A 459,891-nucleotide genomic window follows, 5' to 3' on the forward strand; every position below is an offset into this window, starting at 1 on the left:
GACTTACACGGTCGGATCTTAGGCTACATTCCAGGCCAGCCGCTAGGTGGTGCTTCCGTATTATTACGTGAGGAATATGCAAATGAGGAGTTACGCCGATTCAGAAACGAACGACCGCCCGGCACTTTTTTTTTACATCGTTTGCGTTCGGCTTTTTCCGGCGTATAGTTACCCCTGCTATATGAGGCGTAGCTAATGTTAAGTATGGCCGTCGTTCCTGCGCCGAGTTTTAATATTTTAGGTCGTTTGCGTAAGTCGTTCGTGAATACGGATGGACGTAATTTACGTTCCCGTCTAAACCAATCACGTCCTTGCGACGTCATTTAGAGCAATGCACTCTGGAAATTTTTTGGGACGGCGCATGAGCAGTTCGTTCGGCGCGGGGGCGCGCTTCATTTAAATGATACACGCCCCCTACCCGCCGAATTTGAATACTGCCAGGGGATTTACGATACGCCGCTGCAACTTTACAGGCAATTGCTTTGTGAATAAAGCACTTGCCTGAAAAACTTGCGGCGGCGTAACGTAAATGAGATAGGTTACGCGGATCTAAAGATCCGCTCACCTATCTGAATCTAGCCCACGCTGTTTGATTTACATCGTCCCCTCTCTTTCTGTATATGGATGATGGCACTGTAATTATTTTAATAAAAAAAAGTACTGTAGCGCACCCCCTAAAGAGCTGCAAGTAAAATGGGATCCCCCACCCTACACAACCAGGCACACCGAATTCATCACAGGCACTCAGAGTCAGAGAACAGTCCATGACTTTGTTTTGTTTAGTTGATGGATAATAACTTGGATAGGTCTTGGAGATTATGGGATGCCCATTTGACTTCAGAACAACTTCCGGGACAACTCTTTCTTTATACAGTCTCTATATACACTCCATCTCTTCCTCCAGAACTCAGCTGGCACACAAATCCTCAGTCAAATGGAAGCATTATAGGAGGAACCCGAGGCTCCTTGTTTGTGTAGCGAAAGTTCAGTGTCCAGCTTGCATTCCTCCTGTGGCTACTGATCCCAGCACCACCTCTTCAGGCACTGCCAACCTGCCTGGCTGCAGCTGCCCCTTTACTTGCCCTCCAGGCTAATTTCTCCTCACAGTCCTCCAAACTGACACCAGCCCATCTGGCTGACTCTCAGGAGATCTCCCGGATTTGCTGACCTGCTCCTGCTGTTCTCTCCTTGCTCCTGTACCTCCATGAAGGGCTTCTTCTGGGTGTTTTGGGGGATCCTTCCAGCACTCAAGCCCCAGGCCTGAAGTCACCCCTCCCCCAGACAAGAGAGAGCCATCAGGGGACACCAGAAGCCTCCTCACCTCAGTAGCCTATCTCTATCTTCCACTGACTGTGCCTGCTATCATAACTAATGCCTATTTATAAGGAGGCCTGTCCCCAGCCAGCTGTTTTACTGGGAATTGTATGATAAATTGTAAAAATAAATATGCATGACAGCCCCTCCTAGCTTCCACCCACTATGTCTAGAACATTCTCGAATGTTCCAGAGAACAGGGGAAGCCACAAGAAGAGCTGTCAGGATGAGTCCCTAGCCTCCCTGAGAAACTAAACCTTGACTCAGATTCACAACCCAGGCCTGGCTCTCAGCCAAGCCATTTTGTCTACTCTAGCAACTAACCTATTTACTACAGTACCTTTTACCTAATGGATATACAGCTGTCACATGTACCAGATCTTTCGCAGCCTGTCTGCAGGGTAACAGAAGCTGGAGAAGCTTCTAGTCCTCTGCGGCTGATCACTTGGTTCAAAACACTAAAAATAGCCTTTGGAATACAGAGTAAAAATAATATAAATAAACTGTTTTAAATTGGCATACAAATATATATTTGAAACCAAATCGTTATGATGTTTTGGTAATAACATGGTTTGGGTGGATTTCTGCCAGTCACAGCCTGTGTCTCAAAATAAGAGGAAGGTGAAGCCTCCATTAATCTACATGTAATATCCTGCCCCCATTGTATTTTGCTGATTAGTGGGCATGGAGGAGGAGGGAAAAAGAGGGCTGTCATTTACCACTTTGTATAGGCCCACATGTGTGACTGTATAGTCACATGTGCTGCTCAGATGTGATAGGGAGGAAATTCTTAGCAGAGAAACTGCTTGAAAACGGGACACAATGCCAACATGGGACAAGCTACTAGGTTCAGGTCTGGTCACTGACCTACATTGCAACCGAAACAATATTTACCTGTGCTCAAATCCCAATAGCTTGTACATGCATATAATCTATCAAGTGCTAAAGGGGTGTGACCACATGTTACCACTAGAATTTCTGGATAACCCATTTTGTGTCTGTTTTCCCCATGTTGGCATTGTGTCCACCGTAGCATTTTCATTGACAGAGCAGAGTAGGACTGAGGGATTATACAAAGACTCACCCAAGCTCTACTACTATGTTGAAGAGTGTATGAGCAGTCTGTGCTCTAGTGGGGGGGCATTCACTGCAGATCCAAAAGTGACATAAGCCAGCAACTCGGTAGCTTCTTATTGAAAAAGTTAATTTTGCACTACAGCAATAGCAGAATCCAACAGATGATAATGCATTTCGGCCAAAGTCTTCCTCGTATGAGGAAGCCTTCTCATGAAGCCTTATGAAGCCTTCTTATGAGGAAGGCTTTGGCCGAAATGCGTTAGCATCTGTTGGATTCTGCTATTGTTGTAGTGCAAAAGAAAACTTTTTCATTAAGCAGCTACCGAGTTGCCGGTTTATGTCTCTCCTATGGATAAAAGGGATTACTTTGACGCAGTTGACCAGCTTAAACATGTATTGCAATATGTGTGAGGCAAAAATCCCTGTTTTTCATTGCAAAGTTTGCTAGAAAGGGTATATAGCAGTGTGCAGAGGGTTGTCCAGGATTTCTAGTGGTAGTAGTTGGGAAGATACTGGAGAGTTTAATAAAAGACCACATAGATGAGTTCTTGCTGGAAAAAAATATTTTAAGCAACAGACAGCATGGATTCATGAAAGACAGAAGTTGTCAGACAAATCTAATTTCGTTTTATGAAGAGGTAAGTAAAACTAAAGTGCCGCTAAAATGAGTGCCGCTTTAGGGCTAACTTTCGGGTGACCCCAGTGTGAAAGGGGAATGAGTATAGTATTTTTTCAAAAAATAGACAAGGAAAATGGGGGAAAAAAACAGGATTTTTGCTTGCACATGATTGGATGTTGGAAGTCAGCAGAGCTTCACCTCCTTCACTAAGCTAAGGGCAAAGTCCCTTACCGTTACCTTTAGTAAATCAGCCCCTGTGTATATCATTATTTTTATTTATTTTTTTATTATTATTGTGTAATTGTGAACATAAAAAAGGCATATAATTACTTTTTTTAAATGGCAATGTATAGAGGGTGGGAATGGACTGAAGCCTCTCATGACATGGTCCTCTACTGTACTTCAATACATGTGCAAGAGAGAGTGGCACCTGAAACAATGAGAACAAGGGCCTATATTTTCCCAAACCATTTAAAAATAATAAGAACAGTTAAGTAGATTCAGAGAGACTTAGGCTGGCGTATCAGTAGATACGCCAGCCTAAGTCAGAATTTATGTAGGCGCTAATTTAAGCGTATTCTGGTAACCAGATCCGCTTAAATTAGGCTCAGATACGAGCAGTGTCTTACACCCTCGTATCCTAAAGTGTAATTTTTAGGCTGACCGCTAGGTGGCGCTTCCATTGCGGTTCGGCGTAGAATATGTAAATCAGTAGATACGCCTATTCACGAACGTACGCCCGGCCGACGCAGTACAGATACGCCGTTTACGTAACGCATTAGCAGGCCTAAAGTTATTCTATCAAATAGATGGAATAGTAATGTTAAGTATGGCCGCCGTTCCCGCGTCGAAATTCAAACATTTTACGTTGTTTGCGTAAGTCGTCCGTGAATAGGGATTTACGTCGTTTACGTCCACGTCGAAATCAATAGGCCCGTGCGGCGGACTTAGCCGCAATGGACACTGGGAAATGTAGGCGCACGGCGCATGCGCATTTCCAAAAAAACGTCAATCACGTCGGGTCAAGCCTAATTATCATAAAACACGCCCCCTCAGCCTAATTTGAATTAGGCGCCCTTACGCCTGCCCGCTTTAGGCTACGCTGCCGTAACTTAGCAGGCAAATATATTGTGAATCATGTACTTGCCTCGCTAACTTACGGCGGCGTAGCCTAAATGCCATAAGCTACGCCGCCGCAAATATGCGCTCGCCATCCTAAATCTAGCTAATTATCTGCAAAAGGTAAATAAATCAATGAATCAGCGACACACAACAGAGCCAGTTTACATTTTCACATCAGACTAGAGTGAATGGATTTTTAATTTTGGAATACTACAATTATTCATGAAACAATCCACAGCAAAGATGTACTTTTATTAAAGTTTTCCTTCGTAATTCCATCATTTCATCGCCCCAGCTGCAGGTGCTCCCTATCCAATTCCGCGTCACGCTGGAACTGCTTATGCATGTGAAACTATAGACTGTACACGCATCCTGCCGCTCGCCCTCCTGATTCAACTTATTGTTTCTTCAAGGCTGCAAGAGAAACTAAAGATGCTTGTAACAGGGAGAATTACTCAGGCAAATTAAAAGACATTTCTCTTTTTACATGGCTCAATAGCAGCCGTGAACATAAAGCTTTACCGAGCAAATTGCTGTTGAAAAATTCTTTCAACACCACTTTGTGACAGCTTCTCCAATGCCTGCTGAGGGGAAGAGAGTAAGAAGAGTAACTTATTTTTCTGCTAACAAGTTCATTATCAAAAAATAAATTTAAATATAAAATATTTCCCAGCGTATCTACCCAACACAATTTTGGCTAAAATGAGAATCACAATTTTTTTGCTTAGAATAAACATCACGATTCTCGCAGTGTAACATCATCTTTCACATTATACAAAAAAAATTGGGCTAACATTACCGTTTTGTTTTTTTAATTAGTAAAAGCGGAGTTCCACTCAAAAATGGAACTTCCGCTCGTTGTACTCCTCCTCCCCACCCCTCTGGTGCCCTTTTGAGGAAAGGGGGACAGGATACCTGTCTTTCACAGTATCCTGTTTCAACTTTCGGGAGCCAGTATTGATATCACCGCCCGGTCCCCATCCTCCTTTCCTCGCCACCGGACCAGTAGGAGAGAGGAGCGGAGCCTCACTCATGAGCAGTAGGGTTCCCGGCGTGAAGCCATTCCTGTACATGTTCTGCCAAGTCCCTCATGGCTGTTCTCCTGGTGCCCCTAAATGCCTATGAGATAGTAGATTGTAAGCTCCCAGGAGCATGGCCTACCTAACCCTCTTGTATTGAATTGTATTTCTGTTGTATTGTCTACCTCTATATTATAAAGAACTGCACAAACTGTTGGTGCTATATAAATCCTGTTAGAGCTGCACGTTTAATAATTAAGAATCCAGATTGTGATTCTTTCCCCCTCGCGATCTTAACAAAGCATTTTCCTGATTCTATGCAGAATTCTCTGCTCAAAAACAAACAAACAGGGAGTCTGCCAAGTTTCACAACATTCCTCAGCCGCTGAGCTAACTATAAATATTTCAACGTTTTGTTCTTTAGATCAAAGGAATGAACTTCGGTTTGTAAATAAGGCAAGTTTAACCACTTAAAGCAGAGTTCCACCCACTTTTGAAAGGTGGTATTTATTTTTTCTAAAGTACCTTTTTCTGAAGTACTAAGTGTAATTCCGTTCCAGCCGGGCCGCGGCGCAGGACATCATGTCCTCTTGTGCGGCGAGCCCCTCCCTGAGAGGAAGGGGGTGTATGTGCACAGTAGGCAAGTGGTTAAGGAGGTGAAACCAGCTCTCTTTTTTCCCGTCGTGTTTTTTACGCCAGTCTTTTTCTCATCGCGAAAAACGGTCGTGTGTATGCTTTTCCAAGGGGAAAAAAAATGCGCATGCTCAGAATCAAGTATGAGGCGGGAGCACTTGTTCTGGTAAAACTAGCGTTCAGAATGGAGATAACACATTCGTCACACAAGTAACGGACTGAAAAGAACGAATCGTCTCGCACCAAACTTTTACTAACACGAGGATCAGCAAAAGCAGCCCAAAGGGTGGCGCCATTTGAAAGGAACTTCCCCTTTATAGTCCCGTAGTACGTCACCGCGATTTGGTCGGACGTTTTTTTGCATGAATGTGTGTATGCAAGTCAGGCTGGAGAGGAATCACGTTGTGGAAAAACAACGGGCTTTTGAACGACAAGAAAAACGATGGTGTGTACGCGGCATAGGACTACTTTGTCATGAATTGACTTTTTCAGCTTCCTTCTCATACAATGAAATCAATGCCTTTGTTTTAGATTATTCTTGATTTATTAATACTTCTTAAAGGTAATTACCCCTAAGACACAAAGAAAAAAAAGGTACTGCATACTGTTCCTTTTGTGTCTGTGCCTAAGGCCGCATTAAATGACACGTTATTTTGTACTTTTTAATTTACAATATTTTCTAACATTTCCAGCGCACTTATTTTTAGCTCTTTACTCTAGAATGTATTGAAGCTGATATAATTACACCTTTTAATTCACAAAAGACATGTATTTGCCTATTTGTCAGAAAGCTTTTTCACGCTGGCATGCTGTTGCTATGACAAGACGACTTTGAACGCACAGTGGGTAAAATAATGTATACTTCCCAGCAACCCTAACAAATGAATGTTAATTTAACCAGTAAGGTAAAAATAAATTGCAGTGCCCCTTTTTCATAATAACAATAATCTGCTAACTTATATAGGAAAGGCAGTCAAACTGTAATATACTGTCGAAGATTAGGAGAAAAAAAATTACATGTTGGAGGAGTCGGCCAGACAAACCTGCAGGACCGAAGTATAGAGTGCAATTGTAAAGTTGAACATCCTTCCTTGAGGTTTAATGGAAAAATCTGTTGCTTATCTTTTTCATTATTTTTTTATACTAAGTAACATAACCCATCAGTTTAGGATGAGCGACAAGTGCCTGCTGTGTTATACTTACCTGCTCTGTGCAATGATATTGCACTGAGTGGCCCTGAACCTCCTCTTTTGGGATCCCCGGTGTGCTCCTTTCTCTTCTTGGTGCACCACCAAAGGTAGCCGTTTTCTATAGGGGCACACCCACGGGCTTGCTCCTGAGCCAGGCTGTGTGTGTTTATTGACGCACACAGCCTGCCTTAGCCCTCGGCTACTTTAAGCAGCAAACTTTCTGGTGTTTTTGGCTCTAATAGACTTTAATAGAAATGCCCAGATAATTGTGCATAAGTGCGTATAATTACCGTACTTATCGGCGTATACCGCAAACTTTTTTGCCCTGAAAATCGTGGGTGCGCGATATACGCCGATACCCGCTTCCCGTGCTGAGTTTGAACCACTGCGCCGGCATATACCGAACGCAGTACACTCGGGTATAGTCAGGCAGGTTCGGTTTCTCTCGCGGTCACGTCCTGTACGTCCTTTACGCGAGAGGAGCCGAGCCTGCCCGACTATACCCGAGTGTACTGCGCTCGGTATATGCCGGTGCAGTGGTTCAAACTCAGAGCGGGGAGGACACCACGATAGCCACCGGACCGGACGAGGCTGCCGATGGACGACGGGCACGACGAGATGGACGACGGGCAAGACACCGACGAGGGGCATCCAAACTGTAAGTATTTTTTTTTTCCAGGAATTTTTCTTCAAGTTCGGGGGTGCCCGCTATACGCCGGGGCGCGCAATAGGCCGATAAATACGGTATATGTATCAAATGTTCCTCCAACACTGCAGATATACAGCTATGAGGCTGTGAGCTCAGGAGTACCTGGGCTTACTAATTTTTCAGGATGGAAAAGTAAATTTCTGTTTAGGTACAAATAACATTTCTAGATGTTCCATATAAGAGGGTCCCTTTTGGAGTTCAGTACTGCTTGGCTTATTTCACCTTTTGTAGTAGAATTGTAGTTTTTATAATGAAATTAATCTTTTGGTATGCTATTTTGTTCCCAAGCCATTTCTATCTTGTTTGCTCTTGTTTACCCTCTTCCCAACAGTGCTGAATTTATCTCCTCTCTGGTGTCAATGAAAAAAAAAATGCACACTTAGGGCTTGGCTTTCTGTAGCTTCCACGTGTACTGGCAAAAGTAGATAACTAGGGAGCGCCCCCGGTGTTAAATTAAATAAATTAGTTGAGATGTGGATTTGTGGTCGTTTATTGAAACTAGCAACAAGTGATCAATCCAACACGTTTAAGGGAAAAAAATAATTCCCCTTCCTCATGGCTGCTGCAGTTTGCTGATGGTGAGTGGGGAAGGATCCCAAACGAGTGTGTCTGTGACACCAAGATCTGAATGATCTGTGTCTGTAGCATCCATGTGACTGCAGAGCCTGTAGGGGAAGTATAGTTCCCTTGATTTACTCCCTTATTCAAGTGACAAAAAGATTTGTCTTGCCCCTCAGAACTGCCTCCCCATTACATCACTGCCAGGAAGAGAATTCTATGGGTAAGAGTGTTGGGTGCAGTGAGCAGGAGCATGGTACTACCCCTCATCACATTACCACCGGGGAGAGGAACCTGTGGGCAAGAGTGGAGGGCAGGGACACAGGACTGTATTAGGTCACCCTTGAGAAGGAAGGAAAGAGAGCTGTGGGTTAGAGGGACGAGTGGAAGCAGTGGGCAGACATGCAAGTGACTTTAGCATGCAGCAGTCTCTCCAACAATTAGACCGTCCTGCATTGTGCACAAAATGCCTGACTTGATGAAAACATTTTTGTTCATAAGGTAATTGATGGCTGTGATGGGCCTTGCTAATATAAGAAGTACTACAATGGGCCAGATCCACGTACCTCCGCGCATTTTTCCATCCGGCGTAGCGTATCTCAGATACACTACGCCGCCGTAACTTTCAGCGTATTTTCCGTATCCTGAAAGAATTTGCGCCGTACGTTACGGCGGCGTAGTGTAACTGTGTCGGCGTAAGGGCGCGCAATTCAAATGGATGAGATGGGGGCGTGTTTTATGTTTATACGTCTTGCCCCAACTTAAAAGACGTTTTTTCTGAACGGAGCATGCGCCGTCCGTGGGGGTATCCCAGTGCGCATGCTCCAAATTAACCCGCAACAAGCCAATGCCTTCGACGTGAGCGTCATTCTACGCAAAGCCCTATTCGCGAACGTTTTACGCAAACGACGTTCACGACGGAAAATTCGACGCTGGCCCGACGTCCATACTTAACATTGGCTACGCCTCATATAGCAGGGGTAACGTTACGCCGAAAAAAGCCTTACGGAAACGACGTAAAAAAATGCGCTGGCCGGACGTACGTTTGTGGATTGGCGTATCTAGCTAATTTGCATACTCGACACGGAAATCGACGGAAGTGCCACCTAGCGGCCAGCGTAAATATGCACCTTAGGTCCGACGGCGTACTAAGACGTATGCCAGTCGGATCTATCCCAGCTTCAGGTGTATCTTGTTTTGTGGATACATAACAAAGATACACCGGAGCAACCTAGCAGTTACGCGGCGTATCAATAGATAGGCCAGCGTAACTGCTTTGTGGATCTGGCCCAATATCTTTCTGGTACATACAGTAGTTTAAAAAGATGAAACTAAGCCAAGAGTAGCTCCTATAGATCTTATACAAAAAAGAAGCATTAAAACATCACAAAAAATACAAAATATACTTATCACACAATAATAGAAATAGACAACTGGCAACTCGAAGCATCCACATGCGAAAATCGTTATTTTCTACAGGATAATTTCAAGGTAAAAAAGCTTACACGTTTCGGCACAAAGCCTTATTTATAGCATATGACTTATGCCCTGTACACACGATTGGGTTTATCCGATGAAAACGGTCTGATGGATTTTTTTCATCAGTTATCCGATGAAGCTGACTTTCATCAGTCATGCCTACACACCATCAGTTAAAAAAACGATCGTGTCAGAACGCGGTGACGTAAAACACAACGACGTTCTGAGAAAAATGAAGTTCAATGCTTCTGAGAATGCGTCGACTTGATTCTGAGCATGCGTTGATTTTTAACTGATGGATTTCCCCACAGACGATCGTTTTTTTCTATCGGTTTTTTAACCATCAGATAATTTTAAAACAAGTTCCTAGTTTTTTCACCGATGGATAAAAAACTGATGGGGCCCACATACGATCAGTTCGTCTGATGAAAACGGTCCATCAGACCGTTTTCATCAGACGAATCGATCGTGTGATAAGCTTTGCTCTTTTGCTGCATACTTATTTTACACCCTGGCTTCCGCTTATGGCACCTAGGCGAGGACCTTAAATGTAACGAGAAGACATTTCAGCATAGGGCAGAAGCGTCTTTTTGTAAGATTTGGAATCCTTGGCTTTCCAAGAATCTCAGAAAGCCATAGTATAGGGAAGCCAGGAAGTAAAGTAAGTATATTTTTTGTTTTGCTCCTAATGTATGACTTTTGTGTAGCGCTAAGCCTGCAGGAGCCGCTAGTAGTATTGGGTCCTCTGTACTTGGATAATGACATTGGCCCCTCTGACACCTCAAGTAACAATGCTTTGAGCAGCAGAGGTTAAAAATGTCACCACACTTTAGGGTCACCCTGAAATTAAACTCGAGTTTCACTAGTAAACAACTGTGTGTATTGTCTCTTGAAAACAGATAAAGCAGAATATAACAATGCGGAATGAAATAGCACAAGCAGTACTCTGATGTTACTCACACATATGAGTAGACGCTAAACTGGACTTTGATACAATAAGCATAAACTGTAGCTTTCCCCACTGTGTGCACAGTGACTAGAGTATGAAACTAACAAAGATCAGGGGAACTAGGTTGCCTGTGGACACTCCTAGTAAGGGAGCTAGGCCAAGGCTCTTGGCAGATGTTTAAATATGCAAAAATAGAAACGATGTGCTAAGAAACAAGTAAACTATATAAAGATCTTTTGAATTCAGCCTTCTGCCGGCTGCTGGGGCCCTTGGAGATGTTGGCGTGCTTAGTTGGTAAATGTTCCTGCAGTGAAGTGGCAAAAAAAGCAAAGGAGTTTCTAGGCTCACGGGTAAAGCATTTCAAGTAGTAATTAACAAAGGGCTTGCAGGTGTTAACTTAGCAGAACAGTACAGATTGGGCTTAAGATTAATGATTTAGAACAGGGATCTCCAAATTATGGCCCTCCAGCTGTTGTGGAACTACACGTCCCATAAGGCATTGTAAAACTCTGACATTCACAGACATGACTAGGCATGATGGAAATTGTAGTTCCTGAACAACTGGAGGGCCGTAGTTTAGAGACACCTGATTTAGAAGATACATAGATGGAATTTGGGCTTTCCAAGGATATGTTCAAGTGGTATGTCAAAGACCCATTTACATGCTTCATCTTGTAGGGGGGAAAAATGAAGCTTTCTCAGGCAACTTTCACAATAACAATAATTTTAAAGTGATATTAAACACACACTATTTCATTTACATTTCCTCCTATTTCCCTTATTTTGTGGAAATAACATGGTGTGGGCATATATATGCCAGTCACAGTGTGTCTGTGTGCAGAGGCGTCCCTAGGGGGGAGGCAGAGGGGGCCCTGACCCCCCCAACATCATGCTGTGCCCCACCATGTGCCCCCCCAAAAAAAATTTTTTTTTTTTTTTTTTGCAATTTTTGTATTTTGCTCCCCGAGAGGGAGAGCGTCCCCAGTCAGCTCTGCGGGGGATTCCTCCCCCTCCCTGTGCTCGCCAACACTGCATAATGCGAGCGCTCACACAACCAGATATTCTAGCCTGGGCCGTGTTTAAGTGTGTGCACTGCAGACTGCAGTACACTGTAATCACTGAACTACATTATCTCCATCCCTTCTCTCTCCCCCCCCCCATCTGTCTCCCTCCCCCTCTCCTGTTCTTTCAAAACATTCACAATTTACTTTCACTTTCAGTTAGGCAGATAATATACGGTGCAAATTTATTTCCTGCATCCACAGATTGCAGGAAAGAAACTTGCATGATTCCCCCATCAACAGACAGTGGTGACAGGGGAATATCCCTCCTGCCCAGCAATTATATTCTCCCGACAAACAGTGATTATCACTAGTGACTATACAGCAACCACTAGTGATAATTATAAGAGAATCTGCTCATTACCGGTTCAAATCTCAGCCAGTTTCTGCTGAACCAGCTGAGATTTAAACTGTCTATGGCTGGTCTTAGCTCTTAGGCAGCCCATACATTGATTAGCACTGTGGAGTGTCGGCTTCCTGGCGGGATTGGGCATGTGGGATTTCAAACACACCCGAGCCCATCTCTATTGGTTGTAGACAGTTGAGCTCCCTGCAGGTTGCTTAGCAGCAGTGGACCCTTCTCTGACATGCTGATCGGGATGCAATCCAGGTGATGCTCTTAGTCAAATCCTAGTCATAAATATCAGTGATTTTATTGATCAAAGCCCACATTTTACAGGCATAGAGCCCACATGGCTGCTGATCATACGGTTGATTATATATATGTGGTTGTACTCTTGATGCTAATAAATACTGTGTTTATTAGATCTGACTGGGAGCATCACCTGGATCACATGCCGATCAGCATGTCAACAGAGAAGGTTATACAGCATTACTGCTGCTAGGTGACCAGCTGGGGGCTCGGCTCTCTATAACCAATAGTGCCAGCCTTTCCCTGCATGCACCCATAATGTCACCAGCACTAGGTCCTAATAGACTGCTGCCGCTGCCAAGGAGACAGATGCCAGACCAGCGCTGTAAATAGCAGGGACATGACAGCTGGGGATCCCCACAGTGGCAGAACACCAGGGCCCGGTGGCAAGACAACCTTTGCAACCCTGATAGTTCTCCCACTGCTTTGGACCCTTATATTTTCTTGGTGTGCTGGTGACATATATCTCTTGTTTTCTGCCACCCTGGGGGGCCCCAGTATAGTAGGAAGGGAGCTCACTGCAGAACATGTGAAAGGGCCCATAGTGGGATCGTAGTAAAGGGCCCAGGATATATATATATATACATATATAATTGCATTTTATAGTTGGGCCCCCCTACTTTTGTCCCTGTCCCCCCATGTGCCCCCCCTAAATATGAAAGCTGGAGACGCCACTGTCTGTGTGGTGGTACTAGGCTCCAGTCAGTTGAGTCCAGTTGGTGTTATCCTGGTTCGTTTTGGTTTCTTCTAAGCCCAAGGACATTGTTAGCTTCTGACTGCCACTATTGAATATATTGGGTTATGAATATTTATCCTGTCCTGGCCGATCACTAAGGGGTTTATGCCAGTCATAGGTGTGCGCAGCCTATTGCATTAGGGTGTGCACCCCAAAGTTCAAACACACATGCGCAGTCGAGCAGTGGATGGTGTCAGTAGGGATGAGATTGGTGTCAGTAGTTTTTTTTTGTTATTTTTTTTTTTATAATTTTTTCATTTAAAAAAATATTATGAACACAATTATTTAAAAAAATAAAATAATATTTTTTGATTTAATTTTTTTAAGATTTTTTTAAATCATTTTGTTCATAATATTTTTTTATGAAACAATTACCGTATTTATTGGCGTATAACACGCACCCTAACTTTAAGATGGAAGTTTCAGGAAAAAAACTTTCCACCGTCCCTGCGTATAACACGCAGGCAGTTTACCCTCTATTTCAGGGTAAAAAAGTGAGTGTTATACGCCAATAAATACAGTATTTTTAAAAATTATAAAAAAAAATACAATGTGTTAGGAGCTCCATTGACAGGCATTGGTAAATTAGCAGAGAAAGGGACTGAGGGCAAAGATTTCAAAGTCCCTTTCTCTGTAGCCTCAGCTGCCATGGGGTTAAGCAGGGGCAATCTGTATTACACAAGGTGATTAGGGTGTGCCCAGGCACACCTGGCACACCCTGTGCCCACGCCTATGATGCCAGTGATGTGATCTGGGGAAGAGGCCTTTTACAAGGGTCCTTTCCCTTACAGGATGCTGCCTGGGGAGGGTGTAACGCTAGAAAGGTTCAGTCTTTGTCTCAAAGAAACCCTAGTCTGCAGGAGGGAGCCAACGACAAAAAGAGAGTATGTTTGCTAGCTACCCTCCTGGGTCAGGAGTGTTCTAAACTAGCCCGGAGAGCAGTTTGAAAAAGTCCTAACTTGATCTGTGGCAGAAGCTGAAGAAACTTAAAGGAGAAGTACAGCCAAAGCTCATTTGGCTGTATTTCACCTATGGATTACAGGAGTGTAGTGCATTTTGCACTCATATGACCTATTTTTAGCAGAAGCCCGCTGTCGGCTGATGTCACAGAGGCGGTCCAGGCTAGGGCAAGATTGCAACAATAGAGCCGGGATCTGCCCACATGCCTGAATCGGCACCCAGTTTAGCCTCTCAGCAAGCCGCTGAGAGCCTGAGCCGGCCACTCCCTCCCCCTCCACATCTGAGCGCTCCAGTGAGTGCAGAGGGGCAGAACAGAGAGCAATGACTGTCAGTTACCAGCTCTCTGCTTGGGGGGGATCTGTGATGGGGACTCTGTGATATGGGGGGATCTGTGATTGGGGACTTTGTGATTGGGGAGGGGATCTGTGATGGGGCTTTATGATTGGTGGGATCTGTGATGGGGAGCTTTGTAATAGGGGAGTATGTGGTGGGAGGGATCTGTGACGGGGAGCTTTGTGATTAGGGGGATCTGTGATGGGGGGTCTTTGTGATGGAGAGGAGTCTGTGATGTGATGGGGAGAGTCTGGAATGGAGAGGAATCTGTGAAGGGGATCTGTGATGGAAAGGAGTCTGATGGAGGGATCTGTGATGGAGAGGAGTCTGTGATGTGATGGGGAGAGTCTGGAATGGAGAGGATCTGTGAAGGGGATCTGTGATGGAAAGAAGTCTGTGATGGGGGAGAGTCTGTCATGGAGAGGAATCTGTGATTGGGGATCTGTGATGGAGAGGAGTCTGTGATGGGGTGATTTGTGATGGAGAGGAGTCTGTCATGGAGGGGATCTGTGATGGAGGGATCTGTGATGTAAAGGAGTCTGTGATGGGGGGATCTGTGATGGAGAGGAGTCTGTGATGGAGGGATCTATGATGGAGAGGAGTCTGTGATGGAGGGATCTGTGATGGGGGGAGTCTGATGGGGGATCTGTGATGGAGAGGAGTATGTGATGGAGGGATCTGTGATGGAGGGATCTGTGATGGAGGGTATCTGTAATGGAGAGGAGTCTGTGATGGGGGGATCTGTGATGGAGAGGAGTCTGTGATGGAGGGATCTGTGATGGGGGGAGTCTGTGATCGGGGGGAGTCTATGATGGGGGACTCTGTGAAGGAGAGGTATCTGTGATAGAGAGGATTCTGTGATGGGGGGGGGGTTTGTTTATATTTTTTTCAAACTATAGTCAGCCCCCCAACAGTCTGAGGGACTGTGAACTGGCCCCCTGTTTAAAAAGTTTGAGGACCCCTGATCTAGAGTAAAAGCATTATTTGCAAGGTCTGCTTTAAACTCTTGCAGACTGGCCACTGTACATATATACGGCCGGTCTGCTTTCCCTGTTATTCTGGGTGGACATACCATTACATCCTCTGGAAACTGCACCCTTCTGTACAGTCCTATGATCACATTAGACACAGCAGATCACAGGCAAAATGTTCAGAGCCAATAAGAGTGGCTCTGTACTGTGTGATTGCTGTGACCAATCACAGCATTACAGAGCACCAACACAAGCTGCATCTGGCAGCCATGTCTCGTTTACAGGACAGTGATCAGGAAACATTGTTTGCACTCACAAACTGACCACCATCCAGCACCAATGTAATGAAGTAGGATGACAACAATATAAAAATACACCCCCAACTGTCATTCACTCCTTTCCTGTATATATTTTAGCCCAACACTGCTTATGATCTGACTTGTATATTAACAGGTCATCTGTATGTGACCTTTACTGTACAGCAACCTCTACACCCTCTATGTATGATGTGTGCATTTATGTATCTAGTGCACTATTACTAAGCTCTGTGTTTTAACCCCCTCAAGACTGACATATTTCTTAATTTCTAAAAAGAGATTTTTTTGGGGTGTCTACTCTTCAAAAAGAGTTCATTTTGGGGGGGTTTCAATACTGTCCTATTTTTATTTGAGTTTTAAGACATAAAAAAAGGGAAACTTTTTAATCATTTTTTTTTGGTTGTTTTTTTTATATAGTAGAAAATAAAAACTCCAGTGATTAATAAATATCAGCCAAAAAAAGCTACTGTTTATCTGTCACAAAAAGTGCTGAAAATTGAATAAATGGCCTAATAATGAAGGGGGTGAAACATGCCAGTATTGAGGTAGTTAAAAAAGTTAGAAAATAGTCCCTGGAATGAAAACAGTTTTCTGGAAAGACCATTATTTCTATTCTTTCAAAAAACAGAATTGTAAAAAAAACATTACACTCTGGTTTCTGAGTAAACAATGCAAGATCATTATTCTTCTATTATAATAAACATCCACAGCTAAACTGAATGGCACTAATATAGTTTTTGTTACTCTATCTTAATTCCCTTTTCCCCCTATGCTCTTGAAGCAAACCACTAAAGCAAATCATTGCATGAAACTTTTAATGTTTCTCTCTTTCATTTTCTCATCAGGTAAATGGTATAAAAATCATAGGGTTTAATTGTGGGGAAGATTAATTGTTCCCCTTTATCTTGCACTCCCCACTCCATGGGGACTAATACAGATAAAATGTTACTTTGAGCTTCCTCACACTCTCTTCATTAAGCTAATGGAACACTTTGCTCTCATTTTCCTAGCAGGGTGGCTGTAGGAGTACAACCTTGTAATTGTTGCTCTTACAGTAATTGAAGGTGGTAGGTGTATTTGTAATCTCATTGTTTCTAGTATGGGGTACAGATGTATTTATGGTCTACCTGGTTTCTTACCATCCACTGTAAGTTACCATTATCTGGAGTTTCACACTGACACATTGCAAAAACCTTATACACCTCTGTGCTGCTTAGAATTGCAGACTAGTGCTTACAGGAACAAAGCTTTGTGCAGTTTTACATACCAGCATAAAAAGGCAAAATCACATAGCAACTGTATAGTTGTAAACTATTCCGGAGAACTCAAGCAAAGAATTCTAAGCCAAAATGTATTAGTTAAGCACAAATGTACTAATATACACAATGTAAAGCTAACTACCATCAAAACTTTTTTTACATAAAGGGAAATGGTTATGCCAAATTTTATTTGCTGGTTGCTTCCTTGTTGGAAAGATTTACCCTCACTTCCTGTCCTGGTAGCTAATGGATTCAGATACTGCAACAAAATCACTTTTATTTAGCACAGTGGGAAGGGGGTAGAGCAACTCCCATGTTCTTATTGCTCTCTGTGTCTTTCTGTCCTGGTGATATCCACATCTTCTCATTTGATGTCCTGATGTCAATAGGACAGCGGTTAAGGGAGATATCTCCCCAGTAAGAAAACAAGGAAATGTAACAGAGTTCTTTATTACCTGCCATCCCGAGTATGAGGGGGGCGGGGTCTTTTAAAGGAGAAGTCCAGCCTGGGCTTGTTTGGCTGGGCTTCTCCTAAAGGGTGGTCACAGGAGTGCAATTTGTTTTGCACTCCTGTGACCTGCTTTCAGCAGAGAGCGGTCTGAAGTCTGCTCTCTGCTGACATCATACAGATCGGTCCAGGCACCGCGTCATTCCGACTTCAGAAGTCTAGATCCGCCAGGTACCTGGACTGATGGCAGTCTCAGCTTCTCAGCGAACCGCTGAGATGGCTGCTCCCCACCCCTCCACAGCCCAGCGATCCAGTGAGTGTGTAGGAGCAGAGCAGGAGAGCTACTGATTGACTGGCAGCAGCTCTCCGCTCAGGAGCCAAGAAAACCGAGCCATCTATGGTGTTTGATGGCTCGGTTCCCAGTGCAGAGACGCCGGGAGACAGATCGATGGTGCATCCATCTAGGTTAGTATGATTATGGGAACAAAGCAAAACCATACTTCTTCTTTAACTCTGTTACATACAATCCCCTGGGCCCCTGAAATCCTGAACACACCCAAAGTATATAAATTGCAGCTCATTCTTGCTTCTTGTGTTTAGTGCCCTGCTGCCCAACCTGCAGCCCTTAGACCTCAACAGTCTGTAGTGGGAACATTGATTAAGGTAATAGCATTAATCTATTCTAGCCTCATGTAATCTGTTCAAGATTTCGTATTGTCTACTGCAGCATATCCCCAGCCAAAAATGCAACATTTCCACACTCTCTGACCCTCATATCCTTTATTAGGTCTTCTTCTCTAGCATTACATATATTGAACAGTTAGTGGTGGATGCTCTTGCCTTCAATAGTGTCTTTACCACCTCTGTGGTAAACCCTGCTTCTGTTAGCCTTCTCCCTTCAGCCTCCAGGCAGCTAAGTGTAGGGCTCCCGGGTCTATATGCATTACCTGACCCTGTTGTAATAAGTCCGGAATATTCGGGAGAGGGATGGGTGGGTCCACTGCCAATGACAGCAGCAGTGGGAACCACGGTCTGCGTGACCACATTGGGATTATTGCTATGACTACCCCTGAATGTGTTCTTACTCTGTTGAGTAATCTGAAGATTATGGGGATCGGAGGAAATACATACGCTAGCTTGCAGATCCATCTGGCGTTGAGAGCGTCTATTGCTTCCGCTTCCTGGAACCTTGCCCTTGCTAAGAAACGTCTGCACTTCGTATTGGTTGCAGTTGCCATCAGATCCAAGTCTGGATATCCCCAACGAGTGCCCACTCGTTGGGGTCTAGGGTCCGCCTGCTCAGTGTGTCCGCCACAAAGTTCCGGCGGAGCTGGGATGTAGACTGCTGATAGATCGGCTAGGTTTTGTTGTGCCCATTCCATTATGGGTGTCATCTCTTTCAGCAGCGACTGGCTTTGCGTTCCACCTTGTCTCTTTATGTAGGTGACTGCTGCCCTGTTGTGCATTTGTATTATAACTCTCTTCTCCTGGATCTGTGTCTGGAATGCACAAAAGGCCGCTCTCAACTCTATGACATTGGAGACTTCCTTCTGTCTGTACGTCCACATGCCTTGGGCTAACAGACCTTTGTGGTGTGCTCCCCACCCTGATGCTAAGGCATCCAAAGTTATTATGTGGGGAGGATCTGTTACTAATTGGTGACACCTGTGAAGGTTTACTGGATCTTTCCACCAGTCCAAGGACCTCTTCATTTCTCAGGTTAGACAATTTTTTTGACTGACTGATCGTCTTTGCCATTGTTTGAGGAGACCTTTCTGAAATATTCTCATCCTCCAATGTGCCCACTTCACCATTGGGATTGTTGAGGAGAGTGTCCCCAGGATACTGAGGCAACTTGACGCCGACAGGTATTTCTTCCTGGATACACTTTCTAACCTGTTCAGTAGGGTTACCATATTTTGTTTGGGAAGCTCCACCGTGTTTTTGTGGGTGTCCAGGATCGCCCCTAGAAACAGTATTCTCTGAGATGGTTCCAACTGCAGTGTGTCTATTAATGTTTGACGATGGTTCAAAAGGACTTGTGGGTCCTTTTCTGTTAATAGAATGTTGACCAAATAATGAAACGCTTGCAGGCCCTTAATGCGTAGAATTGCTATTATCGGGAGTAGATCCTTGGAGAAGGTTCTGGGTGAGGTTGCTAGGCCAAATGGCAGCCACGTGAATTGAAAATGCTGGTCCGCCAGTGGTATCCTGCTTGGACAACTTCTGTTACCCAAGACTCCTTGATTTGATCCGTCCAGACACGAGCATACCTGCGTAGTCTGGCCCTCACTGCTCCTGTCTGGACGGAGAAACCTTCAAAAGGGTTTCTGCTGTTCCGACGTTGCACCTGACTTTGTCATCCGCGCCACTGTTGACTGGGGTGGCTTTGTGCCTTTTCTCTACTCTTTGAGAGGCCTAAAGGGTCTGAATTCCCTTACTTTATTGGTGTATTGCTTTCTCCCCGGAAAGCATCTCTGTCTCGGCTTTACATCTTGTGGGAGCAGCCCTGACTTGCCCCCTGTCACCTTTGATATTGCCGAGTCCATCATGTTTCCGAATAGAGCAGTCCCATTAAAGGGGATGCGGCACCAATTTATTTTTGATGAGGTATCTGCCGTCCATGGCTTAAGCCATAGAGCTCTTCTTGCAATGACCGAAGACTGCATGGCCCCTGCTGAGCAACGTAATGAATCAATTTATGTATTCTGCCCATGCTGTGATGGCTTTTGCCAGTGCTGCAAGTGCTAAGACTGGTCTGCATGCATTGCCTGAAGCTAGATAGGTTCTCTTCATGTCTGCGTCCATTCTTCTGTCTAAGGGGTCCTTGAAGGACACTGCGTCGTCCATCGGAAGTGTTACGTGACGAGCCAGTCTCATGACTGAGGCATCTACCAGTGGAGGAGTTTCCAAGTTATGCATGTCCTCTGTCTTAAAGGGATACATACGCATAAATCTATTGACAGGTGACCCCTTCCTGTCCACCTTTTCCCATTCCTCCTGAATCACTTCCTTTACTTCCTCTATGAGAGGGAACGATAGCGTTGTCTTCTTTAATTGTGGGTAATATTTTCTGGCTTTCGCGGGTTGAGCCACTTCTTCCTCCCACTGCAGTGCCTCCCTCACAGCTTTTATTAACGGTTACACTTCAGAGTATCTAAAACTTAGTTTTGTGTCATCCTGTTGGGAATCCTCTCCGGAATCCGACCCTGGGGATGGGTCTCTAGGTCTCTGCGTCGCACCTCGAACCTTGCTGGTACCTTTGGGTTCACTGGCTGTTGGTTTTGAATCATGTATAGATTCTTTAACCGTTTGCTTTATTATTTGGATCATTTCAGCCTTCTCGGCCTCTTTATCTGTTGCTGCTTCACGCAAACAGGCTTTACACAAAATTTTCCCTCTAAGGGCCACTCTTCCACATCCTACACAGAGATCGTCTCTGTTCTCATCTCCATGCTGAGTGTGTTCCACTCTGTGCCGGCTTTGATCGTGGGCTTTAGAGTGTGTTGCTGATCTCTCAGAGCTTGAGGCATGTCTGTGCTGTGTCTCCTTGCTCTTGGAGGAATTATGTGGCAACTGCGGGCTGAAACAAATTTACAGCCAAACAGTAAGTGCACTCTTTTAAAGGATATGTCATGCAGACACACATACCTACCTGCCCTCACCTTAAGATACGTGGCTGGTCTCTAGGAGAGCTCATGATTCTGAAATTCACAGAGTTTTATCTCGAGCGCTCCCTTTCCTGAGACGCCACCAGCGTTTTACCTGACCGAAAGTTCTTCGGCCGCCATCTTGCTTCACCCGGCCGGCCATCCATAGGCTCATATGTCGTCCTGTCTCCGCCATCTTGCCATACCCGGAAGTCGTACCGCCGACATTTTGCGGGTGGGCAGCCGCTCGTGTTTGCTCCGGGATAGCTCTTCATAGACCAGGTACCTGCACCCCATTTTCTGGATCTTGCTGGGGGTGTGGTCTCCCCCATATAGGCATTGAGATCTGCCTGTACAATGGGGAGCTTCGTCACAGGAGAGGCATGAACCTGTGCGGCTTGGCCGGAAGTGTCCGGCAAGGTGAGGGAAAATAAAAATTCCTGCTTTCTAGCAGTAGCATAACCCCCTGTAGCAGTGAGGAAAAAAAAGAGAATACTCCGGTAATGGAGGAGACCTACTTTTATAGTATAACCGGTCCTGATTGGGCAGGGAGGCCGAGCCTTCCCTTACGTATATGCTGTCATGCTGTGTCAGGAAAGCTACGTTCTTTTCATCCTTAAGACGCAAAGAATAATTGACAAAAGATACAGATTTTGGTGCAATTAATTTTGGGTAAATGTATTAATTTGCTAATTTCTGCAAGCTTCTGCAATATAATTTTCTACAACACAAAGGAGGATTAGATTTACATCAATTGTACTTCAAGGCTTATTCAATAAATGGTGCAAATGACAAAGGGTATTTGTGGAGAGTGGTATCATAATGGCAACCAGGGCTGAAATCACTGGGCCCCAAACAGCCTACCTGACAGAGCCCATCCCCCCTGACCAAAAGGGACTAAGGACCTAGCTTTATTAGTCCCTTTCTCTGCAGCCTCAGCAACATAGATGAATGATTAGGAAATAATCCAAGGCTTCCTGCTCAATAACAAACTGAAACATTGGAAACAGGAGAATGGGTACTGTTCTGTGAGTATGCATTAATTTACAATTCTTGGACCTTGTATATTTTTGTATGCTATCAGTCCTACAGTCATCAGTATAGACAGTGCCCCATCCCATACAGGGTCCAAAGTATAGATGATCCCTCCACATCCCATATATTGTCCTCAGTACATACAGTCCCCCCATCCCATACAGAGTCAGTACAGGATTTGCCTCCCCCCACCACCAAGTATGCCGCTGGGTACTCACACTGCTTGCATGAAAAAAATACATTGAATTATGTATTAATAACTACGGAGCTACATTACTGTGGACCTTTTATATCCGCCTAGAGTTCAGCTAGAATATTTCTGCTAACTCTCATATTACCTCCAAAATCATCTTAAGGAAAAGGCTTCCCCTAGAAAACTGGTGCTATCAGCATTCATACCTAAATACAATGGATTTAATATACCACAATCACATTGATCTATTTTCTTGTGATGATCTATTAGGCATTCCGGTGGCATACTAAGCATTTGCATTGTGTAAAAGAGATTATTTTCTGCTTAATCTGCTGAGGATAATTGTGCAAAAGCATAGTGTCTGAAGCATGTCAAAATATTTGCCATATAGACATGAATGGATTATATGCTGCACAGTTTGACTCTAATTGATGAAGCTGAGCCTAGATAGCAAAAGGTAACAACTAGCTAACTAACCTATTATAATGGGAGATACAAATATACATATGGCTTACTGTATATGTCCTTTCCTGTCAGTTCCTTCAGGCAGGGGTGTCAGGAGGGGGTGGCTAGGGGGGGCTGAAGCCACGAATGTTATCCCGATCTGATCCAGAGCACAGCCGAAAGTGGCCGAGTGCGGCCAAGTGTAGCCGAGTCCTGCCGATTTGCAGAGTGCCATAGCAGGTCCCACCTTCTGGAGCCTGCACAACGCCTATCATGGACGTCCCATTGGTCCAATGCTGTGAGACGTCCATCATAGGTGCTGCAGGCTTCAGAAGGCGGGAATTACAATGCGGCCATCGAGCCACATCCCTGCTCAGGCGATCAGGCGGGCCGCTCTCCTCCATTTTCCTTGGCTCTCCTACCCTCCATGCTCCTCGGCTCTCCTACCCTCTATTCTCCTTGGCTCTCCTACCCTCCAGGCTCCTCGGCTCTCCTCCCCTCCAGGCTCCTCGGCTCTCCTCCTCCTCGTCTCCTCTGATGGAATGACTGACTGACTGCCTGCTGTGACACAGCTGAGCTGAGGTAGGTCAGACAGTGTAATGTGTATGTAAATGTCAGTGTATGTAGGTCAGTGTAGGTAGGTCAGTGTATATAGGTCACTACCGTCAGTGTAGGTAGGTCAGTGTAGGTAGGTCAGTGTATGTCAGGTAGGTCAGTGTATGTAGGTCACTACCATCTGTGTAGGCAGGTCAGTGTATGTCAGGTAGGTCAGTGTATATAGGTCACTACCATCAGTGTAGGTAGGTCAGTGTAGGTAGGTCAGTGTATGTCAGGTAGGTCAGTGTATGTAGGTCACTACCATCAGTGTATGTAGGTCAGGTAGGTCAGTGTATGTCAGGTAGGTCAGTGTATGTAGGTCAGTGTATGTCAGGTAGGTCAGTGTATGTCAGGTAGGTCCGTGTATGTAGGTCAGTGTATGTAGGTCAGTGTATGTAGGTCACTACCATCAATGTATGTAAGTCAGTGTATGTAGGTCAGTGTATGTAGGTCAGGTACGTCAGTGTATGTAGGTCACTACCGTCAGTGTAGGTAGGTCAGTGTATGTAGGTCACTACCGTCAGTGTATGTAGGTCAGGTAGGTCACGGGCCAGCCAAAAAAAAGCCTGCGTCACATACACCGTCCCCCTCAGTTTCCAGTCTTGGACTTCGGGCTGAAGCCCCTGGTCTTTTTGCCACCTAGCAATACCCCTGCCTTCAGGTAAGTGAGCATATTATAGTAACCTACCAAAAATAGAAAAATCTCAGCGTAGGGACTCTTCTTTAAAAAGAAGCATCTCTTGCCTAAATGTAGTGTTGCTGGGCTGTAGTCAGCCTGAGCATGGTTTTATAGCTCTGCTTTCCTCAGGTTCCCCCTAAGCTCAGTATGATTATTCCCTTTTTCCTGCTGTTGGAGAGTGTTCCTCACAATAATGTAAGGAGATCCAATAACCTGAGGTTTGAATATTTATCTCCTTGGCCAACCACTAGGAGGTTTATTGCCTATGGTGCATGCTAAGGGGGGGGGGGGTATAAATATATAAGAATGACCTTGAAAAGCTTTCTTTCCACCCAGGCTTGCCGCCTGGGGAGGGCGCTGTGTTACAGAGAGACCCAAGCTTGGGGCCAGGGGTGATGCTTTTTCTGCTGAAAAGTGCCCTGGAGAGCACAATAGGAGCTACTGCTAATGAAAATTACAAGAAGCTGAGTAGACAATGCTCAACAGCCTGAATGGTACATGGGGTCCATCTGGCCCAAAGGTCCTTTTTATGTATTCTCTATGAATGGTAATACAGAGTCTGCATTTTCTGGATATCCTATTCCACAATCCCTCTCTTCCTGAGTTTATTGGCTTTAAAAACTCTGTTAAACTGTCTTATAGTTCCCAGGTTTTTTCCACCACACAAAGAAAGGGATTCCGCTCTGAGGAGAAATACTGGCCCACAGAGCTGCCTGGGAGTCCTTAACTGAGGGTAAGGGGGGTGCTACATCAGTACTCCACTAAGCTAACAAAGTGTAGTGATGTATCTAGGCCATGGCATGTAGGGTACATTTTGTGAGCCTCTTGAAACTCAGGATTGAGGTGAAAGGTGAGATGCTAGCCCACCAAGTTGCCTGGGTGTCCTTAAAGCGGAGGTTCACCCTAAAAACATTTTTCTAACATTACATAGTGCTCACTTCCAACATTGACAGTATGCTGATTATTTTTTTTTTGCTATACATACCGTTGTATAGCTATTTCCCCCCGGCTTCCGGGTAGTGGCTCCCGCGGGAGTGGGCATTCCTATGCAGAGGCTAAGTGGTTGACGTGATGACAGAAACTTCCCCCGGGCGCATAAGGCGCGTCACGAGTTTCCGAAAGAAGCCGAACTGCGAGTCGGCTCTATACGGCGCTATACGGCGCCTGCGCACCGACGTTCGGCTTCTTTTGGAAACTGGTGACGCACCTTATGCGCCGGGGGGAAGTTTTTGTCACCACGTCAATCACTTAGCCTCTGCATAGGAATGCCCACTCCCGCGGGAGCCACTACCCGGAAGCCGGGGGGGGGGGGGGAATTAGCTATACGACGGTATGTACAGCAAAAAAAAAATCAGCATACTGTCAATGTTGGAAGTGAGCACAATGTAATGTTAGAAAAATGTTTTTAGGGTGAACCTCCGCTTTAACTGCCTTCAGAGGGTACAGGGGATGCTACATCATTACTATACCAAGCAGAACATTTTGTCAGCCTCTTGAATCTGAAGCCTCGTACACACGTCCGAGAAACTCAACGGGCGAAACACATCATTTTGCTCGTCGACTTGTGAAGCCGCCGAGGATCTCGGCGAGCCAAATTTTCCCATTCCCGTTGAGGAAAAAGAAGACATGCTTTCTTTTTGGCCCGACGAGATCCTCGGCGCTTTCCTCGTCGAAAAGTGTACACACGACCGGTTTCCTCGGCAAAAAAAAAAATAAACAGCAAGCTTCTTGCTGGTTTTTGACGAGAAACTCGGTCGTGTGTACGAGGCCTGAGAATTGCAACTGTTGGAATCAAGTGCTAAATGAGCAGCCAATGGATGGGGAACAGCATTGAAAAACAGTGTACTTGTCTTCCTGTGCATTTTTTGGCCTCCAATGGGAGGCCAGAAATATCGACGAAAGTTCTTATCCAACAATAGAGACCAAATGACACTCAATAAGGCTATTCCTCAGGATGCATACTTCTTCATTATGCTACATTCCTCATTCTTTTTGACAGAAACAATACACAAGGTACCAGGAGGACCAAGAAAGGTAAAGGAATGTTTTCATTTTTAAAGCGGAGTTCCGGACACAATTTCACTTTTTAAATATAAATACCCATGTAATACACAGACTTAATGTATTCTAGTAAAGTTAGTCTGTAAACTAAGGTCTGTTTTGTTAGGTTGTTACAGCATTTAGACACTTTATAAAATAGAAATTGACTGGGGCCATCTTAAGTGTGGGCATCATGAAGCCAGACTGTATGACTTCCTGGATTTCAGCCTTGCAGATCTAGCACATGCTCAGTGCTGCACAAGCAGTGTCAGATCAGGTTTCAGCACCTGTGCTGTCCAAGTCACATGATTCTTTGAGACTGGGCACAGACTCCTGGAAAGTTACACCCACTACATTCCCAGGAGTCTGTGCGGTGTAGGTTAGGAAGCATTAAGCACCTAGGTGCAGGAAGTGGGAAGATTAACTATTCTACCTATTCTACCTAGAAACAACACTTTGAAGGCATCTAAAAAAAAAAAAAATTTCGTAAAGGACTAATGACATTTTTTTAAAACTACTGATGTAATGTTATATTTATGGGTGGAACTCCCACTTTAAGTAACAGTTGGATCCAAAAACAGAAGTGCCACACCGAAAATTTTTAATCCAGAAAAAGATTTTATTCCAAATCTGTAATACACTTGATAGGCAACATATTTTGGGGGCACACTCTGCCCCTTCGTCAGGTTTAAAGGGAACAGCTATTGAGAACTGTGACTGTAGATACATTTGAATCTTAAAAAGTCTTAGTTCCCGTCGGCATCTGGTGTGTGTGCCCAAATGATATCCTAGAAGACTATTCCTCATGATGCACAATTCTTCAATATAATACATTACTCTTGAGAGAAACACCACACAAGTATAGGCCTCTTTTTTTGGGGAGTGATGAAAAATGACTCTCTCACAACAGGATAGCTTGATGAAAATGTAGAGAAATAAAAGAACCAGAACCTTCGAAAAAGTGGGTTTGATGATAAAGTTGGCAGTGCCTTCACCCAGGACAGGAAGAAATAGTACAAGCTCTATATAAGACAAGATTAATAATAGTACATACATCCAATGTATAAACAGTTATTATTAGTAAAGGGGCTCAACAAGATTCCTGGTGAAATTGTACACATACCTGGGTATATATAATTATTAAACACTTCAGCCCCGGGAAGGATTTACCCCCTTAATGACCAGGCCATTTTTTGTGATATGGCACTGCATCGCTTTAACTGACAATTGCACGGTCATGCGACGTTGTACCCAAACAAAATTGATGTCCTTTTTTTCCCACAAATAGAGCTTTCTTTTTTTCTTTTTTTGCGCTATAAAAAAAAAAAAGACAATTTTGGGGGGAAAAATTATATTTTTTTACTTTCTATTATAATACATATCCCCCAAAAATATATATAAAAAAACAAAAGTATTAATTAGTTTAGGCCAATATGTATGAGATTTCATTCACAAAAAATCTTTTATCAAGAATTCCTGAAGCCTGTAAAAAAATAAATAATAAAATGCCTTATGTAATATTATCATTGTAAAGCATTGCCTCCCGTAGTCACTTATGTTTGTGTAAGGTAAAGGTGTTGTCACATTCATCTCACAGGCCAGCTGATAGGGAATGCTCCCAATTATGCTGATGTCAGTATTTATCATCCAGTGAACTAGGCATATAATTCAGTGGTGTACAGAAGGCAGAGAGTTCAAGCTGAGTCAAATGTTTCTCTAAATGATGAAGAAATTTCATTCATGCAGTGAATGAATTAACATGCTTGTTATTTTTTGGGGGGTTTTGTTATATAAATAAAGCAACGCACAAGGACTGTACTTTAAATATATATATATTTTTTATTCTTTATTAAAATTGCCTTTCTTGCTAAACAACAGTTGATAATTAATGAAATACTAGAGCTTTTAACTGCTCCTGGGCTTACATTAGCTTCCTGTGGTCTTACATTAGCGTTGCTTCTACTAAATAGTGTATAACAAAAATATGGATTATATTTAACGTTTATGCTGTTTCCAGTAGCTCAACAGCAGCTTTGCCGGAAGACTGTTTTCTACCACCTATTCCTGGACAGGAAAATGGATTCAAGATTCACCCATTCCCCTAACAACCAATGGAGTCCAAATAATTACACACAACCTACTATCAACACCATCCAAAAAAAACTGCGGTTTTATTTTTTTTATACTAGCCTCATTTTCTCAATTTACCTCCTTGGGTATCTACCCGAAATATAAAAAAACAAACACAAGTACGCTGAGTGCCATTCGTTTCAAAGAGCTGCCGATCAATAACACTCTACAACATAAACTTCAATCAACGCTGTGAAACTGAATTAACAAAGGGTCCAACACCTCCGATCCACCTCCTCCTAACCTCATACAACATTTAAGACCCCTCTTCCTACTAGAACCCGGATTCAGATAGAATTGTCTATCGGCGGGCGTAACGTATCTCCGATATGTTACGCCGCCGTAAATTAGGGCGCAAGTTCCGTATTCAGAAAGAACTTGCGCCCTATGTTACGGCGGCGTAACGTATGTGTGTCGGCGTAAGCCTGCCGAATTCAAATGTGGATGATGTGGGCCTGTTTTATTTAAATTACATGTGACCCCGCGCATTTGACATTTTTTTACGAACGGCGCATGCTCGAAAAAATCCCAGTGCGCATGCTCGAAATTACGCCGCAAATCGTCAATGCTTTAGGCGTGAACGTAACTTACGTACAGCCCTATTCGCGAACGACTTACGCAAACGATGTAAAGTTTTCAAAATTCGACGCGGGAACGACATCTATACTTAACATAGGATACCCCTCATATAGCAGGGTTAACTTTATGCCGGAAAAAGCCGAACGCAAACGATGTAAAAAAAACAACCTAATTAGCATATTCCTTGCGTAAATATACGGAAGCGCCACCTAGCGGCCAGCGTAAATATGCAGCCTAAGATACGACGTGTAAGACACGCCGGTCGGATCTTAGGGAAATCTATGCGTAACTGATTCTATGAATCAGTCGCATAGTTACGACCCCGCACACTCAGAGTTACGACGGCGTATCCGGAGATACGCCGTCGTATCTCCTTTCTGAATCCGGGCCTAAGTCTTTAAATTCTTTCAAAAAAGTTGGGTGATGCCCTATAAATGATTAAAGCGGAGCTCCACCCTAAAGTGGAACTTCCGCTCATCGGAACCCTCCCCCCTCCGGTATAACATTTGACACCTTTGAGGATGGAGGGGGGTGCAGATACCTGTCTAAAGACAGGTATTTGCACCCACCTCCGGCCACACAGTCTGCGGGTGGACTGCGGGCAGGACGTCAGATGGCCCCCCCCCCGTTGTGTTCTGGGAAACACAACAGGAACCAGTCAGCTCAGCGCAGCGCGACTCGCGCATGCGCCGTAGGGAACCGGGCAGTGAAGCCGGAGCGATTCACTTCCTGGTTCCCTCACCGAGGATGGTGGTGGGGGCAGCAAAGTGACGAGCGTTCGCTCGTTCTCTGCTGCCGACGGCGCTGGACTCCAGGACAGGTACTGTAAGTGTGCTAATATTAAAAGTCAGCAGCTGCAGTATTTTTAGCTGCTGGCTTTTAATAAAAAAAAATTTCGGCGGACATCCGCTTTAAGGAAGACACAGCCTTGGCAAAGAAGCCAAGGTTGAGTTTTAAGCCCCATACACACTATCAGTTTTCCTGCAGGTTTTCTCTTCAGGTTCACCGAAACCATGTAGTGCAAGGGCCTGCCTGATTGCATACAAATTGAAACTCTTGAGGTTTGACCTCTTATTAGATGGTTTTGGTAAACCTGAAGAGAAAACCTGCAGGAAAACTGGTAGTGTGTATGGGGCTTTATAGTAACAACTGTATATCTCTTAAGCCTCATACACACCATCAGACTTCCAACTGGCTTTTTCGTGGATTTTGCTCCGAAAGGGCATTGTCTGTAAGAGAAGTATGTATACATACACGGCAGGACTTTTTCAGCCAACAAACACGAACGTAATGACGTAATAGACGTGGTGTTTCTGCCCTTTACCGCCACCCTTTGAGCAACTTCTGCTATTGTTGTCTCATCTTTAGCATTGGTTCGGAGAATGCGTGATTGTACTTTGGACTCAAGTCCGATGGAGTTGTGTACACACGATCGGATTAGCCGACGTAGGACATTTGTTGCCGGAAAGTTTGTCTGTTCACACAGTGAACATTTGTCTGATGAAAAAAACGAAAAGTTTGTCCAAGGGAGCGTACACACGGTCGGATTGTCTGCAAAAACAGGTCCTTCGGAGGTTTGTTGTCAAAAATTTCTGATCGTGTGTACGGGCCTTTAGAACAATTAAATATCAACCTCAGATAAAGAGAGCCTTAAAGGGGTTGTAAAGGTTCGTTTTTTTATTTTCTAAATAGATTCCTTTAAGCTAGTGCATTGTTGGTTTACTTACTTTTTCCTTCGATTTCCCTTCTAAATGTTTTTTTTCTTTGTCTGAATTTCTCACTTCCTGTTTCTCCTCATCGTCGTTCTGGCTGGGGGTTGTCAGGTCACCTGTGGCCAGGTGACAAGTGCAACCTGTTGGAGGCAGGGGTGCACCGCAAGGTAGTGAGCCCAATAGCTGACTGCTGTGGATGGACAGGAAACGTGAGCCCAAGATTCCCCAGGGCGCGGGGTCTAAGGTCCAGCAGGTGTTCACCAGAGCCTCTGGTGGTGAGGATGGCCTTTGCTGCAACTGAACCCAGGTTGCGGCCCCTGGGGTCCCACAGGTCACGCTCCGTAGGGAGAGAGGAAAAGCAGACACTCAGGACACAAGGGATAGTGATGGGTAAGCCGAGGTCGGGGCAACAGGCAGACGAGGGTAACCAAGGGACAGGCCAAAGGTCAGGGTCACAGGCAAACAGGAGTAGTCAGAGACGAGCCAAAATCGGTACACAGAAGGTAAACGTACGACACTGCAGACAGGAACACAAGCTAACAAACAAAGTTGAACAGCAAAGCAGACCTGCAGTGCAACAGTTAATATAGACTTCCTGGGATGGCCTAGGGTGGAGCCATACAGGGAGGGGATGATAAAAGGCAGCCAGAAAGAGAGCCAGGCCTCTAATGGACACATGGAGGAGAAGGTAAGCTGCCAGACATTATTTCATGTCCATGACAGGGGTTAGTCAGCCAGAACAGCTTACTGAGGAGGAACAGGAAGTGAGAAATTCAGAAAAAGAAAACAAAGAAAAAAAACATTTGGAAGGGAAATCAAAGGAAAAGGTAAGTGAACCAGCAATGCACTAGCTTAAAGGAACCTATTTAGAAAATAAAAAACTAACCTTTACAACCCCTTCAACCCATCTTGAACAGACAAATATCTGATGGACATTTCCTCCCTAATTATGATTTCCTCTAATGGTTTATTAGGCCCCTTTCACACCGAGGAGTTCTTCAGGCGGTATATCGCTAAAAATAGTGAGTAAATACCACCTGAAAAACTCCTGTCCAGCATTCTCAATTTGAAAGCCTGAGGGCTTTCACACTGAGGCATTGCGCTGGCAGGAGAGAGAGAGGAGAGGAGATGCAAGCAGCATCTTTGGAGCAATGAGAGGAGCGGTGTGTATACCGCTCCTTCCCATTTAAAACAATGGGAAACCGCGGTAATACCGCCCGCAATGCGCCTCTGCAGAGGTGCATTGCGGGCGGCATTAACCCATTTTGTCCGCTAGCGGGGGGTAATACCGCACCGCTAGCGGCCGAATCCCGCAGCAATTGCGACGGTATAGCGCCGCTATACCGACGCTATACCGCCATCGCACCTCCCGCCCCAGTGTGAAAGGGGCCTTAGAAAGCAACATGGTTCCACTGAGAGCTCAATTCAGATTCCATGCAGTAAATGTTCCTCGAATTGGGTGTTAATCACAAAAGTGTATGTCTGGGCATATTAAAAAAAAAAAACTTTTTGTATTTACTGTAAACTATGTTTCTTGAGGTTTATTGAGGGACATAGGACTGTAGTAAGTTTTGGACATGTGAGTTACACTGCAGGACATCTGGACAAAAACATTAATAAACCAGCCCCTATATCCGACCAGCATGTCTCCGTCCTGTGAGCAAGCCATGAATAAAACCAATACAATAGAAGGGCAGAACTTGCATCCCTCAATGGACTTCAAGCAACAGCCTTTATGGTAAGTACAAAAATGTTATTTTATTTATTGCCTATCGAGGGACATGGGACTGTAGTAAATCAACCAACAAATGTAGACTCTTGCTAGAAACGTCTAAATGAAAGACTGTAATTTCCTTTGCAATATCCCAAGTATTGCACCCTGGTATTCTATATAACAGCAAATAATCCAATAAGAAGAGATCGATACCTGAATGAACAAGGAACCTCACCTAACAATGTAGAGGACAACCAATAATCCACCTAAAGTAACTTAGACCAGCAGTCAACAAAAGAACGTTACTAGGGAAAGGACCTAAGCCTGTCAATTAAACCCTTGACTTCAGAGAAGGAAAGCCAGGAAAGACAAGGCATGTCTGTAAGGCCCCTTTCACATTGAGGAGTTTTTTCAGGCGGTACAGCGCTAAAAATAGCACTGCTATCCCGCCTGAAAAACTCCTTCACTGCAGACTCAATGTGAAAGCCCGAGGGCTTTCACACTGAGGCGATGCGCTGGCGGGAGACAAAAAAATCTCCTGTCAGCAGCATCTTTGGAGCGGTGAGAGGAGCGGCGTGTATACTGCTCCTTCCCATTGAAAACAATGGGAAACCGCGGCAATACCGCCTGCAATGCGCCTCTATAGTGGCGCATTGCGGGCGGTATTAACCCTTTATCGGCCGCTAGCGGGGGTTAATACCGCACCGCTAGCGGCTGATTCCCGCGGCAATCCTGGCGGTATAGAGCTGCTATTTTTAGCGGCGTTATACCGCCACCGCGGCTCCCGCCCCAGTCTGAAAGGGGCCTAAGAATAAACCAACTAAATAGTAACTGGAGGCTGTGGAAGCACCTGTAATTCTTGGCATGAGTGAGAGGGAGTTCCATAAAAATGGCATGTTCCTAGATAGGAAGGTAAGCCCAAAGGAGTTGAACATTAATGGATATGTGAAATGCAGTTAGAACTTTTTAAAGGTATTTTAAGGAAATAACCTTATGCTTCAGCTGTTGTTTGTTGTCCACCCATTGCATCCCTCCTGCAGAAGAAAATAGTATCAATGTGGCTTCAGGATCAGGTCACATCTCAGAAACGTAGTCCGGATGCATTGGATGCATTTTTGTTGCTTTCTGGTGTGTTTTGATGTGTTTTTAATGCGTTTTTCACCCTCAAGTTTCCTGTTTTTTTTTGTTTTTTTTAGATGCATTCCAGTTCGTTCTGGTGTGTGCCTTTTTTTTTATAAATCTCGTCATTAATTTTTTTGAAAATATTCCATACAAAAATAAAACCATACATATACATTTGCTTATATACATTTAAATTTTTCCATTTACATTCATCTGCTCTCTTCTAGAACCTCCATACAATTCAAATTCATCCCTTTCACCTGACTCAAATACCTTTACCCCCCCCCCCTCTCTCCCTTAATTCTATGGTGTGGTTAACCTCCCCTTATTCACCATTTATCCTGAAGCTGTCATGGAATTCTCTATACAGCTTGCCCATACTCTCTCAGATTTCTCCCCATGTCCTCTATTCCAAAATGCCTCTCAAATTAATGTTTACCAAGTTTTTCCAGTGTACTACCGAAGGGGCTTCTGTCTTTTTCCAGTTTGGCACTATTGCCTTTCTAGCATAGAACAATAGTAGACCTATCTGTGTTCTCCTTCCTGCTGACATACTGTTTTCCCCTACCAATCCTAACAGACAAATCTCTGCTTCTTGTTCCAATCTTATTGATGTCACTATGGCAATGATTCTCAGGACCTCTCTCCAAAATACCACTATCTTTGGGCATAGCCAAAATATATGCATGAAATCTCCTGGGATGTCTGCACATCTCCAGCAGTCCTGAGGATTTGTCGGGGAAATCTTATGTAGCTTATATGGTGTATAATGGCTTCTATGTAAAATTTTAAATTGTATTAATTTATCTCGGAGTGATACAAGTATCTGCAATGGAAACCTCCATACCTCCTCCCACTTCTCCGTTAAGTTTGGGGCCTCCCTCTGCCAGTTTTCCCTTAATTTATTTGTATCCGAAGATGCAATCTTTGTTAAATACATATACAAATTTGAAGTTTTCTTTTTTCCTTTTTTTGCCATTTGCTCCAGACCTGATTCCATTAATCGCGGGGTCCCCTCTGGAAATTGAGCTAGTAAGGCGTGGATAAGCTGTCCATACCTAAATGCATAGCTCTCCGGAATATTCCAAAGTTGTCTCATTTCTACGTATGAGAGAAACCTCTCCCCTTGTAAAACTTGTGACAATTTCTTTACCCCATATCTAGTCCACGACCCTGGATCCTGGATCGAATCCAGATGTGGTAACTCAGGATTTCTCCACAGTGGGGTATTTGGTGATAGGTTTGTTTTTAAATCTCCTTCTTTTCCTATAGCGGCTTTCCATATTTTTACTGTTGTCCTTATTGCCGGGGTTAGATCTCGTCTTTTTTTGATCCCTCTATACAATAATCCCTGCAATGCCTCTACCGATTGGACCACTGCCGCTTCCAACATAGTGGCTGGATCATACCCATCCGGGTTTAACCATCTCCCGGTCGTCACCAATTGTGTGGCTTTATAGTATTTATAAAAATCTGGAAAGGCCAGCCCTCCCTGTGCCTCTGGTCTCATCAGCGTAGTTATTTAATTCTTGCTGGTTTATTTGCCCATATAAATGTAGATAGCATTCCATGTAACTGTGTACAAAAATTCTTTGGCACCCACTGTGGTGAGTTCCTGAATATATACAGAAAATTAGGTAGGATCTTCATTTTTACCAGGTTTACACGTCCTAGTAATGACAGAGGCAATGTCCCCCATATTTTCAACTTCCTCCCAAGCTCCTGTACCACTGGGTCTAAGTTTAGCCTTCGAAAATCTTCAACCTGTCTAGATATTATTATACCCAGGTATTTAAATTCCGCTACCCATTTCAAAGGTAAGTTCGGGGCAGCGGTTTCCTTTGCTCCTTGATCAATGGAGAATAATAGGGACTTACCCCAATTTACTTTCAGCCCTGTGAATGGTGAAAATGCATTAAAATAACTAGCGCTCCCTCTAACGACTGCCCCGCATCTCTTAAAAACAGGAGCATATCATCTGCGTAGAGGGCTACCCTCTCCTCCAGCCCCCCCACTCGGAGTCCCTGAATGTTTGGTGTGGTCCTTAGAGCCTCTGCCACTGGCTCTATTGCTATTGCGAAGAGTGCTTGAGAGAGAGGGCATCCCTGTCTCGTACCTCTATATAGCCGAAAGAAGGATGATAATTTCCTCCCAACTTAACTGCTGACATGGGTCTCCCATAGATTATTTGAATCCACTTTATAAATACTAATGGGAATCCCATCCTTCGAAGTATTTCCCACAGGAAAGGCCATTCGAAAAAAATGTCCATCTATTTAGTATCTAGCCATTCCGATGCTAATGTTGGTGTTTCAAAGAACATGGTACCTTTCCTGCTCGGCTGCCGAGAAAGCTGCAAAGATGTTGATGCCCAAGAAAAACCGTATTGCCATCTACGAGCTCCTGTTTAAGGAGGGCGTTATGGTGGCCAAGAAGGACGTGCATATGCCAAAGCATCCAGAGTTAGCAGACAAGAATGTACCTAACCTCCATGTCATGAAGGCTATGCAGTCTTTGAAGTCTCGAGGATATGTGAAGGAGCAGTTTGCTTGGCGTCACTTTTACTGGTACTTGACAAATGAAGGCATCCAGTACTTGCGGGATTTCCTACACCTTCCTCCAGAGATTGTTCCTGCAACTCTAAGAAGGAGTCGTCCTGAGACAGGCAGACCACGACCTAAAGGTCTAGAGGGTGAACTTCCTGCTCGCTTGTCCCGTGGTGAGACAGACAGAGATACCTACAGACGCAGTGCTGCTCCACCTGGTTCTGACAAAAAGGCTGAGGCTGGTGCTGGAGCCGCTACAGAATTCCAGTTTAGAGGAGGATTTGGACGTGGTCGTGGACAGCAGCCCCCCCAGTGATGCACATCAAATTTCATTTGTGAATACATTTTTGACACCAAAGAACATGGTATGTGTCCCATCGACCACTCGTAGTTTACTAGGGTATAGCAGACTGTACTTTAACTCTCTCAGTCTTTTCCGTATTTCTGTATATGCCCTTCTTTGCTGTTGTATCTCAACTGGGTAGTCGGGGAAAAATAACAATTTAAAATGTTCATACTGTATATCTGCCCTCATCCTTGCTGTTGAAAGGATTTGATCTCGGTCCCTGTAATTCAGTAGACGTATCATAAAAGGACGGGGGGGTGCCCCTGGTTTAGGGATACGGAAAGAGATCCTATGTGCTCTTTCTACCACAAATGTTGAGGATACTTCTGTTAATTTCAGAACTTCCGTTAATAATTTTTCCGAGAATGTAATTGGGTTGTCCCCTTCTACCCACTCTGGCAGACCCAGAATTCGAACGTTGTTCCTTCTTAGGCGACTTTCCGTGTCTATTGCTCTATCCTGCAATTCTCTGATTTGCTTTTCCAATCTTTGCCATTCCTTGTTATCCTTTTTTATTTTATCCTCAACTTTTTAGACGCGGATTTCTATTTCTGCTGTCTTTTTCTGTATTTTATCGAAATCGCGTTTTATTGAACACACATCTACTGCCAAGGCATCCATTTTATTTGTCAGCACTTCACTGCTTGCTTTTATTGCCTCCAAGATGTCTTTCCCAGAGGGCGTGTGCTCCCCCTCTATTCCTGCCGTCTGCATCTCTGCTGTTATCCCTTTTACTTGGGATTTTTGCAGGGATTGTGGAGGTTTCTTTCCCGCCATGGCCGAGGGAGAGGAACAGGGGGTCACTATCTGTGGTTTCACACAGGGTTTACTGGGGGCCATTTATGCTCATATTAGTTTAGGGGGGAGAGGGAAAAAAGAAAGATTTATTCCTCCCTTATCCCCTGCCCCTCGTTCTACCTAGCTCCTGAATCTCTATTCAGAGACTATAGAGTATCATAACATATAGGAGGAAAATTAGGTTGTTGTTCCAGGCAAACCTAAATTCAAAAGAAAACAGACTGAATAAAATAAAGGAGGAGAGCCCAGTCCTCCAAGTTGTTAGGGTTTGAGTGCTTTGGGGCTCACGGTAGAAAAGAGCATAAATCAAGGACTTCCAGGCTTTCAAACTTCCAGATAGTGACCAGGAGCTAGAACCAAAGCTATAGTGCCAGGAAACTGATAATCAGGGAGTTACAAGCCAGTGTTCACAGAGTATATATTTCCATCCATTGCTTCTCAGTCCCCTACTCAATTCACGTTTATACACCCCTCACCTGGCTTTCCCTGGCTCCTCGTCCTTCACAGTTCTCCCCCCTCCACAACCAGGAAGACAGTGGAAAGAGAAACTGTTTAAATCCTACCGTTTGTCTGGATGGGATGACTGAAATGTCTGATGTGAAAAGAGAAAAACACAGGAGCCAGGAGCTGAAGCCGACCGCCAATCCTCCAAGATCAGGTAGTTCACCCCGCGGTTCACCGACTGAATTTAGTCTCTCAAGCTGCTCACGTTACCCGGGGGGAGAGCCCTCCCACCGTGTCGCTGTCTGGTCAGCTGTAATCCAGGAGCGGCTTTTCACCCCTGGAGCAGACGGCTTGTATGCTCCTATACGAACGCTAGCATTTTACGAGGGGGAGCGATCTGCAGTCTCCAGCCTATGCAGCCTGTGCAACGTACGCTCAGCGGGGTTCAGCCGTCGGCGTTAGGAGTTACCATTATTTAATTATTTTGCAAGGAAATTTGGCATTTTATACTGTAGGCCTGTAATTCTTAGGAATAACTCACTTAAATCTGACCAAACAAGAGTCTAGTAGGCATCCCGGGTATGAAAAAGTTTGAAAAACAAAATGATAAATTATAATATAATAAATAATTATAAATAATTATAACAAATAATAATATAATTATAATAAAAGTTATTCAATAATGTAATCAACTCAAAATCACTGAAATTTGCTCAGTTGCAGAATTGTCGCTGTCATTACTTTTATTTTTTTTATGACGAATTCTCCCACAAATCGATATCGCACATCTCTGCAAGTGATTATAATTTATTATCGCTGTTTTCTAGCTGCTCTAAAATCACTTTTCACATAAAGGGACACTTTTGGTTGCTATGGACAATCTCCAGTTTGCAGGCAGAAAGAACAGTTTTTATTATATAAAAGAACATGTAGGGCACTGGGCAGACCACTAGGGACAAAGGGGGTGTGTATTTTTTACATACAGTACTGTAATCTATAGATTACAGTATACTGTATGTAATGTGTTTGTTTACTTTTTTGAATTTGGCGCCGTTCTCCACCCCTGTGCGTCATAACGTCGCAGGGAACGGAGATTGGCGGCACACAGGGACACTGTGTGAATCGAGCGAGGACCCGCTCGCTCACACAGCGAGGCGGCATCGCAGGATCCAGGGACAAGGTAAGTAACTTTATCTCTGGCTGCAGCGAGGCGAGCCCGAGTCTGGCTCGGGGATACCGCTCTTGGTACAAAAATCTTACCCCGAGCCAGACTCGGGAATACCGCCAGGAGGGTTAATAATGTTGCATGACTAGTCCTCAGTTAGATATGACATTGAAATTAGCAAAAAAAAAACCACAAACAAACCAAAGTATGTATATATGGGTTAAAGAAAAAAACAAAACATTGTATCGTTTCTTTCAGAAAAGATGGACTTTGTAGGCACATATAGATAAAAAATTATTTTAATAATGCATAAATAAATACATAGATGCATCTACAAAAATTATATCATACTATACAAAACAAAGGCAAACCAAAGGTCTTTCCAGGGAGTTATGCCCTGTACACACGATCGGTTCATCCGATGAAAACGGACCGATGGATTTTTCCATCAGTTATCCGATGAAGCTGACTTTCATCAGTCTTGTCTACACACCATCAGTTAAAAATCAGTTTGTGTCAGAACGCAGTGACGTAAAACACAACGACGTGCTGAGAAAAATGAAGTTCAATGCTACCGAGCACGCAACGACTTGATTCTAAGCATGTGTGGATTTTTGACTGATGGACTTGCCCACAGACGATCGTTTTTTTCTATCGGTTTTTAACCATCAGATAGTTTTAAAACGGGTTCTACGTTTTTTCACCTATGGGAAAAAAAACGATGGGGCCCACACACAATCGGTTCGTCCGATAAAAATGGCCCATCGGACCATTTTCATCAGACGAACCGATCATGTGTACAGGGCATAACTCTATAGCCTCAAAGCTTGATATAGAGCTGTGACACAGTACAGATCTCACGCTGGGTGGAGTAGTGAATCCTGGATAGAACCGATTGAGTCCTTAGAACATTAAAAAGCAGCTCTACATGTTTCGCGATTTCAAATATTCTTCAGGAGCTTCTAGATTTTCAAGAGGAATAAACTTTAATTAGAATATATAATACATTTGAAAAAGGCTACCAAATGGCTTACATTTTGTTGTGTAGATATAAAAAAGCATCAATTGTATCAACATATACATACTCAGCATAAAAATTGTGCTTTGATGGGAGATAGTGATAAATACCCCAATCTACAGACCACTTATGTGTATATACATATATATATATATATATATATATATATATATATATATATATATATACAGTATCTCACAAAAGTGAGTACACCCATCACATTTTTGTATATGCTTATTTATATATTTTCATGTGACAACACTAAAGAAATGACACTTTGCTACAATGTAAAGTAGTGAGTGTACAGCTTGTATAACAGTGTCAATTTTCTGTCCCCTCAAAATAACTCAACACACAGCCATTAATTCTGGCAACACACAGCTGGCAACAAAAGTGAGTACACCCCTAAGTGAAAATTTCCAAATTGGACCCAATTAGTAATTTTCCCTCCCCTGTGTCATGTGACATGTTAGTGTTACAAGGTTTCAGGCCTGAATGGGGAGCAGGTATGTTAAATTTGGTGTTATCACTCTCACTCTCTCATACTGGTCACTGGAATCTCACTCTCTCATACTGGCAGGGCAATACTCCAACATGATAACGGCCCCAAACACACATCAAATGACCACTGCCTTGCTAAAGAAGCTGAGGGTAAAGGGGATGGAATGGTCAAGCATGTCTCCAGACCTAAACCCTATTGAGCATCTGTTAGGCATCCTCAAACAGAAGGTGGAGAAGCACAAGGTCTCCAACATCCACCAGCTCCATGATGTCATCAGGACTCCAGTGAAAACCTGTGAAGCTCTGGTGAACTCCATGCCCAAGAGGGTTAAGGCAGTGCTGGAAAATAATGGTAGCCACACAAAATATTGACACATTGGGCCCAATTTGGACACTTAGTGGTGTACTCACTTTTGTTACCAGCGGTTTAGTCATTAATGGCTGTGTGTTGAGTTATTTTGTGGGGACAGTAAAATTACACTGTTATACAAGCTGTACACTCACTACACAACATTGTAGCAAAGTGTCATTTCGTCAGGGTTGTCACATGAAAAGATATAATAAAGTATATGCAAAAATGTGAGGGGTGTACTCACTTTTGTGAGATACTGTATGTGTGTATATATATATAATTCTGCAGCTAAGCATAAGCTACATATGTGTAAAACTGATTACTTAGAAAATGGCCTTTGGTGACTTTATATACACATCAGAGACAGCTGCCAGTGAACTCTTTATGCTGAATATATCCAGATTGCTTCTTGTTTGAGCGATAGTTCTGATGGTCTCCTGGAGGTTAATGAAAAGCAAAATCCCAATTTTAAGGAAACTCACTTTTTAACAATTTCTGAAATCCTGATAGCTGAAACCCTATACAACACTGCCCTCTTGTGTTGAAGTTCAGGACTGCATCTATTATGATGCTTGAATAGAAGAATCAACCACTGTGTACATTTATTAACATAGAGGGCCTTCTGCCAGTTATGGATAAAGTCACCAAAGGACCCTGGTGCAAAAACAATAACCTACACAGCCCGCCCCTCATTGAACTACTGCCAACTATGGACACTTGTTTCCTGTAGATGGATAGATGAGTAATTAGACAGGCAAACGGATAGATAGATAGATAGATAGATAGATAGAGAGAGAGAGAGAGAGAGAGAGAGAGAGAGAGAGAGAGAGAGAGAGAGAGAGAGAGAGAGAGTAGGTAGATAGACAGAAAGACAGGGTAGATAGATAGCCAGACAGATTAGACAGAGCAGACCAGAAAGACAGAGCAGACCAGACAGACAGAGAGAGCAGACCAGACAGACATACTGACAGAGCAGACCAGACAGACAGAGAGAGCAGCCCAGACAGACAGAGAGCAGACCAGACAGACAGAGAGAGCAGACCAGACAGACAGAGAGAGCAGACCAGACAGAGAGAGAAGACCAGACAGACAGAGAGAGCAGACCAGACAGAGAGAGCAGAGCAGACCAGACCAGACAGACAAACTGACAGAGCAGACCAGACAGACAGAGAGAGCAGACCAGACAGAGAGAGCAAACCAGACAGACAGAGAGAGGAGACCAGACAGACAGAGCAGACCAGACAGACAGACAGAGCAGACCAGACCAAACCAGACAGACAAACTGACAGAGCAGACCAGACAGACAGAGAGAGCAGACCAGACAGACAGACAGAGCAGACCAGACAGAAAGACAGAGAGAGCAGACCAGAAAGAGAGAGCAGACCAGACAGACAGAGAGAGCAGACCAGACAGAGAGAGCAGACCAGACAGACAGAGAGAGCAGACCAGACAGACAGAGAGAGCAGACCAGACAGGCAGAGAGAGCAGACCAGACATAGAGAGCAGACCAGACAGACAGAGCAGACCAGACAGACGGACAGACAGAGCAGACCAGACCAGACCAGACAGACAGAGAGAGCAGACCAGACAGACAGAGTAGACCAGACAGACAGAGAGAGCAGACCAGACAGAGAGAGAGAGAGCAGACCAGACAGAGAGAGCAGACCAGACAGACAGACAGAGCAGACCAGACCAGACCAGACAGACATACTGACAGAGCAGACCAGACTAGACAGATAGACCAGACAGACAGAGCAGACCAGACAGACAGAGCAGAGCAGACAGACAGAGCAGAGCAGACCAGACAGAGCAGAGCAGACCAGACCAGACAGACAAACAGACCAGACAGACAGAGCAGACCAGACAGACAGACTAGGGTGGCAATGCCCCCAAAAAAGGCTGGCACATCACCGCTTTACTCACTGACAGTACTTGTCCTGGCCGGGAATGCCTGGAGGAGCACAGTCCCCGCCCCCTGCTTGTGATTGGAGAAATCATAAATCCTGCCTCGTGTCCAATCACTGTGTTGTGATTCGTTACAACACAAGCTGATTTTTGGGAAGGGGGGTGTCCCTGAATGGTAGTTTGGAAATGTGGTCACCCTACGACAGACAGAGCAGACCAGACAGACAGACCAGACAGACAGACAGACAGACAGAGAGAGCAGACCAGACAGACAGACAGAGAGAGCAGACCAGACAGACAGACAGAGAGAGCAGACCAGACAGACAGAGAGAGCAGACCAGACAGACAGGGCAGACCAGACAGAGAGAGAGAACAGACCAGACAGACAGAGAGAGCAGACCAGACAGACAGAGAGAGCAGACCAGACAGACAGAGAGAGCAGACCAGACAGTCAGGGCAGACCAGACAGACAGAGAGAGCAGTCCAGACAGACAGTGCAGACCAGACAGACAGAGAGAGCAGACCAGACAGACAGGGCAGACCAGACAGACAGAGAGAGCAGACCAGACAGACAGGGCAGACCAGACAGACAGACAGAGAGAACAGACCAGACAGACAGAGAGAGCAGACCAAACAGTCAGGGCAGACCAGACAGACAGAGAGAACAGACCAGACAGACAGAGAGAGCAGACCAGACAGTCAGGGCAGACCAGACAGACAGAGAGAGCAGTCCAGACAGACAGTGCAGACCAGACAGATAGAGAGAGCAGACCAGACAGAGAGAGCAGACCAGACAGACAGGGCAGACCAGACAGACAGAGAGAGCAGACCAGACAGACAGGGCAGACCAGACAGACAGAGAGAACAGACCAGACCGACAGAGAGAGCAGACCAGACAGACAGAGAGAGCAGACCAGACAGACAGGGCAGACCAGACAGACAGAGAGAGCAGTCCAGACAGACAGGGCAGACCAGACAGATAGAGAGAGCAGACCAGACAGACAGAGCAGACCAGACAGACAGAGCAGACCAGACAGACAGAGCAGACCAGACATACAGACAGACAGTTTTGATTGCAATGTGTTTAAACTATCTTAGTCTAATTCATACTAGGAGAAAATGGGAGAGACCATCTGTATGTCTCAAGCAGTTCTGGTCAAGAGGGGGCTTAAGGAGTTTCTGACTGCTATAAGTGTGGGCAAACCTGCATCTAATATAAATGGGTCCCTGAACCTGGCCATAGACAGATCAAGATCTGTTCGGTTCTTCAGAAATAAAAAAAAAGGGAATTTGCTGTGTGGCCCTCTCTGTTCAAGAGAAGTTGATCATTAAATTGACTTCCGTTGAACAGACATATTGGAAACATTTTCTCAATCAACAGCTGCAGCCGCTGATCAATCTATTCTGATGGCAGTGGGAGCCGCTGTCAGAATACAATGTTCCAGCATGGGGATTCTTCTATCCACCTCCTTTGTGTGGATGGAGGAATCTGTTCCTTATGGCAAGCTTTAGTCTCAGAGAACCCTTGTGTAGTTGCACAGCCTGCACAAATGGTATGTCCACCCATGCTTCTAGCAAAAAAATAATCAGGCAGACAGCTTTTGTTAATCATTATCATTTATTGCAAGACTGATTTTGTGTTAAAATGTCACTAAACCCACATCATTAAAAATATCAATAAATGTTGTATTACATGCTGTTACTCGGTTGGTTGCTATAGGATTCATTTTCTGTATTATGAAAAAAACCTGATTCATCCTGCTGTTCTCTGTCTTCCCCTTGTTAAAATAGGGGAATATCATACAGTCTGTCCCAAAAGAAGTAGAGGGGGGGGGGAATAATGACAAACCAAATCTGGCTAGATTCATGTATATATTGTATATTGGAACCTTGGACTACGAGCATAATTCTTTCCAGGAGAATGCGCGTAATCCAAAGCACTCGCATATTAAAGCGAGTTTCCCCATAGAAGTCAACGGAAACGAAAATAATTTGTTTCGCATTGACTGCTATGGCATGCAATACCGCATGTGGCCAGAGGTGGGGGGCGCCGGAGAGCCTCGGAAAGGCTCGGGGACAGGTCAACTGAACTCGGGAAAACCTTGGAAAGGCTCGGGAACAGAGTATTTCTGAGTTTTTTCCGAAGGGCTCCGTTTGGGTCCGGCACCCCAGCTGTGGCTTGAAAACTGCTCGTTTTGCGACACAACACTCGTAAACCGAGTTAGGATTTTAAAAAAGTGCTCGTATTGCGAAACGCTCGTTAACCACGTTACTCGCAATCCGAGGTTTCACTGTATATTATAAGGTATAAGTTTGTTTTGTATTTTTTTATTTATATATACTGCTGGTCTTTCCCCTTGGATTTAGTGTTATGTTCTTTATCTTATTTGTAGCGCCCTGGGGTTTAGTCAGGGAGCTCCTCACCAAATTCCTTGTCAGTAGTAGCTACTGTTAATTACTAGGGATCCATTGACTTCTCTCTAAGTTTGGCCTGGTTGTACTTTCCTCTTCTACCACCAGGTGGCCGGGCACTTGGAGGTATTAGATTAAGAAGGACAACTGACATAAAATCAAACACATAGGTCGGACTTGATGCACTTGTGTCTTTTTTCAACCTCACCTACTGTCTAACTATGTAACTATAACTCAAGGTCAGGTTATAAGTATATGAGGCATCTCAGCCAATGGGCAGGGATTTTGTTGAATTCCTTTGGCCTGCTGGGAGAGCCTATATATTCGGGTGAGGTCAGGTGATCCAGGTTCTTGTGTGCCACCCGGACCGCTGTTTGGGTGGACGTGTGTCGTAGGCCCCAGGCTGCTAGGCCAGAGATAAGGGCTACCCCGGGGCCATCAGGCTGCGTGAGGGCCTTTCCAGAAGTAAGAGGGCAGCGTAGGGTTTGGGCTGCGGCTTGCAGTCCAACCAAAAGTTACGGTTCTGCCGGCCGGAGAACCTGACGTGGTCAGAGGAAGAAGGGAAGCTGTTACCACAAAGGGACCAATCGCCTTTACCTGGGACCACAGTGAGTAACTGAAGCAAGTAATCGGTCTTCTCACCGAACGGGCACTTTGGAGAATCGGGAAACTTCAGGCGGTGAACAAGTCAGGGACCCAACCAGCGGAGGTGACGCTTGCAGAACAGTCTTGTGTGTCAAGTCAGGGACCGAGACGGTCAGCAGGGGTGAAGCTTGAAGGAATCTGAAGTGCCAAGCTAGGGACCCAGCAGGGAAGCGTGGGTGACGATTACGGGAGATACCACTGCAGAAGCATTAAGGAGCTCACAGGATTCAGAGTTAGTGAATCAGAGGGTCCAGTGAGAGACAAGGAGCACAAAGGGCTGAAGAACTACAAGGAGAAGTTGTAGTACAGCTAAGAGAACTGTAGACAGCAATCCTGTACATGCAGAAGTGGCACCTTGCTGGGGCCTTTCCCTGTACGGCTATTCTCCTATTGAATTCTCAGAGTTTGCCATTTAAAATTGCAACTACTTAAGGGTGTCCTGGCCATAACCCTCTTTCCCCTACAAAATCTAAAAAAGACTGTCAAAGAAATAAAAATATCTTTTACATCCAAGAAGTGTCTGGCGCCCAATGACTTTTACCACCTTTGAACCCACTATGCCTCACAACTCATCACTTATTTAAGGATGTCAGTTATCTTTGGCCTTGAAGGTTCCCATTAGACTGGAAGAGGTAAGAGATTCTGCTACATATTTTATAGCTATCTTTTTCATTACATTGTTACCAGTGGCGGCCCGTCCATAGGGATGCACGGGCGCCGCCCCCCCTCCCACAGTCACAAAAAAAAACAAAAAAAAACTGGCGAAAAAACTGAGGTACTCCCACTATGGGTGGGGGTTATATAGGGAGGGAACTTCCTGTCGGAGAGTGCCAGTGTCCATCACCTGAAGGTACACTATATAACCCATATGTAATGGCTATGCTGCTCTGTGTCCCGTGATGTACGATAAAGAAATCTTCATAGGCGACGTTTAAAAAAATCTACAGGTTGCATGTTTTAAGTTACAGAGGAGCTAGAATTATTGCTCTCACTCTACCAATCGCGGCGATACCTCACATGTGTGGTTTGAACACCGTTTACATATGCGGGCGCTGCTCACGTATGTGTTCGCTTCTGCGCACAAGCTCGTCGGGACGGGGTGCGTTTTCGGGCTCCTAACTTTTTTAGCTGGCTCCTAGATTCCAAGCAAATTTGTCAAACCCTGACTTACACCAGTGCTGGTGGAAATAATGCACTCGCTGACACCAGTGCTGGGGGTTAATAATGTGTTCGCTGACACCAGTACTGTTGTTTTTGAAGTTTGAAAGTTTGCATGCGGCCCCCCATGGCATATGAAAACTTGTCTTGTGGCCCTCAGGTAATTTGAGTTTGAGACCCCTGCTCTACAGGATTATTCCTTTACAGTAAAACACAGGCCAGGTGTTGAGATGGGAAATGTAGATGCCCTGTCCCGGGTTCACTCCTGTTGGGCTACAGGTGTTCCAACCCTGGGGTTTAAACATGGGGGGAGGATGTGTAGCAGAGCATCCCAGAGAGAGCCTGGGAAAGTCCTGTTCGGGGTTTATACATCTCCCAGGCTATACGTTCAGGTATCTCTGATCCAGTTCAGGTGTTGGTTCTCTCTCCCAGGTCAATTTAAACTCACCTGAGCAGACAGCCTTTGCTCTGCCTGGGAAACACAGATAGTGCTGATCTGTGAGAGCAAGGAGGTTGTTGGAAAACTGTTAAGCAGTTTGGGCCAGATTCAGGTAGAATCGCCTATCTTTAGGCGGGCGTAGCGTAGCTCAGATACACTATGCCGCCGTAAGTTTGAGCAGCAAGTTGTGTATTCACATAGAACTTGCGCTTAAACTTACGGCGGCTCAGTGTTACTGGGCCGGCGTAAGCCCGCCTAATTCAAAATAGGCTGGTTGGGGGCGTGTACTATGTAAAATAGTAGTGTCTGTCCGTGGACATATCCCAGTGCGCATGCTCCAAATGAAGTTGGCAAATAGTCATGCTTTCGACGTGAACGTAAATTACGTCCAGCCCTATCCGCGAACGACTTACGCAAACGACGTAAAAAATTCAAATTTTGGCGCGGGAACTACGGCCATACTTAACATTGGCTGCGCCTCATAGACCCAGGGGTAACTTTACGCCGGAAAAAGCCTAACGTAAACGCCGGACCGTTTTCAGTGGACATGTCCGCCCGGAGATTTCTGTCTGATGGTTGTACACACCATCAAACAGAAATCCGCGCGGACACGATACGCGGTGACGTGGCCGCGTCGTTGCTGCGACGATGATGCGGCGACGTGCGCGGGCCTGGAAGTTCAATGCTTCCACGCATGCGTCGAATCACTTTTACGCATGCGAGGGCTTTCGGCCGATCGGACATGTCCAGTGAGTCTGTACAGACGACCGAACATGTCAGACGGACAGGCTCCCAGCGGACATGTTTCTTAGCATGCTAAGAAACATTTGTCCGCTGGAAACCTGTCCGATCCGCCGGAAAATTGTCCGGTCGGACGTACAGACGACCGAACATGTCTGCTAAAACTGGTCAGCGGACCAGTTTCAGCGGACATGTTCGGTCGTGTGTACGAGGCCTAAGAATCAGGCGCATAGATACGACGGCGCACAATCGGACTTACGACGGCGTATCTGGAGATACGCCGTCGTAAGTCTCTGTGAATCTGGCCCTTTGTGTTTAAGCTGACAAGCTGTAGGCTTGTTCAGCCTGGTAGTTAGGGCCTGTACATATCATATAGTTAGAGCCGAGACACGGCTAGGTTTTTGTTTAACTATTTTTGTTCTGTTTGTTTTTCTGCACACTGTACAGCACCTGTAAATAGACTTTGTATATAGCACCAATAAACACTGCATTGGGTTTCACTTATCCTATGGACTTGGTAAATGTGCCTGCTCATCCCAGGGAATGTTTGTACCTGCTACCTATCCCCCAGGTTACAAATGTTTATGGTTTTTGCATCATGCTTTTTATATGCACTGTCATGTATGTTACTATTATGTATACATTTGAAATCGCATGCTCTGCTATGTGTTTTAGACAAATAAACGCATCCATATTACACTGTCTTATCTTTGAGTTCTCTCATGCATACCTCATTTAAAGTCCCAACCCCCTCTTCTTTTCCATAATGCTTCTGACCCGTCAGACAAAGTTTTCTCTAACTTGGTGGATTTCCAATCTTGCCCTGGAATTGGGGAAGCCATTCCCTCACATGCCTTGGAAGGTGGTGACAACTGATGTCAGCCTTACAGGCTGGAATGGAGTTTGATTGCTGAGAGGACATTGCCCCCTGAATCAAAACTCCCAATCAACATTCTGTAATTAATAGCCATCAGATTGTCTCTACTACACTGACCTCCCTTCTTCAAGGTCATTCGGTCAGGGTGGAGATGGACAATGCCACAGCTGCGGTCTACATGACCCATCAGGTGGGGGGCACCAGAAGTCAAACTTCACTAAGAGAAACAAGTCTGATACTGTCCTGATTGGAAACTTATATTCCTAAACAGCGCACTGGAACCCCACCACTACCATAAAGAAAGTGTAAACATTAATGTTTCTTCCCTTAGCAGCTGGAATCTTATTCTTGCAGAAAGAGATATCAATAATAAAAGTGACCAGCATTCTCAATCTCCAAGATCAAAATGTCTCTATATAACTGAAGATCAGGCATTATAAGCAAGATTCTGAAAGACCGCCGCATCTTTAAGGCGGCGTAGCGTATCGTATTTACGCTACGCCGCCTTAGGTTAGATAGGCAAGTACTGTATTCACAAAGTACTTGCCTCCTAACTTACGGCGGCGTAGCGTAAGCGCGCCTAATTCAAATTAGGCTGAGGGGGCATGTTTTATGTTAATGGGGGGTGACCTGACGTGATTGACGTTTTTTACGACGTCCGTGTACATATCCCAGTGTGCATTGCGGCAAAGTACGCCGCAAGGACATATTGGTTTCAACGTGGACGTAAATTACATCCAGCCCTATTCACGGACGACTTACGCAAACGACGTAAAATATTCAAATTTCGACGCGGGAACGACGGCCATACTTAACATTGGCTATGCCACCTAAGGGGCATGTTTATCTTTAGGCGGCCTATCTCTTACGGAAACAGCGTATCTTTACTGCGACGGGCGCACGTACGTTCGTGAATAGGTGTATCTAGTGATTTACATATTCTACACCGAACTCAATGGAAGTGCCACCTAGCGGCCAGCCTAAATATTGCACCCTAAGATACGACGGCACAAGCCGTCGTATCTTAGATAGGTTTAAGTGTATCTCTGTTTGAGAATACACTTAATATCCCTTTACATTGATCCTAAGCCGCCAATGCAAAGACCCGGGGGAGTGGTCTCTACATCCTGAGAACTTCTAAAATACCCTACAAAAGTCAGGAAAACAGATGTGGACACCCTGTCCTCCAGGTTCAAAAACAAGCTGAACTAATTCATAGCCAGGACCAAGGAACCTCTAGACTTTGCAACATATGCTGTAGTGATTCCTTGGACTCAATTCAAACAAATGTATGCCTTTCCTGTGATGAAGATCCTTCTTCAACTTTGCAGATACTTCCAGAAGAATAGGAGGGAGGTTAGGTGTTATGTATCACGTACCTGGTAGCCAGAGCCCGATGGTAGGAGGAGGCCTCTCTTACAGCTCCGGCTCGTGAGCTGCCGGATTGGGGACAGCAGACTCAGGAGCCTGGCGGGGTAGGAGTGCCGGCGTGCTGGGTAGGTGAAGCAGGTGCTGACTTCCTCTGGAAGGGTAGGCTGGAAGATGATTAGATCAATGACAGCAGACGGAAGCAGAGTCAGGTAAGCCGGGGTCACAACAGATGGTTCAGGTAATCAGATGCAGCAGGCAGAAGAGTAATCAGGGTACAAGCAGGAAGGTCTGGCAACGGTAGGTCAATCTGAAGAGGTGGTCAATGGAAGCCGGGGTCAGGATCGGAGAGGTACGGATGGTCAAACAAGCCGGGTCACAAAGTTCAATCAGAAGTTCAATCAGGGTAAACAGGTTCTCAGGTTCAAGTTCAATTCAGGGACTGCAGATCAGACAGCAACTTGCAGGAAGCAAGGACTGAGCTTTTAAAGGCGTTTTGGCGCCAAGGAGGGTTCACGTGCACGCGCGCGCTTACGCTGCGCACGTGCGCGCGCCGCTGACGCACGCACACGTCCCGCTGACGCACGCGCACGTCCCGCTGATGCACGCCGCTGTCTCAGCCCAATGCTGGGCTGACGATTTTGGAAGGTAAGTCCCTGACATTAGGAGGTGCTGCCTAAAGTATTTATGAGGGCCCCAACCAATCCCCAGCCAAATGGGCTGGCAGGGGGAGGGACCTCTTAAATGCTCTGGGTCAGGCCAGCAGGGGCAGTGGGGAGTTTGGGTGGAAGTTGGAGATGAAGTGCTGAGGAGACTGTCGGTGGGCCTTTGAGGGCAACCCCCTAGTCTGGGGGGTGACCTCAGGCCTGGGGCTCGGGTGCTGGAGTGATCCTGTCCTGGATGTACGGGAGCAGGTGTGAGGACAGCGGAAGAGAGTCAGCACTGGCAAAAGGGATCTACAGGAGAAATTAGCCAAGGGGGCTGGTGAGTGTGCAGTCTGGGAGGACTGAGAAACAAATTGATAACATGTGTACCCAGCGCTGTCTTACCATCAATACTATTTCCAAAAATCAAACTTTATATATGCAAATGCAAATAAATCTTAAATGCCAAAAACTGTATGAAGCCTGAAAAAAATCCCCAAAATTTACAAAGTCAAAAAAGTGTGTTCTTTTCATATATTATTGTGCAGTCATTGTGCTGATGCTTATTCGTATGTTGTGCTGTGGTGTCTCATATATAAAGGTTGTACAGGCAGTCCAACTTCTCCAGGATGGCATATCAATCCATGTCATTGCTAGAAGGTTTGTCGTGTCTCCCAGCACAGTCTCAAGAGCATGGAGGAGATTCCAGGAGACAGGCAGTTACTCCAGGAGAGCTGGACAGAGCCATAGAAGATCCTTAACCCATCAGTAGGACAAGTATCTGCTCTTTTATGCAAGGATGAACAGGATGAGCACTGCCAGAGCCCTATAAAATGACCTCCAGCAGGCCACTGGTGTGAATGTCTCTGACCAAACAATCAGAAACAGACTTCATGGGGGTGGGCTGAGGGCCCGACGTCCTCTAGTGTGCTCTGTGCTCACTGCCGGACACTGTGGTGCTCGATTGGCATTTTCCATTGAACACCAGAATTGGCAGGTCCGCCACTGATGCCCCATGCTTTTCACAGATGTGAGCAGGTTCACCCTGAGCATATGTAACAGACGTGAAAGGGTCTGGAGAAGCTGCGGAGAACTTTATGCTGCCTATAACATAGTTCAGCATGACCGGTTTGGAGGTGGGTCAGTGATGGTCTGGGGAGGCATATCCATGGAAGGACGCACAGACCTTTACAGGCTACACAATGGCACCCTGACTGCCATTAGGTATCGGGATAAAATCCTTGGACCCATTGTCAGACCCTACGCTGGTGCAGTGGGTCCTGGGTTCCTCCTGGTGCACGACAATGCCCGGCCTCATTTGGCGAGAGCATGCAGCCAGTTTCTGGAGGATAAAGAAATTGATACCATTGAATGGTCCCCACGCTCACCTGACCTAAATCCAAAAGAACACCTCTGGGACATTATGTTTCGGTCCATCCGGTGCCGCCAGGTTGCACCTCAGTCTGTTCAGGAGCTCAGTGATGCTCTGGTCCAGATCTGGGAGGAAATACCCCAGGACACCATCCGCCGTCTCATTAGGAGCATGCCCTCATGTTGTCAGGCATGCATACAAGCACTTGGGGGGGGGGGGCATACAAACTACTGAGGACCATTTTGAGTTATTGCAATGAGATTTCAGCAAAATGGACTAGCTTGCTGCATAATTTTTTCACTTTGATTTTCAGGGTGTCTTTGAATTCAGCCCTCTGTAGGTGGATAATTTTAATTTCCATCAAATGATATGCCACCCTTTCATTCCTAACCCGGCCATATCAGTATAGATATCCAGCATGAGATTTTTGCCAGTTGAGATCTGATATGTTTTCAAAGTGTTCCTTTATTTTTGAGCAGTGTATATACACACACAAACACACACTAACACTATTTTCTAAGCCAAATAAAGATCAGTTAAACAACTAAAAAAATCTGATTTTGCTCTTTTTTTTATCTAAAAATTCATATCTAGAGATTGTGCTAAAGAATACAGTATAGGATTGCACACCGACATGTCACTCTCCAGCCTGCTGCATGGTGGCACTAGAGAGACAACTGTGATGTCATTGACAAGGCATGCAGGGTAATGTAGTTTCCTACTTGCAGCTGTCGGAAGAGGAATGCAATTTAAAACTCAAATAGGATTCTAGCATGGGCAAGCACATGTCACAGCGTGAAGCCATATTTGTAATTGCCTCCTTCCCACATAACTACAGCCTGCTATTAGACGCTGCAATAGTAACTCATGTCATCGTAAAAGTATGTGTGGCATGCCTCATACTCAAACAGCAGTGAAATAAAATAGGGTGTTACTTCTGTGGTGCTCTGTTCTGCAATAATATAAATGATCTGTTCAGTTTTGACTTGATTTTATTAAAAATTACTGCAGCCTCGCACACATCACTGTCAAACAGGTATGTAGCCGCAGCTACTTAGGAACTGTAAGTTCCATCAAGTCCCAACAGTTCTGGAACCACAAGTCAAGGCAGTAGCGGCCGCTCATTGGTGGCACAGGGGCGCCGCGCCACCCCCCTAATCCATGCCCCGGCCCCTAATCTACATGCAGGATGCCAGACGCATAATTTTTTTTGTTTTTTTTAAGCATGTGATTACAGCCGGAGGCTCTAATTGGCTTAAAAAAGGGTGGGGTGAGGGTGCAGAGCACTGCGCCCTCAACCCACCTTGTTATGTGACATTAGCAAATTAATATTTGCTAATGTCTTCCTGTTTCTCCTTCCAGCCAATCAGGAAACAGGTCCTGAGACCCCATTGGCTGGGAGTCCGAAGACCTATTGGCCAGCTGGAGAAGTGACGGCCGAGACACGGAGGAAATGGAGGGGGAAAGCCGCCGCCCCTACTGTGACCTGCATGGGGTAAGTGCAGGGCTGATGGGCCAGAGTGAGAGTGAGCAAGCCGGCGACCGGGGGGTGTGGGTATGGTGTTCGGTGGCAGGCTGGAGCGACAGTGGGAGTGTGGGGTGACGGGCTGGAGGCGGTGTCTGTAGTCAGGTCTGTCTGCCTCCCCCCCCGACCGATGGAGCACCAGCCGCCACTAAGTCAAAGGCTACTCTAACAGTGGTGTCTTCTTAGATACTAAAGTACTAGTACTAGTCTGCAGTCTAAGTTTTCAGTAACTTTACTATCTTTCTGTACCGTGGCTCATGGTTTAGCACATTTGTCTTGAAACACTGGGGTTCTCAGTTCAAATTTCAGCCAGGACACTATTTGCAAGGAGTTTGCATGACTGCTGCTTCAGGTTTCCTATTTCAGGGTGGCTCCTCTTACTTGCAGCATCCTATGAAGCCACACTATGTGCATCAATAGAAACACACAGCCCTATGATGGAAAGGCACTCCCCTGCTCCACCTTCCTCCCCCTCCATTCTCCTAGCCAACAGACTGAACTGTCCACACTTAACTTTATCCTATGAAGACCAGAAGATCAGTGAAGTAGCACTGAGAGAGCAGTAGCCAGCATTGAAGGTTGGAAACGGTGCATGCTAGGTAAGAATTTTAACAAATGGTTTACTGGGGGATGTTTGTATTAAAGAGGAACTGCAGTCTGTTCACATAATTTGTAATAAAACATCTTTGCCATTCTGAAACTTCCCTCCAACCACTTTGCATATTATTTTATATATACTGTTATTCTGTACTTGCCAAGCATGCTGCAGAAATCTCCCTCTGCTAAGTGTGGCTGCAACCATTTTAACTGTGGGCAGCTGAAGCTTCTGCCTGTTCACTTCCTGGATTTACACAGACACACAGGAGGGGCACGCCTCCAGCTCTGCAGCTCTCCAGCTTTAAAGTAGAACTATAGGCAAAGCTTATTTTTTTCATTTTGGATAGAGCAAGGGGGGGTTGTAACCCCTCTTAGATTTTTTTTTCATCATCTGTGTCCCATTTCAGAGATTTTCACTTATCTTTCTGTCCCATAGACAAACAGGAAGTGAGAGGAAATCCCTGCAAATTAAGGGAATGCCTTGGGGACACCCAGGTCACCAGAACTAGTGTCCTCATTGGAAGATTTCCCTTCTATTACTTTTCTGGGAACAACCCAAAATTTGGGATTTTCTTTTAGGCCCCATACACACGATAGAATCCATCCGCTGAAAAATCCCAGCAAATGGGTTTCAGCGGATAGATCCTATGGTGTGTACACTCCAGCGGATCTTTTTCCGCGGATATTTCTCCCCTGGGATGGATTCCAGCAGATCGAATATTTGCTGACATGCCAAACAAATCTATCTTCTGGAATCCATCCCAACGGATGGATCCGCTGGTCTGTATAGACTCACCGGATCCATCCGTCCGAAGGGATCCCCCGCATGCGTCGTAATGATTCGACGCATGCGTGGAATTCCTTATATGACAGCGTCGCGCACGTCGCCGCGTCATAATCGCGGCGACGGCGCGACACGTCATCGCCAGAGGATTTCGGCGTGGATTTCAATGCGATGGTGAGTACACTCCATCGCATAGAAATCCGCGGAAATCCTCGAGAGGATTTATCTGTGTATTTATCCCGTGTGTATGGGGCCTTACTTTCAATGACAATGGTAAACAGGACAAATAGAGAGGGTGAATCTCCTTAACGGGGGGCACAGACAGCAATAAAAACTGACAGACGTTCTAGTCCCTCGCCACTCTATCCAAAACAAAAAAATTATGCTTTAAGACCCCTTTCACACTGAGGGCGTTTTGCAGGCGATATAGCATTAAAAATAGCGCCTGCAAAGCGCCCCAAAACAGCTGCTCCATTCACACTGGAGCGGTACGCTGGCAGGGCGTCAGAAAAAGTCCTGCCAGCAGCTTTTTTGAAACGGTGAACTCACCATTCCTAATGCGCTCCTGCCCATTGAAATCAATGGGCAGCACCGCTGTACCGCCGGCAAAATGCCACTGTAGCCTTTGCGGGCAGTTTTAACCCCTTTTCGGCCGCTAGCGGGGGTTAAAAGCGCCGCAAATCTGACGGTAAAGCGTCGCTAAAAATATCTGCGTTTTACCGCCGATACTCGGGGCGGCTTGGTGTGAAAGGGCTCTAAGTGAACCAAAAGCACATGGCTGCCATACTTTCATTGACCACAGGGTCGTGTTGTTTTTTTACAGTTGCTGTGCTTCCAGGTGTCACAATTGTGACATATGAACAGTAGATACTGCCATTCATATGTTTTCCAATTACAGTGGAACCTTGGATTACTCGCATAATTTTGGAAAAAAATTAAAAAGTATTGTGAAATGCTCGTTAACTGCGTTACTCGCAATCCAAGGTTCCACTGTACTTGCTTATCCCTTAAGGCTGGGTTCACACTATTATTAATTGGATGAGAATTTCGCCGCATCCAATTCGCATAGCCGGAGATTGTGACTGGCTCTCTATGAAGTCAGTTCACACATCTCAGCAGCGTCTTCAGTGTGAATTGCGCAGGAGTCCTGTGAGTCTTTTGGTCCGTTTCAGGTCCGAATTCAGCCAAAAAGTCGGGCTGAAATTGGACTTGAAACAGTGAATGGGGACGCACCGGACCTCTGCTGTGAGCCAGAGCATGCTGCGGTGTGAACCCAGCCTTAAAGATAACTGTATGACAAGAAACATGGAGGCTGCCATTGCTGACCTCCCTCTGAAAATGTTCATCTAACTAATCCGGATCCAGCACTGCTCAGTAATGTGTAGCTGTATGTTTAGGCTACGTTTCCACTAGTACGACTTGTCATGCAACTTGGGACTGCAAAGTCGCATGTTAAGTCATACCCCATGATTTCCAATGAGTACCGTTCATATCTGTGCGACTTCAATGTAGTCCCTGCACTACTTTGGTTTCACTTTTAACCATTTAGTCACCGCCCTATAGACGAAAGACGTCTACAAGGCGGTTCCTTAACTCTGGGAGGAAGTCCATGGACGTCCTCCCAGAAACGCGCTCCCGCGCCCCTTCGGACCCGGTGCATCACGGATCACAGTAAATCGCCGCTGATGGCGGCGGTTTACCACGTGATCACTCCGTCCAATGACGGAGCGATCACTTGTAAACAAACCAGCGTCATGTGATGACGCCGGTTCCTCCCTCCCCTCTCTGTACCGAACGGTACAGTGTGAGAGGAGAGGGAAGAGAGCGGATGCAGCACAAGTGCTGTGGGCTGGATCTGTGACAAATGCAGTCACAGATCCAGCCATCCATCCATCCCTACATGCTCAGCTATCCCTGCCCATACTGTGAAATACACAATACCCTGTGCAATACTCTGCAATACCCCACAATACTCTGAAATACCCCACAATACTCTGCAATACCCCACAATACTCTGCAATACCCTGCAACGTCGCCTATGGGGATTTTTAAGTAGCGAAGTTTGGCGCCATTCCACGAGCGTGTGCAATTTTGAAGGGTGACATGTTGGGTATATATTTACTCGGCGTATCTTCATCTTTCACATTATGCAAAAGAATGAAGAAAAAATACAAAATTTGCGAAATTTTATAACAGAAACAAAGAAAGATTCATTTTTTTACAGAATTTTCAGTCTTTTTTCTCTTATAGCGCAAAAAAAAAAAAAAAACAACGGTGATTAAATACCACCAAAAGAAAGCTCTATTTGTGTGAAAAAAAGGACGAAAATTTCATTTGGGTACAATGTTGTATGACTGAGTAATTGTCATTCAAATTGTGAGAGCACCGAAAGCTGAAAATTGGTCTGGTTATTAAGTGGGTTTACGTGCCTGGTGGTCAAGTGGTTAAGCAACTTGAGGTCCATAGACCTCAAGAATACACAGGCATTGCTTCAAGTCACATAAAATTGCGGCACAAAATCGTGGCAAAATCGCAATAGTGGAAACCTAGGCTTAATCTGTATCAGTCATTCAGAAATTATCAGGGCCAAGACCGGCAGGTAACTGCCATTTTTAAAAGTCGACAGTAGATTTTTGCTGACACATATTGCTCATACATCTTGGGGGGGACATAGTGCGTCATGTTCGCCCTGGGCTCTAGATGACCTTGTCCTGGCACCGTCTCCAACCACTAGGTCAGATAGAATATATTGTGATGAGCAGTTCAGAGGACGCGAAGGCTATTCATCTAGAACAGCTTTGCATCAATGCTGACATGAATGGTAGTACGGCGCTGTCTATAACCTGAATAGCTCAGCACTTTGTAAGTCTGCTGGATCCTCAGATCACACTGTCGAAGCCCCAGCCTGCTTTTTAGCTGATTGGAGTGGTGACATCCATCTTAATGGCCTCACTCAGACAGCAAGCTCACTGCGGAAGGGGAGGGGGCTTGCAGAAGTCTGAAATACAAGTTCCCCATTAGGTCTGCCTTCCATTTGATTGACATTAGACAGCTGTGTACAGATTCCAAACCTCTGTCAATCACAAGGAAGGCGGACCTGATGGGGAACTCTGAATCCCCACCCCCTTCTTCCCCCTGATCACTTTGGAGTGCCTGCATGCAAACTTAGAGCTGGTCTTAACCACTTGTAGACTACGCTTTAGTCAAATGACTGCTACAGTAAGGTGACCAGATTTTTAAAAAGAAATCCGGGGACATATTATTATTTTTTTTATTTTTTTTACTGGTAATGGTGAAAATCAGCGACTCTCTGCCCATCGCCGCCGTCACTGCCCGCCTCACAGCCTGTCAAGTCTTAGGCTGCATTCACACCTCGGCGTACTAAATCGCGGCGTTTTGTCCCGCGAATTGCGGCGACAAATAGCAGCGTTTTGTACCGCGATTCGTGGCGACAAAACGCTGCGATTGTGAATGCAGCCTTCACCCCCTCTATGGAGATGGTTCACATCTCCTATGCCGAAAGACGCCTGAAAAAAAGGTCCGGGACTTTTTTTCAGGCGGCAGGCGTTTGGCGTGGAGATGTGAACCATCTCCATAGAGGGCAATGTTACATCATCCCTCTGGCGTGTCGGGGCAGCAGCGGGCGTCACACTACAGGCGACAAAACGCCTAGGTGTGAATGGGCTCTTAGGCTCCAAGCACACTGAAGCTAAAAAAAGCTTTAAAAAATGACAGTAGCTTTGCAGGGAGCAGGGAATCAGCGTTTTTCAGTGTAGCTTTTTTTTTTTCAATGGATAAAAAAACGCAAAAAAACGCTGGTGCCAGCGTTTATGAGCGTTTTGCATTTTTTCCCGCCAAAAAACGGCACTTTGAACGCAAATTTCGGGCATTCAGAAAAAGCCAATAAACTCCAAAAAAACGCCCAGGTGTGCATGGGCACATAGGCTAACATAGAGTTCAGTTTAAGGGCTTTAAAAAAAAAAAGCCAAAACGTCAATCAACTGCAGTTTATCAGCTTCAGTGTGCCCATGTCGAGTTGGCTTCGACACTCTCCGGGCCCCGGGTACTACTGGGTGGGGAGTGAAGGAAGATCACTCCACCAGGGAAGGCAAGAAGATAGGCAGGCGGCTGGCCGGGACTTGAGCCAAGGCAGAATGCGAGCGGAGCTGAATGGACATGCACCCGAAACTGAAGAAATATTCCCTCCGCTCCGACCAGCACATGATCATCAGAAAGGGGCACAGATAATGGAGAAAAAAAAAAACACCCGCCTAAGCTAGTAGAAGCGGCAAAGCGGGGGGGGGGGGGGGTGTAATTCAGATTTTTTTATTTTATTTTGCACTGACTGTCTTTGAAATTGCCCCAGCTCCTGTTCAAATCCAATCCGGGGACAGACTTGGTCCGGGGGGACAGTGTCCTCAATCCGGGGACTGTCCCCGGAAACCAGGGATGTCTGGTCACCCTATGCTACAGTGCGGTGGTCTAATTCTGGGACGCCGTCCTGTGATAGTGCCCTCTGCTGGGCACTGTCGGTGTGCTCTGTGATCGTGGTGTCCTCCGGACACGGCTGATCACAGATTGAGGTAAAGGGCCAGTGTTCTCCATAAAACCAGATTGATGAAAGACTGTTTGCTGTCTAATTTCCATATTCGCTTAGTTGCGGTTGGCACATGCTAAGGATGTTAGGTCTCTCGTCCCTGTTGGACCAAGTACGTTGCCCCTCACTGTTTGATTATTTCGGGTCCCCTCCCGCCCACAGTATGCTCCCTTTAGGGGTGGGCGGATGCTGGGTTGACCCCACAAGGTCCGAGGTTATACCACACACGATGTAGAGTTTGTTGCCCCTGCCCCCACCTATTAAAGGTTTACTGACCAGCTTAAATTAGGCTTCAAGCACATTTCTTTCCCTTATGTGATTCAGAATGCTGATACTTACTACTTTCTGTTATTGAATGTATTTTGCCTTGCATGTCATATTTCGTTGGATATGTTGTTCATGATGACACTCTGTAGTATGTAACCTACGCTGTATCTGTACTTGTTAAAACCTAATAAAATATTTTGAAAAAAAAAAAGGGCCAATCAGCTGATAATTACCACGCTGGGTCCAATTGCAGCTGATCACGGAGGTAAACAGATGCCAGTTATCGGCACTCCTTTCCTCGTGCTGACAGTGTGAGAAGGGGAGCCGATAACCGACTTCTCTAAAGGGGACATCTACACTAATAATCAGGGCACTGATTATCAGTATTCTGATTATCAGTGCAGTCCCACCAGTGCTGCAAACCTGTGCCCACAAGTGCTGCCAATCAGTGCCTACCAGTACTGCCAAGCAGTGCTGCCACTCAGTGTCTCCTTATCAGTGCCCATTAGTGCCGACCATCTGTGCCACCTGTGACGAGATCCTTTCTCGCCCAGTTCTGCTCTCCCGACACTCCTCTGCTTCTATTGGATCAGCTTGCAGATTGCAACGTCTGATGGTCCAGTCATCCAAGGTTCCGGGATCCGAATTACAGCTATGTGCCATTCGGACCCATTAAGAACAAACACCAGGCAGGCTGTATGTAAGTTCCAACAGGACTCTTTATTTTCAAGTACACAGCACACTTTTATACAGAATTTGGAACATCCCACCCCCAACAACCGCTTTCCTATTGGTCAATTGTAAAGTATGCAGTCTTCACTAAGGTCCTCCTTGACCATGCAAATGAGGACTTGAAATAGTCAACAGGGATTGGTCCAATAGCTTGGATAGAAAGACTTGTGTATTGAGGCAGAAGCCCCAGGGGGTAATCAATGTACACAATAACCAGGTCTACTTAATTACTACCTCTGAGAGGTTGCATTCCTTTTAGACAATAGAATGCTAATTCAATACAGCTGACAGGCTTCTGACCTTTAGAACAATACAAAGTCCCTTAGCGTAAACACATACATCTTCAAACATACATAATACATTCAATTAACCTTCAATCCCCAATTCTAGCCAGACGGACTGTCTCCGACACCCGCTCTTAACCTGCAGAACACAATAAAAGGTATTTCACAAGCTGGTTCCACTTAGCATTTCAAAAGCAGGTGTCCTTGAATTGAATGTCCCTCTCCTGTGTAACAGATGTCAAGTAGAAACACTTTAATATCTCAAGATCCATGACACCACCTATCTGTGCCCATCAGTCTTTTTTCGTTTATTTAGCAAAAATAAAAAACATGTGCACACCCAATGTGATCTGATTCCAATGCAGACCAAAAAAGGGTCCTGCGCCATTTTGGTGTGAATGCGATTTCTGCCTTACAAAGCACATGGCTAAATTTGCATTGCACAATCATCGCATGTAATCTACCAATCACATGGGATATCTGGGATCACATAAGTGTGAATCCAGCCTTAGTGGCCATAATATTCTGGCTTTAGGCCCCATTTAGAGCTTGCATATTGGGATTGAGAGTTCCTGCTTGCGATTTTGTAAGCGTGATTTACACGCATGTCTCCGTGTCACGCATAAGACGGCCCATTCACTTTAACTGTCGGTCCTATGTGCGTTTATCGCCCAAAAGAGGCTCCTGCTCTGTTTTGGGGCGATGTTTGATTTTTAAAGGCGCGTTTTGCTGCGATTCTGTCACAGAAGTTGGGGGAGGTGGCATTGAGAATAAATGCCCCCCCCCCCCCCCCATACTGCACAGCGCAGAACTGTGGCGATTGCAAATTGCCAAGGGTGATTTGGGCCTGAGGGTGCTGCTCCTGAGGCCCCATATGTGACTAGGCCTTCTCCTCAGTGACATAGAAATGACAGTAAAGTGAACTACAAGTCCCAGCCACCCCCCTCCAGGCTCAGCGGGGAGGCAGCCAGCCGTTGCCATGACACTTAGGAGGAGTCTACCACTGCGGCTCCAGCCTCCCGACTTCCCCCCACCGCCCGGAGGCCCTGGCCCAGCGCTGCCGGAAGTGTCGTAAAAAGCTGTGTGCCGGCGGCAGCGCTTTACGGCCGCGGGTGAGACGGGGCGAGTGTGCGGGGCCAAGGATGAGGGCGGCCCGTGCTGTGTGATTATAAGGAGCCCCGTTGGTCTCTCCTCAGGATGGCGGACGCACCGACTGGGCCTGGAGTGCTCTCCTATTACCCCGGGACCGGCATGACCCTGCCGGGGGATCAGAAGGAGGACTGCGGAGAGGAGGAAGAGGAAGGTCGGGAAGACACGCCGGCTGGAAACGACGTCTCCGAGGGCCCCAAGGGCCACCACCGCCGACATCACCCACCTCACCGCCAACTCAACGGCCTCATCGGGCCTGACCTCCGACACCTCAAGAGCCTGCAGAGCAAACTACCCCCCGACCCACGGACTGCCGCCCCCAATGGACTGGCCGAGGAGGCCCTACCCGCCCTGCTCTCCGCCTGTACCGTGCAAGACATCCGCTACGAGCGCTACGAGTCCGAGCTTCAAATGCCCGACATCATGAGGCTCATCACCCGGGACCTGTCCGAGCCCTACTCCATCTACACCTACCGCTACTTCATCCACAACTGGCCGCAGCTCTGCTTCCTGGTAAGTCGGGCCACTACAAGGCTCAGCATATCTCCTCACCAGGGCCTACTGTCACTGGGGGGAACTACAAGGCTCAGCATTCCTCCTGACCAGGCCTAATGTCACTGGGGGCACTACAAGGCTCAGCATTCCTCCTGACCAGGCCTAATGTCACTGGGGGCACTACAAGGCTCAGCATTCCTCCTGACCAGGGCCTCCTGTCACTGGGGGGCGCTACAAGGCTCAGCATTCCTCCTCACCAGGGCCTACTGTCACTGGGGGAACTACAAGGCTCAGCATTCCTCCTCACCAGGGCCTACTGTCACTGGGGGAACTACAAGGCTCAGCATTTCTCCTCACCAGGGCCTAATGTCACTGGGGGCACTACAAGGCTCAGCATTCCTCCTGACCAGGGCCTAATGTCACTGGGGGGCACTACAAGGCTCAGCATTCCTCCTCACCAGGGCCTACTGTCACTGGGGGAACTACAAGGCTCAGCATTCCTCCTGACCAGGGCCTACTATCACTCGGGGGAACTACAAGGCTCAGCATCCCTCCTCACCAGGGCCTACTGTAACTGGGGGGCACTACAAGGCTCAGCATTCCTCCTGACCAGGGCCTAATGTAACTGGGGGGCACTACAAGGCTCAGCATTCCTCCTGACCAGGCCTAATGTCACTGGGGGCACTACAAGGCTCAGCATTCCTCCTGACCAGGGCCTCCTGTCACTGGGGGGCGCTACAAGGCTCAGCATTCCTCCTCACCAGGGCCTAATGTCACTGGGGGCACTACAAGGCTCAGCATCCCTCCTCACCAGGGCCTAATGTCACTGGGGGGAACTACAAGGCTCAGCATTCCTCCTCACCAGGGCCTACTGTCACTGGGGGAACTACAAGGCTCAGCATTCCTCCTCTCCAGGGCCTACTGTCACTGGGGGGGAACTACAAGGCTCAGCATTCCTCCTCTCCAGGGCCTACTGTCACTGGGGGGGAACTACAAGGCTCAGCATCCCTCCTCACCAGGGCCTAATGTCACTGGGGGGAACTACAAGGCTCAGCATTCCTCCTCACCAGGGCCTACTGTCACTGGGGGAACTACAAGGCTCAGCATTCCTCCCCACCAGGGCCTAATGTCACTGGGGGCACTACAAGGCTCAGCATTCCTCCTCACCAGGGCCTACTGTCACTGGGGGGGGGGGCACTACAAGGCTCAGCATTCCTCCTCACCAGGGCCTACTGTCACTGGGGGGGGGCACTACAAGGCTCAGCATTCCTCCTCACCAGGGCCTACTGTCACTGGGGGTACTACAATGCTCGGCATTCCTCCTCACCAGGGCCTAATGTCACTGGGGGGGCACTACAAGGTTCAACATTCCTCCTCTCCAGGGCCTACTGTCACTGGGGGGGGGGCACTACAAGGCTCGGCATTCCTCCTCACCAGGGCCTAATGTCACTGGGGGGGCACTACAAGGCTCAACATTCCTCCTCTCCAGGGCCTACTGTCACTGGGGGCACTACAAGGCTAAGCATTCCTCCTGACCAGGGCCTACTGTCACTGAGGGCACTGCAAGGTTCAACATTCCCCCTCACCAGGGCCTACTGTCACTGGGGGCACTACAAGGCTCAGCATGCCTACTGTAACAGGGGCACTACAGGTCCCAGCATTCCTCCTCACCAGGGCCAACTGTAACTGGGGGCACTACAAGGCTCAGCATGCCTACTGTAACTGGGGGCACTACAGGTCCCAGCATTCCTCAATAGGGCCTGCTGTAACTGGGGGAACTATAGGTCCCAGCATTCTTCCTCACCAGGGCCTACTATACTACAGCTGGGGGCAGTACAAGGCTCAGCATCTCCCCCCCCCCCCCCCTGTCCTTCCTAGGGTCTACTACACTACAAGTGGGGGAATACAGGTCCCAACATTCCCCCCTCCTCTCACCAGGGTCTGCTACTCTGCACCTGGGGGCACTACAAGGCCTAGGGCCTGCTACACTGCACCTGGGGGCACTACAAGGCATAGGGTCTGCTACACTACCACTTCTGGCACTTCAAGGCCCAGCCTTTCCCTTCCGTCCTCACCAGGGCCTGCTACACTGCACCTGTGAGGGGGGGGGGACTACAGGTCCCAGCAGTCCTCATCCTCTCACCAGGGCCTGCTACACTACAGCTGGAAGCACTACAAGGCCCAGCCTTCCCCCTCTATCCTCTCAACAGTACCTGCCACACTGCAACTGGGGGACTACAGGTCCCAGCATTCCTCATCCTCTCACCAGTGCCTGCCACACTGCAACTGGGGGACTACAGGTCCCAGCATTCCTCATCCTTTCACCAGAGCCTGCTACTTTGCAAATGGGGTACTACAGGTCCCAGCATTTCTCTTCTTTCCTCACCAAGGCCTGCTGTATACTACAACTGTGGGGACTATGAGGCTCAGCCTTTCCTATGTCCTAATCAGCACCTGCTACATTGCTACTATGGGCACTACAGGTCCCAGCATTGCTTTTTCCTGACCAGGGTCTACTACACTACAGAATCCCCTGTCTCTGCACTCCCCCTTGTACTAACTAGGGTCTACTATACTACAGCTAGAGGCAGTACAAGGCCCAACGTTCCTCTTCTGTCCTCACCAGGGCCTGCTACATGCACCTGGGGGGGACTACAGGTCCCAGCAGTCCTCATCCTCTCCTCAGGGCCTGTTACCCTACACCTGGGGGACTACAGGTCCCAGCCTTCATCCTCTGTCCTCACCAGGCCCTGCTACACTACAACTGTGGGACTACAGGTCCCAGCATTCCTTATCCTCTCACCAGGCCCTGCTGCACTACAACTGTGGGACTACAGGTCCCAGCATTCTATTTCTGTCCTCACCAGGGCCTGCTACGACTAAGGGTAATCAAGTTGTGGCTGGTGTGTGAGGTGCTGATTGAATAAAGTAGCTGCCCCTTTAAGAAAGAACTTAATTTCTTGAATAAACAAAAGTAAAGGTGTTGGCGCTGGAAATGATCATACGTGAAATATTTAACATATGTGACTCATGTGCAAATCACAAACTTACAGTCCAAAGTGACAATCCCAACACCATAAAAAATCTTCTGGTTTGATGTCTGGAAATGAGTTCTCATGCGGGAGATGGCGAGTCACCAAAGATGTTTGACCACTTCTTAAAGCAGGTTAAATGCGCTTTTATTGGATGGACCAGATAAATCCGGGGTAAACATCTCTCCATTGTGGGACCCCCTCCGATATAGGCCGAGGATGTGGGAACGGACTTCACCAGGGACACGAAGAGCTCTTAGGCCCCTTTCACACGGACGGATAGAATGGTGCTCTTAGCTGCGGATTTTACCGCAGCTAGAAGCACACAATGCTTTCCTATGACATCATTCACACACTACGGTTTTGTGCGGATAGAAAAAATAGAGCTGGATGCGTCCAGCTGCGGAATTCCGCAGCTATCGGCACATAACCGCAGGTAACTGTGTCAGCTGCGTTTGGTATGAATCTTGAGAGGGAACACCACGCCAAATTTCAAATAAAAAAACCGGCATGGGTTCCCCCTACAGGAGCATTACCAGGCCCTTGGGTCTGCTATGAATTTTAAGGAGAACCCCCATACACCAGAAAAACGGCATGGGGTTCACCCCAAAATCCATACCAGACCCGTATCCCGAGATGCAGCCCGGTCAGGAAAGGGGTGGGGGCGAGCAAGCGCCCCCCCCTTAACCGTGCCAGGCCGCATGCCCTCAACATGGGGGGGTAGGTGCTTTGGGGCAGGGGGGCACGCTGTGGCCCCCCACCCCAAAGCACCTGTCCCCATGTTGAGGACAGGGCCTCTTCCCGACAACCCTGGTGTTGGTTGTCGGGTCTGCGGGAGAGGAGCTTATCGGAATCCGGGAGCCTCCTTTATTAAGGGGGCCCCCAGATGCCGGCCCCCCACCCAAGGTGAATGAGTATGGGGTACTTCACCCCAATACTACAGCTAAACTAACTTGGTAATCTGTAATAAAGCGTTTTTAAATCTGTATGCAGGTTCAAGCCCCTGGGATATAGGCACTGGAGCCTATATATCCACTGAGTCTCTATATGGGAGACCCCTTTGGTCATGTCCAGACCCCTCCAATGGGGACGAACTTTGTCTATTTCCCAAAATCTAAGTAAAGAGGGCTCTTTATTATGTACTAATCTAAAGTGATTGGAGACGCTATGCCTATGTCGGAGGGGGTCCCACAGTGGAGAGATGTGTTGATCAGGCTTTATCTGGTCCATTCAATAAAAGTGCTTTTTGATCTACCGTAAAAAGTACCTTTGGTGAGTTGCCATCTAGCTCATGAGCACTCGTGGTGAAGCTTTTATTTCAGAACACAACAAACCACAAGAGATTCTCGCTTTATTTATTTTCTACGACTAAGGGGACTGAGGCCTAGCAGTCCTCATCCTCTCACCAGGACCTGCTACACTACAAGTCCCAGCATTCTACCTCTGACCACACCTTCTCTGTCCTAATCAGGGCTAATTACACTGAACCTAGATGGGACTACAAGGCCCAGCTTGCTACACTGCAACTTGGGGCACTACAAGGCCCAGAATTCCCTCTGTCCTAATCAGGGCCTGCTACACCACAGCTGGGGATTTGGGAAGGGGGGGGGGGGGGAGATATGACCATAGGTCCCCCATTAAGGACAAGATCTCATAATCTTCCTAACCAGGGCTCATATCATCCACTTCTGGTAAGTGCTATCACTGGTGGGCTACAGCATTCTTCCGTCCTAACCAGGGCCTACTACTTCACAACTCTGCTTCCTGGAAATTCCTATTATTGGGTGGACAACAGGTTCCAGCAGTACTCTGTCCCTGCTTCCTGGTAAGTACTGTCCCTATAATACAGGGGACTGCAAGTCCCAGCATTTATCTCTCCTAATCAGGGCCTACTACACCACAACTGGCAGCAGCATGTCTTCCTAGTTAGTTCTGTCACTGTACACTGCTAGGGGATGCATAGCTTGGCATGAGCCCTGGTTCACACCAGTGCGATTTGACGGTTCAAAGTCGCATGACACGTTGCACCCTGGGGCAATGGAACTCTTTGAATCTCTGCAACTCTAATAAAGGTTCCTGCATTATTTCTGTGTGATTTCAGTGCTACTTCCATTGGCTTCTGCTGAATGAGGTCACACAGATTTCAGGAAGCCACACATGAAACTGCACTGGTGTGAACCAGGGCTTACTCTTGCCTAGCCATGCTTTGACACCCATTGTTACTGCTTTCTTTACTGACCACAACTTTGCTTCCTAGTAAGTCCTGTCATTGTGTTTAGTCGGGAATTACGAATCTCAGCGTTGCTGTATGCTGCTAGGGGAATTGGGAATCTTGACATTCTTGTTGCTTAGCCAAGTTTACTACCCTTATATCTATAGATGCTTCTTCCACTACAGTTGTGTTTTATATGGTCTTGCATTGAGTCTATGTTGCTCAGTGCACATTAAGACCTCATCAGACGTGATAAGTAAATGGGTAATTGGTTAAGTGCTAGTATCTGATACTCCCATCTACTACGGGTAGCAGCCCTGCTTCCTGCTAAGTAGTTGTAAACCCTTTAAACCATGTTAAGCTACAGGTAAGCCTATGTTCTAAACCTGCTCGGCTTAGGAGATATCCTCTGTCCCCTGCATTGGCACATGCGCACTGGGGCAAACTGAAGCAATGACACATATGTGCCGTTACCGGCGCCTCCCATGTGCATGCGCAGAAGTGCCGTCATCGTGGCTCCGGCCAATCACTGCGCCGCAGTCGCGATACCCGGAAGTAACCCCTGCTGGGAGAGGTGCCGCCGGGGGAGGGACGAGGACTGCTGCGGAGTCTTTGATGTAATTCATAATGTGCTAGTATGCTATGCGTACTAGCTCATTATGCCTTTTGTCTTGCAGGGTTTTTTTTTTTTTTTGAGGGTTTACAACCACTTTATTGTACCTTGCTGCCAGTGAACTACAAGTACCAGCATATGCTGTCAGCTAGCCAAGGCCAGTGCACTTGAGGTCATGAACTGATGGCCTCACATCCTTTTTTAGTTTTTTTTTTTTTTTTTTTTTTTTGTATAGCTCAGAATTCATGGCTCCATCAATTATGGTAAGTCATTCAAAGCTTCAAAACGGCCCCAGACAATCACACCACCACCACCATGTCTGACTGTTGGTATTATGATCTTGTTATGAAATGCTGTATTCGTTTTTATGCCAGGTGTAACGAATGCAGTTGCACACCTTCCAAAAAAATATTGTCTCATCAGTCCACAGAATATTTGCTGTGGCTTTGGCATTGGAACTCTCCCATGGATGCTTTTTTTTTTTTTTTTTTTTTTTTTTTTTTTTTTTTTTTTTTTTTTGCCCAGTCTTTCTTATTGTTGAATCATGAACACTGAGAACTGCAGTTCTTTAGCTCTTCTGAGTTCTTTTCTTTTATGACCTCTTTGGATGATGAGTCGTCATGCTCCTTGGAGTAATTTTTGTAGGCCGACCACTCTCTGGGAAGGTTCATTACTGTTCCAAGTTATCTCCATTTGTGGATAATGTCTCTCCCCGTAGTTCACTGGAGTTCCAGCCTTAGAAGTGGCTTTGAAACCCTTCCTAGACCGATACATGTACATTACTTTGTTGTTATCTGTTCTTGAATTATTATTTTTTAGATTGTGGCATGTGTGGTTTTATGTGATTTGTTAGTGTGCTTGACGTTGTCAGACCGCTTCTATTTATGTGATTTCTTGATTCAACAGGTCTGGCAGTAATTGGGTCTGGGTGTGGCAAGTGAAATTTAACAAATTGTGGTTAATCGCAGTTCATTCATGATTCAGCATGGAGTGGGTGATTACTTTTCATTAAGAGCCCTTTCACACTGGAAACTCCTATAGCGGTGCGTTAAAATAGCGGTAAAATACTGCATTTTTACAGCGTTTTCAATGGAGAGGCGTTTTTGGAGCGGTTTTTTTTCAGCGCTCAAAAGCTGCTCCAAAGATGCTGCTTGCAGGACTTTTCTCAACGCTCCTCCAGCGCAAGCCTCGGTGTGAAAGGGTCCATTGAGATGCATGGGGAGCATTTTGTGAGCGTTTTAATAGCGCTATTTTTACCGCAAAAACGCGGTAAAAACGCACCAGTGTGAAAGGGCTCTAAGGGGCAGGCAGGTTTAACAGCTTTTTTTTCGCAGTTTAATTATTTTATTAAAAAGGATCTTGGATTTACTTGGGTTGTCTTTGTGTAATATTAAATTTACGGTAGTTCTGAATAATTTAAGTGTGAGAAATATATGCAAAAAAAACAGGAAGGGGGCAAATACTTTTTCACACAACTGTATATACATTTTTAATCCTAAACTGGCTGCTGCACTTGTGCCTGATAAGTCATAGGATGGCAATGTATGGCAGCTGCATGTCTTGTAGTTTGCAGTGTGTGCCATCCCTGTACAGATGTCATTCCTGGGTGGCAACTACTTCTACAAGTTTGTTTTTTAGTTTGGTGATTTTAAGTGGAACTGTATTGTGTCTATGAAGGGTAATACAATCTTTCACTTTATTAGTGTCCCTACAACTTCTACCTGCTTTGCCTTAGTTGCTTTCCCATCTACTGTCGACACCTCTTACAGTGTTGGCTCCATCGGGTGAGGACATCGTGGGCGCCCTGGACAGGTAAGTGTCCTAATGTTAAGTCGGCAGCTGCTTTTTTGGCGGCACTCCACTTTAACACCTTCATTTCCATCCTCCCACTGTGTATGACCTGTACATTTAATGTATGTAGTTGTAGTGCACCATCGCTGAACTCAAAGTTCTAACACCTCTCCAATTCAGCATTTATGTTAATTTCCCCCAAAAATTGTGGTAAAAATCATCACCTTGGATGTCCACTTTCCAAAAAATGGGTAGTTTTGGGAGTTTTCATAATGTCTTGACATTTTTTATTTTTATGTAGTTTAACCACTTCACGCCAAGCATATTGAAATATGCGACCTCTCGTACAGCCAGGCCTTGGCTCCGAGCAGCCGCATATTTGCATGCAATACCGCCAACAATTCTTTGCCAAGAGTGACTGGCTGCTCGGCACAGTGACTGGCCGCTCACAGAAAGTTCCATATCTGCGATCCAGAATTTTACGACTGACAGCCGATCACAGCCGTTATGTGGCCATAAGCCCTACCCCACCTCCCAGCATAGCAAACCCCTTAAAGGGCTGAAAACAAGGCATGTTCTCCCTCTTCCCCTTCCTTCTTTCGCTTAAGCCTAGTACACTCGATCTGAATATTGTGCAAAAAAAAAATCACTTTTGACGCGATTGTACGATAATGCAATAGTTTTGTACTCTGCTTTTGTCTGATATTAAAGGGACAAATGCGATACCAGACCGCACAATTTGTTTAATCAGTACAGTTTTCGTCCGAAAATACAAATGGCATCCCTTCTGAATTTTTATTCTGTCGTATGAGCATTTTCATACATTAGTAGCTTATTCGTTTTCGATATGGAGACGGGCATACAAAAAAATAAAATTTGTCCGATAGTCTCATTATGTGTACTGGGCTTTAAATGTTCTGGTAACCTTCCTTTTATATAGTAAGGGCCGATTCACATGTGGTACTCTGTGGTGCAATTTCTGCCTATTCAATTTGAATGGGCTAAAAATGCACCGCACCAAAGTAGTGTATAATGCGCTACTTTTATACCGTTTGTACCATGCAACGGGATTGCATGGTACAAAAATACTACTGCACAATCTGCTGCTTGCAAATGATCTGTTTGCGACCTGTGTTTTGGGGTGTTAGATTTGTATTGACACCTTCTGCAGATTACAAACGAAGTTCATCTTGCATGCAATGTGATTCGCACTGTGCCATTTATGCGTTTTGCATGAAAAGTTGTTAAATATAACCCATAGAGATCGATCTGTCTAAATAAAAAAAAAAAGTATAAAATATATATATATATATATAATTTTATACTTTTTTTTTTACGTGCAAGTACTCAGTTGGTTAAAGATGTACATTTAAAAAGTAGATCATGCCTTTAACTGGTCAGCGTGGCGTAGTGATTAGGCATGTTTATAGTTCTCTTGTTCTGGGGAGTTGGCAATACAATTATGAACTGCTGATACTTTTATGACACATATGACAAGTGCCTGCATGTAATGTTTGACCCAAACTAAATTAGGTTACCAGTGTTTTGTAAATGTTAGGTTGTAAATGTTAGGTTGTGAATAGGCTGTCCAAGCTCCACCAGGCTGTACATAGCTCATTTGCATTAGGGGAAGGGGGGGGGCATCTTAGTTTTACTGTGTAAAGCCATACAACCTTCATCTATTTGCCAGGAGGCCTTGTTCACGTTATCTCTGTAGTACACACGTTTAGGGCTTGTTTTTACACTATAATTTGCTTTGTGTTTTTATTTGTATTTGCAGTATATTCTGGTACATGCAAAAAACATTCAGCATGGTGTATGGCAAGGCCAAAACTACCTTCCAAGCATTTGAAATGCCAGGAAGAGGCATGTCGTCACTTTTTCAAATCCCTGGTATCCTAGAAATCTTTGGGGGTGACTCCTTTTTTTATTTTTTTCTCTCTGCACTTTAGCATTAATGACTAATTCCTTCTGTTCTAATTGGCCATCTGCTAATGGTTTCTGTTGCAATAAATTGGTTAACAGATTTCAAATGCAGCAGCCTTGAATAGCTGGCATTTCACAAATTGACACTTATTCATACAAATGGCCATCAGGGGCCTGTCTGTGATGGAGTACTACATTTTTCTGCATATCCATGCAATCGTTTGGTTTCTTAAAATATTTAAGGGATTCATTTAGCTAGATTTTATTTATTTTTTTCCCCCTTCATCATTCGCTTAAAGCTGCTTTTTTGATTTTTGGAAACCTGCAAAAACTGGTAATCTAGCTATTTTACAGAAGTATAGCCAACGCTTTTTTGGCTAAACCTCACCTATGTATCACATGAGTGCAGTTCATTCTGCACTCCCGAGACTCGTCGGCTCACAGTAGGCTGAAGTCCGCTGGTCCAGGCTCTGAAAAGATCCTGATCATATAGTTTCAAATCTACTAGTGTTCCCCGTTTTTAGAATGGATTGACAACAATGTTCCTGAAAGCATGGAGTTGGTGCTGGGGGTTTTATGTTCCAAAGCCTGGCATTATTTGCAAACTGTCATGTATAGACCTTGAAATGTTTTCTGTGAAATTAGAATGGTGCATGCACTTCTGTATTTGTATCTAAGGGTAGGACTTGCATTGTACACTATATACTTGTGCTCCTCCTTATCTCACCTGCTGGTTCAGGTTTCATTTGTAAGCATGGCTTCTTGGTTTGCTGGGTCATATGTGCTTCCTACTGGGACTACAGACTGATGCCTCTACGCTGCTTGCACCGACCATTTGAGCATATTGGACACACTTGCTTCAGTCTCTGATTGTAAGCAGCTTGCGGGACAACTCGTAGGGGGTGGTGGCTAGATTTTTATGGGCCATGCAGTCCTGAAGGAAAGGGAATTATGAACATAGATGCGAATAGAAGTTTTCAAAAGCCACGCATATGGACTGCATCTGTAATCGCTTTAATAAGTGTTTTCTGGATTTATTTGATAAAACCTAAACCTGTAGTAGAACTGTTTGTTTCTCTACTGTACTTGAACAACTCTGAAACCTAAATGTTTGCAATGTTTGTTTTTCAGGCCATGGTTGAAGATGAGTGTGTAGGTGCCATCGTCTGCAAGCTGGATATGCACAAAAAGATGTTTCGCCGAGGTTATATAGCCATGTTAGCAGTGGATTCAAAGTACAGAAGAAAGGGCATTGGTAGGTAAATTGTATTGGATTATCCTATAATGTGCTAGTATTCATCAAATGCTAGCACAGACTTTCCTAAAAACTGGATCCCTCAAACGGTGCCCTGTCACCGCTGACAGGGATTGCATCTTCACCCAGACTTCCTTCCGGGTTCAGACTCCTGACGTTTGAATAGCTGAGCCACAATGACATCACTCACTGCAGCACAGCTCTCTCAATGGACATGGCATGCTGTCCATTGAGGCTGCATTCACACCTGAGCGTAGCGATTTTTGTGGCGTTTTTTGCCACGATTTTGGACAGGTCTAGGGTCACCAATGTTAAAAGCAGAAAAATGCCAAATCTGCCTAAAAAAAATAAAAAAAAAAGTCCCAGAACTTGTTTGACCTTCAGGCGTTTTGGAACTTCTGGCTTCAGGTGTTTTGTAGTGGAGATGTGAACCATCTCCATAGAGAATAATAGATTTTTTTTCCCCTCCAGCGTTTTGTAGCTTCAAGCTACAAAACGCTCATGTGTGAATGAGGTCTTAGAGTGCAGTGCACATGCGCTGGTGACATCAGTGGCTGCTACACATGTAAATATCTCCTAATTAATGTATGTTTAGGAAATATCCACTGTACCTACAGGTAAGCCTTATTATAGGCTTACCTGTAGGTTCAAGATAAGCGGACTAATCACTTGAAATGTGTCTGGCCGGCTGCACACATTACTGGCTTCTTTGCCGTGGGGCTGCATATATTCGTATCTTCCTGTGCGCGCCTGGCAGAGACCGGGCTTTCGCAAGCAATTGGAAAGCGAGACTGTTGGTTCCAGGTCACCTGATCACTGTGATGGCCAATCAAAGGCTATCACAGTTATTAGTCACTGTGAGCCTGCCCCCATGTTTACTTCCTCTTCTGAATGAAGAAAATATACATGGCATCTTCCTCTTGCAGGAGAGGAAATGTAAAAAAAACAGTTTGTATAAAGAAGAAAAAATAACAAGACAAAGGGTTAATGCAATGTTTACATTGTAATGTTTTCTTCACTAAGCTTTCTAAATGGGGTAAAGCAGTGTTCACTTTTATTACCCAACCACATGTAAAGGCAACCGGATATTTTGTAGTGCAAAGTAGAAGTACACTTTACAAAGTCAACTTGCTGTATTCCTTTATTAAATTAACTGACAGACTGAGACTCAACACTGCACTAACATTCCCTGCATCTCCATTGATCCAGGTCCCAGTACTTATTGGCAGAGATTTGTGTATGCATAGCCAAACGTTTTTCCTAGTTTTAATTGAGGAACGGTTAGAACTGCTTTCAGGTGTTTTAATTGCGGTTTGTTTCTCTGCTGGGGAAAAAATTAATCCTTTTTGTTGTGGTGCTAGTTATCACAGAAAAAAATACTGGGAAACAAGTTGGGGGGAAATTTTCTGTTGGGGGATACCAATTCTCATCGCTTCCCAAGATTGCAATTCCCCTCATTTTGTTAGGATTTCCTCACTTAGAATGCTTTCACACTAAAGCCCTGTACACCGGAAGGAAAACTGCCATAAGAGCATTTGGCCGGGAAAACCGGCCGCGTGTATGCTCCATCACCGTTTTTTTCCCGACAGGAAAACTGCAGAAAAAAATTTGAGAACCTGCTCTCCTATTTTCCCATCGGGATTCCCGGTGGACTTTTTTCCGCCGTGAAAACCGGCCGTGTGTATGCTTTTCCGAGGGCAAAAAAAACACGCATGCTCAGATTTAAGTATGAGACAGGAGCGCTCTTTCTGGTAAAACTAGCGTTCGTAATGGAGATCCCATTCGTCACGCTGTAACGGACTGAAAAGCGCAAATTGTCTCTCACCAAACTTTTACTAACGCAAAAGCAGCCCAAAGGGTGGCGCCATTGGAATGGAAGTTCCCCTTTTTATAGTGCCATTGTACGTCACCGCACTTTGGAACGGTGGTATTTTGGATGAGTCTGTATGCAAGGCAAGCTTGGCACGAATCCTGCCAGGAAAACCAGTCGTGTGTGCAGTTTATTGGCGTTTTGGCCTTTTTTTTTTTTTTTTTTTTTTTTTTTTTATATTTCAAGCGTATATTTTTTTTAATTTTTTTAGATTATGGCTTGCAGCTAGTGAAAAAACAAAATTCAGTATAGAAAATTTGAATATTACATAAGACCAAAAAAGTAAAACAAATGTTGGCTTACTGAAAAGTATGTCCATGTATAGTATGCGCTATACCAATCCTTGGTCGGGGCTCCTTTTTGCATGATTTGCTGCATCAATGCAGTGTGGCATGGAGGCGATCATCCTGTGGCACTGCTGTGGTGTTATGGAAGCCCAGGTTGCCTTCAGCTTGTCTGCATTGTTGGGTCTGGTGTCTCATCTTCCTCTTGACCATACCCCACAGTTTCTCTATGGGGTTTAGCTCAGGCTTGTTTGCTGGCCAATCGAGCACAGTGATGCCATGATCGTTAAACCAGGTATTGGACCTCATACAACTTGGATTCTGTGGCTCTCCACTCTTCCTCCAGACTCTGGGACCTTGCTTTCCAAATGAAATGCAACATTTTCCAGTCGGTGATGATTTGGTGAACCATCTTATCTGATTGTGTTGGTCCACTGTGTTTTTTATCAAGTCCAAAGTCGGCAAAGCCCTCTAGTAGGAAATTCTAGAGCACTATGCTTCCCTCTGCCGACCAGTTTTATGGAGATGCTGATTTCATTTTCCGGCAGGACTTGGCACATGCCCACACTGAAAAATATACCAATACCTGGTTTAATTATCATGGTTTCGCTGTGCTTGATTGGCCAGCAAACTCACCTGACCTAAATCCCATAGAGCATCTGTGCGGTATTGTCAAGAGGAAGATGACACCAGACCCAACGATGCAGATGAACTGAAGGCCACCATCAAGGCAACCTTCCATAACACCTCAGCAGTGCCACAGGCTGATCACCTCCATGCCATGCCGCATCTCATTGTTCACTTGCTGAACTGGCATTTTGCTTGTATATGGCTGATGGGTGTTCATCAGCCATTTGGTAAAGCAAAGATGGAAAAACAAGCTTCTATCAGTGTTATCTGTCATTGATCCACTGACAGTTGGCAGCAGCATGGTAGAAACCTCTAGTGTTTTGTGAAGCCGCCTGATGTATAAAATCAACTTTTGACTTCATAGTCAATATTAACTACATTTTTTTTCCTTTTCATTATTTCAGGTACAAATTTGGTTAAGAAAGCTATTTATGCCATGGTTGAAGGGGATTGCGATGAGGTAAGACCCATCTCTGACTAGTTTTGGTTTTAGATTGACTGTTATTGTTACTAAATATTTGTGAATTGAGTGGTTGGACCAGTGGAGGGGCTCTTCTGTCAGCTTTAGGGGGATACATTTTAACTCCTGGGGTCGGCAACCTGTTGACAAGGGACGGTCCTAGCAACAAGTCACCAGCTTACTTTTTTGGAAAGTTAAGTGTGGGTAATGTAAAGTGGGGCAGAGGGCCAGAAGAAACTACTGTGGGAAGGGGTGACGTGAAGGGGGGCGCAGAGGAACGATGGGTGGTGGTGGTAAGATCCAAATCCTCAGTCACTTGCAGTTGAGGCTTCAGAATATGACTGAGATCTGTCCTCAGAGAAAGGACTGTCTTTCACCAAAGCCCCCCCCCCCAAAAGGGTCTTAAAAAATATTGTAAACATTTAATAAAAAAAAATTGTGAAAATTGATAAAAAAAAAGATATTTAAAATACTGACTGACACTATCCACTGCCCTATTGACACTGTCCTCTTTTTTTTTTTTAAGATGGGCTGTTTTTTTAAAAGTGACATTTGTTTCTAAGTTTTCCTTACTATTTATTTAGGCCTTGCTAGTTAATTTCCTGGGGGTCACGGAACCCCAGTGATCTATGATCTTTCATGTTGTTCAAGTAGATGTATTAACAACTTCAAGACTGTATGTGTGTGCGTACAACATTTTCCACTGCCTTTTTTGTAAGGTGTTTTCTTTGCAAGTGGGGGGAAAAAAAAAAAATGTAAGGGTCTATATAATTTTTTAATCGTGGGTGTATTTTAAATGATAGTGACAAAATATCAACCAAAAAAACACACAATACAAATGGAGTTGCAGTTCAGTGAGTAAAAAGTACTTGCTCCCCTATCAACCAACAATAATTCTGGCTACAGTATGTGCTACACAGACGAGTCCTGTCAATTTTAAGAAGGTGCTCCTAACGGCTCGTTATGTGTACAAGACACCTGTCCACAGAATATTTCTTCTATTTAAACTTCACCATCATGGGCAAGACCAAATAGCTGCACAAAGCTGGAACGTGCTACAAGACCATCGGCAAGAAGCTTGGTGAGAAGGCGACAACTGTTGGAGCGATTTTTCGCAAATGGAGGAAATGCAAAATGACCATCAATTGCCCTCGGTCTGGAGCTCCATGCAAGATTTCACCTCACGGGGTAAGGGTGATCATGACAAAAGTGAGGGATCAGCCCTGAACTATACGGAAGGAGCTTGTGAATGATCTCAAGGCAGTTGGGACCACAGTCGCCAAACAAACCATTGGTAACATAATACACTCCCATGGACTGAAATCCTGCAGCGCCCGCAGTGTCCCTCTCAAGAAGGCACATCTGAAGTTTGCCAATGAACATCTAAATGAATCGGAAAAGGATTGGGAGAAAGTGCTGTGGTCAGATGAGACCAAAATTTAGCTCTTTGGCATTAACTCGACTGTTTTGGAGGAAGAAAATGCTGACTGACCCCAAGACCACCATCCCTGCAGTCAAGCACGGAGGTGGCAACATTGTGCTTTGGGGCAGCTTCTCTGCTAAAGTGCAGACCTACTTTGCTGCATTGAGGGGCTAATGGACCGGACCATGTATTCTAAAATCTTGTATGAGAAACGTCTTCCCTCAGCCAGAACACTGAAGATGTGTTGTGGATGAGTCTTCTAGCATGACGATGATCAAGAAGTGCATTAAGGTCATGGAGTGGCCTAGCCAGTCTCCAGACCTTAAAATCCCTGATGAGAGGTGTGCAAACCTGGTAACCAACTACAAGACACAGCTTGCCTTTGTGCTTGCCAACAAGGGTTTCTCCACCAAGTAATAAGTCATGTTTTGCTTGGGAATCAAATGCTTATTTTACTCGCTGACCTGCAACTCCATTTATAACACTTTTTTTTTTTTTTTTTGTTCTGAATTTTTGGTTGATCTTCTGTCTAATTTTAAAATACACTTGTGATAAAAAAAATTATAGAACCTTAATTTAAGTGGGTAAACTTACAAAATCTGCAGGGAATAAAATAATTTTTGTGTGTGTAGATTTTTATATCTGCAGATTTGACAGTTTTTGAAAGGCATTGGCCCATTATCAAAATTGGGCCGATATTTAACACTGACCACCCGTTCCTCCTCCCTTCTCCACACTCAGAGCGGTGCTTGATGCTTTCCAGAGCCGCTGAGTGTGAAACTGACCATGTAACAGAGCGAGAGATGAGCTGTCAAAATTGAGCTTTGTCGGGGATGAGCAGGACCCAGCGGCTATCGAACACCAGCTGATGGGATCTGGGTGGGCCGCTACATGTATGTGGCCTTGCCCCCTTTAGTAATTGGTGGGTGTGTAAATTGCCATTTTATTCCCTAGGGTCTCTGCTAAAAAAAAATAGTATGTTTTGGGGTTTAGAAGTAATTCTCTAGCTGAGAATACTGTACTGACACTGTAAATGTGCCAGGGAAAAAAAACTGGTCTTCAAGTGGTTAAAGGGCAGTCAGGCACTCACTCTTTCACAACCTAATGGAGGATTTGTTTCCAACTCTACCCGGTGCATCGCTGCTTTTGGCTGTGACCTGCCAGTTTTAGTGCGATTCCTCCCCCCCGTGATGAGGGACTGAAAATGGCATTGCTGCTTTTACTTTAAAGACCTGTAACCTGTAGAAGGATTTGGTGATGGTGGGCAGCATTGACTGAAGAAGGAAATTGGGGAAACTGTGAGGATGATGCACTGATGGGGTATTGGCAGCCAATTGGTCATTGCCTGTGTACATGGTACCAGTTTGAACGGGTTTTGCAACCTCATAGACTTCCCATAGGAATGCAACGTAAAACACAGGCTTTTTTACATAGATTCTGACTAACACCAGCTAATAACAGCCAAGCCTCATCCTGCCTTTTTTCCAAAAGCCAAAGCATATCACGGCAGCATGGGCTCAGTACTTTTGGACAACATGGTGCTGTCCAGAAGGAAGGTCTACCCACTGGCCAGTAGAGAAGCGGGTGGTCCCGTAACCTCAGTGGGCTGGCCAGAAGACTACAGGAAAAATGTAAGTGTAATGGAAGGTTAGCTGAGCTGGGCCTTTGTAGGCTTTAGAGCTGCATGTTCTCGGCACAGAGTAAAGTCAAAATTGTTTTAGTGGGCAATGTCTTAAATGTTGGATATATATATATTTCACTTTCTTTTTCAAGCGTGTTCTGATTGCCTGCTTTCTTATTTTAAAACAGGTTGTCCTGGAAACAGAAATAACAAACAAATCTGCTTTGAAACTTTATGAAAATCTTGGTTTTGTGCGGGATAAACGCCTATTCAGATACTATTTAAATGGAGTTGATGCACTGCGTCTTAAACTGTGGCTACGTTGAGACCGAAGCATCGAGGAACAAATCCCCAGCCGTCACTCATTCAGGACCTTACTTTCATGCAGCTGTCCTGTCAATAACCTGTTTTGCGTGTCGCACATATTTGTTGCACTAAGGCATGGCGCATGTCCTGAATTCAAGCCGAACCTTTCGATTAAACGACAAGAAGAACTTTAATTTGGTGCCAGTTGCTAGCCAAGACATATTCATTCATTTGCAAATCTACTGACTGTGTTATATTAAAACAAAATGAACATTTTATCAGAGAACCTATGTGAGAACTGTAATCTTAAGGTCTTGTGGGGGAGGGGGGAAGACATTTACAGCAGCCATTATAAGAAGTGATATATATAATTGCTAATGTTGCATACAAACCTTGCCATAGTTTTCTGAGATAAGTGTTGGAAAAAAGAACATTTTTGGTTTTTATTTTTTTCAATTTTTCCATTCTTTAAATCTTGGTACCTCAAATAATTGGAGAAAAAAAACATTCTAAATGTGTTTAAAATAAGGGGTGTTAAGTCTGACAGTGACTAAGGGAAAAAAAATAAGCAAAAAAGTGTTTCCTTCCCCCCCTCCGGTAAAATGCATCCTTACCATGATGTAATCCTTCTTTGCGTCCTCAAAGGAAATCCAAATTTTGCTTTTATTGAAAATTCCGGAAGTAAATTTATTTCAAATTTATATTTTTGAAGAGAATTTTTTTCCTTTTTTTGACTTTACATTATTATTTTTTTTTTTTTTTGCATTGAAAAAGTGTAAGCTATATTGGTAATCTGATCACTAGCTGCTAAAAAGGAAACCTTATTAAATCTATGCTGGTTCCAAATGCACTTTTTTCTTTAGGAGCGAGGGATTTTTAAAGAAAATATTGTAAATTGGTATGATTTTATTTAAAATTAAAGCTCTACTATATTTCTCTTTTTTAAATAATTCCCCCCTTTTTTTTTTTGTTTTTGTATCCTGTTCCAAAATAATTTAAAGCCTCGAAGATACTTGATCTAGGAAATAAATTAAAGATTATAATGCAGCTAAACACATTTAATTTTTCAAGGTTGGAAATCTTTACTGGTAAAGGGTTTCTAGTCATATTGTGCATGAACAATTTTTGGGGAAATAATGTTTAATCCTCTCTTGATGGGAATCTGTTAAAGTTAAAACTTTTTTTTTTTTTTTCTATTTTTTTTTTTTCTTTACGTGATTTAGGCTTTAAAGCATCTTTTGCTCGACTCAATTTCTGTATACAGGCAGGAGGGTTGGCCACAACTGGTATATGTCACATACGTTGGATAATGGTGGCTTTAGATCGCCTAATCACAAAGGTCCTATGCTTTGACTGATTTATCTTTTTTTTTTTTTTTTTAAAGTCAGTTTTGTAGTATTTGTACATATAGATCCTCCTGTGGCAAAAAAAAATAACTTTATGGAATTCCTTCCAGTCTTTAGATAATTGTTACATTGGCCTTACTGCTGTATTACAATTTTTCTATTTTTTTTTTCTATTGTATAAAATGTGAAAATTTCCCAATACAAGTTTGTAATATTTATTTTTGTGTTCAACTTAAATCTTCGTAGAATTATTCCCATTCCTTTATTTTTTTTTTTCCCTCATTGCAATAACTGGCAAGTAAATATCTGTTTTTAATAGGGGCTTATTTGGTTATGAGAAATAACTCCTTTTATATCGGCCCACAAAATTATGCACATGAGCAAATTGGCATTTTCATTCTCAAACCTCTGGGGCTTTTTTCTATGGTGTGCTACATTCTGAGGGTTCCAGGATGTATTTGGCTTTTACCGTTTTGAAAGAAAAATAAAGATTTTTTTTTTTTTTTTCTTTTTTTTTGGCTTGTGTGTCCAGCTTTGGTTGACTTGTCTACAACAAAGTTTGTTCTGTATGTTGGTGTCTTGAATAAATCATGGAATACAATCATTTCACACCTTGCTGACGGAGTACAATCACTTGGGATGTTCGCTTTACAAGTTTGCTTTTTGCTTTTTTTTTTTTTTTTTTTTTCTTCAGACATGCTGTTTTATAATTTAAACAAAAAAAATCCTTTCTGTGCCAGTTTTTAAAACTGAACTGGCCACAGTTTAATGCAGTTGTGGGTGTTATACATTCTTTAAAGTGGAATAGGAATCAAATGGGCATTGGGAGGTGGCCCCCACCTCCCTATATAATGTACATTAATGCCAGGAAAGAAAGATGGGATTTTATGGTGCTTAACCACTTCAGCCCCGGACCATTTTGCTGGTCAATGACCGGGCCGCTTTTTGCGATTCGGCACTGCGTTGCTTTAACTGACAATTGCGCGGTCTGCAACGTGGTTCCCAAACAAAATTGGCTTATAATATGAATGAATAAATATCCCCCAAATATATTTAAAACTTTTTTTTTTCCCTCCAGTTTAGGCCGATACGTATTCTTCTACATATTTTTCGTAAAAAAAATTGCAATAAGCGTTTGGTTTGCACAAAAGTTACAGCGTCTACAAAATATGGGATAGTATTATGGCTTTTTTTTTTTTTATCGTTACTGCGACCTTATGGCAGACACTTCGGACACATTTTTGGGACCATTGGCATTTTTAAAGCGATCAGTGCTATAAAAATGCATTGATTACTGTAAAAATGTCACTGGTAGGGAAAGGGTTAACACTAGTGGGCGAGGAAGGGGTTAATTATGTTCCCTAGGTGTGTTCTAACTTAAGGGGGTGGACTGACTAGGGGAAATGACAGATCGTCTGTTCATACAATGGATGAACAGCAATCAATCATTTCTCCCCCTGATAGGACTGGGAGCTGTGCGTGTTTACACACACAGCTCCCAGTTCTCGCTCTGTAACGAGCGGGCATGCGTGTCAGCAGCAGGGGGGCGCGCTCGCCCCTATTGTCTGAAATGCGGCATGACGTAATATTACTTTGTTTCGCACAGCCGAGTCGACCTGCCTGCCGTAAAACTGCAGCTAGTGGTTAACATCTCGGGACAAGAAAAATATAATTGAAAGTCTTGGTTTACAAAAGATAAAGGCATTTCATTAACCAGTTGCCGACCGGCTACGCAAAATCACATAATTTTGCATTTCACCCACTAGGGGCGCGATCACCGCCGGGCACCCGCGATCGCGCATTACAGAGCGAGAACCGGGAGCTGTGTGTGTGTAAACGCACGGCTCCCGGTCCTTTCAGGGGAGAAATTGCTGATTGTATGAACAGCGATCTGTCATTTCCCCCTAGTCAGTCCCACCCCCCCCCCTTCCGTTAGAACACACCTAGGGAACATAATTAACCCCTTCCTCGCCCCCTAGTGTTAACCCCCTTCCCTGCCAGTGACATTTTTACAATAATCAATGCATTTTTTTTATAGCATTGATCACTATAAAAATGCAAATGGTCCCAAAAATGTGTCAAGTGTCCGCCATAAGGTCGCAGTACCGATAAAAATCATTGATCGCCGCCATTACTAGTAAAAAAAAAAGTATTAATAAAAATGCCATAAAACTATCCCCTATTTTGTAGACGCCATAACTTTTTTGCGCAAACCAATCAAACGCTTATTGCTATATATATATATATATATATATATATATATATATAAATTGTTTTTTTATGAAAAATATGTAGAAGAATATGTATCGGCTTAACTTGAGGAAATATATATATTTTTGAGGGATATTTATTACAGCAAAAAGTAAATATAATTTTTTTTTTTTTTCTTCAAAATTGTCGCTCGGTGATCAAATGCCACCAAAAGAAAGCTCTATTTGTGGGGGAAAAATGATGCCAATTTTGTTTGGCAGCCACGTCGCACGACTGCGCAATTGTCAGTTAAAGTGATGCAGTGCCCGTCATTGACCAGCAAAATCTGTTGTAAACCGCGGTGCCTGCTCACCGCTGAGATGGCTGTCATCTTTCCCCAGTGTTTGTTCTGGGTTCGTGGGCTCTGGTGCTGAGTGGCTGGAGCTGCGTTGATGTCACTCCCGCACTGTAAGCCAGACTTTCAAAGCTTGTGCCCTGATGTTGTTGCATGTAATCTGAATATCTCCTAAACTGCAAGTTTTGGAGATATTCACAGTACCTACAGGTAAGCCTTACTATAGGCACAAGTGGTGTAACAGCATTTACAACCACTTTAAAGACCAAAGAATTTTAAATATAGCTTGTAGGACTGCAACTAACGATTTGCATAATCGATTAGTTGGCCGATTAATGTTTCGATGAATCGGTTAATAACCGTAACAAGAGGTAATTTTGCTGCGATTTGCAGTTTTTTTTTTGTTTTGTTTTTTGCCAATTTGTTGTTGGGCAGATTAAAAAATACGCATTGCATTCTTTTCTGCAGCTTCTCCATTGAAGTATTTTGAACCAAAAATATCACCGTTTTGCATTTAAACTTCTTGCCCTTACCAAATACGCAGCAGCTGAAAAAAGCAGGGATGTGAACGTGTCCCATAGGAAACCATGTAAATGAACTGTAGTGTGTTTCTGAAAAAATCCCAGGCCTGAGATGTATAGTATCATAAAAAACTAAAATTGGTACAAAAAGAGCAAATTGCTACTTTAACCACTTAAGGACCGCCCAACGCCGATATACGCCAGCAGAATGGCATGGCTGGGCACGTACAGGTACGTTGCCCTTTAAAAACACAGCCGTGGGTCTCACGCGCTGCCGGCCTGAAGCGCTGTGCCTGCGATCGCCGCTGGTGTCCCACGATCGGGTTACAGAAGCTAAAGAACGGGAAGAGGTGAGTGTAAACAAACCTTCCCCGTTCTCTGGCAGTGTCACTGATCGTCTGTTCCCTGTTATAGGGAACGACTATCAGTGACGTCACACCTACAGCCACGACCCCCTACAGTAAGAATCTCTCTTTTAGGGCACACTTAACCCCTTAGTGGTTAACCCCTTCACTGCCGTTGTCATTTTCACAGTAATCAGTGCATTTTTATAGTACTTTTCGCTGTGAAAATGACTGGTCCAAAAAATGTCAAGTGTCCGCCATAATGTCGCAGTCACGAAAAAAATCGACGATCGCCGCCATTACTAGTGAAAAAAAATGTGTTAATAAAAATGCCATAAAACTATCCCCTATTTTGTAAACGCTATTACTTTTGCGTAAAACAAACGCTTATTGTGATTTTATTTTGTTTTACCAAAAATAAGTAGAAGAATGTGTATCGGTCTAAACTGAGGAAAAACGTTTTTTTATATATTTTTTGGGGGGGGATATTTATTATAGCAAAAAGTAAAAAATATTGCATTTTTTTTTTCACAATTGTCGCTCTATTTTTGTTTATAGCGCAAAAATAAAAATCTCAGGTGATCAAATACCATCAAAAGAAAGCTCTATGTGTGGGTGAAAAAAGGATGCCAAATTTGTTTGAGAGCCAAGTGACAGGACGGTTCGGTTGTCGGTTAAAGCGATGCAGTGCCAAATTGCAAAAAGGGCCAGGTCCTTTACCTGCATAATGGTCCGGGTCTTAATTGGTTAGGGGTTCATTTTTTTTTTTTTTACTGTGGGATAGTGAAAGTAATATTTACTGTAGCGATTTGCTCTTTTTGTACTATAAAGGGATATATATTTTTTTTTAACCCAAATATGAAAATGGTAATCGATTAGTTGTCGATTTAATCGATTAGTTGTTTCGGCCCTAATAGCTTATACTAGACAAACATCCGCCTCCAAACCCCCTTTACATAACTGTACCAAAAACATTATAGCATCATAGAGATGATTACAAATCCATATAAGGAGGGTTGAGGCAACTGCGGTATCTTAACGGGTTTTGTGGTTAAAGTTTCATCAGGAGACCTACTGTGTCTTGGTATATATGGAGCATGAGGTTTGACCGTCCTAGCTACTTGTGAATTTATTTATGATAGGCTTGAAGACGCACGTCTTTGTATTTTGGGTACCGCTGCATGTTGGGACAGGTGCAGTGCCCTTTCCTCTTTATGTATTCAAACATATGATGGTACCTGGTGTCATTTGCCTGGTTCTACTTGAGTCCACATTCAATCCTTTGTGCAGATTTATGATAGTTTTTCTCATTTTTCAGTCTCATTTCTCATTTTTAAAGACTGGTGGGTCAAGGCAACTGCGGTAGTATCTCTACGCGTTGCGCTGTTAAAGCTTCATCAGAAGAATTTGTGTCTCTGTGCATATGAGAGTTTTTCTACACCGATATATGCAAAGGATTGATTATGGGGGGCTCAATTCGAACCAGGCAAATGACACCAGGTAATTGTCATATATTGACATGCATAAAGAAGATAGGGAACCGAACCGACTAATTGCCTATCCTGGTATGCAGCGGGGCCCAAATACAAAGAAGTGTGTCCTCAGTTCTATCATACATAAATTCACAACTGTCAAGCCTCATACCACACATTGGGTGATTCCCCATCAAAAGAAACTGCCATGCTCCATATGCTGGAAAAAATATATCTTGATGAAGCTCTAACAATGAAACACAGTGGGGGTTATTTATGAAAGGCAAATCCACTTTGCACTACAAGTGCAAAATGCACTTGAAATTGCAGTCACTGTAGAGCCAAGAGGGACATGTAAGAAAAAAAAAACGCATTTTAGCTTGCACATGATTGGATAATATCAGCAGAGCTTCCCCTCATTTCAGATCTACCTCATGGATGTACAGCGACTGCACTTCCACTGCAATTTCAAGTGCACTTTGCATTTGCCTTTCGCAAAGTCTTTGTATGGATTTGCCTCTATGATGTTATATATCATTTTTTTGGTATTGTTTGTCAAGGGTGTTTTGAGGCAGATTTGTGTCTGGCATAAGCTATATTCCTTATTGTTTTTAATCTTGTTGAGCTTTTAATGAAATGCCCTATCCTTTTGTAAACTAATAAAAAAAAATCTTACGGTAATTCATCCCCTCCCCCCTTAATTCCTGAGATATTGGGCGCTGTAAAGTCCCATCTTTCTTTCCTGGTAATATTGTACTTTCTTTAAGCGGACCTAAAGAGCGCTTGTCTGAGTTCCAATGATGCAACCGTTGGATCTCTCACTGGCTACTGATGTCGTCTCCTGAGGCTTCTTCAGGGTGTCGCGTTTTCTCCCGCCTGATTGGCCAGCAGTAATGATGCGACTGTGCTGAGAACGTATTCTGAGCTGTGCATATGCAGCTGAGTGTACAGTCAAAAGAAGACTGCAGGGAAGGGTGTGGGGCTTTTTTTTTTTTTTTTTAAAGGCAAAGGCGCTATAATGTGTGTCCTGCACAAAACTGCCTGCTCAAATCTTTAACTTTGGTGAGTAGTTTTTAATCCCACCTAGTATAACTAGCTAAATCACGTTTTGGATTAATTCTCTATAAATCCCATCAATAGCAGGACCACACCGAGTTTAGCTAGTTGGGCTTCACTACGTTGCACAGTGCTGTCAGTCTGACACCGAGTGACTCCTGTCAGGAGGGTGTGGTAACCTCGCCTGTGGGGTAATACTACGTTGTCTAAAGCCTCATCGGACTTCAAACTGACTTTTCTGTGGATTTTGCTCCAAATGGGCTTTGGCCGTGAACTTGGTATGCATACACGCGGCAGGACTTTTTCTGCCAACAAACATGAACGCAGTGATGTAATAGATGTACTATGTGGTTTTTCTGCTCTTTACCACCACCATTTGGGCAACTTCTGCTATTGTTATCTGATATTTAGCATTGGTTCTGAGCATGCATGTTTTGTACTTTGGACTTTAGTCCACATGATCGGATTAGCTGACGTAGGACATTTGTTGCCGGAAAGTTTGTCTGTTCTCACAGCGAACATTTGTCCAATGAAAAAGTTTGTCTGGTGAAGCGTACACATGGTCTGACTGTCCAAAAACAGGTCCGTCAGACAATTGTCAAAAAGTCAGATCGTGTGTATGGGCCTTATGATTGGTGACCAAGCCAAACCGGTTAGCTTCAATGGCAGAGGGTGAAGTTACAGAGGTGCTTGGATGAACAGGATTGCAGATTATTTTGTCTTGTAAAACAGTTCATATCTATGTATTTATTGCTTTTTATATGCTCTATACATATAGTGTATGTAAGTAATTTTGGGGTTTATTTATTATAGTTGGAGCGTGCAAAATCAGACTCACTTTTGCATAGAAACCAATCTGCTTCCAGGTTTTATTGTCAAAGCTTGACGTCAGTGCGCCGGGTGTACTAAGATGGCCGACCGCTCCGGAGCTAGGCCAAAGCCGCGGTCTTTCCTAAGGCCGCGGCGGCGGTGCGTTCCGTGGAACGCGGATCGGTCAGGCGAAACCGTGTATATATAAAAATACGGTAATTGAACAAGCTAAGGTTAGAAACTGATTGGTTTCTCTGCAGAAGTGGGACTGATTTTTGCATTCCGGCTATATGAAATAAAATCTATGCAACTCTCTGAAATGGAGGAGGCATTGTACTCGCCTTGCTGGTGGCCCATGTCCTCTACCTTCACTCTTGTTTATGTGCTTCAGTCTCTGTGCAGAATGTATCACTTCTGAGTGCGTCTGATGGCTATGTTTTCCATTCCTCTATGGTTCTATCCTGACTCCTTCAGTGAGTGAGTGAGAAACTTATATAGCGCAACACATGCAAACTGAATCGCCTCTGGGCACTTAGTATCCTTTCCCTACTGTACTTTTGCCCTCAGAAAAGATGGGTTTTGAGTTTTTTTCTGAAGGCCAGGTTGATTCACCTCCAACCGGATGCTGGTTGGTAGAGTGTTCCATAGTCTAGGTCCTTGGATTCCAAATCTTCGTTCTCCTTTGGACTTGTATCTGGCTTTGGGTATCTGGAGTAGATTTTGGTTGGTGGATCGCAGAACGCGATTGGGGTTGTGACATTTAAATTTTTCGCATAGATATTGGGGGGCATTTCCTTGAACACAAGTGAAGAGTGCAAATGAAAGGCCTATTATTGCACTGCCGGCGCTTAGTGTTGCAACAACACCTTTAAAGTGACTGTGTGTCAAGTGGCATATAATTTTACCAAATAAAGTGTGAGAGAACACCTCTAAAGTGAAAGAGGCGTTGTCTAATTAGCAGCTGTTAAAGTAAACAGACGCCCTCTGTTGAAGTCAGGAAGTGACGAAACGCGTCAGGGCGTGGCTACAACGACGCTACATACGGACATAGCCTGCGTTCCACCGCGCTCCACCATCCACCAACCTCAATCCAGCGCCTGGCATAAACAGCCTCTGCTCAGCACGCGCGCGGCCCCTGGAGGATATTAAACGGCGGTGACAGCGGTGATCGTATTTTATGCTTATTTTTCAGTGATTTACTGTACGGGCACTCACTTAAGGTTGTTAACTCTCTCAAGATAGGTTCATTTAAGCAATATTGCACTATTTTTGGTTTCTTTATCTGTTTTTCATGACACCTTGCTGAGAACTGTGTCTGACGTACTGATACCTGGAGGACCAGATGGTGTACTTATAGAGCTTCAACATCGCTCTATTGTAGCAATCTCACACCCTTGGTGGGTGAGTTTGGCTACAGAGGTATTTTTTCTCTTGAATTGTTTTGGTGCACTGACACTTGGGAGTCCACTACCTTTACACCAATTGGACCCACAGGGTTATTTATTCTTTAAGTTTTGAGCTGATATTTCATCTCACCAGCGCTGTTTATCTTTTTGAACTGTTTGTTCACACTTTTAAGATACTCACTACCATTTCCTTGAACACACTTATGTGTCAAACAGAGTGCCTTAAAAGTGATTCTGTCTTTTACTGGCAACCAATGAAGGGATCTCAGTGAAGGTGAGATTGATTCCCATGTTTTTTTTACCAGTCACGAGTCGAGCGGCCGTATTTTGAACGACTTGCAGACGAGTGATTTGGTATTTTGGGAGTCCGAGATAGAGGGCATTTGCATAGTCGAGTTGGAGTTGATAATTGTACCCACCACGACTGCTGTGTCTTCTTTCGGGATAAAGGGGGTGAGTCTACATAGCAGGCGCAGCAGATGGTGAGATCCGCTGACTACTGACCCTATTTGTGCATTCATTGTCATGTGGGTGTCAAAAATGACTCAGAGACTTTTGACTTTGGTGCTAGGGGTGATGGTTTGTCCCAGAATGGGCGGCGGTGTCCATATTGGTGCGGGAAGTCTCTTTCGGTTGGTGTGAAACAGGAGAAGTTCTGTTTTTGAGCCGTTGAGTTTAAGGTAACTCTCCGTCATCCAATTTTCTATCAAAGTAAGGCATTTCTCTAGTCCGAGATAATGATCTTTATTGTTGCAGATGCGAAAATATAGTTGCGTGTCATCCGCGTAGGAGTGGTAGAGTAACTTCTGGTTACTGATGATTTAAAAAAGAGGGCGGAGATAGATATTGAATAGTACGGGCGACAAGGGGGATCCTTGAGGGACTCCGCATGACTGTGCGTTTTTCAGAAGTGAAAGGACCCAGTTTCACTATTTGAGATCGGTTTTCCAAGAAGGAGGAGAACCAGGGTAAATCCGAGACAGCGATTCTAGCTACTTCAGCTAGGCGAGTCAGCAATAATTTGTGGTTTACAGTATCAAATGCTGCACTTAGGTCCAACAGTATCAGAAGACAAGATTCTCCTTCGTCTGCTGCTTTGAGAGCGTCATGCCATATTTTGTAAAGTGCTGTTTCAGTTCTGTGACCCGGACGGAAACCCGATTGGAATGGATCGAGTCATTTGTGGGTGTCTAAATGCTGTTGTAGCTGTTGTACAACTTCTTTCTCCATAACCTTGGAGAAGACATTTAGGCCTGAAGAGTGATGGAGGCTGTAATGAAGTGGGTGTAGGCGACACAGCCCATTGAAAAGGGATGGAATAGCTCCTGTTTTTAAAAGTGGAGTTCCACCCAAAAATGGAACTTCCACTTTTTGGATTCCTCCTCCCTCCGGTGTCACATTTTGGCACCTTTCAGGGGGGAGCAGATACCTGTGTAATACAGGTCTTTGCTCCCACTTCCTGGCATAGATCACTGCGGTGACCTACGCCTACACTGTCCTCCCCCACTGTCTTCTGGAAAACACAAAGGTCCCAGAAGACAGCAGGGACCAGTGAGGATTCGCAGTGCGACTTGTGCATGCGCAGTAGGGAACCGGGAAGTGAAGCCGCAACGCTTCACTTCCTGATTCCCTCGCCGAGAATGGTGGCAGGGGCAGCCGAGCGATTGTTCGGCTACCGCTATCGCAGGCACCCTGGACAGGTAAGTACATTTTTTTAGGCAGAACTCCTCTTTAAGAAAATGCCACTTTAGCTAAACAAGGGGGATTGTGTGTGTTTGGTTTGTTTGTTAAACTTTTTATCTATTCATTAAAGCTGTATTGCACTCAAAAGCAAAAAAAAATCTTCTAATGCAGATTACCAGTTCTTAGATATTGTGGCTGCATTGGTTTTCTTTTATCAGGTTTTATGTCTGCCTGATGATTCTGTCAGTAAGTCAGTTATTTTTCAACTTTCCAACAAAAGTGGAAGTTGAAGGGATGAAAATGTTAGCACTGACATGAGCTTACTGTGGTCATCATTTATTCATATGAAACCTTTATCACAAAAGAAAAAAAAAATCTATATGAACTACACTGTGAAAAGACTTTTGTCGGAGCTGATTGTGTAATCTCTCTAGCAGCCGGCTTCAGGGGAAAGGAGAGATCACCCACAACAGCTGAAATGCCTGTGCAGTGGTGTCACCCATAGACTTGCTAATGGAGCATCCATTGTTACTGTCCCCCTTCTCCCCTGATGCCACCACTGGATGTGGATTACATGACCGTACCAGAGTGCCGTCAGCATAGGTAACTTTAGGCATCTGCCTTCTACAGGGTAGTGAGCAGGTTTAAAGAGGAAGTAAACACTGATGGGTTTTACTTCCTCCCTGCAAAGGTAAAGCTTTCATAATGGGCCCGCAATGTCCCCGTCTTCCTCGCTGGCAGCGAGCGTCCATTCTTCACCCCTCTTCCTTCCGGGGCCGCTAACTCCGGCTCTGTGACTGGCTGGAGTTGCATGATGTCACTCCCGCGCATGTGCGTGGGAGCCACCAGTCACGGCATGACCCCAGCTAGAAATGGCACAGCGTGCCCTTTCTAACGTCGGAAACGTGTTGAAGAAATCGGCGTACGGCAATTTGTAAATATCTCCTAGACCAGTGATGGCGAACCTTGGCACCCCAGATGTTTTGGAACTACATTTCCCATGATGCTCAACTACACCGCACAGTGCATGAGCATCATGGGAAATGTAGTTCCAAAACATCTGGGGTGCCAAGGTTCGCCATCACTGTCCTAGACCGTGTAGGTTTAGGAGATATTTCCAGCACCTACAGGTAAGCCTTAATCTAGGCTTACCTGCAGGTGAAAGTGGTATGTAAGGGTTTACAACCACTTTAAGCATTGTAAGCAACAGCCTAGAACTCCTCTTTAACCACTTAAGGACCCCTTCACGCCGATATACGTCGGCAGAATGGCACGGCTGGGCACATCAACGTACCTGTACGTTGCCCTTTAAGCCCAGCCGTGGAGTTGCGCCTGCACGCGACCCGGTCCGAAGCTCCGCGGGACTCGCGAACCCGATCGCCGCTGGAGTCCCACGATCGGTCCCCGGAGCTGAAGAACGAGGAGAGCTGTGTGTAAACACAGCTTCCCCGTTCTTCACTGTGGCGCTGTCATCGATCGTGTGTTCCCTTATATAGGGAATCACAATCGATGACGTCACACCTACAGCCACACCCCCCTACAGTTAGAAACACAGATGAGGTCATACATAACCCCATCAGCGCCCCCTTGTGGTTAACTCCCAAGCTGCAATTGTCATTTTCACAGTAAACAATGCATTTTAAATGGTCCCAAAAATGTGTCACAATTGTCCGAAGTGTCCGCCATAATGTCGCAGATGCTGATCGCTGCCATTAGTAGTAAAAAAAAATTTTTTTTCTAAAAATGCAATAAAACTATTCCCTATTTTGTAAACGCTATAAATTTTACGCAAACCAACCGATAAACGCTTATTGCGATTTTTTTTTACCAAAAATAGATAGAAGAATACGTATGGGCCTAAACTGAGGAAACAAAGTTTTTTATATTTTTGGGGGATATTTAATATAGTAAAAAATATTGAATTTTTTTCAAAATTGTCACTCTATTTTTGTTTATAACGCAAAAAATAAAAACCGCAGATGCCTTTTGTTTTGATCAGCAGGGGACCTGATACCCTACTGATCAGAGTATCCATGTCTGCTCAGTATCTGCAGAATGGACACTGTTTAAGCCCGCTCAGGTCTATGGGTGTAAACCGGCTCTGCTGTCCATTTACAACCGACTACCCTCTGATCCAATCTGCCTACAGGAAGGAGAACAGATCCCCTTCCATTTGGTTTTTAGAGGACCGGATTGGAGCTAGGTGCTTGTTAATGGATACAAGTCAGTTTATGTCCATAGGGGTGAATAGACTGTCTGATCAGATCCGTCTGGAAAACTGTCGGTTGGACCTGTTTGGAATGGTCATGTGAAAGGGGCTGAAGGCCTTGTTTACATGGGTGATGATGCCTGTTAGCGTGATTGGGATGTTTTTTTTTCTTTTTTTTGCTGTGTCTCAACTTCCAGGTGCTGCTGGAGGAACGTGGCTGGTCATTATGTAACATGCTTGCGGGTGAGTGTCCTGGAACGCACACCCTGGGCTGGATTCAGATAGATTCCTCTATCTATGTGCGGGCGTAACGTATCTCTTATACGTTAAGCCGCCGTAATTTTGGGCGCAAGTTCCGTATTCAGAAAAGACTTGCGCCCTTAGTTACGGCGGCGTAACGTATCTCGTCCGGCGTAAACCCGCGTAATTCAAATGGGGATGTTGTGGGCGTGTTATATTTAAATTACACTTGACCCCATGTATTTTACGTTTTTTGTGAACGGCGCCGTTCGTGAAAGAATCCCAGTGCGCATACTCGAAATTACGCCGCAAAGCCTCATTGGTTTCGACAAGAACGTAACTTACGCAAAGCCCTATTCGTGAACGACTTACGCAAACGACGTAAAATTTTACAAATTCGAAGCGGGAACGACGGCCATACTTAACATAGGATACGCCGCACATACCCCTCATATAGCAGGGGTAACTTTACGCCGGAAAAAGCCTAACACAAACGACGTAAAAAAAAAGCGCCGGGCGGTCGTTCGTTTCTGAATCTGCGTAAATACCTAATTTGCATATTCCTCGCGTAACTATACGGAAGCGCCACCTAGCGGCCAGCGTGAATATGCAGCCTAAGATACGACGGTGTAAGACACTTACGCCAGTCGGATCTTAGGGATATCTATGCGTAACTGATTCTCTGAATCAGGCGCATAGATACGACCACGCACACTCAGAGATACGACGGCGTATCCGGAGATACGCCGTCGTATCTCCGTTCTGAATCTGGCCCACTGTCTGCGTTAAGGCCGCATGCCTGTCACATTAGGACCAGCAGCTTTGTCTGTGCAGCTTCTGCATCCTATAAGGGTGCCTATATGCAGCACCTGTAAATTAAGATGCTGCAAAAAAAAAAAAAACCCTTTCATACTAATAGGTATTGTTGCTCATGTGAATGAGGCCTAAAGTGTTAGCTGGAGTTTGACCTTAATTTTTAATCATTTGAAATCTGCTAATGCATCTAACACTGCCTTCTTCCCAGACTGACAGTGCTGCTGTCCAAGGGGTGTCTCGTTGCCCTTCCAGCCAGAGCAGAGACACCCTAAGCCAGGAAGTGTTATGCCCCATACACACGATCGGACCTTTTGTCCGACCAAATTCACATTGTAATTCCGACGGAATTCCATTGGAGGAAAAGAGAGCATGTTCTCTATGTAAACTCCCATGACATTCATCGGAATTTCTGATGGAATTACTCCGATGGGGCATACACACGGTCGGAATTTCCTATGGAAAAGGTCAGTCGGACTTTTTCCATCGGAAATTCCGATCGTGTGTACGGGGCATTACTGATAGGATCACCTAGTTGAAATTAAACCCCAAAAAAACCCCCAAAAAAACACTAAGGCAGCCACTACATTTATGGAGTGGTAAGCTACAATATACAATTTTGCTCTGGAGCCCACACACAACCGTTTTTCTCAATCAATTTACAAAATGTCATTTTTCTCGTCATGAAAACAGTCGTGTGTACACGGCATTAGATGCCATCAGCTCTGTATTACTGATATGATTCACCATAGACCCAAGAATGATGGACAAGTAGCTATTAGTATGTGTGCTCATCTTGATCCCCAGCCGATACCAGTACTTCTGCTCCTTCTCTCCCCCATGGAAGAGGGAAATATTAGTCCTGCTGTGTGGGAGAAACGCTGGTAGGCTGGAGCATTACCTTCTTGTGAGCTTGTAAGATGGTCTGAGGTGCCAGTTGACCGATTGCCAACCACCGCACAAACATTTACATCGGCAGAATGGTATGTCCCTTTGAATTTGCCACTGTGCGCCCCTGCCGCCCCTGTCCGCCAATGTCCCGCGATCGTGTCACGGAGCTGCAGAACAGGGAAATGCCTGTGTAAACAAGGCATTTCCCTGTTCTGCCTTGTAACAGGACAGTGATCTACTGCTCCCTGTCATCGGGAGCAGTGATCAATGTCGTGTCACTGGTAGCCCAGCCCCCACACAGTTAGAATCACTCTCTAGGACACAGTTAACCCCTTCCTTGCCCCCTAGTGGTTAACCCCTTCCCTGCCAGTGTCATTTACACAGTAATCAGTGCATTTTTATAGCACTGATTGCTGTATAATTGACAATGGTCCCAAAATAGCATCAAAATGTATCCGATGTGTCCGCCATAATGTGGCAGTCACGATAAAATTTGCAGATCGCTGCCATTGCTAATAAAAAAAATATTAATAAAAATGCTATAATTCTATCCCCTATTTTGTAGACGCTATAACTTTTGCGCAAACCAATCAATATACGCCTATTGCAATTTTTTTTAGCAAAAATATGTAGAAGAATACATAAACTGAGAAAGAAATCCGTTTTTTTTATATATTTTTTGGGGATATTTATTATAGCAAAAAGTAATTGTCGCACTTTTTTTTTGTTTATAGTGCAAAAAATAAAAACCGCAAAGGTGATCAAATACCAAAAGAAAGCTCTATTTGTGGGAAAAAAAGGACATCAATTTTGTTTGGGAGCCACGTCGCACGATCACACAATTGTCAGTTAAAGCGACGCAGTGCCAAATCTCAAAAAAATAGCTTGGTCATTGGGCAACCAAATCCTCCGGGCTGTAGTGGTTAAGGCCCTCATGCAGTTCTGATAAAACTGTAAGCATAGTCTGAATTTTTGTTTCATTTTGGATATAGTTAAGAAGGGTTAGGGTCTTTTTATTGGAAAATTTCCCCTCTATTCGTGCTCTGACAACCAAGAATTTGGGATTGGATGAATCTCCTTAACCACTTCCATACCGCGCCATAGGGAAATGACGGCGGCAGGAACCCCTCGCCGATCCGGGTGGACGTCATATGGCATAAAAATGCCATAAATCTATGACCTATTTTGTAGACGCTATAACTTTTGCGCAAACCAATCAATATACGATTATTGCGATTTTTTTTACCAAAAATATGTAGAAGAATACGTATCGGCCTAAACTGAGGAAAAAAAAAAGTTTTTTTTAAAAAAAAATTGTGATATTTATTAAATAAAAAAGTAAAAAATATTGTATTTTTTTTTTTAAATTGTCGCTCTTCTTTTTTTTCTAGCGCAAAAAATAAAAACCGCAGAGATGATCAAATACCACCAAACGAAAGCTCTATTTGTGGGGGGGAAAAAACATAAAGATATAGTTTGGGTACAGTGTTGCATGACCACGCAATTGTCATTCAAAGTGCAACAGCGCTGAAAACTAAAAATTGGTCTGGGCAGGAAGGGGGTGAAAATGCCCTGTATGGAAGGGGTTAATGGGAACTCGGGCAGCAGTAAAAACCTGACAGGTGTTCTACTTTAACAGCTTGCCACCCGCCTGCAGTACATTTCCTGTAGGCGGCACAGACAGGCTGGATCACGTACATGTACGTCAATTGAAATGAAAACTGTTAGAGCGAAGTTCCTCAGCGCTCTGATGATCCGGCCCTAGTTGCAGTGTGGTCCTATTCACCTAAAATGGGTTTTGTTCTGCAAATGCGACCAGGATTATACATTTTGCAAAAGCATCATAGTGACAGTATCTATATAGCTATGGCCTCCTGCCTTTTTGGCCTTATGAATTTCTGCATGTGATGATAAATTTCTACCACTAGGAGGCGACATACTCCACAGTCTTGTCCTTTCCCCATAATACAATCTCTGCGGCATTATAATCTTGTTACACAATAAACTCTTTAAAAAAAAAAATGGTAATAACAGGGAAACACGATTTGGAGCCGCTTGCAAATATCTGTACAGAGTGCAATTATATCAGACAGTTTGGCCCATAACAAAAGCTTCGATTTACACCCTTCCATTTTATGATGGAAAAATAATTTTTATCATTTCCATATACACAACAAAAGATGATACAAACCCAGACTGTTACAATGATATCTATTTCCTAAATGTACTGCTGAATGGAATGGCACTCCTTTTTATGGAGGAATGAAATCCACTACAATTTGTGAATTATGGGCTTTTATTTGGGTAACATTTATTTATTTAGCCGGTTAAAGAAGAAGAAAAAAAATAGTTAGCGCCTGTTCTGCATGCCCTGGGGTGATACTGCTAAAGTAATGTAATTTAAGATTTTTCCTCTCTCTATTTTAGTTGTAGACAGGTGTGTGCTAGTGATTGTGTATCTGAGAGGGACACTGCAAGAATAAATACATGTCACTGTATTCCAAACGGTGCAGAATGTGTTACTAAGATACAACACAGATGGTATTTGTCAGCCAGCAGTAACAAAAAAAGAATCGGAGTGGAAGTCACTTTTAGAGAAAATAACATTTTTGGCGATCCTAAAAGCCTGTAATAAGAGATACGTGAAATGAAATGTGTGAACTTGTAAATGGAAGGCGCTGAAGTAATGTGTTAGGCTTCTCTTAGATAAAAAGCCTCCATGACAGGTAGTATAACATCCCTGGCGCTGCTGGTTTAAACCCAAAAGGGTCACACGAGGGGACTTTATGTCAAATAGACAAAAAGCAGAATGGAGCAACATACCATTTGTTATGAGCAGTGGCGGCCCATCCATATGGGGCACAGGGGCACCGCCCCTCTAATCCATGCGCCTAGCTCCTAATCTACTTGCAGGGCACCGTCACATGGTTGTCAATGTTTTTTAAAGCACATGATTAGAGCCTGAGGCTCCAATTGGCTTCAAAAAGGGGTGGGTTCAGGGTGGAGAGCACTGCTTCCGAGCCCACCCACTTGTGTGACAATAGCAAATTAATATTCGCTATTGTCTTCCTGATTCTCTTCCTGGCCAATAAGGAAGCAGCTCCTAAAACCTGATTGGCCAGTGTGTCTCAGGACCCACTGGCCAATCGGGTCTCAGGACCCACTTCCTGTTCAGCCTGGAGGAGAATGGAGAGGAGAATGGCCCGACTCTACATCCCCCTGCCTCCTATGTTAAGATTAGAATCCGCCTCCACCTTCTCGTCCGTCCAACGCCCGGCAGGGATGTCATTGGTGTGTTTGCAGTGATCGCCGCCTTTCCATCTATCCATATTTAACACCAGCCGCCACTGGTTATGAGTCCAGTACAGAATATTTATTCCCTTATTTTACATATCCCCAACACATTTCAGGGGCTTCCACATGCACCCTTCATCACGGCTAAATCACAAAGAGTTTTGAAATTGGTTGTGCAACCAGTCATAAACGAATATATCTTATTGTATTTTCATACTGGTACCCAAGAAGAGATTATTTACTAATATGTCAGAAAAGCTATGCAAAAATAAAATAAAAATATCTATCAGAAGTAGGGATGAGCTTCAAGTTCGACTCGAACATCGGGTGTTTGCCCGTTCGCCGAACAGCAAATTTTATGGGGCGTTCATGGAAAATTTGCGTCCCTCTGTCCTCTTCCCACGGTGTCCCTCTGTCCTTCTCCCACGGCGTCCCTCTGTCCTCTTCCCACGGTGTCCCTCTGTCCTCTTCCCATGGCGTCCCTCTGTCCTTCTCCCACGGCGTCCCTCTGTCCGCTTCTCACGGCGTCCTTCGGTCCTCCTCCCACGGCGTCCCTCTGTCCGCTTCTCACGGCGTCCTTTGGTCCTCCTCCCACGGCATCCCTCTGTCCCCTTCCCACAGCGTCCCTCTGTCCTCTTCCCACGGCGTCCCCCTGTCCTCTTCCCACGGCATCCCTCTGTTCTTCTCCCACGGTGTCCCTCTGTCCTCTTCCCACGGCGTCCCTCTGTCCGCTTCTCACGGCGTCCCTCGGTCCTCCTCCCACGGCATCCCTCGGTCCCCTTCCCGCAGCGTCCCTCGGTCCTCTTCCCAAGGCGTCTCTCTGTCCTTCTCCCATGGTGTCCCTCTGTCCTTCTCCCACAGCGTCCTTCTGTCCTCCTCCCATGAAGATGACAGGGCGGGTCTTAAAAATGAAGGGGTATGGCCTTGACATTAAGGGGTGGGTCATATTTAAATTAGGGGTGCACAGGTTTAGTCAGGCCTAGGGCAGCACAAAACCCAAATACACCACTGCATCTAAGGACTGATGAGCTGCAATATATTACATTATTGGTTTCAAGTTTAGATACGCTTTTTGTCACTGTTCAAAACTGGGGAAAACATTCCACCCTAAATAATTTGTGCTTTGCGAAGTATCATTATTTTGCTGATGCTGACCTTTGAAGGTGTCCATAAGGCCTCATGCACACTGGACGTTAAAATAACGTTATAAAAATGCCAGTAGCTTTGCAGTGAGTTTTTCAACTTCTCATTTTTTTTCAATGTTTTTTCAATAGCGTTTTTTAGCATTTATTAGCGTTTTTTGCGTTTTTCCGTGTTAGTGTTTTTTTGCATTTTTTGGTTGAAGAAAATTGTATTTTATTTTTTTCAATGGATCAAAAATGTTAAAAAACGCTGGTGAGTGACGTTTTTGAGCGTTTATCAGCGTTTATTGACGTTTATCAGCGTTTATCAGCTTTAGAGCGTTTTTACAGCTGAAAAACTTCTCTCAGAACCCACTAGTTTTTTTTTTTTTTTTACTGCTCAAAAACGTCACTGTCCAAAACTGCTGATAACAGCCTATGTGTGCATGGACACATAGGATAACATGATGGAGAGTTTATTGACTGTAGAAAAAAACGTCTACTGCCAAAAACAGCTGCTGAGGCTTAAGGGTTTGCATGAGGCTTAAGGGTTTGTACAGATTGGTAACATGCACAGATCCTGGAATATTGCTGGGCTTCTTGGTATCTTTAGTGAAGCATTAAAATGACATCACAGGTATGACAGGAACAATAAAAGGTGATGCGTTTCAAGCTAAATTCAGTGCTTGCACAAACCTCATACATGTAGCCATTGTTGCCACAGGCCACTTATGACAGACATGTGACAGAGGCCTTACAAGTCTTGCAGTCTTGAAGTCTTTTAGGCCCACACGTGCTTTATAAAAAGGACAGGCATACAAGTGCTTTATGATAAGGACAGGCATACAAGTGCTTTATGAAAAGGACAGGCATACAAGTGCTTTATAAAAAGGACAGACATACAAGTGCTTTATGAAAAGGACAGGCATACAAGTGCTTTATGATAAGGACAGGCATACAAGTGCTTTATGAAAAGGACAGGCATACAAGTGCTTTATAAAAAGGACAGGCATACAAGTGCTTTATGATAAGGACAGGCATACAAGTGCTTTATGAAAAAGACAGGCATACAAGTGCTTTATGAAAAAGGACAGGCATACAAGTGCTTTATAAAAAGGACAGGCATACAAGTGCTTTATAAAAAGGACAGGCATACAAGTGCTTTATGATATGGAGAGGCATACAAGTGCTTTATGAAAAGGACAGGCATACAAGTGCTTTATGAAAAGGACAGGCATACAAGTGCTTTATAAAAAGGACAGGCATACAAGTGTTTTATGATAAGGACAGGCATACAAGTGCTTTATAAAAAGGACAGGCATACAAGTGCTTTATGAAAAGGACAGACATGCAAGTTCTTTATAAAAAGGACAGGCATACAAGTGCTTTATGATAAGGACAGGCATACAAGTGCTTTATAAAAAGGACAGGCATACAAGTGCTTTATAAAAAGGACAGGCATACAAGTGCTTTATAAAAAGGACAGGCATACAAGTGCTTTATAAAAAGGACAGGCATACAAGTGCTTTATGATAAGGACAGGCATACAAGTGCTTTATGAAAAGGACAGACATACAAGTGCTTTATGAAAAAGGACAGACATACAAGTGCTTTATGAAAAGGACAGACATACAAGTGCTTTATGATGCATACAGTCCAAAGTACAATTGAATATATTCAGCTTGGCCTGTGTTTGAATGTATCTACATGCATTTACACTTGGAGGACGTTTCAGAGGCTCCTGGTAAATGGAGCCTGTAGAGAGGGAATTGCTGTGCTCATTTGTTACTTATAATTATTTGCTGCTGTACAGATGAATAATCAATTTTCTCTGTGCTACCCTTGGTAATTGCTGTGTGTTAAAGTGGCAAGTGAAATCCAAGGTCTTTGAAAACAATTTGAAACTCTAATTAATGTTTTTGTTCAATGATTTAGTTGGAGAAAATGAATTTTATTTTACTTTTTTATATCAATTGATATTTAGACAGACAGACAGACAATGATGTATTCTGGAACGTGGAGTGCACCCTTCGCATCAGTTTCCCCTGCACATCATAGTGTCCCCCTCACTTCAGAGTCCCCCTCTCATATCAGAAGCCCCCTTTTCACATTAAGGTTTCTCTTCACATCAGAGTACCTCTTCTAAAAGGGGCCCATCTTCCCATAAGAGCACCTATTTACATCAGAGCCCCCCATCCATCAGAATCTCCCCTCCACATCAGAGCCACCTTCCCTTATTATATCAGAGTCCCCCCTCCACATCAGAGCCACCAATCCATTAATGTTCCCTTATTATATCAGAGTCCCCCCTTCACATCAGAGCCCCCTCTGACATCAAAGTTCCCCCTTGTACTTTGGAGTGCTACTTGCATTTTAGAGCCCACTTGCTCATCAGAGTCCCCCTTCACATCAGAGCCCCACCTTTTACATCAAAACCCTCCCCCCCCTTTCAAATCGGAGCCCATTTTGCACATCAGAGCCCAAATTCACATTGGAGCCCCCATCTTATCAGAATCCCCCTTTAACATTAGGACCCCTCTCTTGTACATCAGAGTTTCCCCTATAACATTAGAGCCCTTCTTGCACACCAGAGCTTCCCTTGCACATCAAAACCTCCTCTCACATAGGAGTCTGCCCTTACACATCAGGCTCCTTTTCAAATTAGAGCCCCTCCCTTGCACATCAGCAGCAGCTCATTAATATGCAAATCCCACGTCTTATTATTGTGTTTTTGTGTGTTGGAGGGGAGGGACAGTACTTACTTTGGGGGGGAGGGGGGAGGGGGATTGAGTCCTGATCTGGTGCTGCAGAGGAAGCATTGAAGGAACTGGTGAGAGGGCAAGAAGTAAAATGCTGTTCACCCATACTGTGCATACACACAGATGCCCAGGCATTACACATGTGCAGAATATTTGTTTAGTTTCATATATATTCATTATGTTACTAACTTTGTTTCTTTCTAAATTCGTTTAGTGTGGTTTCGGAATTCATTACATTTTGTTTTTGTTAAATTTTGTTTCATTTATTAATTTTCTAATGAAATTTCAAATTTTTAGATTAATTCGAATTTGGATTTGTCAAAAAATTATTGACTGATTTGAATTCTGTGTGAAGAATAGTTGGTTGTTAAGGACAACAACCAGCTATTCTTCACACAGAATTATAATTGGATGATCGTTTTTTGACCAATTCGAATTCTAATGGTTCTGAAAATTTGGAATTCATTAGAAAACAAATAAACAAAACCAATTTTACAGAATTTTACTGAAATTTGTTACTATTCGCTACTATTTCATAAACAAAAAATAACCAAATTTGTATTTGGACCGAAACAAATTGCACATGTCTACCAGGCACTGAGGATCCTCTATAGCAGTGGTTTTCAACCCTCTAGTGCCGTGACCCCTTGATAAAATTTCCCAAATTGTGGGGACCCCTAACAGTAACATTATTTTTGTAGCATTGGGTTGTCAGCACCCATGGCATGACAAGTAATTTGTGCCTAAACCACAGACATGTAGCACTCCCTGTGTCCTTTTAATGGCTACTATAATAACACTCACTGTGTCTCCGACTTTGTGGTGTCTTGCAGCAGTGACACCTATGACGAAATCAGGAGATGGGGTCTCCTCCAGCCCCTCCCACTTCATATTCCTCACCAGTCAGCTGACCTCTAGTCTCTGCCCCCAGCCATGCCTGCAAAGAGGCTGAGTGGGTGGCCGCAGGCTCCAGGGACAGCCCTGCTGGGTGGCCGTAAAAAGGCTGGGAGAGTGGTGCGGGCTTCAGGAATAGAACAGGATACGGTGACCCCTGGCAAATTATCATTTGACCCCCGAGGGGGTCCCGACCCCCAGGTTGAGAACTAAAGAGGGGCTGGCCATTTTGGGATGGAGATGGAACAGTCTATTATTCCACTTCCTTATACCAACTTTGTTTCATATTTTCTCCCACTGACCAGCAATAGAACTCTCTACACTCTCTGGCCGTCTTTTCAAAGAGGGCCAGAGAGTGTAAAGTCTGAATGCTGATGATGATCCTTCAGCCTTGTATTTCTTGAAGGCCTTATCCTTTGCTTTTATATGCATTTTTACATTAGCGTTAAGCCATCCAGGACTTTTGTTCGGTGAAGTTTAAAAAAGACACAAGTACATCAAGTACAACCTATGTGTGTGCTTATAGGTCAGTATTACATTGTATATCGCTGTATGTTGCGGTCGTTCAGGTGCCTATCTAATAGTTTTTTTAAACTAATGATAAAACCACTGCCTGTGGAAGGGAATACCACATACTTGCTGCTCTTACAGTAAAGAACCCTCTACGCAGTTTACGGTTAAACCTCTTTTCTTCTAATTTTTGTGAGTGGCCATGTGTCTTATTAAACTCCCTTCCGCTAAAAAGTTTTATCCCTATTGTGGGCTCACCAGTATGGTATTTGAAAATGTAAATCATATCCCCTCTCAAGCGCCTCTTCTCCAGAAAGAATAAGTTCAGTGCTCGCAACCTTTCTTCACAACATCCTCCAGACCCTTTATTAGCTTTGTTGCCCTTCTCTGGACTCTCTCCATTTCCATTTCCAGTACATCCTTCCTGAGGACTGGTTCCCAGAACTGGACAGCATACTCCACGTCAGGTCGGACCAGAGTCTTGTAGAGTGGGAGAATTATCGCTTTATCCCTGGAGTTAATCCCCTTTTCTAATGCATGCCAATATTCTGTTTGCCATCATTTTACTTCCCCCACCCTTTCCAGCAGCAACCACTCAGGCCGCGTACACACCATCGGACCAAACCGATGAAAACGGACCGAGGCTCAGTTTCATTGGTCCAAACCGTCCGTGTGTACGGCCCATCGGTCTGTTGTCCTTTGGACCAAAATTTTAAAACTTGCTTTAAAATCGAACCGATGGACCACTGACCGACCGGTCCAAACCGATGGCTAGTACACAAAAGCATCGGTTCAAAACCCGCGCATGCTCAGAATCAAGTCGACGCATGCTTGGAAGCATTGAACTTAGTTTTTTTCAGCACGTCGTTGTGTTTTACGTCACTGCATTCTGACCCGATCGGATTTTGAACTGATGGTGTGTACACACATCAGACCATCAGGCCACTTCAGTGGTGGACCGATGAAAACGGTCCGTCGGACCATTCTGATCGGATGAACCGGTCGTGTGTACAGGGTCTAACAGGTCTTTTACTATTGTCTCTATAATGTCATATCTTTTCTTTCTATGTCAAATAATCTTCGACTAATAGAGTTAGGTTAGGCACATTCGACCGCAGGTTCGATAGACACAGATCGCTATTGTCACCATCATGTCGAATAATCTCTCTATCTATATCGAACTGTTGTCGCAACAATCTGAAAATATAATGGATACAAAAATAAAGCATTTTTTTATTTTGAAGATTTCGGATCCTGCGCGTTTATTATCGTTTTGTTAAAATGAACACAAAAATCCCCGAAATTCAGACGAAAATGCATTTGGTGATCTGGTGGCCCAAATGCTAATTGCAGAATTCAGTCAATGTCGCAAGTGCGGTCCAGCTGTGGGAAGAATGCTGGCCTGCTCCCCTACATCCTACGCAGTGAGAATGAGGCCTCAATGTAACCTTCCAGGTCTTCTGTCTGTTATATGTTTACAGTAGCAGACTAATGGTGATTAAACCTTCAAAAACTAGTAAGGGAGACTTGAGTACTAAAAATGTATTTTATCAATGCTGTGCTAATGATGTCCCTGCGGGGAATCTGGCTGATACATGGGCAGCTTCTGTGCACAGAGGAACTACCGCAGTAACCTCAGGATGTTAGACGATATTTGAATCTTAAAGGGGTTGTAAAGGTTTGTCTTTTATTCTCTAAATTGGTTCCTTTAAGCTAGTGCATAGTTGGTTTTACTTACCTTTTCCTTCGATTTCTCTTCTAAATGTTTTTTTTCTTTGTTTGAATTTCTCACTTCCTGTTCCTCCTCAGTAAACTTGCCCCCATCATCCGAGAGGTGTAAAGTCATTTAGGGCAGCTTACTGAACACCTTACTGAGGAGGAACAGGAAGTGAGAAATTCAGACAAACAAAACAAAGAAAAAAAACATTTAGAAGGGAAATCGAAGGAAAAGGTAAGTGAACCAACAATGCACTAGCTTAAAGCGGGAGTTCACCCGAAATTTTTTTTTAACATTAGATTGATGCTCATTTTGTCAAGGGGAATCGGGTAGTTTTTTTAAAATCAAAGCAGCACTTACCGTTTTAGAGAGCGATCTTCTCCGCCGCTTTCGGGTATGGGCTGCGGGACTGGGCGTTCCTATTTCATTGACAGGCTTCCGACGGTCGCATACATCGCGTCACGAGTAGCCGAAAGAAGCTGAACGTCGGTGCGGCTCTATACGGCGCCTGCGCACCGACGTTCGGCTACTTTCGGAAAATCGTGACGCGATGTATGCGACCGTTGGAAGCCTGTCAATCAAATAGGAACGCCCAGTCCCGCAGCCCATACCCGGAAGCGGCGGAGAAGATTGCTCTCTAAAACGGTAAGTACTGCTTCGATTGTAAAAAAACTAGCCGATTCCCCTAGACAAAATGAACATGAATCTAATGTTAAAAATTTTCATTTCCGGGTGAACCTCCACTTTAAGCTACAGCTATGTGAATCTGTAATGAGGGAGATCTGCTTAGAGAAAAAAAAAATCTGTAAAGGAAAAAAAAAATCAAACCACTAATAACATGCCCGCATTTCTATTGGTTACATTTTTCATTATGAGAAGATTGGGATCTCTCTGATTACATTACTGGCTTTAGGCTTTTGTTCTACCAGTGTTTGCAATTCGATGGAAACTGTGAAAACGTATTAATCTTAGCTTCACACCATGCCTAATGGGTACACAATTTGGGAGATGAGTACATAATAAATGTAGTTATATTTTTTAGAGCTTGGGGCATTGCAGTTTTGTACACAAAAAGAAAAATATTGCTGAGATAGGGATGTTAATGGATTTTTTGTTTGTGAGTTTGTGAGTCTTCCTCACTACAGATAAACATAATTCCTTCACACATGCTGTTGTATGGAGATGCTGCAATGCTCAGTGTGACGGTATTACAATGATATCCCCGTCAACGTTCCCTTCTTCCCATAATGAAAATAACCCCAATATTCCACGAGGAGGAATATTCCTGGGATCGCCCAAAAAGCCACACATGAGACAAGCTTACTGCTGGAACAAGACAGACTTTTAATGGGTATAACACAGAGCTTATATGTGGTTACAACTGTTACAATGACAATCTCCGCCCCCCCTCACACAGTGGGGGGTCTTCAATACAGATCCTTTGAAATAAGGATATCTCTTTGAACTAATCAGTATCTAGCCGGTTCGGCTCCGCTATGTTTAACCTGATCAGACACATTCCTTTATCAATTAACATTTAGAACAATACACACAAGAGAGTCAATTACTCTTTGAAATAGGGAGCTGGCTGAGGAAGGGTCATTAACATCTCAATCAGCCTGTAACACATGAACCCTTTTTACCTCTAACACACACAATATAACTAAAACAAGCAGGGAGAATTACACTGAAGCATATTGCTTCACACTCAGTATATACAATTCCTATGTAGAGGAAATTTTCAAAATAAAAAAACCCTAATACGATCCACTTACGGTACGTAGTACCACAGTAAGGAACAACAGTCTCCCTGTTGATGACAAACTAGCACCCTATCAGGGAATGTCAGTGGCAGTTGGGGCTGGTGCTCAAATTTTTTTGGGGGGTGCAAACAAACTGAAAAATACTGAAAAAAAAACATGAACTGCAGCCTCACTGTGCCTGTCAAATGCAGCCTAATGCCGCGTACAGACGTTGCACCCACACGGTCACACAAATGTTGTCGGAAATTGCGATGACTTACAACACGCACGTCAAGCCGAGAAAAATTAAGTTCAATAGCCAGTGCGGCTCTTCTGCGTAATTCCGAGCATGCATGGATTTTTGTGCGTCGGAATTGTATACACATGCTCGAAATTTGTCGCCAAATGCACGCCACACTTTTCAGATATTTATTTGTAAAAAAAAATGGAAAATCATATAATTTTCCTTCCACTTCACAAGTGCCACTTTGTGTTGGTCTATCACATAAAATCCCAATAAAATACATTTAAGTGTTTGGTTGTAACATGACAAAATGTGTGAAATTTCAAGGGGTATGAATACTTTTTTAAGGCACTGTACCTATATGCTGTACATAAGAAACTGAAAAAACTAAAAAAATAAATAAAAACCAATTATTTATTTTCATATTTTTTTTTTTTTTTTTTTGCTATTATTTCAAGTAATCAAAATAATAAACTATTAATTAGAAATATTCAAAACATTCACAGTCTAAAACTTCAGACTGTTTTCTGATCAAAATGATAACATTTTTGGGGTCTTTCAATATATTAAGGAATACAAGGCTTTACTGTAAAAAAAAAAAAAAAGTAATACAATGCATTCTCTGATTGGATAAGATGCAGAGTAGAGGTGACAGTGTCACTCACAAGCTTTACCTTGTACAAACCTTGTCTACAAGATTATCTTCTTCAACAGAGGTCTCTCAGGTATGAGATATGCATACATATTGGGCCAGATTCTTGTATAATCCGCGGCGGTGTAGCGTAAGCCATTTACACTACGCCGCCGCAAATTACTGGAGCAAGTGCCACATTCTCCTAGCACTTGCTCCGTAATTTGCGTAGTGTAAATGGCCCGGCGTAAGGCCGCGTAATTCATAGGGGGCGGCTTGTATTTAAATTAAGCACGCCTCCGCACCGATCAAACTGCGCATGCGCCGGGCTGAAAAATAGCCCAGTGCGCATGCTCCAGCTCACGACGGAAAACGTCAATGACGCCGACGTGAGCGTCATTGACGTAAAGTCGTATTCGCGGACGACTTAGGAAAACAACGTAAACGACGGAAAAAGCCGATGCGGACCCGACGCCATACTTAACATGGCATACGACGGACCGACCTTCGTAAACTTGCCCCTCATATAGCAGGGGCAAGTTTACGCTTACGTAAACGTCGTAAATTCACTGCGTCGTCCGCGCGTTCGTTCGGAAATCTCGCGTAAATAGCTAATTTGCATAGACGACGGGGAAAACGACGAGGCGACACCTAGCGGCGGGAAAAAAAATTGCATTTAAGATCTGACAGCGTAAGACCCTTACGCCTGTCAGATCTAAGGGATATCTATGCGTAACTGATTCTAAGAATCAGTCGCATAGATACGTCGGGCCAGATTAGGACTTACGACGGCGCAAATGGCGTTGCGCCGTCGTAAGCCTTTTAAGAATCTGGCTCATTGTTCATTGGTCCAAGTTGGACCAATGTAAGTATGCAATTAATATCATACCTGTAGTTCAGAATTAACTATTTATATCCCATCAGTTGCCATCATTTACAGGAAAGAAATTCCTTTTGTCAGAAAAAACAACTAACTCTAGACTTAAAATTCACAATCATAGAACTCATCAAAAGTTGGGATTTTCTCAGTCCGTGTCCTCACTAAGGGAGGTCTCTGATGACTCCGTGCATCTTCTCTGATCCAGCTGTCCAGGGAATCACTGCTTGAACTGTCACAACTAGTCTCAATCCCTTGTTTATGGAGCTGAAACCACAAACTCAGCTTGTTCTTCTGCAGATGGCAATCTGGTGTACCGTCAACATCCCTCATGGTCCAATGCCAGCTATTTCCTAAATGGGAAAATAACTATAGCAATAACTTGTATTTGAAGTAGTAACTGAACTATACTATACCCTTTAAAATTCTGCACCCCATTTTAAAATGTAAAAAAACAAAACTAATAGTAGTTTTACATATTGCAGCAACATCCACACACGTGGGACGCCCAATAATAGAGGCAATTTATTCTTACAAAACAAATATGTAGCACTACCCCCGGAGGAGCTGCTGGTTATTTTTGGGTGGCACGTTACCTCTATGTTCTCGTTGTCCAGGGTGAAAGGAAAGTCAGAAGAATTTCAATGTCCACACAATTCACTTGTTTTTCTAGGATTTATCTGTAGAACTTCGATAGAAAAGAAGTGGAAAGGGGTGGAAGGGTAGGTAGGTTCAGGTGCATAATCACAAATAGGAAACACTCCTGCTTCCAGCATGCACAGTTCTCGTCGTCACTCTAGCCAGAGTGGGTATTTCTCACCCGGATAGGTCCCTCTCACTGGCCTAGCAGCCGGGATGGCGCACGGAATAAAGTACAGTCTCTGCCACAGACCTTCCTTTATGAGGAGACACTTTTAGTCCAGAATCCCCTGCCACATGATTCAGCACCCGGATCTTTCCAGCTTAACTTTGATAGAACTTTAGGTCCGACAGGCGACACCGTCAAGCCTCTCAGTGTATGGTGCATCCTTCAATGAAGTTTCCAGGCCTTCTCCCAATGTACCAGCCTCTTGCATGGCCCTCTCCAGGATAGGTCCTCCCCTGGCTTCCTTCATCAAGTGGCTTCCTCCCGCAGGACGGACAGCACAGGATCACCTTTGAAAAAGGCAGGCCCCAGTCTGACTACTGGGCCTACCAGGCGAAGCCGCGACCCCAGACTAACATGGTCCCGGAGTCAGGATTCAGGACGCACACCTCAGGCCTGGCTGGCCATGAGGCACGAACAACAACCCCCGCACCAATGGTGTCTATCCTTTAAGTACCCCTCTACAGCATGCTCAGCGGGGTGACCACTCCCACTGATTCGCTGCTGAGGGGGACACCCAATACACCCTGACATTTCTCCTGCCACCCTTGGCCTGGGGTGGTAATGACACCCCCAGGCGAGCAATGTTGGATACTACCAGCACAGCAATGGCTGAAACAGAGGCTAAATTGCCCATAATCACACTTTTCTGAGCCAAATAACAGCTCAGACCCCACTAAATTTAAAGCAGCACCTGTTCAACAGGAGCAGGGCGCTACAAATACACATTTGCATATTGGTTTCTCTCCTTCACTCTGCTAATGTGACACCAGTGCTGATGACGAGGGGCGGGGGATTGGCAAATAAGAATGTTGTGAAGGAACCCATCGTCCACCTTATCAACCAATGACATCATTGGTTGTTAAGATGCCGGTGGTTCAAATGTTGTAATTAGTGATGCACCAATACAATTTTTTTAAGACATTCTACTTTAATTTCCTCCACTTTGATCCCCCAGCACTGATTTTTAAGATCACAGGAGCACTGCAGGAACAGGTAAAGGACACATGGAGATTGGGGGTAGGGTGCTGCAAGAGGTTATGGTATGGAGATGGGGTGGGTGCTGTAAGAGGTTAAGGTATGGAGATGGGCTGGGTGCAGTAAGGTGTTAAAGTATGGAGATGGCCACCCCATGGGGTGAATCACCCTTTCTTCATACATTAACTCCTTACTGCATCCACCCCATCTCCATTCAGTAACCCCTTTCTGCCCAACACCCCATCTTTATACATTAAAGCGGTGTTCCGCCCCCAAAAAAAAGAATGAAAGCCAGCAGCTGCTGCATTTTAATAATAGGACACTTACCTGTCCTGGAGTCTGGCAATATCAGCATCCGCAGCTGATGTTTCCATCAGCTGTCGGGTGCTGCCACCGCCATTGCCGTAGCCTTTCAGGTTCACGCCGGGAACCCTACTACGAATATGTGAGGCCCACTCCTCTCTCCTAATGGCCCGGCGGCCAGGAGAGGGAGGAGGGAGCGCCAGCCGTGATGTCACCACCCGCGGCTGAGGCTCCCAGAAGTGGGAAAGGATACCTGTCAAAGACAGGTATCCTGTCCCCCCTCCCCCTGAAAGGTGCCAATTGTGGCACCATAGGGGGGGAAGAATCAGATGAACGTAAGTTTCACTTTAGGATGGAACTCCGCTTTAACTCCTTACTGGATGCAGATGGGTGGGTGCAGTAACGCAAATGCACTGTGTTTCTAAATTCATGGCCCACATACCTAAAAATGCAGGAAGCTTGCCAGTGAAGGAACTGCAGGTAAGTCGCATGGTGCAAAAGCAGGATGGATTTCAAGGCCACTGAAATTTTAAAATGCTGCATGCACCTTTTTTTCTGTGGGAAACGCAGGCATAGCAGCCCATTCAAATGAATAGGATGCTGTGCCTTTGAAAGTGTGGCCCCCAACCTGCATACATGTGAATCAGGCCTAAAGTAGGCCCATCAAGCAGTGTCTGGTCTGGTGGTGGCCCAGGCCATGCAAATAAATCCTTCTGGACACAGCCACAGCCTGGACTGGTCAGGATTTACTAACTAACTGTCTGGATTAACTACCTATATGGGGAGCAGGAGCCTAGAGAGGAGAAAGACCTCCCTTGTCCGGTCCTGGCCAGCTCAGCTCGCTCTGATCAGTGGCTGCCTGAGCTGCCTCACTCACAGGAGCACTCTGCTTCGGCTCCACTGCGCAGTCCGACTCCTACCTCCCCGAGGCCTCCCGCCGTGTAGCGCACACACTATTCACAGCAAGGGGCGGGTCAGAGCATCAGTGGAGCTCAAGGCCCCGCCCACTCCTCTCTCCTCGCTCCTTGCTAGAGAAAATATTCAGCAGCAGAGACTGCACAGTGCGCCGATGCAAGGGCCCGGCCGGGTGCCGGCTTCTGTGCGCAGAAAGTGCAGTCAGGTGATGGGCGGCCCACGGCTTAAGGGGCAGCTCTGCTTAAATTGGGCCCCTAAAGATTGACAGGGCCCTGGGCAGCTGCCAACCATGATACTACCTACACAGGGTTTGGATCAGGGTTTGGATGTTCTCCATGTGCTTATAAGAGTTTCCACCCACTCTCTAATGCAGCCTTTATCAAACTATTTACTCTAGAGAAAATTTTGAGATATTTTTCAGGTCTTGGAGAACCCCTGCAAAAACAAGCTTATCAGGGTCAGTGGAAGGAATGCCATTGAAATTGGTGGTCACTATAGGAGGAATTAAATTCTCATAGCGGTGGTCAGAATGCGTCATGAAGACCCCTTTAACACTAGGGCGCTTTACAGGCGTTTTAGCGCTAAAAATAGCACACGAAAAGCGCCTCTCAAGCCACCTTAGTGCGAAAGCCTGAGTTCTTTCACACTGGGGTGGTGTGCTTGCAGGACAGGAAAAAAAGTATTTGGGGTGGTGCGGGAGTGGCGTACACACCGCTCCTCCACCGCCCCTGCCCATTGAAATGAATGGGCAGCGCTGCTGAAGCGCCTGCAAAGCGAAGCGGCGCTATTAACCCTTTCCTGGCCGCTGGCAGGGGTTAAAAGCGCCCCGCTAGAAGCCAAAAAAGCGCCGCTATAACGGCAAAGCACTGGAAAAACTAGCGACGCTTTACCGCTAACGGACCCGCCGCCCCAGTGTGAAAGGGTTCTAATGTTATATCGTTGGTTCTGCCAAGTGTTGTTTGATCTGGAACCATGGAGTCACCATAAGGTGAGAAGTCAATCAGCCACAGCTCTGAAAACACATAATAACCTCTGGCGGAATCCGAGGGCTCCATGAAACCTTGATTGAGAATCCCTGCTCTAAAGACATGCTGCTACTGTCCAAACTGGCCCTAGTATGTGTGTGTACGTGTGATCGGGACCTGTAATAAGAATACTGCCAGAATATTATCTGCTCTGCGATATCCCCTGGGACACATACCAGTCCATGCTTACCTATAGCAGCTGGCAAAGTACAGAAACCCTCAGCTCTGCAGTGTCCCACCTACCATGAGAGCGTGAACAAGCTACAATGGTCATAAATGTCCCACACTTTTTGGAAAAAATTATTTACAGCTCATTATAACCAAATGTACACTAGCTCTAACAATCAGCAAGCACAGCAGGCATAAGATTCAATGTTTATCAAGGGAAAGGATATATTTGGTACTGCAGTCTAGGCTTAGCAATATATTTACACTGTAAATCTCACCATGATCCATATTAAAAGTTTCATCATGTTCCACCGGCAGGAAATCTTCATCTTCATGACACCTCATTGCATTTCCTCTCACTTTGTTAGCCTTCATTTCCCTCATTTTATGTTTATTGATCTTACTCTCTCGGTGGATGTTCCTCTTCACTTCTGCCTGAGACTTTAAGTGATTCATCTGTACAAGGAAAAGACACCGAGAGATGTCACTGCAAAGAGCGATGGCAGATGGAAGAGTGGTCATGTACTAGCTTAGTGACCCATATAAGTAGCAATCATTTCAAATTCTTCTTTCAATTATTTCATTAAAGTAACAGTAAGATAAGCTTCAGGCAAATAGACAGTTGAAATATATACAGTATATTGCAGTGTTTCTCAACCTTTTTTCAATCAAGTCACCCTTTAAAATTTTGGACAGTCTCAAGGCACCCCATTCTAAAATATAAAAAACAATTCTAATAGTTTTACATAATGCAGCAGCATCGACATACTTAGGTCATAGACATGTGCAATTTGTTTTGTTCCGTATTCGTTCTTTAATGAATTTAGTCAAATTTGTTAAATGGTAAATATCCAAATTAATGAAAACCCGTTTAACAAATTTTCCCAAATATTCTTAAATTCGTAAATTTGAAAATTCGTAAATTCGATCATTCAGAAATTTGAAAATTTGTAAATTCGAAGTGGGAAGATCCAAAAACCCGAAAATTCAAAAATTCAAAAATACCTTAACTATTACTAACTATTAAATTATAGATATTGGAATTTCCTTTCAAATTCTGCTGTTAGTGAATGTACCGAATACAAATTTATCCAAAGTTACGAATTATGCGAAATACAGAATGTCGTATCTAAATTAATGGAGCCAATTAATAAAAAATAAATAACAATAATAATAATAACATTTTTTTATTATTTATTATTAATGTGTTCCTTTCCATTTGTTTAGATGCGGCATTTGTTATTTTGCATAATTTGTAACTTTTGATAAATTTGTATTTGTTACGTTCACTAACAGCCAAATTTAAAAGGAATTTCCAAAACCTATAATTTAATAGTTAGTTATTATTAGTTATTCTTTCATATTTTTTGATTTTCGAATGTTAGAATTTACGAATGTTAGAATTTACGAATTGCGATCATTATGAATGACCCGAAAAAAAAAAAAAAGAAAACATTTTTTAGCAGTGCACATGTCTAACGTAGAACTCCCAACATTAGAGGTAATTTATTCTTACAAAGCAAATACACTTTTGCACACTGGTACTGACTAGTTTTCCAATGTTTCTCTTCTCCCTCAGTTTCTCTCTATCACTCAGCTAATGTCACCCCAATGTTGATTATAGAGGGGCAGCGGAGGGGGATACAAGGATGCTATGCAGGTGATCAAGACTGATAATATCACTGGTTGTTAGGATTCCGGTAGCTGGAAGGTAGAAATGGTGCACAATAAGAAGGCTTTGTGTAACTAAAAGGCAGACTTGATCCACCTGCTGGCTTGTATACAATTTTTGGGCAATTTTTAGGCATTTTGCCAAGGCATCCCTGAAGAAACCCCAAGGCACCCCAGTGTGCCTGGGCACCCTGGTTGAAAAAGGCTGGTATATTGGAACTTTTTTCCTCCCAAAAAGATTTCCAGTTAGCAGAGCTAAGTTGGTGACTTTATTTTTCTCACTGGCATTTTACTGTTTTTGTTGTTTAAACTAGGTATTATTGTAGTTATAGTCCCTGTGTCATTTGTTTGCCTTATCTTGTAATAATGGGCTCACATGTTGTGGTTGGAATTTGTAGTGTCATGGCTGACTGACTTCCCATGTCTATGTATTTCTTCAGCTAACTAGTCCTTATGTGCCAAAGGGACCAGAAAACATCCTTTTCTCGGCCTCACAGCATCCAGTGCATGCCTTGCTATCTAAATGCGTACCTACAAGGGTCGCAGGGGTCACAATTGCGACCCCCCATGCTGCAGGGGGCCTGTGTGCCCCCCCTGTGCACCTAAATAGGAGAAGTGGGGGCAGCTGCAGCATATAGAGGAACTGATCTCTCCATTTTCCTCCTACAGCCACTGAATGCCTGCAGGGAAGGTAAAGGTGGGGAAACTACGTAAATCAATGTGCCGGGTGGACGTGTGTTTCTGAATCGGCGTATCTATCTAATTTGCATATAAAGCGCCCCTAGCGGCCAGCGTCAATATGCACCCTAAGATACGACGACGTAGGAGACTTATGCCGCTCGTATCTAGGCAACATTGAGGCGTATCTGATTCTATGAATCAGGCGCCGAGATGCGACGGCCCTCATTCGGAGTTACGACGGCATACGTAACTCCTTTCTGAATCTAGCCCACTATGTTTAACGCCCTGGTGGTCCCACCCACCATCTATGATCTGCCCATGTAGCATAGAGACCCAGTGATGATGGGGTCTACAATTAGGAACAGTATGTAATGAAAACAAAAAGGTTTTATTAAAACGTAATTAGCATGTTGATGATGGGGGAAAGAGTTTCTCCAGGGAAGACAAAATGTATGCAGATTAAACTACAGCTTTAATTCTTTCTTCTCACTTCCCAGAGTTCTGCTTTGCCTGCTTTTGGTATGTACATGTGTGCAGCAAAATTCCAAATTAGTTTTGACTTTTTAGATATGATTATGTATTTGCAGGCTGATTATGGGAACCAATATTGCACTTTCTAGCAAATAACAGGAGCACTGCAAACCTTGGCAACCAATCAGAGATAGCCTTTTATTGGTCATACTACAGGAAGCTTAACCTTTGACTGATTGTCATTAGTTACCACTCTTTCCCTTATGAAATAGGTCTGTATGAGAAGAAGCTCTTCTGCTCTGGATGCCAAATTAAAAAAGCACCAGAGTTTTTCCACTCTGTATTATCCGCCATTGTTTCTCCCACCTCTTCACGCTTGCGGTTTATTTCTTGCATTTGCATCTTGTGAATGTGCTGTCTCCTCACTGAAGATTGTTTGGCCATTAATGCTTTCTTTTCCAGCACCTAAGACACAAATAATATTATTTCCCTCGTTCTCTATAAAACAGGAGTCAATCCAAAACTCATTATTAAAGGCCCAATTGAAATCTCAAATTATATTATGATTTCAAAATGATTTTCCTTGATTTTTGCCATAAAATACAATTTTTTCAGCTAAAATGCAGAAACTTTCTTTTAACTATAGTCCGAACAGATTGAACAAGGGTGAACACCCATGCGATCCGATTCCAGTGCGGACCAAAAAAAGGGTCCTGCACAATTTTGGTGCAAATGCGATGCGATTTCAGACATATAAACTGAATTTTGCATCACACAGGCATCGCATATGTGTGAACCCAGCGTGAATCAGCATTCGTGGACTGCAAAATCATGTGTAGACACCTTTTGTAACTATAGTAGCAGAAAAATAGAGGCAAGTATGTAAGGACACAGGACTGTGTTGACATACACCGCCAAATGGCAGCCCCCTAATGTACCTCAACGCATGAAATAACTGTTACTATGCTTTTTTGTAATACATAATAAAAACCTAGGTTAAAATCATGTTAGCACAAATGCAAAAGTGTGAATCCAGCCTGAATGGATGGCTACAGGGTTCCCAAAGCACTATGGGTTAGCTAAAGTGCTAGAAAAACAGTATTGGTTAGTTAAAGAGCCAACACAGTAGTGGGTACACTAAAGAGCTAGCACAGAAGTATATAGAAGTGACAAAGCTGCCAAAGCTAAAGTTCAGCTAAAGAGACAGCACAGCTGCCTGCTTGATTACCTACCTTTCCTTTTCGTGCTGCGGCGGCTTCTTGCTTACTTATAATGGTTTCTGTAGATACTAATGATGGTAGTTGTGCTGGTTCAAGTTTCTACAGACCGATAGTATAGACAAAAAACAGTCAACTCAAGCAAGACTCATTTTCAACAGTTAGTATGTATTTAACAGCATTAGTTACAATTGTTCAAAATCCGATGTCATCTCAGAGAAATAAAAAATACTGCCTTACATAACATTTTAAAGCCACAGGCAAAAATACATTGAGGTTTTATTTCTGTCTGTGATCCTGTTACTGTCCCTGTGATACCCATAAAAGAGGGGCTGTTACTGGTACAGGAAGGAAAAGACAGCAATGAAAACATTGCAAGAAGTTCTAACCATTCTCCACTATAGAGAGAACTCTCATCATCCTTGTCCTGACAGGAAGTGAAGGGAAATCTCTCCAAAAGGGGAATAGGCAGAAAAAAACCTGACAGGGGTTTTAGCAATTGCTGGAAGGTGAAAGTGAGTATTTCTGGGGGAATTGCTAAAACCCCTGTCAGTTTTTTTCTTCCTATTCTGCGGCAGTTACATTCTTCACCACTGTCATCTTCTTTCAGGTACTGGGTATTCAGCCATTTGATTGGCCAGAGAGAGAATGACATCACCCCATGCATTTACACAGTAATCTGCTATAGTGTGCCGGGAATGCATGCTGAGCTGCACATTCACTGCGCAGTGTGAATTTAATAGAAGACTGCAAGCAGGCAGGTGTGTGTTATTGTAGGAGTCCTCTTCTGCAATAAGGAGTCGCAGTATTTAAAAAGTTAGGTTTAGTTTCGCATTAGGAAAAGCCCTTCACTAATGTACGCATGTAACAGGAGGTAAGCAGTGTGGCTGGACTTCTTCCCATCTGTGGTCCTCACTCAGCTTGGACCTGTGAAATATCCCCCAAGTGATATATTGGTAGATTAGCCATGCAGAAACGCAGAGTACTGGCAACCAACCCCTCTGTACAGGATGATGTGATCTCCTATCTGGATAATTGTTATGCCACTTGTTGGATCAACAATTAGGTAAACATTATGGGCCAGATCCACAGACGAAGTACGCCGGCGTATCTACTGATACGCCGGCGTACTTTCAAATTTCCCACGTTGTATCTTTAGTTTGAATCCTCAAACCAAGATACGACGGCATCTGGGTAAGATCCGACAGGCGTACGGCTTCGTACGCCTTCGGATCTTAGATGCAATACTTCGGTGCCCGCTGGGTGGAGTTTGCGTCGTTTTCCGCGTCGGGTATGCAAATTAGCGATTTACGACGATCGACGAACATACGCGCGGCCGTCGCATTTTCTAACGTCGTCTGTAGTCGGCTTTTTCCGGCGTATCGTTAAAGCTGGTATTTTGCGGCGTATAGATAGACTTTCCATGTTAAGTATGGCCGTCGTTCCCGCGTCAAAATTTGAATTTTTTTTTTTTGCGTAAGTCGTCCGTGAATAGGGATGGACGTAACTCACGTCTAAGTTCAAAAAATGACGTCGGTGCAACGTCATTTCGCGCAAAGCACGGCGGGAAATTTCAAAACGGAGCATGCGCAGTTCAATCGGCGCGGGGACGCGCTTCATTTAAATGAAACCCGCCCCCAACCCGCCCAATTCGAAATCCGCTGCCAGAAATACACTACGCCGCCGTAACTTAAGGCGCAAACTCGCTGAGGATTCGAATATACGCCAGGTAAGATACGGCGGCTTAGTGTATCTCTGATACGCTGCACCGATCCAAATGTATGTGGATCTGGCCCTTAGAAAGTAAACATCAACTAGACATTCCATTATTAGTAGAGCTTGTATATGTCTAACCAGTGTATAGGTTGATACACTGGGCCTGACATAAGGGCCTGACCTATGACTTGTGCATGGTGATTCGTATGCGTTCCTGGCTCTTTGGACATAAGATGGCATGTGAGGAGTTCCCCAGCAGATGAGAATGGTTTTAGAGGCCCCCTGACATGGGAACTGGCTAAACAACTCACTGCCAGGGGGGAAATTTAGAGGTAATTCCGCCATAATGTACAAGTGTGCTGCGTACATTTGCAGATTACGGCAAGAGCTGCCTACCCTTGGCCATGCTACAATTCTTAACACCCACCATGTTTTTGTTCACCTAGGATTGCCAGTTTAAATCTCAGAAGCAGTTTGATCAAATCACTGACAGTGCCTGTCTGTTTTGGTTTTGGGAATAACTTCCTGTCCGCCCCTCTATTTTATCCTTCTTATATCAAGTCATCCTCAAACATTCTGGTTGGTTGGAACATAGCATTTATTATGCTTTTTGTTCCCTATAGCTGGGCCTTTTCTATTATACCTGTAATTGAACACGGCTCTCCTCCACTCTACCCCGTTTTTCTGGATGGTTTCCAACTCCATGTGGGGCTCCGTATGGGAATTCCTTCCGTCCTGATCTGGTAGAGGTGGGTTCCCCTTTAAGGCCGCTGGCCGAGCAGCACACAGTAGTGTCATTTGTAATGTGTATTTTGGAAATGTATCTTATGCTTTGTTTTTGTATTTCTGTGTTAGAGCTGACTATTGAAATTGGTGGTCCCGATACACTCCCCTGAGGAAGCCTAAATGGCGAAATATATAGGGATGTGACATCATATGTGACCACTCTCTCACATAATTTGGGGATTTTAGCGACCCACACAGTTTAAAGCCTGCTTCAACGTCTTGTTTTTATTGAACCCTGCTCTTTTTTGTATTCTGTATAATGTTTATACGGTATCTTAATAAAAAAGTAAAATCTTTTATTCATTAATTATTTATTTTGTATGAAACTTTAGCACCTTTACAATCCCACTCTCTCTTTGTACCTACATTAATTACCTTGGGATGAGGTGCGTATTGTTATAGAATCACTCGGATCCCTTCCACTTTCCTGTCTTTTTTTAGTTTGCATTATCCTCTCTGAGTATATTCAGTTTAATAAGTGTTTACCAAATGCGATATTTAGTTGGCTCCAGTTATTTATCGCCACAGCCTCCATTACCAGGTAGCTGCATGCTCCTCAATGGCCTTTAAAATTGCCTAAGGCTACTTTTACTCGAGGCAGACTCCGTCGCTATGGAGTCCACTAGCTCCCGCCAGCTCAGCGGGAGATCTCTCCATTGATCTAGGCTGAGCCGGCAAAGACAAGTCCCTCTCTGCTCACAGAGCGGGGAGGGGCTTGTGCAGCGCCGCTGTCTCCTATGGAGAGATCTGATAAAAACAGACAGCATGTCCGTTTTCATTAGATCTCACCCAATCCGTCGGTCCGATCCGATGGACAGATGGGGACGTATCGCCATACGTCTGATTTTGGCGGATCGGATCGGGTCGGATGTAAGCGGACATGTCTCCACTTACATCCGACGCTCCATAGGATTGCATGGCGCGGCCGCTCAGGTCCGCCGATAAAACTGACAGGCGGACCTGAACAGTGAAAGGGGCCTAACCTGTAATATAGTTGTAAATTAGTTATTGAAATTTGAAAATGTTATATTACTGTTTTATATTTCTGGAGGAACATTTACCGGTATATAAACGGTTCACATGTATAACTGAGATGCACATGTTTGAGCTTCTGAGTGAGCACTTTAGCAAACTAAATATCACCCAGCTAGGGCTTAGATCTACTTTGATCCAGGGTTCTTCCTGACTGCCAGTCACATATCATAGAGGCAAACATTTTACAAAGTAGAAAATTCAGGTAGAAGATGAAAGCCATGAAATACAAGAAACAGCCTGGTAAATTCATCTTACATGGAGTCGTCGGGGAGGATGCTTTTTTATTATACTAGATGTGTCACCATTTTCCAGTGGAACCTCAAAAGAAATTGGCCTGTGTTCTTTAAGCAAAGAAAGAAAACAATGTTCAGAATATTATCGCTTAAAAGTAATAGAGATTAATCATCATACCATTTAACATTTTATCGAACTCACCGTTGCCTTTCAGAAACAAGAAAATTTACTTTGGGTGAAGTTTTCCAATTTATATATATACACATAGGCCCAGATTCACATAGAGCTGCGTATCTTTGTGCGGGCGTAGCGCATCTCATATGCGCTACGCCAACGTAACATAGAGAGGCAAGACCAGTATTCACAAAGCACTTGCTCCGTAAGTTTCGGTGGCGTAGCGTAAATTGGCCTGCGTAAGCCCGCCTAATTCAAAGTAGGAAGGAGGTGGGCGTGATCTATTAAAATGAAGCGTGACCCCATGCTAATGAAGGGCCGAACGAACGGCGCATGCTCAGAATCACGTTGCATATACTCCCTAAGATACGCCGGCTCAATGTCTACGACGTGAACGTGACCTACGCCCAGCCCCATTCACGTACGACTTAAGTAAACAACGTAAAATACGACGACTGTTCCGACGTCCAAACCCTAACATGACTTACACCTGCTATTTGGTGGTTTAACTTTACGCCGGACGTACGCCTTACGTAAACGGCGTAGATTACTGCGACGGGCGTAAGTACGTTTGTGAATCGGCGTATCTAGGTCATTTACATATTCGATGCGTAAATCAATGGAAGCGCCCCTTGCTGCCAGCGTAAATATGTGCCCAATTACGACGGCGTAGGAGACTTACGTCGGTCGTATGAAGCCAAAATTCAGGCGTATCTTGTTTGCTGAATAAGGCGCATAGATACGACGGCGCATCCGTGGACTTACTTGGCGTATCATTAGATACGTCGGCATAAGTCTTTCTGAATCCGGGCCTTTATAACCAAAAGTATTGTGGAAGTCTACCTTTATACACACAAGAACTTTAATGGCATCCCAGTCTTAGTCCGTAGGGTTCAATATTGAGTTGGCCCACCCTTTGCAGCTATAACAGCTTCAACTCTTCTGGGAAGGCCGTCCACAAGGTTTAGGAGTGTGTCTATGGGAATGTTTGACCATTCTTCCAGAAGCACATTTGTGAGGTCAGGCACTGATGTGGACAAAAAGGCCTGGCTCACAATCTCGGCTCTAATTCATCCTAAAGGTGTTGAGGTTGAGGTCAGGACTGCAGAAATGATCGAGTGGCTGTTCAGCTGCTTGAATCACTTCTACATTGAAGTGAACCATCAGCTGCCAATTTTAATATCTGGAGCTGTAGGCATCATCCTGGTATACCTACTGCAGACCGAGGACATCATGACGGCCTATGGTCAGAAAATGGTTAAATGGGATCAAATTCTAACTACTGACCATCAAGGCTCTGATGAAGGAGGTTCGCCTCTGAAAGAAGACGTTGCTGGAAGTGGCAGCAGAGGAGTTTTCCTCTTTTTCTCATTTATAATATGCCCAAACCTGCTCATTGAACGCCTTTACCTATCACTATCCCGGGAGGAGATAGTGTATGTGTCTTGGGATAAAGATCCAGCTGATACAAAGGGTTGCCTGGTATCCCATGGAGAGGTGAAAAAGTTCGCTAAGGAAGGATTTTCTGCTGTGGACCAACTTCCATGTCCGGAGCCTGGTGAACCAACCCCGGTGTGCTGAGCCTGTTTGATCTCCGTAACAGAGTCGGTAAGCGGCCAATGTATATACCTTTACCTGATGGAAGCATAAAACTGAAGATTTGTATCCCTGCTCCTGTGTTTGAATCCTCGCAGCTTTTTTTGCTTCTTTCTTGGACTTCAAAGTTGCTTTTTATTGCCTTTAAGTGATCACTCAGGATTATTGCTGAAAGTGTGCAGCAGTTTTCATTCACTTATATTGCTGCTTTATTTCATCACTTGTATATGAACGGCATTGTGTTTATATTGACATTAATTCTCATATGTTTTTTTCAAGTTTATATACATATACACTTTTATAGTCGCTTTTTTTATGCGATTTTTTACGTTGCGCATTATTTTCACTTTATTACATTTACTTCCAGTTTACTATTTAAACTATTTTTATAATTGCAGCACCTTTTCTTTGTCATATATTTTTTGTCATATTTGGAGTTTTGTCCCAGTGGGGACAAGTATTATCCACATATACATTAATTTTTTTCCACATGGTGGCATTGTTTTGCACTTTGTTGCACTATTGCACACCCCCTTTCTTTGGGGATAGCGCGGATTAACCCTACTACACATTGCTGAAAATGGGTCACAGGAGTGCAAAACTAACTGCAAACTCCAAACAAGCCTATGAGGAACGGGGTGTATTTGCAGGTTATTGAATAATATGCTTGGAATCTTGTTGTATGCAGATAATACTTACTTCATCATGTCTTACAGAAAACAGGAGGATACACGTACATACACTCAACATTGACAGAACATCCTGTGATCACATTACCATAGAATACAACCCTAACAATGCAGTGCCACCTGATTAATATAAAGGTATAATGCACACAGTGGGCCATATTCTGGTACTTTTTAGGCGGGTGGCGCGTAAGCCATTTACACTTCGCCGCCCCAACCTACAGGAGCAAGTGCTGTATTCCCCAAACACTTGCTCCGTAGTTTGGGGCGGCGTAGTGTAATTGGCCCGGCGTATCCCTGCGTAAATCCAAGGGGGGCGGCTTGTATTTAAATTAAGCGCGCCCCCGATTCAAACGAACGGCGCATGCGCCGGGCTTAAAATAGCCCAGTGCGCATGCTCCAGTTCTCGGCGTAAAACGTCAATGACGCCGACGTGTGCATCATTGACGTAAAGTCGTATTCAAGAACGACTTAGGGAAACGACGTACCCGACAGGAAAAGACGACGCGGACCCGACGCCATACTTAACATGGCGTACGTGGGACTGGCGTAAGGTTACCCCTCATATAGCAGGGGTAACCTTACGCTTACGCAAACGACGTTAGCGACGCTTACGCGACGTGAAGTGACTTACACATGTCGGATCTTAAGCGTATCTATGCGAAAATGATTCTAAGAATCACTCGCATAGATACGCGGGCCAAAAAAGAGAGATACGATGGAGTATCCTGAGATACTCCATCGTAACTATACTCAGAATATGGCCCAGTGTATATTGTTCAGTTTATATAAGCAACTTTACATTACATGTTGTTGTTTTTTCAACAGGGTGAATGCTCTTTCTCCAATCAGCTGTCACACAGTGTATGCCAAGACTCTATTCCTACTGCTGAATGATGAAGTAAAAACTACAATGTTAGAATTCTAAAGAATTTAGAAAGCTGACGACAGCAGATGTAAAACTTATGTAGAGAGATTTGTTTCATCTCTGTGTATAACCTGAGGCTGTTCAATTCACTGGGTATAGGAGAGGGTTTACATCCACTTTAAAATGTGTTTTTTTTTTTTAATCTATGGCTGTCCATAAATAGGCAGATATCTTTCTGAGAAGGAAAGCTGGAATGATATCTTCCCACCCCTGCACAAGGCTACTGGGTGCAAAGATGACCCGTGACTCTTGTCCAACACTAACATTGGCACATGAATGGCAAGTGAAGTTCAAAATTTGTCAGGGTATCTTGTACCTAAAGAGCCATAGAGCCAACCATGGTTATCCTAATTGGTAAGATAAACCTTTGGATATTATTATTTATTGGGTCACTGTTAGAAAGGTTCTATTAAAGTCTTGTCAATATTCCTATTGCACACGTTCCTGGCAAGTATGGCTCTTACAATGGTGGGTGCTATGGCGATTACCAGTTGGGTCCCGGAAACATCAAGCAAGTGTACATATTCGCCAGCACAAGATGGATCAACGACTTCCATCCAAAGGTTTATTTTATTGAAAGAGATCACATCACAGAGATAATCGCAAAGTTTCAGAGCCTCGCAGGCCCCCTTCGTCAGGCATGGAGTCATCACATGCCTGACAATGGCGCCATGCGCGGCCCCTAAAGGTTCCAATAAAGGTAATTTCCATGTGGCCCTTCACTTGGGGTTACTGATGTGCGTGCCTCTGCAAGCCTGGGCACACACATTTACGCTTCACAGTGTGTTCATTTGCTTGGCATCGGCAGTAACCGGTCTGCCTGGCTTGCCTAAGTGGTTTTAAACTGCATTCTTAGCTGATACTCTGATTTGTGCTTTATTCCTGACCCTCCTTAATTTTCCTGACCTTCTCTGCATTCTCATACTTCTGATTAAGCCAACTCTGGCACTTTCCATCAACTTTGTCTCTGCTGCTGCTTGCCTGTTGCTAACTTGCGCCAGTCCTGTAATCACGCACCAATCTAGGATCTGATACACTGCCGCTCATCAGTTACCGATCCTGGCCTGTTCCTTGATTATGATGTGTGACCTGCTGCCTACTTCCTGATCCTTGATCAATCCACTTGTACTACAGCTATAATACTTTTGTGGACCTCCACTCTCCAGTCATCCCAGTTATTTTCATCTGCCACTTACACTACCCTTGCGCTACCTGTTGCTCCATTAAGGGGTGCTTAGGCTGGAGAGGCTGCTGTCATAATATTGGTCTTTACCAGGTACATAACAGCCCCTCCATAGAGACATTGCTCGAATCAGGAAGTAATTATTAACTGCTTCACATTAAACATTAACAACATTTCTGTATTCATCGTGGATGTTTTCATTGCCCAGTGTGGAATTCACTTAGCGTTGAATAGTTAAGTGTTGTCATTAACCTCTGTTAATGATTTAATGACAGCAGAATCCCTGAGCAACTGATAAATACGGAAGTCAGTGAAAGCATATATTTAATAAATCATTACTCAGAGTATTTTTTTATTCATGTGTGGAATATGAAGATTTGGTATAAAAAGGGATTCAGTACAGTATGGACATATATGTTCACATTAAAAAGGTGTTGGTACTGCGCTGGTATAATAATGTGATATCAAAAAAAAAAAAAAAAAAATTATTATTTTTTAGAAAATTTTTTTTTTTTTAGTTTACCCAAAAAATTTTTTTTTCTATTTGACCCCTATAGTGATATAGTGCTAGATCCAGTACAGTGATGTACATGATGGGTCACTATAGAAACAGCTCTTGTGAACATATGTACTAGCGTGATGCTGTGTGCATATGCTGTGCCATCAAAAATAAATAAATAAATAAATAAATAAATAAATATGGCTACCCCAAATGATGTGCTTGTGAAACAATATTCCAAAGTGCTATAAGTGAGTCTATAAACTATTATGAATATACATGCACAAGTGTGCGAACATATAAATAATGAATAATATTATTAATATATAAAAATAATAATAAGGTGCGTTGGTGCCAAAAATTTGTTTTTCACAATTCATGTGCATATATGTGCACATAAGTTGCTGCAGGAACATTCTATGGTGATCGCAGCAGGGGAAGAACTGGAAAGTCACGCATTGAGATCTTAGTGCTGGGACACCCATGAGCAGCTCATAAGTGCACACTCCTAACAGAAATACAGTTTAACTACTTAGGGACTGGAAGGATTTACCCCCTTAATGACCAGCCCATTTTTTGCTATACGGCACTGCGTTACTTTAACTGACAATTGCGTGGTCGTGCATCATTGTACCCAAACAAAATTCACGTCCTCTTTTTCCCACAAATAGAGCTTCCTTTTTGTGGTATTTGTGCTAAAAACAAAATAAAGCAGACAATTTTGAAAAAAAAAATGTTTTACTTTTTGCTATAATAAATATCCTCAATTTAAAAAAAAAAAACATTTAATAGAGGGACACAATAGGGGATAGATTTATGGCATTTCTATTATTATAATATTTTTTTTTTACTTTTATGGCGGTAATCAATGATTTTTAGTGGGACTGCGACATTGCGGCGGACAGATCGGACACTTTTAACACTTTTTTGGGACCAGTGACATTTATACAGCGATTAGTGCTATAAAAATGCACTGATTACTGTATAAATTACACTGACAGGGAAGGGGTTAGCACTAGTGATGATCAAGGGGTTAAATGTGTTCCCCGGGAGGTGTTTCTAACTGTGGGGGGAGGGGACTGACTGGGAGTAGAGAGAGATCGCTGTTCCTAATCACTAGGAACAGACCATCACTCTGTACTTCCCTGTCAGAACGGGGATCTGTTTGTTTACATTGACAAATCCCTGTTCTGGCTCTCTGTGGAGCGATCGCGGGTGGCCGGTGGACATCGCGGCAGCTGGCAATGCGCATTAGCCCCCCCCCCCCCCCGCGCCATGCAGCTATAGCTCTTAAAAGGATCACCGTACCGGTACGGAGATTTGCAGGAACTAGCAGAACTGCCGCAGTATAATGATGGCGGCTAGTGGCAAGTGGTTAACATGGACTTTTACTTTAAGACACAATGAAATTTCACATACTTTGGCGATAGTGGTATCTCAAATCAGTTCTAAATGGAGAAAGGTATTTAAAAAAAAAAAAACAATATAGGATGAGTAAAACATGGAGGCCCCCCCAGAGTTCCATTCAGCCTCTGGTAGTGAAAGTTAAGTCTTGTGTAAGCTATGAGTCCCTTGAATGAGCAAAGCACAGGTTTGCTTTTAGGGCAACAGTGTATGATCTGGCAGTATCAACAGGTAATAAAACAGTAACAGAGAAAAAACCTCAGGAAACAAAAACCAGTGAACTCCAGGTAAACAGCTATAGTAAATATACACATAGTGAACTTATATGAGAGCTGTCTTATCTGCCCAATTTTTTTTTTATTTTGTTAAATACTGTAGGCCTGGGATTTATGAACCTGTCTGGCAGAGGGGAAGACCTGTTTTTCCTCTGCTGCAGTTGTAGCATAAATTCCCCCCCCCCCCCCATTAAAAATACAGTGCTGCAGCATTTAGTTATAAGTGCTTCTACACTTGCAGTTTTCTCTTAGGCCGCGTACACACGACCGAACATGTTTGCTGAAACTGGACCAGTTTCCGCGGACATGTTCTGTCGTGTGTATGGCCGACCGGACCGGATTCCTGGCCGAGCGGACAGGTTTCCAGCGGACAAATGTTTCTTAGTAGGCTAAGACACATGTGCGCTGGAAGCCTGTCCGTCGGACATGTTCGGTCGTCTGTATGACTCACCGGACATGTCCGCTCGGCTGAAAGCCCTCGCATGCGGGTCGAGGGTCGAGCACGTCGCTGCGTCATCGTCGCGGCCACAGCGCGGCCACGTCACCGCGTATCCTGTCCGCGGGGAATTTGGTCTGATGGTGTGTACAGCCATCAGACCAAATGATCCCAGCAGACATGTCCGATCAAAATGCTCCGCGGACCGTTTTCATCGGACATGTTTGCGCGTGTGTACGAGGCCTAAGTCCCTCTGCAAAGTTTCACAAATACCTTTTGATCCTGTCAGTGTCTGCAATTCCACCTAATACAGCTCCCTGTGATGATAGTGGGCACAGCTTATGTAATTTCCTTAATGCGGGTTATTGCATAACTGTATCAAATCAAATTATGCTCACAACAGTTAAGAAGCAAATGTAGATCTGTTGGCTGTTGTGGCATTTCCCAAAAGTTAGAACCTAGCCAAAAACAATTTTTTTGCTCGAGTTTTTATATCTTATCATGCTGTGCCTGTCCTATGACTTGAATACATGCAACAATCACTCACACCTTTTACCTATTGGACCTCTTCCATGCAACGTCTCCCTGAGAGGTGGAAGCTGGCGTTCATATATTAGGTTCCTGTGATCCATTTTCCCAAAGTTAGAATAGCTGTTCCGTCCATTAAATCCTGATGAAGTTGTTGGAGACACAAATACATCTTTACCGTCAAGTGGCACCACCTTCCTCACCTTGTGGTTCAACTTAGAAGTGTTCAGCCCCATGGCAGGAATAGCCGATCACAATATAAAATGTTCATCTGAAACCAAAATACATCGATATCCACCCCAAATAAATGTATCCGCTTGAAAGTACAGTCTGTTTCTAAAGTCAAAAGTCTCTGGATTCCTCACGCTCTAGCTGACCTCCTAGAATTCCTGGCCTGCTCTAGAGTTAAACATTTACGTGATGCAAGAGCAGAGGTAGAATGACTGTGAATATGAAAGTTCATTTATCAGCCAGAACAGTGCGTGTTCAGAACACAATTCAGTAGACTTTACCTAATAAACCAAATGTAGACAAAAGTAAGGGGATTTTTTGAGATGACCAACAGGGAGATACATAGGAAACTTTTATACTAAATACTTTGTCCAAATCAACCATAGTATTTATTGCAAACATTAAAAATTCTATTGTTAACAGCAAAAACATTCGAAGCATATTAGAAGTACACCATTTGAGGTAATCATGTCCAAGCATTAGTCTACACGTTTTACAGGTATTCCGTTTCTTCAAGACTAAAGTTGTGTTTAGGACATACATATGGTAGAAAAAAATCCTAAAATCTAAAACATCTACAACAGGGACAAACTCCATTTTTGTTTTATCCAGCTGTATTTACTCTGTGAAATTTATAACATCCAAGTGAAAGATATAACACCAACATGTCAGAAATTAAAAAAAAACAAAAAAAACAGTATCACTGAGTTGGATAAAGGATCACCCCCTCCTAAAGCCCGATCAGGTGTAGCTAATCACCTTCTCAACTTATTAAACTAGGATAAGCTGTGGTCATTTTAATTAGCTCAGCATAAAAAAGAGCTTTCCTGAGACATTTCTGTCCCTGATATTGCAACTGAAGCAAACAACTATGGGTGGCAAGGCACTATCAAAAGATCTCCGGGATAAAGTTGTGGACAGGCACGAGTCAGGAGATGGATTAAAAAATTTTTAAGCGGTTTTGTCAATGCCTAGATGCACTGTGAAGTCTATTATTAAGAATAGGTAGGTATTTGGTACAACACAGACCCTTCCTGGATCAGGACATCGCTCCAAACTGTTTGAAAGAGCCAGGAGGAAATGGGTCAGAGAGGCTACCAAGGGGCCTATAGCAACTCTGAAGACGTTGAAGGAATTTATGACAAAGAGTGATCATTGTGTGCATGTTACAGCAATATCACAAATTATCTACAAATGTGGCCTGTATGGAAGGCTTGCATGAATAAAGCCACTCCTCAAGAAAGACCCCATGCAGTCACGACTGAGCTTTGCCAAAACACACCTTGAAGATTCTGAGGCTACATGAAAAACGTGTTCTGGTCAGATATGTCTAAAATTGAATTATTTGGCCTCAACACCAAACGATATATCTAGCGAAAATCTATCCAAATTACACAGTAAAGCATGGAGGTGGTAATATCCTGTTATGGGGGTGTTTCTCTGCAGCAGGGACTTGAGCACTTGTCAGGATAGAAGGGAAAATGGATGCGGCAAAATACTGATAAAAAATCTTGAGGAAAATCTGTTGCCCTCTGCCAGAAAGTTGCCAATGAGAAGAAGGTTTACCTTCCAATCAGGGCCGGACTGACAACACTCAGGGCCGACGGATCAAACAAAGCAAGGGCCTCCTGTCAAGTCCCGCCCGTGGCCTGTCCCTGACCTTGCCCCTACATTTTGCACAAAGTACAACTTCTGCTTTTATTTTAATGGGACCTGGAGGGGGGTCTCTCTCTAAGAGTGATGATTAGACCGTTTGTTAGAAAGTGTGCCTTCCAGGCCCCATTAGAGTCTACAACAGAGTCTAATGTGACCGGGGGGGGTCTCTTTCTAATAGTGTCCATTAGAGATTTTCTGTTAGAGAGAGACCCCCCTCCAGGACCCATTAGAGACTACAAAGAAGTCTAATGGGACCTGGAGGGGGGGGGTCCCTCTAACAGAGGCCCTTTCAGAGTCCATTATAGAGTCTGTTAGAAAGAGTCCCCACCAGGTCCTATTAGAGACTACAAAGAAAAATGATGGGACTGGAGGGGGGCCTCTTTCTAACAGAGTGTACAATGAACACCTTCATTCACTCCTCACGGGACCCCCTCCTTGTGCCATGACTCTCACCCCTGCACCAACCTCTCGCAAATTAGAAATAATATTGGCACTGTGTAGCACTGCACCCACCTTAGCTATGGATACTGTAGCTGTGGCTGGTTCCCACGTCCTATTTGGCTGGCAGGCTTCCACATCCTCTGTTGCTGGCTGACTGGCTTCCACATCCCCTGCTGCTGGCTGGCTCCTGTAGGATGGTGGTTTCGTAATGTGGGTTGGTCACCATTAGTGGCTGGCTGACCCTGCTGTGGGTGGCTGGCTGGCCTTTGCCCTATCTGAGATGGTAGAACCAGAAGGTTTGCAGCAGGCCCAGTGCACGGCACAACACATAATGATGTTGTATGGGTGTGCGCAGGTCCTCTCTGTGGACCTGCGAGAGTCTACCTTGGAAAGAGCCCCATCAGTGCCCATCATTGCATCCTAACCAGTGCCCATCTAAGCAGCCTCACCAGTGCTCATCAATTCAGCGCCTGATCAGTGTTCATCAATGCAGCTTCACCAGTGCTCATCAATGCAGCCTCACCAGTGCCCCTCAATGCAGCATCACCAGTTCCAATAATGCAGCCTCACTACCAGTGCCCATGAATGCAGCCTCACCACCAGTGCCCATAATTGCAGTCTCACCACCTGTGTCCATGAATGCAGCCTCACAACCTATGCCCATAATGCAGCCTCACCACCAGTGCCCATGAATGCAGCCTCACCACCAGTGCCCATGAAAGCAGCCTTACCACCTGTGTCCATAATGCAGCCTCACCACCAGTGCCCATAATGGAGCCTCACCACTAGTGCCCATAATGCAGCCTTAGCACCAGTGCCCCTAATGCAGCCTGATCAGTGCATGGGGGTTAGAGAGGAGAGCCGACGGATCACACAGATCTCCCGCTGTTACAGCTGGTGGCCGCTGTCATCAGATGTCCCGCCTGATAGACGTCACATGTCCTCCAGCATTGGACCAGTGGGACGTCTGTTAAAGGAGCCAGGAGGGGAGACATTGGATGACAGAGTGGTCGCTGGGTAAGCGGGTCATCCCCTCTCTGTGTGATCCGACGTGACGCTCGCCCTCCTACCTTACCCTCCGAAGCAGCGCTGGGGCCCAGGTGGGCCCAAAAAGATGGTCGCCGGGGGCCTGCAGGAGGGTTCAGCAGGTGATGCTGGTGGGCCCCCTGCAGCGACCAAGCCCTCGGACCACGGCCGAACTGACCAAGCGGTTAGTCCACCCCTGCTTCCACCATGACAGTGACCCAAAACACACAGCAAAAATGAGCACACAGTGGTTGAAGGAGAAAGGGATGAATGTCCTTGCATGGCCTAGTCAGAGCCCAGACTTAAACCACATTGAAAATCTGTGGAATGACTTGAAGGCTGCAGTCCACAAATGGTCACCATAAATTTTAACTGAACTTGAGCAGTTCCGTAAAGAATAGTGGGCACATTTTGCAAAGTCTAGATGTGCAAAGTTAGTAGTGATATATTCCAACAGACTAAAGGCTGTAATTAAAGCAAAAGGTGGTTCAACAAAATACTGACACAACAGCTGGTTAAACAAAAACTGTGTCTGTCTTAATTTCAGGCTGCAAAGCAACAAAATGTGGTTATTTTAAAGACAAAGATGAGGGAAACTGTGCTTGTTTTTTTTTTTTTCTGGCAGACAGTTTTCCTCATCATTTTCTTTTTTGTATATCGTTTATTATTGGAATTATTCAAAGTGTTGCCTAAGGAAATTTTTCAGTAACAAAGTTCTTTGTCGTTTTACAGGCACATAGAATTGGTTATCTATTTACTCAGTGCAGCCTCATCTTTTATATTTAAAGTGGTAATATATTGCATCTATGCACTCTAAAATGAACTTTATTGTGTTTTTTACTGAACATTGGTACTTAATAAACATTTGTTTGTCTCCCTTGAATATACTGGGGGGATTGGGGTTGCAATTGATGAAGCCTTTCATATGTTGAGGATATTGTCTTGCCCCCCCCCCCCCGCTCACAGCTAAGCTCCCGTTGGGGGTGTGCGGGGGTGGGGGCCACCCTGGGTGGTTCCTGGGGTCCATATTAGTTATAGGCCCATGCCTTGGACCTTATTTTACTGTTGCACAGTTTAGACAGGCAATATCAGCCAATTTTCATGCTTAGATGAGATTTCTAATGCTCGTTATGCTCTTTGTTTTAAACTACAGCTTACCTATCAGTACTGTCCGTATGCTTATGTATGCAATGGGTTTGACTATATGCATGCCGTTGACGATCCTGTCTTGTTTCACTATGTACTGCAAAAATTTTCAATAAAAAACGTTTTAAAAAAAATAAAAAAATAAACATTTGTGCAAACATTGTGCAACATAAAATAAATTGGATGCAAAGTTATGTCCTGAGAAGCCACATATTAATGCAGGCCTGCTATTATTGGAGTGAATGGCAGTCTTAGCCTGGGGGAGTGGCTTGGTGGGAACCCAGGATAAGACTACCATTAATTCCAATACAAGTGGCTCTGCATTGATATGTGGCTTCAGGGTATATATATTTTGCCTTACAGTTCCTAAGGCCCCGTACCACACGAGGAGACATGTCCGATGAAATCGGTCCGCGGATCGTTTTCATCGGACATGTCTCCTGGGATATTTTGGTCTGATGTGTGTACACACCATCAGACCAAAATCCCCGCGGACAGAGAGCGCGGTGACGGTGACGCGGCGACGTGCGCAAACCAGGAAGTTCAATGCTTCCACGCATGCGTCGAATCATTTTGACGCATGCGCGGGATTTCGGTCGTAGACGTAATAACCAGCGGACATGTCCGATTAGGCGTACTAACCATCAGACATGTCCGACGGACATGTTTCCAGCGGACAAGTTTCTAAGCATGCTTAGAAACTTTTTTCCGCTGGAAACCTGTCCGCTAGGCCGTACACGCGGTCGGACATGTTCGCGGAAACTGGTCTGCGGACCAGTTTCAGCGGACATGTCTCCTCGTGTGTACCGGGCCTAAGAGCTGGGACAAGCTCATTCCCTGGCCCGCATTCACTGAGGTGGACACAGGATTGTTTTCGCTTGTAGACTGAGCGGCACACATTTTTCATTACTGATAAAATAAAATTGGAACCACCACTATTATGTTCTCCCAGGTGTCTGCTTTCAGAATATAGAATAATAATAATGCTTAGAGATTTCTCTAATCTTTAGGCCTAAAGTAATTTTTTTAAGCATGTGTGCAAATTAAACGCAAAACAGCTCTGACAGCAGAAAACAGAATAAATATAACAACTTTGGAAATGCCGGGCTCTAAGATTGCAATGGATCAAACAAATAAAAAAAAACTCTTGGCATGGCCCATTTTGTTCTAACAGGTAAGATCCTGATCCCTCAAACGTCAAGTATCAAAATTGCTTTCAAGGAAAGGTTATAATAAAAACTCAGAAGGCGTACAGGCTGAAAACACTGCAGTTTCCTTGAAATGAAAAGATGACGCAGTCTCCTTTGGCATAAAATGGCTAATAGCCTAGAACAATAGGTTGCACTTTGCTTCCTAACAGTCATTAATTCAAGGGCATATATCTCAAATTTTGCACAGATGCAGGGAATTAGTCATAAATATTTATAAATGGTATTAGTATCTCATTTACATAACAGTAGCTTGGATTTTATGTTTAATCTTTAGCGTGCAACTGCTGCTGCTGCAACGCCACCACATAGGTTGCACAACGTTATTCATTCCTACTAAACCAGCTATTTTTCATAGACTTCGATGGAAGAAAATTAAAGCAAAACTCTAGCCAAATTAAAAAACACTCATTAGTCCCATATTATACTCATACAAAGCTTTTTCATTGCTGGTATAAAAACATAAAAGCATCAGGGAGGTGTGTAATTGCCCCCAAATGTATTCTGCAGAAGGACAACAACCCCAAACATACAGCTAATGTCATTAAGAACTATCCTCAGTGTAAAGAAAAACAAGGAGTCCTGGAAGTGAAGCTCTGACCTCAACATCATGGAGCCTGTCTGGGATGACATGAAGAAACAGAAGGATTTGAGACAGCCTTCAGGTAAAACCCCCAAAAAATGGAATATTGTGCAAAAGTTCATTTATTTCACTAATGCAACTTTAAAGGTGAAACTAATATATGAGATAGACTCATTACACACAAAGCAAGATAGTTCAAGCCGTGATTTGTCATAATTGTGATGATTATGGCTTACAGCTCATGAAAACCCCAAATCCACAATCTCAGAAAATTTGAATATTGTGAAAAGGTGCAATATGTTAGGCTCAAAGTGTCCCACTCTAATCAGCTAATTAAGCCATAACACCTACAAAGGGTTTCTGAGCCTTTAAATGGTCTCTCAGTCTGGTTCAGAAGGAATCACAATCATGGGAAAGACTTCTGACCTGACAGTTGTGCAGAAAACCATCATTGACACCCTCCATAAGGAGGGAAAGCCTCAAAAGGTAATTGCAAAAGAAGTTGGATGTTCCCAAATTTCTGTATCAAAGCACATTAATAGAAAGTTATGTGGAAGGGAAAAGTGTGGAAGAAAAAGGTGCACAAGCAGCAGGGATGACCGCAGTCTGGAGAGGATTGTCAGGAAAAGGGCATTCAAAAGTGTTGGGGACTTTCACAAGGAGTGGACTGAGGCTGGAGTCAGTGCATCAAGAGCCACCACACACAGGCGGATCCTGGACATGGGCTTCAAATGTCGAATTCCTCTTGTCAAGCCACTCCTGAACAACAAACAACGTCAGAAGCGTCTTACCTGGGCTAAAGAAAAACACACCTGGTCTGTTGCTCAGTGGTCCAAAGTCCTCTTTCCTGATGAGAGCAAATTTTGCATCTCATTTGGAAACCAAGGACCCAGAGTATGGAGGAAGAATGGAGAGGCACACACTGCAAGATGCTTGAAGTCCAGTGTGAAGTTTCCACATTCTGTGATGATTTGGGGAGCCATGTCATCTGCTGGTGTTGGTCCACTGTGCTTCATTAAGTCCGGGGTCACCGCAACCGTCTACCAGGAGATTTTGGAGCACTTCATGCTTCCTTCCGCAGATGCACTCTATGGGGATGCTGACTTCATTTTCCAGCAGGACTTGGCACCTGCCCACACTGCCAAAAGCACCAAAACCTGGTTCAATGACCGTGGGATTACTGTGCTTGATTGGCCAGCAAACTCGCCTGACCTGAGAGAATCTATGGGGCATTGCCAAGAGAAAGATCAGAGACATGAGACAGAACAATGCAGAAGAGCTGAAGCCACTATTGAAGCATCCTGGTCTTCCATAACACCTCAGCAGTGCCACAGGCTGATACCTTCCATGCCACGCCACATTGAGGCAGTAATTGCTGCAAAAGGGGCCCAAACCAAGTACTGAGTACAAATGCATGCTTCTACTTTTCAGAGGTCCGATATTGTTCTATGTACAATTCTTGTTTTATTGATTGCATGTAATATTCTAATTTTCTGAGATTGTGGATTTTTGGCGTTTCACCTGTAGACAACTGGAGGTATTTGTCAGGGAAATGAGCCGACCACCTTGCTTTTACCATAGACCCCATTTGAAGGTTTTCACTGAAATCCTGGTCATGATACTGTTCATCTCTACATGTTTATTTATGAATGTTAGTACTATTTTTATGTAAGACATGCCGAGTTTTTAAAATGACATTGTCACATTGGCTGTAAGAGCTCAAGTGTCTCATCACCGTACTCTGTACAGAGTGTTCCTAGTTCCGTGTACTCTATGATCATAGTGAATGGGTTAATTCCAGGATGAAGACTTCACATAATGACAGTTCTATAGACACCTGACCTCTGATGTTTTTTCTCTTCCTCTATTGATCTCCACTCTTCAGGGTAGTAAACCACTTCCCCCGATGACATTGTGAAAACACTGCATTGTCTCCTTGTACCGGGAGAGAGACTGACATAATCACTCCGGCCTCAACCTTATATTGCAAGGTCAGGGGTTCCTCTGTTGTTCTGTGCAACTAAAATAAAACCTCTTTGAAAGGTTTTTCTTTTTTTCCCCAGATCCGTCATTAAATATCTAAAGCTGTAATAGCTATAGCTGTGTATTGTAAATGTCATGATAGCTTATTATTTATTTCTCCTAACTAATTTTTGTAAAATTGTATTCATTATTTAAAGCAGACGTCAAGCCATTCTTTTTTTCCCAAAGTCTTTGGGCCAGATTCAGAAAAGAGATACGACGGCGTATCTCCTGATACGCCGTCGTATCTCTGAGTGCGGTCGGTCGTATCTATGCGCCTGATTCAGAGAATCAGTTACGCATAGATATCCCTAAGATCCGACAGGTGTAAGTGTCTTACACCGTCGTATCTTAGGCTGCATTTTCAGGCTGGCCGCTAGGTGGCGCTTCCGTATGTTTGCGCAAGGAATATGCTAATTAGGTAGATACGGCGATTCAGAAACGTACGTTCGGCCGGCGCATTTTTTTACGTCGTTTACGTTAGGCTTTTTTCGGCGTATAGTTACCCCTTCTATATGAGGCGTAGCTAATGTTAAGTATGGCCGTCGTTCCCGCGCCGAGTTTTTAATTTTTTACGTCGTTTGCGTAAGTCGTTCGCGCATAGGGCTGGACGTAATTTAAGTTCACGTCGAAAGCATGACGATTTGCCGACGTCATTTGGAGCATGCGCACTGGGATACGTCCACGGACAGCGCATGCGCCGTTCGTTAAAAACGTCAAAAACGTGGGGTCACTACTATTTTACATAGTACACGCCCCCAACCAGCCTATTTTGAATTAGGCGGGCTTACGCCGGCCCAGTTACACTGAGCCGCCGTAAGTTTAAGCGCAAGTTCTATGTGAATACTTGCTTCTGGGCATGCGTGGGTTGAAGCCGAAAAATGATGTGAAGCCCACACATGATCATTTTAAATGACATTTAAAAAAATGTCGTTTTTTTTTCATGCCGAAAAACTACCGTGTGTACGTGGCATTAGATGAGGTGTATTAGAAACAGTAGGGGTCCTAGAAAAGGGGCATGAGAAACAGTGGTGGGTCTTAGAGGAAGCACATTAGAAACAGCGGGGGTCCTAGATGAGGTGCATGATAAACAGTGGGGGGTCTTAGGTGAGGTTTATGAGAATCAGTGAGGGGGCACGGGTGTGGTGCACAAGAAACAAGTTAAGGTGCCTGAGAATTAGTGTGGGGTCGAGGGTGAGGGGGGATGAAAATGTGAAAAACAGCAGAAGGCAGTCAGTGGGCAGATATATCTGTGCCCAATGTTTCTATGGGGAGACATCTGCCTACCTTATATATTAGAAACCATTAGGGAACTGTAGGGAAATGTACTGTATCTTGCTAAATCAGGATTAGCGTAATATAAAAAGGCTTGCTTGGCTGTCTTCAATATTTGTTCAAACCACCTTGACACAAATACAATTTAAGAGGTTTCTCAAGTGAAAACTCCTTATTTTTAGAAAGCACCGCCAGTAGCATTTAAACAAGCTTGTAGTATTTATATATAATCAGAAAGGCTGGCAGCACTGTATGATAGCACCAAAGGCATTTAATGTTGAAACAGAAAACCAGCTGGGATTTTATCCTGTAGGCAGGAACCTTCTCCAATCAAAAGGATGGGACTGAGCAAATAGTGGCTGATACAGCAACACACAGGCCTCTGGGGCTTGCTGGATACACTAAAAACAAATTACTGATCAGTGTGAAATGTATTAATAGAATTGTTCTCTGCTAGTCTATTAAGGGTGACATAACTGTGTCCTTTCGGTGCCTGCAGGCAGTTGTTGGGTGTCAATTTGCTGCAATTGCAGGTCTTACAATAGCTGAGGACTACTTGGTATGTAGGTTGGTCAGAAGTCATGCACTTACAACAGGGCTGTCTTGGAAAACAGATGTGGCTACAGAGCCAATGAAAAAGAGAACCTCCAGAATGTGGTGACATTCAATAAAAATAAAGAAGCTTTATGCATCAGCCTCCCAAACCCTTTGTGTCATAGCTGAATGCAGGCAAAATGTTGGCAATTCCTGATAGTGCCAAAGCTTAACCTTACCCTCCTCCCCTCCCTCCTTACTGCCTCCTGAACATTTCTACTGGACAGTGAAGCTGCCCATCACATTGGTGGTCTGACAGAAAAGCTAGCCATACGCTAAGGCCTTGTTTACACTTGTGTTGGAGGGGGGTGTAAAAATGTACGGCTGATCTGCATATATACTGCCCCCCCCAACTGCTCCCTCTTATGCTAAAGAGAGGGAGTATATGGAACAACTACAATGCTGTGGCACAGTAAAATGTATCCTTGCTTTCGTATTCAGAAGGCAGTACCAACCACTGAACACGACCCATTAAACTAAATGGGGGTGCATTGCTTTTGATTGCAGCACGCTAGTGTGCGATTTAAGGGGTTAAAACAGGAGGTGAAGAGATGATATAATGCGGCCTTACCACCTGTCAAATGCCCTCTGAGGAGCAATTCTAACACAGATTGCTCTTAGGAGGGTAATGCTATACAGCACTGGATGGATGAAGCTCCTGCTGAAGCAAGTGTATTCTGACAGCCAACAGTGGCAGCTGATAGAATACAGTGAGCACTGCCAAACAATGACTGCAGTTTATTGCCTGCAGTCACTATTTGTCTGAGAATTATCCACACCAGCTACTTTGATTTTTGGATAAAATTATGTTGGACTGTAGGGTACCAACAGGGTCACCCACTTCACACATTTCGGGTGGTTTATTATAAAACATGGCTTTACCTGCAGAAGTCAAATGTCCATAGCTAATTAGCCTGTTGGCTGTAATATTTCTTATATTAACTGTACTGTCATCCAGTATAAAAAAAATAACCAATACAGCAACCAATCATACCCAATTGTCAGGCGGGAAAAAAACAGGGATGTTATTGTATTTGGGAATGTTTTACTCCAATATGACATCTCCCAAGGACATCTGACTTCTAAAGTTTAGTTTTTTTAAAGAGTTTTCACAGCTGCTACCTGGAAATTGCCAGAGACCTGTGACATAAGTTATAATGGAACTGCAAACACAAGCACATATGTTTCTCCCCTAAATTCATTTCTAAGAAGCTTTAGAGAGTTTTGGATAGACTTGTCTTTTAATTATAGTACATCAGTTCTTTGTGAACAGAGAGTTTTACATTGCTTGCACATCAGACCCCACAATCAATTTTTGTTATCAAAATGTCCGTAGAAACATATGAAATATGTATATGGAGAGATTATAAAGCCTCAGCACACGTACCACTGTGGTTGGGACCGAGGCCAATGTACCAGAGCAGGAATGTACCCGCCATGCCAGCATGTAAAATGCGGTGTGATCACAGCTGGCATTGTTTGTCTCTGTTATTCATATCTGCCTGTGAGCAAAGACTACCTGCTACTGTGCATCTGGGTCTTAGCATGAGGCTGAATCCTGGGAGCAGATGTCATATAGCAAACATTTACATTTTATAATTAGATAATAAAGCTTTACAGAAGTTACAAAATATGTGTATAACAGTGAGAATATATATAACTGCAGTAACAAAGTCAACTTATTGTGAATTTGATGAGTACAATTAAAGTGACAACATAACCTGTAACTTTAAAAAACCCACACTAATAGATCCAATTAGGAATATCTTGCAAAAAATATTTGCAATATTATGAAAAATATTAGAAAAATAAATTAGGGGAAAAAAGCCTGCTGTTGGTGAGGCTCAATACTCATTTCCCAAAAAGGTTTACATTTCTTTGATCCTCCCTGGGTATATGGTATCATTCTCAGACACTGAGTCAAGCAACGGTGGCAAAGTGAAATAAAGGAAAAGCTTGGAGGGTACAAGCACCTTGAAGTATGCTGGTAATGGATAAAGTCCGTTTATGGGGAAAGATTAAATATTGATCGATCGATTTATCAAAACTTCTTGAAATAAAAGGTGTAACTATAGGGCAACTGTTTTCCTTTCTAATCTTGTGGCACAGACACCCCCCTTTGGACCTCTTGGTGGGTCTTGGGGAGTATCCGGAATCGTGACCATTCAACAGGAGCCAATGATAAATGGTTTTCAATTTTTTTTACAAATAAATATTTGAAAAGTGTGACGTGCATTTGTATTCAGCGCCTAAACATACAGCCAGAGTTACAATGGAATGGTTTAGATTATTGGTGCTCAATGTGTGGCCCACCAGCTGTTGTGAAACTATAAGTCCGATCATGCATCAGCCTTTGGGAGTCATGCTTGTAACTGTCAGGCCCCGTACACACGGCCGAGGAACTCGACGTGCCAAACACATCGAGTTCCTCGGCGAGTTCAGCCCTGAAGCCGCCGAGGAGCTCGGCGGGCCGAGTTCTCCCATAGAACAACGAGAAAATAGAGAACATGTTCTCTATTTTCTCGACGAGTTCCTCGGCGGCTCCATCGGGCCGAAAGTGTACACACGACAGAGTTTCTCGGCAGAATCCGGCTCTGACCGAGTTTCTCGCTGAATTCTGCCGAGAAACTCTGTCGTGTGTACAGGGCCTCAGCCTTACAATGCCTCATGGGACTTGTAATTTAGCAAAAGCTGGAGGGCCACAGGTTGAGCACCCATGGTTTAGATCAAAACAGTGCTGTCAAGGACTTATATACCATCTGCTCTGGAGAATTTCTGAATATTTTTTGTATTTCTAAACAACTTTGTATATCTATGATTGATTTAATTTTTTTTTACCTGTGAATACATTGGGAAAGTCTAGACGATGATGTATTAAATACATCGATGATGATATTGCTTGGAACAGTGATTTGATTTTTTGTTTTGTTTCTGTTGGTGTTTAATTGTTATAAAAATTTCAAAAATAAAATCTGATTTTAAAAAACAAAAATAAACTGCCAGAGGTTTTCTCCCTTTTTTTAAAATCGAATTCTGAATTCACTGAAACCTAATAATCCACAATACTACAGACAGCATCTGGCCTTTTTTGTCAATCACCTTCTACTGTCTACAATCACTTCAATTACTTTGAGGCCTCGTACACACAAGAAACTTGCTGGGAGATATTTTTTTGCCGAGGAAACCGGTCGTTTTCGTTTTTTTCCATCCTGTCGGGAAACTCGACGAGCCAAAAAGAGAGCAAGTTCTCTATTTCCTCGACGGGAATGGAGAAACTTTCCTTGTCGAGGTCCTCGACAGCCTAACAAGGAACGTTCCTCGGTCGTGTGTACGAGGCTTCACCCTGCTTAGAAAAGTCAAAAACATCTTCATCAGAAAAATAAGAAAATCATTACCGAATGATTTCAATAAAAAAAAAAAAAATCTTTATTGTGTTTATTTACACTTAGGTGTATAAATGTAAACATTTTTCATGTATAACTTAGAATTCTCTGTAAATTAATACTGTGATTTTACATTACAATTATTGAAATAAATTATATTCACAGAATATACATTCACGTGCATTTGAATAATGATGGATTTAAGACAGTGGTATAGACACTGTGCCGTTCGCTCTGCTCCTGCTTCTTGTGTGCACACCAGCTTCTGCTACGTCTTCTGCATGCTCCTCTGTTTTCTTTTCTTTCAAACTGTTGATGAATCTCAGTGTGATCTCATCCCATTCCTCTGGAAGCAACATCAGAAGAAATCCAATACAGATGATGATGGTGGCCCCGAGTCTCACAACGCTGAAGATCACTTCATGCTTCAGAAGATCAATAGCTGCATGGAGGTACAGAAATGGTTTTTATTTATTTTTTAATGACAAATAGACCTATCTCGAATACTGAGTCATTACTGAAACGGTAAACGATACTACAGCTAATTTATTGCATTGCCAAACAACATATTGGAAGCATTTATGAAAGCTAAACTTCAGGAATTAGACGAAATGTAGATCTAACCTTGTAGTGGAGCCCCCCTGCACAGCAAGTGGTAAATGATCTTTTAGTCTAGGGGAGCAGGGATAAGGTGTGTAACTTACCCTATCCCTTAGTGCCGGTTCACACAGGGGCAACCCGACTTACAGCGTGACTTTGCAAGGCGATTATGGAGGCGACTTCAGCGTGACTTTGAGCAACTTACAACGCGACTTAAGTTGCCTCCAGGACAGGCGACTTTGGCTGTGGCCAATCACAGAATAATCAGCTCTGTGGGAGGGAGGGGTTTGCCTGGGTAAACTTTTTTTTTTTCTGTAAAGTTGCTTTAGTTAAGATGGAGATCTGACTTGGAGGCAACTTCCATAAAAACCTATGGGTACAAGTTGCCTAGAAGCAGTACAGGAACCTTTTCTGAAGTCGGAGCAACTTCAGTAGTGTAAAGGAAAAAAAAGTGATGAGCGCAATCTCCTATACACTAAACGTGAGGGATTATATATGTACATATAAATATATATATAAAAACTGCTATGCAAAAGCAGTGTGAGTACCAATAAAGTGCAATGGACAAAGTGAAAAAACAGCAATGGCTAATAAGGCCAAGTTGAGGAGCATCGTACGTGACCGGAAGTGACGTGGAGTCCGCCTGTCCGCCCGGAGTTTCATTCTATCCGCGTTTGTTTTTTTTGCTTGTAAAGTAAAGGGGCTGAATAATTTTGCACGCCCAATTTTTCAGTTTTTTATTTGTTAAAAAAGTTTGAAATATCCAATAAATTTCGTTCCACTTCATGATTGTGTCCCACTTGTTGATTCTTCAAAAAAAATTACAGTTTTATATCTTTATGTTTGAAGCCTGAAATGTGGCAAAAGGTCGCAAAGTTCAAGGGGGCCGAATACTTTCGCAAGGCACTGTATAATCCCACACATTTAGTGTGTAGGAGATTGTGCTCATCACTTTTTTTCCTTTTCACTCCAACTTTAATGTTTGTACACTTTTAGATTTGAGAAGCATTCTCATTAGATTACACATTTTTTAGACTCTTCTTTAATATTAATTTTGGCTAGCGCAGAACCTTTTTATTTAAACTTCAGTAGTGTACATTAAGACGGCTCTCATTCACTTCAGTGGAATTTGTTATGTCCAGTGACTTGGGGCAACTTGAGGTCTGACAAATCGGATCCCAAGTTGCTGTAGTGTGAACCGGCACTCAGTCTGGCAGGCTCCAAGGCTGTTCTTGTTTGCTCAAAGTTCTGGGCTGTGGGTGGGCCCCCAGTCATCACATACAATATAGGGCTATTAACTACTTCCATGTGAGGAACAGGAATACTGTCCAGGTTCCCCACAAGTCTAGGGGTGTTGTCTTTTTTGTTTTTATTTTTGAAGGATTTGGATAGGGTTGAGGGAAGTAGGCGGGATACTCCAAAAACAAGAACTTGAGGACTTAGGTATTCTTCAGGACAAGCTAAATTAAAGTCTGTGCTTGTAGCAAACAGTAGACCTCAGCTTTAAGGTAGTGGTAGCAGTAGTAATTGTAGTTGACTGTAAATCTCTATCCTAGAGCCACAAAAGCAGAGACCTTTTAAGTAGAAGATTTTCCGGACAAAGGGTTTGATGTTGGCACAAATTACACAATATACAAATGCATAAATATTTTTTTTTTTTTTTTATAGTCAAAGGTTTATAATTCTGTTCAGCCAGTCCTAGGATCTAGGTGAACCCTGCCAGACAGCACAGAAGAAGGCTACCTGGACGGGTATCCTTCTGCTCTCCCATCCTGTAAGAATGCCCTTTGAAAAGCAATAGAGCTCTGATTGGCTCACACTGCTGACCCTACCTCTCCACAGTCCAAAGCCCAGTATTGACTGGTTTCAGTAAGCACACGTAGCTTACTTTTCACATCACTTTTTCTGTCCTGATTAAGAATCCACTAGGTGTATTTGACCTCCAGTTTACCTGCATTTTGTATTCCTATTAGATTGTATGGGAAGAGAAGCAGTTCTGACGAGAACGGATACGATCGCTAAGTGCTATTGTACGGTGGAATGTAGAAAACTGATACCAAGAGAGATTCAGGCATAAATACTAGCTTTATGCAAAATATTTAATAGAAATATATTTAATCATTTTCTAATGAAAGCTTGAATTTTGAAAGCTGAACTCCATGGATGATCTAGTGCATACTTACAATGGTTCAGCTTGGCACAATAGAAGTATATGGATCTCATACCTAATGGGCCATTGAGGAAGCAAGACTGTGGGAGTTGGCCCTACTACAGTGATAGCAACAATCTTCTGGGTCCTGTGTTTTTTCGATAAATATAAGGCCGGGTACTCACGAGCAAACATGTACGGTGAAACCGGTCCGTCGGACCGTTTTCACTGTACATGCCTGCCAGAGGGCTTCTGTACGATGGTTGTACTAACCATCGTACAGAAGTCCGCGTCTAAACACTACGCGAGGCGTGTCCCCGTCGTCGACGCATGCGAGGGACGGCGGGCGCTCGGACATGTACGGTAGGTCTGTACTGACGACCGTACATGTCTGAGCGGGCAGGATTCCAGCGGACGGTTTTAAAACACGTCCAGGAATATTTGTCTGCTGGGAAAAGGCCCGGCGGGCAAATGTTTGCTGGAATTCGGCCCGCTCGCGCCTACACACGACCGAACATGTATGCTGAAACTGGCCCACGGACCAGTTTCAGCATACATGTTTGGTCGTGTGTACGGGGCCTAAAGCTTTCTCTGATTGAATGAGGTGGAGAAGAGGGATGGTGTTGTCACAATCTCTACTTTACCCAATCAGAGAATTCCTAGTATTCATTAGCAAAAAATTATACCAGGTGTTCTATGAATGGTGAGATTTCCTATCACTTTTTGTGTTATACAGGACAACTCTTTCCAATTTATCATAGATGGCAAAAAAACTGTGGTTTTAGCGATTTTCTACTCTATCCAAATGAAAAAGGCGAGTGAGCGCCTGCCCCTTCTATGGTGGCACCGACTACTACAGTGATTGTCAGCTTCCCCAGAGGCCAATCAGGTATGTGATATATGGTAGATATTTAGGTTGGCCCAAGCGGGACCAATGTGAGTATGTAATAAAGATCATACCTGGAGTTCAGCTTATAACACCTATATGGATGAGTATTGGGCATGTATCATTACTACAGCTGTAAATGTTTCTTTAATCAGTTACTTACCCGCATTACCGGGAACACTGAGAACTGTGCCAATAGAAATGAGGATTGGATATGTCAGGACAACCCCAACATTCACTAGTATGTTGAAAACTGCAAAAAAAAACGAAAGAATGTTTATATTTAGGAAATATTGAAAGAAATTTAGTATTCTCCAAATAAAAGGAAATGTGTTTTGAATTGACAAAGTGCAAAGAATCTCCCCCCCCCCCCTATTCCTTTTTTACTTATCTTTCACACATTTACCTGCTGCCCTGCCAGAGACTAACTCTTTTGTAAGCTCAGTGTTGGCGTTGTTGGTGTATTTAAAGCTTGTCTGAGAGTTCAGAAAAAAAGTGGGCAGAGAGCTGAAGTCACACTCTGCAGAGCTCAGTGAGGAGAGCTCTGAGAGCTGATTGGAGGGAAGGGACACACCCCCCTCCACACATCACACAGAGCTGAGGCTGTCAATCAGTTAGAGATCCCTCCCTTGTCACCTTTTACTCTTGGTGTCAGGAAAACCTGTCAGAAGTGATTCATGCTGATCGCAGAGGAATGAAGCAGCAGACAGAAATTACACTTAGTGTTTATAATTGAGACAAGTACACACTATGGAGGGATAGTTTTTGTTCATATTTCATGTCTGAGGTTTACAACCACTGTAACTGTAATTTTGACAGCAATAAAAACGTTTAGTAGGGAAAGATTATTGTAGCCAAAACCACCAACTGGACACCTTATGCCACGTACACACGATCAGATTTTCCGATTACAAAAATGTCAGATGGACTTGTTTCATCAGAAATTCCTATCGTGTGTGGGCCCCATCGGACTTTTCTCCATCGGAGTAAAAAAATAGAACATGTTTTAAATTCTTCTGAAAAAAATCCGATTGGAAATTCAGATCGTCTGTGTGGAATTCCGTCGGAAAAAAAAATCCACGCATGTTCAGAATCAAGTCGATGCATGCTTGGAAGCATTGAACTTCATTTTTCTCGGCTCGTTGTAGTATTTTACGTCACTGTTTTGGACGATCGGAGTTTAGTCTGACAGTGTGTATACAAGACGGCTTGAACGGAATTCCGATGAAAAAATCCATCGGATTTTAGACCATCAGATACTCTGATCGTGTGTACGCGGCATTAGAAATAATCTTAAAAATAATAGTCATATATAAATAAACACAGGCTCATCTATACTGTATTTAAAGCCAAAAGAGTATGTAAAGCCTTTTTTAAGTATCAGATAGAGTAGCGTATGGTTAAACCCCTATCTGTTTTTTTTTATGGTCTTGTCTCACTTAGGAGATTTCCTTTCACTTGTTGTCATGGAGACACAACAGGAAATGAGAGCAAATATCAACAAAGTGAGTGACATGCCCATCAAAGCATTTGTCCTCATTGGACAAGTTGACATTTATCTTTACCTCTACACACCCTTTAAGTTTAACCTAACCTCTGTCTCTACATTTACTTTACATTTTTAACCACAGGACAGATTATAGTTTTGAAAGAAATAGAGATTGTTTAAAACCATTATCTCTCTTCCAGCAATAAATACTTTACAAAAGTTCTGTCTCTTTTCCACTTTTTCCAAAACTTAAAAAAAGTTTTATATTCACATTATTGACTTTCTCCTTTCCACAAGTGACATTGTAAGGCCCCATACACACGAGAGGATTTATCCGCAGATACGGTCCAGCGGACCGTATCCGCGGATAAATCCTCTCGAGGATTTCAGAAGATTTCTATGCGATGGCGTGTACACACCATCGCATTGAAATCCCCGCTGAAATCCTCTGCCGATGACGTGTCGCGCCGTCGCCGCTATTATGACGCGGCGACGGGCGCGACGCTGTCATATAAGGAATTCCACGCATGCGTCAAATCATTACGACGCGTGCGGGGAACCCCTTTGGACGGATGGATCCGGTAAGTCTGTACAGACGAGCGGATCCATCCGTTGGGATGGATTCCAGCAGATGGATTTGTTGAGCATGTCAGCAAATATCCATCTGCTGGAAATCCATCCCAGGGGAGATTTATCCTCGGATAAATATCAGACGGAGTGTACACACCATAGAATCTATCCGCAGAAACCCATTTGATGGGATTTATCTGCGGATAGATTCTATGGTGTGTATGGGGCCTAAGACTTGGTGATTGGCCACTGTGATGATTACTGCATTCTGGGAGGAACAAGAGAATGCCACATGATCCCCCATATATGGAAGTACCAGGTATGTCCAAGGGCTCCGTCTGAGAAACAAACAGGCCAGAAGGCATGGTGGAAATATCAGTGGGAGGTATGTTATTCAGATAACTAAGGGCCTGATCCACAAAAGGGATACGCCGTCGTATCCCTGTTTCTATCTATGGAACTGATCCACAGAATCAGTTTCTCATAGATAGGCAGAAGATCCGGCATGTGTAAGGGACTTACACTGTCGGATCTTAGGATGCAGTACCGCAGCCGCCGCTGGGGGCATTTCTCGTCGAAATCCAGCGTCGGGTATGCAAATTAGCACTTACAGGGATCCACGCTTCGTTTTTTCTCAGTAAGTATTAGTTTGCCGTCGCAAAATTAGGGCTGCTTTTACAAAGTGTAAAGTTAGTACACCATGTAAAAGTAGACCCTTCTTTCCCGCGACGCTGTAAAAAAAAATTATTATTTTTTTTTTCCCGCCGCATCTCGTTTTTTTCCCGACGCAACTTTTTTTACCCGGCGCGATTCCCAAAACTCGGCGTAACGTAACTTCACGCAAAGCACGTCGGGAAAATCGCGTCTGGAGCATGCGCAGTACGTCCGTCGCGGGAGCGCGCCTAATTTAAATGGGACTCGCCCCATTAGATTAGGAACGCCTTGCGCCGGACGGATTTAAGTTACACCGCTCAAAATTTCTAGGTAAGTGCTTTGTGGATCGGGCACTTAGGTAGAGATTTGGCGGCGGTGGAACTTAAACGGGAAAAATTAAGTTACGCCGGGTTTTTGTGGATCAGGCCCTAAGTTCCTTTTAAATCTGTAAATGTGTACGCATGCATTTATCTGTAGCCTGAATAATTACAGCTAGCATTTTCATACCTCCCAACTTTTTGAGATGGGAATGACGGACACCTATCAGCAAAAGTATGCAGGCATAGGACACCCCCAAGCTTAAAGGATAATTGTACAAAAAAACAAGATTGGTTAAACCCACAAGTGCTTTTTTACCACTACTATTCCTTTATATTGGCTTTTGGAATTTATAAATGCAGCAATTTAGAAATCAGATTAAAGTTTTAGCACTAGAAAACACTTTTTGATAGCTAAACAGCTCTGCTGATCCCCCACTGAGCCGTTGGCTCTCCCCTATGGGGGGATCGGATGAACACAGACCCTCTGTCTGTGTTCACCCGGTCCGATCCGCACATGGAAGGAAAAATAGGTTTTTCCTCCATCTGCAGAATCGGAGGATTGCGGAACCGGATGAGATCGTTCATCCGCTGACACCCGCAATCTCATTGGGACCAATGTATGTCTCCTTTTTCATCTGTACATGGATGGATGAAAAAGAAGACATATGGTCCACCCGTGTGAAAGAACCCTAAGGCTTATTATAGGCAGTGACAGAACGGGGATCTGCCTGTATAAACAAGGCAAATCTCAGTTCTGACAGGGGAGATCACACAGATCCTGTCTTTCTGCTATGCAGGAAGATGGATATTTGTGTTGTCCCATTGAGCCCTTCCCCCATACAGTTAGACCACACAGTGAGGCAACACAGTTAACCCCTTGATCACCCCTGATGTTAACCCCTTCCCTAGTGTCATTAGTACAATAACAGTGCATATTTGTAGCACTGATCATTGTAGTAATATCACTAGTTTCCAAAAAGTGTCAGAAATGTCTGTTAGGCCCCATACACACGACCGAGTTTCTCTGAAGAATTCAGCGAGAAACTCGGTCGGAGCTGTATTCTGCCGAGAAACTCGGTCGTGTGTACACTTTTCAGCGAGGAAGCCGACGAGGAACTCGTCGGGCCAAATAGAGAACATGTTCTCTATTTTCTCGTTAGTCAATGGGAAAAGTCGGCCCGCCGAGATCCTCAGCGGCTTCAACACTGAACTCGACGAGGAACTCGATGTGTTTGGCACGTCGAGTTCCTCGGTCGTGTGTACGGGGCCTTAGGTGTCCGATCTGTCTGCCGCAATGTCATAGTCCTGCTAAAAATCGCAGATCACCACCGTTACTAGTAAAAAATAAATAATACAAAATGCGATAAATCTATCCCATTTTTTGTAGACATGGTAACTTTGGCGCAAAACAATCAATATGCCCTTGTTGGGTTTTGTTTTACCAAAAAGATGTAGCAGAATACAAATTGGTCTAAAATGATGAATACATTTGTTTTTTTACATACATATTTTTGCTGGAAAGGTTTTATAGCAGAAAGTAAAAATGTATTATTATTTCTTTTAAAATTGTCGCTCTTTTTTTGTTTATACCGTAAAAAATAAAAACCGTAGAGGTGATTAAATACCACCAAAAGAAAGCCCAATTTGTGGGAAAAAAATGACATAAATTTTGTTTGGGTACAGTGTCGCACGCACGCGCAATTGTCAGTTAAACCAAGGCAGTGCCATATCGCAAAAAATGGCCTGGTCATTAAAGGGGTTGTAAAGGTTTGTTTTTTATTTTCTAAATTGGTTCCTTTAAGCTAGTGTATTGTTGGTTCACTTACCTTTTCCTTCCATTTTCCTGCTAAATGTTTTTTTCTTTGTTTTCTTTGTCTGAATTTCTCACTTCCTGTTCCTCCTCAGTAAGGTGTTCAGTAAGCTGTTCTAAATGACTTTCCACCGCTCGGATGATGGTGGAAAGCTTACTGAGGAGAAACAGGAAGTGAGAAATTCAAACAAAGAAAAAAAACATTTAGAAGGGAAATGGAAGGAAAAGGTAAGTGAACCAACAATGCACTAGCTTAAAGGAACCAATTTAGAAAATAAAAGACAAACCTTTACAACCCCTTTAAGGGGGTAAATACTTCAGAGGTTGAAGTGGTTAAATAACAGTACTATCTGCTATAGGAATAAACATTTTTCCTATATATTGTGCAGCTTTTCGTTTCCAGAAAGGCAACTGCGGTGACATTACTGCATGCAGGTTTAATAGAAAGTGTCTATATGATGGTTAGCCTTTGAATTCTGACCTCCTTGATCTCTCAAGTGCTGAGCTGTGCTCCTCTTTTATAGTTGGTTGTGGTTGAATAGACACACACAATAAGAAAATGTCCTTGGGAACTCTGTATAGATGATTGAAAATATGACTCGGTGGAATACACTTAAGTTACTTTCATTCTTTTTTTTCCTGCCTTTTTTCCTCCATTGTTGTATTTGTGTCTTTATTCTCACAGGGTACGGTATCTAAAGGTGGACATAGACTTGAGAGGATAAACTAAATAGATAAAAGAGGAAGGGGTTAGGAGGGGGCGCGCAGACAGACACCCCCTAGAAGCAGCCAACTTCAGGAGATTTACTAGTGATCATAGAAGGCTTTCATATCAGTCCAATCCATATTTCCAATGAAAGCAGGTGAAACACAGGGGTCTAACCTACAGAACAAACCAGCCTAATGACTGCCAAATTAGTGGACAGCAGTCTATTGGACCAAAAAGATGACATTACTGCTTTACGCACCCTAGACTCTTTATTATAAAGTGCGCTCATAACTTTTTCTTGCATTGCATTTATATAGAGCCCAGAGGGGCATAACCAGATTCCAGTTACCGTATTTATCGGCGTTTACCGTGCACTTTTTTGCCCTGAAAAACAGGGCAAAATCGTGGGTGCGCGATATACGCCGATACCCGCTTCCCGCGCTTTTTTCGAACCACTGCGCCGACATATACCGAGCGCAGTACACTCGGGTATAGTTGGGCAGGGTACGTCCTTTACGCGAGAGGAGCCGAGCCCGCCCGACTATACCCGAGTGTACTCCGCTCGGTATATGTCGGCGCAGTGGTTGGAACACAGCGCAGGAAGTGGGGATCGAGCGGGGATGGCCACAGAAGGACGCCAGACCGGACGAGGCCGCCGATGGATGCGATGGACGATGGGCAGGACGCGATGGACGACGGGCAAGACACTGACGAGGGGCATCCAAACTGTAAGTATATTTTTTTTTTGCAGGAATCTTCCTTCAAGTTCGGGGGTGCGCGCTATATGCCGAGGCGCGTCATAGCCCGATAAATACGGTATGTAACTTTAGGACATTTTACATAAGCTTTTGCATACTAAAAAATCTTGGTGGCTACACAGTTGGAACCCCCTTTTTATGTGTCTCATGCCTTGTACACACAATCGGAATTTCCGATGAAAAAACCGACCGTGTGTGGGCCCTATCTGACTTTTCCGTCAGAGTTTAGAAATAGAACATGTTTTATATCGGAAATTCCGATAGTCTGTGTGGAACTTCCGACGGAGAAAAAACGCATGCATGCTCAGAATCAAGTCGACGCATGCTCGGAAGCATTGAACTTTATTTTTCTCGGCTTGTCGTAGTGTTTTACGTCACCGCATTTTGGACGGTCGTAAGTTGGTCTGACAGTGTGTATGCAAGACAGCTTGAACGGAATTCTGACGGAAAATTCCATCAGATTTTATCCCATCAGGAATTCCGATCCTGTGTACAAGGCATCAGAGTAACTTAGCCCACATGCAAAGTATGAGCAGGCAAACTCGTTAGGTGACTGTATATGCCGTCAAAAACCACGGTGCTATCCATAAGGAGGAAATAAGTATTTGGCAAAAATCTGTACTCAAAATACAATTGGAGAAGCAAAAGGAAGGTGAATATAAGCTGCAGCAGGGGCTGACATTAAACTGAACCTTCTAGGAAGCAAATTGTGCATATCCAACATGCAAACATGATAACTAGGCATGTGTGGTTCATTTTGTTCCGAATTGAAATTCAAACTAATTTTTAGTTATTTGGAAATTCGGACATCTGAGTTTTCGAATTACAATAGTAACAAATTTAAATGAATCGGAAATAAAGAATCAAAATTTCGGACAAAATTAAAATAGTTTTCAAATAGAGATTGAATATTTTTCTAATCTAATTTGAATAGTTTTCGAATTGAATTTGAATTTCAGAAGAGAATAAAATAGAATAGAAATAAAGAAAAAAAAATTGAATAGATAATAAAGGACTAGAATAGAAAATAATAGAATAGAATAGAAAATAAAAGAATAGAATATAATAGAGTAAAACAGAACAGAATAAAATAGAAAATAAATGAATAGAATAGAATAAGATAGCATGAATATAACAATCTTCTGAAATTCGAATTTCAAATAGAAAAGAATAGAAAATAATAGAATAGAAAACAACATAATAGAACAGAAACAAATATAACAGAACAAACAATAGAAAAGAATAGAAAGAATATAAAAATATAACCGTGTTTTGAAATTCTAATTTTAAATAGAATAAATTCAAATTCGAATAGAATAGAATATAATGGAAAATTATAGAATAGAAAAGAAAATAATAGAATAAAATGCATAGCAGTATTCATTAGACATGTGCAGAACGAAAAAAACTGTTTTGTTTCGATTCGTTATTTACATAAATTTGTTTAGTTAAATTTGTTTAATTCGTTTTCGTAATTTGCTTTGTTTATTTGAATTTGATTACAATCATTTGATTTAAATCAAATGGAATTAGATTTAAATCAAATTCCATTTGAAATTGAATTTATTTTGTTTGAAATTCAAATTTTGGAAGATTGTTATATTATTTCTATTCCATTTTGTTCTATTGTTCTATTGATTTAAATCAAATGGAATTTGATTTGAATTTGAATGGGATTTGAAAAATTGTAATCAAATTCAAATAAACAAAGAAAATTACGAAAACGAATTAAACAAATTTAACTAAACAAATTTATGTAAATAACGAATCGAAACAAAACAGTTTTTTTCGTTCTGCACATGTCTAATGAATACTGCTATGCACATACTGTATAGAATTACAAACTAGGGTATGAAGACATCGACATAAATTTGTTAAGGGGTATGCTGATTAAATTTAAAGCAAACCTTTACTTTGCCCATGCAGAGGAACTGAATTGAAGGAAAATGGCAGCACACCGATATAACGAAAATCCTTTTATTGAAAAAGTAGTAGAGATGCACAAAGATACATGACCCACACCACAAGTGCAACAGCCGGGGGAGAGGTTGACGTGTTTCACACAACTACATTGTGCTTACTCATGGTGTAAGCACAATATAGTTCAATAAAAGGACCTTCGTTACATCGGCTGTGCTGCCATTTTCCTTTAATTCAGATATCGGAGAAGCAAACCAAATATCTATAGTGCTGGGAAAGGGACACAAAATTGAAGCTGTTGTTTGCATGAGTGAAGCACTGAATTTGCGTTAGAACGACCCGGTTGCCCATCTGGAATTCCAAAAAAAGCTGCAACCTGAAACTGAAACTGTAAATACTTACTGTACATCTCCTGTTGTTTGAGCTGCTCCGTTGAAGAGGAATCATTTCCTAAAGGCTGCTGGGAAACCAACAGTCCCAGGAGTATTTAATTTCTTGTGTCCCCTGCTATATTCAGTGGTTTCTCCTGCTGACCTCCATGTCACACAGTAGGGACGTTGAGGTCGACAGAACCCACAGTGATTGCAACGGGGGCAAACACTCACAGAATTTTTTTTTTTTGGTGGGATTATTCCTCATCAACAAAGTGACATTCTACAGCATGGGTATTTAAAGTATTTAGAGATGTAAGCATTATGCCGCGTACACGCGGTCGGAATTTCCGCTGAAAAAAGATGGACTTTTTTCATTGGAAATTCCGATCGTGTGTGGGCCCAATCAGACTTTTTTCCGTCGGTGTTTAGAAATAGAACATGTTTTATTTTTTTCCAATGGAAAAAAAAAACGATAGGAAATTCCTATCAACTGTGTGCAACTCCGACGGAGAAAAAACCCACACAGCTCAGAATCAAGTCGACGCATGCTTGGAAGCATTGAACTTAATTTTACTCGGCTCGTCATAGTATTTTACGTCACCGCGTTTTGGACGGTCGGAATTTGGTCTGACTGTGTATGCAAGACAACTTAAATGAAAATTCCAACGAAAAATTCCATCGGAAATTCCGATCACGTGTACGGGGCATCAGACTCTTCTTTTCAGTTAACAGGGTCACATAGATGATGTGATACTTGTCTACCCTTTACTTACACCTATATGGCCTTTTACATATTTAGGTCTGGAAGAGGGTTCATATGGAGAAACTAAAAAAATATGTAGCAGTCAAGACTTCTACTCACCCAACCAGAGACCAGCCACACCGCATAGATAGCCCCATGGCAGGGCTGAGAATGAGGACCAGTGCTCTACTTTGGTAAAATAAAGAATAATTGGTGTGCATGATATGAAGATTAAATTGAAGAAGCCTACAGTAGAGAAAAAATGTGCCGCTTCACCGAAGTTTGCCGTTCCCAGAAACATCTTAAATAAGACCTGGAACAATAAACATAGATCAATTTTGGATGAACTTAGCATGATGCTTTTTAGAGATATTCAATAGAAATTGTAAACGGTGAAACCATAAGAGGAAAGAAAAATTAAACAACTGGTAAAATCTCAGTCTATTAGCCAATCAATTATTATTTATTTCTAGAGCACCATTGACTTTCAAGGTTACAACATAAATGAAAATGAAAATACAAATGAAAATAATAAACTATGGGGTTGATTTACTAAAACTATAATGTGCAAAATAGGGTGCAGCTGTGCATGGAAGCCAATCAGCTTCTAATTTCAGTATTTTTAATTAACCTTTGGCAGAAAAAAAAAGAACTGGAAGCTGATTGATTTCTATGCAGAGCTGCACCAGATTTTTCACTCTTCAGCTTTAGCAAATGGACACCTATATGTTGTTTTATGACCTAATAAAGAAAAGGCTAAGTTAGATACCTTTAATGGCGTGAGTATTTAATACCATGTCTGAGGAAGAGACCCTGAACCCAATTGATAAACCAATAAGTTATATAATTTAACTTTACCAAATTTTACTACATATGAATTCAAAAATGCCAGCCATACATGGAGTGAAATTTGGCCTGTTCAGCACCGGACAAATTTCAATCCATGTATGGGCTGGCTAGTTGCACACAAGTCGATCTATTGATCGACATATGTACAACCAGTTGTCAGGTCTTTCCCGAACAATCAGTGCCGAGGGTTAAACCTGCAAAGTTGATCATTGTATTCTGACGGTGAGGAAGTCTCCCCACTGTCGAAACACAATAACTCAGCAGGAGTGATACCCCCATCCACCCCGAATGTGTAAATGCTGAAATTGGCTCTTTTTTTTCCGTTCAACCCGCTGGTTAAACAAAAAACAAAATAAAATCCTAAGATAGCAGAGGAGGAAGATAGTATGATATAATTTGGCAAAGGACTGATAGGTGCCAATAAGGCTTTTAAGGGATTAACCACTTCAGCACCAGAAGGATTTACCCCCTTATTGACCAGGCCATTTTTTTGTGAATAAGTAAGGGGTACATCCCCCTACCAATTCACCAAAAATGTGTTAAAAGTGAATAAAGACAGTAAACGAGTTTTGGACAATTCCTTCCCATCTCACGACACCCACCGCTGAAAAAAAAAATCTGGCCTCAATGAATCCTTACCGAGGACAGCCTGCTCCTCCATCTGGCATTTCTTTATTTTCTGGCATTATAGCTAAGGGGTGGAGTTTGGGACTTTTTTTTAGGCAGATTTTTGTGTTTTCTGTTTTTTACATTGGTGACCTTTTGACCTGTACGAAATCGTGACAAAAACGCGTAAAAATCAAGGCAAAAATTTGGTAAAAAATGTGGTAAAACTGCGCGACTTTCTGCCTGAAAACGCTATGCTCAGGTGTGAATTGGGCCCCAAAAAAAGTTACAGAACTTGTTTCAGCGTCAGGCGTTTTGGAGCTTCTGGCTTCAGGTGTTTTGGAGTGGAGATGTGAACCATCTCTATAGAGAATAATTGTTTTTTTCCCCTCCAGCGTTTTGTAACTTTAGGCAGGCCATACATGGTCAAATTTCGAAATTATTTTCTTTTAAAAATCTGGAAATTTGTGTTTTGCCACCATTGATTTCAAAATTCGACCAACCAAACCTTCAATTTCACCTCATGTTCCTACAGAATTTTTTTTTTGTGTCTGGGAATCTTCTTTTCTTTCTGGGAATTTTCTTTTCTTGCACATGCGCATTTCTTTTTCAATTACATTTCTCGCGTGATTCTCCCATCATTGATTAGAAAATCGTTTGTTTTAAAAACAAATTCTAACGTTTCCGATTATTAAAATTTAATGGCCGCACGAAAATCAGCTGTTGCTGCAGCCCACTAATGGTGCGGAATACAAACTAAAATTCTTAGATAAGATTTTCGAAAGAAAATTATTTCGACCCATTTATGGCCTGCCTTAGGCTTCAAGCTACAAAACGTTCAGGTGTGAATGGGGCCTTAGAGTAACCTATGGAGGTGAAAGGTTGGTGGGACTTTGAAAGTTAAAGTTTCAAAGTTATATTATTGTGGCTCACATACTTAACCACTTAAGCCCCGGACTATTTGGTTGGCCAAAGACCAGGCCACTTTTTGCGATATGGCACTGCGTCGATTTAACTGACCAATTGCGTGGTCGTGCAACGTGGCTCCCAAACAAATTTGATGTCCTTTTTCCCCACAAATAGAGCTTTCTTTTGGTGGTATTTGATCACCTCTGCGGTGAAGGGGTTAACCAGTAGGGGGTACTGAAGGGGTAAAGTGTGTCCTAGGGAGTGCTTCTAACTGTAGGGGGGATGGGCTGTGTGTGACATGACACTGATCACCGCTCCCGATTACAGGGAGCTGTGATCAGTGTCCTGTCACTAGGAAGATTGTTTACATCAGGATTTCCCTGTTCTTCCTCTCCGTGAGACGATCGCGGGTAACCCCACGGACATCGAGTCCACGGGAGCTGCGGTCGGACTCACGGATCTTGCGGCGGGCACGTGCGCCTACAATACCGCTTCTTAAAGGGGACATACAGGTACGTCCATCTGCCCAGCCGAGCCATTGTTCCGACGTATATAGTCGTGCGCTGGTCGGCAAGTGGTTAAGACACCTGCATAAACTACAATAACAATTTTATATATAGTATATGAACATCAACAGATACATTCTTTTCTTTCTTACTTTGTAAAGTGCGGATGCAGAGGCAGATCCAACAGCCAGAGCCACTCCAATAATTGAATCACCATGGAAACCATCTGCATACGCCATCATGACAATTCCTGTTATTGCCATTATTGTAGCAACTATCTGTGCCAAAGAAAAAGAAGAAAACTCTTTGACATTTTCACTGCCAGTCATGGGATGGAATTCGACATCAACAAAACAAGAAAACTAATTTGATATATGAAAGAAGGACGTTGAAGCAAAAGCATTGCTGAGTTATCGTTGGTAAAGCCCCAATGATGAACCTGTTAGCATCACTTTGGAAAATGGTATTAATGAGGTGGGTAACATTTTTCAATTGACCCATGATAATGATATTATTAAAGAGGAATTATAGAATGCAATCATTTTACCTACAACAATTTTTTGCAATAAAGTTTCTGTAAAATCAAATAACTTGTTATAGTGGCATCATGACTCTGTTAGGAAATGTACTGTAGATGAGATGGAATTTTTGTCCTAGTGTGTGGCCATGCCTCTACCTCAGGTCATGCCTCTGCTTCCATCCTCTTCACCCAAGACCACGGGTCTCCAAACTTTTCAAACAAAGGGCCACTTTATTGTCCTTCAGACTTTAGGAGGGGCGAATTGTGGCCAACAGGGGCAGGAAATGTCACGGGCCCAGCATCAGTGAGAATAAATACGGCCTTGGCTTTGGTGGTCAATAGGAGACGTATTCCCCCTATTAGTAACAGGAACAGTATCCCATCATTGGTATCAGTTGAATATATAGTGCCCCATTGTTGGTGTCAGTGGGAGGAATAGTGCCTCATATCAGTGAGAGGAATTGTTCCTCAAGGGCCGGATAAAGACTAGCCAAGGGCCACACCTGGCCCTCGGCCCTAGACCATGGGTCTTCAAACTACGGCCCTCCAGTTGTTCAGAAACTACAATTCCCATCATGCCTCTGAATGTCAGAGTTTTACAATGCCTCATGGGATGTGTAGTTCTACAACAGCTGGAGGGCCATTGTTTGAGGATCCCTGCCCTAGACCTATCGCTGGTATGTCTAGACCAGGAAAAACTTGCATTCCCATGATGCAATGCAATCTTTCAAAGTCTTGGCCTTTTTTTAGTTACAACAAGCTATATCTGCCTATCCATGAACCAAGTTATTTTGGGGAATGGGTACATTATTTCATGTGTCGTTATTTTGTTAGTGTGTATTGTGTAATAAAATATCATTTGTTAACTTCCTTTTAGCAAACCAATATAGAGGGGAACATTCAGGGGGTTTTGAAGCCTTCCCTCCTCCACCTATTGCTATTCTTATTATGCATAGCATACTAGCTCATTATGTATTACTTACTTGAGATCGAAGCCCCCGCAGCCATGCTCGTTCCTCACCTCCGCCATCTTTCCCAGTGTCTTCCTCATATCGCGGCTCCGGCGCTGTGACTGGCCAGAGCCACGATGACGTCACTCCCGCGCATGGGCGCGGGTGCCGCCACTAACGGCATGATCGCCATTAGTAACGGTATGCTCAGTGCATCGGTGCATGTCTTTTGGAAATACCTCCTAAACTGTGTAGGTTTAGGAGATATTTCTTGCACCTACAGGTAAGCCTTAATCTAGGCTTACCTGTAGATAAAAGTGGTCTGTAAGGGTTTACAACCACTTTAAGGTTTGACCTCATATTATATGGTTTTGCTAAATCAGCAGAAAATCTAATAGTGTGTATGTGGTCTTAGTTGGTATTCTCTTTGTTGACCATGTACACTTGTATATAGCAGACAAACCTAGGATTTGCAAGACTATGTTATACATCACTGCAGCCTTGAGCATGGCTTCCTCATAATCAAAGTCCTTCTCTTCACAGGCGTTATACCCTTTCTAATTTTAGAACATGAGACAAACCACGTAAAGCCCTATCGGCGCTTTATAAATCTTCTATGATAATAATTTTTTTGTATTATTTGTTTACGAATGATTTTATTAGGAAGGTCAAAATCAAATACAAATGAGCAAGAAAAAGAGGAGACTACAACATAATGCATACAAAGAACAAAACAATATGCAGATTGTGTGTGTAAAGTACTAAACAAAATAAGGCCAACATCTTTACATACAGTGCCTTGAAAAAGTATACTTCCCCTTGAAATTTTCCACATTCTGTCATGTTACAAGCAAAAACTTAAATGTATTTTATTGAGATTTCATGTGATAGATCAACAAAAAGTGGCACATAATTGTGAAATGGAAGGAAAATCATAAATGGTTTTCAATTTTTTTTACAAATAAATATCTGAAAAGTGTGGTGTGCATTTGTATTCAGCCCCCTTTACTCTGATACCCCTAACTAAAATCTAGTGGAACCAATCGCCTTCAGAAGTCACCTAATTAGTAAATAGAGTCCACCTGTAATTTAATCTCAGTATAAATATAGCTGTTCTGTGAAGCATTCAGAGGTTTGTTAGCGAACCTTAGTCAGGAGTGAATAACACACACTGAACTCCCACAGCCAAATGTTATACATATTCCACAATTTCTGCTGTAATGAAGTTACATTTATAAAAAGTGGTTATATAAACATATAAAAAGATACCAATGGTAATTATTAAGGTTAAAAAACAGCCATTTATGAGGGCCAGTGACTCTGTCATATCAGATTGACTTACTTTGTAGGTGATCCAAACTCTGAACCAAAGACCAGACGAACGCCACTGAAGTATTTTTCACTTTTAAAATCCCTTTATTTTACTGTTGCTAAGTCTGTTTTGCAATACCTTTACTGTAAATATATATCGTTTTTTTTTCTCTTTTTATTAAAACAATATTTAAAAATTGCTAAGCTGAACCTCTAATTGTTCTAACTAAAAATTAAGAATTTTGCCTCGTTGCAGACGCTACTGTAGTGCAAACTTTGTTACACTCCTGTCTGGGTGAGATAGCGAGTGATACAGATATTTTAATAGCGAATGATGTGAATGGTTCGTGTTTCCATGCACCATTACTGTGTGTGTAACTGGTTAATTGCTTGGTTATTATGTCCCAGTGATAATCATTCTCAGTCTGCTGGGGCTTATATTGTGCAGGATGAGGCTGAGAGTGTCACCGTAACATTTATAATGGTTCACTTTAAGCTACCCATTGTAATTCTAGAAATAAATCTTCAGCACAGCCAGTCTATTTGCTGTTTGGACAACTGGAACAAACCTAAATGGCAGTTTTGGAAAGAGATGGACATGGAGGAAGGAAAATTGTAGATTGGACCAGTCACCTCTGTTGCTTTTCTGCATACTCAGACACAGAGCTTATCTTGCTTACACTGGCAAGCGTATAAGGACAGTTTGCCCACTTTTTAAGATTCATTGATAGAGTTGAGCGGACACCTGGATGTTCGGGTTCGGGTCCGAACCCGAACTTTAAAAAAAAAGTTCGGGTTCGGGAACCCGAACCCCGAACCCCATTGTAATCAATGGGACACGGACTTTCAGAAAAAAAATGTGCGGAGGTCCCCGCAAATTCAATAACCAGACCCTTTAGGTCTGGTATGGATATTATGGGGAACCCCGCCGTCAATAAAAAAAAAAAATGACGTGCGGTTCCCAGTAAATATCCATAACCAGACCCTTCAGGTCTGGTATGGATATTAAGGGGAACCCCGCCGTCAATTTAAAACAAAAATGGCGTGCGGTTCCCCCTAAATACCCTCTGCTACATCACTGGGGAAGCCCAAAAAGAGGGAAGCCGGGCTTCGCCAGTGACGTAGCAGAGGGTACGTCAGAGGGGGCGGGGTCACGTGACGGGTGCCCCTGCCTCCTCTATATAAGTAATGTCACACAGCCCCAGCGCGTCATTCCGCTGGGCTGTGTCCGGCGATGAGGAGGTCGGGGATGCTGTGCTCCGGATGGATCTTCTCAGCGATGGATCGAAGATGACATGGACGCCGCAGGATCTTCTCATCGCGGGAGATCACCGTCGCAGGATGAGGACAACGATGGAAGCCGGGAACGAGTGGATTTTTCAGCGCTGGAGTTTTTTTTTTTTTTTTTTAATAAAGGACTTTATTCTACGGTGTCAGTGTGTTTTTTTTACAATACTTTTCACTTCCTTCGTGAAATGGTAGAGGTACAGTGTACCCCATTACCTTTTCACACAGGGGGGGGGTTAGGATCTGGGGGTCCCCTTTGTTAAAGGGGTCTTCCAGATTCTGATAAACCTCCCGCCCGCAGACCCCCACAACCACCGGGCAAGGGTTGTGGGGATGAGACCCTTGTCCCCATCAACATGGGGACATCCTCCCCATGTTGAGGGCATGTGGCCTGGTGCGGTTCAGGAGAGGGGGGGGCCGCACTCTGTCCCCCCCTCTTTTCTGCGGCCGGCCAGGTCAACGTGCTCGGATAATGGGTCTGGTTATGGATATTTAGGGGGAACCGCACGTCATTTTTGTTTTAAATTGACAGCGGGGTTCCCCTTAATATCCATACAAGACCTGAAGGGTCTGGTTATGGATATTTATCGGGAACCGCACGTCATTTTTTTTTTTTAATTGACGGCGGGGTTCCCCATAATATCCATACCAGACCTAAAGGGTCTGGTTATTGAATTTGCGTGGACCTCCGCACATTTTTTTTTTCCCGAACTCCGATCCCGGACCCAAACTTTTTTCAATTATTCGGGTTCGGGTCCGGGTTCGGGAAAAACCAAAGTCCGTACCGAACCCGAACTTTACAGTTCGGGTTCGCTCAACCCTATTCATTGAACCACTGTGGCATGTCTTCTCTAAAAGAGCCTTTTTTTTAACATAGAACAATGATGGCAGAAAAATACCAATTGGTCTATCAACTCTGTCCTCCCCCCTTCCTCCTCCTCCCTTTTCTTTTTATATTATTTTTATTTTTTCCACCTTTTTGAGTATAGATCAATGTTTGTCCCAAACATGTTTTAACTCACTTAGGCTTGATTCGCACTTATGCATGTTGCTTTTGAGCGTTTTTGCAGTGCTTTTTGCGGTGCTTGCTGCGTTTTTACTGCGATTCTCGTTTTTCTGGTTTTTTTTTATAATTTTTTTTGTAGCCGGCAATATTTATTTTTTTACATTTCCTTTAACAACCAGCTATAAACAGTTTTTAAAAAAAAGCAAATCGCGGTTAAAAAAAAGCGGTACTTCTGTTTTGGATGCGGGTCAATTGAATTCTATTACATGCAAAACACTGCTTTTTGCGGAAAAAAAGTCCCCAACCCTTTCCAAAAACACAGAGGCACAAAAAAGCATTGATGTGAACATGTTCCATAGGAAACCATGTTAACCACTTAAGACCCGGACCAAAATGCAGGTAAAAGACCAAGCCCCTTTTTGCGATTCGGCACTGCGTCGCTTTAACTGACAATTGTGCGGTCGTGCGACGTGGCTCCCAAACAAAATTGGCGTCCTTTTTTTCCCACAAATATAGCTTTCTTTTAGTGGTATTTGATCACCTCTGCGGTTTTTATTTTTTGCGCTATAAACAAAAATAGAGCGACAATTTTGAAAAAAAATCAATATTTTTTACTTTTTGCTATAATAAATATCCCCCAAAAACATATATAAACATTTTTTTTCCTCGGTTTAGGCCGATACGTATTCTTCTACCTATTTTTGGTAAAAGAAATCGCAATAAGCGTTTATCGATTGGTTTGCGCAAAATGTATAGCGTTTACAAAATAGGGGATAGTTTTATTGCATTTTTATTAAAAAAAATTTTTTTACTACTAATGGCAGTGATCAGCGATTTTTTTCGTGACTGCGACATTATGGCGGACACTTTGGACAATTTTGACACATTATTGGGACCATTGTCATTTTCAGAGCAAAAAATGCATTTAAAATGCATTGTTTATTGTGAAAATGACAGTTGCAGTTTGGGAGTTAACCACAAGGGGGAGCTGAAGAAGTTATGTGTTCCCTGAAGTGTGTTTACAACTGTAGGGGGGTGTGGCTGTAGGTCTGACGTCATTGATTGTGCGTCCCTATATTAGGGAACATACAATCGATGACAGTGCCACAGTGAAGAACGGGGAAGCCGTGTTTACACGCGGCTCTCCCCGTTCTTCAGCTCCGGGGACCGATCGCGGGACTGTAGCGGCGATCGGGTCCGCGAGTCCTGCGGCTGAGGTCACGGAGCTTCGGACCGGATCGCGGGAGCGTGCCACGGGCACGCGCCCGCGACCCACCGCTGGGCTTTATACAATCACGTACAGGTACGTGATTGTGCCCAGCGGTGCCATTCTGCCGGCATATATCGTCGTTAGGCGGTCCTTAAGTGGTTAAAAAATGTCCTTGCATTTCTGCAAAATGCATCAAAAAATGCATTAGTGTGAATGGAGCCTTATGCCTGGTTCACAGGTTGCAGTTTGCATATTCCAGGTGAATTTAGCGTTTTTTCAATACATGTTTTTGATCCATTGAAGTCTATGGAACCAAAAACCAGAAAAAAGTCCCTTTCCATAAAATGCATAGATGTGAACATGACCCATAGGAAACCATGTTAAATGGACTGTAGTGTGTTTCTGCAAAACTGAAAACGCACTAAAAAATGCATAGGTGTAAACCATACCTAACAGTTGATTGACTTACTGCTCATGATAGAAGTCAGTCCCAAGTACTGCTAAAATAATACTTTCAAAGGTTAGTTTTGGACTTGCTAGTTTGAGGTCATGTCCTCGTGTCTTTAATCTTAGCTTCATAGAGAAAATACAGAACTACAGAAATAAAGAACACAGAAAAAGAGAACGCTGCCACATGCTATTTGCATCTGACCTGACAACATAATATTACCGCAATAAAATTTAAGAAAAAAATATATATTTTTCTGTTTAAAAAAAAAAAATTGTGTTTGGTATTTATATAGATCCTGCAGTCGACTTCATGTAGGAAGGTTTTAATAATTAGTGTGGCCAGTCTTCTTCTTTATCATGCCTGAGACAATCTAATCCAGGAAAATAGATGGTTATTCCATAGTACAATAGGTCAGTCAGGATGATACTGTGGGAGTGAACAGTGACAAAACAGCAAAATGCAGTTAGTGGATTTAACAGCTCCTAATTAGGCTCAATTAACGCCATTGTGTTATGGTAATGCAAGTGTTTTTGCTGCACAAAGAACTTCTCTTTGAGTGAAGGTAAACTAGTGAATAAGGTAAAAAATGAAAAACTGTTACCTTTTAAAGCAAACATTACAAATAAACCATTAAAAGAGAAGTATGTTTTTTGTTTTTTTTGCAGGTTTATACTTACATAGGTGGATGCAGCATCGATCTGACGCTGCATCTGTCCCCCGCCGCCTCTGCACTGAGAACCGAGCAATCGAACATTGCCAATGAATCGTTTTTTTTTACAGCTCCCAGAGCAGAGAGCTGCTGACTGTCAATCAACAGCTCTCCGCTCTACCCCCCGCATTTCCTGGAGCGCTGAGCTGTGGAGAGGTGGGGAGTGGCCATCTAACCTTCTCAGCAGCTCGCTGAGAGGCTAAGACAGGTATCAGTCCAGGCACCTGGCAGATAAAGACTTTGGCCCAGATTCACGTAGAAGCGTGCATCTTTGTGCGGGCGTAACGTATCCTATTTACGTTACGCCTCCGCAACTTTGACAGGCAAGTGCAGTATTCTCAAACCAAAGTTGCGGCGGCGTAGCATAAATAGGCCGGCGTAAGCCCGCCTAATTCAAATGTGGAAGATGTGGGCGTGTGTTATGTAAATTTAATGTGACCCCACGTAAATGACGCTTTTTACGAACGGCGCATGCGCCGTCCGTGAAAGTATCCCAGTGCGCATGCTCCAAATTAACCCGCAAGAAGCCAATGCTTTCGGCGTGAACGTAAATGACGCACAGCCCTATTCGCGAACGACTTACGCAAACGACGTAAAACGTTAAATAATTTCGCTGTTCCGACGTCCATACTTAACATTGCTACGCCTCATCTACGCCTCATATAGCAGGGCTAACTTTACACCAGGAAAAGCCTAGAGTAAACGGCGTATCTGTACTGCGTCGGCCGGGCGTACGTTCGTGAATTGGTGTATCTAGCTGATTTACATATTTCTAGGCGTAAATAAGCGTACACGCCCCTAGCGGACAACGTTATTATGCAGTTAAGATACGACGGCGTAGGAGGCTTACGCTGGTTGTATCTTATACAAATTCTGGCGTATCTGATTCTTTGAATCAGGCACCAAGATACGACGGCTCAGACTCAGAGATACGACGGCGTAACTCCTAGGCCGAGTACTCACGAGCAAACATGTCCGTTCGAAATGTCCGACGGGCTGTTTCCGGCGTACAAGGCTGTTTTTTCATTTGGCCCGCTGGCTTGTACACACCAGCGGACGATATTTCCCTGCGGACCTGAACGCGTGCACGTAATCCACGTTTGACGTCACTATAAAGGGAAAGGCCAAAGTCAATGGCGACGCCCTCTGTTCCGCTTTTGCTAGTTACGGCTTTGCTCGTGTTAGTGAAGGTTTGGTTAGAGCTGATTCGCGCTTCTCGGTCTCCAGGCTTTAGCAGGTAGTATTTTCTCGTTCAGTGCGTGTGCTTGTGGGTACGTAGTTGGCATTCGGGTACAGGCGTGCAGTTCGTTCTGCTTAGCAGATTCGTACTGTGCGTTCGTATCTGTGTGTCGTGCGTTCTTTGCAGGTACCGCTGGATTTGATTGTGCTTTCTGTTGGAGTGTGTTCTTGACTGACCAGCCGGCCGGTTTGAAGCCATGATGGAGCAGCAGCGTCAATTTTCGCGAGTTGGTGCTGTTTATGGGATGGCTGCTGGATATGTTCATTATTCCAGTACTTTGGCCAGAAACAGGGGGCGGAGGCGTTTCTGGACCAAGAATTGGTTGCGCCAGCGTGACCAGTTCTCACATATGCCTCTGCTTAGGGAAATCCAGGAGAATAATCCTAATGACTATAGGAATTTTCTCCGCATGACGGACCCCGTATTCAACAGTCTGCTGGATCTTCTGTCCCCCTATATCACGAGGCAGGACACTGTGATGCGCCAAGCCATCACGGCCGAGCAGAGGCTTATTGCCACGTTGCGGTACCTGGCGACTGGGAGGAGCCTGCAGGACCTCAAGTTCTCGACAGGCATCTCTCCGCAGGCGCTTGGGGTCATCATACCGGACACGTGTGCTGCCATCATTAAAGTTATGCACGAGGAGTATATGAAGGTAAGTTTCCTCATTTTAACCTCACAATGTGTCTTTAATAATGTGGCAAACTAACTTTTTATTTTATTTCCCAGATATGCTGTGTGTTTAACTAACGTTCCCTTTTCTCACTATGCATGTTGATATCAGCTTTTACATGTTCTTTTTATTTTGGCCTACCTGCATATTTTGATCTTACCCAATATTAACCTGTCCAGCATGCTATCTTCGGGCCAACCCCCACCATGCCACTTTATTTTTATTTTTTTGGTTTTCTAAAAACAGTTTAAACACCCCCCACCCCCCCTTCAAAGTGTTTTTGTCCCCATCAGAGGGCTGTGGAGTCTGTTATTAATTAAGTGGCCCTATATATTTGTGCCCCGAAATTCTCCCTTCAAAATTTGCAAATGCTATTTAAAAAATGTAAAGTTGCACAAGGATGCTTGTAGGATTATGTTTGCAATGTTTATGTGCCAAAGTACTAAATCTCTTTTTTTGTTTGTCCCCACAGCTACCCTCCACACCACAGGAATGGCAGTCTGTGGCTTCCCAATTTGCCGAGCGGTGGGATTTTCCTAACTGCGGTGGAGCAATAGATGGGAAACACGTCCGCATTGTGCCCCCACCCCACTCGGGGTCCTACTATTATAATTACAAGGGTTATCATAGTATCGTGTTGATGGCGGTGGTGTCGGCACAGTATGAGTTTCTCTATGTGGACGTGGGGAAGAACGGCCGGATGTCAGATGGGGGAGTGTTCGCACGGACTGATTTCTATGATCGTCTCCAAACTGGTGGTCTGGCATTGCCACCAGATGAAGATAATGTGGAAGGACTTCCGTTTGTGTTCCTAGCGGACGAGGCTTTTGGCCTTGGACCTCACCTAATGCGGCCTTTTCCCCAGAGGACCCTCACCTCAGAGAGGAGTGTGTTTAATTTTCGGTTGTCCAGGGCTCGGAGGGTAGTCGAGAATGCCTTTGGGATCCTCAGCAACCGGTTCCGCCTGTTCCTGACATCGATACATTTGGCGGAATATAAATTGAACACCGTTATATTTGCCTGCTGCATTTTGCACAATTTTCTACGCAGGCACTCCCAGACGTACCTAGCCCCCATGGGCTCTGAGGCAGGACTACCCTCAGAGAACATTCCTGGCCTGGACACTGGTCGCGCTGGCTTGGCCCCCCAATCTGCTCGTGAGGTACGCGACAAATATGTTGAGTACTTCATGGGTCGGGGGGCCATTGCTATGCCAGATCATATTTCTTTCTAATTCGGCCCCCAAAAGAAAGGAATATTCTCACAACTAATAAATAATTAGACCATTGGACTTTATACAGTTGTTTGTCATTACTGCTTTTTCTCTATTTTTCTGTCTTCCAGGTTATCTCCAAAAATAGTGCACTTCTAGTGCCAGATTTACTTACTCAGATGTATTAACTAACCACATTTGCACATTATTCACTCATCTACAAACTGGGTATTCAGTCTATAAATAAGAAGCCACTCTTTTTTCTGCTTTTGATGTCTCATTTTTTTTTTTTATTTTAGTCATTTTTTAACAAGAAATGTGTATTTTTAGGCAGAACACATTTCCTGCAAATTCTTGAGACAAAATATTGGCTTTTAATTATTTATTTTTTGGTCTTTATTGACAGTGATTATCAATAATAATGATCGAAACACAATGTAACAATAATTTCACTGAAACTATACGCAAGAATTTTTGGGCTTGTCATTTGTTTGTGTCTAATTTTTTAAACAAGATTTTAACACAACACAAAAATTTTTTTGTTTTTTTCAAAAATTAGTTAACTTCTTTCTTTAGGTGAGATTTATTGTTCGTTTTGTGATCTGAAACTGGAAACATTTACAAACCAAAAAAGATCAACACCAAACAAAAATTTAAAAAAAGAACAGCAGTCAGTCATATGGATGGTGTGCTTTCACACTGGAACACGCCAAAATTTCTAAATGCACACATTCAGTGAAAACTCGCCAAATGTCATTGGTTAAACAGACAAATGGCCACATGTGCTATCTGACATCATGGGTGATCAATGTCTGTGTTTTGTGGGAGCAAACCCTTCCTCTCAACTACTTGAGGATCGAGGAGGGGTTTGTACCCACAAAGCACAGACAATAGATAGTCTGTGATGGCAGATAGCACATATTGGCACACTGTGTGTGCATTTAGAAATTTTGGCGTATTATAAAGTACAAAAATTAAAAAGGGTTTTGTGGGCGGGGGATGGGCGGGGGATGGGCTTCTGTGGTTCAGTCTTTGACACGGCCCATCATGTCCATGATATTTTTGTAATTTTGGTTGATGACTAGCATCCTTTGTCGCATGTTCTCCATTTCCGTGCTACACTCTGAAATGACATTTCGCACATTCTGCTCCATGACTAGCATCCTTTCCTGCATAATGTCCATTTCCGTGCTGCACTCCATTAGTTGCTGTACAATGATAGAAGCACTTGCACGTGAAAAATGTGCTACTCCATCTTGATCCCCTAAAAAGAAACAAATTGGCATTCAAAATATGTAAATAATTTCCAGCCTATCTGCATATGTTTGGCCCTATTAATATAGGGGTGACACTGACCTGATGGCCTGATAATTTCCACATCCCCAATTTCTTCATCTTCTATCACTCCTCCTTCTTCCACCACCTCCCCATCATCTTCTATCACTCCTCCTTCTTCCACCACCTCCCCATCATCTTCGACTCCTCCTTCATCCATCAATCCACCTTCTTGCAATTCGCCAAATTGTTCTTCCGCCACTTGCCCTTCATCTGATATAAATTCTAAGTCCAAAATAACTTCTTCCTCCTCTCTTCCTTCCTCCTTTCTTCCTTCCTCTTCTCCTTCCACATCCTCTTCTCCTTCCACATCCTCTTCTCCTTCCACATCCTCTTCTCCTTCCACATCCTCTTCTCCTTCCACATCCTCCTCTCTTCCTTCCCCAGCCTCCTCCTGCTCAACATGTGGAGGTGTTTGATTTTCCGGGTGTCTGGCCCTCTCTGCCTCCTCCAATTGCTGGCGTCTTCTTTCCCCTATAAGAAATAATAAAAAACAAAAGGTATACTCATCAGCACACTGATATTGGATATCATAAATCGCACACATTGCATAGACGATACATTTATGATGATTTTTGGTTGTTTTTTCTTTCAGCAATCCTCCATTTTTGGCGTAGTTCTAGGCCAAGCTCTGATGCTGCCCCTTTTTTGCAAAGAAGTGACACAAATGGATGTCCCCCCAAAACATTAATTCTCGTCGACCCTCCAAATAAATATACTTTGATTTTTGAGACACAGGTGCTTTGCATTTCAAGATGTTAAAACATCAGCTTTATTTGCATTTTGGAGAATGAATCTTGTTTGCCTGTCACATTCACTCAATTTAATTTCTGTGATTTTGCTAGTCAACAATGTTGGAAAACCAAGTTTGGGGCCAGTCAGCCATGTCCAGGTGTGTTGTTCCTGGAGTAACGTCACATTTTTGCGAAACAATGTCATATTACGCGTGTTTACTATTTCACCAAATTTGTTTAAGGTTGTTATTTGACATAAACACAATACAGTATCTACACATGTTCAAAAGTAAAAGCAGGCCAAGGAGGCAGATGTGAAAAAATACATGTCAACACATTATTGCAGACATTCCCCCCCCCCTTAAATAATATGGACTTACTTTTACGCAGAATTTTGAGGATCTTCTTCATGTGATGTGGCTCCCTCAATTTTAAATCGGACCAACGCTTCCGTAGTTGCTCCTTTGACCTGGTGACACCAAACATTCTCCTCATTCTCCTTGCCACCTTGTCCATTATGTGTGACTTCCTACGGTTCGGTGTTTTGTAGGGCCCACATTCACCATCATAATCCTTCCTCCTCATGATGTAAACCAACTCCACCATTTCTTCGAACGCCATATTAGTGGCTTTATATCTTTTAGGCCTGGATCGGGACGGTCCAGCCTCTGTCCCTTCACTTGCGCCATGAGAGCTCCGTGCCCGCTCGTGTGACATCGCCATCTTTCCTTCCCACAGAGATTAGGGGCGTGGAAACGAGGAAATGTCCCGTCAGGGGCGGAGATGAGGGCGGGGATTATTGCATATGCGGAGTGTCGCGAATGCCAACAACGTATTGACGTAGGTTACGCGGAGAATATTCGCGCGATTCCAGAACCTACACAGTTAACGCCATATTTACTTTTTCAATTGATTAGGGGCATGGCAAAGGTGACGAGGGCGGCGTTTCATACATACGCGGAGTGTATAAAAGGCGCTTGACGTGATTACGTAGGTTACGTGTTAATTCAGCGAGCGGAAGAAACGAGGATTGTGAGAGAGGCAGGTAAGAAATTTAAACATGGGATCAGCAGCGGGCTCTAAAATGTAGAGCAATGGGATGGGGGTTTGGTCTGTTGGTTGCACAGTTTTATTAAGCTATTATGTCTCTTGGATACCAGAATGTGATTTTCGTACCCAAATGCTTTTGTAGACATCACAAAATAGAGAGATCAAAAATGCTGTGACTCATTAGTAATTATGTAGGGTGTATTCAGATCAGGCCAAGTATTGTTCTGTGTTGGTTGGACAGAGGTCATTAGGAAGTTTCTTTCATGTAATCAATGCTGAGGGGCAGGATATCTACACATGCAATAGTGCCTTGATGAATGCTGTCATTTGTAATAATTGTGTATGGTTGTAGATTTATATTATTTCCTGCAATGTAACCAAAGGGGCGGCATGTTAAAAAAAAATGTTAGCTAAAACCAACCAATGGGGCAGAGCTGGCCAGCATTTTCTAAACAAGAGACACTGTGTTTGTATTTCTATATAGGTACTACTTTTTTAACAACATATTCTATCAATGTAAATGCTGAGGCTTTTTTTAATTGTGTTTTTGGTTTCTTTTCATTTTTTCAATCTAGAATAAAAAAAAAAAAAAATTTATTTCACAATGGATCTCCTGCAGAGCCAAGACATTATCCAGCATTTGCTGGATAAATTTCGGGAAATGCCCATCCTGTGGGATTCAAAGCAGGACCATTACCACAATAAGGACGTACGAGCGGCAGCACTTGAACAGCTAGCAGCATACATGAGGACATGGGTGCCAGAATGCAGTGCCAACATGGTGAAGGATAAACTTGCCAACCTCAGGGGCACATATAGGAGAGCGTACAAAGCTCACCAAAAACAGCTAAGATCTGGAGCAGCAGCAAGACCACCAAAGGAACCCAAGCTGTGGTATTACAACCAGATGTCATTTTTGCGGGATCAACTGGAAGGCAGGCCATCAATGTCGAGTCTGAATCCCAACCTTTCCTCCACGCTACCTCCCAGCGGGACTTCCCAAGATCACCACAGCCCTGCAGAGTCAGATGAAGAGGGCCTGGCTGACAGAGAGGCAGATCTGCGCCTCTACGATGATGAGGTATAGTAGTTTCATAACTATTTATGTAATAATATTAATTATTGTTTGATTCTTGACTTGATATTGGTTAATAAAATACAAGCTGGGAAGTAAAAATCTAAAATCGTGGGCAAACAAATAGGTGTCAGGGATGACAACTGCAGGGGTCAGAGGGTGAGTCTGTTTTCAAGTTTAAATTCAAGGCAAAAAATAAGATTCAAGCATGAAAATGTGAGTGAGTATATTCCTAAATATATTACAACATGTCCCTTTTTTTTACACAGGAAGAAGAGACCAGCCAGGAGGTGGCAGATCCTCTCCTCACTGACAGCCAGGCCGAAGGGGTCAGTGGCAGCCAGGAGGAGGCCGGGCCCAGTGGCGTTCAGCAGCTCCCCAGGACAAGCACCACCAGCCAGGCTCCTCCCCTTTATATTAGGCCACCAGGCCGTAAGAAGAAATTGGGGGCAGTGGAGGAAGCCAGCCTCCAAATGATTAGGGAGGCGAGTGCCATCATGAGGGCCCCCCTCAACCCCACTGAGGCCTACAGTGCCTCCGTGGCACATGACCTGAATCAAGGCACGGAGGAGCAGAGGCAACTGGCAAAGGGCGTGATCAACCAGGCCCTTTGGTGGATGCAGAGGGAGCTGCTGACCCCAGACACTGGGCTATGTGACCCGGCCCGGCTTGCTGAACACCATTCTCCTGCTGCCACATCATCCCCACCTGCAAGGGCCCAGGGAAGACCCGCTGGAAGGCAGCCTGGAAGGAAGGTTGCAAGGAAGAGGAGACGTTGATGCCCTGCCTTCCATTTGATCCCCCACAAATGGCATCTTGTTTGGACTACCACAGCTTGGGTTCCTTTGGTTATGTGCTGCTGCTTCAGATTTTATTTTGTGTGCTTCCTGAGGTTGGCTAGTTTATCCTTCACCATGTTTCAAATGCAAGTTTGCATGTATGTTGCTAGCTGTTCAAGTGCTGCCATTCTGTTTTTGATCCTTTTTATAATTTGCTCAAATAAAAGCCTTTTTGTTGATTTGAAAAACGTGCCTATTGTTTGTAATACTGTGGGTATTATTTTAGGCATCAAACATTACAAACAAATAAAATGATTAATCTAAAATATTCACTAACTCATGTGGGGGGGGGGGGGGGGGGTCATTTGGTGTGCCAACATGGTAGACAATTTAAACAACCTTCAACAAAATCATGTTAAATATACAAACAAAAGCTAAATCAAAAATATTTCCTATTAAAATATTCTAAATGGTGACATAACTATAAACACCTAAAGAAAGTGGGAAAGATAACCATTAAACATTAAAAGCAAAAAATTTGAAATGTGGAGGACCACTAAAAATATGATACGTCGGGCCAATAAAAGTTTGCAAAAATCTTACTACATCACAGCTAACAAATGTCACTTTTCAGTATGGAACAACTCAGTTGAAATAACATGAGCTAAATAACTGATTAGTTATAGCAAGAGAAGAATGAAGAAAACGACGGCATCAAGCATTGGTTATTGTGTGTTTTGCTTCAGTGTTCTATTGCTAGAATTAATCTTTCTATTGACGAATGTGCCATATCCCAAAGAAACGTGAGTTTTACCTGAACGAGCGCTCCCGTGGCCTCATTTAGTCTGAGCATGCGCGGGGTTTTTGTACGTTGGTTTTGTGTACTCACCACCAAACATGTACGTTCGGACAGGATTTGAGCGGACGGTTTTAAAACAAGTTTGGAAATAAATGTCTGCTGGAAAACGGCCCGGCGGGCAAATGTACGGTGAAATTCTGTACGCTCGTAACTACACACGACCAAACATGTATGCTGAAACTGGTCCGCGGGCCAGTTTCAGCAAACATGTTTGGTCGTGAGTATGGGGCCCTACGAGAATCTGGGCCTTTATGTTGTGATGATGCGGTGCCTGGACTGATTCCTGTGACGTCAGCTGAGAGGGGGTTTCAGTCCTCTGCTGAAAACAGGTCACAGAAGTGCAAAACGAATTGCACTCCTGTGACCCATAGGAGAAGCCCAGCCTAACAAGCTCAGGCTGGACTCCTCCTTTAACCCCCCTGGCGGTATGATTATGTTAGATTTTTGCATCTCAAAGCGGTACATTTGTTTTGCATGGAAATCTGCCGTTTTATATTGTAGGCCTGTAATTCTTAGGAATAACTCACTTAAATCTGTCCAAACAAGAGTCTACTAGACATATCGGGTATGATAAAGGTTGAAACACAAAATCATAAATTATAATATAATAAATAACTATAAATAATTATAGCAAATAACAATATAATAATAATCGAATTTATTCAATAATGTAATCAAATCAAAAACGCTTGGTTGCAGAATTGTCGCTGTCGTTACTTTCAGTGTTTGATGAATTTCCCCACAAATCACTATCACTCAATTCTGCATGTGATTCTAATTTACTATCGCTGTTTTCTAGCTGGTCTAAAACCGCTTTTGATGTAAAGGGACACTTTTTGGTTGCAATGGACAATCTCAAGTTTCCAGGCAGAAATAACAGTATAAATAATATAAAACTGCATGCAGGGCACTGGACAAAGCACTAGGGACAAAAGGCATGTGAAATGATTTGATACAGTAATGTAATCTGTAAGATTACAGTGTATACTGTATGTGTTATGTATTTTTCACTTTTTGAATTTGGCACCAGGCTCCATTTGCAGAGAACGGAGCCTGGCACACAGTACAGCGGGCGGGGGAACACAGCCCGCGGACACAGCGGGAGACATCACAGGATCCTGGAGACAAGGTAAGTAACTTTTCCAGGATACTGCGTTGCAATCCCGAGTGTGGCTAGGGGTTACCGCTTTTGTAATGAAAACTCACCCCGAGCCCCACTCGGGATTACTGCCAGGGAGGTTAATCAATGCTATAAAACCTACAATAAGTGCACTGGATTTTCAACTGGAAGCCATTTTTTTATTGAAGAATCATACTAACCTAGGTGGATGCAGCATCGCTCTGCTTCAAAGACTGTTGATCGCTCAGTTCTCAGAGCTCTCTGCTCTGCCCCCTCCTCGCTCACTGGAGCGCTGGGCTGTGGAGGGAGCGGGAGCAGCCATCTAAGGCTCTCAGCGGCTTGCTGAGAGACTGAGTCGGGAGTTGCTCCAGGCACATGGACGGATCTCAACTCCATTGTCGCATTCTTGCTTTAGCCTGGATCGACTCTGTGACATCAGCAGACTTCAGCCCGCTGTCTGCTGAAAACAGGTCACAGGAGTGCAGAACGAACTGCACTCCTGTGATTCATAGGAGGAGTACCACCAATTGAACTTTGGCTGTAGTTCTCCTTTAAGAGTAAATGTAATACAACTAGTTTCTCAGGAAAGATGACAAGTTGGAAGACACATGGCCCTTACACATGGCCCTTATCAGCATCCACTGTTATGTCCATAAAGGACTACTTGTGCAGAAAATGTATACCTTTATTGAGTATCGCAGTCCATGAACTGAACAATGGGTGATTTACTAAAGGCAAATAGACTGTGCTCTTTGCAAGAGTATTTGTACTAATTTTCCCCAGAGTTTAGTGAATTTGTTTTTTTACAAAGAATACTCAATCAGGAGCAAGAAAAAAATAAAAACATCTTTGCTTGCACATGATTGGATGATTAAATTATTGCAAATCCTTAGTTTCACTACATTCACTAAGCTCTAGGGAAAAGGAGAGCAACTGCTCTTGCAAAGTGCAGTCTATTTGCCTTTAGCAAATCAATCCCAATTTCTTCTTGAAAAACAGTGAATCAAAATCTAATAAGAATAACATGTCCAACAGGATGCATTGGACTACTTATAAAAGGCCTTAGTTAAATTTGGCCTTGAAGGCAATATATTGTCAGCTATCTTAGGACTCCACACCAAGTGCCAGAGTCTGGACCTCAGACCTCCTATCCACTCAATTTGTCATAACCAATAGCAGCTAACAGAGATGTTCTCTATCGCAAGTTATTTTTGCCCTGGTGCTGGAACCGTTAGCAGCCTCCATCCAATCCTCTCATCTCAGGTGTCTCAGTCGGACAGGAACAACATGAGATAGGACCTTATGCAAACAATGTCCTACTTTCTATATCTGACCCACTTAAGTCACTACCCACCTTACTATTTATGCTAGAAACTTTCAGTTCAATCTCTGTATGCAAAACAAATTACTCCAAATGATGTCCTGGCCTCCCTAACTTACATAGGAGTTCAGCTGGTATCACCCTCTGTCAAATTGCCTAAAGGCAGGGTTGCTAGCATAACCTGTGTACTGTATGCCGTTTTTTTTAAATACCTTATTTATTCTCCCCGATCAGCGGTCACTCTCTTCCTCTGATGTATGTACTAAGGAGGGAGGGGCTGAGCTCTCCCTCTGACTTCTGCCGGGCGATCACGTGACCTCCCTTCCTAGTGTATACATCGACGGGCGAAGAGAGCGACGGGCGGACTGAAGAATGAGGTATTTAGAAGATGAATTTTAAAAAAGGGCATACAGTATATAGTACAGGCAATACTAGCATTGGGGCTGGCAGTGCTTGTGTGTAGTAATGTGTGCACTGGTCGGAGCAGTGCTACAAGGGGTGGGGCGACTCAAACACAGACTAGCTGACAGGCAGGGAGGGGAGGGGGGAGGAGGACATAGGAGACACAGGAGAGCAGGGCTGCGGATGAAGGAGGCACATAAACTGATCAGTGTCAGGGCTCAGCAGCGATGATTAACTGTGGTCAGTTTACAGAGGGAGGGCAGAAACTGGCAGGATCAGCCAGGTATTTCAGGTGATACAGGGGGTCAGATTACACAACACAGGCACTGTGCTGTATAACATGCTTTCAGGGAACAGGATCCATTTTTTTCAGGTTAACAAACGCTTTAATATTAATTATAATTCTCTATTTGGGAGACTGTCAGGACCTCCGTCTAACTAAGGCATCCTGGGAAAATGTCCCTTTTGCCACATATCCTGCATATGTTTAGGACCCTTCATATTCCCTTGTTGCCCACACATTCAGAAACTATGGCCTATCCCAAGATCATTCGTATGGGAAAAAAAAACAGGTATACACAGTTCATTGCTTTTCACCCTGGCTTTACAGGCTGGACTAGGTGTCTCTAATGTCCTAGTGTATTATAGAGTGGTCCCCCTTGACCAAACCAGATTCTAGCGGACCTCCTTGGCTGCACCATCCTGGTCAAAGATAGAGCAGGAAGCTCTTCAACCCTAATGAGTGCCTTATTACTTTTCCCCATAACTTTCTACACTAAACTGCCATCCTAATACTATTCCCTGTACTTTTGTTTACCTTGTTCCATTCCTTCCTATGCACAGTCACAGCTACTCTGTGAGTCTGATTCATCATCATACAGGTCAGTAAAGGCATCCCTAAACATCTCCTTCGTCTATTGTCACTACAGTCGCTGAAACTACTCTCTCCTGTCATATCCTTGCAGAGAGGAGTCTGTGCTGGCATTTAATCTATTTGGGACCCGTACAACTCAGTACAGTCATTAACAATTTCTAGGAGTTAAGATCTACATACCCTTGGACATCGGACTCTGAACTATCCTCTCCACTACCTGATAGACTCACAATGCTTTGAAGTATTATCAGGACTCCACCTTTCTCCACAAAGGAAATTCCTTTTTCTACTGTCTGTTGCTCAAACAAGACTCTCAAAATATATCACCCTTGATGATCTATTGTGAAGACCTCCTCCATTATTGGATTCGTCCTACTTAACGCTTGCAAAACAGTGGCAATTTCCTTAATGCCTCTCACATTGGGAGTTGCGTCAAAAAATATTTCATAAGTGGTATTACACACCCTTCAGACTGGCCTCCATTTTCCCAAATAAAATGTCAAACTGTATTTGTTATCTTTCATTGCAAATAATAATTATAATCTATTAATGCCAACATAATGTTTTAGAATTTTCATTTAGGCTGGCCTTTCACTTGTGCGTTGCAGTAAAACAAACATTTTACTACACATTACTACAGCACATATTAAAGTGGTATTAAACCCATAAGCAAACATTTAATATATGGCAGTCTACTTAGCAGACTTATACAGGGATTCCCCTAAGGAAGGACACTGACGTAGGGCGACTTTGATGAGCTCAAGTTTTTTTGGAATTTCTTTGCTTTATTCTACTAAAGTTTTTTCTGTTGTTCTAAATCGTATCATCCTGATTACAATAAATTCCAAGCAAAAAGGTATCCATTCATTTAAATTTGATTTGTTCATGGCAGAAAATGTATTTTTCTGCCATGAAAATTTGTAAAGTATACAATTCGGCCCCCATACTGAAACGTTTGGAAACCCCTGTTTTAAGAATACAAAGTGAAAGATTAGAAAGAGGAAAAATAAAAGGATCAAGTAAGCTAGGAATGAAACATTGTTGAACTTACTAAGTAGATAGGATAGAAGCTATGATAATGTGCAAAGTGTGGCAAACTATTGCAATTTCACTGTATTGAAATCAGATCAGTAAAATACAAATTGTGATTGATTAATAAGGGTTAATGCACTTTTCACATTGCTGACTGCCATATGAAATAAGCCAACATTAGTACAGTAAATAATAAAATGAGAGATGGCCAGAGCCCTTACCCGTACACCCATGAATTTATCTTTTAATACAATCCATGAAAGTAGGAACATAAAGGCCTTGTTGCAGCAGAAGAGAGCTGACACATCCGTGGCTGTCAGTTTCTTAAGCGCCAATAAGTAGAGGTAATTCGTCAAAGTCCATAGGATAGAAAAAGGAGCAGTCCTTTTAAGAAAGAGTTTCAGTGTCAAGCCATCTTCCCCAAAGATTCGGCTACATTCCCTGCGGAAGAGTAAAAAAAAAATAGTTTTCACTGTCGCATAAAACATTGCTGGTAAATCAGACACTTGCATGCAGTCTTTCCAAGTTGACATTTTTATTATACCCTCAAATGACTATATTTTGGGATCTAGTGAATGTTTTCACATACAAATTTCACTGAAGGTGCCCTCTGCTTATGCAGTTTTTATCATATGCTTGGTATGAACTGCCCTGGTTTGTAACAGGTTTATTTTAAAGCTATACTCCAGGCAAATGTCTAAATACTAATTTTTTTAACTTGCTAAATTATTTTTATATGTTTGTCCACCCAGTCATAAGATCTACATGGTCCTTCAAAATAGAGCCAGGTCAGTGACATGACTTTTCCCAGCTGCAGCCACACAATAAGGACTAGGTCACCCTCTTGCCCCTAGCCTGTAATTGGGCCGTGAGAAAGCATAGCAGTACCCCCTACTGCTCCCCTCCTGTCAGTATTTTCCTTGCCTGAACATGCATATAGCAGATCTGATTGGCTCTTAGAGCTGCCGTACAAGAGATAACATGTCATTCTTTTAAATAAATACACAACTGAATTATTGAGGTGCTTCAGGTAAACATAATATCTATGGGTAATGATTTGCCTGGTGGGCAAATGGAATGCCAGTTCCTTTTGCCCACAATTAATTTACACTGTTTTGTAAGTATAATGTATTAAGGTAAGGCACTTATAAAGTACACATACAATGAGAAATACAATGTAATCTTGCAGTATAATCTTGAATTTAGGGGCAACCATGTTTAAAAAAAATGTATGATGTGGTATTATGGGTAAAAACACAGAATTCTAGGCACTGGTCAAAAGAAGAGCCATGGGACTCAACATTTTTGCCTGGTGAATTATTTAGATGTCATTGATATAACTATGATTTTGCCCTGCTAGGTCTGTTTCTGAGTGATACCATGCTTTCAGTAGATAGGTTAAGGTGCTTTTCTGGGACCATTGGCATGAATACAGCCTGACTTATCATGAGAAGGTAGAAAATATGGCCACATTTGGATTAAAACCAAATAACTCTATATATTAAAGACTATATGGAGCAGAATGGTCCCAGACTTTTGAATTTGCTACAAGAGTAGAAAGTTGATCATTACGGTAACACCCTCCCACATGAAGTGTCAGTAAGTCCATTGGGAATCCTAAACCACTGTGAGTGTCAATCTCTTTGGTCTCCTTGACCCTCAAATCATTACTGTGTGCTGCAGGGACAAGGAAGTCAGCAGGATGAACCAATAGGTTCAACAGAGGTCAACTCTGTTAGAAGTTTTGTTTCCCCATGGGACTTCAGGGGGCCATTTCACAGCACTAGAGTGCAGTTCGCCAGTACAAGCAGCAAAGGGATGTAAGTATTCAGTCTCTTCTTTATTGGCAAGCATTTGATTTATATTTCCCATTTATAAGACAGGGTCTCCTTAAACTGTCCAAGGTAATGGTGTTAAATTTACTGCACACTGTTTCTGGCATCCCACTTTCTCTTGGGAAGCCTGATTACTATTTTATCTAGAATGCATGTGATTTAAATAATAATAAAAATAATATACATATTCTTTTTCATAACGCCCATGAGTTCAAGAACCCAATACACATTGAATTTACAGATGGTCGAATGGTGACAACACACACACAAAAACACATAAAAAAATAGGAATAAGAGTTCCAATGTAAAGAATTAGCAGATCAGATGCATGGCAGATTTGGCAGCAGTAGCATTCTTGTAGATAAGGCTGTGGGTCAAGTTTGCTATTCATGCTGCTGTTCCTTCTTTACATTCTTGGGACTTTTATTCCTACTTTTATGTATTTGTGTGTGTGTGTTACCATCATTCTACCATCTGTAAGTTCGATGTGTATTGGGTTGTGGAACTCATGAAAATATTATGTATATTATTGTTATTATTATTTAAATTATTTAGTCTGCAAAAGTGTGTAATGACCTCTAAAGTTGATAGATGTCCGATACCATTTGAAAGAAATAGCAGCACAAGAGAAGTCTTCAGGAGAAGTGGTCATTTTGGACGAGATGAAAAGCTGACAAGAGAAGGTTAAGTTCTTTGGCACCTTACCAGCTCATCTGTCCCAATTACCCTGCAGAACTCTTTAAATCGTTTTTGAATCTTGATCAAGTCACCTTATTCTAGTTCACTGATCTTGAAACAATATAACCCAAGGGTAAAATGAGAATGCCAAACAATATTAGTCCATGATTCATATCATAACATAACGAACAGTGAATCACCAAATTACCAGTATGAATTCTGTGAGGAGATGTGTCTGTTGAAGAGGTCAGCTTAAGCCTATATAAGTCCTTCTCCTCAGTCATCTGGTGACAATCATGCAATTTCTACCGATATTTTCAGACAAGTACGAGCACACCATGTGTTTCACAGTCACAGATGTTACCAAGTTCTACTGAGCAACCAACTCATTAATCAGGAAGACAAAACAAAGAGCGTGGCTATAGCTGATTCATCTGAGTATAGCTGAATGGTTTGTATGGCTTATCTTACATTAGCAGCCCAATAGAGCCATTGATGTAAGTATCCCTCTAGTACTGAATGTTGACTAAGTATTATCCTAGTGCTGCACTAAACCAACAGCAATGTAACAATAAAATACACTGACATGCCCAGTTTTTTATAATTATAATGCTTTTAAGCAGTTAACCTTTTGAAACCCGGCTCCAATATTCTAATGATTGCCATTTACAGTGCAGCCATTTACAACAAATAGTTATAGTATGTGATTTTAAAGCACAAGTATAACTGAATGGTAAGCAATACTGTGAAGGGTAAGAAAGATGAAAGGCTGAGTGGACCCCGCCGGGATCAAACCTGCAACCCTTGGGACACAGGCAATCACAGACTGCTGCAAAGGAGCATTAGCCCCCTGCGCTATCTTACCACTGCTTATTTTTTATGAGCCCTTTCATCCTGCTAAAATGCTGGATTAAACTGCAAAAAAAAATGTTGTTGGGGGAACAAATTAGCTGTTATACTTTTCCCTGGTTTATGCCTGTGACATCATCCTTTGGCAAGATCCCAGGGAATGCTGAGTAGACCAAATCTCACAGGAAGATGATCATGCCCTATGCTGCAGCATCTTCTCCCCAGATTTGGCCCACACCAAATAAGCAGACCTTGCTTGGAGTGCAGAGCCCACTCGAACATTTCACGCTGCAACAGGCAGTGGCTAATACATTTAGGGGATCCCTATGGGAGGAAAGGTTTTAAAGGATTGTTTGCCAAAGTTATCAGAAATAAAGGTACAGATTTTTGGTCTGTACACACTGGTTAGGTGCTTATAAGTTAAATATGAACAATTCAGCTTATAAGCACCTAATCAGTGTGTACTGACCAAAAATCTGTACTTGTTTATTGTCCCACATCATGCAGGCTAATGTATCCTGTAGAAATTTTCTCTGCAGGGATGGAAGTCCTCCTCTTGGTGCCGAAATTTTGCTGTTACATTGGTTAATAGCTTTGGGTCTTTGGGCTGAACTGCATTAGAGATAGTCTGCCCTGAACCCTCCCCTCCCTCCCTCCTCCACGAGAAAAAATCTTTCAATATTTACACGGAAGGTAGTACGATCTCTGAGACTGGAAGAGTTACATATAGTTGATAAGGCTGAAAAAATACACCAGTCCATCCAGTTCCACCTGTGTTGTGTGAGTGTGCTTGTGTTTATGTCAATAGTATATCATATATCCCTGTATGTTGTGATCGTTAAGGTGTCCGTCTAATCGTTTTTTTAAACTATCGATGTTCCATGCTGACACCACTGCTTGTGGAACAGAATTCCACATCCTTACTGCTCTGACAGTAAAGAAACCTCTACGCAGTTGAAGGTTAAACTGCTTTTCTTCCAATTTCCGTGAATGGACGCACGTCTTTTTAAATTCCCTTTCACTGAAAAGTTTTTTCCCTATGCTAGGGTCACCAGTACGGTATATTTACATCGCTATCATATCTCCTCTTAATTGTCTCCTCTCCAGAGAGAATAATTTCAATGCTTGTAGTGTTTCCCCATAGCTGAGATCCTCCAGTCCCTTTATTAGTTTTGTTGTCCTTCTCTGGACTCTCTCCAGTTCCAGCACATCCTTCCTGATCACTGGTACCCAGAACTGGACAGCATACTGAAGTTACAGACAGACCAGAGTCTTGTAGAGTGGAAGAGGATTCTGTAAATCATCCAAATCTTGCACCAAATCTAAGCACCGTGCTTGGCGTGAAACATGTCAGCGGCAGTGCAGTTAGTCTGTACTTACCCTTGATGCCTTAATTTTAAACTTTGAATACAGGTGAATATTTAATGTGTGGCTATCCAGCTATTTTTTTTTTCATTTTCTCTGTTGCAAACAGAGCCAGCACCCCACTTGATTGCGGAGACAGCTGAGTGGTGTATCCCTACAGAAAAAGTTCAGTGCCAGGAAGAGGACCAGGCATACTGCAGAGAAGATTTGTTAGGGTTCCAGCAAGCCTGCAAAATGTGTAACATACTTCAGCTTCAGACACTCTGGGAACTCCAGGGAGGTTTCATCATTCACTGCATTAAATACAAAGATCGAATTAGTACCTGATATGTTGCAAGCAACCCCAGGGAGACACCTCCTTTAGAGTTCCTTGTCCCTTTAACCACTTAAGGACCCCTTCACGCCGATATACGTCAGCAGAATGGGACGGCTGGGCACATCCACGTACCTGTACGTGGCACTTTAAGCCCAGAATACGTATCGGCCTAAACTGAGAAAAAAAACGTTTTTTTTTATATCCTTTTCTGGGGATATTTATTATAGCAAAAAGTAAAAAAAATAGATTTTTTTTTCAAAATTGTCGCTCTATTTTTGTTTATAGCGCAACAAATTAAAAACGCAGAGGTGATCAAATACCACCAAAATAAATATCTATTTGTGGGAAAAAAAGGACGCCAATTTTGTTTGGGAGCCACGTCGCACGACCGCGCAATTGTCAGTTAAAGCGACGCAGTGCCGAATCGCAAAAACTGGCTGGGTTCTTTACCTGCATAAAGGTCTGGGTCTTAAGTGGTTAAACAATTCTTCAGCAGAGGTCCCCTAACAAATTCTCTTTAAAGTGTTAACAGTTGAAACATAAATCCGAAGATGGAAAATATAAAAAAAAAAAAAAAATCTACACTGCTGTGGTTATATATGTATTACATAACAGACATTTGTGCATAGCAGGAGTCTACTAATGGAGTGTCAATATGTGATCTTTAATTGTGATCTGTGGCTGTTTTTTCACGACAGTAAATTAATAAAGCACTCATGAACCAGTGATATATAAACAGGGCTCGGTGCATGAACATGAACCAGACAAAGTAGAAAGGGCACTCCAGATGGAATGCAAGTTCTAGAAAACTTTACAGTGCTAACAATCAAAGTAAAGGTCTGCCAAGGGCCTTGAAAACTGCTCGGGCCTACAGTCTACTGGGGTCTTATTAAATGTTGTTTTCACTTTGTAATACACAAAAAGAACATCACATCATCATTACAATCAGGGCACCTCATGTCTATGGCTTTCTGCTATCTTTTTGTTGTCAGACATCAATTCAATAGCATTTCTTTTTATATGATATTCCTTCTTTGCTGGTTTACTTGGAAATATTCTGTAAAGCCCTGTACACACGATCTGGCTTTTGCCCGGCCAAACTCACATCGGAATTCCGACGGAATTCCATCGGAGTAAAAGAAAACATGTTCTCTATCTAAACTCCGATGGAATTCCTTGGAATATCTGATGGAATTACTCCATCAGAAATTCCGATTGTGTGTACGGGGGTTAAGAGTCCCAGTTTTTTTTTTATTGGGTGATTGGGTTGTTAATTTTGCCATGGTAAAATAGATTTAAAGTGACCCTATTAGCTAGTAGCGCCCTGTAAAGAAACATGATGTGTAGATTTATGTTTTTTGCAGGCGGAAAGTGAAATCTTTGCTGTTTTAAATGTCTCTGAGCACGGATACAATAACATCACAGCCAGCCAGCCAGGGTAACCAGTGAGTCCAGCAGGTGATATGCTACCTGACACACCCAAAGGTGTCATGCAGCAGGTAGGTACGCATTGTTTCTTTACAGGGCACAGCCTAAAGTTGCTGATACGGCTGACATGGTCATTTTAAACTAAAACCTATAGTGACAACATACAAAGATAGCCATTGCTTACATCTTGTACTGGAAATTGCAATTCCCTCTATATCATGCTTACCCATTGCCGTTTGTACTTTCAGAATTACTATCTTGGAAGAAGTTTGCAGATTAAAAACTTTTTGAGTTGATTTACTAAAGGCAAAAATGTAAACAGGAAGAACATTTTTCAGGTACAAGTTTTAAAACAACATAATCAACCCTTATATACTAAAGGTTAATAAACCGTCTCTTTGCAAAGGAAGTTGCACTTGCAGGGAAGTTTTCCCCAGAGCTTAGTGAATAAAGTGAAGTTCTGCTGACTTCTATTATCCAATCACGTGCAAGCAAAAAATATGTTGGTTTGTTTTTTATTTGTTATTCACTTTGCAATAGAAGTTGCACTTTGCGAGGGATTTCCCCACAGCTTAGTGAATGTGGCGACATTGCACTTTACCAATAATACTTCATCATGCAAGAATAAAAAAGGATATTTTGCTTGCATGTGATTGTATGATGGAAGTCAACAGAGTTTCAGCTCACTCACTAAGCTCTGGTGAAAATTTCCCTGAAAAAGCATAATTTCCTTTGTTAAGGGAATGGTCTATTTGCCTTTAGTATATAATAGTTTATTGTGTTTTAGAAATTTGCATCTGAAAATTGTTCTGTTTACTTTTTCATTTTATAAAAACTGTACAATTCACACATATAGTTTTAGATATCCCTTGTTTTATGTCTTATATGTTTAAGTGTGTTTCAGCCCTGATGAGGTTTTTTTTATTATTTGTACCCCCGAAACACATTGGCTCACTTACTGTTACTGGATAACAAATAAACTTTTATCACTGGAATTTAAATTAAGTCCTGGGACAAGGTCATCCAGTGCCCCCCGCAAAGATGACAAACAGCACCCCCACCCCATGTAACAAGACAAAGGCAGACATGAAAAATGTCAGCCTGCCCTCATTACCCAGTGCACTAAGAATGCCTTAAAAAAACACGCCAAAATCGTGCATAAAAACACGCAAAAAGTGATGTAAAAAACGCTCAAAGACGCTCAGGTGTAAATGCAGCCTAAAAGTTATCTTGTAAGCAGCGTTACTGTTTATGTCTGGGAGCAACATCCCATCCTTTATAAATGGTTTTGATTTAAATGTACTAACAAATTGTACTCTCTTTTTACTAATAATGTATTGCTAATAATGCATCCCTTGATAAAGAAGCATGTTCATGCACATGGATTAGTAAGCTTACTAATTATTCCATCCTAAAGCTAAACTCCAGGCAGATATAAACAAAACAAATAATTGCAGCTCTGAAATCATTAATACATCATTAAATGTATTTTGTAATTGTAAGAAATCTAAGTGCCTGAATTTGACCCCCTACATCGCATTATGTATTTCAAAACCTGTAATTGAAAAAAAAAAAAGAATGGTTATTTGTCTAAGTAAAAGATAACACAAAAGATTTTGACCATAAAAAATGTAGTCTGTTAGCAACCGCTATATAAAAAAAAGAAAAAATACATGGTCGTGCCACTGGATGACTATCTCACTAATCCAAAATAAACCTGTTGCATATCAGAACTTCAAATCTGCATAGGTGTTAGGCTCTGTTTACACTGGGGTAGCTTCAATGTCGCCCGACTTTGAAGACGCCTCTCACAGCGTGACTTCAGCACTGTTTGCAAACGACTTCTTTAACCCCCTTAGCGGTAAACCCGAGCATGACTCGGGGTGGGTTTCCAATGTTAGGATCGGTATCCCCGAGTCACGCTCGGGGTGGACGTGCAGAGTGTGCAGCGGCGCGGCTTACCTGCTCGCTGGATCCACAGGCAAGTTACTTACCTTGTCCCTGGATCCAGCGATGCATCCCCGCTGTGTGAGCGAGCGGGTCCTCCTCGCTCAATTCACAGTGTCCCCGTGTGCCGCCGATCTCCGTTCCCTGCGACGTTACGACGCACGGGGGCGGAGAACGGCGCCAAATTCAAAAAAGTAAACAAACACAATACATACAGTATACTGTAATCTTATAGATTACAGTACTGTATGTAAAAAATACACACACCCCTGTTCCCTAGTGGTCTGTCCAGTGCCCTACATGTACTTTTATATAATAAAAACTGTTCTTTCTCCCTGCAAACTGTAGATTGTCCAAAAGTGTCCCTTTATGTCAAAAATGGTTTTAGATCAGCTAGAAAACAGTGATAATAAATTATAATCACTTGCAGAATTGTGCGATAGCGATTTGTGGAGAAATACGTCATAAAAAAATAAAAGTAATGACAGCGACAATTCTGCAACTGAGCAAATTTCAGTGATTTTGAGTTGATTACATTATTGAATAATTTTTATTATAATTATATTATTATTTGTTATAATTATTTATAATTATTTATTATATTATAATTTATAATTTTGTTTTAAAAAAAAATCATACCCGGGATGCCTACAAGACTCTTGTTTGGTCAGATTTAAGTGAGTTATTCCTAAAAATTACAGGCCTACAGTATAAAACGCCAAATTTCCTTGCAAAATAATTGTACCACTTTTGGTACGTAATTCCAGACAGAATCATACCGCCAGGGAGGTTAATAGACGTCAATGCAAGCCGCTCTGAAGTCGCCCACAAGTAGTGCAGGAACCTTTTTCTAAGTCGGAGCGACTCAACGGTTCCATTGCACTGAATGGAGCACGACTTGTCAGGCAATTCGGTCACCTAACAAGTCGCCCCAATATGAACCGAGCCTTAGGGTCTGTGAGTCACAAAGGACTAAGGCTATATATTTACACCATTGCTTTTGGGCGACAGGCATCCCGCGATTCTGTTTGCGTGATTTTACTGTGATTCGTGTGGTGACACTGCCCGCAAAACAAAACGCCATGGTGTGAATGAAGCCCAAAGCGAAGCTGCACCCAAAAAGGGAAGCTCCACTTGTCTGCCTCCTCCCCCCTTCCGCCGCCACATTTGACACATTTTGGGGGAGCGGGTGCCTGGTTTTCACAGGTACATGCTACCACTTCTGGCTCAGTTCGCTGTGGTGAAGTGAGTCATAGGTCCGGCCCCCCTCCTTCCCCCTGCAGCCAGCCCACTCACAAAGCACAGCACAATTTGTGCATGTGCAGTAGGAAACCGGCTGTGAAGCCACAAGGCTTCGCTGCTGGTTCCCTTTAGCCAAAATGGCAATGCCAGCACCTGAGAGCCGATTCAGGCTGGATGCCTGGACAGGTAAGTGCCCCAATAGTAAAAGTCAGCAGTCAGCATTTGTAGCTGCTGACTTTAAATTTTTTTGGGGAGAGGGGGGACTCCTCTTAAGACAGAGGGTCAGCATACGAACTACACAACTACAGTTTTCAAAAGATGGTCACAACCTATGAATTCTTCTCATGACAGGTTCCGTTTAATAAAATGTGTCCATCATTTCCTATCTGGAAAAGGGAAGAATAACTGTTGCTTTGTCATATATTGTGGAAAGGTACATTGCTTCCCTTGTCACCGCTGTCCTGTCATACCCAGGCTAGAGCTTGACTGGAATACTCCCAACTCCAACATTACCTCACCACTAGTGTGCCCACAACTGCCATAACCAGACCACTCACTGACTTTGAGTGCTTGCTTTTCCAGGCTACCCCTTGTCCCACCCCTTGTCCCGCATACTGTATATTGGGTCTTGTTGAAGGCCTCCCTACCACATGCCCTGCAGTTTATCACCAAATGGGAGCAGGAACTTAATTTCACCAGTGAAGACTTTGACTGGGACAAGATACTAATGTTTACATATAAGACTTCCATATCTTCTACAGCACAGGAGCACAACTATAAAATCCTCATCCTTTGGTATTGGTGCCCAACTACTCTACACAAAATAGACGCATCGATTCCAAACACCTGTTGAAGTTGTTTGCAGGCTCCAGATTGACTCATATCTGGAGTATCTGCCCTCTCATAACTCCTTTCTGGGACAAAATACTTCACCTCTACTGAGATTTAGTTGGGGACAGAATCAACAATTCTCTTATTACTCTGTAGTGGTGCCTGGATCCTATAAACAAAAGGTAAAAAGTCTTCTCCGACACTTCTTGACTTCCGCACATATGGTCACTAGTACATGGCGTAAACCACAGGCTTCGTCCTTTGTGGAGTGGGCCTGTGAGATGGACTCCATTTGCTATTTGGAAAATCTGATCTCCTGGGAAACAGATAAAACGGATGATTACACTCTTACAAGGTCGGTCTGGAATCACTTCTGACATTCCTCTAAATTTGCCCCTTACCTCTGATATCCCTCTCATAATACTTGCCATAATTTTTTGGATATCCAACTTCTTTCTTCCCCATAACGCTTGGGTTTGGCATTTTCCTTTCCTTCTCTCTCTCTCCATTCTTTGGTTCTACAATGTGACTTTTCTTTCTTATCCATGTTTTCTGGATGCTAAACACCCATCAGGAATTCCACATGCTTGTCTGATCACAGTCATATTATTGTTACCTGTCCGCCCAAGAGAGGTATTTATATTGCTTTCACTGTAGATAGCCCTCTCTGTGTGAATGACTTTTCACGTTTTCTATGTTTTTAGGATAGGGCATATTTGAGAGGCTTCATTCTGAACTTTTGTTTGACTCTTGACTGTCTCATTTCCTGCCTACTAGGGCAGTTATACTTCGATGTTATTTACCTAGTGGGGAATTACCCTATTACATTTTGTTATGCTTCATGTACCAGCAAATGTTATAACAAAAAAATTAAAAAAATTGGAATTAAATAAAATCTATCCTCCCAAGACAACTAATATATCTCAGATATATTCAGTTTCCCAAATCTATATCCAATTTGTATATAGCAATAAAGGCTGTTAATTGTTCTGTTCAAATTTGTGTTTTTTGGCTGTTCTATGAACTCTAAGCTGAAATCTTTGCTTTCAAGAAATGTTGTCCATCGTTCATTCGTTGGTTACAGAACCAATGTGTCCATGAAGACTTCATAACATGCTCCATAACACACAGGGAATCTATAGTTTGAAACAATAATGTAAAAAGTGGCAAGCGTTTTTTGTCATGCTAAAGAACCTTTTTTCATTGGAAGTAGTCACAGTATTATGATCACATACTATATTGTATTAGTATTAAAATGGTACTAAAATTGGAGACCCAGGGGCATCTAACATAATATTTTCATATTCATTTACTGGAGTAAAATGTGAACTCATACCTAATTTTTTGTATTAGCGACTGTTTCTCTTGTGCTGTTGCTAGATGACCCGAGTAGTACACTGGGAAAAACATAATATTCCAGTTGGTTGAGAACCATGTCATAAAGAATGGGCAGTAAAAGTTCTTGTATGTGATCTTTACTATCTGTGTGGTTCCAACCCAAGAGGATGAAACTGATAAGATTATCAGAAAGCCCCAGAAGACTTTAAGGAAAGTTGACGTACAAGACTGACATCGAGATTTCTCATGATTTTCCTGTTGATTCTCTTGGTTTGATTGGCCTCCTTCTCCACCTGAAAAAGAACAGCAAAAAGTACCATAAACATTTGTTTTTATTTCACTTCTTCTCTCCTATTTTAAAGTGTAACTATATATAAAAAAAAGAATGACATATAATTCAGTCTGTCACATGTTAAGCTTATCTATCTATCTATCTATATATATATCTATATATATATATATATATATATATATATATATATATATATACTATACATAGGGCAGCCATATTTTCTCATTGGTATAAACTTCCTCACTGTTGTTCAGTAACTGTGCTTCCTGGTAGCCATCTTACAGCGGAGTTCCACCCTAAAAACAAACTTTTTATTAACAGCTTGCCTTTAATGTAAAAAAAAAAAAAATCTTATTTTTTTTTTTTTTTACTCACTTGTATATGGCTGTTACTAGGCACATTTCGTAATCTAAGAAGAAAAATGTTACTGCGCTGATCTAATTATCCAGAGGTATTTAATCTCTGGGAATATGGACATAAGTGAAATATCAGGGCCACAATGTACCCAATCTTAAGTGTGAATAACCTGAATACAAACAATAAAAAATATAAGAAATATATGAGACATACAAATGTGACACAGTGATTTCAAACTTAAATCATATATCTAGATCAGTGTGTCAGCATACAATCCATATGCCACAGTGCTTCTATGAGAAAAATGGCTGTTGCTGCTACTGACCAACCAAATAGTGAAAACAATACGAAAGATATTACAAAAAAAATATATTATATATATATATATGTGTGTGTAAAAACCCAATATGCGGTACGCCAACTGCACCGTGAATTGTCCAATAACCAATATTGGAACAAAATAAAATAAATATCAATAAAAGTGAAATAATTATCAAACAACCATACAAATGTGCAATGTGCTGGCTGCACTTAAAAATAGTCCAAATGACAGGCAATCTTGCTCTTATACAATAGGTTCCAGCAAACACAAGGTTCAATGTTGGTAATGCTGTATACAGGAAAGTGCCGCTATCTCTTCCACCCGACAAAGATGTGCCACCATCACCAATGGTTAAAATCAACACTCACCAGACCCCAGATATTATTAGGCTCCAAAGTGGTGTCTTTTCTTTGTCGGTCAGTGGGTGTTGCCTCCTTTTCCCTTTTACAAGGTGTCATCAATTCCTCAAAAACAAGGGGCTCATCATGGTGTAGTATATTAAAATATGTATTTATTTAAAAAAGGTAAAAAAATATAACACTTACAATATAAAGTGCCTCTGACCGGCACTGAGTGTCTTTGGCAGTGTCAACCGTTAAAAGCCGCTGACCAGCATTTAAGTGGCGTCCTAAGAGGTGTGCTTGCCCCGCTGTGCTCCGCATGTATTGCTACAAGGGGTCCGTGCGCGCTGGTGTGCTGCACCCTCAATGTGTGTGTCCAAACAGCCTCTACGCGTTTCGCTAGTTGCGTCGTCAGGAGAGCTGTGGACACTACTGTTTAGGCTGTATTTATACCCCTGTGGATTCCCTGAAATGCTGCAAGGTAGTCACAGGAAACAGGAAGTCTTCCGGCCACCATCTTAGCTGGTGGTGCAGGAAGTTCCTGTTCCACCATTTTGGTTCCTGGATACCTGGCTTTTTGCCAGTCCTGGCCATTCACAGGAAACAGGAAGTCTTCCGGCCGCCATCTTAGCTGATGGTGCCGGAAGTTCCTGTTCCACCATTTTGGTTACTGGATACCTGGCTATTTGCCAGTCCTGGCTGTTGTTACTGGGTGTCAGCAATAAAAATATAAATATAAATATGCCCAGCAGCCAGGGTGGCTGTATGTGTGGGGCGCTATGTGCGCTGCTACCTCCGTTCGTTTGTGCACCTCCCCCCACCCCCGTGTGCGGGCGCTTGTCGCCCTGTGTGTTATTCCCTGTATTATCGCCGCAACCGGAAGTGCTTGTGCGGCCACCTTGCCTCCGTTACCGGAAGTGTCCGTTCCGCCATTTTGGTTACTGGCATCCTGTGTTAGTCTATGCCTATTTTAGGTAATGGCTAATTCCCCACACAGGATGTAATATTGGTTATTTTAGCTACTGGCAATAGTCCCTGTGTAGCAGTCACCGTCTCTGGTTGACGCTGCCAGGGACACTTTACAAAAAACAACATTTTATCACCTATATTACTGTAAGTGGTCAAAAACTATGTTTACTAAAAGTTTTATTTACTAAAAATTAATCAAACACCATGAGGCCATAAAAAGCAGGAAACAAATACAGTTTTCATTTTTCTGCTGCTATATTTTAACTTTTCTATATAAACCCTTCTCAGTGTATATCATTACTGATATTTTAACCCTATATAATTAATACGCATACTCGTTGGTTTCTGATACTTGATGGTAGGTGATCCATCATCAAGTGATCTAGTGCTGTTTCTTAGATGCTGTTTCTTAAAGGGGAACTGCTCTAATTGCATACATACTAGAAATATTGATGTTATCAACTTATTAATGGAATGCTTAGGGGGAATGAAATGCGGAATACTTAAAACATCAAAAATCTTCCAAAAAACAATTTATATCTAATTCCACATTCATTCCCTTAGGCTTTAATGTGTCCAATCTAAAAATCCACTCAGTTTCGTTCCTCGATACTTCCCTTCTTAAATTTATGTTCCTCCAATTCTGTTCAATTTTATCTATGGCATAAAACTTCATTTTACTGGGGTCTCTGTTATGTTTATTTCTGAAGTGTAATGACACACTATGATGTATATACCCTTTTTTGATATTTCTAATGTGTTCTCCCATTCGCACCGAGAGTTTCCTTGTGGTTCTGCCCACGTATTGCAGCCCACACTCGCACTCTATTACGTACGTTACGTGTGTGCTGCTGCACGTGATCAGTTTACCCACTTTAAATTGTTCATTATTGGCGTGAGATTGAAACTGGTCAACCTTTCTTGATCCTTTTGTGGTGCGGTTCGTAATCTGCCTAGTTCCTAGTCTGCAGTGGTTCAACTTCCTGTCCAGACCTCATTGCCTCCTGGGAAATGATGACACTAATTTCCCAGGAGTCTCTGGGCATTACTGTGCCTAAAAATCCCAGCATGCACCTCTCTAGGGAAATCCAGGAAGACACAGGAACTGGGCTTCTCATGCCCACAGCTAACATTGAAACTGCCACAAGATAGATGAGCAGATATCAGGTAAGTGTTTACACCGTTTTATGTACCGGTCGTTTTTTTTTTTTTTGATAATTGTAAAAGAATATTGAATGTAATGTATTGTGGATTGCAAAAAAAAATTAAAAACTATGCTCGGAATCCCACTTTAAGAGTGGAATATTCTCTGTGTGTGCGAATAGGTTCACTTTAGTGTTAATAACAAGAAACCAGAGCGAGAACTATAGTTTAAACTAACATTTCTCAACATTTTTAATACAGTGGAACCCTTTAAATAATTTTCATGTCACGGGGAACCCTTGCTAAATTATTGCATTTCTAGCTCACGGCAAATTGTAAGTTGTAAATGTAATAATATATGAAAGTATAAAGAATAGTGTATCTAGCATATTTGGCACCCAGAGCAGATAGTTATTTAACATTCCCTTGCTCTATACGAAAAAAAAAAATGTTTTAGTAACAATTAAAAAATGGAACAAATAATAATAATGGCCAGAAAAAAAATATTAATTGTGAAAATTGTAGTTCCCCTTTTGGGAAAAGAACCCTTTATAATATTGGTCAGTGAGAGAAAGACACTTTTACACTGCTGGCAGTTACACACAGCTAAATATATAATTATATCAATGGTTAGCAGGATTTAGAAACCCTTCATTGCCCAAGGAACCCTTATCAACCTCTGGAAGAACCCCAGGGTTTTATGGAACTCTAGTTGAGAAACCCTGTATCAAACAATGGGAAAATGTGTTTCCTACACTGGACTTTGGTGATCATTTTGGAGACACCACTATCATGGAACAAAATACTGGACCCCACCCCAGAAACTCAATAAGAAGACATTTCAACATTAGTAGATATGCCTACCTATATTAGGAACTACACGAAAATCCCCACTCAAAACTACAAGTGAAACTAGAAAGGTTGTGATGATGTAACATGAACAACTACATTGTTAGTTGTAATTTTGTATAGGAATCATTGCAATCAATAGTAGATTTTCAGCCTAATATTAGCATATTAGCAGCAAATCTTTACAAGGAGACAAAGTGGATGGGGCCAAATGATTTTAAAACCAGAAGGAGTCACAATCAGACCAGTAGTAATTTTCTATTCAATAGACATCTCCCTTGATGTGTGCAGCGCCTTGAAAAAGTATTCATGCCCCCTTGAAATTTTCCACATTTTGTCATGCTATAACCAAAAATGTAAATGTAATTTATTGGGATTTTATGTGATAGAGCAACACAAAGTGGCACATAATTGTGAAGTGGAAGGAAAATTATAATTTTTTTTACAAATATCTGAAAAGTGTGGCGTGCATTTTTATTCAGCCCCCTTTACTCTGATACCCCTAACTATAATCTAGTAGAACCAATTGCCTTCAGAAGTCATCTAATTAGTAAATAGAGCCAAGAGGCCCATGTTAAACTCCGGAGGAGCTGCAGAGATCCACACAGGACAACTATTAGTGGTGCACTCCACAAATCTGGCCTTTATGGAAGAGTGGCAAGAAGAAAGCCATTGTTGAAAAAAAGCCATAAGAAGTCCTGTTTGCAGTTTGCGAGAAGCCATGTGGGGGACACAGCAAACATGTGAAAGAAGGTGCTCTGGTTTAGATGAGAACAACATTTAACTTTCTAGTCTAGAAGTAAAACACTATGTGTGGTGGAAAACTAACACTGCACATTACCCTGAACACACCATCCCCTTCATGAAAAAATGGTGGCAGCGTGATGTTGTGGGGATGCTTTTCTTCAGCAGGGACAGGGAAACTGGTAAGAGTTGGTAGGAAGATGGATGGAGTCAAATACATGGCAATCTTAGAAGAAACCCTGTTAGAGTCTCCAAGAGACTTGAGACCTGGGGCAGAGGTTCACCTTAAAGCAGGACAACGACCCTAAACATACAGCTAGAGCTACAATGGGATGTTTAGATTAAAGCATATTTATGTGTTAGAATGGTCCAGTCAAAGTCCAGACCTAAATCCAATTGAGAATGTGTGGCAAGACTTGAAAATTGCTGTTCACAGATGCTCTCTATCCAATCTGACAGAGCTTGAGATAGTTTGCAAAGAAGAATGGACAAAACTCCACTCTAGGGGCCAGATTCACAAAAGAGATACGACGGCGTATCTCCTAAAACGCCGTCGTATCTCTGTTTCTATCTATGCGACTGATTCATAGAATCAGTTACGCATAGATATCCATAAGATCCGACAGGTGTAATTGTTTTACACTGTCGGATCTTAGGATGCAGTACCGTGGCCGCCGCTGGGGGGAGTTTGCGTTGTAAACCAGCGTCGGGTATGCAAATTAGGAGTTACGGCGATTCACGACGGATTTTCGCATTCGCTACGTCGCCGCTAGTCTAGTTTCCCATCGCAAAGTTAGTCGTTATTTGACCTGCCTTAACTTTACACAGCAATCGTATTGCTGTATAAAGTTTGGCCGTCGTTCCCGCGTCTAAATTTAAAAATGAACGTCGTTTGCGTAAGCCGTCCGGAAATACGGAATTACGCTACGCGCGTCGCCGTTCGAAAAAATTACGTCACTGCGCGCAAAGCACGACGGGAATTGCGAAATGGAGCATGCGCAGTAGGTCCGGCGCGGGAGCGCGCCTAATTTAAATGGCACACGCCCATTTGAATTGGCCCGCCTTGCGCCGGACGTATTTACGATACACCGCCGCAAGTTTCCAGGTAAGTGCTTTGTGGATCGGGCACTAAAACTGGAAACTTGCGGCGGTGTAACGTAAACGGGTTATGTTACACGGCCGCAAATGTATGTGAATCTGGCCCTAGATGTGCAAAGCTGGTACAGACATACCCAAAAAAGACTTGCAGCTGTAATTGCAGCGAAAGGTGGTTCTACCAAGTATTGACTCAGGGGGCTGAATAAAAATGCACGCCACACTTTTCACATATCTATTTGTAAAAAAAAAATTTAAAAAACATTTATAATTTTCCTTCCACTTCACAATTATGTGCCACTTTGTGTTGGTCTATCACAAAAAATCAATTACCTTTTTGGTTGTAACATGAAAAAATTTGGAAAACTTCAAGGGGTGGGAATACTTTTTCAAGGCACTGTATCTAAAGTCAGTTGCTAGTATTGTATACAATTGTAAAGTATTGTACAGTACTGCTGTCTGTGCCCTGCTGTGGAGATTCAGCATCTCTATTTGTCTTGATAACCATTGTCAAAATACAAAGAGTGATGGGAAACTTACATTTTTACCATTGTTACCAGAAAAGGACTAGAGGGCAAAAGTTACAATGGAAATATTGAAGAGTTTTTCTCTTGTTTCCTGTTGTTTGTCCAGGTCAGGAAGTGATGCTAAATGTGCTAAACAGGACATAGACAGCATAAAACAAAAACAACAAAAAAAATAACCAGGTAGATTTTATTCCTTACTAAAAACAAGAAAATACAGTTTGACCCTAATGTATATTTTCATGTATGCTCCCTGGATCATTTTGGTTCTAGAAAATGTGAAAATCTAAAATCATTATGTTACAGCAGCCTATGACATTAGTAAAACTATGTCACTCAGGTCCTCATATATCAAAGTGGCAGTAATTGCCTTGAGAAATTAGGCCAGGAATATATGCATTTAAATATGATTGTACTTACATTTTGATAAATTAGGACTTTAAAATTACTCTGCAAAAAAAAAAAAAAAAAAAAATCCCCAAAAAGGGTTACATGCAAAAAATTTCAGTTAATATTTACCCTTCCCTCTGACCACACGCCAAAACACCACTCTGTTAAAAAAATAAATCCTTCATGGTCTCTTTTTTGCAAGCAGCTCTGTTTGAGGGTGGTTTTTAATGACAGGGTCACTTTAATTAATATCCTGGCAAAGGGGATGAGTGACCTGGCATAGTTTGGTTTGCTGGATGTTGGATGAACTTGACGGAAAGTGTGCAAATCCCAAACGTTGCACCAAACTCCACTGAAGTCTTTAGGAGCTGAATCATGTTATTGTTTTGTGGTCTTTTTGAGGCTAATTAGAAAGCTTTGTTAAAAAAAAGGGCATGGGCAGCCGGGTACTGCCATTTACCAATGCAGAAAAACAAAAACGGTAAAACACTGCTCAACGGGAAGCAGATCTTTTAACCACTTCAATACAGGACACTTATACCCCTTCCTACCCAGACCAATTTGTATCTTTCAGTGCTCTCACATTTTGAATGGTAATTACTCAGTCATGCTACATTGTACCCAAACAAACATTTTATCATTTTCTTCACACAAATAGAGCCTTCTTTTGGTGGTATTTAATCACCACTGGGTTTTAATTTTTTTTGTGATATAATCGAAAAAAAGGAAAGATTTTGGGAAAAAAAAATGTATTTCAATTATAAAATTTTGCAAATAAGTAATTTTTCTTCATAAATTTAGGCCAAAATGTATACTGCTACATATCTTTGGTAAAAAAAAAAAGCCAAAATTAGTGTTAATTATGTAGTCTGTGTGAACGTTATACGTCTACAAGCTATGGTGCCAATCATTGAAAATTGATCACACCTGATGTACTGATGGCCTATCTAATTTCTTGAGAAACAAGCCAGGACAGTACAAATACCCCTTTAAATTACCCCTTTTTGGAAAGTAGACAATCCAAGGTATTTAGTAAGAAGCATGCTGATTTTTTTTGTTGTCATTTTGTCCCCACAATTCTCCTAAAAAATAAGAAATATATATATATATATATATATATTTTACACAGAATTGTCTTAACAAGTTATTTCTCACACACAGCATATGCATACTTGCAATTACACCCCAAAATACATTTTGCTACTGAGTATGGCAATACCACATATGTGAGACTTACACAGCCTGGCCACATACAGAGGCCCAACATCAAAGTAGTACCTCCAGGCATTCTAGGAGCATAAATTACACATTTAATTTCATGACGACCAATCACATTTTTGAAGTCTCTGGAGCACCAGGACAATGGAAACACCCACAAAATGACCCTATTTTGGAAAGAAAACACCCCATCATATATTCGACAAGGCATTATGAGTCTTTTGAACATGTAATTTTTTTCCATACGTTTTTGGAAAACGTGGGAATAAAATGAAAACATTTTTTTTTACACAAAGTTGTCCATTTATACGATATTTCTAACACATAGCATGTACATAGCAAAAATTACACCCCAAACTACATTCTGTTACTCCTCCTGAATATGGCGATACCACATGTGTGAGACTTTTACAAAGCCTGGCCACATACAGAGGCCCAACATCCAAGTAGCACCTCCAGGCGTTCTAGGAAAATAAATGATCTCATTTTATGACGACCTATCACACTTCTTATGGCCCTGGAGCTCCAAAACAATGGAAACGCACACAAAATTACCCCATTTTGGAAAGAAAACACTCCTAACATATATTCTATGCATAGGTGTGCGCAGCCTATTGCATTAGGGTGTGCACCCCAAAGCCCCAAACACACCCTACCGATTACTCACGATGTTCATTCAGGGGAGGGAAAGGGAACAGTAAATTACATATTTAATGGCACCTTTCCCCCCATTCATCCTAAAACATCCCTGCAGCAACATCCGGCGGGAGAAGAGAGGAGGGAAGCCAGCAGTGCCGCGGGAGGAAGGGGGGGGAGCCAAGGCAGTAGGACGAATCTGTGCTGCACATGGTGATTAGGGTGTGCCTGGACACACCTGGCACACCCTGCGCGCACGCCTATGATTCTATGAAATATTATGAGTCTTTTGAACATGTCATTTTTTTCCCACAAGTGTTTGGAAAACGTGGAAAGAAAATAAAAACTTTATTTTTTTTTTACACAAAGTTGTCAATTTACACGATCTTTCCAGCAAATAGCATGTACATAGCAAAAATTACACCCCCAAAATAAATTCTGCAACACTTCCTGAGTATGACGATACCACATATGTGAGGCTTTTACACAGTCTGGCCACATTCTAGACGTTCTAGGAACATACATTATACATCTCATTTCCTGGCAACCTATTGGATTTTTGAAGGCCCTTCATATCTAACAATTACACCCCAAAATATATTCTGCTGCGCAAAGGGTAAACAAAAGATTACCTGTGGTTTTAGTAGTGCAGTGTTCAACAGAGGAGAGCATCAGTCTGGGCAGCAGGCAGGGATGTGGTCAGCGATAGCAAGTACAGGCAGCAGGCAGAGATACTGTCAGCACAGACAAAGCATTGGTCAAGGTAGCAGGCAAAGATGTGGTCAGCAGCAGCAAAAGGAATCATCCAGGCAGCAATACTGTCCATAGTCAGTACAGGCAGCAGGCAGAAATATGGTCAATACAGCCAAAGTATTGGTCCAGGCAGCAGAAAGAAACGTGGTCCATAAAGTCCTAGGTCATTACAGGCAGTGATATGATCAGCGCAGCCAAAGTATTGTTCCAGGCAGCATGAATGACCATCAAGCTTAGGGCCTCTGTCAGAAAAAAATGGTGACAGGGGAGGAGGCTTTTCCCACCCAAATCTCTTACAAGCCTCTGACTCCAGAGCCCATTCTGAGAAACACTATTCTGAAGCCCCTCACATATATGAGACCCCTGTGTAATAAAGTAGAAGGGCAAAAGATCAGTCCAAGTGGCAGGCAAAAAAACACAGTGGGGCTGGAGCTGGGAGTCTTTGCCTTCATACACTTATCCTATGGCTCTTTCGCAAAGATTATTTTGTTTTAACCCATACCTGGCCCTCTTACTGGAAATATACTGTTTGAAGTGCAGCCGGCTTGTAAAGTGGATAAGGGATTAATAGACACAAATGTTTTGGCCTGGGACATACATTTCAGCAAATTTCTTGGAAAAATAATTTATTAGGGGGCATATTTTACACAATCTATCGTGGTTGTGATAATCTCGTGGCGGGCACTGCGCGTTGTCATTAAAATGTAGGAAGCACATAATCATGTCATAACGTGTCCCGGACATGACAGCAGAATAAATAGACATGTGGTGGATGGGGTCGGTGGACAAACAGGCATGCACTTTGTTTTTCTTTGTAAGCCCCATATTGAATGTAACTCTTCTACTGTGAGACATCGCCAATGAAACATACAGGCATAGGACAAATTGGGGTTAGAGGCAATAAATTGCTCTGCAAAGAGATTTGTTTGGTCCACGATATACTGCAGCAGATCTTGTGGGAAAAACAAATGAAAATAATCTAAATGAGAAAAATTTGTAGTGTTAGGCTGCACACCTGGTGTCGCGGTGAAAGGGGGGGATCATAGTTGACTCTAAGATGGAAGGCTGCCATAAGGGGCTTGTCAGGGCATTATGAAGGTAGGTTTGGGCCCGGATTCTTGGGGTTTCGCGTGTTATTCCAGTGTTGGTACGGCACTCCACTTCCTGGGGTCTATCTCCATTTGTGTTGGTGCCGTTGGGGTGGTAGCCAGGTTTTCTAATCTTGTTGTTCTTCGTATTCTTTTAGGAGGGACTGTTTCCTCCTCTGATTCGGTCCCCAATTCACTACTCTCTACTGGTTCGAATTATGAACCATAATTGGATGATGAGAGCTCCCCACTGCTCTCATCATCCGACAGTAAGGATTGTATATGCCTCCTCAGGTGTAAAAAATATTTTGGACATGCCAGCTGGTACTAATGGCCTGTGTGACAGATCATTGATGGCGGTACTGATGACCCATGTGACAGATTAATGATGGCGGTACTGATGGCCTGTGTTACAGGTCACTAATGGCGGCACTGATGACCTGTGTGATAAATCACTGATGGCGGGAACTGATGACCTGTGTGACAGGTCACTGATGGCGGTACTGATGGCCCATGAGATGGCCTGTATGATAAGTCACTGATAGCCTGTGTGACAGATCCAAATGGGCTGTGTGGCAGATCCAGATGGGGTTTGTAACAGATCCCTGGTGACAGGTTTTCTTTATTGGCTATCCTCCTCACACGATCAATGTGTGAGGAGAAGAAGCCGGGATTGCTGGTAACGGCTCTTCTGTTTACATTTGTGACCTGCTGTGGATCCCTAGCTAGTTTGTTTACATTTAGTAGTAAACTAGTGATCTGTCAATTGCAACGGGAGCAGCAGAAGGGTAGCAATACCACATAGCGGTTCATCAGGCAGTCATCGCTATAAGCCAACTGAAAACACATACTAGGTTTGTGGTGCCTCAGCACTCCCAGGAAAATTAGCATGCCATACGTGCTTTGAGGAAGCAACAAGGGAAAAAGGAACAGATGCTAGGGAGGTGACAGACATCATCAGAGAGTCAGTCCAAGAATCAATCCTACAGGTGGCTGCCCCTGAGACAGACAAAGCAGCTCAAAGTACATCAGGTGTCCCGCAAGCATCAGAAAAATCAGATAACTCATCAGACAGTGAAGAGATAGAAGCCTCCGCAGGTTTTGATTTTTCACAAATAGAGCCTTTTGTCAAATATGTAAAAGAAGCAATCAGTTGGGAAGAGCCCAAGGAAGCTCCAAGCAAAGCCAGAATATTTTTCGAACGTAAAGTGATTGTAAAGGCTCATTTTTTTTTTTTTTTAAATAACAAACATATCATTCTTACCTTCACTGTGCAGCTCGTTTGGCACAGAGTGGCCCCGAACATCCTCTTCTGGGGTCCCTCGGTGCCCCTCCCCTCATCATATAACATCCTAGGAGAAGCGCTCACCCGCGTCATTGGATTTGATTGACAGCAGTGGGAGCCTATGGCTGCGCTGCTATCAATCTATCCAATCAAGAGCCAGGACCCCGTGGAGAGAGGGAAATATGGGGCACAGGTAAGTAAAATGGGGGGGCTAGGGGGCCAGTCTCTGCCAGGTGTTTTTTCACCTTAATGCATAGGATGCATTAAGGTGAAAAAACACAAGGGTTTACAACCCATTTAAAGAAGGATCCCATATCCTTTCCGTTTATAGATGAATTGGAAGACCTGATCAAGGAAGAGTGGCAGAAACCAGATAAAAAAAATTGTCTTAATAACAGACTAGCAAAACTTTATTCACTGAAAGAACCCAACCCATTGATATCACCACCAGAGGTAGGCGCATCACTGATACGTCTGGCCAGGCACATAACACTACCCATCGAGGATGTTGTAACATTCAGAGATGTGTTAGACTGCAAAATCGTTCTAGACTTAAAAAGAGCATATTCGGCAGCGGGGGGGGCGCCTGCAGACCAGCTATTGCCTTAGCAGCTGTGGGTGGAGCCATTTCCAGCTGGGCATTTTGCGGACGACTTGCGCAAACAACGTAAAAAATTCAAACCTCGCGGCGGGAACGGTGGCCATACTTAACATTGTTATTCCACCTCATAGGTGGAATAACTTTAGGCGACCTATCCCTTACGGAAACTACGTAATGCGACGGTGTAGGCCTGGCGTACGTTCATGAATCGGCGTATCCCCTAATTTACATAATCTTCGCCGGCCGCAATGGAAGCGCCATCTAGCGGACAACAGAAACATTGCAAGCTAAGATAGAACGGCGCAAGCGTATCTCTGTTTGAGAATACACTTAAACAAACGCCGGCGTAGATTCAGAGTTAGGTCGGCTTATCTACTGATAAGCCGGCGAAGAGGGCTTCCAAAATACAAGCACTACTAATAAAGGAACCCTACTTGATCTTCTATCCGGACAGAGTAGTTCTAAGACCTTCGTATCGACCTATTCCAAAGATGGCCTCCTCCTTTCACTTTAACCAAGAAATAAATCTTCCAGCCTTGTTCACGAACCAGGTAACATCTCAGTGTACCTCGAGGCAACTAGCTCTTTCAGGAAAAGACAACCTCCTTGTGATTCCTCGTGGCTTCAAAAGGGGCCAGGTGACCTCTCTCCACACACTTGCTTCAAGGTTGGTAAGATCCATCAAGAAAACCTATTTGATTCAGCACATTGCAATACCTGAGGGCTTAAAGGCTCATTCCACCAGGGCGGTGGCGACCTCATGGGCAGCATACTGCAGAATATCCACCGAGACAATATGTAAAGCTGCAACTTGGTCCTCCAGAAACACATTCATGTCACATTATAAAGTGGATTCCGCAAACCTGACTACTGTGGAATTTGCAAAGTCAGTAATTCAGGCTAATACCTTAATTGCTTGTTAAATAAAACATTTCGTTGCACCCACCCAGTCTGCGAGTTATTTCCCAAGTGTGTGCTGCCATGATGCGACAGGAAAACGGAAAACTGTATACTCACCTTTCCTTTCCGTAATTTTCCTTTACTGACTCCCACCCTATTTTTTTAGGTGATAGATACAGAGAATGCTGTGGTGGGACCCTCTCTTTCTTTTTATAGCTATTCAGTCCTATCAGGTTGTGAGGGGTGGAGTCACAACCCGCATGTATGCTGCCATGAAGATGTTTTTTAGTCAACACCCTTGTATGCGGGACTTTACACATACCTTAAATATCTTCAACACTATAGCAGTAAAAAATACACAGTTGTAGTTACTGGGAGAAGTATATGGTCTGAATTACAGGAAGCTCCAGCACAAAGAAAAGGTTTTATGCTACACAGATCTGGAAGAAAAACATAAAGCACACCAAGAATACACATCTTTTGTATTTTGTTTGGCTATAAAGAGGTTTCTAGGAACTTGAATGGGAAAAAATCCCAATTTTTGAGTTGTCACTACACTAGGAACAAAGGAGAGATTTTGCAATGGATACACTTCTTCTAATCAACTATCTAAGGCCCAACCGATGAGAACGGTCTGATGGACCGTTTTCATCGGTCAACCGATAAAGCTGACTGATGGTTCGTCGTGCCTACACACCATCGGTTAAAAAACCGATCGTGTCAGAACGTGGTGACGTAAAACACAACGACGTGCTGAAAAAAACGAAGTTAAATGCTTCCAAGCATGCGTCGACTTGATTCTGAGCATGCGTGGATTTTTAACCGATGGTCGTGCCTACTAACGATCATTTTTTTTCAGTTAGGTATCCATCGGTTAAATATAAAACAAGATTGCTTTTTTTTAACCTATGGATAAATAACCAATGGGGCCCACACACGATCGGTTTGGTCGGATGAAAACGGTCCATCAGACCGTTTTCATCGGTTTGACCGATCGTGTGTACGCGGCATAAGAGGTGATTCACCTCACTATGTAGAAATGTGCTTTCACTTCCTCTTGTGTCTACATTACAGGAAGTAAGGTAATCCCCCCAAATAGACAATACAGCAAAAGATGACGTGGCTTTTCATAATTTCCTGCCCAGTGCAAACTACTAAAATAGCTATAGATATAATTCTACTATAAAGAAATTTGGTATATCAATAGGAATATGACTATAACAATAGCCACAGGATAAACCCCTAAAATGGGACAGCCCTACCAATCAGACCAGAGATTTATTCTCTATGTTGAAAGCAGAAAGACACTTTATTGTTAAAATACAGCTGGAACACAAATTATTGCAAATGTGACCAACATTTTTTGGCAGAAGTGAAGACAATCTCCAAACAAACAAAATATGCACATATATTATAGGAAGCAACTCTTTATAAAGACGAGAGGCAGCATGTTGAAAATGTGAAGTTGTCAGGTGCCCTGCCAGATAAGGAGATCTGTGGACTCCACGAATACAATTAAATATGATCCTGATATTGTTCTAGATGAATGAAGCATACAGGAGTAATTAAATAATGTCATTTCAACTTTTCTGCCTAGAGTACAATATAAATGGAGTTTTTGGAATCAGCATTCATTTGAGTGTTTTAACAATATCAGGATTAAAGTGTTAAGGGCACAGAGCAATCCCGATGCTCCTCTTCTTGGGTCCCTCGCTGGTGCACCTGGCAACTCCCTCTTGCCGAGGGCCCTATTAGCAAGCAGCTTGCTATGAGGGGCACCCAAGCAGGCTCGCCCCTGAGCCGTGGCTCTGTGTGTCCATTCACACATGGCTCAACCCCCACTCTCCTCATTGGCTCACTGGCTGTGATTGGCAGTAGCAGGAGTCCATGGCTCCCACTGCTGCCTCAGCCAATGAGGGGGAAGAGACCTGGGAGAGCTGAGGCTCTCGTGCACATCGCTAGATTGAGATGGGGCTCAGGTAAGTATTGGGGGGGGGGGGGGGCTGGAGGGCTGCTGCATAGAAAGCATGAAAGTAAAAAACCTTGTGCCTTTACAACCACTTTAAATTAAGTATTTGTATATATTGTCTTTCTTCAATGTTAGGCCAAAAATATAAATGTTTTAAAATTATTTTTCTAGCCAGATGGTAAAGCTCTAGACTTCCTTCAGCCGTGTACCTGGCTAATCTTAACTCGTTTGCTGGAGAATGGTTGTTGTCTACAGAGCTCAATCACTGCAGCATCAAACATTTAATTATAGATAGACATTCTTCTGCAGTGCTTTCTCCCTTTGCAAAACAGAAAAGTCATGCATACATGCTGTATTAAAGAACAACTTAATCTTTATTGAAGTTGTCTATTAATACACCCCACTTCCCAATTTGTGTCTAGCCCACATAGGATAATACCTACCTTCCTTCCTGAACCAGCGATCTTTCCTCCAACAAGGTCCCAGGCCAGATCACAATTATACTGGACATGTGCACTGTAACCTATTTTATTCTTGTGTTTAAGCTGTTCTCATGGCAGTTTTCAGCAGTCTATCAGATTATGACATAACAACAGAAGTCTGCCACTGGTGCACGAGGAAAACTATGATTTAATTGGTATTGCTAAATCTTGGCTTTATTCTTCACATGACTGGGCTATTGGGAGACACCCGCTGGTGGCCACCAGAATTGCACCCTTAGTTGCTGGAGGTAATAGTGCCACCAGCAGGTGACCAAAGCCACAACACGGATCATGACACAGTGTGTGAAGGGGAAATAGGAGCAGTATGTGCAGGAAGGGGAGCAATGTATACAGGAAAGGGGGTGTAGGGTTAAGGTGAGGCATAATGTGCAGGAAGGGGACAGTGTGTACAATTTTATTTTTAGGGGGTGCAAGTAGCTAATTGCACCCCCCAACAATATTAAATTGTACACACTGTCCCCTTCCTGCACATAATGCCTCCCCTTACCCCTACACCCCCTGCCTAGGGCACAAAATAGTCTACCACCGGCCCTGCTGTCCATCATAACGATAGACAAATAAGGAAGCTATTCCAGAAGTGACAAAGCTCTGCCTGCCAAAACTGGGCAGCATTTACCATGGCAGGGGGGTTTGGGAGGCTGCTGCAGGTATGTTTCTTTAACCACTTAACGACCGCAGCATGTACATATACGTCCACAGAATGGCACGTACAGGCACATGGACGTACATGTACGTCCCTGCCTTTCCACGGGTCCGATCGGGACCCCCCCGGTACATGCGGCGGTCAGAAATCGTGTGGGAGTGATCCGGGATGAGGGCGCGGCTATTCGTTTCTAGCCGCCCCTCGCGATCGCTCCCCGTAGCTGAAGAACGGGGAGAGCCGCATGTAAACGCGGCTTCCCCGTGCTTTACTGTGGCGGCTGCATCGGTCGAGTGATCCCTTTTATAGGGAGACACAATCGATGACGTCAGACCTACAGCCACACCCCCCCTATAGTTGTAAACACACACTAGGTGAAACATAATTCCTTCAGCGCCCCCTGTGGTTAACTCCCAAACTGCAACTGTCATTTTCACCATAAACAATGCAATTTAAATGCATTTTTTTCTGTGAAAATGACAATGGTCCCAAAAATGTGTCCAAATTGTCCGAAGTGTCCGCCATAATGTCGCAGTCACGAAAAAATCGCTGATCGCCGCCATTAGTAGTAAAAAAAAATTTTTTTTAATAAAAATGCAATAAAACTATCCCCTATTTTGTTAACACTATACATTTTGCGCAAACCATCGATAAACCATCGATAAACGCTAAACGCTTATTGCAATTTTTTTTAAGCAACAATACGTAGAAGAATACGTATCGGCCTAAACTGAGAAAAAAAATTATATATGTTTTTGGGGGATATTTATTATAGCAAAAAGTAAAAAATATTGAATTTTTTTCAAAATTGTCGCTCTATTTTTGTTTATAGCGCAAAAAATAAAAACCGCAGAGGTGATCAAATACCACCAAAAGAAAGCTCTATTTGTGGGAAAAAAAGGACGTCAATTTTGTTTGGAAGCCACGTCGCACGACCGCGCAATTGTCTGTTAAAGCGACGCAGTGCCAAATCGCTAAACCTGGCCTGGGCCTTTAGCTGCATTTTGGTCCGGGGCTTAAGTGGTTAAAGAAATGTGGCAAAATAACTACAAATTCACTCTTCTACACACCTAAACTTTTACTTTCCCAAGCCCAGACCTATATGACCTTTTCACAAATCCAGGATTTAGCAAGTGTAGGATCAAATTAGCACTTCTAAGCTTCAATTAAGCAATGAAAAGCCCGTGGAAGATTTGCGGAGTGTACTAAGCCCAGTAACTGCTCACGTTTTATGTTCTTGGAAACTGATCAGTGAAAGATGATTTGATCAATAACTGTGAAATTCTGGTTACCTTGTATAACACATCGCTGTTTGTCTTATTGAAAGAGGCTGCATGAATACCAGCACACAGCTCAAAGTCATACCAGCAACAAGGTCACATAAAAAGCATCAGTACTCAAGTCACATGCTTAAACTATCAGTTTGTCATCCGAAAGCACCCTCTATTATTCATCTATTATGTCAAATTATTGCTCCACCATCACAGCTGTAGCCCGGTACGCCTAGCCTGATTTTTATTCAGCTCTGGTACATGCTAACATTACCAAGTGAGCCAATACTGTATTTTTTTTACGAATCGTCTCATTAGTACTTTTGTGGAGCCAGCAGACTACCAACATGCAATCCATCTATTACATTTCCACCAAGGTCTTACATTATACTCATATTTATATAGGAAAATATATTCTGATTATAATAAAGCTAGTACTGAAATGCTGCTGCACTGTACAAGCAACTACTGATAAAATACAGCAATGTTTTTTGGGCTGTTAGAATATTTTCCCCTTTGTCAAAGCCATTTTTAACAAATACACTTTATGATGTTCATAGGTTTATCTCAACCATCCATTGGCATGGATACATTAATTGCCTAATTCTAATGTTTATGCTAAAAAATATTATTTTTTGGTATATTGCATACATGAAATTTCTAAAACTTTAAATGGATATACGGTAGGTTAATTCACTTTATTGAGCAAATGTATAATATAATATAAGACGACTGGGTGTATAAGACGACCCCCTAATTTTCCAGCCAAAATGTTGGTTTTGGGATATACTCGCTGTATAAGACTAAGGTAAGGATGTTAGGTTACCGGCGTATAAGACGACCCCCGACTTTTAAGAAGATTTTAAGGGGTTAGAAAGTCGTCTTATACGTCGGAAAATACGGTACCCCCTTAATCTATCAGTAGTATAATATAAGGTACACATGGCAGTGGTTGATAATCCAAGAGATACAGTATTGGGTTCATATACAGAACTATAGATTATCATATGTTATCATTTTTGGGATGGCTAGTTTGTCCTTTTAAAGCTGTAGTTGCACAAATCTATACAAAGTATTGGGATGCCTGCCATTACATGCACAAGAACTCTAATGGCATCCCAGTCTTCATTTACTAGTTGGCCCATCCTTTGCAGCTATATCAGCTTCAACTCTTCTGGGAAGGTTGTCCACAAGGTTTAGGAGTGTGTCTATGGGAATGTTTGACCATTCTTCCAGAAGCGCATTTGTTAGGTCAGGCACAGATGCTGGATGAGAAGACCCGGCTTGCAATCTCCACTCTAATTCATCCCAAAGGTGTTCTATTAGGTTGAGGTCAGGACTAGCCAATCAAGTTGCTCCACCCCAAGCTCGCTCATCCATGTCTTTATGGACCTTGCTTTGTGCACTGGGGTGCAGTGATGTTGGAACAGGAAGGGCCATCCCCAAACTGTTCCCACAAAGTTGGGAGCATGACATTTTCCAAAATGTCTTGGTATGTTGACGTCTTAAGAGTTCCCTTTACTGGAACTAAGGGCCCAAGCTCAACCCCTGAAAGACAACCCCAGACCATAATCCCCCCTTCACCAAATAATTTGGAGGGGTGGCCCAATACTTTTAGCAATAAAGTATGGATGAGCGAGTTTGGGGTGGAGGAATTTACTAAGATATCATACTGGTGACCCCACAATAGGGATAAAACTTTTTGCGGAAGGGAGATTAACAAGACACGTAGCCACTCATTAAATTTAAAATGAAACTACATAAAGGGTTCTTTACTGTAAGAGCGGCAAGGATGTGGAATTCCCTTCCACAGGCAGTGGTCTCAGCGGGGGGCATCACTGGTTTCAAGAAACTATTAGATAAGCACCTGAATGACCACATTATACAGCGATATACAAGGTAATACTGACATATAATCAAACACATAGGTTGGACTTGATGGACTTCTGTCTTTTTTCAACCTCACCTACTATGTATCTATGTGTTCCCATTTTTTTTTATATTTTTATGATCTAGATGTTTCTCAAGAGAGGGTGCCTTGACGGAAAGGTTTTTTGAATATGTTATAATGTTAGAGTGATCTTTTCCCAAGTCTGTCCTCATTGACATACAATGCAATAAACCCAGTCCCTACACCTTTACCCTTTGTTAGGACATTGTTCAAATCTAGTTACTACTGATAATGAAGATATGCCTGCACAGGACAGACAGGATTAAATTATGATAAACTGTCCAGCCCTCTCACCTCACATAAACAAATAGAACTATCTATGATTTTTCCTTGCTGAAGGGTCCGGAGTAGAGCATGGAAAAAAAAAAGTGAGCTGCAATTAATTTATTTTTTAAAGTTATGCTATGTGAATGGGGACATATATCAAATATAAAGTAGATGCTATCCCAATTTGGCTGTAAAACTGGAAACACGCTTTAACCAGTTGTCGATCGCCCTATAACAGTTTTACAGCTACAGGGCGGCCGTGCTGCACAGGATCACGTATATATACATGATTCTGCACTTCCGGGTATTGGGCGCCACCGGCGGGTTGCTCATTCGGTACACAGGCAGAACGGAAGGCATTGATCCTGTGTTTTTGCAAAGCAGGAACATATATTAATGCATTCCCCCAATAAAAGCACCCCCCACACAGTGAGAAAACACTTTTTAGGCCCCCCAACATTAACCCCTTCCCAGCCAGTGTCATTAGTACAGTGACAGGGTATATTTTTAGCACTGATCACTGTATTAGTGTCACTGGTCCCCAAAAAGTGTCAAAAGTGCAATATAGTAGTCCCACTATAAGTCGCTGATCACCGCCATTACTAGTAAAAATAATAATAATAATAATAATAATAATATCCCATGGATTGTAGACGCTATGGGGCAGATCCACAAACGTTTGCGTTTGGCTTTTTCCGGCGTATAGTTAAATCTGCTATATGGTGGCGTACTCAATGTTAAGTATGGCCGTCGTTCCCGCCTCGCATTTTGAATTTTTTACGTCGTTTGCGTATAGGGATTTGCCTAGAATGACGTCACCGTCGTGAGCTTTGGCTTGTTCCGGGTTCATTTCGAGCATGCGTACTGGGATACCCCCACGGACGGCGCATGCGCAGTTAAAATAAAACGTTGTTTACGTCGGGTCACAACGTATTTACATAAAACACGCCCCCATCACAGAGATTTGAATGCCGCGCTATTACGCCGCCAAAGATACACTACGCCGCCGTAACTTACTGCGCGAATTCTTTGAGGATTTGAAAAAAAAAATAATAAGTTACGGCGGCATAGTGTATCTTAGATACGCTGCGCCCAGTAGAGAGATGCGCCGCTGTACGTGGATCTGGCCCTATATCTTTTGCACAAACCAATCAATATGCCCTTATTGGGATTTTTTTTTGAAAAATCCCAGCAGATGGGTTTCAGCGGATAGATCCTATGGTGTGTACACTCCAGCGGATCTGTTTCCGCGGATATTTATCCCCTGGGATGGATTCCAGCAGATCGAATATTTGCTGACATGCCAAGCAAATCCATCTGCTGGAATCCATCCCAACGGATGGATCCGCTGGTCTGTATAGACTCACTGGATCCATCCGTCCGAAGGGATCCCCCGCATGCGTCGTAATGATTCGACGCATGCGTGGAATTCCTTATATGACAGCGTCGCGCACGTCGCCGCGTCATAATCGCGGCGACGGCGCGACACGTCATCGCCAGAGGATTTCGGCGCGGATTTCAATGCGATGGTGTGTACACTCCATCGCATAGAAATCCGCGGAAATCCTCGAGAGGATTTATCCGTGGAAACGGTCCGCTGGACCGTATTCGCGGATAAATTCTCTCGTGTGTATGGGGCCTTAGCCATTTTTTGCGATACGGCACTGCGCCGCTTTAACTGACAATAGCGTGGTCAGGTGATGCTGTACCCAAACAAAATTGACGTCCTTTTTTTCCCACATATAGAGCTTTCTTTTGGTGGTATTTGATCACCTCTGCGGTTTTTATTTTTGGCACTATAAACAAAAAAATACAGACAACTTTGAAAACAAAAACAATATTTTATACTATTTGCTATAATAAATATCCAAAAACAAATAATAATAATAAAAAAAAATGTCTTCATTAGTTTAGGCCAATATATATTCTTCTACATATCTTTGTTTAAAAAAATCGCAATAAGCCTATCAATCACAGCCAGTAAGCCAATGAGTGTGTTGTGGGGCCAAGCCGTGCTCCGAGTGTAAATGGACAATAGAAAAGCAGCTTGCTATTGGGGGCCCTTAGCAGGGGGAAGGAGCCAGGACCATGACTGGAGGGGATCCCAAAAAGAAGAGCATTGGGGCTGCTGTGCTGAGAGCAGCAGGTGTGTATATAAAAAAAAGCCTTGCATTCCTTTCCTTTCCAACCTATAGTACCACTTTAATGATTATTACTGGTCATTGTCCTTGAAGTATTTATAATCTTGTGATATATATTCTGTACATATTGTTTATCTGATTTTTTATGCATTGTTAGCAAATACTGGCCATCTATTCACACACATTTTATTCTTTTCTTTTTACTGTAAACTGGATTGAGGTCCCTTCCTTGATTTGCCATCTTATTTCACCAGTGGGGGCTGATTGCTAATCAGCAGCTACAAGAGGCAGATCTGGACAGTACGTGGCATGCTAGCTAATGAGCATGCAAGGCTGCTGTATGTGTACAGGTATGAAAAAAAGTGCCATTGTATAAAGACTCTATATATAGTTGTTTTTAAAGGCAACGTAAACATTTGTACCGAGACCTTGTATTTTTTACCTGCATAAGATGTGCATTGATATGTAGATTTATAGTGTCATTTACTGGTCTGTATGCACAGCCTATAGTAGAGTAAATCTTCATGTTTCTGAGTTTCTGATGAATTGCACATAGCACTGCAAAGGTTAATGCATGACATCTGCCTATAGTGTGAGAACTGACACAAAGAAACTACATATCCCACAGCTCTCCAAGTCAAGTGTTCTGCAGGTGAGAGCTAAATAGTAATTCGATCTGATACAGATGCAAAAACAGGCTAAGGGCGCACACATATACACAGAACTCATATATGCCACAGGAAGATGTTTTTTTATTACATTGACACTCACACATTTGTGATGCAACACAGAATGGATGGTAATGCATGTATTGGGTGCTCTGTGATCTGGGACAGGAGGTTTTCTCATTCCTTTGGGAATAATGAAAAGCTAGGTGAATGAATAAACATTCACAGAATGGAATTGATCGGCCATGACACTACAAACTGGGGCCACAACATGCAAATCCATCATTACAAGGTAAGGCAAAAAAACAACAAAGGGAATTTAACTATACTAGTATCTTCGTTAAAACAAAGGAAACATTCGATAGTATGCGATATCAACATTAAAAAGTTCCAAAAGGTTGTACCTCTTATCATTGTCAGGTGAATTCAGCATTTATTGGAGTTTTTCAATATGCATGAGCCCTTTAGTCAGTTGACTCTGTCTAGGTCTAGTTGATATCATATGTCTTCAACAGGCAGGAGGAGCATTTCCCCAGTTTACCCCTCCCAGTGATTAGGGCCCATTCACACTAGTGGGTGTGCAAAATGCACGTGTCAGTGTGCTTTGTTCATACATTATTATTAATATACAGGATTTATATAGCGCCAACAGTTTGCGCAGCGCTTTACAACATGGGGCAAACAGTACAGTTACAATACAATTCAATACAGGAGGGATCAGAGGGCACTGCTCGTTAGAGCTTACAATCTAGAAGGAAGGGTCAAGTGGAACAAAAGGTAACAGTGGTGGGGGGATGATCAGATGGAGAAAATTAAAATACAGTTGTTAGGTGTGGGTAGGATAGGCTTCTCTGAAGAGACAGGTTTTCAGGGATCGTCTAAAAGCTAATAGAGTTGGAGATAATCGGACAGATTGGGATAAGGAGTTCCATAGGATTGGAGAGGCTCTGGAAAAGTCCTGGAGGTGAGCATGGGAGGAGGTGATGAAGGAGCTAGAGAGCAGGAGGTATATAGAAGAACGAAGAGAACGATTAGGTTGGTATTTTGAGACTAGGTCAGTGACGTAGCTGGGGTAGAGTAGTTGTTAGTATTTTGAATTGAATTAGTTGGGTGAGCGGGAGCCAGTGGAGGGATTAAAAATAAATCTCAGAAATATAGGTATTAATGACTCATCCAATACAGTCACAAAGGGAGGCGACAATCCTCCTGCAAAGGTCACACTAACCAAGTCACATTATCCGATTTGGTAGTAGCCTATAAAAATCAATACTACTACCTCAATTCCTCTAAATTATTACAGCCTATCAAAAAAGAGGGAGAAAACAAGAAGTTTCAAAAAGGAATTAGTCAGAGAGGAATACGGATTAGGACTGCAAATTTATTCATAAGTTATCCACATAAAAAAACACATTTAATTACACAGAGGTGCCAGTGTCTCCACAGCACTAATACAATTAGACATTAGTCTAAAGAGGACAGGTGGCCACCACAACCATGCACACTACTCGCATACATATGCCTATAGGGACAGGCCGAAGAGCAGGGGCACAGTCATGGATATCATTAGGACTGAAACATTAGAAATATGGCTACAGACTAAGGGGCAGATCCACATACAATTAGATGGGCGCAGCGCATGTGAGATACTCTATGCCGCTGTAACTTACTTTTGGCAGCTTTGAATCCACAAAGAATTTGCGCCGTAAGTTACAGCGGCGCAGTGTATCTCTCGCGGCGTAACGGCGCCTAATTCAAATCGGCGAGTAGGGGGGGCGTGTTTCATTTAAATGAAGCGCGTCCCCGCGCCGAACGAACGGCGCATGCGCCGTCCCTAAATTTCCCGCTGTGCATTGCGCGAAATGACATCGCAAGGACGTCATTGTTTAGACTTGGACGTAAATTACGTCCATCCCGCGATTCACGGACGACTTACGCAAACGGAAAAAAAATTCAAATTAAATGCGGGAACGACGGCCATACTTAACATAGCAGGTTTAACTATACGCCACGAAACAGCAGCTTTAACTATACGCTGGAAAAAGGCGACTAGAGACGACGTAAAAGAATGCGACGACCGCTCGTACGTTCGTGGATCGTCGGAAATAGCTAATTTGCGTACTCGACGCGTAAAACAATGCGAACGCCACCCAGCGGACGCCAAAAAATTGCATCCTAGATCCGAAGGCATAGGAAGCTGTACGCCTGTCGGATCGAACCCAGATGCCGTCGTATCTTGTTTTGAGGATTCAAAACAAAGATACGACGCGGGAAATTTGAAAGTACGCCGGAGTATCAGTAGATACGCCGGCGTACTCTCTCTCTGGATCTGCCCCTAAGGCTGTAATCCCAAATATGATTCCAATAGAGTTATGCCGACAGTTCATTAGGATGTGATACACATAAATAAGGTAGGTACACCTACAGTTCCCTAATGGATATCAGCAAGGATAGCATTATGAAATGCTGCTGGTAATAACAACAAGATGGTTTTGTTGGCATATAGTTGGATCTAGATGTGCCAGGCAGTAATAACTGTGTGGGCTACAGACAGCAGAACGTACCATGAGTTGGTGCAGCTGATAGTTTCATACAGATCACAGTGTCAAGTTTACTGCTAGACAACTTCTTGCTCAGCTCTTACCATCTGTAAGCAATCTTCCGTTCTAGGAATCCCGGAGCTCACTCTCGTTACGGTGCTGACGTGTTTGCATATTCCTCTGGCGCCGTCAATTGATGTCCTGATCGCACAGCAACCAGGGAATTTGGTTCCGGGAGATTGAGTAAGTTCCTTTACAGAGAGGCAAGTGGATGGTAAGGTGAATTAGTGGTGAAGAGTCAGCATGCAGCGTGGCTTCCTTGCTGTATATCCCAAGGCGGTGTCACTTAAAGGGATATGTGCGAAAAAATTTAACTTCTCATGTTGGGAAGAAAAATAACTCCAGTAATGATAAAAGTGGGTGGCTGGAGTGGTGGTGGATCCTGCCTCAACGCTGATGTGCGTAATGCTTACGCGTTTCGATAATTTCTGATCTTCATCGGAGCATACGTGTGTGTTCAAGATCTCTCACTAAATACCCTTAGGTAATTATAAATCACTTAGTTCAGCTGGGTTACTTAGGAGTCAAACACATCCAACACATTAACATTCAAAACAGACAGACTAACTAGGGGAGTGATATTAAAACAATAAGGTAGCGCAATGCCAGAATTTTAATACCCAAATAAATAGGAGTGTGAATATATACAAGCCAAATATACCCTCCAAGCCTTAAAAGTAAACTAAGGCAAGTCTACAAGAATGGTATAGCAGAGATTATGAATATTAACACTGCTATAGCATAGAGATGTCCTTATGGCATCGTAAATCATCTATTGGTTGCCATACCTTAACCAGTATATCAATTTAGGTTTCCTGGTAGGTAGCGCACAAAATATAATTACACTTCAAGACAGATCGCATATCCCATAAAGTGAAGAATAAATAAACAAACAAGCAAACAGACAAATAAGGAAGTAGGATACAGATGATTAGTGTCCAATGCCTCGAAGTATACAAGATGCTTGAACAATTTGGTAAATATATTTCACCACATACTGCGAGATAAATAGATGAGAGAAACTCATAGTTCGACATGTCTTAAACATGGTGAATGGATTCATACTGATATTCTGTTCATTAGTACAGCATGAATAGTGTACCCTGGGTGATAATACATTTAAAGGTATACCGGCCTTAGAAGACACTCCAATACCCAGAGTATCATTTATGGCCGTTCATTAAAGTCTATGGATCTAAAAAGACTGCTAGATTATATTCATTGTTTAACCCTTGTGGCTGGAGACTGCCTATATTGTATATCCAAATTTTCTCTTTACGATAGAGAATCCTATCGAAGTCTCCTCTTCTTGGAGGTAAATTAAGCCTGCAGATACCTCTACATGTAAGTCCATCTGGGACACCATTATGGTAGAAAAAGATAGTGGACGGTCTTATCTTTTTCGGTGATACTTTGGATATGTTCACTTAAACAAATTTTTAATTGACGTTTAGTCTTACCGACATACATCAGCCTGCATGGGCAGGTAAGTATATATATTACACGAGTGGTAGAACAGTTGATAAAACTATTTATCCCAAATTGTTTGGTGCCATCAAAGCTGAAAAAAGTGTCAGTTTTGTCGATAAACTTACACATAGTGCATCTACCGCATAGATGCATGCCTTTTAAAGGGGGCAAGTCTGTAAGCCAATTAGGTTTGGTAGTTCTCTGGTACTCCGAATGTACCAAGCAGTCCTTTAGATTAGTGGATCTTCTTGCTGTTAGGAGGGGACGGTCACCCACAATGTTCCCCAAAATGGGTGCATCAGATAATATGTGCAAGTGCTGATTCAATATGGATTTTAATCTTTCTCCCACTGTTCACCATATTTTGTTATTATCCTGATTGGGGCCGTTTGAATTTTGGGTGATTTTAAATTTGCCACACTTCTTTTAGCAAGAAGATCCGTCCTATCCGTTAGATATGCACGTATTTTTGGCTTTGCGGATGCATTTGTGGGAATATCCTCTCTCCCTAAACCTGCTATACAGATCTTGTGCTTCAAGTGCAAAGTCATCTTCACTGGAACAGTTCCTTCTGGTTCGAAGGAACTGTCCAATGGGAATGCCATGAATAAGCGATCTAGGATGATCGCTAGTGGCATAGAGAAGTGTATTTGCAGCGGTTTCTTTTCTGAAAGTCTTTGTCAAAATTTGGTCATTTTTTCCATACACGGTTAGGTCAAGTAAGGATAAGGATTCCCTATGCCAATTGTAAGTCAATTTAATATTTCTCTCATTGCAATTTAGATGTTCCATAAAAAGGTCTAATTCTTGGGGGGTACCCCCAAAATCATGATCATGTCATCTATGTACCTCAGCCACAGAAGACAGTGGAGGGATTGACAGAGAGGAGTAGCAGACGCAGAGCGGTTGGTAAGGTGGGTGAGTCTGGCAGCAGCATTCATGATGGATTGAAGGGGGGATAGACTATGTAAAGGTAAGCCAATGAGGAGGGAGTTGCAGTAGTCGTGGCAAGAGATGACCAGGGAGTGAATTAAGAGCTTTGTTTTGTCATTAGTTAGAAAGGGATTTGGAGATGTTTCGGAGGTTGAGGTGGCAAGGTTTGGACAGTAATTGGCTATGTGGCTTAAAGGAGAACTCAGAGTCCAGGATTACACCTAGGACTTTGGCATGTAGGGATGGGATTATAGCTGTGCCATCAATTTTGACAGAGAGATCAGGGGAAGAAGCACGTGGGGGAGGAAAAATTATAAGTTTCGTTTTGGATAGATTACGAGAGGTCCAAGAACGGAACCTTGGGGGACCCCAACAGAGAAAGGAAGAGGAGAGGAGTAGGTAGAATTGTAAGTAACGCATGCTGTGATGCGCTGTTACACCACAGTTGCCTTCTTTTTTTTAGAGGCATAGGGCCAGATTCAGAAAGATCAGCGGATCTTTCTGCTGGCATAACGTATCCCTGATACGTTACGCCGCTGTAACTTTGGGCACAAGTTCTGTATTCAGAAAGAACTTGCGCCCTTATTTACGGCCGCGTAACGTATGTGTTGCGGCGTAAGGCCGCGTAATTCAAATGGGGATGTTGGGGGGCGTGTTTTATTTAAATTTAACTTGACTCCGCGTTTTTTACGTTTTTTTTAACAGCGCATGCGCCGTTTGTAACATATCCTAGTGTGCATTGCTTCAAATTACGTCGCAAGGACGTATTGAATTTGACGTGAACGTAAATGACGTACAGCCGTATTCGCAAACGACTTACGCAAACGACGTAAAAAATAAAAGATTTGACGCGGGAACGACGGCCATACTTAACATTGAGTACGCCTCATAATAGCAGGGGTAACTATACGCCAGAAAAAGCCGAACGCAAACGATGTAAAAAAATGCGCCAGACGGACGTACGTTCGTGGATCGCCGTAACTAGCTAATTTGCATACTCAACGCTGAATTCGACGGAAACGCCACCTAGCGGCCGGTGGAAAAAATGCATCTACGATCCGACGGCGTACTAAGACGTACGCCTGTCGGATCGATCCCAGATGCAGTCATATCTTGTTTTGTAGATACAAAACAAAGATACGACGCGGGAAAATTTTAAATTACGCGGCGTATCAATAGATACGCTGGCGTAATTCTTTTGTGAATCTGGCCCACAATCTACAAATTTTCTTGGCCGCAATCAATCAAGCTGGGCTTACTGGACAATAATAATAAGATTGCAGTGCAGTACAGAAAGAGTCCTTGAAAGCAATGCTTTCTACAACAGACATAACACAAGCATGTCTCGTCCTATGTGTACCTGTTAAAATCACACAGCTAAAGGGTCACACGGCGAGAAACCGCAGTGAATCATTATAAAACGTGATAAGTTTTAAGTCAGCATAAACAGTGGAAGTGTTTCATTATAACGTTAACAGCCATTCTAAAAGTCTTCATCTAACGGATGTCCCTATGAGGTCCGATGCCACTGATGGCAGACGTGTCCCTTTTTCATAATCCTTATTGTTCTTAGTCTGAGTCTGTTTGCATTACGCTCAGTCAGCTACATTAAAGAAGGCACGCTCATTCAAATGTGTCAGCTTGATAATGTTGCATAGCTGAGGACGGGAAAAACAATCTATTGAGAATTGGCGACTTGATCTGGATGAAAGAGACACTGAAGGTTGAGCTGATTAGCCGGGACAACTTGGTCATGGTGTTAGTATTGCCTATTAGCAGAAGTCTTCTGAGAGTTAAGGCTCTTCATTTCACGCATTGTTCTAAATCCCTGTACACACGATCGGTTTGTCTGATGAAAACGGAGCGATGGAACGTTTTCATCAGACAAACCGATCGTGTGTGGGCCCCATCGGTATGTTTTCCATCAGTGAAAAAAAATAGAACATGTTTTAAAATGTTCCTATGGATTAAAAACTGATAGAAAAAAACGATCGTCTGTGTGGAACTCCATTGGAGAAAAATCAATGCATGCTCAGAATCAAGTCGACGCATGCTCGGAAGCATAGAACTTCATTTTCCTCAGCACGTCGTAGTGTTTTACGTCACCGCGTTGGACACGGTCGGATTTTTGACTGATGGTGTGTAGACAAGACTGATGAAAGTCAGCTTCATCGGATATCCGACGAAAAAATCCATCGGATTAGATTCCATCAGATATCCGATTGTGTGTACAGGGCATTAGGCTGCTCCAGTCTGCCTTGCTCTTGTATTTTGTTTGTTATTTTAAAGGTGTTTTCTGTTTAACCGTAAGATTATTGAACATTGTAATAGTTGGAGGACAATTCCAGCAACATTCAAGGCTTATCGCTTGCCTTAAATTTCACTTTCCAATCTTGTGTATATACATTTTTGTAAGGTAACAGGGCGAGTAGATAAAAGATATGTTATGGAGCAGGATCCAGACCACAAACTACATTTATTTCTTTATTTTATTTTCAATATTTATATAATGCCAACACATTCTGCATCTGGGCACAGAAACCACTCATGTCAGTCCCTTCCCTAGAGGAGCTTACAATCTAATGTCCCTACATTCAGAAACACACACCTTGGGTTCAAGTGGAAGATGACTGGGGTATGTAAATATGTATTTAAAATAAAAAATTGGAAAACCTACATAAACCAGGATGGGCATATAAACTCCATGCTGGTAACACCCCTGGTGGGAACTGAAGCTAAAATCTTGGTAATACAAAGGAAGTGTTATCGACTACAATATGTTCCTAATTGCACTTCTCTGCTCTCCCCTTAAGCATGGTGTCAGACAGGACATCTAAAAACAAAATCCTTATTGAGGGAAATACAGTAAAACCTTGGTTTGCAAGCATAATTCGTTCCAGAAACATGCTTGTAATCCAAAGCACTTGTATATCAAAGCATTTTTTTTACAGGGTATAAAAGAGAAGAGAGGCATGTAACCATATTGCTACACTTAGGCCCCGTACACACGGTCGGACAAAACCGATGAGAATGGACCGAGGTTCAGTTTCATCGGTCCAAACCGACCGTGTGTATAGCCCATCGGTCTGTTTTCCTTCAGAAACAGGGGGCTCCCACGCGGATGTACGGGAGTGTCAACGCAGCTCCGACCACTCACAGCGCCGGAGCCCACAAACCCGGAATAAACACCAGGGGAACATGTCAGCCATCTCAGCGGAGAGATTTTAAATAAATGCATAAAGGCTGCCAATTGTAAGCACCTCTGTCAGTGGTATATGGTTTTTCTAAAACCTCTAACTACCGATTTTGCTGAACATCCTGGTCTGTTAAAATAAAATAAAAAATAAACGTGTATTACAAGGTGAAAATAAAGCCAAAAAGACCTAAAATGAGAGACCTAATGCAGCCACCATATTTAGGATTGCTAGGTTGCAACATAATGCAAATTAGTTTTTGTGTTTAATACTGCTTTAAGGCGGTCCAAATGGTAAGGGGTGTCCAATAGACAATTGAAGTGATTGTAAAGCTTATTTTTTTTTTAAATAACAAACATGTTACAATTACCTCCACTGTGCAGCTCATTTTGCACAGAGTGGCCCCTATCCACGTCTTCTGGGGTCCCTCTGCGGCTGTCCCGGCTCCTCCCTGCTTCTGATAACCCCCCTGGAAAGCGCTCTCCCAAGGGGGTTACCTTGCGGGCGTGCTCCCGACTCCTGTACCCGGAGTCCATGGCCGCCGACTACAGGACTCGGCCCGCCCCCTGGCCCTCGCGTCATTGGAGTTCACTGACAGCAGCGCGAGCCAATGGCTGCGCTGCTATCAATCTATCCAATGAAGAGCCAAAAAGAGCAGAGAAGACCGGGCCGAGACTAAGCACGTTCTCGACGCGGGACTTTTCGAGAGCTCAGGTAAGTAAACCAGGGAGCTGGGGGGCCTGTAATCGTCGGATGTTTTTTCATCTTAATGCATAGGATGCATTAAGGTGAAAAAACATGAACCTTTACAACCCCTTTAAGTTTATATCCCTTTTCAAGTTCAAAAAACACTTGCCTTTTATTCTGAAACCAAGATAATAACAGATAGAATTCCTCTGCAAGCAGAAGGGGGATGTATAAATGAGAAATCTAGCCTCCTTATAGTACCAAGGCTCTATTTATTAATCTGTAACTACAGCCTGCACTTACTCTTATTACTGATAATTAAATACATTCAAAATTCCTAGATTCCTTTCCAGTGTTTTTATCTCAATGGAACATAAAACTGAATTGGAAAGTACCCTAGAGAAACCTGCTTGCAGAGCTGCCTTTATAGCTCAAGATGATTCAGAGATGTAAAATAGAAATCCCTGAGCAGGCCTATCTGTCTCTCTGATGATGTCCAGAACAAGCGCTAGACTCTGATTTGCTGTCCTCATAAATGTGCTGAGAAAGTGTCATGCTTTGCCCTATCAGAGGTGGTTGCTCATTGACTTTCTGGCATCTTTGACATCTTCCAGAGGGGTTGAAATGTCTAAGTATTGGTAGGACATTTTTGGGAGTTGCTTTTGTTTTAATAAAACATCCCAAAGCATGTCAGCCTTAACAAATTAGGGCTGATTATGAACTATAGGACAAAAATTTGAGCTTAGGATCTAACAACCACATTTCTTTTTTTCTATAATTTAAAAGATGAATATTGATACATTTTAGAGGTTAAAATTGTACTTTACCCTTCTTTTCTTTGATCTACATATGCGATGCTCTATAAATGCCTTTGAACCCCTAATCATCACCCCAGCAATGAGATTCATTCTCCCATAGTTGGATGAGTATCGTTATAGCTGAAGCTCAGCTGATTTAAAGTGTTACTAAACTCAGGACCCTGCATTCACTAAATCTCCCACTGTACACAGAACATGGAAATGCAATAATTTTAGTAAACATAAACTGCTATATACTTCTGATGATAAAAGGTATTTAGCAGTCTTGTGGCTTCTATCAGTGTCTGGTTAAAGCTTGTAGGAGGAGTTTTCATTATCCCCTGATTGTCCTATAATGATGCATGACCCCTGACCCTTTGTCTGGACAGTGCTGATTGGTCCTGTGCTGATCACATGCACTCTCCCAAGAAAAAAAAAACTTTCTAGCAATACACACCAAACTGAGCATGTGCAGACTGACTCCAATAACTCTGTCTTATGCCAGGATGTTTTGGGGACAAAGCAAGCAAGAGAGGATCTGTGCATACAGGATTAATCAGCCTTTTTAAACAATGCAGAGTATTAACCCCTTAGATTCCACAGTGAGTATAACAAGCATGCTTTACTGCATATAAAAAACATGTATTCTTGAAAGTATTCTTGAAAACATATTCATACCTCTTGAAATTGTCCACATTTTGTCATGTTACAACCAAAATAGTACATTTATTTTATTTGAGATTTTATGTGATAGACCAACACAAAGTGGCACATAATTGTGAAGTGGAAGGAAAATGATAAATGGTTTTCATTTTTTTTTTTTTTTTATAAATAAATATCTGAAAAGTGTGGTGTGCATTTGTATTCAGCCCCTTTACTCTGATACCCCTAACTAAAATCTAGTGGAACAAATTTTCTTCAGAAGTCATCTAATTAGTAAATAGAGTCCAGCTGTGTGTAATTTAGTCTCAGTATAAATACAGCTGTTCTGTGAAGCCCTCGGGAGGTTAAAGAACCTTAGTGAACAAACAGCATCATGAAGGCCACGGAACACACCAGACAAGTCAGTTGTGGAGAGGCTTAAAGCGCTGTTAGGTTATAAACAAATATCCCAAGCTATGAACATCTCACGGAAAACTGTTCAATCTATCATCCAAAAATAGAAAGAGTATGGCACAACTGCAAACCTACCAAGACACCTAAACTGAGAGGCATAGAGAGCATTAATCAGAGAAGCAGCAAAGAGGCCCATGGTAACTCTGGAGGAGCTGCAGAGACCCACAGCTCAGGTGGGAGAATCTGTCCACAGGACAACTATTAGTTGTGTACTCCACAAATCAGGCATTTATGGAAGAGTGGCAAAAAGAAAGCCATTGTTGAAAGAAAGCCATAAGAAGTCCTGTTTTCAGTTTGTGAGAAGTCATGTGGGGGACACAGCAAACATGTGGAAGAAGGTGCTCTGCTCAGATGAGACCAAAATCAAACTTTTTGGCCTATGCTATGTGTGGTCGAAAACTAACACTGCACATCATCCTGAACACACCATCCCCACTGTGAAACATGGTGGTGTCAGCATCATGTTGTGGGGATGCTTTTCTTCAGCAGGGACAGGGAAGCTGAACAGAGTTGATGGGAAGATGAATGAAGCCAAATACAGTGCAATCTTAGAAGAAAACCTGTTAGAGTCTGCAAAAGACTTGAGACTGGTGCAAACGTTCACCTTCCAGCAGGACAACAACCCTAAACATACAGCCAGTGCTCCAATGGGGTGGTTTAGATCAAAGCATATTCATGTGTTATAAAGTCCAGGCCTAAATTCTGGGAATCTGCGGCAAGACTTGAAAATAGCTCTTCACAGATGCTCTCCATCCAATCTGACAGAGCTTGAGCTATTCTGCAAAGAAGAATGGGGAAAAATATCACTCTCTAGATGGGCAAAGCTGGTAGAGACATCCCCAAAAAGACTTGTAGCTGTGGTTCTACAAAGTACTGACTCAAGGGGGCGCCATACAAATGCACGCCACACTTTTCAAATATTTATTTGTAAAAAAAATTGAAAACCATTTATCAATTTTCTTCCACTTCACAATTATGTTCCACTTTGTGTTGGTCTATCACATAAAATCCCAATAAAATACATTTGCGTTTTTGTTTGCAACATGACAAAATGTGGAACATTTCTAGGGACTGTACAGACTGATTTTACTGTTGTGGGTTTAGTAACACTTTAAAGCTTAACCCCAGGCAGAAGACTAAAGAGTCAGATAAAATACATATATTGGAGCTGTTTACTTGCCAATGGATTTGTACTTTTGTCCATTCAGTTCTAAGATCTGCCACACAGCATAGTCTTGTTTTAGTCTACTGCAGTTAAGTAACACTAATGCCACGTACACACGATCGGTTCAATCCGAAACGTACAGGTAGATCCCAGCCACCGGCGGCACACTCGTGACCCGGTCTTGAGCTCCGTGACTGCGCCCGCGGGACCAGCAGACCCGATTGCCGCCGGTGTCCCGCGATCGGGTCACAGAGCTGAAGAACGGGGAGAGGTACCTGAGAGGTGTCACTGATCGTCTGTTCCCGACGATCAGTGATGTCACGCACCAAGCCACGCCCCCACACAGTAAGAATCACACATTAGGTCACACTTAACCCCTTCAGCGCCCCCAACAGGTTAACCCCTTCACTGCCAGTGTCATTTTCACAGTAATCAGTGCATTTTTATAGCACTGATCGCTGTAAAAATTACAATGGTTCCGAAATAGTATCAAAAGTGTCCGATGTGTCCGCCATAATGTCGTATTTAAGATAAAAATCGATGATCGCCACCATTACTAGTAAAAAAAATAACAATAAAAATGCCATAAAACTATGCCCTATTTTGTAGACGCTATAACTTTTGCGCAAACCAATCAATAAACGCTTATTGCGATTTTTTTGACCAAAGATATGTAGAATATATGAAGAATACGTATCGGCCTAAACTGAGGGAAAAAAAAGTTTTTTTTAATATATTTTTGGGGGATATTTATTATAGCAAAAAGTAAAAAATATTGCATTTTTTTCAAAATTGTCACTCTATTTTTGTTTATGTCACATTTATGATAAAAATCGATGATCACTGCCATTACTAGTAAAAAAAGTAACAATAAAAATGCCATAAAACTATGCCCTATTTTGTAGACGCAGAGGTAATCAAATACCACCAAAAGAAAGCTCTATTTGTGGGAAAAAAAAGGACGCTAATTTTGTTTGGGAGCCATGTGGCACGACCATGCAATTGTCAGTTAAATCGACGCAGTGCCAAATCGCAAAAAGGGGCCAGGTCCTTTAGCAACAAAATGGCCTGGGGCTTACGTGGTTAAAAAACACATATTTAATTGAATATTAATAACTCAAAAGCTGTGTTTATTTATGTCTTTTATATCTTCCTGGAGTTCAGCTTTATAATGCAAACTGCAAGCTTTCCAAATTACTGTACAACAAGCGGAAATTGCCTTTCAACACAGACTACACACCAACAAGACCATCGTTTTAATCCAAATGCACCAATCAATGGAGAGTGTTGTAAACTCACTAAACTCTGTACAGCATACATGGGAAAATAGGGTAGACAGGGCCTCATCAACCTGCATATTAATGACTGATGAGTTTTCTTATTCAAGATATATTTTAATTGATTATAAATTCTATTTAAAATAAATTCCATATAAATTATAAATTAGAACTATTGCATCTTTAGCTGCATACAAATACATAAGAGGGCTCAAGTACACTCAATCTTATGCCGGTATGTCAACATGGAAATTGATAGAGCAATAGAATGCCAAGGACTCTTGTATATGAGCCCCGATAGAAGTATAAAAGATGCAATTTTACCTTTTTGAATGCAAAGTACTTAAGGATGGTTTTGGTTGAGATGTTGTAAGTCAATGAAGCTGTGTAATTTATGGATTTAATAACATTTTACAAAAGTGCGTTAGTGAGTAATTTTTATAACATAAAATTAACTTAGCAAAAATGACAGTTGTGAGCAGGAGAATTCTCTAAACAGTGCCGGAATAATCTGTCATCTGCCAAGGCCATGAGCTTAGATAGCCTTGCTGGAGCTGACCAAAACAAACCAAACACCAAATAGGAAAAAGATGGGAGAAGATGTAAGCTCCCAGTTATCAGAACTTGCAAAGTGTAATGCCGCGTACACACGATCGTTTTTCGGCATGAAAAAAAACAACGTTTTTAAAAACGTCATTTAAAATGATCGTGTGTGGGCTTCACATCGTTTTTCGGCTTCTGAAAAACGACAACATTTTTTTTTCGAACATGCTGCATTTTTTAACGTAGTTTTAAAAAAATTTGTTTTCCGGGTTGTAAAAAATGATCGTGTGTGGGCTAAAACAACGTTTTAAACCCGCGCATGCCCAGAAGCAAGTTATGAGACGGAGCGCTCGTTAAAACTACCATTCATAATGGAGTAAGCACATTCATCACGCTGTAACAGAAAAACAAGCGTGAATTGTCTTTTACTAACAAGGAATCAGCTAAAAGCAGCCCAAAGGTGAATAGAACTTCCCTTTTAGAGTGCCGTCGTACGTGTTGTACGTCACCGCGCTTTTTTCTAAAACGATGGTGTGTGGGCAACATCGTTTTTAATGATGAAGTTGGAAAAACTTTGTTTTTTGGACATGCTGAAAAACGTCGTTTTTTTTCATGCCGAAAAACGATCGTGTGTACGCGGCATAAGAGCCGGTTCACACAGGGGCGACTTGGGATCTGACTTGTGTCGCCCCAAGTCGCGCTGTTGAGAAAATCAATGGAAGTGAATGGAGCCGTCTTAATGTACACTACTGAAGTTGCTCCAACTTCAGAAAAGGTTCCTGTACTACTTCAATCCGACTTCTAGGCGACTTGTACCCATTAATTTCAATGGAAGTCGCCTCCAAAGTCGGATCGTGTCTTAACTGAAGCAAAAATACAGGAAGAGAAAATTGTTTTCTCAGGTAACCCTTTACAACCACTTTAACCTACAGGTAAGCCTAGATTAAGGCTTACCTGTAGGTGCTTGAAATATCTCCTAAACCTCCACGGTTTAGGAGATATTTACTATAATCACGGGTGCCGCTGTCTGCGGCACATGTGCCGTAGACAAGTGGTGCAGGCGCACTGTAGTGTGCCGTTTCTCATTGAGGCTGTGCCGTCACTGTCGGCTCCCGCGATCATGAGCGGGAGTGACATCCTCGTGGCTCTGGCCAATCAGAGCGCCAGAGCCGTGATACACGGAAGTAACCCCTGGGCAAGATGTTGGCTGCCTGGGCGTTGGAAGATGACAGCTGCGGGGGCTTTGATCAGAGGTGAGTATTACATAATGAGCTAGTATGCCATGCATACTAGCTCATTATGCCTTTGTCTTGCAGGTGGTGTTTTTTTTTATGGGTTTACTTGCTCTTTAACAGGCAACACTTTGGAAAGGTAATTTTAGAGACAGGGTAGTTTTAAAAATTCTGCTTCTATGCACATTTCACTGGTTCAAAGTCATGAAAGTAATACAAGGCATAGTATTCTACCCTTCCAGGATCCATTGGCATTGATCATGTGATTTCTGCTGAAACAGAGGATCAGGGTTCAGCAAGAGCCTCTGATTGGACAGTCGTCCTTTTAGCAGAGACCATATGAGCAATGTTCAGGTTCCTGTGGTATTTATGCTATCTTTTACCTTTTATCACTTTAAGGGAGTGAATCAGGGATTGTTTTTTCAAGTTTGCTTCAAATCTTTGCTAAAATATATTAAAATCTAGTTGCATTTGTATACTATTCCTTTTTGGTTATGTCATCATGCCATGAAAACGCTGACAGATAATAATATAAAGTTGCAGGCAATGATAATATGTTCCATAAGAATCAAACACGAGAATGCCCAGTTTAGAATGCCAGTACTTTTATAAGCCATACCTGAACTACTTTCAATTCTGTTGGATTTGCTTGATTGGGAACTTCTACTATCCATCTCAAAAATTGGAGAAGAAGAGTCTTCAGTTGATGACATGTGGAAGAGCTTCCTTCTTGTGCTATTGCATGAGTTTGAGTATGTCATTCCGGTGTGACATCGAGAAACAGAAGAATGCGTGGTATCTGAGAAGAAAGAGTCGGAATGAATTTGGCCCAGCAGATTATGAACATCCTTCATAAATGTGACAATTCTAAAGTCTCTATAAACATCATCTTGAAAATATCGACCCCAACAAGTAGGCTAAATATGTCTCTGGCATCTTGTTTAGTTCACGCTACTGAAAAAACTGTCAGTTGATACGTGGACTGATATCACTTTCCTTTTTCCAAAAAGTTCAAAAACAACTACTGGGCCACTGCAAAGTCTGAAGAACCCGAGGGTTATCAGTATAGTCTGTATAGTCTTATTTCTGAGTCCAAAGCTTGACACTTTTTTTTTAGAACCAGATGAAGTTTGGTCTTCTTAGGACTGATGCCATGCAAGATAGGTAGACATCCAATTGCCATAACACAAAACAGGATTCCATGTTTCCATTTCATTCAGTAGAATCCATGCCAAAAGGCCACTATTAGCAAGGACTGCAGCTATATATGTTTACTGCAGACAAAAGCCAAGTGCTGACTCTTCACAATCTTCTTTCTTCAAGTCTCATACTGTGACTGAAATGGCACAAGTAACCTTTGTTCTGAAGAAATTGCCTTAAGTCAGGAACAATAGGGCGTTTGCTATAGCCACCAGGCTTCCATGGCACCCGCATAAGCACTTTCTTAGTCGTAACTGGTTGGTTACAAATATAAGAGATAACATTTTACTGAATACGAAACAAAATAACTTGACATTTGTTGGTTTCTCTCAACTTAAAATGACACTTGTCTTTATTTATCTTTAATCACGCAGGATATGAAACATACCACATTGCCTAAATGACCATGCAGTATCTGGAAGGCATTGAGAGACTACTGGCCTAAAATCACAGCAGGCATCAATCCCAAAAACTTGCGATGGCCATTGCTATTATTGGAATGTAGAAGCCCAAAGAAGGGGTTCAATGATGAAATGGGTTTGCAAATTCTCTTTATAGTCACAATAAGCTAGTGGAAGCGGGGGGATCCCACAGGTATAGTATACGCATACTTACAATGGTCCAAGCTGGACCAATGTAACTATGGAAAAATAGCCATACCGGCAATTCTTCTTTAAACATGTTTCCATCATAAACCCAGTGAGGCCTCGTACACACGACCGAGGAACTCGATGGGCGAAACACATCGTTTTGCTCGTCGAGTTCGTTGTTAGGCTGTCGAGGATCTCGGCGAGCCAAATTTCTCCATTGCCGTCGAGGAAAAAAAAGGCCTCGTACACACGACCGAGTTTCTCGGCAAAAACCAGCAAGAAACTTGCTGTTTTTTTTTTTTTGCAGAGGAAACCGGTCGTGTGTACACTTTTCGACGAGGAAACTGTCGAGGATCACGTCGAGCCAAAAAGAGAGCATGTCTTCTTTTTCCTCGACGGCAATGGAGAAATTTGGCTCGCCGAGATCCTCAACAGCCTAACAAGTAACTCGACGAGCAAAACGATGTGTTTCGCCCGTCGAGTTTCTCGGTCGCGTGTACAAGGCCGAAGACATGCTCTCTTTTTGGCTCGACGAGATCCTCGACAGTTTCCTTGTCGAAAAGTGTACACACGACCGGTTTCCTCGGCAAAAAAATATCTCCCAGCAAGTTTCTTGCTGTTTTTTGCCGAGAAACTCGGTCGTGTGTACGAGGCCTGACAGTTACCTTGGCTTGTGACAATGTTTCATTAGAACTGGTTCAATAAATACTTGCATTTATCTTTAATACTGTTGGAAGTTTCACCCTTTTCTGTTAGGTATGATTACCTTAATTTGGGTAATTTTTTATTAACAATCATCCTGTCTGTCAGGCAAAATAAAAATAAGGTAATCCTACACATAGCAGGAAAACAAATTATCCTGCAAATGATGTAATTAATATGCACAGAAAGCTGGAAAATGAATTCATACTTGCCATTTCAGTACCTTGACATCGAGAAGATGTACAATAATGTGCTGTGAATTCAAAATCTATGCTTATGTTTTGTAAGCAAATAGAATGCTCTACAAGGAGACTTTAAATTTGACAGTGGAAGTGTAGACAACAGGAGATGATCACTATTTTGTGTATGCAATCCTCTTTAAGGCTGGGTTCACACTGATGTGGTGCGGGAATCGCATCGATTATTGTGCGGCTCCCGCACCGCATCTGAAATGCAGGCAGTTCACACAGTTCTCTGCAAACCGTTACGGGTGTCAATATAAGGTTAATGACACCCAATATGGGTTCGCAGAACGCAGTGCGAACTGTGGAATCGAAAAGCATGGGTCTGAACACCCATGCGGTCTGATTCCAGTGGACAAAAAAAAAGGGCCCTGCACGTTTTTGGTGCGGATCCAGTGCGAATTGAGCCGTACGTAATGTATGGCTCAATTCGCACTGCACTGAATTTGCATGTAATTTTTACAGGAATCCTGTGCGATTCCTTTACAAATGACATGTGATGTGGCAGACCGCATTAGTGTGAACTCAGCCTTACTGGCACTATTGACCAGTGACATTGTGCTCTTATATTTCCCAAGTAAGCAACCTCAAACTAGGTGCCAAGTTCGGCATCATATACTGTGTTGTAATTCCTCCCACTTTACAGGAAAATTGTCTTTCCTCTAGTGACAAATGGTCCTACCTAAATAGGTTAAAAGGACATAAATATGTTCCTAATGTAACTTATATGCCAACTGAAAGCTCATAAATCCACTTACATATGACTTACTATATAGAAACAGGTGCCCCCAGGCCAGTGATGGCGAACCTTGGCACCCTAGATGTTTTGGAACTACATTTCCCATGATGCTCATGCATTCTGTAGTGTAGTTGAGCATCATAGGAAATGTATTTCCCAAACATCTGGGTTGCCAAGGTTCGCCATCACTGCCCTAGGGAAACATCTAAATACCCTTAGGTAGATTCACACACAATAGCCTAAACTTGCGGCGGCGTAGCTTAGCGTGTTTAGGCTACGCCGCCGTAAGTTAGCTAGGCAAGTACATGATTCTCAATGTACTTGCCTGCTATGTTACTGTGGTGTAGCCTAAAGCGGGCGGGCGTAAGGGCGCCAAATTCAAATGTGTGTTAGAGGGGCGTGTTGTATGCTAATTGTGCTTGACCTTACGTTTTTTTTACGTTTTTCTTAACTGCGCATGCGCCGGGCGCCTACATTTCCCAGTGTGCATTGCGGCTAAGTACGCCGTACGGGCCTATTGATTTAGATGTGGATGTAAACGACGTAAATCGCTATTCACGGACGACTTACGCAAACGACGTTAAAAAAATCGAATTTTGAAGCGGGAACGTCGGCCATACTTGACATTACTATTCCACTAGGGCCGTAAACGGCGGAAAAGTACTGCGTCGGCTGGGCGTACGTTCGTGAATCGGCATATCTCCTCATTTACATATTTTACGCTGACCGCGATGGAAGCGCCACCTAGCGGCCATCCAAAATATTGCAATCTAAGATAGGACGGCGCAAGCCGTCGTATCTTAGATATGTTTAAGCGTATCTCTGTTTGAGCATACGCTTAAACATAAGTCAGCGTAGATTCTGAGTTAGGTTGGCTTATCTACTGATAAGCCAGCCTAACTCTTTCTGAATCTACCTACCTGACAACATACATTTATGAGAGCCGTTTTACCTGTCAAAGAATTGTATTTTTGTCCATTCAGTTCTAAAATTGCAGGGAGGAGGGCTGGGGGCCTAATCTTCCTATGCTGTGGTTTTCACTTTCCCATACTGATCCCCCACCCAATGAGCGGGCAGTGAAATAAGAATTGGCACACTGATAAGCTAATCTCTCTGCCACTCTGCTCTCGTCTTCTATCGCCATGCTCCTTGCAGGGTAAGACAATTAATCGTCTCCTGGTTTTGTTTCCTCTTTCCTCTTTCTGATCTCTGCTGTATAGTAGATTGCTAATAGCAAGGCAAATTAAGGTTTTTACACTGCTTGTAATAAAAAAATACAATTAATGAAGTATTAATTATTATACAGCTGTCATAATGTGTGCTTATTCTATATGCCATACATTCAGCTTTAAAGTTCTTTACTGCAGCTTACCAGTATTTGGATATGGTGGCTAATATAGTAATACTAGTTTTTTAAAGGGGTTGTAAAGGTATGTTTTTTATTTTCTAAATAGGTTCCTTTAAGCTAGTGCATTGTTGGTTCATTTACCTTTTCCTTCGAATTTCCCTTTTATTTTTATTTTTTTCTTTGTCTGAATTTCTCACTTCCTGTTTCTCCTCAGTAAACTTCACACCATCATCCGAGCTGTGTTTAGTCAGCCAGAACAGTTTACTGAACAGCTTACCGAGGAGGAACAGGAAGTGATAAATTCAGACAAAGAAAAATAATATTTAGAAGGGAAATCGAAGGAAAAGGTAAGTGAACCAACAATGCACTAGCTTAAAGGAACCTATTTAAAAAATAAACAAACCTTTACAACCCCTTTAAGTACATTTCTTAGTACAGAAAAAATAACTTTTGATCCACAAATTCTGTGAGTTTGTTACTTTCTGTGCACTTTGGTTAAAATTTCTAAATTTTTAATGGCCATTTTTCATGTCGAGAAAAATGCTCTGGAGCCCCACATATGATCGTTTTTAATGACCAATTTAAAAAATTGCATTTTTCTCGTCATGAAAAACGGTCGTGTGTATGCAGCATTAGGCTTAAGCCTCGTACACACGACCGAGGAACTCGACGGGCGAAACACATCGTTTTCCTCGTCGAGTTCCTTGTTAGGCTGTCGAGGAACTCGACAAGGCAAGTTTCTCCATTCCCGTCGAGGAAAAAGAAGACATGCTCTCTTTTTGGCTCGACGGGATCCTCGACAGTTCCCTCGTCGAAAAATGTACATACGACCGGTTTCCTCTGCAAAAAAAAAATCCCAGCAAGTTTCTTGCTGGTTTTTGCCGAGAAACTCGGTCGTGTGTACGAGGCCTTAGAGGTGAGCTTAGGCTTCCTCCAAACTCATCTCTAAGGCTGGTCATACACGGTGCGAATTTCTTTTTTCTTCAACCATGGCTGAGAGAAGACAATGATTATCCGGCAGACTGGTTGTACCCAAGTTGATTGATCGATCAACTTGGTACATTCAGCCTGCCCATTAACGTTTGGAATCTAGGCCGGTTCCTGCTGAACCAGCTGAGATTTAAACCATGTATGTACTCCAATGGGCTGGGTCAGCCCCACCAAGCAGCATTGTGTAGAGATGGTAGTGTTAGATCGTTTACTAGAGATGGACTTTACATAAGTAACTAACAAATTAAAGCCTAACTAAAGCTAGCATTTTTAAGCAGTTATGGAATTTTTTTTTTTTGTCCTTTTGGGATTTGAGTTTTACACAAATAAACAAAATCGGATCACTGTAAGCACCCCTGTCAGTGTAAAATGGTTTGTGTAAATCCTCTAAATTTTGCCGGACAACTTGGTCTCTTAAAAATGAAAAGTAGCTGACTTATGCCTCGTAGACACAATCGGAATTTCCAATGGAAAAAGTCAGATGGAATTTTTTCATCGTATATTCCGACCGTGTGTACGCCCCATCTGATTTTTTAGGTTGGAAATTCCGATGGAGTTAGAAAGAGAAAATTCTATCGCAAATTCCGTATGTCTGTATGGAACTCCGACAGTGAAAAAAACATACATGCTCGGAAACAATTCGACGCATGCTCAGAAGCATTGAACTTCATTTTTCTAGGCTCGTCGTAGTGTTGTACGTCACTGCGTTTTTGACGGTCGTAATTTGGTGTGTCCGTGTGTATGCAAGACAGCTTGAACGGAATACAGTCGGAAAAACCCATCGGAGTTTATTCCGGCGGAATCTCCGATTGTGTGTACAGGGCATTACTGGTCAGATAACTAGGTGAAAATAAAGTTAAAGGGTCTAAAATGTTTTTATTGAACTGTACTTTTCAGAAACAGAGACACTTTATTAGCTAAATACAATTCTATTGCCGCCGTCCAGCAATCTGACATAATTTGAATATGCAGTGAACATGATGGTGGCAGCTCTTTTCCAAGTACTGGAAGAAAGCCTGCCTGCATTGCAACATTTCATCTAATTCACTATTGTTCTCTGGAAACAGAGCACAACCAAAGCTGGCCGTAGACATGGCAGAACAGTTGGACAGCACACCTAACTTCTTCTAGCAGAGACGCTTAAGACACATGAGTGCTCCTGTCTACGGCATTGGAAGGGGAGCCACAAGCGGGCAGTCCTGATGGCGAGGAAAACAATAATCAAGCAATGTTTTCTGAAGCTGCATGGACAACAGTTGTTCAAATCTGTTGGGTGCATGGTGGCAAGATGTTGTCAGAAGGGCTGGACTGGGAAATGGCTTTCTAATATCTATAGACACCATTAGAGTAACACAGAAACCACAATGCCTGGTATCATCATTGTGGTGCACTTCTGTATGTTGGACCCAATTGTAACATTAAGGATCAAGTTATAATGAATGGCACCACAAACAGAGCCCGTGCCATGCATTGTGATAGCATACCATAATATGTTCATTTAAGTGTGTGTTACCACAATGTTCAGCGGCAAGGTGGCACGGCTGCGGAAAACGACATACCTGTACGTCGTTCAATGCAATAGCCACTGGGTGGCGCACGCGTAACGCTGCAGGCTCGTGCGTATGTCCATTGGCCACAGGAGGGACCAATCAGTGGGTCCGGCGGATGCAAAGTCCACCGGAACCCACTGATCGTTCCCCAGAGAGATAGAATGGCGGTCTGCCAATGTAAACAAGGAAGACCGCCGTTCTGTCAGGCATGGACACTGTGATCTTGTGTTACTGCTAATCAGGAACACGGATCACTGTGTCCATGCAGTGAGCCCACCCGCCCCCCCCCCCACCCCACACAGTAAGAAAGCACAAACACGGAACACACTTAACCATTTGATCGCCCCTGATGTTAACCCCTTCTCAGCCGGTGTAATTTATACAGTGTCAGTGCATATTTTTAGCACTGATCACTGTAATAATGTCACTGGCCCCCAAAAAATTGTCAAAAGGGTCAGTTAGGTGTCCGATCTGTTTGCCACAATGTCGCAGTCCTGCTAAAAATGATCACCGCCATTACTAGTAAAAAAAAATTAAATGCCATAAATCTATCCCTTATTTTGTAGACACTATAACTTTTGCGCAAACCAATTAATATAAGTTCATTGGAATTTTTTTTACCAAAAACATGGAGCAGAATACAAATTGGCCTAAATTAATGAAGAAATTCAATTTTGTTAAAAAAATTATTGGATATGTGTTATAGCAGAAAGTAAAAATATTATTATTATTTTTTTTTTTTTAATTGTCAGTCTTTTTTTGTTTCTAGCGCAAAAAAAATTAAAACCACAGAGGTGATCGAATACCACCAAAAGATAGCTCTATTTGTGGGGTAAAAAAGGACAGCAATTTTATTTGGGTACAACATCGCACAACAGCGCAGTTAAAATAACGCAGTGCCGTATCGCAAAACATGGCCTGGTCATTAAGGGGGTAAAAACTTCCGCTCCTTAAGTAGTTAAAGTGATACTAAACACACACTGTTTCTCTTTATGTATATGGATGATGGCACTGTAATTATTTTAATGAAAAAAAAAATCTAAGTACCTTTTTTCATAATCGATATACAGTTGTCACGTGACCCGGCTCTTTCCCAGCCTGTCTGCAGGGAAACATCAGCAGGAGGAGCTTCTAGTTCTGTTGCCAGTCACATGTTCAAGAAAAAGAAACATTCTTCGGAATACAGAGGAAATATACTTACTAATACCAAATACATGTTTTAAATTGTCATACAAATGTGTATTTGAATTGAATTTTTTATTATTTTTGTGCAAAAACATGTGTGGGCTATCTAGGGGGAGGTTCTACCAATCACAGCCTGTTTCAAGCCCCTCCTGCCTATGTCTATTGTTTGCATGAGCTTACAATTACAGGGAGGTGATACCTTCATCAATCAACATGTAGTATCCATTTCCTTTAGCTATTTAGTGGGTAAGGAGGAGGATGGAGGGAGTGGGCTGTCATTTAACACTGTTTATACTCCCACATATGTGACTCTATAGTCACATGGGCTGCCCAGATAGGAAAAGTTGGAAATTAATAGCTTAGAGAGCAACTGAAACTGGAGCATTCTCAGTAGTTGTGGCAATGGCTGGTCTACATAATTTCAGGCTGCAGCGAGAACACAGACAAAGAGGGAGGGACAGTGAACAGCAAGATCAGCTAGTTTTTTTTGCAGAATACAGAAAATGAATTCCAAAGTAACTATGAACAGTATGTAAAAACTGACAGTTTTTATTGATGTGGGATTAATGACACTTTAAAGTGGACCTCTTGCTAAAGAAGCAAGGTCAGCTTAATACAACAAGGTCCTTCATGTTAAATAGTGGCTGATGGGAAACAAGTTTTTTTAAATATACACTATAGGGTTGCACCGCTACCAGTATCAGTGCCGAGATACTAAGCAGTTGCACAAGTATCGGTACCCGTGCAAATGCTCCAATACCTTGAACCGTTACTTTCAGGCTTGCTTCTTTCAGCTGACAGTGGGATTCCCCCACTGACAGCCAAAATGTAAAAAAGAAAAAAAGCCCTCAATTATTGTTTATTAAGGAGTCACGTCACACTATGTCCTTGACAACCGATGACTCATTCAGCTGTCAGTGGGGTTCCCCTGTTGACGGCTGAACTGTAAACAAAGGCCCAGGAAGTGGAGCCGTCAAAAAAAAAAGTAGCAACATTGTTCAGCTGCTCAGCCAAAAGATAAAAAGAAACATCGGCCCGGATTCACATACATCGGCGCATATTTATGCCGCTGTAGCATATCTTTTGTATGCTACGCCGACGCAGCGCAGAGAGGCAAGCACCGAATTCACAAAGCACTTGCTCCCAAATCTGCGCTGGGTTTCTAAGGCGTACGCCGGCGTAGGTGGAAGTGGGCGTGAGACATGCAAATGAGGCGTGACCCCATGCAAATGATGGGCCGAGTGCCAGACAGATACATATAACGAACGGCTCATGCGCCGTCCTGTGGCCGCATCCCAGTGCGCATGTTCAGAATCACATCGAAACAACTGCCTATGATACGTCGAATCACTGCCTACGGCGTGAACGTAACCTACGCCCAGCCATATTCACGTCCAACATAAACTACGTAAAATACGATGGCTTGTGTTCCCTGGTCCATACCTTTGCATGGGTTGCGCCTCATATATGGGGAATAACTTTATGCCGGATGTACGACTTACGCAAACCGCGTATATTATGGGCCGGGCGCAAGTATGTTCGTGAATCGCCGTATTTCCCTTATTTGCATATTTGAATCGAAAATCAATGGGAGTGCAACATGCGTCCAGCGTAAATATGCACCCACGATACGCCAGCGTAGGCAAGTTACGTCGGTCGGATGAAGCCTATTTTTAGGCGTATCTTGGTTTCTGGTTCGGCGCATAGATACGATGGCGCACATTTGTACTTACGACGGCATATCTGGAGATACGTGCTTTGTGAATCCGGGCCATCGTTTCTTCTTTTTGTATCGTATTGTTTTTCTTCAACTACAGATCATAGGAATTAACTTTGATCTGCAGGTGAAGTTAGTTTAAAGCAACAAACCTTTATTTTAATATTTTTTATTAAATGTTCCTCTGTTTAACCCCTTTTTGACCCGTAATTTACTCTAATCAGTCTTAATTAACTCCTTATTCTCCTCCATTTAATTATTATTTTCCTTTTTTGTTCACTTCTATTTTATAAAATATTAATAATTAAAACTGAGTATATTGTTTTCTTTGTTGGTTAATACTTGTTAGGGCTGCAGAAATTAACGATTAATTCCTCGATTAAACATACATTTTTTTGATTGGTACTCACCTCTCCGCCGGCTTCCGGGTGTTCAGGGAGTTCCGTTGGTGATGTCACGGACACCGGCGGAGCTTGCCGTGTCCATCTGAAGGGCTCCTTTGCTGTGCCTTCATATCCGCATGCCAGCGGGACCTTACTATCTGCCACACGCAAGGGCTGTTACACTTCCCTCTATCACTTCCCTCTATCAACCTGGGATTCTACAGCCATCCACTGGGAGTTGTGATAGTTCCCTTCATGGGACAGCTACATGCCAACGGACTGATGTTAACCTCTCCTCATCTGGATTCAGCAGTAGTAACGTTGTACACATTTTTATACCAGTATCATATTTGGCTACAGTTTTTTATGACTTATTTTGCTACAGTTTGGTATTACTCGCAACATTTTTACAGTTTATGTAGCTACATCGATTTTATCTCCAGTGCAATATTTATTTTCTTTTGTTTTCCAGTGCTCTCTTTTGCCACACCAACTATAGGTAGGGGCGGGCTTTAGGATATCACCTGTCCTCTGCCTATTGATTAGCACGCCTGGGCTCCCTTTCAGGAGACCTTAAATTCATAGTTAGGACTGCAGCTATACAGAGTGCCGTGTCGCAGGCGCTGCAGCTTCCCAGGTATTTGCAAATGCTTGCAACTAAACCTCTGTTTTTACTTACATCAGTTAGACAGATTTATTTGGTTTAGTGCTTTTTGGTTGACAACTTTGAGCCTGGCCACATGGTAACATTTTTTTTCCATGTTTATATTTAATTGCATATTGCTAAAATCGCATCTCATATAAAGTCCCAACCTCCCCCATTTTTTTATCTATTTACAGGGATGGAGGCCTATGGTAGTATCTCTATATGCCTCATTTAAAGTCCCACCCCTATCCCCCCTCTTTTTGAACAATATTTATTTTGTTACCTACTTGAAGACTATAAAAGTTTTAATGCTATTCCCATCGAGCGCTGCCTTTGTGTGTTTTTTGTATCCTGCTATCCATTTTTCCAGTAGTTGTAAGCTGCACTGGGAATCAGCCTGCAAGGAGATCAGCTAAAAGTAGTTGGATCTGTATGTGCTATAATTAATCAAAATTAGTCAAATAATCGATAAAAAAAAAAATATTAATCGAACAAGAACATTTTAATCAGTAACAGCCCTACTATTTGTACATATATTTACACTTTTCACATTGAAAAAGGCTCAAAATGAGAAAAAAAATGAATAATTGTATTTGTAAATAACTTTTTAATGCTTTGTACCATTGATGATAGCTGAAGTATAAACAAAAAAGTATGGGTAGGTATCGGTAATTGGTATTGGCGGGTACTAAAAAAAAAGTATTTGTAGTTGTTGTAAAAATGATATTGGCGCATCCCTAATACAGTAGTTACCTTACCCCGGCTTCTGACCACAGTGCCTAGATGAGGTTAATGTCACTGTAACAGGCGCTCCCATCGCCGTAATGCATTCCACGCTGGAACGCATTACGGCGACTGTGCGATGATGTCATCGCCCGGCGTCGCATGCGTTCCAGCTTGAAACGCGGAAGTGCCGAGCGCACCCAGCTCTGGATTCGGCACACCTGCCAGGCACCTGTTACCTGCCTATTAAGAGAACAGTGTGCAGACTGCACACTGTTCTATTATTGTCAGCCGTACCGGCCACGCTACAATACAGGTACCAACGCTCCCCATACTGGATTTCAAGCCAGACAGCAACATTATGGCCAGCTAGCAAAGACCTTCAACACGTCCAGGCTACCATCACTGCGGAAAAACCTAAGAGTTCCTCCTTACTGACACCCTACACTACGGAATCCCTTGCTGCTAAACTCAAGCCCTGCAAACGGATAAGTAGCAATTGTTTCACTTGTAGTGCCTTAGAAAGACCTGCTACATAAATTGCTTCTAAACATTTCTGTATTTAATTCTGGCTTAGTGGATACTAAGATACTGCTTGGGACTGACTGTTGTGCCTGTTGGCTGTTTGTTGTGGAGTATCTTAAAGGGATATACACTCTCAACCTAGCTGAGCTTTGTCTCTCTTACGCAACTATTAGTTGTTATTACAATTCCTATTTACTACGTGCTTGACATAAGTTCTTACTTGTTTATGGGCCCATGCCCTAAGTTACTGAACATGTTCGCCTTAACTTTTCTATGTTAAGGGTTGAAGGTGTTTGATATCTATTCCCTTAGTGGCCTAATGTATTTCTTTATGTTGAAGTGATGTGGTGTAGAGAACCCCCAAACTCCTGTTCCTTGATTGGAGTGACGCCTGGGGTCCGATACTGATAATCAATTGCATACAGAAGTGCATTGGAATCTTCACGTGCATTATAATCTTTTAACGCTAGGGGTAGGACGCATGTTGCAATACCTCCGCCCTTAGAAGTTCAACGCATTCATATATGTGAGAGAGATGATGTAGTGACCCACAAACTCCTGATCTCTAAATGGAGTGACGCCTGGGGCCTAGTACTGAAATCTCACATTGAGACGTGCATTGAAATCCCTGCTAGCCGCAGTTGTGGTTCATTCCCGTTCACCAGAGGTGTTACAGTCACAAGCCTGACATCCAGAGCCTGGGAATACTAAGCATCTAAAATCTTGCAAAAAGATAGTCCACAGTGTGTTAGAGCATTGTTCCACAAGATTTGGGATGATGACACCACCTACTGCTTTGCAAATGCCTGGAGTAAGGTCAGTACATTTGGTAACTTTTTTCTCTGCAGATTGCTTTTTTGTTTTACTGCAATGCAGCAATTCTGTATGGGAGAATGGGGGGAGAGGGTCCTGGTGTATTAAGCAGACCTTGCTTGTACGCTTTGAAGAAAACTTATCATAAGAGAAATATTGGAGCTGCCATTGCTGATCTCCTTGTTGCCTAGCTGTAATACTCTATGACTTCAATATTTTCAGAGTCATTAACTGAGAATAAGTATGTAAACCAGAAAAGTCAGGTTTCCTAATAGCCCAGTGAGCACTGTATAGCATTTATTTGTGTTGGGTGCACAAGGGACCTACAGTAAGTGTTGAAATATACGGGAACAGATAGATCCAAACCAGCCCATGTCTAGCTACTAACAGAAAACAAGTCTTCACTGAGTTAATAAGTGATTTCCCTAAGTATCTAATTTGTGCATTTATCACTGCACTCAGTTTAGAATTATCTGCCAACACTGGGACAATACTTTCCCCGTACAACTGTGGGCTATTAATAAAACTAATTAAACAGAAGTGGATATAATACAGAGGCTTCATATATTCAATTTAATGAATTCTAAGTCAGAGCACTCAAAATTCAGGAATGTTTTCAACTCTGTGATACATTATTATGCTTGAGTGAATTATTTTTACATATCTTGGTTCGCAAAACGATAAATTGCCCAGCAAAATGTATTACATGGTCCATATAATTACATTTTCATAAACAGAAATTGGTAGCAAATGTCAGTGGATTCAAATAAAAGTGCATTTCTATTGTTGTCATGTATAGCTCATTTGTATTAGGTTTGAATAAATCATACATACAAGCAAATATAAAAGATGCGTGTTTACAAAACAACTATATTTTCAGACAGCAGATGGTGCTCCAGGCTCCTTTTTACATTTTTAGCAGCTTAATTGTTTTGCAGGAAAATAAAATGTTGTGTGGAGAGCTCAATAGCTCAAACTCAAATTCATACGGAAGATTTGATGAATCAAAGGGATAACTCATTCTCTTTTCTGTGTAGCCCAATCAAGGATTTAGGAATGCATCTTTAAATGAGAGGCAAATTGTGTTCTGTGACTTCCTGTCTCCACTCTCCACCTAGGCAATGCCACTTAAAGCGAAGTTCCAGTTGTTTTTGTGTCTATTAAAAGTCAGCAGCTACAAAAAATGTAGCTGCTGACTTTTAATAAACACACACTCACCCATCCCGGGATCCATCGATGCGTCTGTCCGAACCCTCAGTTCTCACCCTGGCCTCTCCCCGGCGGCAGCATTACAAGTGTGGGCACCACAGCTGTGACAGCTTGCGGCTTCACAATGGCCAGGCAATCTTCTGGGACCTGTGACGTGTCCCAGAAAATTGCAGGGAGGGAAGAGGAGAGGAGAACACTCGAGTCACCTAGTCAGCCCGAGCGGAAGTGGGAGCTGGGTACCTGTCAAAAGTAGGTACCCACTCCCCCCCCTCAAAAAAATGATAGTCCAAATGTGGCATGTAAGGGAGTGAGGGGTCCTTTAAGCGGAACTTATACTTTTGGGTGGAACTCCGCTTTAAAGCTGGCCATACACTATACAGTCCTATTGTACAATCTCTTTCAGCTTTATCAAAACTATTTAATTAGAGGACAAACCTAAACAATCAATTCAATTTGTATCTGGCAATATACTGTCCCTCTGAAGGACTATAGGATGACATCAGAAGACCACTGGAATGTAGGGGAGAAGATGCTGTAGGGACCCGTCTAGCAGGGCAGAGGAGCCGGCAGGAGCAGATGGTCTGGTAAATAAAAGTGTTGCACTCCATCTCCTAGGCAGAAAAGACTGTTAAGCCTCGTACACACAATACGATTGTTGGAAGATAATTGTCTGTTGACAGACTGTTGTCCTAAAACCTTCAGTACGCTGCTTTTGACAATTGTTGTCCAACTTTCGAGTCAACAAATGTTGGATGACATGCTAGTAAATTTTCGGCAGACAGCGCTTTGTCGTCAGATTTTCGTATGGTCAGTACACAAATCCGTCACACAAAAGTTGAAAGCACAAACACGCATGCTCAGAATCAATGCTCACCAAAACACGAAATTAGCAGAAGGGGCCCAAAGGGTGGCGCTCAAGAGCTGAAATTCCTCATAGTACGTCACTACGTTCGTGTTTATGGCACGACAATTGTGTACCGTTTGTATAAAAGACACGATCCTGGCACACGCCCTTTTGACAAAAATCAGACACTCGGTTGGCCAACAATCGGACCGTGTGTACGAGGCTTTAGGCCTTGCACGCACCCACTGCAACAGAGGTATTTTTTAGCTTTCTGGAGTTCAGCTTTTAAAATATTGGATTGGATTTATTTCTCTGCAGCAAAGTAAGTTGAATGAAATAGCAAAACAGACACCCACTCCCATTGAGAAGACTGACTAACGCAGTCAGTCACCCTCTATAGAAAAGTGGACGGCTAAGCCGTGCCCCAGCTTAAGGAAAAGTCACTCGCAGCTTCAACCAAAAGAACCACTTACTCACACCTATTCAAAAAACAGGCCGTTCTGTATGTATATTATTTGGAAACTAGCCCAATGTATTTTTCCTATATTAATAGACTGAGGCTGTATGCTTTTTTAAATAGTTTCTATAAAATCTATAGACACACAACTTTGGAGTCACAGAGTACTAATGTAGAGAATAAATTAGAGAAGCTGTTTCCCTTCAGAGTGTCTATCCCTTATTAAAACTCTGACAGAGCTATACAGGGGATGGGGATGAGTCAGCTGTGTGTGTAATCTGAGGCTCATTCATTGAACTGTTGTTTTCAGCAAAGCAGTTAATGGTGACCTTTGGGAAAATGACAGAACTGCCCACTGCAAGGGTTAAATGCTAATTTTTGTCTAGGGAACCGCGGTATTAACCACTTAACCTCCGGAAGTCTTACCCCTCTTCCTGACCAGGCAATTTTTTGAGATACGGCACTGCGTTACTTTAACTGACTTTAACCTCTGCGGTTTTTATTTTTTGTGTTATTAACAAAAAAGAGTGACCATTGAAAAAAAGTTTATATATATATATATATATATATATATATAAAAAATTATATATATTTTTTACTTTCTGCTATAAAACATATCCAATAACAAAAGCAAGCAGAAGCAGCGCATTGTGGGGGGTATAGCCGCGCTGTCCCATTGATTTCAATGGGCAGCAGTGGTGGAGGAGCGGTATACACACCGCTCCTTCACCGCTCCAAAGATGTGGCTAGCAGGACTTTTTTTTTTACCGTCCTGCTAGGGCACTGCTCCAGTGTGAAAGCCCTCTGGCTTTCACACTGGAGACAATGGAGCAGCTTTATAAGGGCGGATTGCAGGCGCTATTTTAACGCTATAGCGCCTGCAATACGCCCTCACTGTGAAAGGGGTCTTAAAGCGGAATTAAACTCATCTCAAGCTGCCCATACATGGATCGAAACGTGACCACTCTCAGCTGAAGCAGCTGGATTTCAATCCATGTATGGGCACTGTAGATGTACATAAGTCAATGACTTCTATTCAACCCTTCTGTTGGAAAATGTCATGTCAATCAGCACTGAAGGTGTATTCTGATGTCTCCCCGCTGTATCGTCACTAGCCATGTGACTTATTCATGGATAAGTCACGTGGCTAGTGACGATACGCGCGGGGGAGGAGCCGAGTGACGCGGTCGACGGTTTGATCCGTCCATCTGAGGAGATCGTAGCACTGAGCGGCGTTCCATGACTGATTGCAGTTGAACCTGTTTACAATCGAGGTTTCCGTGAGTGCAATCATTGCATTGCAGGGTTTATTTTTCCCATTTAAAACGTTATTTGCACTATATACCTTTCTCTTTCCTTTATGAGCGGCTTTGATCCTGTGCAAGATCGGGAAGTCCAGAAAGTGAAGTTTGCTATATAAGTGACAGCTGCACGCCAGAGGACTGTGTGTCTCATACTTGTCTCCATACTAGTTTATGTACTGAAATGCTGTTTTTTCTCCATGAATTATCTATGCTGGTCCTAATAGAACTCTTCACATTATAGTTTTTTTTTTGGTTTATCATCCTTTTGCACATTTACCCCCCTGATTTGAGGTGTAGGGGGTTCCTATATATATTCCTTATATATATATGCATTTTACTTAAATTTCAGCGCAACACTATATTTTTGTATTAATTCACTTTGGTTTTGTGCACCTCACGTGTTTGCAGCTTATTTGTAGTAATTTATGGTTTGGTTTTCACATATTTTAAGTAATAGCGCTGTAGTACTATTTTACATATTAACTTTTTTAAAACTGTCAAATTGATGGCTTTGGTTTAACCGATTAACGACGACATACGTCGGCAGAGCGGCGTGGCTGGGCAAAAGGACGTACAGGTACGTCCCCTTTAAGAGCCTAGCGGTGGGTCGCGCGGTGTCCCACGATCGGGTCACAGAGCTGAAGAGCGGGGAGAGGTAAGTGTAAACAAACCTTTCCCCGTTCTTCCTAGTGAGAGTGTCATTGATCGTCTGTTCCCGATGATCAGTGACATCACACGCCAAGCCACGCCCCCACACAGTAAGAATCACTCACTAGGGCACACTTAACCCCTTCAGCGCCACCTACAGGTTAACCCCTTTACTGCCAGTGTCATTTTCACAGTGATCAATGCATTTTTATGGCACTGATCGCTGTAAAAATGTCAATGGTCCCAAAATGGTGTCAAAAGTGTCTGATGTGTCCCTTTAAATCAGGTACAGTCCCTCCAATTCAGAAACAGTTGGAAGCTATAGTTGAGCCAATATGTTTAGTTCTGCTTTAAATGGGTGGATTTAGCTCAGCTTCAAAGCCGCATTAACCCCCAAAGCATATTCTACATTGCAATTTGCCAATTCTTAGATGTGATGGCTGCATTTGTTTTCTTTTTTAGGCTTTCTTTCCTTGTAACTGCAGTGTTAGCTGGAGTTTGGCTTCAATTTGTTGCTGTATCTAAATCTGCTATTACATCTAACCAGAGCTTTTTTGCAGCAGGAATTGCGGGGAACGCAGTTCTGGAACCTCTAGCACTGAATGTATGTAATGGCAAGGAGTGTGCTGGAAGGTCTACTGATGCTGGCTGCTGGGGGATCTATTGTTGCTGGAGGGGATCTACTTTTGTGTGGTGACCTATTGTTGCTGGGGGGAGCTTATGTTGCTAAAGGGTCAATTGTTGCTGGAAGGGATCTACTGTTAAAGGAAGGGTCTATTGTTACTAGCTGCTATAGGGTCTGTTGATGCTGGCTGCTGGGAGATCAGTTATTGCTGCCAGGGGTTTTATTTTGCTGGGGTGATATTTTGTTGCAGGGGCCCTATGTTGCTGCGAGGGGGAAGGGGTATACTGCTGCTGGAAGCAGGGGATCTATTTGACTGTTTTTTCTTGTTTATACCAAGTTCCATACAAATTACTTAGCACGACACTATGCTCTGTATTCTAGAGGTGGTGCTTGGAGGTGGGTAGGGGTGGAACCAAGGGGCAGTCCTCAGAGGTGGGTAGGGGGTGGAACCAAGGGGAAGACCTCAGAGGTGGGTAGGGGGTGGAACCAAGGGGAAGACCTCAGAGGTGGGTAGAGGGTGGAACCAATGGACAGTCCTCAGAGGTGGGTAGGGGGTGGAACCAAGGGACAATCCTCAGAGGTTGGTAAGGGGTGGAGACAAGAAGGAATTTAGAGAAGTGGAGAGTTCCAGCACCTATTCTCTAAATAAAAAAAGCCCTGTATCTAACACTCCCCTCCCCTCAGACTGGCAATGCTGCTGTCCAAAGGTGCCACCTGTGCTCTTTCATCCAGAGTAGGAGCATTCTAATACAGAAGGTGTGTTACTGGCCAGATCACCAGGTGAAAACAGAGGGAAAAAGCCTGAGAAAACAAATGCAGTCACCACATGATTGATAAGCTGCAATATATTACATTTTTGTTTTTAAGTTTACTATAGCTTCAATATTTATCCTGTAGAACACGTGTCAAACACAAGGCCCTGGGGCCGAATCCGGCCCTCCAGACCATTTCATGTGGCCCTTGCATCTCTCCTGGAACTCCGGCAACCCCTCGTCTCCACCCCCACCTTGTCTCAGCATTCAGCAGCAGAGAGGACGACAAAACTCCTCAGTCAGATCCTGTGCTTCTCCCTGAAGCCACAGAAAGCCTAGTCTTGCCCCCCCCCCCTTCACGGCAGTCAGCAGCAGAGAGAAGGGCAGAACTCATCCTACAGATCTGGCGCTGATTTGTGCAGCCATAGTACCCCCTCGTCTCCACATCCCTTAATCTCTGCATTCAGCAGACTCTGGCAGCTGACTCCAGCCTTCCCCTGGTCCTCCTTCAGACCCTGCATTTTCTGCTTCCTAGCTTTGCTGTAGTAAAAAGTTGGGGGGGGGGTGCACTGTGATGTATGGGAGGGTGGGGGATTCTTGACTTCTTCGGATGGTCTGGGAACTTTTGACATCTGATGTAAGGGGAAGGGGGGTGCTCTGGAATTCTAGCTCTCAGATACAACCAGCCCTTTGAGGGCAACCATAATGCTGATATGGCCCGTAGATATAGGGTACTTGGGTCTAAGGTCCCCGAACCAAAGAGCCAAGAGGGAGCAAAAAGGGCCCTTTTTGCTCCCTCTTGGCTCTTTGGTTCGGGGACCTTAGACCCAAGTACCCTATATCTTGATCCCAAGGATGATGGTACCTCCCACTACAATACTAATCTATTCTACCCCTAAAGGCTTCCTTTTTCTGATATGGCCCGTGTTGAAATTGAGTTTGACACCCCTGATGTAGAACAATTAACAAGGTGCTGAACATGCCCCCTGCTGGCCTGCATAAATAAATATTGGAAATATTCCAAATTCGTTGGAATAAACAAAATAAAAAAAAATTAAAATGCATTTCTTTGTCCTAAACATAATAAAGAAACGATATACAAAACACTACATTGTTCGCGTTGTACAAACACCACCTGCTTTTAGTTGAATGATGTCGGGATTTTAGTTATTATGTTCTTTTTGTCTATGCAGCTGTTTATGAGTTTATTATGTCTAAACAATTCTTTTTCAAGTCCCGATGTGTATGCTTTTTTTAGATAAGCACCTCAAAGTATAGTGGATTTGCTCAGCTATCACTCCGATCACGCAGATAAAATTATGTATTTTTCCCTTCTGTATAAGTTTGACCTTAAAGCTGAATGCTAAACTTACAGACTAAATGGACTTTAAATGCCATCAAATTTGACTCCTCTTGTGTTCTAACGCGTTTTGGAAAATCACACGAAATGGGTGACAGTTGTTAAGTACTGGAAGCCATTCAGCTTATGAAAAATGCATGCCGTGAGACTCCTTCATTTTAGATACAGCATTGCAAATGATGATTATTTGACGTGTCTTGCATGAAATGCAGGGCCTGATGCTTTCATTGCACTAAACATAATCTTTCTTTAATTGGATATTAGTCACCATCTCCTTTTACCTGCTGGCCATACAGCGTAATACACTCCAGAACTCTTATGAGGTCCCCTATGGCTAAAAAAATAAATAAAATAAAATTGAGGATTCTAGAGAAGGCAGGAAATGCGGTAATCCATCAACGCTCTTAGGTACCGACAGAGCTAGAAAGCCTACGGGAATGTCATTTGTTGGTCTTGAGACAGTAAATCTGAAGTCTGCATCTTGACGGAAAGGAGAAACGGACGTGCGCCGTCTAATCTGTGAAGGCAACGTTTAGATGATAGACAGCTAGGAGCACAAGAGGTTTCACGCTTCTTTAGGGTGATCATATGTTGGCCAATTACAGTAAAACCTTGGTTTGAGAGTAACTTGGTTTGAGAGCGTTTTGCAAGACAAGCAAAATGTTTTAATTAATTTTGACTTGATATACAAGCAATGTCTTGATATACAAGTAGTGGAGTACAGTTGAACCTCGGATTACGAGCATAATCCGTTCCAGGAGTATACTTGTAATCCAAAGTACTCGCATATCAAAGCGAGTTTTCCCATTGAAGTCAATGGAAACGTAAATAATTTGTTCCGCATTGACTTCAATAGAATGCAATACCGAATGAAGCCAGAAGTGGGGGGCGCCAGAGAGCGCCGGACATGGCCGAAAAGTTTCCTGCGCCCCCTGTACCTCAGGCCAAATGAGGTACTGCACCTCAATGTCCAGCTTTTCTCGGCTCCTGCGCCCCCGTACCTCAGGCCAAATGAAGTACTGCATGCCTATTTTTGGCTCTGCTCGGCTTCTGCACCCCTGTAGGTACTGCAGGCCTATTTAGCTTGAATTCAACAAAAAGTTGCTTGCAAATCAAAACACTCTCAAACCAGGTTACTCTTAAACCGAGGTTCCACTGTATTAAAAAGAGAAGAGAGGCACCTCTAAGTGAAGCAATATGGTTACATTTAATGAAGATACAACATTTAGCAACATATTGCTACACTTAGAGGCACCTCTTTTCTCTTTTATACTCTGTAGCTCCTGCTGGATTTTGCTTCTAATCCCCTTGTGGAGGCTTCCATTTGTGGATGGACATTTTATGGTTACACAACCTTGCTATTTTCTTATCATATGGACTATAAACTGAAGGACTTATGAATAAATGGTTGTGGAACGAATCATTTGAGTTTCCATTATTTCTTATGGGAAAATTTCCTTTGATATACAAGTGCTTTGGATTACAGGCATGTTTCTGAAAACGCTCGCAATCTAAGGTTTTACTGTACTATTGTAGATTAGGGTTGTGTGCCTATGTATGATATGGAAAAACCCTCAAGTGACTGCTAAGGCTTTACAATATGTCCCGAGATGTATTGCTTTATTCAATAGTCCTAGTTTAAACACTGTAAACACTGATCTCCATTGTGGTCTTGTATCCAAATGGTCTCCCTAGCAAAAATATAGTGTAACACAGTCTTTAAAGAAAGAAGGGGAGACTGCCGAAGTCGCTGTTGCTTCAAAGAAAGTGCATCATTGGACTCACAAGATCAGAATCCATGCAACCTGTTCATTCTCACTTATATAGGTAGTCAGGGTGAAAAAAGACAGTTCAACCATAAAAATAAATAAATAAACAAAATATAAAATATCATACAATCCCATATACCCAATTCTATACCCACAGTTGATCCAGAGGAAGGCGAAAAACCCCAATTTGCTACAACAGGGGGAAAAAAAATCCTTCCTGAGGCAATCGCATTTTCCCTGGATCAACTTTACCTCTAAATGTTAGTACCTAGTTATATTATGTACATTTAGAAAAGTATCCAGGCCTTTCTTAAAGCAATCTACTGGTGTAAAGATTAACCTCACAGAATCGAATTTCCAGTCTCTTGTTTGAGTATATAATCTTCTAATCTATAACCAGTAAATTGTGTGGTCAGAATAAAATTTTGTATCTTGAACTTTGACTCCATAGGGCCAGCACAAAACCTGGCAACCTGGTAACGTTCTCAGCAGGGGTGTAACTATAGATAACAGGGTCCAATAGCAAAACTTTGATAAGGATTCCATCAGTTAGAGGCAGCCTATAATGAAACCCCATTTATACCCTCTTACATGGGGTTGTCAAAGATGGCCAGTATATAATGTGCCCTTGTATACTACCACTGGTGGTCAGAAGTGGGTGGGCTATAATTAGGGATGCACCGATACCATTTTTTTACGAGTATCGATACTTTTTTTTAGTACTCGCCGATACCAATTACCGATTCATACCACAACTGTTTTGTTTTCACTTCAGCTGTCAGCAATGGTAAAAAGCATTGAAAAGTTATTTACAAATTAAATACATTTTTTATTTTGCGCTTTTTCAATTAAGAGTTAATAAGGGGTTGAACAGAGGAACATTTGTTCATCCCTTTGATATGCAGATGAGGAAACAGAAAGATACAAAAAGAAACAATGGGCCAGATCCACAAAAACCTGACGTAACTTAAAAAATCCAATTTAAGTTACACTGCCTTAAAGTTTCTACCTAAGTGCCTGATCCACAAAGCACTTATCTAGAAATTTCAGGCTGTGTAACTAAAATTCCGCCGGCGCAAGGCGTTCCTATTCAAATGGGGCGAGTCCCATTTAAATGAGGCGCGCTCCCGCGCCGGCCGTACTGCGCATGCGCGAAGTTACGTTACGCCGAGTTTTGAGGATCGCGACGGCTTAAAGTTGCGTCGGGGAAAAAAAAATGACAGCGGCATGCATTCCTGAGGGAGAACTCCATGCCAATTTTCAAAGAAAAAACCGGCATGGGTTCCCCCCCCAGGAGCATACCAGGCCCTTAGGTCTGGCATGGGTTGTAAGGAGACCCCCCCACGCCGAAAAATTGACGTAGGGGGTCCCCCTACAATCCATACCAGACCCGTATCCAAAGCACGCTACCCGGCCGGCCAGGAAGGGAGTGGGGACGAGCGAGCGCCCCCCCCCCTCCTGAGCCGTGCCAGGCCGCGTGCCCTCAACATGGGGGGGTTGGGTGCTCTGGGGCAGGGGGGCGCACTGCGGGCCCCCCCACCCCAGAGCACCCTGTCCCCATGTTGATGAGGACAGGACCTCTTCCCGACAACCCTTGCCATTGGTTGTCGGGGTCTGCGGGCGGAGGCTTATCGGAATCTGGGAGTCCCCTTTAATAAGGGGGCCCCCAGATACCGGCCCCCCACCCTAAGTGAATGGATATGGGGTACATCGTACCCCTATCCATTCACCTGGAGGCAAAAAGTAAAAGTTAATAAACACACAACACAAGGCTTTTTAAAATATTTTATTATTCTGCTCCGGACGCCCCCCCTGTCTTCGTTATTAGCTCAATTACCAGGGGGGGCTTCTTCTTCAACTCTCCGGGGGTCTTCTCCGCTCTCCGGGGGGGGGTTTCTTCTCCGCTCTCCGGGGGGGGCTTCTCCGGACTCCGGGGGGCTTCTTCCATCTTCTCCCCTCTTCCGCTCTTGTCTCGGCGAACCCCGGTTCTTCTGCAGCTCTCCGGTGCCTTCTTCTTCAGCGCTGGCTGCCTGCTATGTTTGTGTGTTAGCTCGATTTCAAACAGGCAGCCAGCGCGGTCTTCTGTGGCGTCAGGGTCTTCTGGTCTTCTGTTCTTCCGATGTTGCCTCGTCGCCTGTTGTCGCTGTAATGATGGAAGCGCGCCTTGCATCCCATTTATATAGGCATCACCGTCCCATCATGCTCCGGCAGGTACCCACGTGGTGGGTGCCTACCCACGTGCACCCACCACGTGGGTACCTACCGGAGCATGATGGGACGGTGATGCCTATATAAATGGGATGCAAGGCGCGCTTCCATCATTACAGCGACAACAGGCGACGAGGCAACATCGGAAGAACAGAAGACCAGAAGACCCTGACGCCACAGAAGACCGCGCTGGCTGCCTGTTTGAAATCGAGCTAACACACAAACATAGCAGGCAGCCAGCGCTGAAGAAGAAGGCACCGGAGAGCTGCAGAAGAACCGGGGTTCGCCGAGTCAAGAGCGGAAGAGGGGAGAAGATGGAAGAAGCCCCCCGGAGTCCGGAGAAGCCCCCCCGGAGTCCGGAGAAGCCCCCCCCGGAGAGCGGAGAAGAAACCCCCCCCGGAGAGCGGAGAAGACCCCCGGAGAGCGGAAGAAGAAGCCCCCCCTGGTAATTGAGCTAATAACGAAGACAGGGGGGGCGTCCGGAGCAGAATAATAAAATATTTTAAAAATCCTTGTGTTGTGTGTTTATTAACTTTTACTTTTTGCCTCCAGGTGAATGGATAGGGGTACGATGTACCCCATATCCATTCACTTAGGGTGGGGGGCCGGTATCTGGGGGCCCCCTTATTAAAGGGGACTCCCAGATTCCGATAAGCCTCCGCCCGCAGACCCCGACAACCAATGGCAAGGGTTGTCGGGAAGAGGTCCTGTCCTCATCAACATGGGGACAGGGTGCTCTGGGGTGGGGGGGCCCGCAGTGCGCCCCCCTGCCCCAGAGCACCCAACCCCCCCATGTTGAGGGCACGCGGCCTGGCACGGCTCAGGAGGTGGGGGGGCGCTCGCTCGTCCCCACTCCCTTCCTGGCCGGCCGGGTAGCGTGCTTTGGATACGGGTCTGGTATGGATTGTAGGGGGACCCCCTACGTCAATTTTTCGGCGTAGGGGGGGTCCCCTTACAACCCATACCAGACCTAAGGGCCTGGTATGCTCCTGGGGGGGAACCCATGCCGGTTTTGTTTTTTACAAATTGCCGTGGAGTTCTCCCTCGGGAAAGCATACCAAATGCCGTCACTGGAATGGGCTTTTACAAGGTGTAACTAGTTTACACTTTGTAGAACGAGCCCTAATTTTACACTTGCAAAATAACACTTACGGCGCAAAAAGGAAGCTAGAAAGCTTTGTGGATCGCCTTAAGTGCTAATTTGCATACTAGCAACGGCATTTCGACTCGAAATGCCCCCAGCGGCGGATGCGGTACTGCATCCTAAAATTAGGCAGTGTAATTCAATTACACATGCCGGATCTTCTGTCTAACTTTGGAAAAAGCCTTTTGAGGATCGTTTCCAAAGTTACACACAGACTGAACAGCAGTTAAGTCGGAGTATCTCTTTTGAGGATCTGGCCCGTTGTTAATAAACATTGTCGGACGCTTTTTTTTTTTTTCTTGACAGCTCCAATTACTGGACTTCATTAACACTTCATCTGTCAACAGGGGAGACCCATTGACAGCCTTAACCACTTAAGACCCGGACAATTGCGCGGTCGTGCGATGTGGCTCCCAAACAAAATTGGCGTCCTTTTTTTACCACAAATAGAGCTTTCTTTTGGTGGTATTTGATCACCTCTGCGGTTTTTATTTTTTTGCGCTATAAACAAAAATCGAGCGACAATTTTGAAAAAAATTCAATATTTTTTACTTTTTGCTAAAATAAATATCCCCCAAAAAGATATAAAAAGACGTTTTTTTTTCCTCAGTTTAGGCCGATACGTATTCTTCTACCTATTTTTGGTAAAAAAAAATCGCAATAAGCGTCTATCGATTGGTTTGCGCAAAATTTATAGCGTTTACAAAATAGGAGATAGTTTTATTGCATTTTTATAAAAATATATTTTTTTACTACTAATGGCGGCGATCAGCGATTTTTTTCGTGACTGCGACATTATGACGGACACATCGGAAAATGTTGACACATTTTTGGAACCATTGTCATTTTCACAGCAAAAAATGCTATAAAAATGCATTATTTACTGTGAAAATGACAGTGCAGTTTAGGTGTTAACCACTAGGGGCGCTGTAGGGGTTATGTGTGACCTCATATGTTTTTCTAACTGTAGGGGGGCGGGGCTGGACGTGTGACGTCATTGATCGTGTTTCCCTATATTAGGGAATACGCGATCAATGAAGCTGCCACTGTGAAGAACGGGGAAGCTGTGTTTACACACAGCTCTCCCCATTCTTCAGCTCCGGGGACTGATCGCGGGACTACAGCGGCGATCGGGTCCGCGGGTCCCACGGCCGCGGTCCCGGAGCTTCAGACTGGGTCGCGGGCGCGCGCCCCCGACCCACGGCTGGGCACATAAAGAGGACGTACAGGTACGTGCTTGTGCCCAGCCATGCCATTCTGCCGATGTATATCTGCAGGAGGCGGCCCTTAAGGCCTTGTACACACGGTCGGACAAAACCGATGTGACTGGTCCGTCGGACCGTTTTCATCGGTTCACCTCTGAAGTGGCCGTACGGCCTGATATGTGTACACACCGTCAGTCCAAAATCCGATCGGGTCAGAACGCGGTGACGTCAAACACACGACGTGCTGAATAAAACGAAGTTCAATGCTTCCAATCATGCGTCGACTTGATTCTGAGCATGCGCGGGTTTTGAACCGATGCTTTTCTGTACTAACCATCGGTTTGGTCCGATGGGGCAGCGGTCCATCGGTTCAGTTTTGAAGCATGTTTTAAAATTTTGGACCAAAGGAAAACAGACCGATGGCCTATACACACGGTCGGTTTGGTACGATGAAACTGAACTTCGGTTCATTCTCATCGGTTTGGTCCGACCGTGTGTACAAGGCCTAAGTGGTTAAAGTATCGGTTGCAGGTATCGGTGCATTTGCACGAGTACCGATACTTGTGCAAATACTAGTATCGGTGCAACCCTAGCTATAATTAACCCTTATGGAGTCCTTTTGATACCCTTAACACTGGTGATCACTAGAATTAAACACTTTACAGGTAACTAGATCGTCTAAATGGGCAACTTTTCCATCAGCAGGCACAATCACGGCCAATTCTTATCTTGTTCTCGGAGAGGAGATTCTTCGTTTTGGTCATCAAGAACTTTATTGCCTTGGACAGTTAAATAAATGCAAAGAAATCAAAAGGGATCTTTCACCGCCAGGGGGAAGCTGAGGAATATAGCATGCAAGCCAAATTGTTTTACTATCCCTTTTCAGATGTGTACTGGCCCCATCTCCCTCCTGGGCACCTCTGCCCTGCTTAGAAGAACAACAGAGAAATGGCTGCCATTATTTTATGATTACAGAATACATTTGTGTTTCGCTATGTACATATAAGGTTTGACCAAAAAGAGCATGTTGAGTTCTTATTTATATCTGCTTATTCATCCATCTATTAGGTGCAGGTGTGCTCATTTCTTAAATGTAATTTATATTACCTCTAGAGACACAAACATAGGCTTATAGATGAGGTTGCACTCACTGACCTCTAGCAGAGCTGGCCGCTTTGAAAACTCTCTCTGAGCGCTAATACAGCCATTGGGGGCAGCTGAAGTCTAACAGAAAAGAACATCATGTTATTGTGTATGTAAAGAATATACAGAATGCTGTACAATATAATGAATGTACTTTACAGCCTTGAGCCATACAAATATATCAGGGGAAAAGCAAATAGGAATCAGGAATATCTGGCAGTAAAACGTGGTCAGAGACTTAATAACTGCGCTCAATAATTGTGATAGAAAAAAGTACAAGCGCAGAATTGCTATTACATGTTCCCGATATTTGCCCCCATCAATGGTGGACACAATTTGTTGAGATTTGGAGCTTCATTAGCTAGACATACACAGGGGGCCGGATTCAGATACATTGGTGTATCTTTCCGGGTGGCGTAACGTATCTCAGATACGTTACGCCGCCGTAAATTAAGGCGCAAGTTCCGTATTCAGAAAGAACTTGCGCCCTTAGTTACGGCGGCGTAACGTATGTGTGTCGGCGTAAGCCCGCCTAATTCAAATGTGGATGATGTGGGCGTGTTTTATTTAAATTACATGTGACCCCGCGTATTTGACGTTTTTTACGAATGGCGCATGCTCGAAATTATGCCGCAAATCGTCATTGCTTTAGACATGAACGTAACTTACGTACAGCCCTATTCGCGAACGACTTACGCAAACGACGTAAAATTTTCAAAACTCGACACGGGAACGACGTCCATACTTAACATTGGCTACTCCTCAAATAGCAGGGGTAACTTTACGCCGGAAAAAGCCTAACGTAAACGACGTAAAAAAATGCACCGGCCGGACGTACGTTTCTGAATCGGCATATCTACCTAATTAGCATATTCCTCGCGTAAATATACAGAAGCGCCACCTAGCGGCCAGCGTAAATATGCAGCCTAAGATACGACGGTGTCAGGCCCCATACACACGACCGAGTTTCTCGGCAGAATTCAGCAAGAAACTCGATGGGAGCCGTATTCTGCCGAGAAACCCGGTCGTGTGTACACTTTTCGCCGAGGAAACCGACGAGGATCTCGTCGGGCCAAATAAAGAACATGTTCTCTATTTCCTCGTTGGTCAATGGGAAACTTTGGCTCGCCGAGATCCTCGGCGGCTTCACAAGGAACTCGACGAGCAAAACGATGTGTTTTGCCCGTCGAGTTTCTCGAACGTGTGTACGGGGCCTAAGACACTTACGCTGGTCGGATCTTAGGGAAATCTATGCGTAACTGATTCTATGAATCAGTGGCATAGTTACGATCACGCACATTCAGAGTTACGATGGCGTATCCGGAGATACGCTGTCGTATCTCCTTTCTAAATCCGGGGCCAGGGGCTCCATTCTTAAAGTGGAACTTCACTCTCCGAATTGATTATTATGAATCCTCATGCGGCTAGCATTAGTAAATACACTCACCGGCCACTTTATTATTAGGTACACCTTGTTAGTACCGCGTTGGACCCCCTTTTGCCTTCAGAACTGCCTTCATTCTTCATGGCATAGATTCAGCAAGGTGTTGGAAACATTTCTCAGAGATTTTGGTCCATATTGACATGATAGCATCACGCAGTTGCTGCAGATGTGTCAGCTGCACATCCATGATGCGAATCTCCCGTTCCAGCAGATCCCGAAAGTACTCTATTGGATTGAGATCTGGTGACTGCGGAGGCCATTGGAGTACAGTGACCTCATTGTCATGTTCAAGAAACCAGTGGTGAGATGATTGGAGCTTTGGGACATGGTGGATTATCCTGCTGGAAGGAGCCATCAGAAGATGAGTACACTGAAGTCATAAAGGGATGGACATGGTCAGCAGTAATACTCAGGTAGGCCGTGGCATTTAAACAATGCTCAATTGGTACTAAGGGGCCCAGAGTGTGCCAAGAAAATATCCCCCACACCATTACACCACCAGCCTGAACCATGGATACAAGGCAGGATAGATCCATGCTCTCATGTTGTTTACACCAAATTCTGACTCTACTATCTGAATGTCTCAGCTGAAATCAAGATTCAACAGACCAGGCAACGTTTTTTCCAATCTTCTATTGTCCAATTTTGGCCAAGCCTGTGCCAATTGTAGCCTCGGTTTCCCCAGGAGTGGCACCCGGTGTGGTCTTCTGCAGCTGTAGCCCATCTGCTTCAAGGTTCAAAGTGTTGTGTGTTCAGAGATGGTATTTTGCATACCTTAGCTGTAACAAGTGGTCATTTGAGTTAATTTTGCCTTTCTATCATGTCGAACCAGTCTGCCCATTCTCCTCTGACATCAACAAGGCATTTACGTCCACACAACTGTCACTCACTGGATATTTTCTCCTTTTCAAACCATTCTCTGTAAACCCGAAAGATGGTTGTGTGTGAAAACCCCCCGTAGATGAGCAGTTTTTGAAATACTCAGACCAGCCTGTCTGACACCAACTTCCATGCCACATTCAGAGTCACTTACAGTCAGGGTTTTTTTTTTAGGGGGAACTTTGTAGAACTCAGTTCCACCACCTCTGACTCAGACCATTTGGTGCCCGCTCACCACAATCACTTGTAAACACAGAAGTCTGGTTTCTGTGTTTACAAGTGACAGCTCTGCACTCTGTATGTAATGCAATCCTGGTATTAAATGCCCCTTTACTGTTTTCGTGAAATTTGACTAACACACCCACTATTTGATGCGATTTGGAGGGTGTGTGTAGGGGGGGGGGGGTTTTGTGGGGCCGTGGTTAAGTTCCAGCACCTATTGTTTGAGAAAAAAGCCCTGCTTACAGTGTCTTGCAAAAGTATTCACCCATTTGTCGTTTTACCTATTTTGTTACACTACAGCCTTTAGTTCAATGTTTTTTTTATCGGAATTATATGTGATGGATCAGAACACAATAGTCTAAGTTGGTGAAGTAAAATTTGAAAAATATATACATAAAACAATTTTTCAGAAATAAAAAACTGATAATTTGCATGTGCGTATGTATTCATCCCCTTTGTTAGGAAGCCCATAAAAATCTCTGGTGCAACCAATTACCTTCAGAAGTCACATAATTAGTGAAATGATGTCCACCTGTGTGCAATCTAAGTATCACATGATCTGTCATTACCTATACACACCTTTTTGAAAGGTCCCAGAGGCTGCAACACCTAAGCAAGAGGCACCACTAACCGAACACTACCATGAAGAACCGAGTGATCGGTGGTGTTTGATCTCTTGGTTCTCAGCCTTAGAGCCGGCAGGGAAAAGATAAAGCATCTGACCGATGCTGCATCCACCTGGTTAAATATGATTTAAAAAAAATCCCATACTTCTCTTTTAAAGTGACTGGTGCCCAGTGGCGGCTGGTGCTCCAAATTTTTGGGGGGGCGCAAACAAAAACAAAACAATTGCAGCCTCACTGTGCCCATCTTACACAGCTACTGTGCCCATCAATTGCAGTCACTGTGCCCATCAAAGGCAGCCACTGTGCCCATCATACACAGCTACTGTGCCCATCAATTGCAGCCACTGTGCCATGCCATCAATTGTCGCCACTGTGCCATCAATTGTCGCCACTGTGCCATGCCATCAAACGCAGCCACTGTGCCAATCAACTGTCACCACTGTGCCATGCCATTACACACAGCCACTGTGCTATCAATTGTCACCACTGTGCCCATCAATTGTCACCACTGTGCCCATCCATTGTTGTCACCACTGTGCCATGCCAAATGCAGCCACTGTGCCATGCCATCAAACGTTACCACTGTGCCCATCAATTGTCACCATTGTGCCCATCAATTGTTGTCACCACTGTGCCCATCAATTGTTGTCACCATTGTGCCCATGAATTGTTGTCACCACTGTGCCCATCAATTGTACTCGCCACTGTGCCCATCAATTGTACTCGCCACTGTGCCCATCAATTGTACTCGCCACTGTGCCCTGTTAAATTCTGCCACTGTGCCCTGTAAAATGCCCCCTCCCCATTTCAGCCCGGCACTTACCTTTTTGGGGTCAGCCATCCTGCTTCCACCGTCCCTCTAAGTCTTCTCCCGCCCTCGATGACGCTTCAGCCAATCAGGTTACCAGAACCGGTGAACCTGATTGGCTGAGACGCCTGTCAGTCTTATACAAGGAGCGCATCCCTAGTGCGTTCCTTGTATAAGCTTCCGGGACCCGAGGGCTGTACTCGGAAAAGCCTATCAGAGCCGTTGGCACTTCCATACAGCCAACCAGCTGCCGTTATTCAGATGGTCGGACATGAGCGCCGACCATCTGAATAGAACAGCGACAGCGTCGATAATAACATGGATTCATGCAATGCATGAATCTATGTTATTAGACTCAGTGGCGGTGAGAGCCAGAGGGGGCAGCGCTCCAGCGCCCTCTATGGACGAACCGCCACTGCTGGTGCCTATATGTTCACATCCCACTATAGCCTAAGTGATCTACACCCTGAGGTGGAATGTCAGCCCACGCGGTCTTTGGGGGGTTACCATCATGCCTCTGGGAGCCAGGAGGTGCTACACTTTAATGAATAAATCTGACTGGTTGTTTTGAGCAGGGGTCTCCAAACTATGGTCTAACGGCCACATCTGGTCCTCTACAAGATTTTACCTGGACTGCAGAAACTCGGATGTGATGAGGGCCTTCTGATGTCATAGTGGAGCTTCTGATGTCACAGAGAAATTCCAAATGAAAGGGTTCTCTGAAGTGATGGGGGCTTCTAAATTTGAAAGGGAAATCTGATGTGAAATGGGGACTGTGATGGAGGGGGGCTCTAATGTGATAGGGAAACTTCTGATATGAAAACGGGGCTCTGATACCATAGTGAAGCTATTTCTTGGAGTGTGTTTATTCACTTATTTATCATTCATTTAGCTCACGACTATTTGTTAAATATACAATACGGGCCTTGTATTTAAAGGAATGGAGACCACTGTTTTAAAGCAACACAGACTGTATGAGCCAATTCTTTACTTTACATGCTTTTTTGACAACCGCAAACTGACAGGTGCTCTTTAACCTCTTTCCCACCATGTCCCTGGGACGTCCTCCACTTTGAGCGGTGATATCTCAATGATGCCTGCAGCTACAGACATCATTCAGATATCCCCGTCTTCAGCCGCCGATTCTCTGCACCATAAGAACGATCAAAGCGGCGCTTGATCGTTCTTATAGGCAGCGGGAGGGGACGCTCTCACCGCCATCCGGTGCTTCTCCGGGCTCTCCCGTGCCATCGGGGGCCCGGAGCGCGAATCGGTCGGCGTCCGCTGCAGAACCATAGAGATGACTGGTGACCAGACGGTCACAGTCATCTCTATTACCGTCGGAGGACCGGGCGCGACGTTATGACGTCATGCCCGGTACCCGGAAGTAAACAAAGCCGCAATCGCGGCTGTCGGCATGTGATCGGTGATTCTTTTTTCACTGATTTCATGCCTGTAAGCCTGGAGGAGAGATGTGGGGTCTTATTGACCCCATATCTCTCCATAAAGAGGACCTGTCACACTGATTCCTATTACAAGGGATGTTTACATTCCTTGTAATAGGAATAAAAAGGATCCAATTTTTTATTTATTTTTTTAAAGTGTAAAAATAAAAATAATTAAGTAAAATAAAAATAAAATAAAAATTTTTTTTTTTCAAAACGCCCCTGTCCTCGATATCTCGCGCGCAGAAGCGAACACACATGCGGTCCCGCCCACATATGTAAACACCGTTCAAACCCCACATGTGAGGTATCGTTGCGTGCGTTAGAGTGTGTGCAACAATTCTAGCACTAGACCTACTCTGAAACTCGAAAATTGTAACCTGTAAAAAATGTTAAAGCGTCACCTATGGAGATTTTTAAGTACCGAAGTTTGGCGCCATTCCATGAATGTGCGCAATTTTAAAGCGTGACATGTTAGGTATCTATTTACTCGGCGTAACATAATCTTTCACATTATACAAAAAAATTGGGCTAACTTTACTGTTTTGTTATTTTTTAATTCATGAAACCGTTTTTTTCTCCAAAAAAAGGCGTTTGAAAAATTATTGCGCAAATACCGTGCGAGAAAAAAAGTTGCAATGACCGCCATTTTATTCCCTAGGGTGTCTGCTTAAAAAAATATATAATGTTTGGGGGTTCCGATTAATTTTCTAGCAAAATGTTTTTGATGTTTACATGAAGGAGAGACGTGCCAGAATTAACCCGGTGGGCAAGTGGTTAAAATGCACAGCCTGCCCCTGACAATTTACCGCACCAACGACGCAACTTTGATTTTTAAATACCATATTTCGGGATGTAATGTGAAATGGGAATTATTCAACACTAGAGATTATTTTAAGAATCCAGTTGTCCCTTTCCAGAGCAAGGCTTTGAAATTGAAATGATGGAGTCTTCACTCTGTTAGTGGCACAGCAAGGTAGAAATGTTTTTCGTGACATCCCTGAGGCAGGAGTGGGCTATGGATTCTTACACCTCATGTTTAAAAATAGTTTTTAAAAAATCTAATAAATTAGACAAATGAGCTGTTGTATTTAAAGTACAAACACTGCCGATCCTTGATCGATTCTGGGCTCACGATTTGATATTCTTTGCAGAGTTTGTCTTCTACTGAAATCCCCATAAGGTTATAATATAGTCAAATATATCCAGGTATGACTACTGTGTTCTCTGTGCAAGTCATGCAAAGGGGTTTATAGAAAGATTAGTTCTGAATATCCACCTGTCAATCTTTAACCATCTAACTCCCGGACCATATTGCTGGTCAAAGACCAGAGCACTTTTTGCGATTCGGCACTGCGTCGCTTTAACTGACAATTGCGCGGTCGTGCGACGTGGCTCCCAAACAAAATTGGTGTCCTTTTTTTCCCACAAATAGAGCTTTCTTTTGATATTTTGGTATTTGATCACCTCTGCGGTTTTTAGTTTTTGCGCTATAAACAAAAATAGAGCGACAATTTTGAAAAAAATGAATACTTTTTACTTTTTGCTATAATAAATATCCCCCAAAAATATATAAAAAAATTCCCTCAGTTTAGGCCGATACGTATTCTTCTACATATTTTTCGTAAAAAAAAATCGCAATAAGTGTTTATTGATTGGTTTGCGCAAAAGTTATAGCGTTTACAAAATAGGGGGTATTTTTATGGCATTTTTATTAATATTTTTTTTTTACTAGCACTGGCGGCGATCAGCGATTTTTTTTCGGTACTGCGACATTATGGCGGACACTTCGGACACTTTTGACACATTTTTGGGACCATTGGCATTTTTATAGCCATCAGTGCTATAAAAATGCATTGGATTACTATAAAAATGCCACTGGCAGGGAAGGGGTTAACACTAGGGGGCGGGGAAGGTGTTAAGTATGTTCCCTGGGTGTTTTATAACTGAAGGGGGGGTGGACTGACTTGGGGAAATAACTGATCGCTGTTCATACATTGTATGAACAGACGGTCAGGCATTTCTCCCCCTGACAAGATCGGGAGCTGTGTGTTTACACACACAGCTCCCGGTCCTCGCTCTGTAACGAGCGATCGCAGGACACGTGACAGGTCCCAGGCGATCGCCTGTCCAAATGGATGGCGCAGCGCCGCTTGTGCATGCGCAGTGCCGCTCGCGCATGCGCAGTGGGTGCCCAGCCGTAAAGCCGAAAGCTGTCACGGCCGGGTGCCCACACTTGGAATGAAGACGCCGGCCGGAGAGGGGGGGAGAGGAGCGGAGCCCCGGCCGGCGCGTCGCTGGAACGTGGAGCAGGTGAGTGTATGTTTATTAAAAGCCAGCAGCTACACTTTTTGTAGCTGCTGACTTTTAATAAACATAAAAAATGACTGGAACACCCCGTTAACTGTGGGCAGCTGAAGCTGCTGCCTATTCACTTCCTGGATTTACAGACACACCTCCAGCTCTGCAGCTCTCTTTGTCCCTCTTATGACTAATCCTCCCTCCCTTTCTGGCAAACTCTTTTGAGAGTGAAAGAGAGAGCTGTGCATGATGTCATATGCTATAGGCCTAGGCAAATAAACAGGAAGTGGGCTGTATAAGGTATTTACTGGCAGAAAAAAAAATGTTTTACTATTCAAAGTTAAAACAACAAGGGCAGAAGATTTAATAGATGGAAAGCTGAAAAAATGACTCAAGGTCCACTTTAAGCTTTGACAATAAAACATGAAAGCACATCAGGATTCAGGGCAGCCAGCTGAAGACTGTGTATTAAAGTGGCTCCATTTAAAGCCACTTAAGTAGTTTTATGTTTCCAACAGGTGTATATGCCGAGATTCATTCAAATCTGATATATGCTAAATAATTCGCATTTAGAAGGAATAGCTTCTGATACAGGAATATGATTATGCATATGCAACAATGAACTAAAAACAAATCTAAATACTCAGTTGGTGCATATTCTTACGTTAACAGAATAGGCAATCAGTCGAATGATCGGAGCCTCGGGGAGTAACTGTAACTTGCAGTTTACCGAATGGTTGCAAAGTTAGAATAGAATCAAAAATGCACACCAGGCTCACAATGGCAAAAAGTGTGCATGCACTGCAGAACAGGGGTTGACAAATTTGCTTGGAATGTAGGAGCCAGCTAAAAAAGTTAGGAGCCAGAAAACGCACCCCGTCCCGACGAGCTTGCGTGCAGAAGCGAACACATACGTGAGCAGCGCCCGCATATGTAAACGGTGTTCAAACCACACAAGTGAGGTATCGCCGCGATTGGTAGAGCGAGAGCAATAATTCTAGCCCTAGACCTCCTCTGTAACTCAAAACATGCAACCTGTAGATTTTTTTAAACGTTGCCTATGAAGATTTTAAAGGGTAAAAGTTTGTCGGCATTCCACGAGCGGACGCAATTTTGAAGCGTGACATGTTGGGTATGAATTTACTCGGCGTAACATTATCTTTCATAATATAAAAAAAATGGGGATAACTTTACTGTTGTCTTATTTTTAAATTTAAAAAAAGTGTAATTCCCCCCCCCCCCCCCAAAAAAAAGGGCACTTGTAAGACGGCTGTGCAAATATGGCGTGACAGAAAGTATTGCAACGATCGCCATTTTATTCTCTATGGTGTTAGGATAAAAAATATATATAATGTTTGGGGGTTCTAATTAGAGGGCAGAAGATGGCAGTGAAAATAGTGAAAAATGACATTAGAATTGCTGTTTAACTTGTAATGCTTAACTTGTAATACCAACGGCCACCACCAGATGGCGCCAGCTCACAGAAGGAAGAACTGGGGACTTCACAAAAACCTGGCGACCGGGATTTGTCGAGCCCTGCTGCAGAATAATGAATATCAGGTTATAAAAGCTGCACAAACATGGACTCTTCACAGAAATGTCTCTGCGACTCAAGAAAAAAGGGGTACCAGAATAGGTAACCCAAGGTCATACTTTTGAGGCAAAATAAACAATGAAGAATATTTGAGAAAAAATTACAATATATATTGAAAAAAATATGAGAGTTAAAAACATATATATTATGGTACATGATATATAGTAAGCCCTTGTGCGTCAACGTGTTTCATCGTAAAGCTTCGTCAGGACACATTCAATGTTCGTTGATATACCATGTACCATGTACCATGATATACTGTGTTTCCCCGAAAATAAGACCTACCCCGAAAATAAGACCTAGCGTTATTTTCCAGGAGGGCTGCAATATAAGCCCTACCCTGAAAATAAGCCCTAGTTAAAATGTTTGTAACATCCTATAATCCACTCTATTACAGTAGTATATAATGTACAATGTGTGTGTTTCTGTAATATAATTGCGGGGAAGAGATCTCCGGCAGGTCACAGAAGCGCAGAGCTGCACTATAACGAAGGTATTGGGCACAATTATATTACAGAAACACACACATTGTACATTATATACTACTGTAATAGAGTGGATTAAAGGGTTTTACAAGCATTTTAACTCAGTTTACACTGGGGATTCCTGTCAGGCAGGGAGAGAGAGGGGGGGAAAGACAGCACATTATATGGTAAGACCTACCCCGAAAATAAGCCCTACTGTGTCTTTTGTTGCCAAAATTAATATAAGACCCGGGCTTATTTTCGGGGAAACACGGTATATGTTTTTTAACTCTCTCCTAATGCTTTTTACATACCACATATTTTTTCTCTAATATTCTTCATTGTTTACTGTGCCTCAAAAGTCCGATGTTGGGTTACCTATTCTGGTACCCCTTTTTTCTTGTTCCTCTTATCATTGATGGGTGTGAGTGCTTTCCTCTTTAGTCTCTGTGACTCAATAGGGGTAACATGGTTGCACAGCATAGTCTCTAAAAGACTATAACAGCAGAGAGTCCGGCTGGGAGTCACTGATTGAGGAAAACAGTTCAAAATACAAATAGCTACTTGCAGTTATCCTCTCACTGAAGACCAGGGTAGCTCTGGTAATACAGGTGAACAGCTGGAAGGATCCAAGGCCCAAGAAAAAAAGGACCACCCCACTGGAACTGCAGTACTGTCGTAGCAATAAGGAAAGTGTTCTCCACTGTTTAATCTGCCCTCCCCACAAAGTCTTCTGAAGAAACCAGTTGAGCGGGAAAAAAAAAACTGAACCAATTTCTCCATCCACACATCCACTGTGTGCATCAGAATACAATGATCAGTGCTGCAGCCTATTGGTTGCATGCGCTGTGGGAGTAAAAACATACCAACAAACCCATACAACCCAATAAAGCGACTTCTCACGAACAGGAACAGCCATACATTGATTGAAATTTGGCAGGTTCAACAGGAATTTGATCCACATGTTACTGTCCCAAGTGAAAGAGCCCCCTTATTCTTTCAACACAAACCACACATATAGAACCCAGGATAACAGGGGTAAAAGGAAATGCAGAGTCCAGTGTGGTTGTACGGTGAGTCTGATTAGTGCAGACCCGACTAGGGTTCCTTATTCACCCTGTGCCAGGGATGTATTTAGGTTTTGTGCTGCCCTAGGCCTGACTAAACTCGTTCACCCCCTAATTTAAATATGACCCACCCCTTCCTGTCAAGGCCACACCCCTTGCGGTTTAAGACCCACCCTGAAATTTTCAAGTGGGAACACTAGTTTTGATGGCCGGGGGGGGGGGGCAATGGATTCCCTTAATTTGCATAGATTTCCTCTCACTTCCTGTTTGGCTATGGGACAGGAAGTGAAGGGAAATCTCTACAATGGGACAGGGATGTTAAAAAATTTGAAGCGATGCCCCCCCCAGGTTTGCAGAATGCCAACCGCCCATATACTGGAAGCAGTGCGGCTGATTTATGTGGGTGCTGAACTAATTTGCCTAACAGTGTAGCACAAGCCGGCGGGGACACTGTCCATGCTGCCCCCCTGCAAAGTGCTGCCCTAGGCCTGGGTCTTGTTGGCCTAGGCCAGGATACAGCATTGCCCTGTGCCCCTAATAGACACAGGGTGACTTACACATATGAGGGGCCAGGGGGAACTGGACAAGGAGCTTCCAGAGCTCTCTAAGGTAAGCTGGGTTCCACAAGCCCTCCACCCAAAGTGACTCCCGTCACAGGCAACTCCTATCCTCATATCTATTGCTGGTTCCAAATTAATTATAACTACTGCAGTAGGGAACAGACACTAGAGGGTACACTCAGCATCTTTCCAAAATAACTGTTCCCTACTGCAGGAGTTCTTACTGATTTGGAACCACTAATCGATATGAAGATAGGAGTTGCCTATCTATAAAATTTGCAGAACACAGTATTGCTTGGACCTTGAGAAAGGGTGTACACCCCAAAAAGCTTGTCCTGAAATTTGGATGTTAGTGCAAAAAAAAAAGTATTATGGACAGAACTTAAAGCGGGGGTTCACCCGCTTAGATTGAGGCTAATTACGGGAAGCACAATCGGTGTTTTTTTTTTACATCAATGTAGTACTTACCGTTTTAGAGATGGATGTTCTCCGCCGCTTCCGGGTATGGTCTTAGGGACTGGGCGTTTCTATTTGATTGACAGCCTTCCGACCGTCGCATACAGCGCGTCACGAGTTTCCGAAAGAAGCCGACTGTCGGTGCGGCTCTATACGGCGCCTGCGCACCGACGTTCGGCTACTTTTGGCAACTCGTGACGCGCTGTATGCGACGGTCGGAAGGCTGTCAATCAAATAGGAACGCCCAGTCCCGCAGACCATACCCGGAAGCGGCGGAGAACATCTATCTCTAAAACGGTAAGTACGGCATTGATATAAAAAAAAAAAACACCCGATTGTGCTTCCCGTAATTAGCCTCAATCTAATGTTAAAAATGAGTTTTTCGGGTGAACCCCCGCTTTAATTGTTTTTGTTTGCGAGTGCGTTAATATGGCTACAACCACCTCAAGGACTTCTGAGAAATCTCGTTAAATGGGACTGCGCCTGCAGCTGAGCACGGTTAGTAATTAGGCACTTTGCTACACTACCAGTTGTGTTTTGTGCTTTAGAATGACTACAGATAAAATACTATAGCTGGCAGCAGTTCTTTACAAGGACAACATTTTCCGGCTATATATTCTGTAGACATCCGCATTATACTGAGCTGACTCACAAGCTAAATGATATGTTTTTATGATCATTAGCGCACTGACTGGTTGAGGGGGGATTATTTCATGTCTTGCTTTTAGTTCAATGCTTCTCTTTAGGTTAAATAGAGGCTCATCTAGAAATGTATAAAAGTAGCATAATATACAAGCAAGAAAAAGTGCACCTCCGTATTTAATTTGTACTGTCAATTAGTGAAAGCCTGATAGACACACATCCAAACATAGAACAGACACACAAACTTACAGTAGACTAGAGTATAGAATATATCTATATATACACATACACACAAACACACACCATTTCCTAAACATCGCAGATTGCAGCGCTACTGCAGTGCTCAACTCCTTAATTGCTGTGGTCTGCAGCAAGAAATATTTCTCAACCATACATTACCCTATGCTTAAAGAGGAAGTAAACCCTCTTGCCAAAAACTAGCTCATTATGAATTACTTACCTGTAATTGAAGCCTCGTTCGCCTCGTCCGACGCCGCCATGATACCCGGAGTGACGTTGGGGTATCGCTGCTCCGGCACGTGGGAGCCGCCACTAACGGCATGATGCCATTAGTAGCGTCACGCTCATTGAGCCTGCACCCGATGTCTACGGCGCATGCAAATATCTCCTAAACCTTTTAGGTTTGGGAGATATTTCTTGCACCTACAGGTAAACCTTAAAGGAGTTGTAAAGGAAAAATTATTTTTTGCTGAAATGACTGTTTACAGGCTATAGAGACATAAAAGTTAACTGATTCCTTTTAAAAACGATTAAAAATAGATAAAAATCAATCATATAATGTACCTCCTAGTTTCAGTTTCGTTTTTGCATCTAGCTTAGTTTTTGCATGTTATTTAATGCCTCTGTGCTAGACAGACCCATAGAGCAGTATTGGTTTGGAAAACAAAACTAGAATCTCCCAGTACTGTGGTCATCAGGAAACAGACAACCAGGAAGTGTCCAGAACAGAGAAGAATTACAGCAACATCAGAGCAAAAACGAACAATGAGGACATGAAACCAGGACTGCAGTATGGTAAAGGAAGCTATTTAGCTAAAAAAAAAACATTAATCTAGGCTTACCTGTAGGTTAAAGTGCTTGTAATGGGTTTACAACCACTTTAAGGAGACTTTATCTGACTGTCACAGAGATGATGGAACAGTCTGCAGCAGTCTGGGGTGCATTAGTCTGCTAAGGTGCAGCGGCCTCATAAAATGGAGAGGGTGCAACGGTCTGATAAAGTGTAATGCCGCGGACACACACCCGTTTTTTTCATTTGAATAAACTCCGAGGGGTTTTTCCGACGGGATTCCTTTCAAGCTGTTTTGCATGCACACGGACACACCAAATTCCGACCGTCACAAATGCGGTGAAGTACAACACTATGACAAGCCCATAAGTCCATTGGAATTTCCGAAGGAAAACGTCCGATGGGGCATACACACGGTCGGAATATCCGATGAAAAAACTCAGTCTGACTTTTTTCATCGAAAATTCCGACCGTGTGTACACGACATAAGAGGTGCAACAATCTGATACGATACAGGGAATGCAACAGTGAGGTGCAGGGTGTGCAAAAGTCTGATCAGCTGTAGGGATTGCAACAGTCTGACAAAGTATAGAGCAGGGGCGTCGAACTCAATTTCATTGTGGGCCGCATCAGCATTATGATTGTCCTCAAAAGGGTCGGTTGTATCTGTAAGATTAGATGTCCAGTGCATCCCCTCCCCTTATATGATGTCAAGAGCCACACCACCATCAGAAGTTGAGTCCTCCACTCTCCCTTACATCACAGTGCACCCCTTCTTTCTGCTGCTGCTTGGAAGAAGCTGGATGCATTGCTTGAAAGCATAAAGTAGGGGTCTGGAGGAGGACCAGAGGAGGGCTGGAGCTCTCCTGCAGCTGCAGGATCGGTGCGAGGACCACATGAAATGGCCTAGAGGGCCGGATTCGGCCCGCGGGCCTTGTGTTTGACACCTATGGTATAGAGGGTATAACAGTCTGCTAAGGTGCAGGGGGTGCAGTGATCTAATAAGATGCAGGGGGTGCAACAGTCTGTTAAGGTGCAGGGGATGCAACAGTCTTGTAAGATGCAGGGGATGCAATAGTCTGTTGGGGTGAAACTGTTTAATCAGATGCAGGGGGTGCTATACTCTGTTAAGGTGCAGAAGTCTCATAAGTTGCAGATGCAGGGGGTGCTATACTCTGTTAAGGTGCAGAAGTCTCATAAGTTGCAGATGCAGGGGGTGCAATACTCTGTTAAGGTGCAGAAGTTTTATAAGATGCAGGTGGTGCAACAGCCCGATAAAGTGTAAGGGGTGCAACAGTCCGATAAGGCACTTCGGGTGCCACAGACTGATGATGTGCACAGGAAGCACCAGTCTAATAAGTCACAGGGGGTGCAGCAGACTCATAAGGTGCAGGGAGTGCAGCAGACTCATAAGGTGCAGGGGGTGCAACAATAGGATAAGTAAAGCTGGGCACATCAGTCCTATAAAGGGCAGGAGGTACGACAGTCTGATATGGTGTAGGAGATACAACAGCCTAGGTACAGTCTTACTAATTCAAATTTTTTCATTGTACATTTTCATACATTTTAAGCCGTTCACATAGGCAGGTTATAACTCTTTAACGGCAAAGGAAAATTGGGACTTCTCAGCAAATGATCCATTTCATCCTGTATTCTTTCATGGAGAAATGATTTTTGAAAAGGTGGAATTATTACACACAGCTACCAACCAGTTTCCTTGTAGCAATCATAATAATGCAACAATTTGCATCAGTGTTTTAAATCAGCGGCTTAGTATCCGATTGAATCCTCTGGGCAACAGATTTTCTTTAGATCATTGTCATTAATCAGCCCATGTGAATTGCTCTGCCCACCAAAATGGAACCTACACTATATTCCCAAAAGTATTGAGATGCCCACATGAACTTTAATGGCCTCCCAGTCTTAGTCTGTAGGGTTCAATATTGAGGTGGTCCACCCTTTGCAGCTATAACAGCTTCAACTCTTCTGGGAAGGCCGTCCACAAGGTTTAGGAGTGTGTCTTAGGGAATGTTTGACCATTCTTCCAGAAGTGCATTTGTGAGGTCAGGCACTGATGTTGGACAAGAAGGCCTGGCACGCAGTCTCCACTCTAACTCATCCCAAAGGTGTTCTATCGGGTTGAGGTCAGGACTCTGTGCAAGCGAGTCAAGTTCCTCAAAGTCACTCATCCATGTTTTTATGGACCTTGCTTTGTGCACTGTCCTGTTGGAACAGGAAGGGACCATCCCCAAACTGTTCCCATAAAGGTCAGAGCATTAAATTGTCCAAAAGGTCTTGGTATGCTGACGCCTTAAGAATTCCCTTCACTGGAACTAAGGGGCCAAGCCCAACCCCTGAAGAACCACCCCACACCAGAATACCCCTTCCACCAAATGATTTGGACCAGTGTACAGAGGGGGCTGAGGCTGTTATTAGGGTTGAGAGGCAGAGTAATGGACCCTTCGGGGGTATCGCTACACTTGGAGTCACTGACCCAGAACAAACATGCAGATTTGGGGTTCTGACTTCTCTCACTTCCTGCATGTTTATTCCTGATTAAGGATGAGCTCTAGCGTGTTCGCATAGTACACGTGCATAGCCCGCCAGGAAGTGTGCACGGCGCTGTGATAATCACAGCCAAGGAGACATTTCCCGATCTCTACAGCCGAGCATCGGGACAATGTCTCCCTACCTGTGATTAGCACAGCGCCATGCACACTTCCTGGCGGGCTCTGCACGTGTACTATGCGAACACGCCAGAGCTCATCCTTATTCCTGATCTAGGACTCAGAAAGCATGGCAGACAAGGGCAGCCAGCTGTCTAGCATTTTCAGCAATGGCAGCCTTCACATTTTTCTCAGCACTGGTTCCTTTTAACATTTCTGATTTAAAACTGGAGCAAATGTACAGCTTTTCCTCATGGAATGCGATTCCTCATGTCCTGATTGGTTTGTAGACATATCAGCTGCAGTTCTCTTTCCTCCAGTTGTCACACTTGTACAGCAGAGGCTTGCAATAAAATTCCTAATGCGAAAGATATTCCGCATTTTATTTTCTGCGCATCCTTTCACGTGCTGCTGACAAGGTTATCCGGACAGCCATGTATTAATGCTACAGTTTAACAGTCGCTATATCCCCCCCCTTCTCTCCCCCTCTCCGAGCCATAGGGCTGACGTCAAGTTTGTTGTCACCACAGACAAGACCTGAATATTGCCAGAGCAGTTAGTGCTGCAGGATCGGCGCATCCTAGCCTGACAGGGCGATCTTAGAGCTAAATGACATCCCTCGCCTGCAACAAAGAGTACACACCGCAGCCTATTCCCCAGCACATCCCTCGCTAACAACACCGGCTAACTGTGACCATGAGATCCATTATCAATCTTCTAAGTGCCTATTATATGCTAGAAAAAAGCAGAAAAATTGCGCCAACCTAATACATGCAATAAAGTCCTTATGTGTGTCCACAAAAATTTGTCAAATTATTTAAGGAGAAGATCGCACAAAATACGTGCAAAAATAAATGTAAATGAGTCCTTAATAGTGCACATATGCAACATAAAAGTCCAAAATAATGAAATCCAGAACAAACGACACCCAGTGTGTGATTAATGACATAAATGTGATCCGCCACCACATGGACTGAGGCTTACCACAAGGCAACCAAATAACAGCGTTATTTATGGTTAACACCAGGATACTCCAGAGTATGAGGAACAGCTTGGATTGAACCCGGGATGTAACCAGACCACAATACACAGAAATCCTCGGCGGGATATACGAGATCTAATGTGCAGCACTCCTCCTCAAACCGTCTCTTCGTATCCAAGCAGTGGGGCAGACAGGACCGGCAGATGTTCAGGTTAGATGGATCCAGACTCAGACATGAAGATGAAATCAGGGTGGGTTTATTCAATCAGCTTATGATTGAGTTCACAGGTCCAGGATCCCGGGTAAGTTCTTCCCTTGTCTCAAAGACAAGGGAAGAACTTACCCGGGATCCTGGACCTGTGAACTCAATCATAAGCTGATTGAATAAACCCACCCTGATTTCATCTTCATGTCTGAGTCTGGATCCATCTAACCTGAACATCTGCCGGTCCTGTCTGCCCCACTGCTTGGATACGAAGAGACGGTTTGAGGAGGAGTGCTGCACATTAGATCTCGTATATCCCGCCGAGGATTTCTGTGTATTGTGGTCTGGTTACATCCCGGGTTCAATCCAAGCTGTTCCTCATACTCTGGAGTATCCTGGTGTTAACCATAAATAACGCTGTTATTTGGTTGCCTTGTGGTAAGCCTCAGTCCATGTGGTGGCGGATCACATTTATGTCATTAATCACACACTGGGTGTCGTTTGTTCTGGATTTCATTATTTTGGACTTTTATGTTGCATATGTGCACTATTAAGGACTCATTTACATTTATCTTTGCACGTATTTTGTGCGATCTTCTCCTTAAATAATTTGACAAATTTTTGTGGACACACATAAGGACTTTATTGCATGTATTAGGTTGGCGCAATTTTTCTGCTTTTTTCTATTATTTTGTGTTAGGTCACGCAATTGCTGCCTCCATATTTATTCACTTAATCGATTTATTATTTGTTAGCGCAATTTTTTTCCTTTCCTATTATATGCTGCTAGTGGAGGCAGACTGCAGTGAGCACAGGTCTCTGGACCCAGCACTGCCCAGGATGACTGCAGCCAACGCTGCTCCACTTTTATCTACAGAAAACTTCCTATACCTCCTATAGACAGGCAAACTCTTGTCGGTCTAGTGAGCCCAAAACGTCTCTGCATCTTGCAGGTTGGCACATATGGGTCTGCGGTAATAAGGTATAGGAACATCTGTCAAAGTTCCAGCAATACTAAACTACTACACTAAGGGCATACGGGGCTCTGGGTTTAAACTCGCAATTCAATTTTGTATCAGTTATTAACATATATTTAGAGTGTTACTGTAATGGATATGTGTGTGTATATACAGTGTATATTTATACAGTATATAGACCGCATATATATACTGTGTGTATATATAGTATATATTTATACAGTATGGACTGTGTATATATATATATATATATATATATATATATATATATATATATACTGTGTGTATAAACAGTATGTGTATATATATATATATATATATATATATATATATATATATGTGTGTGTGTATATACAGTATATATTTATACAGTATATATACCACATATATATACTGTGTGTATATATAGTATATATTTATACAGTATGGACCGTGTATATATACTGTGTGTATAAACAGTATATATATATATATGTGTGTGTATATGTGTGTGTATATATATATATATATATATGTGTGTATGTGTGTGTATATATATATATATGTGTATGTGTGTGTGTATATATATATATATATATATATATGTGTATGTGTATATATATATATATATATATATATATATGTGTATGTATATATATATATATATATATATATATATATATATATATATATATATATATATATATATATATATATATATAGTATATATTTATACAGTATGGACTGTGTATATATACTGTGTGTATAAACAGTATGTATATATATATATATGTGTGTATATATATATATTGTGTGTGTATAGATATACATTACATATACATAGATATTATTTGTACTAATAGTAAAAGTAATTATATTGTAAAACAGATATTTTTGATATGTATAAATTGTGTAATGATAGTAGATGGATAGATAAAATAGATAGATAGATAGATAGATAGATAGATAGATAGATAGATAGATAGATAGATAGATAGATAGATAGATAGATAGATGTTAGTAGTTGCATTAAGTAACAACTGGATATTATGAAGTGGTCTTAATATGTAAGCACATATGTATATATCCTATAGCCATGATAGATAGATAGATAGATAGATAGATAGATAGATAGATAGATAGATAGATAGATAGATAGATAGATAGATAGATAGATGGATAGTAGTTGTATTACATACCAATTGTATTGTACACTGGCTGTTTTTGATATGTAAGCATGTATGTATATTTCCTATGTTGATAGTAGATAGAATAATAGAGTAATTGTGAAAAGTAACAATTGTATTGTAAAGTATCTGTTCTTGATATGTAAATACATATTTATCTACAACATATAGAACTATAGATAGTAATTGCAATAAATGACAATTGCAGTAAAACTAATATATTGCTAAACAGCTCTTCTTGATATGCAGATATCCTAGATAGATAGATAGATTATGACAATTAACAGTTGTATTGTTAAAGTAATATATTGTAAATTTATGTTCTTGATATTTATTATATATATATACATATGTAGAAAGATAGATAGACATACAGACAGACAGACAGACAGATAGATAGATAGATAGATAGATAGATAGATAGATAGATAGATGTAATATAACAAGTAACAGTTGTATTGTTAAAGTAATATATTGTAAAATGACTGTTCCTGATATTGATTATGTATACATATGTAGATAGATAAAACTATAGACAGTAATTGTAATAAGTAACAAGTAGGAATGTAAATAATATGTATGTAGTAATCATAATAACAAGTAATACGATGTATGACACGTCTTCTGGATATATATATGGACATATACCTGGACAGACCCCTATAGATCCTATACAGTCACTCTAATATGCATAACACGTGCACACAGCTCCATGGACAGACAGACACACGGACTTCTCTGCATAATGAATAGTAAGTACATCGGGGTATGACAGCGGGTAGAACCCGCCGGTGGTATTTAGTAAATAGCAATAAATGAGTATAAGATGAGCCCCCGATGGGCACACACAGCACAAGCCCCCCGATCATCCCGGAGGAGACGGATAACATTGATGTCTCCTGCGATCAGAAATGAACTTGCGGGGACAAGTTGGAGGTCTCTGCAGTGATTGCAATGAGACAACCTACGGCGATGGTACTTACCGTCTATGATAGCGGCGTGCAGTTCGGAGACACTGAAGGACGACACGGGGGCCACCTTGGCCGAGTGTTTCTTCATTGTGTCCGCCTGTGTGCTGCTCACAGCCCGCCAGTCATCCCTCCTCTCCTCTCCCCGGCTCCGAGCTCTGAGCTCTCATCTACCTGACTGGCGCTTTGCAAGAGGCAGCACTGACTGAGCACCGAGCACTGACTGAACACCGCGCACCGAGCACTGACTGAGCCCGAGCACCGAGCACTGAGCCAAGACCGAGCACCGACTGAGCCCGAGCACCGAGCACTGACTGAGCACCGAGCCGAGTACCGACTGAGCCGGAACACCGACTGAGCCCGAGCACTTAGCACTGACTGAGCCCGAGCACCGAAAACTTTCTGAGCCCGAACACTGAGCCGAGCACTGACTGAGCACCGAGCCGAGCCCGAGCTCCTGATTTGCTGTTGCCCCAGGAAACCATCCGCAACACATTCAAACAATTCCTGCCCTCTGCCAGCACTTACCGGCCTCCCATTGTCGGGCTGAGCGGTGACTGTGCAAGAGATGGAGGGAACAATCCCACCTCCCGAAATCCTAGCAGATCAGCCCGCAGGGGACTCTTCTTTATTTTGTACAGAATACTCAGCTGGGGAAATTGTAAAAAGATACAGAAATATTGGGAGAAGCTGATGTGATGGGGATTACATATTCCAAACTTCCTTTATTAGGTCTGATTCACACTTGTGCCGCTAAAGAGACCCTGTCACTAATTAAAGTGTATGTCCTGTAAATAATTTATTTCTGTGTATCTTATAAATCATTGTCTCTATAATTTTAATGTATTTCTTTCATCTGAAGTACCTGGCTGATCCTGCCAGTCACCTTTCTTCCTTGTTCTTAACCAGCAGTGGTCTCCAAACTGCGGCCCGGGGGCCAGTTGCTGCTCTTTCCTTGCTTTTTGACCCTCAGTCAGTATTCCCTCCACTGACACCAATGAGGGGCACAATTCCTTCCAATGACAGGCACTATTCCTTCCACTGACACCAATGATGGGCACTATTTCTTCCACTGACACCAATGACGGGCACTATTCCTTCCACTGACACCAATGACGGGCACTATTCCTCCCACTGAGACCAATGATGGGCACTATTACTCCCACTGACACCAATGAGGGGCACTATTCCTTCCACTGACACCAATGATGGGCACTATTTCTTCCACTGACACCAATGACGGGCACTATTCTTTCCACTGACACCAATGACGGGCACTATTCCTCCCACTGAGACCAATGATGGGCACTATTCCTCCCACTGACACCATTGAGGGGCACAATTCCTTCCAATGACAGGCACTATTCCTTCCACTGACACCAATGATGGGCACTATTTCTTCCACTGACACCAATGACGGGCACTATTCCTTCCACTGACACCAATGACGGGCACTATTCCTCCCACTGAGACCAATGATGGGCACTATTACTCCCACTGACACCAATGAGGGGCACGATTCCTTCCAATGACAGGCACTATTCCTTCCACTGACACCAATGATGGGCACTATTTCTTCCACTGACACCAATGACGGGCACTATTCCTTCCACTGACACCAATGACGGGCACTATTCCTCCCACTGAGACCAATGATGGGCACTATTACTCCCACTGACACCAATGAGGGGCACGATTCCTTCCAATGACAGGCACTATTCCTTCCACTGACACCAATGATGGGCACTATTTCTTCCACTGACACCAATGACGGGCACTATTCCTTCCACTGACACCAATGACGGGCACTATTCCTCCCACTGAGACCAATGATGGGCACTATTCCTCCCACTGACACCATTGAGGGGCACAATTCCTTCCAATGACAGGCACTATTCCTCCTATTGACACCAATGATGGGCGTTATTCCTTCCACTGACACCAATAACGGGCACTATTCATTCCACTGACACCAATGACGGGCACTATTCCTCCCACTGACACCAATGATGGGCACTATTCCTCCTACTGACACCAATGAGGGGCACGATTCCTTCCAATGACAGGCAATATTCCTCCCACTGACATCAATGATGGTCACTATTCCTCCCACTGACACCAATGAGGGGTACTATTCCTCCCACTGACACCAATGAGGGGCACAATTCCTTCCACTGACACCAATGAGGGGCACGATTCCTTCCAATGACAGGCACTATTCCTTCCACTGACACCAATGATGGGCACTATTTCTTCCACTGACACCAATGACGGGCACTATTCCTTCCACTGACACCAATGACGGGCACTATTCCTCCCACTGAGACCAATGATGGGCACTATTCCTCCCACTGACACCATTGAGGGGCACAATTCCTTCCAATGACAGGCACTATTCCTCCTATTGACACCAATGATGGGCGTTATTCCTTCCACTGACACCAATAACGGGCACTATTCATTCCACTGACACCAATGACGGGCACTATTCCTCCCACTGACACCAATGATGGGCACTATTCCTCCTACTGACACCAATGAGGGGCACGATTCCTTCCAATGACAGGCAATATTCCTCCCACTGACATCAATGATGGTCACTATTCCTCCCACTGACACCAATGAGGGGTACTATTCCTCCCACTGACACCAATGAGGGGCACAATTCCTTCCACTGACACCAATGAGGGGCACAATTCCTTCCAATGACAGGCACTATTCCTTCCATTGACACCAATGATGGGCACTATTTCTCTCATTGACACCAATGATGGGCACTATTTCTTCCACTGACACCAATGACAGGCACTATTCATTCCACTGACACCAATGACGGGCACTATTCCTTCCACTGACACCAATGACAGGCACTATTCCTTCCACCGACACCAATGATGGGCACTATTCTTTCCACTGACCCCAATGATGAGCACTATTCTTTCCACTGACACCAATGATGGGCACTATTCTTTCCACTGACACCAATGATGAGCACTATTCTTTCCACTGACACCAATGATGGGCACTATTCCTCTCACAGCCACCAATGATGGACACTATTCCCCCCACTGACACCAATGAGGGGCACTATTTCTTCCACTGACACCAATGATGGGCACTATTCTTTCCACTGACACCAATGATGGGCACTATTCTTTTCACTGACACCAATGATGGGCACTATTCCTTCCACTGACACCAATGATGGGCACTATTTCTTCCACTGACACCAATGATGGGCACTATTTCTTCCTCTGACACCAATGATGGGCACTATTCCTTCCACTGACACCAATGATGGGCACTATTCTTTCCACTGACACCAATGATGGGCACTATTTCTTCCACTGACACCAATGATGGACACTATTCCCCCCACTGACACCAATGATGGGCACTATTCCTTCCACTGACACCAATGATGGACACTATTCGTTCGATTGACACCAATGATGGGCACTATTCTTTCCACTGACACCAATGATGGGCACTATTTTTTCTACTGACACCAATGATGGGCACTATTCTTTCCACTGACACCAATGATGGGCACTATTTCTTACACTGACACCAATGATGGGCACTATTCCTTCGATTGACACCAATGATGGGCACTATTCTTTCCACTGACACCAACGATAGGCACTATTTTTTCCACTGACACCAATGATGGGCACTATTCTTTCCATTGACACCAATGATGGACACTATTCCTTCCATTGACACCAATGATGGGCACTATTCTTTCCACTGACACCAATGATGGGCACTATTCCTTCGATTGACACCAATGATAAGCACTATTCCTTCCACTGACACCAATGATGGGCACTATTCCTTCGATTGACACCAATGATAGGCACTTTTCTTTCCACTGACACCAATGATGGGCACTATTTCTTCCACTGACACCAATGATGGGCACTATTCTTTCCACTGACACCAATGATGGGCACTATTCTTTCCACTGACACCAATGATGGGCACTATTCTTTTCACTGACACCAATGATGGGCACTATTTCTTCCACTGACACCAATGACGGGCACTATTTCTTCCACTGACACCAATGATGGGCACTATTCCTTCCACTGACACCAATGATGGGCACTATTCTTTCCACTGACACCAATGATGGGCACTATTCTTTCCACTGACACCAATGATGGGCACTATTTCTTCCACTGACACCAATGATGAGCACTATTTCTTCCACTGACACCAATGATGAGCACTATTTCTTCTAATGACACCAATGATGGGCACTATTTCTTCCACTGACACCAATGATGGGCACTATTTCTTCCTCTGACACCAATGATGGGCACTATTTCTTCCACTGACACCAATGATGAGCACTATTTCTTCCACTGACACCAATGATGGGCACTATTTCTTCCACTGACACCAATGATGGGCACTATTTCTTCTAATGACACCAATGATGGGCACTATTTCTTCCACTGACACCAATGATGGGCACTATTTCTTCCACTGACACCAATGATGGGCACTATTTCTTCTAATGACACCAATGATGGGCACTACTCCTTCCACTGACATTAACCACTTCAACCCCGGAAGGTTTTACCCCCTTCATGGCCAGGCCATTTTTTATTTTTTTTGCTATACTGCACTGCGTTGCTTTAACTGACAATTGTGTGGTCGTGCAACGCTGTACTTTAACAAAATTGATGTCCTTTTTTTCTTACAAATGGAACTTTCTTTTGGTGGTATTTGATCACCTCTGCGGTTTTTATTTTTTGCGCTATAAACAAAAAAAGACAGACAGACAATTTTGAAAATGTTTTACTTACTTAACGTGATTGTAGCCATATTAGTGCAATTGTGACAGAGAAAATTGAGTACTCTCAATTTTCTCTGTTACTTTCTGCTATAAAAGACATTCAATAAAAAAATGTAAAAAATTGAATTTCTTCATCAATTTAGGCCAAAATGTATTCTGATGAATTTTTTTGTTTTAAAAAAAAATCCCAAAGCATGTTATGATTGATTTGCACAAAAGTTATAGCATCCCCAAACTATGGGATAGATTTATGGACTTTTAATTTTTTTAATTGTTTTTACTAGTAATGGCAGCGATTTTAGCAGGACTGCAACATTGCGGCGGAGAGATCTGACACTAACTGGCACTTTTTGGGGACCAGTGACACTAATACAGTGATCAGTGCTAAAAAAAAGCACTATCACTGTATAAATGACACAGGCAGGGAAGTGGTTAAAGGGTCACTAAAGGAAAACATTTTTTTTTCTGAAATGACTGTTTACAGGGTATAGAGACATAAAAGTTAACTGATTCCTTTTAAAAATGATTAAAAATAGATTAAATTCAATCATATAATGTGCCTCTAGTTTCACTTTCGGTTTTAAACTGGTTTCATGTTTCTGTGAAGTAAAGAGACCCACAGAACAAAAACAAACAAATCCAGGGCAGTGTTTTGTTTTTAAAATGAATCTGATTGGTTCTGAGGAGTTTTAGACACACAGTAATGACAGCTTAGACCACAGTGAAAAGCTCCCAGTACCATACCTCCCAACTTTGCAACTTCAGAATGAGGGACAAATGAGCATACCCCCCCAAACGAAGTTGTTGAGCAGGGGGGGGGGGTCCGTGATTCAAAGTTGTTGAGCGGTAAGCGGGGGGGGAATTCCGTGGATCAGAGTTGTTGAGCGGGGGCGGGGTCCACGGATCAGAGTTGATGAGCGGGGGGGTCCGCAGAACAATCGTGGGACCGCGGGATTTACAGCGAATCGCGGGACCGCTGGATTTAGCGTGAATCGCGGGACCGCGGGCTTTACCGCAAACCGCAGGAAGCGCTGGGGGTGCCGCGAAATCGCGGTACAATAACACTGCACGCGGGACCGCGGGATTTACCGCGAATCGCGGGAAATTCTCGCAAAATCAGGGACGGTTGGGAGGTATGCAGTACTTTGGTTATAAGGAAACAGGCAACCAGGAAGTGTGGAGATCACAGCAGAATTCCAGCTACTTTAAAGCAAAAACGAATAATAAGGACATGAAACCAGTACTGCAGTAAAGTAAAGAAAAAAAATGTTCTTTAGTGATCCTTTAACATCAGGGGCAATCAAAGGGTTAACTATATTGCCTGGGAGGGTTTTCTAACTGTGTGGGGGATGGCTTAACTGAAGAAACACAAGATCTCTGTCCTTCTTGCTCGCAGAATGGTGATATGCTTTGTTTACATAGGAAGACAACCATTCTGCCTCTCTACAAACAACCCCTGGGTTCCGCTGGACCCGCTGATTGTATATCAGGAATACATACAGGACTGCGGGTCTGCATTGAAATGGCAAATGGCAAAATTGAAATGGGACGCCTGCCTTTACATGCACATGAACTTTAATGACCTCCCAGTCTTAGTCCGTAGGGTTCAATATTGAGTTGGCCCATCCTTTGCAGCTTCAACTCATCTGGGAAGGCTGTCCACAAGGTTTAGGAGTGTGTCTATGGGAATGTTTGACCATTCTTCCAGAAGTGCATTTGTGAGGCCAGGTACTGATGTTGGACAAGAAGGCCTGGCTAGCAGTCTCCGCTTGAATTCATCCCAAAGGTGTTCTATCGGGTTGAGGTCAGGACTCTGTGCAAGCCAGTCAAGCTCCTCCACCCCAAACTCGTTGATCCATGTCTTTATGGACCATGCTTTGTGCACTTCTCCAAATCATTTGGTGGAGGGGGATTATGGTGTGGGGTTGTTTTTTTAGGGGTTAGGCCTGACCCCTTAGTTACAGTGAAATAAACTCTTAAGGCGTCAGCATACCAAGACATTTTGGACAATTTCATGCTCCCAACTTTGCGTGTACAGTTTGTGGATGGCCCATTCCTGTTCCAACATGACCACACACCAGTGTGCAAAGCAAGTTCAATAAAGACAAGGATAAGTGAGTTTGGGGTGAAGGAACTTGATTGGCCTGCACCTCAACCCGATAGAATAACTTTGGGATGAATTAGAGAGGAGACTGCGAGTCAGGCCTTCTCGTCCAACATCAGTGCCTGACCTCACAAATGCGCTTTTGGAAAAATAGTCAAACATTCCCATTAACACTCTCCTAAACCTTGTGGACAGTCTTACCTGAACAGTTGAAGCTGTTATAGCTGCAAAGGTTGGGCCAACTCCATATTGAACCCTACAGAATAAGTGGGTTATTTACTAAAGGCAAATCCACTTTGCACTACAAGTGCAAACTACAAGTGTAAAATGCACTTGAAATTGCACTGAAAGTGCACTTGGAAGAGCAGTCGCTGTAAATCTGAGAGTGACATTCAAGGAAAATAAAAAACAGCATTTTAGCTTGCACATGATTGGATGATAAAATCAGCAGAGCTTCCCCTCATTTCAGATCTACTCCTCAGATTTACAGCAACTGCTCTTCCAAGTGCACTTTCAGGTGCACTTTGCACTTGTAGTGCAAAATAAATTTGCCTTACGCAATTTGCATACGCAATTTACGTCGTTTCCGTACGGCGTGTTTAGCGTAAGGCTGCCCCTTCTAATAGCAGGGGCAGCCAATGCTAAAGTATACCCGTCGTTCCCGCGTCGCGACGTTCGATTTTTACGTAATTTGCGTAAGTGATTCGTGAATGGCGCTGGACGGCATTCACGTTCACTTTGAAGCAAATGACGTCCTTGCGACGTCATTTGCCGCAGTGCACGTCGGGAAAGTTTCCTGATGGAGCATGCGCTCTACGCTCGGCGCAGGAGCGCGCCTAATTTAAATGATTCCCGCCCCCTACGGGATCATTTACATTAGGCGCCCTTACGCAGGGCAAGTTTACACAGCGCACACGCAATTTACGGAGCTACTGCTCCGTGAATCGCGGGTAGCGCAGTAAATTTGCGGGAGCGCAGGGCAAAAACGCTGCCCTGCGCCTCCGTAACTAAGGGGCAAATCTACCTGAATCCGGGCCACTGAAATTTGCTCAGTTGCAGAATTGTCGCTGTCATTACTTTTATTTTTTGATGACGAATTTCCCCACAAATCGCTATCGCACAATTCTGCAAGTGATTATAATAAATTATCACTGTTTTTACCTGGTCTAAAACCACTTTTGACATAAAGGGACACTTTTGGACAATCTCCAGTTTCCAGGCAGAAAGAACAGTTTTTATTATATAAAACATGCAGGACACTGGGCAGACCACTAGGGACAAGGGGGGTGTGTATTTTTTACATACAGTACTGTAATCTATAACAGGCATCACTAAATGGCGGCCCGCGGTCCGTGTCCGGACCGAGCTGCTGCTCTTTCCGGACCGCGGCGATCGCGCCATTTAGCTGCCGCTTTTGTCCCCAGCCTTCTCCGCTTTTGTTAGCAGAGAAGAGGAGCAGACGGCGGGAGGCGGGACAATCCCGGACCGTGGGCGGGACCAGAGAGGTAGCTGCCTGTCATGTTAGATGGAGGTGATTGGTTGCTAGGAGGCGGTCCTAGCAGCCAATCACCAGTTCGCCGGGAAGTCAACCCGACAGCTCCCGCGCCTTCAGTCCACGACTGTCCCGCCTCCCACCCTCCGCTCTGTGAAAGGTAGGAGTGGAGAGGGAAGGGAGGAAAATGTATGAAAATGTTAAGGATGGGGAGCGGGGCAGTGCTGTGTGTGTGGAGGGGGGGTCATGTAAAGGGGGCAGTACTGTGTGGGGGGGTATGTGATGGGGGCAGTACTGTGTGTGGGGGGGGATATGTGATGGGGCAATACTGTGTGGGGGGATATGTGATGGGGCAATACTGTATGGGGGGGATCTGTGATGGGGTAATACTGTGTGGGGGGATCTGTGATGGGGGTCATGTAAAGGGGCAATACTGTGGGGGGGGGATATGTGATGGGGTAATGTAAAGGGGGTAATACTGTGTGGGGGATATGTGATGGGGCAATACTGTGTGGGGGATATGTGATGGGGCAATACTGTGTGGGGGGATATGTGATGGGGTAATACTGTGTGGGGGGGATATGTGATGGGGTAATACTGTGTGGGGGGGATATGTGATGGGGTAATACTGTGTGGGGGGATATGTGATGGGGTAATACTGTGTGGGGGGATATGTGATGGGGTAATACTGTGTGGGGGGGATATGTGATGGGGCAATACTGTGTGGGGGGATATGTGAAGGGGCAATACTGTGTGGGGGGATATGTGAAGGGGGGTAATACTGTGTGGGGGGGATATGTGATGGGGCAATACTGTGTGGGGGGATATGTGATGGGGCAATACTGTGTGGGGGGATATGTGAAGGGGCAATACTGTGTGGGGGGATATGTGAAGGGGGGTAATACTGTGTGGGGGGCATATGTGATGGGGCAATACTGTGTAGGGGGGTAATACTGTGTGGGGTGATATGTGAAGGGGGACAGGGCTGTGGTGGGGAAGATGTGAAGGGAACATGCAGCTGCGCACAAAATGAGGTGCTGCACAGAAAACGTGAATGCACTAAAATGCAAAGTGCAATTTTCTGCACATGGAAATTGCATGGTACAAACGCATCATGCAGTTTCCATGTGGCTGCCTTTTTAAAAAGATGCCAGGACCTTTTCCCAGCAGAAACACAGGCGCAGCAGCCCATTCAAACGAATGGTGTGTCATGCCTGCACCCCTGGGCTGCGATGTAAAGTATCGGGGTAATCGCACAAAACTGCGATGCGGACCTCGGCTGGAAGAAAATTTTACTAATCGGACCTCCATGAATTTTAATTCAATACCCCTGATCTATAAGATTACAGTATACTGTATGTATAGTGTTTGTTTACGTTTTTGAATTTGGCGCCGTTCTCCACCCCCGTGCGTCGTAATGCCACAGGGAACGGAGCTCGGCGGCACACAGGCACTGTGTGAATCGAGTGAGGAGGACCCCGCTCACACAGCGGAGAGGCATCGCAGGATCCAGGGACAAGTTAAGTAAACTCTGCCTGTGGATGCTGCGAGGCGATCCCGAATCTGGCTCAGGGTTACCGCTTTTGGTTCTGAAATTCCACCCCGAGCCAGACTCAGAAATACCGCCAGGGGGGTTAAGACCCCTTTCACACTGAGGCGTATTTTAGGCGTCTTAGCGCTAAAAATAGCGCATAAATAACGCCTGAAATAATCCTGCCCCAGCATTCTCAATATGAAAGCCCGAGGCGATGCGCTGGCGGGTGGAAAAAAAATCTCCTGCAAGCAGCATCTTTGGAGCGGTAGAGGAGCAGTGTGTATACCGCTCCTTTACCGCTCCGTCCCATTGATATCAATGGGACTGCGCGGCTATACCACCTGCAAAATGAGGTTTGCAGGCGGTATTAACCCTTTTTCGCCCACTAGCGGGGGTTAAAAACCCACTGCTAGCGGCCGAATATAGTGGTAAATATGACGGTATAGCGGCTCTAAAAATCACGCCGCTATAGCGCCATCGCACCTCCCGCGCCCAGTGTGAAAGGGGCCTCAGAGATAGGTCTATAGGTATGGAGGGCATGCAAAAACAGGTCAGCACAAGATTTGCAGACATGAGGTGCTCATTACAAAGTCCAATGATGGTATCACCCAGTCCGGATCCATTTCGCCTTTCTGATGACCTTGTGAGTGGGAACACAATGAATGAAGTATCCCATTTGGGTGGAGTTGGCCTTTAATCCTGTTCATGATTCTGGCTATTTTCCATAATTAATGAATATAATTTTCCATGACCTCTTCTGGGATTTGTTTGTTTATTCATTTGGACGATGAAAATCCTTGGATCTTTCATGCCCTTGGGGCACTCTGTCTGCGCAGCACGGAACATATTGGCGTACAACGCACTGCAGTCCATCTCTGCATTCAAAGAGAACTATGGAGCCACCCTCTAAATAATGAAGTGAACTCTTTTGTTATGTCATATGCTCCAATATGCTAATGTCACAAATGTTTTTACAGAGCAAATTAGAATTCAGCAGCTGCAAAAGAACTCTATAAACTCAGTGGTGTGTGAGATAGTGCCGGCTGTCTATTATTCACCCCTACAGAAGCAATTCATTTGTGCGCTTACTATCTGAGCCTAATGACTGATTGCTGGCTTCATATGCAGAATTAGACACTGAAGTCTAGATTCCGTCCACAACCCAGATAGTAGTATGGGAAAAATCACCTTTACCTGTAAAATGTAAGACGCATTTTCAATATACTGTCTAGAGCTGCTGCATGGCCTCATTTTTATTTAATTTTTTTTGATACTGATATATTTAGCAAATAATTACAGTGTTCAACTCTCTTTAACAGGTCACTGGCATTTTCCAGGTGTTTATATGCAGTTTTAAGGCAGAAAGGGCAGTTACTTGCTGTATGTGCCTGCAGGCTTTTGCATTACAGCTGATGACATCTAATGACAGCCCAAATCTAAGCACTATGCAGATATAAAAAGACACAACATTTATTCATTTCTGTATGATTTTAACCACTTCCATACAGGGCATTTTCACCCCCTTCCTGCCCAGACCATTTTTTAGTTTTCAGCGCTGTCGCAATTTGAATGACAATTGCGCGGTCGTGCAACGTGGCTCCCAAACAAAATTGACACCCTTTTTTTCCCCCAAATAGAGCTTTCTTTTGGTGGTATTTGATCACCTCTGCGGTTTTTATTTTTTGCGCTATAAACAAAAGAAGAGCGACAATTTTGAAAAAAAAAAACACAATATCTTTTATTTTTTGATTTAATAAATATCATAATTTTTTTTAAAAAAAGTTTTTTTTTCCCTCAGTTTAGACCAATCCGTATTCTACATATTTTTGGTAAAAAAAAACCTGCAATAAAAGTATTTGATCGGTTTGCGCAAAAGTTATAGTATCTACAAAATAGGAAATAGAATTATGGCATTTTTTTTTCTTTATTTTTTACTAGTAATGGCGGCGATCTGCGTATTTTTTTTTATTGTTTTATTGTGACCGTGACATTGCGGCGGACATATCGGACACCTTTGACACATTTTTGGGGCCATTCACATTTACACAGCGATTAGTGCTATAAAATGCACTGATTACTGTGTAAATGTGACTGGCAGGGAAGGGGTTAACATTAGGGGGCACTGAAGGGTTTAAATATGTTCCCTCAAGTGTGTTCTAACTGTAGGGGGAGGGGGACTCACAAGGGGAGGAGATCGATGTGTGTTCCTCTGTACTGGGAACACACATCAGTCTCCTCGCCGCTGACAGGACATGGATCTGTGTGTTTACACACACAGATCCATGGTCCTGCCGTGATTGCGGGTAATCGCGGGTGCCCGGCGGACATCGCGGCCGCCGGGCATCCGCACCGGGTCCCGAGGAATGCGGCGGGCGCGCGCCCCCTAGCGGCCGGAAAAGCCAGGACGTCATATGACGTCCAGTCTGAAGGACGAGAGGTCCCCACCGACGTCATTTTACTATGGCTCGGTGGGGAAGAGGTTAAAGAGGTTAAACAAGCATTGTAACAGTGGCAGCTGATGCTCAAATTTTTTTTGGGGGTTCAAACAAACTGACAAAAAAAAAACATCAAACGCAGCCACTGTGCCAACAAATGCAGCCACTGTGCCCATCAAACGCAGGCACTGTGCTCATCAAACGCAGGCACTGTGCCAACAAATGCAGCCACTATGCCCATCAAACGCAGCCACTATGCCCATCAAACGCAGCCACTGTGCTCATCAAACGCAGGCACTGTGCCCATCAAACGCAGGCACTGTGCCCATCAAACGCAGCCACTATGCCCATCAAATGCAGCCACTATGCCCATCAAACGCAGCCACTGTGCCCATCAAACGCAGCCACTGTGCTCATCAAACGCAGGCACTGTGCCCATCAAACGCAGGCACTGTGCCCATCAAACACACCCACTGTGCTCATCAAACGCAGCCACTGTGCCCATCAAACGCAGCCACTATGCTCATCAAACGCAGCCACTGTGCCCATCAAACGCAGCCACTGTGCCCATCAAACGCAGCCACTATGCTTATCAAACGCAGCCACTGTGCCCATCAAACGCACCCACTGTGCCCATCAAACGCAGCCACTGTGCTCATCAAACGCAGCCACTGTGCCCATCAAACGCAGCCACTATGCTCATCAAATGCAGCCACTGTGCCCATCAAACGCAGCCACTGTGCCCATCAAACGCAGCCACTATGCTTATCAAACGCAGCCACTGTGCCCATCAAACACAGCCACTGTCCCATCAACTGCTGCCAGTGTGGCCATCAATTGCTGCTACTGTGCCCATCTAATGCTGCCAGTGTGCATCCCCCGTCCAGACGAAGCTACGTGATTCACATTGCGAAACACATTGACGTCACCAGTGTCATGTGGTGCCTCTCTCTCTCTCGTTGTGTCCCAGAAGCAAGCCCGCAGTGAGCAGGGGAGGTTGGAGAGTCGGACAACCGCAATACAGCGCAAGATCGTGAGACATGGGAAGAAATCTATGTGCTGTTTAGTGCCTGCACAAAAGGGACAGTGGCAAATTCTTTGGATAACGTACCTAAAGTCGTTTCTTTGAAAGCTGACCTGCCGGGGAAGAGCAATAATACAGGAGGATATTGTATGGCCGGTCTCTATACTTCAAACAGTTTGAGACACTGTGCTAGATATAGAGATACAATAGATGCTCAGTACCCTGACCTGTCACTATCATAACACACTGGTTATAAGAACTGTCATCTAGGTCATGCCATAACTGACGGAAAACACCAGGATGCAACTAAAACATAAGTTTGCTCTGACTTCTCAAAAACATGTATGGTCTAAACCCCACTGGCAATTATAGGCATAGTCCCAATAATAAATACACAGGACTTTTTCCTGCCATTTATCAGGGAAGGATTTGAACGGCTCTTTTTAATTTAATTGAATTTCATAGCAACCAACGCTGTATCCTGACCTAGGCCAACAAGGCCCAGGCCTAGGGCAGCACTTTGCAGGGGGCAGCACGGAACGAGTCCCCGCCGGCTTGCGCTACACTGTTAGTTAATTAACTTACAACGTGAGTAAGAGGCATTAATACTACTTCATTGTGATTAAGTTACCGTATTTTCCGGCGTATAAGACGACTTTCTGGATGCAAAAAAATGCATCCAAAGTCGGGGGTCGTCTTATACGCCGGGTACAGTCTCAGTACTCACTTTTTTCCCAGCGCTGACAGTGTCCCATGCTGCGATCGCGATCGTGAAGGATTTCAAAGCCGCGCCTTCACTGCAGAGTGTTCTGTGATAGGATGAACAAAAATCTTCCCAGCAGCGCCTCTGTTCTTTGTTCCTCCTATCACAGATGCCTTCTCATCCTCGGACGAGATGAGAAGACGTCCGTGATAGGCGGGAAACATAACAGAGGCGCTGCTGGGAAGATTTTTGTTCATCCTATCACAGAACACTCTGCAGTGAAGGCGCGGCTTTGAAATCCTTCACGATCGCGATCGCAGCATGGGGGACTGTCAGCGCTGGGGAAAAAAGTGAGTGTTAATGCACTGGGGGGGGGCAACAAGTTCAGGCACAGTGGGGGCAAGTGATGGCAATGTGGGGGCATGTAATGGCACAATGGCAATGTGGGGGCATGTAATGGCACAATGGCAATGTGGGGGCATGTAATGGCACAATGGCAATGTGGGGGCATGTAATGTAATGGCACAGTCTGGGCATGTAATGTAATGGCACAGTGAGTAATGTAATGGCACAGTCTGGGCATGTAATGTAATGGCACAGTGAGTAATGTAATGTAATGGCACAGTGAGATTTGAAAAAGCCTGTTTCTGTCAGCGGTTCTGGCTCCCCCTCAGCTTCCAGAAAGACAGTAAGAAGGGGGTAGTCTTATACAGTGAGTATATCCCAAAATCAAAATTTTTCCTGGAAAATTAGGGGGTCGTCTTATACGCCGGGTCGTCTTATACGCCGGAAAATACGGTATAATAATGTCTTGCTTCCAAATCCATGATATTTTGTATATATACGGTATTTATCGGCGTATACCGCGCACTATTTTGCCCTGAAAATCGCCAATACCCGCTTTCCCGCCACAAGTTTGAATACTGTGCCGGCATATACCGAGCACAGTACACTTGTGTATCTTCGGGCAGTCTCGGCGCCTCTCACGCTGACGTCCTGAGAGTACAGGACGTCAGCGCGAGAGTTGCCGAGCCTGCCCGACGATACACGAGTGTACTGCGCTCGGTATATGTAGGCGCAGTATTCAAACTCGGCGCGGGAAACGAGCGGGGAGGACGCGAGGACGGCGCAGAAGGACGCCGGACCCGACGAAGATGACACCCGAAGCCGCAGACGGACGCCGGACCCGACAAGGCCGCCAATGGACGCCGCGCAAGACACCAAAACTGTAAGTACAAAACATCTTTTTTCCACAGGAATTCGGGCAACTTTAGGGGTGCGCGCTATACGCAGGAGCGCACTATACCCCGATAAATACGGTATATATATATATATATATATATATATATATATATATATACTTCATCTGGGGGGTTAACCGGGCGGTAACCCTCTCCAGGGCCGATCCTAGGGTCACAGGCGCCTGGGTGCAAAAATATTCCTGGCGCCCCCACATGGGCGTCGTCATTTTACTAACTCCTCCCCTTTAAAAATGTTTCTATGGCAATGACTCAACCACAGAGATGCTCCTTCACAAAGTCTTCATTACCCTGGGATCCTTACATGATCTCTTAACAATAAACAAAATACAGGAAGAGAAGCAGAGTACTTTATTGGGACCTGGAGGGGGGCCTCTGTGATGGACACAGATAGCTAGATTCACAGCGAGCGCCGCAACTTTAAGGCGGCGTAGCGTATCGTATTTACGCTACGCCGCCTTAAGTCAGAGAGGCAAGTACTGTATTCTCAAAGTACTTGCCTCCTAACTTAAGGCGGTGTAGCGTAAATGCGGCGGGCGCAAGCGTGCCTAATTCAAAATAGGCTGAGGGGGCGTGTTTTATTATAATTTTGTTTGACCTGACGTGATTGACGTTTTTTTTAACGGTGCATGCGCCGTCCGCCTACATTTCCCAGTGTGCAACGTACGCCGCACGGGCCTATTGATTTCGACGTGGACGTAAATGACATAAATACCTATTCACGGACGACTTACGCAAACGACGTAAAATTTTCGAATTTCGAAGCGGGAACGACGGCCATACTTTAACATTACTATTCCAACTATTTGATGGAATAACTTTAGGCCTGATAAAGCGTTACGTAAACGGCGTATCTGTACTGCATCGGCCGGGCGTAAGTTCGTGAATAGGCGTATTTAGTGATTTACATATTCTATGCCGACCGCAATGGAAGCGCCACCTAGCGGCCAGCCTAAATATTGCACCCTAAGATAGGACGGCGCAAGCCGTCGTATCTTAGATAGGTTTAAGTGTATCTCTGTTTGAGAATACACTTAAACTTAGGTTGGCGCAGATTCTGAGTTAGGTCGGCGTATCTACTGATACGCCGACCTAACTCTACCTGAATCTAGCTAAGAGAGGGCTTCTGTTAGAGAATCTGTTGGATGTTCGGCGCCCCCACCTCTGCAGGCGCCTGGGTGCAATGCACCCTGTGCACCCTGCCTAGGATCAGCCCTGACCCTCTCTTGTTTATGTTATTCAAATGCTCTAGTAGTAATACATAATAAGTTGATGTCTTTCTCAAATACTAATTTATGTACGCTAGAGGGCCCCACGACAGATCTTACCTATGTACTATGTTCCTCGCCAGTTTCTTCCAAACCTTGTATTTGTAAGTTTCCCCGTTACATGTTTGGAGCGGACGAGGATTGTTCGCTGCTCCTCTAAATTATCTTTTCATTTTTACTTGTTTTTCAAAAACAGTAAAAACGATTGAAACAGAAATTGTTACTGCCAATTGTCAGCAAACGTGCAGCAAATTCAAGGAGTGGGACGTGCCGGAATCCAACCTTTCTGCAGAAAAATAGACTATTTAGTAAACTCCGATTGCACTAATGACTCTACGATTATTTTAATTCTGTAGATAGTCATTAAAAAAACAAGTTTAAAAGTTCACACTGAAAATGAACACAATATTTTTCTATTGCTAAGGATTATAGCTGAGCTTTAAGCAGATATAAAAATAATGTAATTTATTCCAGTTATGTATTCATTAAAAAAAAAAATGAAGGAAAACTATAATGATTTGGGTTCAATTATATTAGATTTCTTTTGAGTTTATAAGTTTTGCAGTCATGCAGCAAAGGAAGTCTTCAGTCATCGGCTCTCTGCTCTACTCTTCCAGCGCTCACTAGAGTGCTGGGCTGTAGAGGGGACAGGAGTTGCTGGCTCAGGCTCTCAGCACATCACTGATAGGCTGAGCCAGCTGGCGGTCCAGTCATCTGAGTGGATCCATCAGAGTCTGGACTGGCTGAGTGACGTCAGCCGACATTGAACTTTAGCCAAAATGCACTCCTGTGACCCACAGGAAAAGTATGGCCAAGAGAGCTTTGGCCCTACTTCTCCTTTTATAAACTGAGTGCAGTGGTTGTAAACGGACTTGTAATAAACGGACGAACGGTCCGCTAATGTGAAAGGGGCCTACATCTACAGATTTGGGTAAATATAAAAATGTATCTGCAGTGCAACATTTTCTTTTTGTTTTGGTTAGAGTGGGTTTGTATCCCCTAAAGCAGACAGCGTGCATTCTATTCTGACTCCGATTGTTGTGAAGCGATTTATCCTTTGTGAGACCTCTATGCCTGGCCTGTATAAGCAGATATAATCACTGAGGACAATCCTTATCAGATAGCTTGAACTCACCAATACCGATTCCATGCACAGAAGTTGCTTTAATCCAAACATCAGAATACATCAGATGACAGGTTACGGCAGATGAACAGGTTGTAGTATTGTGTGGTCAAAAGATGATACTGTCTGAAGCTTACTTATGCAGAATACGTGTGCCCATGTTACATGTGGTCTGTAGCTTTTCTCCATTAGACAGGAAGTACAAACTCAGCAAGAAGGGTGGAGCATACACAGAAAGGAAGTGTGTAATAGATCAGACAAAGAAAATACAGAACTGTGCATTGCCAAAAAAGATCACTAGATGGCAGCATGTAAACAAACATAACATCCATAGAAAATGGTTAAGAGAGACAATATTATATATAACAAATCCTATGCCTATTGGGCGGCACACATTCTGTGCATGCAATGACGGTCCTTACGCATAGATGTACAGATAGGTACAGTATAGAGGAGTTTTAAGGTCACAGCATACACTTTAATTTTATAAATCAGCAATGTAATAACAATACAAACAATAATTATATTTCACAATCCAATGATAGCTTATCGGGAAAACCTCCTTTCATGTTGTGAGTTCTTCCTGTCTACTGACTATCTCTTTCCACAACTTCTGGGATTCCCTGCATGCTTTGCAGCTTCCCCTTTTACTGCTTACTACTTTATTTCTAAGGACATTATATATACAGTATATACTGTATCTCATGTTACTGTGCTTCCAGAAGTCTGAGCTGACTGTACATGCCTGAGGCATACAGTGCCAGGTGTCCAGGCCTCCCATGTATCATGGGCTCGGGTGTTCAGATGAACTTCCATAGCCCTAATCTGAACAACATTGGAACTTCAGGTCCCTGCATGAAGTGTGCTCCAGGTTTTTTAGGGTGTTGTGGACTTGTATCAGGGGGATGGAGCATAAAGGGCTCAATCCAACATCTGTGCACATATGTCCCAAGCAGGCAGGTCTGTGAGGCCTTGGACAGATGGCCTGGATAGCCCTGTTTAATAGGTGTGTTGTAATGTGGCATTTACTCTTATGCCCCATACACACGATCGTTTTTTCTGTTGGAAAAAGTCTGATGAGTGCTTTTGGTCGGGAATCCCGACCGTGTATATGCTCCATCAGACTTTTTCCAACAGAAAAACTGATAGAGAGCAGGACCTCTTTTTTCCCATCAGGAAGAAAACTGTTCGGAATTTCTGATCGTGTGTACAAATCCCGACGTGCAAAATTCCTACGCATGCTCGGAAACAATTTGACAGATACTCAGAAGCATTGAACTAAATTTTCTTGGCTCGTCGTAGTCTTTTACGTCACCGCGTTCTTGGCAGTCAACGTTTCACAGAACTTTTGTGTGACCGTGTGTATGCAAGGCAGGCTTGAGAGGAATTCCGTCGGGAAAACTATGTTTTTTTTTCCGACTGGAAAACCACTTGTGTGTACGGGGCATTATACCAAGGATAACTACTATCGCCGAAGGAATGACTCTCCTGTGCTTCCAGCACTTGTTATAATAAACTCAAACAAGAGAAAGGAGAGAAGGAAACCCCATAGTGTAGCATACTGGCATAATTTTATTTAAATATATAAAATTATACTCACAATTGCAAGAGCATTTGAAAACATGTATACACAATACTGCTGGACCTGGCCAGTGTGATGATGTCACTATTAACGGCCCCGCCCTGATGCTTTCATTCCACAGTACATTCTCAGAGAAGGTTGCCTTCCCTCCTTTCTCTTGTCTGAGTTCATAATAATAAGTGCTGGAAGCACAGAAGAGTCATTCCCTCCGTGATTGTAATATGAAAGTGGATGCCTTCCAAATACTGCGGGATGCCTTTTTATACATAATGTCTGTTTAAAAAAAAAATTGTAATAAAATTAATTTTTTACATTTACCTTGTGTATGTCATGCCTTTGTATGGTATCATGAAAGTTCATAATAGTCTCAGTCCAATATTCCCTTTGCATTGTGGATTATTTAATGATTAGCGTGGTTTGACCTCTGTAATGCGGGGTCTTATGCTCTGGTAAGTGCGTACCCATGTGATCATCTGTGTCCAATCACAGCTGAGCACATGTAAACAAGGAAATGACGGTTATTGGCATTCCTCTACTCACACTGACAGAGTGTGAGGAGAGGAGAGCCGATCAGCGGCATTTCCTCACAGGGGAGATCTGCACAGCTAATCAGGGCTCTGATCATCAGTGCAGCCCCAGCAATGCCCAGCAGTGATGCCAGTCAGTTCCCAGCCATAAAGCCAGTCAGTGCTGCCTTTCAGTGCCTATCAGTGTCTGCTCATTAGTGCCACCCATCAGTGGCCATCAGTACTGCCCATCCAGGAGCATACCTAGAGCATTTGGCACGCAGAGCAGGTCCTATATCTGGCACCCCCCAGGCGGGCAGGTGGTACACCGCACCGTCACTTACTATGTGCTACTGCCAGTGTTGTCACCAGGGTTGGTGTCACCTGGTGCAGTAAAACATGGGGTCACCATCCACCCGGTAAAAAATAAATACATTTTCCTGTCTTCTGAAAGTGAGTCAAAGATGCAGCATGCAGGACTTTTGGTGCGCTTCGAAAAAATGCAGAAAAAACGCAGAACCTAATAGAAATCTATAGTACTGCCACTATAACTACAGATAAAATGTAGGATTACACAGCCCCCGTACCTCTGGACCCCTTTACATTACACAGCTGCCACACCTCTGGACCCCTTTGCATTACACATCCCAAACACCTCTGGACCCCTTTACATTACACAGCCCCTGCACCTCTGAACCCCTTTACATTAAATAGCCCCCGCATCTCTGGACCCCTTTACATTACACAGCCCCCACACCTCTGGACCCCTTTACATTACACAGCCTCTGCACCAGCCCTTTACATTACACAGCCCCCGCATCGCCCCTTTACATTACACAGCACTTCCACACCTCTGGACCCCTTTACATTACACAGCTCCCCCACACCTCAGGACCCCTTTACATTACACAGCTCCCCCACACCTCAGGACCCCTTTACATTACATAGCACCCCCCCTGCAGCTCTGCCCCTTCAAACCTTATTCGGGCATGCAGAGCAAGAGACACAGGATAGCAGAGCAGTGAGCAGGAGGCAGAACGAGAGAGAAACAGAAGGGCTAAACAGTCAGCGAGAGCTGCCGAAGTTAACTTTCCAAGTTAACCAGCAGGTGATTGGTTACTAGGTGGAAAGTTAACTCCAGCAGCTCTCGTTGTCTATTTAGCGCTGCTGTTTCTCTCTCCCGTTCTGCCTCTTGCTCCCTGCTCCGCTATCCTGTGTTAGTAAGCAGCAGAGGCAATTGTTTATATTGATAAACTAAAACTGTGGTGATCAAATACCACCAAAAAAAGCCCTGTCTGTGTGAAAAAATACATTTCATTTGCGTACAGTGTTGCATGACCACGCAAGCAAAAAATGCTCTGGTCGTGAAGGGGGTAAAATCTTCTGAGGTCAAGTGGTTACTAAAGGAAAACTTATTAAAAAAAAAGGGGGAGAAAGGGGATCAATGGGGGAGATTTACTAAAACTGGAGCACTGGTGAAGTTTTACATAGTAACCAATCAGCTTCGAAACTTCAGCTTGTTCAATTAACCACTTCAGCTCTGGTAGGTTTACCTCCTTCATGACCAAGCCATTTTTTGCGATACGGCACTGTGTTACTTTAGCTGACAATTGTCGTGCGACACTGTACATGAATAAAATGTATGTCCTTCTTTTCCCTGAGGTTTTTATTTTTTGCGCTATGACCAATGACAATTTTGAAAATAAAAAATAAAAATCCCTGGGAGTTCTTTGTAACTGAGAGTGGGGTGCTTTAACTGTTGGAAGACAGAGATCTGTGTTCCTGCTTAGCAGAAACACAAGATCTCCGTCTTCCCTACTAACAGAATGGCAATCTGCCTTGTTTACATAGGTAGACCGTCGTTCTGCCTCTGTCTGGAACGATCGGCGGGTCATGGCAAACATTGCGCCCAATGGACCCTATGTTTGGCTCCCACTGTGTCCAATCACAGTGGGAGTGGCTCTTCGGCAGCACGCGTGCACTCCTCAAACCCAGAAGTGCAGGATCACGTACACTCGTACAGTACATGATCCTGCACAGGAGAGCCGCCTTGCCACCATATGTGTACAGTATACGGTTGGCAAGCGGTTAAGCTTTGACAATAAATAAATAAGCTGATTGGCTACCATACACAGCTGCATCAGATTTTGCATTTTTTAATAAATCGCCCCCAATTTTAATTTGTATCTCTCTTTCCTGGCTCTGTCTCATGCCTGCTGAACCACGGACGGGCCACCTAGGCTTTGAAGAAGGGGGTACGCCCCAGAAATGCGTCAGCCGTCCAGATATCTGAGGTATTATTTGAGCCTCATTGTCATCAGGTTCCACTGGCAGGTGCCGTGAGGTCCAGCTTAGCTGTCTGAAAAGCACTTACCTAAGCCTCCTTTGTGAGTAGCATCATGGCTTTTATTCTATTTTTAATAAAACTTTTAAGTGGTAATGCACTAGGTCGGTGCGCCCTCCCTTTTTTCTTTCTTTCTCTAGCCATATGAACATCCTTTGTTCTGAGGAGGGCTGCAAGACTCTAGACTTTGCCGTGAGACTACAATACATTACCCGAGAATTTTGTTTCACTGTCATGCCAGCTGAATGCAGTGTGGAGTTGACCCACAGTCAGCTGGCATGAGGCAGAGCCAGGAAAGAAAAATTACTGTAAGTTTTGATAACAATCTTCTGTTTTTCTGGCTCTGCATCATGCCAGCTGACTGCAGTGCGAAGGTGTGCCACAGTCAGCTGGCATGAGGCAGAGCCAGGAAAGGAAAATTAAGGTAAGTATAAATAACAATTTTACCTTATCTCACATCAGGCCTCGTTCACATTAGGCAATTTGGAATCGCAGGCAGAATTGTTTGCGATTCTATCCCCAAATGTGGTAAAATGCACAATGTACATTTGGGTGCAATTCAATTTAATGGCACCCCAAACGTGGTATGATTGTGTCATAATTGTCATGTGACAGAATCTCACAACAAAAGGCATGTTTAAAAAACGTTCTAAGCCTGTTGCCCAAAAAGGAACATGAGATTCATTTTGGGCAACAAACGCACATATAGCAGCCCACTGAAGCAAAAGGGCTGCCCTATGCACGTTGTGCAGAGACACGTAAAAATCACGCTTTCAGAATCGCAGGCTGGAGCACTCATTTCCACACTGCGATATCTAAATGGGACCTCAGAACAGATTTTATTGATTTTGTATGGCAGCAGCAGCTATTACGACTCCTTAAATGTGAGGTTGTGGGGGGAGCAGCAGAATAGGGTGTACTACACGTGTCATGACTCATGTGTACTTCTATGAAGTTTTTTGATATGTATAGCACATCCAGTGTCTACAAATGGTTAACATAGTCATTTTAGTGTATTTCTTATGCGTGTTAAAAGTGTCATATTTGAGATTTCCTGTAATCTTGTGTGCCTATGTACTGGTTGCCTGTTACCATGGCAGGTGTAGGCGATAGGGCTACGGAGGTGTTGGGTATGAATCAGCATCTCAAGGATAATAGGTAACCTACTGGTTTTATTGTTTTATGACATGGGTTTTATGACAGGGGCACCCACAGCTGCATCTTTATTACAACCATTTATTAAAATATATTATATTATACTAAACAGCCAAGTACACACTTATTAATATTGCATAGTACTGCACCACGCTATGATAATCACATCAGTAGCTTTATAATAAAAATGATATAGCAGCATGGGCCGGATGGAAACTGAAATAATAGCATTAGATGCTCTTCAGGGTTCGTTACCCATGTGAATGTAGCTTTAAAGCTGAACGCCAGGATCAACAAATATTGTCATAATAATACGAGAGACATAAGTTTTCTTACCTGAACCCTGGGGTGCTTTGTGGTTTTTTTACAGATCTGTACAATAATCCAGTGTAAAATGATAAATTAGCAGAGCAATAACCACTTGCTGACCAAGCATTTTTCTGACATTTGTTGTTTACAAGAAAAAATCTGTATTTTTTGCTTGAAAATTACTTAGAACCCCCTCCAAACATTATATATATATATATATATATATATATATATATATATATTTTTTTTTAACAGAGATCCCAGAGAATAACATGCATACCTCCCTACCTGCACGCATCCTGCGTTACTTTCCCGCATAGACACTGCCTTCCCGCTGTCCCGCGATAGTGGCAATTTTTTTCCCACACTGGAAGAGGAGCCAGTGGAAGCAGCAACTTTGATGTCGCCGCCGCCAATTCTGTTCTTCTTAAACCAAGATACCTTTTCTTTACATTGACTTTTAATCATTTCTAACGCATAATAATAAGAAAACCAAAAAGTAGGCTGTCCTCTTCTCCTTGCTGCCCCTTGCTACCCCTTTACACTAGTCTGTTATAATAATCTATCCTTGTTAAGATGCCAATAACCTGGGCCCTCTCCCAGTTATCCCCCCCCCCTACCTATATCTATGCTTTAAGCCATAGAAAAAGAACAAGAAAAAGAAAAGAAGTAAAGACAGGAATTTAGAGCAGGAAAGAGAAAAAATAAATAATAAAAAATAAATAAAATAAAAAATAAAACAAACTTCTCTCCTCTCCCCCCCTCCACCCCACATGTTCCCTATATGTAATATAAGGGGCCCATATTTCTCTAAACTTGGATTACTTGGATTTCAGAAATTTTCGCAAACCAATGTTTTTTTATCCATAGGAAAAATTTAAAACATGTTCTATTTTTTACACCGATGGAAAAAAGACCGATGGGGCCCACACACGATCCATTTGTCTGATGAAAACAGTCCATCGGTCTTTTTTCATCGGACAAACCGATTGTGTATACACGGCTTAAGAGGTAGTCAAGATATGATATGTGTAATTTATGTCCATAGAACACCTGACAGTGCTCCCTGCATGTTGGGCCTCTGTATGTGGCCAAGCTGTGTAAAAGTCTCACACATGTGTCGCCATACTCAGGAGGAGTAGCAGAATGTATTTTGGGGTGTAATTGCAAGTATGCATATGCTGTGTGTGAGAAATAACCTGTAAATATGACAATTTTGTGAAAAAAAAAAAAAATCTTCAAAGAATTGTGGGAAAAATGTAAACTTCAAAAAACTCACCATGCGGACTGGGCAAGAAGATGGATGCGTGAGTGCTGAGCTCCTGCCACCTCAGAGCAATTAGCCTCCATTAGCAGTGTTCCGACACCCCACCTATAATTGCCGTGATGGGAACATCATCGAGGCACACCTCAACCTCTCGCTCTCGCTCCCCGAGGGCACCGGCAGACTCCCAGGGACAGAACATACCGGACATGTTCCGATCATCAAGGGGGAACATGGCGTCTTCCCGCCTCAGCACTGCCCAGCACACGGCGCCTACCTCTCAAAATGCCGCTTCAGAAATAATACTAACGGCACCTTCGGTCTCATCCTTCCCGGCACCGGCAGACAACCTACGACCCGATGTCCCGTTGCCTCAACTGAACATCCTGGACCTCCGAGCCATAGCAACGGACATCAAGGACACTCTCTCGGCGGCCATCGCGGATTTGCGAATTGACATCCGCTCCCTCACAGACAGGGTGGCGGTGACTGAAAAAGCTCTAGAAGCCCACGACCAGGTGCTGACCAGAACCACCACCAAAGTTGATGATCACACCCTCCAGCTCCGGGACATCAACAGGCATTTGGAGGACCTGGACAATCGGGGACGCCGCCGGAACCTGAGAATACGCGGCCTGCCTGAGTCGGTGGAAGGGGACCAGGTTCAACGTGAAGTGACTGACATCTTCAACGGCATCCTGGGCAGACCCCCGCTAACCCCTATACCCATGGAAAGGATTCATCGCGCCCTGCGCCCTAAGGGCAGAGACACGGACCCACCCAGGGACGTGGTGTGCTGCCTGGTGGACTACAGGCTTAAGGAGGACATCCTGCAGAGAGCTAGAAGCCAGAGGCTCCTACATGAGGGGATCCCGATCCAGCTATACCAGGACCTGTCGGGGATCAAGCTCCAACACCGCCGGGACCTGCGTCCACTGCTGGACGCCCTTAGAGCTCAAGATACCCGCTACAAGTGGAAGTACCCCTTCTGCCTGTCGGCTACGCATCGCGGCAAAACAGCCCTATTGAGAGTTCCAGAGGATCTCCCTCATTTTTGTGAGGCGATGGGCCTGCCTTTGATATCAGTACCTGACTGGTACGCCCCGTATCGCAGGTCAGTGGGCAGATGGAGCAAACCATCGGAGGTCCCGATGGACACCCAAGCCACCCGATACCGCAGGCGCAGGTCTCCGTCAGACCAGAGGCACCCTCCCGGCTCCCAGGACCCCAGAGAATCCCGCGGCTCTCCAGCAGCTCCGGGTGCCCGGCGAGCAAGAAGAGACTGCTAAAGTCACACGCGCAGGTACAATGTATGGAACTGTGTCTAATCAATTATCCCTGTTTTGACTGTTTTTACAACCGGACGGCCTAACTTCCAGGTTTTTACACTGGCTTTGTCAGCGTTGGTTTTGGACTGCCCAGTGGACGTAGCCCCTCAGGAGCCCAACAGCGAAGGGCGGTCTCATTATAGACTTGAGCTGCGACAGCCCTGTACTCTGCCCGCCCTCTAGCCAGCACGACGACGTAGAGACCGTCGCGTCAAGCGTCACAGAGCTGCGCAAACTCCACCGCGTACTACATTGCCCAAGATGCCTAGCGGGAACACGTCACGAGTGCGCTCCAGACACGCCCAGACATTCCCCGACCTTGCAGCACTTCCTGTATCGCCCGGAGGTCCGCCGAACGGTCACCGGAGTGACTGCCACACCCCAGCGACACCGTGACGCTAGAGACTGCTCCTCACATCACAGCCACATGTCAGCACAGACGCTGTTGCCCCTGAACCGGGCGGGCGCTCCTCCCCCCCTCGCTCACCAGCCCGGAACTCCAGATGACTACCACTGGGACTCGCCCCCCTCACCACGGCCCCCCGTACATATGCACCCCTTGGAGGGACCTTCTGCTCTTGGGAACTAGATCCACACCGGCAGACTTCAGAGTGCAGTGCAACATGTGGCAGAGAACCGTCTTGCACTGCCTTCCGGATCCCGGACACATCAGGACAGCACGCGGTCAAGCTCAGCAGGTCAGCAGCGGTCTTTCTTCACTCACCAGGTTGCCATCCTGAAGCTTGGGGCGAAGTGATGGTGCCCCCCCCTAATTCTGGACTCACCATAATAGGTAGTATGCTTGGGGGACGCGGAGTATTCCGGCATAAACTCATACACTGTGAATTGGGGGGGGGGGGAATATGCGGACTGTTGTGGCTAACTGACCCCCCCATAGGGCCCGATTAGGGGTGGACCGCGCAGGGCACTCTTTAACTCCCTAATCTGTTTACTGTTATGAATGTCTCTACATGGTTGATAGATTATGCTTGAGGGCGTCACTGAGGGGCAGGATGACTCTAAAAGCTCGGCGTAGGCGATCCCCACTGCAGCCGGCCGCCTCGCGTCAGGGAGCGGAATATCGGCCATGCTAGCAGCCGCGCGTACCCCTGCGGCCAAGGGGTGAGCTCTAGATAGGGCCCGAAGGGCAGCCCCCGATAGGTGTGAAGGGCCCGGGAGGGTGGACATGACACGAGTGGGGGCTACTGGCCAATTACGGCATAGGGAGTAAACCACCTCCTGTCAAAAAAAAAAAAAAAAAGGCGTAGGGCGCGACCCCATAGGCGGACGGTGCCTTGCTCCCACGCGTCCCCGACATACCTGCCGGGATGGCTAGCATACCCCGTAGAACAGACTGAATGGTTAACACACCTGCTCTGGGGTGGCATACAGTTACTCCCGCTTACTTTAGACAGTTATTGTTATTGTTATATACTTCGAACTAGTTGCTCGGACCCCACCGATTGCCCAGGGCCGGGTCGACCCCCACGCAGTGGTGGTCTGGTGTTCTGACACTCCGGCTGGAGTGGAGGAGCACGGTACACTCTGTACCTCACCGATTGGATCTGTACAAAGTGGGTGACTGGACGTAGTCCTTTCCCCAATCGGTTACATTGCCTGTTAGGCCTGTAGGGCGCAGGCACCTATAGACCCCTCAACTCTTCCCCCCCCCCATTCCTCACCCCTCCCCCCCCCCTTTTTTTTTTTTTTTATCTCTTCACTGCTCTAAGCAATGCCAGGCACACATACTGACTCAATGCCGGACCAGGTTGGGGCACAGCCCCTGGAACACCTTAAACTGTACTCGCTTAACGCTCGCGGACTCAACACCCCCGAAAAGCGCTCCCGAATCCTAGACCTGCTTAGAAAAGAGAGACCGCAGATCGCTTTAATACAAGAGACCCATTTCAGGTCCGATAGCATCCCTAAATTACAGGACCGCAATTACCCAACAGCTTACCACGCCTCAAACGACGTTGCAAAGTCAAAAGGGGTCTCCATTCTACTATCCAGACACTGCCCCTTACAAATTACAGAAGTTCAGCGGGACCCACTGGGTAGATTTCTTTTCATTAAGGGTACCATACACGACTTACCATACACGATCGCAAATATTTACGCTCCTAACTCACAACAGGTCTCCTTCTTCCGCTCGGTTTTGTATCAATTGACTGCCTTCCAATCTGGCACGCTAGTCGTTGGGGGCGACTTTAATGTGCCTCTGACACCCGCGCTTGACACATCTAACGGCTCTTCCTGCCTGTCATACAGGGCGTTGCGAGCAATAAAAACACAACTGGCGACGCTCACTTTGCACGACGCCTGGCGCACACTCCATCCGAATGTCAAGGATTTCACGTACTTTTCCTCTTTGCATAATAAGTACTCGCGTTTGGACTACTTTTTTATCTCGCAGAACGATCTAACCTCCCTAGCGTCCACTACTATTGGGCCCATGCTGCTGTCTGATCATCACCCGATCTCAGTAACTCTGACGATCCCTTCCTACCGCACTAGATCGAGGATCTGGAGACTGGATGACTCCCTGTTGCTCGACCCGGACAACTCCAGACAGGCCTCTGAAACCCTAGCACATTACTTCAGGGAAAATGGGGCGGGTGAAACATCACAAACCACGATCTGGGCGGCACACAAGTGCGTAATCCGGGGGGTTTTTATCGCGCTGCTCGCCAAACGCAACAAGCTACGGAAAACACACATACTTGCACTAACTGACCGAATTGCGCGACTTGAACGCGCCCACAAACGCACGTTGGCGACAAACACGCACACTGAACTGCTAGCGGCCAGGGAAGAACTCCTGGAGGAAATCCAGAAGTCTCTGAAACGTAGATACACCCTGACTAATAAACTCTTCTACCAGTTCGGGAACAAGGCAGGGAAGCTCTTAGCGTCGGCCCTCCAGAAAAAAAGAGCAGCTCATAGAATACACTCTATATCATCCGCGTCCGGGACCACGGTTACGAACTCGGACGACATCGCGGCCCAATTCATGCAATACTTTTCTAAACTCTACAACCTGCCCGCACAACCGACCCCTACCCTTGCAGCTACCCGTCGTACGCTTATTGACCAATTCCTAACGGAGTACGGACCCGTCATTGACCCACTGGACGACCGGTCACAATTGGACGCCCCCATTACGATGGAGGAAGCCCAGAGCGCCCTAAAACAAATGAAAGCTGGGAAAAGCCCAGGCCCGGATGGCCTACCGGTTTGTTACTACAAGACTTTTGCCGACGTACTCCTTCCACACTTTCTGACTGTATTTAACGACCTCCCGACCGCCACTCAGCACGCAAAAGATCTACTTAATGCACACATCTCCCTAATCCCCAAACCGGGCAAAGATGCCTCCACAGTATCGAGCTACCGGCCAATCTCGCTGCTCAATGTCGACGTGAAACTTTACGCCAAAATCCTAGCGAACCGCTTGCTCCCACTCCTCCCTACCATCATCTCTCTGGACCAGGTAGGTTTTGTCCCTGGAAGGGAAGCCAGGGACAACACCATAAAGGCGCTTAATATACATCACTGGTTGAAGTCCTCCAGGGGGAGGGGATTCCTCCTTTCATTGGACGCGGAGAAGGCGTTTGACAGAGTGGCCTGGGACTACATGGAGGCAGTGCTTAGAAGACTGGGTCTTCCGCCTCGCCTTATCCAGATGATTATGGCACTGTACTCTGCACCGACGGCCTGTGTCAGAGTGAATGGCCGGCTGTCAGACGCCTTCTCCCTCACAAATGGCACGCGACAAGGATGCCCCCTATCCCCAATAATTTTTGTACTCACAATGGAACCACTGCTGCGTAGACTGCGTGATAACCCAACGATTAGGGGCATTGAGGTTCGCGGTAAATGTTGCAAAGTAGCGGCGTACGCAGATGATGTGCTCCTATTCCTGTCCGACCCTATCACGACCATCCCCAATCTGTTGCTCGACTTCCAGAAATTCAAACTCCTCTCCAACCTCCAAATAAATTTCGACAAGTCTTTGGCTCTAAATGTGTCCCTCCCAGATTCATTGGTCTCACACTGCAAGCGATCCTTCCCATTTAGATGGGAGACACGCAGTATTACCTACTTGGGTATCAAAATACCTCCCGACTTAAAGGACCTTTTTGCTCTTAACTTTCTTCCTTCTCTACAGGCTATCAAGGAGGACTTGCAGTGTTGGACCAAGGGTCATCTCTCTTGGTTTGGGAGAGCGGCGGTGCTTAAAATGAATGTCCTGCCCAGAATTCTGTACCTGCTGCAGGCCATACCGATTGCTCTACCACAGTCGCTCCTTACTGCTGTCAAACAGTGCTGTAGGGTTTTCCTCTGGGCCGGCCGCCCCCCTCGATTAAGCTGGGATAAATTGATAGTGCCAAAACTAAAAGGAGGGCTGGGACTACCTGACATTACCCTTTACCACAGGGCGTGCCAGCTGGTGAGGGTGGTGGACTGGCACCTCCATGCCGGTAGCAAGGATTGGGTGGCAGTGGAGAATGAACTGTTATCATTTCCCATCGCCCATCTCCCATGGATTGAGGCACACTCAGTCCCTAAACCTTGCATGGAACACCCCCTAATAGGACCCACGCTCAGGAATTTTAGAACGGTATGCCGTAAATCTGGTCTGTCACCGGCACCCGGGCCGATGACTCCCCTGATTCTTAACCCAGACTTCCCTCCCAGCATTGCAGCCAGCGACCCCACGGCAACCCCCGACCCCACTCAGGCGCGCGCCAGTCACTTCTTTCGAAATGGAACCCTGCTTTCCCAGACCGAAATGACCTCCGCGCTCCCACAGTTGACTATACCATTCTTTAAATTTCTCCAAATAAGACATTTCCTGGGAGGTGCACGGACGCCCATGACATGGTCCCGGGACTTAGCCCCGATAGAACAGATATGTGCCACAAACCGGCCACAACGCCATTTAATCTCCACGCTATACTCCCTACTACTGTCTAAGGTGCCTCCCACTGACCAGTTCCAATCCTCATGGAACTCAGACCTATCCCTTGACCTATCAGACGAAGACTGGGACCGCATTTGGGAACATACCCACAAGGGATCAGTCAATGTGTCGGCCCAGGAGAATAGATACAAACTATGCACGCGCTGGTACCGCACCCCGGAAAAATTACATAAAATCTTCCCTGCAGTCCCCGCAGCGTGCTGGCGGTGTGGTAAAGACACGGGCTCGCTCCTCCACATATGGTGGGATTGCCCGGTGATAGTGCCGTTTTGGAAGGCGGTCCACGAGAGTATCATACAGATCACTACATACTATTTAGAGTTTTCGCCGGCACAATACCTATTGCACCACACAGTCATACCTCGGAAGCACTACCGTAAGTCCCTAACACTACACTTGGTCAATGCAGCCACACAGTGTGTCCCCTTGAGATGGAAATCTACATCTGCTCCCACCCTTCAGGACTGGCACCTTCGGGTGCAGAAAATAGACGACATGGAACAACTCATCCATCGTGCCAATGACACACATGACAAATACCGAGAAACATGGGCGTGTTGGACACACTATAGGGAATCCGGTACCTTGGTGGACCCACCATCCCCTACAGACGCATCCACGAACCCCCCTTTGGGACAGTGAAGTCTCGGTCCCGCAGCTAGATGGTCTCCTGTCTCCCGGCTTGAGGTTCCGGCCACTACCTCTTCTTTCTCCTTTTTTTTTTTTTTTTTTCTCTTCTCTTCCCTCCCCTTTCTCGCTCCCCCCCCCCGCTTCCCTTACCCCCTGCTCACATCACCCACTGCTGGTGTCCTGATCCGGGGGGCCCGCTTGTTTTCAGGATACTATGGTATCGTTTCCATATTGTTCTTTTGTTCATTGTATGTATTCATGATTGACACAGTCTGACCTTACTTATATGTACCTTTTCCTGTACGTCACATGCTGGACTACTGGTTGCATCCAGTAAGAGCAATAGTTGTATATCTTGCTGAATCCTCAATAAAAATGTTTTAACAAAAAAAAAAAAAAAAAAAAAACTCACCATGCCTCTTACTAAATACCTTGGACTGTCTGCTTTCTAAAAAATATGTCATTTGGAGGGTATTTATACTTTCCTGACTTGTTAGAGTCTCAAGAAACAGTACAGTACCTCAGGTGTGATTAGATGTGATCAGGTGTGATACATTTTCAGTGATTGGCACCATAGTTTGTAGAATTTATAACTTTCACACAGACCAAATAATATGCACTTATTTGGGTTATTTTACCAAAGATATGTTGGAGTATACATTTTGTCCAAAATGTATGAAGAAAAATTACTAATTTGCAAAATGTTATAACAGAAACAAAGAAATATGCATATTTTTACCACATTTTCAGTCTTTTTTTCATTTATAGCGCAAAAAATAAAAAATGTAATGCCACCAAAAGAAAGCTATGTGAGAGCACTGAAAGCTGAAAATTGGTCTGAGTAGGAAGGGGGTTTAAGTGCCCAGTGGGCAAGTGGTTAAAAGTGATGCCGTGGCGAATCCGCCGCTGGAACCATTTTTATCAGAAAGTCAACCACCTGAAGAAAAAAAGATACCGGGATTATGGCATCAAGTTGATGTAATAAGTTCATAGTTTCTGTAATAAGTAATTTTTCTTCATAACTTTTCACCCGGTTCACACTGGTGTGATGTGGGAAACCCTGTGATTCAGTGCCGGTTAACGCATCACACCTCAATCGCAGACAGTTCACATTGAGATCTGCAAAACTTTGGGGGGTGTTAATGTAAAGTTAATGACATCCCCTGATCGGTTTGCAGATCGCAGTGCGAACTGTCAAATGGTGCAGGAATGGGATCCTGTAAACACCCATGCGATCCGATTCCAGTGCGGACCAAAAAAGGGTCCTACACCATTTTGGTGCAAATGCGATGTAATTTCAGCCTTACAATTTGCATTGCATAGACATCGCATGGGATCTGCACAGCAATGCGGTGTGAATCACATGCAATGACTGTCGTCACACAAGTGTGAATCCAGGCTTATACTGCTATGTTTCTTGGTAAAAATAACCCAAATCAGTGCATATTATTTGGTCTGTGTGAGTTATAGAGTCTACAAGCTATGGTGGAAATCACTGAAAATTGATCACACCTGATGTACTGACTGATCTCACTTCTTGCGACCCCAAAACAGTACAAATATTCTCCAAATGACTCCTTCTAGGAAAGTAGAACCTCCAAGGTATTTAGTAAGAGGCATGGCGACATATGCATACCTGCAACTACACCCCAAAACACACTCTGATACTCGTCCTGAGGGGCAACATCCAAGCAGTATATTCAGGCCTTCTTCTGAGGCCTCGTACACACGACGGGACATGTCCGATGAAAACGCGGACCGTTTTCATCGGACATGTCCGCTGCCGGATTTTGGTCTGATGGCTGTACACACCATCAGACCAAATTTCCCGCGGAGAGCGAATGCGGTGACGTGGCCGCGCCGTCGCCGCGACGATGACGCGGCGACGTGCGCGACCCTGGAAGGTCAATGCTTCCACGCATGCGTCAATCACTTAGACGCATGCGAGGGCTTTCGGCCGAGCGGACATGTCCGGTGAGTCGTACAGACGACCGAACATGTCCGACGGACAGGCTTCCAGCAGACATGTTTCTTAGCATGCTAAGAAACATTTGTCCGCTGGAAACCTGTCCAGTCGGCCGGGAATCCGGTCCGGTCGGCCATACAGACGACCGAACATGTCCGCAGAAACTGGTCCGCGGACCAGTTTCAGCAGACATGTTCGGTCGTGTCGACGAGGCCTGACACTTTTTGCTAGAAAATTACTTGCAAATTTTTATCTCACACGGTATTAGCGCAGTCCGATTTTTCTCAAATTCTTACGAGTATTCTCGTACGACAAAGGCTTTTTTTGTTGTTTATTTTTTCTGATCATAATGTGCAGTCTTTCTTTTCTGATATTTCTTATATGAAAATCGTATGAAAACAGTACACATTAAACGAAAATCATTTGTTATGTTCCCCCAACAAGAACATTTTTGGAGTTTGTCCCTTCGGGAATTTTCGTATGAAAATTCGGAATCGGCAGTTAAAAGTGGTGTACGAAAAAATTCTTTGGACAAAAATATTCGCACTATTTTTTTATAGTGTGTACGAGCCTTAACCCATAAATAAGAAAGCCAGTATGGTGGCCTGAGTTTATGGGAGGAGCCCGGAGGGTATTTAAGCAGCCCACTCACACATGCTCCTTGTCGGTTCAGTGTGCGGTACTACACGTCACTGGGCCGCCTCTTCCCAGCTCACCTCATGTCCGTGAGTCTGTGCATTCAATCGCATTTGACACCCTCCCGCCCTTCCCTTTTTTCACGGCACTTCTCAGCATATCCTTCTTCAATTAACTACCCATTACTTACCTTGGGTATGCCCCCTTTTCTTGGCATACTGACCAGACCACCAAGGCACACTTCAGGTCTATTTATGTTGTAAGTCTTGTCGCGTGTTTATGTGATCCACATCACTCTCGGTCAGAGGGTAACGACCATAAATACATTTTAATTAATAATATAAAATCCAAATTTTTGGTAAAATATAAAACATGATATTGGGCCAGGTAAATAGATACCAAACATATCACGCTTTAAAACTGCGCACGCTTGTAAAATGGTGCCAAACTTCGGTGTATAAAAATTAGCATTATAAGCCGCTTTTACTGGTTATCAGTTTAGGGCCAGATTCTCGTAGGAGTTATGCCAGCGTATCTCCAGATACGCCGTCGTAACTCTAAGTTTGAGGCATCGTATCTATGCGCCTGATTCTTAGAATCAGTTACGCATAGATCTGTCTTAGATCTGACGGGCGTAAGTCTCTTACGCCGTCGTATCTAAGTTGCATATTTACGCTGGCCGCTAGGTGGCGCTTCCGTCGATTTCCGCGTCAAATATGGTAATGAGCTAGATACGCCGATTATCATAACGTACGTGCGGCCGGCGCTTTTTTTTACGTCTTTTACGTTAGGCTTTTTTGGGCGTAAAGTTACCCCTGCTCTATGAGTCGTAGATGAAGCGTACCAATGTTAGGTATGGACGTCAGAACAGCGTCAAATTTTTCACGTTTTACGTCGTTTGCGTAAGTCGTCCGTGAATGGGGCTGGACGTAAGTTACATTCACGTCGACTAGGCATTGAGCGGGCGCAATTTAATTAAAAAATTCAACGTGATACTGAGCATGCGCGCACGTGGGCCATTCGAAAAAAGCGTCAATTACGTGGGGTCACGATTCATTTCCATAAAACACGCCTACCACTTCCACATTTGAATTAGGCGGGCTTACGCCGGCCCAGTTACACTACGCCGGCGTAACTTTAAGCGCAAGTTCTTTGAGAATACGGGACATGCCGCTCTAAGTTACGGCGGCGTAGTGTATCTCAGATGCGCTACGCCCTCCTTAAGATAGCCGATTTTACGAGAATCTGGCCCACAGAGTTTAGGAGCAGTTGGGCGTTTTTTTCAGCTGCCCCTGAACTCTCCTCTATGTTATCTTATTAGTAAAAGTACACAGAGTCGTTTATAGTCGTTTCTAGGCAGTTGAGTTTAGAAGCAGTAGTTTCCAAGCATTTGAAACAAAGGGCCAGTTTACTGCCCTCAGACTTTTGAGGGTCCGGACAGTAACCAGTGGGAGTTGAAAATGGTGTCAGTGGGAAGAATGGTGCTCCATCATTGGTGTCAGTGGGAGAAATAGTGCCCCTTGTCATTAATTTCAGAGTGAGGAATAGTTCCCCATCATTGGTGTCAGTGGGAGGAATAGTGCCCCATCATTGGTGTCAGTAGGAGGAATGGTGCCCCATCATTGGGGTCCATGGGAGGAATAGTGTCCCATCATTGGTATCAATGGGAGGAATAGTGCCTCATGATTGGAGTCATTGGGAGGAATAGTGCCCCATCTTTGGTGTCCAGTGGGAGGAAAAATTCCCCCGAGAGCTAGATTAAGGCAAGCAAAGGGCCACAATTTAGAGACCACTTGTCTAGAGCAATAATATGCAGCTAGCATTGAAAATATTGCATAAAGTGGTTGAAAGAGGCTGGAGGAGATAAGAAGCAATGAAAAGAGAATAGAAACGTGTAAAAATATTATTTTCTAAAGGAAAATATAATGATTATTTATGATACATGGTGCTTTAGGAAACTAAACATGATTAGGGTTCACATCGACTTTTATTGTAATAATAGACATAGGGGCAGATTTACTAAAGCTGGTGCACACAGAATCTGGCGAAGCTGTGCATAGTGACCAATCAGCTTCTGCCCTGGTTCACACTGGGTACGATTTGGAACGATTTGAGATGCGATTTGACATGTCAAATCGCATCTCAAATCGGCGGCAATTGTCGGCAATGGCACTGTCCTAATCAGTGCGACGCCGCATCTGCGATTTCAAAAAGTAGTTCCTGTACTACTTTTTGCGATTTCGGGCCGCGATTTACATTAAATTGCGGCCGAAATCGCGGCAAAATCGCGGCAAAATTGCAGCCGCGAAATCGCGGTAAAATCACGCATTTTACCGTGATTTTGAATTCGCAGCAGTGTGAACCTAGGCTTAAGGTTTTATTGTCAAAGCTTAATTGATCAAGCTGAAGTTAGAAGCTGATTGGTTACTATGCACAGCTGCACCAGATTCTGTGTGCACCAGTTTTATTAAATCTCCCCCATTGTTTTCTAAGGTAGTAAGGGTTGTTCACATTCATTTTACCGTAAACGGCCCTCCTTTTTAAGTAAATAAACCCCACTAGATGAAAAAATGTTGGTCTAGAGTAGACTACATCCATGGGCACTTTCCTTCAAACAGGGCTGGGGAAAAATCGATTTGAATCTTGAATCGAGTTGCGAGGGCAAATCGATTCAGATTTTGACCAAATCGTTTTTTTTTCATAGGACCGGAACTCCGCGGACTAGGCCGAAGCCGGGGCCTCGCCTAAAAAATCCTGCCCGCAGCTCTCCGCGATCCTGGGAAAAGGCAGCTTCGGCCTACTCCCCTGCCTTTTCCCAGGATCGCGGCAGGCTAGGCCGAAGCCGCGGCCTCGCCAAAAAACTTAGGTCCACCAGGAAAAAAAAACTTGATTCATATAAATTTTTTGGGGGGCCAGCTCTACCTTTAAATAGGTTGAATTTCATTGTCTCATCAACATTCACCACCACATGCTTATGGAATCGTTCAACAACATTCTAATCGTGTGTGCAGTAATAAAATTAATATATATATATATATATACGGTATATTAAATATATATTCATTATTTGGGTTATGTATTGTACATCCACCTCATATCTACCAATGAGTGTTGCAGTTTCATAACTCAGTTTTCTGCTAGAGCAGGTTACTTACTATATTACTACTAAAATCGGGTTGGCTTCTATGGAAAACACAGCTGCCGCCTCCTCCCGTTTTTTTGCGCACGACTTTAATATTTGAACTTTCTATACAGAAGATATGGACTCATATTTTACTGTTGCCATCTATTTTATCATGTGCTGAGATGATTTCCTCATTTTCATTATTTATTCATGTAATATTTGTGTGTTTAGAAATGCGTACATCATCGCTGGTAGCTAACCAAGCGTGTCAGACTTGTACACTGTGGATATTTATCCTGCAGATTACTTCTTAATGCCTCATTTCTATAAAGATTGTTTGCTTTATTAATCATGTTTGGAATTGCAGTCAGGGCTGTTTCTTCATGCCTTGAAAGCACTGATAAGATATTGGACATTGTTTCTTGTTTGGCGGGGGGCTCATAGATCCTTGGCTCGTTGTCTCTCTATGGGTGGCCCACCATGTCCTGAGCTTGGTCCTCCACCTGTTGGGCACCTGTGTGTGACTTTGCCAAAAGGCACATGGCACTGAAATAGATAGTACTGTCAGGCGGTGTGATCCCTCGTCTGAATGCATTTTCGTCCGAATTTCGGATATTTTCATTATCGTTTAAACAAACGAAAACACGCAGAATCCGAAATCCGAAAGATCCGACATGAAAAATTACTTTATTTTCGTTTTCGTTGCTACAACAGTTCGATATAGATAGGAGATTCGACATGACGGTGACAATAGCAATCTGTGTCTATCGAATCTGCCGTCGAATGTGCCTAACCATGTTTTGTATTGTCTAAATTAAAATATTTATATTCTTAAATTTCGGTGCCTACAAAGTCCAATCTCTCTCAGTTTTAGACTTAATGTCTTCTTCTACATACCTATATAATTAAGGATGTGGCACCTTTATACTAAGGGGTGTTTGATCACCACCCTAGGGCAATCGTAATTCTAAATACAATTATATACATTGGTGGAAGCACCTTCTATTCATCCTCCAGGTGAATAGGCCCTCTTTTACTTTCTATATGTGTATATGTATATATTCACATATATCTAAACATTAACTAATTTTTGATTAAATAATTTATGCTACACAGAATTTCTTTCTAACCTGGGAATCTCTACCCGCGCCACTATTAGTAATCAAAACGGCATACCAATCTATGATCAACGGTGATCTGCATAGGTAAAAGTCTCTGTTTGTAATTTACTTGCCAACTTTTTTCGCTGCTTGTTTCCTGTTTTTTATCCATCTTTTTGTTTTTATTTTTCAAAACCAAAAAACCCCCCCTCTCCCTTTCCTTTTTCTCTTCCTATGTTCAATTGCCCAGTCCTTCGCTAGCACTATTGCCTTGACCAAAGGTCTAGTCAATCATTTGGTTTCACCATTAACGAGAGAGCATGGACTTTGTAGGCACAGCATGGTCGGGACTAATGACTGAGTTCCAAACGTCATATAATGGAACCAACAAAGACATAGATGATCTAAGGCTATTTTTTGGTAAGCTAAAATATTTATTGAAAAAGAAATCCAACCTTTATTGGCACATGGAGTTTTTTAAGGAGTACATTAAGGAAAATATCAGCCCGATGGGTCTAAGGATTCAAATGTTTCCTACCATTAAAAATGCGTCACAAGACCTAAAAAACTCCTGGGAGGGAGTCTTGAACAAACGTAGCAAGGAATGTATGCAACTTTTATTGATACAATATCAATCAGATACTAACATTTTGGATCGTGATTTAGCACTCCTTATTACTCAATATGAGCATGTCAAGACTCACCCCCTCTATGCTGATAAACATCAAGAATTAAAGGTTTTTCTTGATAAGCTTAATAAGAGTATAATCTCAAAAAAAACAATCCAAGATGGCCAAAGACCGCATGGCCTTTGTTGAGGGCTATGCCTATAGATGGGACTTCCCAACCAGAGGTCGAGGTAGAGGCATTCGCAAATACCCACCACCTGGTTTTGGAAACTCAGGACCTTCTGAAGAAGATCTCGAATCTGACTCATCTCTGTCCTCTTCTTCTTTTTCACAGATACAACAAAGATCGACGGCAGCACGAGCGACCTCTCGGACACGTAAGAGGGAATACCAAGGTGGTGGGCATCCAATCACACCTAATAACAAAAAGAAACCCACTAATGTGGCAGGTTTCAATCCTATGCAGGGCCACTCACAAGGTGTTCCCAATATGGGTGAAGGGTCATCACAAAACCTAGGATTATCTTACTTTTCCTATACGGGACCCCTAGCAGTAAAAGCGGTTAAACAACTTCAACCGCCAAGTACATCTCAAACCCCCAGACCCAATGCAAGCTCGCATTCTGAAGTAGGACTGATGGAGCCGGCAATGCCTGGTCATTCAGGCACTCCCACCCATCAACCACGTTCAGCATCCACACTTGGCAACGATCTGAATCGAACAACACATATACGTTCAACACAATTAGAGATCCCTTTAGGGGAGACCCTTCTAGGGGCATCACCTATGAGGAACTAAGTGTGATTAATCTTACACCATATCCCCTTTCCGATGACGAGATGGCAGTCCTCAAACTTGGTTTGAGTTTCTGTCCGAGTAATAATATGGACAAATACGAGGTGATTAAGGACCTATATCTGTTCGCTAGGAAGCTCACCTATAAACACATTTTTGACCCAGACAAGCAGCGAATAAAGGCAGAGAGAGAACTCTCTGAACAAATAAAAAAATATACAATGAAAGAGTTTCGAGCTTTGAAAGACCTTATGTTACTGCTTGAGGAAAATGAAGGCACCACCGCTTCTGCATCTAATGAAACGGTTCAGAACCCCCCACCACGCAGAAAAGACATCAGTGCTTTTAAGTGAAAATCAAACCAATTCCCGGATTTACACACCAATGAGCAGGTCTCAGCATTTCTAATTGCCATGGTCCATGAGATTAAAAATATGTCAACATCATGTACATCATCCAATCTTAGCGCATACCACCAAAAAGCATTAAAATCCTTACAGGCTCGGCATGACACAGTCATTAAGGCTTCGGATAAAGGTGGCAATATAGTTTTACTTACCTGTGACCAATATGAACAGATGTGCTTTGATGTTCTAAAAAACACAGAGTGGTACAGACCAATTTCCAAGGACACTATCACCCAATTCCACTTGGAATTTAAGTTATTACTGTACTCTGCCTTCTCCGAAGCCCTTATTGACCAACAAACTTATGATTATCTGAACACGGCCTTCCCCAGGGAGGCTATATTCTATGCCATCCCCAAAATTCATAAAAATAAATCCAAACCACCAGGTAGACCAATCATTTCGGGGATAGGGTCAATTACTGAAAATGCCAGTAGACTGGTTGATTTTTTCTTGATGCCCTATGTACTTAGCCTTCCATCTTACGTCAAGGACACATCAGATCTATTGCGACACCTCGATGGTGTGGCAATACCAGCGGATGCTATATTCGTTAGCATTGACGTTGAAGCATTATATTCGAGTATACCGCACGATTTGGGCCTTGAAGTCATCAAGTCCTTTTTAATGAAGGAGGATCATCGTACTTGGAAATTTCAATTTTTTATCTTAAAATTGTTATCCTTCATTCTCCATCACAACAGCTTTTCCTTCCTAAACTCCCACTACCTCCAGGTACAGGGCGTTGCCATGGGCACTTGTTGCGCACCGGCATACGCGAACCTGTACCTGGGGGGGTGGGAGAGGGAAATAGCCTCCAATGAGGCTTATGATGACTTCATGGCCCAAGCAATGTGTTGGTATAGATATATCGACGACATTTTCCTGATTTGGACAGGCACTATACAGTGTCTACAAGCATTCATAGGCCAGCTTAATAAAAACACATTTAATTTAAAATTTACGTTTGAATTTCATAAAGATACCTTATCGTTTTTGGACCTGTTAATATATAGAGATGCCTCTAATAATATCGCGACTAGGCTATACCGCAAACAAACAGCAGGTAACACTGTGTTACACGCCCAAAGCAGTCACCCATTACACCTCATTCATAGTATTCCGTATGCTCAGTACATCCGTCTCAGGAGAAATTGCACACACGATACCGACTTTAGATCTCAAGCCAACGAACTACGCTCTCGCCTCTTGCTGCGAGGGTACAGCAAATCTCTGTTGAGAAAAGCTTTCAACAAAGCTCTCAATCGAGACAGACCCTCCCTCATACACCCCCCAAAAAAAGAAAACAATGATCAACAAATCACTAGATTTATAACAAAATATACGACCCAACACCACCAATTACGGGACTGCTTACAAAAGCACTGGCACCTGTTAAGCGAAGATGTTACCATAGGCAAATACGTTAAACCAACGCCTGAAATAGTTTTCAGAAAAAACTCCTCCATAGGCAACAAACTAACAACGAGTCATTACCAAGCCAAAACTAATACATCGACCCACAATTTGGCTCCAGGTATCTCCAAATGTGGCCATTGCACCTATTGCCCATGGGTACAAGCCGGCAAAAAATTCAGTCTACCTAACGGGGAAACTTTTAGACCCCGCTTTCAGGCCAGCTGTGACACAGAGGGGGTTATATACCTAATGACTTGCAAATGTGGGGCCTTTTATGTGGGCAAAACGCTCCGTAAATTGAAGAAAATAATCTATGATCACATTTACTATTCGCAAAACGCTAAGATGCTCACACCCATAAGTCGACATCTAGGTTTGTTTCACAGATTCGACACTACATTTATTCAGTTTCTTGTATTGGAGGTTGTCCCACGTGACCCCCGTGGGGGGAACTGGGACAAGTTTATTCTTCAGAGGGAGACCCTGTGGATAGAGCGTCTTAATGCCACAAAATTACCCGGGATAAACGAGGTGCTGTCATACAGGCCCTTCCTTTGAGGGACCTGTATGACAGCCCACGTGTCCCGGGATTTATCTATTACTTCTATGTTGGTTTTTCAATAGTGATTGTATATCATCCTCTGAACCATATATCTGTTCACAGTATTATCACCTTTGATCAATTTTTATATATCTGTTGTTATTTTTATTTCTATGTTTATTTTCATGTTTTTCATCCTCGAGTCATTGTTGGTCTGATAACCGAATATCCGATCGTGTTTTGGCATTATCCCTGATAAAAACTTCTTACGGACGAATTTTGATAAATACAATTCTGAAACCTACTAAGCCGTTCAAATTTAGGACTTAGCTATTCCGCCTAGTGGCGTAATGGCCCCAACAAGGGCCGTTTCCATTCCCCCCTTTTATCCCATTTCTAGGTTAGAAAGTTCTTTGTGACAAACTAGTGCAGTTTTTTACTTTTTGTCATCATAAGTAAAAACAGCATTATTTTACTGATCAATACTTACCTTTTTGCCCACCATGTGATGGACTTAAACATGTTACGCATGTACCTACATGCCTTTATATATTAATGCTTGTCATTTTTCTTTGTTACATTTTCTGCTCACCATGTGTCAAGATGCAATTGAACCAGTACCTGCTATACCAAAAGTCACCACAGCACCATGCGCCATTGAGCAATTGAACTAGTGGCCAGGTAAGCCATCACAGTGTCTGGTCAGATGTTATCATCCAGACCTTAGACCCTGTGATGGCAAATCTAAAATGGTGTTTTCCCCTTCAATTTTTCCATCTGGAAAACACCATGTCATACATCACATTGAGATTCCATCTATCTCAGAGAAGCCGATCGCGGCTCTCTCTGCGCATGCGCGAAGTACGTGCATGCGCGGTGTATGCTTCCTGGCCAGCCGGATGACTGTCAATCATTCTGACGTCATCCGCGCAGGGTATTTAAATCCAGCAAGAGCCTGACACATCCAGGTGCTTTTGCTGAGTGCTAACCAGGACGGACGCCCAGTGTGGCCGCACGCCATTGCATCTCCTGAGATTTCTCTGTGTTTTAGCACAGTCACAGGTATGCACACCCCTCTCCCATGTAAACTTTTGAAGCTAGTCTTTATCATCATGCTCTTACCAAGAGCGTTTTCTCTAATCCTCAACAGCTGACTGTTTTCCTCTCTTGGGTTTTTTTTTTTTCTCTTATCCGCATAATCCTCATCACTGCCGCAGTGCCATCTAGTGGCAGTATTTGAGTTGACCCTCATCCTAGTCTCCAATTCTTTGTTCTAATTCAGGTAATAGACTTCAGCGCATCAATACTTTTTTTGATCCAACAAAGTCTTGGTGTGTAATTATAATGTTCATTATTGTGAAGCCTCCTTATATGGCAAACGTTATGCAGCATACACTTTCTCTCTTTTTCTCTTTTTTCTTCTTTTTTCATTAATCTCTTTTGGATGGAGAGCATGTTATATATTATATATCTTTTGGCTCTTTGCAGTTAGGAGAGGACTCTTGCGGACATTTTGCCACCTGTTGTCCTTACATTGCCTCTACCCTTGTGCGCTTTTTGATCCCTTGAATTGTTCCATTCACGTTCAGGTCTTCATACTTTTTACAAGGTATGTAATACCAGCACAACGCTATTTTTATTTTTATTCTATTTTATTTTTTATTTTCATTTATTAATCAATACATTACCTGACATGGTTAACTATCAAATATATATAATGTATATGTTTGTCATACCAAATTTACTGAGAAACTAAACGATCTTCAGATCGGATGCTGACTAAATAATTCAGTTGGTTAAACCGCATTTTTTAATCATTTTACACCTATCCACACATAGCGGTCCCTGTCATGCATATTGATTCACAGTATTCTTTTCTTTCTTATATCATATGGTCCCATTTAGTTATGGACTCATTACCTATGTTTACTATTCACTTATAGATACCCCGACTAGTTCTAACTTACCCAATGATGTATGGTGAATGTGGGTATGACCTATAGTACCAGACTCCACCTTTTAAGGTAAATGGTCTGATTATAATTTGCATCTTGGACGCTGTTGAGCACTCTTCAAATCTACTAAAGCACCGCTTATCGGTGAGTATTATAGTCATGGATACATGCACTTCTAATTGCTCAGAGGCCTTTATGTATTTTATAAACGCCTCATTTGTAATAGTACTGTATTGCATTTTTGTATTTTTGTATATGTAATGACAACACTGTATTGTCTTTTTAACACCCAGAAGCTCCCGAAGAAGCGACGACGTCGCGAAACATGTCAAGCTGAACCCCATTTTTAACCAGAACTCATCCTGTACCATCTTTTTGAAGTTACAACGCCACCCAGCGCCTATAGTGTATTCTATACATCTAGCCCTGTGGCTAATAGCGGTGTCTTTAGAAAGTGATAGGATTTGAGCTCTTCTGTGTACTTTATTGTTCATTTTGTTATTTTTTCTTATTATTTTGAGCAATTGTCTTGTATACCCATGTTTTGTATTGTCTAAATTAAAATATTTATATTCTTAAATTTCGGTGCCTACAAAGTCCAATCTCTCTCAGTTTTAGACTTAATGTCTTCTTCTACATACCTATAACCTTAAAGTGGAGGTTCACCCTATAAAAAATTTCTAACACTGCATCCAGCCCAGTTGTGCATATAAAATGACACTGACCTTTTTTTTTTTTTCGTAGATATCGTTTAGCCATGGAATTCACCACGGCTTCCGAGTAGGGAATCCCGCGGGAGTGGGCGTTCCTATCGACATGCCAATTGATTGACATGCTAAACGACGGCGCACACAGCGCGTCACGAATTCCCGAAGGAAGCTCTGGTCGGCTCGGCTCTATTCGGCGCCGGTGCGCAGATGCCGAATAGAGCCGAGCAGACCCGAGCTTCCTTCGGGAAGTCGTGACGCGCTGTGAGCGCCGTCGTTTAGCATGTCAATCAATTGGCATGTCTATAGGAACGCCCACTCCCGCGGGATTCCCTACCCGGAAGCCGCGGTGAATTCCACGCCTAAACGATATCTACGGAAAAAAAAAAAAAGGTTAGTGTCATTTTATATGCACAACTGGGCTGGATGCAGTGTTAGAATTTTTTTATAGGGTATAGGGTGAACCTCCACTTTAACTCTATTAGTCCAAGATTATTCTACATAGAGAGAAAAGATTCGACATAGAGAGAAAAGATTCAACATTATAGAGACAGTTGAAAAAAGGGTGAGTATGGTCTCTTTTATACTAAGAGTATATGAAATAAACATGTGCCTTCATCCCAATTAGTATGTAAGATAAAGAGACCTAATTAATTAAGACACCATTGGCTGCTTGAGACCGAATGTTTGTCACCAATTAGGTCAAGGGAAAGGGGAAAGGGGATTTTGGGGGGGACTATTCACGGCACTGGTTGGACACAGTATAGTAAAAAATAACAAGTATTTATTGAACATAAAACAGGTATCATAAAACAACATTTAAAGACAATCCCCACATTGCACATCAGTAAGTTATACACAAACTATGTCTGCATGTAAGGAGTCGATCGCCTCGACCGGTTTCGCGGTAGTGTACCGCTTCTTCAGGAGGGGGTTTATCCAGACTGGTCTATTGATCGAGCCTGGAACCCAGTTGAAAACCTTCTATGGCGCAAGGAGGGGGATATATTTATTTAGAACAGGCTCATAGCTGTATAAAAAATATACTCGATTTTACTGGGGCACAGAAGGACAGTCTCTGTCAGCCAATTGTAAAGTGTGCTCAACTGCCAGGGTATGGGCAGTGCAAAGCACTGGTTCCAGCGTGGCTGATACTCTTCCACGTGTGTCCCCAGGGAGAGCGTCCGTGCTAACTCGAGTTAGCACGGACGCTCTCCCTGGGGACACACGTGGAAGAGTATCAGCCACGCTGGAACCAGTGCTTTGCACTGCCCATACCCTGGCAGTTGAGCACACTTTACAATTGGCTGACAGAGACTGTCCTTCTGTGCCCCAGTAAAATCGAGTATATTTTTTATACAGCTATGAGCCCGTTCTAAATAAATATATCCCCCTCCTTGCGCCATAGAAGGTTTTCAACTGGGTTCCGGGCTCGATCAATTGACCAGTCTGGATAAACCCCCTCCTGAAGAAGCGGTACACTACCGCGAAACCGGTCGAGGCGATCGACTCCTTACATGCAGACATAGTTTGTGTATAACTTACTGATGTGCAATGTGGGGATTGTCTTTAAATGTTGTTTTATGATACCTGTTTTATGTTCAATAAATACTTGTTATTTTTTACTATACTGTGTCCAACCAGTGCCGTGAATAGTCCCCCCCAAAATCCCCTTTCCCCTTTCCCTTGACCTAATTGGTGACAAACATTCGGTCTCAAGCAGCCAATGGTGTCTTAATTAATTAGGTCTCTTTATCTTACATTATAGAGACAGTGTTGGGGTAGACCATTCGACATGAACAACGAAGATTCGACGAAGCAGCGAAAAACATACAAACGTCGAATCTGTCATTGAAGGCTTATGGTGTCTGTCAAAAGTTCTAAGAAGATTCGACAAGCAGCTAAACTATATGACGCGGCAATCGTACATTTCCGGTCAAATGCTCTGCCCATAGGCTATAGAAGAATTCTAATGTTGGTTGACTAGTAATAATAAATAAATAAATATAATTATTACTAGTCATACAACATTAGAATTCTTCTATAGCTTGTAGGCGGAACATTCGACCGGAAATGTAGATCGCGGCGTTGTACAGTTTAGCTGCTCCGATCTTCTTAGAACATTCAACAGACACTATAAGCCTTCAATGACAGATACGACCTTAATTCATTCGGATTTTTGGACGAATGCATTTTTTAACGAAACTAAGTAAATAAAAACGAATTTCGGGAGTAACTAAATAAATGTATTTTTCATGCGAAAAGGAAATTCCGAAACAAAAAATGTCAGTTCTGATCACCAATGTGGAGGGGGGGGGGGTTATACTTACACTGCCACTGCACTATCAATGCTGGAAGGTTATATTTCACTGCCACTGCACTAACCACAAGTGTGGTCACTGCCACTGTAGTGATCACCTATGCTGGAAGTAAATGTATTTACTACTGCACTAACCACCAATGCAAAGAGGTTTGCGGGGGTCCCGCATTCCAATTCGCAAATAGTGTGAACCCGGCTTAAAACTCTCTAAAATTTAGGGAATCCACCCTTAGTTGCCACCCAAACAAGCACGGCATGTGCCCTGCCTCTTCATGTACAATACAGGGCTTTTTACGGGGTTAGCATGGGACTATTGCCCGAAGCATCTTAAAGAGACAGCAGCGCTAGTCTGAATTCACAGATAGAGGGAGCTTGATGGAATATGGTAAGCAATACACCTTACCCCTTCATCCCTAGACTAAACAAACATTTAACCCTTGTAGTGTGAAGGGGGGCATTGCAAAGGTAAATTCCCAGAGTCCAGCTTGAAATTTTTCTAAACCTACACATCCATCTTAAGGCCCATACACCAACGCTGTATTTTAGCCTAGGCCAACAAGGCCCAGGCCTAGGGCAGCACTTTGCAGGGGGGCAGCACGGAAAGAGTCCCTGCCGGCTTGCGCTACACTGTTACTGTAACGCAAGCTGCTTCTAATTTTAACTGTTCTATCATCCTGGACTACAAACCTTCCTCACTGCACCATTGGCATGGTTATATCTTCTTAGTCCTCTCCTTAAAATTGTCATAAATTTGTGCTTGAAGCAGAACTATAGGAACCACTTTTTTTTTTCATTTTGGATAATGGAGGGTTATAGCACCTGTCAATTTATTTTTGCTATCCCTGTCCCATTGCAGAGATTTCCCTTCACTTCCTGCCCCATAGCCAAACAGGAAGTTAGAGGAAATCTATGCAAATTAAGGGAATCCAATGCCCACCCAGCCCTAAGAACTAGTGTCCCTACTTGAAAATTTCAGGGCGTGTCTTAAACAGAAATGGGTGTGGCCTTGACAGGAAGGGGTGGGTCATATTTAAATTAGGGGGTGCACGAGTTTAGTCAGGCCTAGGGCAGCACAAAACCTAAATGCACTACTGCCATACACACAATAGGACTTTTTGACAACAAATGTCTGACAAACCTGTTTGAGCGGACAAACCTTTTGTGTTTTTCATCGGACAAATGTTCGCTGTGCAAACAGATAAACTTTCCGGCAACAAATGTCCGATATCCTATTGTGTCCTATCGTGTGTACACAAGTCCATCAGACTAAAGTCCAAAGTACAAACACGCATGCTCAGAACCAATGCTAAAGATCAGACAACAATAGCAGAATTTTTCCATAGGGTGGCGGTAAAGAGCTGAAAAAAACATGTGATTTGGTGAAAGTTGGCTGAAAAAGTCCTGCCGTGTGTATGCATACCAAGTTCAAGGCCAACGCCCATTCAGAGCAAAATTCACGGAAAAGTCCATTGGAAGTCCGATCGTGTGTATGAGGTTTAAAACGAAAGATAGTCATACGTTTCTTATTTAATTTACTTTACATTTACCTTCAATTATGTAGTACAAGGGCCAGTCTGACTGCATACAGATTGAAAGTGTTTAGGTTTGACCTCATATTATATGGTTTTGGTAAATCTAAAGGAAAATTGTACAAGAAAATTGTATAATGTATAGCCAGTCTAACCTGTCCACTGGATTACCATACTGCAGTAATTATACTGCAGAATGATTAGTGTGGTCATCCAATCTACTGGGAGAATCATCATATAATTAAACCATGATACAGGGCAACAGAGTGACAGACTGCATGAATTTTTTTAAACATTTTGCTCTCAGTTGTATTTCAAAGGTTTGGCTGGAAGTTCTCTGCATCTAAACTTTCAATTCATCCTACCCATTGCAGCCATTATCATTACCTAAATGTTTGATAGGAACTCCAGATTCCACTTTCAAAGATTTTTTGTGAAATCAATAGACCGGTCACTTGTGCCTGAATGGTCTGTAATCACATCTTGTGGCCCTAACACAGTTGTATAATTTATCTTTAGGTCAGTCTAGACCTAGTTTCAAGTTTTTTCTCTATGTGTCAAAAAACAATTATCAGATCCCAATGTGTGCTCTTCATAAAATGAATATTTTTAACCACCAGTTGCGTCTTCAAATTGAACTGAACACAGTTTTCTGTCTTACTTGTATGGCAGATGCTGTCTTCATTTCTACTGTTCTCCCAAAGTACCTTCCAACAAACGCACCCCTGCATTTTATTACTGACACTTATTTTACTTACTTTCTAAACTTAAACTGATTTAACCACTTGCTTACTGGGCACATAAACCCCTTTCGTTCCCAGGCGAAATTTCAGCTTACGGCACTGCGTCGCTTTAACTGACATTTGCGCGGTCGTGCGACGTGGCTCCCAAACAAAATTGACGTCCTTTTTTCCCCACAAATAGAGCTTTATTTTGGTGGTATTTGATCACCTCTGCGGGTTTTTATTTTTTGCGCTATAAACAAAAAAAGAGCGACAATTTAAAAAATATATATATATTTTTTACTTGTTGCTATAATAAATATCCCAATTTTTAAAAAAAAAATAAAAAAATTTTCTCAGTTAAGGCCGATACGTTTTTTTCGACGTATTTTTGTAAAAAAAAAAAAAAAAATCGCAATAAGTTAGAGCGCCTACAAAATAGGGGACAGAATTATGATTTTTTTTTATTATTTTTTTTTTTACTAGTAATGGCGTCGATCTGCGATTTTTATTGGGACTGCGACGTTATGGCGGACACATCGGACACTTTTGACACAAATTTGGCGCCATTCACATTTATACAGCGATCAGTGCTATAAAAATGCACTAATTACTGTAAAAATGTGACTGGCAGTGAAGGGGTTAACACTAGGGGGTGAGGAAGGGGTTAAATGTGTATCCTAGGTGTGTTCTAACTGTGTGGGGGGAGGGGGGTGACTGGGGGAGGTGACCGATGCTGTGTCTCTATGTACAAGGGACACAGATCGGTCTCCTCTCCTCTGACAGCACGTGGAGCTCTGTGTTTACACGCATCGGCTTCCCAGCGATGCGCCAGGACAGTGTTTACCCGCTGCGCGCCCCCCAGAGGCGCGCGCGGGTAATGCTTTTAAATGACGTCCAAAGACGTCCAGTTGGCACTTGAGAGCCACGCTGTTGACGTCTTTTGTCAATAGCGCGGGTCTCAAGTGGTTAAATAGGTTTTCAAAGCTAATGAGTGAATACCATCTCCCCTTCAGCTTTAGAAATATAAATATGCACTCCACCAGTTAAAAGTAAAATAAATAAATTAATAAATAAAAATCATGTCTTGCTGCAATACTCATCGGTAATCAGGAGCTGTCCCTTGCAGTACTTCTTTGCCAATATTTGCTACCAGTCTTCCAGGTTAAATAGTGACCAGCATCATTCAACCCAGCCAGAGTTGGCTGTGATGGCGAACCTTGGCACCCCAGATGTTTTGGAACTACATTTCCCATGATCCGCAACTACACTGCAGAGTGCCTGAGCATCATGGGAAATGTAGTTCCAAAACATCTAGGGGGGGCCAAGGTTCACCATCACTGCTATAGGCCATTACTGGACAGGGATGAATTTTAATCTATGGAGCTTTTGGGGCATCCACTAAACAAAGAGAAGTTTATCAGTGGCAATCCCAACTCTCTGGAACCCCAATTATTGCTCGGCCAATGCAGGGAAGAGTCACTTCTGAATATTAAAGCAAAATTAAATCCAAGAACAAAAATACAATGTATTGCAGCCTACCAATCCTTCAATATGGTGGCTGTTTTACACGCCAGAGAGTTTCTGTTCAGCCAGTTCTGCCTGATCTTTCTTTCTGTCTTTCTTTCTTTCTTTTTTTCTTTCTTTCTTTCTTTCCTTCCCTTGCTTTGTACCTAGTCTATCTGAGTCTAATTAGTCTAATAGTCTATCTGAGTCTAAAGCCTCGTACACACAATCAGTCCATCTGATGAAAACAGTCTGAAGGACAGTTCAAGAAAAAATTACTACTCAGGGTAGTGACAAGGCGGACTTTTTAAGGCAATACAGGGACATTGGATTTAGAAAAAATATACATTTTAATTACAAAAAATACATACAATAAAATACATAGAAAAAGTACAAAATATACATTCACAAGCAATATTTATTTCGTCTCGCCTCGCCTACGCGTTTCGCCTAGCGGCTTCTTCAGGATGAGTTTGAGAGAGTGACAATAAAGTATTGCTAATTTCATAAATCTGAAATGAAATATGAAAAATTGTAACGTACAGAAAAATAAGGAGGGATTAAAACACTAAGGCCCCATACACACGGGAGGATTTATCCGCGGATACGGTCCAGCGGACCGTTTCCGCGGATAAATCCTCTCGAGGATTTCAGCAGATTTCTCTGCGATGGAGTGTGTGACGGTATCGGTATGATATCCCCGTCAAGCATTCCCTCCTCTCCATACAAGAACATCACAGGATTCCCCACACATGAGTCAAGACTGGATGCTGGAACCAAGACACTTTATTGACACAAAAACTCAGCTTATATGTGGTTACAGCCTGTTAGGAACGCCCCCCTCACACAGTGGGGTTTCCCATACAGATTATAGGAGACAAGTCGGAGCCGACCATGCAGACACATTTCTTTAGATAAAGACATCACTGGAGTTAATTACTACACTGAAGCAATCAGAATAATTAACATACTACTTCTCTAATCATTTAGCCTGATGATACAATACTCATCTTTTAAGGGTAAACACAGATCTTCTTTACACAACACAATAGATCAATTAACCTTTAGAATAGTGAGGGGACATTAGCACGTCAATAACCTGTCAGAGGAATGAATCACACATGAAATTCCTTTCTACCTCTACAGACATGGCAAGCAGGGAGCAGTACACTGAGACATAGGCAAATGTATCACAATGGCCCCCCTTTTGCTCCCTGCTCCGGCAAATCCGGTTGGACCTTCCCTGGTCCAGTAGGGTTGACGGGTTCAGAGCTTTTAGTCCGAGGTTAACTCCGTTTGGCATGACTGACCTCCCTTGGCAACTGCTTCAGACTCAGGTATGTCACCGGGTCGTCAGATCACACGCCGGTCAGTCCCCAAGTCTTTGTGCGATCTGCAAAGTCACCAGAAGTCAGTGTGAAGACAGCGAATGGGTCTGTGCGCCGCCGTCTAGGTGTCCCGCTATGGGAGGGGGCAGGTTATGGCTCTGAAGTGACGATCACAGGAGATTCATAAAAAAGAAAAAGTTATATTTGTTGAAATGCTGTAGCACTGGTGCTCAGAGTCCGGGGGGGGGGAGAGGGGACTCAGAGCCCCATAAGGTCAGCCACCCCCTGCTCCCTCCGCAGCCGCCGGTTCTCCTCTTTGAGCTTCTCCAGCTCCATCTCCAGTTCATGGAGCCTGGGGGGGTCAGCCCGCTGTGACCTCAGGTGGTTGTTCTCCTCCTCCATGCGGCTTATGCACTCCTCCAGCTCTATGTACTCACGGATCAGATCCTGCTTGCTCATGTCCTGCAGGCTCTCCACGTGGTCCTTCATCATCAGGAACTGGGTGGTGGTGTAAGGGGCCACCGGTGGGCCCTTGGCGAACATCTCGGCCCGCATCTGGGGCGCCCGCTGCGATTCCATCTCCTCCAGTCGCTTCTTCTCCCCCCAGGTCCGCTGGTTATATGACTTCCAGGACCTCTTCTTCTTGGAGGGTAGCTGGCGGTGCCTCTTTCTGCCCAGCTCCCTCCAAGGCCCCTCCGGCTCATGGCGGTCGCCCATGACCAGCTGACAATGGTGTTCCCTGTTGTCCGTAATACCAGATTGTACCATGAGGGCTTCGTAAGGGGTGCCCAATGGTTCTTCCTGACCCAGCTCCTGGGGATCCCAAGCCGAGTCTACACAATGGGCTGCTGCTGGTGGGCGGTACCCCGGTTGAGACCAATTTGACCTGGTGTTGTCGTTCATGGGGCAATTCTGCTTGAAGTGACCCAACTGTTTGCACCGGAAGCAGCGTTGTTCGTTGTCCTCCTGGCGTGGGTAGCGAGGGCTAGATGTCATCGGTCTGTTAGGCGGTTGGTATCTAGCGGCTGGTGGGTGTGAGGGCGCCGTTGGTTGTGGAGGTTGTACCCGTGGTGTGACCTGGTTTGTCTTGCGAGTATCCGCATATTCATCCGCCAACTTCGCGGCCTCTGGTAGAGTCATGGGCCTGCGATCTCTCACCCAATCTTTGACATCCGTCTGGATGTGATTGTAAAATTGCTCCAGGAGCATTAGTTGCAAAATGTCCTCTGCGGTGGTGGCCTGGCTGCTGTTAACCCAGTTAGAGGCCGACAGGGACAGCTGGCATGCCCATTCTGCGTAAGAGTCTTTCGTGGTTTTGCGTGAGTCCCTGAACTTCTGTCGGTGGGACTCTGGGGTTACTGCATAACGAGCCAGGAGCGCTTCTTTAACCCGGGCGTAGCTATGGATATCCTGATCTGGCACGGTCCGGAAAGCATCAGAAGCTTTGCCTGACAGTTTGCCTGACAATATTGCAACCCACTCTCTTCTAGCTATTCGGTGCAGGTTACATTGTCGCTCAAAATCCGCCAGGTAGTTATCAATCTCACAGTCCTTTTCATCAAAAGCTTTAAAAGCGCTAACCGGAATCTTCCTTGCGTCTGCTGTGCTGTACTCACTGTTCGTAGAAGGTGCGGCTGCTTGTTGGACTGCTGCCAGTTTTAACTGTAGCTCTGCGTCCCTTATTTGTTTATCCTTCTGTAGTTCTGCGTCCCTTATTTCTTTAGCCTCCTGTAGTTCTGCGTCCCTTATTTCTTTAGCCTCCTGTAGCTCTGCGTCTCTTATTTGTTTGGCCTCCTCCGCTAACAGGTCCATCACTTTCAGAACCACATCCGGCGTTGGGTTCGGGCCGAACCACGCTAGCTTCTCTCTCATTAGCTTGTTGGTTGGTGACTCCTCCTGAATCACTGGTGTCTCCATCTCTTGTACTGCTGGCGTTGCTGCAATCCCGTTCTCCTGGTCTAGCTCCATTAATTCTGCTATGATGACCCGCTTGGTTTTGTTGCTAGCAATCCTTCCACGAACTTCCAGTAGTTCTTCCAGTGTCTGCTTGGAATCCGGGTGTAAAGGAGAGTAGAAGGGAAGATCCCGCTGCTGCCAACCAATTTGTGACGGTATCGGTATGATATCCCCGTCAAGCATTCCCTCCTCTCCATACAAGAACATCACAGGATTCCCCACACATGAGTCAAGACTGGATGCTGGAACCAAGACACTTTATTGACACAAAAACTCAGCTTATATGTGGTTACAGCCTGTTAGGAACGCCCCCCTCACACAGTGGGGTTTCCCATACAGATTATAGGAGACAAGTCGGAGCCGACCATGCAGACACATTTCTTTAGATAAAGACATCACTGGAGTTAATTACTACACTGAAGCAATCAGAATAATTAACATACTACTTCTCTAATCATTTAGCCTGATGATACAATACTCATCTTTTAAGGGTAAACACAGATCTTCTTTACACAACACAATAGATCAATTAACCTTTAGAATAGTGAGGGGACATTAGCACGTCAATAACCTGTCAGAGGAATGAATCACACATGAAATTCCTTTCTACCTCTACAGACATGGCAAGCAGGGAGCAGTACACTGAGACATAGGCAAATGTATCACAGAGTGTACTCACCATCGCATTGAAATCCACGGCAAAATCCTCTGGCGATGACGTGACGCGCCGTCGCCGCGATTATGACGCGGCGACGTGCGCGAAGCTGTCATATAAGGAATTCCACGCATGCGTCGAATCATTACGACGCATGCGGGGGATCCCTTCGGACGGATGGATCCGGTGAGTCTGTACAGACCAGCGGATCCATCTGTTGGGATGGACTCCAGCAGATGGATATGTTCTGCATGTCAGCAAATATCCGATCTGCTGGAATCCATCCCAGGGGAGATATATCCGCGGAAAAAGATCCGCTGGCGTGTACACACCATAGGATCTATCCGCAGAAACCCATTTGCTGGGATTTATCTGCAGATGGATTCTATGGTGTGTACGGGGCCTGAGAGTCGATATGCAAAAAGGAGGACAGTTGTCCTAGGTTAACCGATAAAGCTGACTGATGGTCCGTCGTGCGTACACACCATCAGTTAAAAAACCGATCATGTCAGAACGCGGTGACGTAAAACACAACAACGTGCTGAAAAAAAACAAGTTCAATGCTTCCAAGCATGCGTCAACTTGATTCTGAACATGCGTGGGTTTTTAACCGATGATTTTGCATACTAACGATCGGTTTTGACCCATCGGTTAGCAATCCATAGGTTAAATAACCTATGGCGCCTACACACGATCGGGTTGGACCGATGAAAACAGTCCATCAGACCGTTTTCATCGGTTTAACCTATCTTGTGTACGAGCCTTTACTGTGTCGCTGTCCATGGCAAGATCAGTCTTTTAGAGGATCTTGATGCTAAGACATGCCTGTTGCCTATTGATATTGTCTTAAAGTTTAACCATGCTATGTACTTAAATGTCACCTGTGATTTTGTGATCTGACTTTTCATATTGCATTGTTGATTCCTTTCAATAAAGGATTCATTATAAAAAAGCCTGGTCACTTCCCTACCCCTACCTGCCCTTTCCTCCAGGAAAGGACTGTATAATATAGGAGCAGCAGATTATTTTAATCTTTTGCTTTTTCTACTGTCATTTTCTTTTCCAGCACATGGGCATGCAATACACCTGATGGATACAGGAGGGGAAATTAACAAAGAGTGATGCAAGCACAATACTTGCACCACTCTTCTAAACATAAAAAAAATGCAGCAGATACTGCTCCCGAGCAATTAAAGGAGTGCAAGCCCCTTTGTAAATTAGGAGCAATCAGTTCTCTGCAGTGCCATGTCTTTGACACTGAGCACAGAGAACATAAAAGCAGGAGCAACATACCCCGATCTCTCTGCTGTCCCCCCACTTGTTTGGCTCAGAGAAGGAGGGAGGAAGAGGGTTGTTGAAGGGTCAAAAAAAAAATCATTAAAATAACAAACATGTTATACCTACCTCCACTGTGCAGTTCGTTTTGCACAGAGTGGCCCCAATCCACGTCTTCTGGGGTCCCTCGGCGGCTGTCTCTGGTCCTTCTCGCAAGAACTCATCACATTCATGCGAGAGAGCTCGCATGGTGATGAGTCCTTGCGGGCGCGCTGCAGTGATACAGCGAGCGACCATAGCCGCTCGCTGTATCACTCGGCCCCGCCCCCCGGTGCGCCACATCACTGGATGTGATTGACAGCAGCGCCAGCCAATGGCTGCACTGCTCTCAATCCATCCGCTCTAGCCAATCAGCGGCCAGGCTGAGCGGCGAAGAGGATCTCGGGACCGAGCGCGGGACTTTCGAGGGGTCAGGTAAGTAAAACGGGGGTTTGGGGGGGGGGGGGGGGAGGCTGGCATCATCAGATGTTTTTTCACCTTAATGCATAGATTGCATTAAGGTGGAAAATGTTTTTCCTTTACAACTCCTTTAAGTTTGCAGGCTCTGCTTGTGTAGTGTAATCACTGCACAATCAAAAAGAGGGATGTAAGCTGTGTGCTGGGGGGAATCTGCTTCAGTTTTCTATATGGAAAACAGTTGCATTCACTCAGGTAAAACTGTACAGATGTGAACCAATTTATTTTTCACTCTGCTTGCTCAGGGGGTGCAGATAGACCTAAAACAGGTCTATCTGTTTAGTTAAAGTGGAGTTCCACCCATAAATATAACATTACATCAGTAGTTTTAAAAAAAATGTCATTAGTCCTTTACAATTTTTTTTTTTTTTTTAGATGCCTTCAAAGTGTTCTTGCTAGGCAGAATAGTTAATCTTCCCACTTCCTGCACCTAGGTGCTTAATGCTTCCTAACCTACACCGCACAGACTCCTGGGAATGTAGTGGGTGTAACTTTCCAGGAGTCTGTGCACTCCCCAGTCTCAAAGAATCATGTGACTTGGACAGCACAGGTGCTGAAACCTGATCTGACACTGCTTGTGCAGCACTGAGCATGTGCAAGATCTGCAAGGCTGAAATCCAGGAAGTCATACAGTCTGGCTTCATGATGCCCACACTTAAGATGGCCCCAGTCAATTTCTATTTTATAAAGTGTCTAAATGCTGTAACAACCTAACAAAACAGACCTTAGTTTACAGACTAACTTTACTAGAATACATTAGGTTGTGTATTACAGGGGTATTTATATTTAAAAAGTGAAATTGTGGCCGGAACTCCGCTTTAATGTGACACACGCCACTCCTGAGAGCTTCTTGCACCATTATAATAGTGCAGGAAGCATAATTAATTCCTCAGAGAATGTTGCCCTATTACCTTTCTAAGTCCTTTGAGTTTTATAGTACAAAGAATAATAAGAAGCTAATACCAAGTCCAATTAAGGTATATACTATACATTAGCTGCATTTATAGGTTCTTTCAATAGTTGTTGAATGAATATGTTTGATATTATTATTTTTTTGTCATTTTTCTTAATTTTGGAGTGTAGGTCAGGATAAGGTTAATTGTTAAGGTCATGTAAAGGAATAATGAGGACAGTCCAAGGCATGGCCTCACAGGTAATTATTTAGAATTGATCTTGGTACCCAAAGCCTTTCATTGGGAACATCTGTTGGTGTGAAAAACCAACGCTGTAAAATAAGGAGGGTGTCGCTTACACAGAAATCTCTTTTAATATTTCTTTTACATACTTTATATGATAACTTATGTTCGAGGTTTGCTTCTGCTTTGAATCAGAACATAACAGCACACTGACATATTAATTTCTCTTTAGCTGCTACATTGATATTTTGGGCTACAAATGGAATTTGTAATGTGAATAGTGTAACAGTATGTAAATTTTATATGAAACATCCATCCAATAATCTGAATTAAGCTTAATCACCACAAAAAATATATATACCAGTATTCGTTTTGATGTGTGCACATATTTATAAAACATAAAAAAGTCTAAAAGCCCACAATATCCAAAAACCTTATATTTGGAAAACTGTATATTGTTAATACCTGAATGATAGTATTCAGGATATGAATTCCTTTTTCTTTTCAACATGCTTTTATTTTTATTTTTTTCTCCACTTTTATTTGCAGACCAAGCTGCCCAGTAAAGTGACAGTTACAGAGGTTGGGAAAAATACACTCCTCACAGTCTCCATTTATTCATGTAGTTAATCTTTTTTATTTTTTCCAAAGGAAAAAAAGTGTTGCTATAACTGTTTAAAATGTGTTAGATAGAGTAGGGATATAATTTGTTTGATGGATTTCCTAAAATCCATCCAAAAATGTAATGTCCATGTAAGACTACACTGTCCACAGGGGGACAACGTTGCAGTGACTTCACTGCAGAACATACATCAATGTCACCATGGTACAGAAAGTGCAAAATCAATTGATCTACTGGCAGGATCAACCTGTAATAAAATCATGTTATATGGGAAGACTCTGAAAAATGGAAACTGCATTGTTAATGCTAGTGACAGACTGTATAATACAGTGGGGCAAAAAACTGCCTTTAGGATCACTTTAAGTTGGTGAAAAGAATACTGTTGTTATATTAAAATTACCACTGACTCAAAGGTGGGGTTATACTTTAAATTGGAACTAGGTGCAAAATCAAAAGTGGTAATACTACTTTTGATTTTGCACCTAGTTCAAATTTAAAGTATAAACCCACCTTTGAGTCAGTGGTAATTTTAATATAACAACAGTGGCCCGGATTCAAAGAGATTTGCCCCTTTTTTACGGAGGCACAGGGCAGCGTTTTTGCCCTGCGCCCCCGCAAATTTTCTGCGCTACCCGGGATTCACTGAGCAGTAGCTCCGTAAATTGCGTGTGCGCTCTTTAAAATTGCCCTGCGTAAGGGCGCCTAATGTAAATGATCCCGTAGGGGGCGGGAATCATTTAAATTAGGCGCGCTCCCGCGCCGAGCGTAGAGCGCATGCTCCGTCGGGAAACTTTCCCGACGTGCATTGCGGCAAATGACGTCGCAAGGACGTCATTTGCTTCCAAGTGAACGTGAATGGCATCCAGCGCCATTCACGAATCACTTACGCAAACGACGTGAAATTCTAATTTGGCGACGCGGGAACGACGGGTATCCTTTAGCATTGGCTGCCCCTACTATTAGAAGGGGCAGCCTTCGAGGTTCGAGACGGGGGGTCGATGACTGCCTGATGGCGTGCACGTGCATGTGCACGTGAGGAGGAGGCGCGCTCGTAGGTGGGGGGGAGAAGAGCAGGGAAGTTGCTGGGGATGAGGACGCTCCACGCCAGAGGAAAAGAAGAGCTGGGAACCCCCATCCATACGCCGCATATCTCACGCTGCACGCCGCTGCCCGGAAGTTTGCCCGCGGGAGATTGTTGTAGCGTGGTAGCGGGGACGGCGGGGATGGCCCCCGGCGCCAGATGGACTGCCTAAACTCACATCTCGCCAAGCTGTGCGGCCGCACCGGGACCTGTAGTGGGTAAAGGAGCAGAGATGGATGGGAGAGGAGGCAAGAAGCAGAACGTCTGAGGGGAGGCTCGAACCTGCTGGAGTGTAAGAGAGGATGGTAGAAACATCTACCAGCACCCACCACCGCATAAGATAAGGTCGGATCTTATTTATTATTATTTTGCTGCCTTTACCCCAAAGTACTTGGAGGAGGAGGTGGAGGTAAGGCAGAGGAAATCTCTAAAGGGGCGAGAAATAAATGTCTGTGGAGAAAGTTGCTAAATGTGTTTAAAACCTAGCTCCAGGTCTTGTTCTGCCTAAACTGCTGTATATGTATTGTGGAGAGTAAATCTTCATAATACTCGCCCAGGACTAACTATAAGTGCTATGAATGCTATCTGACAAACCCTTTATTTGGAGCGTTGGGGACTGTATATGGGACTGCATAGGGGATTGCCCTATTTAAGGGGGCTGAGTAATTGTAATAACCGGCATAAAGAGTGGGTTTGAACTTGGAAGTATCACCCCCCTCTAATACAGAAAAACTCCCATTATAGAAACAGACAAAGTGATCCTCAGAAAACGGATAAACATAGAGAATACGGTAGGCATCTCCCTGGCATCTATGGGGACTCCATTCTTCAGCAGATAGAAGGCAGCAACATATCTCTGCAGGAAGAAATTTGAGGGGTCTATTATTTTGGGCACAGGTTAAAGTGATAAAGAGCCCAGGTGTGGGTACGGACCCAGTGCCCATGAAACCTTGAGGGACTGTCTTGCAAATCTCATGTATTTTTTTTTATCTTTTTTTTTTTCTTCTCTCTTTTGGTTTTGATCGGTTTCTGTGCTGTTTTGTTACCCAGTAGACCGAATTTTCTGAGCCGTCTTAAAAGGTAGACACTGACTGCAGGTTTAAAGAAGGACCATTAAAGGAAAACACGAAACGATACGGGGTGTCAGGTTTTGCTTGGTAGCGGTGGAAAAGAAAAGGTCTAAGGGTCGGAGAGGTGCTTTGACAACTAGTTGGTTTGAATGGATCCAGACGTATACTGTCAACATATGTCATAATATATCACCATATCACCAAACTGAGGTGGTCACTGACATCTCACCGAGAAATATATAAAAAAAAAAAAAAAACTGGCCTGGAAACCCCAATCATAATATATTGTGCGCTTTAAGGTTCTACACTGTAGTAGCACATCTCCCTCGGGGCTCCTTCTTTTTTGTGTTTTTTTTTGTAATTTCTCTCCCTGGGGCAAATCCAGGTAGGGGGAGTCAGATAAATACTGAGGCATCGGAAGAGGAGACAGGAGAAGGTCAAGCTGGGGAAGAGAATCAGAAGAAGGGATAATAATATGAGCAGAATGACAAGCAGGTCCACGAAGGGGGGACCCCCGACAACGCCAAGTAATACAGCTACAACAAGCTCAATTAGACCATTTATGACTAAAGGGGAAAGCCCACGAACCCAGGGCACCCTGGGAACAACAAAGCAACAACAAGTAAACAAAGACAAGAAGCTGGAAACTAGAAAACCCCAGGGGGGAAATATCAGTGAAACATCAATGGAGTCAAGAGAAGAAGGAACCATAGAGCGGGGGCTTGAAAGTAGTAGGACTGAGGAACAACATACAGACTCACAGTCCCTATCAAAAGGAGAAATGGCAGAGATGCTGCAAAAATTGGAAATAGCGATTAAGAGTGGAATCAAAGGTGAACAGAACCTGCGGACAGACCTGGGGCACCTGCTCGGCAGAATTGAAACAATCGAAGAACGAACAGAGAAGCAGGAACAAGAAGTAAAAGTATTAAAGGACCAAATAGGTCAAACACAACTACAACAGAGACTTATCCTCTATAAAATAGAAGACCAGGAAAATAGAAGTCGGAGACAAAATCTGAGGATAAGGTCAATCCCAGAAGAGAGGGGAGAAGACCTCAGGCAAATAATGCAGAAGATATTTAACCCCCTGCTGGAAAAACCAATAAAGGACCCGATAAGGATCGAAAGGGTCCATAGAGTGGGGAACCCGCAGAGAGCGAGGTCGGAGCGAACAAGAGATGTTATAATTAGATTCCGACTCTACGAGGACAAAGAAATAGTGTGGAAGAAACTAAGGGGACAACCCCTGATAGTCTATGAAGGGACAGAGCTACAGATATTCTCCGACCTATCACTTGAGACCCTGGCAAGGAGACGAGTGTTAAAACCACTTTTAAAGCGGATGATAGACCTAAACGTCAAATATACTTGGGGGTTTCCGGCATGTCTGGTCGGTACAAAAAACGGGAGATTCCCGGAGGACTTGGAAGAGTTCTGTAAAAAATTAGATATTCAGATACCCGACCTACCAGGATGGGAATAGAGGAGTAAAGGATAGGGGAGGAAAATGACGAGCTAACCCATAATAGCCTATTCTTAGATTTTCTTTGTTTTCTTTTGTGATTTGTGGTGGTAGGGGTTATACCCATCCCCCCCCCCGCTTTACGACCAGATCGGGGGGGAGGCAATCCCAGGACCCCACCTAGAGGGAACTGGACCAGACATGGAGGATGGTCCAGAGGTCAATAATTGGCCTAAAGGGGATGTAGGGGGGAGGGAGGGGGGGTGTGGAAGGGGGAGAGGGGAGAGGGGGGAGGAGGGAGGGAAGGGGAGAGGGGGGAAGGGAGGAGACTGGGCCTATCTCACCAAAATAATCAGGAGAGAAAATAAGGGAAAGATCAAAGATGCCACCAATTAAATGTTTATCATACAATGTGAAAGGTCTTAATAGCCCAATTAAGAGACACAAGGTGCTTAAGGAACTGAAAAGATATAAAACAGATATCGCCTTTTTACAGGAAACCCATATTACTCTAGGATCAAATGTCAGACTATATTCCCCAGACTTCCCGACCTGGTACTATGGAGATACTATCTCCAAAAGAGCCAGAGGGATTGCAATTGGAATCTCAAAAAGGACACGGTTTGTACTAACGGAGAAATTGACTGACCCGGAGGGGAGATTCCTCTTTTTAAGGGGAAAATTGGAAGAAATGGAGTGTACGTTAGTAAACGTATACGCCCCAAACTCTCTACCGATAAAATTCCTCATGGGAATACTAGGGAAGCTAACAGATTTTAGGAGGGGGAGAATAATCATGGGTGGAGACTTTAATGTATGTATGAACCCAAAAATAGACAAGACATCTGTGACACCGGGTGTACAAAGCGCACAAATAAGAAAGTTAAAAGATACCTTATACAGGAGTCAATTGATAGATGTGTGGAGAGTCTTTAATCCAGACCAACGGGACTATACATATTATTCCCCGGTGCATGGAACTTATTCAAGGATCGACCACATACTGGTAGATCATAGAACGTTAGAAATAGTGGTAGAGACGAAAATAGAAACCATGACGATATCCGACCATGCACCAGTTAGCATCTCAATAGATATCCCAGAAAACCAGAGGTCATTCCAAAATTGGAGGTTAAATGAATATCTGTTGGTAGACGAGACTAGTCTAACAAGGGTCCAAAAGGAGCTGGAAGAGTATTTCAGGCTAAACGAATCAGAGGAAGTCTCAGCAGCAACTTTGTGGGATGCACACAAAGTGGTGATAAGAGGGGTCCTGATCTCAGAGGGAGCAAGGAAAAAAAAAGAAAAAAGCCGAAAAAAAGAAAAATTGATAGAAGAGATCTGCTTGTTAGAACAAAAACATAAGAAAATGGTAAAGCAACGAGAAGTATATATGGACTTGGTCAATAAACGTAACGAACTAAAAGACCTTTTAGACCAAGAAACTAGAAGGGACTTCAATTTAATAGCTAGGGAAAGATACTTGTGGGGGAATAAAACAAATAAACATTTAGCAAGGATGGTGCAGAAAAAGAAATCAAAAAATTATATAGATAAAATTAAAAATGGTAAAGGAGAGGTAAAGCATACAACAAAAGATATAGCAGAAACCTTCAGAGTATATTACGAAAAACTGTACTCAGTGGAACAAAAGGACGGACAGAAAGGGGAAAAAATAAATAAAATCACAAAATTCCTGAAGGAAGCAGGGCTGTCAAAAATAAGTAAAAGTGATGCATCAGTAATGGATAGGCCAATAACGGAAAAGGAGATAGAGCTGGCACTTGCGGGCTCCGCTTCAGGTAAAAGCCCAGGCCCCGACGGCTTTACCATTTTGTACTACAAAAAATGTAAGAAGATCCTTATCCCAAAATTATGTCAATACTTTAACGGACTGGGAAATGATTTTAACCTAAGCAGAGAGGCCTCAGAGGCAACCATTACGGTTATCCCTAAGGAGGGTAAGGACAGGAGGGACTGCGCAGGGTACCGACCGATATCTTTGTTGAACAACGATATAAAATTGTTCGCAAAGATCCTGGCCGAGAGAATCAAACGGGAAATGACAAACCTGGTGCACCCAGATCAGACGGGATTCATCCAAGGAAGAGAGGGGAGGGATAATGGAGTGAGAGCATTACTGTTAATTCAGAAAATGAAAGCGACTGGGTCCCCAGGTCTACTCCTGTCTATAGATGCAGAAAAGGCATTTGACAGGGTAGACTGGGGACTCATGTTACGCACACTGGTGGAAATGGGATTTGGTCAAAGGATGAGGGGATGGATAGCGACGCTGTATCAAGAGCCTAGGGCAAAAATAAAAATAAATGGTAGTCTCTCCCAAGCACTGACAATGAAAAATGGAACAAGGCAGGGGTGCCCCCTATCGCCACTCTTGTTCGTGCTATCCTTAGAACCTCTGTTGGCCAGGGTGCGTAATTGCCCCGATATCGTAGGAGTTCAAATAGGAGAGGACGAACACAAACTTTCTGCGTTTGCAGACGACGTCCTCTTCTATCTGACAAACCCCAAAACCTCAATCCCAAAGTTACTAGACTTATGTACGCAGTACGGAGAAATATCAAACTTTAAAATCAATGAAGCCAAAACTGAAATCCTGAACATTAATATAAACAGGCGAGAAGAGAAAGACCTTAGAACGAAGCACCGATTCTCGTGGGTAAAAGAACTTAAGTATCTGGGTATCTATTTAGCAAAATCAACTAAAAAAATGTATGCGATAAATTTTATCCCCCTGTTAAATGAAATTAGGAAAGAAATAGGGAAGGTGAAAAATAGACCATTATCTTGGATAGGGCGAATTAACTATTGTAAAATGGTTTTACTTCCAGCGCATCGAGGCCTGCTGGTAATGACTGCGCTCTCAATAAGCATTTTAAATAAATAAATAATAAATAAATAAAGATTACCTACAGGTTTCAGATGATACCTATTAGTTTGCCTGGAATACTTTTCGCAGCTCTAAAGAAACAGATTATGAATTTTATTTGGAAAGACAGGAAACATAGAATTTCCCTTCAGACCCTAAGACAACCTAAAAATAAAGGGGGACTAGCGGTACCGGATATTAAAACATATTACGACGCAGTGATGATGGCGAGGGTGGTGGAGTGGGCCAGAGCCAGCAAAGAAAAAAGGTGGGTCAATATTGTCAAAAACAAGGTTGGATATGATCATATGGAACCCGCCTCAATTTAGGGCACTTGATAAGAATACACACGAGATAACAAAAAACGCACTAAAAATTTGGGACACAATATATAAAAAAATGGAAAAGGAATATAACTCACCCTTATTAGTATTAAAAAACAATGATTATTTTGCACCAGGTAAAACACAGATTGGAGGAAATTGGATAAAAAAGGACACTATGCAACTAAGAGATGTAATTAAAGATGGGCAACTAATATCACTACAAGAATTAAAAGAGAGAAAAAACCTTATAGAAATCAACGAGTGGAGGTATCAGCAGCTAGACCACTTTATTCATACTCTGACGCATCCACTGAGGTCAGGAGAACAATTGACCGAACTGGAAAAATTATGTACAACGGAGAAGGTCAGGGGATCTGTATCAAAACTATATAAGATCTTGTTGAAAGTGGACAGGCGAATGATTCCTCCATTCATTGAAAAATGGGAGAGGGAACTCGGGTCACAAAGAGATAGGGTCACAATAGATAAAATGCTGACTCTGGTACACTCCTCGGCGGTAGATAGCCGCACCGCGGAGATGAGTTATAAATGCATCACTGGGTGGTATATGACCCCAGACAAACTATCCAAATTTAAGGAGGGGCAAACAGGAGACTGTTGGAGGGGATGTGGTCTCCCGGGAAACATGGCCCACCTATGGTGGAAGTGCCCCAAAGTTGTGGAATACTGGAAAAAAATCCTGGGGTGCATAGAAGAAATCACAAAGGGGAAAATTAAGTTGGACCCCTGGGTGGTACTGTTCCATGGGGGAGAGGAAGGAATTAAAAAATATAGAAAAACCTTAGAGCCACACCTACTTAACGCAGCCAAGAGGCTAATACCAAGAAAATGGCAAGAAGCGGACTGTCCCTCAATCTGGGAATGGATCGACTCGGTGGAAGAGACTTATAGAATGGAAGAACTGAGAGAGGGATTGGAAGGCAATAACATAGCACAAGATAAGAAATGGGAAAATTGGAGGACTTTTAAGAAATCTTGGAGCTATGCTGAAAAACTAAGGGAGGAGACCTAAGATAACACCTTTAAAAAAAAAAAAAAAAAGGGGAAATTTAGGTGGCAGCAGAGATTATTTAAGGTGAGATAGGGGGAGGAAGGGAGGGGAGAGGGGAGGGAGAGGGAGGGGAGAGGGGAGGGAGAGGGGAAGAGGGGAGGGAGAAGGGAAGAAGGGGAGGGGAGGTTAAGGGGACAAAAATGTAAATTCTAAATTTCATATTGAAAGTAAATAAAAAAAAAAAAAAAAAAGAGACACACTAATGATGCGAAACCAAAATTAGAGACGCTAAGGGCTGGCAAACAGAACATGAGCGTACAAACGCATACTCTATGTGGTTGGAGTCTGAAGTGATAAAAAAAAAAAAAAAAAGAAGGGGCAGCCTTACGCTAAACACGCCGTACGGAAACGTCGTAACTTGCGTACGCAGGGCTCGCGCAACATTGTGAATCGGTGTTAGTATGCAATTTGCATACTATACACTGAGCACAATGGGAGCGCCCCCTAGCGGCCATCGCAAGAATGCAGCCTAAAATATGCGTGGCATAAGAGCCTTATGCCACGCAGATTTTAGGCTGCAGTCGGCGTTACGATGTTCCTGAATCAGGAGCATTCGTAACGCCGGTGCAAGTCAGCAATTGCGCTGCGTAACTATGGTTACGCAGGCGCAATTGCTCTCTGAATCCGGGCCAGTATGCTTTTCACCAACCTAAAGTGATTCTAAAGGCAGTTTTTTTTATCTTAATGCATAGAATGGCCATACACTGCCCAGGTCAGTGTATTTTTGCAGTGGGTATGGCCAGGTGCTTGCGATCCAAAGCTGTTCACATGTAATTGCACAAGGAGCAATTGCCTGTGCTTAGGGACAGATGGGATTGTCGGTGAGTTGCTCAGCTGCCCCTGACCACATATACTGTAATCACTCATTGTGCAATTACATGTGAATAGCTGCGTACAGTATCAGCTTGTTATAGATTTGTATTTGCAAACACCTAGATGGCTTTGTGATCAAACCCCAAAGCAGGTTGAATGCAGGTGGGAAGGATATTGGGACATTTGTCCCATCTGCCCCAACAATGATATCTGAATGATCTCAGAAACATATGAGACTGATGTCAAAATCAAGCTGCAATTGCCTTTGGACACAAGCTCAACACCCATTGACACATGCCCTTAGTATATGCCATTGCTCTTTCATTTTCCAATTGTACCCCCCACGAGCAGTGATAGGAAGAACTGGGACTCTTCCAAGTAAGTTATTTATTTTCCAGATGCTGAAACCTAATATCACAATGTTCATTTCTAGCTAATTTAGGCTTTTTACTACCTAAGCTAATTGTTCTTTGCTAATGGATGCATTTGTTTTATTTTCACAATCAATAATGAGCAAGCATTTCGAAGAGATGGGACCATACATCTGATGTTTTTACTGCAGCCACAAACCATTTCATTAATATTAAAGTTGTATTAGAAATTGATTTGAAATTAAGTTAGAAAACCATAATCTAATCATCTCAGCAGTTGCCCTTTTCATTTGCAATTTTCACTTGCAGAAGGGATCCAATTTCTTTGCTGATTGCTCAAGTTTTTACAGCTCAGTTTAGAAATGAGATTCTTAATAGAAGCTTTTAGGTAAGACAAGGTGCTGTTGGTTTCCAGCATGATGCGTATGTGGAAACCAGGGCTTTTTTTCTCAGAGAATAGGTGCAGCAACTCCTTCCTTCCAAGTCCCCCCTTGACTCTTCCCCTACTGACCTCCGAGCACCGTACCTTGGTTCTACTCCTTATCCACCTCCCAGTACCACCCCTTTTAGAGAATACAGAACCAAGTATAATTTTGTGCTGCCAAGTATCTTGTATGGAAATTGTTATTGACAACAAGAAAGGCAGTAAAATAGATCTAACAGCAATGGACACCCCAGTGGCAATAGATCCACCCCAGCAACAATGAACTTTAAACAGCCAGCATCAATAGACCGTCCAGCAGCTAACAACAAAGACCCCTCCCTGAATAGTAGACCCCTCCCAGCAATAATAGATCCCCCACCAGCAACAGAAGACCTCCCCAACAACAATAGACCCCCTTCCTCCGCAACAAAAGATTCCCCAGCAGCCAGCATCAATAGACCGTCCAGCAGCTAACAACAAAGACCCCTCCCTGAATAGTAGACCCCTCCCAGCAATGACTGACGCCCCCAGCAACATAAGACCCACCCCCAGCAATAATAGATCCCCCACCAGCAACAGAAGACCTCTCCAACAACAATAGACCCCCTTCCTCCGCAAAAAAAACGATTCCCCAGCAGCCAGCATCAATAGACCGTCCAGCAGCTAACAACAAAGACCCCTCCCTGAATAGTAGACCCCTCCCAGCAATGACTGACACCCCCAGCAACATAAGACCCACCCACAGCAATAATAGATCCCTCACCAGTAACAGAAGACCTCCCCAACAACAATAGACCCCCTTCCTCCGCAACAAACGATTCCCCAGCAGCCAGCATCAATAGACCGTCCAGCAGCTAACAACAAAGACCCCTCCCTGAATAGTAGACCCCTCCTAGCAATGACTGACGCCCCCAGCAACATAAGACCCACCCCAGCAATAATAGATCCCCCACCAGCAACAGAAGACCTCCCCAACAACAATAGACCCCCTTCCTCTGCAACAAAAGATTCCCCAGCAGCCAGCATCAATAGACCGTCCAGCAGCTAACAACAAAGACCCCTCCCTGAATAGTAGACCCCTCCCAGCAATGACTGACGCCCCCAGCAACATAAGACCCACCCCCAGCAATAATAGATCCCCCACCAGCAACAGAAGACCTCCCCAACAACAATAGACCCCCTTCCTCCGCAACAAAAGATTCCCCAGCAGCCAGCATCCATAGAACCTCCAGCACACTTTGCCTATACTTACACACGGTCACGGAGCTCACAGTGCACGCGCCTGCACGGCAAGATTTTCAGAGCAACGTACAGGTAGGTTGCTTTGCCCAGCCAAGTCATTCTACCGACGTATATGTTCGTTAGGCGTTCGGCAAGTGGTTAATGCAGTTAGGCAATATTTATCCAGCCCATTGCCTAGGACTGGACACAGTGACACAGTGAGGGTCATCAAACAGCACCTGTGCAAGAACAATTTTTGATGGAAGTCTGATACCACTTAAATATAACAAACCAGGACCATGGTTAGGTAATCCATCTTCTCATCTGCTCTGATGGGAGCAGTTTTTAGGTCTGTGTGACAGTGGCAGGGGGTCCTGGCACTCAATGGGTTTCCCCATTTCTATAGTTCCTCCAGAGGTTGCTAGGGGTTCCTTGAGCAATGAGAAATTTCTGCCTCTCAGGCCCCGTACACACGACTCGATGGGAGACGTATTCTGCCGAGAAAACCGGTCGTGTGTACACTTTTCGCCGAGGAAACCGACGAGGATCTCGTCGGGCCAAAAAGAGAACATGTTCTCTATTTCCTCGTTAGTCAATGGGAAAAGAGAGATCCTCTGCGGCTTTACAAGGAACTCGACGAGCAAAACGATGTGTTTTGCCCGTCGAGTTTCTCGGACGTGTTTACGGGGCCTAAGATAAGTTCCCACTGACACCACTGATCTTTTTAGCTATCTGTAAGGGGGTAATTCATCCCAATGACCACAAGTGTAAGGAGCGTTCTTCGCACTAACCATCACACTTATGTATCTTGAGTTGTAGATATAATTTTGGAACAGAGGTACCCTGAGACTGGAAAGTTATTTCAAGGGTTCCTTTGTATTTAAAAGGTTGGGAAAGGCTGATCTAGTATAAATGGGCCCATATATCCCAAGGGGCCATTACACACTGTGCACAAATGCTTTGTCTCCCCCTGATTGGACAGTAATGAAGAATCAGCAGATAAGAGGCCTCTTCTCTCTTTATATCAGCATTATTCTCATTAGCAAATATGAATGCAACAGAATCTGATTGGCTCAGAGCTTTCCCCCTTCCTCTCCCAGTTTAAGTACTGCTGTGCAGGGAATTGCAGAATAATAATTGTATTAAAACGTATTTCTGTATAAACTGTAATTCAGCAAAAAAAGTGATAATTTGTTATGCAAAACACATCCATAACCAGGGCTCAAGTCCTGCGGGAACGCGTGGGAACGGAGTTCCTGCACTTTTTTTACAGCAGGAACTCAGTTCCCTTTGCAGGACTAGAGCAGCCGAGAGCAACCGAGCCGCCCGAGTCAATCCTTCACTAAGCGGCGATGCCCAGCTCGAGTCACTGTCAGGGGCAGGGGAACCTTAGTAATCCTTTGTTACTGGCCTCTTCCTGTATATGGATTCATCGGGTAGTGTGCGGGTATTCCGTCACTTCCTCGAAGCCGCAATGCGGAGGTCTGCCGCGAGTTATCGTGGGATTTAGAAAAAACGTGCTTCTTTCTAAATCCCGCAATAACTCGCGGCAGACCTCCGCAATGTCTCCTGGGAACAATGACAAAAGCTCCCAGAAGACATTGCGGCTTCGACGAAGTGACGGAATACCCGCACACTACCCGATGAATCCATATACTGGAAGCGGCCAGTAACATAAAGGATTACTAAGGTACAGTGGATCGGAAAAAAAAACATGCGGTTTAGTAATTATGCATATGAGCTAGCATTTTTTTTTTTTTGGTGGGGGAGTGGATCTTGGGTGGGAGTTCCCACACTTTTTTCCCCAGGACCTGACCCCTGTCCATGTATATGCTTATCGCAGTTGAAGCTTTCTATCAGTTTGAAATAAATAAGACCTTTTCTGCCAATAGCTGTACTTCAGAATTTAATTCTGCGGCACCAAAGATCTTTTGCTGAAATGACTAACTGATTGATATGGAGCTTGATAGTGTTTATTGTACTAATAAATCTAGGCAGCGTAGTCAGTGAGTGATGAACAGAAACAACATTAGAAGCAGAGGGACCACTCTGGTTAATAGAAAATCAATTTGAGTAAGACACTGCCTATATTTCAACCAATGGCTAAAATAAAGAGCGATCACGCTGGGGTTTTTGCAGAGAAAGCTGCCCAGTTCTGTTTTATGAGGTGTTGTTTGAATCTAGCCTTACATATGACAGACCATCCAACCATTAACTTTGCTTACTGTTTAGGAAGACTAGAGTATCATGTCTCAGGAGAAGGAAACACTGTCAGTTGGTTTTGGTTCAATGGCTACTGTAATGACTAGACAGTTGTAGGGTCATTTCTGTTATGCAAACATGCCAGGAAACACATCTTACTACTTGTTGTTTTTAGATGACAACAAACCTCAGTAGGTTGCATCCGTTTACACCGTAAACTGTACATTTTTGATTTTTTTGTATGAGAAGCAAATGCAACAGGTTTTTAAAACACAAGAAAAACTGCCATTTTTTAAGGAATTTATGAAAACATGATATGAAGTCAGTGGGGCAGATCCACAGAGCGAGTACGCCGGCGTATCTACTGATACGCCGGCGTACTTTCAAATTACCCGCGTCGTATCTTTGGTTTGAATCCTAAAACCAAAATACGACGGCATCTGGGTTAGATCCGACAGGTATACGTCCTCGTACGCCTTTCGGATCTAAGATGCAATACTTCGGCGTCCGCTGGGTGGCGTTCACGTCGTTTTCCGAGTCGGGTATGCAAATTAGCTATTTCTGTCGATCCACGAACGTACGAGCGGCCGGCGCATTTTTTTACGGCGTCTCTAGTCGTCTTTTTCCGGCATATAGTTAAAGCTGGTATTTTGTCGCTCATAGTTAGACCTGCCATGTTAAGTATGGCCGTCGTTCCCGCGTTTATTTAGATTTTTTTTTTTTTTTGTGTAAGTCGTTCGTGAATCGGGATGGATGTAATTCACGTCTAAGTAAAAAAAAATGACGTCGTTGCGACGTCATTTAGCGCAATGCACGGCGGGAAATTTTGAAACGGAGCATGCGCAGTTCATTCGGCGCGGGGACGCGCTTCATTTAAATGAAACACGTCCCCTAATCGCCGATTTGAATTCCGCCGCCAGAGATACACTACGCCGCCGTAACTTACCGCGCAAATTCTTCCAGGATTCGATTTAAATCCAGGTAAGGTGCGGCGGCGTAGCTTATCTCTGATACGCTGCGTGGGTGCAGATCTCTGTGGATCTGCCCCAGTGTTTGTAAATAGTTGGGCTAAAGATGATATTCCTGTTTATTTACGAGGTCTTTTTAAGCCAGCTAGCAGAACATTGCTCCCTTGCTGCAAAGCCTGCTGCTCCATTTCCTGCTTGATGGGCAGCTGCAGGGTAAGGGGGTGCAGAAAGGATTTTTAATGGCTGCTACTGCTTCTGGGGTAAGAACTGATTTTAAAGTGATACTATAGGTTCGATAAAAAAAAAAAACATGTCATACTCACCTCCACTGTGCTGTTCGTTTTGCACACGGTGGCTCCTCTCCGCATCAGATAACTCTCCCAAGGGGGTTACCTTGTGGGCGCGCTCCCATGTCCAGCATTTAGAGTCCATAGCCGCCGAATGCAGGACTCCACGCCGCCCCCCTGGTGTCCGAGTCATTGGATTTGATTGACAGCAGCGGGAGACAATGGCTGTGCTGCTATCAATCTATTCCTGTCCATTAAGTCCATTTAACCAGTTTCAGGTTTGTTGGTGTTCCTTCATCATTGGAGCAGGGCCAAAGCATCCAAGAAATACAGTGACCTCTCCAGGGGTAACACTTAAGTTTTAACATTCCACTAAATCTTTATTTATCAGTATTGCTTAACCACTTAAGACCCGGACCAATATGCAGGTTAAGGACCTTGCCCCTTTTTTGCGATTCGGCACTGCGGCGCTTTAACTGACAACTGCGCGGCCGTGAGACGTGGCTCCCAAACAAAATTGGCGTCCTTTTTTTCTCACAAATAGAGCTTTCTTTTGGTGGTATTTGATCACCTCTGTGTTTTTTTTTTTTTGCGCTATAAACAAAAATAGAGCGACAATTTTGAAAAAAATTTAATATTTTTTACTTTTTGCTATAATAAATATCCCCAAAAAAGATATATAAAAAAACGTTTTTTTTTTCTTCAGTTTAGGCCGATACGTATTCTTCTAGCTATTTTTGGTAAAAAAAATCGTAATAAGCGTTTATCGATTGGTTATCGATTGGTTTGCGCAAAATTTATAGCGTTTACAAAATAGGGGATAGTTTTATGGTATTTTTATTAATAATTTTTTTTTTTACTACTAATGGCGGCGGTCAGCGATTTTTTCCGTGACTGCGACATTATGGCGGACACATCGGACAATTTTGACACATTTTTGGGACCATTGTCATTTTCGCAGCGAAAAGTACACTGTCATTACTGTGAAAATGACAATGCAGTTAACCACTAGGGGGCGCTGTTGGGGTTAGGTGTGACCTCATGTGTGTTTCTAACTGTAGGGGGGCGGGGCTGGACGTGTGACGTCAGTGATTGTTGTTCCCTATATCAGGGAACAGACGATCACTGACATTGCCACAGTGAAGAACGGGGAAGGTGTGTTTGACCGATCGCTGGACACCGGCGGCGATCGGGTCTGCGGGTACCACGGGTGCGGTCGTGGAGCTTCGAACTAGGTCACGTGCGTGTGCCGGCGGCACGCGCGCGACTGACCCACGGCTGGGCTTTTAAAAGGGGCGTATATATATGTCCCTGTGCCCAGCCGTGCCATTCTGCCGATGTATATCGGCGTGCAGCGGTCCTTAAGTGGTTAAACCTATAAAGTAGTATATGGGCAGTACCCAGGGCTGTCTTTAATGTTGATTGGACCCTGGGCAAAAATTTTCTTGGGCCCCCCATGCAATTTTGCTCTCCACCTACTCTGAGACATACAATAAATATCAGACTTAAAGCGGAGGTTCACCCATAGCGCACACTTTTTAGCCTTAGATTCCTGCTCGTTTTGTCTAGGGGAATCGGCTATTGGTTTTAAAATATGATCCGTACTTACCCGTTCCGGGTATGGGCTGGATTGACAGTCTTCCGAGAGGCTTCCGACCGTCGCATCCATTGCGTCACGATTTTCCGAAAGAAGCCGAACGTCGGTGCGCAGGCGCAGTATAGAGCCGCACCGACGTTCGGCTTCTTTCGGCTACGAGTGACGCGATGGATGCGACCGTCGGAAGCCTCTCGGAAGACTGTCAATTAAGAAGGAACGCCCGCTCCCGAAGACCCATACCCGGAAGCGACGGAGAAGATGCATCTCGAAAACGGGTAAGTACAGATCATATTTTAAAACCAATAGACGATTCCCCTAGACAAAACGAGCAGGAATCTAAGGCTAGAATAGAAACAAAAACCAAATTGGGTGAACTCCCGCTTTAAAATCAGTTTACTGTATCAGATCAGGCAGATTGATTGGCTGCCTGAGGTTAAAGCATATCATTACCACTTACTGACTGGTTGCTAGAGGTTACAGCTCACATTACGGTTCATTGATTAGTTGCTAGAGGTTACAGCACATGATTTTTTCTTGTTGATTGGTTGCTAGGGATTACTGTACAGTAATACTGCTCGCTGATTGGTTGCTAGAGGTTATAGCACCTCATCTCTTCACTGCAGGGGGCATGATATACATATGAATGTTGCCTTTATTTACATATGAATGCCGCCGAGCCTCAGCTCGGTAGGGCAGAGCTGGGCAGCATTAGTAGTAGCACTTCACACTGAGATATTGTCAGGGCTCCATTCCCGGCTCCATTGAGTTCCCGCGCATGCGCGGGGCGACTGGGCACGGGCGCACGTCCGGGCGCAATATGTGCGCGCGCATGCGCGGTACAGCGGCGCGCCGTGTGCGTGGACGCGCGCACGGCCGTGCACGTGACAGCTCTGTGGCCAATCAGAGGACTGGCTCTCCTATTTAAACTGGCCTCATCCCCTGAACAAGTTGCTGGCTTGTCTTCAGCTCCTATGTGTTTACCTGTTGCCGTACCTGCCTGTTTTGACCCGGAATTCCTGACGACTCTCCTCTCACCTGGAACCTCTGACCCTTGGCTAACGTTACCTGGATTGCTGTTGTCTCCTGCCCCTTGACCTTGGCTTGCTCTCATGAACTCCCTCTGAACTTGGCCTGTGACTCGGATTTGCCTTCATCCCCTGTGGACCCTACCAGACTTACCTACCAGTTCCTGCCTGACCAACGCTTGTATCCAGTCTTCTGCACCTGCCCTGCTTCTGTCAGCTGCACCAAGTCTACCTGCCACCTCCCGGCACCGGTGCCTCCTTGTGCCGTCCCTCCTCTGTCCCAACTCCAGGGAGTGGTCTGCACAGGGTCGCAAAGGTGAGCCGCCCTCAGCATCTCGGTCTCGGTGAGTACAGGTTCTGACAGTACAAGCCAGCCAGATGTCTGAGACCGACAGGGCGCGCTCACCCTTTGAGACACTGTGCCAACAGGTCTCCGCCTTAACAGAGGCAGTCCAGAAGCTTCAGGAAGGCTACCTCCAGATTGATGGCCGCCTCCAACAACTGGCCGGTTCCCCAGGTCCATCCACTGCAGCCCTAGCCTCTTCACCCGGACCTTCTGCTGCCCAAGTTCCTGCAAGCCCTGCCATGATGGGGAGTAATCCCGAACCCCGGGTCTCCATGCCCGAGCGATTCTCAGGCGACCGCCGGAAATACCGGGCTTTCAAGAATGCCTGTTCCCTTTACCTGGCCTTGCAACCTAGAACTTTTGCGACCGAAGCCGTTAAGGTTGGATTCATAATCTCTCTCCTTTCTGAGGAGCCTCAAGCATGGGCACACTCCTTAATGGAACAACGCAGCCCAATACTTGACTCTATGGACACCTTCTTCACCCACATGGGGAAATTATACGACGATCCTCTACGTGCAGCCACTGCAGAGGGTACTCTGCACAGCTTAAATCAAGGGAGACGGCCGGTGGAAGACTACACCGCCGAATTTAGGAAGTGGTCTGCTGACACAGGCTGGAATGAGTTGGCCCTCAGGTACCAATACCGCCAGGGCCTCTCTGAGAACCTAAAGGATGAGCTTGCAAGGTCGGCACCCCCTACCTCTCTGGAGGATTTAATCCAAACCGCCACTCAGCTGGATAGGCGCCTTCGAGAACGTCGTTCGGAGAGGTTCCAATCCAACCGGCCTAACTGGGTTCCACCAAGATATGCTCCAGTACCTCCACCTCACCCAGCTCCACCAAACACCTCATTACCTGACCCCGAGCCGATGCAGCTTGGTATAGTACGGGCCCCTCTGACTCCAGAAGAGAGACTCCGGAGGCGTCAATCTAACCTCTGTCTGTACTGCGGAGCCGCCGGACACTTTTTGCGCACTTGCCCAGTAAGGCCCTGTAAGTCGAAACCTCCATCTGCTATCAATTTCCCTGTTACCAGTTTGCCTCAGACTTATGTTATCCTCTTTCTTTCCCTACAGCTCCCGGAAGGGGCAACACGTCTGCCGGCAATAATTGATTCTGGGGCCTGCAGCTGCTTCTTGGACTCATCCTTGGCCCAAAAGCTGCGTATCCCCTGCCGTACTAAGGATTTTCAGCTGCAAGTTCATCTGGCTGATGGCTCTCTTCCCCGTTCCGGATTGATTACCCAGGAAACCCTTCCTCTCTGTGCCATCTCAGATTCTGGGCACCGGGAGTTCCTCTGTTTGGACTTGATCCCGTCCCCCATGTTCCCTATCATTCTGGGTCTCCCGTGGCTACAAGTTCATTTGCCCTGCATTGATTGGCTCAAGAAAGAAGTCAGCTTCCCTTCCACCTACTGTTCCCAGCATTGTCTCGCACCCGCTCCAGTCGCCTGCTCCACGCTAGCTACTCCACCTGAAGATCTACAGCATGTTCCTCCAGCCTACCTAGACTTCAAGGATGTCTTTGACAAAAAACAAGCCGATTGTCTCCCACCACATCGGTCATATGACTGCCCCATTGACCTCTTGCCCGGATCTGAAATTCCCTTTGGGCGCATATTTCCCTTGTCAGAGACTGAGTTGAAGACCCTCAAGGCCTATATTGAAGAAAATTTAAGTAAGAAGTTCATCCGTCCCTCCTCCTCGCCAGCGGGGGCGGGGATCTTCTTTGTCGAGAAAAAAGATGGATCGCTTAGACCCTGCATTGACTATAGGGAGTTAAACAAAATTACCATCAAGAACCGGTACCCACTGCCTCTAATCCCCGAGCTCTTTCAAAGGTTCCGATCAGCACAGGTTTTTTCTAAATTGGACCTCCGGGGCGCCTACAATTTGGTCCGAATAAGGGCAGGAGATGAGTGGAAGACTGCGTTCCGGTCCAGATTCGGGCACTTCGAGTATCTGGTCATGCCCTTTGGGCTGTGTAATGCGCCCGCCACCTTCCAGCATCTAGTCAATGACATTTTTCGACAATTTTTAGATGACTTCCTCGTAGTCTACTTGGACGATATTCTCATCTTTTCAGCCACAAAAGAATTACATCGGCAACATGTCCGGCAGGTTCTCACCATCTTGAGACAACACCGGCTTTATCTCAAATCAGAAAAATGCGAGTTCGAAAAGAAATCAGTGCAATTTTTAGGATTCATCATTTCTGTGAATGGGGTAGCCATGGATCCCCAGAAAATCAGTGCTATTCAGGGGTGGGCACCTCCAACAGACAAAAAGGGCGTGCAGCGCTTCATTGGCTTCGCCAATTTTTATAGACGATTCATTATCGGTTTTTCGTCAATTGTTACTCCCATCACCAAGTTGACCCGCCAGGGGCACCGCTTCCAGTGGCCACAAGAGGCTCAGGAGGCCTTTATCAAACTCAAAGCGGCCTTTACCTCGGCACCTGTACTTTGTCATCCGGATTCTACGTTACCTTTTGTTCTAGAAGTGGACGCCTCGGAATCTGCTACAGGCGCTATTCTTTCCCAGAGACAGGGACCGAAGTCGCTTCTTCACCCAGTAGCCTACGCCTCTCGGAAACTAAGTCCTCCCGAGCGCAATTACGACGTAGGCGATAGAGAACTACTGGCCATAAAATTTGCACTGGAGGAGTGGAGGTACCTGCTGGAGGGGGCTGCGCATCCCATTATCATCTTCACTGACCACAGGAACCTGGAATACTTACGGTCTGCAAAACGCCTTAGGCCCAGACAAGCCCGTTGGGCTCTTTTTTTTGCTCGCTTCAATTTCCATATTACCTATCGTCCTGGCGCAAAAAATGGAAAAGCTGATGCCCTCTCCAGGATGTTTCCAGAGACGCCCGATACTTCCGAGCCCAGCACGATCCTGTCACCTCAAAATTTTTTGCTTCTCCCTCAAGCAGATTTGTTGACTACTCTAAAGACCGCATGCCAACGGTGCCCTGATCATGAGGTTTCCTCCTTGGAGAAAAAGGACGACCTGCTGTGGTCTCGTGGGAAGATTTTTGTTCCAACAGAGGCAAGACAGTTAATCCTCAGCACCTTCCATGATCGTAAGTTGGCTGACCATTTTGGTACTCGTAAAACTTCCGAACTGATCTCTCGCTCCTTCTGGTGGCCTAAATGGAGGTCCGACTGCAAGGATTATGTCTCTTCCTGCATTCGCTGCCAGCGGAGTAAGGGGCCAAACACGAAGACCTGGGGGCTGCTGAAACCCCTTCCTATCCCAGAACGGCCCTGGATTGACATCTCCATGGACTTTATTGTCGATTTGCCTCCTTCAGCCGGGTTTACCACGATCCTAGTCGTGGTAGACCGTCTGTCCAAGATGGCGCATTTCTTGCCCATGGTGGGTACGCCCTCCGCGGCAGACACAGCCAAAATCTTTTTTAAAGAGATTATCAAGCTCCATGGAGTGCCCAAAAGCATAGTATCTGACAGAGGTACTCAATTCACATCCAAATTTTGGAAGGAACTTTGCAGAGCTTTGGAAGTGAAGATCTGTCTGTCCTCGGCCTATCACCCTCAAAGTAATGGCCAGACAGAGCGCACTAATCAAACGCTAGAACAGTATCTACGGTGCTTTTGCTCAGTCTCCCAAGACGATTGGTCCTCCTTGTTATCTACAGCCGAGTTCGCTTACAATAATTCCATACATTCTTCCACAAACCAAACCCCGTTCTGGGCTAACTTCGGTTTCCACCCTTCCTTTTTGCCGGACTCCATCCCGGAAACATCTGTGCCAGCGGTCCAGGAACGTGTGACCTGCATCCAGCAAAACTTTCTGAAGTTACAGGAAAGCATGCAGCAAGCTCAGCAGGACTATAAGAGGTTCCATGACAAGGGGAGGAAGGATTGCCCTGTCTTCAAAGTGGGTGAGAAGGTCTGGCTATCCGCCATCAACCTCAAGTTACCTATTCCCTCGCGGAAGCTGGGTCCAAGGTTCATCGGGCCATTTGAGATCAGGCGAGAAATCAACCCAGTAGCTTTTGAATTGGCTTTACCCAGGTCCTACAAGATCCACCCTGTGTTTCACGCCTCCCTGCTTAAGCCCGTTGTGTCTGACCCCTTCAACGGTAGAGAAGAACTGCCGCCACCACCAGTGGAGATTGAGGGGGAAAAGGAATTTGAGGTGGAGGCCATCTTGAATTGTAGGAAGAGAGGAAGACAATTACAATACCTCATCAAATGGAAGGGGTATCCCCCTGAAGACAACTCCTGGGAGCCTTTCCGAAATCTCCATGCCCCTCGTCTGATTCGGGCCTTTCATGCGGAGCACCCTGAGGTGATGGACAGTTTGGGCGTCCGGAGTCCGCCCCTTGGGAGGGGGCACTGTCAGGGCTCCATTCCCGGCTCCATTGAGTTCCCGCGCATGCGCGGGGCGACTGGGCACGGGCGCACGTCATCACCTTCATCACCTGTGGACCCTACCAGACTTACCTACCAGTTCCTGCCTGACCAACGCTTGTATCCAGTCTTCTGCACCTGCCCTGCTTCTGTCAGCTGCACCAAGTCTACCTGCCACCTCCCGGCACCGGTGCCTCCTTGTGCCGTCCCTCCTCTGTCCCAACTCCAGGGAGTGGTCTGCACAGGGTCGCAAAGGTGAGCCGCCCTCAGCATCTCGGTCTCGGTGAGTACAGGTTCTGACAGATATCAGGACACAGCACAGGCCTAAAACTTCAAGGAACAAGGGAATTTAACTGGGATAGTAACAAGTATGAGGCAGCTGCTTTGGACCCCACAACAATGACAGGGCCCAGACCAGCTGCCCCGCCTTAAAGACGGCCCTGGCAGTACCACTCGCATGTGGCCATCACAAGTAGCTGGTTAACTGCCTAACATACAGGTTTCAGGGCACACATGGATGGTGGTCAGAGGCCAAAGCTTCCCATACTCCTAACCTCTGTCTCGTTAATGCCTTGTTCCCGAAAGTACTCACACATTAATTCCAAGCGCACATTTCCAGGACTCTGGCCGACTAGGTTGGCACCAGTAGACACATCTCTCGCTTCACTCCCCAGGCAGTGACTATAAAAAATACTTTCTCATTTATTTACACAGAGGTTCCACTTCATTAGGGCAAGGGTAAATGCAAGAAAGTCCAGAACATGGTATAATAACAGTTCAGATAATGGCAGGGCAGTAATCCAAATAATGGTATAAGATTGTAGGAGGAAATCATTATAAAGTAACTTGTAGTATTTTTGGTCCCTTGTATGACCTTGCTGTGAAATATTGATGACGGGGAAAGCAAATGGAAACACCAGCTTCTGCCCATAAGTCTCTCAAAAGGCTACTGCCATCTCCAAATTGGCATTACTTTCTCCCCAAGAGCTAGATGCTGTTGGGGGGCTAAGCCACTAGGCAGCCCATCCGACAGAGGGGGAGAGCACAAACACCTCCTGGAGGCCTGGCTTTTCTGTCAGTACTCTGACTGAAAGACACTGAGCCCCTGCTCCATCCACCTTTTATAACGGTTCCCAGAACTCTCTCCACCAAGGGGAAGAGAGCAACCCTTAAATGACCCTCTCCCTGATTTCCACCTGCCAACTAGTAGACTCCTAAAAGCTTGTCTTTGTAAGTGCAAATAAATAAAGTGAAAGTAAACCTGGAGTTAGGCTTTAACTTTACTGATTACCTCTCTACAAGGAAGAAGCTACAAAGCAGGAAGAGCTAAACAAGCTAGAAAAACATTGGACCCAATCAGACCCAATGCTGTATCCTGGCTTAGGCCAACAAGGCCCAGGCCTAGGGCAGCACTTTGCAAGGGGGCAGCATGGAAAGAGTCCCCGCAGTGTAACGCAAGCTGCTTCTAATTTCGACTGTCCTATCAGCCTGGACCACAAACCTTCCTCACTGGACCACAAACCTTCCTCACTGTGCTATATGTTTTCTGCTGCACCATTGGCATGGTTATATCTTCTTAATCCTCTCCATAAAAGTATCAGGAATTTGTGCTTCAAGTAGAACTATAGGCAACACTTTTTTTTTTATTTTTTTTTCATTTTTAGTTAATTTTTTTTACCATCCCTGTCCAATTGCATATTTTCCCTTCACTTCCTACACCATAGCCAAATAGCAAGTGAGAGGAAATCTATGCAAATTAAGGGAATCAATTGCCCCTCCCCCCAGACCCTAAAAATGAGTGTCCCCACTCGAAAATTTCAGGGTGGGTCTTAAACAGAAAGGGGTTTGGCCTTGACAGGAAGGGGTGGGTCATATTTAGGGGGTGCACAAGTTTAGTCAGGCCTAGGGCAGCACAAAACCTAAATAAACTACTGATCAGACCCAATCTGACTTTTTTGGTAGAGTTCTTGTTTATAATGAATTTGTTTTCATTTAAAAACAAATGGGAACATCTTCAGTCTGGTGGTAGACATATAAATATGGGTTAATAACCTTATGATCAATATAAACACTTCAGATCATGGCAGCGTATAATTTCTTTTACTGGCATCTGGCCTGATTAGTGTGGCAAAGATATTACTTGACCCATTGACAGTGGTCTTTCAGTACTCTGCCAAACACAAGGGTATGTGATTAAGGGGAATTAATTATGGCTGAAGTGAGCAGTTAAGACTAAGAGGCAGGAATTAACACAAGAGCAGACTGCACTAATTCCCCCTAATTACACATCATTCAAGTCTGCTCAGTGCATTGAGGAACAAGTTAAGCCTCCAACAGAGACTGGATAGTCAAACACAAAGTCATAGAACAAAAAAAGCTTTTGTGCTACTCTGCCATACATAACCAATGGCCATGGCTATAAAACTAAGCAACTGTACTAAAATGAGAAATGCAACTTAATTTATAATACCGTATTTATCGGCGTATACCGCGCACTATTTTGCCCTGAAAATCAGGGCAAAATCGTGGGTGCGCGATATACGCCGATACCCGCTTTCCCGCCATGAGTTTAAATACTGCGCCCGCATATAGCGAGCGCAGTACACTCGTGAATCTTCGGCCAGTCTCGGCGCCTCTCGTACTGACGTCCTGACGTCAGTGCGAGAGGCGCCCGAGCCTGCCCGAAGATGCACGAGTGTACTGCGCTCGCTATATGCGGGCGCAGTATTCAAAGTCGTGGCGGGAAACGAGCGGGAGGACGCCGCCGAAGGACGCCGGACCCGCCGAAGATGGACACCGGACCCGCCGAAGATGGACACCGGACCCGCCGAAGATGGACACCGGACCCGCCGAAGAAGGACACCGGACCCGCCGAAGACGGACACCGGACCCGCCGAAGACGGACGCCCGACCCGCCAAAGACGGACGCCCGACCCGCCGAAGACGGACGCCCGACCCGCCGAAGAGGACACCCGACGAGGCCGCAGAAGGACGCCGGACCCGACGAGGCCGCAGATGGACGCCGCGCAAGACATCAAAACTGTAAGTACAAAACAACAAAAAATCTTTTTTTCCCCACAGGATTGGGGGCCACTTTGGGGGTGCGCGGTATACGCCAGAGCGCGTTATACCGCGATAAATACGGTAATCTTAATTTTTTATATATTTTTAACATTCCCACACAAGTTTTTCACTGTGCCTCTTGTAGAATTTTAGCCTACTGCCATTTGGTGTCACACAGGATAACTAAACCCAAGAACAAAATTGCAATATTTTGCAGATTACAGTTCTTAAATTTGATTTTCTTCTTTTTTTTTCAGGGTAAGTACATTTTCAGCAAATACAGAATATACACCGTATTACCAAAAGTATTGAGAAGCCTGCCTTTACACACACATGAACTTTAATTGCATCCCAGTCTTTGTCTGTAGGGTTCAATATTGAGTTGGCCCACCCTTTGCAGTTATAACAGCTTCAACTCTTCCGGGAAGGCTGTCCACAAGGTTTAGGAGTGTGTCTATGGGAATGTTTGAACATCCTTCCAGAAGCACATTTGTGAGGTCAGGCACAAAGAAAAAAGTACCAGCAATACCAACAAGAAAACAAGGAAAGGAGAAATACGGCATAAAAGAAGGAAATGGAAACCACTGCCATCTATAGGGGTCGGACACAGAAGTAATACATAATGTCATTAATCTTTCATCACAAACTTTAAATGAATCTGAGGTATCTCTATTATCCAAGGGTTTACATTTTTGTCCTGGTCGCAACTTCGACCTGGTTGGTACTATTTAGGATATTATTAAATTTGTTAGAACATTAACTTTGAAAAAGCATTATTTTAATAATGATACAGAATTTGATGTACCAGATCAGGGAGAGGCTAATAATATGGGGGATTTTGATCCTGTCAGGGCTGGGCTCAGCCCTTCCTTCTCTGAGCTGGCTACTCAGCTGTAGGCTAATTGCCAGCTCCCATCTCTCCACAGTGACTTACCTGTTGATGATCCAGCTCATCAATCCTGCCTACTTAAGCCTTCCAATTCACTTCTCTGTCTTCGCCTTGGTCAGGGCCAGATTAAGAACATCATGGGCCTGGTGCTGAGGATTTTGGTGGGGCCTTTTAGGCTGCATTCACACCTCCGCGACAAGTAACGCCGCGTACGCGGCGTATTTTGCCCCAAATAGTGTAACTTTTTTTTTACAAATCCTTCCTATTGCTTTGTATGGCCGAACGCCAATGCCGCCTGAAAAAAAGGGTCCGGGACTTTTTTTCATGCCACAGGTGTACGGCATCTATGAGATGTGAACCATCTCATAGACAGCAATGGGAATTCTCCCCTCCAGCGGCACGAGCGGCCGGCGTCGGGCGTTTTGTCGCGGAGGTGTGAATGGGGTGTAATAAATAATAAATAAATGCGTGGGAATGACATGAACGCAGCCCAGCCAAGGCAAGTGACCAAAGGCACAGAACCCAGAAGGAAGACCGGGTGAAGATGGAAGTGTCCAGGCCCCGCCTGATTCATCGCAGCACTGGAGGGCTCAGTCTGAAAATTGAAGTGTACACTAATGTGCTAATATGCTGTGCATACTTGTACGTTGTGGCATAACCTACCCCAGGGCCTCTAAAAAGTAGTAATGTCAGGAAAGTTTACTACCGCTTTATTGTCACAGGATCCCAGGAGCCTCTCATGGGGCCCCCTACTGACCCGGTGGACGGTGGCCCTTGGGCAGTGCCTAAGTGCACAGTTGCCAACATTTAAAAAATATTTTCAGGGCCACTTTTTTATATAAGTGCTATATTTAGAGTAGCTGAGATCCCCGATGTTCCTCTATACATCATAGTAGTAATCACAAAATTAAATGAGTACTAATAATGGGGCAGAACAAATATGAGAACTGAGATTTCCTTTAGTTGAACTAACAAAAGTGTGTCCATTCTAGAGCTGGTAACATTGAGGATATTCAGTATAATTTTAAAGAACTGTTTTTGTGGGTAAGCGACATAGGGGAGGAGTATGGACGGTATATAAGTGGGAAGTATGTGCAGGTGAGGGAGAGGAATGTGGAGGGTCTAACAGTGGGCACTATGTACAGGAGAGGAGTACAAAGGGTACGGAAAAAAGCACTATGTACAGGAGAGGAGTGTGAAGGGTATGACAATGGGCAGTATGTACAGGAAGAGTGAGGGGGTATGACAGAGGGTAGTACGTACCAGAGAGAAGTGTGGAGGGTATGATGGGGCAGTATGTACAGGAGAGGAGTGTGGAGGGTATGACAGTGGGCAGTATGTACAGGAGAGGAATGTAGACGGTATGATAGTGGGCTCTATGTATAGGAGAGGAGTGTGGAGGGTATGACAGTGAACACTATGTATAGGAGAGGAGGGTGGAGGGTATGACAGTGGGCACTATGTATAGGAGAGGAGTGTGGAGGGTATGACAGTGAGCAGTATGTACAGGAGAGGAGTGTGGAGGGTGCGACAGTGGGCACTAAGTACAGGAGAGAAGTGTATGACAGCAGGCACTATGTACAGGAGAGGAGTGTGAAGGGTATGACAGTGGGCGCTATGTATAGGAGAGAAGTGTGGAGAGTATGACAGTGGGCACTATGTACAGGAGAGGAGTGTGGAGAGTATGACAGTGAGCACTATGTACAGGAGTGGAAGGATATTTAGGGACTGAGTAGTGGTTAAGCGGGTCATACATGGATTGAAATTACGCCAAATATGCAGAGACCAGCAATAGTCAATCTATGTATGGGCTAGCTGGTTTTACACAAGTCAATCTATTAATCAACTTGAGTACAACCAGCCTGTTTTTTTTTTTTCTTAAAACAATCAGTGCTGCCAGCTAAAGTTAGCAACACTGATCATTGTACGCACTGGCAGAACACAATAACACTGCAGGAGTGATTCCCCCATCCACAGGTCAGCAGGTGAGAGGGTGTGTGGAGACAGGCTGGGGAGAGATACTAGTCAGTGGCTGGGTAGGCACTGGTAGTATCAGAGCCAGATACACACAGGTTACATACGCCACGATCGTTAGAGCGAGAACAATAATTGTAGTACTAGACCTCCTCTGTAACTCTAAACATGTAACCTAAAAAAATGTAAAGCATCGCTTAGGATACCAAAAAAAATTGTGCTAACTTAACTAACTAACTGTTTTTTTAATGAATGAAACATTTTTTTCCAAAAAAACATGTTTGAAAAATTGCTGCGCAAATACCGTGCTAGAGCTGCACAATTAATCGTTAAAAAAATCGTGATCTCGATTCAACCCCCCTGACGATCTTCAATGCAGAGTTTGCTGATTCTTTCATATAACAAGTGGAGAGACTTTCAGCTATCAAAAGAAAATATCTGGGCAGTCTGCCAAGTTTTTAACAGGAAACATTGTAACTGACACTTCCTTCTTAGATCAAAGGGATACACTTCTGTGTGTAAAGAACAAATCTGGGCAGTCTGCGAAGTTTGTAAACAAAATGAAACATTGTAACTAACTAACATTGTAACTAAATTTAACCACTTAAAGTCCAACACTTGTTTCTTAAGCTAGAAAGCAATATTATTTGCTAGAAAATTACTTGGAACTGCCAAACATTATATATATTTTAGCAGAGACTCTAGGGAATACAATGGCTATTGCTGCAATATGTTATGTCACACTGCATTTTCCCACTTCAATGAATAATAAAAACCATAAAAACAAAACAGTGAAGTTAGCCCATTTTTTTTTTGTTTTGTTTTAATGTGAAAGATGATGTTACGCCGCAACAATCGTGAGAGAATCGTGATCTATCTTCTAAGCAAAAAAATTGCAATTCTCATTTTAGCCAGAATCGTGCAGCTCTGTACCGTGCAACATAAAAAGTGCAAAGACCACCATAGAGTAATTTTCTATCAAAAAACAAATGATGATTTTTACATGTAGTAGAGAAGTGTCAGAATTGGCCTGGGTGGCAAGGGGTTAATTACCATGAGTAATATACAAATAATTATTATAAGCCATGTGATCCTATCAGTCTGCTGTAGTGTGTCAGCTTGTATTTATATTGGCCGCTCTGAATGTAGCTTCTGACAGGCTGTGCAAGCAGGCCCGTATCTCCGGAACCATAAATGATAGCCGTCCCATATTTTAACCAGTTGTGGGGTAGCTCTTCCCATGCCTACCCCCAAATGTGGGGTTTCTGTGACCTCTGGTCATCGAGCTACAACCCCCCAAATTCGATCTTAAAAAAAAAAAAAAATCTTAAAAAAAAAAAAAAAAATTTTTTTTTTTTTTTTTTTTTGGGCAAATGGGCCTATCTTGAGAAAGGGGCCTGGAGCTGCAGCTCCATCAGCCCCATTGTTAATCCGGCCCTGGCCTTGGTCAACATCACAGAGACTTTCTCCTGCGCTCCTGTTGAAGACTATGCTCCGCTGACATCCCTTCTGGCCCCTGATCCCGCTTGCTGTTCTACTACGTAAATCTCTGTCTCTCTGACATTTGGCTTGGCTGATTATCCGATCCAGTTCCTGAACTCTGGCTTTGTTTTGACTACGCTTACTCAGTTTTTTTTTTAATTATTATTATTAAACAAGTGTGATTTAACTGTACTCGGTCTGATTCATTGTTTCTGACAGATCCCTCTCCACAGAACTTGATCTATGTACATTATGTGATTTAGAAGATCTTTCTCAGGAATCCAATCCATACCCTCTTGAGTGGCTGACACAGTTATACAATTTAAATTACGCTTAGATTTTTATCCTATAAACTCCATAGGGAAGGATATGGACATGTATGACAAGTTGGTGGAGAATGATCTCACCCATTTGTCATGGAAATGCTCTGCTGCTGCGGTCTCTGACACTCTTAACACCCCTAGAGAAACAAGCTGTAATAGCTTTAAGTAAGGATAGTAGCATTACAATTAAAAACGCTGATAAGGGTGGTGCAGTGGTGGTGTTGGACTCCGCAGCATACAGGCGATTTACTCACTGAGGTGATTTGTCAAATTTCAGATGTTACAACGTATGTTAAATTCAGAGGTGATCCTACATCTATGTTTAAAAAAAATTTCCCTGTTAGATAAAGTAGTTAGTGTCGGCATATTTTTCCTAGATGAAAGGGTTATGTTTATCCCAGATGCACCAATCATTCCTATATACCAATTGTTGCAGGTATAGTATCTTTAAATAAATGATTAGGTCAATGGGTTGACCATCAGCAGCAGCCTTTGGTTTCAGAGTTACCAGGGTTTCTTAGAGATACTAAACAATTGTTGAGGGATATTAGGAGTCAGTTTTGGAATGATAAATTAAGTCTGGGTTACCTGCAACGTTTGTTGTCTGTATTTGTCAATTTATCACTCAGATCTACAAGCGGTGTCATATTATTTGAAACATTGTAGCAGATACTCCATAGTTCATCAGGAATTTGTATCACTATCTTTTGATTATCTACTCATGCATAATTATTTTATGTTCGATGTGGACTTCTACCTCCAGAGATGCGGGGCCTGTATGGGTGCTAAATTTTCACCCTCCCTAGCCAACCTGTACATGGGGTGATGGGAGAGGTCCCACATCTATGACGCGGGATGTCCCCATCAAACGTCCATCAGATTTTTCCGTCGCTATATTGATGATCTTCTGTTTATATGTACTAAAAAGGGGCGCAATTTAGATGATTGGCAATGTATTTGAATGATAATAATTTAAATCTACAATTTACAGGGCATATGGATTCTAGATTCATAGATTTTTTAGACGTCACTCTGGTGGGAATAATAGAGAAAATTGAGACGCAACTTTTTAAAAAAGCTATGGCGGGTTACACCTTGTTAAGAGCTGACTCTAGTCAACCCAAACACAATCAGAAGGATACCTGTTGGACAATTTTGAAGATTGAAGAGAATATGTAGTGATGATCAGAATTTCCAGTTGGAGTCCTTGAGAATGAAAGATCAGTTTACAAAGTAGGGGATACTCTGAACCCATTATAAATAGAGCCATTAATATGAGCAAAATAATACAGAGAGGGAGACTTTATTAATAGAATAGAAATAAGAGATCTTCTTTTGATCAAACCCCATTTTTATCAACTCCGTTTAGTGCAGAATTTGGTAAATTTGGTAAAATTGAATCCTCTATCAAGAAATATTTGCCTATACTTTCTCATGACCCTATCTATGCTAAAATCTTGTCCAATGGTATAAAAACAGTTTCATGTAGAGATCCAACATTAGGCCAAAAGCTGTCTCCGAGCCTATATAGCAGCCAGTTTCATCCCCCACATTGGCTGCAGTTTAAGGGCTCTTTCCGATGTGGGAGTAATGCCAACACGTCAAGAAAGGTGATTTTTATCCACTCCACAGCACTAATGAAGATTTTAAAAGTAAATCGTTCCTTATTTGTAATGCTAGATTTTTGGTATATATCATTACATGTGATTTGTATTCACTGCAATACTCGTAGATTAAGGGATCGTTTACCACGATAATCTTTACGATATACAAAAGAATCACAGTAAGAATGTGGCTAGACATTGGAATGAGCACCATAACAAAGATGTTACAAGTTTATATATACAAGGCGTGGAGAAAGCGATACTACCCAAAAGAGGAGGCAATAGATTTAGAATCTTATGTAAACAAGACGTTTATTGGATTTTCAAATTCAATACTAGAAAACCATTTTGGCTCAATCATGAGTGGGTTATTACATATTTCTATGAATAATGTTGAACCCGCCAATTTTAATGTCAGATAAGGGTTAATAAGACATAAAGTATTACACAGTGTTTGTTCTATGTATTCCTTAGCATTTCCTATAGTTTGTTAGGGCCTTAACTAGGTTAGTTTCTTATATTTTCTGTGATTTTTTTAAATTTTTGCGTTTTTTTTTTTAATTTTTGCAATTTGTTTTTTGCAACTTCATTATCTATAATTTGTCTTGGCTTTATAACTAGTCTTTCATATTTCTTATTTTTTTTTGCAAATATTTGCAATTTTTGCAATTCTTGCAATTTTTTTGTGTTTTTGAACTTTTCCAATTTTACTACCTATAATTCATTATGGCTTTATTAGGGTCGTCAGTCCCTTACTTTTCTTGCAAATTTAAAAAAATCTTTGCAACTTTGTTATTTTTACAATTTTTGCAAATTTTTTTGTTTTTGCTACTTTATGCAGCTTTTTGCAGTTTTTTACAGTTTAGTAGTTTATGTAATCTTCTTGTATTTTTTAGTCAATTTCTTAGTCTATTGTTGTAGCTTTTCTTGCAGCCGTCTAAAAATATGTTTCTTCCATAAGATAAGGTTCAACATGGTAATTATAAGGGTTCTGTATTATTCACAATTTTTTTTTTTTTTTTATTTCAGATAATTCGACACTTCAGATAAATTCGTATTCGTTACTAACTTTTACTTTTACTCATTTACTAACAGCCAAATTTGAAAGGAAATTTGAATACCTATAATTGAATAGTTAGTTATTATTAACTAGTTAGTTAATTTAATAGTTAAGTTATTATTTTGAATTTACGAATTCTGAATTTTTGAATTTCCGAATTCCAAACTTTCGAATTTCCAACTATTCGAATTTCCAAACTTTCCCATTTCCAAACTTTCAGATTTTTCACATTTTCGAATTCCCGAACTTATGATTTTCCAAAATTACGAATTGCGAGTTTATAGAATTTACAAATGTTCAAATTTACAAATTTTTGCATTTTCAAATTGACGAATTTACAAATTACGAATTTTCTATTTTTTGAGTTTTTTCTAAATTTCTAAATTTTCGAATTCAGAAAAAAACAAAAAACGAATGAAACGAAAATAAACACATTTTTCGGCAGTGCACATGTCTACTCCTTAGCCACTGCACTCCTATTTTTTTACTTAAATACACTGTAGACTGAATTCACGCCTATGTGTTATGTGAAAGCAAAGCATGCATTTTACAATACCACAATGCACAGTAACACATGACACTGTGTGGTGCATTGCAGTGGCACTGATTTAAAATGATACCTCAACACTAATAGGTGCCAAAGGATTCCCAACTGTAGGTGCCAGTGGACCCACCCTGTAGGGCACCACAACACACATTTCATGTGCTGCATTAGGAAAGGTGCAGGCCTGGTTTATTTTTAATTTTTAGCCATTCTAAATGTATTTTAATGCTTGAAATTATGTGCAAGTGTAAAGGGAATTTCCCCAAAAAATGCAAAACCCTTATTTGGTTGGGGACCCTCCATGTAAAAAGGTGAAGGTGTTCTCTGGTTTTACCAGCGGCTGCAAATACACAAATTCTGCAATGGCAGATTTCTGATTTAAGAAACCTCAGAAGAGAAGCCCCTTCTCCACATAAGACTTTTAAAAGGATAATGTTCTCTTTATTTCTATATTCCATTTAATAGTCCTTATTTATATAGCACAAACATATTGCACCATTCGCACATTAGTGATCATGGGTTCTATGGAGGTTTCTGTATAATGCCCCATTTAAAGCAAGACACGCATATTCCAGGAACAATTTAGTCAGAAACCAATTACACTACTAACATTAATGTACGAATAAAAGCAATGGTGCATCCACTAAGGATACTTAGGAAACATAATCAGTGAAGGTATGGTAAGTTCAACCACAAAATTAAATTGATCATTTTGGCTAGACTAGCCAAACAGCATTAACACAACTTTATTCACAACTGTTTTATTCATGTTGTTTGTTCCGCTTTATTAGGTAAAATAGAACTTCACTCTCTCAATTGACATTGACTATTTGTAATTAATAAATTGACATTGGCTTTTTGTGATTAATATGCTGCTAGATTTAGATACCTTTATGCGGGCGTAGCGTATCTCCTATCCCAGTGCCCATGCTCCAAATCACGTCGCAAATAGTCAATGCTTTCGACTTGAACGTAACCTACGCCCAGCCCCATTCAAAGGAAGACTTACGCAAACGACGTAAAGCGCGAAAAATTTTACGCGGTTCCGACGTCCATACTTAACATTGGCTGCGCCATGTTTTTGGTGGTTTATCTTTACGCCTGAAAACGCCTTACGTAAACGGCGTATCTTTACTGCGACTGGCAAGCGTACGTTCGTGAATAGGCGTATCTTGCTGATTTATATATTCTAGGCGTAAATCAGCGTACACGCCCCTAGCGGCCAGCGTAAATAGGCAGTTAAGATAAGACGGCGTAGGAGACTTACGCCGGCCGTATCTGAGCAACATTTAAGCGTATCTCAGTTTGAGCATACGCTTAAAGTTGCGACGGCGCGGATTCGGACTTAAGACGGCGTATCTACTGATACGCCCATCGTAAGTCTATATGAATCTGGCCCATATTATTTGTATGCGTCCTCCAGATTTTGTTAGTATAGGGATAACATTGCTACTTAGTGGACATCTTCATACATTGCATTGAAGTTCTTAAGCTCCATTGGTGCTCATAGTTCATATACTTTCTACTGAAGCCTGATCTTTAGCTGGTCAATGCCAATGGCCTTTATAAATCTAAAATATGCAAATTTATTGCCACAACATCCAACTGCTGAATTAGTCTCAGAGCTCCATCTCCTCCACTTTAGTAGAATAGTTAATCTATTAGGGACAGATGCTAAAGTGGTGTGCAATGCACACAGAAACAGATGCACAGTGAAGCATATGGCAGCAACAAGCTTAGCTGTGCAGAGGAAACCTGTTTAGCTGCTTCTTGTCAACAGAACCTCCAAAACATTGAAAATCACTAGAACAGAGAAAATTCCTATAATGACCATTAAAAATAGTGCCTTTGTCATACTATTTATCTATAAAAGCATTAAACTTGTTTGCTTTTTTTTTTTTGTAAATTAAAACTGTACTGAAAATACTTCCATAGAACAATGACTACTCTATGGACTTTTTCTGGCTTGGTGGTGCTGTTGTCTTTTCACAAAATCAATCCATTAGGGGAAAAAATAATAGAAATTTCCCATGACTATGATTGAATTTTTGACTAGAAAACAGGTTTGTTGGATCCCTGTAAAAATTACTCTTTAAAAAAAAAAAACTTTATTACAGTGTGTCTGTGTTTTGTTTTTTAGAGGGTTTAATCCAACCTTTTTCCATTTTTTAAAAGAGCTCCAAAGTTACCACACTTGAGTCTACAGTCACATGACCCTCTTTGGAACCTCTTCAGAGATGAAAGGCTGGTGCACCGTTGACCAGCTTTGTGACGTCGTCACACCTATAGACCCTGCTGCTAGACAGGCAATAGGGATATCCTTCACTGGGAACTATCTTAGGTCCCCAAAAAAGGACCTTCCCACTCTGCAGTTCAAACACTAGCAGATTCAAGATATGGTGCATCATGTGCCTATAAACTCAGGTTAGGATTTGGGGCTTTTGGTGTAGGTTATAAAAAGCTATAAATTAGTTATAGGGGCATAAGGAGGCCCTGGCCAGATCAAAACATTAAAATCTGTTATTTATTTTTTATTTTTGTCATCTATGTCCCATTGGGAGATTTTCCTTCAATTTCTGTCCTGAAGACACGAAGGGATGCAAGAGTAAACCCTCCACAAAACCCCAACAGTTCAGTCTAGAAGCCAGCAGATACTTTCTTTTAGGAAGCTTGTCATTAACAAAAAAGGTAATAAAAAAAGTTAGGCACTAGCTATAACTTTTTGGGTGTTTTAAAGCCGGGGTCTAGAATCTTTCTAAACAAAGAGTAAGTTCACTGTCCTTCAGACTTCATAGGGGCTGGACTGGGACCATTGGGAGTAGAAAATGTTTCAGCATCAGAGGGAGTAAACAATTCACCATTTTTGGAGGCAGTGAGAGGAATTGTACCCCATCGTTGATGTCCTTGGGAGGAATTGTGCTCCATCGTTGGTGTCACTGGGAGAAATTGTGCCCCATCAATGGTGTCATTGGGCTCTATTGTTGGCGTCAATGGAAGGAACTGTGCCACATCAAGTGTGTCTTGACTTTCTTTTCAGATTCACTTGTCTGCTGCCTGCCCCATTCTCTGACCTGTATTGCAGTCCTTTTTCATCGTTGCCATGTTCCAGCCTAATCCAGTTAGCTCTAGGGTCTTAAATCTCTTTCCACAGCATGGTTCCTGTCTACACTGATGCCACTAGAATGCGTCTGTGTTCATGTGCTTCTGGTAGTGTGGGAACCTAGGAGTTGGCAGCTGGCATCAGCACACAGCCAAATCCAAACTTCTTTGAGGAGGTCCCTGGTGGAACACTGGCTGGCCCTTAGTCTCTGCACCCTGGAGGATAACAAGCCACCTTCTCACATCTGAGTTCACTTTGAATTTTATGTCCAGGGTGCACTACAATTAAAGTGATTCTAAAGGCTCAATGTTTCTTTACCTTCATGAATTCTATGCATGAAGGTAAATAACCTTCTCTGTGCAGCAGGCTCCCCCCCCCTCCAGCGATGTGCACAAGACCCTTGGCTCTCTAGGGACTCTCAATCATCACCGCCTGAGGCAATTCACAACCGTGAGCCAATGAGGAGAAAGAGGGGGCAGGGCCAAGCCGCGGGTCTGTGTGTGAATGGACTTTCAGAGATGTGGCTCGGGAGCGAGCCTGCTCAGGTGCCTGCATAGCAAGCTGCTTTCTGTGGGGGATCTCAGCAGGAGGGAGGGGCCTGGAGGACTGGCAGGGGACCCGAGAAGAAGAGGATCCGGGCGGTTCTGTGCAAAACCACTGCACAGAGAAGGTGAGTATAACATGCTTGTTATTTAAAAAAAAAAGCAAGCCTTTAATATCACATTATGTCACTTACACAAGCATGGTCTACTGTTGTTGTCACCATCAGGAAACCCAACCTCAGAAATGCTGAAGTGCATGTAGACAGGAAGTGGCTGTGAAGAGGCTATAGTAGATCAGCGGCATTGGAAAGTAACAAAAGGTGAAGGAAGGTGTAACGTTCAGGGGTTAACGCCGTTTACAATATTCCATTCCACCAACCCAAGACAGCTTATCCGACACTCCACAATCCAGCAGACAGGACCCATTGGTTTTCCCCCAGAAACGAGACACACACAGCTCTGTCTCTGGTTCCAAAACGAATGAATACTTTAATGGTAAACTCAGCTTGTTATATACAGTTAGAAACCAAATCTGGAGAATGACTCAACTCCACCCACAACATGACACAAGGAACTTCAATACACATTCCGTTAGATAATGACATTCAGATGAGCTAATTACTAATCATTACCCAGACGTTCTGACTCTGCGATAAGTTATTCTCACCTGCTACATAATAGACATTCCTTTAGTAAACATAATTGACATGCTAATCCACTACACCTGAAAGGTCAGACATTTGACCTTTCAGACTGCCAACACATCAATCATCAATAGAACTTTCACACAATACAGGGCTAGTTAGCATAGCACCATGAAATATCTTAGGAGCCAGGCTTAATTAACATCTTAACAGTAGCAGACTTAATTAGCACCTCAACAGTCTATGTTCCACATTGAAGGAGACACTCTCCTATTGACCTGTTGTGGTCAGAATTAACAACTTGTAATATTTCAAGATATCCTGCAATACATGAATTATCATTACTGTCCCATCTCATGTAATTCATGATATCATTTCTCAGTCATCCTATGCCCCTATTGGACATATGATGACCCTAGACCCAAGAGTCATTAGTGAAGCTGGCACAGGAGTACCCCACATCCTTCAAAAGTCTCTGAGTATCACGGGCCATTCCGTTACAGAAGATTTCATTAAAAAAAATGGCAATTGTTTTAGATACACTGTGCTTTAGCAAACGAAATTTAATTTTGTAAAATATATGAAACGTGTTTAAAAATGTATACACGGTACATTTAAAATATATATCCAAACTAAACTGGTCCCAAATCATATAGTTTTCCCTTTAAAATAGCAAAAGGAAATAGATCATCTAAGTCTGAAAATAATTCCACTTTTAATGTACTCTATTTATAAGCTGGAGCTTGTCAAGGGATTCATACAACAATAAAAACTGTAAAGTGAAATCATTGTAATCTGGAAGGAAATATAAACAAGGGATTTGGTGGCAAAGTGCAACAATTATAATGAATGTTTTGTGGCATGTTTTGATAAATTATCAAAAGCCAGCAGAAATATCAGACAAGCTGTTATAGAACAAAAGATAAAAAGCTGCAAATTGTGTAAAATAAAACTATTTACTATTCTCATGAAACTGTTTTCATTGAAATGTTTCCCAATAGCGCAAGATTACATTTTCCTTTTTTGCCACTAGATGGCTCTCTAGATCTTAAAACAGAAAATCCATTTTGGCTTAACAATGACAATTTCCATATATAAAAGTATCTTTTGTAGAAAGACTGAGAGGCAGGAAAAAAGAACAATTGGTTCCAAAGCTACAGAAATTGCAGATCGGGGTGACTTATGCTGAGGGTCCGATTTTCTCTCAGCAGGGAAGCAGATTGCCTCTTTTCAGGTTTTATTTATAATTGATAGCATTGGGAGTAAAAAAAAGAGAAAGCTGTCAGACGTGCAGCTGTGATGTTTAGGAAAAAGCTTTAGGAAGATGTGGAAAGAAAAAAAAATTGCTGATACATATTTGGAGTTTTTCAACAGATTCAGCCCCTGTATAAAAAGGTAAAGTGGAGGCCAATGGCCCATAGCTATCACTGCCATTAAATGGGAGCCTTTGGTAGTGCCCTCTAGAGGACAGCATGATTTTTGCATGCTTTCTAAACAGCCAAATTGCCTTACAAGCATTATGCTACCGTACATTCTGCCGCAGGTGAATAAGCGCAAAAGCAAAGTGAGTGGTTGTGCCATTAGAACTTAATGGCACCACTGTACACCTGGAAAAGGGCTGTGTGTTTTTGTGCATTGCAGGAATGCACACAATTTTGTGCACATTCCTGCAACGCACAAATGTCTATCTAAAATTTTCTTCCAGCTGAGGTCTGAGTTGCTCTTTAATATAACATAAAGGTAGGCCAATCACATCCATATTTCAAGTAAACAAAGATAAACACACTTTACATCAGGTGTTCCCAGCAGAGTGCCCCCCTTATATCAGGTGTCCCCATCAGAGCCCCCCTTACAACTGTGTCTCCATGAGAGTCCCCCCTCACATCTGGTGTCCCCAGTAGAGTTCCCCATGACATCAGGTGCCCCATTGGAGTCTCCCTTACATCAGGTGCCCCCACCAGAGTCCCCCCTTACATCTGTTCCCATCAGAGTCCCCTCTTACATCTAGTGTCCCCAGTAGAGTGCCCCCTTACATCAGGTGCCCCATCACAGTCCTTCCACACATCACAGCCACCCCTTACATCAGGAGTCCCTCCACGCATCAGAGTTCCCCCTTATCTCCTGTACTCACAGATCACAAACTGCAAAGAAGCTCCTCATTCCTCTCACCAGTCTCCAGACACTCTTTATTCCTCAGCAATGCTGCTGAGACTAAGGTTAGACCAAGGTTCTGCGGGGGTCTATGCCCGGAAGTGGGTGCAAATGCCTGTATTATACAGGTTTCTGCACCCCCCATCCCCCTGAAAGGTGCCAAATGTGACCCCTGAGGGGGGAGGGTTCCAAAAAAGCGGAGGTTCACTTTTTGTGTGGACCTCCACTTTAAGCCATCCACATCAGATGATCTATGCCTTCGACTTGCTTGGCTGACGTTCCTTCTGGCTCCAGATCCTGCTTGCTGTTCTACTACGTTTATCTAAGTTGGTTCTCTGACATTTGGCTTGGCTGACTATCTGATCTGGTTCCTGAACTCTGGCTATGATTTGACTATGCTTACTCTGTTTATCTATTTATTATTAATAAACAAGTATGATTTAACTGTACTTCTGTCTCAGTCTGATTCATGGTTTCTGACACCTATGCTGAAAGAATGTTCATCTACATTGATAACAGTGCTGGTCTTACACTACTGATCGGTAATCAATCATCATGGTTCCTGATACAGTAAATACTACGACAGCCAATCATGGCTGCAACTGTTAACCGCTTGGGACCCGGGCCATTGTCGAACGACGGCCACAAGGTGGCCCTACAGGTCCGGGAGGCCGTCATATGACATCCTCGGTCCTCGCTCAGGTGCCGATGCGCGTGCCGGGCACCCGCTATCGGCAGTCACAGAGCCAGGGACGTGGATCTCTGTGTGTAAACACAGAGATCCACGTCCTGTCAGGGAGAGGAGACCGATCTGTGTCCCTTGTACATAGGTCACCCATCGGTCACCTCCCCCAGTCAGTCCCCTCCACCCACAGTAAGAATCACACATTTAACCCTTGAGTGCCCCCTAGTGTTAACCCTTTCCCAGCCAGTCACATTTATACGGTAATCAGTGCAGTTTTATAGCACTGTTCGCTGTATAAATGTTAATGGTCTCAAAAATGTGTCAAAAGTGTCCGATGTGTCCGCTGTAATATTGTAGTCCTGACAAAAATCACAGATTACTGCCATTACTAGTAAAAAAAATAATGTCATAATTCTATCCCCTATTATGTAGGCGCTATAACTTTTGCGCAAACCAATCACTATACGCTTATGGAAATTTTTTTACCAAAAATATGTAGAAGAATACGTATCGGCCTAAACTGAGGAAAATTTTTTTTTTTTTAAAAAAAATTGGGATATTTATTATAGCAAAAAGTAAAAGATATTGTGTTTTTTCAAAATTGACAGTCTTTTTTTGTTAAAATAAAAACCACAGAGATGATCAAATACCACCAAAAGAAAGCTCTATTTGTGGGGAAAAAAGGACGTCAATTTTGTTTGGAAGCCACGTTGCACGACCGCGCAATTGTCATTCAAAGCGTGACAGTGTTGAAATTTCGCCTGGGCAGGAAGGGGGTACATGTGCCCAGTAAGCAAGTGGTTAATGTGCACAGCAACACATTAAAGTGATTGTGCCAATATAGCCTATGTGGATTTCCCAGGAGCTAAATGTGCAAGTTTAAACCATCCGTCTTAAGCCTCGTACACACGAGGAAACCGGTCGTGTGTACATTTTTCAACGAGGAAACTGTTGAGGATCCCGTCGAGCCAAAAAGAGAGCAAGTTCTCCATTTCCTCGACAGGAATGGAGAAACTTGCCTTGTCGAGTTCCTTGACAGCCTAACAAGGAACTCGACGAGGAAAACGATGTGTTTCGCCCGTCGAGTTCCTCGGTCGTGTGTAGGAGGCTTTACATATTTTTTCATCATGAAAGAGCAGGTTATATGATCCCTTTCCTAGCGCATCAGAGACCTGCAGGTGGTGTCCACATTAGTGGGCATTTGCGCCACTTCCAAAAGTGACGTTTGCCACCAAGCATCAGTGTTTCCATGGTAAACAAATGCAAGCACATCTCACAAATGACATACATGCCCATCAATTTGGCTGGAGAAGCTGCTGTCCATTAAGGCCCCTTTCAGACTGAGGCAGGAGCTGCGGTGGCGGTATAACGCTGCTAAAAATAGCGGCGCTATACCGCCGGAAATGCCGCGGGTATCAGCCGCTAGCGGTGCGGTATTAACTCCCGCTAGCGGCCGATAAAGAGTTAATATCGCCCGCAATGCGCCTCTATAGAGGCGCATTGCGGGCGGTATTGCCGCGGTTCCCATTGTTTTCAATGGGAAGGAGCGGTGAAGGAGCGGTATACACGCCGCTCCTCTCACTGCTCCAAAGATGCTGCTGACAGGAGATTTTTTTGTCTCCCGCCAGCGCATCGCCTTAGTGTGAAAGCCCTCGGGCTTTCACATTGAGTCTGCAGTGCAGGAGTTTTTCAGGCGGGATAGCAGCGCTATTTTTAGCGCTTTACCGCCTGAAAAACTCCTCAATGTGAAAGGGGCCTAAGGGAGGCGGGATGGACAGGGTGTGGCTACACATTAATCACAAAAGATACAGGCAGGCTGCAATGGTCATTCAGCGCAGAGAACAAAGATGCCAAACTGCGCCCCCTTCCCTTAGGATTAAGGTTAACAGTGATGTCACTGTCACTACTCCTGTCAGCCTTGTACAGCAAGTGTGGTGCAGGAGGAGAATATCTAACTTGTCCCAAACCATGCAAGAATCATTTTCTGGGCATCCCATGAATTCCTTAACCCCATCCAAGTTCTAATCCCTCAAAAAAAAATACAAAAACAAAGCTGATGGACTGGTCCATTGTCTTGGAGTATCTGAAAGTAAATGCCGGGCTGGGCAGGGTGACAGGTGGGCCAAAATCACTCAGCAGCCCCGGTACCCCTACATACGTATTGTAGAAAAAAATAACAATAAAAATAAAAACAACAAAAACAGAGAAAACAGTTACTGACTTCCACATTTTGCGTTGGGTTTTATATGGCTTCATGTACACGGACATTGTTCAACCTGAAATATTTAACTTGACAGCTAGAAACCAGCGTCTAAAAACGTCTGTTTAGCTGCGTTTACATGCCGCGTTTAGCCGCATTTGTATCTAGAAGCATTTGAATTTAAAAAAAAAAAAAAAAACTTTTTTGGGTTAAAATGAAAAACGTCTGTAAACGAAACGCGAGTTACCGTGTTTAGACACGTTTGCATCTAGAAGCGTTTGAAAAAAAATATATACCGTATTTATCGGCATATACCGCGCGCCGGTGTATAGCGCGCACCCCAAGCTGAGGAGGGAAGTTTAGGGAAAAACTTACATTTTGGATGTCTTGCCCGGCGTCCATCGGCGGCCATGTCCGGCGTCCGTCTGCGGCCTTGCGCGGGTCCGTCCAGCCTTGCGCGCGGTCCGTCTGCTGTCTTGCCCGGCGTCCATTGGCAGCCTTGTCCGGCGTCCGTCTGCGGCCTTGCGCGGGGTCCGTCGAGCCTTGTGGGTGTCCGTCTGCGGCGGGGTCCGTCGTGGGATTGCAGCGTCGTGTGTTTCGAATTTGGCGCGCTGTGCAGAGCCGGATTTCCTTGCACACTCGGCTTCTCTCGGCTTCTCTCGGCTCCTCTGGCGTGGCTGCGGCTCGGACAATGTCCGAGATGTCGGAAACAATGTCGGAGACAGCGGGGATCGGCGAAGTATCGGCGTATATTGCGCACCCACGATTTTCCCCTGATTTTAAGGGGAAAAAAGTGCGCGGTATACGCCGATAAATACGGTATATATTTTTTTTAGTTCTGCTGTTGATTTTCCTTTGCGATCTTTATATTTCATCCTAAAACCCAAAGTCACTGCATCATTGTAGCAGGTTACTGTACTACACCTCTACCTTCTCTAGACTCATGTTTTGATTAAGGTCATTAATATTAATAAGAGAAACCTTTGCATAGCACTGCAGATTCCTCAGCCGATTAAACCCAAATAATGCTGTAAAGAAACAATGACAGCAAAATTAATATATTTTTCCCCGCAGACGCCTATGCCTGTGGCACCTCATTCACATCCCAGAAATATAGCCCTGTCTCCTTCCAAGTCCCTCCCTTATGCAACATATCCATGTCCAATCAGTAAGCCGGGACTAACGAAGCGTACCTCTGTAATTATTCACTCCGGGTACTCGACAGTAATAATTCCTGGAACTTTCAGCTTGTACATTTCATGGCTCTCCAAAGCATTGTGATACATCAGCAGCTGACAAGTTATGAAATCCAGAGATTGCTCTGCATTTATTACTCTCGCACCAATATCTTAATCAGAGAAATATTTGAATGTTTTAATGTATGTAAAATGAATTCAATATTACATTTTGTATTTAAAGTAACACTCCAGTCAATCAAAGGGTTTCAAACAGTAGTAGCAGTCATGCCTACCTACTAAAGTCTTTAACCACTTCAATACAGGGCATTTTCACCCCTTTCCTGCCCAGACCAATTTTTCGTTTTCAGCGCTGTTGCATTTTGAATGACAATTGCGCAGCCATGCAACACTGTACCCAAATTAAATCTTTATGTTTTTTTCCCCCCACAAATAGAGCTTTCTTTTGGTGGTATTTGATCATCTCTGCGTTTTTTATTTTTTGCGCTATAAACAAAAGAAGAGCGACAATTTTGAAAAAAAACACAATATTTTTTACTTTTTGATTTAATAAATATCACAATTTAAAAAAATAAATACATTTTTTTCCTCAGTTTAGACCGATACGTATTCTTCTACATATTTTTGGTAAAAAAAAAACGCAATAAGCGTATATTGATTGGTTTGCGCAAAAGTTATAGCGTCTACAAATAGGGGATAAATTTATGGCATTTTTTTATTTATTTTTTTACTAGTAATGGCGGCGATCTGCGATTTTTATTGTGACCGGGACATTGTGGAGGACAGTTAGGACACTTTTGACACATTTTTTGGGACCATTCACATTTATACAGCGATTAGTGCTATAAAACTGCACTGATTACTGTGTAAATGTGACTGGCATGGAAGGGGTTAACACTAGGGGGAGCTGAAGGGGTTAATATGTTCCCTATTGAGTGATTCTAACTGTAGGGGGAGGGGACTCACAAGAGGAGGAGACCGATCTGTGTTCCTCTGTACTGGGAACACACATCGGTCTCCTTACCTCTGACACACACACAGATCCACACTCCTGCCGTGATCGCCGGCAATCGGACATTGCGGCCACTGGGCACGCTCACCGGGTCACGAGTGCGCGCCCCCTAGACGGCCGGGAAGAAAGGACGTCATATGACGTCCACCCAGAGGGAGGGAGGGTTCCTGCCGACGTCATTTTACTATGGCCCGGTAAGGAAGTGGTTAATCAGTTTGTTGTTCAGTGGGGTTGATTTACTAAAGGCAAATCCACTTTGCACTACAAATGCACCTGGAAGTGCAGTCGCTTTAGATCTGAAGGGAAGATCTGAAATGAGGGGAGGCTCTGCTGATTTTATCATCCAATCATGTGCAACCTAAAATGCTGTTTTTAATTTTCCTTGCATGTCTCCCTCAGATCTACAGCGACTGCACTTACAAGTGCACATGCAGCGCACTTGTAGTGCAAAGTGGATATGCCTTTAGTAAATAAACCCCTATGTGATCACTTTGCAAGCACAGTTGCACTCTGCATGTGGATTTGCCCCAAAACATAGTGAATGAGGGGAAGCTCTGCTGACTTCCATCATCTAATGACGTGCAAAAAAAAATGCTGTTTTTTCCCCCCCTTGCACATGATTCAGTATTCTTTGCAAAGTGAAGCCTTACCATATTCACGAAGATGCACGTTTACCACGTTTCACATTTTCTCTGCTCTTCAGCTCCTCTCAAGAACACGCCTTTGGTGTTTTTTTTTCCTTCCTGTAAACACTCTTCTAATATGCCTGTAAACGCTCAGGGCTTTTTTTTCCAGCGAGAACGTGGGGCAACGCAGTTCCGGCACTTTCAGTACTGACTATATGTTGTGGCAAGGGGTACTGGGGTGTGCTGCAGGGTCTATTGATGCCGGCTGCTGGGGAATCTATTTTAGCTGGAGGGGATCTATATGTGCAGGGGAGTTTATTGTTGCTGAGGGGGTCTATTGTTGCTGGTGGGGGACATACTGTTGCTGGGGTAAGATCTTATATTGCTGGGGGAGGGGTCAGTTGTTGCTGGAAGAAATCTACTGTTGAGGGAGGGGTCTATTGTTGCTGGATGATGGAGAGTTTATTGATGCTAGCTGCCGGGAGTCTATTGTTACTAGGGCAGAAATGTTGTTGCGGGTGAGACATTGTTGTTAGGGGGATCTATTGTTGCTGGCTGATGGAGAGTTTATTGATGCTAGCTGCAGGGAGATCTGGTGTTGCTAGGGCAGAAATGTTGTTGCGGGTGAGACATTGTTGTTAGGGGGATCTATTGTTGCTGGCAGGGGGGGCCCTATTGTTACTAGCAGCAGGGGATCTATTTTACTGCTTTTCTTGTTATCGTTACCAAATCCCATACAAATTACTTAGCACAACAAAATGTGTGCTAAGAGAGAAGTTGTTACCGCATTTGGGAGAACAAAAAAAAAACAGGTAAAAGAGCTGCCAGCACACTATGAGATATTTATCACAGCAATGAATATCTGTACAAAATGTGCTGCGCATAGCGCAGCACATTTTGTACAGATATTCATTGCTGTGATAAATATCTCATAGTGTGCTGCCAGCTCTTTTACCTGTTTTTTATGTTCTCCCAAATGCGGTAACAACTTTAGTAATTTAAGTTTCTTTAACCACTTCAGCCCCGGAAGAATTTACCCCCTTCCTGACCAGAGCACTTTTTTTGATACGGAACTGCATCGCTTAAACTGACAATTGTGCGGTCGTGCGACGATGTACCCAAACAAAATTTCTGTCCTTTTTTTCCAACAAATAGAGCTTTATTTTGGTGGTATTTGATCACCTCTGCGTTTTATTTTGCACTATAAACAAAAAAAGAGAGACAATTTTGAAAAAAAAAGCAATATTTTTTACTTTTTGCTATAATAAATATCACTCAAAAATATATAAAAAAAAAACAATATCTTTTACTTTTTGCTATAATAAATATCCCACAAAAATATATAAAAAAAAGAAATGTTCCTCAGCTTAGGCCAATAGGTATTCTTTCTACATATTTTTGGTAATATAACAATAAGCGTTTATTGATTGGTTTGCGCAAAAGTTATCGCGTCTACAAAATAAGGGATAGATTTATGGCATTTTTAAAAAACATTTTTTATTAGTAATGGTGGCGATCTGCGATTTTTATCGTGACTGCGAAGTTATGGCGGACACATCGGACACTTTTGACGCTATTTTGGGACCATATATGCTATAAAAATACACTGATTACACTGGCAGGGAAGGGGTTAACCACTAGGGGGCAAGGAAGGGGTTACGTGTGTCCTAGGGAGTGATTCTAACTCTGGGGGGGGGCTGGGCTACAAGTGACATGACAGTGATCATTGCTCCCGATGACAGGGAGCAGTAGATCACTGTCCTGTCACTAGGCAGAACAGGGAAATGCCTTGTTTACAAAGTCATCTCCCTGTTCTGCCGCTCTGTTACAGGATCGCGGGCACTTGGCAGACATCGAGTCCGCGGGACCCACTGTCACACTCATGGAGCTTTTGCGGCGGCAGTTCCAAAAGAACAAACGTGAAATTTAATAGTCCCAAATTTACAAGTCTCTTGTAATGTGACAAGAGAATAATCAATCTTCAATAACACCACGTCCAATTTTGCTCCAAGCTGGGCAACTTCAGCGCTATTCAGGCATCCTTCTCTTTAGAAGATGACCTCACTCTACTGAGAAAATCCTGCCAGCTCATGGCTCAGGACATGCAGGTAAGAACCCAAAAAATAAAAATAAATAACAAGCTCCACATAGTGTGAAAACCATACAATTTAACAAATATAGCTAAAATTGCACTCAGAGAAGATGAAAAGGTAACCAGCATTGTTTAAAATACATAAACACAAGCAGACATTGCAATTACGGCTCACTTGCGGTAAAACATGATGGCGTCACAACAGGCTCCACTCTACGCGTTTTGGCACAACTGACATCTTCCTGCCCAAGTTTCTCTTAAATGTTTTTGAAAACTTTTTTTGGGCTTTTCTTTTTTTGTGCTAGTAATAGCGTAAGGTTTATCTTGCCTTACATGTATCCTCCCTATTTGTCATCGGCACTGAAAATGATGGCAAATCCAAAGTTTTACAGTTGTCTCTGAAACAGTGGATGGGAAGAAATTTTCTATAGGGGACACGGACACCCCTTAATTTGGAGAAATCTCTTCTCACTTCCTATAGTGTTCGTGGGGCAGTAAGAGAAGGGAAACTTTCCCAATGGGACTCACAGTCCCATATTATTTTATTATTTTCAAAACCAAAAGAAAAAGTTTTGACTTTAGATACACTTTAAGATCAAATGTGTTATGTACTCTAAAAAAAGCTTAAAATTGAAGCCAGGATTGAGTTTGTTCATACTTTGATTGATCAAGACATCTGCCTTCGTAAGATGTGTTGTCCCGATTTCCTGGTGGCTTGTAGCGAAGTCACTTTTGAATGGTGTGCTGTAGCCATAGAGTGGAATTTACCGACATTTTAAATTTGGTGCCCTTTTCTGCCTTTTTTTATTGTAGGATCTGACACACAGGCCACCCTTGAGTATGCACAACCTTAGCCTTCCCAACCCTACTGTGCATACATGTGCAATTTTCCTTCTTCTTGGCATGCTCCCTCCATTTCCATGATGCAGCTCCCACAGAAAGCACAGTCTTTCTTTGACACTTCCTAGGGTTCAGCAGTCTACAATTCCCAGCACAGAGGGATTACCCTTCCCTCTTTGCAGCAGCGAAGATTGTGGGAACTCCTAGTCCGAGTCACCTAGCACTGCACATGGCAAGTCACCGATGCAGAGACAAAGGGTCAGAGGGCCACATTGGCTCAGACTCAACTTTTGCCTCTGGTGTTGGGGAAGCGGGGGGGGGTTATACTCTTTCTTTTTCTCTCTGAAGGGCCCTAGTCCTCTCTGTTCTGACCACTGCTTCCAGTGGGAGTCTCTGCCCACCTTTTGGTACAAGCTAGAGTTCTTCTAGAATTTGCCAACTCCCCATAAAAATGGGTGGATAAAGCCACGATTACTCCAAGAAAAGTTTTTTTTTTAAACAGGACAGTCAAACATTCTATAATCAGAGGCTTGTTTGGTCCTGACCATAACAAATAATTAAAAGATCAGGTATTCCCAATGCAAAGCTACCTCTGCAGGAGTTTCTGGTAATTTTGGCATATTTCCCTTAGTCACAGCTAGGGATGAGCTTTGTATTTGAGTCGAACTCATGTTCGACTCGAACATCGTATCTCAGATATCTAGGGGTATGGTGTGGGGTCATCATGCGAAGATCAAAATAGCCATCTAGGACCCATAGGCCTTGTTTATAATTGTGTTGCCTACTGAAGAGCAATCCACATTTAGTCGTTCTTTAGAGGGCATTTGATAAGCAGTAAGGAGGCGTTATACCACCTCATCTGCACCTATTTTAATGCCTTAAATCCCACACTAGTAAACTATTCAGTGCTTAGCATCACTGTTGCAGCATATGTACACTGCCCTCTGCTGCCATTCCAGCTTAGATGGAAGTGGCCAGGAATGGTAAAAATGTGCCTCAACTAAGGGCACATGTTCAAGTTATTTAGAATTCAAGTCTGTTAATTTTTGTTCAGATCTAGCTGGCCCAGCAAATTCCTGCCTAACATATGCCTACTTGGTGCTAAAGAAAGTCTCCATGAACCTTTCAATTAAAAAATAAAATAAAAAATATTCCAATAATTAAGCCTGCATGGGAGGCAAGCCAGGCAAAATCCTTTGCTGTGTAAAAATGAACATCACAGCAAGATTACAGTTTGCTGCTGAACATATAAAGACCCTTAAGGACCAGGCCTTGTGGAACATTATGCTGTGAATTGATGAACAAATAATGCCTCGTTTCCACTGAGCGGATCGGTTTGGGTCGCTTAGAATGGAACGGGTCTATTCTGCAGAGCATTTCCACTGCAAATCGGACCATCCGGGACCATGCAAGGTTTAGAAAAAAAGCCTAGCACATCCACCAATCAGTGAGATGTATTTGTAGGTCCGCCCTAATGGAACCGTTCCATTCTCTATGGCCCCACATCTGAAGCAGGACCCAGAATGGTCCGGTACGATTCGCTTTTATGGCACGCTTTCATAATGGAAACACCCAAAAAAGCGTACCGTACCGAACTGTACCCAACCGATCCGCTCAGTGGAAACGAGGCATAAGTAAAGCCTTAGACAAACGAATGGCTGTGGATATACTATACACAGTTCCCCACACATGGGAGTGTGTGGGGAAAAGTCTACAGGCCTGGAAAAAACAGAGTGTAAATGGATAGAAAATTGGCTAAAAGACTTTCAGACAGTAGTTTTTAATGATTCTTACTCTGAATGGTCTAATGTTATTAGTGGTGTTATTCGTCTGGCCACACTTACATTAGATGCTTATTGAAAACCTAAAATAAAATTTCAGGAGAACCTCATACCAACTTTGAAGCACAGTGGTGGAAATATTATGCTTTGGGGTTACTTAGCTGCTTCAGGGCCTGGGCAGCTTGCAGCTCAGGTCCGCTATGAGTTGTGCATCAAAGCAAAGTGGGCTTGATGAGAATGTGAGGCCATCTGTCCAAAAGTTGAAGTCAAACCAAAAATGTAGCCCCTTCCATGATTCACAATTGGTCATTGAGACTGTCTGCCAAAATGATGGCCCAAGAGTGAAGAGTGGAAGGAAAGAAGCGCACAGTGATCTTGCTTTTTTGAATAAGAGTTTGTCCAGGTTTCAAGGTTATTGGGCCACTCTGTAAGGAAACGCAAACTAGGTACAGGCACTTCTAGGATGTTGCAGTCAACTAGCGGATTACTATCTTCACAGTCACACCACATACAACGCTGTAAACATGAAACTAAGTTAATCCATCCTACTTATTTGTTACTTCACTTTGCAGATTTACTAAAGTGCAAGTGTAAGCAACTTTCCTGCCAGTCTTCTCTCGGACGGTTTTGTTTTGTTTTTTTCCACAAAGAATGATTTATGATGTTGCTGGTCTCGCTGGCTTTGGCATCCTGCCATTTTGATTTTCCAAGAGCGAAGCACATTGCAAAAAGTATGACAGCATTATTGCCTGTAGAGTTGAGCAAAAATTTTTTAGTGAATCAGGATTTATTCCAGATTGCATCAATCCACTTAGTGCAGATAGCAACCTTTTGTCCATCCTTATGCCGCGTACACACGATCGGAAATTCCGACAACAAAACTGTGGATTTTTTTCCGACGGATGTTGGCTCAAACTTGTGTTGCATACACACGGTCACACAAATGTTGTCGGAAATTCCGAACGTCAAGAACGCGGTCACGTACAACAGTAAGACGAGCCGAGAAAAATTAGCTTCAATGATTCGAGCATGCGTCAAATTGATTCCGAGCATGTGTAGGATTTTTGTGCGTCGGAATTGCCTACAGACAATCGGAATTTCCAACAATAATTTTTGTTATCGGAAAAATTGAGAACCAGCTCTCAAACATTTGTTGTCGGAAATTCAGACAGCAAATGTCCGATGGAGCATACACATGGTCGGATTTTCCTACAACAAGCTCACAAAAATTGAGAACCAGCTCTCGAACATTTGTTGTCGGAAATTCCGACCGTGTGTACGCGGCATTAGACCTTTTATGAGTTAGTACTAGTCTCTGTGTCCCTGTTTGAGAGATTACCCCAGAGACTGCCTGGACAGGAAGTGGGGGGAAACTCTAATGCCCTGTACACACGATCGGTTCATCCGATGAAAACGGTCTGATGGATTTTTTCATCAGATATCCAATGAAGCTGACTTTCACCAGTCTTGCCCACACACCATCAGTTAAAAAACCGATCATGTCAGAACGCGGTGACGTAAAACACAACGACGTGCTGAGAAAAATGAAGTTCAATGCTTCCAAGCATGTGTCGACTTGATTCTGAGCATGTGTGGATTTTTAACCGATGGACGTGCCCACAGACGATCGTTTTTTTCAATAGTTTTTTTAACCATCAGATAATTTTAAAACAAGTTCCTAGTTTTTTCACCGATGGATAAAATAACGATGGGGCCCACACACGATCGGTTCGTCTGGTGAAAACGGTCCATCAGACCGTTTTCATCAGACGAACCGATCATGTGTACGCGGCATAACAGGGATAAAGACAGCAATAAAAAAGAGGAGATTAGGCAAGAAACCCGCAGCTGTCAGGAAGTGGAGGGACATCCCTTAAACAGTCTGCAGATAGAAATAAAAAAAATTCTCATAGGTTCTTATCCTTTTCTACTTGGTCCAACACTGGAAAAAAAGTGTTGGCTGGAATTACACTTTAATTACACTCAGTGCTACTATCAGTCATGGTCAATCACAATTCACTGAGGGATGTCACGTCATCATCATTCATCACAGCATTGCATTCATCAGACAACACCTGTTAGTTTCCCTCACCAAATGGTAGTCAAGGCCTCAGGGTCAGAGTAGTCACAGCACTGCAGTTGCCAAAACCTGACGACTTATGTTCCATTCTCAGCTAATGTCAATAATTTAGTGGTGCAGAAATCCCTACGGAAAAGCTTTCCAGGGTTAAAAAAGCACCCAGGCATGATTAACAGAGTTTGCACCCACTTTAGCATGTCTTAAGCCTCGTACACACGACCGAGGAACTCGACGGGCGAAACACATCGTTTTCCTCGTCGAGTTCCTTGTTAGGCTGTCGAGGAACTCGACAAGGCAAGTTTCTCCATTCCCGTTGAGGAAATAGAGAACTTGCTTTTTTTTTTGGCTCGTCGAGTTTCTCGTCAGTTTCCTCGACGAAAATGTACACACGACTGGTTTCCTCGGAAAAAAAATATCTCCCAGCAAGTTTCTTGGTTTTTGTGTACGAGGCTTGAGTGTTATTAAGCTATAATGCAGTAACCTGCATGTAGGGAAGGGGTATGGAACAGAAAGAAGTGGAGAATGGTGCGTATGGCTCTCATTTTATGTAGGCTGAAGACAAAGAAGAAGAGGTGATGTGGCAGATGGTGCACTTTGGAGAATAAACTGACCCTGTTTTTAGGAGACTTAACTTAAAGGGCTTGTAAAGGTTTGTTTTTTATTTTCTAAATAGGTTCCTTTAAGCTAGTGCATTGTTGGTTCACTTACCTTTTCCTTCCATTTCCCTTCTAATTTTTTTTTTTCTTTGTCTGAATTTCTCACGTCCTGTTCCTCCTCAGTAAGCTTGCCCCCATCATCCGAGCTGTTCTGGCTGGGGGTTAGTCAGCGTGCTCGCCCCCTCCCTTGGGACTACATGCCTGCAGGGAGACACTGTGAACGTTCACAACGTCTCCCCGCAGGGATGTAGTCCCAGAAAGGCTTGGATGATGGGGGCAAGCTTACTGAGAAGGAACAGGAAGTGAGAGATTCAGACAAAGAAAAAAAAAACTTATAGGAAGGAAATCAAAGGAAAAGGTTAGTGAACCAACAATGCACTAGCTTAAAGGAACCTATTTAGAAAATAAAAAAACAAACCTTTACAACCACTTTAACTTAAGTTAATGATATTGATAATGATTATATCAGTGCCAAAGAACAATAGTGGGGCATAGAATGATTCAATTGAAACTTAATTCAGAAAGCATAGCATGCTCCATGCATGCCTCTTTGCAGAGTGTCAAGCATATCATTGATATTAAAGGGGAACTATAGTCACCTCCAGCAATGCATCTTCGTCAGTCAATGATATCTTCAGCTGGGTGTCTTCTGGGTTCTAGTTTTCAACTTTTTTGATCAGGTCAGGCTGGCTTGATATGCCTCCCACGCTTGCACCAGATTTCCTTCATCTCAGCAGATGCTGCTGTGTGTGTACAGCTCAAGGTACATTGTGAAAAAGCAGGTAAGAATACTTGAAAGTGTCATTAAACCCAATCATGAAAAACTATCAATAAATGCTATATTACATGCTGTTCATACTCACTCAGCCACCGTGGGATTTGTTTTCTGTATTCTGCAAAAAAACTGTTTGATCCTGCTGTTTCCCCCTTCTGTCCGTGTCCCCACTGCAGTTGAGGATTATGCAGAGCAGTGCAAATGCTCAATTTTCAGTGTATTTTCTACCCTGAGCATTTCATCCCTGTCACATCTAAATAGCCCATGTGACTAAAGAGTCACACATGTGGGTGTATACACAGTGGTAAATTACATTCCACTCCCCCCCTGCTCCTTCATGCCCACTAACCAGCTTAACACAATGGGGGTTGGATATTACATCTTGATTGATAGAGGTTTCACCTCCCTGTTATTCTAAGACACAGGCTGAAGGAGCGTGACATAGCCTGTGACTGGCAGAATTCCACCCACACCATTTTACTGTAAAAATGTTTCAATTTTAAACATGTGACCAGCAACAGAGGAGATTGTAAGCTCTAACAAGCAGGGACCTCTGATCCCTCCTATATTGATTTGTATTGTAACTGTACTGTCTGCCCTTGTAAAGCGCTGCGCAAACTGTTGGCGCTATATAAATCCTGTATAGATCCTTTATAAATCCTGTATAAAAATAATAATAATAATAGAAGCTCCTCCTGCCACTGTTACCCTACAGGCAGGCTGGGAAAGAGCTGGGTCATGTGACAGCTGAATATCTATTAGGAAAAAGAGGGATTATCGGAATCTTGAAACCCACTTTAATGATGTACCCAATACCCAGTCACATAGGCGGGGGCGGGATCTGGTGGCCCCTTTATGAAAGGGGGCTTCCAGATTCCAATAAGCCCCTTACACGCAGACCCCGATAAGCACAGGCCAGGGTTGTCAGTAAGAGGTCTTTGTCCCCATGGTGCTTTGGCGTGGGGGAGCACAGAGCTCCCCTGCCCCAAAGCACCCACCCCCCTTATGTTGAGGGCATGTGGCCTGCTGCAGCCCAGCAGGTCGGTAAAGGGGGAGGCGAGCGAGCGTCCCCCCTTTCCTGACCTACTGGGCTGCATGCTCGGGTCTGGCATGGATTTTGGGGGGACCCCACACCATTTCTGTTGGTGTTGGATTCCCCTTAAAATCCGTACCAGACCCAAAGGGGGGGGGGGGGTCCACGCCATTTTTTATTTATTTATTTTTTTCAGCTGTCAGCGGGAAAACCTATTGACAGCTGATGACTCTTGGTAAGGAGTAAACTCACTATTTGGCACTACCAATGAGCTAGAAAATCCCAACTTGTCACAATGAATATATCCTCTGATCATCATATTTCCTAGTTTTATTTTGTACAAATTTTATTTTCCTTTTCATTCTCTGCCCAGCTCAGCATAGCTGTCATATACAGATACCTGATATGTAATTTGTGTGTTCACATATCCATAATCAAGCCAACTAAGAATTTCTAGAACCATCCACTATCATGATAATCTCATCCCGTGGGAATTCCAAATTGTATTGACATTAATCGTATTATGCTATAAAAGGAAGATACTTCCTGAAAAGGCACACCTTGGGGGATTTACTGACAGGTTTCTAATTCTCCCAGAGATAGCACAGTAGAGGCATTTTCAGTAATAACATTCTCACGTCTATTTCCTCACACTGGGCTTCATGTGTGTTCTGGGAATATAAGAGTTTTTGTATATTCACACATTAATAATTTGAGGTGAATAGTTAAATGGAGAATATAATGGTTCTAGGCTAAAGTCCATCTCCAGGCAAAGACAACCTATCTCACACTCCCCTCAGCACTTGTTAGAAAAAGAAATAACTTATAAAGCCTTGTTTGTATTTATCTAACTCCATCATCATTTGTGCCCCTCGCCGAACAAAAATGGCAATCATCACAATTTGTTAGACAGTGCAATTGGTTCTTCTTGCTGGTTAACTGGTAAGTGTACTGGTAAAATAAAAAAACAATTTGCACTGTGCCAAGCCCTTCCATGTGTACCTAATGCCGCGTACACACGACCGCTTTTCATGTCATGGAAAAAAACGAAGTTTTTCTCGACGTGATTCCTCTCAAGCCTGCCTTGCTTACACACGATCGTGATAGAAAATGCTTGAGCAAAGCGCGGTGACGTACAACACGTACTAGGGCACTATAAAGGGGAGGTTCCATTGGAATGGTGCCACCCTTTGGGCTGATTATGCAAATTTTCCTTCCTATTAATTGCTTCTGAGCATGCGCTATTTTTCCCCGTTGTTAAAGCCTACACACGACCATTTTTCACGACGAGAAAAACGACGAAGTGAAAAACGACGAGAAAAAAATAAAGCAGGTTCTAAATTTTTATATGCCCATTTTTCCTGTCGAGAAAAATGCTCTGGAGCCTACACACAATCGTTTTTAACGACCAATTAAAAAAAGGGCATTTTTCTCGTCATGAAAAACGGTCGCATTACACTACAGCTAGTTATAAATGGAAGGTTGTCATTTTTGGTTTATTTACTGGAATTGGCTTGTGGGCACATTGGGCACCTTTAGCTTCTACTGTGCTCTGCTTGGTTTCTGTTGTGTCCCTGTATCTTTTTTTTTTTGTCCCTGTATCTTTAACCACTTAAGGACCCCTTCACGCCGATATACGTTGGCAGAACGCGACCCGCCGATATACGTTGGAAGAAGGCGTGCACGCGACCCGGTCCGAAGCTCCGTGTCCCGCGATCGGTCCTCCGGAGCTGAAGAACGGAGAGAGGTGTGTGTAAACACACCTTCCCTGTTCTTCGTTGTGGCAGTGTCATTGATCGTGTGTTCCCTGTTATAGACACCCTGCACATGCTCAGTTTGATTGTGTATTGCTAGATAGTTTTTGTTTTATTTTTCTTGGGAAGGTGCATGTGATCAGCACAGGGCCAATTAGCACTGTCCAGGCAGAGGGTCAGGGGTCCTGCAGTCCCATAAGACAATTGTAGGAGAATGAAGACTCCTCCTACAAGCTTTAACCAGACACTGATAGAAGTCACAAGACTGCTCTAACTGCTGATGAGAAAGGGTAATTAACAGTTTAGATTTACTAAAAGAATTGCATTTCCATGTTCTGTGTACTGTTGGAGACCAGGTATAGTGAATGCAGGGTCCTGGGTTTAGTAACACTTTATTTAAAGTGGAGGTCCGAGATTTTTTTTTTTAAAAGCCAGCAGCTACATATACTGCAGCTGCTGGATTTTAATAAATGGACACTTATCTGTCCTGCAGTCCCTTGATGTTGGCACTGCAGCTGATGTTTCCATCAGCTGTCGGGTGCTGCCGCCGCCATTGCGGGTAAGGGAACCCAGCAGTGTAGCCTTTCGGCTTCACGCCGGGAACCCTACTGCGCATGCGCGAGGCCCCGCTCCTCTCTCCTATTAGCCCGACGGCCAGGGGAGGAGGAGGGAGCCCCGTGGTGATGTCACTGCCGTGTCACGGCCGCGGCCGGATTCTCGGAATTGGGAAAGGATACCTTTCAAAGACAGGTATCCTGTCCCCCCTCCCCCCGAAGGTGCCAATTGTGGTACCGGAAGGTGGGAGGAATCCGCTTTAACACATTTCTGTGTTACAGCACTTTGTACTGTTTATCTTACAATATAAACGCTATATAGATGTAATTTTCTTTACACTTCCTAAATGTTCGCTAGCTTGATGCTGAATTTACTTTGGCATCCAGTCCCCAGGTAACATTTAGCATTCCACTTAAGGGTAAATTTAATGCTCCCGTGTAAAGGAAGCCAGGCCGTGGCAGCAGCCTTGCTGAGCATACTTAAACAGTGCAGTTAATTCATCTATTTAACTGAAATTGATGGATTGCCTGCACGTAAAGCGTTTGAAACCACTTTATTTTTGGGTTGCTGTGGCAGAGCTGCAGATGTGACAATGAAAAACATTGCAGTGATTTACTGACCACAGCAATAGGCTGGGCAAGGAATTTGCTGACACTTTTGTCTTTAAACTACAAAGCTCCAGTGCTCTCTCCTATAATGACTTATATAAAAGAAAAAAACATCAATAGCCGCACTCAGAGAAAAAAGTAGGTATGAAAGCCAGGTAGAAGTACAAGTCACATAACAAAGCAACTCCTTCTGCTTATATGATTAAAAAATAAGAAGAAACATAGGTGGGACTTTGAGGCCCAGATTCTCGTAGGAGATACGACAGCGTATCTCCAGATACGCTGTCGTATCTCTGAGTCTGAGCCATCGTATCTTGGCGCCTGATTCAAAGAATCAGATACGCCAAAATTTCACTAAGATACGACCCGCGTAAGTCTCTTACGCCATCATATCTTAACTGCATATTTACGCTGGCCGCTAGGGGCGTGTACGCTGAATTACGCTTAGAAATATATAAATCAGCTAGATACGCCAATTCACTAACGTACGCCTGGCCGACGCAGTACAGATACGCCGTTTACGTTAGGCTTTTCCCGGCGTAAAGTTACCCCTGCTATATGAGGCGTAGATGAGGCGTACCAATGTTAAGTATGGACATCGGGCCAGCGTCGAATTTTTCACGTTTTACGTAGTTTGCGTAAGTGGTTCGCGAATGGGGCTGGGCATCATTTACGTTCACGTCGAAAGCATTGGCTTCTTGTGGGTTAATTTGGAGCATGCGCACTGGGATACTTTCACGGACGGCGCATGCGCCATTCGTAAAAAGCGTCATTTACGTGGGGTCACATTAAATTTACATAACACACGCCCACATCTTCCACATTTGAATTAGGCGGGCTTACGCCGGCCTATTTACGCTACGCCGCCGCAACTTTGGTTTGAGAATACGGCACTTGCCTGTCAAAGTTGCGGAGGCGTAACGTAAATAGGATACTTTACGCCCGCACAAAGATGCGCGCTTCTACGTGAATCCGGGCCTATATGCACAACTCAACTTTTGCTGGAAAAGTCAAGCTTGTGGCACCCTCTAGGATTCCTATGGTCCCGTAATGCAATGGACAGCCTTATTTACAATAGCGAAACATGGCTGGTTGGAGGGAGTGTGGCCGAGTTCTGCTTTTGAACCCCATACCAGCTGAAGCCCTCTGTCAGCTGACATCACAGAGCCGGTCCAGGTTGAAGAAAGATCGTGACCATATGGGCGTGATCCATCAAATTAGAGCATGTTCTAAATTTTTAATGGCCATTTTTCACGTCGAGAAAAATGCTCTGGAGCCTACACACGATCGTTTTTAATGACCAATTAAAAAAGTTGCATTTTTCTTATCATGAAAAACGGTCGTGTGTACGCGGCATAAGATTTTGGATTTCTCGTCACTTTCTGTCTCAGATGATAATGGACAGATATTCAGGATAAATCTACCTAGCAGGGACGCTGGGCCATATTCGTATCTCAGGATACTCCATCGTATCTCTCTTTTTTGGCCCGTGTATCTATGCGACTGATTCTTAGAATCATTTTCGCATAGATACACTTAAGATCCGCCATGTGTAAGTCACTTACACTGTCGGATCTTAAATGTAATTACACCGCCCGCCGCTAGATGGCGTTTACGTTCAGGTCTCATTTGTTTATGCAAATGAGCCTGATACGCCGATTCCCGAACGAATTTGCGTCGCGTAACCGTCGCTAACGTCGTTTGCGTAAGCGTAAACTTACCCCTGCTATATGAGGGGTAAGTTTACGCAAGTCCCACGTAGGCCATGTTAAGTATGGCGTCGGGTCCGCGTCGTGTTTTTCCGTCGGCTACGTCGTTTCCCTTAGTCGTTCTTGAATACGACTTTACGTCAATGACGCACACGTCGGCGTCATTGACGTTTTACACCGAGAAATGGAGCATGCGCACTGGGCTATTTTAAGCCCGGCGCATGCGCAGTTTGTTAGAATCTGGGGCGCGCTTAATTTAAATAGAAGCCGCCCCCTTGGAGATACGCATGGCTACGCCGGGCCATTTACACTCCGCCGCCCCAAACTACGGAGCAAGTGTTTGGGGAATACAGCACTTGCTCCTGTAGGTTGGGGCGGCGGAGTGTAAATGGCTTACGCGCCGCCCGCGGGAAATCTAGGAGAATATGGACCACAGTAAGCAATAAAAACTTAGCAGGGGTTCTAACCCTTCCCCACTCTATACAAACAAAAAAGTTTAGGTTATATAAACACTTTTAGGACACGTAACAAATGCTTTCTGCTTTTCATTCTGTTTTTCCCGGCACGCATGCCATTGGAATATATACCCTACAAATCACTTTCATTTGTCTGCACAGCAGCTATCATTTTCACTACAGATCATACATCACATTGTTATACTGTCAAAATATAGTAGCTCTCAGTCTATTATAAAATCACTACTGTAAAATGTTGTTCTAAAGCACATTTACTGTAACCATCAAAGGAGTTCAAAGTGTCTGACTACAGCAATTCTGCAAAAGATAGTCACATGCCAAGAAATGGTAGACAGTTTCCACTTTCCTTATATGAGTGACCGTGTGTATTATTTATAGAAAAATAAGGTTTTGCAAACTTAAATCGGAACTAAACTCTCCCAATCAACATTAACCACTTGCCTACTGTGCACATATACCCCCTTCCTGCCCAGATGAAATTTTAGCTTCCGGCACTGCGTCGCTTTAACTGACAATTGCGCGGTCGTGCGACGTGGCTCCCAAACAAAATTGACGTCCTTTTTTTCCCACAAATAGAGCTTTCTTTTGGTGGTATTTGATCGCCTGTGCGGTTTTTATTTTTTGGGCTATAAACAAAAAAAGAGCGTAAATTTTGAAAAAAACACAATGGGCCAGATTCACAAAAGGGATACGACGGCGTATCTGCTGATACGCCGTCGTATCCCTGTTTCTATCTATGCGGCTGATTCATAGAATCAGTTACGCATAGATATCCCTAAGATCCGACAGGTGTAATAGTTTTACACTGTCGGATCTTAGGATGCAGTACCGCGGCCGCCGCTGGGGGGATTTTGCGTCGTAAACCAGCGTCGGGTATGCAAATTAGCACTTACGGAGATCCACAACATTTTTTCCCGTCGTTTGGTCGCCGAAAGTCTTAGTTTGCCGTCGCAAAGATAGGGTACCTTTTACAAAGTGTAAACTTAGTACACCATGTAAAAGTATACCAGTCTTTCCCGCGTCGCTTTCAAATTATTTTTAAATTTTTTATTTTTCCCGGCGCAAGTCTTTTTTACCCATCGCGATTCACAAAACGTCGGCGCGTCGTAACTTTGCGCAAAGCACGTTGGGAAATTTGCGACGGGAGAATGCGCAGTACGTCCGGCGCGGGAGCGCACCTAATTTAAATGGGACTCGCCCCATTCGATTGGGCCCGCCTTGCGCCGGACGGATTTAGGATACACCGCTGCAAATTTCCAGGTAAGTGCTTTGTGGATCGGGCACTTAGCCAGAAAATTTGCGGCGGTGTAACTTAAATCGGTTACGTTGCGCCCGGGCTACGTGAATCTGGCCCAATATTTTTTACTTTTTGCTATAATAAATATCCCATTTTAAAAAAAAAACATTTTTTTATCTCGGTTTAGGCCGATACGTATTCTTCTACATATTTTTGGTAAAAAAATAAAATAAAATCGCAATAACCGTATAGTGACTGGTTTGTGCAAAAGTTATATTGCTTACAAAATAGGGGACATAATTATGATTTTTTTTTTTTTTACTAGTAATGGCGGTGATCTGCGATTTTTATTGCGACTGCGACATTATAGCGGACACATCGGACACTTTTGACACATTTTTGGGACCATTCACATTTATACAGCGAACAGTGCTATAAAACTGCACTGGTTACTGTATAAATGTGACTGGCCGGGAAGGGGTTAACACTTGGGGGCAATCAAGGGGTTAAATGTGTGACCTGCTAGGTGATTCTTATTGTGGGTGAAGGGGACTGACTGGGGGAGGTGACCGATGGGTGTCCCTATGTACAAGGGACACACCATCGGTCTCCTCTCCCTGACAGGACTTCTGACACATTTTTGGGACCATTCACATTTATACAGTGAACAGTGCTATAAATATGCATTGATTACTGTATAAATGTGACTGGCAGGGAAGGGGTTAACCACTAGGGGGCGGGGAAGGGGTTAAATGTGTAGCATAGTGAGTTTTCTAACTGTAGGGGGAGGGGGGTAACTGGGGAAGGTGACCGATCTGTGTCCCTATGTACAAGGGACACAGCATCGGTCTCCTCTCCCTGACAGGACGTGGATCTCTGTGTTTACACACAGAGATCCACAGTCCTGCTCAGTTACTGGGCACGCGCATTGTGTTGCCAGTAACGCGACGGGTGCGCGCGCCCCCTAGCGTCTTTAAATGACAGGACATCATATGACGTCCTGTCAGAACAATAGGGTATTCCGCCCGCCGTCATTTGACGGCGTGCGGTTGCCAAGTGGTTAACTATTTTAATCCTTATGCTGCTAGCTTTAGTAAATAGATAGGACGGTATATTATATCTACTTGTTTTAAACCTTTTTTTTTACATATCTTCAGTTTCTTTCTGTCTTTTTGACCTAGGCCAAAATAATGTCATACATCCCAGGAGTGTTTGTTTTCTTTCATCTGTATGAGGGGTCTTTTCAGCTAAGCACACCCTCCTGGCAAGCATGCCCGAGCCAAGGGCAGAAGGATTCCAGGAAGTAAATGCTACATACATCATCTACCCTTACTCAAGATGGCATAGCTCCCAACTGTCTCTGATTTTGAGGGACTGTCCCTGATTTGGAACAACATCCCTCTTTCCTCCTCATTTTGGTCTGATCTATATAGTTGTATATAAAATGCACTATATATCTTTCAAAAAGCGTTTCCCAGAGCTAAACCGTTCATCAAATTTTTAAATTGCTGCATTCGTAAAATTTAAAAGCCAATATAAAGGAATAGTAAAATAAAGCACTTGTGGGTTTAACCAATCTTTTTTTTTATAATTCTCCTTTAGGGGGCGTGGCAGGGGTTCTGTGCTATGCCTACATATTTTTTCTAATAAGTGTCCCTCATTCTCATCTCAAAAAGTTAGGAGGTATGAGATGGCACAGCCAGAAATGCTAGGAAGGGTTTTTTAAAAGTGATTTATCAAGAAAATAAAGACATGGATGCATAGGTGTGCGCACAGGGTGTGCCAGGTGTGCCTGGGCACACCCTAATCACCCTGTGTTGTGTAGATTGCACCGAAATATACTGCGTTAAACATGCACTAACGCACAGAAAAATACAGCATTAAACGGCACATAACACACCGAAATATACAACGTTAAACGTGCACTAATGCACAGAAATATGTTGCATTAAACGTGCAGTAACACACTGGAATATACTGCGTTAAACATGCAGTAATGCACAGAAATATACTGCGTTAAGTGTGCAGTAACGAACAAAAATAGACCCCTGATATTTCACCAAAGCTCCCTAACGGGGCTCCTAAAATAAAATAAACATAATAAACACAATAAAAATAAAAAACTACTGACACTCTCCACTGCCCTACTGACACCGTCCACCGCTCTGCTGACACCATCAGTATACTGTATATACACATGCAAATATGTTTGAGCTTTGGAGTGCACACCCTAATGCAATAGGCTGCGCACACTTATGCATGGATGTATAGATGAGTTTGAATATTAAAAATGAATTAAATAGCATCCTCAGGTTGTGGTACTCAGATACAGTTTAGTTCCGCTTTGAGGGCAAAAAAAGCACTCTGGGCCAGGGATGTTTCTAGAACTGGGAAAGAACTGGCAAATTGTTCTCAGGTGTGTGGCTGTGTGGTTCCTTTATGGAAAAATGTACATTCGCCTTAGTGGGAACTTTATACAGCACTATTGTGACAACAAATGCATATGTTTGAGAGATAAAACAGTTTTATTGGTATAAAATCTCAAATTTAAAAACCTAGGGACGGCATAAAAATTGCTTATAATGTAAATGTCCTGAGTATCATGGATTGTACGATGTGTCTTCCTTCAACCAACATGTTTCAGAGAAACCAAGTCTCCTTCATCAGGGACATATAAAGTATCACATCTCTATAATGCAATTTGAACATATGTCATGAATTGTAAATAAGAACAATTTTGATGTTTAGAACACATAAATGTATAGGTCAATTACTCATGATCAAATGGACAGTGATATGCATAACATCGCCATACAACATGCAGTAGTCTTTGTCTGAAATGCAGGTTTCTTGTGGTGTGGGATGTGCGGTGAGGTGCTTTAAAAAAAAAAAAAAGGCACCAGCTAAAAACCGCAATGCAAACACGAACTTGGCTTCATAGTAAAAACAATAATGCATCACTATTCTGCAAGGCAGCAGTTCCCAGACAGCGACCTTGATTAGAACTGAATATATTTAAAATGAAAGTGAGGAAAAATATTTGGCAAGACGCTACTGCCTTCCTATCCCAAAATCCCTCATAAAAAAATTCCATGCTGATTCTTTTAAACCTCCTTTATTATAAACCTGTAGTCAATGTAGAAAAAACAAAGCTGCATAAATGACAAATATCTTATTTCCATAACAGCCATGATAACATATCCATACATATTGGTAAATGTTAATTGATCAATAATATTTGACCTTTAGCATAACGGAACCTGTAGTTGTTTACTACGATTTAAAGAGACTTAGGAAATGGTCAGAGACTTTCTTGTCGGCTGCCATTTTGCCGTTATTGATTGTCAGCCGGCCCTTTGTTGTCATCAATATTCTTCATGATAGGAACAATGATGAGGCACTTTGTAAAGCATGGTAGCTTGTAAAATCCCTGCAGCCATGTTAAACTAGCTGATGTGGATGCAGCTCTGGATATAACAGATAAATAGTCTTATACACGCTAGCTGTAAAATCACATATAAGTAAAGGTAAAGGCTGGGTTTACACTGCAGACAGATGCGGCTGACAGCAGGCGTCCGTCGCGTCCCTGTTTTCCGTTACAGGGAGGAATCAGGCCTGAAGTTTTGCCTGAATTCAGACCTACAACGGAGCCAAAGACGCACAGGACCTCTGTGCAAGTTGCTTCGCAGCCACTACAGAGATGCATGAATTGACTCCATTGAGAGCCGGTCACAATCTCCAGTGACCCATTGCTGTATGGTGTGTAGTGTGTTGCTCAGGCCCAATAGATGGGCTGTAAACAAACTAGTTAATCCATGAATGCTGTTGAGAGTGCTGGCAGGGGATGGAGCTTGTTCAAGTGCTAATTTTGGCAGCAAATTTCGAGTTTAGTCCTAGTTTTAGGACTAAAATGCCATTTTAGTTTTAGTCCCATTTTAGTCTTCTGCAAGTGTTTTAGGGCCAGATCCACAAATAGCGGGCGTAACTTAACTTTTCCCATTTAAGTTACACTGCCGCAAATTGTCAAAGTTAGTGCCCGATCCACAAAGCACTTACCTAGTAATTTGCAGCTGTGTAACTTAAATCTGTCTGGCACAAGGCGTGCCCAATCTAATGGGGCGAGTCCCCTTTAAATTAGGCGCGCTCCCGCGCCGGACGTACTGCGCATGCTCCCGACGTGATTTTTCCGACGTGCTTTGCGCGGTTTTACGTTGCGCCGAGTTTTGAGAATCGCGACGGGTGTAAAAGAAAAAAAAAGAGTTGCGGCGGGAATTTATTTTTTTTTTTTTAAAATTTGACAGCGACGCGGGAAAGAAGGGTATACTTTTACATGGTGTACTAAGTTTACACTTTGTAAAAGCAGCCCTAATTTTGCGACGGCAAACTAACACTTACGGAAAAAAAACGAAGGGAAAAAGCTTTGTGGATCTCCGTAAGTGCTAATTTGCATACCCGACGCGGAATTTCGACGAGAAATGCCCCCAGCGGCGGCCGCGGTACTGCATCCTAAGATCCGACAGTGTAAAACAATTACACCTGCCGGATCTTAGGAATATCTATGCGTAACTGATTCTGTGAATCAGTCGCATAGATAGAAACAGGGATACGACGGCGTATCAGTAGATACGCCTGCGTATCCCTTTTGTGGATCTGGTCCTCAGTCTTTAACTAAAATGCCATTTTAGTTTTAGGCTGGATTCACACCTATGCATTTTTTGTACTTTTTGCATTTTTCCAAAAGGCACTAGAAATGCATAGTCATCGTATTTTAGATGACAAAAATCTCCAGTACATTTTAGTTGAATAAAATAATATTAGTCAAATAAACTCGAATGTGCACAGTACACAGCCCCCCGCCCTCTGCACAATAAACAGCCCCCATCCTTTGCACAATACACAGCTAGAGCATAACCCTTGTAGTGCAGATAGATAGAGCATCAGTTTTTATATATATATATATATATATATATATATATATATATATATATATATATATATATATATAGATATAGATATATATATATATATATATATATATTCCATTTGTTTAGGGATATATAAACCAGATACATCTAAATTCATAAAACTGAATGCCAGGCAAACAGATGGGCATGGAGATGAAATGCCTTTTCTGCTGCAGCTCGATAACACTTATAACTCTTGCCTCCTTTGCCATGTTAATGGACTGGCAGCATACTTTTCAGTTAATCTCCTTGTCACTCTGCGTTCTCCTTCTATCAGCATGCACCTAATTAGCACAGGAGCAAATCAGAACACCTGACTGGCTCCCTGTGCTCCTTTTCCCTCCCCTTGTCCAAGCTTTCCTGGACAGGGAATTTAAGAGACTCATATCAGCTCAAATGTTGCTACATTTTAAAAATGATATGTTGAGTTAAATTTCACACTTTTTAGAATCAGCGGGACAATTAGCATTTCCAAATCTTTTTTTTATTATTACATAATTATTATTTTTTTAGCCATGAACAAAAAAACTGTTGTACCTGAGCTCCCTAATGTGACCTAAACATACCCCCCAACTGTCATTGATTTGGAGGGACTGCCTGTCTTTTGGAACCAAATTGCCCCCCCCCCCTTTTTTTGCCCCTCTTCTTGGCCTGAAGTAAGGATCTCTAAAAAAAATATATATATATATATAAATCAAAAGTGTTTCATGGCACATTTAAATTATTCTATTTTTTTATTTAAAAAAAGTAAAGGAAAAGTTGTGAAAAATGGGCTTAAAAAAATAACATTTTGAGTATTAATCCTCATAGTTCGTGTTGTTGGAGGAATGGCGGGGTGAGTCCTTTAATTAGATACGTCATGCTATAATGTGTCCCTCTTTCCCATTTAACAAAATTGGGAGGTATGACTAAAGCTTAGGCTCCTTAAAGGGTCACTAAAGGAAAAAATTGTTTTTGCTGAAATGATTGTTTACAGGGTATAGAGACATAATAGTTAACTGATTCCTTTTAAAAAACGATTAAAAATAGATAAAAATCAATCATATAATGTGCCTCCTAGATGCAAAAACGAAAGTGAAACTAATTTAGTCTTTGCATGTTATTTCAAGCCTCTGTGCTGGACAGTGCCATAGAGGGTCATGGCTAGGAAAACGAAACTAAAGTCTCCCATGACTTTTTTCATACGGAGCCAGACAACCAGGAAGTGTCCAGAACAGAGAGGAATTACAGCAACATCAGAGCAAAAACAATCAATGAGGACATGAAACCAGGACTGCAGTAAGGTAAAGGAAGCTATTTAGCTAAAAAAAAAAAAATCCTTTTGTGACCCTTTAACTTATACAATTATACAGCAAACAGGTCCATTGTGGGTGTTTTATGTCTTTAACCAGTTAAGCCCCGGACCAATATGCAGCCTAAAGACCCAAGGTGTTTTTACAGTTCGGGACTGCGTCGCTTTAACAGACAATTGCGCGGTCGTGCGACGTGGCTCCCAAACAAAATTGGCGTCCTTTTTTCCCCACAAATAGAGCTTTCTTTTGGTGGTATTTGATCACATCTGCGGTTTTTAGTTTTTGCGCTATAAACAAAAATAGAGCGACAATTTTGAAAAAAATGCAATATTTTTTACTTTTTGCTGTAATAAATATCCCCCAAAAACATATATAAAAACATTTTTTTTCCTCAGTTTCGGCCGATACGTATTCTTCTACCTATTTTTAGTAAAAAAAATCGCAATAAGCGTTTATCGATTGGTTTGCGCAAAATTTATAGTGTTTACAAAATAGGGGATAGTTTTATTGCATTTTTATTCATTTTTTTTTTTTTACTACTAATGGCGGCGATCAGCAATTTTTTTCGTGACTGCGACATTATGGCGGACACTTCGGACAATTTTGACACATTTTTGGGACCATTGTCATTTTCACAGCAAAAAATGCATTTAAATTGCATTCTTTATTGTGAAAATGACAGTTGCAGTTTGGGAGTTAACCACAGGTGGCGCTGTAGGAGTTAGGGTGCACCTAGTATGTGTTTACAACTGTTTGGGGGTGTGGCTGTAGGAATGACGTCATCGATCGTGTCTTCCCTATAAAGGGAATGACGCGATCGATGCGCCGCCATAGTGAAGGACGGGGAAGCCGTGTTTACACACGGCTCTCCCCGTTCTTCAGCTCCGGGGAGCGATCGCGACGGAGCGGCTATAAACAAATAGCCGCGCCGTGGTCCCGGATCGCTCCCCGAGCGGACCCGACCTCCGCATGTAGCGGGGGGGGTCCCGATCGGACCCCCCACCCGCTAATAGGCGAGGACGTACCTGTACGCCCATGTGCCTGTACGTGCCATATTGTGGACGTATATGTACATGCGGGGGTCTGGAACTGGTTAAAGGGGTTGTAAAGGTACAATTTTTTTTCCTAAATAGCTTCCTTTACCTTAGTGCAGTCCTCCTTCACTTACCTCATCCTTCCATTTTGCTTTTAAATGTCCTTATTTCTTCTGAGAAATCCTCACTTTCTGTTCTTCTGTCTGTAACTCCACACCGTAATGCGAAACTTTCTCCCTGGTGTGGAGTGTCGTGCTCGCCCCCTCCCTTGGACTACAGGAGAGTCAGGACGCTCTCTCCGTTGCAGATAGAGAAAGGAGCTGTGTGTTAGTGGGCGTCCTGACTCTCCTGTAGTGGTTAAATAACCTATGGGGCCCACACACGATCGGTTTTGACCGATGAAAACGATCCATCAGACCGTTGTCCTCTGGTTAACCTATCGTGTGTACGAGGCCTAACAGTTCTCAGGTGCCCTTTGTGTACCTACTTTTTTGGAATTATATGAATAAAAGAGAATTTTTAACTTTGCCAAAAGTGCGATCATCCACTATTTTAAAGCAGTTGTATACCTTGCTTGGTAATTTTTACCTACAGGTAAGTCTTATTATAGGTGAAATAAATATCTCCTAAACGTGCACCGTTTAGGAGATAGTCACCCTGAAATCACTGGCGTGTGCGTTCTGAAGGTCCGCCCTCTCAGATGTGACTTCACAGTGCTGGAGGACTTCGTTCCAATGTGATTTTTTTTATAATGTACCAGTATGCAATGCATCTCTGAGTCTGAGCGGTCGTATCTATGCGCCTGATTCTTAGAATCAGTTACGCATAGATTTCTATTAGATCCGACCGGCATAAGTCTCTTACGCCGTCGGATCTTAACCACCTGCCGCCCGCCAATAACATATTGACGTCGGCAAAGTGGTTGTAGAATCCTGACTGGACGTCATATGACGTCCTCAGGATTCTGAGCCGCTGCGTGCCCCCGGGGGCGCGCATCGCGGCGATCATTGTTGCAGGGTGTCAGTCTGACACCCCGCAACACCGATCTCGGTAAAGAGTCTCTCACGGAGACTCTTTACCACGTGATCAGCCGTGTCCAACCACAGCTGATCACGATGTAAACAGGAAGAGCCGTTGATGGCTCTTCCTCACTCGCGTCTGACAGACGCGAGTAGAGGAGAGCCGATCGGCGGCTCTCCTGACAGGGGGGGTTCGCGCTGATTGTTTATCAGCGCAGCCCCCCCTCGGATCGCCACATGGGCCACCAGGGAAGCCCACCTGGACCACCAGGAAAGGGCAAACCCCAAAAAAAGGGGGCAAAAAAAAGTCTAAAAAAAAAAAAATGTCTGAAAAAAAATAAAAGTCTGAAAAAAAAAAAGATGCCAAAAAAAGATGCCAATCAGTGCCCACAAATGGGCACTGACTGGCAACATAAGTAAATCAGTGCCGCCCCACAGTGTCCATCGGTGCCACCCCACAGTGTCCATCGGTGCCACCCCACAGTGTCCATCAGTGCCACCCCACAGTGCCCATCTGTGCCACCCATAAGTGCCACCCCACAGTGCCCATCTGTGCCACCCATAAGTGCCCATCTGTGCCGCCTATGAGTGCCCAGTGCCGCCCATGAGTGCCCATCAGTGCCGCCCATGAGTGCCCATCAGTGCCTTCCATGAGTGCCCATCAGTGCCGCCTATGTGTGCCCATCAATGCCGCCTATGTGTGCCCATCAGTGCCGCCTATGAGTGCCCATCAGTGCCGCATACCAGCGCCGCCAATCAGTGCCACCTCATCTGTGCCCGTCAGTACTACCTCATCGATGTCCATCAGTGCCATCTCATCTGTGCCCATCAGTGCCACCATATCAGTGCCCATAATTGAAAGAGAAAACGTACTTATTTACAAAAAAATTACAGAAAAAAATAAAAACTTATTTTTTTTTCAAAATTTTCAGTCTTTTTTTAGTTGTTGCGCAAAAAAAAAAAATCGCAGAGGTGATCAAATATCACCAAAAGAAAGCTCTATTTGTGGGGAAAAAAGGACGCCAATTTTGTTTGGGTACAGTGTAGCATGACCGCGCAATTGCCATTCAAAGTGTGACAGTGCTGAAAGCTAAAAATTGGCTTGGGCGGGAAGGTGCATAAGTGCCCTGTATGGAAGCGGTTAACTGCATATTTACGCTGGCTGCTAGGGGCGTGTACGCTGATTTACGCCTAGAAATATGTAAATCAGCTAGATACGCGAATTCACGAACGTACGCCCGGCCGATGCAGTACAGATACGGCGTTTACGTTAGGCTTTTCCTGGCAAGTTACCCCTGCTATATGGTGGCGTACATGCGGCGTACCAATGTTAAGTATGGACGTCGTTTCCGCGTCGAATTTTGTAAATTTTACGTCGTTTGTGTAAGTTTTCCGTGAATGGGGCTGGACGTCATTTACGTTCACGTCGAAACCAATACGTCCTTGTGGCGTACTTTGGAGCAATGCACACTGGGATATTCCACGGACGTCGGGTCACAATTTATTTGCATAAAACACGCCCCCCTGTTCCACATTTGAATTAGGCGGGCTTACGCCGGCCTATTTACGCCGCCGCAACTTACGGAGCAAGTTCTTTGAGAATACTGCACTTGCCCGTCTAAGTTGCGGAGGCGTAGCGTAAATAGGATACGTTACGCCCGCACAAAGATACGCCGATCTACGTGAATCTGGGCCTAACACATTATGCCATTGCCTTGCAGGTTTACAAGCGCTTTAACACTTCTTAATGGTGAGCTGAATGTGCACCCAGGAGTAGTGCAGCCAAGGGTGTTTTTTCTTTACACTGTTTTGTATAAGCCTGACACCAATTCAAAAACACGTGCTTACACCACTTTCAGCTTGCACAGCTTTAATGATATATTGATAATTACAGACTGCAATAATGTGTGCCGTATATACTGTATCTACCTGGAGTACAGCTTTAATTATATCTATGTCCTATGTTCCATTCCACAAATTGCACAACATTAACATTCTGTGTTATTCTCATGACAGTACTGATTAATGATCTCCGAATGATGCAAAACAAAGTAATTCAAATCTCATGTACACACATTCAGTACACTTTCTATAATAGCTCTGCACCCAATACATTCTGCACCCAGGGAATATTGCAGAGATGCAATGCCAACTATACGGTTTTCCAGTATATCAGATTTATATGAGCTTACGGATTACAGGTAAAAACAAATTTACAGAGGGGAATACAGAATCATATTACTTGGAACTCATAACAAAACCATTATTAGATAACATGAATTATACATGGGCTTCCTAAAAAATATGCAGCAAAATAGTATTTTGATTAATGAGGGCAGTAGGCCTGGAGGCCTGGAAGTCTGAAAACTCTGGTAAATGCCAAAGGAGCTTCTGTGTTGAATTACAAACATGTCATCCTTTCCTCCACTGCGCAGCTCGTTTTGCACAGAGAGGCCCCAAATCTGGTCTTCTGGGGTCCTTCGGCGGTTGTCTCGGCTCCTCCCCGCAAGAATTAACCACCTTTATGCGAGGGAGCTCGCATGGTGGTTAGTTCTTGCCGGCGCACTCCCGTGATACAGCCGACGGCCATAGCCGCTCACTGTATCACTCGGCCCATTCAATGACCCCGGTGCGCCGCGTCATTGAATGGGATTGACAGCAGCGCGAGCCAATGGCTGAGCTGTTTTCAATCAACCAATGAATGAGCCGAGAAGTCCGGCCAAGAAGCCAGCGCGTTCACGGCGTGGGACTTTTCGAGGGGTCAGGTAAGTAAACGGGGGGCTGCTAATCCTTGAATGTTTTTTCACCTTAATGCATAGAATGCATTAAGGTGAAAAAACATGTACCTTTACAACCCCTGTAAATATGAACATCAGATCTAGCTGAGGTCTTTACTTGGCACCAAATATTTCACTGTGAAACTGGGGTTGATTTACTAAAACTAGAGAGTGAAAAATCTGGTCCAGCTCTGCATGGTAGCCAATCAGCTTCTAACTCCAGCTTGTTCAATTAAGCGTTGACAAAAAAACCTGGAAGCTGATTTGTTTTTATGCAGAGCTGCACCAGATTTTGCACTTTCCGTTTGTAGTAAATCAACCTCATTGTGCTTTGGCGACTTTTGAGGCAGATTGAGCGTAAAAGGTAGCCCTGTCATATAAAATACTGTATATCTAAGCCTAGTGAAGCGCTTTATTTGCTTAGACCACTGTTGAGAGAGAATGGACTATAATATGATGGTATCAAGTTGCAGTATACACTGGTCCTTTCCCGCTATGCATCTAAATTAAACAGAGCCTAAGAAAATGACATGAACTATGGAACTGTGCCCATAAAAAAGTCAAGCATAGGACAACATACTAGTCATCAATAATACTTTTATGCTGTACCATGCCTTCTTCTCCACTGTGTCTCTGTATGAAGGGTGGCATCTTGGTTAAGAAGTAGAACTTTGCCTCCTTATGTCAGAGCTGCCCCCCACCATGGCAGGTGATTTGATGACTTGTGGAGTAAGGAGATGTCTCACAGTAGAAATGGAACAATATTTAGCAGGAGAATGGATGAAAGCAGGGAGATGCTTACCCTGCATGCCCTCTGGTACAGCTTTCTCTCCAGCAAGAAAACAATGAGCAACCCAGTAGTGACATCACCAAATCTAACTCCAAATCTCAAGAGACTAGTACTCATATGAAGCAGTGTTGTTAATTATTTTTCACTGGAGATTATTAGCTACAAGGATCAAGGCTTAGAAAGATTACTTTTCTAGAGGAATTGAAATTAAAGGTACATTTTCAGGGGAATGCTTAAGCTGGCCATACATGGATCTAAATGCGACCAGTTTTGCAAGGACTGGCCAAATTTTGATCCATCTATGGGCAGTGTCAGGCAGGGCTGGACTGGGACAAAAATTTGGCCCTGGACTTCATCCAGACCGGCCCACTGGGCGTTAAAAAAAGTCCATTTAACCTTGAATTTGGCTGCTAGTGGGGGTTAAAAGCGCCTGCTAGACGCCGAATAGTGCAGATAAATGACAGTAAAGTGCTGCTAAAACTAGCAGTGTTTTACCGACAATGCCTGCCCCAGTGTGAAAGCAGCCTAAGAGTCAGGGAGTGAATGAGACAGAAGAGGGAGCTGAGAGACAGAGGGGGGGAGCTGAGAGACAGAGGGGGGGGAGCTGAGAGACAGAGGGGGGGGAGCTGAGAGACAGAGGGGGGGGGGAGCTGAGAGACAGAGGGGGGGGAAGCTGAGAGACAGAGGGAGGGAGCTGAGAGACAGAGGGAGGGAGCTGAGAGACAGAGGGGGGGGGGAGCTGAGAGACAGAGGGGGGGAGCTGAGAGACAGAGGGGGGGAGCTGAGAGACAGAGGGGGGGAGCTGAGAGACAGAGGGGGGGGGAGCTGAGAGACAGAGGGGGGGGAAGCTGAGAGACAGAGGGAGGGAGCTGAGAGACAGAGGGGGGGAGCTGAGAGACAGAGGGGGGGAGCTGAGAGACAGAGGGAGGGAGCTGAGAGACAGAGGGAGGGAGCTGAGAGACAGAGGGGGGGGAGCTGAGAGACAGAGGGGGGGAGCTGAGAGACAGAGGGGGGGGGAAGCTGAGAGACAGAGGGGGGGGAGCTGAGAGACAGAGGGGGGGAGCTGAGAGACAGAGGGGGGGAGCTGAGAGTATACAAGGAGAAAAATGCGCAATTCTGAGTAAAACAATTCCTTGATATTATGCAACAATGGTAAAACAATAAATATATATGGACGTTATATATAAATGAATAAAATACTCCATCGGCTTCGGACGGAGGGGGGAATTGGGCTTCCCAACCTTTGGGAGTACTATAGAGCAGCCCAACTGGCACAAATATCGGCAGTATTCTCGAACGGACCAAAACCCGACTGGATAGCCATGGAACGACAAGCCATCCCATTGCACACCATTGATTTCATTTTAGGGGGCGACCCCAGACGCAGACCAGCCATTCTAGCCCCAACACTGTCCCACTCGGTTGCCCTCTGCTCCAGACTCTACTCCCTTCACTCCCTGATTTCCCCCCTGAAACCACTGAGACATTTGTTTCATAATCCCGACTTCCCACCAGGGTTGGATATTAGGGCATTCCGGTGGTGGACAGACAAATGCTTATACGGGATAGGACACTATCTCTCCCCAGCGGGACCGCTTTCCCTACCACACTGTAGGAAAAAACTAGATATGCCCGACAGCGAGCTCTTTCGGTTTACACAAATCTCCCATTTTCTCCACTCTATGTGGACGGAGAAGTCGGTCCCCCCCTCCATAACCCCCTATGAGCACTGGTGTACAAACACAATGGATCAGAGGGGTGGAATATCCCTGATTTACATAGCATTGATGTCTAAGACGGAGAAACCATCGTATGCACGGGCCTGGGAGGAGGACTTGAACAATGCTTGGAGCACTGCGGTATGGTATCGCGCCTCCACAAGGGCGTACAAAGGTATTATGAATGTGGGCCTCATAGAGGCAAGCCTAAAACTCTTGGTGCGGTGGTATTACGTCCCCTCCAGGCTGGCAAGAATGTTCCCAGGAACCTCTCCACAATGTTTTAGGGGCTGTGAATTGAGGGGCTCCATGCTTCACACGTGGTGGTCCTGCCCTCGCATTAGAGCCTTCTGGAAAAAGGTTTTCCGTGCCACCGGAGCCCTGCTGGGGACAGTGATTTCACCGCAGCCTAATGTTGCACTGTTGAACCAGTGTATCCCTGGTCTACCTAAACTATCCCAGAGCTTAGCATTTTTTATACTGTTGGGGGCCAAAATGACCATAGCTAAGGCATGGAAGAAGCCCACAGTCTCCTTCCTGGCATTTAAGAGAAAAGTCTCCTGGATAATGTCACAGGAGCAGATAGTAGCGAAATGTGCGGACCAATCGGAGAAATTCAGGTCTGTGTGGGAGCCTTGGGCGACATACTGCGGGGTGTCCCTTTTACCAGGGATACAGCCTGGGGGTGGGAGACATCTCTCTGTCCCTCTTCCTCTGTCTTTCTTCTCTTTCCTCTTCCTTTTTTCACCTTTCCTCTTCATCCCACGTGTCTTGCTCTCTCTCTCCCTACTTCTGCACCTCTCTTGGTGTGCGGTTCAGCTAGCGGTGCATTTAGTCATTAAGTGATAGCTACCCAGTTTGACTGCCTGCGCAGTTGCAGGCAGATGCCTTGAATCACATAGGCCGTTCGCTACTATATGGGGCGGCGTGGGACTCCGGGGCCTTGGCTCCCAGGGCGCAGTGTGAACCCGAGAGGGGCGCCCGGGGAGATGAGTGTCACGGGGCCCGCGCAGCGGTAGTATACAAACCTGGCTGCCTTACGGGCAGACACGAGGCCGACAGCTCAACTACGGACACTAGAGTCGGGCTGAGAGGATATGATATGTTTGCCTTGTTTATAGACGAATACCTACAGATCTCTGTTATAACTTAAGCTATGTACTGTTATGTGCCATTGTCTTCTGGCATTTTGTTATGACAAAACCTTCAATAAAAACCATTAAATATAAATGAATAAAATAGTGTGCATGAGATTTGCACAGTAAAAAAGAGTCTATTGCTCCAGGAGGAGGGGGAGGGGGGGGGGTTTTGGTAATGGGGATGAAGTCCTGGGACGGACGGATGAAAGTTTTTGCAGGGGTCACAACTATAACCTCAGGGGGGAGCTGAGAGACAGAGGGGGGGAAGCTGAGAGACAGAGGGGGGGGAGCTGAGAGACAGAGGGGGGGAGCTGAGAGACAGAGGGGGGGGGCTGAGAGACCGAGGGGGCTAAGAGACAGAGGAGGGGGCTAAAAGAGAATGGGAATGAGAGACATGGAGACTGAGAGACAGAAGGGGGGACTGAGAGACAGTGGGGTCTGAGAGAGGCTCTGTTTTTAAAAACGGCCCACTGAGCCATCGGCCCACCAGGAAACTCCCTGTAGTCTCTATGGCCAGTCCATCCCTGGTGTCAGGGAACCAACAACAGGAGAAGGGCTCTAGGATGCAGTATCTCTACCAGAACTTATGGCAGGAGAAGGACTTTAGGATCCAGCATCTCTGGCAGGAGAAGGACTTTCGGACCCAGTATCTCTACCAGCAGGTCACATGGGCCTATATAAGGAAGTCTGCTAGTGTCTGCATTTTCTGGTTGATCTTCATTCCTCAAGGGGGTTATCTCTGTGATATTCCTGTTCCTGTGTCTCCTGTTACCGATCCGGCTTGACCTTGACCTGTCCCCCGTTTGCTTCCTGTGTTCGACCTCGGCTATCCACCTGACCACATCTGCTCTGATACCAACCTGGCTCACAACCTAGGCTTCCTTCTGAGTATGCTCCAGTCGCAGCATTATCCAAATCTTACAACACCTCACGGGCACCACCTGTCTGCTGATTCTACGCCAGCACACTAGCTGTACTCTGGAACCTCCTGCATACAGTGCAGCAGGTGACCCGTGCTACTTTGGGTTTGACATCTCCTATTTTCACCCTCAGGGGGGTCTGGAACTTAGTCGCAAGGGAAGCCCTCTCTCTCCATTGGCCTCCAGCACCAGGTACGTGATAGGCAGGCTGGTTGCACACAATTGGATCTATAAACTGTCAGAATACAATAACTCAGTGGAAAAGATTCCCCAGCCACATAGTTTGGATGGGGGAATCAAGTCATTTTCTTTTGTTTAGCCTGCTGGTTGAACGGGAAAAAAAACGACTCATGTATGGCTAGCCTTAGGCACCATTAACATTTCTAGATGTTCACGCTAACAAAGAATATATTGACTTTTCAAGCCCATATTAAAGGTAGTTCAGTGAGCTAACTTCAAGCTAGTCACGAACAGTATATATCTATTTGACTGTGTTGAGACACCAAGCTGTTAGCTTCCCTGGAAACTTGTTAAATGTTCTTTGTAAAGTGCTGTGGAATACGATGGCACCGTGCAAATAAATGATGCAAAATAAAATCAGTACACCATAGTCAGTAACTGAAAAATGTAGTCTAGATCAGGCTACAAACATGTTTTATCTGTGCATACCTCCTTTTAAATACTATGCAATTTTTTTACATGACATTAGCTAATTATAAAAATATGAATTTGCGCATCACAAGGCACATGTAGGACTGATCTGAGAAATATTGCTCCCAGCAGATTGTGAGAGGCTGAAAATATTTCCACTGCAAGTTGGCACTGAAAAGCTATTTTTTTAGCTTTCTTTAGGAAAGTCAGCCTGTGCAGCTAAAAGATTTGACATTCCCATTTTACTGAATTTACCCTAGTTCTGTCAGCAGCGACAGTTTAACATCTACATTTTGAGAAGTTAACATGGTTCTGGTAGAGTTATTTTAAGTTCTAAAATAAACGATCCCCTACAGCCTATGTGCCTTAACCAAGGATGCAGAAGAGTCTGACATCTGGCGTGCATATCAGCTGGTGGAGCTGATAAATAAAAGAGAGCATAAGAAATACCACAACGCAAAGTAAAAAATTTGGCACATGCAGGCTTATTAAACGGAACAGTATAAAGAAAATTTGTGCCATACATTAACTCCAAGTAACCAATCAGAAATCGAAATCATAGCTTCATACCAGTAAAATTGGAATTTTGATTGGTTGCTTGTGATTGTTTGATCCTTCTCTTAGCGAATAAACAGCTTTAATGTAAACCTTTTTATTTAAATTTTTTTTTCGTTTTTTTTTTTTTTGTAAAGTCTACACTATGGGCCGGATTCACAGACATCGGCGCATATTTATGCCGCTGTAGTGTATCTCTTTTACGCTACGCCAATGGCTGAGAGCGCTGACCACAGTGTTGTGGTGGAGGAACTGTCCCCTTGTCAGGACACAATCGCACAGAAGGGGAGATCACTGTACTAACGTCGGATAATTAGTACAGTGGCTCCTCCTGCGCTGTCATTATTTTTTTATGTTAAGCCCTGCTGGGTTGAACGGGGGGAAAAATACTAGTGTGTACTATGCTTTAGATGGTTGTTCTTTATAAATGTAATTATTATGTAAACAAACAGAATTAAAGTTTCTGCTGCCCTAGGATAACTATTGTATATGCTTTATTTTAGGCTGAAAAAAATATATACATTTTGTGTTATACTTCAGTGAATTGGCCCCCTATGTTGTAAATTGTACATTACAAAACATTTTTATTTCTACCAAACAACAAATTAAAATATGTTAATTAATTTAATACAGCAGTGGTGTTCTTTATAATGATCAATATAACTAGCAGGGCACTGAGAATCTGGGATATAAATACATTCATAGCAACAGCAATTACCAAATGCATACTGACTTGAGAGAACAAGCAAGGTGAGCTGTGTTATTTTCCTGTATATTATCAATGGGAATATAAAGCCTCCTTTCATTCTGGGTGCACAATGTATTATGTATAAACCAACTGATATTACATATCAAAAAATATTAATGCACAATTGCTGCTATGTTTTTTTTTTTTCGATATAGAACACAATTACATTAAAGCTCAACTCCAGAAAAAAAAGATTTATGTTTTTTGGATGGAAATTAAAAGGGTTAAAGCATTTATAAGGTTTTTATTGCCATCAGTGTTTTTGCATATAATTAAGAATAAAAAAACAATTAATTATTTCAAAATTGATTAATAATAAAGAATAAAGAATAAAAAATATTATTTCTAATTGGTTGCTATGGATTATTTCAGTATGTACCTGCTTTTCTGTAGGCTACTGTATGAAACTTCATTTGTTTCTGGTTAATGAGGACTAAGGGTCCTAGGAGACAAATGTAATATTACAATAAATAATACATATTTTCAGAAGTAGTAATAAAAATGTGAGCGCATGCAGCCTTGCTATAAATAGCATTCTTTATATAAACTGTGCATTGTATTTATTATTTAGTAGTGCAATAAAATTACTTAATATAAATGTTCTATAGCACTGGTAAATAAACACTGAAATGCTTGCTTCAAGACATTAAAGATTATTCCTGTGAACAATCATAGCTGCATCTTGCAGTGTTACCCTCAAACTAATGTTGTATACTTGGCGCTTGGGACCCGGAAACGAATGTTGAAAACCTGATAATTGGAATATGGTTTCCAAAACTATTTTAGACTAGGTTGGTTTGCTTACACCATTGTGAAAAAAATGCAATCAATATTATTTACAACAGTAAACCCATCTTTAGCCAATGTAAAATTTCACAGGAAAGAGGAGGTATTTATATAAAACAGCTGTCCATACTATTTGAATTGGCTCCAGGTAGTAATACACAGAGGCCCTGTCTATTTTTGTACCTTTTTAATGCATCATTTTGGGTCCTGTCAATCACTTTTCCCCGCGGGAGTGGGCGTGTATCACAATTTCCCCCGACCAGCGCTGTCTCCTGGGAATGAGTTATGAGAATCCCAGGAGACGCGCTGTGCTGTAATCCCGCGATATCTCGCGGGTCACGTGACTCAGCAAGCGGGTCATGTGACGTGGGCGAGAATTCTCCATTTTTTTCACTGTATCCCGGAAGGACAAGCTGCTGGGCCTCACAGTGCCCACAGTAAAGATGGAAACGTCCATCTCGGGATTTTAAAACATATCGTTTTCGTGAGAAATGCAATGCAGCGGGCTGAAAGACTGGAAGACACGAGTGCTTATTTGAACAAGGTAAGCACGGCAGAAGCACCCAAAAAAAAAAACGAAAACCGGCGGAAAAACCCGCGGAACCCCCGCTTTAAAGGCTTAGTTCACCTTTTTTTTTATTCCAGCACCCCTATGTACCAATATACCAATAATGTACCTCGGTTGTAGAAAAATATAAGTTTTCTTTGATATTGAGAACAAGGCCTTACCTCAGCCCTTGCTATATTTCTTAAAAAGCTTCAGAGACTCCCTGGAATACAGACAGAGGAAGCAGTAAGACACAGGATGGAGTTTACCAGCTGATCTCATTAGCACACCTTCACCCATCAACTACGTTTTCACAGCACCCGCAGCATTTATCCACACATGCATTTGCCTGGCTTCCCCTCGGTCTCTTCAGATTGGCTCAGACTGCATGCTAAACTCCCTGGGGCTGCATGCAGCCCAAGGGACACCCCTGATGTAGTGTAAGGGCCTGCCTTATTGAATACAGAGTGGTTGGATACATAGGTGTGTCCTCCTATTATATAGTTTTGGTAAATCCAGAGCTTTTTTTCTCAGAAAATAGGTGCAGGAACTCAACCACGACCCTTTCAGATTTCACAAACAGTAGAAGGGTCTTAAAGGGGCATTAAATACCAGAATTGCATTACATACAGAGTGCAGAGTTCAGGGGGTTACAAAGCTGTCACTTGTAAACGCAGAAACCAGACTTCTGTGTTTACAAGTGATTGTGGTGAGCAGGCACCAAAGGGTCTGAGCCAAAGGTGGTGGAACTGAGTTCCCCCAAGTTCCCCCTGAAAAAAAGCCCTGGGTAAATCCAAATGAGATTGTACAGAAATTGGCCACATGTATACACCCAAAATTACCTAGTTGCCTGTTCAGCATCATTAATTGTTAACAGCGCATCAAACACAGAAGTAAACATACATTTTGCCACATGAAAAAATGGGTCACAAATGCAGTAAAAAAACGTGTAACTCTCACCACGCCAAAATGTCAAATTAGCTACTTTGCCACATGTAGTGCAGACCATTGAAGTCAACGGGCTGCCCAATGTGTGTCACTGGAAAAAAACGAGACAAAAACATGCACTCCCCCTACTCTAGGTGTGAATGTGGCCTGAAAGTGAAATTGGTGCATTTACACAAGAATAATGAGGATCCATTCACATCGGTGTGTTTCCAAATGCATGGCAAACTACACATAAATGCTGCAAATGTGCATCGTGCTTGTGTTGTAATAACATGTTAAAGGCACCCCAAGTGAGGCAAATGCACCAAAAACTGTGGTAACACACTATGATCCACCAAAAAAAATTCTGGAGCTTCTCTGGGACGATCGCTGCATGTAGGGCAGCCTATCCAAGTGAATGAGATGCCCTATGCACGACGAGCGGAAAACCTCCAAAACACCCAAAACAAATGCATGTGTAAATTTGAATTTTTGCTAAGTGGAGATTTGAACATGGTCTGACAACTGAGTGTCCCTGTGCACCCCCTCCAATGAAATTGTATAAAGATGATCCAGAGTGGTGAACACACCCTATCACACTCTCTTCTGTCATGCAAGAAAGACGTGAAGGCTTCTGGGAGATGACCTACAGGAAGTTAATGTAATTGTTAATGTTAATGTTGTATAATACTCTATGTTTGTTGGTATTTTTAGCTGACCAGACTTTGTCAAGCCATGTAAACAACATTAGTTTGAGGATCCCACCGCAAGAAATTATTTTTAATGCCCTGAAGAAATAATATCATGAGGGAAATATGTAGGCCAACATTGCTGACCTCTTTCTTAAATAGACCACTTAGACCAGTTGTCTGGCTGTCATAATAGTACTGTGATTTTAATGCATTCTGGATCACTGACCCAAAAGATAGAGTACAGATAATTAGTTATAACTTTGCTTTAGGTTTCCTGTTCATCTCACCTGCCCCATGTCAGTGACACAGTTGTTACTGAAGTCAAAGTATGATTAAAGACAACCAGCAACTAGCCATAAGAACCCTGCCTTTATTGTCTCTGTTACGTTTCACCAAAGCCTGCGACATTGCTTTTGCCTCCTGTTGTTGGTGCTTTCCAGTAGTTAGAGTGAGAAGTTACACATTTTTGGTTATGTATATTTATTTTGCATTTGTTCATTTGTGCCAGAGAGCTGGGATGAGGAAGATAATAAATAATTTAGAGACATTCTTGAAAGGTCTTTTGCTTGTTTGAAGGGTCCAGTCTTTGCTTCCTAGGCTTATCTTGGGAAGTATGTAAGTCCAGATGGCCCTTTCCCTCTCAAGCCTGCTCCCTGGGAAGGGGTAGCTCCAAAAAGGTCCAGTTTGGCTTTCCAGGCCCTGTGCCTTGAAGGGGAAGCCAGAACCAAAGTCCAAGGAACCTAAGCTGGCATGAGTTAGGGCCTCGCAAAAAAGAAGGTGGCTATCTAGAGGAGTCTGCTGTGTAAAGGAATGTCCAGGAGAGCTAAGAGGAAACTGCTGCCGGATGGACAATGCGTCATTGCTCAGATCTTTAAAGGTACCTATGACTACTACCCTACAGTCAAAGGATACATTCCTTTTGGGATGCTGCTACTGAATTATCAAGGGTCACCAATAGAGGTACTCAGAAGTCCTGCTTTAACTGGGTCACTTATACTGAACTAGATTTCATTTAAAACCTTGAACTGCATTTTGTAATTGTATTTTATGTGTATTTTGTTTCTACTGAAGCACAGAGAAGGATGAGTGTTATTAGGATCATACTTTTACTTTCAGCAATACGTTTTTAGGTTCATGAATATACATGGGCACACCAATGCATTGCACAGGAAGCAAGATGGTATTACCTATGAGGCAATACATTTTGTTTTACATATTAAACTAGATTGCATTCTTATAATGTGTGTAAATAATAAAGTTCTTGATTATTTGTAAAGCTTAGTCTGTGTTAGTCAGTCATTGTTTTTTCACTGTGGATGAAGGCAGTCTCTAGGTCTCCTGCTCAAAATCCTGGATGACACATTAATTGTTAAAACTGTGCATTTGAAATTAAAAAACAGCAGAAAAAAAATAGTATCCATTTCATATAGAATTGTAAGAGGTAAACAGAAAAGTTGCCAACTCATCACAACCGTACATAACGTAACCCGCTCACTAACGTGTCCTTCTGGGCTAATCCTGCATATTTCATTTTTAATAAATGTATCAATAGACAAACATAAGTTACTGTCTTTCTCAGGAAGAAGTTAATTTGACTGACAGCACCTTGAACATAGCAGAACCCCTGTTGCAAACACTCAACAGATGAATGATGAGTGTGTGATAGCGCTGGACAGATAGAAGTGAAACTTGGTTCTGATGGACCTACAATAAAGTGATTTTTCCTTCAAAGCAGATCCATGGTTGGCATATAGAATAGATGGACCCTGTTCTAATCCTAGGCTGCTACCTCTCTGATAATGACAAGGGGAGCACTTGCCAGACAGTAAATTCTTGGATGTAACCAGAGGAGCTCCTAGTACAAACATTCACCTCACCTGAAGGACTTTTTAAAATATTTAATGGTTAAGAGCATCACCAGGGCCACTGGTAGGCCAGTATATCCATCCCCGTTGTACCGGGCCTGGCATCCTAGCAGCAGGGGGGGCCCGGGCAGCCTCACAGACAGTCAGTAAAGAAAAAAAGGGCTTTCTAAATTACATTACCCGCTCAGCTGCTCCTGCAAGCTTAGGGGGGTGTATTATTAATATCTTCTGGACCCTTCTTAGATGATGAGTATTTGTGAGAGTAGAGGGACTTTTTTTCTATTTTCGGGCACATGCCTAGTGCATTCCAGTCCCGCTCTGCATGGATCGGCTGCTTAAAGTCATGGCTGCCTGCTGCTGTGGCTACCCATTTCCTTCCCTGGCAGAGTGATATTCCTCTGCTCAGTAGTCAGCCTGAGAGAAAAGGAGGGCGAGAGGCTGTGAGGTGAGAGGCGGCAACAGGCATCTGACAGTGTCCAGGAGGAGAGGAAAGTCAGAATTCAATGTGGCTGCAGCACAGGGGTGTCGGGGGTGGGTGATATTTTGATATCTTTATATACTGCAGTGTAATGTACATTACTATGTCACCATCCATAACACACAGGCAGGTGCAGGTGCTTTATCATGGCTGGCTCTGTCACAGTGTTTTACATGACATGGCTGTTGGGTGCTGATTTTGTTAACTTATTGGTCATAGGGTAACAAGGTCAGCACCCAACAGCCATATCATGTAAAACACTGACAGAGCCAGCCATGATAAAGCACCTGCCTGCCTGTATCATAACGCTGATAATCCTAAAATGCCTGTGTTGCTGTTTGTTATCAAGGCTTCTTAGGGCAGAATCTGCTTGTTCAGCAGGGGATCTGTCCACTGACCCCCTACTGAGTGGACTGTACATTTATTCCCTGACTGTCCTCCAATCTGATCCACTAGACGGAGGGGAACAGATCACTTTCCATTTTGTTTAGCTGGTCAGATTGGAAGTAGGCGGGTGTAAATGGTGTAAAAAGTCAGTTTAGATCTATCGCTCTATAGTAGTGAATGGAGGGCCAGATCAGGTCCACCTGAAAAATGGACAGAAAGACCTGATCAGACATGTCGTGTGAACCCACCTCCAACCTTTTACCTTTAACCGCTTGCCTCCCACCCTTAGTACATTTACTGTGGCTGGGTGGCACAGGCAGACGGGATCACATCCATGTACATTATCCAGCCTGTTTTGGGTTAGGGACGTGCATGCACCTGCTGCTAACTCAATCTGTCACTGGCTACCGCAGGATTTTGTCAGTAGGTCCTGCCAATGATTTATGGCTGAGATATGCTGATTAGCTGTAGCCAATCACAGCATAAAGTCCCTGTGTTTACAAACACAGGGCGTCATACACAGATCAGCAATCTGGCTATTTCTTCTCACTGCAAAGCAGGGAACAAAACTGCCAGATCTGCTAGTAAAAGCAGCACACATTACACTTGTTAGGCACAGTCAACTCCTTCTTTACCCATTGATGTTAACCCAGCCAATGCCATTAATATAGTATACACTGCACATTATTTTAGAAGATCACTAAATAAGTGTCATTATTGATGTCAGTTAGTCAGTTAAGCCAGCCATAGATGCTTCGAATCTTCCCGGGTTTAGAAAAGACTGGCTAAGATCCAAACCATCTATGGGCAGGCTGATTGTACCCAAATGATAGATCGACTTAGGTACAACCACCCTATCCGATTTTTACATGCAATATTTGTTTCAGGGCGGGGTCTGGGGAGGGGCCAGGTGTGGGGTTGAGGGTTGGTCTGAAAGGGGGCCCCGTCAGGTAGGCTCATGATTTCTATCAGCGGCCCTGAGCATCACACGCACAACAGAAACTGATTTAGTTGTATAGAATGAAATACAAGGAATACAATGAATATACAATGAAAAGTGGAGAACATATGAAAAATGTACAAGAATATTGCATGGTTATATCATTTTGAAACATTTTGAAAAATTAGATAAAATCATTTTTGACAACCATTCTTATAGAATATGGAAGGTGAATGGAAAAATGGAATGTAGCGCTAACCCTAATGTGATTTGGAAAAAACATATTAGAAAATGGACGTTACTAAATTAGTTCAAAACTAAATGAGAAAAGTCCCACGTGGTGTTAATCATTCAATGTACAAAGAACAAAGAAGTTCAAAAAAATTGTTAAGGCTGGTCTAGCGCTACATTCCATTCACCTTCCATTTAGAAAATTTGTCACATATTTATGTAGCTGCTTCTACACTATTTATCACTCATTATTTCTTCATTGTTTTTTTTTTACTTTTTCATTGTTTGTGTAATATTTTTCCACCTATTCCATTCTTATAGAATAGCTTTGTATTTGACATTGTCACCACTTTCCACTCTGGACTCCTTGCCAATTCTACTCTTCCTAGCTAAGCTCACAGCCTGACCCATTTCCAATTAAACCAATAATGATAATGTCTAAATGAAGGCATCCACACACTAATGAAACAACACACCTAAAAGGTTATGTGTCACATCCATCAAAAAAAACAAAAAAAAACATTGTTATTGAACTTTGGCCAGTACTGGTCAACCTGCAGTTGTCCAGAGTATCAACGGTAGTTAGAATCCATCTCTGAAACAGAGAACAGGAAATGGAAGTAGGCTAGTAAGGGACTCAAAGGAACCTGAAAAGTTCTGAATTAGATAATTACATTTTTATATTCACTAAATTTCTAGATAAGCATATCTTATGCCACGTACACACGATCGGTTCATCCGATTTTTTCATCAGATATCCGATGAAGCTGACTTTCATCAGTCTTGCCTACAGGTACACACCATCAGTTAAAACGCGGTGACGTAAAACACGACGACGTGCTGAGAAAAATAAAGTTCAATGCTTCTGAGTATGCGTCGACTTGATTCTGAGCATGCGTGGATTTTTGACCGATGGATTTCCCCACAGACCATTGTTTTTTTCAATCGGTTTTTTAATTATCAGAAATTTTTTAAAACAGGTTCTATTTTTTTTCACCGATGGGAAAAAAAACGATGGGGCCCACGCACGATCGGTTTGTCCGATGAAAACGGACCGTTTTCATCAGAAAAAACAATCGTGTGTACAGGGCATAAGAGTATTTGTTATCACTAGTTATATTTATGTAGTCTTGTAACTTTCCACTGACTTATATTATTTTCTATTTTACAGCATCCAATACATTGTCAATATCTCATTTTGGCTCACTCAAACATTGTTGTATTTTTGACTCTATCAATTACTTGTGGCATTGTCTATTTATTATGACCTATCTCACTGCCCTGTTCAGGTCTTAGTCTTGATTGGTTTCCCAAAATTAACTTGAGAGCTGCTAACCATATACCCCATGAATATATTAGTCATTTAATAGATGCTCTTGACTGGTTTCATGTATAACTTACAAATGAAAATCTACTGAGGCAATTACTGAACAAGGCAAAAATCAATTACAATCTTACATAGCAGTAACAGACAGGAGCAAGAACCAGGCAACAGCTGAGTAACAAATTAGCACTGCTTAAATGTGCTTGAAAATGTGTTTTGTGAAGGGTGCATAAAAAAAAAGAGACGGCATATTTCCCTTGTTAAAGGAACACTTTCCACAAGAATCACCAGTGATTTTATATCAGGTTATATGCAGTTGATTTTTCTTTTCTGGATTGTTAGCTGTCGCTGCATCTCCACTGTTACAAATTACTTCACAGCAATCTCCTGTCAAGGAAAAGAGATGGTTGGAATGGGACACTGCTGGATGGAGTTGCTGGGAATGCGTTGCATAATTACTCACATTGCAGGGAGGTTTTGTTCCCTGCTACAGGCCCATACATTTTGGAACACTCATTTTTTTTCTGCCAAATGATACATGCAAATAAGAAAGCTTTTAACTTCAAACCCATGAGCTTAGAATGACTTGGTCCAAAGCAAACCAAAAAGCCTTCTCCTAAACAACTGAGAAGTACTGTATTGCCGTTTTTTACCACTTGCTGTCTGGGGCAATTTTGATATTTTTCACGTAGAAAAACCAACATTTCTTCATAGAAAATTACTTAGAACACCCAAACATAATATATTTTCTAAAAGCACTGACCCTGGAAAATTGTAACTGCATATTTTTATGTCGCACACATTTTGAGTAGTTTATCAAACACAGATTTTTAGGGAAAAAAATATACTTACCATATATACTCAAGTATAAGCCGACCCGAGTATAAGCCGAGGTACCTAATTTTACCCCAAAAAACTGGGAAAATTTATTGACTCAAATATAAGCCTGGGGTGAGAATGCAGCAGCTACTGTAAACAGAAAAGAGGGTCAAAAATGCCCATTTGCACGCCTCACTGTGCCCATTTGCATGCCTCACTGTGCCCATTGCAACTTTACTGTGCCCAACCTCACTGTGCCCATTGCAACCTCACTGTGCCCATTGCAACTTCACTTTGCCCATTGCAACCTCACTGTGCCCAACCTCACTGTGCCAATTTCCACCTCACTGCGCCCATTGCCACCTCACTGTGCCCAACCTCACTGTGCCCATTGCAGCCTCCCTGTGCCTAACCTCACTGTGCCCAACCTCACTGTGCCAATTGCCACCTCACTGTGCCCATTGCCACCTCACTGTGCCCAACCTCCCTGTGCCCATTGCTACCTCACTGTGCCCATTGCCACCTCACTGTGCCCAACCTCACTGTGCCCATTGCAGCCTCCCTGTGCCCGAGTCAGTGTACCTGAAATTCTTGACAGGCTGCAGGCGTCCATTCATTGTTTAAAAGACGCGGTCTCCTCCTGGTCTCGTTCCGTGATAGGCGTTTCCCAGCAGCGTCTTCTCATCTTCATCTTCAGAGTTTCCCAGCAGACACTGTGTTCATTGTTCTGCCAATCACGGACATCTTTTCATCCTCGGACAAGAGAACGTCTGTGATAGGCGGAACACTGAACACAGTATCTGCTGGGAAACGCCTATCACGGAAGGGACCAGGGGGAAGCCATGACTTTTAAACAATGGACGCTCGCAGCCCTTCAGGTACACTGACTCGAGTGTAAGCCGAGGGGTGAAAAACTTGACTTATACTCGAGCATATACAATAAATGAGTTTTAGTGCACACAAACTATAATACACATTTTTTATTTTTATTTTAAAAGGTAATGTTGTGCCGAGTAAATAACAAACTTGTCACAATTTAAAATTGAACATGCGAAATGGTGACAAACTGTATTACCTAAAATTTTCTGTAGGTGACAATTTAAAATCTTTACAGGTTATCAGTTTTAGAGTTAACCATGAATTAGGGCCCTAGAAATACCTTTAGCATATACTTGCTGGCAGGACTGCTGTTAGAAATACAGGGCCCTTTACAGCCTACCTGACCCATCCCCCCCACCTGCTACTAAAATGTTCAAATGTTAAAGGACCAGTGAATATTACATATTCCCCCCCTTCTACATCCTGAAAAAAAATCTCCACCCCTGTGCACCAACTGCAGCCTGTGAAAGAGCAGAGAAAGAAAGCTGGTTCCGTTGTGGGGGGGGGGGTGAGGGTGGCAGGCCAGGCAGCAGGGGGAATAAAATCCTGGATAAGAAGGGTGATCGTGAGGCAGAAGGGCAATTACAAGAATCGATCGCCTGTTTGTCTCTCCCTGCAGCAGCTAAAAGTCGCGGTGGTTGAAATAAAAAAAATTGGATCATGTATTATGTATGTTAAGGTGACACTGTTGTGAGGAAATGATGTGACCTGCCACTTTCCTTTAAGTTTGCTAGTTCCCAGGCTGTAATGCATATTCTTTGGCTTTATTTTCGGAGTCGCTGACCCAGAACAAATATAGAGAAGGAGCATAGGTGTGCGCAGCCTATTGCATTAGGGTGTGCACCCCAAAGATCAAACATATTTGCATGTGTATATACAGTATACTGATGGTGTCAGCAGAGCCGTGGACGGTGTCAGTAGGGCAGTGGATGGTGTCAGCAGAGCGGTGGACAGTGTCAGTAGTTTTTATTTTTTTATTTGTTATTTTATTTATTTTTGGTGAAATATCAGGGGTCTATTTCTGTGCGTTACTGCACGTTTAACGCAGTATATTCCAGTGCGTTACTGCATGTTTAATGCAGCATATTTCTGTGCATTAGTGCACGTTTAACGCAGTATATTCCAGTGCGTTACTGCATGTTTAATGCAGTATATTTCAGTGCATTACTGCATGTTTAACGTTGTATATTTCAGTGTGTTACGTGCCATTTAATGCAGTATTTTTCTTTGCGTTAGTGCACGTTTGACACAGTATATTTCAGTGCAATCTGCACCACACAGGGTGATTAGGGTGTGCCTAGGCACACCTGGCACACCCTGTGCGCACGCCTATGAGAATGAGATAAGGAATTCTGATACTCAATTACAGCATACAGTATATGACTTAAAAGTATTAAAGCCAGACAAGTATGTTCATAAAACAGCCAGCAATAGCAGCTCACATACTTCTTAACATGACAGAGTCAATGTAAAAACACATTACAAGCATTACAATATGCATTTATTTTACTTTGCAGTAAATTCAAAACTTTAATTTAGGCAGACTACAATGTATAATACTACAGAGATATTACAAGGTAATTAAAATCATAACTCAAGATTGTTTTTCATAAGCCAGCCACAGTATATTGAGCCGTTAAAATTATATTTTGTTTCTGCAGATTGTATAAATCATTACACCTCAAACTCATTTCTATTTACACAACTGGAGTAGTGGTTTGTTTGCTTCATTATATGGAAGGGAACTGCAAGATCATGATACTTTTTCAATATTTGAATTGTTTGTTACATATAGGAAGTCAATGATACTAAATAAAAGAGGTTTCTCTAATCAAGAGAAAATAATTATTTACCATAAAATCAGTACAGATGCAGCGTTTCTTAAGCCTCGTACACACAATCAGTCCATCCGATGAGAATGGTCTGAAGGACCGTTGTCATAGGTTAACCTATGAAGCTGACTGATGGTCCGTCACGCCTACACACCATAAGTTAAATAACTGATCGTGTCAGAAGGCAGTGATGTAAAACACAACGACGTGCTGAAAAAAACAAAGTTCAATGCTTCCAAGCATGCGTCGACTTGATTCTGAGCATGCATGGATTTTTAACCGATGGTCGTGCCTACTAATGATCGGTTTTGACCTATCGGTTAGGAATCCATAGGTTAAATTTAAAGCAAGTTGGCTTTTTTTTAACCTATGGTTAAATAACCTATGGGGCCCACACACGATCGGTTTTGACCGATGAAAACGGTCCATCAGACCGTTGTCCTCTGGTTAACCTATCGTGTGTATGAGGCCTGACAGCTCATGCTGCCCTAGACATGGCCCACCTAAATGATGAAAGTCTATGGTAAAAGGTACACCTTTTTTCATTTAATTATTTTGCTGAAAAGAAATGCCAGAATGACCTACTGGAGGCATCATGGAGTCTGATTTATATGAAGTACCGCTTGAGATTTGCACAGACAACTAAGAGAAGTGGTTCCATGTTTCCTGAGCTTCAAAGGTTCTTCAGACTGCTCTAAATATGCCTTAACCCCTATGGTTCACTTGCTGAATTTAGCCAGAGGTAGGAGAGGGAGAGGAAGGAAACAGCTTGAGATAATGCAATGTATACATTTTGAGGCTTGGTGCTGCCCCTTAAACTGGATTTTTACTTTCTCTCCCCTAGGCCAGGTACCTTTTTGCTGCCCCTCCCACATCCCCCTACACACACAGAGCAAACAGAACTAAGGCTAACTTAGCAAAAGTTACATAATATTATTAATAATATTTTAAATATAGCAATATTATGATGATGCGTCCAGGAGTAAAGAGTGCCCCATTGTCCTCTGTGATAACCTTAAATTGAATAAATCAACACCAAGTTCACTATATGGACCACTTATATATTTGTACATGTTGATCATATCCCCCCTTATTCTCCTCTTCTCAAGAGAGAATAAATTCAGTTCCTCTAATCTTTCCTCATAGCTGAGCTCCTCCATGCCTCTTATCAGTTTGTTTTCTCTTCTCTGCACTTTCTCCAGTTCCCCGATATCCTTTTTGTGAAGTGGTGCCCAAAACTGAACTGGATTTTCCAGATGAGGTCTTACTAATGATTTGTACAGGGGGGCAAAATAATCTCTCTCTCTCTCTCTGGAGTCCATAACTCTCTTAATACAAGAAAGGATTTTGCTCGCTTTGGAAACCGCTGCTTAATGAAAAGCAAATTAATTCAATTCCAAATGGGATATGTCTGCAGAGACCCAATCAGTACCATGCAAACAGAACCAGAAACTTATCCACAGAGACCTAATTAGTACTGCATACCTCCCAACTTTTTGAGATGGGAATGAGGGACACCTATCAGCAAAAGTATGCAGGCATAGGACACACCCCTTGCCACGCCAACTTAAAGGAGAATTGTACAAAAAAATAAGATTGGTTAAACCCACAAGTGCTTTTTTTACCACTACTATTCCTTTATATTTACTTCTAGAACTTACAAATGCAGCAATTTAGAAATCAGATGAAAGGTTTAGCACTGGAAAACACTTATTGATACATAAAAAGTGCATTTTATATACATCTATGTAGATCAGATCAAAATGAGGGACAAATGAGGAGGAATGAGGGGCAGAGGGACATCGCTCGAAATCAGGGACAGTCCCTTGAAATCAGGGACAGTTGGGAGCTATGGTACTGTACAAACATAACCAGGAACATATCCACAGAGACACAATCAGTACCATACTAGCCCACAGAGACATTATATAGAAAGTATGGGACACACAACCAATACTTACTTGTCAATGTCTCTCTGGACACAGTTGTGTATGTTGTTTTAAAATTAGTTTACTAGGGATGGGGCAGCCACCCACTTGCTTTCCATGAGAGGGCAGGTACACAAGCCCAATTTGCCAGCACCCATTCCTGGAAACCAGGGTGCCAAGGCATGCTGGGATGATTCTAGGAATGGGGGTCTGCTGTTTTTTTTTTTTTCAAAATAAACTTAACCAATTAAGGACCGCCTCCTGCACATATACGTCGGCAGAATGGCACGGCTGGGCACAGGCATGTACCTGTACGTCCCCTTTAAGTGCCCAGCCGTGGGCCGTGGCCGCGGGACCCGTGGACCGGTTCGCCGCCGGTGTCCCGCGATCGGTCACAGGATCTGAAGAACGGGGAGAGGTGTGTGTAAACACACCTTCCCCGTTCTTCACATGGCAATGTCACTGATCGTCTGTTCCCTGATATAGGAAAAGGGGATCAGTGATGCCACACGTCCAGCCCCGCCCCCCTACAGTTAGAAACACATATGAGGTCACACATAACCCCTACAGCGCCCCCTAGTGGTTAACTCCTAAACTGCAATTGTCATTTTCACAGTAAACAATGCATTTTTATGGCAATTTTTGCTGTGAAAATGACAATGGTCCCAAAAATGTGTCAAAATTGTCCGATGTGTCCGCCATAATGCCACAGTCACGAAAAAAAACACTGATCGCCGCCATTAGTAGTAAAAAAAAATAGTAATAAAAATGCCATAAAACTATCCCCTATTTTGTAAACGCTATAAATTTTGTGCAAACCAATCGTTAAACGCTTATTGCGATTTTGTTTACCAAAAATATGTACAAGAATACGTATCAGCCTAAACTGAGAAAAACATTTTTTTTATATATATATCTTTTTTGGGGGTATTTATTATAGCAAATAGTAAAACAGCTTGTTTTTTTTTTCAAAATTGTCGCCACCCTAAGTCCTGCCCTGCGCCTACTAATAGGGGGAATACTCCTCCTCCTATTGACCACCAACCCTGAGGCCATATTTATTCTCACTGATGCTGGGCCCCTGACATTTTCTGCCCCTGCTGGCCACAGTCCGGCCCTCCTAAAGTCTGAAGGACAATAAAGTGGCCCTTTGTATGAAAAGTTTGGAGATCCCTGGTCTACAGTTACCAAGACTTATGCGATGTTGGATTAGGGGATTTACAAAGTTGTAAGATTCGTTTCCAGGCATGAAAAAGGACACGACCTATGGCTATCTATGGGACATTCTTCCAGTACAACCTCCTCAAGGACACTTGAAGAAGACAGCATTTAAGGTCCAATGGGATATTTATCCGAAACACCAAAATTCAGGGTGTCCAGTACTTTCCTCCAATAGTGATGTAGCTTGGGGCAACGCCAAAGCAAATGAATTAAATCCCTGTGGCCTCTCTTACATCTATGACAGTATGGCTCCGCACTGTTACCCATCTTATATAGCCGGAGGGGATGCCTGCATTGTTACACATTTTTTAATATTTAGATACTTGAATAAGCCTGTTTGTGATCGGATCTCTTTAGGTTACCTTTTTTTTTTTTTGCTCACCTAAATATTTTAACCTATTTTCAGATAAACCACTGTAGATATTGATATAATTGTTAGGAGGTAAGAAATGATCAACAAGCTTTGAATTTAGACACTAAGGTGCTGAACCATATCACATTGTCACCCAGTTGTGACATCTCTTTCAAAGTTACACCTTTGAGAGGTCTAAAACTATTCAGAGCCTCGGGCTAACTGTGCCTACAGGAAGACATTTGTAGACAGTTGCCATTTATACAATCAGGCATTAGACTATCTTCATTAACATAAATATAAAGCCTAAACTGTTTTTTTTTCAGCAAGAATGTGGGCATGCTAAATTCGTGGTAAGTTGTTGTTTTGTACTTACTATGGGGATTTAACCTCACTAAACTAAATGTTTTGGTGATCTTGGTGATCATTGTAACTAAGATAGAAAATGATTGGAAATCTAGAATTTTATAGTTAACATCGAAGCAGGAATATACAGTAATGATGGCACCTGTTATACCTGCACAGCTTAAGAGATGAGCAGGGATTTCCTCCCACTACCTGTTGTGCTTTTGGTAGTTTAAGGTTTAAGGCTGTAAGCTAACGTGGTAGATGATGGGGTGAGAAGCATAATATAAAAATCGGAGATCAGCTTTCGTGGGTCCACGCCCTTGACCACTGCCATGATAACATTGGGTGTAGATTGTGTCCAGGGAAACTGGGCTTGGGCTGCGTGACGCACTTGGAAGAATCTAAAAAGCATAGAATTGGGCAGCAGGAACTCATTTTGGAGGTCCTCAAAGTTTTTAAGTGTGCCATCGGAAAGTATGTGGTGCAAATAATATATTCCATGTTCGCACCATATCTCCGTGTCAGGGATCAAGAGAAACTCTGAGAGTAATCCATTGTGCCATAAAGGGTATAATCGTTGTGTTTAGGGGTCGTTAATGTTTTAGTGGTGATGTCCCATATGCGCCTATATTGATACAATAGGGACCCACGGTCTCTATTGGATTCATTCCCACTAAGTCCCACTGCAATTGCGGTGAGTGGGTCAGTGGTCAGTTGCGCCCACCGTGGACAGAGGAGGGTGAGGAATCTGAGTCTGTCAGTTTTATCTATGTGGTACAGTTGAGACAGTTGGGATGCAAGGTCATAAAGATTTAAGTCAGGGAGGGCTGTTCCACCTAGGTCAGTAGGGTTCTTAAGGACTCTCCAGGCCAGCTTGTGTCTGTTGGTACCCCAAATAAATGTCTTGAGTATGGCCTCCATTGACTTGAAAAATGTCAAGGGTAAGTATACGGGCGTGTGCCAAAGTATGTACAATATTTTAGGAAATAATATCATTTTAACGATATTTTTTTTTTCCAATTAACATTTTTTTTTTATTGGTATAAATCGGTTCACAAGATACAGATAAATGCAGGTAATAACAGTAGCCAAATCATACACTTATCCAAGAGTACTGATATTACCCTCGCCCTTTATGGGTAGAGGGGGAGTTGAGATTCCGGCCCTAGGGGCCCTATTCCAAAAGCTGGCTCTACCGTCAGTCAGGTCAACAAACTTATGCATTTCAAACCGTTTTCTATACTCTGGCGTCAACGGTGACACCGAAACAGTAAGTTGTATAAGAAGAAAAGGAGAGTCAAGAGAAGAAAGAGGAAAAGAGAGAGAAAGGAGATTTAGGTTACCGCGCCTGCCACCTCGTCCGCCCCCGGCGGGTCCTCCCGCCGGTGCCACTCACTCCAGACCTCGTCGTGGGCATCCATGCGATTACGTATCCTGGCTGTCATCCGCTCCATCAGCTCCACGTCCTTGACCCTAGCGTAAAGGGCCTCCTGGGACGGGGGTGTGGTCTTTTTCCAATTAAGGGCTATCAGGCATCTAGCCGCCGTTAGCACGTGCCTAAGCAGTTTTTTATATGGCTTGGCCAGGCGGGGTTGGGAGATGCCTAGTAAAAATAGTTTAGGGGTTAGGGGGATTGGCGCCTCAAAAAGATGGGTAAGCAGCTGGTGCGTGGACTGCCAGAACGGGGTGATAAGGGGGCACGTCCAATAGATGTGGAAGAGAGAGCCTCTGGCCTGATGACATCGCCAGCATCGGTCAGAGGTGGATGGAAATATTTTGTGGAGTATGTCCGGGGTTTGGTACCAGAAATACAAAATTTTGTATGAGTTTTCCTTATACAGGGTGCATAGGGACGATTTGGCAGCCTGCCTCCAGACGGCCTGCCAGGCCTCCATCGGCAGTGGCTCCTCCAGCTCTCTCTCCCATTTCAGCATATATGCATGCTTCCCCCGCCCTTGCCAATCATATGCGTTCAATAGCTGGTAGATATCCGTGATCAGCCCCCGTCTATGGCGCCCCTCCAGGACAATACGTTCAAATGGGGACGGTTGCGAAAATTGGAGCTTTGGGGCTATTGTCTGGGCATGATGTCTTATTTGTAAGTAGCTATAGAACACCTGTCTGGGCAGGTCGTGTTTCACCTGGAGCTCCGAGAATGTCAGCAGCCTACGGGTCCTGGGGTCCACCAAGTGTCCAAAATGGAATAGGTCTCGCGAAGCCCAGGGCCAAGACATCTGGTGGGTCAAGCTATCTGGTATTTTGGGGTTGCAAACAAAAGAGTTTAGTAAGGAGCATTCGGACTTAAGCCCCACTTCTCGGGATATCTTACGCCAGAGTCCTCTGAGCAAAGACATCGAGCCTAACAAACGGTCAGGCCCCACTCCCACATCGGCATCCCATAACAGGCTATTTGGGTGGACCGGGGCTAACCATATCTTTTCTATCTCCGTCCACTTATTAAAGGACCTTTGGGGAAACCAGGAGACCACTGCACGTAACTGGGTAGCTTGGTAATATTTAACAAGGTTGGGGAAAGCCAGGCCCCCGTCTCCTCGTGAGGCTGTCATGACCGACCTAGGAATCCTATGTTTTTTATAGTTCCAAACAAACTTCAGCATATCACCCTGAAGCTTGCGGAGGTGGGCGTACGGGATCGGGATGGGTAGCGTCTGAAACAGATAAAGGAGTTTGGGGAGGATAACCATTTTTATGGCCGCCACTCGGCCTAGGAGCGAGATATGATGTGCCTTCCACTTTTGGAGAAGGCCTCTGATTGTTCGATATAGGGGAGGGAAGTTGACCTGATACAGGGAGCTGAAGGATGGTGTAATATGGATCCCAAGGTATTTAAGGGATGAACTCTCCCAGGTATAGGGGAAGTTCGATTGTAGGTGGTGGACCTCAGCCTCCGCAATGTTGATCGGTATGGCCGCTGACTTTGACGCGTTCGTTTTGTACCCCGACAGTGACCCGTATTTATCTAGTTCAACATGGAGGTTGGGCAGGGAGATTCTGGGTTGGGTCAAGGTAAGAATAATGTCGTCCGCAAACAAGGATGTCTTAAATTCCCTTCCCCGTACCGAGATGCCCCTAATGTCCGGATTTCCCCGTATGGATGCTGCCAGGGGCTCGACACATAGGGCAAAGAGCAAAGGTGAAAGTGGGCATCCCTGGCGCGTGCCGTTGGCTATCTGGAAGGGGGAGGATGTGGCAAAGGGGGTTTTAACTTGGGAGGTGGGGTTTGAGTATAGGTGTTGTACCGCCCGCAAGAAGGGACCTTTAAACCCCATGTGGTGCAGGGTAGCGAACATAAAGGGCCAGCTTAGGCGGTCGAAGGCCTTTTCGGCGTCTAGGCTCAGTATGAGAGCCTCCGCACCGTCCCTATTGACTACATCAATCAGGTCGATGATCTTCCTGGTGTTGTCCCCTGCCTGGCGTAGCGGCACAAAACCTACTTGGTCCTTATGGATCAGGGAGGGAAGAATAATGTTCAGCCTAATCGATAGAAGTTTGGTGAATATTTTGAGGTCTGAATTAAGTAACGCTATGGGCCTGTAACTAGCGCAAGAGGCTGGGTCTTTATCCGGTTTAGGTATGAGGGTCAAGAAGGATCCTTGCATGTCACTTGGGATTGGGGTCTGGTGGAGGAAGGCGTTAAATAGTGTGGTCATGTGGGGACTGAGTAACGGGAGAAAGGCCTTGTAGTACTCGTACGGTAGACCGTCAGGGCCAGGGGATTTATGGGCTGGGAGGCCTTTCACAGTGTCTGCTAACTCTTCCGCTGATATAGGAGCGTTCAGGCCCTGTAAGTCTGCTATTTGAAGTCGGGGTAGACCTGCTTGTTCCAAGTATTGGGTCATTCGGGCCTTCAGGTCGGGAGAAGGGGGATCGTGTGGTACTTCCGGTTTATTATATAGGTCCGTATAGTAGTCCGCGAAGGCTGCCGCTATGTCCCTAGGATGTGTTACGAGATCGCCCCCCCTGTTCTTTATCTGGTGTGGGGTAGAGGTAAGGGCTTGGTCTGCCAGTTTCCTGGCCAGGAGAGCCTGCGCCTTGTTGCCCTTGTCATAGTAAAGTTGCTTCAGGCGGGTTAGTGCCTTTTCTACTTTGCCTAAAGCGAGGTCTCGCAGTGTCGTGCGCGTTTGGACAATCCGTTTAAGGAGTGCGGTGGATGGGTTTTGCAGGAGCTTAGCCTCCAGGGCCTTCAACTGTCGTTCGGCCAATGCTTTAGCAGCACCGGCATCTTTCTTCATGGCCGAAGAGAGGGCCATGCACTTTCCCCTCAGGACCGCCTTGTGGGCGGCCCACAGGGTGGAAGTGGAAACATCTGGTGTGTCATTTTCAGCGAAGTAGTGCTGAAGGGTCTCTTCTAGCTCCTGTTTCGAGGGGGCGTGTTGCAGAAGGAAGTCATTAAGCCTCCAGTTATAGGGCCGGCGGAGGGGCGCGGTTAAATTCAGGGACAGTGTGATGGGGGCATGGTCCGACCAGGAGATGGGCAGGACACTAGCCGCTTCTGCAATCCGAAGTGTGTTGTTATTCACGAAAAAGTAGTCTATCCGCGTGTGTGTGCGATGTGGGGCCGAATAAAATGTATACTGGCGATCTCCTGGGTGGAGGGCTCGCCAGGCATCAAAGAGTGCGTGTTTCCTAGTCAGTTGGCGAAACAACTTTGAATCCCTTAGGGCCCGGGTTTGTGAGGTCTGGGTGTTTGCCACTAGGCGATCCCAGGTAGCCGAGTGTGCCAGGTTAAAGTCTCCTCCGATCACCAGTATGTCATGGGACTCTCGGAAAAGTCGGGCATGAACCCTGGTTAAGAAATGGTGCTGATGTGTGTTGGGAGCGTAGACTACGCAGAGGGTAATGGCCTGTGACTGCCACAGGCCCCTGAGGATAAGAAAGTGTCCCCGAGGGTCTAAATATGTGGAGGAGCATGTAAAAGGGGACCCCTTTTTAAAGAGGATGGCTACGCCCGCCTTCTTGTTTGGTCCAAAAGCCTGGTATACCTGGGGAAAGTGTCGGGCTGCAAATGTAAAAGAGTCAGCCCTATCAAAGTGGGTTTCCTGCACCATGATAATATCTGCCCCTGATTGCCTAAACTCTCGGAGCGCCAGGTGTCGTTTCTTGTTGGAATTTAGCCCATGTACATTTAATGAAAAAATTCTAGCCATAGCCTAGGAGGGGGTGCGCTACTCGTATACTTATCTGGTGGAGCAGGCGACGAGTCCAGGTCGAGGAGCGTGACATCAGCGCGAGGAAGGCCGGGGGCCAATGGGGACGAGGCACAGGCTGCGGAGAGCAGGAGCAGGGAGCTCTAGAAAGGGGGAAAGAAAAAAGAGTAAGAACACACAGAGTAAACACGATAAACATTCTCATACATGCCCTGGGTGACCAAGGGGTCACGGGCCATATAAGTTCCAAATGGACTCCCCGGCCGGGAGATTTAAGATGTCCGGGCCGGGGAGACTCGGAGGGACCGAAGTCCAGGGAGGAACTCTCTAGCGGGTAGCCACTAGGGGGGATCAGCATCCAGAAATCCGGTCAGTCCAGACAGGGGCGCCTCAGGGCAGCCCGTTAAATAGAAAACAAAAATGTAGCGAGGGCCTTCGGGGGAGAGGCAGGGATTTGGAGCACCTGAGCTTCCAAAAAAAAGAGAAGGGGACAGTCATGAACTTGCATCGCACGAAACAGATAATAAAGAACCAATCTAAAAAGAAAAAAAAGGGAAGGGGGAGTACAGATCAGTGCTTCGTGGTGTCCGGCCGGACAGGTCGGGTTTCGCCATTTGATCAGCTGGTCATCAGGGGGAAGGGCCTTCCAACACCAGGGCCTTCGGATCTGTGCCTGGGGGATCGGCGGGAGGGCTCCGGGCCCTTGGAGCGTTTATTCGGTGGAACCTTCTGCCAGACCACCGGGGGTGGAGGGGGAGTGGCCACCAGGTCCCAATCAGGTAGTTGAGGGACAGGGATGTCCAGGGCGTCACAGAAAGAGTCTAGGTCTTCGGGGTATCGCAGGATCGCCGATCTCCCTTGATGTTTAGCCGTTAAGCTAAAGGGGAAGCCCCATCTATAAAGAATGTTCCGTTCTTGCAGGGAGCGTAGTAGTGGTTGCAGGAGTCTCCGCTTCTGGAGCGTGATCCATGAGAGGTCTGGATAAAGTTGTATCGGGGAGTTGTCGAACACTAGGTCACGGACAGCGCGGGCTTTGCGCATGATGGTCTCCTTCAGCGGATATGATTGTATGCGGCAAATAACGTCCCGTGGTTTAGAGGCGGGGCCTTTCGGGCGCAGGGCCCTATGAGCTCTGTCTATTTCAATGTGTTTGTCCAGGGGAGCCCCTGTGAGGTCATTAAACATCGTCTGGAGCGTTTTTTGCAAATCTTCAGCTTCATCCGCCTCAGGGAGGCCTCGCACTCTAATGTTATTGCGGCGCCCCCTGTTGTCCAGGTCCTCCAAGTGGCGCTGCATGTCCCGTAGCATAAGGCGGTGTTCAGAGCCCTGAAGTTGGGTCCTATGTACGGCCATTTTAGTCTCCTGTATCTCTTCTTCAGCCATCTCTACTCTATCGGCCAGGTGTTTAAGGCCTGCTTGAATGGTTTGAATTTCAGTCCGGCAAGTGTCTTTTACATCCGCAATCAGTTGCTTAAAGTCCTCCTTTGTGGGGAAGGCTTGCAAATAGGTCTGCCAGGAGGGCTGCTCGGCTCCATCCGGGCCCCACGGCTGGTGGGGGGATGTAGAGGTTGTGTGACAATGGGGCCCAACGGTGGGGCTCTTGGTTCGGGACGGGGGGTGTTTGGACGGGGGAGCCCCCGAGTCAGTCCATGGCATGGTCAGGGGGGGCTGTAGGGTGGACCCCGGGGGTACGTCCCCCTGGGATGGCATGCTGGCCTGTGTCATCTGGGCATAGGAGAGGAGGGGGTGATATGCTGTCTGAGCCCCTGTCCGGAGCGGGTCTGCAGAGCGTGAGGTTCTCTGGGCTTGCGGTGGATCCGGGGCCCACACAGAGGTGAAGCTGTGCGCCTGGGGTGAGCTAGGCCGCACCGTCGCGGGGGGGTGCGATGGGCTTGGCAGGGCCGGGAAGTCCAGAAGTGGATCCGGGGGGGAGGCTGGCCTGGTGGCAGTGTCCTGTGACCCCACGGCCTGCGCCGCTTGGTACGATCCGGGGGTGGTCTCCGCGTTCTGCCGCAACTGCGACGGAGGATGCGTTGCGGCCTGGTCGCCGCGCCGCACGGGCGGCATCTGAGGCTGATGGCCTCGGTCACTCACCCCTTGCTGGGACCCATCGGGGTCCGATGTCCTCTGCGGGGATGGCGGTGGATCCCTGGGGGCCTGTGGCGGAGCTGTATTCTGCCCGTGCTGCGGGGCGAGGCCGCGGTGCTGACAGGCCTCGGCGTCCGGCGCCATCTTGCTATGGCTACCCGGCGGCATGTCGGGGATCTTAAAATAGTCCCTGAAGGACGTGGAGGCTCCGGACAACGGCAGGGAGAGTCCTCTGGACGTGGAGGATCTGGTGGTGCGGGAGGAGCTCATGAAATTTAAAAGATTTCCCCCGAAATCGGCCTAAATGCTGCGGGCTGGTGTGGAGCTCCTAGGCAGCACGTCCGTCCAGCTCGGCTTCCGGTCACGCCCCCCCATTTTAACGATATTAATGCGGCCCCACACACCGAACGGTAGTCTCGCCCAAATCTGGGTTCTAGACTTGATGAGATCGAAAATAAGTTCTATGTTCAGGGATATATAGTCAGCTGGTGTTCTGTTCACCAATACTCCAAGATATTTGATAGTGTTCTGTATTAACTTATTTTTTGCATGTTATTTATCTGTAAAAAAAACTCCCATTTGAATGCATCCAAAAGGCATGAGAGTGCTGTTGGGTTCTTCCTTGGACGTGATGTCAGCAGCCTTAGCAGACTTAAGCTCTGTACACATGATCGGTTTGTCTGATGAATCGGACGAACCGATCGTGTGTGGGCCCAATCGTTTTTTTTTCCATCGTTGAAAAAAAATAGAACCCTTTTTAAATTCTTCCCATGGTTAAAAAACCCATAGAAAAAAATGATCGTCTGTGGGGAAGTCCATTGGTCAAAAATCCATGCATGCTCAGAATCAAGTCAATGCATTGAACTTCATTTTTCTCAGCACGTTGTTGTGTTTTACGTCACCGCGTTGGACACGATCAGATTTTTAACCGATGGTGTGTAGGCAAGGCTGATGAAAGTCAGCTTCATCGGATATCTGATGAAAAATCCATCGCATTAGATTCCATCAGATATCCGAACGTGTGTACAGGGCTTTAGTGTCACTCAAGTGAAACACTTTTATAGTATTCCCCTTCGCTCCTTTCCTCGCAGATACAAAAAAGGACAGTGGCACATTGCAAGAGAACAAAAAAAGATTTTTGAAAAGGAAAAATGCTACAAGTGACACATTTTTTCTGTGCTTTTACCTGTAATTAAGGTGAAGATCGGGTCTGTTTAATAAGACTATAGCATGCCTTCAAAGATCTGTTTTGTATTGACCAAGCACACACTAGTAATTGAATTGCCTTCTACAAATGAGACATCTGCTATCTATGCTGGATGCTGATGATAAGCTGCCAATACTGGCACTTTCTCTGAACACACAATAGGATACCACATAGAATAAACACAGTTTTATTAACAATACACAGAATACATGGGATATAAAGGAAGTTACTCCACATTGATCACACTTGTTTCCTTAAATGTTAACCCTTTCTTGGCTCAGATTTACTAAAGCCCTTATTATCAGATAGCAACATGGTAGTTGTTTCAATGCACTGTGTACCCAAGTGTAGAACATAAATATGACTTCAGGAAAACTTTACATCCTATTATTAAAGAAAAATTGGATCAGATGTGAAAACAAACCTTTCATTTTACATTGAACACTGCTATTATTGTATAGCTAATATTTCCCCCCAGTTCAGATAATTACTTTGGGCCATATTCTCTCTAAATATCCGCCTGCTGCGCTTAGGGCACTTACACTCCGCTGTCCCAACTTACTGGAGCAGGTGTTGTATTCCCCAAACACTTGCTCCATAAGTTGGGACAGCGGAGTGTAAGTGTCCCGGCATAGCCTGGCGGATCTCCAAGGGGGCGTCTTCTATTCAAATGAAGCGCGCCCCCGATGCGAAAGAACTGGGCATGCGCCGGGCTGCAAAAAGCCCAGTGCGCATGCTCCAGTTCTCGGCGGAAAACGTCAATGACGCCGACGTGTGCGTCATTGACGTAAAGTCGTATTCAAGAACGACTTACGTAAACGACGTACCCGACGAAAAAACACGACGGGGACCCGACGCCATCCGTAACATGGCCTACGCGAGACTTGCGGAAACTTACCCCTCATATAGCAGGAGTAAGTTTCCGCTTACGCAAACGACGTTAGCGACGGTTACGCGAAGTGAACTCGTTCGGGAATCGGCGTAGAAGGATCATTTGCATACGCAAATGACTCCTTCACGTAAATGCCATCTAGCGGCGGCCGGCGTCATTGCATTTAAGATCCGCCAGTGTAAGTGACTTACAGATGGCGGATCTTAAGTGTATCTATGCAAAAATGATTCTGAGAATCAGGAGCATAGATACACTGGCCAAAAAAGGGAGTTACGATGGAGTATCTGACTTACTCCATCGTAACTTCACTGAGAATATGGCCCTACGTCTCTAAATAAATATGATTAATGCACTGTGATAGTGTGGTGCCTGTCACAGTGTTAAAAGACTTTTATATCTCCCAGGATTCTCAATTGGGCAGGCTGAGGGGCTCCATGGTGCTTATTTCGTCCCAAAATCAGAATGCATTAAGGTCAAATCTGTCATTGAAGGCTTATGGTGACTGTCGAATGTTCTAAGAAGATTCGACGAAGCAGCTAAACTGTACAACGCCACAATTGTACATTTATGGTCGAATGCTCCGCCCACAAGCTATAGTAGAATTTTAATGTTGCACGACTAGTAATAATTATATTTATTAATTATTATTTCTAGTTAACCAATATTAGAATTCTTCTATAGCCTGTGGGCGGAGCATTTGACCATAAATTTCCGCTTGGGGCGATCATATGTTTTTAGCTGCTTCGTCGAATCTTTATGTCTCTATAATGTCGAATCTTTTCTCTCTATGTCAAATAATCTTGGACTAATAGAGTTAGGTTAGGCACATTCGACCGCAGGTTTGATAGACACAGATCGCTATTGTCACCATCATGTCGAATGTTCTATCTTTGTCGAACTGTTGTCGCAACAAAACAAAATAAAAGCCTTTTTTAAGCCCTTATACAGTATATCTGCCATGGACTTTACTCACTGATGAGTGCTACACTTTAGTAGAACAGCCCTCAAACATTGCAACACAAAGACAGTATATAACTAAAAAAATCTATATAAATCTAAACAAAAACTTTAGCGTTGAAGACATCACAAATTAGCCGGTCAAACCATCCATATCAATAAGAAATTAACTCATCCTATCAATAAATAATTCAAAATGTATTTTTTTTCTACAGATTATTTTGCTGTTTCTTTCTTTCCCAGTATCTGGCAGTGAACCTGTTTCCTTGTAATTTTTTGTTATCTATGATGATCATCATTAAATAATTATATTTATTAAATGTCCCAAAATTATAAAAATTTGTTCCAGATCTACTCTTTGGGAACCAAAGCATTCTTCAATAGTCCAGACCAATTGGCAGACAAAGCTTAACACAAGCTAAAAAGCTAACTACACAGAAGAAATAAGTACGGTATATATAAGTGAGCTGCTTTACTTGTCAAAAGAAAATGTATTGATGTCCATCCAGTCCTGAGATCTACACAATCTTGCCAGATAGCACAGCCAGTCGGGTTAAGAAATACACGTTGGTGAACAGCGATTTGTAATTTCCCCATGTCAGTCCACCCCCTCCCCTCCCTTCAGTTAGAACACACCCAGGGAACATGATTAACCCCTTCCTCGCCCCCTAGTGTTAACCCCTTCACTGCCAGTGGAATTTTTATAGTAATCAATGCATTTTTATAGCACTGATCGCTATAAAAATGACAATGGTCCTAAAAATGTGTCAAAAGTGTCCGAAGTGTCCGCCATAATGTCGCAGTACCGATAAAAATCGCTGATCGCCGCCATTACTAGTAAAAAAAAAATATTAAGAAAAATGTCCAAAAACTACCCCCTATTTTTTAAACGCTATAACTTTTGCGCAAACCAATCAATAAACGCTTATTGCGATTTTTTTTTCACGAAAAATATGTAGACGAATACGTATCGGCCTAAACAAGTCGCGGTCCGCAGTAGTCAATGGAACCGTTCTAATTGGAGCGACGCAAGTCGCTCGGACTTAGAAAAAGGTTCCTGTACAACTTTGGGGGCGATTTGGGGCGACTTGCATTGACTTCAATACAGAAGTCATTTTGCAAGTTGCCTCTTAAGTCGCCTTGAGATCGCCTTGCCGAGTCGCCCCCAAAGTCGTGCCGCCTGTGTGTGAACCGGCTCTAAAATGACATATTTTCCTTTTATAGTTACATACAGATGGGCTGAATAATACAAACACTGAATTTTAAGAGAAAATTATAAAGTATTACTAAATATTTAGAAATATACACTATGTAATGAAAACAGAATGTAAGTAGATACCTGGGGCACTGAGCCAATAATCTGCTGCTGGTCTAACAACATATTCCACCCACTTGGAAAATTCACCAAGCACCATATGCAGAAATTGCAGCATTCTATTGTCTGTAATTTGGCTGAGCAGGAGAGATTTTGTTGTTTGCTAATGGGAAAGTTTGCATGAACAGTGGTGAAGTGAATACCCACAGACAAGAGCACATGTTCAGGATGGTGAATGGAGTCCAATTTTACCTTCTGCCAATGTTTTCATTATTAAACCTTTGCAGATACACTAAAAAATTATTAAATCTTTTTAGACACGCTATACAATTTTAAATAGCCTTTTTATTTTAAAACCTTTATATAGAGCTCACAAAGTTAGAATTCTGAACCAACACTACTACAATGAATGAAAGATTGAATTGATAGGTGTGATCATTTTTTTTCTTTCAATCAAGCTATCAGGCTTATTAAAAGAAAAGTATTGGAATGTTTTTTTTTTATGTAAGACATACTTACCTAGATGGATACAGCATCAGACCAATACTGTATCTGTCCCCTGCTGGCTCTAAGACTGAGAACTGAGCAATCAAACACTGTCGATCGCTTGGTTCTCAGAGCTCCCTGAGCAGAGAGCTGGACCGCCACTGTGATGTTAGCAGACAGCGGGATTCAGCCCGATGTCTGCCGAAAATGGGTCACAGGAGTTCAGAGCTTTGGCTATACTTTAAGGCCCGGATTCACAAAGCACTTATGCCGACGTATAACAAGATACGCCGACGTAAGTGCAAATGTGCGCAGTCGTATCTGTGCGCCGGACGCACAAACTAAGATGCACCTGAAAATAGGCTTCATCCCGCCGACATATCTTGCTTACGCCGGCGCAGGGTGGGCGCACATTTAGGCTGGACGCATGGTGGCGCTCCCATTGATTACCCATTCAAATATGCAAATGAGTGAAATACGGCGATTCACGAACATACGCGCAGTGCGCGTAAGTTGTACGTCCAGCGTAAAGTTATTCCACATAAAGGAGGTGTAACCCAGCAGCAGACATACAAAGGTCTGCACCAGGGAACACAAGCCGGCGTATTTTACGTTGGACGTGTCTGGCTGGGTGTATTTTAGGCAGTTGTTCCGACATGGCTGTGAGCATGCGCAGGGGGATGCGTCCACGTCTCGGCGAATGCGCAGTTCGTGATACGTATCTGTCTGGCGCTCAGCCCATCATTTGCATGGGTCACGCCTCATTTGCATGGCTCACGCCCACTTCCACCTACGCCGGCATACGCCTTCGAAACCCAGCGCAGCGTTGGGAGCACTGGCTTTGTGAATTCCATGCTTGCCTCTCTGCGCTGCGTTGGCGTAGCGTATATTGTTTGCGCTACGGCAGCGTAATGTGCGCCCGCTCTCTGTGAATATGGGCCTAAGGCTTTACTGGAATAAAGATGTACAACGTAATTCCCCATGCAAACAGTGCAGTTATCCAGTAACTGGGATGCTGTAAACCTTTGGTTCTCATGGTTTTTGTTTAAAATAAAAACCTTCACCCCAAAACACAATGTGGGTATACCTGAGTCTAGCCCCCTCCCTTTACCGCAAATGTATATTTTTCTATAGGGCTTTTTTAAAAATGTACCGCAAAGCAGCATTTCCCCTTTCCTTGCCTAGGTAAGAATGACGCTGCTCGGATGTACTGAAGGGTATTTGGCACATCTGCTCATGTACAGGTTTCCATGCACAAGCACATGAGGACAGCACAGTAAAGGAAGTCTTGGACCTATTTTCCTAAAGCTCAGCTCAGCAGTTTCTTAGATGCACTGTAGGACTCTGTCAGGTCCAGGGGAGGGCTGGCAGGGGGGGCAGGGTGGAAATCTCCCCCCGGGCTGGTGACACTATGCACAGCCACCGGCCGCCACTACCAAATGCTGTTTTTGCAGAGCAGGAATATGCCTGCTGGAGCTCTGTTAACACAGCTGTGTCAGCTCGGAGGTAGATGGCTGCAGAGCTGAGCTATTTCTCGTCTTACACATAGCTCAGCCTCAGCACACACCAGCGACTATTTACACAATAGTCCACAGCATGCACCCTTAAATCAAGTTTCCCAGAACACCCCTTACATGAGATATGATGTATATGGGGTCTGTGCGGACTCTGATGTATATGGGGTCTGTGCGGACTCTGATGTAAGGGGAGGCTCTGTGCGGACTCTGATGTAAGGGGGGGCTCTGTGCTTACTCTGATGTAAGGGGGGCCTCTGTGTGGACTCTGATGTAAGGGGGGGCCTCTGTGCGTACTCTGATGTAAGGGGGGCCTCTGTACGGACTCCTGTGATCATGAAAAATCTTAGACTGTTTTCCTCGATCCATCACTTTTCCACTTGACTGGACTTGCCCCCCAGGCCTAAGGCTGCCAGCCCTCCCCTGGTCAGGTCCCAAAGGACAGGCAAAGCCCTCCAGGGCATCTGTCCGCAGGACTATTGAAAATGCTGCTGCCTGTGGGGGAGTGGAGCCACAATCAAGAGTAATGAGATCCCTCCTTGAAGTATATCTAATGGTCATTTTTTTTTAGAGATAGGTAGAGCAAGGGAAGGGTAAAAAATGTATTAATATTTGATTGCTGTCTGTGTCACATTGGGTAGAATTACTGTAACTTCCTGTTTCAGAGTTACAACAGAACGTGAGAGGAAAATCTCTTCAAATTGAGGTTAAATCCCCAATTAAACAGCTGCCACTGAAACAGGTGTACCTATTGTATGATGCCCCTATGTTCCTACTTAAAATAAAAACAGTTACATGGAACTTAACTGTATATGAGCACCATAAAGTAAAAATGCCATTTCATTCATTTTTAATATTCACAACAAATTCACCAGTCCATTTATATCTCCATGGACGTATGACATAATTTTGACCTAGACCAAAAAAACAAGAAGCAGTTGAAGAAATGTAAAAAAAAGTTTAAAACAAGTAAATATAACATACCTTCCTATCTACAGCAGTGGCGGTTGTTACTCCATTTTTTGGGGAGGGGTCTCCTTCCTGCTCCCGCAAGATCCACACTTACCCCATCCAGGTCACAGGCGGCTTCGGCGGCTTCCCTGGCTTCTCCTCCCAGGCCTTCTGGTCCTAAGACCCGCTTTTTGTCCTGATTGGCTGGGAGGAGAAGCAGGAAGACAATAGCGAATGTTGATTCACTAATGTCACAAGTGGGTGGGCTCAGTGTGCCCCTAGCCCAACCATTTGAAGCCAATTAGAGCCTCAGGCTTTAATCATATGTTTAAAAAAGACCTTGTAGAAATCTATGCATGGAGATTAGGGGCGGCACATGGAGTTTAGGAGGCGGCGCCCCTGTGCCCTTTATGGACCGCCCGTCGCTGATATACAGTGTCTACTAAGGCTAGGAGCATAAGAATTTAAAAAAAATTCAGGTTGATTGAGATAGCTTAGTTCTGCTGTATTCTCATTCATGTTGCCCTGACACTGATTGGATCTTTATTTCTACCTCTCTTGGGCTTTGGTTCCTGTCTATTAGTCCCAGTCGTGGTCTGGCGAAACATTAAAAATAGAAAAAAGTAGTTTAGAAGGAGGACACTGATTTATTACACATCCCCAGGACAGGTTCTCCTGTGACGGACAATTATTTTCACAAACCCACCAAGGGGCCCATTCAGTGATTTACTGACCTAAACACTTTAACCTCTATGTGCATTTTTCAGGCTGATTGACATATCGGCCCTGGTCTGAAATTGATCACAAATGTATGTTCCCGCACTCAGTCAATATAACAGCTTTGGGCTCTTGTAGCAGAGCAACAAATCAGTACATCTGAAACACAAGGTGACATTTTAAAGTCCTTACTTGAAATGTGCTGATCAGGGCTCCTGGGGCTAAAGATGAGGGTCCCCTGTACATATCAGGTCTTATGCCGCGTACACACGATCATTTTTCAGGAACAAAAAAAATATGTTTTTCAGCATGTAGAAAAAACAACGTTTCTTTCTTTCCAACTTCATCATTAAAACGACGTTGCCCACACACCATCTTTTTTAAAAAATGCTCTAGCAAAGCGCGGTGACGTACAACACGTACGATGACACTATAAAGGGGAAGTTCCATGCGGATGACGCCACCCTTGGGGCTGCTTTAGCTGATTCCGTGTTAGTAAAATTCTCGCTTTTTTGTCTGTTACAGCGTGATGAATGTGCTTACTCCATTATGAATGGTAGTTTTACCAGAACGAGCTCTCCCGTCTCATAACTTTCTTCTGAGCATGCGCAGGTTTTTAACGTCGTTTTAGCTCACACACGATCAGTGCCGGCCCAAGACATTGTGCTGTCTGGGACCAAGAATGAAATGCTGCCCCCCCCCCCAAAAAAAATCATGTCATGGCTCTATACATGTATAAAGAGGACCTGTCATGGCTCTATTCATGTGATAAAGGCAAAATTGCTTAAGGAAAGCAACCAATGGTCGGACTTTATAGGCAACACAGACAGGAATAACAAAAAATATATCATTTTATTACAAAGTAGTTACATAAAATAACATTAAAAAGAAAACCATACAAGATGTCAGGTATGTATGTTGCCTATAAATGTCCCCTGTGCGTCTACGCGTTTCACCATGAGGCTTCTTAGGACAGACAAGAGAGGAAAATAGTCAAAGTCATCCGAACCACATAGGCATAGGCATAGATATATCCTGTACACAGGCTGTCTCCCGGGGGCAAATGCTGCTATCCAATCTGCCATAATGAGTAATTACATTGTATCGGGGACACACACCGGGACGGGGCGGTATTAGGATCATAAGAATTTGTGGGTAGAGTAGGAGGGAGCGGCAATGCAGAGGGCTGGAGAGGCAGAGTTCCGATCGGAGCCGAGAGCTAGGGGAACAGATTCCGACGGGCAACCATTCTCGGCACAACAGGTTCCTCAGAGGGAGCGGCGCCTGCCTTTCTCACTCGCAGACTGCTCCCCTCCGGCTGTGAGTGTCCTCACAGGCAGAGGAGTGGGCTGTCTGGCGGGTGGCAGAATGCGGGCCCCCTAAAAGTGCTGCCTGGTACCCATGGTACCACCCGGTCCCATCATAGGGCCGGCCCTACACACGATCATTTTTTACAAACCGAAAAACGACATTGCTTATAACGTCGTTAAAAAATGCAGCATGTTCAACGTTTTTTTCATGCCGAAAAATTATCGTGTGTACGCGGCATTAGTGTCATTTACATGCAGACTGTAAATCTGATAAATTTACCCTACACTTTAATAATCGTAAATTTTGTTGACTGCTGTCAGCTCCTCTGTGTAGTCTAACCTTAATCCAATCTTGTTTAAAGAAATAGAAATATTCACTCAGGCTACCCTCATTCCGAACCTGCCAATATTTCTAGTCAATTACATTGTCAGTTATGTAACACTACTTAACCATTAGCTTTAGTAATATTCATTTGTAGAATAGTGCTTTTCATATACCAGGAGTGCTTCTAAGTGCCAGCCCCACATTGGCAGCCTTTGTCCAATATATGTGTAATATCATTTAGAGAATAATTATTTGCATAGCTTCCAGTGATTCATTTGTGTCAGCTGGAAACCATAGTTCTGCTTTGACAGTTTATCGATTGTACTTCTGTATCCAGTATTCCCTTTCAGCTATAAAACCCATTATTATAAGATTTAAAGGGATACTATCATAAATAATAGCCTCATGTACAGTGTTGCAGTATGGCTGTAGTCAGCATTATAATAGATTTCAGTACACCATTCATTCTCAGTGTTATTGATCTCAAATATTTGTCTGTTAAAGTTTTCTGTGTTTCTATCTGAAGAACAATGCAGCAATTTATATATTGCATTATGATCTCATGTTTCTGATTTGTAGTACAAAATGGTGTGTTTTTTAAAGCTTATTTGCTATGAGTTTGGACCAGGGCCATCTTTAAGGCATGGCAAAAGGGGCAACTGCCCTGGACCCTGTCATTGTTGTGGGGCCCAAAGCAGCTGCCTCATAATTGTCAACTATCCCAGTTTAAATTAAGAATTTTTTTGCCCAGGGTCCAATCAACATTAAAGACGGCCCTGGTTTGGACCATAATTTCCTGCTACTTGTGACATTACAAATGTGAGTGTTTTTTCAGTCCCTAGTTTTCCAGGATAGTGCCTTCCTTATGTCAATGATATTGTCCTTTTCATTCATGCAGCTCTGTAATACCTGGGGGAGGAAAAATCAAACAAGCAGTGTCATCATTTCCACTCACTGTGCAGCAGTGCTTGAAAAAACTACAATTTCCATCATGCATTGGGAATTTTAGCTCTCAATAGACGGGACTGTCAGTGGGGCGGGGAGGTAATGGTAGGGCAGACTAGAAATTTCCTGGTCTGTCAATCAAATTAAATGGGCAAGTCAGAACGGGAGTCTAATGCCGCATACACACAATCGGTTTGTCTGATAAAAACGGTCTGATGGACCATTTTCATCAGACTAACCGATCGTGTGTGGGCTGCATTAGTTTTTTATCCATAGGTTAAAAAACTAGGAACTTGTTTTAAAATGATCTAATGGTTAACTAACTGATAGGAAAAAAACGATCGTCTGTAGGCACGTCCATCGGTTAAAAATCCACGCATGCTCAGACTAAATTAGGGGACGGGAGCGCTCGTTCTGGTAAAACTTGCGTTCGTTATGGAGCTAGCACAATCATCACGCTGTAACAGACAGAAAAGCGCGAATCATCTTTTACTAACACTAAATCAGCTAAAGCAGCCCCAAGGGTGGCGCCATTGGATTTGAACTTCCCCTTTATAGTGCCGTCGTACGTGGTTTACATGACTGCGTTCTGACACGATCGTTTTTTTAACCAATGGTGTGTAGGCATGACTGATCATCAGTCAACTTCATCGGATAACTGATGAAAAAATCCATCAGTCTGTTTTCATCGGATGGACCGATCGTGTGTACAGGGCATTAGACATCCAGGTCCTCCCACTATAGTGCGAATAATGTAATTAAATGAAAATTAACCACAAATGGTTGTTACTAGACCAGTAGCCAGGTGGGGAATAGCAAGGATACAGGCCATTGGTATTTTGATATGGGCATAAAGATGGAGTGCCCTTTAATATGCAGGGGGCAAGATATGATTTAGTGGGTGGATAACTGCATTGAAAAACAGGAACATATTGTTTAAAGGTAAGAAATTACCTATGCAAATACAGTGGATTAAATTATATATTGAACACGTCCCAATTTTTCTAGGTAAATATATTTCTAAAATTGCTATTGACATGAAATGTTCACCACATGTCAGTAACAACCCATTCCATCCATACAGACAAAGAAACCAAAACAAATAAGTTCAGAAATAATTAAGTTATGTGTAATACATTAAATGGAATGACACAGGGAAAAAGTATTGAACAAACAAATAAAGAGAGGTGCAAAATGTATGGAAAGCTGAATCTATCAGTAATTAGAAAGCAATCCTGTCCCTTGTCAGTGCAAATTAAAATGAGCTGGTTCAGTCTCAACTGATGGCCTATAAAAAAGTGTCTCATTACCAAGGTGTCACACAAGAAACATCTCATGATGGGTAAATGCAAAGAGCTCTCTCAAGACCTTCGCAAACTTATTGTTGAAAAACATACTGATGGCATTGGTTACAGAAGGATTTCTAAACTTCTGAATTTTCCATTGAGCACTGTTGGGGCCATAATCCGTAAGTGAAAAGAATAACATTTCACCATAAACCCGGCCACGACCAGGTGCCCCTCACAAGATTTCTGACAGAGGAGTGAAAAGAATTATCAGAACAGTTGTCCAAGAGCCAAGGACCACTTGTGGAGAGTTTCAGAAAGACCTGGAATGAGCAGGTACAATTGTTTCAAACAAAACTGTAATTAATGCACTCAACCGCAACGGCCTGTATGCACGCTCACCATGAAAGACTCCATTGTTGAAGAAAACGCATGTTGAAGCTCGTTTAAAGTTTGCTGCACAACATTTAGAAAAACCTGTGAAATACTGGGAGAATACAGTCTGGTCAGATGAGACCAGATATTAACTCTTTGGGTGCCATAATACACACCATGTTTGGAGGTTAAATGGCACTGCACATCACCCCAGAAACACCTCCATACCAACAGTGAAGCTTGGAGGTGGGAACATCATGCTGTGGGGCTGTTTTTCAGCATACAGTACTGGCAAACTTATTGTCGTTGAAGGAAGGATGAACAGAAAAATGAACCAAAACATTCTTGATAAAAAATCTGCTGCCATCTACCAGGATGATGAAGATGAAACAAGGGTAGACATTTCAGCAAGATAATGATCCCAAACACAAAGCTCTCAATTGGTTTTAAAGAAAGAAAATAAAGCTGGACCAGCCAATCACCTGACTTGAATCCAATAGAAAATCTATGGAAAGAACTAAAGATCAATGTTCATAGAAGAGGCCCACGGAACCCTCAAGATTTCAAGACTGTTTGTATGAATGAACGGGCCAAAATCACACCTGAGCAATTAGTTTCTCCATACAAGAGGCATCTTGAAGCTATCATTACCAACAAAGGATTTTGTACGAAGTATTAAATAATATTCAGTTAGCATCCCTGTGTCATTCCATTTTGTTACACATAACTTAGTTTTTGAATTTATTTGTTTCTTTGTTTGGTTTCTTTGTATGTATGGATTGTGTGGGTTGTTACTGACATGTGGTGAACATTTCATGTTAATAGGATCTATATATCTACCTAGAAAAAATTGAGACATGTTCAATTCTTATTTTATCCGCTGTATGAATTTAAGCTATGAAAAAAGCCCAAACTTTTTGTTAGCTTAGGATCACAGAGGTAATAGTTAAAATTGCAATAAATTGGGGAGATTTCCCTCGGCAAACAGAAAATCTGCCCAGTGAAAAGAGTGCCCTCTTACCCTCCTAAAAAGTTGTCAGTGTAATGACTAGTACACACGACCGGTTTTCACGACGAGAAAACTGCTCATTTTTTATATTGGACGGGAAAACCGGTCGTCTGTATTTTCCCTAGCAGTTTTCTCGACAAAAAAAATTCCTGCAAAAAAATTAAAACCAGCTCTCTTTTTTCTCGTCGTGTTTCCCGTCAGTCTTTTTCTCGTCGCAAAAAACGCTCATGTGTATGCTTTTCCGGGGGGGAAAAAACGTGCAAGCTCAGAATCAAGTATGCAGCCCAAAAGCAGCCCAAAGGGTTGTGCCATTTGAAAGGAACGTCCCCTTTATAGTTCTGTTGTACGTGTTGTACGTCACCGCGCTTTGGTTGAATGTTTTTTTGCATGAATGTGTGTATGCAAGACAGGCTGGAGAGCAATCACGTCAGGAAAAACTTAGTTTTTTTTCCTGCCAAGAAAAATGGTCGTGTGTACAAGGCATGACAGGGGTCCCTATTGGAAGATTTCTCCCCTATTCCAGTTCTGGTAATAACTGTAGAATTTTGAGTCTCCCTCCCTCCTCCAATATATATATATATTACATTACACAGCATGCATGAGCAATTCAGTGTTTTATTGAATTGACTGGACAGCTTAAACTTGCTACAAGCAGTGCTACACAAAATAATCACAAACAATGTGTTTTTACGATGTACACCCTAAATATAATTTAATAGAATACTTTCCTTTTGTGTTACTAGTTTGAAATCTGTGTCCACTGAGACAACAGCAGAGAATAAAAAAAATTGCACTAAGCCCAGGTTCACACTGGGCTGTGGGAGTGATGGCTGCACATCGTTTTTTTTAGTTTCTGAAAAACGACAACAATTTTTTTCGAACAAGCTGCATTTTTTAACGTTGTTTTAAAAAATTTCGTTTTTCGGGTTGTAAAAAATTATCGTGTGTGGGCTAAAACGACGTTTTAAACCCGCGCATGCTCAATAGCAAGTTGTAAGATGGGAGCACTCGTTCTGGTAAAACTACCGTTCATAATGGAGTAAGCACATTCATCACGCTGTAACAGGCAAAAAAGCGTGAATCGTCTTTTACTAACAAGGAATCAGCTGAAAGCAGCCCAAAGGCGATTAGAACTTCCCCTTTAGAGTACCGTCGTACGTGTTGTACGTCACCGCGCTTTGTTCATAATTTTTTTTAAACGATAGTGTGTGGGCAACGTCATTTTTAATGATGAAGTTGAATAAAAATTTGTGGCTACATTGTTTTATAATGTTATAGTTGCAGTCCTTTTAAAATAACTTTCACAGACACATTGTTACTAATTTAGTTTGGGTCATTTACTCCCAATATCACATTCTGAGCTTTCTGAGTGCAGATGTTGGTGTGGGATGGAGATAATTCTTTTCACCCCAATAATTATAATAAATGTAAACCCTAACTGAATGACATAGTTGGCTAAAGCTGTCTACAGTACGTGAACTTCAGTGATGGCTGCATAGCATTTCTCAGGTCAAATTTTGTAATGTTGATAACAGTGGACCATACTTGCACAATTGTGTTAAAATGGCCACTTGTAAACATCACTCAAAATTTTTCATGACATGGTGACAATGCAGGACCACAATTCACAGAAAAGGGGAGAGCATATCACCCATGGGAATGCTGAACAAGAACTTTCATACATAACCCAAATTGGCACCAGTACCTGGTTCATGCACAGGAAGGTAAAAACAACAGGAATTGAATCCTCAAACCAAGATACGACGGCATCTGGGTTAGATCCGACAGGCGTATGGCTTCGTACGCCTTCGGATCTTAGATGCAATACTTCGGCGTCCGCTGGGTGGAGTTCTCGTCGTTTTCCGCGTCGAGTATGCAAATGAGCTATTTCCGCCGATCCACGAACGTACGCGCGGCCGTCGCATTCTCCTACGTCGTCTCTAGTCGGCTTTTTCCGGCATATAGTTAAAGCTGCTGTTTTGCGGCTTATAGTTAGACTTGCCATGTTAAGTATGGCCGTCGTTCCCGCGTTGATTTATTTATTTATTTATTTTTGCGTAAGTCTTCCGTGAATCGGGATGGACGTAATTCACATCTATGTTAAAAAATATGACGTCCTTGCGACGTCATTTAGCGCAATGCACGGTGGGAAATTAAGGGACGGCACATGTGCAGTTCATTCGACGCGGGGACGCGCTTCATTTAAATGAAATATGCCCCCTAATCGCCGATTTGAATTCCGCGCCGTTACGCCGCTTGAGATACACTACGCCGGGGCAGATCTTTGTGGATCTGCCCCCTTGTCTTTTGTAAATGGACTTTGCTTGTAGCTTTGTATTGATATTTTTTCTAAGTTATTTTTGAAAACTCAATAAATAGAATTAAAAAAAAAAACTTTTAAATAGATTGATACTGTTTTTAAATTTACAATATTAAAAGCTTTTTTTAACAAGAAATTCGAATCTTTTTTGTTGCACTACTGTATAATTAGTTCTTTTTAACAAAAATAGCAGAAATAATTTAATGCCCAAAAATTCATGGATTGAAAGGAGGAATAGTAAAGGGTTGATGAAAAGGCAGTTAAAAATTAATTTGTCATAAATATTTCATACTGTTTTTTTATTGGCTATTCATAAAATAAATGACTTAATCTTAATTGCCACCAGATGTTGCTGAACTTCTGGATTCTGCTTTAAGCTTCACTAAACTCTTTTGTTCCTGTTGTTGCAGTACTAATAGTCCTAGCATGCTCTGACATCTGCTGAAACTTCTAGTTTCTCAACAACTGGCATACAGCAAGTTGCCTGTGTCTGCGTTTGCTGTCTCAGAGTTCTACAGGAGCTCTGACAGCACAGCTGGAGCACTAGATTGTGTCAATCACTGTTCTCAAGACTCAGTTTAATGAATAGCACACTATTTCTATGAAGGGTTACATATACTGGAAGGAAGCCATAACTCAGTGCCACCTCTGACTTTGCAAATGGCAGTATGCCATAAAAATGGATGACAGATGCCTGGGAACAAAACACATGTCTCCTGTTTTACATAAAGGCTCGTGAGCCACAAAAGTACAGTGATACCCAGTATTACATGGCAGATTTTCATAACTGCTAAATGTGCCAGCCTGAACTATTTTCCAACACTCATGCAAATCTATGATTAAACAGCAAATTAATTAAAACTGTTCATTCTATCCTTGATAATCATTAAGTAATCAAAGTGTGAATCTGCATTCTTTTCTTTTGAACTGTGCTCTGGAAATTATTTATGCTTTGCACATTAATAGCAATCATTTTAAAACACAATTATCATCTGAGCCACAAATATAATTATGGGAATTGGCATTTAACCAGAAAACATTCATTAAATAAACTTCAACACCTTGCACAGTTGGGTATAGGAGTTTTATTTCAGTTAGCAAAACAGTGAGTGCTCCATAACGAAGAGTTTGCCACAAATCTATGTGATCTGTCACTTCTTATGCCGCGTACACACGATCATTTTTCGGCATGAAAAAACGTTGTTTTTAAAAAATGTCATTTAAAATTATCGTGTGTGGGCTTCACATCATTTTTCAGGTTCTGAAAAACGACAATTTTTTTTTCGAACATGCTGCATTTTTTAACGACGTTTTAAACAATGTCGTTTTTCGGGTTGTAAAAAATTATCGCGTGTGGGCTAAAACGACCTTAAAAACCCACGCATGCTCACAAGCAAGTTATGAGATGGGAGCAGGGCTGTCTTAATGATAGGGCACACCTGGGCACTGCCCAGGGGCCCCAGCTGCATGGGGGCCCCCTGCACTTTCACCAAAGCAGCTGGTTCTTGAGCCCACGCTGCCCCAAAATTGGAGGGGGCCCTATGTTATTTTCCCACTGTTACTTTGCTGTACAGAATGATTGTTCATGTAGTTAATGCGGAGCTCCACCCAAAAGGGGAAGCTCCGCTTGTCTGCCTCCTACCTACATGATGTCTGTTTAACTGCACTGTTTCCATTGTAGGGGCCCCTGAGCATTACTTGCCCAGGGGTCCATGATGCTATTAAGACGGCCCTGGACGGGAGCGCTCGTTCTGGTAAAACTACCATTCGTAATGGAGTAAGCACATTCATCAAGCTGTAACAGACAGAAAAGCGCGAATCGTCTTTTACTAACACGGAATCAGCTAAAGCAGCCCCAAGGGTGGCGTAATCCGCATGGAACTTCCCCTTTATAGTGCAGTCGTACGTGTTATACGTCACCGCGCTTTGCTAGAGCATTTTTTTAAAACTATGGTGTGTGGGCAACGTCGTTTTAATGATGAAGTTGGAAAAACATTGTTTTTTCTACATGCCGAAAAACATTTTTTTTTTTCATGCCGAAAAATGATCGTGTGTATGCGCCATTAGACTAGGGATACTATATATGCTGTGTAAGTTTCCCAGAATGTATGCTATTTATTGCCTTATGCTGGTGTAAAGGGCACTGTTTTATGATCGTGAATGGAAGAGCAAAATACATAAGTGACATTTCATATCTACTAAATATGCTATCTGTTTGGCTGTCATGCTCATTGTTTGACTTTAGCACTTTCTGAACCACCAAGATGAAACAAGCATAATAGAAATACTTTTCATTTTACTCATCGCATACATATTTCGGGTCAGTGACTAAGAAAGTGATGATCAGCATGACAGCCAGGCAAACATTGTAACTATACAGGGCTAAGGGAATTGTTAGAGAATAACAATCACACACATATGGGTTGAAGTGAATGGCTCTCAGTTTTTTTTCTTTTAAGAAACAGGGGGCCAAATTCTTAAACGAGATACGACGGCGTATCTCCAGATACGCCGTCGTATCTCTAAGTTGCGCGGACGTATCTATGCGCCTGATTCTTAGAATCAGTTAAGCAAAGATTTCGCTTAGATCCGACAGGCGTAACTGTGTTACACCGTCGTATCGTAAATGCATATTTACGCTGGCCGCTAGGTGGTGCTTCCGTCGAATTCTGCGTTGAGTATGCAAATTAGGTAGATACGCGAATTCCCGAACGTACGCCCGGCCGACGCAGTAAAGTTACGATGTTTACGTTAGGCTTTTCCCGGCGTTGCCCCTGCTATATGGTGGCGTAAGTGCGGCGTAACAATGTTAAGTATGGCCGTCGTTCCCATGTCGAAATTTGAAAAGGTTACATCATTTGCATAAGTTGTCCGTGAATGGGGCTGGACGTCATTTACGTTCACGTCGAAACCAATGACGTCCTTGCGGCGTACTTTGGAGCAATGCACACTGGGAAATTCCACGGACGGCGCATGCGCCGTTCGGGAAAAACGTCAATCACGGGTCACAGTAAATTTACATAAAACACGCCCCCCTGATCCAAATTTGAATTAGGCGGGCTTACGCCGGCCGACTTACCCTACGCTACGCTTACGGAGCAAGTGCTTTGAGAATACAGCACTTGCCCGTGAAAGTTGAGGAGGCGTAACGTAAATCAGATACGTTACGCCCGCACAATTTTACGCGGATGTACGAGAATCTGGCCCAATGTAACTAGCAGTTTCAGAAGAATCTCAGTAATGACTGCCTACATACTTCTTTCATGATAGGTTTCCTTAAAATGTACCGGATGAGGGAATTTAATCCCTGAGAATGCAATCACTGTACCATTGTTCTAGAATTCTGAAACATGTTTGCCAATTCTCTGGAAGCCAAAATATAAATCACTATTACCATAAAAGTCATCACTGGACCTCAAAAAAAGCAGATCTCACTTTTGGTCACTAAGAAAAATGTGTCCAGCATTCCAGGAAGTTTACAATTTACTGTTTGCAAAACATATGAAAATGTTAGGAGTTGAGATAACTTTATATAATACACTCCCCCCCACATACACACACAAAAATAAAGGTAAAAATGTCACCTACAAAGCACCTTATACCAGTGTAATGTTAACACAGTGGGCCAGATCCAAAGACTGATACGCCGGTGTACTTTCAAATTTCCCTCGACGTATCGTTGTTTTGAATCCTCAAAACAAGATACGACGGCTTCTGGGTTAGATCCGACAGGTGTACGTCTTCGTACGCCTTCGGATCTAAGATGCAATACTTCGACGTCCGCTGGGTGGCGTGTTCCGCGTTGGGTATGCAAATTAGCGATTTATGAAGATCCACGAACGTACGCGCGGCCGTCGCATTTTCTAACCTCGTCTGTAGTCGGCTTTTTCCGGCGTATAGTTAAAGCTGGTATTTTGCGTCTAAATTTGAATTATTTTTTTTTGCGTAAGTCGTCCGTGAATAGGGATGGACGTAACTCACGTCTAAGTTCAAAAAATGATGTCGTTGCAACGTCATTTTGCGCAAAGCACGGTGGGAAATTTCTGGACGACGCATGGGCATTTCATTCGGGCCAGGGATGCGCTTCATTTAAATGAAACCCGTTGCAACGTCATTTGCAACGTCATTTCGCGCAAAGCACGGCGGGAAATTTCTGGACGACGCATGCGCATTTCATTCGGGGCAGGGACGCGCTTCATTTAAATGAAACCCGCCCCCAACCTGCCTAATTTGAAATCCGCTGCCAGAAATACACTACGCCGCCGTAACTTACGGCGCAAAATCGCTGAGGATTTGAAAATGCGCCAGGTAAGGTACGATGGCGTAGCGTATCTCTGATACGCTGCGCGGAACTAAATGTATGTGGATCTGGCCCATTATCACTGACTGCTCTTAAGTAGTACTTACTGAGTAACAAATTATTTGTCCTGCATAATTGGCACACTTTAGCAAGAAGAGTGCATGAAGCTCTTGGGCTTAAAAAAAAAGAAAAGAAAAAACACACACAAAAATATGTAGAAATAAGACAGCACCGGGTAGAAAGTTTTCATTTACATTCTGAAATTCTGATGCAGTTAGCTGAACAACAGACACACAAAAAAATACTTTTAATTTGGATAAAGCCAATGAGCCATATGTATTAAACAAAAAAAAAGTTTAGATGAGATATATTGTATGACTGATACAAAAGTACAAAAATCCTAAATAAACACCTAAGTTATAAAAAGTCATGCAAAATCAAATAATAATAATAATAATAATAATAATAATGTTATTATTATCAACGTATAAAATATTTGAATAAAGGGCAGTTAAAAGTTTTATTTCCCAGGTAAAAGCTATAATTAATTATGGTTATTAAGCAGAGATTTAAAAAAGCTGACATCACCATGTATTTTTTTTTCTAAGGTAGGCTCTCATAATGTTATCAAGCTGTGGGCACAATTATTTCCCACCCTCTAATTTGCATTTGTTTCCACTGTTTTAGAATGTGGATCCTTGTGTGCCGAAATACAACAGCATTTTAATATTTTGGATAAAGAGCATGATAGGAGAGTGTGACCTCCCCCAAGAGGAATGCAGCTCTCCCCATTATCTATATCATCCTTGTTTCTTTTCAGCTCATTTCTATTTCTGTTGCTACTATGTTTCTAGAAATTCATTTTAATAAACAGAGTAGCAAGAGCATGCAATTAACTTAGTCTAGGAATGTGATGGTTTGCAAGACCAAAATACAGATAATAGTAGTCATGCCTGAAGAATTTTCACACCTCCTGAATGGAAGAAGCATGCTTCATTCTCTGCACACAATATATTCATTTATACCTGCACTGCCTACTTTATGTATTTCATGCTTAAATATAGTTTCAGATAAACAAATAATATAATAATCCTGCAAATGTTGCAGTGAATCTTACGTTTCTGACTGGAGTAACCCGGGTAATAGCCATAGTAGCCAGTGATTCTAAGGATCCTGTCCTCTATGGTGGCCACACCGTTGGGAGCTGCTTTGACATCCATAAAGAAGGCTGCTTGGAATGGCAGTACTAGAAAAAAGGAATTGTTCTTGAGTCTGCTCTAGTCTTGGATACTATGGATAGATGACTCTGTCCCAGGTATTGTTTCTGAATTGTTCCTGCCTCAGGTGCTGGATCTGATTGCTGCTGTCCCAGGTGCTGTGTCGTATTGTTCCTGTCCTAGGTGCTGAATCTTATTGTTCTTGTCCCAGGTACTGAATTCTATTTTTGCAGTCCCAATTCCTAAATCTGATTGCTACTGCCCCAGGTGTCAGTTCCTATTGCTGCTGTCCAGGTGCTGAATGTAATTGCTGCTATCCCAGGTACTGAATCCTATTGTTCCTGTACTGGAATCTTAGTTCTATTACTGCTATCCCAATTCCTAACTCTGATTGCTACTGCCCCAGGTGCTGAATGGGATAGCTGCTATCCCAGGTGCTGAAAATTAATATTTCTGTCCCAGGTGCTGAATGTGATTATTACTGTCCCAAGTGCTGAATCTGATTATTCCTGTCCCAGGTGCTGATTACCATTGTTCCTATTCCAGATGCTGAAAGGGATAGCTGCTGTCCCAGGTGCTGAATCTGATTGTTCCTGTACTAGGTGCTAAATCCTGATTGCTGCTGCCCCAAGTGTCAGTTCCTCTTGCTCCTGTCTAGGTGCTGAATGTGATTGCAGTTGTCCAAGTGTTCCTGTACCAGAAACTGAATTATTTTGTTCCTGTACCAGAAACTGAATTATTTTGTTCCTGTCCCAGGTTCTGAATCTGATTGTTCTTGTCCCAGGTTCTGAATCTGATTGTTCCTGTCCCAGGTTCTGAATCTGATTGCTCCTGTCCCAGGTTCTGAAGCTTATTGTTCCTGTCCCAGGTTCTGAATCTGATTGTTTCTGTCCCAGGTTCTGAAGCTTATTGTTCCTGTCCCAGGTTCTGAATCTGATTGTTCCTGTCCCAGGTTCTGAATCTGATTGCTCCTGTCCCAGGTTCTGAATCTGATTGTTCCTGTCCCAGGTTCTGAATCTGATTGCTCCTGTCCCAGGTTCTGAATCTGATTGCTCCTGTCCCAGGTTCTGAAGCGTATTGTTCCTGTCCCAGGTTCTGAATCTGATTGTTCCTGTCCCAGGTTCTGAAGCTTATTGTTCCTGTCCCAGGTTCTGAATCTGATTGATCCTGTCCCAGGTTCTGAATCTGATTGCTCCTGTCCCAGGTTCTGAATCTGATTGCTCCTGTCCCAGGTTCTGAATCTGATTGTTCCTGTCCCAGGTTCTGAATCTGATTGCTCCTGTCCCAGGTTCTGAATCTGATTGTTCCTGTCCCAGGTTCTGAATCTGATTGTTCCTGTCCCAGGTTCTGAATCTGATTGCTCCTGTCCCAGGTTCTGAATCTGATTGTTCCTGTCCCAGGTTCTGAATCTGATTGCTCCTGTCCCAGGTTCTGAATCTGATTGCTCCTGTCCCAGGTTCTGAATCTGTTTGTACCTGTCCCAGGTTCTGAATCTGATTGCTCCTGTCCCAGGTTCTGAATCTGATTGTTCCTGTCCCAGGTTCTGAATCTGATTGCTCCTGTCCCAGGTTCTGAATCTGATTGTTCCTGTCCCAGGTTCTGAATCTGATTGTTTCTGTCCCAGGTTCTGAATCTGATTGTTCTTGCCCCAGGTTCTGATTTGGAACCTGCAGGGAAGAAGCCAGCATACAATATAGGGTTTAGGTCAGTGGTCTGAGGCTCTCAAGTGTCACAGGCTGCTGCTTCCTATCAGGGAGAGATATATCGGCATTAGGATCTCATT

General features: G+C 43.5%; 4 protein-coding genes across 9 annotated transcripts; 2 read left to right on the top strand and 2 right to left on the bottom strand.

Annotated features, from left to right (window-relative positions):
• The first annotated feature begins 35,613 nt into the window (after window positions 1-35,613).
• On the top strand, window positions 35,614-36,205 carry LOC120920429 (40S ribosomal protein S10-like). The gene has a single exon (XM_040332522.1). It carries the CDS (start codon window positions 35,663-35,665, stop codon window positions 36,161-36,163), a length of 501 nt encoding a protein of 166 aa, XP_040188456.1. The 5' UTR covers window positions 35,614-35,662; the 3' UTR covers window positions 36,164-36,205.
• A 25,645-nt stretch (window positions 36,206-61,850) lies between these two features.
• Window positions 61,851-81,840, top strand: NAA30 (N-alpha-acetyltransferase 30, NatC catalytic subunit). Its single transcript, XM_040333648.1, has 4 exons — window positions 61,851-62,480; window positions 73,168-73,291; window positions 76,480-76,535; window positions 79,768-81,840. The coding sequence occupies exons 1-4, from the start codon at window positions 62,016-62,018 to the stop codon at window positions 79,903-79,905; spliced, it is 783 nt and encodes a 260-aa protein (XP_040189582.1). The 5' UTR covers window positions 61,851-62,015; the 3' UTR covers window positions 79,906-81,840.
• A 27,134-nt stretch (window positions 81,841-108,974) lies between these two features.
• CCDC198 (coiled-coil domain containing 198) lies at window positions 108,975-129,202 on the bottom strand. The gene is made up of 6 exons (XM_040332512.1): window positions 128,813-129,202; window positions 121,097-121,182; window positions 117,320-117,406; window positions 116,454-116,552; window positions 113,543-113,720; window positions 108,975-109,363 (listed from the first exon to the last, which is right to left on the bottom strand). The coding sequence occupies exons 1-6, from the start codon at window positions 129,018-129,020 to the stop codon at window positions 109,116-109,118; spliced, it is 906 nt and encodes a 301-aa protein (XP_040188446.1). The 5' UTR covers window positions 129,021-129,202; the 3' UTR covers window positions 108,975-109,115.
• A 13,173-nt stretch (window positions 129,203-142,375) lies between these two features.
• On the bottom strand, window positions 142,376-458,132 carry SLC35F4 (solute carrier family 35 member F4). Of its 6 annotated transcripts, none has more exons than XM_040332985.1 (8): window positions 458,009-458,132; window positions 229,728-229,907; window positions 191,179-191,473; window positions 179,573-179,792; window positions 158,353-158,478; window positions 155,451-155,643; window positions 146,148-146,237; window positions 142,376-142,791 (listed from the first exon to the last, which is right to left on the bottom strand). In XM_040332985.1, the coding sequence occupies exons 1-8, from the start codon at window positions 458,109-458,111 to the stop codon at window positions 142,550-142,552; spliced, it is 1,449 nt and encodes a 482-aa protein (XP_040188919.1). In that variant the 5' UTR covers window positions 458,112-458,132; the 3' UTR covers window positions 142,376-142,549. The 6 variants fall into 6 exon arrangements, with proteins under 6 accessions (XP_040188919.1, XP_040188920.1, XP_040188921.1 ...); XM_040332986.1 differs by lacking the exon at window positions 458,009-458,132 and adding an exon at window positions 277,647-277,831; XM_040332987.1 differs by lacking the exon at window positions 458,009-458,132 and adding an exon at window positions 237,517-237,611.
• Between the last annotated feature and the right edge of the window lie 1,759 nt (window positions 458,133-459,891).

Source organism: Rana temporaria, chromosome 13, assembly GCF_905171775.1.
Source record: "Rana temporaria chromosome 13, aRanTem1.1, whole genome shotgun sequence".
In the NCBI taxonomy this organism is placed as follows: Eukaryota; Metazoa; Chordata; class Amphibia; order Anura; family Ranidae; genus Rana; species Rana temporaria.

What these genes read in the sequence shown, in the direction of transcription:
- CCDC198 (XM_040332512.1), bottom strand. Translation starts at nt 129,020, where the DNA reads ATGGGGCTGAACACTTCTAAGTTGAACCACAAGGTGAGGAAGGTGGTG. An exon ending in TAAACCGCAAGCGTGAAGAG is followed by an intron (nt 113,721 to 116,453) that starts GTGGGAGAAACA and finishes TTCCTTGTACAG; the next exon opens with ATGAATCACTTAAAGTCTCA. An exon ending in AACTTTTAATATGGATCATG is followed by an intron (nt 109,364 to 113,542) that starts GTGAGATTTACA and finishes TTTCCCATTTAG; the next exon opens with GAAATAGCTGGCATTGGACC.
- NAA30 (XM_040333648.1), top strand. Translation starts at nt 62,016, where the DNA reads ATGGCGGACGCACCGACTGGGCCTGGAGTGCTCTCCTATTACCCCGGG. An exon ending in GGCCGCAGCTCTGCTTCCTG is followed by an intron (nt 62,481 to 73,167) that starts GTAAGTCGGGCC and finishes TTTGTTTTTCAG; the next exon opens with GCCATGGTTGAAGATGAGTG. An exon ending in TTGAAGGGGATTGCGATGAG is followed by an intron (nt 76,536 to 79,767) that starts GTAAGACCCATC and finishes ATTTTAAAACAG; the next exon opens with GTTGTCCTGGAAACAGAAAT.
- SLC35F4 (XM_040332985.1), bottom strand. Translation starts at nt 458,111, where the DNA reads ATGGATGTCAAAGCAGCTCCCAACGGTGTGGCCACCATAGAGGACAGG. An exon ending in CTGCATCCGCACTTTACAAA is followed by an intron (nt 155,644 to 158,352) that starts GTAAGAAAGAAA and finishes TTATTGTTCCAG; the next exon opens with GTCTTATTTAAGATGTTTCT. An exon ending in TGTGGCTGGTCTCTGGTTGG is followed by an intron (nt 146,238 to 155,450) that starts GTGAGTAGAAGT and finishes TTTTTTTTGCAG; the next exon opens with TTTTCAACATACTAGTGAAT.
- LOC120920429 (XM_040332522.1), top strand. Translation starts at nt 35,663, where the DNA reads ATGTTGATGCCCAAGAAAAACCGTATTGCCATCTACGAGCTCCTGTTT.